At 41.0% G+C, this 576,716-nt stretch overlaps 2 protein-coding genes across 5 annotated transcripts; both read right to left on the bottom strand.

Moving 5' to 3' along the window:
- Positions 1-33,834: 33,834 nt before the first annotated feature.
- On the bottom strand, positions 33,835-36,477 carry LOC149310714 (U7 snRNA-associated Sm-like protein LSm11). The gene is made up of 2 exons (XM_089529442.1): positions 35,961-36,477; positions 33,835-33,875 (listed from the first exon to the last, which is right to left on the bottom strand). Exons 1-2 carry the CDS (start codon positions 36,475-36,477, stop codon positions 33,835-33,837), a joined length of 558 nt encoding a protein of 185 aa, XP_089385568.1.
- Positions 36,478-153,277: 116,800 nt separating this feature from the next.
- LRFN2 (leucine rich repeat and fibronectin type III domain containing 2) lies at positions 153,278-553,207 on the bottom strand. 4 transcript variants are annotated; one of them, XM_089529571.1, is made up of 4 exons: positions 552,880-553,207; positions 314,553-314,602; positions 240,845-242,237; positions 153,278-154,920 (listed from the first exon to the last, which is right to left on the bottom strand). In XM_089529571.1, exons 3-4 carry the CDS (start codon positions 242,215-242,217, stop codon positions 153,999-154,001), a joined length of 2,295 nt encoding a protein of 764 aa, XP_089385697.1. In that variant the 5' UTR covers positions 242,218-242,237; positions 314,553-314,602; positions 552,880-553,207; the 3' UTR covers positions 153,278-153,998. The 4 variants fall into 4 exon arrangements, with proteins under 4 accessions (XP_089385697.1, XP_089385698.1, XP_089385699.1 ...); XM_089529572.1 differs by lacking the exon at positions 552,880-553,207 and adding an exon at positions 419,360-419,426; XM_089529573.1 differs by lacking the exon at positions 314,553-314,602.
- Positions 553,208-576,716: the final 23,509 nt, after the last annotated feature.

The raw sequence follows: 576,716 nt of genomic DNA, 5'->3' as shown, positions 1-576,716 counted from the left end.
TGTGTTTTATAAGCAGTAGTAAATGTAGCCACCCAACCTGTTTTCTAAAGATTTTTACAGATGGAGAAACTGATTTGGCAGTCCAATTTTTTTTAAAAAAAAACCACTCCAATATCTACTAATGCATAGCACTAGCCAAGTATACTTTGCTAGTGCCTAAATAAAGATAAGAGTATATTGATCTGTCAATGCCAAAATCATAGACCAAGGAATGGCCCCTTCCAATGTCACAAGGTGAATCCTGGCAAGGTGTTAATGTATAATGCATTAACCATCAACCACAGCTCCTCAGAGCATGGGATTCCAACAGCATAACAACATAATGTCTAGCAAATGAGAAAACATTTCTGTCGTTGGAAATTTGGACCAACAGATAGCCAGATAACACAGGTCTATATAAAGTTCACAACATTTATGACCTCAGCTCAGAGAAGATCACCTGCAGGTCTAGCTGCCTGACAAATAACATAAAAGCAGAGAATCTTGTACAAGGCATTAAGGAATGATGATAACATATAAATGGATATAAGAAGCCCCTGGAGGAATTTTTCTGCCCTACACTTCAAATACAGAAAACATAGTGGGGCAGGGGAGAACTCTTATGAAGTCGTCTTTCAGAAGAATAAGGCCTTTTTTAAAGTAGTGCTTTAAAATACTACTAAATAACCCCTAGACCCAAATTCTAAGACAATAGTTTGTGATTAGCTGATAGCCTGTTACCAAAAGAAGCATATATCCTGTTACCTTTCTTTGTTTCTACTCTTTGGCTTTATCATGTTTATTAAATACATAACAATATGATAGATTTCAAAGAAGTATCCATATTAGTCTCTTGCAGCATAAAAAAGAAGGGAGTGGGACAAAAAAGAAATGTGACAGCATCTTTAAGATTAACATCCCACACCGGGAACCTTGTCTCACACTACAGGACCCTTGTCCTACATCCCAAGCAGGACCCATCTTGAACCTTGTCCTCAATTGTCCTTTCTGGATGGGGGCCTTCAGGTTGTGATGTGGCTGTTTAAACAATGAATGGGCACTCTGGAGCTTGCAGTATGCCCCACTTAGCAGCAATCTGGGAGCACAGCTGGCCAGAGGGAAGGGAAAGGCAGTCCACCTCCTCCCTGCATCAGGTAACACCAGCCTCAACATGCCACTGTCAGAACCAAAAAAACAGTTGCACAACATTTCATCTTTCCTGGGCGTACAGTGAGGGAGTTACAGGTTACAGTCTGAACAAGGAAAAGACATAGTAAGACTAGAAAGACTAGAAAGAGAAGCTGCTGACCTGAATTATATTCACAAATTCCATCCCATTAGCAGATACAAACAAAATGAATCTTCTCAAAGAGAGTTTTGAACTCTGCGAAACTGACTTTTGTTAAGCAGATTTATTGCTTTCACACATCAACATTAACTGACCACAGTAAAGGACTGAAAGACCTGTATCACCTTACACAGCCAGTTGAAAATGTAAAGCAATGGTCATGCTTTGCATCTTTCTGGATTCCATCGCATTCTGTCTCACTCATACAACTGTATGAATATGCTTTATGCCTGAGATCTTAATGTCACTTGGTACTGCATCAAAAGAAATTGGTTTATATCCATGAAAGCTCATGCTAAAATAAAATAAAATAAAAACATTAGTCTTAAAGGTGCTTCCTCATTTCTTTCTTATTCTTTTCTCACAACTATATGTATTAACCAAATTCTAAAAAATAAGCTTTACTAAGATTAGTAAAGTGTATGATCTGGGGGCTTTTCGCACTATACTTTACAGTTATAACATGATAATCCCACAGGTTCTATTGTATGGAATCCTGAGTTTTGGAATTTATGGAAAAGCATTTAGAATTTACATAAAGCTGGAAATGGCCTCAAATTCCTTCCATTCTTGATCTCAACAGTGATTTAATCCTTGAATGCATCACACCAGTCCACATTATTATTATTATTATTAAACTTTATTTATATAGCACTGTAGATTTACACAGCACTGTACATCCACAGAATATAATGAACTGCCAAGCTTTGTTGCATCTCCTGTTTTGAAATGTTTTGATGAGGCAGCCTAAATTCCCACATTCCTGGAAGTCTTAATCCCAGAAGCTTCAGAAGAAAAGTCAGCTCTGGCACTCACAAGTATTATTTATTTATTTAAAACCCCAAACCTTTCAACTTTCTGTGTGAAAGGGGTGAGGGAGAGAAGTTGCACTGCAAGCAACAAAGAAGAAAAGGAAATCAGTAGAAAGTACTGACTGTCCTTAGTTTTTTGACTTCTTGTGAATTTTGGTTGCTGTTGAAAGGCAGGAATTGTTATCCACAATCAATGGCAAACAGCAAAGATCTTGCTTGACTTTTCTCTAATTAGGATTTCAGGCAAGCTGGTATGTGATGCATTGTCTCCATAACTATCTGGCTTTGGTTTTCAAAGAGTTGTGTGCCAAGATAAAAGCTGCAAGTAATTGGGAGGAACGCTTCTATCATCACAGCCTGTCTCACTATAATCAGTTCTCCTTACAGCAATGGGGGATTACTTTTTATTTGCTATTCTAATGTTCTAGTCCCTGGTTGGGAACAATCTCTTTCTTTCTCTTCTTAAAAGGACCTCTAACACTTTTGTATATTCAGACTGAAATACTCTAGCCTCCATGACTTTGAAAACACATGTACTTAGATCTCTGGAGAAAGAGGATTTTGTGTTACTAAACCATAGGTATGCACTAGTGGCATGTGCACACACTAAGAAGTGAGAAGATTGCCCATCCTGAAAAGTTTGTTTTCTCCCAGTGCCTACTCCCTTCCTCAGCATCAGAACCCAGCATGTTTGATCAACTAGTTCCAGTTGCCACTCCTAGAAAAACCTGAGAGATATTCCAGCAGCTCCAAAGGCTGTAGGAGAAGGGAGGCATTGGAAAACAGTTTAGAAAGCAGGAGAATATTTGAAATGTGTGATGTGCATGGAATGGAGGGAGAAATTCAAATTTCCAGCCTGTTGTATGGAAGAGAGGTGGCCAATCACTCTGTTACTTCCACCACCACCTCAATTGTCCCTGCCATTGAAGTTGTGAGTAAAGGGACAATTGCATAAAAGTATTTGCAGTTGGATGTGAGGGCGATCTGGCTGCGACATCTGTCACCCCATTGATCGCCAGGGTTGATTCGGCTGATCTGGCTGGCTAGCGGGTGTCCCCTTCCTCCCTCACTGCTCCATGTGCGTCCCTTCTAAAGCTGCGTGCTCGGTGGAAGAGGACAACCATCCCAGATAGAAGGAGTGTACCATTCTTCGGTCAAGAGATTGACTGTATTTGTAGTCTTTTGAGTAAACAAAAGAAAGAGGAAGATTTGGTGGGGAGATGGATCCTCTTCTGCTTCTTATTCAGTTTGCTTCTTTTCCAACCCATAAATCACAATGAGTGGAGTGAACTGATTCCAGTCACTGTTTCTCAACCTGATTTACCAAGTTGATTTCAGGCTAATGTGGAGGAGACCAAGGATGCTTAGTGTGCATTTGGACACCAAATATACAGTCGGAGAAATTATTATTATTATTATTATTATTATTATTATTATTAGCTTTATTTATTAAGCACCGTAAATGTACACGGCACTGTACAAAACCAAATAAAATCCAGAATATATAAAAAGCCTGCCTGTGGCGTACAATCTAAAAGATTGTACTGAATCTAAAATTGTGCTGTTGGAAAAGTGGGTGGGACGTTAAAAGAACCAACAGTGATTATACACATACAAATGAGTACTCAGGTTTAAAACAAAAAAGCCCAGCTAATATTTGAAAATGTCCTTTTCAGAAACATCTTCTTTTCACAATCATCTGTGTGGGCAAACTGTAATTTGTTGCATCCTTGTATATGCCTCTGAAGAACTCCCCACTCTTAATTCCTTAGGCCTCTCTCACTCCATGTGTTCCTTTTTCTTTGTGGGAGCTAGGCTGGTACAGATGGAGAAGTCACATACACCACCTTGAACTCACTGAAGCAAAGGTTGTTATTTGTTATCAAGTTGACTTTGACTAATGACAACCCCATGAATGAGAGACTTCCACATCCACTGCTATCAACAGCCCTGCTTAGGTCTTCCAAACTCAGGGCTTTGCCCTCCTTGATTGAATCAATCCATTGTAATGTGGTTCATCATTTCTTACTGCCTTCCACTTTGCCAAGCATGATTGTCTTTTCCAATGAGTCATGTCATTTTATGTTAGACAGCCAGTTTAGTCAAACAGAGGATATAAGTACAAATCAGTGGTTCTTAACCTGAGGTCTACAGACTCCCAGGGGGCCACAATGTCCTCACAGGTGGTCTGTGAAGAATTGCTCAACTCATCTGTTCCCTGCAGCAGAATGGCCATGTGATAGAAGGCATGGCAATGGGTGGGTGAATGGACCTGTACATCACTCCAATCCACACCAGACCCAAACTGGAAGGAAGAAGCAGGATAAAAGTTTTCTCCCACCTTCCAGAACCTCTCAGGAAAATTTTAACAGATGGTGTAATTGTCAATGGTCAGATGTTCAGCTGTTGTTGTTGTTGTTATTTGTTAGTGTTAAATCTTTAGCTAACTCTTAAATCTTGGGGGAGGAGGCAGTCAGTAGCAACAAAAGATATTTAAAGATAGCCCCTGGCAAAGAAAAGATTAAGAACCACTTAGTGTAAATAATAAAATAAATTAATATGGCTAACTATGACTTTAGTAATCTTGCAACAGCCTTAAGCAATTCAAATAGTCAATTTAGTTTTGCCCATTTTTGGAGCCCTTTTAAAAGAAGGTGATACAAGTTCCCAGTCTGTATGTCAATGCACTATGTCTTGACTTAGGGCTGAAATAGTTGGCCAAAAAAGCTGCCCTAAGGGGCTCTTCCATGGCCCCACAGAAGCTTCCCAACATGTTGGGGTCTTGCAGCATGTAACTGCCATGCCCTGAAGATTCAGGCAGCTGGAAGCTTCAGAGCATGTGGCATCAAAATGCTGCACTCTGAAACTGCCCAGATGGCAGTGCAAAGGGGTGGTCTGTTTCACCCCTAAAGTGAACTTAAATTTATAAGAAATATAATAAACATTGAACCATTTCCCTATTATTATTTCTTTTCTTCCAGTATTTATTTTTGATGATTTTTCAGCTGAAGATGGAAATGCAGTATACTAAAGCAGTAGTGCATAGTATATGGTATAGCTACTCTGTCATTTATAGAAGAATAGCCAGTGATGTGTGATGGGAATGGGTCAACTGTCATCCCACCTCCATTTTCCCAGTATTCTTTGCTGTCATACCTGATTACTATTACACCTGACATTGCACTACAGTTACATATGAAAATTGTAACTGCAATATAAAACTAAACTTCTCAGAACAGCTACAGTTCATGTGGCTCTTAATAGCATTCTAGTTTGTGGTGTTGTTATAAGACCTCTTCACTTCTGCATAGTTTCTTGCAGAATTAATTTTTTGTTGCATCCAACAGAAGCTGTGCTAACATTTCTCTGCACAAGTGAAGCTCTTTTTAGTGTAAACCAATTGTGTCACAGGAGATTTGCCCCCACCCAAAGATGCCAAACCTATTGTATGTAGCTGAAAGCCAGGATGTTACACCTCAAGCAAATCCAGTACATTTTCTGAGCCAGTTGATGTCTATTTGGGGAGACCCATCATTAATTCCACAGATCCCATTCCAGGGATTGAGGCAGAGTATAAATTCAATAGATAAAATATGTTGTTCTAGCATTTTTGGAATATAACTACGGCAACAAGCTTTCAATGGGGCAGTACCTCCCATTTGCTGATGATATATGACAACAGGATACAAACAGTTGTTTGCCACTACTTCAAAGTGCAGTCATGGTGCAGAGAATCGCTTGGCTGGTTTTCTGGGTTCTGTGATAATTCCTATTCTGAACTATTGTTTTAAAATCTTTTATCTGTTTCACACAAAGATTTTCTTTTTTAAAAAATGATTCTTTTAATGTGACATTCATGAAATATTAAATTCAGTGCAATGAGATGGAACTAAGAAACAAAGGGTAAGGAAGCACAATGAGAATACTTTAAAAATCAGGTTAAATGATAACTGGAGGATTTTCTTTTAACCCTTAGATATAGCAATTGTGGGTATGCATTTTTCTTTTAATCCTTAAAAACACAAGAGGGATTTTGAAAGCTCTTTGCCCTATGACATTACAAAGAATTCACTCTCTGTGGTATCACCAGGCATACCCAAGATCTTGGGTTTTAGCCCTGAAGTCTCAGACCTTGGGGAGGGGGGGGGGAATTCTGTCCTGGAAACTCTTTGCAGCAAGAAGGGATATTGCTGCTGATTGTCCTTAAACATTTACCAGAAGCAATAGAAAGAAATGCGGCATTTTATTTCCTGTGCACTGGAATACAAATTAAAACAAAACACAATTCACTGCCTTCAAGGTGTGATGTAAAATGTGAGAAATGAGTTTTTTGTTGTGCATTTTTCTTAGCTACTTCAATCATCACTTCCAAAATCACACATTATAATTAATTTGGTTCTTCCCTTGTCATTTGTGAAACTGCACATTTGGGTTTTGTTTTTCCAGTTCTGTAAAATGTGTCCGTTGCTGTTTTATTTCCGTTCACTGTGAACAAGAAAGAATGGTATAAATATTTATTTTTAGCACTTAAGAATTACAGTAAACAGTCTGCATTCTGCATATCAAAGCTGTAAATGGAGCTATAAGGCAAATTATGGACTGTAGTTTTAGGGAGCTCAAAGGCCTCTTTGGCAGAAAATGAGTGGGAGTACAGTATCTTACTTTTCTGGGAAATTCTCCATTTCAGAGGTGTTTTTCTAAACAGCTCTATTAATCTCTATTCTCTATTAATCATTCCATTTGCATTAATGATGCATAGTAGGTAAACATACATTTTGCTTATTTCTGCTTCAGAAAATACCATATAGAACTAGCTGAATTTCAGAATGTCTGGAAAATAAACTAAACTGAATTGTTTCCTTTCAGTGGTACCATTCACTACAGTTTCAAGTTCAGCCTTGTGAGACAGCAGACTATATGCCTGCTTGGGCACCAAACTGAAGCAAGAAAGGATCAAATAATAAGTCAAATTGAACATGGTGCTTTGGTCTTTATTAAATTTATTATTTACAGTGAATTATAGTTTTATTTTTTACCCTGCAGAAGCATCTATTAACCCTCCCCCCACCCCTTGTAGGTTCTATTGGTTATTTAGGTAAAAAACTCATAAATTAATGAATGTCTGTCATAGTTCAACACTCAACCCAGTGCACCATGCTAGTTCCATGAGGGTAGAGTAGGCAGCTATAATAATTGTTAATGTGTATTATCCTGCTAAAGACAAGTCTAGATTTATATTAGAATTGTGGTCCAAGACTTGTAATGTAAATTGAATCTGGCATAAATGGGGAGATCCAGTTCTATAGGGACTCGGTGGTAACAAGATAATGTGTTGCAGCAGGGCTGAGGTAGCTGCAAAATTAGTGATTTCACACAGGCCACTACCAGTTTTATAGAGGTTTAAAACATGAAACATTTCCAATTTGGAATAATATGCAGATACAGTAGAGTCTTGATTATCCAACATAAACTGGCGGTCCCATAGGTCGGATAGTCAAAAAAGTTGGATAATCCGGAGGATCATAGGAAAAGCCTAGCAATCACTATGAAAAGCCTTGAATCACTATGAAAATACAAATTGTAAAAAAAACCACTAAACAACAACATTTTCATGTACAGTACTGTAAAGTACATACCTGTACAGTATAAACAGTTCAGTCTACTGACACCTTGAAAAAGTCACTGATCTTTTTCTGCTTTCCTGAGGATTGACGTTTCTTTGCAGCCAAATCTCGCCATCTTTGCAGCATCATAATGTCCATCCCTGTAGCCTCCTCTTGTTGCTCGATGTACTTCATTGCAGTTTCTAGAGCCCAAACCCCATCGCCATGTGAGATGTTGACAGGTTGAACAGATGATGCTTGCTCATCAATATCTATTTCATCACCATCACCATCACTATTTACAAGAGCAACAATTTCTTCATCAGTGATTTCATATTGATTGTCTTCTTTCAGCCAGCTGTCAACTTCATGAGAAGACACATCCTCACAACCCAGGATACGGTGTACTAAGGGTAGAATGCTTTCTTTGTCTTCATCTGTGCTTCCCATAATTTCATCATCATTTTCTTCATTCTCGCATAGCAACTTATTCCAAGATTTGACAATTGTCTGATCCTTAACATCACCCTAAGCTCTGGGCCTTGTGGCTTCTCTGGGCCTGGTGTTGCTCTGGGCCTAGTGGCGGTGGGGCTGCTTACCACTTGCGGCCTGGTGGTGGTGGCAGTGCTCAGGGTGGTTGGGACCTGCAGCCTGGTGGGGTGGCACTTGGGGCCATGCCGCCTCCGCGCCTGTGGCCTGGTGGGGGTGGCACTTGGGGCCGCTGCCGCCTTCGCACCTGCGGCCTGGTGGGGGTGGCACTCGGGGCTGCTGCCACCCCGCGCCTGTGGCCTGGTGGGGGTGGTGTTCGGGGTCGCTGCCGCCTGGTGCTTAGCGCCTGTGGCCTGGTGCTCTGTGCCTGCCGCCTCGCTTGGGGCCTGGTACTTGGGGCGTGGTCAGGGCTCAAAGCCACACCTACCGACCAGTCCGACGTCAGATAAACCGGAACATCGGATGAACAAAGGTCGGATTAACGAGACTCTACTGTACTCCCTATAGAGACCAGAAGAGGCATCAACTGCTGATCTCAAGTGGTTTGGGCTGAGGTGAACTTTCTTGCCATTGAAAAAGACAGTTCTTCTGCAGAGAGCCACACAAACAGAGAACAACTGTTAAGAACTGTAGTTTTCTACTGTGCCTTCTCCAGCAGGTTTCCCAAGTGGGGAAAATACATCAGGAGAGAGAGAGGCAGCCCTTCTCCTGCTGTGCCTTCCCCATCATATTTGCCAAATGATAAAAATAAAAAAGCAGATTCCAATGGTTCTGTCCCCCAGTGTAAAAAAGCAGAAATCAAAACTCTAAGATCTTAAGATTTTTCTTCTTCTCTCTTATGTTTCCTGTTCTAAGCAGAGGAGAAAAAAAACCTTCCTCCAGATGACAAGATCAGAATTTCATCTTCACTTTCTCAGTTCATGCTCTTCATTCTCTTGCCTGTCCTTCCTTGCTGTCCTACCTCACCCAATTGCATGGCCACAGTGGCAGAAGTATGCATTCTGTGTGAGATTTTCATTAATTTATTTAACATTGCAAAAACAGTGCAAATTTCTGTATTTCCTTCAAGAGAATGTTGATAATGTTCTTGGGAACATTAAACTCACATGAGGGAAGTAGAAATTTTAGATATTTACAGATACAAGTAAGGTAAATTCTGATGTTTGGGGAATAAATATGTGGTTCTAGGGAACAGTTCTACAGATACCATGGGCTGCTACAAATGCATATAAATGGGTGCTAGAATAAATCAAGTCTGAACTCTCACTTAACTTGAAAATGACTAAGCAGAGCTTGTCATACTTTGGAGATGGTGTGACTTACTGAAATATGTGATAATGCTTGATAAAGTGGAAGGTGGTAGAAAAAGAGGGAGATTGCATGACAGAAGACTGCATGACATTCAGTCAAAGAAGCCACAGTCCTGAGTTTTCAATTCCTGAGGTAGGTAGTTTATGACTAGGGATTGATGTCAACTTGATGGCAGATAACAACAGCAGGAGAACAGTGGCAAAGTGCTGATGTATTTTATTATAACTTTTAATGTTTTTAGTTGAAAAAATATTGGTTGGAGGGAGATTCAAGTAGTGCTAAAGTTGCACTAAACAAAAGCACCTAGTATAATATAACTGGGATGAGGGTGGGGACTGTCATGAAGTAGCTATTGTTTTTTAAAGTTAAAACAAAATGCTGTCCCAGCCAACCAAATCCAAATGTATTTTAATTCCCCTTTTAGGGTGTCACCCTTTAAGGTGTTTTTGTTTGTTCTTGTCATATGACTTGATGTTGACTCCAACTTATGGTGATCAATGGCCATGTCCCAGAGTTTTCTTAGCAAAATTTATTCAGAGGAGGTTTACCACCCCCTTTTTCTAAGGCTGAGAAAGTATGGCTTTCCCAAGGCCACCCAGTGGGTTTCCATGACTGAGTGAGGATTCAAACCCTGGTCTCCTGAAATCTTACCACAACACTCAAACGAATACATCACAGTGGCTAAATGGAGTTTTGTTACCTATTAAACAGGGGAAGATTTAGATTTAGTAGAATCTTATGGCACAACAATCTTTAAAAAGGCACTCTGTTTACACTCTTCTTCACACCATCCACCTCCATTAATATATCTGGAGAAGCCCTTGTGTCAGTGGGAGACTTGGAGCTTCCATGTTAGTGAGATGTTTAATCTGATCTGGGTTTTAACTGAACCCTATTGTCAGATCCAACTTGTTCACAGGTCTTCTTTCATCCCAAAAAGACAGATTCTATACGTCAAAGAATAGCATTATTACATTCAAACACTTTTATAGTAAATCACAGGATCCATCCTCTTGGGACTATGTATCTATACGATTGGTTATTTTAGCCCCAAGCTTCCTGCATTTTGTCCAACCATCTGGGAGTCCAGCATTTGGCATGAGCTGTGTGAATGAACTGCCTTCCCACTACCACCAGACATAACAACCTTGGAATCATATTTACAATTCCTTTTGCTCCCTTTCCTCAGACACAGGTCACCATGACATTATATATATTTTAATTATCAATTATCAGTTATCAATAATAAATCATGCTACCTATATAATCACATCTTAATATTATATATCCATGTGCTAGTGCAATCTTAAATAGTATTATACTCTAAACGCCCCCCTCTTATCCAAGCCTCTGGCCACAGCCAAAGTTGGAACCCCCACACATACCAAAGCTTCCACTCTGACTTCAAAGAAACAGCTAGAGTCTTTAATAACACATTAACCCCTTGGGTTAAACCAGTGGATTTAACTTTTTGTCTTATACCCTATATATAAATCCCCTCTCCAAATTAAATCAAATTTAGCAGAAAAGCATCAATCAGATGTGAATTCTGACACCTATTCTCAAAAGAAGGCCCAGTGACTTGAATAATGCCTATACAGTTCTAAATAAAACCCAGAGTAGTTTCACCACTCCACCAGCCACTGGTTTGGCATGGCACTAGCATACGTGTAAAAGATTATTGGATGATGGTGAATGAGTGGAAGGGAGCCCGTTCTTTCCAACCTGGCTATCTTTGGCCAGAGGAGGATTATTTTTTTCAACTCAGTTTCTATACACCAGCTTCTGAATATGTTGGCAGGTGGCCTATTTAATACAATACCTGTTATTGCTACGTGAACAGAAACATAAAAACAAGATTGGTAGCTCAGCATTCTAATGACTGGGGCAGAGCACAGGGTATTGTTGGCTCTGTTGAGAGTACAGAGATGGTTTAAATAAATAAAGCCAAACCATCACATCTCCCCAACCACCCCCTCTCTGCATCTGTAAATAGTGAGAGAGTGAGTAGTTTGTGGGAGATTAAGATGTAAAAAATATATCATTGCTATAAAGAGCTGATATAATTTAACATGACAGGGTGGGACTCAAGGGTGGAAATAAACTAGATTCTGCTGTTTAAGCTATATTAAACTATTATTACATGAGAGTGAGGAGGTGGAAAATGGAAGCAGAAATATAGTAATAAAGTGTGTATGTTGGGAAAGAGCTTTGCTTCATATTCTGATGTTTTCTTCCCTGTTTTGGAGCAACTGGGGAATGCAGAGCTTCTGTTTTGGCTTAGGTTGATTTGCTTATTAATTTTTAAGAAGGATTTGAGGGAAGAAGTAATGTATATTTAAATGCCTTGAAAACAGTAATAGCCTTACAGTGTGATGGGAAAACACACACAGTACCAGCAATATCCTGTGCATTTCTATTCATGTATAAATCTCCCAAAAGTATAATGATGATCATTTCAGGTATATGTGTCTATTTATTTATTTGATTAAAATATTTCTATCTATTGTGAAGTGTCAGAACAGTATACAATTAAAATAATTTAAAACAATTTAGACTAATGTAAAGCACTGTTGTTATTGCATGCCTTCAAGTCATTTCTGATGTATGACTACCCTAAGGCAAACTTATCTTGCAGTTTTCTTGTTTGGTGGGGGTTTGCCTGTGCCTTCCTCTGAGACTGAGCAAGTGTGACTTGCCCAATGTCACCTAGTGGGTTTCAATCGCCAAACAGGGATTTGAACCCTGGTCTCCCTGTGTTATAGTCCAGAACTCAAATCACAATGACAGACTGGCTCTTGATTGAAAAACAACACATTTAAATAGGATAAAATATATTAAACAGATTGTCAAGATGTGTAACTTGTAAGCACAGTTGTTGAGAACACATAACAGTGATCTTAAATTGGTGTCAATTCACCAGTTCACTTTACATTCAAAGCCCTAATTTGCTTGGGACCTTGATACCCGATAGAATGCCTCTCCCTACATATATCTGCCTGAGATCTGCTGGAGGGAGTGATGCATCCCTTAGGGACATGGGAGAAGTCCTTCTGTGCTGCGCCACCCTGTTTATGGAATGCCCGAATTGGCACCAATGTTGGTTATTTATTTCTTTTAACATTGCTATAGGGACCTCTATCCAGAGATTTCAGGGCAACAGGCAATAAAATCAATCTGCCAAACTTAAAATGGTGTGAATAATAAACAAGATTTTAAATCCTAAAAAAATTAAAATAGTTTAAAATAAATTAAGTACAGATGATGGTTTTTTGTAAAACCAACTAAGGCATGTTACAGATGCGCCTATAGTGTGTGTTAGGGTTAGGAAGTCCATACAAAATGGTGGCACCCTATGCACACGGGCGCTGCCATGGGGACATCACCACCGCGCTGCCTCCAAACGGGGTGGTGCAGAAGTGATGTCCTCGCACCGCGTGAGGGCGCCTGGGGCGCTCTTTCGGCGGTCCCGGAAGGAGCTCCATTTCAGAGCTCCTTCCACGATTTGCATCGCTGGCGCAGCCTCTACACGGCTGCGCCAGTGACGCAAATGAGAAAAGGGCCAAGTGGCCCCTTTCTCCACGTCCTCACCGCCGTCGGGTGTCCTTGAGGCATGAAGCCCCAAGGACAACCCTTTCCAGGCTGTGAGGAAGCGTCCTTTTGCCGCTTCCCTGCAGCCTGGAAAGCGGCAAATCAGGGCCTCAGAGGCTGCTGCTGTGGCAGCTGAGGCCCCGATCCAGTGGGGAAAGGGCTGGATACAGGCCGCCCCAAACGGGTGGTCTGTAACATGCCTAAGCCTTAAAAGCTTTTGTGAAGAACTATGTTTTCACCTGAACAACAGCATTGTTGGCACCACTTGGATCTCCAAGGGGAGTATGGTCTATATAACTGGGATGCCAGTTATATAAATGAGGAGAGGCACTCCTTGAACTATTGACTCCTAGCCATTTATGGCTCTAAATGCCATAATTAGCACCATGAATTCAGATCAGAATTACATTAGCAGCAAGTGCAATTCCTTCAAAACTAATTTTACACACACACACTTGTATGATGTCCCAGAGGTGCAGGTTTTAGTTGGGTGTGAAAAGTTCTAATTTCAGTGGAAATAATCACCTTTGAGATTGACTGAAAGAGCAGATTTAAACTAAATTTGGACTGATATTCTCTCCCCTGCCTAGTTTGGACAGATTGGGTATGTAATAAAGCTGTTGTCTAAACACAGCAAGCCTTAAAGTATAACATTTACTGAGTATACCTCAAGTTTACAGCATTCAGAATTAATGTGTAAAGACATAGGGAGATTCTTTTAATAATAATGGTGACTTCAGAAAAGTTACAATACACAGTCCTATTCACTCTGAAGCAGAACATGTAATCAGTTCATTGTGGACTCGACGCAGATCTGAACAGCTCTCACATTTCGGATTAATGTTTTGGATATCCATTTGGTGTCTGGTCAATTAACCTAATTAATGATATGAAAACCTCAGAATTATTTGCTTGCAGTTATGACCTCTCTACCCTCCAAAACACATTGCAGTTTCATTTCTAAATCAAACTGAAACACTCATAATCTCCTCCACTGACCAATTTTTTAAAAAATTATTCATTCTTACATGCAAGAACAAAATAAATGAAGGTTTTAATAAGTACTATTTTCAGCTCACCAAGCTGAAGATGGTGACATCATCATCATCACCATGGTACAGTGGTTAAATGCCTGTACTGCAGCCACTCACTCAAAACCATAAGGTTGCGAGTTCAATACCAGCAAAAGGGCTCAAGCTCAACTCAGGCTTGAATCCTTCCGAGGAGGTCGCTAAAATCAGTACCCAGTTTGTTGGGGGTGATTAGCTTACACTTTGTAAACCGCTTAGACACTGCTAGTTCAGTATGAAGCAGTATATAAATGAAACTGTTTGTTTATCACCATCATCACTGCCACCACCATCATCACCATCAACATCAATAATAATAATGACAGTGATTAATAATATATGTATTATTATATTTACTAATATGTTAATAAATAGTATTTATTAGATTAAATTTATTAGATTAAATAATATTATATATTAAATAAATACTATATATTATATTATTATATTTATTATATTATATCAGGTGTGGAATTTTCCAAGTGATTCCATATGCCCCTTATTATTTGTCATTACAATGATACCACTTTCAATAATACTAAAGAAAACAAGGATGATGACATTTCAAGCCCTCTCCTGCCAGTGAGGAAGAGTGAAACCAGTAGAAGCAAGGCCCATGCCACACTTCATTGTAGCAGTATCACTCACTGGCAGAAGAGGCTGGAAATGCCATCCTCCTTGTGCCCAGATAAGCAGCTGAAGTGACCTCCTTCACTTGGTGTGGCTGCTGGCTATTAGTGGGCAGGAGAAGGTTGGGCCAGGAAATGTTTCTTAGGAAATTATTGCACACCTCTTTTTGACTGATCCAGGCACAGGCTGGGCACGGGCTTAAACAGGTGAAAAAGGATCTTATTGCACACCTTCGTGCCAAACTCGGCTGCATCGTGTACTCAACTGGACCAGTAGTGTACTTTTTGAAGAACAATATACTCATCCTCGACTCAGGCTTGCATCCTTCCGAGGTCGCTAAAATGAGTACCCAGAGTGTTGGGGGCAAATTAGCTTACTTGCTAATTAGCTTATTTGCTGTTCACCACTATGAGCTTTGGAATAGCGGTATATAAATAAAACAAATTATTATTATTATTATTATTATTATTATTATTATCCCTCCATATTTGCGGCTTTGATATTTGTGGATTTGATAAATAATAATAATAATAATAATAATAATAATAATAATTTTTATTTCTATCTTCCCACCTCTCCCAATGGATCGAAGCGGGATCACAGCAAAGTTAAAATTACACTTACAATATTGCAGCATTAGTTACTGCACAATTAAAACCACAGTTAAAAGCCCGGATTTGATTAATATGTTCTCTCTAGGAATATCTAGGTCCTCCAGTGCAACTCTATGGTCAACCTTTACCAATAGTTGCACTGAAAGACCTAGAGATTCCTAGAGAGAATACTCTACTAGGCCTTTGTAGCACCTCCAGTGCAATTCTATGGTCAGTGTCTGTCGGACATTGACCACAGAATTGCCCTGGAGGACCTAGAGATTCCTAGAGAGGTGTCCTCTAAGGTAAAAATGTGGTGTTTTTGTTATTTGTGGTTTTTCCATATTCACGGGGGTCTTGTGCCCCTAACCCTAGCAAATATGGAGCGACAAGTGTACTTTCTTATTCTTCAAAAGTAAGACAGAAGTCTGGATCGGGTAAGTGATGCAACTGAGTTGGGCATGGAGGTGTGCTATAAGTTCCATTTTCACCTATTTAAGCCCATGCTTGGATCAGCCAAAAAGAGGCATGCAATAATCTCCTTAGTTATGCAAATACAATTAAGCAGCTGATGTAGAATATTGACTAATAATAATATAGAGCCATCAACATACATGACCCTTTATGAGTGCAACTTGGCCAGAACCTGCTTAGTCACTACTGTTCATGGCATTTCAGAAGAAGGTGACCTCATTCCCTCTGCAGCTCATCTGTCAAAGCAGTGGTCCTTTTAAACGGTTGAAAAAAAGGTGCAATTTCCTTCCCAGGTTCTTGTAGGAATGGGCTTAGGCCCTGGAGCATGAGATTGGATTCACATAATTAATTTGAAAATGTTGCTAATGGTGATAAAATTATTGTGTCCTTTTAAGACACAGCAACATTGGTGGTGCACTTATTGTCCTGCAGCTATGAATCCCACAGGCTTGGCTACACATTGTATGAAGACATATTTCCTTTTAGTATTCTAGGTTTACAGGCCATTAATTTCTAAGTGACCCTTTGTTCTCATTATATTATGGATCTAAGGGGGAAAAGGGGAAATCTAAGTAACAATTAGTTCACACTGTACTGTTCAACAGATTCTCTCATTAAATTGGTTCCCTTCAAAACAAAACCAAAAACTCCTGCCAGATCAGAGGACTTTAAGAACCTTTCCCCTGAAGTATCATTCCATACTGTATTTTTTCAATAAAATGCAGTCAATAGGGAAAGACTTGCTACTCAGTCTCTTAAAACAAATGATCTACCTCACATGTTGTGTATCTCTATGGAGGCAGAGCCAGAGATAGAATCTAGCCCAGTGATGGCAAAATTTTCAGGGACTGAGTGCCCAAACTAAAAGACCTTCCGGCACGGGGTGTTACCAGGGCTAGGCCTTCCAGGGGGAACAAGACTTCCAGGGTGGGATGTCTCCTCCCCCCCCCCCCAAGCCTTCAGCTGCCTCTAGAGAGACACCTGAAGGCCGAGGGGGGGCAAAGGGGGATGAAGAGGAACAGGCTTGGATCTGTTCTTCATCTTCCCCTGCCATCTGCTGCCTCTTTGGAGGCAGATGAAAGCCCTTGAAAAGGAAGAACAGGTGCACTTGTTCCTCATTTTCCCCACTCCCCATGTGCCATGATAAATGGCTTTGTGTGCCATCCCTGGCATGTTTGCCATAGGTTCACCATCACAGATCTAGCCTTTACAACATTGGCTGCATCTACACTGCAGAAATAATGCTTTAACAGCTATGCCTCTATGCTATGGAATTCTAGGATTTGTAGTTTTGTGGGATATTTAAAAACAAATCAAAAACAAAACCCACACATCTTTTATTATAATAATTCTATTTCAGCTGTCATTTATTTTAATGTGTGTGGTAAGTCCCTTTGAATTCCATGTTGAAAGAAAGGTTGGATATAAATTAATTAATAACAATATGGGCCCATATTCTACATTGTCTACTTATGAATGCAGAACTAAGGGTGGGTCTGCACTTTAGAAATAATGCAATTTGACACCACTTTTCCTGCTATGACTCCATCCTACAGAATCCTGGGATTTGTAGTTTTCTGAGGCCCCAGCATTCTTTGGCTAAATACCTTGTGAAACTATTGATCCCAGGATTCCATCAGACAGAGCTACAACACTTAAAGTGGTGTGAAGCTGCCTTATTTCTATAGTGTAGATGCACTCTTTGTAAAGCCCCCTGGCCTGATACTCCCCACAGACCTGCTTTACCAGACGAACACACCCTGAGAGATGGGGGTCTGTTCTGCTGGTAATCAAAGTGCAAGGAGGCTGACATTTCCACACATTCCACCCTCCCATCAGTGACCATGGCTGTGACAAGGAATTATGATGCTTTTATTTGTTGTTATTCTTTGAGGGAGTATGTAAACTGGCACACTCATTTTTATTAATATGTTTATTTTATCTAAGAGGCTAGATTACATGGCCAGATTGCAGCTGAAAGTTATGAAACCCCAAAGACCTCCTTTTCTCCGGAAAGTGCTCACAGACCTGATGGAAAGATTATTTGCATGGCATGGAAGTGAAAAGAAAGGATGGCAGGCTTAACTCTTTTCCTTACAGAAGCTTTTCCCTTGAAGCTTTCCCTTGCTTCTTCAGCCCCACCAGTGTTTGGGGTTGTGGAATAACATAAGGGTAAAACCTGCTGGGAAAAGAAGGTGCATAGAGAGGTTAAGGACTCCATTTCCATTCCTCCTGCAACAGAGTTCAGGGTTTAACTAAACATGACATTCAAAGCATATTTTAAAAAGATGCTTAATGAGAAGAACCAGCATAGTGCAGTGGCCAGAGTTTTGAACAGGGTTTAAATGCTGGCTTGGCCATGGAAATCCACTGGTGACTTGGGACAAGTCACACTTTCAGCTGCCGAGGAAGGCAAAAGCAAACCCCTGCTGAACAAATCTTACCAAGAAAAAAACCTAAAGTTTGCCTTAGGGTTGCCATATGTCAGAAATTACTTGAAGGCACACAACAACAAGCTTAATAGTAAAAAAGGTCTATTGTCAAGTTGATCATACAATAGACAGTAGCTAACAATTTTCTCATTTTCCATGTCCTGTTAGCAGAGGTGAGTTAAGAACAGGGGACAGGGATCTTAGGAAATTTCTAACTGATACTCCATGTCTCACTTCCTGCCATATTTGTGCCCTCTTTGAGCTTTACCACTTTTTGGGCAGAGGCTGACACAAGAAGAGAGCTTAGTGGCTCTTCCTTGCTTACTAGTTCAGAGCACCACAGCAGGAATGCGCTTAACATAGAGAAGTCATCAATAATGCACAGAATTCCATACAGAGTACAGAAGACACTCAGTACTTGCCTAAGAAAATCATATTTTATGGTTAAGACATAAGTAAATAGTTAATAAAGTTCCTGGCTGGTTAGACTGAAAGTCTTAGTCCAGCATTCTCATCCCAACAATGGCTAGGTAGATACCTCTGGGAAGTGTATCAGTAGGGTATGAATACAACACATTCCCCACTTGGTCCTTGTGGAAATATAGGACTCAGCACTCCCTAGCCTTAGCAGTGGATGAGAGCCAGCTGTTTAGGTCAGTTAAAACTTCTGGAGGAAGCATGCTGGTGGGATAAGTAAGCAGGCTAATAGAGGTATCCAGTTGGATACCCCTTGCCAAGTGGTGGTGGTGGGGAAAAGGACAAGAAGGCAGAATAATAATATTAAAAAAATAATAAATTTTATTTCATGCCCACCTCTCCCCACTGCTCGAGGCAGGGTACAACATAGATTAAATTTTTAAAACCATTTAAGCACCTTGAGTTAGAACACATAAACATAGGACACATTAAAATAATCCAACATAAACTTTAAAATATTCCAATTTAAACCTGATAGTTTAAAATTGACCGGGTAGGCCTCCTGAAAGAAATAGGTCTTTAATACCATTTTAAACTGAGACAGCAGGTCTAGGTATTGAATCTCTCCCAAATGTCCTCTGGGTGACAGTTGCCAGCCTAGTTCTGGCTGGTTGAAGAAAATGACCTTCAAAGGACCTGAGTGTACGGGGCAGATCTTGCAGAAGTTTCAAGATATCAGATGTTATGTAGGGGTTGTAAACCTCTGCTGTGGACTTGAGTGAGTGAACAGTGCGATGCGGCAGCTAAAAAGGCCAATGCAATTTTAGGCTGCATCAATAAAAGTATAGTGTCTAGATCAAGAGAAGTAATAGTGCCACTGTATTCTGCTTTGGTCAGGCCCCACCTGGAATATTGTGTCCAGTTCTGGGCACCACAATTTAAAAAGGATGTTTAAACTGGAGTGTGTCCAAAGGAGGGCGACTAAAATGGTGAAGGAAACCATGCCCTATGAGGAATGACTTAGGGAGCTGGGGATGTTTAGCCTGGAGAAAAGAAGATTAAGAGGTGATATGATAGTCCTGTTTAAATATTTGAAGGGATGTCATATTGAGGAGGGAGCAAGCTTGTTTTCTGCTGCTCCAGAGAACAGGACCCAGAACAATGGATGCAAACTACAGGAAAAGAGATTCCACCTCAACATTAGGAAGAACTTCCTGACAGTAAGGGCTGTTTGACAGTGGAACACACTCCCTCAGAGTGTAGTGGAGTCTCCTTCCTTGGAGGTCTTTAAGCAGAGGCTGGATGGCCATCTGTCGGAAATGCTTTGATTGTGATTTCCTGCATGGCAGGGGGTTGGACTGGATGACCTTTGTGGTCTCTTCCAACTCTATGATTCTATGTTCCTATGAGTCTATGATTTTTGTTTTAGCAGTTAAAACAACATGTACAGGAGGTGTAGTACATCTATTGCAATGTAAAATGAGGAGCCCTGGTGGTGCAGTGGTTAAATGCCTGTACTGCAGCCACTCAGTCAAAACCACAGGGTTGCGAGTTCAAGACCAGCAAAGGGGCTCAAGCTTATCTCAGGCTTGCATCCTTCTGAGGTCGCTAAAATGAGTACCCAGATTGTTGGGGGCAAATTAGCTTGCAGTTGTAAACCGCTTAGGCACTGCTTAGGCGGTATGAAGCAGTATATAAATGAAGCTTGTTTGTCTTTGTTTGTTCCAGGTGTGTGGTTCACTTTGCATTAATGAAAAAATGGGGACTTTGAGGGAACATGGCCAGTATGTGGCCCACCCCACTACAAACCGTTCTTAGCCACTTTGTGATTAAGCGAAATAACTTTTTAGCAAGCACACAAATGGGGCATGTGGACATTTGAGAGAAGACTTTAGTACCATGCACTTCTGTATTACATTTCCAATTCAATTTTTCCTAGGTTCCCTACTCTCTTTCAAAGATTCAGTGAGGGTATTCTCCATGAAGTACCATGTCATTAGGCACTCGATGTCAAAAGAGTGGTCATGATAATCCTGGCTAATAGGTATCAATATGCTTATTGGTCATTCATGCATCCTGGAGCTGAAACCAGAATAGAGCTATTTAAATCAAGGTGATTTAAACTGTTGATTGTGCTCATGATTTGAATCATCTGGAGAAGCCCTTGATTTAAATGAAATTTGCTACTTATACTGCTTCACATATTTCTTAAACACTGGGGCAAATCTGATTACTGAAACATATTAATTTACAGCTCAGAAAAGTACCTGGAATGGGAACTACTGAGGAACACCAGATGATGTAGGCTACATTTCAGAGGAAGGAAGTGGCAAACCACCTCTGAGTATTATTTGCCTAAGAAAACCTCATAAAATTCATATTGTTTGCCATATGTTTATTGGTGACTTGAAGGCACATATACAGACACAGATATGCCATTTTACAATCACTTTGTGTGGTTATTTAAATAGCTTGATTTTGTATTAATTTATGAAATAGTACATAATGTTGTCTATGTCAAGGTGAATATGCAGCAGCTGTATGTTAGGAATGGTAACAACTAAAATCATAAATGTTGTATAAAAGTGCATATATGTTTTAACATTGCAGTTCCAGCATAGCGGTGAACAGCAAGTAAGCTAATTAGCAAGTAAGCTAATTTGCCCCCAACAGTCTGGGTACTCATTTTAGCGACCTCGGAAGGATGCAAGCCTGAGTCGAGCTTGGGCCCTTTTGCTGGTCTTGAACTCGCAACCTTGTGGTTTCGAGTGAATGGCTGCAGTACAGGCATTTAACCACTGCGCCACCAAGGAAATCTGTCCATTTTGCTTTCCCTACAATTGGATGTTTTAGACAACCTTACTTGATTGAGGCAATGTGGATTTCAAGAGAAACATCTCTTTTGTCTTGGTAATAGAACTTTTTTCTCCCTGAAGTACGCAAATGGCCAGAACAAGGAGGGGGCACACCTACATGAATGTCCTTCAAGTAATACCTAAACTGGGAACAGCAACATCTTTAAAAAGAGAAGGAGGAATTGGGGAAGGAGATTTAAAATTTGAGAGGATAATTAAAAATCCACAGAAACAAATTTCAAATTTATATAGATTAATATTAGAGTATGAACTGGAATCAGAAATTATGATAAAGTGGGCCAAAGATATAAATGAATCAATACAATTAGATCATTGGGAGAAACTTTGGAAGGGAAAAATCAAACAAATTATCAGTGTGGACGTAAAGGAAAATATATACAAGTCCTTGTTTAGATGGTACCTTACCCCACATAGATTATCTAAAATGTTTAAAAATAATAGGAATCTCTGTTGGAAATGCAGTAGAGAGGTAGGAAGCTACCTACATATGTGGTGGAACTGCCCCATTGTAAAAAAATTTTGGACAGATATACATATAGAGATGAGAAAAATCTTTGGATTAAAGGGAGGACCGACTGTTAAGTTCTATATCTTAAATAGTAAATTATTTTACTGGCGCTAGTTGCAGCCAGGAAGACTCTTGCTCAGAATTGGAAAAAAGATCTCTGCCCAGCAATCGAGGACTGGAGATGGAAGATGCTGGATATTTATGAGATGGAGAAATTGACACACCTGGTAAAAAATAGACCATTGGAAGATTTTTATGAAGAATGAATGGTTTGGAAAACATATCTGAGTAATTTAAAGGAAGATAAGATGTACACTATTATAGAGGATGTATAGAGTAAAATAGGAATGGTTTTTCAGGTGATAGATAGATATATGATGGTAATGTTGTTGCAAAGTTAGTTATCTCTTGGTGAAACAATAACAATAACAGTAACAAACACTTTTGATTACTTTAAAATTATAATTATAAACAGGGTTGTGATATTAATTGCAGGTATATAAAAATTAGATAAGAGGAAAACATTTAGAGTCTATTAGGCTAAGTAAAACAGGGATAATGAATAGTTGTTAATATGGAAGGCTATGAAGAATATTTAAGAAAATTTGAAAGAATCAACAGAAGTAATAGGACTATCTAGAGTTCAGTAGGGAAAATAGTAGATAATGTTAGAAATTAGTCAGTAACCAAGGAAGTTGGGAAGGAGGGAGGAGAACACTGAAATGCTTATATTTCTATTTTGGATTGCATTTGGTATATGGAATTTTTTTTATTTATCTTTATTGTATGTTTTTAATATTTAATAAAAGAATTTTTTTTAAAAAATGCAGGTTTGTGACTAACATCATCATTTTTTCCCCTCTCCAGTATGATTGTAAACATCTTCGCCTGATATTGTTGATAGGCATAAAGACCACAAGGTTGTGGGTTGCAAGTGGGTCTACAAGAAGAAGGAAATGCCTGATAATAGTGAAAAGTACAAGGCCAGGCTGGTGGCTAAAGGGTTTACACAGCAGAGGTTTGAGAATTTTGACAAAACTTTCTCACCTACAGCCAAGCCAGAGAGTTTGAGAATGGTGCTTGCATTAGCTGTGAGTCAAGGAAAGGTGGTAAGGCATTTTGATTTTGAAACTGCTTACCTGAATGCTACACTTGAAGAGGAAATTTACATGGAACAACCTCCTGGTTTTGGTAGTGATACTGAGACGAAAGTGTGTAAGTGTAACAAAGCATTGTATGGCTTGAAGCAAAGTGCACGTTGTTGGAATCAGTGTATTCATACTGAGCTTGAAAGGCTTGGGTTTGAACGAAGTGTTGCAGATGCTTGTGTTTACACTAAAGGAGGGGTAGTTCTTGTGATTTATGTGGATGACCTTTGTGTAACAGCTAATTCAGAGCAAGAGGTGCAAGAGGTACAGAAGGAATTGTCTCAGAAATTTGCATTGAAGGACTTGGGAAATCTGAAAGCTTACCTAGGGATAGAGGTAGAGTGGACAGATGATGGCAGATGTCTGTTGAGTCAGAAGAAAAAGATTGAGAGGCTGATTGAGAAGTGTGGATTGCAGTATGCAAAGCCTATGAAAAGCCCAATGACTCCTGGTTATGCCAGTGCAGAGTCTGCTGAATTGTTTGCTAATCCTGAGTTGTATAGAAGTGTGATTGGTAGTTTGTTGTTCATTGCTAACAATACACAGCCAGATATTTCTTTTGCAGTTGGTGTATTGAGCAGAAATGCAAATAGTCCAAAGGTGAATGATTGGACGGCTGTGAAGCATGTTTTGAGGTATTTGAAAGGTAGCAAGAACAAGAAGCTTGTATTTCAAGGGAGTGAAGAGAATCTAGTGTGTTACGCAGATAGTTCTTTTGCAAGACAGGCAGAAAAGAAGTCAATAACAGGACTGGTGATTAAGTTTGCAGGTAGTCCAGTTGTTTGGAGAAGTAGAATTCACACCAGGATGATTGGCAGAGCCTTGAGGGAGGGTGGGGTTTTGATACCCTCCATGATAGAGACCAGAATTTTCAATATCAGAAAGGTCCATTGGACTAAGCTGAGGCATGTGATGGGAGGCGGAGTCCCTTAGGAAGGGAAAAAAGGTTAATTCAGTGTTTATGGCTGGATTCAAAGGGATTCAGGCCAGAATCTGCATCGTTTTCATTATCTACAAAGCCCACAAGATCTCATGGCAGAGGATTAACTAAATGGCCCTTGTGGAGTCTTCAAACTCTATGATTCTATGGATCCAAACCTAGACTTTTAAAAATTTGAGCCCTAAGTTGACAGACCTATCAATTTCACTTTCTCTCTCATTCAGTTTTGTAAAACACTCTATTTCTTTTCATCCTGAATGTAAAGACATTTGTAAATTTGGTAAAAATTAGGTCAGAAGTGAAACAAAATTATCATCCATCACTGTTTCCAGCAGACATTGGTTCTTATAGCTTAAGGTCTTCAGTTGCTGATTCTTTTCTTTCTTTTTTTAAATCCTGATTTAATCTAATATGTCCACTTTCAATCTAAAATCCAGTTGTTAGTCCCAAGGAGGTGTCATTGAATTAGTGGAAATACAGAAGTTAACAGTCCTAAAAGTTCATTAATTCATTGGTCTTACTTTAATCAGACTAAACATTCTGGGGTGGAATGGAAACAACATGGCCTCTTGAAGCAAAGGAAATAAAGTGGCATATGGTAGCCAACTGTTATGTCTAAGGAGATCCACAACTGCTTTTATTTCTGACTATATGGATTAAGCTGCTGAAACCACTACACTCTCTGTCCAGTTTTGTCAAATGTATTTCTCACACTAGCAACACACTCAGTGAAAGACCAGTAAAAATGAATATATCTTTAACATGTTAACTGCATTTCAACTGAACCATCCAGAGAAGGTTATCTATGCACCAGAAACATCTCTGTGATTTGTTAATTTTAAGTTAAGGCACGTGCAGGCTTTGCCTTGAAACTGAGAGAGAGAGAGAGAGAGAGAGAGAAAAGGAAGGAGGGAGAGTGGGAAGGAGAGTGAAAACAGTTGCCATTGAATTTGAACACATCAAAGCCTATGGAAAAAAAGTCACCTTGCTTTAGAATCTGTAGCTCCTTTCTCCTGCCTTGCTCTAAAATTAGATACATCCATTTCAAAGGGAACCATCTGGGCAATTCTATGGAAAGTGAGAAACCATATCTGATATTCTTGAGAATTTTGTCAACCTAAGAGAGAAAGCTGTTCATCTATCCCCATACTCCTCTTTGTGTGACTTTCTCTCTCCACTCCTCTTTTGGATCTGAGAAGGATAATAAAATAAAATTGACAGAATGCAAGAGAAACAGAAGAGGAGGAGAACCCAGGGTTCTTTTCAGCCTTAGCTAGTGACTGCTTTCAAAAGGAACTTTCACTGAGTTCAAAGCTGTTCTTGCTGGTAAGGGTCAAACAGAATGTTACTTCTAATACGTATCATGCAGTTTTGTCTGTTCTTTTTATTTTACTCAAAAGTAAGTGTGGAGGTCACCACCCTCTACTGGAGGGCACTAGCATGGGGGACAGGGAGGGCTTTAACATCTTCAGCCTCTCTCACAAACACATACTCATTCGCTTCCGAGCGCAATACAAGGTGTTGGTTATTACCTATAAAGCCCTACATGGCTTGGGCCCGAGTTACTTGAGGGACCGCCTCTCCCCACACAATCCGCCCCGCACACTCAGAACATCCGGGAAGAATCTGTTGGAGGTTCCATCTTCCAAATATGTCTCCACATCCCAGATGGCTTTTTCAGTGGCTGCCCCGCGGATTTGGAACAGTCTCCCCGAGGAGCTCCATCTCATGACCCCTCTAGAAACATTTAAAAAGAGGCTTAAAACCTTTCTTTTTTGCCAAGCCTTCCCCCACGAGGAATGAAGTTGAGCGCTCTTGATGCCATCAATTCTCTGCCTTACCCTATGAATGATTGCATTTGTATAATTGTATTACTTGTTTTTATCTATTTTTATGAGATGTTTTTAATAGTTTATAGTTTGTAAACCATTTTGATCTAGGGAAAAACGGTATACAAATAAAATTTATTATTATTATTATTATTATTATTATTACTCATATGCATGCACACACACTGTTTTCCTGATCCTCCCACTCTTGCCCCTCCAATTTACATATGGTCAAATGACCTGTTTTGAAACAAATGGTGTGCATAGGATTGTAGTTCAAAAGAGACAGATAATCTTGCTTCCCCTTTGTTGTTGATAATTGCCCTTGAGCCACATCTATTCATGGAAACTCAGTGAATGAGACATCTCCAGGACTGCCTCTGTGTCCTCCAATGCTCTGCTTAGGCTCTGAAAATTCAGGCCCGTGACTTCCTTGATTGAGTCTTTCCATCTGGTGTGCAGTCTTTCTACCTTTCTACTACCTTTCCAACCGTTACTGTCTTTTCCAGTGATTTGTGTCTCCTCACAATGTGGCCAAAGTACAACAGCCTCAGTTTGATCACTTTGGTTTCTAGGGAGAGTTCAGGTTTGATCTGTGCAAGGACCCATTAGTTTGTCTTTTTGACCATCCATAGTAGCAGTAGCAAGTAGCAAGCATATTTCAATACCGCTTATCAGTACACTTAAACACTACGTAAATGGTTTACAATGTGTAAGCTAATTGCCCCCAACAAGCTGGGTACTTATTTTGACAACCTTGGAAGGATGCCCGGTTGAGTTGACCCTGAGCCCCTGGCTAGTATTGAACTCACAACCTTGTGGTTTATGAATGAGTGGCTGCAGTACAGGCACTAGGGCTCCTATCAGTATCAACACTCTTCTCCAGCACCACATCTCAAATGAATTGATCGTCTTCTTATCTGCTTTTGTCACTGTCAAGGTCTCACATTCATACATAGTGATAGGGAATGCAATGGCTTGCCCTATTCTAACTTTAGTGTTCAGTTGTATATCTTTACACTTGAGGATCCTGTCTAATTCTTTCAAGGCTGCCATATCCATTTCTAGACTTATTAATTCTTGACTGCAGTCTCCATTCTGATCAATGTTTGATCCAAGTTATGGAAAATCTTTAACTATTTTGATTTCCTCATTTTCTAGATAGGATTTATGTAGATCTTTCATGATCATTATTTTTGTTTTCTTTATGTTCAGCAGTAATCCTCCCTTTGCACTTTCTTCTGTGACTTTTCTTAATAGTTGCTTCATGTCTGTGATGTTTTATACTAGTAGCATGATGTCATCTGCATATCTTAGATTGTTGATGTTTCTGCCTGCTATCTTCACTCCTCCAGCTTCTGAGTCTAAACCTGCTTTTTGTATGATGTTTTCTGCATACAAGTTGAACAAATAGGGTGACAGAATGCAGCTTTGCCTGATGCCTTCGCTAATTTGAGTACCACTCTGTTTCTCCATATTCTGTTCAGACAGTGGCCTTTTGTCCTGAGTATAGATTTCTCATCAAGCTCCCCACTTCATCCCATTTTTAATTATTAAAACAACATTATTATCAAGTAGTAATCCAGTAGTTATTGCAAGATATTGAGAGGCCCAAATCATGGCATTACAGTTTCAGACTACATGAGGTGATGATCAAGCTGCATGGCAAGGAAGTGTGTAGAGTAGATGGAGTGTTAGGAGGTCACTTGTTTTTGAAATAATACATTCATTTAAAACATTTTATAACCATTTTAAAACACAGTATGCCCTAGGGCAAGAATTACTGGAAAATAGCATTTCTATGTTTCATGTAATAATAATAATAATAATAATAATAATAATAATAATAATAATAATATTTTTTATTTCCCGCCTCTCCCTGCGGATCGAAGTGGGATTACAGCATTAAAAACAATATTACAGCAATAAAAACTACAGTACCATATAATATATGTTCAATAAAACAGTAACATTACTAAATTAATAGAGCTCTGGTGGCACAGTGGTTAAATGCCTGTACTGCAGCCACTCACTCACAAACCACAAGCTTGCGAGTTCAACACCAGCCAGAGGCTCAAGCTTGACTCAGGCTTGCATTCTTCTGAGGTCGCTAAAATGAGTACCCAGATTGTTGGGGGCAATTAGTTTACACTTTGGAAACCGCTTAGGGAGTGCTTAAGTGCACTGATAAGCAGTATAGAAATGTACTTGCTATTGCTATTGCTATAAATTATCATCCAAAATACATACAATTACAAATGGTGGAGCATTTTTTAATCTCTTATAACAGATTGGGTGGATATGCCTGCTGGAAGAGATCCATCTTAAGTGCCTTCTTAAAGGCATCTAAGGTGGTAATAAGACGGATCTCCTCTGGCAAGCCATTCTACAGTTTAGGGACTACGGCAGTGAACACTCTGTAGGAAGTTGTTGTTAACCTGGTCCTTGCATGCTCTGATAAATTATTTCCAGATGTTCTGAGAGTGCGGAGTGGATTGCATAGAGAGAGGCGTTCTCTCAAGTAACTCGGGCCCAAGCCATATAGGGCTTTAAAGGCAATAACCAACACTTTGTACTGCACCCGGAAGCTGATCAGCAGCCAATAAAGAGATTTTAATACTGGTGTTATATGGTCTGACCTAGATGTTCCAGTGACCAATCTGGCTGCTGCATTTTGAACCAACTGAAGCTTCCGAACTTGGTACAAAGGTAGCCCCATGTAAAGCACGTTACAGAAATCTAAACAAGAGATTACCAGTGCATGTACCACTGCTTCAAGGTCCTTTTGGTCCAGGTAGGGATGCAGTTGGCATATCAACCGAAGTTGGTACCAAGCACTCCTGGCCTTCATATCCACATGGGATGATGAGTCCAGGAGTACTCCCAAACTGCTAACTTTGTCCTTTAGGGGGAGTGTGACCCCATCCAAGACTGGCTGATAAATTTCCATCCCTGGACTTGGAGTGCCTATTGCGAGTACCTCCATTTTCTCTGGATTCAGCTTGAGTTTGTTTTCCCTCATCCAGCCCATTAGTGACTCAAGGCAGGCATCCAGAGGAGAAATGCCATCCTTAGTCACTGCATCAGTCGGAGACTCTCTTCTCATGAGAGTCCCTAAGGTCCTCTCTGGAAATTTGAGTGGAATGCTGCCACAGTTTGCTGTTTTGTTTTTGTCTGTTTTGTAATGGTGTGTATGTGTTATGTTGTTTTAATTTGTTGGTTTTAATTATAATTGATTTAATAACTTTTTAGGGGGGGGAGGGAAGTAGATTTTGATATATATTGTATTGTATTTTATTATTGTTAGCTGCCCCGATTGACCTCAAAGGGGCGGGATATAAATAAAATTTTTATTATTTATTATTATTATTATAGAGAGATGGAAGCACATTTGGATATGAAACAAACCTTAAGCAGATGAGCCAAAAAAAAAAAAAAAAGTGTTTTCAGGATGCTTTGGGGGCATGACATTTAGATGACGCATGACTCTGCATCTAGGGGGCATTTGTAAGGGATACTTTGAAAGTATATCCCCCTGGGCCACTTAAAGCCTAGATGATGATTTTTTTAGACAGAAAGTGAATGTCCCATTCACTTCCTGTTGTACAAAAGTCCTTCCTTGGGTCTACAGTGGCCTGGGAGAGAACTCAGAGATGCGGCAAAAATGTCACCACATCTCATAGAGGTTGTTTGAAGCAGTGGGGTAAATTTAATTCTGGTTTGTTTGTTTTTTGTAAGTGGGGACAGAGGGTGTGAGTGAAAAATCACTCCCTTACAGCCTCTTAGCCACTGAAAATTGCCCACCCTGCTCTAGCTCATCACAGCAGGAATCAGTTAACAAGTTATTATTGTTATTGCTATAGATGCTATTGCTCATTTTGTTGATTGTATTTATATTCTGCCTGTTTCTTAAAAGTGGTGGTGAGTTCAGGGGATCTCTAATCAGATTGTCCTTTTTTCCCATCCAATAAGTCAAGTGTCTAGGAGAATCAAAGAAGAGTTGAGAGCAATGCCTATGCAGAGCTAGATATGTTGTTGTGCACCTTCAAGTGGTGACCCTAAGGTAAAACTACCATGAGGGGAATTGCTACCATTGCCTTCATCCGAGGCTGAGAGGCACAGTCATATGCCAAATGACTGTACCACACTGCCCCCTGATGTAAAAGAGCTAAGTATATGCTTCATATTCATTGATTTCTAATGGTGGTATTTAACTCTTCTCTATTGTACCTAAAAACTAGTTTTCTTCTTTTTTCAAATGACTGGGGGCTTCTGAATGGCAGGCAAATATGAGAAAGGAATGCTTAAAATATTTGTTTAGGAAAAACAGAATAATTTTTAGACATATAAAACAAAAAGGGGAGAGATTGGAAGAGGGAGAGATATGACAATACTGGTACTAGAGGCAAAAGAAACTGGAATAGGTGTGCAGGAAATGTGCTACTGTAAAGTTATGAATAATAAAACTCCCAAAGCAGTCTTTCTTCAGTAGAATATTTAAAACAAACATAAATGTAAAGAAGAAACATTCAGATTAAACTATCTGCCTTTAAGTGTAATTTTGGCATGGTACAGAGCACCAGGAAGAGGCAGTCGTGAGCTGCTTCTCTTTGCTGCATAGCTGCGCCGCAGTAACCAAATTGTGCGGTGCGGCTAGGCAAAAAAAAAAAAAGACTGATAAAAGGGGCTCCTTTTTTGTGCCACCGCAAATAGCTGGCGGCGACGCGAGCATGTCACTGCTGCGTGGCTCCATCTGGAGGCTGAGCAGCAGTGACATCATCGCTACATGTGCCATCTATTCAGTGCCACGCACTGAGGATGCTCTCATCACATGCCAGGGGCAAAGGGAGTGTGGGCGGGGCACCTCTTGCACGTGACGAGGGCGTCCTTCGGGGCCCATCTATACCGGGTCTTTGATATTTTTGAGCTTGAGGCAGATCTAATCTATTTGGATTATTTTATTTAAAAAAGTTTCCACATTGGGTTATTAAATATTTTCCTAAAGAAAAGCTTTATTGCGATTTTGGGTTATTCATAGTTTTGTGACAGTGGATTTGCAACTAGAAGATTAGGCAATTTATCCATGTAAAATAATCTGCTGCCACACAGTTTCTCAAGGGCAGATTTGTAAAGTTGCAATTCTGTGTAGCGTACATACTCGTCTTTAAGTCGAACTCATGTATAAGTTGAGGACAGTTTTGGGGGCAAAATCATGGATTTTGATATGATTGAGGATAGGTCAAGAGTCAAACTCAGGGGCATGTAACAAAGGATCTAAATGGAGGGGGGGGGAACACCACTTCGTTCCCTCCTTCTCCCTCTCTGGACCTATCCCAAGGGTCAGTCTGGGCATGCAAAATGTGGACACAAACCTTCATTTTCGCTCCGTTCCCCACAACCTTCCCCAAGGTAGATGGCTTGCAAAATGGCGGACAGAGACCTCTGATTTCCCTCTCATCCCCACAACTTTCCCCAAGGCTGATGGCTTACAAAAAGGGGGGACAGAAACCTCCAATTTCCCTCCTCTCACTCCTCCCTCCCTTCTCCACAGCTTTCCCAAGGTTCACAGTGAAGTATTACCATAATGAGCCATATTTACATCTACCTAGGATTTTGGAGCCCATTTTGGGGGTTTAATTTTTCGATCTCGGATTGTAGTCAGTGAGGTCAGGGGAAAATAAATGCATCCAGTATTGACAGTGAGATGTACATTAGTACAATAATGTAGGCAGATATAATAAGCTCAGTAACAATATACTATATCATCATCATCATCATCATCATCATCATCATCATCATCATCATCATCATCTATTTTTTAGTCTTTAAGGTACACAAACATCTGCTGTTTTTCCTGCAATAGACTTAACAGGATAGCATCTTGCAAAAAAATGACTAACTTCCCAGAAAACGTTCCACCAACCAACAATATGGTATCTTGTGGAGAATCAATTAAAGCCTGTGTTTGAATATCACTAGCATTCCTTCTTCCAGCCAGCATGCAAGAACAATTCTAGCTAAAGGGGAATGGATGCTATTGCAGCCAAACAAAAGCATCCTCCGTTCCCCCATTCTGGCTGTATTATCTTTTACTTATTTTGTAAACACAGACACACACAAAAGTGGGAAAGAAAGAGGAGGAAAGAATGGTATAACAGAAGCTAGTTGCTGTGGTGATAGGAGAAATGTGTACACCGAGAAAAATGGTCCATATTAATAGAAAACAGAGTTGATGTAACTTTCTTCTTTGTTCAATCGAAGAGACCACTGTTTCACACACCTCATTTTTATGTGTTGTAAGACACTGCAGAGCAACATTTCCCAATGTCTTTTCCTGCTGAAGAAAAGGTACTGACTGTGTAGAATTTTTGTGATTCATTTTTATTTATATGAATGTATGCTCTTGAACAGAAGGGGGGATATCAGAAAAACTCAGGTATATACTGTACTAATGTTGAAGCTATGTTGGGGAAATTTTGGGTTCCCTTAAGCAAGAACAGAACCTTGTAGTTTCTTAGTGTTTTTTTCTTGTCAGGCTTCTGCAAAGTTCAAGTTACCTTTCATGCCTCTTTCTCATCAGATTCAAATTCTCTTGAAAAAGAGAAGTGGTACAAGTTCTTCTCCATGTGAGATCTTTTGCAACTGATGCTTATTTTCCTATAATTTCTTATGGGCCTCTGGCATGATGAGGATCATGATGTTACTCACCAGAAATCCATGCATCTGGAAACTTTCAGAAATATATTTGCCCTCTTTCTTGCACTGCCCAAACCACCTAAATACTACACACAATTTATCAGCATATTGAAAGGGTGTCATGGTCATGAAACCCTGGATGACCTTGAGGCAGTCTCTCTTTTTCTGCTTGACTAATCTTGTGAGGTTATTTTTAAAATAAAGTACAGAGGATAAGCACCTACACCAAGTTCAGCCCATTGGTGGAGAGGCAGTAAAGTATTGAATGTATTTTTTTCAATAATAGAAAAATCCTGGCTTCAGCCTCAAAATCAAGAAATAATGATTGCATGAGCCACTAAACACTAAGCTTTTATCTCCAGAGCTGTAATATTTCTTTAATTTTGTTCTCAAAGGAAGTAATTAGGAATTTTAGGAATTTTCTTCTTGCTGCAAGGAAGACTTTGAGAACTGTGCAATTTTTGAAACTATTCAGTTTGAATTTCTTTTCTGTGCAAAATTCTGTAGCCGTTTCATGCAGAATAAAATATTTTTTGTGTAGGAAACAGTATTTTCTGTGCATGAAAATAATATTTATGCACATAAATGTTTTGTTTCTGCACAAAACTATTTTTTTCATAGAAAAGGCTGCTTCCTGTTCAAAACAGCCACATGTGAATTTTGCATAAATTAGTCCCAAGCTGTGAAGATTCTTGTCAGTACAGGGTTCATCTCATCAGGGTTTCTCAACATTTGAGCAACATGATTTCCAATGATGTTTCAAATTATGTTTGAATATTATTCCATTTCCATTCCTCTATGTTACTAAAGCGGGTTGCATAAACTATTTATAATTACTAAATTTCTTTTCCATGTAGATGATGAGAAATTCAGTGGAGATCTGCCTGCATCAAGGATTAACAGCAAACAATTTTTTGTGAGATTATACACAAGCAAAAATCTCCCTCTCACATACAGCTCTGTCATAATGAGGAAGAGAGGAAAGTTTGGTTCCTTTGGTGCTGTTGAGGGAATCAATTCAAGAGCATGCCTATTGATATACCCAGTAGCTGTGCTAGAGTAAACTAAAGAGGTTTCTGGCTAGACAGCTAAATCTTTGCCTGGGTCAATATGTCATGCAGTGAGCGATCTGAAAGATTAATCAATGGAGAATGCCAGTGTTCAGGTATAGGTGTAAAAACACAGTGGGACTGGTGAAGGAGTCAATATTAAGATATTAAACATGAAGGGTGGGGGACAAAGAAGCCAGACCTTTCCCGTGCTAAAGGATTATAAATAAACTGATGCTTTGTTAAAATGACTTGTGGGGTTTTCCCCCAGCAAACAAACCTTATGTATAACTACATGACGGTCTCACAGTCAAATGTGCCTTGACTTGACTCCATGCTAGGAATGTATGAGTTGACTGGGTTGTTTTGGCTCTATATCAGTTTTATATGAGACCATGGACAAATATGCTCTCTGACTGGTTTCTACATTGATCTGTGGTTTAAAAATACCTATCTCCATTTAAATTAATCTTTATGCTTCTCCCCGACCATTTGGGCTGGGGAGGAGATTTTGCTGGCCTCTCATTAGAGACCAGCATGTTAAAGGAAAACAGCATGCTCTGCTGGCTGTTGGGAGAGGAGGGGGCGGGGTTTAGCTTGCTTGGGGCTTCCCTGCCCAAACTCCTCTCACTTGGCTTCAAACGCTGGCCCACCCTCCCACCTCGACATCAGTGTGAAAATTAATTCTGGTCGCCTCGGGGCCGGGTAGGAATTTTCTCCCCTTTCCAAGGGTTTTTTCGCCTACCCCACACTGTTGGTTGAGGACTTTGACAATTGGCATGGGTGTGGTCATAAATAGGTTCCACGCATAGGCGGGGGGAGATAGATGTTTCGGTGAACACCTCGGCACCCTCCTAAAGGGTGAAGCTAGGTCTCTGGAAATCACGTTTAGGTCTTGCGAGTAAACGTGAAGGGAAAGAGACTTGCCTTGGGGCTGGCTTGAGATTTAAATCCTCACTTAAGTCTGGCGAGTTAAGTGGGGGAGTCTTGGGTTGGCCTTCCGGATGCCGGCCGGGGAGCAACCCAAAGTATGGATTGCCCTTGGGGCACAGGTGTTTTTGCCCTTTGGAAGCTGGGGAATTGGTCTTGGAGCAGACCATCTGCCAGCTGTTCCTACACAAGGTTCTCCCCCCTGGTTTTTTGCAGTTCTTGAAGAAATAAGTTTAAATAAGTTGAGTTAAATAAAGCTGCCCATTTTATAACCCAGTTCTCTGTGTCTGGTCTCATTATTAATGAGTTGGTCAGCAATAGACCTATTTAGGGCCAAAACAGATGGCCCTGAAGGGGCAGCTTGATGCTGCCACTTTGAATGCTGAGTTGAGGCTGTGGCAACTGCACACTAAGCTGAAACAAAAAACAGTAGCAAAATGCTGCTCCTTTTTGAGCTGGCAAAAAGCTGGCTTTTACATTTCCTCCACAGCTTTGCAGCACTCCTGCGGCATGCAGCATATAAATATTGTGCTGCTGGAGTCCCACAAAGCTGTGCGCTGTGTGGTTGGGCAGGCAGTGTGACGCTGGCTTGTGGGTGGCACCAGAACATGTAGTGTCTAAACTTCGCTTCCAAGCCGGCACAAAGAGGTGGTCTGTTTCACCCCTTAGATTAGCTGAAATACTTCCTATGGAATCCTACTTCTATTTCATGGGGTTTCAAAGAGACACTGGAGACAGGATGGAGCAATCTGTTAGGGCAAAAGAGGAGCTGGAACATTTTGATAGTGTAAAAAGAGCCTGTTGTACTGTGAAATTTCTTTTCCAGTTATGGCACAGAAATAAATCCCAAGTCTTCTATAAAAATAAAGAGCAAAATGAAGAGAGAGAAAAGAACTTCAAGCTGCCCATTGTCACTTAGCACCCAACTACCAGACTGAGAAGGCAAAGAGGTCACTTGGGGCCTATTCCAATTATATAATAATTAATAATAATTTGTTTTATTTATATACCGCTATTCCAAAGGTCATAGCGGTGAACAGCAAGTAAGCTAATTAGCAAGTAAGCTAATTTGCCCCCAACAGTCTGGGTACTCATTTTAGCGACCTCGGAAGGATGCAAGCCTGAGTCGAGCTTGGGCCCTTTGCTGGTCTTGAACTCGCAACCTTGTGGTTTTGAGTGAATGGCTGCAGTACAGGCATTTAACCACTGCACCACCGGGCTCCATTTAGCTTTACCCAATACAGGTTTTCGATATGTCTCATCTACATCTGTAAGTGCCATGTTCCAAAACTTGTCAAACGCAACCAAGAAGCCAGTGCAGACTCCACAGAGCCCTTTGAAAGTTCGAATGTGGACGTTGACTTCTACACCATCACGGACACAGCGGTGGAGTTCCCCAAGTGGACTGCCTTCATGAAGGGGCATCCTGGTGAGGACTTTCCGGGGCTCCCTCCTGCCCCGAGCCCGGCCCCTGCCGGCCCCTTCCTCCTGCTCCTGCTCCTTCCACGGCGCCACCACCATCAGGCTCCGGAGGCGCTCGATCCGCTCGGGGTCGGCCGTGGCCCTGCTCCGCGCTTGGCCTCCGCTGCCACTCTGGCGCCCGGCAGGGGCGGCAGTGCCTGTCCCTGGCTGCGCCCTGCTGGCCCTCCTCCTTCCGCGCTGGAAGCTCTCATACTCGGCGAGGTTGTTGAAGCATGGCGCAGCCGGGAAGGGCAGCGGAGTCCGCTCCGAGTAGAGCGCCAGCAGAGGCATTATAGAAATGTGGTTTTTAGTTTTATGAGGCACACGATCCCTCTGACTGAGACTTCTATATGCCCCTCCCAGGATTCCATAGGGTAAAACCATGGCAGTTAAAGTAATAGTGTTACAATTCTATAGTGTGAATAGATGCCCATTTTAGAGAGATACAGTGGGCCATTGGTATCTGCTGGGGTTTGGGTCCAGGGTCGTCTGTGGATACCAAAATCCATGGATGCTCAAGGCCCATTATATACAGTAGCATAATAAAATGGTGTCTGTTATGTAAAATGGCAAAAATCAAGATTTGCCTGTTGAAATTTTTTGTGTATGAATATTTTCAAACTGTACATGGTCAAATTTGTGCATGCAGAGTCTATGGATATGGAGGACCAACTGTATATTGTATTTTTATATAATTATAGTAAAATGTTATATTTTGCATATATAATAATAATAATAATAATAATAATAATAAGTTTATTTTGTATAGCGTATACCATTACAAAAAGTAGTTCATATAAAAAACATATAAACATAAAATATAAGCAACAACTACTTTGTAAGATATACATTGCATTGCAGGGTTAAAATTGTCTTTTGAAAACAACAACAACATGTAAGATGGATCTAAAGAGGCATAAGGGGCCTGCATCTATATAGACGAATTAGGACATGCACATTCAATGCAAAGTAATATCATTTCTTTCTTTCTTTCTTTCTTTCTTTCCTTCCTTCCTTCCTTCCTTCCTTCTTTCTTGGGTATTATACCTGGGCAGTCTAAAGTCTACTAGTTTCAGTAACCCCACTTAGGAATGTGTTAAATAGAAATAGAGGGTATTCTCATCAACTGTGACAAAAACAGACAAGCTTCTTTGTTTATGAGTCTTTTTTCATGTTTGCTTCACTGATGTAAAAGAGAGAGAATTATTCTGCTAGTTAAGAATTCGTCAGATTTAATATTTAAAATGCGTCCCTGAATTATTTTTTTGAAGTGAACGTTGAAAATTTGCCAGCATTTTGAATTTATGCAAAATTGGGTTATATCTGAAAGAGTTTACTTTGTTGCAGATTCTGTCAGAAACAATAGCTGAGATCTGGTTCACTTCCAGCTGCCTGGAATAACTTTGACAAACAGTTTCCTAAATTGGCTGCCCCATACTCTCTAGATGCTGACAACTTCTCAGAGCCAAACATAAGAGAAATAGGCAGCTGTCCATACCACCTACCTTTTGTGGAAGGCAAATGGCAGGCATCTGCTTCCTCCTCTGTCGGCAACATGTGTGCTTATGACCTTCTGGAGCAAACTGCTATTATGGTTGGATCATTGTTCTTTTGCTTATACTGTGGGTCTTGCATACATTCCTACCTGAACGGCAAGACTTTCAAACCACTTATTCAACAGTCATTGAAATCTATAGGATCCTGGCCATAGAGCTACTTTGCAGTAGCCTGAATCTGTATGGAATGTCTGCTCCATCATCTTTATCTCACACTAGCCAACCAGACAACAATGAAAAGTGCACATGAAAACGATACACCTTGAAAACTATACACCCTCTGGCAATTTTTCAACAGTAACTAGGAAGTAGAGAAATACTGCTTCTTGATCCTGTAGGTAGCAATTGATATCTTACCATACATGACTATTTGTCTGACACCCTTTAAAAGTCATCTAAACGGAAAGCTGTTAATTAATTTATTAATTTATATAAAATAATAATATAATAATTAATTTATATCTCACATTCTTTTCAGCAGAAGACCCAAGATGGCTCGGATCTAGTTAAAAATAAAGTATACTAAAGGTATATAAAAAGTAAAGTATACTCTGTTTGGTACAAAAGTACACTAAAAATCTATTTGATATATAAAATCCAAGCAGTTCCATTAAAAATCATGGAAACCAGCTAAAACCACACTAAAACATAGAAAAAATATAAAACCATAATACTCGCTATTAACAAAACTACTTTGCCATAATAACTTAAACATGAAAGGCCTATTATCATATTTTGTGGAAGTGATCCCCATCATTTCATTGTACAGTTGGCCCTCCTTATACACTGATTTTTTATACATGGATTCAAGCATCCATGGTTTGAAAATATTTTTAAAAAGGTATAAATTTCAAGTATCAAACCTTGATTTTTCCATTTTATATAAGGGACACCATTTTGCTATGCCATTGTATTTAATGGGACTTGAACATAGACGGATTTTATTATTCATCGGGCTTCCTGGGACCAAACCTCAGCGGATAACAAGGGTCCACTGTATGTTGTATGAATTAGTACTGTTTGTCTTGAAGCTAATGCTATTCAGTTTTATCTGGTAGAAGAATTTCAGGCTGAAGTCTTTCACAAAGCCTATTATCTGCTCTTTTAAATAGAAGATTCCATGGACCAAACATATATGCAATGTGTTTACAGGTTGAATCTCCGTTATCCAGAATTAGCAAATCCAAAATACTCCAAAAATGAAAACATTTTTCATGGGTGGCTGAGATAGAGTCACCTTTGTTTTCTGATGGTTCAGTGTATGGTACCTTTGTTTCACATACACAACTTTTAAAAATATTGTAAAAATAGTCAACCTATGTGTATAATGTGTATATAAAACATAAATGAATTTTGTGTTTAGACTTGGGTCCCATCTTAGAAATAGCATATTATGTAAACATCGGCACATGCAAATACTACAAAATCCATAATAATAATAATAATAATAATAATAATAGTAATAATAATATGAAAAAATTCCTAACTCCTAAAGACTTCTGGTTTTGATAAGGGATACCCAGCCTGTATTATCAATGGTCCTTCCTTACTTTGCGAGAGAAACCCAATGCCTTATAACTGTGGAAACCATCTGTGATATTTTCAACTGATCGGCTCAAATTTCCTACATATGTGCATTAGGTTTCTTTAAAAGGTTTGTCTGTGCTCATTTCACTTCCATGCTAACCCTTACCATGTATTAATCCATGGGAAAAAACTGGGCTTACTTTGGAGGAGAGATAGGACTGCTCTCTTAAAATGATACATAAAATGCCCATGTAGGACCAAGGCCATGATAGCAGTGCCCTGGGACTTCCTTAAAGACCATACCTGCATTTGTGCTTGTTTTGAGTTTCTTGTCTGATGATGCGCTGAGCAGTTCACTAGGAGCCTGAAGTAATAAATGAGTCTCTGGTCTCCTGTTTCTAATTCTTAGAAGCCTGGATTGGATTTGCATCAGTGACTGTGGCACACAAGGCTTCATACTTCATTACCAATCTCTTTGGCTGTTCAGTCCAGCAAAATAGGCTATTATCTAAATGCATCATTTTATTTCCTTATACCTGTCTGGCTGAAGGCAGAGATAACTATAACAAACTGCTTCAAGCAGCACCAGGAGCTAGTAATATACAGCAATTTAGTGGTAATGGACCTCAGAGTTTTCTAGTACAGAGAGATGACATGTTTTTGAAAGCAAAGAAATAAGGTGAACTACAAATATTGGTGTTATTCCCAGGTAGCAGTTGCTGACAATAAAAACATTTTCCCAGTTCACATTTGTTGCAGATGTAGGAATGATTTGGGATTCTCAGCAGTCTGTATTAAGCCTGCTTTATACAGAGGCTGGAGGAGGGGATTGCTGTAAGTAATTTCCTTTTCTATCCTTGCGTTTCTGTTTTCTGAGCCTTATAATGGCATGAACTGTATGATGATGGAATTGGGTAATTCAACAAGTTTTGTCTTCATCTTTCATCTCAACTGGTGATAAACTTGAATACAATATCCCATTATAGAGAATAGTCATATACCTCTGGCTGAAAGCAAAGTGTTACTCACTTTATCACCTTTGCCATTTATCTTTCCCAGCTCAGATCTGAAGAATTTAGGGAAATCAATATTGTTCCTACTATCTCTGAACCATCTCTCAAAGGCGGATTCCTAAGAAATGCAACCTCCATTTTGATTGGTTGCCTGCCTCCTTTGCTATTGGTGAAATTGCATCTGACAATGGCAACACTCCTACCACCAAATGAGCAACTCGTTCACAAAGGAACTGGCTTTTTCATTTCCAAATGCTGTTTACTGCTAGGGCATAAAATTCCTGGAGTGATGATGAATGGTTACAGTGTATTCCTTAATTTGTCTCTGAACATCATTGCATCCATCTTGGATTGAAGAGCTTTGCTTTTTCCTCAGGAGGAAAGCTTTCTTTGGCTAAGTGAGTTCTGTTAAGATGGTTGTTCAGAGAAAAAGGGTCATTAACAGAAAGCCTTTTCTGATGTTTGTCATCTTATGAAGAAGATCATTTTTCCTTCTAAGAAATGCAAAAGATAGGATGCTTTTTATGAACAAGCAAAGATGACAGGATATCCACTGTTTTATACTTCTGTGAAGTTTTTCCATTTTGCTCTGGTCTGTATTCAACTTGTAGTGAATACTGATTTAACTTAAAGAATTTCTAAAATAAGTTCCTGAACTGGAGTATCTTCAGTTTTTCCCTGTACAGACTGGCCTTAAAGGCAGGCTTGGGGGCAGAGTTGGGGCATACCATCTTCAGGGTGGCGTGACACTACACACGGTGCAGTGTCACTGCACATGCCATCACGATGCTCCTCTAGCACTGCATTTACATGACACAGTGCTGAAGGAGCACCATAAAGCTGCAGCACTGTGGCTATCATGCCCTTTCCAGTGTGTAAAAAGGAGCCGCAAAAAGCAGCTCTTTTTTTTTTTTTTTGCCCTGCAAAGGTCAGAATGGGGCTGTGGTGTGTGGTTGCCATGGACCTGATCTGGCAAAAATGAAGGTGGCTGCACAGCCCTCTTTTCTAACTTTTGCATGTTAAAGTTAATTTATGTCTCTCACATATCAGTCCACATTATCAAAGTGCATAGCTGCATTAAAACATTGCAAAATTGCATCATCATAGTTCCAGGAAAGTTTTAGTAAAGCAAATGCATGCTCCTGCACAATGATCCATTATATGTGGAATATCTTTGCAAGTAACAGAAAGGGAAGAGAGGTGCAATAATAATAATTTTAATAATTTGTTTTATTTATATACCGCTATTCCTTAAAGATCATAGCGGTGAACAGCAAGTAAGCTAATTAACAAGTAAGCTAATTTGCCCCCAACAGTTTGGGTACTCATTTTAGCGACCTCGGAAGGATGCAAGCCTGAGTTGAGCTTGGGCCCTTTCGCTGGTCTTGAACTCGCAACCTTGTGGTTTTGAGTGAATGGCTGCAGTACAGGCATTTAACCACTGCGCCACCAGGGCTCCATGAGAAATGTGGCTTTGGAGGTTGAATTTCAGGCTATTTTTAATAGGCAACCTACCTCCTAATGGATTGTCTCCTAGCACAACATCCACTTTTAGTCATCAACTATAGAGTACAGCTGCTTTATCTTTTCATTTGGTCAAGCAGGAAACTGTCCACTGTCCTGAATTGACATTGAAAGGAGGGGATTTCACTTTCCCCCCATTCTTTGCATATGTACAAGAACAGTATGTATATTCTATGAGGTGTTCATGCAAAGAAAGAATTGAATAGTTTATGCGCAGTCAGGGGCGTCATAAATTATGGTTTTTTAAAAGAAATCTCTATGTAGATGCTTCACAATTAGTTGCCCAAGAAATTGTAAGAGAAATGTTTTCATGGTGACCATCCTACTTTACCTATCCAGGAGTATTAATCCATTAACAACTCCCTCCACACATTCTCTGGATATGATACCTAAGAACTGTATCTCCATTTCTTTTTGGCATTCAGAACTAGGTTGTCAATCATGCACCAGTGAAATGGGATGGGGTAAGAAATGACTGATCTAGAGATGTAATTCTTACTTCATTTTGTTTTTGAATGAAACAATAATTTTAGCAATTTTCTTCTTGCAGTGATTTTTTTAAAGTCATGCAGTGTGTGGAGACTATTCACAATAAGCTTGTTTGGAACAAAATTTGCAAGTGGGTTTTTTGGTGCAGGAAATAGCACTTTGTGCTCAGGAAACGGCATTTTATTTTTCTGCACAAAAAAACCTTATTTTTCTGCTCAAAATATTATTTTTCTTCACAGAAATGCTGTTTTGACTGCAAAACAACCACGTGCAAATTTTGCATAGAATAAGCCTCAAAGGGCTGAAACAGATGGCCCAGTAAAGCCACCTTCTGGTCAGCTTGGGACGTGGTGTATACATGCTGCATGCTCCCAAGACATCTGGAAGTTGCACTGGCTGATTACATGGGGGTGGCTTCAAGATGCTCTAGGGTCATGGCATTTACATGACGCATGCTGTTGGAGTGAAGCCACCATGGAGATGTGGCAGTGCTGCCAACGGCAGCCCTATACCACCCCAAATAGGAATGGATCTTGGGTTGGTGTCAGGGTGGATTGGGGCTGCAGTGTGTGGTGGCTGCGGACCTGGGGCAACCAGCTCTGGGGTGGCTTTTGGGCCATTTGTTTTGGCCCAAAGTATGAAGATTCTCATCTTTCCAGGATTCTTCCTGTCATAGTTTATCAACGCATGAGAAACACATTTTCAACCATTTAAAAATATTTTCAGTTATTCTTCCCATCCCTAGACTGATCACCAACACATCACTGGTGGTGCAGGGTTAAATGTCTGTACTGCAGCCACTCACTCAAAATCATAAGGTTGCAAGTTCAACACTAGCCAGGGCTCAAGCTTGACTCAGGCTTGCATCCTTCTGAGGTCGCTGAAATGAGTACTCAGATTGTTAGGGGCAATTAGCTTACAGTTGTAAACCACTTAGAGACTGCTTAGTTTAATATGAAGTGGTATACAAATGAAGCAGCTATTGCTATTGCTATCACTTTAGCAGAATATTTAATAAATTTTATCTTTCTATGGTAAGGCTACAGGGAGAAAAAAATATTGTAAAACAAATGCATTTTGGGACTACATCCCCAGAACTCTCTAGCCAGCTTCTTGGAGTTCTGGCTGATAAAAACTTTTGAAAGTGGGGATGTAACATCTGTATTCATGACTACAAGCATGATCTTTCTCAGATATGGGCATGTTTTCTTCAGCAGGTCACTATATTCATTCATCATTAAAGTATCTTTTCACATCACCTCGTTCCATATCTACATTCAGCAATAAAATATGGTTCTACACCTCTTCCACAGATTCACTACATATATACAGTACTGTAGATGGTAAGTGAAAATAAGCCCATTGTGGGAAAGGGGATTCCTAATAGTTGAGGTAAGTAAAAAGCCTGCATTAAGATGGTTGGGATGTGGAAAATAAAACTGAAAAAAAATTGAAGCAAGTGTACAAATTCTTCTGCTGGAAATACTAGCTATGTGCTATGGCAAATCAGACTTGACAGTGTTGCTGTGCTGAAAGGAATCCCCCATCAATCCACAGACAGTTCCTTTCAGGGAGGGAGTAGATATGAACATCCCTGTTGCCTGTTTTCCAGGTGGTGTAATCCAAGCCAGACTGTAAGTAACAAGCAGTGATCTCAACAGGCAATCTGCTACTTCTGCAATTAGGGTTGCCAGGTTGAGTACTGGATAGGGCTCTTATAACTGAGCAGATCGAGAAGCAGGATGTGGTACCATAAAAATACCTGTCTGATGCCCTGGTCTGATCTGTTCAAGAACTCAGTTGTTTGTCTTCTTGGATGTCCATGCTATCCTATGTACTCTTATCCAGCACCACATTTCAAATGAATTGATTTTTTTCACTGCCCAACTCTCCCATCCGTACATGGTAATTAGGAACACAACGGGCTGAACAATTCTGACTTTAGTGCTCAGTTGCATGTCTTTGCTCTTCAGTATCTTTTCCAATTCTTTCATAGCTGCCCTTCCCTTCCTAATATTATGGTGTTGTCCACATATCTTAGGTTGTTAATGTTGCTTCCTCCTATCTTCACTTCTTTTTCTGATTCTAATTCTGCAACCCTGCACACAGCCATTTTCCCATAACATGGTTCTTCCCTCCCCTTGAGGGGAGCAGAGAAATTTCAAGCTTTGTTCTTGTTATCAGGATCTCCATGATTCCCCTCCATCCATTAGGGAGGCAACAGTAGTGTTAGGAAGGAACAGATGCAACTGAAAATTCAAGGCTTAAAGGTGAGGAAAGACAAGTATCTTCAACCAGCTTTACAGAGTTATGTGATACCTCATCCTGCTTTTCAATCTGTTTGGGCTTATGTCAGGAATTTCACATGTATTTTATCTGCCGTAAAAAGTTGAGACATTGTTATGGTGAGTTATACAGTAGCAAAGGCTATTGCTGAGATATAATGATCTCAGATAGATGAGATAACAATGGGAGGGAGGCAAGTATGAGTTAATCCTGTTCAAAGCCATTTGAGGGGAAAGAATAATATAGAAGGGACAGTATGAGTAAAAGAGAAGAAAATCTCTTTAGTAGTAAGAATTGAGCCCAACTAGAGTTTGAAACTGTGTATAGTTTAATTAGGCAATATTAATGCATGCTGGTCAGTTCTTACAATTACATCACAGGACTGGACCTATAGTTTCTTAATAAAGGTTTTCTGAGTTTTATCTATTCAAACCTGGATTTCTGAAATTGGCATCGTGCCAGGCTTAACAACATAAAGTTACAAAAATGCTCTGCTGTATCCAATCTGGCAATCAATCCTATCTGCAATTGGAAAATGAAATGTTAGTAAATGTTATCAACTCTCAGGAAGGGCAGGAGGAAGGAGATCTACAGCACACTTCCTCCTGGGAGCATTTTTCTCTGCACAGTGTAAGAACAGTGCAAAAAGTTTGTGTGTGTTTTGTGTAGCACTGCCAGCAGCCTTAATTACTTCTTAATTACTTAATCTTAATTACTAAGGGCCTTGAAGCATTTCATGATTCAGCCTGCAAGGATTTGATTATCAGTGATCCAGTTTGCATAGAGAGTGGGCTGTTAATACTAAAGAGAGGCTACAATGTCCAAGACCCAGATCCCCAAAACAATTATAAGACAAGTACAGGACCCTGATGGACATGCTGAGGGTTGGGATGGGTGAAGCTCACATTTGACATTGTTCAAATTTCTAGTTCTTTGCCTCAGATTTATGGAGACATTAGTAGATCGCAGTAAATTCTTCTCTCTTTCTTTACCCATATTTTAACCCAATGTTTCCCCACTTTTACCCAAATTTCTTACCCATCCCTAGCTGGTGTGGAGGAGGTCCTTAGTGTTCTTTTTCAAAAAAGCAAAGGCACCATTAAATAAGCACTGATAATCAAGATTATGGGGTGGGAACTAAGGAAGCAGAATACATACATGAAACACATAACCCCTCTTTTTGAAATTGATGGATTCTTTTTGTTTAGCAGGAAGTGTTAGAGGGTGGGTAATAAAAATAAAGAATATCTCAAAAATGCCACAAAGGATCCATTTTTGCTGCTCCTAAGAAAAGCATATTTCTATTATTTATTAATTGTTTCCTTTTTATTTATTTCTGGGTTCTGAAATGGTCTGAAAATGAAGTTCGCTTAGCAGCATAATATGCAGACCTGCCTGCTGAGTGTGTGGTAAGACTATGCTACATAATACATTATGTTGATTGAAGGGATGCACGCTTTGCCAGTAATAAGTATTTTCTGCCCTGGGCCCAGCTCTAGCGATATATTATAGAATTCAGAAATGTGGTCACTACTTTGTCTTAGCTGCAAAATTACTTTTATTGAATTGCAGTTAAAATATCCTTAAAGCAGAGTTTTACATGTTGCTTTGCTATCTAGAAAGGGAATAGGGTGATGCTGCATTGAACACAAAGGGTTCCGTTTTCAGGTTTCTGAGAACTATAAAAACTGTCACTCTTTTGAGAAGCTTGGAATGTTACCCATGGAACTGCTAGGCCAGTCAGTGTTACTTTTTGGACTATAGCCTGAATTCTATTGGTTTGTTTTAAGTAGACAAGATTAAATACATTTTTGAATTGTATTTTATTTAAATAGGTAGGTCTCATAGATTCTACTCTAGTTCGGATTACTCTGCTCTAAATCCTTCAGCTAAAATGGCCATGTTGGTTGTGGGATTCTAGAACTTATAGTTAAAAAAAGGGCATTTTTCTATGCTCTGGTTTTGGTTGGAGTGTTTATAAGTTTCTGTGCCTTACAAAGACCAATACAAAGTTAAGCAGAGTTAAATTTTTAATTACTTAGGAATGTCATACATGCTGCTCTGAGTATCTTGATCATATGCGTCCAAATGCTTTCTTAAATGCATTGTGAGACTGTTGCTGCTGCTGCAAGCCTACAAGGTGACTCCAATTTATGGCAACCCTATCATACAGTTTCTGGGCAAGATTTATTCACAGGAGTTTTGTCCTAGCCTTCCCCTAAAGCTGAGAGAATATGACTTGACCAAAGTTATCCAGTGGGCTTCCACTGCTCAGCAAGGGATTTGAATCCTGGTCTCCTAGAGTCCTAGTCCAAAAGTCAGACCAATACAAAGAAGATATTATAGAACTGCTCCGCACAAGGTATAATAGACAATTAACAACTAATAAGTCTGCTTTTACAACACGGTTATTCTATCTCCTCCAGGGTTATTTCCTCTTTGTCTGAAGGGTATTCTCCTTGCTCAGGTACTTCACTCTCCTCCTTCTGATCTTCTTTCATCAAGTTGTTTCTTTCTTGATTTTGGTTTCTCTCTTCTTTATTTTTAATTGCAGTAGTTGCAGATCTTAATTTTTCTCTATAGTTTTGTTCATTCCCCTCTGGGCTGTTTTTCAGGTCTATATGGAGTTTCTTCAAAATCCTTTGGCTTTGTTCACTGTGTTTAGTTTAGTCCATCTTTGCTTATATAAAACAGAGATTCCCTCAAATTTCTCCCATTTATATACAATGTTGTTTCTTTTCAGTATCGTCAAAAATTTAGTCCTCTCTCTTTCGTAGCAGTCTCTTGAGTATGTCTTTAAAAAAAATTGCTTCTTCATCATCAATTTATAAAGTCTTTTTGTAGCTCATTTCTAAGATTAGGTCTTGTGTTTTTTTTTCCTTAGAAAGTAAATAACAATGTCTTGTGGCCATCCCTTCTCTCTTGTAGCCTTTGAATTGATCCTGTCGATTTTGTTTATTTCCCAGGTTATTTCCTGTACAGGAATTTCGGTATCCCTTATCAACTCTTTCAGGTTTTGTGAAATACAAATGTTAAAACTGAATAACTAAAATCTCATTTCATGTATATATCAATATATATATTGATATATCAATATCTATCTATCTATCTATCTATCTATCTATCTTTGTTTAGAATTTTGCCCAGAGTTTGCAATTGTTGCCATTCTTTCCTCCCTCCCTTCTTACGGCGAATCTGAATATCATTGTAAGCCTATTGTATTCAACTGTTGTCATCTGCCCATCTTTCAACCTCATACAATTTGTGACTAGGGGCCTGAACAGACAGGCCAAAATAAAGCTGCTTCGGGTCACTTTGGAGGTATGATGTTTAAATGACACACACATCTTAAGAATCCAGAAGCTGTGCCAAAGTTGTGCTCTAGTCCTTAGGACTGGAGTGTGGCTTTGGCGTGGCTTCTGGCCTCTTAGGATGCCCATACAGCATTCCAACAGCATACCTCCATAGTGACCCAAAGCAGCTTTAGTTTGGCCTGTCTGTTCGGGCCCTATGAAACCATGTGTATTTCTGTGTGCATCTGTGGGTTTTAAATGCACCAGAATTATACATCATCTGTTCAATATAAGGCGGGCAAAATGTTATTGAGGCTTTTCATGACTACTGTGGCTTTTGATTGTTTCCTGTCCAGTATGAGAGCAAAATTTCTGGTGACTATATTCACAGTCCCTTAAATAATCTATTCGTTTCCCCCTTATTAGTTTCTGTTCTGCAGGAGGCTTTAACTAATGCCTCTTTCTCATTTCAACCCCAGAACAACACTATATTTTCTGTTTAAAAAAGTAAAATAAAACAATTAGAGGGGGAACATGAAAAATAGCTCACAATGAAAAATTCCCTTTCACCACCCACTGCCATACTATTTGTAAACTGCTTAGGGAATGCTTAAGTGCAGTGATAAGCGGTATAGAAATGTACTTGCTATTGCTACTCAGTAAAAGCCATTGCATCTAACATTTGGAAGATGAGATTTGGATCTGGGTAAAATGGGTAAAATGATGAAAGGAGCAGGACAGTGGAGATGGTGAAAGTAGAACTATACTATTTGCCATTTGGAACCACTGTTTTAATTCAATATGTGGATGACTGCAGAAAAGCAAAGTGTCACTAATGCTAAGAGTTCCTATAATTGACTGTCTGAAGAGGAGAAACTAGTCCTGTGGGGATTGATATGCTCATGATTAAGATGGCCATTTCTTCAACCCTCACTCAAAATGATCTATTTACAACCCACTTTGGGGTTATGAAAAGTCTTATAGTATTCCCAGAAGAGAGATGCAGCAAGTCCCTTGCTCTACTATACTGACAGAGCCTCTCTGCACAGAGACATCATGATAGTTGTGTTGGTAGGAAGCCATATTCTCTGGCAACTTGCTGGAGAATAGGAATGAAAATCTTGTTTATTTCATCCCAACTAATTTCAGAAATGACTAATTTCAGAAATTTCCCTATGCACTCTCCAAGAACGTAAGGGTTTGGGTACAATGGCCAGACACTATGCACACATCAGTACTTCATTCAGCAAGAGCTGTTTATGCAAAAAATTCTGAGCAAAAAATGTGTTTGGAAAAGAAGACATATTTTCTTTACAGAATCCCACAGAAGCCAGGGCATACATAATTTGCACAAATCCATGATTTGCAGAGAACATTGGGTTTTGGTAGGGGAGGGGGAAGTTAAAACTCTAACTTTTTTTGTGCTACAATTTATTGTTGTTTTATTAAATAGTGTGCATGTTTTACATAAAATGCACTGTCTCCTGTGCATAAATGTTGCTTTTGACTCAGAAAAAACACTTTCTGTGCTGAAATTTGGCACAATTTTTTCCTGAAATGAAGTTTCAAAATACAAAGAATATCCTAGCTATTTTTCTTTTCCTTGCAACTTGGGGCAGTCAAGGGTCTAAATATTAATGTGTATTATTCATATCCCCATAAGATAGCAATGCTTCAGGAATCCAGCCTTTAGGACTTCTGATTCAAATTGGCTTGGTCTGTAGAACCTTCACAATGAATGTGTGCACTAGAACATAACCATTTACTTGCACTTTTGCACTGCTCCAAACATTATTATTCAATTCTTATTTTAAAATACAGTTAAACTATGTTTCTTTCAGAGGAAATATGTTTGTTAATGAAAATTCGATGGCCAGCAGTACTATTAAGTAATTTTAAATTCCAGATTAAGAGATGGAGTTTTTTTTATGCTAACATGTTCACTTGAAAATGTGGTAAAAAGAAGAGTAAAAAACTTTGCTGCACCTGGTAGGGAACTGTGCTACTTGCTCTATTTATTAGGAATTCAGCATGTTTATTATTTATTAGGAATTTATTTATTTATTAGGAATTCAATCCGAAGGGAGAAGCGGGAAATAATAATAATAATAATAATAATAATAATAATAATAATAATGTTGGCCCCTATATTCTTCCCTGCAAGAGCCACAAATATAAAGAAGTACATTTAAAAATAAACACCAAAATATGCATTTAACTGTAAGCATATTATATTTGCAAGTTAATATAGAAACTCAGATGAATGGTGTTGGTGAACCTGTATCAAAGCAAAAAGGATTCTACATAGATTGTTTCATCCATCTAAAATGCAGTTCCATTTACATTCTTGTTTGTTTTATCTTTCAAAGATGTCTTTATACCATTCAAAATTTCTACAATTTATCTCTGTGCATTTGTTCTTACACATGTAGGCCCAGATGGTGACACAATCACTGCCAATCAATTAGGAACTGCAGAGTAAATTAATCCTTTCAGTGAGAAGTTCCATTCTAAAAGAAGATGGAAGATCCCTGTCTGTTGAAATTCCAACTCAGGTGGCGAATGAAGTTTATATGACTCTATCTGTGTGATATGGATGCAACTGTCTTCCCCACTACCCAATAGATTTTTTTCTTAATTTGACCCATGGCCCAAAGAAATCATGCAGTTTGATTAAAATGCAAGTTATTCATTTGCTAAGCAGAATAAAACAAAGAACACAAAACCTTTTATATGACACTAAACTATTTTCAAAGTTGAAAAGAAGAAAGGCTAGGAGTTTTAAATGCTCCCTGCTCTGTTTTAAATAGAGTGTGCTTGTGTTTTTTCAGTCATTTGGAACTTATACACTCCTGCTCTGGCATTTCCCTTCTGCCAGGGACTGTGGTTTGGAGCACTGGTATGGACCTTTGTATAGCACTCCAGAGGCTGATAAAGTCTAAATTAGCCTTTAGAACTGATTTGCATAGTCTAAAGAATCACATAATGCAGCCCTTCTGAGACTGTACCACTTCAGAATATGAATAGGGTATTGCATAATTGAATGCTTCCCCATATAATTAATTCCCTGTACACTGTGCATCAGGACAAATGCTAGTTTAGAATGCAGTCCCTCACAACTAACTTCCTCACCTAAGTATTTAGTGACTTTATCAAACAGAGACATTGAAGATTTGAACCTGAATACACATTAATCACCTTGTAATATCTTTTTCCTGATGTGCTCCTCACAGGAAGAAATCGTTGTAGTCTGGGATAAATGACACAGAGTCTTCTGTCACCTTAAAGTTTAACAAATTTATTATAGCATGAGATATCACTCACTTCAGATGCATGAAGTATCATCCAAGGGCTTTTTCACACTACACAATTATATCACCATGATCCTACTTTAACTGCCATGACAACATCTTATGGAATTCTGGAATGTGCAGTTTAGGAAGAAGTATTTAAAATTGTCAGCTAGAGAGCTCTAGTGAGTCACCAAAGTACAAATCCCAGGAGTCCGTAGGATGCAGTCATGGCAGTTGAAGTGGAGTCATAATTGTGTAACATGAAATGGCCCCAGGTTCAGGTATAAATATAACAAAACTGGACGGGTGAGATTATGGCGAGTGGTGTCAGAGGAAAATTAAATGCAGATGACATTAACAGTAACAATTATTGTATTAACATTTGCCAGTCACAAAATTGTTACTGATAACAATTCCACCTCAATTTTAGGAAGAACCTCCTGAAAGTCAAAGCTGTTTGACAGCAGAATATGTTGCCTCAGAGAGTGCTGGAGTCTCCTTCTTTGGAGGCATTTAAACAGAGGCTGGATGGCCATCTCTTGGGGGTGCTTTGATTGGTATTCCTGTTTAGCAAGGAGTGGGATTGAATGGCCCTTGAGGTCTCTTCCAGCTCTGTGATTTTATGTTTCTATGAACATGAACATCTTGGTGGTAGATAAGACAATTAATGCAAGCAGTGTGTGTGCTAAGAGACTCTTAGCCACAATTGAAACCTCTGGTGCTAAACTAGAACTTGCTAATGAATTGTAATTTAGCAATCTCTTTTTGTAATCGCCCTTTGAAGTTTTTTTTGTTTTTGTTTTTTTGTTTTTGTTTGTTGTTTGTTTTCGTTTTGTTTGTTTGTTTTGCTCTAGAGCAGCTGCTTTAAACTCAATGACAGACTATCCTGGTTTTTGAATGTTGCCATTTCTGATGTCCGATTTCTGTCCATTTATCTTTTAGTGTAGACATTAACCTGTTTGCCCTCTGTAGAATGCTGAAGGGCACTGCTAACATATCACTTTGGAAGATGAGCAAGTGAATTGATGCCTGGTGTTATGCGTGATTTTGTTAGGCTTGTGATGGTGTTGCCAGAGTAGATATAGTGGCAGACTGGACATCTATATTCCTTACCAGGCATGGTCCTTGTGTTTGCCAGTGGCTGCTGATGGCTTCTATGTCAAGAGCTATCCAAGGTGCTGAATCTAATTTTGGGTTAATTGTGCCTTGGTTAATTTTTTTTTTAAAGTTCAGAATGGAAACCAAAATTGATTCACCACATAATTGACATGCAAGCCACCAGCCTTCACTATGTTGCCTCTTATTTCCACTAAGTAGTTCTTTTAGGCTGCGGGTTTCTCCAAACCATAACCCTTTGATTACAATGGTATAAAACTGTCTTGCTAACAAAGGGCAGCCATAATTCATGGGTTGTTGCAGGAAGCTTTTTACTCTAATATTTTACCTTTTAAAAATCTGGTTAGAAACATCTCTTGGAATTTATGTATTTAAACACTTAACTATTTTTATACTTCTCTTCAGTTATCTCCCCAGTGCTGATGTCCAAAAGGACTAAAATAATTGTAATGTGTAAACAAAAATATAAGATAAATGTCACCAATTCATAAAAGCAGCATCAAACTCTCAACAGCATTAAAACTGAATCTCAAATGCTTGGGAGAAAAAAAGAAACTTGTTGCCAAGGAAAAAAAATTAAGGCAGGTGTCAGGTAATTCAATCTGGGGCCTGGATCTACAGCTACTAAGAAGACAGTCTCTCTTATCATTACTCATAGGGGGTTTGAAGTGTATTTGGGAGGGGGCATTTAAAGCTCTCACCTAGAGTGCTTTGACAAACTCTAGAATTTCACAGGATGTTGCCATGGAAGTTGAAGCAGAATCATTGAGCTATAATTATGTAGTATGAATGGGCCCCTTGAGTCCAAATCACATGTAGCACTGATAGTTGCTATTCTCATGCCTCCCCACCCCCTTTGCAAATGGCCACATTCAGAGAACAGGTGGGGCATATGTTAAGCCTGAAGCCAGGGCATATGGCCCCACTTCACCTTTCTGTGCATCAAGGGTATGCATGAACAAGGCTCATGAATGAGAGAAAAGGTCAGACATCCATGCTGTGGAAAAAGAAGACAGACCCACAGCTCAGTTTTAGACACATTAATCTTAAACTAAACATTATGTCAGAAACAGCAACTGCAACAAGACAAGAAGTTAGGTAAAGAGGAAACAGACAGATCCAAAGATTAGAGCTTTGAGTTCCTAGAAGTGATAATGAATGTTAAAAGGAATGAAAAGATCTAGAAGGCTTGACATCTGGGACTGAAATGTCAAAAGAACATTTCTCCTCTTTAATGGAACCCAGGAGAGAATGAGAGGGATTTGCAACCTGGAAGAATGTTTTAGGTGTGTGTGTGTGGGGGGGGGGGGGTTGTGTGGGAGAGAAGCTAGGTGTTTTGATCCAAGTGTGTCCTTGTCATATTTACAGTTATTTTCTGGTGTATGTGTCACTTTCATAGCCTGCCTTTCCTCCAAAGATCCCAAAATATCATACATGATCTTTCCCCCATTTTATCTCCATAACAGTTTGGTAAGGTAGGTTAAGACTGACAGACAGTGAATTTTAGTCTATTTATATCCTGCCTCTTTCCTAAAGCCGCAGGTATGTTGTTATGGCCCCATGCCAGAAGGCAGATGGGCCCCAGAATCCTTACTGACATCCTGGCAAAATGTTAAGACTTGTCCAGGGGCATAAGGAAGGTTCTTTTCTGTTCAGTAAGCTCTGTTGGACAGTTTATGCTTTAGCCAAGGCAGTTCAAAGATACAGAAGTGGCTGAGAGCAGATCTGAGAAGTAAAACCATCTTGCTAGCATCTTAATTAGCATGGAAGATGGATCATACTTGAGCTGTTCAATCTCATTTATTTCATTCTGTCATAAATAACCCAGGGAATCCATCCTCCAATGTCCTTTTGCTGGGAATGTGCACCCTAGACTGGGGATATCAATTATCTATCTTCTGGGATTTGCAGTCTTTGTCCTGAGATGGCTGAGGTAGAATTTGTTACTCATGGGTTTATTTCTACCACCTGTTGACTACAAATATATTACAGGATAAAAATAATATTAACATCTGTTTGTTTCCCTGAAGAGTAAGGTGAAGAGTTATGCAGCAGTGAGTTTGCTATTTATTTTTCTCCCACTAATTCTGTTTTTCAAAGTGTTTTAGAGAACCATTCAGCATATAAATATGTGTTTTTTTTTCTGTGACACACTTTCTACACAAGAAAGAAGTGTGCTTTGTGCAAAATACACTATTTATATGGCAAACTGCATGTTTTGTGTGCAAAAAAAGTTTTTTGTTTGAAAAAAAAACATGTTTATTTCTGTAGGAAATATTTCCCCAGAAGACATCAGAAGGTGCCAACACTGGAACAATACTGGATAAAGATAATTGGTCTTTCAACAATGGCCTTTAATCTATGGGAATTGCTTATTCTTGCATGTGAAGATAATCTTGCTGAAGATTTACATCCCTAACACATATATAGAATTCAAAGACATGGCCATGTTCCTCTGGATCAGTATCCAAAGGGATCTTCTAGCATAGTGGTTCCCAAGTTTTGGTTCTCCAGAAGTTTTGGACTTCACCTCCCAGAATTCCTGATTGTTGGCTGAGCTGGATGGTGCTTCTAGGAGTTGAAGTCCACATCATCTGGAAGTCCAAAATTTGGTAACCACTGTTCTAGCATATTTGGGATTAATTCAAAGAATGAAGTTGGTAGCATAAGCCTGTGATGTAAACTTGACTGATTTGGACTCAAGTTACTTCAGTGACTCGACTTGGACTTGACTCAGCGATAAATGACTCAGTTCATGACTGCTATATTTTTAGCTACCAACTTCCTGGAATCATTCACTTTGAGCAGCAGGCATGAACCAACATGGAGCACGTTTCTTGGAGGGGAATAGTAAATGAGTTAGGCAATAGTATTGAGAAGAAGGATATTTCTATAGCTCTTAAAAAGTTTTAGAAGGCTCCTCAAATGTGCAGCAGGGACATACTGCCAAGCAGACCTCCATCTCCACTTCATGCCTATTGCTTAATGTGTCTCCTCTTTCCCTCTGAGAAATTAATCCTGCCTCCTTTTTGTCTGTCAAAGATGGCTCCCAGACTTGAGACTTCATTTGAGACTTGACTTTAAAGTATCTTGCAATGACATGAGTCTCAATTTGAGACTTGAAAGTAAAGACTTGAGACTTGGAGTAAAAGACTTGAACACATCACTGGCATAGGTTTTTGTAGACTTGAGTCTACATAATCAAATGCATAGAGTGAATCCTGCTTCTGCCTATCACACTGAAGATACCTCATGGAAAGGGGTGGGAATATCAGTTCCAATTGATGGGGTCCCACAGGGCTCTGTCCTGGGCCCAGTGCTATTCAACATCTTTATCAATGACCTGGATGACAGAATTGGGAGCATACTTATCAAATTTGCAGATGACACCAAATTAGGGGGAATAGCTAATACCCCAGAGGACAGGATCAAAATTCAAAATGACCTGAATAGACTAGAAAGCTGGGCCAAAGCTAACAAAATGAAATTCAACACAGAGAAATGTAAGGTATTGCACTTAGGGCGGAAAAATAAAATGCACAGATATAGGATGGGTGACACCTGGCTGAATGAAACTACGTGTGAAAGGGATCTAGGAGTCCAAGTAGACCACAAGTTGAACATGAGTGAACAGTGTGATGCGGCAGCTAAAAAGGCCAATGCTATTTTAGGCTGCATCAATAGAAGTATAGTGTCTAGATCAAGAGAAGTAATAGTGCCACTGTATTCTGCTTTGGTCAGGCCCCACCTAGAATATTGTGTCCAGTTCTGGGCGCCACAATTCAAAAAGGACATTGAGAAACTGGAGCGTGTCCAAAGGAGGGCGACAAAAATGGTGAAGGGTCTGGAAACCATGCCCTATGAGGAACGACTTAGGGAGCTGGGGATGTTTAGCCTGGAGAAAAGAAGGTTAAGAGGTGATATGATAGCCCTGTTTAAATATTTGAAAGGATGTCATATTGAGGAGGGAGCAAGCTTGTTTTCTGCTGCTCCAGAGAACAGGACCCGGAACAATGGATGCAAGCTACAGGAAAAGAGATTCCACCTGAACATTAGGAGGAACTTCCTGACAGTAAGGGCTGTTCGGCAATGGAATGCACTTCCTCGGAAGGTGATAGAGTCTCCTTCCTTGGAGGTCTTTAAACAGAGGCTGGATGGCCATCTGTCAGGGATGCTTTGATTTGGATTTCCTGCATGGCAGGGGGTTGGACTGGATGGCCCTAGTGGTCTCTTCCAACTCTACAATTCTATGATTCTATGATTCTATGACTCTATGAATAGATGTCCAGGCCTGGAAAATGACAATTAGGACAGGATTCAGAGAGAAATTTGAATTTGTAGTGGGCAGTTCCTCCACATGTTTGCAAAGAAGTTACAGCTTATTAGATTTTATTAATAGCTCATTTCATTATAACAGAATGCTCTTACTTCCTAATCACTTTACAAAGCTTCTCTTCATGTAGAAAATGTTGCATTTTAAATAGATTTGCTTTTCTCAAAGCTTCATAACATACTTTGTAATTCAATGGCATCAACTGATATTTAAAACTTTGATTATTTTCCCCTGACAGAAATCTCGGCCACCTCCCTGGCCCAGTTTAAAAAGGGGCTGAAGACTTTTCTGTTCAAACTTGCATTCCCTGATACAGGCCCCAACTAGTCTTCCCCCCCTCTACGTCTACGCTTATATCAGCAGTGGCAAGCTGGCTTGTATTGTTTTTAATGTATTTGTTTTTATTGAAAGTTGTAATTGTGATTTTGTATTTTATAGTGTTGTGCACCGCCCTGGTTTATAGAAGGGCGGTATATAAATAAAATTTTTATTATTATTATAGTGACTAAACACTTCTTTCCTCCCCATTTTTTGTCTCTGCTTCCCTCCTTGTGACAATTATTTCACTCCTGAATGTGCCATAGATAGTTGGCCAATTTGTTATGTGAGAAGAGCCTTTAAGAGCAAAATACGCAACATACCTCCAGCTTCCAGCCACAAAATCCTCCTGTGCTGCTGCTTCTTCCAGCTATATCCAGCTGTCTGGCTAATGCACATTTTTCTTTTCCAGCATGCTACCCTGCTTCTCTGTGGGAGGCAGCATTCTCCAATATTTCTGAAGCATTTGTTTTGAAAGGAAGGCTTGCCTCGCCCTTGGTGACTCTTTTATTGCATACAATGGAGTTAAAATATTCATACACTTGAAAAGCTTTTGTAGCAGTAATTATTTCACTCTGCTGTCAACAGGCCTGTAAAACCCTTTCTCCTGTTCCTTCTCTGGGATTCACTCCCGATTGGCTGCTTCTTGGTTGCAGGAGAGCTGATCTTATGCCCTTTATCTCACAGTGACTATGGCAGAAGTTGCACATATGTCACCCTAAAGCATGGAAATGATTAACTCTGTTATTGGGTGTAAAATATGCTAACCGTTTTAACCAGCTCCAGTTATAATGATTGCATGGAACATAGCATTATTGACAATATGCTGTGCTCTTATGTCAAACAGTGTCTTGTCACATAAGAATCAAACCACAAGGAGTGTTTTCTTAACCGTTAAAGATGCAACTACTGTATAAAAGGGTTAGGATAGCTGGCATCCTACATTGCAGTTATGAGTTTTTAACCTGGAATTATAGATCTGTTACTGCTCCATCAACATCAGTGTTTGTTGTTATTTTTAACTGCCTTTGAGTTGAGTTCAACTCATGCAACATCATAAATGAGACATTTCTAAGAGACCTGTCCTCAGCTGCTCTGCTCAGGTCCTGCAGACTCGGGGCCATGGCCTCCTTGATTGAGTTTATCCATCTGGTATGTTGTCTTCCTCTCTATCTACTGCCTTCCACCTCTCCTAGCATTATTGTCCTTTCTGCTCATTGTACCATAGCTTGGGCCCAGAGGAGGCTTATCACACCATGGCTCTGGGACAGAATGGGATTAGTGGCATCATTCTGAAGCACCCCAATCATCCATGCTGCAGACCTCTGTTGGTCCTCTTTGTGGGTTTCAGGGGGGTCAATCCCTTTGTAATTTGTAATTATGTTTATGTAGTTGTGAATTCAATGTCGCAGCCAATTTTTTAAAATTCAAAAAAATCCTTCATACCAATAGAAGTAAAAATACCTTGATGTGCAAGTATTGGAAACACCTTAGTGCTAGATTGCACCCATGTTCTCTTTTTCAATCCCTCTTCTCTTTCTCTCTACACAATTTTTGTTTCTCAGTGGTCTTCCTTTCCCTTCATGTGGTGCTCATTCAGCTTTTCCTTCTGCTTGCTCTTCTTCTCCCACCCTTACAGGTCTTCACTCTTTCCCTCCTCTCTTCTCATAGAAGTTATAGTCCAAAATGTAACATGTCCAAACACTCACACCAATGAAGTCAAGAACAATCCAAGTGCACCAGGCTGATGGAATTCACAGCAATAAAATCCCTATTGTTCCAGCACTGGAGGAGGCAGATGTTAAGAGGGTAATGTTGTGTAGTCTGGTTCTACCCCTACCTACAACCAGAATTTGAACCAATCTTCAAGGATTCTTGCTCTTGAGGAAATTCCTACTCTGGAGAAGTACAAACAGCCCCTAAGGGGCTGCATGCGGCCCTGATCCGGCCTCTGGAGGGGAAAAAAAGGAGCCACAAAATGCAGCTCCTTTTTGCACCCTCTAAAAGGTGTCACAGTTGCGGCAGCGTGGCTTTGTGATGCCTTTTTGGCACTGCATCATCTAGATGCAGTGCCAGAATCACATAATGCTGTCGCACACCATCTAGAAAGGTTCAAGGCATCATGGCATGAGGGGGGCGGAGTTACTGCATCTAGTTTGCAGATGCTTTGTGCCCGTCTGTACTGAACCATAGATACTTAGAATCTTAAAAGTTGGAAGGGACCACAATAAATAAATAAATAAATAAATAAATAAATAATTTCTAGCCTGCCTTTCCTGTGATCAAGGCGGGTTACATACACATGCCAATACAGCATAGCAATACAATATAAAACACAATAAAAACAACAAATACATTACATTAAAAATTGCAATAGCAATTACAAATTACAAATTACAAAATCTAGCTAGCTCGAGATACTTCAACACATACAGTAAGAGAGGGGAGGGCTACATCGGGGAAGGCTGGGGAAAAGCCTGTTGAAACAGGTAAGTTTTTAACTCCTTCTTGAACTGGTCAAGAGAGGTGGCCGAGCGGAGCTCACCGGGAAGCGAGTTCCAGAGCTTTGGGGGCCGAGATAGAGAAGGCCCTCTGCAAGAGCCATCCAGTCCAACCCTCTACCATGCTGGAAACTACTCCTGACAGATGGCTATTAAGCCTAAGAACCTCCAGAGAGGAAAACTCCACTACATTCCAAGGCAGTGTCCAGCTCTCCAATTTGTTAAGGTCATTTTGAGTTCTGATCTTATACTCTGGGGTACTAGCTACACCTCCTAATTTGACATCATCTGAAAATGTGATATCTCTGAAGAGACTATTGACTACAGTCTAGTGGAAGGCCCAATGTGGCACTGCGGGGTCCAATAATTTTAATTAATTAAAATTAAGTAATTTAATGAAGCAATTCACACTGTCACTACTGTAGCCTCTAATGGAGAGAAGAACAGGCAGGCACTGCTTCATCATGCCTAGGCCTAGCAACAGACAAAAAGCTGAAGTTGAAGGCTTTCATGGCTGGCATCCATAGTTTTTTGTGGTTTTTTTGAGAAGATGCCAGTCACAGATGCAGGCAAAATGTCAGGAAGAAACTCTTCTAGAACTTGGCCACATAGCCAAAAACCCTCACAAAAAACTATAGACAGAAAGCTCTCCCACAATCTGATCTGCCACTGCTGTGGCCTTGGAGGGACAGAAATGTAACCAGCACCTGCTAGATGTAATCCACTCTCCCACTGCCATCCCATTTTCCTTACATGCTGTGCCTTTTTAGATTCAAGAGCACAGAACTGTCAAATTATCAACCACAAAATACTCGTGTAAAGTGCCATAATGGTGCTATATTGCAATGATGATAATGATGATAAGTAATATCATTTATAAAATAAAATAATCCTGAAATGTACACTCTCAGAATCTCCTTACTACACGTCAGGTTTCAAGTGTTTCGATTTCAAAGTATTGTGCACATACAGGCATTTTAATTATTATGGATAGATAACAAAATTGTTTAAAGTCACCCCTTTATATCCACAGATTCTTTATATCCACAGCTTGAAAATATTCCAAAAATACATTAAATCCAAAAACCATACCTTGATTTTGCTATCTTATATAAGGGACATTCTTTCACTAAGACATTGTTTATAATGGGACTTGAGCTTCTATGGAGTTTGGAATCCACAGAGAGTCCTGAAACCAAACGCCAGCAGATAGCAAGGCCCAACTATATATGGAGAATAATGGAAGATTTTTAGTTTTTTGTGGGTTTTTCGGGCTATGTGGCCATGTTCTAGCAGAGTTTCTTCTTGATGTTTCACCAGCCATCTGTGGCTGGCATCTTCATGTTAAGGAAAATGCAACATGGGATATACAGTGAATGAAATAAAACATGTATGTGAGAGTCAGGATGACTCAGCAGAAGCAATTAGGAGCCACACAGGTGTAAAAGGTAATGCAATTAGCAAGTCCTAAATGCCAAGGACAGAAATGCAAAGTGGATAATTGAACACACCTGAGAATTGTTAAGTGGTCAAGGTGAGATGATGAAATCATTAATTGTGGGATGAACCAAGAGAACCAATGAGAGTGGATGTACACACCCACTGGGTGGAAACAGACAACAGTGGGTGGTATTTTCCAATGACTATAATAATGGCTATGAATCCCAATGTATTTTGTGGGTAGTAGTAGTGAGGAGTATTGTTGTATTGGAGTTGTGTTGGATAGTTTTGGAGCTGTATATAGTAGAATAAAGTAGATCTTTTATATAAGACTACTGAGTTGTCTGGTGTCTTGAGTGAAGATACAAGAGCCAGCAGGATCCTGAAGAAGTGTGAAGACTTCTGTGGAAGCAAGAGTGAGAAGGCTTGGAGAGTTTGTCAGGGTCTTCAGCCTATTCTCTGTAACTCTGCTGCTTTAGAGCAAAGCTTTAACCACTGACCAAAACTGGTCAGCGCCGGTGCGTAACAAGGTGGTGAGTTCAAGCCAGAGGTGAAGAGCTACAACTCCCATCATCCCTGACACTTCAGAGAATGTTTGCCTGGAAATGACTTGGCTATATATATTGTGTGACCTGGAAAGGCAGAAGTGATTTGCATGTATATTGTTTGTTACTAATGGCAGGCCTCAGGGTGGGAGGGTATGCAAAAGAAGATTAGTGTCTGCTTGATAGTTCTCATTGTCTGCTGGGAGATTTCTCATTTGCATTTGTTGAGTCTTTATCTTGCTATTTTTCAGGACTGGTAGCCAAACCTTGTTTACTTTAAGGGTTTCTTCTTTCCTGTTAAAATTGTCCAGGTGTTTGTGGATTTCAATGGCTTCCCTGTGCATCCTGACATGGCAGTGGTTGGCATGGTCCAGAATTTCAGTGTTTTCAAACAGTATTTTATGCCCAGGATGGTTTGTGGCATGTTCTGCTACTGCTGATTTTTCTGGCTGGCCCAGTCTGCAGTGCCTCTCGTGTTCCTTGATTCTTGTTTGCACACTGCATTTGGTGGTCCCTATATAGACTTGTCCACAGCTGCATGGTATGCGGTAAACTCCTGCGGCTGTGAGTGGGTCTCTCTGGTCTTTGGCTGAGCGAGATAAAGACTCAACAAACGCAAATGAGAACTCTCCTAGCAGACAATGAGCACTATCAAGCAGACACTAATCCTCTTTTGCAGACCCTCACACCCTGATGGAGCAATCACCAAGAAGATCATCTCCCTTGTTTTTCTTCATTCACTTCTGCACTTTATAATCTTTGGGGGTCCATCTTCTATTGGTCTCATCCTGGATGGGGTGAATCCTAGCTCAGGAGCTCCCTATACCCAGCTACAGGAAACTAGTATTGCCAGCCAAATATAATATATTTAAGTAGTTGTATGGCCCTTGTGGTCTCTTTCAACTCTATGATTCTATGAATTCCAGTTCTGCTATTATGAGGGGATGCTGCACCCCATCAGTGAAAACAGGAATGCTTCCATGTATGCCATCTTCTGTACCATTTACTTCCAATAAAACCTCTCCTGTAGCAGTAATGTGTATCAATGTTCATTATCACAGAAAGGAACTACACCCACTTCTAGATGAGAATAGGGGTAATTTTATCAAGAGAATTTTGCTGCACAAAATTAGAAGAAAAGACAAACTCTTGATAACAGGCTGTTGATGTAAGACACTGGTCAGCCGGAATAGCTATGGTAGCAACACTGGCAAGAAAAAGTGTATGAACCCCCAGAATTCTATAGCTTTACCATGACAGTTTCTGTGAATCAAAATGAGTCCTAAATGACTAACAATGTTTATGTTAATCACTTTTGCGTTTTGTGAAATAAAATGAGGTATAAATTAGACAAACAATCAGTACATGAGAGTCAGGTGCAAAAAGCAAGGGAAACCCTAATTGCATCGGCTCATTTGAAGAGAATAATTAGAATCATGTCACAAGTAATTAGGTAGGTCTACGGGGGGGGGGGGGGGTGTTGTTATGAAAGGATCACAAACTATGTAAGTTTGATATTCACCATATGGACTTATGGAAACATGTTTTGCCACAAACAAAAGACATATCTGAGGAACTCAGAAAAGTTATTTTTATAGCCTAGTGGTCTAGAAAGAATTTGGGACATTGTCAATCCACTGTCAGGCAGATAGTCCACAAATGGAGAAAATTCAAGAGCACAGTCACCCTACACAGGAGCAGTGTTCCTACCAAAATTTGTTCAGTATATCTTCCAAGAAGAACCTCAGAATAACATCCAAGGATCTGGTGGTGGTGGTGTAGATATGTACTACTTTACAGTCATCGTGATGCCTTGGGCTTGTAATAGATTCATTTCTGCACAATGCCAGCCAGTGCTTATTACACCTGTCAGGTTTGTTTAGAAACTGTTGTTTCTCCATAGTTCTCCATATGTTGCTTAATCAGGGTTTGCATTTGGCTATACCTGTTTTGCCAGCACCAAGCTGATGGAAGAACTACAGCTGTGTTTTCTTTTCTTTTATCACAGCACACCTGAACTGATATGTACTTCAAGGTTTGGTTTTTTTTTTTTTTTAAATAAATCTTGTTTAAATAAAACTTACTTAAATAATATTCTTGTTTCCTACTACATGAGACTGAGACTGCTGTGATGTTGTGATTGGGCTTTCACGTTTGTTTGTTTGGGATTGGGGGGTTACACCATTGTGATACTATTACCTTTTTGCCCCAGCATGAAAATAGAAAAAAAACACCTGCCCTCTTTTTTTTTTTTTTTTTTTTTGCAAAAATGTTGTGTGGTATGCAAAAAGAACATAATAATTAAAAATGAAAAATCTTTGAAAAATGTGAAAAAACTCTAATGATCTCACATAATTTTTTTCATGTGCAAGAATGAAACAAATGAAGGTGTACATTCCCAGTGGATCATTTTCCCAGAAGATCTGTATCCAAGAGATCAGTATTCATCGGCTGAGGGCTCCATTTCTGGACATTATCTTGAAACAGAATTCCTTGTGTGACTTGGTATAGCATCACAGAGAAACTTTGGATTTTGCTCAGATGCCTTGTTTTATGTCAGTGGTAGCTGTCAAGTTGTATCAGCAGTGGCTGGTGGCTTCCATGTTTCGGTTCTGGGGTAGTGAATCCACTCTAGATTCCCATCTATGAAAAGTATATGCAAACTGGCTGAAACATAAACCCCAAATAGGTTCATTTTGAATAGCTCCCTTAAAGTTTGAAACGGAGTCACTACTGAACTACATAGGAGCTGCCAGCTGCCAATGTACAGTATGTTAAGTGCCTGCATGATGGACAATGAGAACAGTGGAAGAGGTGGAGTATAGGAACTAGCCACAGAGGTCAGTACTTATTGACTAGCCAACATGGTCATCATTACCTCTGCCAGTACTGACCATCTTTACAGATGGGAGAAAGTCCTGGATTCAAAAAAGAGCTTGAGGAAATTACATTCCTAGGAATTACAGAGCTCTGTTCTATGCTTAAGCTGTATCTTATATTAACATATTATCCCACCCTTTCCCCAAAACTGGGACCCAGAGCGGCTTACAAGATTAAAAACAGTCCGATTAAAAGCATAGAAAAATGTTACATTAAAACAGAATTAAATTATTACAGTATTAAAACAGATTGCATAAAAAATAAAATATGGTTAAAAAGATAAAGGTGTTTAAAATACTTTAAAAGAATACAACATCCAACCCATTATTTTAAAACCTTCTGCTTTAAAAATCTGTCTGAAGAGGAAGGTCTTTGCCTGCTGATGGAAAGCCAGCAAGGAGGGGGCCATTCTAACTTTCCTGAGAAGGGAGTTCCACAGTCTGGGGACAGCCATAAAAAAAGGCCCTCTCTCATGTCCCCAACAACCATGCTTGTGATGGGGGAGGACAGAGAGAAGGGCCTCTCCTGAGGATCTCAGAGTCCAGGTCAGCTCATTTAGGGGGATATGGTCTGTCAAATAGCCTGGACTTGAGCCTATACAAGGCTTTATAAGTCATGACCTGGACTTTGAATTATTCCCAGAAACAAACTGGCAGCCAGTGGAGCTGTTTCAATCAGGACATTATGTGATCTCTAACCTGCCCCTGTTAACAGCCTGGCTGCAGCTCTTTGAAGCAGCAAAGCTTCCAAACACTCTTCAAAGACAGCCCCAAGTAGAGTGCGTTACAGTAATCCAAACAGGATGTAACCAAGGCATGTACCACCATGGTCATATTTGACATCTCAAGGAATGGCGGCACTTGGTGCACATGTTTTAAATGTGCAAAAGCACTCCTAGTCACTACAGAGACCAGAGCCTCCAGGTTCAGAGCTGAGTCCAGGAGTATCCTCAAACTGCACACCTCCATCTTTGGGGATGGGGGGGGGGTGAACCCCATCTAACATAGGTTAAATCCCCATTCCCTAATCTGCCTTCCAGCTGACCCGGAACACTTTTGTCTTGTCTGGATTAAGTTTCCATTTGTTTGCCCTCATCCTGTCCATTACTGATGGCAGACACTGGTTTAAGACCAGGACAGCCTCCTTTAATAGGTGGAAAGGAGTAGAGTTGAATGTCATCTGTATATTAATGGCACCACACCCCAAAACTCTGGATGATCTCTCCCAGGATTTCATGTATATGTTGAATAGCATAGGGGACGATACAGTACTGAGAGATCCCACAGGCCAATGGCTAAGGGGTCAAGCTGGAGTCCAACAGCACAATGTTCTGGATTCACCCCTCCAGGAACGAATGGAGCCACTGTAAAACAGTATCTCCAAGTCCCATCCCAGAGAGGCAGCCCGGAAAGATAGTATGGTCAACAGCATTGAAAGCCTCTGAGAGGTCCAGCAGAACTGTCCCTGCCCAATTCCCTGAGTAGGGAATCCAGCAAGGTGACAAAGGTTGTCTCTGTTCCATAGCCAGGTCTGAAACCAGACTGAAATGGATCTAGCTAATTTGTTTCATCCAGAAATCCCTGGAGTTGGAAAGCCACCACACATTCCAATATCTTGCCCAGAAATTGTATGTTGGACACTGGCCAATAATTATTCATTATGGTGGGATTCAATCATGGCTTTTTCAGCAAAGGTCTCACCACTACCTCTTTTTAGGCCATTGGGACTCTGCCTTGCTGTAGGGAGACACTGACTACCTTCTTCACCCACTCAGCCAGGCTCTTCCTGCTAAACATGAACACTATTTAATCTTGATTTTGGAGTTAATTCTTAAACCATACAATTGACAGTCCCACATCCTCTACAACATAAGCTTAGTGGAGCAAGTCTAGCAGATCTTTCCCTAACCCATGATCTAAAAGAGCCAGGCCAGTAATGTTTGTTTTGTACATAAGAGGGATTGTATCTTCCAGGACTAATCTGGCTTCTGGATATATCCGAGTCCAGTTATTTTCTTGCTTAGAAATTAAGGATAGAGAATATATATATTCAAAATTGGTCAAAAATTTGTTTCTAGAGTATCAGAAAAACTTGATGAGGAGAAAGCTGGACTGTTGAGAACCATTGCCTTTCAAGACTTATTGCTCTAATTAGGTTCTTACTGTGAGCAAACTTTGCACATTTGTGTGCAGAAAACGGTATTTTGTATACAGGAAATAACATTCCCTGTGCAAAGCAGAATATATCACTAACTAAAATATTTTCTATACAGAAAATTGTTTTCTGTGCAAAAATACCACTGTGTTTTGCACAGTATAAGTTCCAAACTGCAAACAGTCTTTGAAAAAGTGCACAGTTTTTGAATATTTTCTAACAGTGGAAATTGCTAAAATTACTTATTGCTTCCTTTAACAACAAAATTAGGAAAGAATTACTTCTCTACTAGAAATTATGTAATATTGCATTTTGAATCTTTCTGAGATGGTTGCATTTCATTATTGCACAAAGTAATCCCTTGTGCCTTCCAAATTATATTTTGTGCTATAACTAAATTAAGACTCCTGTAGAAAGAAAATCAATTTCTTAAGTTAGCTGTTGGATTAAGTGTACAGTCTGCTCCATTCTATATCTAAGCCATAAACACCTATTTAATCATGTTTATATTGCTTTCTAAATAAATGTTATTCTTTATGCGGACCAATCATACCAAAATTGCATCATCAACTGTTGCAGGTTATTAATGATTGTGAGAGGAATCTTACCTCCTAGCCATTTGCATCTGTGGTTTCAAATTTTCTTTCAATGCCAAAGCTTTTTTTTTTTTTTTTCTGTCCAGGAGACAGAAAGACAGACAATAGTGATCTGTCTTAGCGAAATTGATTACCAGACACTGAAGCATGATTGGCATCAAATTTCATAAAATGACAGAAAATAATGGGTTTGAGTTATACTGAAACAAACACGTTCCTTTTCATTGAAGTAATCAACTGGTAGCAGATGGAGAATTCTCTGGAAGAAGCATAGCACTTTAGCCCTGTCATACTCAGAGAATGAAACAGAATCTGTCTGTCTGTCTGTCTGTCTGTCTCTCTCTCTCTCTCACACACACACATCACACATACACACAGAGTAGGTATGTGTAACATAGCAGTAGATATGTGTAACGTAACAGATAGGGCAAATAGACTGACACAGCAGAAGTAGAAACAATCGTATTTATAATCATTTTGCATAGATTAGAAGTCAACCAAGTTGATCTTGGCCTCTAGGAAATGTGATAGATGCATATACTTTCTTCGCTGTACAACACTACACATATGGTCTTATAGAAACTTTACCCTGGGGCCTAGGGTGCACGTATGTGTTAAGAGTATACACAAGATTTAGTTTGGTCACTGGTTAAGTGACTGAAAAAGGAACCTGATTTATCCCAGGCATATGCAAAGGCTGCTCCAATATGACTTGGGGACCAACTTTGCACTTTGAGTTAGAATGACATTGGCTTGTGTCTCCCATGGACTAGTGCAAAAAAAAAGAAAAAAAAAAGCAACAACTGCCTATAATTGTGTTTTTCAACAGATTTCAAAGAACATTGCAAGCATGCTGGCACTCTTCTGTGAGAATAAAACCTGCCATATTCCAGACACATAGATGTTACTGGTTTTGAACTGCTTGACCCCATCCCCTTCCCCACCACCATTCCCTTCTCCTTTTGTGTCGTGTCTTTTTAGATTGTAAGCCTGAGGGCAGGGAAGCGTCTAATTAAAAGATTGTATGTACAGCACTGTGTAAATTTACCGTGCTTTATAAATAAAGATGAATAACAATAATAATAAAATATGTACATTGTAAAAAGGTAATTCAAATATATATTTTTAAAAAAATCCTTTTCAGAACTGCATAAAAATTTCATGGTCTTTTTGCATCTGAGGAGCATGAATCTTACCAAACCGAAGTTGCGTAAGTGTAGGGATTTTGTGCTGAAGTACCCTTTGCTGGTGTTTCTCCATCATAAAGATAGAGTAGAAATGGGCATGAAATCCATTTTAGTTCACTTTTGTTCTAAATGTATCATAATGTACAAAATTTGCACGTGAGATAAAATGAAAATGACAGATATGGCTATTCTTAAAGGAGAATATTGAAGTGTTTGTAGTGGAAGAGGGAAATAATTAGTTTCTACATATCCTTTTTTGTTGTTGTTTAGGTGCGGGACAATTTGTAAGACAATGGTGTACAGCTTAATGTTTTTCCTTACACAAAATGTTTCATTTTAATGGTGTTTCTACAGACCACATCTTCAAAAAGATGTGTCGAAGGCACTAGGCAGCAGTAGAAAATAGTTTAAAACTTATTTGTTTTTTGCTCAGTTGCCATCAAAGTCATACCAGTGCCCTCAGAGAAGCAAACCAGACCATTCATCTGACAAAACCATTGAAGTTGTTTAATTTTTTATAACCTATTGCTTCAAATAAATATGTATAGCACCCTCTATGTATACAGCCTGGGTGTGGATGGACTCATGTATTGGTAATACCAAGGAGTTAAATAAATAATAATTTTACCGGCTAGAAACTACTGGATAAGCAGGAAAATTGCCTTTGGGATTCTTTTCCTTTCATAACTATGGCTATATCCTCTCTTCTAATAGCAATAAATGCCTGGCAAATCCACAGTTCAAGGCAAATAAAGGGTGTCTGTGGTCTCTGAATACTCAACAAGTGAAGCTGTTTTCAAATGGAGTCTAGCTTTGTCAGTGGAAAGGAATGTGCTGATGAGACTGACAGCTTCAGAGCCCTGTGGGGTGCCTGGAGCTCAGAAGAACTCCTACTGTTTTGATCTAGTTACCATGAAGCAGAGAGAGAAAGGGAAGCAATCCTAGGCTGAAATATATATACCATTACTAAGCTAAAATTTTCTCTTCTCTTGGCATTCAAGCATATACATTTGCTCATTCTTCACCATCAAATTTTACCTAAAGAGGATAAGGCTGCATCGACACTGCAGAATTAACACATTTTGACACTGCTTTAACTATCATGGTTCAGTGCTATTGAATTCTGGGATTTGTAGTTTTCTGATATTTAGCCTTCTTTTTGAGAAAGCTGTGGCACCACAACAAACTACAAATCCCAATAATCCATAAAATGGAGTCATGACCATTAAAGAGGTGTCAAACTGCATTAATTCAGCAGCCTCACTGAAATTAATCTTGAATATTTTTGCTCTCCCAGTCATCTACTACATGAAGTTAATGATTTCTGGATCCCATCATCTTCCAGGATTCTCAGCTATCCTGTGCTTGAGATTTGATCATTCTGAGCTAGCTTGAAGACTCCATCTTAATGTTGACACAGAGAGCAATAGGGACCCATTATAGCAGACAGTTGGAGAAAGATATTCAGGGGAAATGGAAACAGGAACCATGGAAACCAAAATCTTCTTTTTAATAGCTTCAATAGACAGAGTCTGTGCAACTCCATATCTGTACATTCAATGAAGAAAACTAAAATCTGTCATTGGCAGCTTCATACATGAAATCAGTTAGTTTCACAAGTCTTGGATGTGTAACAAGCATTGAGTGCTGTCTGTAATGTTTTCATAGTTCAAATCAGGATTTAATTTTTTTTTTGGTGTTAACGTGCCTAACAAAACTCTGCCATTTGGGTCATGCTCTGATATTGGTTGCTCTAACTTTGCATGTTTTGAACAGAATACTTTTACAGAGAAGAGGTACTTATAAGAACTGGATATGACTTTGGGCAAATCATATCCTCTCAGCCTGAGAGGGAAGCTAAGACAAACCTCCTCTGAACAAATCTTACCAAGAAAGCCCTATGATAGGTTCACCCTAGGGCTGCCTTCAATTAGAAATGCCTTAGAGACATACAACAATATGGAAATGTGGGAGCTGCAGGCCCCAAACATCTGGTTTTGGGATATAATTGTGCACTACCATTGTAATCCTTTTGTTTCTGACGGAAATGTAAACATCCCAACTGCAATGCATAGGCACATTGAAAGATTCTACTTTTATCTTTCGTCTACTAACATCAACTATAGCAACCCTTGTAAGCAAACACAGTATACTGAAAGCAACCAATCGAGGAAGGATACATGGTGTCATAACAATGGGTTGTGGAGAGGGAGAACATGATACATGTGGTGAACGTCCAGGATTCTTCAGTGATGTGCAGGTACAAGCATTCTAAAATTTACTGGCACCATGAATTAACAGAGAATTTTTATCTGATCTTTTAATGTTAGATTTGTATAATCATGGCAGACCAGTTATGATTTCTATCACAGCAGACAAAGTACCTACTGTATAATTTGCTGATACCTGTTAAGAATTCACTTCACATAATATGAAATGAGCCTATGGGAAGTGGAATTTTCCACTAGAGACCTGATTCTTTACTTGAGGCTCTGACTGCCAAATAAAGAAAACAAAGTGAGTGAAAGGGGTTGACCAAATGCATCCTTTCATTCTTATTTTATATTCATTGCCTGTCTTAAAGATGAGAAAAATCTCTCTGATTCATTGTCTCTCACTTTCAGATTTCTTTTAAAAAAATACAAATAACTTTGTAACCTAGATACGAAGACATTTCTGAATATTGACAAATGCTTCTGAAATGAACTGAAACAACATTTCCCACCTGTTTCCACCAATCAAATTCAATAGTTACAGCTATTACCAGCATGGGGAAAACCATGTCATACCTACCTACTATATAAGTGTTAAAGATGAAGAAGCTCTCAGGGGAGAAAAAGTGGTGGAATATGGAACAAATACAAATTAAGCCTGTGGCCTTATCTCTGTGGGCCATGATATTCCAGAGGCAGGCAGGAGTATACTGGCCATGCAGCTGCTCAATTTCCCCCCTGTTACCTTGGCCTCCAACCCCATGCCATGACACCTGTCTTCATGGGCATCCTACTGGATCCCTCAGTATGTCCGCTGTGGTTTACTCACATCTGAGGTCAGGATGAGGCACCCAGAGATGATCTCATGCCTCATCCCGAACTCAAAAGAGGTGATTCATGGTAGCAGCAGATGGACCAGATAAAGGGTCTAATGTCTAAGTTATAATTTTAACGAGAATTTTCATAAAATTACGTATCAATGGAATATGACATCAGAGAGACTTTCTAAGATGTATAAAAGGTCCACTAAGATATGGGGGAAGTGTAATCAAAAAGAAGGAACCTGATATGTGCGGTAGATTTGTCCTAAAACAAGAAAATATTGGACTCAGATACATTGTATAATGAAATACATTCTGACACTTAAGTTCCAATTGAAGCCAGAACTTTAGATGGAGAAGGAAACTGGAAGAATTGTCCAATATATGATTATAATCACTAGAATCTCTTTATGCAGAAGTGGAAGAACATGGGCATCCCTTCACAGGAAGATTGCTTGATAAAACTGCATAAACTTGCTGAAAAGGATAAACTGATGAATTAATTAGAGAAAATTTTTTAAAAAGAGAGGAAACTGATAATTGATTCCATGAGAAAATATTGGCAATTTTAGGATTTGAAGAAAAAGATATAGAAGTGTATCTTATATATGTACTTAGAAGAAGTAGAATAATTTGATATATACAATCGTCAGCTAATAAATTTGAAGTTTTTTTTCTATTGTTATTTTGTGTATTGTTAGTTCGTATATAGTAGTTAGTGTTAAGTTTCTAGACTGGATGTATATTTTTATAGTTTTACCCTATACATTGTTTATATTATAAAAAATATGTATTAATAAAAATATTTCAAAAAAGGAAAGATCGTGACCACCCTAATTCACCATTAATATGGTTAAGTATGCAGGAATTCAAATTCACACTCCCCCCCCCCCACACACACCAAAAAAAATAATCTAGCACTTAAATTGTTGGGCCTGGTGGTCACACCGGCCAATCCTATTTTCTCCTACATTCAAATTTTTAAAATCTTTCCATCTAAAATATGAAGAAATCTAATTTTTTGTAATTTTTTATTAATTGTTACCAATTCCTAATCTGGTAATCCATTCAAATAAATGTCAGATTTGGATGAAAAATGTTCCAGGTATGCATTGCATACCTCATGAATATGTACCATGGAAGACCAGGAAGATGGAACATCCACATCATGCTGCAAAATAGACTATGCACATCATGCTACATATTCAGTGTAATTAATTTCTTCCAGAGGAACATAAACATTTTTGTTTGACCTCAACAATGACCTTTATATAATGGAGAGAAAGCAAAGCAATGTTTTTATCCTCCCCCAAGCTTTGAGGTTCATGTCTTTTTTGATGTGCAAGTGTGGGTCATTTTTTATTAGCTTGACAAATGTCTGCCTTTAAAGGGCAACTAACATTTGTGACCTACATGTTTCATTGACATTTGTAACCTGCATGTCTCATTAGTTGTATCCATTCATCATAGTCTTTCTTGGCCTTTGGCAATCAGCTAAGGAAACTGTGCCCAGTGAATCCAACACAAATCTTTTTCTGCCTTTTGTCAGATTTTGTCTGTATTCATAGACCTATAGCAGAGTAAATGCTTCTGAACAAACCTCCTGGATTGGATGGAAGTTGACCATAAATAATTATAATAAGTTCCATTAACTTCAGAAATAATTTAATAGAAAACAACATTACCATAATCACACCCAAGCAAATAATTGTTTGCTCTAGCAATATTGTGAGATCTACCTGTTTTCTGTTTTGTGACCTCTCCCTGTGTGTTGCCTGCCCCCTAGCTCATTATCTAGAAACAAGCCATAGTCTAATTAGCCCATTACATTGCCAGTTTCTTCTCCCTTACACTAGTATTTTTGGTTAAGTAAAGAATATTGATTGTTATATTCATGCTAACTCTATAGAGAAGATTGAGCTATCTTGTGTAGTTTATTGGGTAACATGGATCAGACCAGAAAGTGGAACTATTCCAGTTACGGTTACCAGGGCAAAAGAGAACAGGGCTTTTCTCCTTTACTAATTATGTGGAAAAGAGTATTTTGAACAATGTAGTTTGTTCTGCAAAGATGCAAAAACCATGGCTGGTATCATGTTAAAGGGTAACAATGGTATAAGCCCAACTAATGACATTACAACTCACTTATGTTGTTGTGGTGGTGATCATAATTCTGTATTGACTGCAATTATTGAAATCCCCCCCCCCCCAACTATTTTTTCCATGGAGGAGAGGCCCAAAAGAAAGACCACACTACACCTAATTGGAAGGGAAAAGGCCACAACTTTATTGACAACAGCTGAAATGTAGGGTTGGCCCACAAAGCATGAGGTTTGGATCTGTCATCAGCTAATCAGTATATATATATATATATATATATACACACACACAGTTGGTCCTCCATATTCATGGTCTTGAGACTCATGATTTCGATTATTTGTGAGGTCAAAGCCACTAATGTGGGCATTCCTCCTCCCTTTCCCTGCCCGATCTCTCCTTGGGCAGGCCAGGGAAAGATCAGGGAGGCAAAAGTAGCAGGTGCCTTGCCCCCTCCCCAGACCCTTCTCCTCCCTCATCCTCTCCTCAGGCTGCCCAGGGAAAGGGTGGAGAGGAGAAGAATCTCAGAGGGGCCAAAGCATCTCTTGCCTTCTCCTCCCTGATCCTCTTCTTGGGATGCCCAGGGAAAGGATTGGGGAGGAGATCGGTCTCAGAGGGGCCAAGGCACCTCTTGCCTTCCCCTCCCCAATCCTGTCATTGGGATGCCCAGTGAAATGATCAGGGAGGAGAAGGGTCTCAGAGGGGCCAAGGCACCTCTTGCCCTCTCCTCCCCAATCCTCTCCTTGGGATGCCCAGGGAAAGGATGGGGGGGGGGGGCGAGAAGGCTTTCGGTTGGGCCAAGGCACCTCTTGCCCTCTCTTCCTCATCCTCTCCCTGGGATGCCCAAGGAGAGGATCAGGGAGGAGAAGGGACAGGGAGCCAATTAAAGGGACAGGAGGGTGGGGAAAAAGGAACATGCAGCCCTACTCAACTTCCCCTGCTCACTCTTCCCTTAAACTGGCTTCTGAGTAGACTTATTCGTGATTTTTCCATATTCGCAGGGGTCTCATTCACCTAACCCCCACGAATATGAAGGGAGGACTATATATATATTTATATCTCCTGAGAATTTCACCTCAGTAAGAAAGCAGAGAATTCTCCATTATAAATGTATATTTCTGCTCAGAGGTTTGGTTCCAAGGGTCCTGATGGAGAAGGAATAACCATTAAAGACCACAGCCAAGGCTTGTAGATTCTTCTTGTACAATATTGCCAAAATCCGACCATATCTCTCCGCCTCTACTGCCAAGATCCTGGTCCATGCCCTAGTGATCTCACGACTTGATTACTGTAATGTCCTCCTGGCTGGGCTTCCTCTTTCTCACCTCCGTCCTTTAATCTCTGTTCAGCATTCAGCTGCATGCATTATCACTTCCACCCACCGCTCTGACCACATCTCTCCTGTGTTGGCATCCCTTAACTGGCTCCCCCTCCCTTTCCGTATTCAGTACAAGCTCCTGCTGTCGACGTTTAAAGCCCTCCATGGACTGGCCCCTCCTTACTTATCAGACCTTCTTTCTCCTCACCTTCCCACTCGGGCCCTCCGTTCTGGTAGTCAAGGTCTGCTGTCTCAGCCCAGGATTGAGGGGTGAGACACACTTCACTCTTGGACACTGGGCTTGCTGCAATGCAAAACATATCTATTTATTTAAATAAATTCTTGTTGTTAGCTGCCATTGAGTCAACATTGACTCATAGTGACCCTGTGGATGAGACATCTTCAAGACCCTCTATCCTCTACCTTTCTGCTCAGGTCCTGCAGGCTCAGGCCTGTTGTCTCCCTAATTAAGGCTAGCCATCTGGCTTGTAATCTTCCTCCCTCTCTGCTGCTTTCCAATTTTCCTGCCATCATTGCCTTTTCTAATGGGTGTTTCCTACTCATGTGTGTCCAAATACAACCTCAGTTTAGTCATCCTGGCTTCCAGGGAGAGTTTGAGCTTTATCTGTTCTACAACTCAATTGGTTTTACTCCCCCCCTCCCACCTTGCTGCTGCATGCCACTGTGAGTAGAACAGCGCACAGCAGGGAGGGGGCTGCAAATGCTGAGCTGATGGCAATGGGGTGGGAGGGCCTACAAAGTATCACCCCTTTTCTGGGATGTCACCCGGTGCAGGCCACACCCCCACACCCCCTAGCAATGTCACTGTATGGCTGTCCACAGTATCCTCAGCACTCTTCTCCAGTACCACACCTCAACTGGGTTTATTTTCTTTCTGTCTGCTCTCTTTACTGTCCAGCTCTCACATAAATACATGGTAATGGCTTGGATGATCTTAACTTTAGTATTCAGTATTATGCCTTTGCACTTTAGGATTTTCTAGTTCTTTCATAGTTGCTCTTCCCAGTCATACAGGGTGTACAAATTGGTGATAAAGGCCAGCCTGGGGGTGGAGTGGGGATGTGGCATCCACATGACACATGGTGGGTGGTGTCACGGCGCACCTCTGGCACTTTATCCATATGACACAGTGCCAAAGGAGTGCTGAAAAGATGCAATGCTGACAGCTATGGCGCCCTTTCTGCAGTACAAAAAGGAGCCACTTTTTGCGGGTCCTTTTTTGTGCCATGGAAAGGCCAGATTGAGGCCATGGCATGTAGTTGCCATGGCCCCAATCTGGCGCTAAAAGGGGCAGCTGCACGCTACCCCTTAGAGGCGGTCTGTTGAGCCCCTTAGTCTTCTGATTTCTTGACTGCAGTTTCCACTCTAATCAATGTCTGATCAAAGGTATGAGAATCTTTAATTATTTCCATGTTATCATTATGTAGGATGAATTCATGTAGTTCTTCTGTAGTCATTTTTGTTTCTTAATATTCAGCATTAAGCCAACCCTCACACTTTCTTATTTGACTTTATTTAGTAATAGCTACAGGTCTTTGTTGTTTTCTGCTAATAGTATGGTATCAATTATGTATTTTACGTTGTTAAACTTTCTTCCTGCAATCTTCACTCCTCCTACCTCTGAGTCTGCTTGACAGATAATTTTTTTTCCATACATATTGCACAGACAGGGTGACAGAACTCATCCTTGTCTGACTCCTTTACCTATGGGAAACCATTCTGTTTCTCTGTATTCAGTTGTGACTGTAGCATCTTGCCTTGAGTACAGGCTCTGCATCAAGACAAGCTTTTCCTGATCTAAGCAATCAATTGTTTTGCTATAGTTGATAAAACACATGGTGATTTTCTTCTGGAATTCCCATTATCCATCATATCTTTGCAATGTGATCCCTAGTGCCTCTTCCTTTCCTGAAACTTGCTTGAACTTCTGAGATCTCTTGCTCCATTTATTGTAGAAGTCTGTGCTGCATTATTTTGCTTGCATGAGAAATTAGTGCAATGGTCCTGTAATTACTGCAGTCTTTTGTGTCTCCTTTTTTTGTGGATAGGAATGCATATTGATCACTTCCAACAGCAATAGCAAGCAATAGCAAATACAGTTCTATACTGTGTATCAGTGCACTTAAGCACTCCCTAAGCAGTTTAAACTGCGTAAACTAATTGCCCCTAACAAACTGGGTACTCATTTTAGCAACTTCGGAAGGATGCAAGCCTGAGACAAACTTGAGCCCTGGATGGTATTAAACTTGCAACCTTGCAGATTGGGAGTGAGTGGCTGCAGTACAGGCATTCAACCATTACACTACCAGGGCTCCAATCTGTGAGCTACTGTTTCATTTTCCATATTTTTGGCATATTTTAGTTAGAATTGAACTTGATTCTGTCACTGTGCATTCCACCACTACTGTTGATATGTCATCTGTCTTTGGAGATTTATTGTTCCCAATAGGTCCTTCAATATGCATATATAGGAGTTTACTGCTGAGCTACAACCTTTTGACTTGATTTTGCCCAAAGTTTTGGCCCTATCCTTCATGCATTTTCTTTCCATTGTGCTCCTTTTCCTGCTGGAAAAATGTACAATGAAAAAATAATAATTCATAACTCTCCAAACAGCATTTACTGTGTGAGAAACTACTGAAGCTCAGTGTCATAATCCTGAAGTCATTTACCTTGGCCTTGATTTATATGCATTGGCATCCTGTTGGTTTTAATTCACAGCATTTATTTTGCAGAACAGCCTCATTCCTTGTTCTTTGCTGATCACTAGCTATATCCATAATACAGTTTACATTATGGCAAACCTGCCCCCCTCCATATTTCTCACTTTTATCACATGAAACACTATGTTAGTTTTTGCACCTAAAAGAGATTTTCAAGTTATGGTGGTGTTTATATCTTAAGCAATGTCATATGCTACTGTCCTAGCTGCTTCCTAGCTGCTACATTTGCATTTCTTTTTATTTTGGAAACTAACAAATAAAGTAGCTTAAATTTGGCTGAGGTCCCACTACTTACCTCCATGCTGTGGGCTGAAAATTTCACCATTGTGCAGCCTCTGAATATTCCTGGTCATGCAGCTCCCAGCATGCCTCACTACTGGCTATGGTAATTGGGATTGGTAATTCCACAACAATTGTAGACTCTCATGATTTCTACCTCTGTTTTAGGATATAGTCCAGTGTTGGGAATTCTTTTCATCCCCAGCATTCAAATGCCACTATTTGGAAACAGGAGCCATATTCTAGCAATGAGCATGGCTAATTGCACAGGAGAGGGTCAAAGGAAACTGATAGGGCCAAAGCAAAGTGATCCAGACCAATTATAATATTTATAAATATAGATATTTCCCTACTAGCCAAACAGAGGGCAGCTTAGTTCTGTGTATGACTACTCAGGAGTAAACACAAATGCTTTCCTGCCTACAAAAATTAGTTTAGAACCATATAACATCTTTCTTTTCTGCAAAGCACATTTCTGCCTGCAAAGAACAGCTCCATATCAATACAACAGCTTTTCCTGGCAGGGTGTTTACATTTCTTTTGCAGAAGTAATGACATTTGACACCACTTTAACTGCCATAGCTCAATGCTGTGGAATTCTGAGATTTACAGTTTGTTGTGGTACCAGTGCTCTCTTACAGAGAAGGCCAAATATCTCATGGAACTACAGATCCTCTAATTCCATAGCATTGAACCATAGCAGTTAAAGTGATATCAATCTGCATTATTTCTGAACTGCAAAGGCAGCCCAGGAAGGGATTTCCAGATCCTGGGAGCAGTCACTGAGAAGGCCTCTTTGATGTTTCCACTATATGTACCTTTCAGAGTTGTGAAACAAAGATGGGTCTCCTCAGAAGATATCAAAACACATGCAGGTTATTATGCAAAAATATTGTTCTTCAGACAACCTCAACATAAAGGCCGATAGGGCCTTGTACTATGAAGTGAAACCAGATGAATTTACCCTCTACTCCCACCAATACTTCTATGGAAGGGCGAAGGTTACACTAGCCACTGGGGTTTAACTGAGGATACATCCACATTCTCCCACAAACAGTAATCTGGCTGTATAATAAGGCCAATGTTATCATTACTGTTACACACATCCCTAGATTTTGGTCAAACTAGAGAGAAATTGTTTTCATATAGTCATGGCAGAAATTCCTTAACGACATTGTTACACATAACACCCCCCTTTTTTAAAAAAGGTAACAGGGGCTGAACAGACTGCCCCTAAAGAACGGCCTGCAGCTGCCTTTTTCAGTGCCGGATCAGTGCCACGGCATCTACATGCTGCAGCCTCAATCTGGCATTTCCATGGTGCACAAAAGAGCCACAAAAAGTGGCTCCTTTTTGCACCATGGAAAGGGCGCCTTTGCCGCCACAGTGGCATCTTCTGGTGCATCTTTTGGCTCTGTGTCATCTGGATGCAGTGCCAAAGGAGCACCATGATGCCACCCACCATGCGGTTGGGCACATGGCATGACGGCGGCATCAGGGCAGTGTTGGGGCATGCATCATGTGGACGCCACATCCCCACTGTGCCCCGAGGCCAGTGTATATTCCTGGTCTGTTCAGGCCCTTAGTCAATAAAGAGGGAGACGGAATACAAACATCATTTCTTTCAGGCTAAGCCTTCCTTCTCTCCAGTTTTTTGGTGCTTTTTGCTTGCTCTTAGTTTATATACTTGGCTATAAATTGACATCCTATATAAATCAAGGGCAGGATTGGGGGTCAAAATTATGGATTTTAATATGACCCATGGATAGGTCAAGGGTAAAACTTAGGAGCATGTAACAAAGGATGAAAAGTATGAAGTAGAAAGAAATTGTGCCATCAAACATAAAAATCTTGCAGGCATAACTGTCCTCACCCTTAAGGCTGAATGGATGAGGAAGGAAATATAATAAATAGTGGGTGTGTTATGTGTGGGGGAGATGACCAGGTACAGGCAGGGTTAAAATGAACACATGTCAAAAAGGATGAAAGGGGCAAAGCAAAGAAAATGGTGACTACATTAAAAGTGATTATAGCCTTTAACTTTAATGTGATAACTTTGTCTCAATTTAATCAAAAAAAAAATTGATAAACATATACAAATGTCATATTCAAATCCTTCAGAACCTGGTTCATCTTAGTACTCCTTTGAAGGGAAGCACCAAACAGGTGCTGCCACCACCATTTTCTGTCCCAGGCATTCAAAAAGATCAGAAGCAGTATAGTTTAGGAGAGAGTAGAAGAGGTCATTGCTTTTTTTAGATGCTGTCAGTATGAACCAAGCTTCACATTTTGCCACTCTACTCAGAGAAGTGGGTGTTTTGTGTGTGTTTTTAGAAGAGTCAAAATGCAAATTGACCCATGGACAAGTTGACCCAGATTTTTAGGGTCAATTTTGACTGAAATCTCTAGACTTATACATAATAATATATATAATATTAATATTTATTTGTTTGTTTATTTGTTTGTTTATTTATTACTCACCTGTCCTCATGGGAGTATATGTATGAGTATATATAATATAGACAACAGATTGAATTGTGAAAGCTGGAGGTCATTCTTTACACAAGACTACAGTGTCATTGAATTCCCTGAATCTTTACACCCAGTAATATCTTTCAGCCAAAGCTTTTGTTCAAAAATATTTGATGGCTGCAACCATTAAAAGTACTCCCCTTTGCTAGAGTAAATTGAGTATGGCCTATAAGAACTTTACAACCAACAATTTGATAAAAAGGAAATATGATTTCCAAGAAGTGGGAAAACTGAAATGGACTTCAAGATATCTAATCTTTGAAGCAACCTAATTTGTTCTTGATGCACAGAGTATATTTATCTCCTCCTCTCCTCCACTTTCACTAATTTAAACAAACTAACCTTTCAAAATTGGTTGTAGAATTGTTGATATTATAAACCAACAGGGACAATTGTTCTTGGAGAAGAACAATTTAAATTTACCTTTAAAGGATGGAATATTTTGGTTTGAGGTCAGGCATATGCTCAAATCCCATCAGAAAACACAGTATAGATTCTCCTTTTTCCTCCCTCCCCCCACTCTCTCTTTTCAAAATATTCAATGGAGATATCAACAGGATTAGTTCCACAAAGTAAAGAAACATAGCTTATATTAGACAGAAAAAAAAAATCAGCAAGAGAAATGATTTTCTACACAAGTGCAGACAAGAAGAAGAAGAAGAAGAAGATAAGTACATTTTCTCCTTACCGTTAGAATTTATAACCGGAGGTGTCTATTGTAATGGAAAAGTAAATCATCTCTTAATACTCAAATCAATCATCCAAGAAATAACCTGAATAATGAGTTACAATTGCAGGAGATGAAATTAAGACAAGAGCAGTGAAATAAGGATCTTAAGGAACAGATAGCATTTAATGTGATGTTGAGTTTTACATTAGAATTTAAAATGTATGCCAAAGAGAGTAAGAAAATGAAGAAATAGGGCACCAATCCAGAGAAAGAGGATCCTTTTGATGAGGAATAATATCAGAAGTAGTATCAAACTGACATTATTTGTAGGGGGAAAAATGAGAGGGAAAAACCTCAAATAGAATTCTTGATGCAAATAACTTTCAGAGCTTAAGCATACAGTGGAAGATTTCCATTTATAAAACTGTATAATCCCTCCAAACGATACCAACACAAATCAATTTGCTGCAGTTCTGATTGGAAATTATGTCTAGAAATTTACTCATGTTCTATATCAGAGAACCTCTGCCCTTCTTCTTAAGATACTGAGATGCTTCCTAGTTGCAAGTAGATCTGGGACAAAAAGCATGAAAATGTTCTAATTCTTTGTTGGGGGATATGAAATGAAGTTTACTTCTGTGTAAGTGCTTACATCTTGGTGCAGCAGACTAGTCTTATAGTTGCATTTGGTGTTACAGAATGATTGACCAGAGGGGCACAATTATCGTTTACCCCCAAAATTGCCCTGTCCCAAAATTATCTTGGGTGGTGGCGCAGTGGTTAAATGCCTGTACTGCAGCCATTCACTCGAAACCACAAGGTTGCTAGTTCAAGACCAGAAAAAGGGCCCAAGCTCAACTCAGGCTTGCATCCTTCCGAGGTCGCTAAAATGAGTACCCAGACTGTTGGAGGCAAATTAGCTTACTTGCTAATTAGCTTACTTGCTGTTCACCGCTATGATCTTTGGAATAGCGGTATATAAATAAAACAAATTATTATTATTATTATTATTATTATTATTATTATTATCTTACTAGAAGGGACTAAATACCCTAAAGGGACCAGATCTGTCTGAACGTAGAAGCTAAGCATGGCCAGTTCTAGTCAGTACTTCAGTGGGAGACTACCAATGAATACCAGGTGATGTAGGTTAAATTTCAGAAGAAAGAACTGGCAAAACCACCTCTGAATATTCCTTAACTAAGAAAACCCTATGAAACCCATGGGGCCACCATAAGTCAATAGGTGACTTGAAGGGACACACACACACACACATACACACAACAGTGCTGCTATAATATCAAGACAATTGTGGGACCCTGACAAATAGAATCACAGAATCATAGATTGTAGAGTGGGAAGAGACCACAAGCGGCATCCAGTCCAACCCCCTACCATGCAGGACATCACAATCAAAGCATCCCCAATAGATGGCCATCCAGCCTCTGTTTAAAGACTTCCAGTGAAGGAGACTCCACTACACTCTGAGGAAGTGTGTTCCACTGTTGAACAGCCCTTACTGTCAAGAAGATCCTCCTAATGTTGAGGTGGAATCTCTTTTCCTGGAGCTTGCATCCATTGCTCCGCGTTCTAGTCTCTTGAGCAGCAGAAAACAAGCTAGCTCCCTCATCAATATGACATCTCTTCAAATATTTAAACAGGGCTATCATATCACCACTTAATCTTCTCTTCTCCATGCTAAACACCCCCAGATCCCTAAGACATTCCTCATAGACATAGGGCATAGTTTCCAGACCCTTCACCATTTTAGTCGCCCTCCTTTGGACACGCTCCAGTTTCTCAACATCCTTTTTGAATTGTGGTGCCTAGAACTGGACATAATATTCCAGGTGAGGCCTGACCAAGGCATAATAGAGTGGCACTATTACTTCCCTTGATCTAGACACTATGCTTCTATTGATTCAGCATAGAATTGTATTTGCCTTTTTAGCTGCCATATCACACTCTTGACTCATGTTCAGCTTGTTGTCTACTAAGACTCCTAGATCCCTTTCACACGTAGTCTCTTTAAGCCAGGTGTCCCTCATCCTATATCTATACATTTCGTTTTTTTGCCCTAAGTGCAGTACCTTACATTTCCCCCTGTTGAAATTCATTTTGTTAGCTTTGGCCCAGCTTTCCAATCTGTGGACTCTGAGGGAGAGAGAGTCATCGTTGGCAGTCCCAGCAGCTGGTGAGGCACCCTCCCTCCATTCCAACTGCCACTGCTGTGGACTCTGAGGTAGAGAAGACCATAAAGTACCCCAGCAGAGAGAGACGGTGGGTCACAGTGACTATCAGGAGTCCAGGGGGAGGAAGAAGCTGCTGGTTCTATCGGTACCTGGATCTCTGCCTTCCAAATGGATTCTTCTCTCTTCAGAACTCAGTAGGAATTTGTTTGCCATCACTCACAGCTGCTATGCCTGCTAGGGCTGTAAAACCAAGACCTGACAGGGCTCTGTTGCAAAACACCCCAACAGAGAGAATGGGAGGACCACAGTGACTATCTGGGGCCAGGGAGAAGAAAAAGCTGTTGGTTCTGCTGCTGCTTGCACCTCTGCCTTCCAAGTCCCTTCGAAGAAGCAGAGCCCTCCCCCCAGTTCATCTGGTGCCATCCAGCCATGGAGGGAGAGATGCAGGCCCAGCTCCATCGGGCCTGGCCTAGATTAAGAAACAAAGCCCTCCCTCCAGTCCATCTGCCTTGGTCCAGGCATATGGTGAAATGTACAGGGCAAATGTATGCTCAAAATAGGAAGGGGAGAGAGAACATGATGAGAATACTGTATACTGTTTCCAGGGTTGAGTGGTGATTCAACCCTGGTCTGTAGAGTCATAGTTCAATACTTAAACCACTCCACCACTCTAGTAATTTTACCAGTGGCTGAGATCCTAATGCACATCTTTGTGACAACAAACTTATGTCACTGATCTGATACATTATAATGGTAGTGAGTTACAATGATGCACAATGGGTCACCATGTAAATTATTCCATTATAGAATGAAGGTTCATGTTGTGTGATGAATTACATTGTAGATCAGGACATGTTGCACATCAGGACACATTGCTCATTGGTACAAATTTTGCATTTGCACCATAACATAATGAATGTGTTGATGGCTCCACTAGTACAACAGTCCCAATGCCATAGCTACATTTTTGCTCCCTGACAATATCAATGTAGCACAGAGGCACAATTGAACTTTACATGCTTATACACTGCTTGACTTCCTCACAGTAAGTCAGCCTATACTTTTAAATGTTGTATGTCCTAACTGTCTTAATTTTTGTGAGCTGTCTTGAAGTCACTTCCAACTTCAGTTGAACATTTATAAATATACTTAGGCATATAATTAAAGTGGATCAGGCCAACTTAACAAGGGAATTAGAATACAGAAAATGTGAGCATTCTAGATCTGAATTCTATTCAGTGTCTCACTCTGTGAAATATTAGAAATTTAGCGACTGAAGAAAAATTTCATTAGGGGAGCAGAAGTCTTATGGGAAGCGGCAATGTTTTCATTCCCCCCCCCCCCTCCCCCAACATGCCTGCAGACTACCAGGATATAAATGTAATAAGAATAAGATATACAGCAACCATGTATGGGTTGGCTCAACTGAAGGTGGTATGATATTAGTTTTATTTCTACACTTTTATTCTACCTTTTCACTAAAAACAGCACTCAGGAAGGGTAACAGACAATTAAAACAATTTAAATAATCCTCCTCATCATCACAGTTTTGAAAGTGACATCATTATGATGCATCAGTTTACTTCATGGCTGAGTGAGGATTTGAACCTAAGTCTTCCCAGAACTGAGCCAACATCTTTAAGGTGGCTGTTTTGAAATCACTACTGAAATTTTATTGCTGGAAAATGTTGGGATTTCAATTTCATTTTTGTCTTCATCCATATTAGCCCCTTGGATTGGTAATTCTACCATCCCTTATAGGATATAGTGTTAAGAACAGTGAGGCTATGATCCTATTGAATTAAAAAGGAAGAACCATTTTTTAATATTTCCTTAAAGGAACACCCTAGTGTATCATAATACTTATTCACATTCCTTCTTTCCCTTCCCTTATATGGAAAAAAATACTTTGCTGGTGCTGTGGCTCTTTCTAGCAGTTACACTGTAGTGCTGGTTTTATATGATTGATTACCTGAAAACAGCTGACAGTCATAAAATGAAACAGGGAAGGTCTTGCTAATGACTTGTCATCATCCCTCCCCCACAACTTTTATGGGTGGCAGAATGAAAACACTTACATGGTTCTTGACAGAGGAAACTGCCAGGCTTCTCTGATTCCCAATACCAATTGATTAATCGGAAAGCAGCAAAAGGGGAAAGCTGGACACATCTATGACATAGGCATAGTAAGGAATCAACCAAGGATGAAATATGTAATATCTAGAGATCAATAGTAGATAGAAAAGGAGGGGGGTATAGACACCCCCAAACACCATGTTTTGTCATTTGTTAAAAGGCTGTATCCTTACATGGAACAAGTATGTCAATGCAGTGTCCTAAATGCCATTGGAACCCTGGGCATGCAAGAAGTCCACATGTTCTTTGTGTCATGTCAGCAGTGGCAGGAAGGTTTTAGGAAACAGGGCTTGGATAACCTTGAGCATGATGGGTAATTATATTCATTGAGATCTGCAAAATAGTGACACAGAATTATTATTATTATTATTATTATTATTATTATTATTATTATTAACCTTTATTTATAAAGCGCTGTAAATTTACACAGCACTGTACATACAATCTTTTTAATTGGACGGTTCCCTGCTCTCAGGCTTACAATCTAAAAAGACAAGACATAAAAGGAGAAGGGAAAGGTGGTGGGGAAGGGGCCTCTCTAGTAGGATAATACATATAAAATACATAGCAATATAGGAAATGATTCAATAAAACAGACAACAAAAGAACATCAAATAGCAAGTGACCATTATGCAATGCCTGGGAACGCTTTTCTGAACAGGATGGTTTTCAGCTCCGTTTTGAAGCTAGTTAAAGAAGTGATGGCTGTTGTTCATGGGGGAAGAAGGTTCCAGGAGTGAGGGGCAGCAAGTGAAAAGGGGTGAATCCGAGATGGGGCAGAGGAAATCCTGGGCTGGGACAGCCGACCTTGACTACCAGAACGGAGGGCCCGAGTGGGAAGGTGAGGAGAAAGAAGGTCTGATAAGGAAGGAGGGGCCAGCCCATGGAGGGCTTTAAACGTTGACAGCAGGAGCTTATACTGAATATGGAAAGGGAGGGGGAGCCAGTGAAGGGATGCCAACACAGGAGAGATGTGGGCGGATGTGATAATGCATGCAGCTGAATGCTGGACAGAAATTAAAGGACGGAGGTGAGAAAGAGGAAGCCCAGCCAGGAGGACGTTACAGTAATCAAGTCGTGAGACCACTAGGGCATGGACCAGGATCTTGGCAGTAGAGGCAGAGATATGGTCGGATTTTGGCAATGTTGTATAAAAAGAATCTACAAGCCTTGGCTGTGGTCTGGATCTGAGGGATACACGACAGAGAAGAATCAAAGATAAAACCAAGACTGCAGGCTTGCTGGACTGGTTGAATAGAAATGTTGTCCACAGAGACAGAAAAGGAGTGTTGAAGGGTGGACTTAGGAGGAAAGACAAGAAGCTCTGTCTTGGACATGTTGAGCTTCAAACGCCGATGGTGCATCCACTGTGAGACAGCTGTGAGACGAGACGAAACTTGCTGTTCAAGCCTTGGAGAAAGGTCGGGGTGGAAAGATACAATTGGGTGTTGTCAGCGTACAGATGGTAGGAAAAACCAAAAGAGCTAATGAGTTTACCTAAGGACAGTGTGTAGAGAGAAAACAGAAGGGGACCCAGAACAGAGCCCTGGGGAACTCCAACAGATAAGGGAACAGAGGGTGAAGTCTGACCACCTGCAACCACTGCAAAAGATCTGCCAGACAAGTAAGATCTAAACCAGTTGAGAACATAGTCTGAGAACCCAAGGTCAGAGAGTATGTCAACTAGGAGACAGTGATCAACGGTGTCAAAGGCTGCAGACAAATCAAGAAGGATGAGAACAGAGTAAAGGCCATTAGCCTTGGCCCGTAAAAGGTCATTCGAGATCTTGGTGAGAGCTGTCTCTGTAGAATGCCTTGGGCAGAAACCAGACTGAAAGGGATCAAGAATGGAATTGGCTTCGAGAAACTCAAGAATGCTCCTACAGTGCAGAATTAATGCAGTCTACACTGCTTTAACTGTCATGGCTCAGTGCTATGGAATCCTGGGATTTGTAGATTGTTGTGGAACCAGAGCTCTCTGACAGAGAAGTCTAAGTATCTTACAAAACTGTAAATTCCAGTATTCCACAGCATTGAGGCATGGCACTTAAATCAGTGTCAAACTGCATTAATTATGTAGTGTGGATGCAACCACAGACAGTGTCCTGAGACAAAACTAGACTGCCTTTCTATTCATGGGGGCAATATTTTGTGTGAGAGAATTCTTGCTGCAGATTCATTTGCTTTGGTAATACCAACAACTGGGGATAGGGAAAATTGGTCAATATATTTCTGCTTTTATATATTTTTTTAAAAATCTATTCTTTTTGCGCAAAACATGAAGAAATTGCATATTTTTTGAGAAAGAAACTAAAAAAAATTCTTCACTGCACTGTCCAAATCCAATAGGTACCACTAATCCCAATATGGAAAGGACCATGTTGTCCTTGTCTGATATATAACAGTTAAAAATGAGGAATCGCTTACAAAAATAAGAGGTGCCAATCCTAATTCAGTGCCAACAGAGGGGATATATAGGTATTAAAATACAGGCTTTTAAGAGTTACAATTCAAAGAAAATTCAAAGATTCAGTCCACAAAATCTGCAAGTTTTGTTTCTTCCACATTCAAATTCTTTCCATCAATTTGAAGTCAGCAAAGCATGGTAAATTCTTGTTAAAAATTATAATCATATAATCACAGAATCAAAGAGCTGGGAGGGTCTGCAAAGGTGATGTAGTCCAGTTTCCTGCCATACAGGAATATATAGCTAAAGCACTTCCATCCAAGGTAGGAGATCTCCAAAGAAGGCATGTCTACCACCCTCTTGAGGCAATCCATTCCTTTTCAGTGATATTTAGGTGGAACGTCTTTTCTCTTTTTACCCAAATTAATAAAAGATAGGAAAATAAATCATGACACCATCTACTGTGCCATCTGAATGAACTATTTCTTCTTGGGTACACATATCATGTTTAATCTTCAATAATCACAGAAACTTCTGTAACATTAGGGTATAACTTGTTTCTTACCTTTATAAAAGCTTCTAATATGTAATCTGTCCTGAAGCCTGTACTTGAGTTTCCTTCAGAACAATCTGGTTAGATAGCTTATTTTGGTGACTGAAGACTGCAATTTTTCTCAAATGACCTAAACCTTTACTTGAACACATATTGATCTAAAATCCTGGGAGTCATTGTCCAGACTCTAGTTTCACTATTGCATTAGAAAATGAACATGGACACCACTCCAACATTTCTTTAATCCAAGTGAGTCACTTTAAGTGAGTTCCACTTCTGTGGGCCCATTAAAGAAATAAGTGGATTAGCTGAAGATTTTACTTGAGAGAGGTGGCAACACACCAGTCAACCAAATAAATTATGATTTAATGAAATATTAAACATGCAGACTTTGCTTTGAATATCTGTTTTGCTTGTCACTGCTTAATTTCTAATTATTATTAGTGATTATTTGTATTAATTTGGAAATCCAGCTGGCAGGAACCAAAGAAAAGTTAGAGAAGCACCATGTACAGCCAAAGCAGACAATCAATCTTGACACCACAGAGCAGATGGAAGTGGACAGTAATTGGCAGAGAGAAATTGATGGGAGAAGGAAATAATAATCTAATTTCATTAGTGATATCCATTCTTGCTGGCAAAATGGTCCCAGTATGCTTCACAGAGCACTCAAGGAGTAACATGTTGCCAGAAGGGTTCTGTTCAGTGAGGGTGCAATAGGAAGAACAGGGAACCTATCCATAATAGATAATGTGCAACAGGGTGTTCTGGTACCCTAGACTGTAAAGTAATTATGCACAAAGCTTGGAAAGTTACTTTTTAAGAATAATTGATTCAGTTATTCATTTCTATCCCTATGATGTGCTGCTACTCATTATAATAATGAAAATGAAAAAAAAAATGTATATTTTTCAGACACAGCCATGCTAATCTGGAACAGTATGCAAAAGAATCTTTTAATACCTTTGAGACTAAGGCCCGGGACAGATGGGCCAAAAATTGTGTGCCACCACTGATGCTAGGGTTCTGGAGCACACAGCAACTGCATGCTCCAGAACCCCAGCATGGCACGGCGGTGGCCTAATGAGGGCCGCCATCCTGACATAAACAATACACAGCGTATAGATGGGGCTGCGTGTCACTTACGTCACAAGTGTGCCAATGGTGCACTTTTAACGTGTGCACTGTCCTAAAAAGAACATGTTTTTCCATGTTCTTTTTGGGGCAGAGGGGCCGCAGACAGTTTGGCTGCTGTAGTGTCCCTCCACGGGCAAACAAGCCACTGCCAGCCAGCCCTTTTGGGGCGGTTTGTACCAGGACTAAGAAAATTATGGAATCATCGAGCTGGAAGAGACCAGAAGGGCCATCCATCTTAACCTCATGCCATGCATGAAGACACAATCAAAGGACACCTGACAGAAAATTATAGAATGACTTCAAAGAATGAGATTCCACCACATCCCGAGACAGTGTATTCCACTGTTAGACAGCTCTTGCTGTAAAGAGGTTCTTACTAATGTCTGGTTCCTGTAACATAAATCCATTGCTCCATGTCCTGGTCACTGGAGCAGCAGAAAACATGCTTTCTCCATCTTCAATATGGCATCCTTTCAAATATTGAAACATAGCTAATAACTTTCTTGTCTCCAAGATAAACATGCCTAGCTCCATAAACTCATAAGGCATGGTTTCCAGACCTTTCACTATTTTGGTCATCCTCTTCTGGACATGCTCCAGCTTGTTATTATCCTTATTGAATTATGACATCCACTACTGGCCATAGTATTCCAGGTGAGGTCTGACCAAAGCAGAATACAGTGGTACTATTACTTCCCTTAAGTTAGACATTATATTCCTATTGATGCAGCCTAGAATCACATTGGCTTTTGTATCTGCCACATTGCACTGTTGTTTTCAGCCCAACTCTCTAATCTGTTAATGTCATTCTTAATTCTGACCCTATTCTTTGATGTATTAACTTCATGCTCATCCACTCCATTTCTCTTCTCCTTTGGAAAATAGAAATCTGTGTTAGACCAAGTCCTATCATTGGCCAGCTACCTTAGTCCTGTAAATAATCTTTTCCCACTGGATTGTTGTATTACATCATGGGCAACTTTCTCCATGGATTGAGGCAGGGAACAATAAAAATTAACAAGACAAACAGCATCAGTTGAATGACATCAGTTAAAATGCACATCAATTTAAAAGGATAAATAAGAAGTATACATTTTAAAGCAATCCACATTTAAAATTCATTATTTAAAATTCACAATTTAAAAATCATCTGAATAAGTCTGCCAGAAAAGATTGGTCTTTAATGTTCATTTAAATTTGGGCAGTGTATATAGCTATCAGATCACTTCTAGCAGGTCATTCTAAAGTCTTGGGGTGGCTGAAGAAAAGATCCACTGGCTGACTCTTGCCAACCTAGGTCTAAAAGACATTGCAGAAATAACCTAGTTTGAGACCACTTTAACTGCTCTGGGTCAATGCTAGGGAATTCAGGGAACTGAAGTTTTGTGAGACATTTAGCCTTCTCTGTCAGAGAGCTCTGGTGTCACAATAAACTACAATTCCCAGGATTCCCTAGCACTGAGCCAGGACTGTTAAGGTGGGCTCAAACTGGATTATTTCTGCAGTGTGTTCTGGACCCTAGTCTTGATTGACTGGATTAAACATCTGCGAGAGGATCTGAGCATACAGGGTGGCTTATATGGACACATTTATTACATGCGCGCGCGCACGCGCACACACACACACACACACACACAGAGCTGTCAAAACAGAGTTCTGTATCTGTTTTGCCAGTCTGATCAGTTTTCATCCTGAACACTGAGTTAATAAAGCAATTTCTCCATGGCCAGTGCAGAATCTGATTGGGCTGTGAAGTGGACAATCTCCTTGACTAAACCAATTTGCTATAACATGTGGGTGAAGAATATCACTCTGACGTGCCTTCACCAGCCCATTAAGTTCTATTCTAAGCCCATCAGGCATGCAAATAATCTTTCTTTCTGCCACTTCTCAGCTCAGTCCTTAGCCATGGCCTCTGTGCAGCTCGTCGGGGGGATTATATCTGATCCCTTGTCTGAAGGTTAACCAACATTGGACTACATTTGCTCTCAACAGCTCCTCATGGGGCCATAAAAAGGGCTTTACTAGCTCTACATGGAAAAACCTTAGATTAAACCTGGGGCATTTTGCATGCAAACAATGTGCTTTAACTAGCCACTATGTAACAGCCATTGTCTGCTATACCTACTCAGCCAGCCATATTTATGGCGAGACAGAAAGAGCACTTAGGAAAAGATCCTACCAATGGTAAATGTCTCCCTATTAAGAGCAAGTTTGCACACAGAAGCTGAAATGTTGACAGTTTAGAGCTTCAGCTGAAGAATCATTCAAGAATTTCTCAACACTTAAAGAAGTGTTAATTGGTGCCAAACCTGGTGTTTGCTTTTTTGTAAACCAATTAAAAGCTAGAGCTGGGTCTATTATGCAACAGGTGTCAAGTGGGTAGAATCTCACTTACCAAACATTTGCTTATGGTCTGATTCTCACATGAGCTCAACTCCTCCATGAAACTGAACATAACAAGGTGAACTCACACCACCTCAGCCTGCTCTAGATGATGATAAAGAAAAGAGATTATAAAATCACAGAGGAAGCTGGTTATATCTTTTTCATGCAGGATCACTTGGCTTCTTATGGTTCTATGAAGATTTTCACAGTGTATCATCAGTAGACAGAGGTACAGAATGTTGGTTTCAACTACAGAACATCCTTTTCTTTCGGTAGGAGACACATCAGATACTAGGCTTGAACTACCAGAAAGATTGATTTGGAATTCTGCTACCCTTTCCTATTGCAAAAGGTGGCTGAATTGCTAAAAGGGTTGTGTTGGAGTATTGCTATCAGTGTGGGAATAGGGTTGTCATATTCCAGTCCCTCATATCTGGGTATTTAATTTGTATATTATGTGAATTATCATAATTATGCATATTATTAATTTGCATCATGATTATGCAAATTCAACACATTAATCATTGCATTTTTTCTACCATTATGTTTCAGCCTCAGTACTAGTACCAATCTAAGAGCTCTTCTTTTTCTTCTCAAACCTCCCCCCCCCTTTTTTTTTTTTTTTGCTGGTATGAAGAGAGGAAGACTTCCAATCAGCCCTGAGATAGTAAAGGGATCCCTTTACTCTCTGGAGGCTTTTTAAAAGTGAAGTTTTCTTGTGCTGCCTAGCCATGGGCACAATCACCACACAACACAACTCCATCTCTGCTTGCCTCCTTTACTTCCCATCTTCTGGGTCTGTCAAGATAAGTAGGGAGGAAATGGAAAAAATAACTAAGGTAACGATGCTATCCCTGTGGAGTAGCGACTGGATCATGCAGGGCAGGATGAGGCTTCCATCAGTGCTAGTCTCCTTGCCCAGTTTCCTGCTTCATCACCACTGCCACATTTAAACAAACCCATTGGCCTGAGATGAAGGAGTAATCTGGGATTTGCTGCTTCAACTGGCCCAGCAAGCCAGGACATTTTTTAGTTCCTTTAATCCAAATTTCTAGGTTTTCTAGGACAAATGGCCACTCTATGAGGATGATGGTCTTTTCTCTGCCACCTAATGTTTGGTCAGCTCTGTTGTGGGGAGAATAGGATGACTGAATGAATGAAAGTTTATTTCTAGACCGCTATTCCTTAGAGATCATAGCGGTTTACAAAATTTAACATCAAAAGACAATACAAAGTGAAAGCCCATAACCCGACAATAAAAAACCCACACGTACCACTTAAAAACAATATAACAATTCTAAAAACATCCTAAACAATCATTCAATATAAAAACCAATTAAAACACATTAAAACACATATAACAAATTAGCTGCATCGAACAAAATGTATATAGAGAAAGGGATAACATCAAGGTACATGGGGGAAGGCTTGACAGAAGAAAAAGATCTTCAGATTCTTCCTAAAAAGATCTAGAGAGGTTGCTGAGCGGAGCTTGTCGGGCAAAGAGTTCCAGGTCTGCGGGGCCACGATGGAGAATGCCCTTTGTGAAGAAGACACAAACCTTGCCTTGGGAACTCTTAATAGATGTTTTCCACCCGATCTGAGAGTGCGGGGCAGACTGTATGGGGAGAGGCGGTCCTCCAAGTACCCTGGGCCCAAGCCATTTAGGGCTTTATAGGTCATTACCAACACCTTGTATTGCGCCCGGAAGCGAATAGGCAGCCAGTGAAGATCTCGCAGTATAGGTGTTATATGGCAGGTCCTGAAACATCCAGTGACCAGCCTTGCTGCCATATTCTGAACCAATTGTAGCTTCCGAGTTTGGTACAAGGGTTGCCCCATGTAGAGCGCATTACAGAAATCCAATCGAGAGGTTACCAGAGCATGCACCACCGTTTCCAGGTCCCCCTGCCCCAGGTAGGGTCGCAGCTGGCGTATCAGCCGAAACTGATAACAGGTGCTCCTGACTGTCGCATCCACCTGAAATGTAAGGTGGAGCGAAGAGTCCAGGAGCACCCCCAGACTGCGAACAGAGTCTTTCAAGGGGAGCGTGACCCCATTCAGGACAGGTGGACAAATATCCTTCCCCGGGCTCGGGGAACCTATCACAAGTACTTCCGTTTTCTCTGGATTCAAGCTGAGTCTGTTTTCCCTCATCCAGCCCATTACCGACTCCAGGCAGTAATTAAGAGCAGAGATGCCATCCCTAGTCACTGCATCAGTTGGGGACACAGAGAAACATATTTGGGTGTCATCAGCGTACTGATAACACCGCGCCCCATGTCTCCGGATGATCTCTCCCAGCGGTTTCATGTAAATGTTAAATAGCATGGGGGACAGAATCGCTCCTTGAAGGATGCCAGATGTAAGCGCCCTCTTATCGGAGCAAACGTCCCCCAGCTGCACCATCTGGAATCTACCCGAGAGGTAGGAATGGAACCTCTGGAGCGCAGTGCCCCCGATACCTAACTCTCTCAGGCGTTCCAGAAGGATACCATGGTCAATGGTATCGAAAGCCGCTGAGATGTCCAAAAGCACTGACAGGGACATGCTTCCCCTGTCCATGCCCAGACGGAGATCATCAACTAAGGCAACCATGGCAGTCTCAACTCCAAAATCCGCCCGGAAACCGGTTTGAAATGGGTCCAGAAAATCCATTTCATCCAAGACCCTTTGAAGCTGGAAGGCAACCGCCCTCTCGATCACCTTCCCTAAAAACGGCAGCAGTGAAACAGGCCGATAATTGTTCCGAATTAGGGGGTCTAGGGAGGGCTTTTTTAGTAAAGGTTTTACTACGGCTGTTTTTAAGCTCGATGGAAACTGCCCTTCCCTAAAAGATGAATTAATAATCCGGCGTAACATCTCTGTCACAGCCGTTCCCCCCAGAGCTGCCAACCAAGAAGGACAGGGATCGAGAGAGCACGTCATCTTCCTAACGCTACGAAGAATCTTGTCCACATCCTCGGTACTTACAGACTCAAAATGATCCAGTACAACAGGGTCCACGGAAGCTCTGGACACCTCTACTCTAGATTCTGAACTAATACTGGTGTCGAGATCAGCCCTTATCTGAGAGATTTTATCTGCGAAGAAGTTATTAAACTCGTCACAGCAGGCTTTAGATGGTTCCAAAATAGGGTTCGGGGGGGGGGGGGGGGAGGCAGTTGAGTAAGCTCAACAGGACTAAAAGAACCATGCAGGGGGTGGCTGAGATGGGCCCTTAGATCTGTTGACCACCTATCCTGTAGATGGATGATCTGTGCTGCAACTGCAGTCTTTTTGGTGCACATATTTTAGTTGTCCACATATTTTAATTTAGGTATGTCTTTAAAAAACAACCTACATTCTGTGAAGATATAAGACCCTGTACAATCTTGACGGCTAAACAGGGTTGGGCCTTGTTAATATTTGGAAGGGAGACCACAAGGAAATACCAATGTTGTGGGTTATATTCAGACGAAGGCAATGATAAAAAGAATTCTGAATAAATCTCACCAGAAAAACCCCATGACAGGGTCACCATAAATCAGAGTAAACTTAAAGACACATAACAACAGCCATGCCTTTCCTGGGGTACTGTTTGGTAAGGGCCCTGAGTTAATAAAAAGGCACACTCCAGCTAGCTTTAATTAATTAATAATAGATGTTAATTAATAAATAAATCTGCACTATGCAGAGATTGGTCCTAAATTGCTCAGATATCTATCCAACATTAATACCAGAGGACTCGAACAGACAGGCCAAAATAAAGCTGCTTCAGGTCACTTCGGAGGTTTGCTGTTTAAATGCTGCATGTGTCCTAAGAAGCCAAAAGCCACACCAAAGCCACGCTCCAGTCCTATGGACTAGAGTGCAGCTTTGGCACAGCTTCTGGCCTCTTAAGATGCATGTGTCATTTAAACAGCATACCTCCAAAGTGACCTGAAGCAGCTTTATTTTGGCCTGTCTGTTCGGGTTCTCAGGTACAAGGAACAGGCTTGTGTTATTTCCAAATGTAGGCCAGTGGAGGCTGGTGGATCTTATATAACTGGGAGTCCTGAGTCTATTCTAGGGCTGGTCTGAGTATTAAAGTAGGTATCAAATATGCTTAACCCAATACTCAAAATAGGGTCACCACTATGGCTAGTGTCTTTAAAGTTTAGAGAAAAACCAAGAACAGATTCACTGTTTTGCTGACATCAGATTCACCACTTTGCATTGTAAGAAATATTAAACTCTTGAGAAAACTGAAGTGTACCAGGATCACATTGCTTCATCACTAAGACCTATGCATAGGGAGAGCCTTAGAGAGTAAAGAGAAACCTATATACCTGACATGTAGTTTTTCTTCGTAATTTTTGTTCTCTAAGATACAGCGACATTGGGATATAGGTGAGCTGAAGTGTGACTAGAGGAGGGTGGAGAGAGAAGGGTCTTTGGTTCTGCCATGGCCAAAATCAAAACCGTCCTCCTACTGCTGTTCAGCCTGGGAATAAAAATCAGGGGAGGGGGAATATTGCCTCTGGCAAAACCAGCTTAGCTTGCAGGCAAGTGTTCTCCCAGGGACTGTCAACTTAATGAAGCTTGCTTATTGGATTTGTACAAATTTTCATAAGGATAGACTCAATTTCCTCCTGTCTAGATCAGTCCTGTAACATTTTCTTTGTTGGGTCAAGGATATAGAGGAAGATGTCTTGTGCAGACTTAAGACTGTTGCATATGAGCAAATGATTTCTTTAATATAATCCTCCCTGTATCTCAGCAACATCTAAGGAAGTCCTCCTCTGGGTGCTTTTCTGCATGATAACAGACAGATAGGAAAAGCCTGGATATCTAAGGGACCTCTTATCTTGCTGTGAGCCTTTCCAGGTATTAATATCATTTTCAGGAGAGGCCTCTTTGAAGCTATCAGTGTTCACAGAAGTCAGCTGGATGGGCACATATGAGAAGGCTTTCTCTCCTGCTACTTCCAAACTGGGAAGTCTGAAATTACGATGGATTCATATCCTCTTTACTTTAAAGAATGGGGTCAACGCATATCTTTCCAACTTGGACTTTGACAATGTTTTCCACAACTTCATTAATGTGATGTTTTAATTATGGTATTACTATTCTTGAGAGCCAACTGAATTTAAAGTGCAGAAGTAGTTTGGACTCAACTCACCAGAGCAGAGAGTAGAGGAGGGAGTGGAATTTTGTTCTTCGGAGATTCGGGGGGGGGGGGGGGGGACACTACTGCAATCTCTCCTAGCTTATGTGTTCTTTCTCATTAATAACTTTTGCCATCTTGACCATATTTTGATGTTGCCTGACAACACATATTCTAGTTCTGATCCGTGAAATGTTGGCAGGTATGCTATATGTAGGAGGCAGCATGGTGTAGCAGTTTAAGTGTTGGATTATGACTCTGGAGACCAGGGTTTGATTCACCCATGGAAATCCACTGGGTGACTCTCAGCCCCAGAAAAACCTGTGATAGTTTAATCTTAGGGTCCCATAAGTCAAAAATGATTTGAAGGCACATAATGACAATTGTTGTCCTTGTTGTTTTAGTTATGTCAATTTTCTGAGCCGTTCTGCAACCATCTTCATGATTTGGACAGAAAGGCTATAAAAACACTTACAATAAAATAAATATTTCAATCTGGACAACAACTGAGAACTCAGTTTGAATTTAAGGACTAATGTTTCTATATCATTTTAGTATCAGGTTAAATAAAATGCTTTTAAAATTATATTAGTTTTATTAAATGTTTCATTTTTCCTATTATGGTAATATATTATTTTGCACAGAGTCTGACAGAAAGAATGTATTATTATCATTGTTATTATTATTATTACTCTGTTTAATTATATCCTGCCTTCCTCCCAGTACAGAGATTCAATGTGGCTAATAAATCTAAAGTTTAATAATATAATATATAATAATATAGTGTATAATAAGTTTTACACAATATTATATTTTAACATTTTAAAATGAATTTGGAATGTAGTTATTCTTACAGAAGACAAAGGGAAGATATTTTATAAACAAAATAAATACATACATACTCCAATCTGGAGTGAAAGCCAAGACTAAACTTGTAAGGTATGAACATATGGTTCATTTCATCTCCCAAACCTACTGAATCCATACCAAACAACATAGAAAAAATGAATAATTTGTAAACAGTTAGTGTGCTGGGTACAATCTTTTCTTATACTAGTACATTTGACCTACTCTCAGAAGAATGTAAAAAACAAACAAAAACAAACCCCTTTTTATTCTTCCTCTTGTTTCCTTTTCTGCATCTTTCCTAAACCTGTAGAAACGGAGAAGGAAGTTGTGACTCATTAAGCATGGAACTGTATTTGCAAGGTCAGCACTAATCGTTCTGTTGCCATGTGTCTCATTCGTAATTCTAGGAAACTTTATTTAAAGACTGCGCGTGAGGGGAGAAGCGGTGCCTGCTAATTGGAAATCTCCAGGTATCTTTTTTCCTTTTATTTCTAGATGTATTATTCACAAGGAACCATTTTTGCTTTGAAAGGCTGGAGCCAGGGCTTTGCATGCCTTGTGTATCCACCCCAGCTTATGGTTGGTTAAGTTCATTTCTTATTTATGATGAGTGGGTAATTTTTATACAGGCTCTGAGACAATTAAGGAAATCTCTTTCTTTTCTCCCTCCCTTCCTTTCCATGAAATCTTTTGTTAATGCATGAATAAGAATGATAATTTAAATGGCTTTGTAAAGTACTTTAAGATCCTTTGAGAATAAAAGCAATCTGGAAATATATGGTGATGGTCCTGCCCTGTTTAAAATTTGCCTCTAGGCTGCAATCCAGTCCAAAACATTGGAGATGCATTTCTGTAGTCCTTATACCTTTCAGATCCATGAAGCACATGTGGTTTGTTAAGGCTGTCCTGGCCAAGAGGAAAAATGGGGGGGGGGGGGGGGGAGTCTATTAGCACAAACCAAGTCTTGGTCTGACACACACCAACCGTGCAATTTCATTTGTCCTCATGATTAATGTTGGTGTTGGTAAGGGGGGGGGGGCGAATTTAGCTATGATGTGGTGGGATTCCCTAGACATTTTTATTTTCTTTTTTTAAAAGTGTGCATGTGCTCTTCAATATTGTACTTGAGAAGCAAGTTGTCTGAGTCTCTCAAACATTTCGTGAGATCCTCAGTTCTCTGTCACCAAACTTGGTTATTCATTGGATGGTCAGCCTATTTCTGCATCCTCCTCCACTACCATTCTCAGGCATCTTGGTTTATACAGGATATCCTGTATTTGAGGTTTTAAAGGCCAGTCCCATATTTGGGATGATACAGGACATGCCAAATTCTATATGTGAGAACACATACTAGCTGTACTCTTAGAACAACCCCTGATAATGTTGTGTGCAACACATTATACACTGTATATGCTTATGTACAAGTTGAGAAATTTTAGTAAAAAAATTGACCCCAAACCCTTGAGTCAATCTATCCATAGGTCAGCATAAGTAGTGTACCTTAACACTTACAAAAATAAAAACGTGAACCATCCCCATCTCTGAGTAGAGGGGTAAAATGTGAGAGCTTAATCCATCCCAGTAAAAACTGAAAGGAGCACTGGCCACCATTACTCTCTCTGCCACAGCATCACTTCTGGTCTTTCTGGATGCCCAAGGGGGGGAAATGGTGGTGGCAGCAGCTCTTTGGGATAAGAAAAATTGCACATGTCTACTCTCTCAGCACTCCTTTGATATGTGCACATTTTCTTATCCCCATTTTGCCTGGTCACCTCCCCAACTACAAATCTCACAACTACTCATTCATCCAGCCTTTAGAGTGAGCACAAAAAGTGATGCCTGCCAGCATTTTGTAAGTTCTTTGACGTTGTCTTCCTTTCACTTTGTCTTTTACATCTTTTTTTACATGCCCCTAAGTTTTACTCCTGACTTATCCATAGACCATATCAAAATCCATAATTTTGGGCCCCAAACCTACTCTTGACTTGTAATTGTGATTGATTTATACATAAGTATATATGGCACTAAATGCTGGGGCTTTGTCTACTAGGATGATAGCTGGTTTGATGCTGTACTTTCTACTTTTATTTCCTGCTGTCTTGCCTGATTTATAAAGCGAGCTTGTTATATACCATGATAGTTGTTCTGCCATCACAAGATTTGCATTGGTTTGGGGTTGCCATGATATCTGACTACTTACAGAGGGCATCTGTTGATATTTAAGTCAGTTTTATATAGATTACCTTCATATGTCCAATGTTGACCTGGCATCCCATTGCATCCTTTTTAACTGTTTTGATGTCCTGTTAGATTTAAAAATGGCAGTTGCATTGAGGAGAAAGGGGTATTTCTGATCACCATTGATGCTATTGGTACTAGCCATTTAGTGGCCATAACATTTGTTACATAATTCACCATTGCAATGGATGTGCTAGCTGAGAAGAAAGCCAGCTTTCTCCAAAATGTATAAATAATGAGTTTTAGGTTGAGAATATAGAATTTGTATTTTGTTTACTTAAAGATTTGAGTGTGCTGCCAAAATTCCCATTAAGAACTGTACAGCATGCCTGCATTTTAAGTGGGCACACCATACGCGGCTTTCAGCATACACTGAAAACCGTGCCAGAAGAGCCCGTTGCACGCCCTGGAAAAACTAATGGGACATGCACCTGTGGCATGGGTGCGCTGCTGCGCTGTTATGTGACACGGGCACAAGCCTCATTAATTCCTATGGAGCTCCAGCATATGCTGATTTCCTCTTACATGGAGGGATCCGAAATGGATCTCCACGTAAGGGGAGGTCCCACTGTAATTACTAGAGCTGAGGTGAAAACATGTGCCTAGGACTGTTAAGGAGATGAATAGTAGTTGGTTACTGGACTTGGTTTGATATGCTATAAGGCATACCTCTATAGAGAACATGCTTTGGCCAAAGAAGCATTCAAATAGTTTCACTGTAGGGACAGTAGAACCAAAGCTGAAACTCAATTGCTTTTTGGGAACTGCCTGAAAGGATAGACATGCTGCCTAATCTTATCTCTGTATGTGTCTTTATAAACCAGCCAGAACTAATCATGAAGCAGGGTACATCTGGTAGCTTCCAGATTAGCAGTCTGATGTAAAGGCACAACATATCTCAAAGCAATGTACAGTCTTAGCTTCATCATAAGAAGAAAACTCTATACTAGTAGTCAGGGCCAACATTACAGAGTAAAGTTTCAGATAACAGGTGCTTGGAAGGAACAATGGAAGTGTCCAGCATTTCCCCTTTCTTTGAGCTGTTTGTACCATAAGGCCTATAACACATCCACAAAACTCTGCCATTGCCCCATATCCAATGGAGGAAATTATTCTCTAGCCACAGTTGAAGTAACATTCAACTTTTCTACATGGAAAGGTGCAAGTGCACTATTCTGTTCTAAACATCTTGTTTCAACCTTGCTGCTAGTTAGAATCATAGAATCATAGAGTTGGAAGAGACCGCACAGGCCATCCAGTCCAACCCCCTGCCATGCAGGAAATACAAATCAAAGCATCCCCAACAGATGGCCATCCAGCCTCTGCTTAAAGACCTCCAAGGAAGGAGAATCCACTACACTCTGAGGGAGTGTGTTCCACTGTCGAACAGCCCTTACTGTCATGAAGTTCTTCCTAATGTTGAGGTGGAATCTCTTTTCCTGTAGCTTGCATCCATTGTTCCGGGTCCTGTTCTCTAGAGCAGCAGAAAACAAGCTTGCTCCCTCCTCAATATGACATCCTTTCAAATATTTAAACAGGGCTATCATATCACCTCTTAACCTTCTCTTCTCCAGGCTAAACATCCCCAGCTCCCTGAGTCGTTCCTCATAGGGCAAGGTTTCCAGACCTTTCACCATTTTAGTCGCCCTCCTCTGGACACGCTCCAGTTTCTCAATGTCCTTTTTGAATTGTGGTGCCCAGAATTGGACACAATATTCCAGGTGGGGCCTGACCAGAGCAGAATACAGTGGCACAATTACTTCTCTTGATCTAGACACTATACTTTTATTGATGCAGCCTAAAATAGCATTGGCCTTTTTAGCTGCTGCATCGCACTGTTGACTCATGTTCAGCTTATGGTCTACTTGGACTCCTAGATCCCTTTCACATGTAGTTTCATTCAGCAATGTGTCTCCCATCCTGTATCTGTGCATTTTACTTTTGTGCCCTAAGTGCAGTACTTTACATTTCTCTGTGTTGAAATTCATTTTGTTAGCTGTAGCCCAGCTTTCTACTTTATTGAAGTCATTTTGAATTTTGATCCTGTCCTCTGGGGTACTAGCTACTTCTCCTAATTTGGTGTCATCTGCAAATTTGATAAGTATGCTCCCAATTCTGTCATCCAGGTCATTGATCAAGATGTTGAATAACACTGGGCCCAGGACAGAGCCCTGTGGGACCCCACTGGTCACTTCTCTCCAGGCTGAAAAAGAGCCATTGTTGAGCACCCTTTGGGTTCAGCCGGTCAACCAATTACAGATCCATTTAACAGTTAAGAGAGAGGGGCCTACAACAGATGTAAAAATGAACTACCTGCAGATCCTTAGTGAATTTTTTTTAAGGTAATTGGGAGATAACCTGCTACATCTTCCTTCTGGAAGCTATGAGCACCTCCAAGGGTGTTTGAAATCCATGACCAACAAAAAAGGCCAAGATGAAGCCTGGAACAATGGTGCAGACTTTTTCTTTTTATTCAGGTCTTTTAAGTGCTGGTTTACTGCTGAGAACAAAGCTTGTTACCAGTCAGGTACTGTATTTTTGTTGTGGGTTGCTGTTGCATGCCTTGAAGTAATTTCTGACTTATGATAACCCTAAGGAAAACCTATCACATGGTTTTCTTTGCAAGATTTGTTCAAAGGGGGTTTGCTTTTTCCTTCCTCTCAGGCTGAGATATGTGACTTGCCCAAGGTCACCCAGTGAGCTTCATGGCTGAGCTGGGAATCAAACCCTGGTTTCCAGAATCCTAGTCCAACACCCAAAACACTTTTGCTTTATGTTTTAAATGATCATTTGATTCATCTTTAGCAGTTGATCCTGTTTTGTGTTTTAATTGCATTCTTCTTTGTCTTAATATTTCGGTGAGCCACCTTGAATCTATTTTTTATTTATTTTTTTACAGAATGATGAGATACGAACTCAACCAGTCAATCAGAGAGATGTTGACAAGTCTGGTGGCTCTAAGGGTTAATTTCCTGCCCTGGAGCCCTTTGATAGCCCCATGGACTGCAAAAAATACCATTAAGTGGCCAAAAGTCTGCTTTTGAAAATAGGTTCATTTTCTTGATGCCTTCCATCATGGGGTGGGAGGCAGTATAGTAACCTATTTAAAAATTATTCCTGGAATGTTACCTCTTTTTTTGGCAAAAGAAAGAAAGAAAAGAGGGAGAGATGAGGAGTCCAGAGGGGTTGAGGGTCACAATCTCAACTGTGAGGGCTGTTAGGCAGATGAGTTCTGCACTTTGCCCATCACTGCACTAAGCAAACTAGAGGTTAACCCAAGTAATAATTTTGCCTGCATTTTCACTCAGTGATAGTGATGGTATAAACAACACTCTTCAGTCTGTGTCAGATTGGAATTCTATGAGGCTCACCACTTAGAACAGGAAAATTGATTTAAGCAACACCAAGAGCTGCAGACAAGAGCATGTGACTCGGAGCTGATTCATACATTGTGCCTTGTCCCTGACCTGCATGAGTAACTGCTTAAGTGAGTGATGCTTTTGTATGAAGGGCATTACATAAGAAGAGTACATTTGCTGAAGACAAGGGCAAGGTGCCTGTGACTTATTGGCACATGCAGAGAGCGGTGCTGATTTGCAATGGCAGCAAATGCAGAGAGACCAGTGCAAGACCAAAGTACTCCAAAAGCTAAAGCTCTGTTCTATGGAATCTTGCAGCACTAAGTACTTCTTGTGAACTCAGAGCCCGTGCATCAGCTCAGGTAGATGAAAGCAGCGGAGCAGTGGAGCCATAATCATTCCTGGGCTCTCAGCCCAAACAACTTGAGCAGTGGCAAGCCTAAACAGTTGGCACAGTGTTAGTACATCTGCTCTCAGACGGTATCCTCTTCAGACACATCTAGTTATGAATAAAGAAGCCCTAAGAAAGGGATTGATGGTGAAAAGGAAGGGAAATAAGATTCTGTGTTATAAATCAAAGCAAGGTCAGAGTTAAAAAATAGATGTATGATCAAAGATGGAGGTTAACCTTAAAGCAATGGTTTGACAGACAGTTGAAATTATATTGTTTTGTTCAAATGCAACAAAGGAAAGGCAAACAGAAATGATTTCAGCTCAGAATCATACAGACTGAAAACATTCTTGTTCTTTTTTTTAAAAGGCTTCCCCCCTCCTCTTTGAGTTAGGAATCTAGAAGCTTTTGTCCGTGTTATTGTCCACCTGAAAAAAGCAATGCAGCACCCACAGTAAGGCAACCTGGTAAATAACAAAGGTATATTTCCTTTATTACGTAACTTAGGGCCTTTACACACCAGCTTGAAAGGCCAGCCTGGAGGCAGAGTTGGGTCACAGCGTCCTGTGACATACACCCGACTCAGCCCCCCCAGGGCACCCTGATGCCACACACCATTCCAGATGGCACGTGGCATCATGGCGCACCTCCGGCACTGCCTCCAGATGGCACAACACCGAAGAGGCTATGGTGCCCTTTCAAGGGCTCAAAAAGGAATCACTTTTTGCGGTTCCTTTTTGTGCCCCTGAAAGGCTCGATCGGGGCCGTGGCATGAGGTTGCTGAGGCCCCATTGCTGCATGAAAAGGGGCCACTGCAGTCTGCCCCTTTGGGGCAGTCTGTAGAACCTCTTAGTATCTTGACACAGTTTTGTTGTTAATCCTGACTAGATCCTGAGATTTCATTTAATCAGTTGCTTTTAACCTATGTGTTACTTTTCCATTTGACAAGTGATTCAGTGGGTCTTCTTTGCTTGGGACTAACCAAGAGAATGCCAGCCAAACACACCTACATGTATTATAACTTTGATGTGTTTTGGTACTTAGTAGGTCTGTACAATGTCATTCCTGCAGAAATCAGAGTATCGTTTAAAAAGTCTCACTGGGGGATCACAATAGGTGGGCTAAGATGAGTTATGAGATGCAATGAAGCTCAAGAACTCCCATGTGAAGAAAATTTTTCCAGTGTCCTCCAAATGTAGAGATGGCTGCTGGGTACATCAATGGCAGACAGCAGCCCTTGATGTCCCTCATATGTTATTTTTAATGTGAATGAGTCATTAGAGAACTGAAAATATGGTATGGATCCTATCTAACCTTGTCCTTAAAAAAGATTCAGTCTGCCTCTTACACACAGGAAGTCAGCTGGAAAAGGATTTCACCAGAGTCGTGATTCTTGTTAAAAATATCCATATCTTACCTTTTTTCTTCTGTTTCAAACTACATAAATACTGGTTGAGTATCCCTGTCTTCACTGGCTACTAGCCCCACCAGACCTGGAAGGCAGCTCTTTCCACAATCCCCAGAAGGGAGCCCTTGCCCACCAGTGGCTGCAGCTGGGGGCTGGTGTGCTGCTGATGCCTGACAGCTTCTTCCAGGTCTGGCAGGGCTGCTGGCCAGATGGGAAAGGGAGGTGATGGCAGCATACTACACACTTCCTTCTGCTGGATATGGTATTTCATAATTAATATCTAGAGTGGTGCATGTGTGGAGGTCACAATGAGACTAGAATTGCACAAATGTTGTGATCATGCTGACCAAGGACATTTGAGATCTAGACAGAACAAAATATGGGTTTTGCTACATGTCACATTCCTCCCACCTACCTCTTTTGCATTTCCTCTCAAAGAGGAAACAAAGGAAAGTAAGTGTTAAAACATTCAGAGACTATACACTGTGCCTTTCCCTTTGATGCCCTTCCATTTCCCTCCCTGTCCAATCATAAAAAAAGATGCTTTTGTCCACGTTTTGGAAAAGCCTTCAAAACTTTTGTTACACCACATATTACAACACATATTGGAAGAGCAGGGAATTGAGTATAACTCCCTCCCAGCCCTAACCATGTTAATTTGTCCCAGTGCACCTCCTTATGCTGTCTAAGATCCTCTGCATTTTCCTATGGACCTCCCATCAGGATAGATAATTACCTCCCTCTTAAACCTTCCTTCTCCACTAGGCAGCCTTTCAAATCTTCCTCTTCTATAGCTTTGTGTGAATCTTAATGCTGAATCAGTCTTGTCTGAGTGTTCCCTTAAATGTCCTTCAAGTTACCTATTCTCACTGACCTCATTTTGAGCTTATGATTCCCCCAATATTTAAAGAAGAAGCTGACAGTGCTGGCAGGGACAACAAGCCCCCGACACTCTTTTGGATAACAAGATAGGGACATCCATGGACTCCAGTCCATGTCCACTGCTGTTGTCACTGCCGCTTCCCCCTCCCCCTATTTTTGCCTGGCGGGCATCCTTTCCAGACCCAGATGGGGCAGCTGGGCAGCAGCAGCAGCAGCACTCCACCCCTACCAGGGGCCCCAGATGATGGATGGCAGAGGTTCTCTCCTCATCTATCCTGGGCTTCCCTCCCCCTGCAGGAGAAAAATCCCAGGATGGAGCAGCCAGGAAGGGTGCACACATGCTCCTCCTCCTCCTACATCTTGGGCTTTCCTTCATATTTGTGGTTTTTTCCACTTTTGTGAGGATCTTGCATCTCTAACTCCTGCAAATGTGGAGGGCACACTGTATAATCATGTGTACATTTTTACAACATGAACAATGCCAGTGCATAGAACAGAAAAATGCAGACAAGTCCTTTAATCCACAGGGACAATGTATACAAAAATGCATACATTAGGAGACATGCAAACAAAGAAAACATGGCGATTAGGAGAATGTGTATGAAAAATGTGTACAAATTTCCATGTGGGAAGAAAGAAATAAAACAAATCTATCAGTCTTGGGATAACACTACCAATGAGATTCAAACAAAGGTAATGAAACTGAGAGTGAAAATGTAATGTCCTGTTTCTCTCTAACTCAATAATCAGGCTTCATGGAAAACCAGAAAGAGTTTATTTAGTGGATCGGCATGGAAATACATCTTTGACAGAACTGAGAAACATGCAGTGGCTTCACTATAATATTTCCACACAAGCACCATTACGCAATCCATCCCTTTCTATTTCTTTCCCAGGTAAAGCCAGCTTGTAGCTTCTGGATAACTGCCTGTGTATGTTACCTCACTTTCTCACAGCTAGACTCTCAGGCTTCATTCTCCACCTTTCATTAACAACAGCAATAATAAGCACACCGCTAATATTAACATCAAGCTTTAACCATGTCAGAAGGATCCTTTGCAGGAGATCTTGATACAGAGAGTTTGACATCCTTAACTGTGCTGTTAACACAACACAGACTTAAACTTCTTCTTCTTCTTCTTCTTTTTTGCCCTATCCATCTCATTGAATAGCTTTTACCCTGGTGGCATCATAACAATATTCTTGGAAGAATTCTTTTAAACAACTGTTCAGCAGACTGAATTTGTATTGTATGCTGAAACCCAGTATCTAATAGCTTTGCCCTTTCTGTACCAGAATCAGTGAGAACCTTGCCAGTCGATTCAGTCTAAACCTTATCACTTCTCTGCATCAGCACATAGTACAAAGGGAAGACAAGTGTTGTAAATTCCTATAGCAGAAGATACCCAGGCAGTCACAGCATGGAAGATTTGGCCTGTGTGTTCTCCACCTGTGGTTTTCATTCCCAGCCTTGCAACAGCTGTTTTGAAGACTACAAAGGCTACCAAACCATTAGGTGGGTTGCATTGGTTCTCCTTCAGTTGCTTAAGAAGTGATCACTCTTCTGTAGTGGTAACTACCTAAGGGCCACAAAAGAAGGCACATTTCATGATGGACTGGGCACACCTCATTAGGTCAATGACAGCCTTTGGCTGGGCTTCCTACTAGGTATAATCTGTAGTGACAACAGTGTTGCTTTGCCACTTACCAGTCAAGGTTGTCCTAAATAATGAGACTATAGGCATAAATCAAAAGGGAGGGAGGCATGACACGGGTGTGACAATGACTGCAGAAAACCATCAGCTATGACCAGCAGGAGAAAAAAACAAGAGAAAGGCTTTGAATATTTAAGTGTTAATAAAGGCAATTAGGGTAAGAAGACAATAACATGGCAAAGGAGCTGATTGCAGTGGCCCAATGAATGACTGGAGACCAACTACAAAACCTTGTGTGTAAAGATGCCACAGGAAGATTTTGAACTCTTGGACTGCTCTTTTTTCCCCTCAGTTACACATGTGTGTGTGTCAGTTGTGTAAATGCAACTTTACACTGTTGCCCCAAATTCAACATGGTGGCCTATACATCCACACACATTCTGTTTATATTTCAGTTGTTTGAGGAACATGTATCTTATCTTTCAGCACAACATTTCCAGAAAACACTGTGCTCACTATCAGATGAGTGGTCTACCGCTCTACAGAATACTCTTAGAATCATTGTCTATCACTTCAGCATTTCCCTTTCTTATCCTGTAGTCCATGAATAGGATGCAATACAAATAATATTATCTTCAGTTTTATTTGAAAAGGTTGTTTAAGTGCATTTATCTAGTGAGTGGCCCATAATTTTGATCGCATTCTCATCCCACCAAAAGATTAAGAACTATTGCTTTACAGTATATCCTTGTCCACCTCACACAACTCATTTATAGCAGCATTTTGATTACAGATCCCCTCATATATTTTAGAGCTTTTCAAGGGTCTGATAGAAACCTGGTATGGAAGCACAATTTGCCTTACAGTTTTGACTATTGTTAAAAAGGAAGAAAAAGTCTCTTTCACTCTCTCTCTTAAATGCTTTTCTATTGTCTCTTTGACCAAGATCTTTCTATTGTCTCTTTGATCAAGATCTTTCTGTGTTCAAGGATTAATTTACTATTTATTTACACAGGAACAACAATCAGATGCACACACTTGATTTTAGCTGAGAACTGAGATTGAGGGGCAAAACAGACCACCCCAAACGAGCAACTCTGTGCTGCCCATTTCAGTGCCTGATCAGGGCCATGGCAACCACATACCACAGCCCTGATCTGGCACTTTGCCACTCCTTTTAGAGCTGGCCAAAAGGTGCTCTTGCTGCCGCGGTGGCACATTGTGGAGCTCCTTTTGGCATGCATCCTATAAACAATGGGCAGGGTGACGCCAGCATGGGAGTGTCATCAGGGCATACGTTGTCCAAATGCCATGTCTCCACACCACTCCCATGTCAGCACCTCAAACCAGTCTGTACAGCCCCTGAATGAACGAATGTATGGATAAAGCATTAAAAAAAAAGAATTTGAAGATCTTTGCTCTCTGTTTTTTTAAATTTTTATTTGTGTCATATATACAATACAATATAATACATATACATGATGTCCCTTAAAGTAGCTTCTTATTTCAGTTGTACTTCTTAAGTCCCAGTCTTCTTTTGATTATCTTTTGAGCTGCTCAGTCCATCTCACATTGTTGACGTTTGTTTGAATCATATTCAACTGGTATCGAATGAGAAATTTATAATAATAATAATAATAATAATAATAATATTTATTTGTTTCCCCACCTCTCCTGGTGGATTGAAGCGGGGTTACAGACTAAATAAAAGCACAAAGTGTTTACATCAAAATTCAATTGAAAGCAGCTAAAAACATTAAAATATCCAACATCAGACAATAACAATAGCATCAAGAAGCAAGGCAGGGACCATACATAGACAGGGCATGCCATTCATATCAGGAGGGTATTCATGTCAGGTGGGGTATGCTTGGCTAAAAAGTTCAGTTTTAACTGCTTTTCTAAATGTTTCTAACGAGGCCGCCGAGCGGATCTGCTCAAAAGACTATTCCAAAGTCTCAGAGCCGTTGATGAGAATACTCTTTGTGAAGTAGCAACAAATTTAAAGGTTGCTATTTCCAATAGGTTCTTACCCGATGTTCTAAGAGTGCGGGGCGGATTATATAGGGAGATGCAGTCCTGTAAGTAACTTGGGCCCAAGCCATGTAGGGCTTTTTAGGTGATAACTAACACCTTGTACTGTGCCTGGAAGCAAATAGGGAGCCAATGAAGATCTTTTAAGATAGGTGTAATATGGTCGAACCTTGATGAACCGGTGACCAATCTGGCTGCCATATTTTGCACTAACTGAAGCTTCCGAGCTTGATACAAGGGTAGCCCCATGTAAAGCGCATTACAGAAATCTAGACGAGAGGTTACCAGAGCATTTACCACCATTTCAAGGTCCCTTTGGTCTAGGTAGGTTCGCAGTTGGCGTATCAACCAAAGTTGATAGCAAGCACTTCTGGCCATCGCATCTACCTGAGATGTCAATTGCAGGGAGAGTCCAGAAGTACTCCTAAACTGTGAACTTCGTCCTTCAGGGGAAGTGTGACCCCGTCCAGGACAAGTTGGCAAATTTTCTTCCTTAGACCCAAGGAACCTATCACAAGTACTTCCATTTTCTCTGAATTCAGTCTGAGTTGGTTTTCCCTCATCCAGCCCATTACCGACTCCAGGCAGGCATTCAGAGGAGAGATGCCATCCTTAGTCCCTGTATCAGCCGGAGACATAGAGAAACATATTTGGGTATCATCAGCATACTGATAACACCATGCCCCAAGTCTCCGGATGAACTGTCCCAGTGGTTTCATGTAAATGTTGAACAGCATGGGGGACAGAATAGCTCCTTGAGGGACACCAGATGTCAGTTTCCTCTTAGAGGAGCAAGTGTCCCCCAGTTTCACCATCTGGAATCTGCCTGAGAAGTAGGATCAGAACCACTGGAGTGCAGTGCCCCCGATACCCAGCTCCCTCAGGTGCTCCTGAAGGATATCATGGTCAATGGTATCAAAAGCCACTGAGATGTCCAAGAGCACCAACAAGGCCACACTTCCCCTGTCAATGCCCAGATGGAGATCATCAACTAAGGCGACCACGGCAGTCTCAACTCAGTATCCCGCCTTGAAGCTGGATTGAAATGGATCCAGATAATCAGTTTCATCCAAGACAGCTTGGAGTTGGAATGCGACTGCTCTCTCAATTACCTTGCCCAATAATGGCAGCAGGGAGACCGGTCTATAATTATTTCTCACCAGGGGGTCCAGGGAGGGTTTTTTCAGCAGTGGTTTAACCACTGCTAATTTCAATTTAGATGGAAATTTGCCCTCCCAGAAGGATGCATTGATTATTAATTGTAACAATGTAGTTACAACATCTCGTCCCTGGGCGGTCAACCAACAAGGGCAGGGATCGAGAGTGCACGTTGTCTCCCTTACACATCCAAGGAGCTTGTGCACTTCATCAGTATTTACAAACACAAAGTGATCCAGCTTAATAGAGTCCACGGAAGCTCTGGATACCTCTCCTATTGTTTCTGTTTTAATGCCAGCATGAAGATCAGCCCTTATCTGAGAGATTTTATCTGTGAAGAAGTTATTAAAGTCATCAGAGCAGACTTTTGTTGGTTCTAATATAGGGTTCAGGGTGGGCTACCGCTGGGTCAACTCCCTCACCACCTTGAACAGCTCTGCCGGACGAGACTCTGCAGACGCAATACGTGCAGCATAGAAAGAATTCTTTGCTGCACTTATTGCCACTCCATAGGACTTCAAAAGACTCTGATGGAGAGTCTTGTCGGATAGGCGCTGATGTCTCCAACAGCAGAGCTCTAGTCGTTGCACGGCCCACTTCATTTCCTGGAGATCTTCCGTATACCAAGCTTTTCTGTAAGGAGCGGGCCGGAAAGGACGCTCGGGAGTGATGCTGTCTATAGCCCTGGTAAGATCGTTGTCCCAGGTATCCGTCAGGGCATCAACAGAATCGCCGTCAGATCCAACCATAAATCCCTCTAAGGCTTCTTGGAACCTTTTGGGTTCCATCTGCCTTTGAAAGCGGACCATTCTAATAGGTCCTCCACCCCCAGGGGGGAGTTGGATGGTTGCCTTCAGTTGCACCTTGAGTAGGAAATGGTCCGTCCATGACAGAGCAGAGGTCCCCAGGACCTCTGCCCATGGACTTCCCTGATCTGTACTAAAGACCACATTGAGCATATTACCTGCACAATGTGTTGGACCCAAGACTAATTGGGAGAGGCCCATGGCTGTCATGGAAGTCATGAACTCCCAAGCTGCACCTGTTAGTTCTTGTGAGCCGGCCTCGAAGGGGATGTTGAGGTCCCCCATCACAAGAAGCCTGGAAGGCTCCAACACCAGCTCCGAGACCAGCTGTGTCAGCTCGGCCAGGGAGTCTGTTAGGCCACGGGGTGGATGGTAGATCAACAGGATCCCCAGACTGTCCCTAGCCTTCAGGGTCAGGTAAGTACATTCAATGTGGTCTGTTTTCCAGACAGGTTCCCTAGTCAAGGTGAGAGTACTTTTGTGGACTAAGGCAACCCCTCCCCCCACTCACAATGTCTGACTTACTCCTTGACAGTGTACCCGGCTGGAAGGGCCTGGGCCCAGACTGCATTACTCTCGGCCCCCAGCCAGGTTTCTGTGATGTAAGCCAGGTTGGAGTTGTTTTCCTCTAGAAGATTTTGAATTATGTGGGCTTTGTTCTTAAAAGACCTGGCATTGCATAGGAGCAGAGAAAGAGATTGTGGTGCGGTTGGACTGACCCTCAGTTCTCTAGGGCTAGCAGGGTGGACAGAAGGCAGGATAGGTATCAAGCACTGATCCTGCCTTCCTTTATGCTCAATTCCACCCTCCTACCGCTGTATTTCCCCATGCCCCGCACTACATCTATAGGCGCTCCTTGAGCAGAATCCCAGTTGTCATGACACCCCCTTCCCAATTACACCCTCCTTGAGCACAGCTCGTCCCCTCCATCCTAAACAATGATAACAGACAGAGGTATCTTTAACTAAAAAACAAACACATTGTACAGTGCTGTGTATAATTACAGTGCTTTAGAAATAAAGTTTAATAATAATAATAATAATAATAATAATAATAAGTCATAATGATTTTTCTCCAGTACGTGAAATATTTGTTGTCTTTTATATTTATTATTTAGAATCTCAACATTCCAAGATGCAATTTTACAGACATTTTCTACTAAATCATATCTCTTCTCCTTCTTCTGTGTTCTTCTTCTGGCAGATCTGATTCATTGTTCCTTTCCTTTTCTCTTATCCCTTCTTTTCCCTGTGGATACTGGATTCTAAATCAAACAATGGCCCAGTACAGACGGGCATGTTGTGGCGATATTAGGGCTCAATAGGACTGGGCATCCAGATGCACCCAGCCCTAGTGACATCACAAATGTGCGTGCCCGTCCACACAGCAGGCGCCCCAGGTGTGCATCTGTGGCACCACATGCAGATGCCTGTCAGCAGAAGTGACGTCATAAGGCCGTGTTGCAGCCCTTATGACTGCTCAAAAAAGGAGCTGCCTAGATGCTGCTGCGCAGCAAAGGGGGACAGCATTTCACTGCCTATTTTTGCTCAACTCTTTAGCCTTAGCCAATTAGTCTATTTTATATCTTTTCTTTTTATGTATCACTGTTAGACCTTCTATTCTTTCCCAGTGATATGCAATGTTGTTTTCTTCAGTAATTGAGTTTGAAATGTATACCCTTGTCTGCATCTAAGTATCTGGGGTGGAATATCCTTATATATAAAAATTTCTTTACCTTCCACAATGAGTTTTTCTTGATAATTTTTCTGCAAGATCTTTTCCTTAATTCTTACATTTGTAAAACATACTGAATGTCTCTAAGCAATTTTTTTCTTTTGGTAGTAAAGTGTTTACTCTGAATGCTTTCTCTATAAATATATCCATCATTTCCACAGGTACATCAAGAAATTTTGCTAATATAGCAAAACATATAACTTTCTAAAAGTTGTTTATTAGTTTTTTTTTCTGGAAGGCCACTATGTTTTATGCTTTTTCCCCCCATACCTAATCTTCTGCTGTAAATTAATTTCTTCCCTTCCTGTTCTTTAATCAGTCTCTCTTTTTTCCCTCTAGATTAGCTGTTCTTCCTTTTATTTCCACTATATTCCCTTCTAATTCTCCTAACTCTGCCTATATTATCTATTTTCTCTGTCAAGAAATTTACTTCCTTTTGCATGTCATCCTTTATCTCTTTTCTTGTTTTTTTTTTTCAGTTCCTCTTTATTTCTTTCTCAATGTTTTTCTTAAACTCTATTAACTCTTGCAATATTATCTGACTCACATTCAGTGTCTTCATTGATAAACCTGTGGTACATTTTCTGGGTATAGTAGCTATTTGTGTCTGGCTTTGGGTTTGAGTAATTGTTTTTGACCTTAATCCTACTGCCATTTCTGAGTTTGTCTTCTCAAAATTATTCAATTAGAAAAAGAAAAAGTTGTAAAATCTGGGTATGTAACCTTTCTAACAGATGTTTTACAAACTGCCTGTCAAACTCTTAGCAGATTCAATTCTACTTATATAGAATAAGTTCTCCCCTTCTTTGGCTTAAACCCACTACAGACCAACAACACATTTACCTTCACATAAAGAAATAAATGTTTATATATACCTACATGCACACCTATAACTAATAATGCAATATTAAGAATATTAAAGCAAGTATTAGGAATAAATTGGGTAGAGTACAGACAGAATATGTAATATTTTTTCCCTTCCCTTTGTAACCCCCTTTCAATTTTTCCTCCTGTCTTCTTTCTTTCTCTTTATCTTCCATTTCCTCCTAACTTTCATTCTTTTTTTTTTTTTTTTGTTCCCATCTTCTCTTCTCCTTCTCTCTTCATTTTTTTGGGGGGTAGATTCTTTCTGAGTACTTTAAATTTTGTGCTCTTTAAACTAATCATTTTTTTTACTCACCTTTTGCCATTAGCACTGTTGACCATTTTCTCAAGTATGACAAACATCATCACTTCTTATGTTCTAGTACTCTTACTTCATTGTCTGTCTGTCTGATTATAGAGTAACTATTTCCACAGAGGGAAATTCTGTGTTCTCTCTTCCCTCTCATTATTTTGTTGGAGCCCCTCTGATATCTGTTCTTAAGATGCCTTTTGTGTTTTGTACAATGCTGCATTGTCTGCATCTGTACTGCAGAAATAATGCAGTTTGACACTTCTTTAACTGCCATGGGTCAATGTTTGGAAATCTGGGACTTGAAGTTTTGTGAGATATTTAGCCCTCTCTGTCAGAGAGCTTTGGTGCCACAACAAACTACAAATTCCAGGATTCCATAACACTGAGTCATGGCAGTTAAAGTGGTATAAAACTGCATTATTTCTGCAGCGCAGATGGAAGTCTGGATCTCCATTCTGTTCTTGGGTGATTGCATCAAGAGCCACATCTTTTGGTGCCACCTGCATGTTAATGATACTCAGTTCAATTCAGTTTTATACTTCTAGCTAATATATCCAAGACAGTACTTCTCATCTTCGTGCAATTTGTACTCTCTTTGTGCAGTCCTCTGTACTCCACGTTCATTCACAATATATTGAACTGACCTTGAATTATCTTTTCCTTCTATTTTACTCCCACTGTTTGATCCATTATCAATTCGCATCTCCTTTGTCTGCTTGACAAAAGCTCCAGTTCATATTCTTGTCATCTCTCTTCTTGACAAATATAATTATTTCCTCTCTGACCTTCTATTATCATATACTGTACCTTCACTTCTATCAAGAACTCTGTTGCCAAATCATTACAGGTATACCTCAGTTAACTACCTGAAAAGAGATTCCACCTCAACATTAGGAAGAACTTCCTGACAGTGAGAGCTGTTCGATAGTGGAACACACTCCATTGGGTTTGTTTTTGGTGAGCCACTAGAATTCCCTAGCTGAGAATTCTAAATGTGTCTCCCTAAACTGCTAATCCCAGGATTACACAGGATGTTACCATGGCAGCTGAAGTGGAATCATAACACTATACTTGTGTAGTTTGGATGGGGCCCTAATTATTTAGCATGTGCAAGAATAAGACATTTACATAAACCATGTAGACCAAACCATTAAGTTAAATTAGACTTCAAACAATGACAAATAATTCTAAGTGAAACCTGGAACATTTGATCTTCTATCATATCTCAATTCATGTTTACCAAAAAGGATAAGTAGGATTTTGCTGAGTTTCTCAGCCTAGTGAATCACTATATAACACTATAACACACTCAGTCTAGGGGATCACATTTTCCCCCTCCTTATAGATATAAGTTATGTTTGTTTTTCAATTCTCAACCAAAAATGGATATCTTTGCTACTGTGGATCTTCACTGTGGAAATTTCAAGGTGATGAGAATCTTCACAGTTCAGAACATTTTCAGGGCAAAATTTGTTTGTGGTTGAACATGTAGATCTTTGGGGCAGAATTCAGGATTTTCTGCTCAGGAAACCTCTTTCCTGTGTTCAAAACCTGAACAATTTTCAAAGTTCCTCTCAAAGCTTACATAAACTTGTTTCAATTACTTATTTCTTTTGGTTCCAGTATGAATAAAGACTTGCATCCTTCCAACCAAGGAGGTGAAATTAGCCCAGTTGATCCTACAGCTATAGGATTGGCACTGATGGCCCCAGACTAAGCCTGTTTATGGAAATGGAGTTGATTTAGTAGATAGAAAGGTAGCTTCTCCTCATGATGTAAAGCCCTTTTTGAGGCTTTCTGCTATCTAGTGTTAGTGAAAGAACTTGCTAGCTACTGCTGGTGGAATCTTTCCATCCATATGGGTGCAATGGAGCCCCTGGCAATGTTCCTTTCTATTAGCAAAGAAACAACAATATACTAAATTCCTCCAGTCATGAACATAGTAGGGTAGGGTTGTGCTGTAACAGAGTCATCTTTTCTAACTTTCCTATGCAATCTACCATTGGCAAAGTCAACATTCAGTTTTTTTCCAGGAAATGTCCTAGTTTCTCAACTAGTAATTTCACCACCTACAGAGAGGACATTAGCTTTTGCAAGGACTGCTGAAATAATTTGTCTTCAGCAGACCATAAGACCTTGTCTGCTCGGTACAACTGCCAACTTAAGTAAACTTTGATTATAATAGCACAACAGTTGGTGTACTTGATCTTGATAGCCCCTTCCTGTATGTACTTAATCCAGCAGGGGAGACCATTGGCTGAGGCTATTCTCTAGGTGCCACTTCTAAACAAGGTACTATAAGGGATGATATGCAGATAGGGATCTTCAGTGATCTTATGGACCACAGTTCCAAGAATCCTCCAGTCAGCATGACCACTGGCCAAGTAGATGGCCCTGTAGCTGTAGAAAGATTTGTCTAGAAAGAAATGTCATGGCACATTTTAGTATCTTTTTTGGCACCTGGAAAATCAAACAATGGCCCAATACATTTTAAAGGGCCTTTGAACCATACCCATACTGTGGTTTACTTCCTTTCTTCTCTTGGAAAAAGGGAAGGCTAGTTCTCTGTGTTCATTTTGCTGTGGTGAGTTTTCAAACTTTTCAAATTGTGACCCATTTCTGTGGGTCACTGAGAGCAGGAGCTAGGAGCCTAATTCTAAAGAGCTCTGAGCAGAGGCGTGTGCGAATTTTCTTTCTATTTTTTTTATAGTCAAGGAGGTTTTAGCCTACAGAGGACAAAGGGGGCTTGGAAAAGTGTTAGAGAGGGGATCTTTTAAATTTTCAATTTTGCACTAAACTTTTTTCCTTAAGGGGCTTGTGGGGACTTGTATTTAGTGAAAGTGAGTCAGATACTTACCTCTGGAAGGAGCTAGTAGCCAGGAGCTCTCTACTTAACTATAGGCCCAGTTGATTGAACTCACTAACAGAGCTTGGGCCAGGGACAAACGCCAAGCCATCAGGAGTTCTTTACACTGGTTTTTAGCAGAGGAAGCCCACAGTCTTGTTTCAGTGCCTCCTTAAGACTTCTCAGTATGAACACTCAAGGACCTGCAGCAGTAACCTGCAACACTTGTGGGATGTTTGTCTTCTTGCCCACAGATGTGGGGAACTTCGCCTGCACTAAGTGCAGGTTGGTAGCCCTCTTAGAAGAGAAAGTACAGCAGCTGGAGGCCCAGGTAGCTACACTTCAGCATCTTAGGGAGAAAGAGGTTTCCCTTGATAGAAGAGACCAAAGGATCTTGGAGGGGAAATACACAGAAGAGGTGGATGGGAAGGAGGAAGTCATTTCACATACAACAGAAGTAGATGGTTGGAGGAATATCACACACAGAAGTAGGGAAACCAGGGAACGTTCTGTGAGCTTGCAGCTGCAGAATCAATTTGAATCTCTCTCTATTATCAAGGATGATGAGGTTCCACAGATGTTGCTGCAAAGAATGATTTGGATTTTTGCAACATGGTCTGAGGTTCCATGAGGAGGGACTGCTGGCAAGGGGTGGGTTGCATCTCACGCCTGTTGGCAAAAATGTTTTTGCCAACAGTCTCAAGAATTTGATCAGGAGGGATTTAAACTGAGTTATGTGGGAGAGGGAGACAGTATGCTGGGAGGCAAAAGGGATGGAGAAAATAGTCAAATTGTCATAGAGGGAACAAGACAAACAGTGCAAGGACCCAAAAGTGGGAGGCAAAGAAACGTGCACAGGCAGCAAATAAAGGTGACACATGGTGTAAGATGTCTCTACACTAATGCACAGAACATGGGAAGTAAGCAAGATGAACTTCAACATCTAGCACAACAAAGCAAATATGATATAATAGGCATCACTGAAACCTGGTGGGATGAGTCTCATGATTGGAATGTAGGAATACAGGGGTATAACCTTTTCAAGAGAAATAGGCCAAACAGGAAAGGAGGAGGAATAGCCTTATATGTCAGGCACATTTACACCAGTGAAGAGGTCCAGGAAATTGATCCTGGAAGACAGGTGGAGAGCATCTGATAAAAATTAAAGGGGAGGGAAACAACAGGGATGTTATTGTGGGAGTATACTACAGACCCCCAAGTCAGACTGAGGAATTGGATGATGTCTTTCTAGAACAAATGACCACATGCTCAAAAAGGAAAGATGTATTAGTGATGGGTGACTCAACTATCCTGATACTTGCTGGAAGTCAAACTCAGCCAAATTCTCAAGGTCTAGCAAATTCCTCACTTGCCTTGGAGACAATTTCATTGTCCAAAAGGTGGAAGAGGCAATAAGGGGATCAACTATTTTCCATCTGATACTAACCAACAAGGATGACCTAGTTAATGGAGTGCAAGTGGTGGGATCAATAGGTGGGAGTGATCATGTTCTCCTGGAATTTGTTATACAATGGAAAGGAGAAGCCAGAAGCCAAGAGTATCAAAATAACTGGCAAATTTAATATCGGAGACATTGGCAATCATCTTTGAGAACTCCTGGAGAACAGGAGAAGTCCAAGCAGACTGGAGGAGGGCAAACGTTGTCCCCATCTTCAAAAAGGGGGAAAAAGGGGATCCCAACAATTATCATTCAGTTAGTCTGACATCAATACCAGGAAAGATTCTAGAGCAGATCATTAAACAGAGAGTCTGTGAATATTTAGAAGGCATGGGTTTCAGAGAAACAAGTCATGCCAGAGAAATCTAATCTCTCTCTCTTTTTTTTTTTTTTAATAAAATTACCAGCTTCATTTCAGTAAGGCCTTTGACAGGGTTCCACATGACATTCTTGCAAACAAGCTAGTGAAATGTGTGCTAGACAAAGTAACTGTTACATGAATTTGTAATTGGTTGACTAGCCGAACCCAAAAGGTGCTCAACAATGGCTTCTTTTGATCCTGAAGAGAAGTGACCAGTGGGGTGCCACAGGGTTCTGTCCTGGGCCCAGTGCTATTCAACATCTTTATCAGTGACTTGGATATATAGGATGGGGGACACCTGGCTGAACAAGACTATGTGTGAAAGGGATCTTTGGAGTCCAAGTAGACCACAAGTTGAACATGAGTGAACAGTGTGATGCGGCAGCTAACAAGGCCAATGTGATTTTAGGCTGCATCAGTAGAAGTATAGTGACTAGATCAAGGGAAGTAATAGTGCCACTCTATTCTGCTCTGGTCAAACTCCACCTGGAATATTATGTCCAGTTCTAGGCACCACAATTTAAAAAGGATATTGAGAAACTGGAGCGTGTCCAAAGGAGGGCGACTAAAATGGTGAAGAGTCTGGAAACCATGCCATTTAAGGAATGACTTAGGGAGCTGGGAATGTTTAGCATGGAGAAGAGAAGGTTAAGAGGTGATGTGATAGCCCTGTTTAAAAACTTGAAAGGAAGTCATATTGAGGAGGGAGCAAGCTTGTTTTCTGCTGCTCCAGAGACTAGGACCCAGAGCAATGGATGCAAGAAACAGGAAAAGCAATTCCACTTCAACATTAGGAGGAACTTCCTGACAGTCTGGGCTGTTCGACAGTGGAACACACTCCCTCGGAGTGTAGTGGAGCCTCCTTAATTGGAGGTCTTTAAACAGAGGCTGGATGGTCATCTGTTGGGTATGGTTTGATTGAGATTTCCTGCATGGCAGGGGGTTGGACTGGATGGTGCTTGCAGTCTCTTCTAACTCTATAATTCTATAATTCTTCCTTTTTAATCATTGTAGTGCTGCAATACTCTATGTATATGGGACTGTTCAATTGTTTTATACATCATTATGACTTTTAACATTGTTAATGTACTAATTTGAAAGAAAATGAATAAATACAGCTTCCAGCATTCTAGAAGCCCTTTAGCCAGGAAGTAGTGAAACCTCTAGTAAAGTTAGGGAGTAATAGCCTTTAGCAGCAAATCTAAGAAGGAAGAGAGGTGAAGAGAGATGACACTAGACCTGCTGTCCCTATGGACACTGCACTAAAGTCTCAAGTGGTGCAGTCCAGAAAGAGGTTTAGCACCTCATCTGCTGTCTGTGAACACCAGGCTTTTTTCTTTGAGTGTATATAGGGCTTGATTGCTCGAAAAGCTGGGTTCTGCATCTGTTGAGATTGCCCTGGAATTACAGAAAATATTAAAGGCTAGATACAAGGTTAGATTTGGGGAATAGGATCTGCTTGCTGGGCAGTCTTGCTTTATTAAAGCAGAAAAGAGAGGTGATTTTCCTTTCCAAAGCCTTAGTGTTTCTGCCATTCAGGGCTGATTAAGAACTTTTAAAAGCTGTGCTTGGGTAGTCTAGTATTTTCTTTTTCCAGTGGCCTACCAAATGCCCAATAGGACATGCACAATCAGGACAGAATAGCGCCCTCCTGCATATGATCAATATCTTTCAGCTGGATTTGAAAAGTATTCTGTCTCAGGAGTCATTCACATGGGGGAACTTTTTAGAATGATTATGTGAATAATCTCACTCATGCATTATGGGCTTTATATCCACACTATGTAATTGTGTCTATGCACATCCCTGTGAGTTTGGTTGTTCAAACATGTCAGCACTCAGATAAAGATGGAGTCAACAATGCAAAGATATTCAAGGCACATTCAAGATATGCAGAGTTTTATCCTGGTTTATCCTGGGTGTATTCGCATGAGTTATTCACACAGCCGAGAATCCAAATCTTTTAGAAAAACTTGGAAAAAATCCTAAATAAATTACCCTGGGTTAAATGGATTTTTTGGTAGAACCCCCAAAACCTAATTGGATGCATTTGAAATGTATGTAAACAACAAAGATTCAACCTATATTCTACCTGTATTATTTTCACCGTCTGAATAACCCCTCAGATGCTAGAGGCAATAAAAAGCCATAACAACTAACAGACACTGATGGCCCTATCCTCATTGACCACATCCAATCATCTTCCAGAGTCATCCATCATCATACAAAGTCATCATACACAAACCTCCAACTTCTTCTTATCCTTGCTGAATGTGTAGTATGAAAGGTGGAGTCAGGAGTGGAATGTAAAGATGTGGTGCATTCTGCTGACTGTCTCAAACATGCATATAAATACAGTTTCCCCAAGTAAAACAAATACTGCCTATACTTGAGCCCCAGATGAATGGAGCTCGTGTATGCGGCAGTGCGTGTGCACCATGGGCACACGCCCCATTTGTCCCTATGGGATATGCTACCCCTTCTCCCTGCGCAGCTTTCAGCATATGCTGAAAGCCGCATAAAGCGCGCCAGCGTATGACACAGGTGCACTGTACAAGTATACTTCCATTAATGAAACAGATGTGTTCCTAATCATTACTTCTTTACTAAATATGGTACCAGAGACAGGAATAACAAAGATAAGAAGAGGCATAGCTTCTTACAATACAAAATAAATAAATAAATAAATAAATAAATAAATAAATAAAGAAAGAAAGAAAGAAAGAAAGAAAGAAAGCTTCTGCTGGTGAACCCCACATGAGTCACTGAGAACCTGAACACAAAGGGTTCACTTCTACCTTACAGAATTGAGAGGAGGCTTCCCTACAGTCATTTCCTGACTCTTTGTGAGCATTTCACTCTCTACCAACAGAAATAATCTGCTCTGAGCTCTAAATATGTTTTAGTTCCAGTGAACCTTTGTTAGCAACCTAAACTGTGGCCTGAAATGCATGGGACAGATATTTTGGGGGCATGGAATTTACATGACACACACTTCCAAAGTGGCTGCAAGCCACTCTGAAGCCGTGCTAAGGGGGGTAGCCAGACATTTAAGGAATGAATATAATCTGCTCCCATTAGCAATTGCTTGAGACTGAGGCAGTGGCCCATTTTGAGAGTGGGCTGTGTGGTCACTGTGGTCTCAGCCTGATCACAGCTAAAGCAGCCAGCAGTGTGCTTCAGCCCTGCATCTTGTCTGTGAATACACTGATTCATAACTACAGCAGCAAGTCCAATGGTGGAATCCTTTGGGCTGGTGCCATTGGGGGGCTTTTCCCTTCTATCCAGTGGGAAGACTTGGAAGTAGTCTGCCTCTATGTGTACCCCAAAGCTTTGTAAAAAAACAAACTTCAGTCTCAAATAGTGCTATTCCTCCTCCTTTCCTGTTTGGCCTATTTCTCTTGAAAAGGTTATACCCCTGTATTCCTACATTCCAATCATGAGACTCATCCCACCAGGTTTCAGTGATGCCTATTACATCATATTTGCTTTGCTGTACTAGGAGTTTGAGTTCATCTTGCTTATTTCCCATCCTCTGTGCATTAGTATAGAGACATCGCAGACCCTGGGTCCCTTTTACTTTCTGCCTGTGCAAGGTTTTTTGCCTCCCACTGTTGGACCCTTGCACTATTGGTCTTGTTTCCTCTATGTTAGTTTGACTATCTTCTCCAGCCCTTTTGCCTTCCTTAATATTGTCTCCCTCCCCCACAAAACTCAGTTTAAAGCCCTCCTGATCAAATTCTTGAGACTGTTGGCAAAAACATTTCTTCCAACTGGCATGAGATGCAACCCGTCTGTTGCAAGAAGTCCCTCCTCATGGAACTGCAGCCCATGATCGAAGAATCCAAATCGTTCTTGGCGGCACCATCTGCAGAGCCAGTTGTTCATATCCGCTATTTTTCCCTCCCTTCCTGGAAGAGACAAAATGACAACTTGTGCATCCATTTCTTTCAGCATCCTACCAAGAGCCTCGTAATCCCTTCTGATGTTCTGAAGACTGTGTCTTGTGGTATCATTGGTTCCCACATGGACCAAAAGGAAAGGGTATTGGTCAGTAGGCTTGACCAGTCTTGTCAGCCTCTCTGTCACATCACGGATCTTTGCCCTGGGGAGACAACACACCTCTTGAAACATCTTGTCAGGTCTACAAATCACTGCTTCTGTACCCCTCAGCAAGGAGTCCCCCACTATGACCACATGCCTCCTCTGAGGCTTAGCAGCGACTGTTCCCGCTGGTGTATCTCTCAGGCTCCCCTGCTCTGTCCCTGAAGTCTGTCCATGCTTCTCTTCCTAAGGGATAAGGGAAAGAGCTTCAAATCGATTCTCTAGCTGCAAACTCCCAGAACAATCCCTTCTTGGCCTACTTCTCTGTGTGACATTCCTCCAGCTGTCTGCCTCCTCTGTTTGGCAAGTGACCTCTTCCACCCTAGCATCTTCCCCTGTGTGGTACTCATCCAAGATGGTTAGTTCTATTGAGTCCAGGAAATCCTCTTGTTCCCTAATATGCTGAAGTGTAGCTACTCTGGACTCCAGCTGCTGTACTTTCTCCTCTAAGAGTGCTACCAACTTGCACTTGGTACATGTGAAGTTCTCCACTTCTATAGGCAAGAAGACAAACATCCCACAAGAGTTTCAGGCGACTGCAGCAGTTCCCTCAGTGTCCATACTGCAAAATCTTTAGTAATCACTGAAAAAGGACTGTCAGTTTCCTCCTCAAAAAATTCCTCTGGTCAGCACCAACATTAAGCCCCCTGATGACCTGGCCTTTTCACTAGTCTCTGGCAGTGAGCTCAATCTACTGGGAATATAGCTTTATAGGAATGTCCCAGCTGCTAACTTGTACTTAAAGACAAGGTTCTGACTCAAGGTTTGCTTCTCACCTGCTGCCTCTGCTGTAGATTTCTTTGGATCAAAACAATTCTGAGAGGAGTTATATAGAGCTAGTCTGCTAGCTCCCCCTCCTAGTGACTCACAGATGTGACTCACAGAAGCTCCACCTCCTTAGCAACAAGCACACTCTCTCAAAATGGCCACCTAGCTCCTTCTCTCTGTGCTGTCCCAAGATGCAGCAGAAGAAAAAGAGTCTGTGGACATTTAAGTAAAGGCTAGTAAAAGGGCTGATGGTTTTAGGTTTCACCTGAAATAACCTCTAGGAACAGTGCAAGTATGACAGACAAAAAACTTCAAATTTCATTTAAAAAACAAAACAAAATGAAAATCCAAATGTTTTTAAGCTGGGAAAAAGACAATGTTATAATTGCTGCTATGAAGAATGAGGATCAGCCCTTGCCAGAGTAAAGGTAAAGAGTTCAAAAGTTTGATCGTGATATTTCTTTAACCATAATACAATTGAACAAAGAGAATTCATTCCTCCTGGGTTATTGTTCAGATGAGAGATCAGAAAATATTTTGACAAGTGGACAGGGCTGGCAGAATTGTTTGATATTATTGCTGACTACCCACCTGTACAATTACATGGGCCTTGACATAGAAGATACTTTGATTTATGAGTCATGAGATGATCTTATTACAAACTCCAAACAAGATTTCAACAGGGATTGATTGTATATGCCATGTCAATCAGTCAGTCAGTCAGTCAGTCAGTCAGTCAGTCAATCATTGGGTTCCACACTGTGCAATCTAGTTAGACAAAGAGAGCTTTTTTGAGCTGAGCAAACACTCAGGAAACCTAACTATATTCAGAAACTATGGGGCCATTCATACTATGAAAAAAACCGGTTTTCAAACCGATTCTTCCACGTGAAGTTCATATTCACCCCGAATCCCCCACAAGCGAATCAGAGGCTTGCACACCCATTCCGTGGCAAATGCCCCTTAGAGTGGGTTAAAAGAAATCGGCGCAAATAGCGTTTCTTTTGAGAAACCCCGGTTCTGTGGAATATGAACTTGCGCCCGATCATGACTGGGGCAAATTGAGGGAGGGATTTAGGTCAGAGGGTGGGCAAAGGGCAGGGTATTCCCTCCCATCATCAGAAGGGAGGGAGGAGGAGGAGGAGGAGGAGGAAAGAGCTGAAAAAAAAGAGGATTTCCAGGGGGAATTGGGTTGTGGGGCTACGCTGGGGCATGTAGGGAAATCCAGCAACAGCAGAAGCAGCCTCTTCTATTTCTGATAATTTCCCTTTGATGTGTATTTTTTTAAAATTATTTTTGGCAAAAAATATATAGCTATAGAAATATAGCTATATATATTGATATATAGCTAGATCGTGAGCAGGAGCAAGAGTCAGTTCAGGGCAGGTCATGGCGCTACAGCAAGGGATGCCTCTGCTATCTGGCAGAGACCTTTTTTCTTTGGATTTTATTTTTTTTTAATTATTTTTGGCAAAAATGTGCATGTTTTAGCTAAAGATATATAGATATACATAGATATATAGCTAGATCGTGAGCAGGAGCAAGGGTCAGTTCAGGGCAGGTCAGGGCGCTACAGCAAGCGATGCCTCTGCTATCTGGCAGAGACCCTTTTCCTTTGGATTTTATTTTTTAAATTATTTTTGGCAAAAAATGCGCATATTTTTTCCTTTGGAATGACAGCTGCAATGAGAATGAATGGCCCCTTAGAATTCGAATGTATTGTTGCAACTTGGCAAATTGATACAGCTGTTGCTACTGTCTTCAGGTGTAGGACTGCAAGAAAGTGAATGAATGTAGAAATCGAATGTAATGCTTCTCTTTCCAATTAGGCAAATTGGCAAATTGATACAGCTTTTGCTACTGTCTCTTAGGAATTCAGGGGTAGCCTAGGGAAAGCCAAATTAAACATGCATCCTTTTCTGGCATTCCGAGGTGAGGAATTAATGTTGTTGTTGTTATTACCTGTGTATGAGGCATTCTGGGGTGCTAAGGGAGTAGGATACAGGCTACAGAGATGGCACTAGCTTTCATTTTGGGGTTGAAAATGGGGCCAAGGGCAGATCCTAATCTACAACACTGACCCAAATGCCCACAACACACACACACCCCAGAGGTTTTTAAATTTGACAAGTGGTCCCTGGTCCTTTAAAAAAAAGGGAGGGGTGGAAAGCACACTTCTGATGCCCCTATCAGTGCTGGAAACATCACCTATGACCATCACGGAACTAACTTTGATTGACAGACAGGCACCTTCACCTTAAACCCGAATTCTTCAAGAGGGCATTCGTGTTAAAATGCCCCTGATTGGTAGTCAGCACATGCTTCCGGAGAGATTCGAGAGGTAGCCCCCCGAATTTGACCAGTTCCAGAGCAATGCCACCAGTGTGAATGAGGCCTCAGTGAAACTATGCCAAAGCCCTTCAATTGTGTGTGTGTGTGTGTGTGAGGGGGGACCTAGTAAATACAGTCAGCCTTTCTTATACACAGATTTTTTATACACGGAATCAATCATCCACAGTTTGTAAATGTTCAAAAAAAGTATAAATTTCAAATGTCAAACCTTGATTTTCCATTTTTTTATAAGGGACACCATTTTGCTATGTCATTAGCATCCACAGATTTTGTTATCCACGGGGGATCTTAGAACCAAACCCCAGCATATAACAAGGGTCCACTGTAGAGTTAGGTGAAAAATTCATTTCAGTTCATTTTTTATATGGATTTACCTAACACTTAAAATTTATTCTTCATCACAGTGAAAAAAATTGCAAAATAATAATAATAATAATAATAATAATAATAATAATAGTTTTATTTTTATACCACCCTTCTTCAAATCAGGGCGGTGCACAACAAAATTATACAATATACACCAAAGCAAATACAAAATACTGAAGACCATATCACAAGTAAAAAAGCCTAGACATATTGAAAACATTACAAACTCATGCCAGTCTATGATGCTGGCAGAGGGAGGTGAGTAAACATTCTGGGGGGAAGTATTCAGGGGTAGGCAACCATAGTGGTATAAATGTAGTGTGACAAGACCCCTAGATAAATTGTACTGGGACAGAGGGGTGCCTTTTTTGGCTTGGTCTTAGACAACAAAATGTCTTGGGTTAGGCAATCCTATTGGGATTGGGACATGAGTTCATGACTCCAGGACAACCATAGACCTGTCTGAGTTCATTTCCCATTCCTTGGAGCATACACTAGATTGAGTTTTCTGTGTTGCATAAAATGATGGCAATCTGGGTGTGGACAAACGTTCGGTAACTTTGGAGTTTATCACACTGCCCTTTCCCGTCCTTTCCTCCTGAGCTAGGTGTGGAATGAAAACTTTTAAACACAGATTTTATCACATGCCTCCATGCCCAGGCAGGAGGCATCCCATATCCCATCATGGCATTCCGTACCTGATCCATACCCGATCCGGACTTCTGCCGCACCTTGCAAAGAATGGGAAAATCCTGTTCTTTCATAAAGCGTGGGAGAAGGCCACCTCGGGTATGGGATGACAAGATTGGGTACAGGATGCCTCTTGCCTGAGCACAGAAGCATGTGACAAAATCCATGTTTAAAAGTTTTAATCCTATGCCTACTTTGGGAGGAAAGGATGAGAAAGGGCAGTGCAATAAAGTCCTTTGTTTTCATGGTCACATTACTGCTGCTGGGGTTTACTGGCACTTGAAGTTTCTGAATTCTGAAAAACAATCTGCCCCTTAAGGCCTATGGATTAGGATGGTTTTCTGATGGCTCTTCAGGAATTTTCTGTCACCTCAGCAGATGATTCTTCTGCAACCCTTGTCCAACCTTTAGAATGAGGAAATGGTTCAAGTAGTTTGAGTTCGAACATTTCTTCTTGCTGGAAAGAGCCAAATGAGGTCCCTGGTTATCTAAGGTATGGTGTAGACCTCCCCAAAAGGGAGGCCTGCTGCTGCCTATTTTTCCACCGGAGGGAAGGCGCAGTCGCCAAACTGTGTGGCTTCCTGCCAGCGGAAAAGGAACCCACAAAAGTGGGTTCTTTTTATGCCGTGGCATCAGCGTAACAAGTACTTCATTGGCGCATTGTTAAATAAGCACCACGCAGCACCCTGTGGACGCCACATGGCACTTATATAACATTGGTAGCGCCCATGTATACAGGGTGCTGCCATTGTTACGCCCTCGTCACATGCTAGGGTTGAGGGTCATGTGGGCACGCCACCCCGAGGCAACCCTAGCACATGACATGAATGTCACGAAAGGCATATGATACTGACAATGATGAAACAAGTGAAGTACAGCTAGGGTTGCCAAGTGAAATACAGGACACAGGGTTTTTGTATCTTTAAGGATTGTGTAGAAGAGGGAATTTCAGACAATGGTGCTTAGTGGCCGAACCCAAAGGGTGCTCAACAATGGCTCCTTTTCATCCTGGAGAGAAGTGACTAGTGGGGTCCCACAGGGGTCTGTCCTGGGCCCAGTGCTATTCAACATCTTTATCAGTGACTTGGAGGACAAAATTGGGGGCATGCTTATCAAATTTGCAGATGACACCAAATTAGGAGGAGTAGCTAATACTCCAGAGGACAGGATCAAGATTCAAAATGACCTGAACAGACTAGAAAACTGGGTCAAAGCTAACAAAATGAAATTCAACACTGAGAAAGGTAAGGTACTGCACTTAGGGTGGAAAAAGGAAATGAACAGATAAAGGATTTGGGACACCTGGCTGAATAAAACTACATGTGAAAGGTATCTAGGAGTCCAAGTAGACCATAAGTTGAACATGAGTCAACAGTGCGATGCGGCAGCTAACAAGGCCAATGCGATTTTAGGCTGCATCAATAGAAGTATAGTGTCTAGATCAAGGGAAGTAATAGTGCTACTCTGTTCTGCCTTGGTCAGGCCCCACCTGGAATACTGTGTCCAGTTCTGGGCACCACAATTAAAAAAGGACATTGCGAAACTGGAGTGTGTCCAAAGGAGGGCGACTAAAATGGTGAAAGGTCCTGAAACCATGTCCTATGAGGAACGACTTAGGGAGCTGGGGATGTTTAGCCTGGAGAAAAGAAGGTTAAGAGGTGATATGATAGTCCTGTTTAAATATTTGAAGGGATGTCATATTGATGAGGGAGCAAGCTTGTTTTCTGCTGCTCCAGAGACTAGGACCCAGAGCAATGGATGCAAGCTCCAGGAAAAGAGATTCCACCTCAACATTAGGAGGAACTTCCTGACAGTAAGGGCTGTTCGACAGTGGAACACACTCCCTCAGAGTGTAGTGGAGTCTCCTTCCTTAGAGGTCTTTAAACAGAAGCTAGATGGCCATCTGTCAGGGATGCTTTGATTTAGATTTCCTGCATGGCAGGGGGTTGGACTGGATGGCCCTTGCGGTCTCTTCCAACTCTACGATTCTATGATTCTATGATTCTAGTGGAACATCTCAAAGTCACTGAGCATAGGGTTGCAGTCTAAATTTATATTTTGACACTTGCAATATCTGTCAGGAGAAGAGGCCAGAATTTGGCTGTAGTAGAAGGCAGGATACCTTGCCTTTCAGTCTTGGAACAATGCAACTTCCCAACAAATGGTAGTTATGACTCTAAAATCAGGTCATTCTGCCTACAATTCACAAAGATCAGGTTTCTCAAGGTTTTTGTTCCTACCTGTTCCTACCTGTGCAGTCTAACACCGTCGGCACTTCCTACCCATGGTTCTGTTGCTTGCTAGATTGTGATGTAGTGTATGGAAGAATTTGGACCGTTATATCCTATAGAGAGTCATAAATATGTTGTATTTTGCTTTCAAGCACAAGAAAGGAGAGAATCGATTGCCGCAATGTTAAACTGTGGTGTGATTAGGATATTTTCATAAAGTGTTGGAGTTTCTTCTACAAACCATTAAGCCTTAATTGTCACACTAATGTTATTTTATATTTTAAAAGTAGGTCCAGAGTCCTAGTCTTATTGCACCCAGTGGAATCGGAACAGCCACTTTAGCATCACCAGGTTTGTTGCTGTAACCTTTTCAGTTCATAATTATTATTCTGCCAGCACAGAGTTGCTCATTATTACTGAACATTGTCACTCTGTTCACCACGGCAATGTACAGTTGTGTAAATTAGAGCCATAATTAGCCCAGCTTGGTGCTGAAGTAAGCACCATTCAGCTGACTAGTTTTGAATTAAATTGGGTTCATTTCTTCCTAGTGGAAGGCACCCTTGCCCTTCTTTCAGCCATCAGATTTCAACCAGCAGATACTGGGGGCTAAAAAGCTGCAGTGAAGTATGAAAGGACAGAGGTTTATGTGTAATGTACACCCCTTATATTAGCCTGTTAACCTTGGGTACAGTAGGAGACATTATCTGATGTTCCATCCAGTTGGCTTCCGCACTTGGAATTGGAGTCTCATTGAGTCCCTTCTCTCTAGTACCAAAATATATTATATGGTCCTATTTAGACCCATAACAATAATTTTGGGTCCTGTTTTGAAACATTATTTTTACTTTGAAGTATTATTTAGAAATGAATAGGTAAATCACACATTTGCAGCCCCAGAAAACCCTGTGATAGGTTCACCTCAGGGTCTCTATAAGTCAGAAACCACTTGAAGGCACACAACAACAAAAACATTTTTCAAACCCATCTGTCTGTCTGTCTAGCTATCTGTTTACCTGAAATTCTCATCCTCATCCTCAGATTTTCTTGCTGGCTTTTGAAGCACAGAAAGAGTTCAAAATTAGGTGTCCAGCAGGTGATCATGGCCAGGTAGCTCATTCTGGCCTCAAAAATGTTGTTTTATCCCTGTTATGCCCCAGTTCTGATGCCGGACATGTCAGGCATTGCCTGGAATGCACACATCAAAACCGGAGTTTGGGCCATGCATCATTGAAACCGGATGGCATCAGAATGAGGGGGAGAGCTAGGTACCAGAGCCTGTCTGATCTTGGAAGCTAAACAGGATCAGCTGTGGTTAATACTTGAATGGGAGACCACTGATGAATACCAGGTGCTGTAAGCTATATTTCAGAAGCAGGAACTGGCAAAGTCATCTCTGGGCATTCCTTGCCTAAGAAAACCCTTAAAATTCATGGGGTTGCTATAAGTCGACAGGAAACCTGAAGGCACAAATACACATGCACAGCAATGTGCTATTTTCCAAATTTCATATTGAAGAAAATGTATTTCTGGACATATGGTCACCTTTTAATTTTATTCTATATTAATATCCTACATACACCTGCCTTCTTCATTTTCTTCTTTTCTTGTGACTTAATGCATAAAAAGCTGACATAGGCAGGATACAGACTGCCCAAAAAGGGCAGTCTGCCACCACTTTCTTTTCCGCCGGCGGCAAGCCACAGCAGATAAACTGTGCAGTTTCCTGCTGGCAGAAAAAGAACCCGCAAAAAGCTTGCAATGCCCGAGTGTGCAAATGGCACACTTGTAACATCACAAGTGCGCCATGACGTGCAGACGCTAAGCATCTATCACGACAAAATGGTGGCGCCCATGTGTACAGGGCGCCGCCATTTTGACATATGGAGTACGTACTAGGCTTAGGGAGTGTCTGCATGGTGCACGCTCCCTAACCTTAGTACCACTGCCGCCACACCACATTTTGCCCATCTGTAATGGGCCCTAATGTAATTAAATGGATTCTCTGCTTTTTATGTGGTTTGAACTCTGGACAGTGACTTCAAAGATGCAGGTGCGAGTCTCCACTGAAATGTGAAACTCACTGAGTGACTTTGAACTAGTCATTCTCTCACTCTATCCTACCTCACAGGGCTGTTGTGAGGATAATGGAGGGAGGGAGAAGAGCCATGGACACCACCTTGGGCTCACTGCAGAAAAGGCAGGCTATAAATAAATATAGCAAACAAATTAATTCAATCGCACTGAGATAACAGGGAAGCTCTTAGTATTTTTTTAAAAAACAATATATTTTGTTGTTGTTGTTGTTGTTGTTGTGTACCTTTATGTCATTTCTGAATTATGGCAACCCAAAGGTGAACCTTTCACAGGTTCATCAGAGGGGCGTTGCCATTGCCATATTTTTATTTTGAGGGGAAAAACAATTTTGCAGGTCAAAATTTAGCCTTCACCTACACTACAGAATCAGTCCATTTTGACACTGCTTTAACTGCCATGGCTCAGTGCTATGGATATCTGGGAGTTATAGTTTTGTGAAATATTTAGCATTCTCTGTCAGAGCCTTCTGGTGCCCCAAGAAAACTACAAATCTCAGGATTCTATATGATGAAGCCACGATAATTAAAGTACATTAATTCAGCTGTTTGTCATCAGCCTTAGCCCACTTATACATAGGTTTGTTCTTAACAGAATATTATGTAAAAAACACCACACCACTCTGATGCATTTTTTTCATTAGAGATGGGAACAATTCAGTCTTCTAGATGTGGTTGGACTGCAGTACCCAGCACCCATCAGTATTAGTTATTAGTTTGGGTTGCTGGTACTTGTCTGGAGGGCTACAACTTTCTCCCCTCTTTCTAGGTACATGACAAATCTTTTGCTCCTAAGCCATCCTCATTCTCTTAATCCAACCTGGCTCCACCAGCATCAACATGTTTCTTGGCCCTAGACGCAACCAGCACATTTCTGTCCCCAGAGTCCATGTTATTTGGCAATGCAGGTTTCCAGCTATTGAAGCTGGGTGACAAGATTTTCCTCTCTCAGCTGATCATCTGGGCTGCCAGCCACTTGGCCAATGGCAATGCTGATTCTTCTCTTGCTGTTGCTCTGTGTGTGTGTGTTGCCAGATGCAAGGCATGGAGAGTTAGCACTATCAGGAGGATAGGTGAACCATGATTTCAAAAGGATGAACTCTGTCACTTGACTGAAATGAGATCCAGGTGGCTTATTGGGGATGTTAAGATGAAGCTTTGCACTAGATGTAAACCATAGTAATGCCAGATGGGATTAACATGTTAACTTTGACTCTAAAGATGAAAAATCTGAAATGGGAAAACTAGAGAATAAGGCTTCTCTCTCTCTCTCTTTCCATTTAGGTGTTACAATTTCCTCTTCTTTTGAATGTGAAAAGAACATCAGTGTGGCTATTTAGCTTGCTCATTTTTAATGGCATCTTCCTTTCATTAAATGGTACCCAACTGGGCTTTTCAGATGCACTAATGAAGAGTGAACAAATTGCACACACCCCATGGTCAGAAACATTGTTCACACAAGGATTTGGGGAGGAGTAGCAGTAGTTGGCAAGCACTTAGGAATGATAAATCCATTCCAGGAGAGTGGGATTGGTTAAAATCTCTTTTTACAAGATTCAGGTTATTTCATAATTTAGCTGTCTGAATAATTCATATGGTTTTAATTGAAACTATCAGTCACAGAAATCAACAGTGGGATTCCATCAATGAACATCGGATGCACAATTCCAGCCAAGGAGTCTGATACTCTCACCAAAGTTTTGCATTTTGTTAGGTTTCTATATGATCTATCTCTAGGGATGTGTGAGAAATGTACTTTGTTGGGGTACATTTTTTAAAAGGATGTCCTTAATTCACCCATTGCAAAACCAGGCAGTTGACAATTGCTACATTTCCTAGCTCATGTTGCACTCTATAAAAGATAAGGAAAAATTGATTTAACAGTATGAAAACCTCTGAAAAATGTGCAAAGAACATTTCTAAACTGTGCAGAAATATGCATTATCTTAGTACGGCCCATATACAGTCAAAATGTACTCTACCAACAACAGTACATCAAAGGTCCATCCCAGAAGTCTAACAGAGGCAGGAAGAGTCCCTCTTATGGCACATCAAGAGATCAGAATAGCAATCATATTGTTCCTGCTCTTATCTCTGATTGAAGATTAGAATGACTTCTTATCATAAGGAGCCAGTGGTTGCAGGATTCTGCTGCCAGTGGGTTGCAGCAGAATCCTGCAGTGTGGAAAGAAGAGTGATCCAGAAATCTTTGGGGTGTTTATCACACGGAGGTTTTTACAGCTTTTTGCAGCTCAGATATGACATGACTGCGGGTCCAACGATGCAAATTCACACGATAATGTGATGTGTTATCACACGTGATTCCTTTCTATGGGGGCTCTTTCCATGGCACTTCCGCAGTGATTCCAAAGTGACCCCTCATTTTGGCGAAATCGGTAACAAGCAAATTCACAGAAATCGTTTCCAAGCTCACTTTGATTTCACTCCAAATTGGTCTGGTGTGGAATGCAACTTTGCTTCTGCTCTGGTACACCACCGCAACCCCCCCGGGTTGCAGATTTCCCATGATGCGGCGCTGCAGTTTCCCCCATTTCCTTTTGGTGGTCCTTTCACTTTCAGGGAAACTTTCAGGGCAACTCATTTTGTGGAATATATTATTATTATTATTATTATTATTATTATTATTATTATTATTATTAACCTTTATTTATAAAGCACTGTAAATTTACACAGCGCTGTACATACAATCTTTTTAATTGGACGATTCCCTGCCCTCAGGCTTACAATCTAAAAAGACACGACACAAAAAGAGAAGGGAGTGGTGGTGGGAAAGGGGATGAGGGCCAGCAGTTCTTCTCTACCTGTGTGTATGTGCGTGAATGTGAATATACAGATCTCTCTCTCTCTCTCTCTCTCTGTGTCTCTCTGTGTCTCTCTGTGTCTGCGTGTGTGTGCGTGTTGAAATTGCTGAAATGGAAGGGAAAATAAAAAAGGGGGATGAAGAAGACACAGAAATATTCACAAGGCAAATATTCATGCAATCACACAATTACATGAAACAGGGAACAAGAACTTGTGCCCCTTTTCACCCCAGAAACGTACAAGGTCACAATGCGTTCAGACCTCCACTGAGCATGTGCAAGGCTGCTGATTCAAATCATTGAATCCACATGGTATGCACCAGGTAATAGAATTTGCACTCACGCTGCTTTGTGTGAATCCACATCATGTGACTTGTCTTGGATTCGATTCCCCCTCAATATGGAAGGGCAACCAGGTGTGATAAAACATTCACGTTATAACATGAATTCGCATAGTTGAACCAGAAATAATCTGAGCTGCAAAAACCTCCATTTGATAAACACCTTGATTGGCAGTAAACCTTTCTTTTCCTTTCTTCCCACTTTGGGAAAAGAGGAACTGGAGTGATCTGGGTGCTGTGAACCCAAACTCTCAGGGAGACTTTAGAAACACCAACTGAGAGTATTTCATGCCACTGCTACACCATCCTCCCCAGACAAGGTCAGGGAGCAAAACAAAAGATTCTCAGTTGTCACCTCCAGATTTCTCCTACGACTGCTGATGTACAGCATTTTAGTCTCCTCCCAGCAGAGGAAGGAGGAAGATGGTATCCGAGGCAGTGAATGGAACAGCCATGAGATTAGTGTCCTTAAAACAAAGAGTGGATCTGCCAGCTGCCCTTGGGAACCACTGTCATGATTTCTTTATCTCTTTGGTTATTGTTGATCCTGCTTGTCCTTCTTGTCTAATGACCTTTATTTGTCTTGTGGTACTATAATGGTATTCTCATTTTCGTGTAATTGTTCTTAGCCAAGTATTAGAGGTTTTGGATGGATGGATGGATGGATGGATGCATGCATGCTTTGGGAAGAATGCAGAACTGACTTTGAAGATAAATTCAATAAATACCTCAACATGGGATAATCACTGAAGTGGGAGGCTCATAGTCAAGTGTATCCAGAGATGCATGCTACGCTATAAGTTGTAGTTACTGCAAAGTAAGGTGTGTCAGACCAGTGGCATTGCTAGAGTTGGTGTCACCCGATACGGTAACTCATTGTATCACCACCACCCCCGCCCCATTAGACTTCTTACTGTACCAAACTATAAAGAATCCTTAATGTTTTGAGAAAATCAGTGACAATAAAACAGGTACCTTAAAGCAACAACATCATTGTGATTGGGTAATAATGATCACTCTCACTGGAGCACACGTACATTAGAAGGTTCAAAAAGTAAATTAGCATAGGGTTTTAGTCTTGTAGGTGAATTGATAATAGTATAAGTCAGCTTACAATAAATATTACCTAACATTGTTGGTGTGTGCCTTCAAGTACTTTCCAACTTATGGTGACCCTATCATGGGGTTTTCTTGGCAAGATTTGTTCAAAGGAGGGTTTCCATTGCCTTCCCCTGAGGCTGAGAGAGTGACTTGCCCAGAGTGAGCTTGTGGGTTTCATGGCCAAGCTGGGAATCAAACCCTGGTTTCCAGAGTCATAGTCCCACTATGCCACTCTATAGGGATATTTTCTATCATATATCATAATAACGCCAAAAAGAATCCTGGGATTTGTAATGATTTCTCTCTCACATACACAAACAGTTACCTAGCAAACTGCCTACAACCACTCATTTTGCTGGAGGATGGGTGGTTTTTGAAGCTGTCCTGCTATGAGGTTAGCTCAGGTACAATCTCTCTCTCTCTCTCTCTCTCTCTCTCTCTCTCTCACACACACACACACACACACACACACACATGCAAATACTGTATACACAAAGCAAAAAGGGTTTTGAAACTTTCTTGCAGCCTGGATTCAAACACACATGGATCTTGTGCCTCCCCTCTCCATACCTAGAGAGGTAGAGTCAGGAAGGCTACAGGGAGCTGCTGTGGGAGAGGGGGAAGAGGGAGTATCCCTCTCTGCTCCAAGGTAGGCTGTAACTTGTAAGGCCCCTCTTCTCTTCTTTTAAAGGGACCCAGGAACATAAATGCCACATAGCAGGAGACTGGACAGGGGAACAAACCCTGCATAAGCTTTCTGTGGACTTGGAAGTTGATTGCAAGGAGGGGAAGGAAGGGCAGGCAGGCAGGGAGACTGAGTGGCTGGCTGGCTGGCTGGCTGGCTGGCTGGCTGGCTGGCTGGCTGGCTGGCTGGCTTGCTTGCTCCTGGAGTGGAAAGGAACTTGTTTGAAATTGAAACTTTCAATGGGCTTTATCACACGGAGGTTTTTGCAGCTCTGATCTGATGTGACTGCAGGTCCAACGATGCGAATTCACGCGATAACATGATGTATTATCACGCATGAATGATTTCTATGGGGGGTTGTTCTGTGGCACTGCCGCAGTGAATCCAAAGTGAATCCTCATTTTGATGAATTTAGTAACAAGCGAATTCACAGAAGTTGCTTCCAAGCTCACTTTGATTTCACTCCGAATTAGTCTGGTGTGGAATGCAACTTTGCTTCTGTCCTGGTACACCATCCAAACCTCCAAGGTCTCACATTTCCCATGATGCTGTGCTGCAGTTTCGCCCTATTTGCTTCTGGTGCTCAGAAGGGTACATTTATATGTAGATGACAGGGATGAAGGGAATGAAACAGAAGGCTGGAGGGAGAGATGGGAGCAAATGAGTGGGCCACCGGAGGCTGGGGCAGAGGCTCCAACTCTCAGAATTCCATAGCCTTGAGCCAAGGACCCTACAACAAACTCAAACTCCAATAATAATAATAATAATAATAATTTATTGTTTTAAAATAATAATGATATTAATAATAATTAATTTAATAATAATAATAATAATAATAATAATAAGTTATTAGTTTGCTGAGGCACCAGAGCTCTCTGGCAGAGAAGGCTCAATGTCTCACAACACTACAGTTCCCAGAATTCCATAGAAGTGAGCCAGGACAGTTAAAGTGGAGTCAAACCGGATTATTTCCCAGTGCAGATGCAACCTTCTTCAGATCCAAGGGATTTACTTCCCAATAGACCTGCAGCTTCTACACTGATTATTTTGCAGTGAAAGAAATTATTATTATTATTATTAAAGAATTATTATTATTATTAATTTTTCACTGCATAATAATAATAATAATAATAATAATAATAATAATAATAATATTGCCGGTGATACATTCCAATGAAGCAGAGGGCATTTAGAGATAGGTGACACATTCGTATGAAGCAGAGGCCATGTAGTGATAGGTGACATTCCCTATTATTCATGTGAGGCTAGCATTCATGGGAAACTGGAAGGGGATGGAGGGAATGAAATGGAGGGTAGATTTAGATGTAGATGACAGGGTTGGGGGAATGAAACAGGGTAGATTTAGATCTAGATGGCAGGGGTGAAGGGAATGAAACAGGAGACTGGAGGGAGAGATCGGAGCAAAGGAGGGGGCCATCGGAGGCTGGGGGGAGAGATGACAGGAACAATTCACATGAGGCTAGCATTCACATGAAAGTGGAACCAGGAAGTGGCCCCCTTATTCACCTCAGAAGCGTAAAAGGTCTTGATGCATTCAGCTCCCCACTGAGCATGCGCAAGGGTGCCAATTCGAATCATTGAATCCACATGGTATGTACTGGTGTGGTAATTCAAAGTGCTCTCACTCCGCTTTGATTCAGGAATCACCGCAATTAAGTTCTTCACGTGTGATAATACATCACATGAATTGCCTTGGATTCGAAGTGACCCTGCTTCACCCTCAGTACGGAAGTGCATCGTAGCAAGGGTGAAGCAGGCTATGGAATTCTGGGGCTCCTGTTTAACGTGTGATAAGGCTCAGTAACACCTCACAAGAGAAATGCAGTGGAAAGGATGGGGGAAGAGACGCACATTGTGAAAGAGTCCATACAGAGAAAAATAGACTGAAAGGCTTGCTGGTCTATTCTTTTTTTAAAGTGCAAGAACAGAGTTTAATGTGTTCCCTTTAGAATTCAAGGGGTGGACTTAATTGGTCTAGCAACACTAGCAGGAGAGCCAAATTGATGACTTTTAGAATTAGATTTAAACCTGGACCTCCCTAGTCTTGTATTACACCTCCAACTGGACCATTTGCTTTCTTTTCACACTTAACTGATTCTGTATTTGTTCACTCTCATGATGGCAGGGCTCCAAAACCACCTTGGTTCTCATCCTCCAGGTTTTTCCTTCAGACCCTTGGGGAGTAGAAAGGGGCTGAGGAAACTCAGCAAGGAAAAGCCAGACATTGTTGGCGCAGCCAGCTGGAGAAGGAAGGGAGAAGGGGGCTGGATGCATGGAGCAGGGAGGAATGAGGAGAAGTGCCTTCCTCCACCAACATCCTGGTCTGGATGGACTTCATCAGGTCTGGGATGCTTGGTGACACACTTCAAGTCTGGGCTGCTCTGCTCACTTAGCAGCTTCTCACAAAGAAAGTGAGCCTGCAAGAAGGAAGCAGGCAGGCAAACCCTGACGATGTAGTAACCCCTACAAGGGCAGCCCCAGCACTGCAAACTTCTCAGCCTCGGAGAATGGGAACAAGGAATGCAGTCTTGGAACTGCAACAGTGAGTTGGACAGACAGTCTTATAGGGCAAAGAACTGGCAGTGGAGTTGGATTCACCCCTTCTGAGGGTGTCACTTGGTGCGATAATCATCCTCCCCACACACACTCCCCAGTGATGCTACTGTGTCAGATACACATTGATAGCATTGCTCACATCCAATCATCATATTATTTTTTTCACTTCTCTCTTGACTCTGTTCTGAAGCTTGGAAGTAGCTCATTACAAATAAAAAGTTAATCTGTAATCAATCCATCTTTCCAATAATTAAAGAGTAATGGGCAGTGTAATCCTAAATAAAGATCTGCCAGCTGTAGTGGATTACCATTAAATAATAATAATAATAATAATAATAATAATAATAATAATAATAGGATTTATTTCTATGCCGCGCAATCACTGGGAATCCGGGCAGCTTACAACAGAAGGTATAATAGACGACGGTTCCCTGCCCTCAGGCTTACAATCTAAAAAGACACAACACAAAAGGAGAAGGGAATGGTGAGGGGGGAGGGGATCAGATCCAGCATTCTTCTCTCCCTCTGAGGCCTGGACCAAGGCAGATAGACTGGAAGGAGGGCTCTTCTTCTTCAGGCTAGCCCTGGTGGAGCTGGGCCAGCCTGGTCAACTCCCTCACAGGCCGAAGATGACAGTTATGGAGGGAGGAGTCTCTTATTCCAGGCCAAACATGCCAAACCCTCTTCTGCTAGTTGATTTCCCATTTCTGTGACAGCAATCTGTCAGCAGAACTGCTCTGCTGTCTATGACTTGCTGTCAGAGCTAAAAGAAAGAAAGAAAGAAAGAAAAAGAAACAGAAAAAATGGGGCAAAGGGTGAACCAAGTTGTGCTAGATCCAAACCTCTTCTAGCCTAGGACTCCAACTACAATGGTAAGGGTAGCCCTATGTGATTGCCAACTGGTCTAGTTTTGACTCCACTGATGTTTGTACATGCTTGGCCAATTGTGATTTCACTCTTTACTGTTTCATTGCAATTGTAATATGATGACGGATGGCTTTACTCCTTGTATGGTTTAACTGCAACTGTTTTAGTTACATTTATAGTTGCAAGGTCAGCCTGGTCTTGCTACTTTAAATATGCTTTGTACCACAGGCCAGCAACTTAAAACATTCTGAGTTTTAAAGAAATAACATAAAAGTAACTACTGTATTCAGTTCCCATAATAAATATTACTTTGAAATTTCAATGTAATGACATATAATATCTATTTGGGGATATAGGAACTGTAACTAATTAATTTTTAATATAACTTTTGAATTCTGCTGTCATCCATATTCATCTGGCAATGGGAGAATCATACTCCTAATGTTTGGGCTTCTTTCTCACTCATTCCCTTTCAAATATCTTCATAAGTAATACAGAAAGAACTTAATGTGTATGTTTGTTTTTCTCTCTGTGTGTGTGTTCTGTTTTTAAAATTGTGGCAGCATAAACATGAAACTGATATATTCATTTATCCCCACCTATGTGGAAATGTTTCATTATTCTACATAGAGACAGACAATTGCAGAGTAAGAGCCTTTTTACAAAATATGCTTCTCTCTGGCTTGCCCTTTCCCCCCAGATATGCATCTTGTGGTTTGAATCATAAACCATTACAGTCAGTAATTAACTGCCTAATATGAATCCAGTGCTGTTCATCTTTGTGAGAAGAATTCAGCCTATTAATAAAATATAAATTGATGACTTTTAGAATCCCCTACACCCCAGTGGAAAAGAACCATTTCTTTCTGCAAAACGAATTGTTCAAGAGAGCCTGTTCTCAATAGTGAGGCATGGAAAGCATTTAGAAAAACAGCAGCACATGAATAATTTCAATACATGTTCTTACTGTAAACAAATAACATCATTTAGTAAGTATTCAAAAGAAAGCAAAGATTAAAGACTCACTCCCTGGGAATCACAGAGAGCTTGGCTTAAAGAGGGGTATCAAACTGTCATCTCTTCAAAATGAAGAAACAATAGAGGGCTAAAACTACCACATTATAATCATAGGTGTCTGTTTATATGACTACAGGTTCCTGATGTGTTTCTATTTTCTACTTATGGTTTCAGAATTATAGTTTGGAATCCAGTTAGTGACATACATGAGTATAATTCAAGGTTAGACATGTGTATATGCTTTAGATGGGGCACAAAAGGATATTCACCAGCTTCTTGTAATTAATACATCCCCACCCCCAGCAGCTGTCAAAATGGCACACTTCTATGGCCCTTATATGGCTAGGGGAGAAGGCAGTGACTGAAGTGCCCCAGCAGTGGAGATTGCCTCCCATCCTCACTGCATTTCTCCAAGGATATAGAAATGGAACAATGGCCTTGGAGTCAGTTGGCTCCCCCAGTTTGGTACCAGGAGCTATACACTCCCACACTGGAAAAAGTCAGAAGTTTCAGAGGTATCTTATCTCATGTTGCAACAGTGGGGGGAACTACACTCGAAAAATATTTCCCTGTTTCAGAGCTCTTAAGATAAAGGTCTATGGACATTGGAATATGAAACCCCATTGGCTTTAATTGTGTTGCACCCAGAATTTTTCATACTTCACTGTAAACCACTACAGATGTAGTCAGCTTCAGAACCCTCAGAAACCCCTTCATTTCTCCTCCAACTTTTGGAGGCTGTGCATACTGCCCGAAAGGCAGTGGTTTCCAACCTGTGGGTCGGGACCCCTTTGGGGGTCGAATGATCCTTTCATGGGGGTCACCTAAGAGCATTGGAAAACACCTATTTAATTACAGTTAATGAAGTAGCAATGAAAATAATTTCATGGGTTTGGGTCACCACAACATGAGGAACTGTATTAAAGGGTCGTGGCATTAGGAAGGTTGGGACCACTGCCCTAAGGGGTGGCCTGCCACCACCTCCAGCTGCACTAGATTGGGGCTGTGGCAGCTGCATTCTATGGCCCTGATCTAGCCTTTCCAGAGTGCAAAAATAGAGCTGAAAAAAGTTCCTTTTTGTGTCCTGGAAAAGGCTCAAAAGCCATGGCGCCATGGCTTTAAGGCACTACTTTGGCACTGCATTGTGTGGGCACAGCACTGGTGGACTGCCATGATGCCATGCACCATGTGGAGCGGTGCTCAGCATCACACCATCCTGGGAGTGGAGTTGGGTGTGTGTCATGTGGACGCCATGCCCCGACTCTGCCCCCAGGCTGGTCTTTATGGCTGATGTGCACAGTCCCACAGTGTTCTTTCTTTTCCCTTCTGCTCTTTATCCCCTCTCTACTCATTTTCTTTCTTGCTGATCTTTTTTTCTCCTGTAGTGCATATTCACCATTTCCCTCTGCTCACTTTCCACCCCATGCTGTCTCCAAGCAGCAGGATCTCCCTCCTTCCATTTTCTTACCCCCTCATTCCCCCTCTGTCTATTTAAAGGGTTGACGATCCTACAAAGAGAAACACAATATATTTAGCCCCTCTGGGGAAATTGTATCTCATGGTTAGAAAAAGCAAGGGAAGTGTACCATCTAGTAACTACAATACTGTAGTACTTCAGACTACAGATAGCTTTTAATTAACTAAAATTAATTAATATATTTTAAAAACATAAATAACACAGAGGTACATCTTGGCCTCAGAGGGAGCGATCAGGCAGACCCAGCAACACCAGGGACAGCCTGAAGGAAGAGGCTCCTCCCTCTTGTAACTGTCATCTTGGTCTCAGAGGGAGCGATCAGGCAGACCCAGCAACATCAGGGACTGCCTGAAGGAAGAGGCTCCTCCCTCTTGTAACTGTCATCTTGGCCTCAGAGGGAGCGATCAGGCAGACCCAGCAACACCAGGGACAGCCTGAAGGAAGAGGCTCCTCCCTCTTGTAACTGTCATCTTGGTCTCAGAGGGAGCGATCAGGCAGACCCAGCAACATCAGGGACTGCCTGAAGGAAGAGGCTCCTCCCTCTTGTAACTGTCATCTTGGTCTCAGAGGGAGCGATCAGGCAGACCCAGCAACACCAGGGACAGCCTGAAGGAAGAGGCTCCTCCCTCTTGTAACTGTCATCTTGGCCTCAGAGGGAGCGATCAGCCAGACCCAGCAACATCAGGGACTGCCTGAAGGAAGAGGCCCCTCCCTCCTCAACTGTCATCTCGGCCTCAGAGGGAGTGATCAGGCAGACCCAGCAACATCAGGGACTGCCTGAAGGAAGAGGCCTCTCCCTCCTTAACTGTCATCTCGGCCTCAGAGGGAGCGATCAGGCAGACCCAGCAACATCAGGGACTGCCTGAAGGACGAGACTTCTCCCTCCTTTAACTGTCACCTTGTATTTGTATTGTATTCAATTTTTACTGTACACCGCTATGATCATTGTGGAATAGCGGTCTATAAATAAAATGTATTATTATTATTATTATTATTATTATTATTATTATTATTAGATGCCCTAGAGGCACACCAGTGTGTCTAGGTTCAGAATCTTGGAGCAATGACAGAGATAGACGCATACATAGTCATATTATATTTTATTATTATGGATAGAAAGTGCCATAGCTCAGTAATAGACCTCATGTTTCAAATTCAAAAGGTCTCAGGTTTAGTCTCTGGCCCTCCAGGTAGAAGAATACATCTACCTGAAGACTTCTAGCCTGGACTGTTGCAATATAGAGAGGTCAATTATCTGACTCACTTTCTAGGGGTTGATTTCATAGTAAGTCATAGTAAGTTGGGCCTGAAGAGGAAGAGCCCTCCCCTCCATCCTTCCAACTGTCATCTTCTGGCCTTAGAGGGAGCGAAAGGACAGGTCTAACGCCTTCGGGCCTGAAGAGGAAGAGCCCTCCCTCCTTCCAACTGTCAACTTCTGGCCTTAGAGGGAGCGAAAGGACAGGCCCAATGCCATTGGGCCTGAAGAGGAAAAGCCCTCCCCTCCCTCCTTCCAACTGTCATCTTCTGGCCTGGGAGGGAGTGAAAGGACAGGCCCAACGCCATCGGGCCTGAAGAGGAAGAGCCCTCCCCTCCCTCCTTCCAACTGTCATCTTCTGGCCTTAGAGGGAGCGAAAGGACAGGTCTAACGCCTTCGGGCCTGAAGAGGAAGAGCCCTCCCTCCTTCCAACTGTCAACTTCTGGCCTTAGAGGGAGCGAAAGGACAGGCCCAATGCCATTGGGCCTGAAGAGGAAAAGCCCTCCCCTCCCTCCTTCCAACTGTCATCTTCTGGCCTGGGAGGGAGTGAAAGGACAGGCCCAATGCCATCGGGCCTGAAGAGGAAGAGCCCTCCCCTCCCTCCTTCCAACTGTCATCTTCTGGCCTGGGAGGGAGTGAAAGGACAGGCCCAACGCCATCGGGCCTGAAGAGGAAGAGCCCTCCTTCCAACTGTCATCTTCTGGCCTGGGAGGGAGTGAAAGGACACGCCCAACGCCATCAGGCCTGAAAAGGAAAAGCCCTCTCCTCCCTCTTTCCAACTGTCATCTTCTGGCCTGGGAGGGAGTGAAAGGACAGGCCCAACGCCATTGGGCCCGGCCTTGATTAAGAAAAAGAGCCCTCCCTCCAGTCCATCTGCCTTGGTCCAGGCCTCAGAGGGAGAGAAGAATGCTGGACCTGATCCCCTCCCCCCTTACCATTCCCTTCTCCTTTTGTGTCGTGTCTTTTTAGATTGTAAGCCTGAGGGCAGGGAACCATCTATTATCCCCTCTGTTGTAAGCCGCCCGGAGTCCCAGGATTGGGCGGCACATAAATAATAATAATAATAATAATAATAATAATAATAATAATAATAATAAAGTAGGCTCATGTAAGTAAATTCATGTTGAGCATGACTAATTTTTATGTATCTCTGTAGACCTACTTTAAATATGACCAATTCTGGATCTAATCTATGTTTCCATCTTGCTGTACCTATGCACACAGATATATAGATCCTTTCTTTATTTGAGAGTATGGTCATTTCAACTATTATTGGATACATTTCAATTTATACAGCCTGAGTATGTAGACAGGATCCTTGGAGAGACCCACCACATGTATACTGGATCCTTTTTCTCCCTGGCTTCTGAGAGCAGTTAGAAGGAGACTGTCTGAATGGGTAAAGGGAGTGATAAATGCTTCATTGCAGTAAATAAAGTTTCCATCCTTCCTAAAAGAGGTTGTAGTGAAGCTGTTTCTTAAAAAAAAAATCTAAAAAAAAACCTGGGGGGGGTGTTTCTCCTTTTTTAGGGGGGGTAATTATTGGCCAGTCTCTAGCATTCCATTTTTGAGCAAGGTTCTGGAGTGACTTGTGGTCTCATTTGGAGATGGATTATCTAGATCCATTTCAAACTGGCTTCAGGTCTGATTATGGCATGGAGACAGCTATGGTTGCCTTGGTGGATGACCTACCAAGGGAACTAGAAAGGGGGGAGTGTGTCCTTGTTGGTTCTGTAGGACATCTGAGTGGCTTTCCATACCATCGACCATAGTATCCTTCTGGGCTGACTTTCTGAAATGGGATATGGGTTCTGGTCTTTCTTGGAGGGGCAAACTCAGAAGGTGGTTCAGGGAGGCTCCTGCTTGATGCCCTGGCATGCCCCCCATACTATTTAACATTTACATAAAACTTCTAGGAGAGGTCATCCAGAGATTTGGGGTGTGGTGTCACAAATTTGCTGATGAAACCCAACTCTATTTCTTCTTTCCATCTGATTTTGAGCAAATTATCTTGGTACTGAACCAATGTCTGTTGTCAGTAATGGACTGAATGAGGGCAAACAAATTAAAACTTAATCCAGACAAGACAGAGGTGCTTCTGGGCAGTACAAAAGTAGATCAGGGAATAGGGACTCTGCCTGTGCTGGATGGGGATACACTTCTCCTGAAATCTCAGGCTTGTCGCTTAGGTATTCTGGGCTCAGCTTGGAGCCTGGATGCCCAGGTTTCAACAGTGTTAAGGAGTACATTTTCACTGCTAAAACCAGAGCCCCAGCTGCACTCATTCCATGAAATGTCAGATTTTGCTACAGTAGCACATGTCTTGATTGCATCCCATTTTGACTACTATAACACATTTCATGTGGGATTGCCTTTGAAAACTGTTCAGACATTTTATTGGAGTCAGAATACTGTAGCCAAAATGCTGACTTGGGGCAACTGACAGGTTTGTTCAGAAGATTTTAAAATTGAGAATTTTAAATGATGAATTTAGATGTTGATTGTTTTAATATGTGCACATTTTATTTGTCCTTTAAACTGTTTATTGGTGTTTTAACCAATATGTCTTAACTGATGTTGTTTGTTAATTGTTGTTATCCCCACATCAATCCACAGGGAGAGGTGGGTAAGAAATCATCATCATCATCATCATCATCATCATCATCTTCATCATCATCATCATCATCATCTCCTCAGGATCACAGCTTAGATGGTGATGATGATGATGATGATGAGGAGGAGGAGGAGGAGGAGGAGGAGGAACAATACAAAGTGCTGGTCATAACCTATAAAACTCTATATGGCTTGGGTCCAGATTATCAGAAAAACTGTGTCTATGAATCTGCCAGAGTTTTAAGATTGAAGGGGAAGGCATGAGAGAGAGCTTTCTCAGTGGCTGCTCCCACCCTGTAGAATGCCCTTCCATAGCAGGCAAGCTTGCCCCCCCCCCCCCCCCGCTATTCTTTCATCGGTAGGCAAATATTTTTCTGTTAAACCAGGCTATTAATGAGTAGTTGCTTGCAAGTATCCATACACAGCAGTAACATTTACCAACTTTTGCAACAAATATAGTGCCAAAAACATCTGGCATTGTGTAATATGATAAGATGTTCTGTGGCAGTTGATACAGGAGGAGAGTTTTGGAGATGAAAGGATATTTCATTTGGCCTTGGCCATGTGCATCCTAACCACCCCAAAATAGAATGCCATTTTGAAACAATTTAAAATTATTCATGGGCTCTGCTGTGAAAAGCAATCAGAAACACCAGGAGATAAAACACATCAGTAACAGGTAGTTTATACACACAGTTACAGGAGGTAGGCTCTGTAGCATGAAGGAATGGGAAGAGATGCAATAGAAATTTCATCCATAGACATTCCCCCCTTACTCTGTTATTCAGTGGCCCCCAGGTTCCAAAATGGTCAAAAACTCCTTAATAAATTAATCTACAACATGATCAGGCCAATACTTCTTGGAATGTAGCTTGGATGAATGATTGAGAAAGTATTCTCATGAGCAACTATTTCTTTATTTGATTTATATCCTGCCTTCATCTCAAAATGGAGTTCATATTGCACTTTTACATTACACATCATGCTGATGCTCCAGGACATAGAATACGTGGCTGTCCAGATATTATTAGACTCCAGCTTTCATCAGCCCTAACAAGCATAGCCAATGATGGAAGATGATATGAGTCCAACAATAATATCTGTAGGACCACAATCTTATGCATTTTATTATAAACAATCTTGTGCATATTATTATTATTGATATAAAGACTATTTTACTGACTTAAGCAACTTCTATAATTGTGCCTAAGAATGTTCTGAAGCCATTGAACACTTACTGGGGCAGCTCTCAATGTATATTATGTTTAGCTTCTTAGCCAAAATGAAATGTACCAGGCTCAGCATACTGCAAGTCACTCTCTCTGGAAAAGCTCTGTGCAGTCCCCAGCTTTGTGGAAGAATGACTCTGGTTGCTCAGTCATCAGGGCAGATATGGTGACTAGACACAACAGGAGAACAAAATGAGAGGAAACCTCAGAAGTTCACAGAAGATCTATTGAATAAAATGATTTGAGTATGATAGTTCTTCCTCAAGTCCAACTCTGATGCAGTGCTTTCAGAGAGAAACAAGAGCTGACTTCTGCACCTTCTCAAAAAGGTGGTGTGGAAGACCATTTTTCTTTGTCTTCAACAGAACAAGATCTCCTTTATGATCAAGTTCTCTTTGTTACATCCAGCACTTTCTCTCTTTTTCTTTTCTAGATGCAAAGGAGAACAGAACTCCTGTATATTTATTAATAGTTCTCTACAAAAAGAGGTGTCAGCAGGTGCAGTTTCACTGCACATTCTCTTCTAAATTCAGTAGGTTTAATATACTGCAGATGGGATTAGCAATTGGCTCAAATTCAATTGTTAATCCCATCTGGAGCACAGTAAATCTACTGAATCAATAGGAACTTAGTAAATTAACATTAGTGCAAGTAACACTGATGCAGCCCACTTGCTGTAGTTGGGGCTAACAGTTGGATTTAGCCTGGACTGTGCTGAATTTCCCTCTCCTCTAGCATTGGTGAATGTATAGGTTTGAGTTTTGGACCCTGGAAGACCAGGGTTTGAATTCCATTTCAGCTGTGGAAACCCACTGGGTTGCCTTTGGGAAGCCACACTCTCTCATTCTTAGAAGAAGGCAATGACAAACTTTCTCTGAAGAAATCATGTCAAGAAAACTCTAGGATAGGATTGTCATAAGTAGAAGTCAATTTGAGGGCACATAACAACAACAAAAGGACAGAGGTCCTGTCTGCCTTGCTATACGGCCATCCTAGAAAAGACAGCATGTTCAAAGATGCCCTCCTTTATTCTTACATTGCTGTATATGTTCCCGAGCAATGAAGAAGGAAGAAGTAGTCTTGCGCAGGGCTGCATCATCCTAGTGTCTATATTCTGGTGAGCCATTCCAATGGCAAACTAAGAAAGTGTAAATAAGAAAAACATCTCAGTCAAGGTAGTGAATACATCTAGGCTTCTTTGTTCATAAATCATTATCTTTCAGAACTGAGATGACTGTTATCAATGTGTAAGTGCAATGTAAGTGAAGATTGGTGGCTTCCATGCCAGTGAGACAGTGAATCTGCTCCACACTTTAATCTGAACTTTAGAAAACCTATCCAAAGCATTGAAACTGATTCCCAAAACAAATTCATTATCTTGTTTAGCTCCTTTCAATTCAGACTAAAGCCATTAGCAGATTCACCATTCTATTGACACAAAAGTCACCAATCATCACTAAAACCTGCTAGCTTCGATTTTTTTACACTGTCAGAAGATTTGAGAGATACTTCAGAGGCCATTTAGTCTAATTTCTTGTTCAGGATCTGCTGGGATATATCTAGCAATAGAGAGCATGCCACATTTCAAGGCAGTCGGCTCCTATTATCAAGAGACTCATACCATCAGGAAATTCCTCCTAATGTTTAATCGGCAATGGTTTCTCTGCTCTTTCTACCCATTGGTCCTTGTCTTACCCTCTGAACCAATAGAGAATAAATCTGCATATAACTGAATACAGCATAATGTATTGCTATCGCTATTACTATATGACCCTTGGACATCCTGGATAATTAAGACAATCAATAGGTGAATTATGAATTTTGATAACCTGGCTAGGTTTGCTAAGATATATTGATTACCATCAGACTTGAAAGGCAGTTCATACTTAATGCAGTACTGTGGTCTTTGTTTTCCAAACTGTCTTAAGTTCCTTAATGCACCCTATTGCTAGTGGTATATTTTGAAGAGCAGATCCACAAGATCACACCTCCAAGGAAAATACAAGCATTCAAGCTACTGAACTGATCCATACCTGAAAGGCCATTCTAGCAGTTGGCTCCATCAGGAGCATGCCTTTTGTAAACCTAATTGATATGAATGTATTAATTGCCCATTCAAGAACAAGCTACCACAAAATTACTTTGCATTAGACAAGTGAAACTTTACAACAATAAAAATTGTTGCTGGTTGATGCAGCTTTCTTTCCAGATTCTGCAAGAAATCTAAGTAAGGTCAGAGGTAACAGTATACTATGGTCTAAGGGGGAGGCAGGTAACATATTCGTCCCAACACTGGGAGCCCAGACTCTACTATACCACTGAGTACAATTTCAGTATATCCAACAAAACCATAACTAGTGTTACCATTTTTTTAAAATCACTTACCAGTCTTTTAAGCTTTGTAGGTCATCCTTGGACAGACTTCATTTGGAAATGGAAAGAGGTATGTTTGAGAGACAGCAAGCATGGATTAAAGATACCAGGCAGAAAATATATTGTCTTTTGAGTAGAGGTTGTCGCTGATCATCCCTAGACACTGATTGGCTGCAAAGGTGCATCCAGGCTCACTCTAGATGCTCCTGAGCACTGAGGGAGGAAGATGCAACCTTAAATAGGGTTGGTGGACACACCTTCTTCCATCCATGCTCAAGAGCAGCCAGACTGAGTTTAGGCAATCCCATGCAGCCAATCCATAACTGAGAGTAGAATTCAGAGATATAGCTGTATCTGGGATCAGTATGCAAAGGGATCTTGTAGCACCTTTGACACCCAGTGTCATACCAAGCATGTTTTACACCACTGTGGATCATTTTTTAATACACCCCCCCCCCCCAAAAAAAAAATAAAACAGTGGGGAGTGTTAAAGAAAGAATAAATTTGTCCTTGCGGCTGCTGCTGCTCCTATTCATCTGCTTGGGAGGGGCTGTGGTGCCCACAGTGCTGCTGGTGGGAGGGGGTGAAGACCTCAAGCCTCAATGATCCCGTCACTAATTCTTTTCCCAGGGCTTGTGGTGCCCCAAAGAGATGAACACTGCTGGTGGTGTGTGTATGGAGGCCTGAACGAATGATGGTGCAAGGTGGAGAACTCAGGTCTCTCATTCCTGCCACAACTGCTGCTCATTTTCTGAGAGGGCCATGACTCCTCAATGAGAAAAGTGGTGGTGGTGAGTAGTATGTGAGAGCCTAAATCCTCCATGTTACCCCTACTGGCACCACTCATTTCCTCAGGAGGTAGTGGTGCCCAGATGAACAGCTTTGGCAGTAGAGGATTAAGCCTCCATGTTCCTACTGCTATTGCTTCATTTTCTCAGGAATCATGGCACCCCAAAGAGATGAGTGGCAGCGGTGGCAGGATGAGTGGGTGAGTTGGAGGACTCAGGCCTTTATGTTCCAGGTGACACCACTGCTCATTTATTTGGGGGGGGGGGCATAGTTCCCCAAAGTGATGAGTGGTGTGAGGGAGAAGGACTCAGGCCTCCACACACACACCAATGTTTATCAGTGTTATAATATATGTTTGCATGCTACACATATTATAGCACAAGTTAACACCCTAGCCTTACAAGGATGTTCTTAGCCAGTTTATTATGCCTTGCTTCAGGTTGCCAGCCTCCACACACCTCATTCCAAAACTCCCTCCAACATTCATATGTTCATCTACCTATCCTGGCCTCAGGCAATATCTTTCCTCCTGCCTTTGTCCTTCATTGACGATAGTTGAAACTCAATATGTCACCTCATTACCACACTCTGCTTTGCATTTGTAAGACTATTTATACTGTCTAATTATAATGGCCATTCTTAGGCACAAGTTTACTCCATGCATCTGAAGATATAGACCTAGTTTACAAAAGTTTATGCTGTAACTTCTTTCAAAATCTCAAATGTGCTACAAGATCACTTGTCATACTAGGAGCAGGATGTGGCAGACGCCCAAGTGTTGTTATGCACTGGGAAAACAGCTGGGCAGACGGCACAGAATTCACTCTGTCACTGTGATGTAGGATTTCAGTTATGATCTGAAGTAAGAATATACAATTTCTTTTCTTTTTGTAAGAAATATTATTGATTTAGCATTCAAAATAGGACTTCAAAATGAAAGAACAAAAGAAAGAAGATTCATTTTCCCCAATAACATTTTTTTTACTGTACATTTTGTAGCAAAAGAGGGTGGGGAGGGGATGGGGAAGAAAATATTTTGATCACAGGGATATCTTTCTAAAACTTCAAATAGGAAACATGACAAATAACAAGATCAAATACACAGTCATGTCACAATATATCTCTGAGCTTTTTTCCTTAAAAAAAATAATACATAGAGATTTTGTAGGTGTGTATCTGTTTCTTCTGCACTTTACAATCTTTTTTCTGCACACTGCTTTGAAATAATAAATAATGTGTTATTTTGGAATGAAAATCCCAATAGACCAAAACCTTGGGAACAAATAAATACAGGCAATGACTTGGAATTAAAGGCAATTGCTCTCACTGCTGAAAAATGCAGAAAATTCACAGTAATCATGATTTAGAAAGGTGGAAACATGTATCCATAGCAATGCCAGGTCCTGTGACAAATGGTCCTATGAATGACTTTGATTATCAGTTTGCAAGCTATAAGACATGGTCTCCAATGGGCATGGATTTCAGCAAGAGAGAAGGGCATGAATGTGGTGTGGGTCAGAAGAAGATGATAGACAGTTGGACAATGCATCTTGTTTTCCGTGGCTCATGAGGAACAGCCTCATAATCAAACATTCAATCAAAAGACATGCCTAAAACCATCAGATATTGTTTCCTTGCTTTGACTGACATGAAGGTATACATTTTTGTAATATTCAGCATAAGGGCCTGGTTTGCATCAAATTCTGAATATTTCTTGCTCAGTTGAAAAACAGCAACTGTATAACCTTGACTAAAAGCAATTTGTGAAGAGGTCATCAGAACAACTTCCTTCTCCTTCTCCTTTAGAAGATGTAAACTCAGTTACTCTCAGCCATTCACATCTCTGAGACCAAACTCTTTTAAGGGTAAACTGTTTAGCCTTAACCTCTAACAATCTCGTTTGTACACTGGCAAACAAGGGGCCATGCATGAAATGGGTTGAGTGTGGAGAAGGAAAAAGTGAACAGTATTTTTTTCACATACAGTGGACCCTTGTTATATGCTGGGGTTTGGTTCCAAGATCTCCCGTGTATAACAAAATCCGTGTATGCTCAAGTCTCATTACATATAATGACATAGCAAAATGGTGTCCCTTATAAAAAATGGAAAATCAAGGTAAATTTATACTTTTTTGGAATATTTTCAAACCGTGTATACTTAAATCCGTGTATAAAAAATCTGTGTATATGAAGGGCCAACTGTATTCCTCTTTATAGCATAAAAAAGAGGAGGTGGAAGAGAAGGGGGGAGAAAGAAAAGTGTAGTCCACCAGGTCTCTAGAATTTTTAAAGAATCCCAGTACTGCCAAAAAAAAAAAAAAAAAAAAAAAAAAATTAAAATGTGGGGAGATATGTTAAGGAAGGACAAACTTAGAGTCAAAATAAACATCAAATTCCTTTTTTTTTAAATTCTCAAGCAAGAGAGAGGATAAAAAGCCTTAACCAAAGAATGGCAAATAAATCTCCACATGTTGCTGTCACCATTCGGAGATTATACTGCGAAGTTGGTTTTGTGTACACATGTTCTATTTCTCCAGATGTTCTCTTTAATCAGTGGCAGCTGTGGCTATTTTCCTTTCAGCCTTATATTCACGGGCATGTTCTTCTTAGACAATGAGAAAAATGAAGAGGGAGGGAATGCCCCTTTGATTTCATATGTGTTGCTTCACCTGTATTAATCCTCATTTACTCTTGTTCAACAGTTCACCAGGAGACCAGGAAAGCACTGAATACTACCAGTGACCTCCTTGAGACATTTACCCACACAGAACAAATATTTTAGAGATATCACATCAGCTCCATTCTCTCTCTCTTTCTGCACACAAACACACTCCTCTCTCAACATTTCATAACATCTCTCACTCCAACTTGTTTTTTTCTTTTTTTAATATTTACTGACCAATGTACAGCTCCATGTATGTGTGTCACTCTCTCTGTGTTTTTGTTCTTTCATTATATTTATGGCCTTTTTATTTTATTTTAACAATCATGGACCTTGTTATGCTTGGAGGGACTAAGAATGGAATGGAGGGAACTCTTATTTACACTGTACTTTCCATGACCCACTCTGAGCTCCCATAAGTCCCCTTTGCCCCTGTTAGGTCACTGTCATCGTATTGCAAAAGCATGCCATTCACTGACAGACTACGTTTTGTCCAAATGTTTGTGATCTTTTTTGGGTAGTTGCAACATTGTGAGGTGGAAAAGTCCCCCATGTCAAAAGAATGGCTACGTTTAGTTTTACCCTCCAAAGGTAACATAAGGAGGCTACGGAATTTGGATTCCTGCTGGCCCAGGAGTGGCTCCTTATCTGAGTGACGGGCCACTGTTGAAGTTCTGGAGTCTATTGCTTCCTCTTTTTTCTGACATTTCAGTTCCAGTGAAGCAAAAGCTCCCATGAGCCGGTCAATGTTGTTATGCTTTGACCTTGATGGAGGCCTCCACTTACTGGACAATGTGCCCTGCTCGCTTTGGAGGCTGTAGCCATCACAGTCACGACTATTCACAGAGCTTGAGGAAGAGGAAATGCTGCTGTGTGCTGACTCACAGTTAAACTCCATGAGCTCATTCCTTACAACCACTTTGGGGTTGACTTGTGGAAGGACTCCATTCTGGACAGGCTGGGAACCATTGGTTTGTGAATAGACATTGCTAACGTTGGCCATCTTCCCTGGGGCATTGTTGCAAACCTTGTACCGGACCATAAGTATGACAATGAATACCAACAGAGTTGCCACGATGATGCCTCCAATGATCAGAATCATCGTCCCCCCCAGGAACTGGCTGTGCATGGAGTGACACTGGGGATAGTCCTCTTTGGTGTAGAACTGGGCACAGCCCACAATGTTGGTAGCAGTGAGTGTTGTGGCAGTGTCATCCCACATGGCCAGAACGCAAAGGTCGTAGCCTGTTCCAGAAACCAGGTTGTTCACCACAAAAGCCTTATTTTTCGCAGGAATCATCCTTTAAGAAAAAAGAAAACAGCAAAATCGAGTTATAATGTAGGCTGGCATCCTGCATGGCAGTTATGGACTCATAGGCTAGAGCTATGGATCCATAACTGTGCTATATTCATTATTGTGGCACAATTGCCATAATCATAAATACTCCCAGAAACCCACCTTAAATTAGAGAGGCAACCACTCCAAGTGATGCAGTTTTGTGGTGTGGGCAAGTTGAGTGCTTTGGAGTGATGTGGCAAGCCGCCACATGGGAGGTAACTAGCTGTGTCATCCTGAAACACCCCATTCACCCATGCTGGACCTCAATTGTTTGGAATGGCTCCTTTGAATTTAAGATGGATTCCAGAGGTCAGTCCCTTAGGACATTTGTTAAGGACATTTATATAGTTATGGATCCAATGCAGTTGAATATACAAATTTTCAAATCTTTATGTCTTTTAACAATACTTCTAAGAACAATTAAAAAACTGATTAAAGCATGTTAAGCCAGTCATCCCTGCATAAGTGATATTTTACCCCACCAGTTTAGCCAAGATAATATTTTATTCCTGTTTCCAATATAGGAATAGAAAGAGAAGAACTTAGATTGTCTAATGGGTGACATGGAAGCTCCAGCCCATGTTCTGGATGTGGCCTGTATGTGTTCCCCACCTGCCCTCCTCCCAAGCTTCTCCCACTATCATGAAAATTGAAAAACTGACTGGTTCAGGAAGTGGCTGCATGGAATTTAACTTCATTTTGTGGCCTGGGGCATGAAACAGAGATGTTCTTTGAAGTCGGGACAGTTGTTGAATGGAACTGAGCTTTGATTTGCATGACAGAATGCTGTAGCAGAAAGTCTTATTCCCAGGTATATTATTTATATATATATTTATTTATTTTAATTTCTATTCCACCTTTCTCCCAGAAAGGGACCCAAGGCAGCTCACAAATAAAAACACTTAAAAAACTTATTACAATAAAACAATTAAAATATCACATAAAAATAATATAAAATTACAAACATTAAAGCCACAATAAAACCACGATACCCACCCCATATAACAAACACCCCATATAAAAAAGCTGTCCCATGATTACACATTAAAAGCCTGCCTGAATAAAACTGATTTTGTTTGCTGATGGAAGACAAACAGGGAGGGGGCCAGGCTTGCTTCCTATGGAAAGGCATTCCACAGAGTGTGAGCAGCCACTGAGAAATCTCTCTCATGTCATCACCAGACAAGCCTATGATGGTGGTAGAACTGAGAGAAAGCCTTCTCCTGGAGATCTTAGGGCTCTGGAAAGCTCATATGGGTTTATCAAATAGTCTGGACCCACGCTGTGTAGGGCTTTATAGGTCATGACCAGCACCTTGAATATATAAAGTATAAACACATTGCCTTGAGTTGTGCTTTCTATACTTGGTGGGAAAATGTCCCAGCTGGTTAGATTTACTTCTCACTCTGCTTACTTTTTCTTGATCAAGTCTCATGCCTTTAGCCTCACTCCTTTTTGCCACAAAGCCCCGAGACACTTCTAAATTGGAATCTGACCTCTGGGCCCAAAGTTCCCCAATGTCTTCTGTAAACATTGTCTTGTTAGATTAACAGTTTGAAGTATCTCTAGAGGTTTTCTACCTCATCTCATCCCTTATCTCAGGATTTGAGAAAACTACTCTTACACTTGAAATATATAGGTATATATCACCAGTTATTCTAAATTTCATGGTTGAAATTCAATTCTCTCAGACACATGAAAAATACAGATACTGATTGAATACTTGAAACTCAGTAATAAGCAGTAACATCAATTTAGAGACCTGCTGGGTTACCACATTATAACACTTTCACCATCCAGTTTCTAACCGTTCAAGTCTCCTATGAGCTTGCTGTCCTCTTTTCTGGCATTTTGGTTGAAAGGACAAAGATACGGGAAAAGAAAACATTAATAGCCAAGAGGTTGATTTCATATTTAGCACACACAGACAAAAAAAATTGCAGTTTTGTTTTAAAAATGAAAGAAATAAAATAGTAACCACCTGTACTGTAGCCCTCTATTAACAGAAATAGTTTTACCCATGCATATATAAACCTAGGAAAATATTCTATTTAACAGCTGAATACAGTGAAGGATTATCTTTACGCAGCACTGCCCATCTCCACATGTGTGTAGATTCTCTCTGGTCTGTGTATCCTTGCTCATTAAATAAAACTTTTGAGAAGAAGAAAGAAAATGATGAAACTCTTCGTATCCTACAAAGCCCATTATTTTTGATCCACAGTTGTTGAGTATTAGCTTCAGATCTGTCACTCTCAAAACAAAGGGCATCCTCACAAGTGCCATTTTAACCCAAATCTATTTTTCTACTGCACATTTTTTTCTCATGTCTTAGTGGTTGGACATTATATTTTGCAGTTAAAGAATAAAACCTTTTGGTGAAACACTAATCATAGAACATTGTGTGATTGTCAATTATCAAAAGTTGGAAGTGCAGACCAACCATAAGCATTCTGCCACCAATAGGAAAAGACAGAATGGTACCTCTCCCCATTCCATATAAAGAACCAACTGAACAAACAAGTGGACCTTACTTTGTCACTGGGGACAGGACAGTGTCTTCCACTACACTGCACAGTGGAAGTCTAGCTAAAGGGATGCAGGACAAGCAGGACAATGACACATAGTCATGCCCTGACACTCAGCATCTGCTCTCTGAGGCAGCTGCCTTACATTGTTTAATGGCAGGACCAATCTGGTACAAACATTCCTTCTTATCCAGTGAGTCTGTACCACCTTCTGAAATATTTCCCTCTAGAGCAGTGATTCCCAAACGTCTCTAGTCCAGGTGTTTTGGACTTCAGACTCCCAGAAGCCCCAGCCAGCTTGGCCAGTGATCAGGAATTTTAGGAAATGAAGCCCAAAACACCTGGACGGCCAAAGTCTGTGTACCACTTGGTCAAAAGAGAAATGTGAAGTTAAAGTGTTAACTTAGGGGTTCTACAAAAAGAACCTGCAAATGGTGGGTTCTTTTTATGTCCCAGAAAGGGCATCATAGCCATGTCAGCACAGCTTTTGGACACCCTTTCGGTGCTACATCATCTAGATGCAGTGCCAAGGCTGCACCATGATGCCACAAGCCATCAAGAAGGGCATGCAGTGTCATAGTGCAAAGGGGGCAGAGCTACGGCATTCATCATTTGTGGGTTCTTTTTGCACTGGGTTGGGGGCATGGCATGCAATTGCCACATCCCCAACCCAGCACTTCTAGGGGCAGCATACAGCTGCCCCTTACAGAATGTCTGTACAGCCCCTTTGTCAGCTATGTATGGCAATGAGACACAAAATCCTTAACCAGGGAGTTGGCAGGTAGGACAGAACTGAGAAGTGTGTGTCCAGGGGGAATACCCATGCTTCTGTATAGATGTATCCACTAAATATGAGTGAATAGAGGTCTTCCTTTTGGTAATGTAGATATATATCTCTAGCTATTACCTTGAACCCTCACAGATGGTTGCAGCATAAGGATATATCAAGATGTAATACTGGTAAAGGGGCTCATTTGGGGTGGGTGGGGAATTATCTCAGCACTGCCAGGATAATGCTTTATACATATTTAAAAAGGGAGAGTCTCTTTGAGGAAGTACTGGGGGAAATGCCAGCAGAAATAATACTTAAAAATTATAGTTGAGATCCTGCATCAGAGGATATAGTTTCTAACCTTATGATGGCATTGCTACATCTCTGATATAATACATAGCCCTTCTAGTGAATTTCACCAATGTGTATTGGGCTGCCTTGTGCAGTGCCCCATGTAAAATGGGAGGCCCCCATGGTGCAACAAGGCACTGTGCAAGACACCCCAATATACAATGGAGGCCTCATTTCACAACAAGACCTATAGCGCAGTGATGCGTATTGCACATTAGGATCCAGAACAGATGGGACCTGTAACATTATGACAGCTCTGGTTGCATAGTGATCTCGTTTCCTCTACCTTTCATCTCCTCCTGAGAATATAAATGTTGCACAACAGCCCTATTCAACTTTACATGATTGTAAGTCAGTTTACAGTTACATAAATACCTAACAGGAGGCCAGTCCATCTTTAAATTCCACACCTACTGAATTGGATGCTGATCAGCCACACATTTTATGATCTGGAATCCTCACATTCCTAGTTTTGTGGACATATCTAGTAAAGTATGCAGCTTTGAAAAGGCCATTTTCAAAAATGAGCACAATAAAAAAATAATACATTTGAAAAATATGCACAAGTATGTGTCTGTCAAAAGAAAAGACACTCAGAAAAACATGGCTTCTAAAACATATACATTAAGAGAATGGGTACATTTTAAAATGAAAGGTGGCATCCTGTGACTGATTTACAATGGTATAGGTCTGACCTACTCCACTGCAACTCACTTTTTTGACCATGGCATAGGTCAAAATTCTCTTCCATCCATAGAATGATCCTCACCCCCAGTAAGCCACTCAAACCCTAACATAGCCATTTCTAGTTGATAGAGAACACTGATGCCTCTAGTTATCCTTTCCTTGGGTCATCTGGGGAGATGTCATCCACAGGGATGTTCCAAGGATTACCGAGGTCACTGCAGGTGCACTTCGCAGCACGTGCAGTGAAAGGAAAATAACCCCATGCCTTGTTGCTGATCCCCGAAAGCCCCAAAATGGCCACGTTTGGGGTGGGAGCTGCATAGCTTACAAGGTGGGTTTTGAGGTGGTGAGACTGAGAGATGCAGCTAAAGAGATGTACTACTTGAGATTCATTTGTCTCCTGATGCAGAATTTTGGTCACACTGTGTAGAAACATGCACATATTCTCAGGTGGCAAAGGGGGAAATGCCCACAAATTAATAAAGAACTAGCATTAGGATGCTGGTGGAATAGTGAAAAACCCAAGATACATCCATATTGTTAACTCAGACAGCTTTAACAGAGAATTAGACAAATTCATGAAGGATAGGGCTATCAATGAGACCCAGTATAATGTAGTGGTTTGTGCACTGGGTTATGATTCTGGAGAACAGGGTTCAAATCCCCACTCAGCCATGGAAATTCGTGGTTCACCTCGGGCATTCACACTCTCTCAGCCTCAAAGGAAGGCAAAGACAAATCTAAACAAATCTTGCCAAGAAAATCTCATGACAGGTTCACCTTAGAGCCATCATAAGTTGGAAACAGCTTTAAGGCACACAGTGTCACCACTAACAACAACAACAACAACAACAACAACAACAACAAGGCTATTAACAGCTGCTAGCTTTGATCTTATTTCCTTTATTAGAAGCAATAACAATTGGATGGGAACATGAGCAAGGATTGCAATTCCACCCATGTTCTACTCGTGGACTTGGCATACATATTTGCCCACTGTTGGAGAGGAATACTAGAACAGATAGGCGTTTGGTCTGATTCTCATATATTCCTATGTGTAGCGAAATATTTTCTGCAGTTGTGTGGTAGCTGGGGATGTGGCGCTCTGTCCATTGTTTTTACAATCCATGATAAACAGTATGTTACATCACACAAAGTGCAATTAGCACAAACAGCATTATCAGTAATATTTTGTATTGTTTTGAATTAACTACCTAAACTATGTTACAGGAAGTAGAAAGTGTGGACCCCGCTCTGTCCATTTCTCCATCTGTATTTCTCTCTTTTTCTACCTTATCTCCTTATTACTATATTTTCAACAGGAAACAAATGTAAACTTTGGCAAAAGCAATGGTGATGAATACATTTTCTTTCTCTTCTTTCTCTCTCTATCTGGTAGAAGAAAATTAATGAGTCTCCCCACCCTCCCATCTTTGACATGCAAAGCATTCATTCACACTATGGAATTAAACAAGCAGCAGGTCCCTCTCTTTACCTCAGATGAAGTGTGAAACTAGCTGCTCTGGATTAATCATACTTTAATCCTTTTTCTAATTCACACAACCTTCATTTGAGATATGAATTAGCCACCACATCTGACCCTTCATGGATTCTGTGAAAAAGCATTTTATATGCTTTTCCTGGCTGTCTGGGACCACAAATCATGAAAGTTAAAGTTGCTGTTTTATCCTTCTCACTGTGTTTATATTCTGTAATTATAGCTGGTGGAATTGCCACCATGGATATCTTGGTTCTTCCATTTTCTCATTTCCTCTCTTACACCTTATTCTAAACCAGATCCTACTCAATCTACATTTCTTCAGATCATGCAACATGTCTTGCCTTTATGTTCTATACCATTCTCTGCCGAATAGTTAATGTCTAAAGCATTTTATTTTTACTAATATGAAACAGTAAATGCTATGATTTGCTCACTGTCTTGGCCCTGTGAGCCATGTTGATATACATAATTAACCACAAACTAATCACTTTGGAGTTTATCACTTGGTTTATTAATTTGCCTTATCTCTCCCAGTTTAAATTTCAATTCAGGCTGCATCCTGATCTTATCAGAAGGTTTCTGCTGCTGAATTTGCCACCTGAATACAGCCTGGGTGCATCCCCACTTCCAGGCATTCTGCAGTGGCCATTTTCTTCAGCTGGAAAACTCCCGAATCCAAAAAGAGCTGCGAGGAGCACTCCTGGAAGCAGGGATGCACTCGGCTGTATTTGGGTGGCAAATTTGGTAGTAAAAACCTTCTGATAACATCAAGATGCCACCTGAATTAAGCTAAGGTAAGAATTAAGGTAAATCAATTTAGTAAGCTAAGCAATAAGCTCCTTTGTCTTATAAAGCTGTTGCAGATATCATTTATTCACCTTACCATGTAAATAATTGCTTGTATGCACAGTCTACTTTGATGAGCAATATATTTGAGGAAACTACTCACAGAAAAATATAGCTTTTCCCTCATGATTAGGGGAGGGGGGGTTCACTAAAGGACAAAGAGCAACCATCTCCCGGCAACTACTCATACAAGCAATGGTTTTTGCAATTATTCAAGCAATTACTTTTAGGTTGGCTAGATTAATATCTTTATTAGTTCTCTTTATTACCAGATCTTCACATTAACCTATAATGATAATTGCTTGCATCCATATATTACTCTAGATCTCTGCCCAGTGACAACTAGTCATCTGCATGTTAATAGAGTGATGATGTCACACCTAGCAAGGCTCAGGACTCAGAGGAAGAGGGGCTTGAGCTAGAGTCCCAATTTGGGCCTGAGCCTGAAGCTGAGCTGGGCCTGGGCTCTGCCGTGTCAGTTCAAGCAGAACCTGTGGCCTCCAAAGAGGCTCCAGCAGAGTCTATGGCCTGTCAGGAGGCTCAGCAACCAAGCCTCCCGGCAGCAGAGATTCCAGGCACAAGAAACATGGAGAAGGAGGAGGACACTGACATTAATAATAATAATAATAATAATAATAATAATAATAATAATAATTTTTATTTATGTTTCCCCGCCTCTCCCATTGGATCGAAGCGGGGTTACAGACTAAAAAACCATTACAAAATTGTTATAAAATATAAAACAATGCAAAAATTGCTCATAACATATCACATACATATCCAGGGTAAGGCAGAGGATATATAACAGCCAGCATGAGTAACTTTATTCTTCAGGGGGAAAAGCTTGATGAAAGAGAACGGTTTCAAGTCTCTTTTTGAATGTATCCAAGGGAGTCATGAGACAGAGCTCCTCGGGAAGACTGTTCCAAATCCACGGGGCTGCTATTGAAAAGGCCATCTGGGATGTGGAAACATATTTGGAGGATTGTACTACCAACAGATTCTTCCCAGATGTTCTGAGTGTGCGGGGCGGATCATATGGGGAGATGCGGTCCCTCAAGTAACTCGGGCCCAAGCCATGTAGGGCTTTATAGGTAATAACCAACACCTTGTACTGTGCTCGGAAGCGAATAGGCAGCCAGTGAAGATCTTTCAAGATAGGTGTTATATGGTCAAACCTGGATGCACCAGTGACCAATCTGGCTGCCATATTTTGTACCAACTGAAGCTTCCGGGCTTGATACAAGTGTAGTCCCATGTAGAGCACCTTACAGAAATCTAAGCGAGAGGTTACCAGAACATGTATACCTTCAACCAGAGAAAGTCTGAAAGGGTGTGCCTCCAGCGTTCAAGGAAGCTTTATGAAAAAATATTCTCCAATCACCAAACAGCTGTGCTCATGAGAGCTGGGAATATAAACAGGTGGAGGATGCCAGGCCCATTGTCAGCGATTATCTGAGCTTCCTTGCAAAAGCATGCTTGATCCTAATCTCCCTTGTTTCCTGGCTGGAAACCCTGTTCTTTGGTTTGCTGGTCGTCTTGCCTCCCTGGACTTCTTGGCTTTGAATTTTTCTACACATCTCATCACTCTCTGGAACCCTGGACTTTGGATCTCTGACAACTCTCTTGGTTTGTGCTCTTGAACTCTCTTGCTTGATTTGCTGGACTGCATTAAGTTTTGGACATTGTTTAGTGCTGTGTGTTGCTATCAGCCTTCTTGGTCACTTTCCCAGGACAGATTATGCTATTTAAAAGTTTAGTCTAAAATTTAAAATGGACTATCCATGGTGCTGAGCTTATTTTGAGGATTGTCCTAAGTACCTTGTATAGCTGATTTTAACTTCGCACTTCAACCCAAAGTCGATTTACTGATGTGGAAGCCATCAGTCATCACTATCTCTGCCACATTTTCCCCCAAGATGTTTTTTCTCTCTACAGTGACAGATGAATTTACCCCAAAGAAATTGTACATGTTCAAACATAAGCAAGTATGCTTGTTGATCAGCAATTTCAGTTCCAGTGCTTTCTTGATGCAGTATTATCTTACTAAGCAAACACTAATCTCCTACTACTTATTGCTGCTGTTTGAAAGTTTTGTAGTGGTGGTGTATGCTAGGTGTTGAAAATAACTGATACAATACCACCCCCAAGGATTTCTTGTTATTACAATTCAGACAAGACAACAGTAAACAGATGAAAGAGACAAAGTCATAAGGATGCAGGAAGGCAGGGTTCAGCTAAAGGAGATGAGATGGAAGTGATCCTCCTGCAGTCTATGGATTCAAGAAAGAAGCGGTTTTCGAGAGAAGCATTTTAAGGAGAGGAAAAATTATCTTTAGAGTAAAGGGAAGGAATATGAAATATGCCCGTATTAGTTATCATATGCTAAACTGAACTGAAAAGTGGGTGGTGGTTGTATTACAAAAGTAATTGGGTTATTTACGGAATGATTATTTCTCCCTTCCTCGTAGCACTTACTAAATGACACAGATGTAAATCATTCCTTATTTAATTTTTTCATGCAAGAATGAGTAAGTTACAAAGTCCAAATATTTCATGTTTTTGCACATATTTCAAGAATATTTCATATTCCTAGACATTTTTGGAAGGAAAAAATAGTGCAAAAGAACTTGTTTCCTCCAAAGAAACTGTACATGCTTGAGTATAAGGAACTTGTCTGTTAATCTGTAATTTTGTTGAATTTGTTAATCATGGATTTGCAAACCTTCCTGATATACAATATAAAATAAAAATTGAAAGTAAAAATTAAAATTCTCATAACATTTAACCATTTTCTCATTTTTCTTATCAAGGATGAGAAAGTTTGTGAGTATTCTGTACATGCCTATTAGATGTTGCATCTCTTATCCAAAAATCCAAAATGCTCCATAAACCTAAAGTAAAATAAAATGAAATCATGGCTGGCTGAGATAGTGACATCTTTTCTTTCTGATGGTTCAGCAAACACAGATGTTGTTTCATGCACAAAATTATTAAAATTTTGTATAAAACTATCTTCAAGCTACATGTATAAAGTGAATATGAAATGTAAGTGAATGCCATATTTAGACTTGAGTACCATCTCCAAGATATCTCATTATGTATAGGCAAATATTCAAAAATCCAAAGAAATCTAAAATCTGAAACACTTCTGGTCCCAAGCATTTCAGATAAGGGATACTCAACCTGTACAACTATTTGCAAGGGCATTGTGAATATTGGAGGTGGGTGGAATGCAAAGCCATTGAAATTGGCCAGTATTCCAGTGAACAGAAAAGTGTATGCAAATACGGGAGATGACACCTGATTTGGATGAAATGTGCCAAACTGGGCTGTTTTGGACTGGTTGTGATTCTTCCTGGGGCAGAAGAGAATTCCTCTAAAGCTAGCAGAAGGTTACTGCCTCTGCTGATTGGTGGCTTCCATATCAGTGAGACAGTGACTCTATTTTTTGAGGATAGGGTATAGCATCTTGAATATATCCTTTAGAGTTTGGATTGAAGCCTACACTACTGAGAAACAAGCCACCAGCCACCACAGGCATCACAAGATCCTCACTTATAGTAAACTGTAGTAATTCTTGAACATAATAGTCCAAATTCAGGTTTATCCAACATTTCTACCTCTTACTAAGATACCAATACATATTGCAGTTGAAACAATGGAGATGCTGCTGCGTCATGCCCAGTTGCAGATTTAAAATCAAATCAGAGAACTCCTTTTGACTTTCTTCTCCACCACCTAAGCCTACCTGGTAAATATTCCATGATTAACAGTGCTAGAAGTGTAGAGCAGCTGCAGAAAAAGGCACCCTATGATGAAGTAAAGTAGAGATTGAAGTGGTCTCTCTCTGTTCTTGTGTTGGGGATAATCAAAGAGTGATCAATATCCTAGAGTGAAAATGTGTCTGCATTGATTTTAGGTGAGAAGACTCTTCAGAGCTACCATCAATCACCACTGACTAGCAATACAGTCTGTGAGAAAGGACAGCTGCTTTGGAGAGTCTCTTGAAAACAGCCTGGATATTAGGTAAGTTCATGGAAAGTAGATCATCTTCCTCAGATATGTGAAAACTGTCTTTGCTTTTATTTGTTAACTCCCAGATGGCATATATTTTTATTCTACCCTCAGGGTTTGTATTTCATAAATGAAATAGAGTCATATCTCCTCTTTGGAACATGCATACAGCAATCTACTTTTAGCCCAAAGCTGTGTGAAGAGACAGACTCAGCACAGTTCCAAACACTGTTTTCCTTGCCTACACAAAATCAGAAGAGCTGCAGATGTTTCAATTTCCTCCAGTGCTCTGAGGAATCTGGAAATAATACTGGATAGTAGATCTCACTGTATGTTTGCCACTATTAACAAACTGAGGGTATGAGGAACAAATCCAAGCTACCTTTCCAGCTCAAAATCATGTCAAGCTTTGCAGATCCCAGTATCAGCTGTCTTAATCCATACTTCCTGGACTAGATTCCATGGGTCTGAACTTAGGCCCAGTACAGACTGGCACTTTGTGCCGGCTTGGGACTAGGCCCTACTTTTGGCTCTTGTGCACCATATAGCTGTGCCTCTGTCCACACAGGGCATGCAAAGATGATGCGTGGGTAGCCAAGAGCCAAAATGGTGCTTGCTGAAAGTGACATGATCATGATGTATGAGCACCATTATGATGCCCTTACAAAGAAGCCACCTAGAGTGGCTCCTTTTAAGGGAGCAAATCAGTGCCATGCTGTGCAGCTGGTGCAGGACTGATGAGGGGCAAAAAGGGTGGCATGGAGCCACCTGTCTGTATCCCCCCTTAGTTATCTGTCATTTTTCATTCTTTGACAATGTTCTGGGGTGGTTTGTAATTGAGATTAAAAAAAAATCAAACACATTTTGATTTTTTTTAAAAAGAGAAAAGGCTTGAAAAAATTGGAGAGGGGTCTTTGTGTGTATATATATGTGTGTGTGCGTGTGCGTATATAATGTGTATGTGTTAACCCAAGATAACTGAGGGTCATCCCAACCATAACCCTTTCTCTGCTCCTATGAATGCCAGGTCGGTTAGGAATAAAGCCCATATAATTTACAACCTTTTGGAAGATGAAAATGCCAACCTGGCTTGTATCACAGAGACCTGGCTGGGGGCCGAGAGTAATGCAGTTTGGGCCCAGGCCCTCCCAGCTGGTTATGCTGTTAAGGAGCAGGTTAGGGAAAGTAGGTGAGGGGGGAACAGCCGTGGGCAGAGGTAAATCAAACCTCTGCTCTGTCATGGATGGATCATTGTCTAGTCAAGGTGAGACTGAAGGCGATTACCCAGATCCCCTCCGGGGCTGGAAGACCTATTAAGATGGTCCGCCCTTGAAAGCTGATGGAACCCAAAAGGTTCCAAGAAGCTCTAGAGGGTTCTATGATTGGGACTGATGGCGATTCTGTCAACGCCCTGGTCGATACCTGGAACAACGACATTACCAGAGCTATAGACAGTATCGCTCCCGAGCGTCCTTTCTGGCCCGCTTTGAATAAAAAACCCTGATACACAGAAGACCTCTGACAGATGAAGCGGGCCGCACAACGACTAGAGCGCTGCTGGCAGAAACATCAGCACTTATTCGACAAGACACTCCTTGGGAACTTACTGAAGTCTTATGGAGTGGCGATAGGTGCAGCAAAGAATTCTTCCTATGCTGCACGTATCACGTCTGCAGAGTCCCGTCCAGCAGAGCTGTTCAGGGTGGTTGGAGAGCTAACCCAACTGCCTCCCACCCTGAGCCCTTTACTTCAACCCAACTAAAGCCTGCTGTGATGCTTTCAATGACCTTTCCGCAGACAAAATCTCTCAGATAAGGGCTGATCTCGACACCAGCATTATAACAGAAACAATAAGAGAGGTGTCCAGAAACTCCATGGACCATGTTAGACTGGATCACCTTGAGTTTGTAAGTACCAATGAAGTGGACAAGCTCCTCAGAAATGTAAGGAAGATGACATGCACTTTAGATCCTTGTCCATCTTGGCTGAGCACCCAGGGAGGGAATGCTATGATTGCACTATTGCAATCCATAATTAATGCATCCTTTAGGGAGGGAAAATTTCCAGCTCAGCTAAAATTGGCAGTGGTCAAACTACTTTTTAAAAAACCCTCCCTAGATCCCCTGGAGAGAAACAACTATAGACCGGTCTCCCTATTACCATTCTTGGGCAAGGTGATGGAGAGAGCAGTGGCCTTCCAACTCCAAGCTGTCTTGGATGAAACCGATTGTCTGGACCCATTTCAAACCAGCTTTAGGGTGGGATACGGAGTGGAGACAGCCATGGTCGCCTTAGTTGATGACCTCTGCATGGGCACAGACAGGGGAAGTGTGACCTTGTTAGTGCTCTTGGACATCTCAGCGGCTTTTGATACCTTTGACCATGGCATCCTTCTGGAATGCCTGAGGGAGTTGGGTACAGAGGGCACTATGCTCCAGCGGTTCCGATCCTACCTCTCGGGCAGGTTCTAGATGGTGAGGCTGGGAGACAGTTGCTCTTCTAGAAAAGAGCTAACATCTGGCATCCCCCATGGGGCGTGGTGTTATCAGTACACTGATGATACCCAAATATGCTTCTCTATGTCCCCAACTGTTACAGTGACGAAGGATGACATCTCCTTTCTGAATCCCCGCCTTGAGTCGGTAATGGGCTAGATGAGGAAAAACAACCTCAGGCTGAATCCAGAGAAAATGGAGGTACTTGCCATAGGATCCTTAGGCCCAGGGAAGGAAATTTGTCAACCACTCCTAGACGGGGTCACACTTCCCCTGAAGGATGAAATTCGCAGTCTGGGAGTACTTCTGGATCTGTCTCTATGTTTGTCATCTCAAGTAGATGCAATGGCCAGAAGTGCTTGGTATCAACTTCGGTTGATACACCAACTGTGACCCTACCTCGACCAAAAGGACCTTGAAGCTGTAGTGCATGTTCTGGTAATCTCTCGTCTTGATTTCTGTAATGCGCTCTAGATGAGGCTACCCTTGTATCAAGTTCGGAAGCTCCAATTAGTGCAAAATGCGGCAGCCAGGTTGGTCGCTGGATCCTCAAGATCTGACCACATAACAACTATTCTGAAAGATTTACACTGACTGCCAATTAGCTTCTGGGCACAATACAAGGTGTTGGTTATTACCTTTAAAGCCCTATATGGCTTGGGCCCGAGTTACTTACGGGAATGCATCTTCCTATACAATCCGCCTCATACTCTTAGAACAAATGGGAAGAAATTGTTAGAGGTCCATGTTAGAGAAAAAGATCTTTGGGATGGTTGATGTCTCTTGTTACCGGTGGTTCTGGACTGGTACCAACTGGAACAGATGCAGTCTTCTCAGCTACTCAATATCAAAGTAACTTCTACACAGATTTTCACTCAAATGAGAGTTTATTAACTTTGTTGCTATTTACACAATGCACAGCAAGCTACTATACATCTATACTCTTTCAGAGTCCATGCTAGAAGCTTGAATGTGACATCAGTCTTTGTTCTCTCAAAAGATCAACCTTCCCACCAAGTGGACACACCTCTTTCCCATGAAGTCACCATACTACACAAGACCATAACAATAATACATTTTGTTTATATTATGTCTCAGGCAATGTCCTTGAAGACTTGTTCTTCCAGGCCTAGGCTTTCTGGCCTGGAACAGGAATCATTTTAAACCTTAGTTAACCATTGACACATCTGAACATTTTCAATACATTTTAGAAATATATTTTAACAGTGCAGCATTTAAATATGTTTCTACTTCCTAAAAGCATTTAGTATAGCTGCCCCTAGACTATGGAATGGACTCCGGAGGAGATCCACCTTGCTACATCCCTGGAAACTTTCAGGAAGGCGGCTAAGACAGAGCTCTTTCGACGTGCATACCCACCTGAACTTTTATGAATTACAGACTGTTCTGTATGGAATGAGAGCATCTGACCTCATGATTGTTGATTTTATGATTGTTGATTTTATGCTTTTAATTCTGGTTTTTAACTTGTGTGGTAATAATATTGTAATGCTGTAATTGTATTTTTAAACTCTGCTGTGATCCCGCCTTGATCCAATCAGGAGAGGTGGGAAGATACAAATAAATTTATTATTATTATTATTATTATTATTATTATTATTCATACTTTTAAAAAAATGCACCTGGACACTGAAATGGGATGGCACAAATTTTGAATGAACACATATGACAGCGATATGGAAATAAGAATGATTCTCCAGTCCCTACTGTATTCGGTCTAATATACCTTGGACAATGGGAAATATACAAAAACTGTGGGAAAATTAAAGTCCTCTTTCCATGCACCTTTCTGTTTATCAGGCCCTGGTTTTATCTTCTGCTATACACTCATGATAATTGTATACAGGGAGTCTGAATCTAATCAACATACACTGTTAGGAGCTGATATCAATGCATGAAGCTGTTTACACCTCCCAGGGAGGCTTCCCTCAAACTTTGAGGATCATTGCTTTACAGATTTTCCAGGTTCAGGTCTAATAAGATTAATCTTGTACTTGCTCTGAGCACTACACATCAATAAATCATATAACTGGAAATAAAAATAGCCTTACACTGCTTCTAATTCCTACATTCCTCTTTGATTTCTGTCTTGACAAATCCACACCCCCTGGTGTGCTCTCTCAGAACATACAGTACCAGTAACATAGCACTTGGTCTTGTGGGCAATGCTCAACATAAATGGCCTTCTTCTTCTTCTTCTTCTTCTTCTTCTTCTTCTTCTTCTTCTTCTTCTTCTTCTTCTTCTTCTTCTTGCAATGTTTTAACTGGGTCTGTGGCATCATTAAGCAAATTAGGAAATAAAAGGCTTTGGAAGCCCAGCAGGAGACTTTAATTCTCAGGTTTGTTGTGGACTTCACTCTTATTCCTGAGGAGAACTTAATGGACATATGTCTTGTTTTTAACCGATGGAATAAATCGCAAGTTAACATTCTGACATTAAAGTTAGAAGGGAGGCAAAGGGGAAACTGATTAGGCTAATTGGTTTGGCTGCTTTATTCCCATTCTCCATCTTGTGGTAAAGAATAAGAAACTATCTGCTCTTAGCCTGAAATGGGAACTTAGGAAGGGTGGATTTATCAAGAGCCTTGTGCAAAGGCATCCCGCTCCAGGAAATGTTTGAGGATTTAGGGGAGGAAATATTTAATGACTAATTAGATTTTTGTCAAATAAAGGTGCTTCATTTCCCAGGGCAAAAGCTGCATAAATATGTGTTCACTTCACTTTCATTGTACAAGAAGGATAATGAATGATGGCACGAGAAAAATATGGTCAGACCTCAACCTAGAATTGTTTTTTTTTAAAAAAAATCTTACAGGGAAGAGCTTGTTCATATTTCTAGAATGTTTTGCCAAAGAGAATACAGTGTCTTCTAAAGATATTAGCCCAGGCAAAGAATCTGAAGTGCAAATAATTTTGTTATAAGCACAGCAGAGAAATTGGAGGAAAAAGGTCAATTCACATTATGATGTGTCACCTCCCACTGTGTGTGAATCAAACGCTTGCTATGGAATTAGCCACTCCTGGCTGATAACACATGATTAATTTTTTGAAGTGGGTCATATTTTCCCTTTCATGTATTCATATGATAATATATTCTTGTACAAGACCCCCTGAATGCTTAGTTGAGTGAACAACCAGAGTGCAATTTATGGAGATCTATAAATTTATAGATTACAGACACCAATTTATGGTGCTTTATGGATTTATGTAAATTTATGGACTGCAGAAACAGGCATTATAAGGCATAGGTTGTAACGAGGCATGGATGAATCTATTGGCCTTTATTTTTCTCAAATTTCATTTTTGAGAATTCTCTCATTATTTTCACCTCACTTATGAAGACATTTGGGTACTGGGGTACATTCTTTCACAGAAATGAGGTAAACAGCCTCAGAGAACAGAAATAGCAAACCCCCTATGAAGAAACTTGCCAAGAAAACCCTATGATAGGTTCACCTTAGGGTTGCCATAAGTCAAAAAATAACGTGGAGGCAAATAACTTCATTAGGTGAGTAGCAATTGTCACCCTTTTTACAATATTTTGAAGAATACCGCACTGTGTTCTGAGAATGTTCTCAGAACGCGATGAGAACGTAACACATTTAAGAATACCGCACGTATGTGTTCCAATCGGGTTCTGAGAACATTCTAAATGTGTTCTACATGTGTTCCAGGAGGGGACGGATTGAATGTGTTCCCAGCGAGCTGTAATGTGATGAGAACATTCCAACAGAGGTCTGTGCGGTATTCTTATCCATTCTCAAATCCGTTCTCTCATTCCTCCATCTCCTGATTGGCTGAAAGAATGACAGGCAGGGAGGCAGGCAGGCGAGTGACTGCAGTGAGGGAAGGTGTGTGTGTGTGTGTGTGTGAGGGGGGAAAGAAGGAGGGAGGGAAGGGAGGAAAGTTGGGACAAGAGAGAGAAGAGGAAAGGAGGGAAAGAGAGAGAAAGAGAGAGGGAAAGAGGGGGCCAGGGCAGAGAGCAAGAGGGAGAGGGTCTGGCTGCTTCTGTGTGTGCCTCTGGTGTCATGCCCAGCGGGGCTCCTGTGCTGGCAGCCTGCAGGAGGCAGGGATGGCAGGGATGCCCAGGACCTTCTCCTCCTTCCCTCCAGGAAGGAACCCACAAAAGCTCCTCTGTTTGGAGCACCACACAAAAGCAAGCAAACTCCCAGAATTCCATAGCAAAGAGCCAGACCCTCTCCCTCTTGCTCTCTGCCCTGGTCCCATCTTTCCCTCTCTCTTTCTCTCTCTTTCCCTCCTTTCCTCTTCTCTCCCTTGTCCCAAATTCCCTCCCTTCCCTCCCTCCTTCTTTCCTCCCTCTCTCTCTCACACACACCTTCCTTCACTGCAGTCGCTCGCCTGCCTGCCTCCCTGCCTCCCTGCCTGTCATTCTTTCAGCCAATCAGGAGATGGAGGAATGAGAGAATGGATTTCTCTCGGCTTGAATGGACCTCGGTGGAATATGTTCTGGGAACGGTTTCAAGAAAAAGGAAGTGCTGTGCGGTAAAATGCGTTCCAATCACGTTCTGATCATGTTCTATTTTGCTCAATGCGGCAATATCCGTTCCAGGAACGTTCTCATCACGTTACGACACGGAACGTTCTGAGAACAATATGCAATACTCTCCTTTGAAAGGCACATGGATAATTAAGTGAAAAGCTTTCCTCGAGACAAAGCAACCAAAGGGTTCTGGCAATATATATATATATATATGGAAATAACAGCACCCTGGAGCAAATATATATATATATATATAGTATCTTAAAGGGTATAAATACCCCACTGAAAAATCTGTAAATGCTAAGGGTGAATATATATAGATGATAAAATATCTAAAATTCAATACCAGTGAAACTAAACCCTGGAAAAAAGCCAATATTTTCTTGGTAATTAGAAAAATTATATCAATTATTATAATAATAAAAATCACTGATTGCAGCTTTTGAATTCAGTACAGTCACATTGTGTGCTAAGGAGTTGCTATATATTTTATATTTTTAACATTGGCAGGCCACTGAAGAAGACATCTTTCGAAACGCGTCTGGCCAATTCAGTGGTTCAAATGCTTTGAGGGTTTTGAGACATTGGTATTATTAGAGCAAAATCCTTCATTTAACTAAATTCATGACCTCTCTACACAGAATTAAATCCCATTGAACCCATAGCATATGTTCAATGACTTAACAACGCTTGACAAATAATGAAGTGGAATGGTTTTCTTTCGCTGTCCCAATTTCCTTCTCTCTCACATACTTTCCCTATCCACCATGCCCATTCTGCTTTCCACCTAAATTCTTCGTTTGGAGGGTTTGGTATAATTGGACCTTGAGGCCAAAGGGAAAGCTATCTAAGACCTGATACAAATGGGCATGAAGCACCGTGCTCATGCTGATTTTAGGGTTAGGGAGGGAGGGACATTTGGGACGGCACATCCCCCAAACCGCATGCTGTCACTCTGGAGTAAAAAGAATCCAGTATTTCCACGTTCTTTTTGTGGTACCAGAGTGATGTTACAAGTGCGCCAGAGGCGCACTCGTGATGTAAGCAACACTCAGTAACATGAAGAAGCAGCACGTCACTTACATCAAAATGGCGGCACCAGTATGGACAGGACACCATCATTATTATGCCACCGCGCCATACTAGAGTTAGGGAATGCACCCCAACTGCACAGTCCCTAACCCTAGTATGGCTCAGTGGTGCCATATTTTGACATAAGCAATGTGCAGCATTCGCACGTTGCTGTGCGTCGCTTATGTTGCGAGTGCACCACTGGCACACTCGCAACATCACTTCGGCACCACAAAAAGAACCCAGAAATACCAGGTTCTTTTTACTCCAGAGTCACAGCGTGCGGTTTGGAGGCTGCACCATCCCTCCGGAGTAAAAACGGGGGTGGGGGGTGAAAAGCTGCCATTTCTCAGTGCTCTATACTGCGCCTAAGTTAAACTTATTTATTTATTTCTATCTCTGCTGGTCTCTCTCTATATAAAGGAGATCAGCTACAAAAATCAGGACTGTGTGGTTCTGTGTGGTTTTCTCTCTTCCCCTCCCCCCTCTCTCTATGAAAATATTTTTATCATTTATGAATGGCGTTTTTTGTTAACCTTAGCTGCAAAGCACAAAGAAATACAGAAAAACAAAAATAGTATTGGGGGCCACTTCAGGCCCACAGGACACATTTTGACCCCTTTCGTGTAGTTAATTGTTGTTATTGTTATTGTTGTGTGATGTCAAGTCATTTCCAATTTATGGCCACCACAAGGCAAACCTGCCAAGGGGTTTTCTTGTCAAGATTTGTTCAGGGGGAGTTTGCCTTTGACTTTCTCTGAGGCTGAGAGAGTGTGACTTGGTCAAAGTCATTGAGTGGGTTTCCATGGCTGCATGGACATTTGAACCACAACATCACAGTCCATTGCTCAAACCACTACATTATCCTGACTCTCAATTAATTGTTAGAAGGCTTTAAAATCTAATTCAATTATTTTTGTTGGAATAGGAAAGATAATAAATAAATCTTTCCTATTCCACCAAGTTCATGATATGGTGTTGTTTAAATTTGAATGAGATATATGAACTAGAAACTATGTCAGAATCAAAGTAAAAAGTGCTATCCTTGATTTTATTCCTACTGCCTCCATATTTTGTGCTTTTGAGAGATGGAAACAATTGCAAGATTTTTTGGAAAGCCCATTTCTCATTCCCCCATCAGAACCCCTTCTTTTGGTTTCCCATTTCCCCTGCTTTCTTTATCCCTTAATTCTCCTGGTAGCACCCTCAATATTTTGTAGATGTAAAGAAATGTGTAGGTCCAGTAATATGTATCCTTTATTATTTTTAGAAATGAGGTGTCGATGGGAGACAATTAGTTCCTGACACTGTTCACCAAAAAAGGACTTAATTTATTTTGCTAGAACTACTTCAGTAAGTGGTTTGAGTCTTATCAGTTCAAAACATACTGCAGAAATAATCCAGTTTGAGACAGCTTTAACTGCCCTGGCTCAGTATTAGAGATTCCTGGGAATTGTGGTTTATTGTGGCAGCAGAACTCACTGACAGAGAAGGCTAAATGAATCACAAAATTACAGTTTCCTGAATTCCCTAGTATTGTTCTAGGACAGTTAAAGCAGGCTCAAACTGGATTATTTCTGCAAATTGTTTTGGACAGTCCTGAATCTTCTGATTCTTCAGCACTGAGAGATTAATGAAAAGAAAGAAAGAGTTTTACAGAAATCTTTGGGTAAAGAATCAACTTGTAAAATTTTGGGGCTCTTTGGCACTGTGAGTCATTAAATTAATAATAATGGCCTAAATCCTGTTTCTTCTCACTAAAGTAGACCCCTTTGTTAGCCTCTGCAGATCCCTCCTCATTTGATATCAGAATTGCAATAAAATAACGGTTAAATGGCCCTTCTATGGCTGAATGTGGAAGTTGGACAGTTATGAAAGTGGATAGGAAGAGAATTAATTCATTTGTGATTGGTAGTAGTTTTGTTGTTTGTTCTATTGATTGTATTTTTAGATAATACTGTATCTTGTATTTTATTGTTGATTTTATTCTCTGTTGTAATCCCACCTCGATTTGCAGGGAGAGGCAGGAAATACAAATAACATTTATTATTATTATTATTATTATTATTATTATTATTTGAGATGTGGTGCTGGAGAAGACTGCTGAGGTTACCATGAACAGCCAAGAAGTCAAACGGAGCAGAGGAAACCAGAAATCTCTCTGGAAGTCAAGATGACTAGACTGAGGCTGTCGTTGGCCACATCATGAGAAGGCATGATCCACTGGAGAAAATAATGCTAGGGAGGTGGAGAGAAGCAGAAAGACAGGAAGGCCACATGCTAGATGGATGGACTCTATTAAGGAGGTCATGGGTATGAATTTGCAGGACCAGAGCAGAGCAGTGGAGCATAGGGAATCTTGGAGGTCACCTACAAGGCTAAAAACTATTCCAAAGCTGAACTGCTGCTACTGAACATGTACCAAAGAGGCAATAGCCCTTTGTGTGGCCATAAAAATAATGATCTGACAGGACCAAGGACCCCAAAGACAGACTTGGGGAGAAGCATACATCCCTTGGGCTCCTCTCTGTCCATTCCTGCTCTAGGACTTCCTATGCATTGTTGACATCATTTCTTTACTCAGTGGTTATTGTGGTAACAACTGAGCTGTGATCCATTCATTCCAGCAACCTGGAAGAATCAATTATATTGCCAATATGACATCAGTGACATAAGCACCAATTCTTAAGGTCATAAGCTTCAGCAGCACGCCTCCTTCTTGAAGCCTATTATGCTTCAGACACCACTGAACAAAACTGTTTATTTAAGGAAAATCTCATAGTCACCAGAGCATCCAACAATGCAATTGCAGTGGATTTTCTCATTTTAATTCCTTCCCTGTTTTCATTGCAAGTAGAATCCCATTTCTGCTTTTTAACAGAACAATTATCATTTGAGTCAACTCCCTCCCCATACTTCTGAATCCTGTCTTCTCATCACTCACAGTTCCAGCTGCCCTTTAGAGAATTTGTCTTGTCAGATGAAACCCACAGTACATGTTGCCTCATTATTATGTCCTAATTTGATTATGCTCTTTTCAACTCTTTTGGAAAAGGCAGAAGAAAAGAGAGAGTCAAAGGCGCATTGATAAGCCCTGTATGAAATGGTGAGCAAGACAGATAGAGATAATGAACATTCCCCCTGAGCTTCAAAGAGAAAGGAAAGGCGTGTGGGATTCTGTGCATGAGGGAACATTAATTAATGTTGAAATTTATTAGGTTATGGAACTATGTCCCAAGGGAAGAATCGGATGAATTTTTAAAAGGTGATCATACAAAGTAAAAGAGGGCATAGCTTGGATCGCTACTGAATGATCCTACCTGTGTGGGACAAATTTCTTTTATAAGCATTGTTAATGCTTCTGTGTCTTGTGACCCAATACAAACATTGCCCTCTCAGTAAATGCCTGAATAAAAATACTCATTATTTTCCCAAAGTTCTATGGAGGGGAAAGAGTTGAAAACTTTGCAAATGTACTGAAGATTCAATTGTGGCACAAGAGCTGTGCTTCTAGAGATTTTCTCTTTTTGATTTTGGAAAATATGGCTGCAGAATAAAGAGAAGCTTTGTGTTCCTTGTTCCAAAGGTGATAGTAGGTCACAATGTCTTTTCATCATCTCCACTAGCTTCAGATGCATTTCTGGACACATTTCCAAAGTCTGGTTTTTACCTTGACTGCTCTTCATGGCTTGGGAGGAAGGTTTCTAAAGGATCACATCTTCTCCACATGTAAACATTTGACATTGGTCAGACTCCTACTGGTGAAAGGTAGTTTTCAGTGGTGCCCCACAAAAGATGCACCTGACAGCTACTTTGTCACAACTTTTGAAGCCTTATGATGATCTCTGTTATTTTCCCAAACCTTGTAAATTTACTTCATATTCTTTCGTCTCTGTTAGCCACATTTAAAAATATTCTTTCCTCTACATTTGTGCTGTAGCATACTTTATATTACTCTTACGATCATAGACAGAGCAACCCCCCAGTTCCTCTTTGTCCTCAATCTTCCCTTAATTCTTGGCAATTTTTCCTAAGCAGTTCATTCTGAACTCTACTCTTCTTATCAATAAACCACCATCTTAATTCAAATCAGCTTCTTGAGTATCCAGGCCACATATCTGAAATTAAGCAAATACTATTCAGCCTAATCAAGGAACTCCAACATTAGTCACAGCAACACTCTCAACCATGATTTATTCATGATCCAGTGAAAACAAAGTACTTGAAAAAAATCATAAAGGCTTCCAAATTAGAACTCTTATTTTCCCCATCAGAAAGATATCAGTGATAATTTACTGTTAAAAGTAAAAGACAATTATCATTCTTCAATATGCGTAATGTGGAATTCCACAGTTTTTTATATGAACATTCTTATAAAGCCTGTTAACTTGTTGAAGTTATTAAGGTTTAATTTGACACATTGCTTGTTCCAAAACTGGTGAAAACCATTTTTGTTTTTAAAGTCTTGCAAGAATATTGATTTAAGATGCTCAAAAAGATCATGGAGAGCCCTATGAAGCTTTTGTGTGTGGATTTATCCCCATTTGGTGAATGGAGCAGCTCCATAGGAATATCTCCAGTTCTTCAGTATTTCAATTAGTGCTGTATAGTGTTCAGACCTGAAGAAACTGCTGATTTCTGCTCCTGGTCGTCGGCAGGTTATATTGTGACATCTTGTGTTTATCATAGAAAATCCACAAAGAAAGGTATGGAGCCTAAAGCAGTACTCCTCAATCTGGTACCCTTTCAGATGTCTTGCAGTTCCCAGAATTTGCAGCCACTGCACCCATGCTAATTAGCCCGCATTGAAGCATTGAAACAAGAATGTTTCAGATATAAAATTATTTTTTTATTTTCAAGAGTTTCTGCATTCTTGATTTTACCAATAGCCAAAACTACTTAGTTTTACAACAGTTCCACCACATGTGGAAGAAGGTCCACACCTCTTTGTCACATTTCCAGCATTTGTTGCTGGTTTCTTTATACATTTTTTATATTCCCTCTAGTGACATGTATTATCTGTACATCATTTTTGTAGACATTTTCTCTTAAATTGTAACATATAAAACCCTTATTACAAGATGAACCTTCCTCCTGCATGCATCTCCCCACATGTAATGGCTGGTGGAGAGTGGAGAACAGCTGAGATGTATTATGAACAGACATTCAATTACAATGTCACCTTTCAGAACCTGCAGCGGATGCCTAGGAGGTCCTGGAAGATGACTTCATTCTTGTGCATTTGTCTACAGTTACATAACCAGATACCTCTCAGCTGTAATCTACTCTCCACCAGCCACTACATGGTTGGGGTGGGAAGTATGAAAAAGTTGTTTTTCCTCAGGGGGATTTTGTCATTGCAAGGAGATGGTAGAGAATTTGGGCCTCAGTAATGAGAAAAAAAGAGACTGAGGTGCTTTACAGAGGTGTTTTGACATTTAACCTTCATTGACATACCAAAATTAGAATTTTCTTGTTGCTTTATTGCTGATTGGTCATAATCCACCAACACTGAGTCTAGTAGTGCATTGAAATCTCAGATTGATCATGTTGCATGTAAGATGTGTGAACAGGCAGTGGTTTCACTACTCCAGGATATTGCAGGTAAAACTGATTTTACTGATAATGACTAATCTGACTTCTCCTAGCCCATTGCTGGTTATTTTCAATCTTCCCTACCCATAACCCTATTTCAGAAGAAGGGAAAATGTGTCCTGCAGGCAATAGACAGCCCCCAAATCCCACATTTATAGCCTCTGAAGCCCCCTTATAGTCTTCCCACTCCCCGAACCCCTCTCCATTTTTTAAAAAAATCAGGCCATTTTTTCCAAGTGATTTTTTTTTTCTTGAAAGTAGACCAAACCTGAAGAATACCACCTGACAACATAGTGGTTTTACATTATACATAATTCTCAATTACAAATGGTGGTCCAAAATGGTGACTGGAAGTGGCATGATGTCATTTCTGATATGCTGGTTAGTGCTGGTGTGGCCTAGGGTGGAGAACAGAGAGCACAAAAATTGTTCCCCATTGCCCTGTCCAGCTGCCTAACTCTACTGGTTCCCCATTGTCTAGACTCCATCCAAGTTACCAGCAATGGGACTCTCTGGTCCCTCATCTTTCTTTCTTTTCTTTTTTTGATAGCTGGGAAGACATTGGCATGAAGTACTGTCTTTCAGCTGTTCACTATATTAACTTATTAAGAATGTCTCTGAGTCTATGGGGGCACAGAGGAATACAGAAGAAATAAAGGTATGAAGTTAATGCCAATACAGGGAAGAACATTGTGAAATAGGAGGGGAAAGGATTTATCAGTGGATGTCCAAGGGCACATTAGTTCCCATGGATGCTACTTTCCAAATCCCTGCCTGTTATAGATTCAGCAAAATTCAATTTAAACCTTCCACTAAGTGTGCAAGAACCCTTCTAATGCAGTGTGTGTGGGTTGTGTGCCTTCAAGTTGTTTCTGACTTATGGCAACCCTAAGGCAAACCTATCATGTGGTTTTCTTGGCAAGATTTGTTCAGAGGAGGTTAGCTATCACCTTCCCCTAAGCCTGAGATTATGTGACTAGTCCAAGAACACCCAGTGGGTTTCATGGCTGAGTGAGGGTTTGAACCCTGATATCCAGAGTTGTAGCCCAATGTTCAAACCACTATGCTACACTGGCTGTTTTTACATTTTAAAATTTTACAGTGTACTTTACATTTATTCGTCCCATGGATGACATTATCTTCATTGACAGAAAAGAACAGCTGGGGGAAATACACAGCAGTTTTTGATCAATGTTTACAAAGGGGATTGGAACTCAATAGAAATAAATAGTGTTTAAAGAAATGCACATATTGAAATGTTGTAACAGCCAATGGTATTAAAACTCAAGAAACAGAAAATGAAATTAAAGCTCTAAGATCTAGGAATGTAGGGCAAATGCATTATTTTATAGGATCCCAGGGCTATGGAGCTTTTTCAAAAGAGAGATATTTTTGATCGGGGGGAAATGCTATTGCAGAGGTGTAAAATTCCATCACAAAATTACACAGATTTGCATGGCTTTTGAATTGTATCAGGCTAAGCAAAGTATGAACTTTTGAGGTATGGCAATACTGGCATTGATGGAGTGTATGCAACATGATGGCCTGGGGAAATTTGTGGGATATGTCAGTCATCCAGAGGCAGAATTAGTACACAGGATTCTAAACTTAAGTAGTCAGCTCTTGACAGTCTGTAAATACTAGTTTCCATTTGTGTGTGTGGGAGGGCAAAGCAGTTCTTTGTCATCATCAGCTCCGTATGCCGCATTTTACATTCTTGTAAAACAACCAGTTTACAAGCTAGAATCCTCCGCTTCAGCAGTCGCAAAATAGATGAGTATCATTATTTCAATTTTTATAGCAAGGATTACCATGCCTACTTTTCAAGAGAATAAACTGTCACGGATAGAGGGTTCCAGGATATTTCTGAGGTCAGGAAACAGTGTGCTGGCAAAGAAATAAAGTCAAAACAGAAATTTTATTTATTTATTTATTTATTTATTTATTTAAGCTACTGATATGTGTTAGCATACTAACTAATGTTCAGTTCATAGTAGTAAATAGCAATATAGCAGTAAACAGCAATATAGGCAGGAAGTCATATTGAAGATGAGTCAATACTGTGTTTCTCTTTCTTTTAATAAGAATAGCATTATACTAGCTGTTATATTTTTAGTTCAGATCTTGATCATATGTTGGATGGATGTTACCTAATACAACATCACATACATTGAACTATATATATATTTAATTGCAATATCCCAAATGATATTAACATCTCTCATGATCATTTTCCACTGTACGATCAGAGATTCTGTTTTATTATTTTTATCACTAACTGCACTGGCAAGTTTTACTCATGTTCAAGTGCAGGTGAGTAGCATTCACTTTCAGGTCTTGCTGAGTAACATGGCAATGTCTGCACTGAAGAGGATGGGCCTCACATGTGCTTAACCTGGAAAAGTTAGTCTTTGGACTACAAATACCAGAAATGCTTATCTGCGACTGGGGGATTTTAGGAGTTATCATTTAAAAAACATTTTTTTTTTACCTCAAGTATGGGTCATGGCCACGGTACACATCTACTCCAGTCTATGTAGAGAGTCTATCATGTTCACTAGAATGCTTGAACAGGCCTATATTTGTGTTAAAAGGTAGCAAGTTCCACCCTCAGTTAGCCATTGTATTTGATCCATTTATTAAATTATTTTCTCTCCTTTTTAATAAGCTGGTCTGGTTTTTCTTGAAGCCTAAATCTTTGCAATCCTATTGTGTCAATATGCACTGTTATGCCATTTTTTACTTCCATTCTTGAAGTTCTAATAATAGAGTATGACCACAGGCCTGCTGTATTCGGCTTGAGTGACATGTAGCTGCAAAAAGCAGCATCTATGTGAGATGATATGAGTTCTCAAGTAAAAGTTCATAAATGCAGAAACCGCCATGACCTAGATGACCATACTGAAAGTGTGAAAAAAGCCAAAACAAAATCTTTGCATACATGACACTCATTCATCTGGCAGTTTGCATATCAACCGAAGCTGATACCAAGCACTCCTGGTCGTCTCATCTATTTGAGATGACAACTGCAGAGACGGATCCAGGAGTACTCCCAAACTGCGAACTTCGTCCTTTAGGGGAAGTGTGACCCCGTCCAGGACTGGTTGACAAATCTCCATCCCTGGATTTGAGGTACCTATCGCAAGTACCTCTGTTTTCTCTGGATTCAGCCTGAGTTTGTTTTCCCTCATCCAGCCCATTACCGACCCAAGGCAGGAATTCAGAGGAGAGATGCCATTCCTAGTCACTGCAACAGTCGGAGACATAGAGAAATAGATTTGGGTGTCATCAGCTTACTGATAACACCGTGCCCCATGTCTCTGGATGATCTTCATGTAAATGTTAAAAAGCATGGGGGACAGAATGGTGGCGTGAGGGATGCCAGATGTCAGCTCTCTTTTGGAAGAGCAGCTGTCCCCCAGCATCACCATCTGGAATCTGCCTGAGAGGTTGGAATGGAGCCACTGGAGCTCAGTGCCTCCAATTCCCAACTCCCTCAGGCATTCCAGATGGATACCATGGTCGATGGTATCGAAAGCCGCTGAGATGTCCAAGAGCACCAGCAGGGTTACACTTCCCCATTGATGCCCAGACAGAGATCATCAACTAAGGCGATCATGACAGTCTCAATTCCGTATCTCGCTCTGAAACCGATTTGAAATGGGTCTAGATAATCAGCTTCATCCAAGACAACATGGAGCTGGAAGGCAACTGCCCTCTTGATCGCTTTGCCTAAGAATGGTAAAAGGGAGACCGGTCTATAGTTATTTCTCACCAGGGGATCCAGGGAGGGTTTGTTTTAAAAGTGGTCTGACAATTTCCTGCTTTAATTTTGATGGAAATCTTCCCTCCCTCAGGGATGTATTAATTATGGATTGTAATAGTATTTTGTTGCATCCCCTCCCTGGGCGATCAACCATGATGTGCAAGGTTCGAGGGGGCATGTCGTCTTTCTGACACTTCCAAGAATCTTGTCCACTTCATCAGTATTTACAAACTCAAAATGATCCAGTCTAACATCTCTCTTTCTATCTCTGTCATAATGCCCGCATCCAAATCGTCCCTTATCTCAGTGAATAAGTTGTTAAAAGCATCACAACAGGCTCTAGTTGGTTCCAATAGTAAGTTTAGGGTGGGAAGCAACTGACTCTTTAACCACCCTAAACAGCTCTGCTGGACGAGACTCTGTGGACGCAAAATGTGCAGCAGAGAAAGAATTATTTGCTGGATCTATTGTCACTCCATAGAAATCTAAATGATCTCTATGGCATGTCTTGTCAGACAAACGTTGATGTTTCCACCAGCGGCACTCTAGCCGATGCACAGTCCGCTTCATTTTACGAAGGTCTTCTGTGTACCATGGTTTTTTATTTGAAGTGGGCTGGTAAGGACGCTCAGGAGCGATAATGTCTATATCCTTGGTAAGATCGTTATTCCGGGTATCAACCAAGGCTTCAACAGAATCACCGTCATTTCCAACCATAAGGCCCTCGAGAGCTTCCTGGAACCTTTTTGGTTCCATCAGCTTTCGAGGCTGGACCATTTTAATAGGTGCTCCACCCCAGAGGGGCATATGTGTAAGTAGCCTTTAGTCCTACTTTGACCAGAAAATGGTCTGTCCATGACCGAGCAGTGGTATGAATTACCTCTGCCCACAGACATTCCTGATCCATACTAAAGACCACATCGCGTCTATTACCAGCAGAATGTGTGGGACCTGAGACTAATTGGGACAGGCCCATGGCTGTCATGGAAGTCATGAACTTCCCAGCTGCACCTGCCAGATCTAATGAGCTGGCCTCGAAGGGGATGTTGAGGTCCTCCAGGACAAGAAGCCTGGGAGACTCTAGCACCAGCTCCAAGACCACCTGTGTCAGCTTGGCCAGGGAGTCTGTTAGGCAACGGGGTGGACGGTATACCAACAGAATCCCCAGACTGTCCCTAGCCTTCAGGGTCAGGTAAATGCACTGGATGTGGTCAGTTTTCTGGATAGGTTTCTTGGTCAATGTGAAGATGCTTTTATGGACTAAGGCAACTCCCCCTCCTCACCCACTTTCCCTTACCTGCTCCTTAACAGTATATCCAGCTGGGAGGGCCTTTGCCCAGGTCACATTACTATCATCCCCCAGCCAGGTTTCCATAAAGCAAGCCAAGTCATCATTCTCCTCCTCCAACAAATCATAGATTATATGAGATTTGTTCCTCACTGACCTGACGTTACAAAGGAGTAAGATAAGGGTCTGTGGTATGGTTAGGATGAACTTTGGTTCTTTGGGCTAACAGGGTAGATGGAAGATGGGATAAATTCCAGGCATCATTCCCGTCTTCCCTTGCATTTCATTTCCACCCTGTTAATGCTATATCTCCCATTGCCCCACACTACTCCAATTGGGACTGTAAATCCAGAATCCACGATCTCACAATTCAAATAAAGACAAACAACAATGTTAGTTTAAAATATGACTAAAAAGCTATCTATTTTAACATTATAATAATTTAATTCATTTTTAATGCACCTCTTTTCTATATTTTTAATTGTACGGTGCACCCTTTTTTTACGTGGGGGATCTGTTCTGGACCCCCCACATAAAAAAACGCATATGCTCAAGCCTCATTGAAAGTAATGGGGCTCGTGCATGTGACGGTGGTGCGGCACTGTGCGCACGCCTTGGGCGTGTGCCCCATTCATCTAAATGGGATGGGCCACTCCTTGCGCCCCACGCGCTCCTGCGTGTGTCCCTCGCAGCTTTCAGCATATGCTGAAATCCGCATATAGTGCGTCTGCATATAACGTGGGCACACTGTATTGTTCTTTTAATATTGTGAAGCTACTCTGAGTCCCATTTCTAGGAAAAAAACAGGATACAAATAATAATAATAATAATAATAATAATAATAATAATAATAGGTTGCCTTGGTGAATGACCTACACAGGAAACTGGACAGGGGAAGTGTGTCCCTGTTGATTCTGCCGGACCTCTCTTTTGATACCACTGACCATGCTTTTCTTCTGTGTCAACTGTCTTGGGTGGGACTTGGGGACACAGTTAGGCAGTGGTTCTGGTCTTTCCTGAAGGAGCAAACTCAGAAAGTGGTGCTGTGGGACTCCTGTTTGAAGCCCTAGTCATTGGCCTGGCCGGGGCTGGGTGGGTAGGGTTCTGCTTTGCCCCCATGCTATTTAACAGCCACATAAAACGTCTGGCAGAGGTCATACAGAGTTTTGGGGTGTGATGTCAGCAGTAGGCTGATGATACCCAACTCTACATCCTCTTTCCATGTGATTTTGAGTAAGCTTTCTTGGTACTGAACCAATGTTTGGTGTCAGCAGTGGACTGGATGAGAGCAAACAAACTGAAACTTAATCCAGACAAGAGTGAGGTGTTTGTGGTCAGTCAAAAGGCAATAAAGGAAATAGGGACTATCCCTGTGCTGGACAGAGTTACATTCCTGCTGAAATCTTAAGCTTGCTACTTGGTGTTCTTTATCAGAAAGAAAACTATCAGGAAGTAAACAATCAGAAAGAAAAGTGTCACTATCTCAGCCACCCGTAAAAAAAAAAAAGTTTTAGTTTTAGGTATTCAAGGTATCAGAGGTCTGGATAAGGGAGACTCGACCTGAAATAAATAAATAAATAAATAAATAAATAAATAAATAAATAAATAAATATCATAAGCAGTTTAAGTATCACCATTTAAACTTTCACTCTAGTCTTGAAGCATGCTTTAGACATGAAAATATCCCCAGATTAGATCTCTCTGTGCAGCACACCTAGAATGAAAATATTTGCATGTAACCAGACTGTGACTGGACCTACATGTGTAGATTTTTGAGTCCCACACAGAACAAACTGATTCCCATGAGGCTGTGATAGCTGTCAGCAAATACCTCCACAGTCTGATGGTAAGATTTGCAGATTGCTAGTTTAACACATCCCAAATATTTTCAACTAGATGTTCTCTTATTCTGATATGAAGTGCATAAAATCTGTTTTAAAGGAAATTGCCTTGCAGCAGCAGAAGAAAATAGACAAATGATGTACACTTCCTGTCTTTGAGCCTCGAGAAAGAAAATAATGTTTTTGAAGTGTTAGGGACAATGGTGCCATTTTCCCCAGTGTATTTATAATATTTGAATGTACTGCCTTGAGACATTTTCTTTAATCAATCCAGCTGTCTATTCTGCACACACACAAACAATGGCAAAACATAGTGTCATAATTATTCAAGTAATTCAATCTTTGGGGGGGGGGATCCAAATCATAGTAAAGAGGTACACTTAATCATTTAATATCTACACCACACTACCTAGAATTATTCAGTGACTGAAACCCAGTTCCAATAAATTCAAATTTATTTTCAAGCCTGCTAGCTATCTCTTGAAATCACAAAGGTAAATTTCAGGGTTGAAATGTAAAGAAGAGATAGATTTCCTAGACACTACTATGTGGTGCCAGTCTAACTGATACTAGAGATGTTGCTGAGTCTCTCATTTCTTGCTTCTGAGATAACAATCTTGGCATCTCATAATCTCATTCTAGCATAATGCTTACCTCAAATGTGAGAGGGAAGCGCTATAGCTCTAAGAATTCCAGAGTGCAATGTTTATACAGCAAGAATGTCCACATAGATATGCCGAATGCCTTGAACAACAACTTTGAAATCTATTATTAGATCCAGACACTGTTTAAGCAAGTCCACAGGATGAAGAAGAAACTACAAAGGGGATTTATAAGGCTTCAAGTATTCATAGGTATGTACAGTATTGCTCTCAAAACATGTTTCAGCCACAAAATTAGCCTTACTGTGCTATGTTGTGAAAATATATGTTATTTTTATGCTTTTTTTAAAATGATAAAAACAGAAGCAGCAGCAGCAACAACAACAACAACAAAGGCCTCTGGTCTTAAATTTATTTAGTTTTCTCCCAATTTCCACTATCAGTCTAATCTTTGAAGGAGCATTCACACATACCAGCCTTTAAAGATACACACAAACTACATTAAACATTTCCATCCAGTAGTTCTTGGCTGGTGCAAGCACATGTGAATACCTTTCCTTTGTTGTCATTATTTACTTTCACATCAACATTGACTATTGGAGAGCCTACAATAGGGCTTTATTGGAAAGGTTTATTCAGAGGAGGTTTGTTGTTACTGTCTTCTACATCTGGGAGAGAATGACATGCCCAAGATCACCTAATGGATTTCTATGGCTGAGCTTGGTCTCCTGGAGATTTGGTTCAACGGTCAATCACAGTCGAATATGGACACAGTATTGATGGATGCATTCTCTGAAAAGGCTTGTCTCTCTATCCCCGAGACATATGAATGAATTCAGAATGTCAGTTCTACTGTAAACAGTTTAAAAATGCACCTCTTTTCTGTCCAAATCCTAGATATCATTCAGTACTAGAGTAAAATAAATACCAAAGTATAGTTCATGTCAGCTCCTCCAAATTTTCTAGAAGGATAATATTCCCTGTTTGGAATTCATTTTATTTTATCACTGACTGGTATCCAGGATTTGGATTGAAAACAGGTGCAGTTTTGAACTGATTACAGTAGAATTGCCTTTCTGAATCCATTCCTATCTCTTGAGGGCATCACCGGAAACAGCAAGACTTTTCAGAGAATGCATTCATCAGTACTGTGCCCATGTTAGACTGTGATTTCAGCACATCATACAACCCGGGCAAAAGAGCAAACAGAAGAAACATGGACCTGAATGGCTTGCTGTTACATAGCCAAATTTCTCTAGTGTCTTGAAAAAAATAACATTAACTGATTTTGTGCACACTTTGCAGCTTTCTACAGCTAGGACAGGCTAGCAGTGAGGCAAACAGGATAATTTCATCCTGAGACTGTATATTCAGTTTTGCAATCAACTGAAAACCTGTATACCAATGAGTATCTTTAGTTTCACTTAGATACACAGCTAATTAAGGCATAGCTTTGGCTTGTGATTAAACGCAAATGCTTTATTAGGAGGATATTTAATTAGTATTAACTCTAGCACTTTTCCAGTGAAGAAGGACTCATTCCATAATGGCTGAACTTCACTACTAAGTTTACAAAATCCAATTGCCATTTAATTAGTGAGCTGATTGTCTATATAGCAGTCCAGGAAAAGACTCAGGATTATGTGCCAGGATCATTGATTTCATGGCCATTTGAACAGATGCACAAATAATTGGTGAAACATCTGCAAGTCCAGTATCTTTATCTTGTGGAGGTTTCTCTCCCTCTTGAAGCTGACTTTCATGCTTTGCAACAATGTGCTCCCTTTCCAATACTGTGGTTAATATTGTCAGTAACCAAGGCTGCATCTGCACTTCAGAAATAATGCAGTTTGACATTGTTTTAACTGCCATGGCTCAGTGCTATGCAATTCTGTGATTTGTAGTTTTCTGAAATATCTAGTCATCTCTGTCAGAGAGCTCTGGTGCCACAACAAACTACAAATCCTAGGATTCTATAGCACTAAGCCATGGCAGTTAAGCAGTGTCAAACTGTAGTGCAGATGCAGCCCAAGTGTGTCTTAGCTCTATCAATGCAATCCAGAGATTTGTAGTTTGATGTTTTCCTTCCCTGAACTATAGCATTAGTACTCTCTAGAAAAGCATTCTAGTTACCAAAGCATAAATCTCAGGATTTTGAAGGATGAAGCCAAGGCAGTTACAGTGATATCAAACTGCTTTTACTGTGTTGGTTGGCTCACTGATAGTTCTTAAAAGAGTGGTGATTTAACCGTCTGAAAGCCATGATGTTTATTGTCATTGTTCTGCTGCTGAGGGACTAGCAAAACAAGAGCCACCACTGCCAAAAGGACATGATGCTTGTGCAAAGCACAGCTATACCTTCACATCTCCTTGTCTTCCAAAGCCATTGTTTTCAATAAGATGTGCTTTCTGTGAAGATGCAAGAATATGTGCATTCAATGATGATGATCAATTGGGCATATTATTTTTACAAACCTAATTGTATTTTTTCCTGTCTGGCTAGTGTATGTGTGTACCACATTGGCCATTAAAACTGAACTGCTACCACATTTGACTTCTGTTATATGTTCTGTCTAGGAATGCGCTTAAAAGTACTTAGTTATAAATGAGGTGCTACAGCCTCAAAAGTAGTTTTTGGCAATTACAGGGTTTTATTGGTTTTTTGTTTGTTTTAATAAAGTAACACTTTAAATTTCTACTTCTAAAAGTAACTAAATAGTTTCTTTTCAGACACTTAAAAAAACAACATAGAATTGGGGGCATACTTATCAAATTTGCAGATGACACCAAACTAGGAGGAGTTGCTAAAACCCCAGAGGACAGGATCAAAATTCAAAATGACCTTAATAGATTAGAAAGCTGGGCTAAAGCTAACAAAATGAATTTCAACATGAAAAATGTAAGGTATTGCACTTAGGGCAGAAAAATAAAATGCACAGATATAGGATGGGTGACACCTGGCTGAATGAGACTACGTGTGAAAGGGATCTTTGGAGTCTAAGTAGACCACAAGTTGAACATGAGTCAACAGTGCGATGTGGCAGCTAACAAGGCCAATGTGATTTTAGGCTGCATCAGTAGAAGTATAGTGTCTAGATGAAGGGAAGTAATAGTGCCACTATATTCTGCTCTGGTCAAGCACCACCTGGAATATTATGTCCAGTTCTGGGCACCACAATTTGAAAAGGATGTAGAGAAACTAGAGCGTGTCCAAAGGAGGGTGAATAAAATGGTGATGGGTCTGGAAACTATGCCCTATGAGGAATGCCTTAGGGAGCTGGGGATGTTTAGCCTGGAGAAGAGAAGGTTAAGAGGTGATATGATAGCCCTGTTTAAATATTTGAAGGGATGTCATATTGAGGAGGGAGCAAACTTGTTTTCTGCTGCTCCAGAGAACAAGACCCAGAACAATGGATGCAAGCTACAGGAAAAGAGATTCCACCTCAACATTATTATTTATTTATGGTATTTATACCCTGCCCTTCAGCCCTAAAGGCTCACAGAGCGGCTTACACTTATTATTATTATTATTATTATTATTATTATTTACATTAGGAGGAACTTCCTAACAGTAAGGGCTATTCGACAGTGGAACAAACTCCCTCAGAGTGTGGTGGAATCTCCCTCCTCAGAAGACTGTAAACAGAGGCTGGATGGCCATCTGTCGGGGATGCTTTGATTGAGAGTTTCTGCATGGCAGGGGGTTGGACTGGATGACTCTTGTGGTCTCTTCCAACTCTATTATTCTATGATTCTATGATTCTATGTGAACTGCTGGCCTGTGATATACATTGTCATCTATCCCATCATTCCCTAAACATTCACAATAAAGCACAAGGCAGTAGTATTGTGAGCCAACATGTGAACCATGTGATATTCTTCTTACACTGTTTAGTGAGGCCACACCACTCTAACTATGAAAGTAACTAAAAGTGGCTTTTGCACTACAAAAAGTGTGCTGCTGTTCCTTGTTGATTGTAATCATAACATTATTCATTAAATAATGGGAAAATTAATTACTTGTAACTTGTTTTTCTTAACTATTTATTCCCAAAGACTGGGCCTGCTATTCTTATATGCCTCCAGTAAAAAAAGCTCCTGCTATCTCCTCAAGAAGTATGCTGCATTTATCACAGTTCTTACTAGCGTTTACTGACAATATTTTGCTGCCTGAGTAAAAAAAAACAAGATGTTTTTGTGTACCTTCAAGTTGTTTCTGAGTTATGATGACCATAAGGTGAATCAATCATTGGGTTTTCTAAGGCTGGAAGTGTGTGACTCAGCCAAGATCACCCAGTGGTTTTTCATGGCTGAGCAGGCAATTGATGCCTGATCTCCAGAGTCGTAGCTCAACACTCAAACCAGAACACCACCAAGTTGATTCCTCTCTAATTCCTCACACAGAAGCTGACTATAGCTGACTATCCTATTGCAATACTGTCTTTCCTACAGTAGGGGTTCAGGGAGCCAGGGCCTCCATGGTGTTTACACAGCTTGGTTTTCCAACAGAGAGGGATGGACAGTTGGAGTACAGCTCAGAATGAATTGTTGCTGCTACCAGGCCATACTCCCAATCATCTGCAACATGAGGAGGTGGTCATGCTCTGTCTAATGGTAGGGCTGGCCTTGGTACTTCCCACTATGGTTTTTCCCCTAACATTTATTTGAAATCTACATCCTTGCAATTTAAAGTGTGTTTTGACTCAGTTCCAGTCTCAGTAGCTTCTGCAAGGTCTGCAGATTACAGCAGACACTTAGTTTCATTGATTCTGTTAGTTTCAGTAAACATAATTGACTGATGAATTGACTTCTATTAGGTTTTTCAGATTCTGAGGAGCAGGATTTTTTCCCCCTCCAGACTGAGTGATTTCAAAGGCCAGGAGAGAACAATGAAGGACTTCATGCAGTATTAAACATGAAAGAACGTCACATAGAAATCCTTCTGCAGAACTGGAAAAAAATGCATGGCCTCAAGATAAAAAGATGCTTCTCATATTTTCCCCAAATGAAATTCTCCCCAGATTTCTGAGATCTAAATTACTTTCTCCAGTTTGGTTCTTTTGTTTTATTTTCTGTACCAAGTGCAGCTTGTTGCTGTTCTTGTTGTTGTTCTTCTTGGTGTTGTTGTTGGTGGTGTTGGTGCTTTCAAGTAATTTCCGACTTACGGTAACCCTAAGGCAAGCTTATCATGGATTTTCTTGGCAAGATTTGTTCAGAGGAGGTTTGCTATTGTCTGAAGGTGAAAGCATTTGACTAGCCCAAGGTCATCCAGTGGGTTCCATGGCCAAGCAGGGAAGTGAACCCTGGTTTCCAAACTGGTAGTCCAATACTTAAACCATTGTGCAATACCTGACTCACAGCTAGTGTTGCATATGCTCACTTTTTAAAAGATCTTACAGTTACATTTCCTGATTTAGGCAGAAGTTTATTGATAAATCCCTACAAAGGATTCAAACTTGACAGGTATCGGAAACTAAGGCTCCACCAGAAGGACCAATAATTCCTGCAAAAGTGAGGCTATTCTGTTTTTGGATTTAATGCTCTATAATAGTTGTCCCTGCTCTCAGATCCAGACATGCCTTACACATGCTGGGATTTTGTCCACTTTTTTTCTGCTTGGGGGTGGTTATTTGAGATGTGGGCAGGTTTTCATTCCTCCCTAAATAAAATGTTTCTGAGAGACTGGATATTGGGGTGTTGGTCTCCTAGTCATAGGATGCCTTGAGATGAGCAGTTCTAGATGGAACCTGAGGGGTCCAGCTACCTATTCATTAGGCACCCTGCAAAGGAAGGTGCTACACACCTCATTCCTCATCGCTCCAATCTCCAGAGCCTCAGAAATATTTTGATTAGGGTGCTGCCAGGATGCAAAGGTAGGTTATTGGGGGATGTAATAATCACCAGATGTAATTATGATAACAGAGCTCCATGATTGTAGTTTACACTGAAAATGTAGGATCTCAGACCCCAACATTTTAGCAGAAAAGAGTATATTATGTTATGTAGAAAACTGTGTGAAAAATACACTATTGCATTTGCACCCCCCCCCCCCCATTTTTGACCAGGTAGTGTAGAGGCTAAAGTTTTTCTGATGCAAAACATGAAGACGTCTTGAGAAATTCAGTGTTCTCTACCTACATAGGAGCCTGTCGATTCACAAAGGAAGAAGACATGCTGGATTCCAAGGAAACATCTTCTTTGGATTGCAAATGGACATTAAATTTCCTTGACTTTGAAAATCTCAGGGTTTTTAGTTTTAATTGCTGTTTTTATGCTTGATATTGTGTTTTTAATATGTTATACTGTTTAATATTGTCTTAAGGGGGGGAGGGATAAAGTGTTTTTAATTGTTATATTTTATATTTTACTGTTGTCAGCCGCCCGGATTGGTTTGCCACAGGGCGGTATATAAATTATTATTATTATTATTATTATTATTATTATTATTATTATTAATCTACCAGTGACAACATGGCCAAACAGGGAGGTGCTAGCCTGCAGATAGCCCTCCCTGCCATCTGAAATGTTGAGTACTATGGCACTGGAGAAGTTCTTTGAAGCAGGTTCACCACTTCTACTGTACTTTTCTACGCTTATGTGACCCTTCTCAGTTTTTCAGCCATTCATGACTCTCACTCTCCATGTGTATGTTTGTGTATGAATGAATGTATGGAAATAGATTTATGCCATAGCCCAGTGAAGGTGAACCTTTTAGGGAGTGAGTGGCCAAACTAAAATGCCTTCTGGCACTGGATGCTACCCAGTGTTGGGGATGGGACCTCCAGGGGGGAATGGGATGGGGGGAACAGGACTTCTGCCTTCCAGGGACAGGACTTCTGGGGTGGGACTTCTTCCCCCCACCATTCTGGGCCTTCAGCTACCTGTCCAGAGGCAACTGAAGGTCCCAGATGGACAGGACGAGGAGGAACAGGCATGCACCTGTTCCTCCTCCTCCTACCCCCCCCCCCCCCAACATCCTCCTAGGCCTTTGGCTTCCTCTCTGGAGGCAGCAGAAGGCCTGGGATGGCTGGGAAGGAAGAGGAACAGGTGTGCACTTGTTCCTCCTCTTCCCCAGCCTCCACATGCCCTGAAAAATGGCTTTGTGTGCCATCTCTGGTATACATGCCATAGGTTCACCACCATGGCCATGGACTATATTTAAAATGTATCCATTTGACCTTATTTATTTAGTATAAAATAACATCCAGAGATAGAAGACCATCACAATAAGAAATAAGTATTTTATTGTAGCTTTCCATATTATGTTCACCTTCTAAGTGTCATTTGGATATTAGGGCTTTTATAGAGATGGCATATGTCTAGCTTAGATCCTTATTATTTAAATCTAGTCCCTATACGTTTACCTACTTGCCACTGTCTGTAAAGTCAATGGTCAACATTAATTTGTATCTAGAAAATTAATTATAGACTGGCTGTTCTGACTTCTCCAATCAAATGAAATGAAAGCAATCACATTACCTAACTAGGTTTCATTTACTCCATCTTGAACAAAGAAAAATATATTCTGCCAAAAGTATTTTATACTCATTATGTGTAGTTCAAATAACTAGCACACAACATAAATTTATCTGATCACTTTCAAGAGCAGATAATTATGTAAAAATCACAACCTGGGCATAGAAAAAATAAAGATGCACTTCCGTAAAAACTAAAGTGTCTTTCTTCATTTATCTCTTTCTATGTAAAAACCTTTAATGAAAATAATAACCATTAAATAAATGAATGGCAACTGGAAATTGGGGGCAATGAATAAAGAACCAAATCATATATAGTCCTGAGAACTGTAATAGGCTAAGAGGAACTGATGAAAATGGTATGCCATGGTTTATGTAAGTGGAGTTGTTTTCTGTTAAGACAATAGTACCATGGGGCACAAACTTAAGATATTGTTCTTTTATGCTACAGGTACATTCTCCTTACATGGCTGACAAGTTGTTGAGAAATAGGAAATAAGCTAAAATAAGAGTCCAGAATGGGAGTTAAAGTCCAAGCTATTCGCAGAATTTGTTTTCATTGTTGTTGTTGTTGTTGTTGTTGTTGTTGTTGATTTATGGAATCCAAGGGATAAAACCACCATTTTGTTATCAATCTCTGTCCAGATTTAAAAGAAAGTCTTGAAGAAAAGGACTTTATATATTCCTTTTTTGACAACCAAATCAAAAGCAAAACCAGCCAGATATTTGGTTTGGTTTCTTGCTTTCTTGATAGTCCTGCCCTTAACTACTATATTGAGGAGTCTCAGAGTTCTGGCATACATGTATCACTTTTGTCCATTTCATGAGATTAGTGAAGTGTTCCATTTGAAGCTATTTCTAGAAGGGTGTGTCGGTCCCCACCATAAAAACACAAAGTGTGGATGACAGGAGGTGTCATCTACCAGGGAAGAGACAGCAAAATAGAAAGACACAAGACTTGTCAGTTAAAGAGAAACTGGATTTCCATAAGCAATTGGGTTTACCTGTATTAAGTTTGTGTGGATATCATGGCAATAAGATGTGTTAAACGAGGGGTAAAGGTTATTTTTACAGCTCTTTCTAGTTCTTTTTTCTTATTGTGAAGCACAGCCATATCCTTTTCCTGTAGTATATCAACAACAACAATAACAGTAACAACAATCACATTAATAGTATGCCACCATAAGGCATGCAAATATTAAAGGAAGAAGGCCAGGACAATATGCACACAATACATCCAGAAATCCAGGCAAGTTTTCTGTTTTCTACTCCAATGGCTCAATTCATGTGCCTTTAGGGGAGGATAGCATCTGCAACAAGGAGGCTGAAAATGTAAAATAGGTTTGCCTCTGACTTGCTGAGGTACCCTCAGGCAGCTTTGAAGATGTTATGTTTTACTAAATATTCATCTGTCAGTCAATCATTTTTATTGCATGTTACCACAAAGTCTTATAATTTTGCCCCAAAAGGTTTGTTTTTTTTTAAAAAAAGAAAGAATATAAAAGAGGACAAGTTAAACATACCAATCAAACACATTCACTGTGTGCACATTTTATTGCAGCAGCTGTTAAAATCTTTGCTCTAATCTTTTTGGCAGCCAGAGCAAATGCAACTACTTGATTGATTACCTAAGGACCCCTATCAACAAATAATTTGTACATTTACTGAACCAAAGTTCTATTGGGCTATCCTTCTACCAAAAAGTAAAGGAAATTCTCGTGAGATCAGCATTCAGCTTATGAAAGAATATCTAATGCATAATGTCCTTTATTTCTGGCACCCCATAAATGCAAAAGCACTTACATATGGGAAGATCTGCATACCTCCCTTCTAAATGTGATGAAGGCATTGTCTGAAAGCATAATTCTGTAAAAACCTTCCTCATCTCAAAAGGAATTGAATGAGGGGAAAATCTCTCACACCTGTAAAGATTGTACCACCTACTAAATCCTGTTTCTTGAATAATTTCCATATTTGTTAGCATCCTGTGATCATAACCAGTTTCTCATTTGGCCTTCAGTGCATTTAATGAAAAGAATTCAATGAGAGAGAGAGAGAAATCAGCAAGTCTTTCAAAAATGGGTGAGCCCAAGAACTCTTCTTCTTTCATTCTCACTGAAAATTAATTCTAGCATACTACTGTGAGCCTGAAATTGTTTACACAACTCCCCATTATACAATAAGAAAACATTTTAATTCTTGGGGGTGTTTAGGCTTTATTTGTATGTTGTATTGTATGTACAATTCAAACTACTGGTGATGACCTATAAAGCACTATATGGCTCAGGTCCAGGCTATTTGGCAAACTGTTGTGCGTTACAGACCGCCTAAAAGTGGCGGTCTGCCGGCACTGCCGGTTGCCACGTCCGGGAACCACAGTGGCCAAACTGCACAGTTCCCAGACGCGGCAAAAAAGAAGCCCAAAAATTGCGCTTTTTTTGCACCCCAGATGTGACGCCGTGAGGCACTAGTTGCGCACTTGCGGTGTCACATCCGGGGCGCGACGTGTGGACGCTATGCGTCCGCTACATTAAGATGGCGGCACCTGTGTGGAAGGGCAGCACCATTTTGTATGGGCCCAGAACGTACTAGGGTTAGGGGCATCAGGAAGTGATGCCCCTTCCTAACCCTAGTACATCCTGGGGACGTACTATACGCCCGTCCGGAACGGGCCTGTATCTCCCTATATGAGCCAGCCCAGACTCTGAGATCCTCAAGGGAGGCTCTTCTTTCCATCCCACTACCATCACAAGTGCAGTTGGTGGGGACACTAGAAAGGACTTTTTCTGTGGCTGCCCCTAGTATCTGGAACTCCCTTTCCAGGGAGACCAAAATGACTTCTTTGGTGGCTTTCCACCAACAGGTGAAGACCTTCTTCTTTAGACAGGCTTTCAAAACAGAAAGCCTCATCAGTCGACTCTGCTGGAACACTGGTGTCCAAGTCGGCTCTTATATGAGAGATATTATCTTCAAAAAAGTTGTTAAATGCATCACAGCAGGCTGTTGTCAGGTTAAGCAACAGGTTCTGCACAGATGGAATTTGTGACAGTTCCCTTACCATCCTAAACAGCTCTGCTGGACAGAACTCTGCAGACGCAATACATGCAGAGAAGAAGGATTTATTCTCTGCATGTATTGACTCTCCATAGGGACAAAGAGATTTTCTATGGCGAGTTCTGTCAGATAAGAGTCGAGTTTTTCTCCAGACACACTCTAGTCATTGTCCATCCCACTTCATCTTCCTAAGCTCTATGGTATACCATGATTGATTATTTGAAGCGGGTTGGAAAGCACGCTTGAGAGCGATCATGTCGATAGCCTTGGCAAGGTTGCTGTTCCAGGTATTAACCAAAGCTTCGACAGAATCACCAGCGTTACCAACCAGTAAACCCTCTAGGGCTTTCTGGAACCCTCTTGGTTCCATTAGCATTCGAGGACGGACCAATCTAATGGGTCCCCCACCCCCGATGGGATCTTTATCAGGAAATGATCCGTCCATGACAATGCAGTGGTTTTGATTACTGTACTGTTGCACCAGGTTTTGCCCAGTGCATGTAACCACCATTGTGGCCAATCCAGGATCAATATGGATCATAATGCTCTATACTAGCCCCAGACTTTCAGCAAGCATAGACAAGCTAGTTTGGCCAGGAAGTCACCTAGACATTTTACTATAAAATTTTACTATAAGTGAAAGAGATTTGTAAAAAATCAGACCCTCAATCCTCAAGCAGCAAAGCAGGGAAAAGGAATATAGCTGTGTTGTCTTGTGTAATAAAAGTGAAGGTGAGACTGCTCATTCAAATCAATATGTGAATAAAACACTCAGGCTTTATATGTTCCATTTATTTAGAGCATAGCAGGCAACTAACCCCAATGGACCCCAAAAGTTTCAAGACTAAGGCAGCTAAGCAATGAAGCACTAAAAGCAATTAAGGGAAACTGTGGGAATTTCCTTATTTGTGTTCTTTGCCCAGAAAGGCTCTTTCTGTGGTTGTTTATAGTATTCTCTGACATATCAAACAACTCAATGAAGTAGGTCACTATTTTACAAGATGAGCACTTGAAGCTGAGAGATATTGATTTCCCCAAGGCCATACAGCAAAAGTCTCCTAAATTCCAGCCAAACTCATTATCCCAAGGAGCACAAGTGCTCACATTAGGATTATCATAGTTAAACAACAATGACAATACCAGACCCGGAGGCTAGTGAGCCTCCTCCATCCAGAAATGAGCAAGAATTCTGGTGGCATAGACTCCATTTCCCATCACTGTAAATATTACAAAAGATAGATGATAGGTAGGTAGACAGATGATAGAAAGCTAGTAAGATAAGGGATGGGGAAAAATTCATAATAATCATTTTATTTAATTTTATATTAAAAATTCACTCAGTCTGCCATCTGTAGTCTGTTAATGAAACTATAGCCATATATTTCACATTCTACTCATCAGGAGGAAAATATATAATCATAGAATAATAGAATCATAGAGTTGGAAGAAACTGCAAGAGCCATCCAGTACAACACCCTGCCATGCAGGAAATCTCAATCAAAGCATCCCCGACAGATGGCCATCCAGCATCTTTTTAAAGACTTCTAAGGAAGGAGACTCCACTACACTCTGAGGGAGTTTGTTCCACTGGTGAACAGCCCTTACTGTCAAGAAGATCCTCCTAATGTTGAGGTGGAATCTCTTTTCCTGTAGCTTGCATCCACTGTTCCGGGTCCTAGTCTCTGGAGCAGCAGAAAACAAGCTAGCTCCCTCCTCAATATGACATCCCTTCAAGTATTTAAACAGAGCTATCATACTACCTCTTAACCTTCTCTTCTCTTCTCTAAGTTAAACATCCCCAGCTCCCTAAGTCATTCCTTATAGGGCATGGTTTCCAGACCCTTCACCATTTTATTCACCTTCCTTTGGACACACTCCAGTTTCCCAATGTCCCTTTTGAATTGTGGTGCCCAGAACTGGACACAATATTCCACATGGGGTCTGACCAGAGCAGAATAGAGTGGCACTATTACCTCCTTTGATCTAGACACTATACTTCTATTGATGCAGCCTAAAATCACATTGGCCTTGTTAGCTGCCGCATCGCACTGTTGACTCACATTCCATTTGTGGTCTACTTGGACTCCCAAATCCCTTTCACACATAGTCTCGTTCAGCCAGGTGTCACCCATCCTGTATCTGTGCATTTTACTTTTGTGCCCTAAGTGCAGTACTTTACATTTCTCCGTGTTGAAATTCATTTTGTTAGCTGTAGCCCAGCTTTCTACTTTATTAAAGTCATTTTGAATTTTGATCCTGTCCTCTGGGGTACTAGCTACTTCTCCTAGTTTGGTGTCATCTGCAAATTTGATAACTATGTCCTCAATTCTGTCATCCAAGTCATTGATAAAGATGTTGAATAGCACTGGGCCCAGGACAGAAACCTGTGGGACCTCACTGGTCACTTCTCTCCAGGATGAAAAAGAGCCGTTGTTGAGCACCCTTTGGGTTTGGCCAATCAACCAATTACAAATCAATGTAACAGTTATATTGTCTAGCCCACATTTCACTAGCTTGTTTGCAAGAATGTCATGCAGAGTCCTGTCAAAGAACTTACTGAAATCAAGATATACTATATCCACAGGATTCCCATTGTCTAACAACCTGGTAATTTTATCAAAAAAAAAGAGATAAGATTTGCCTGGTATGACTTGTTTCTCTGAAACCCATGTTAAGTTTTTGTGATTATGGAATTGCCTTCTAGATGTTCTGAGGCGCGTTACAAATGGCCATTTAGTACACGCTCTGCGCGTACTAGGGTTAGAAAGGGGCGTGCAAGGGTTAGGAAGGGTCTGACCTTCCTAACTGGCCCTGTCCCTAGTACGCGCGGAGCACATGGTAAATGGCAGCGCCCATCCACATGGGCGCCGCCATCTTTATGTCTCAGACGCACAGCGTCCAGACATGGCGCGGTGGAAGTGACACTGCGAGTGCGCACCTCACGCCTTGCGGTGCCTCTTCCGGGTGCCAAGAAGAAGCCCCATTTCGGTGCTTCTTTTTAGCTGCGCCGGGAAGCCTCACGGTCTGGCCGCTGGGGCTTCTTGGTGCAGCTAATAGCGGCGGCGGCAGACTGCCCGCTTTTGGGCAGTCTGTAACGCGCCATAGACTCTTTGTTTAATGAACTGCCCTAGAATCTTTCCTGGTATTGATGTCAGAATAACTGGACAATAATTGTTGTGATCCTCTTTTTTCCCTTTTTGAAGATGGGGACAACATTTGCACCCTCCTCCAGTCTGCTGGGAATTCTCCTGTTCTCCAGGAGTTCTCAAAGATTATTGCCAATGGTTCCGATATTACATTTGCCAGTTCTTTTAATATTCTTGGATGTAGTTCATCTGGTTCTGGAGATCTATATTCGTTTAGATAAACCAGATATTCCTATACTATCTCTTTATGTATTCTGTAGTGAAATTCCCCAATTCTGTCCTCTGCTCCATTATTCTCAGGTTGAGAACCCTTTGCCTTTTCTGAGAAGATTGAAGCAAAGAATGAGTTGAGTAAGTCTGCTTTTTCTCTGTCCTCTGTTAGCATTTTGCCATTTCTCCATGCATTAGTCCTACCATTTCCTTCTTATTATTTTTGCTGCGGACATATCCCAAAATGCCCTTTTTGTTGTTCTTAACCTCTCTAGCAAGCCTGAGTTCATTCTGCACTTTTGCTTTTCTGCTTTTCTGACTTTACCCCTAGACGCGCTTGCTATTTGTTTGAATTCCTCTTTGGTGATTTCCCCATTTTTCCATTTCTTATACAAGTTCCATTTAAAACTTACCTCAGTTGAAAGTTCCTTAATCATCCATCCTGGTTTCTTGAGACATCTCCCATTTTTTCTTCCTCATTGGAACTGTTTGAAATTGTGCTTTCAGTATCTCTCTTTTGAGAAAAACTCATCCGTCTTGAACTCCTTTCTCGTTTCATATTCCTAACCTATGGATCACCCCCAGTTTTTCTCTAAGTTTACTAAAATCAGCTTTCCTAAAGTCTAGAATGTCTGACTATGCCTGGCTTCTCCTTTCAATTGTATAATAAACTCCAGGAATACATGGCCACTTCCACCTAATGATCCCACTACTTGCACTCCATTAACTAGGTCATCCCTGTTGGTTAGGATCAGATCCAAAATAGCTGATCCCCTTGTTGCCTCTTCCACCTTTTGGACAATGAAATTGTCTCCAAGGCAAGTGAGGAATTTGCTAGACCTTGAGGATTTGGCTGAGTTTGACTTCCAGCAAATATCAGGATAGTTGAAGTCACCCACCTCTACTACATTTTTCCTTTTTGAGCATGTGGTCATCTGTTCTAGAAAGGCATCATCCAATTACTCCGTCTGACTTGGGGGTTTGCAGTACACGCCCACAATAACATCCCTGTTGTTTCCTTCCCCTTTAATTTTATCCAGATGCTCTCCACCTGGCTTCCAGGATTCATGTCCTGGATCTCTTAACTGGTGTAAAGGTCTCTACCCAGATCCCTCCCGGGGGTGGTGGACCTATTAGGATGGTCCACCCTCGAAGGCTAATGGAACCCAAAAGGTTCCAGGAAGCCCTAGAGGGACACATGGTTGGAAGTGACGGCGACTCTGTTGATGCCCTGACTGGTATCTGGAATACCGGTCTCTCGAGGGCTATACACAGTATCGCTCCCAAGCGCCCTCTCAGACCCGCTTCCAAACGTAAGCCCTGGTATACGGAAGATCTCCGGGCAAGGAAGCGGGAGCTGCGACGGCTAGAGTACCGTTGGCGGAAACACCTTCGCTTAGACGACAAGACTCTCCTAGCCCAACGGTTAGAGGACTATGGAGAGGCGATACGAGCAGCAAAGAATTCGTTCTATGGTGCTCGCATCGCGTCCGCGGAGTCGCGGCCAGCAGAGTTGTTCAGGGTAGTCAGAGAGCTAACTCAGCTCCCTCCTGCCCTGAACCAGATCCTCGAACCTTCTAAGGCCTGCTGTGACCAATTTAACAACTTCTTCATGGATAAAACTTCTCGGATAAGCGAAGGTCTTAACGCTGACATTCAGGCAGAACCTAGGGTAGAGGCATCCAGAGCCTCCGTGGACTTGTTAAACTGGATCGGTTTGAGTTGGTAAGTACCGATGATGTGGACAAGATCCTCGGAAGTGTTCAGAAGACAACCTGCTCTCTCGATCCCTGTCCCTCGTGGCTAGCAGCCCAGGGGGGACCGGCTGTGACTTTATTGTTACGCCGGATTATTAATACATCTTTGAGGGAAGGGCAATTTCCATCTGATCTTAAATTGGCCATTGTAAAACCTTTATTAAAAAAGCCCTCCCTCGACCCCCTGGTACATAATAATTATCGGCCAGTCTCACTGCTGCCATTCTTGGGGAAGGTGATCGAGAGGGCGGTTGCAATCCAGCTTCAGGCGGTCTTGGATGAAACGGATTATCTGGACCCATTTCAAACTGGCTTTCGGGCGGGTTACGGGGTTGAGACGGCCATGGTCGCCTTGGTCGATGATCTCCGTCTGAGCATCGACGGGGGAAGCGTGTCCCTGTTGGTGCTCTTGGACATCTCAGCGGCTTTCGATACCATAGACCATAGTATCCTTCTGGGGCGCCTGGCAGAGGTGGGAATCGGGGGCACTGCGCTCCAGTGGTTCCGGTCCTACCTCTCCGGGAGGTCCCAGATGGTGCAGCTGGGAGACGTGTGCTCCGATGAGAGGGCCCTTAAAACTGGGGTCCCTCAAGGAGCCATTCTGTCTCCCATGCTATTTAACATTTACATGAAACCGCTGGGAGAGATCATCCGGAGACATGGGGCGCGGGGTTATCAGTACGCTGATGACACCCAAATAATTTTCTCTATGTCTCCGACTGATGCAGTGACTGAGGATGGCGTCTCTCCTCTCGTGGCCTGTCTGGAGTCAGTAATGGGCTGGATGAGGGAAAACCGACTCAAGCTGAATCCAGAGAAAACGGAGGTACTTGTGATAGGTTCCCCTGGTCCAGGAATGGCGGTGGTTCCACCTGTCCTGAATGGGGTCACGCTCCCTGTGAAGGACTCCGTGCGCAGTCTGGGGGTGCTTCTTGACTCGTCCCTTCACCTGACTGCTCAGGTGAATGCGACGGTCAAGAGCACCTGTCATCAGCTTCGGCTTATTCGCCAGCTGCGCCCATACCTGGCCCAGAGGGACCTTGAAACTGTGGTACATGCTCTGGTAACCTCGAGACTGGATTTCTGCAATGCACTCTACATGGGGCAACCCTTATACCAAACCCAGAAGCTACAAATGGTACAAAACATGGCAGCCAGGCTGGTCATTGGTACTTCCAGGGCCAGCCACATTACACCAGTGCTAAAAGATCTGCATTGGCTGCCGATTTGCTTCCGGGCGCAATATAAGGTGTTGGTAATGACCTATAAAGCCCTAAATGGCTTGGGCCCAGGATACCTGAAGGACCGCCTCTCCCCATACATTCCGTCCCGCACCCTCAGAACATCTGGGCAGCAACTACTTAGGGTTCCCGGGGCCAGGCTTGTCTCCACCACCAGGAAGACATTTTCCATCGCTGCCCCGGCCCTTTGGAACACGCTGCCCATAGAGCTCCGCTCGGCCACCTCCCTGGCCCAATTTAAAAAGGATTTGAAGACCTTCCTTTTTGGCAATGCATTCCCCGATTAAGATGTCCTACGGACCTCCTTCCTCTTCGCTGGCAAGAGGACTGGCTAACTCGGGGCTTTTCTGTTTTTTATTGTAATGTTTGTAATGGTTTAATGTAATGTTTTTAAAGTGTTGTAAACCGCCCTGATCTGAGGAAGGGCGGTATATAAATAAAATTGTTATTATTTATTATTATTTAAATATCCCTGACATATAATGCTATTCCTCCTCTTTTCCTGTTTGGCCTATTTCTCTTGAAAAGGTTATACCCTTGTATTCCTACATTCCAATCATGAGACTCTTCCCACCAGGTTTCAGTAATGCTTATTATATCATATTTGCTTTGTTGTACTAGGAGTACAAGTTCATCTTGCTTATTTCCCATGCTCTGTGCATTAGTGTAGAGACATCTTAGACCATGGGTTCCCCCTACTTGCTGTCTGTGCAAGATTTTTTTGCCTCCTACTGTTTGTCTTGTTCCCTCTATGACAGTTTGACTATTTTCTCCAGCCCTTTTGCTTTCCAGAATAATGTCTCCCTCCCCCACATAATTCAGTTTAAAGCCCTCCTGATCAAATTTTTGAGACTCTTGGCAAAAACGTTTTAGCCAACTGGTGTGAGATGCAACCCATCCCTTGCCAGAAGTCCCTCCTCATGGCACCTCATGGAACTTCAGACCATGATCAAAAATCCAAATCGTTCTTGGTGCCACCATTTGCGCAGCCAGTAGTTCACCTCTGCTATTTTCCTCTCCCTTCCTGAACCATGCCCTTCAACTGGGAGAAGAGATGAGATGACAACCTGTGCATCCATATCTTTCAACTTCCTACCCAAAGCCTTATGATATTCTGAAGGCTGTGCCTTGCAGTATCATTGGTTCCCACATGAACCAAAAGAAAGGGGTGATAGTCAGTAGGCTTGACAAGTCTTGTCAGCCTCTCTGTCACATCACGGATGTTTGCCCCAGGGAGACAGCACACCTCCCGAGACATCTTGTCAGGCCCACAAACCACTGGTTCAGTGCCTCTCAGCAAGGAGTCCCCCACGACCACCACTTGCCTCCTCCAAGGCTTAGCAGCAGCCGTTCCCTTTGGTGGAGCTCTCTGGGTCCCCTGCTCTGTCCCTGAGGTCTGTCCCTGCTGCTGTTCCTCATCATCCTTGATTGTAGAGAGAGATTGAAATCGATTTTGTAGCTGTAAGCTTACAGAATGTTCCATGGTTTCCCTACTTCTGTGTGTGACATTCCTCCAACTATCTATGTCTGTTGTGTGTGAGGTGACCTCCTCCTCCCCAGCAGCTTCCTCTGTGTGCTTCATGTCCAGGACCATCTGGTCTGTTCTGGTCAGGAAATCCTCTTGCTCCCTATGATGCTGAAGTGTAGCGAACTGGGCCTCCAGCTGCTGTACTTTCTCTTCTAAGAGGGCTACCAACTTGCACTTGGGGCAGGTGAAGTTCCCCATATTCCTAGGCAAGAAGACAAACATCCCACAGGTGTTGCAGGTGACTGGAGCAGGGCCTTCAGTGTCTATTATTATTATTATTATTATTATTATTATTATTATTATTATTATCATTAACCTTTATTTATAAAGCGCTGTAAATATTGAGAAGTCTTAAGGAGGCTCTGAAACAAAACTGTGGGTTTCCCCTGCTAAACACCAGTGTAAAGAACCCCTGATGGATTGGCCTTTGTCCCCAAACTCCATCCTTGAGTTCAATTCACTGGCCTTATAGTTATGTAGACTAGCTCCTTTCAGAGCAAGTCTCTGACTCACTTCCTCTGAGCAGAAGTACCCACAAGACCCTTAAGGAAAAGGGAAAAGAAAATGTGGAAAATTAAAGGGCCCCCTCTAACAATGTTCCCAGGCCAGCTTCTCCTATGTTCTCCAAACCCTCCTTGACTATATAACAATTTTTAAAAATAAAAATAAACAATTTGCACACCATTAGGCGCGCGCCTCCCTCAGCACTTAAACAGAATTAGGCTTCTGTCCACTCCCACCAAGATCCACAGCAATATCCCAAGTTTAAAAAGGTCAGATCTCACCAAAGCACATGGAGAAAGAAAACCAGCTTTCCTCCTTGAAAGACGAGCTAGAATGCCTCCCCCAGAACTTAAACAGAATTAGGCTTCTGTCCACTCCCACCAAGATCCACAGCAATATCCCAAGTTTAAAAAGGTCAGATCTCACCAAAGCACATGGAGAAAGAAAACAAGCTTTCCTCCTTGAAAGAGTGAGCTAGAATATTCCCTGGTTACCCCACTTCTGTGTGTGACATTCCTCTAACTATCTACTTCTGTTGTATGTGAAGTGACCTCCTCCTCCCCAGCAACTTCCTCTGTCTGTTTACCGTCGAAGACCCTTCAGTCCGTTCTGTCAAGGAAAACCTCTTGCTCCCTAAGATGCTGAAGAGTAGATATCTGGGCCTCCAGCTGCTGGACTTTCTCTTCCAAGAAGGCTACCAAATTGCATTTGGGGCAGGTGAAGTTCCCCACATCCCTAGGCAAGAAGACAAAAATCCCACAAGTGTTGCAGGTGAATGCAGCAAGTCCCTCAGTGTCCATACTGAGAAGTCTCAAGGTGGCACTGAAACAAGACTGTGGGCTTCCCCTGTTAAAAACCAGTGTAAAGAACCCCCGCTGGCTTGGCCTTTTCCCTGGCCCAAGATGTGTTAGCGAGTTCAATCAACTGGGCCTATAGTTAAGTAGAGAGCTCCTGGCTACTAGCTAAGTCCCCACAAGCAGGGACGTAGCTAGGATTTTAGGAAGGGGGGGTCCAGACTAAGTGCCCCCATTATAAGGGGGCTTGAGTGTGGCGGTGCAGCAGCACACACCATTCATTTTTCTAATGGAAGGGGGGTCCGGACCCCAAGAACCCCCCCTTGGCTATGTCCCTGCCACAAGCCCCTTAAGGAAAAATGTTTAAAGAAAATTTAAAATTTAAAGGAGCCTGTCTGCAACACTCTTCCCATGTCACCTTCTCCCCTGTACTTACAAACCTCCTTTGCTATAAAAATAGAAGGTAAATTCACATGCCTCTGCTTGGAGCTATATAGAATTAGGCTTCTAGGTCCTCCTGCAAGTGACTCACAGAAATGGGTCACAATTTTAAAAGTGTGAGAACTCACACCAGGAAAATGAACACAGAGAACAAGGCTTCCCTTTTTCCAAGAGAATGGTCTGGAAATCCTCTGCTAGGAGCTATATAGGATTTCCAGACCATTCTCTTGGGAAAAGGGAAGGCTAGTTGTCTGTGTTTATTTTGCTGGGGTGAGTTCTCAAACTTTTAAAATTGTGAGGAGCAGATCCTTCCCACTGCTTTTTGAATTATACATCAATAAAGAATTCAGAACTCAAAACACTTGTGTTAACAATACACATTGTAGGATGGCTTTGATGCATGTGACATATTTGATACTTTAGTCAATGGGGGGACTGTACAGTGTACAGAAGTCTGTACCTCAAGAAAATTCACAGGAAAACAAATGCATGAGGAAAGGTATACACCGAAAGAGGAATGAATTGCCAAATGAAAAAGGAGGGAAAAGCCTCACAACAAAAACTGCAATTAAATTTTACTTCAACACTGATGACAGGATAGTGTTTTCTGCCATACTTAAGGGTAGCAGGCAAATATTTTTGGAGTAACGAAGAAAGAATGGGAAGAAAATGTAAGAGATTTGTAGAAATGCAACAAAACTGAGACTGAAAGTTTTTCACATCCCTAATTGAGGAGCAAACTAACTTGGACAAAAAAAGGTAATTAGGAAGCTCTTCTTACAATGCACTGATGACATTCATAGGACAGTTTGACAGAGCAGTGCAACAGTGTTAGCTGAGTATTTATTTGAAGACATATGCTTTAAATACACAATAACTGATAACAGGATGAGCCCTAACATTTGATAGAGAGAGGCAACTATCTCAGGTGACAGGTACTAGGGCGTAGTAGTAGTAGCAGCATGTCTCCCCTGGATATTGCTCCTAAGCACCTTGACAATTTCTGTCTCTTGGAGGATGACAGAGTTGTGTGTGCAATCTAGGTCATTCTGCCTTCCCCACAAACTAGCCTTTTCCCTCTTGGTGTGTTGGAAGACATAATCCTTTCACCAGAGTTCTGCATCTACATTGCAGAATTAATGCAGTTTGACACCGCTTTAACTGCCATAGTTAGATTTGAGATTTGTAGTTTTACAAGATATTTAGCCTTCCCAGTCAGAAACCTCTGGCTGGCACAAAAGCAAATGATAAACCCCAGGATTCCATGGATAGAGCCATGACAGTTGAAGTTATGCATTAATTCTGAGATTGTACAGTAGCCGAAAACCCATGCTGACCTCCAGACATGGATTAGAAAGGAAGTGCACCATCTTGTCCATTGACCTGGGCAACAAAACATCTTGGGGGCAGCCCTACCTTCCAATTCCACTGAGCATTCAAACAGACAGAGGAGACATTGGAAGACAGGGTGGCCGTTCTCCATATGTGATGGCAGGGTGGCCTTGCTGGCACATTCAGAACAACAGTTGCTTTTATTTTATTTTATTTTTCTTTATTAGTATATGTTTTCTGTTTTTGTTAAGGTTCTTGTCTATGTTTTACATTTTGTTATAATATATAATATATAATTTATTAAAACGAACAACAGTTTATTTGTCATTGCCGCAGCAAAGAATTCAGCACCAAGGAGTAGGGAAGGGATCACAAAAATAGCCTTGAGGACCATATGAAGCCTATAGGGCATGTACTTGCCCACTCTTGCCATAAAAAGACTCCCTTGAAGTATGGTAGGGTCTCCTTCTTTAGAGGTTTTTAAACAGAGGCTGGATGGCCATCTGGCTGGATGCTTTGACTGTGTCTTCCAGCATGGCAGGGGCTGGACTGGATGGCCCTTGATGTATCTTCCAACTCTATGATTCTATGATTCTACATACTGTTGCTGCAGTTCTTCTAACAGTGTTGCTCTATCTGTAGTATTTGAGTTCAAACAGTGTTGCCACAGCTAACGAACCAATTATCCATTCATACTTTTCTGCCTCCTATTTCAGTACAGACATTTGGGCTTAAAAAGCAACCATCAATCAACCCACAAATGAGCCCCAAAGCCAAAGCTCTGACTCTGTTGTGATCTTTCATTCATAATCTCACGTGCATTTACAATCACAACCTCTGTCTCCTTAACAACGATAGCATAGCAGGTTTTATAGACTGACAAGCAGATGCTGTTGAGGGAAAATGTTAGCTCTTTGCATTTGAAGATTCAATTTAAAAATCCAGCAGGCCTCATGTATGTTTAAATAAACTTGTCCTTTAAAGTCAGTCATAAGAAGGTTGATATACAAATGATTTTGCTTTTTAAAAAAATAAAAAAAAATAAAGCACTGCCATTTTTACCCTGAAGCATAACAGCTAGGTGTTTAACACGGTACTGCTTCCTTTTGCTGTTTGCAGGATTACATGCTACTTTGCCCTTCTCTCCTGTATCTTCCACCTAAATCATAAATTCTAGTTAAAGTTAGAAACACCTCACACAGACACATCTTTACATCTGCATAAAGATTCTCTAAGAGAAGCCACTTCACAATAATTCTATAAAAGTATTTACTGCCAGAATATGTTAGAGCTTTGGATTAATCAGCTGATTAGAGTACAGTCAACATCATTACAGTGCACAAGAGGGACCAGATGAGCAACTCAGAAGCGAAAGGTAAAGCATCAGAAGCAGGGAAATGGAAATATGAGAACTCCAAGTTAAAGGGGTCTTTTCATTCCAGTAGCAAGAGTTGCCAAAATGATTAAAACAGAAAGCAATTAACTTGATTTTTTAGCAGTGAAAGTTAATTGAGGAGCAAACTAACTTGGACAAAAAAAGGTAATTAGGAAGCTGTTCTTACAATGCACTGATGACCTTCATAGGACAGTTTGACAGAGCAGTGCAACAGTTCAATCAGAGAATTTCAGCATTTTCCAAAGCCCTCCCACGCTCCTACTGGCAAGGTGGGAGGAAAAGAAGATCAGCCTCTGCTGTTTTTTCCTTCGCCACCACCCCTTTAAACTACTAATATTAAACTACTTCCATCTCATTGCTAGCAATGAGAGGGAATTTATTCAGGCCAGCTAAGGTCTGGTCACTATATCCGACAGAGAAGCTTATCACACACATCCCCCCACCCCCGTTATGGGCACTGGATGGGGCCGTGCACAATTGAGAAAAAACGGATTTTACTGCACAGCAAATCATCCTCAAAATGCCCCTGTTCCATCCCCTGGCCCAAGCCATCCCCATTCAGTGCGCGTCAAATTTTCAGACTGGAAGACTTCCGCCTGAGCAAAATGATGTGGCTCAGCACTGAATGGGGACGGCTTGGTGCCGGGGATGGAGTGGGTCCATTTTGAGGATGATTTGCTGTGCAGTAAAATCCAATTTTTCCCAGTCACGCACATCCCCAATTGTCCCCTTCTAGTACCCATAACGGGGGGGGGGGGGGGATATGTGTGATAAACTTCTATGTTGTGGGCACAGCTGGAGTTTAGAAGGGCTTTGGATCCAAATGACACTTGCTGTAGACATGCCCCAATCTTCCTCCAGTTCCTCCCCTCCCCAATGTTGAGAAGGTGAGGGCCACTGGTCTTTCTTCAAGGGCAGGAAAGAGGGATGTGAGGGAAAATCCCTTGCCTCTGTCAGAGCTCTATCTCCAACCTGGTGATGAAGAAGAAGAAAGGGACATTTCTATAGCTACACAGTTGCACTTACACTTTTCCCCCTTCAAATAATAATAATAATTTTTTTATTTCTATCCCGCTTTTTGCCAGGCAATCAAAGTGGTGTAGAACAAGTTAAAATGCATCCATATATACATAGTGCCCCCCTTAAAACAAGATTAAACAGTAAAAGATTAAAAACTACATATTAAAATCCGACTAATCAAAATAATAATCATCATGGGCAGAGTTCCATAGATGGGAAGTCTTATTTTATTCTGGGAAGGCCTGCTGAAAGAGATCCATCTTAATGGCTTTTTTAAAGCTCTCTAGATTGGTAATTTGACAGATCTCGTCCGGCAGGCCATTCCATAAATTGGGAGCGGCTGCAGAAAATGTCCTCATCATCAACCTGATCTTTAAGGGCTGTAGTAAATTCCTCCCAGAGGACCTGAGTGTACGGGGCGGATTGTATGGAAGCAGGTGATCCCTTATATAGGTTGGGCCCACGCCATGTAGGGCTTTAAAGGTGATAACCAACACTTTGTACTGTGCCTGAAAACTAATAGGCAACCAGTAGAATTACTTCAATATTGGTGTTATATAGTCATTCCTTGCTGTTCCTGTGACCAACCTGGCTGCCATATTCTGTACCAACTGGAGTTTCTGGACTAGGCACAAGGGTAGCCCCATGTAGAGCACATTACAAAAATCAAGTTTTGAGGTTACCAGCACATGTATTACAGTTTTTAGGTCACCCCGTTCCAGGAAAGAGCGCAGCTGGCATATCACCCGAACCTGATAACAGGCACTCTTGACCGTCGCATTCACCTGATTCCTCACCTAAAGCAACAGGTCAAGAAGCACCCCCAGACTGTGAACACAGTCTTTTAAGGAGAGTGTGAGCCTGTCATGGCCAGCCAAGAGCAGGACGACGATGACGAGGAGGAGGATGTGGCTCCTGTAGTGCAGGGAGAAATAGAGGCTCCACCAGGTCCTAATCCTGCCCTCCCAGATCCCAGCCCTGACCTCCCAGCCCCAGAGGAGGAAGCTCAGCCAGGTCCTAGCACTGGGGGGATTCCTCCTGAGGCTCTACAGCCTAGTGGTGATTCTGGGGAAGAGCCAAGCCTGGAGTTGCCTTTCTTTAGGCAACAGAGGGCTGAGAGTGCTTGCGTGCGTAGGTCCAGGAGAATTGCTGAGAGACAATTGGCAAACAAGCTTCAGCTGGCACCAGGGAGAGTGTCTCCTATTTAACCACCTTGGAGACGCTAACTTGGTGTCAGAGTTTATTGCAGTTTGCTTCTGAGTGATTACTGTCAGCACTGGCTTCTTGCTTCCCTGAACCCCTGTTTGCCTTGAACCCTCGACTTTGGAACGGACTGGACTCTTGTTACCTTCTAGCTGCCCTGACCCTGGACCGAACTGACTTCTGTGGACTCTGGCATCCTGACCTTGGTTTTGTTTCTGGTGTGCTTCTTGTGGACTAACAGAAAGGTCTGTAGACTGTCTTTCAGCTCCTTTCTTGCTGAAACACCCTTATCAGCATTTGTTTGGATGTGTGCTGGCCGTAGTCCAGGATAGAGCCCCTCTTGGACTGGAGGTTGCAGCCCAATACTTGGTTTGGGGGCCCCTACCATAGGTACCTCCATTTTGTCTGGATTCAACTTGAGCTTGTTTTTCCTCATCCAATCCATTACTGCCTGAAGACACTGGTTGATGGGAGAGATGCCATCTGTTGCTGTCACTGATGACCGGGACATAAAGAAATATATTTGGGTGTCATCAGCATACTGATAACACCCAGCCCCATATCCTCGGATGATTTCTCCCAGTGGCTTCATACAGATGTTAAATACATCGGGGCTGGGTGTTCATATAGTATCTGTGCATGCATAAATATGTCTGCTGTAAAAACAAATACTGTAAAATCTGGTATGACAAAGGGAATTATCAAAAATGTTTTCAATTTTTGGTCAAAAACTGCTGATGTGTTTACCACATACCATGCAGCTGCAGACAAGTCTACGTAGGGACCACCAAACGCAGTGTCCAAACATGAATCAAGGAACATGGCAGACACCACAGACTGGGTCAGCCAGAAAAATCACCAGTAGTAGAACACATGTCATGGCCAGCCAAGAGCAGGACTGGGAGGATGGGTCTACTCCAGAGCAAGGGATAATTGAGGCTACACCAGGTGCTAATCCTGCTCTGCCAGAGCCCAGCCCTGATCTCCCAACCCCAGAGGAGGAGGTTCAGCCAGGTCCTAGTGCTGTTGGGATTCCTCTGGTGGTACAGCAGTCTAGTGGTGACTCTGGGGAGGAACCAGGCCTGGAGGTTCCTTCCTTTAGGCAACGCAGGGCTGAGAGTGCTGGCAGACACAGGTCCAGGAGGATTGCTGAGAGACAATTGGCAAACAGGCCTCAGCTGGCACTGAGGAGGGAATCTCCTACTTAACCACCTGTGAGATGCTCACTCGGTGCTAGAGTTTATTGCATGATCCTTTGGTGTGATAGCTGCCTGCACTGGCTCTTTGTATCTTGACTCCTTGTTGCCTTGACTCTTGACTTCGGAATGAACTGGACTATTGCTACCTTCTGGCTGACCTGACCTTGGACTGGACTGACTCTCGTGATCTCTGTATTCCTGACTTCGGCTTTCGCCTTGCTCTCTCGCTCACTCCTTGCAAGGTTTGTGGACTGTTTCCAGCTGCATAGCTACTTACCTTGCTGAGCCATCCTTATCGGCGTGTGTTTGTTTGTGCTGGCTGCAGTCCAGGACAACACAGTACAAACCATCCTGGGCACAAAATGCTGTTTGAAAACACTGAAATTCTGGACCATGCCAACAACTATCAGGTCAGAATGCACAGGGAAGCCATTGAAATCCACAAACATTTGGACAACTTCAACAGGAAAGAAGAAACTCTCAAAGTAAATACAGGCCTGGTCCAGATGGGCCAAATACGACGTACTTGTGTATTTTGGACCACGCGGCACCTGCTCGGTCCCTAGCCCTATTACGGCACCGTACCGTAACAATAGTGATGCCCTGTACAGATGGGTCCTGCCATTGCTACGTAAGTGCCGCGTGGTGTCCGCTTGGTGCTGTGCGGCACTTACATAACTACTTTGCCATGGCAAGCCATGGCGCACTAGTTACGCTGCAACCCTGGCATAAGAAAGACCCACTTTTGAAGGTTCTTTTTTCGTAGGTGGGAAGCCGTGCAGTTTGTCTGCTGCAGCTTCTCACTGGCGGGAAAGTAGGCACTCGACTCAGGCTTGCATCCTTCCGAGGTCGCTAAAATGAGTACCCAGACTGTTGGGGGCAAATTAGCTTACTTGCTAATTAGCTTACTTGCTGTTCACCGTTATGATCTTTGGAATAGCGGTATATAAATAAAACATATTATTATTATTATTATTATTAAACAATGATCACCAATTAGCAGACACTAATCCTCTTTTGCATATCCTCCTACCCTAAGGAAGCCATCAACAACAAAACAATGCACAGATTAACATGGGAATCCCTCTTCCTCTCCCAGGGTCACACAGTATATATATACTCACTCTCTTCCAGGTTAGCATTCTCTGAAGATGCCAGCCACAGATGCTGGTGAAACGTTAGGAATAAACTCTTATAGAACATGGCCACATAGCCTGAAAAACCCACAAAAAACTATGGATGCTGGCCATGAGAGCCTTTGACTTCACATGTGCTGATGTGTTCTTATTCATTGTCCTGGACCTGGTAGGACTTTATGCCTCTCTCTTTTGCATCAAGATTACATTAGGCCAGGGGGTGGGCCTGTGTAACTTTTCACATGCTGCTGGATTGGAACTCCCATCTCCTGTTGTCATCATAGCTAGTTTAAGGATATTTATTCCAATTGGGCAGGGAGAATTCCAACTGATCCTCTGTCACCCCACTTTTTGAACTATTTTTAAAATGTTCCAGTTTCTCTCTCCTTCTCCCACTTTCCCACTTTGTACTTAGGTTATTTCAATAACTGTGAGCTAAGTTCAATTTGCAATCATAGTTTGCACTCATTTTAAGAGGGATGAGAGGAGAGGAGAGGAGAGGAGAGGCAGACTCCCAGGAGGTTCAGGCAAAAGCAAACTGTTGAACCCTCTCCTGGTTAGTTCTTCCTCACTAATAATTTTTGTCATCTTAATTATACTCTGATGTTGCTTCGCCATATGTATCCCAGTTTTCAGGGAGCCCTGATGGCACAGTAGTTAAATGCTGATACTGCAGCCAAAATATTGTGAGTTCAGGGCTTCAGGTTGACTCAGCCTTCCATCCTTCTGTAGGTTGGTAAAATGAGTACCCATACTGGTGGGGGCAATTGGCTAAGACATTGTAAACTGCCTAGAGAGTAATTAGCACAATAAAGCAGTATAGAAATGGAAATGCTATTGCTATTCAGTTATAAAATCTTTGAGGGTGTGATGTGAGTTAGATAAGTCAGCTGGCAGATGCTGAGAAGTGACAGTAAGGTGTTTCAGTCTAACACTGCAATAGACAGCAAAATGTCTTCATTTGACCTTATACACATACCCAAACAAGAAATTATCACATACAGCACAATATTAAATAAGTAGCATAGAGAATCAGCATGGTGTAGTAGTTTGAGATTTGGACTATGATCCTGGAGACCAGTGTTCGATTCCCTGCTCTATCGTGGAAACCCACTGTATGACTTTGGGCAAGTCTCTCTCTCTCTCTCTCTCTCCAGCCCCAGAGGAATAAAGACAAACCTCCTCTAAACAAATCTTGCCAAGAAAATCCCATGATAGTTCAATTTAGGGTCATCATAAGTCAGAAATGTCTTGAAGGCACACAACATCAAAAGCATTGAGCAGGGTTAGATAATAGTTGGCCCTGTAGAGGCTTTTGCGTTGCAGCTAACATCAGCACTACCATCCATAACAAATTGATAGTCATCATCCAAAACAAATTGCACCCCAACAAATCCAGTGCACCACAAATTGTCTAGCTTAAATATGTTTTCAATTTTTAATTGTGGGAATAAGAGAAATAAGAGTGATTACAAATGTGTCTCTGCTTCCCTGTGCGAAACATTAGAGAGCATGTGGGACTTCTATCTATTCTGTCATTTTTAAATGTAACATTAAACAAAAGTGACATGTTTGATTAACTTTGTCACAGGAAAGTGGAATGCAAATGATTCTGTTTGAAAAATAAAATGTAAAACGATGTTTTGTTTTCATCTCCAGTTAGCAATTTATTTATTTTTTTAAAAAAAACCCACAAAGATGAGGCAGCCTAGGTAGTTTAAAACTTTTAAGTTGTAGTGATTTAAATATTTCTCTGGGGGAATAGGTTGTACTGTTATAATGGCTATTATTTTCCATGCTCTAACAACGTGCTGCAAGGCATGAAAAAAAAAAAAGACAGTATATATACTGCTAAACATTCACTGTCTCTAAGCAAACTTAGCACAAACACAGAGGAGGAAGATACACAGAACAGAATAATTAGTGCCATGTTTAAAGCTACTGGAGTAAAAATAAAGAACTTCTGGTTTCATTTCATTTCAATTTTTACAGTAAATAGCTAGCATAGGACTTCTGGTTCAAAAGATGACAATCCTGCCAAGACAGAAAATTTTGATGTAATCTGAGAGAGAGAGCCTGATTTAAATCAATAACCCTGAGAATGGGAGCACACTTGAGTTTATCCTTCCATATCAAGCCGGTGTGGTGGTTTAAGCACTGGGCTATGACTCTGGAGATCAGGGTCCAATTTCCTGCTTGGCAGTGGAAACCCACTGGGTAACCTTGGGCGAGTCATATGCTCTCAGCCCTAGAAACCCCCATGATAAGTTCTCCTTAGGGTTGCCAGAGGTCAGAAAATACTTGAAGATACACAACAACAAGCAGAAATATCTCATGGACTAGATATGATGTAGCAGGTTTCTCTCTTTCTATTTCTCTTATTCCCCACTCTCTATTTCCTACATTTTGATAATTTTCTGTCTGATTACAAAATGCAGGTGACACTTTCCACTCATTCAAATCAAGGTGCATAAAACTCAACATCAACCAAGCTATTTTGATATAGAAAATTTCACAAATGTTTCTTCTTGTTCCTTTTAATAACTAAAAAAAAATCGCCAAGGAGATAATTTAATTAAAGATTTCATGCAGAAATGGGCCAAAGATGTAGGCCACAACATAGATTTGGATGATTGTAAAAACCTTTGGAGAAACAACAATGTTAATACAAGATGTTGTGACTTGAAAGAAAACCTTTGTAAAATGATGCATAGGTGGTATCTCTACCTGGATAAACTTTCTAAGATTTATAAGGACACCAACAATATCAGAGAGCCAACGTAGTGGTTTGAGCATTGGGTTCGATTCCCAGCTCAGCCATGAAACCCACTTGGGCAAATCACACTCTTTCAGTTCCAGGGGAAGGCAAGGACAAATGATCTCTGAACAAATCTTGCCAAGAAAATACCATGATATGCCATGGTATCATGATACCATGATAGAGTCACTATATGTTGGAAATGACTTGAAGGTGGACAACAGCAACCACCACCACATCAAAAGAGATCATAACCTTCTGCCACATGTGGGAAAGATGAATAAAAGCAAAAAGGTTTTGGCCTATGATAAAATCAGGAATGAAAAATATTCTGCAAACAAAAATTAATATTACTCCAGGTTGTTGTTTTTTTTTTTTTACTTTGCCTGTTTAGTTTTGAAAGGAATGTGGAGAATGAAACCAGTAGATTATATTGGCATATGGTAACAGTAGCAAGAATACTTTGAACTAAATCCTGGAAAATATCTACCATTCTTACAGAAGAGAAATGGATAGCAAAAACAGCTAATATAGCTGAAATAGATAAATTAACTTATTTATTTGGAGGCAAAGCTATATCAAATTTATTGGAGATTGAGATAAATTTCAGGTGAATTTACAGCAAAAATTTGACAATTTAACTACTTCTGGGTTTCTAGATTAATGTCCTGGGCATTAGCTATTCATAGAAAAAAGGAGTACATTGTATATCTATTTTTCTAAAATTATTGGAGGGAAAATGGATATAATTTAATTATAAATTCTATCTTTATATTTATGTTTATGTTGTTATGCTTATGTTTATGAAAGTTTAACTTAAAAGGGGCAAATTTAAGCTGCCACCTCAGCATTTGGGAAATTACTAGTAATGTGTCAATCTATTTCTATATGTATGCATTTGGGTTTCTTGATCTATTTGTATGATTTGTGTGTGGAATATGTGTTGTTTTGTGATACATGTCAGATATGAAACAACCAATAAAAATAATGATCAAAAATACCACAATATTCAACACCTGCTTCCTCACTCTATCCAATGAAAGGACTGTCAGAGTTTTGTTCTCAGAACACACTTTTGAACAGCAACTTCAGTTTGATCTGGTGCTGAGGCTTCCTTGTCTAATCAGAATTAATACTGCAGAGAGTTGTTGTTGGTGGTGCTGTGTGGCTTCAAGACATTTCTGACTTATGGTGACCTAAGGCAAACATATAATGAGGTTTTCTTGGCAACACTTATCTAGAGGAGGTTGGGCCCTTGCCTTTCCCTGAGAGAGCATGACAAAGTCACTCAGTGGTTTTTCATGGTTGAGCTAGGAACTGAAACCTGATCTCCAGAGTGGTAGCCCAACACTCAAACCACTATGTCACACTATGTTTTGTTCTATTTGCTGCCATCTCTGGTTTTCATTCCTTTCTCTCACCTTTTCAAACAAATAAATAGGGACAGGAAATCTAAGTAGAATACACATACAAACACACACACAGAGAGAGAGAGAGAGAGAGAGAGAGAGGCACAAGGTAGAAGGAATGGGAATACATTTGGAAAAGAGAAGAAAATCCTTCATCACTAAATCCTTACGAGGAGATACTGGACTGACAAAAATCTTGGTCATTTGGACACACAATTTGGTTGTTCTAGCACAAAATTTGCACATTTTGTATGTGCAGGAAATAGTATTTTTCTGCACAGAATATTTCAGTGTAGAAAATGTTGTTTGCTGTTCAAAATAATAATTAAAAAAATCCACATGCAGCATTTCAACAGAATAAGTCTCCAACTGCAGCAAATATTAGCTGTTATCCTGTTCAGTAGTTATGAGGTTGTCAGCTGGACATATGGTCATGTAACTTTTGGGATTAATGTTTATGGTAGTTAATGACTAAATGTGCCACCCCCCAATGTTCTTTCCCCATAGGTTGGTGCTGCAAATTGGGGTGCTGGGAAATAATGTCTGCAGCACTCTCCTGGCCATGGGTGCATTGATAGATGAAGTTGTGGCAGCTAGCAGCACAAAGGGGCTGTTTTGAATATTCCCCAAACCTGAGAGGAGCTAGAATCATTTCCTAGAGGCCTAACCTGGAGTGCTTTAGAAACATTTCAGTTTGGGGCAGGGGTGGCATTGTCAGTCATAGGTATGGAAATATAGCTATTTTGACATAGTTATGTCTGGTGATGCAGGATCACAGTCATTATTTTCTTTTCAGAAAATGCTCTTTCCTCTACATGCAAGCACATACACACAAGCTTTATGCACAATATGTCCTGAATTGCAAATTTTCTGCATAGTTTTCAAAGACTTTCTCACAGCAGGAAGAAAATTGCTAAAATTACTTGTTGCTTTGAGAACAAAACTCAGAAAGAATGACATCCTTATAAGCTATCTGGAGAGAACCCCCTCTTCTCATTTTGGGGCTACATTTCCAGCATCTTTTATATGCAAATTCAAAGTTCTCTTTTGCTTTCCCACTTCAGTATTCACTCTCAGCAGAAGAGTGAATTTTAAGCCCTGATAAATTATTGTCCTCCACTGACCTAATCATAAATTGCACCAGAGACCAAATGTATTTATTGTACCATTTGCCATTCATGTGAATGATACTGAAACCAGCTGCTAAAAGGAAAATCCTGACTTTGAACAAGACTAATAATTAACTTTCCATGTTATCATTGTGTTGTTGTCATCTTTATTTACACCCCACCTTTTTCATTTCTCATTTCTTCTGAGTTCCTGTGTCTCCCACTTTTCCTCCAAAAAGGTCCTGTTGGCTGAAACCCTGGTTTCTTGGGCACCATTCTGATCTGTATTTAAAGACAGATTCTTGACAAGTTTCTCAGAAACCAAACACATGCTGCTCATGCCGAATATCATTCAAGCTTACAGTGGTGACATTTAAGGCACTTTACTCCTTCACTGTCAGTATGAGCAGTGGAGACATTTCAGATCCCATTAACTTTCCATGCTCATTTCCTGGTCGCTTCTCCCACTGAACACCAAACAGACTGCTTTCAAAACCAATACAGTCTTTGTCTACCTCGATGAAGGGATAGAGCTTCAGGTTGCAAGTAACTCTCCATATTCTCACAGACACCTTCATTTCTACCTGTCACGGTCTATCCTTTATGTGAAACAGGAGTATATTAGGATATGAGTATACTGAAGTGCTCCCAAAGGTAGGGCCAAGTCAAGTTTTTCAGCAATATCCCCACAGGATATTCTGAACCTCAAAAACTGATTCAGTGATGGAGAACCTTTTAGAGACTGAGTGCCCAAACTGCAACCCCAAACCTACTTATTTATCACAAAGTGCCACATCCCTGTGATATAATAGGCCTCACTGAAACCTGGTGGGATGAGTCTCATGATTAGAATGTAGAAATAGAGGAGTATAACCTTTTTAAGATAAATAGGCCAAACAGGAAAGGCGGGGGAATAGCCTTATATGTCAGGGCCATTTACACCAGTGAAGAGATCCAGGATATCAATCCTGGAAGCCAGGTTGAGAGCATCTGGATAAAAATTAAAGGGCAGGGAAACAACACGGATATTATTGTGGGAATCTACTACAAACCCTCAAGTCAGACTGAGGAATTGGATGATGTCTTTCTAAAACAGATGACCACAGGGTAAATATCTCACAAAATTACAAATCACAGAATCCCATTTCATTGAGCCATGGCAGTTAAAGCAATGGCAAACTGTATTTATTTTCTGCAGTGCAGATTAGACCCAGGAGACCAGGATTTCAATACCCACTTGGCTATGGAAACCCACTGGGTGACCTTGGGAAAGTCAAACTCTCTTCACCTCAGCAGAAGCCAATGGCAAACCCTCTCTAAACAAATCTTGCTAAGTAAACCCCATGAAAGGTTTACCTTAGAGTCACTATAATTTGGAAATGTCTTTGAGGCACACAACAACAACAAGTAGAAAAAATTACTAAGCAATAACTGTTACTAATACTGGTATGTTATGTAGTAACCATTTAAAAGCACTGTTCCTTTGGAACATCTGCTACATAAACTGAAGTATGTGAAATTCCATAAATTCTAAACTTTCAAACAGTGTAAGGAACAAATGGATTGCTTTGTTGGCTCTTAATATCCAGAAATTGTAGAAACATAAATATGTTAACATGTCCAGATTTCACATGAAAACAATGAATCATTTGATATTTAAATAAAATGCAATTTCAGTAGAGTCCCTTCTCCATGTTAAAAGTGCAAGTGTGGGCCTTAATCATTCTCTCAGTACATGGCTGAGAGAGGAAATGTGACAGATGCTGTGGGTAAGCAGTGTCTGACGTTACTCATCCTGAATGTGCCTCCAGTGAAAATGCTGAGACTTTGATGAGTTAGATAAACAATTAGAGACAGCACTAAAACAGAGCATTCCTAACCGTCTTAATTTTTAGTTATTACAGAGAAATTTTTAACATCCAGAAAACTTCCTGTGATATATTCACTTTTACAAATCTGACTCCTGTGGCTTTAGTGCTGATTAGCTCCAATATTAAATAGAATGCAGACAGCCTTTTGTAAGTAAGCTTCCTAAAGCAGAATTTGGAGTTATGCCTTGGATACATAAATCTCCTTCAGTACATGTTTTGCCACACTTTAAAAAGGCTAATTGTTTCCAAATTGTTGGATGTTGTACACTCATCCAGGAGCTAAAGTCCTATGTGATGTATTTCCACAGCTTGGAACTAATATTGATGGAAATCAATATAGCAATTCCCTGTTGTGAAAGAAACTATGGTTTTTAACAGGGCCTACAGCAGGAGTGAGCAACAGGGGTAGACACAAGTTGCATGTACTCCTTCCCATATTTGCTGCCCATGCACTTGAAGTAGGAGATATGCCACAAATGTGGGCACTCTGGCATTTTTAATAGTATTTTTGCACAAAATGAGGCACTTCAGGAGCAAGAAACTCATTTTCAAAGGAGATTTGCATTCCCCAAATGGTTCCGAGAGCATCATTTTCCTTTACAACAAGAGGCCTGCTTCCAGAGTGCCTTTTTTCACTATGAAAGTGAACTTTAAGGAAACCAGATGTGGGGTTTCATTGCTGCCATGCTGCTGAATTTTGGCAGAGCATGGGGATTATGAGAGCCAGCATGGTGTGGATCTTTGCATATTGTACTACAATTCTGGGAGCCCAGGGTGTGAATCCCTGCTCTGCCATGGAAACCCAATAGCTGGCCTTGGGCAAGTTACACTCTATCTGCTTTCGGAGCAAAGCAATGGTAACAGCTTCTGAACAAATCTTGCCAAGAAGACTCCATGATAGGTTCTATTGAGGGTCTCCATAAGTCAGAAACAACCTGAAGGTGGAAAACAACAACAACATGTGGTAATGGTAGGATATGTGGCCTGCAGCAGATCTAGGTACATGAAGATCAACTTCAGTTTCATAAAACCTATTTATTCCTGTCCTATATCTCCTTTCCCTTTTTTAAACATGTAGTTATACCATGTATTCTAAGGAACTATTCTCTGAATTCTGATTATTTTTGTCCACTTATCAGGAGGCATTGGAAGTCAGCATGGTGTAGTGAGTTGAGCATTGGACTATAACCCTGGAGACCAAGCCTCAAATACCTGCTCAGCCACGGCAACCCACTAAGTGTCCTTAGGAAAGCCATGCTCTCTCAACCTTAGAGGAAGACTCTGGCCTGTTACAGACAGCCAAAATAAAGGGGCTTCGAGTCACAGTGGAGGTATGGTGTTTCAATGGTGTATGCGTCCTAAGAGTCCAGAAGTCACACCAAAGCCACGCTCCAGCCCTAAGAACTGGAGCATGGCTTTGGTGTGGCTTCTGGACTCTTAGGACGCATGCATCATTGAAACACCATACCTCCACTGTGACTCAAAGCAGCTTTATTTTGGCTGTCTGTAACAGGCCTCTCTGAACAAATTTTGTTATGAAAACCCCTGACAGGTTTGTCTTAGGGTCACCATAAGTTGGAACTACTTGAAGGCACACAACAACAACATTCAGAAGGCATATTAGAAATACTCTGAAGCTGTGTGAATGTGATTTGAAAGGTGCAATTTGATTGATCTTATAAAAAATACTGTTACCGAGGGGCCCAATCTTGTTTAAGGATACCCCTAATATCCTAGCTTTAGAAATCTTGGTTGAAGTATGCATATAACCCCTGATAGAAGCTGTTGGTGGCACTGCAGGTGCAATACCCTGTTATACCTATGTATGTATGGAGTGGGGCTTGGAATCTCTTTCCTCAATGCCCCTGTGCAACTTGAGGTATAAGGTTCCATAGTGCAATTCCACTCCTCCAGCTGCTTTTGGGGTGAAGCTGAGTGTGCTCTGGTTGTTCTCACACACAAGGTAGTGGTTGCTTCTTCTTTCCAGATGCCAGGATATCCCCAAACTTATAACAACTGGTGTGGAGCTGCATGCAAGCTGCTGGTGTTCTTTCAGGGAAGGAGCAGGGCAGAACCAGTGCAAATAAGATGGCAAAGATTAAGGACAATGTCGCAGCACACTGTTATTGCACTATTGTTTCACTTTAACTGCTACGGCTGTTTCCTGTGGAATCCTGGGTTTTGCAGTTTAGGGAGGGGAAAAAGCTCAGCAAGATTCTCAGAGAGAGAGCTCTCAGGCTTCATTAAACTAAAAACCCTGGAATTCCACAGGATGCAAGCATAACTGTTAAAGTGGAATAACAGCACTATAACAGTGTTGTGTGATATTGTCCTTATGCTCCACCAGCCTGCTAATTGAAACTCAGCCTTAATGTACCTGAATAAAGTGTGTCAAATAAAGGCTTGAAAATACACATGCAGAATTTCCCTTTGGTATCCACAACAGATGGGGTTACTGTTCAATTAAAATAAGTATGAAACCTGTGGATACATCCAACTGTCTTGCTTAATATTTAACTTCTATTGTGTTCAAGCCATTTCAGTTTTCCTCTCTATTTGGATAGTCTGTTTGGCTGCCTTCTCTCCATCCCTTCCTGTATGTGTGTTTTTGTTTGTGTAAAGGAGCATGCTAAAAAGCATTATAATAACCAGTACATCAACAGTCATAACCTCCTCCCCTCTCACCAGTGTAAACACACAATAGATTGGCCTAGCTTCCCATTTAGTTTTGCACAAAGTACCTACAGCAAAAGCCTACATTGCCTTTCAGATTTAGTGCATTGCATCTATGAAGCAGAACAGACTTGCCAAACGATCACTGTGGTTCTCTTAGCTTTTAGAGGAAAACTGTCCCTTTAAATATGTTTTTAAAGGATTTAAAAAAAAAAAACAATTGGTCTTTCCTCAGTCTCATAACTACAGTCTCATTTGCTTCCTCTCCCTACAACCTTCCTTCCTCCATTTCCATATCTGAGCTGATTATTTTACCATAATATACTAACCAGGATCTTAGGTAAGCACAAACTCATGCCTCCCCTTTTCTTGTTTCTTTTCCACTCCAAAGCCACATCATATGCATTGATAAAAGGCACGAATAGCTCCCTGTTTCCCAGTCTGAATCCACAAACAAATACCATCCCCATTATCTGGTGTGGACATTTAAGACTTCTAAGGCTGAATTCCAGTATTGCAGAGAATGGCAATCAACTTCTGCAGACAGACCCATTAACAATTTTGTAAGCTGGTCAGAGAGCATTATTGAAGAATGGATTATAAATACAATAATAATAATAATAATAATAATAATAATAATAATAATAATAAAAAATCATATCAACTCTTTCACTACTCCACACTGTTTTGCTGCTGCAGCCCTTCATGGACATTCAGTGCCTGGTGGAGTTGAGGGAGATCTGAGAAGCATCATCCACTGAGTTCCACTGTGGTCCTTCAGAGGGTTCAGTGGATGAGCTCTCCCCTTTAAACATTTTATTCATTACAGGTATATTCTGTCTTTCTTTCAATGAGCTCAAGGAGGGCATGGTTTTCCTGTGCAGAAAAAGGTCTGCATGCTAAAAAATGTGTATTTTGCCCCCAGTTCATTGCTTCATGCACAAAATAGTCAATCTTGGCAATAAAGGGGGGGAAAACATGCAGAAACGTGCACATTTTTTCCTGTGCAAAAATGCATATGTCTATGCAAAGTGCCTAAATTCATGCAAACTTCATAACATTTACACAATCTGCACAAATGCGAGGATTTCTGTGCAGAAAGTTGGGCAGGATCCTGAATCATAGATGTATAGTTGGCCCACTCCAACTGCAGGCTTGCAATATGCAGATCTGAGCATCTGCGGATAGCCCCACTCCATTCATCCCAATGGTGGAGCATGTATGCAGCCACACCACTGTAGCTGCATGCATAGTGCATCTCCATTAAAACCAATAGGACTTAAGGTCCCACAGTTTTGGCAGCTTCTGGGAAGATCTGTAATGGAACTCCCATGGATACGAAGGGCTGACTGTAGATACAAATATTTAACTATGTATCATCTCCTCACCCAATTCCCCAAACCTGCCTTAACAGCCAGCAGTAGCATCAAGGAACAGAGGCAATCAGACCACTGCAGGGTGATATCTTCAGTCCCCTCCAACCAGCAAAATATGGTGGGATGATGAGTAGTCACAAGGGTCCCTTTGCTGATTTTCACACCACAAGTAGCTGACAGGAGAACATTGGGAATGTCATCCTTCTGTATCAGCAGAACAGATCTTCATCACTCAGTGCTGTTGATGGTAGGTTGGGGTGATTCATGCTCATAGAAATAGTGCCACATTTACTGAATGGTTATAAATGTGTAAATCTAGCTAACACATTTGTAACTGCTCAACGAGATGACAGTCCTATGTTTATTTTTCTATGAAATCCCAATCATTATGAGCAGGAATCAGTGCATTTTGCACAAGACATACATTAGCTGTCCTAAACCACATTTTCTAGACAGGAAAATCCAATGTTGTTTTGCACAAATTGATTTTCCCCAACAAAGTCCAAAAGTATTTTTTGTGGCCTTTTCCTTGACAGAATGTCTCCAGTACAGAGACACCCTTTCTTTACTGAGACTGTGACTACTAATGAGTATTCTTCACATCCCTAGTGTCACTTTTTCTGGTTGTTTCACATTTATCTAGCTAGATTATAATCTTTCCTTCTTTATTCTTATCTTATTTCATCTAATTTAGTATCTCTCTGTTGCTCTGTTTCCATTTTACTAGTCTCAACTTTTGTTTTTAAATATTGACTGTACACTACCTCTGTTCCTCTGTACACACTCCCAGTTCATTTATTTAGTAATAAGACCATATGATTATAATTACAATTAGAAATGGAAATCATTTAGTCCTCCCGATGTTGCACCAAAGCATTCCTCAACATTGGCTATGCTGGCCTAGCCTGCTGAGAGTTGTAGTTCAATGATATCTAGAAGGCCACATGAATCTCTCCCCCCACCAGCCTAGTCATCTTTTAAACCAAGGCATTATGTGACTATGAGCTAAAAATTAGAGAGGTGAACTTTTCTTAGTCTTGTTTGTATATACCATCTGCACTTTCTTTCTGTCTTTGCTTCATACTTGCTTACAAAACTTTGTCTTTTCTTCCTATACTGAAATATGTGCAAATTCTCAAATGCACTTGCATGCTCATTTCAGCAATTTATCTAATTTATGCCACTTTCCCCCACTGTCTGGGCCATGTTTCTGCATAGTACTTTTCAATTTTACACCTTTTAATTATGCACATTTTAAAATGCCCTGTAAGCCTCACAATAATGTAAGTGCTCAGACGAGATGCATATTTTTTCCCCTCAAAAAGTTATAGGAGTTGAGAAAATTCTACTTTTATCAAGACTGGCAAGCCAAAGAAAATATTTTTCCATTGCTACTAAATATTTTTGACACCTCTTATCTGGTATGGCTTCACAGTCAAATGTATTTGCGAAAGGGACCAGGTAAACAATACCTTTTTAAAAAATTACTAGTCCTTAATAGGGTTGTAAATCTTCAATTATTTTGTGCTTGCATATTAGTACAAATAATTTCCACAGTTTTGTCCCTGCTATGGGAGAAAATGAACATTTCTGTGCAATTTTTGTTTGGTATTCACAGATTCTGAAGTATGTGAGGAAATTAATTTGCAGAGAAATATATGTGGGCTTTTTGCACAAAAAATATTTTTTTGTAAATCATTTTTCAATTTTCATCAAAAAATGTTTCCAGATACACATATCACACACCACAATTTTGTCCCTAAAGATATTTGTTTTTGAGAACAGTTACTTTGCACAAAAAATAAAGTTTCAGTACATAAGCCATAATTTAGGTACATAAAAAGGTCTTCAGAAAAAAACATGTTTTTGTGAAAAATCCATATCTTTGCACACTAATGAACAAGCCGCCTTGATCATGCAATTGGAAAGGCGGGATATAAATAAAAATTATTATTATTATTATTATTATTATTATTATTATTATTTTGCAGGAAAAATGTGTTTAGAAACAAGCAAACAAAAATCAGAAGATTCAAAATTTGTGAATACCAGGTGAAAACTATAAAATACTCACCACTGTGTTATTCCTCCCAACTGGGTTTTCTGATTGTCAACCCATTTTCCAGCTTACAAATGAATAATAGAGTATATGTTTGGCATTTCTAGTCCTTAGTATTTCTAAAAGAAGTGCAACTGACTAGGATGTCATTGTGCACAAAATGTGGTTGTTTTTTCCTCACATATTTTCAAACTAAAATTATGTTTATCTAGCAAGACCAGGATTGAGTCAGAGGTCCAAGACAATCACCTTTACTTTTCTACTTTCTTTACCATATTTATTCCATGAATATGTAGGAGATCCAACAGCTGTGGACAACTCCACATTTTAGCATCTCGTCTGACACTGTCTGGAGAAGCAGCAGCACTGTGCTGTGGAGAAGCCTGTTAAAATTGTACCACCACTCATTTAATGCTTTCAACAAGTGTCATTTGAAAAATCAATTAAGTACTGGGATTTTGAGAGATGGCTTATAGTTGCTCAATGGAATCAGTTTCATGGACTAGATGAGACTGCTTACATCAGCAACTGTTTTCTGCCTTTGGAGGATAGAACCTTAGCAAAAGTATGTCTATTTTTCATTGCATTTCATTTCATTCATTTCTATCTGAAATGAATTATGCAGTTGTTCCTTAAACGTTTCCTGTTTCAGACCCTGTAAAACTGGTGTCGGGCATACTCAGTGACCAATGCATATTAGGAACTGAGCAATCAGTATTCTGCATTAACCTTACAGGATGAAATATATAATGGGTTGTCACAAGTAAAGTAAACTGCAGATATCTGGAGCCAGGCAATGACTGTATGATTACTCACAAGGTTTAAAAAATGACTAGTGGAGCCTGTCTCCATCAATGAGAAGGGCTCCTGTTTCCACAGAGCAGCAATCTTGATGAGCATCCTTATTTAACTGATTGGTTGTAATTCAATCACTCACACTTAATGGCAGAACATGTTAAAACAAAATTCCCATTTGGGTTTTAGAATCCAAATTTGGACATCAAAATTGCTGTCATAACTACATTAATCAAACGGTTAGTCCCAACTGCATTAAACTAATTAGATAACAAGTAACAATTTTGCTGCTGCCAGATGTTCTACTTCAGTTCCCAGCAGCCTTCATAGCCAGTGTTGAGGATTGTTGGGCATTTCATTCCAACAACTTCTAAAAAGCCATGCTAGTCCTACCTCTGCACTAAATCAAGTCCCATTTGCATCTAAAAGATGAATACTTTATCACATAAAATTATACTTCTTCAAATACAAAAAACAAAAAATCAAGTAAAGGCTTGTCTTCCAAGATGTGAACCACAGAATCAATGTATTCAAACTGATGACCAACAGTCTGTGTGCCTTCAAGTAGTTTCCAACTTAAGGCATGGGTTTTGTGGGACTGAGAGTGTGTACTTGCCCAAGACCACCCAGTGAGATTCCATGGGAATTGAACCTTGGGCTCCAGAGTCCTAGTCCAACACTCAAACCACTGTATCACACTGGCTCTTGGCCAACAGTAGATGACCGGTTTTATTTTTACTTTTTTTGTGGGTCTGGGAAAGTGCTGAATAAGGCTTACATTTAGTCAGTACTAACATACAAACCAAACATACAAAACTTCTTTTGCTTTGTTTTTGAGAGTCACATTCCAGCTGGACACTGGCAAAGGACTGCTCAGAAACCATGGCAGTGGCATTATAGCTAACATGGGCAGTTTACAGACTGCCCCTTTGGGGCGGCCTGTACCTGCCCCTTTCCCCGAAGGATCGGGGCCTCAGCTGCCACAGTGGCAGCCCTGAGGCCCCGATCCGCTGCTTTTCCAGGCTGTGGGAAGCTGAAAAAGGCAGCTTCCCCACGGCCTGGAAAGGGGTGTCCTTGGGGCTTCAAGCCCCAAAGACACCCCGACAGTGGCGGGAAAAAAGAGAAAGGGGCCGCTTGGCCCCTTTGTCTTTTGTGTCACTGGCGCAGCCATGTAAAAGCTGAGCCAGCGACACAAATGAAGGAAGGAGCTCCGTTTCAGAGCTCCTTCCAGAACTGTGGAAAGGGCGCCACAGGCGTCCTTCCGCAGGGCCAGGACGTCACATCCACGCCATGATGTCCTAATGGCAGCTCCCATGTAGAATGGGCACCGCCATTTTGTATGTACCCTGTATGTACTAGGGTTGGGGGCGTCTGAAAGAGACGCCCCCCAGGCAACCCTAGTACGTACGGAGTATGTACTAGGGTGTCCATTTGGAAAGGGCCACTAGTTAGTACTGTACAAAAGGAGGCTTCTGATAAAGCTATTTCAAATGTATTTTACCAGGAAAACTCTATGATGAGACAATCCAACATAAAACAAGTAATAATGCCAGAATATGAGACTCCCAGGTCAGTAGGCACTCAGTGAACTACTAGGGTACAGCAGATGACAACTATGAGTAGCACTGTGGCTAATGATGAACCTGGACACAAACTGAAAGAACTTCAGCTTTTCATGTGCTCAAGGGTGAAAGGAAAGTCGGACAATGAATAATATATATTACAGGAACATGGGTTAAAGATGCCTAAGGAAAGAAGCTAAACACTGTAAAACAAGAACTGGAAAGTATAAGCAATACTTGGGTTCAGCGAGATAAAGTAGACAGATATTGGACATTCTGAATTACACAGTGTTTTACTCAGGAAATGGAAATCTAAAAACAAATGCAGTGACATTAATAGTGAGGAGAAATGTAGCAAAAAAAGCCAAGGGATATAATACAAATCCTGACTAAATAATAGCAATAAGATTTCAGGCAAAATCCATGACTATAACCATAATCCAAGTTTATGCTCCAATTGCAGAAGCACTCTGCTCCAAGCAATTTGACCACATCATTTTATTGAACAAACTGAAACTCAGCCATCAAAACTGGACAGGTGCTGCCTTTATTGGACCTTTTGAAGCTCCACTGGCTTCTTCATCATGCAAAGATGTTTAAAATCATATGGGAGAAGGAAAGTAGCAATGTTAGAATCACAGGACTACATTCTGTCTCAGAAGTTACTATCTGCAAGACTATCTCTGCCACCTCAGCAGGGAGATTGTTGGGCAGCAGGATGGTCACCACACCACCAAAATTCTAATCCTGTCTCATTGCCCTATTGTGAGGTAAGCACACTCAGAGATTACTAGATCAAGTGTTTTTCTAAACTTAATTTCCCAGAGATGTGGATGGGACTTATAAAATGGAAGGCAGGAAAGTCCTAATCCTAGACCTAGAAATTTATTTTAGTCCTCCAAAGAACAATCTTTCTTTCCTTCCTCCCCCCCCCCCCCTTTCTTTCTTACAAGCTTACTTTCTTCATTTCTCTAAATACAACTTGATAGTAGTACTTTGGACCATTCATTTCCTCATTTTTTTTATTTCATTTTAACCGGTAGCTATTCTGCTTGCTACCCAAAGTCTAAACTCTGGAAGTTTAATTGTTAAGGGCAGGCTGTGACCCAAGAAAGGAGCATGAAAGGCATAGAACTGCACTGGAGCTGCTGAGGTCAGCTTTTGTGAAGGTGGAAATCAGGCAAGGTCTCTTCATACCACCCAAATGTGTTCAGCACAGCGAACAGTACTGTAGCTATTAATTGAGCACATGTTAAGTCCAACAAGGAATAATATGAGCTAGCAATAGAAGTACAACTAAATACATATAACCTCCTGAACTGTATGTAACATTGCAGGCAATCATGGTATACTGCAGAGATATCATATTTCCTTTCAAAGTGATGCTCTCTTTCCATGATACTTGTCAAAATCAATTTTTATCTTCCTCCTTACATAGAAAAGTTGCTACAGTATGCCTTTTCAGTAATTGCACACACAGAGGGGGAGGGGGTTGAGTATCCCTTATCTGAAATGCTTGGGGCCAGAAGCGTTTGGGATTTTGGGTTGGGGTTGTGTTTTTTGTTTGTTTGTTTTATTTTGGAATACCTGTATTTGCATATGCATACATAATGAGATATAGATAGGACCCAAATCTACACACAAAATTCATTTTTGATTCATATACACCTCATACACATAATCTGAAGGAAATGTGCACACACAGAATGTGCATTGTATTCTATATTTAAAACTATTTTCTCTTCAGACACAAATTTTATATCTGGAAGTGAAATTTGTGTTGAGATATCAAGAAATACGTCTATCCCAGCACAAATACACGAGGTGCAGTCTGGAGTATTTTGCCCCAGATCTAACCTGGCAGTGCCATATGTACTGATATGAAAGTGATCTGACAGCATTTTCCTGTCCACACCTTTCCCCAGAATGAAGTTGGATTGGCACTGCTGCACCATCTCCTTCTCCCTTGTGCCACCATTGCCATCAATAAGCACCTCTCTGGATCCCGGCTTGCCCTGGCATCAGATCAATTGGACAGTCGACATTGCTGACCACATGGCTTGGTGCCTCATTCTAATGCCAGGCAAGTGACATGCTAACAGTGGGGATGGGTACTTGGCTAGTCAGGAGGTGAACAGGCAAATGCTCAAGGGGTGGGACTGCTTGCTCTGATGCTATCAATCACTTGCCTGATCAATGATGATTGATGACATCAGAGCACGCAACTTTCCAGTGGGGATTCACTGGGGTGGGGTGGCAGCAGAAGACCTCAGGAGTAATCTAGCATGATACATGTGTGTCCATATACAGCAACAGCCAACAAAACACTGCATTTTCCTAAGAGCTCCAGAGTAAAAGAGAACTTATTTTAATTTGGTCTACCAGCCAAAAGGAGTGGACTCACCACAGAACTGGCCTTGTATCACATAAACAGATAGTAGTGGATATGGGGTAAGTCTGGAATGTTGGCCAATGCAGACCAGCCCAAAAAAGTATTAAATATGGATGATAACAATGCTCTGTATATTACTTCCAAATCAGTTAAGTTTACTTTGGAATCTGCAACAATTACATCCCTCATGTGTTTGATTACTTCCCTTCACTCTTCCTTCAATCACTGTTTGTCGGGCTTTTTTGTGCTTAGCTTTTCAACACTGTGGAACTTTGGATTACTTCTTAACTTATCCAACAAAAGTATATCAATGTCCTTCATAGAATCATAGAACCATAAAGTTTGTAGAGGCCTCATAAGCCATCAGGTCCAACTCCCTACTCAACTGTCCCCACCACCTCTCTAGCTAATGGATCCATTGCCAAACTGTTCATACCATCAAGAAGTTCCTTCTATTGTTTAGTCAAAATCTACTGCCAATAATTAAAAACCAATAGATCTAGTCCTACCCTTTGGGGCAGCAAGCAACAAACCTGCAACCTCCTCTCTGAGATGGCCTTTTAGTCTTTTTTTCTTCACAAGACTGAACATGCCCATCTCCCTCAATCTTTCCTTTTATGTTCTATTCTCAGATGGTCCAATGGTCTGACTTGGTATAAGAAAACTTCACAGAGATAGCAATCTCCTACAAATCCTAAATCCCCTAACTAATGCAAAAATTAGAATCAATATAATCTCCTAATCCTAAATAATTTTATTTGGAAGTATACTCTACAGAGTGCAATGGGACTCACATAATAAATTTATTTTAGGCTTGAGGCTAAATAATTGTATAAAAAATCTCATGTTTTAGGAATCCATTCACCATTGTTTAAATACACTTAAGATATGGGACATTTATATATTTTACAGATTATCCTCCCTGGGATATAAAATGTGTATGAGGAATATAAAGTCTGAGAAATATTTAATATACATGTTTATAGTGTGAATGCAACCATTCCACAGAGTGAGATGTTGCAGTAATTCTTAATTTGTAGGCTTACTTTTATCACCCTTAGAAAATACAGCAAAATAAAATGGGTGTAAATCTGTCGTAAACCAATAGCTACAAAATGTGTCTCAGAGGCACATGCCAGGAGCAGACATATCATTTCGCCTTTCCAACATAGCTCTAACAATGGATCAGGACATTGTTGGGCTAAGCATGGCAATGTCTTTCATCTTTAGTAGGATCAGAATTAATGTGTCTTTTTCAGCATGGCTTTGTTAATATAGAATCATTCCAGCCAGCAATCCCAATGTTTTCACTGTCAAGGCTAGGCCATATTTGAGTTCTAGTATGTGACTAAAGCATTTCTGATTCCTCTGCTTCACATCTGCGGGTTGCATCATAATGCACTGGTTTCAGCCAGACCCTCCACTGTACTGTCTAAATTAGGGGTGGGAATCTTTCCCTATTTTATAATAATAATAATAATAATAATAATAATAATAATAATAATAATATTATTATTATTATTTCTATACTGCTTTTCCGCAGTGATCAAAGCGGTGTACATACTAAAATTATTAAAACAACACAAAATTAAAACCACACTACATTAATTACAATATACAATTAAAATCCAATTCATAGGTGTATGTAAGTGAGAGGGAGAAGGGGATCGAATATAACTTCAGTGTACATGGGGGAAAGCTTGGTTAAAGGGAAAGGCTTTAAGTCTCTTTTTAAACAGTTCAAGGGAGGTAATGAGACGGAGCTCCTCAGGAAGACTATTTCCAATGCTTGGGGCCGTTACTGAAAAGGCCCTCTGAGAAATAGTAACATATCTCGAAGTAGGGACTTCGAGCAAGTTCTTCCCGGTTGTTTTGAGAGTGCGGGGTGGATTATATGGGGAGATGCGGTCCTTCAAGTAACTTGGACCCAAGCTATGTAGGGCTTTATAGGTAATTACCAACACCTTGTATTGCACTTGGAAGCAAATAGGCAGCCAGTGAAGATCTTTTAAGATTGGTGTTATGTGGTCAAACCTGGAACGACCGGTGACCAATCTGGCAGCCATGTTTTGTACTAATTGAAGCTTCCGAGTTTGGTACAAGGGTTGCCCCATGTAGAGCGCATTACAGAAATCCAAACGAGAGGTTACCAGAGCATGTACCACCGTTTCAAGGTCCCTTTGGCCCAGGTAGGGTCGCAATTGGCATATCAACTGAAGTTGATAACAAGTGCTTCTGACCGTCGCATCAACTTGGGATGACAATTGCAGGGACGAGTCCAGAAGCACTCACATGCAGGAAAAAAAATGTAATTTCTTTAGGCTTTATTCCCCTAACAGCAGGGAAAGCTTACTATTTTTTGCCCAGAATTCTCATTGTGTTTGCCCTTCCAGATGTGTACCAAATAATTTTTCTTATCAGAAATACAAATGTTATTTCATTCAAATACACTGATTCCTGTGCAGAATACATGTTCTCTGTGTTATAAAGAAAGTGAATTTTGTGCTGAAAAGCCACAAACATTTTACAGAAAATAATTCCCTGGAACAGTGATGGAGAACCTTTTACAGACTGAGTGCCCAAACTGCAACACCGACCCCACTTATTTATTGCAAAGCGCCATGTCCCTCTGGCTTTCTAGTAAGAAACTCTGGCAAACTCTGTGCTGGGGCGACAGCATGTGTGCCCACAGAGAGGCTCTGAGTGCCATCTCTGGCACGCGTGCCATAGGTTCGCCATCACTGCCCTAGAACACTTAAGGATGTACAATGGTCAGGAAAAAAACTGCACAAAATCTTCACTGCTGTATTTCTGAACTAGATTTTTTGAGTGTTGAGAAAACTTTTCATTGCCTGTGAAATGAAGAACAGCATGTATCCCTTCATCCCTGGTCTTGTATTTGAGGATTTGTCAGGGTGGGAGACATCAGAGAAGGCGGTCACATCACCCAGTCCCAAGCCCTCTGAGTTCCAACCAAAAGAGCATTTTTTTTCTTTAAAAACAAGTGGTGGAGAGAGAATATGCTTTATTTCAAAGAAAGTTTCCATGAAGATATATAAAACAAGGCATACAGTCCCTGTGCCCACTCTTGTTCCTTCTGGAAAGCTGCCTACATTCTAAGTCAGGTTTAAAGGTGTAGCACCATGAGATGAGAGCTCAGAGGGCTTGATATTGCCCACCAACAATGGGCATCTGGTCAGCAGATTGCTGCTGTTCTGTGCCTTCAAGTATATCTGACTTATGGCCATATCCCCATACGAACCTGCCAGAGTTTTATGATCATCAAGGGAAGGCTTTCTTTTGATCCAACCACCATCACAGGCTTCCTTGGTAAGGACACAAGAGAGCATTCTCAGTGGCTGCTCCCACCCTCTGGAACTCAGTTCCATGGGGGTCCAGCCTGGCCCTTTTCCTGTTTGCCTTTCACCAGCAAGCAAAAAACTTTTTTATTTAAGCATGCTTTTAATGCTTAAGCAGGGGAGTTTCTTAATATAGATACAGTGGGCCCCCGGTATCAGCAGGGGATCCGTTCCGGATTCCTCCATAGATGCCAAAATCCATGGATGCTCAAATCCCATTGACTTCAATGGTAGCACAGTCATGTGGCCACACCACCACTGAAAACAATGGCACTTTGGAGGAGCTGCCTCCTCCTTCTCCTCTTCCCCCATGACCTTTTTCTTCTCCCTTCTCCTCCACCTCTCCTCAGTGCCGCTTCCTTCTCCTCCTTGCTCTGCGCCTTCCTCTTCCTCCTCTTCTTCCTGCCTCACCTTCTTCTTTGTCTTCCTCCAGCCTTGTACTGCCCCTTCCTCCTCCTCTTTCTCATCCTCCTCTTTCCTGCGTCATTCCTTCCTCTTCCTCCCACCTTGCACTGCACTATGCCATGACTTTCTCCTCCTCCTCCTGCCTCATCTTCCTCCTTCTGTTCCTCCTGCCTTGCACCATGCCACGCTGCGCCTTCCTCCTCCTCCTCTGTCCCCACCCCCACAGGCTTGTCATCCACGGATGCTCAAAATCCATTGATGGCAAATCCATGGATAAGGAGGGCCCACTGTATATGCTTTATCTGTTTTTAACTTTTGAATTATTATTAATCAGTTTTATAGTGTTTTAATGTGGAATTTTAAAAAAATGTTTAAAACTTTTTGTAAACATTTTTAATTTGTTGTCATGGAAGTCTACTTGGGTCCCAGCCTGGGAGAAAGGCAGCATACAAATAAAGTAAACAAACAAAATAAATAAAAATAAATAAATCTATTGTAGGTTTTCTTGGCAAAAGGGTTGCCTTCACCTTCCTTGGAAGTTGAGAGAGTGTGACTTGCCCAACGACACCAGTACGTTTCCATGCCTGAGTGGGAATTTTCAAACCCTGGTCTCCCTGAATCATAGGCCTTATACAGACCGGCCTGAAAAGCTGCCCTGTGGGTGGAGTCGGGTGCAGCTTCTTGCAGCTCCTTTTTGTGCCCTCCAAAGGTCAGATCGGGGCTGTGGCATGAGGATGCTGCAGCCCCAATCTGGTCAGGAAAGGGATGGTGTACCATGCCCCTTAGGGGCAGTTTGTAGAACCCCATACAATTCCACACTGGTTCTTGGCCCAGAAAGTGGGTTAGCCAGCTGCATAAGCTTCCCCATTATGGTAAGATGCATTATAGATTTATTTAAAATGTAACCCTTTTTTCTAAATTTGCATCTCTCTAAATGCATTAGCATGTGCAAATCTATCTTCCTCCATCCTCCTTCTTCTTGGCAATGTATAATAGAAATCTATTTAAAAGTGAGCTTTTAGCCATTATACTGTAGTGCTCTTAATTTTTTTCTCTTTTCCATGGATATGTTTTTCATTGTCCTTAATTATACTGATTGTTTAATTATATTTTAGCTTTCTGAATATTTTCTTGATGATTTTTTTAAATTGTAGCTGCTTTAATTTTTATCATCAGCCTCGTGTCTCTGGGCTGAGGAAAAGGCAAGAAAACAAACAATGCACCAGTAGCTGCTATTTTTGCTCTATGACTCATCTAGTACTTAGGGATAGGATCCCATTTCCCTCCTTCTTAAGGCTAATTTCCTAATATCTAAGAAGATTTTCATACCAGCACTTACCGTGGGGTAAGCACTGTTAAAACACTGGTAAAATGTTTGGGAAGCGCATGTGTGTGAAGGTCTGACGTGCTTTCTAAATGTCAGGGAATCATCCACTCTTCCAGCATCCCTGAACCGTTCGGAAAGCAGCAATTTCCTATGAATGCAAAGTTTCTGTTAATGGGAAATGGCTGTTTCCTGAATGATTCAGGAACACTGGAAGTGAGGGGGTGATTCTCTGATGTTTAGGAAGCGCATCAGGCTTTCAGACACACACACACTTCACAAATGTTTTACTGGCATTTTACCAGCACTTAGCCCACGGTAAGTGCTGGTATGAAAATCTTATAAGGCTAATGCTGCTGCATAACATGCATAATAAGCTTTATCCTTTCTTGGCAAACACTTTGCCAAGTGAATAGTAGGCAGTGCATCACACTGTAGATTATATCTTCTAAAATGGCAACATGGTAGCATGTTCCCTCCCACTCTCTTGTCAAGTGTTTTGCCAAGAAGGAGGAAAAGTTCATGAATTCAGAGTGAAAAATTATTTTCACCTCAGTACCATGCTTTTCTTTTCTGGCCTACACTATATAACTTTTCTTTCTGAAGCATAAACCCCATTTAGTTCTTTCCCAGTCAATTCTGGCCTTCTCAGAATCAGTCTTGTAACTGTAACTATAACTGTAACTCATCCTCTTCATCCTCTCTCAAAAGATATGGAGGAAGTACTGCCTCTGCATTTATTCTGGGTAAAACTGGGAAAATTTACCATTTAGGCCTATGACTCCCAGTATCCTTCATGCCAATGGGAGGACACTGGAAGCTGTAGCCCAAATATGTTGGTTTCCCCCCCCAAATTCAGACTCCTGGTGAAGTTGGAATTGTAAAATTTCCTGGGAAATTACACTGGCTCAGACTCATTTACAGAATGTTGGCAAGATCTGTGGCTCAGTCAAAATGTCGCCTACAGATAACTCAGAGATCCTAATTCAATAAAGAGTCTTTGCAGTATCAGTTTTATTTGACATAAGCTTTTGGTGAGTGAAGCACACTTTTCCAGATGTCTTTTTCACCATTCCAGTGTGGTCCATGTGGACATGTTAATCTTTTTCAGGAAAACAACAGAGTCATGTAGCACCATAAAGTTTGCTCCCCCTTCCTTGCGCTGATCATTGTGGGGAAAAGGGATGGCCTGTTTTTAGAGCCACCATCACTTCCTCTTGGACAGGACCTCCATGTAAAGCCTGCCTTGAGTGTCACAGTTTCTTCCATGGTCAGAGTGGGCACCCATGTGATCAAGAAGAAGGGATAAGAGCGACCCTCATATTGCAGGGTACCCAGATCTGACCTCACCAGAAGTGCCAGCATGTTGGGCAGACTCTCTCAGAGAGCTGCTTGGCCATAAGGCTTCAGCATTGATGGCAATGGCATGGAGCAGGCCAGGCCAGTGGGGCCAATGTGGTATTGGCCTGGCTGGCCTGTGTGCACAATGAAGATTATCACATGAAGACAAGATAAAGACGGGATTGCTCCCTTGTTCTTATCCCATCCTTAAACCCGATGGCACACAAGGCTTTCAAATTGTTGTGCCGATCCCATAATTAACCACCATTAACCTGTCATTAAAGCGGAATTGTATTAACACAAACTTCCATTAATATAAAATGCCAGTCAATGACATTTAAATAATGGGTTAATGCCAGGTTAATGATGGGATCAGCACGACTTCATCAAAGTCTTTAGCACCATCGCAGTCATTCACACTTCCTGGATGGGATAACCATGAATGCAGTGTGAAAGTCCTTCCTTCGATCGCATGGGAAGGATGGGACAGTGACGAGTCAGGGATGGGACATCCCTTGTGTGATAATCTCCAATGACACAGCATCACATCAGTCTTGGCCTCTGTAGATTTCATGTGGTAGATTTTTACAGTTTTTTTTTAAAAGACAGAGTATGGGGCTAGGCGCACTTAAGTACCACTCGAACCTTTGAGGATATTTATCTGAGCCTAGGCCTTTACAGATTGTGCTGTTGGTCTTTTTCTCCTCCCACAGGGATTCAGTTACTATAGTTCTCAGTAGACCATTTAGTTTTATCCAGATACTGAGAAAAGGGTTATATGTTGAAAATCCAGGGGACTAGATCTATGCTCTGCTGGTCAGCACTGCCATTAATCTTAATAACACCAGCACACAAAATTTTTCATCACCTGAGATTTGCAATCTGTTGAACTTCAAGCTTCATCCAGCTGGCAGGACTGATGAGAAACATTTCTGATTGCTTCCCAGGTGTACTAATTTTCAGGAGGTCACTGCAACCCTGAAATCTCCTGCACACAACCTAAGAATGACTCTAAATAGAGGCACCCTGCAGTCTGGATGAAAGGTTCTGGAAGGTCACTGTGGTATGTTATTTGTACCCTTACCCCATCCTCTAAAATCAGTAATCTTCACTGACAGTGGAAGGATAGTCATTCCATACAAAATGTGGATATTGTGGAATATACAAAAAATAAATCAGACAGTTCCCCTTCTGTGGTGAAGAGCAGAACAAACTCCCGCTCTCTGGTCAGACCAGAAAACAATATCTGGGGCTTAGTTTTCAGTCCCTGCAGACATGTGTTCCTTTTCTTAATGTGAATACAAATGTATATGATCAAGAGTCATGAACACAGTAGCACTAGCTTGTAAACTAGGCCTGTGAGACTTCTTCACAGAAACTGAGAGTGAACAATCTAATCATTCATATTCAAGGAAGCATCTGTTTTGGAGGATGGTGGATCCAATGTTTGTGGGCAGTAAAGTTTTTCTGGATTTTAGACTGAATTTTAAAGGAGTAATGCAAGGAGAAAAACTCAAATTCCTGAACAGGATCCAATTCTTGAATGATGTATCTGAAGTTTGAATAAAAATAGAGAGTGGATTCACTGCCCTACTGATATTGGAGTCATCATCCTCCATTGTTATTATGTAATACTATGGGGCAACATGTAGCATAAGGCATTTTTGGCACCTCATAAATGAGGTAACTGAATTTTGCTGGAGTAAGGAGAAAAAATAATTTAATCTGTTAATAATCTACCACATCTTGAAAATAATAACGTACCAGATCTTGAAAATATTAATTTTTAGACTACAATTCCCCTCTACACATGACAATGGGTCATGCAGGCTAAAGAAGTGACATTTGCAAATGGAGACGGCCTCATGGTACCAGACTTTTAGAAATGCCACTTAAGAACAAAAACTATAAACATGAGAAGTACATTCTGTTACAAGGATTCCCATTGTAATTTCCTAACATGTGTCACCACTCTGGTAGAGGTGGTGGTGGACAGGGAATTTGTTCTCTTTCAGTTCTTGTGTTCTCTGACAAGTCTATCATAGGAGGCAGACATTATGATTCATTCAACCAGATCACCTGCCACCCCTTCATTTCTCTTCCTAGAAGAAAAGCTGACAGCAAGTCAGACTTACCTATAAATTAGAACTTCATCATCCGAGCAGTTATACTGTAACTGGTACATTTTAACTCTTGGTGCCGATTTGCTCACCGTCCATTTGACCAATGCTGAGGTAGTTGTCACCTCAGAGACCAAAACTGCCCTTTCTGGTGGCCCCTTGGTTTCTCCTCTATTTGTTTTGCTGGAGCTGGTGATGTCAGACAGTCTTGATTTAGGTGGAGCAGCTCGGCCTGTACCGTTGCTGAGATGTGGAAGCTGGACAATGGACAACTCAATTGTTGCAGTGGACTCTCCTGCAGCGTTAGCTGCTATACATGTGAATTTCCCATAATCCTTGGAAGTTGTAATCAGGATTTCTAAGGTGCCATTGTCATAAACAGCTGTCCGTGAGGAATTCCCAATCAGTCGGTCATCTGGTGCCACCCAGTGAATGACAGGAGATGGATCTCCAATGGCTTTGCACTTTAAAGTGGCTGTTTGTCCTTCTAAAACCAACAGCTTATGTGTATGCTGAGTAATTAGAGGGGGCTCACAAATAAACTCCTCTTCCCGGACATACCAAAAATACCTCCCTTTTAGACCTGGAGGAGAAGCACATGTTTCCATATCATCATCTCTGTCAAGACGCCGAAGCCAAAGCAGCTCACAGTTACAGTGTAAAGGGTTTCCTCCAAAGCTCAGAGATAAAGGTGAAGAAAATGGAGTTGAGGTTAATGGAGATATTTGGGACCTGGCAAATATGGGATCAGGAGGAAGCTTCTGAAGTCTGTTGGATGTTAGATCCAACCTGGCCAATTTCTGAAGATCTGCAAAGGTCCCCTCTGTAATATAATCTATCAAATTATGATCCAAACTGATCTGGTGCAAGTTTACCATCTTCCTTATAGATTCCCAAGGAATACTTCTGAGGTTATTGTAAGAAAGATCCAGATCTTCTAAGGTGAGCAAGAAGTCTTCAAAGGCTTCATCTGAAATATATTCCAACTGGTTGTTGTTTAGAATCAAATGCTGAAGATTAATTAGACCTCTCAAAATGTCCTCCCCAATATCAGGCAGTCTGTTACTATCCAAGTGCAAAGAGCGTAGGCTTTCCAAGTCAGCAAAAGAATAGGGCTGTATGTAGCTGATAGTATTCCTAGACAATGTGAGGTCAACAAGTCCAGTCATGTTTGCAAAGTCCTGCCTACTGATGTTAATAATGAAGTTTCCTCCAAGCCGAAGTTCAACAGTCCTTCTGTCAATGTCTGGTGGTACAAAAAGGAGACCCTTGGATGGGCAAAGAGTTCCCAGTGACTCAGAAAGGTTTTGACAGACACAGTATTTTGGACAAGCGTTGACCACAACAGCCACTCCAAACACCAGGATGCTACAGAACAATTTTTCCATGGTAAATCACACAACGGAACCTGCAAAAATTAGGGGAGAAATCACACATTAGAAAGGTATTTCCATCCAGGTATCTCAAACTACCATGACTCTATTTTTTTTAAAAAAAAATTAAAAGAACCCTAAAAACAAACAACAACAACATACAAATCAAGATTTTTTTTAAACTCAATTTAAAGCAAAGTTTTATCACCACAAACAATGTGTGCCCAATACATTTCGATAGTTATAACAATGTATATCATTATTCCTTGTGTCTTTTTCGGGTGATTTTAAAAAGATTTTTGCCACTTTTTGTATATACTGATAACAACAGCTGCTCATGTTTTGTGTTGTGCTGAGAGTTGATCTTTATTTACACAGATGATAATAAAATATTAATTAATCAAGGGAACTGAAGCTCTTCCTGTGGGGAAAATATTTTCATGCTACCTATCTCCAGAAAATCCTATTTGTCTGCTGGAGAAACTGTGCATGCTAAAGAGAATTCAGGGGAATGTGCCAGGATGCTCAGTTTATATGAAACATCTGACAGGTCTGGGACAATGTTAGAATAATGCAAATTGTACCATTCTGGTCAAAATGAACATAATTAGCCCCCCTTGTAAGATATTAGAAGTATGTAAAGGAGCACATGTGTGTAGAAAGGGCCACATGAGTAATTCCACCTCCAGATGTCACATGCACTGATGTTCAGGTCCCTTAGTGCCTCCACATATAGCACACATTGTTTGCAGAGTGGAGGCCTTCACACATACCATTATATGTGTTTAGGCTTCGATAGAATCCAGAATTCTTGCTATTAGGGGCTGTGACTCACAAAGACCTGCTTCCTGGAGATGTTTACATAGATATTACATCCTTTTTTGTCATTGTCTGTATAACTCCTATTCATGCAAATTTGTATGCACACAGTGGTCTTTCCACATGGTTACAAGCCCTGAAAGGGCAGAGAGATTCCAACATGAATATGGTTTTATGTGTGCAGGATCATCAGTTATTTAAGGAAATGCTTCTCAGCTTGGGCAAATGTTGCCACCATAATGCTGCTCACACTTTTGTATTTTGCACTACGATCTGAAAATAGCTTTTGTCTTCATCACTGAAGCAAATCCTAGAATGCACTTAACTAGAGTTTGCATAAGTTAGTTGTGGGATTACAGTTTCCAGGATCCTCCAGTCAGGACATCCATTGGACTTGCTAGATGTGGCAGTAAGGAAACCAGAATGCAAAAAAATTAACTTATTCGGCCTATGCACTCAACACTCCTGTTATCCATTACATATCTTTCCCTTGAAACATTGTTCAAAATGTCATCTGAAAAGGAATGTTGTAGAGTTATATCTCTCAGGAGGTGATTAAGAGCCTCAACAGACTGGCCATAAAGGCTGGCATGGGGGCGGAGTGGGGGCATGGTGTCTGCATGATGCAGGACCCAACTCCGCCCCCATGTTAGCATGACACCATATGCCCCACCACACAGTGCTCCTCTGGCGCTGCATGCAGATGATGCAGCACTATAGGAGCACCAAAAAGCTGCAGCACTGGCAGCTATGGCACCCTTTCCAGGGTGCAAAAAGGAGTCACAGAAAGGCCAGATTGGGTCCATGTTATGCAGTGGCCCCAAACTGGCAAAGAAAGAGGCTGCTCCAGGCCACCCCTTAGGAGCAGTCTGTTCAGCCTCTGCATCATCTGATGCCCACCCACTTCTATCCCTCTTAATGTCACTGCAGTTCATTGCTTTTATTTTGGAGTTCATTGAGTCTTTTCTCTCTATTCCACCTATTCTGTAAATCTGGGAGCATCAATAGTATGTACCATAGTGTAACATATTGGTTGGGACTCATTTCCAATGGGATAAAACTAAATAAATACTGAAACAATAGCCCAATTATGAATTCAAACTAGCTTCTGTGAATTTGAGCAAACTGTGGACCTTATCACACATGGGGGGGGGGGCGGGGGGGGGGGGTTGCAGCTCAGATCCACAGTCACTCCTGTTCTAGCAATGCAAAGCGTGATGTTTTTTCACACCAGATCGAGAGTCACTCCTTTCTAGCAATGCGGATTGAGGTTAAAACGTGATGTTTTTCCACACCTGGTTGCCTTGCTGTTGTCCTTCTGAACTGAGGGGCAAGCGAAGTCAGTTCGATTCCAAGCAAGTCATGTGATGCGGACTCAAGCAAAAGGGAGTGAGTGCACATTGTATTACCACACCAGAGCATACTTTGAGGGGTCAACAATTCGAATCGGCCCCCTTGCACATGACAGTGGGGCTCTGGACGCTGTCCTCCTTCTCTGCCCCCTCCTTAGCTGTCATCCTTCATTAGGGTCTAGGAGAAGGCAGGGGATGATGGGATAGGTTGCTGGGGGTCCCTGGGGCCAGGATCAGGATGCAGGAGCAGTCAGGGGATGATGGGATAGGTCGACAGGAATCCCTGAGGCCAGGATCGGGATGCAGGAGCAGTCAGGGAATGAAGGGATAGGTCACTGGGGGTCCCTGGGGCCAGGATCGGGATGCAGGAGCAGTCAGGGGATGATGGGTTAGCTCGCTGGGGTCCCTGGGGCCAGGATCGGGATGCAGGAGCAGTCAGGGGATGATGGGATAGGTTGCTGGGGGTCCCTGAGGCCAGGATCGGGATGCAGGAGCAGTCAGGGGATGATGGGATAGGTCGCTGGGGTTCCCTGGGGCCAGGATCGGGATGCAGGAGCAGTCAGGGGATGATGGGATTGGTGGGAGGCTGAAGGAGGGGAGCAGATCAGTGTCTAGAAGAAGACAAGGATGATGGGATTGGTGGGAGATTGAAGGAGGGGAGCAGATCGGGGTCCACGAGGATGCAGGGGATGATGGGATCGGCTGGTTGGCAGAGAGGAGGAGATGGCATGAAGGAGGAGGAGGGGAATGACGGAGCAGGAAGCAGGAGGCAAGAGGGGTGGCATCGGAGTGCTTTTCCACACCAGACCAAATTGCAGTGCAATCGAAGGCAGCCTGGATGTGAATTCTCTGAAGTCACTTTTTTCCCATTTTTACCAAAATGAGGGGTGACTTCAGAAACACTGCTGAAGCACTTTGCAAGGGGCTCCCACAGAAATCAATGGTGTCTAATAAAACAGTCACTTTATGACATGAAACCGCATCATTGGAAGTGCAATCACTTCGGCAGTGGGCTGGAACTGAGCCACACCACCACCAAAAAGCTCAGTGTGATATACTCCTGTGTAATACACTCATATTTCTATCAGTGCAACTTCAGCAGGAGCTCAATATGAGTAACTCTCATCATTCTAAAACTTTACATATCAGTCAATAGCAATCACACTACCCTGATACATGATATGGAATGATAGGAGGAGAAAGAAGGAGGAGGAGGAGGGTGGAGGGGAGGGGGTACTTGATTCTAATGTTTTGTAAAAATCAAAATATTAATCTGCTAGATTCTGCTTGGATAAGAGCCATGTAATTAAATAAGAAGTAAACTAGGACAGAAACTCATCTCTTTATCATATCTGCAATAGTTAGTACTGATGATGAGGAAGGACACAGAACCAGTGATCTAAAATCTTTGATCTAAAAATCAAAGAGAGATTTAGACTTTTTCAAATATCATTATCTTAGAAATGATCCCTGTTCAGCCAAATATTTAAATTGTGAACTTTTCTCTTTGAACTGAATGAAAATGTTTCAATACACTAAAAATGAGTCATGGAAAGGCCAGTCCAAGAAACTTTGTTACCTGAGACAAAAGCAAAGATGGCACTGCCATGTACAAAACCCAACTAGACTGGCAATCTTCCTAAGGTTCACAGTCTCACTTGAAGACTACACAGTTAACTATCTGGTACACACAGCTCTAATCTCCAAAAGAAGGAAACAACCAGGGGCCAAGAAGAAACAGCTAGGGAGCTACCATAGCTAAGTCTTAGCATCTGCCATTTAGGTAGGATGTCTCATTCTTCCAAATAGTACAGTAGACCCTTGAGCTTATAGCATCTGGATATGGACATTGCATTCCCACCATATTTTCCTCTGTGGTTTGTTTGTCATATCAGAATTTTCTTGGCAAGATTTATTTGGAGGAGTTTTGCCACTGCCTTCCTCCCCCAAGGTCACCCAGGGTCTTTCCATGACTGAAAGGAGATTCAGACCCTGATCTCCTGGAATCTTAGGGGCTAAACACACCAGTAAAATACACCGGCATGCTGCACACCCTGACTCTGCCCCAAGCTGGCATCACACTGCCCGCCCAACCAGATGGTGGGTAGTGTTTCAGCATTTTGGCGGTGCAGCGTTTAGACGCCGTGAACTGCCAAAATGCAGAAAATTTGCCACAGCACAGCAAAGGCACCTTTTTCCTGGCACAAAAAGGGCAGCTTTCTGCTGCTTCTTTTTGTGACAGGAAAATGCTCGATCAGGGCTGCAGTGTGCAGTCCTGATCCAGCACTCAAAGGTGTGACATTAAGCCACCCCTTTACCACCATCTGTTTTTGGCCTCAGTTCTACAGTCATCACCATGCTCTCTACCACCCATCCACACCCCGATAGGTTGCTGTACTCTAATGAATTGCAGAAAGTCCACGGTTCCAGAACTATGACAAGAGTACATTTGTGCATGTCTCTTGCATATTGGCAAATTCTGCTCATAGGAGAGACAAATACTGGAGAGCACAGGGGGTAAAATGGTGACAAGTCTCAAAGTGAATCTCATTCCAGTTACTGGAAAAAAATGTCCAGTAAAAGGAATGAGATTCTCAGTTTCAGAAATTTTTGGCCCCAGACCTGCCCCAACCTGCCCCATTACATGCCCTCTGTTCCCATGTGTGTGTGTGTGGGGGGGGGGGGGGCTATCTGCACACATGCCAGATTGAGCTGCCCAGGGTGACCATCACTTCCATGGGTTGCTCACATCTGAGGTCAAAATGAGGCACTCAACAACGATCACATGGCTGGGTTCCTTGTGCTGACTTCAGAGTGAGTGACCAACAGTGACAATGGACATGCTGGGCAGATCAGTGGGATGCCCATGCAGAGAGCTCCCCTAGCATGGGAATGGAGGGCTCTGGAGCTTCCCAGAAATTCCAGAGTAAGAGGCAAGTTTTTAAAATTAATGTTAAGGGTGTTATACTCTGGTTCTGTAGCAGAACATGCCAGGCATCATCTGGACTGTTTGCAACAGAACTGGGGTTTGGGTCGTTTGTTGTTTGAACGGGAGGCTGCCTTAATGGGAGAGAAATGGGCTTCATTTTATTTATTTATATTGTTTATGTTATTTATTTCATTGTATGCCACCTATCTCCCAGAAGAGACCCTAGGCAGCTCACAGATAAAAAAAATACAATAAAACTTTGACCAATGCAGCCAAAGCCTAAGTGATTGTGAGAGAGCATGGGATCAGATAATCTTCTAGAAATGTTTGGCTAAGCTGAACAATATGATGTTTTAAATTTATTGAAAAAGAAGATAATTTTAGTGTCTCATCACATACAAGGCTTCTTTTTATCAAATGAATTTTTTGGCTTACAATTGTTGCGATGCAGGCACATGTTACCCTATTAATTTGGGATGGGGAGGAAAGAGAAAAGATTGAAATAGCTTGGTTTATTAATCCCTGTGGCTAAATATTGGATATTTCTGAGAAATGTGGAATATGTTTAGCTTCACTTTACCTTCTATATTAAAACATGATTTTTGTAGCCATGTTATTTATGCAAATCTGTGGCACGGTTAGCAAAGCCCTGTGCTTTGTATTTATCCATTACTAACAGACAGTCGGCTTTTGGAATCTTAAGTATAATTATATTCCGGTGCTTTAATTTAGTATATTATCCTAGAAGCTGTAACTATAAACAAAATGGGAATTTAGAAAACAATTTGGAGAAAAGAGATGGATACCGTTAATTAGCAATGACTAGAACTTTTTTTGCCCACCTACTTTACTTATCAGCCAGACCAAAACTGCACTTAAAAGAGTTTCTTGTGCAATAAGCGTGTTCCATTTCCCCAACTACGGTTTGGGGAGATGATGTTATGTTTCACGGCACTCCTGGGAACAGGCTGATACTGAGAAGAAAAACTGTGGAGAAGCACCAGAAAGAGAATAATTGTGGCAAATGGGCAGCAACACATCCTTACTCTCCTAAAGCAGGCTTCCCAAGTCCTTCAGATGTTTTGAACCACAATTCCCATCAGCCAAAAAAGAGAGGTAGACATCCCAGTAGTATCTCTAGCAGATTGAAAGTCTGTTAGCAGCACCACCATTTTTACTGAACATACCTTCTCGTGCAAAAATGAGACTTAATTGTTGTGATTACAACAATTGCTTGGGCCACTTCTCAAAGCTTCCTGAATAATATCAGTGGCCAGCATAATTCCAGGGAGGCCAGGAAGAAGCTGAAATAAGTAAACAAGCTAGTTAACAAAAGACAACACCCAAGATTTGTGTGGTCGCAATTTCCTCTTCAGTAAAGCTAACTTATCACTGGTCTGAGTGGTACGGAGATAAAGCTCAGCAAAGTGGAAGACAATAGGGCTACATCTGCACTGTAGAACTGATGCATCACTTTAACTGCCACAGCTCAATGCTATGGAATTGCCATGGAAGGGGAGCTGCTGCAAGAAAGACCACATACACCAATAGTTGGCAAGAAAAGGCTACAACTTTATTAAACAACGTAACCATAACATAGAGTTAGCTCCAATGCGTAAGGTCTGGATCTGTCATCCATCAATCCTTGATTGATCGATGAACCCATTTGCTTGGTCATTGCCAAGCTTCAGGATGACAAGGGGCTAACCAGTTACCAGTGCCTGATATCTTATGGAAATCAGTTATTCGAATGTTTGCATGTTTGCATCTCTGTGCCTTGTCACCAGGGGATGCTGAATCGATGCTGCCCCAACAATGGTGACATCGCTGCCCTCTCAGCAACTCTGTGTCCCTGTTGGACTCCTGATTCAGTGCTACGCAGCTCTGGAAACCATCCCCAACAGATCCAAAACCTATGGCAACTTCCAACCACCCTGGAAATTGTGACAGGATGTTCCCAATCCCAAACCAAGGTTGGGTGGGTGGGTAGGGAATGGCGGCGAGGCCCCAGCCCATGTGGCCTTAAATAGACTGGCCACTCTATCAGGGGCTAAGATGGAGTGGGAGTCCTGCCCTCTCACCCCTCCCAATCCCAGGTGACACCAGGGCTGCCACCGCCAAATCGAGAGGCACTTCCAGCCCTGGTGCCTCCTGGGACCTGTAGTCCAGGTGCCTGGAGGAAGTGCTTCCCTTTTCAGCCCCTAGCCAGCAAATCATGGCCTGAAAACCTCCTGCATGGCATGCTGGGGGCCAGAGTCTGCCGGGAGTCATCGCCACACACTACAGTTAGCCGGCAGGACAACCAGCCCGACCCGCTGAGTTGGGCAGCCCCATTTCTGGTGTTTATCCTTTTGTGAAATATTTAGCCTTCTCTGTCAGAGAGCTCTGGTGCCACAACAAACTAGAAACCCCAGGATTCCATAGGATGGAGCCATGACAGTTAAAGTGGTGTCAAACTGTATTAATTATGAAGTGTGGCAGTAGCATAGAAAAAGAAGAAGATTACATCAAAGGAATATATATTCAGTCTAGTAAGCCACAGACCTCTGCTTGCAAGATCTTAACAAGGCTGTCTTGGAGATCTCTCACTCAAAGGGTCATCATGTTGAAGCCAACTTGACAACAGTTAACAGGAACAAATGCCTTTTTCTAAGGAAAAAGTGGCTTTCACAAGATGAGCAGGAAGAAAGATGGCAGAGGTATGTAATTCATATTGGTGGTCAGGCAGAAGAGGAGGAACAGCAAAATTAGGGAAAGGCACGGAAGGTGAAGTACCTGAATGTAACAGAAGTTTCAAAGTAGGTCAGACTTAAGATCTAGCTCTATGGCCATTTGAAAAAATCAGCAGAAGCAGAGGCTGAAGAGCCAAAGGTGAAATACTTGGGAAAGAATTTGCTTTACTTTCCCAAACCTGAAGCTGTTCATTTTAATTTCAAAGCTGTCTAAGATATTGCAGAATGCATGTAAAGTCCATCTATCACATGTAAGCTGCAGATTATATACTGAAAATATCTGAAAATGTATGTTTGTGGGTATGGTGACAAAGCAAAACTAGAAAGGTTTGGAAAGGACAGTCAAGATTGCTGGAGGTATGGAATAACTGCTTTTTAAAGGAAAAGTGAGATTAATACTAATGCCTGTGGTACCAGAGTGTAGAAAAGAAAGTGTCTCTTGGTTATGTTCAGCATGGGGGGGGGGGGGGAATGTGACTGGAAACCTTTTGGAGATTTATGCCAGCAGCAAGGTCCAGTATATGCCAGTGTAAGTAATTGTTTTAATGGGGTAATGTGGGGATGGCAGAAAAAGCCATCTGCATCTGGAGACAAAACTGCCCTTCTGGTTCCTGAAGTGTTCAGGAGCATGCAAAGTACTTTATCACTAAAAAAAGATGGATTTTGTTACTGCAGTACCCATGACCATGGTACTGGGTATTACCACAGTCATGGGTACTGCAGTAACAAAATCCCTATGTGATGAAGTACCAGAAAAGTTCAAAGTCATGAAAAAGAAATGACAAGGGCCCGTTACAGACGGGCCTTTTAGTATGGAGTCAGTCCGTACTAGGGTTAGGAAGGTGCGGTGCTTCCGCACCCCCCTAACCCTAGTACGGACTGAGTCCATACAAAATGGTGGTGCCCCATCTACATGGGGGCTGCCATGATGACGTCATGACCGCGTTGCCTCTATATGGGGCGGCGCAGACGTGACGTTGTCGCTCCGCGCGAGGGCGCTTAGTGTGCCCTTTGTGCGGAGCAGGAAGGAGCTCCGTTTTGGAGCTCCTTCCTGGTTTGCGGTGCTGCTTTGTGTCGCTGGGCGCAGCCTTCAGATGGCTGCGCCCAGCAACGCAAGGGAGAAAGGGGCCAAGCGGCCCCTTTCTCCTCCTCCCGCCGCCGTGGGGTGTCCTTGGGGCTTGAAGCCCCAAGGACACTCCTTTCCAGGCTGCGGGGAAGAGGCCTTTTGCCGCTTCCCTGCGGCCTGGAAAGCGGCGGATCGGGTCCTCAGCGGCTGCCGTTCTGACCGCTGAGGCCCCGATACCCCGGGGAAAGGGGCGGGTACAGGCCGCCGCTTTTCGGCGGTCTGTAACGCACCAAAGACTCATTCTTTCCTGTGCCACAGGAAAGGATGAAAACTAATTGACTTAAGCTACAGATTGGTAAATTTCAGTTAAATAATGAGTTAATTATTGTGTTTCATAAATTCTGTTGTTACCCGCTTCAATCCCCAAATGGAAGAGGCAGGATATAAATAAATAAATAAATAAATAAATATATTATTGTTGTTGTTATTGTTATTGTTAATTTTGTGAAAACTGGTATGAACGGATTCTAAAATGTTCCCTTCTGTAAAAGTGGGGTAAAGAACCTTCTAAGGCAGGGCTGAGCAAAATGTGATGTACAGGCTGCATGTGAAGCTAGGGCCATTTTAGTGGGTCCCCAAGGGCCCTAAGGGATAAAGGAAATAGTTCACAAATGCCCCCAAATGACCTTCTTGGTGTGTGGAGGGAATTTCCACCAAGTTTGGAGCACCCCTGGATTCTCCTGAGTAAAACAAAAATGTCCTAAAATGCTCTCTAGGGCCAAGGAGGGCCCAGAAACATGGTGAGAATGATCCACATCCCCTAAAGGGCATTTGGGGGCTTTTTTATTGATGGAGTGGGGGCAGTGGGACATTGAGGTACTGTCTCATGAGGGGCTACTGTGCCTTCCCCAGCTCCCCAGCCCTGTTCTAAGGCATGCAAATAGAGCAGATTGCACAGAGTGCTTTAATGCTAAGCCACTTTACTTCAACAATAGGCTCAATGGCCTGTGTGAGTGAAGATCCTTCTCTTGATGTAGGTCTTTAAGTAAGTGCTTGATAGCCATTTGCTGGAAAGGTTCCCACCCAGGATTTCCTGCACTAAGCAGGAGGCTGGGCTATATGACTTACAAGACCTACTTGTCCAAGTCTATGATTCTGTGAGGTTCTGCAAAAAAGAGAAATTTTCATCCAATGTGAAACAGGTGTTCATGAAAGAAAACATAGATGGGGAACCCTACATGGAAATGAAAGGCAAGCAAAACAAAAGAAATCCATACGGATTATTTTTATTGTTAGCTGCAGGATGGCATTGCCATAACTGGGATTAGGAACAACTGTCGGTGACTGAATCAGCTGGAGGAAAATGCAATCAATGTATCTTAACATCAAATGAAATTGTTTACAAGAATTCAATTCTTCCCAGCATTCAGCTTCAGTTTCCATCATTCTTGATAAATAAGAAGCGCCTTAGGATACCTTCCTATTCAATCTGCCCATTGTTCATCCTAAGGGTATTGCTCCTACTAGCAGAAGTGGGCATTTTTTAATCTCAGCTGCTTTTTACCAAAGGCATTCACCCATGGTGAAAATATATCATGGGACTCCTCCCATCCCTCTTCTGTACATGAGCAAATGTTTCACAAAATGTCGAGGAGATTTCTGCGATATCTCACTACTACACCAATTTGCATTTAATAGGCATCTATCAGGCCATGCAAGTGGCATTTGTGCAGCAAGTCTGTAAATCAAGATATGCTCTTGTCATGGCATCGAGTGAAAAATAGCCTCTTTAGTACCCTTATCACATGGTTTGGCATGAATTAATATGATTAAGAGGCACAAAGATTCTTGTTTTATATTCAAATTTTCTCTCATAAAGATATAAGTCTGGAGAGGTGGCATCTCATTTTTAAGGATGTCTCCAAGACACTTGGTTAAAAATTCTGAATACATTCCTTGAGCTTTGCATATAAATTACAAATCACCTTTGCATAGTCTAGTAGTAGTTACAAGATAATTAGCAGATAAACAGCTTCTGTGTTCAGGAAGCTATAATTTTCCTTCCTCTATAAAAAATTTCATTGTCCTAGATCAGGCCAGAGTCATACGTAGTCCACTATGCTGTTTCGAAAGGTGGGTGTGTAGATGTCTCAAGGCAATGCAACTGTTAAATGGATTTGTAATTGGTTGACTGGCTGAACACAAAGGATACTCAGCAATGGTTCCTCTTCATCCTGAGGCACCTCATCCTGGACCAATGAGGTGCCACAGGGTTCTGTACTGAGCCCAGTGCTATTCAACATCTTTATCAATGACTTAGATGAAGGAATATGGGGCATGCTTATCAAATTTGCAGATAACACCAAATTAGGAGGAATAACTAATACCCCAGACAGAATCAAAATCCAAAATGACCTGAATAGATTAGAAAGCTGGGCCAAAGATAACCAACCAAAATGAATTACAACACAGGGAAATATAAAATACTGCACTTAGGGCAAAAAAATGAAATGCATAGATATAGGATGGGAGACACCTGGCTGAACAAGACTATGTGTGAAAGGGATCTAGGAGTCCTAGGACCCATTCCCACTATGAAATGACCCTTGTTCCCATTTGAAACCAGTTCATCATAATGTGATGGAATCCTGTTGTGTGGAGGTGTTTAAGCAGAGTCTGGATGGTCATCTGTCAGGGATGCTTTGATTGTGAGTTCCTGCATAGCAGGGGGTTGGACTGGATGACCCTTGTGGTCTCTTCCAATTCTATGATCCTATGATTCTATGATTCTAAGAGGAGCCCAGCATGATGGCAATATCACTATTTATCCCCCAAATGTGAAATATTCAGAGGTATACTCATACACAAAGTTTTCAATGAGCTACAATGCAGTTCTCAGTAGTCGGAATTCATCCTCAAGTAATTTCTAATTGTGATGTTGGTTGCTAGATATTTGTTGTTCTTGTTTTTGTGTGGCTGCCACTATTCAAATAAAAAGCACTCAGTAGAGTTGCCTGGCTTTTGATTCAGCTCAGGTAAAAAGAGCTGAATGGAGACAAGCTGAGCCCAGGGTGGGAATTGAGCTTGATGTCATTGAACTGCATTCCCATTAGGTCTACCTGCCTGTTCAAAGGTTAGCAGTGCTAGGACACTGCTATCCAACAAAAAATTCCTACTTCTCCGCAAACTATGCCATGTCATCTTCCCCATAGTATTAACAAAAAAGGCATATCAAAACAGCAGTGTCTAGTTTGAGTCCCTTCTCCCTGTGGCCTTCACCTTTTTTAACAATAGCAAATACATAACATTTGAAACATACTTTTTACTTTTATTTTCTTTTACTTTAGTATAGTTCCTTCATAATCTCACTTTCCAGTTTAGTTAGCTTGTGCACAAATCTGGCACTGGTTAGCATAGAGTTAATGACGTATGCAGGCATATGTCTGTCTTATGCCAGCATATGTCTTTTTGATGTGATTGCAGACATTGGTATTCCCTCCACCCACTGCAACAGCCAGTCCAGACTCTTTATTTAGCTGCTCCAAACCCCACCATCATGGTGGCCATTAATTGGCTAGAGGAGAGCAGGAAGGGACTGGAGAAAAATCTGGCTATGTCCCTTTAACCAGAGGCAAAATAATTACATCATCCTCCAGAACATCTCAGAGGATGATGCTATCGGTCTGCATCTGGCTACAGGGACATAACCAGACCGTTTTCTTGTCTTCTCCAACCCCCACTTTGCAGCAGCTATTGCATTGTCATGGGGAGGTGTGAAATGGTGAGTCAGAGGGCTGAGTGGAGAAATGTTGTGTTCTGCTTGTAGAATTATTCCACTATGTTGTGCCATACAAGATCTCTGCCACTGTGTGTAAAGTGTATGTAAAAGGCACATAGCCAGTTCATGCAGCATTGTATGAATCTCTCCCTTGCTTTTATTCCCTGAGGTATATCATCTAAGTTTCCCGTGTTTCATTAATGGGGACAAACTAGGCTGTGGAAAAAGTACAACTGTGGAAGTCTGTAGTAGTGATTTGACTAGGACTGGAAGATGAATGATCAAATTCCTAGTACAAGAGGATGCTCAAAAGTTCTTGGTCCAACACATAAGGGAGTGACCTGGAGTCATGAAACTCAGATTCCACATTCAACATATTCACCTCAAAGTTCAACATACTTGACACATCATTTCTCTGGTTTCTTTAGCTCTTCCAAAAAGAAAAAAAAAAGGGAAAAAAAGATGTATTGTCACTGAAATACTACACTGCAGCTACTATTACTTCTGAATCATTTGAAAATTTCCTTCCTTTCCAACTCTCTTTAAGGCTTGGAAATAGAAAATAGCAAGCCATGAAATTCAAGTGGATGATCCTGGTGATCAGGTGGGTGATCAGGTGGGTGATCCATTTATAAGTGCTCAGCATAATCTCCCTTACAGGCTTCATAGGAAAATAAAGAAGAGTAGGAATTATATGGGCTCATGGGTTTGGAGATATTTTTTTCTGAATCAAAGGACAAGATGGCACCCACCCCCATGGACCAAGTCTGACACCAGGTTTGAGGGCAGTGGGCTAGTTTAGGGGGAGCAAGACACAGAGAACTCTGAACTCCAGCACAGCTGGTTGAGATAACAACTGGTATCTTTCATTATCTGTGGCTTGGACAAATAATTCTGTGCTTCTTGGAGCAAAGGTGAGATTAATATCAAGTAAATACTAATGCCTGTGGTACCAGAGTATAGAAAAGGAAGTGTCTCTTGTAAGCTAAAATTAGATAAAATCTGGTAAAATATGACAGAGACAAATCTTCTCTGAAGAAATCTTGCCAAGAAAATCCTGGGATAGGTTCTCCTTAGGGTCACCATAAGTCAGAAGCAACATATATTAAAACACAAACATCTCAACCATGTTGGCAAATGCGCTAACTGAGGCATGCGCAACTGCTGTGAGTCAAGGAGGTAATTTTCTGCTCCTAGGACCCTCGGTCAGCCATGTAGACTGCCAAAATGCAAACAGAAAAAGAGAAAAGAAAAGAAAAACCAGAGGTCAACTTTTTGTATGGAAAAACAGGTCATTTTTGATGTAAAATAATGCAAGGCGCTCTATTTAAAATGAGGGTTTTAAGAGGCCAGAGAAAGGTGTCTGAAATGGTTGAAGGCTGCAACATCAGCCTGGGCGGGGGGGGGGGGGGTCACACACAGACTGAATGCCATTATCCCCAAGAAGAATCAATTCCATCCTCCACATCTCCTGTGAGTACCTCAGCTGTTCAGATGTTAAGCTCTTTCAAGGCAAGGTAGGAGGATAGTCTCTTAATAGATGTCTATGAGGTATTATCGCAGTGTGAGCTCTATTCTTGGCTAAAGCTCTCATACCTAATTGCAACACAAGATAATTAACAGCATTAATTACATGGTCTACTTTTTTTTATTCAAGCATGGTATTCAGCAGGAGGAAAATTCTAGCCGGGTATCTTTTCCTTCTACGGCCATCATCTGTCCTAACCCAGTGTGAAAGACAGCTTTATTTCCATAGCAACTGAATTGCTGCAAACAGAAATGAAAACACAGGGAGAGCCTAGAAAGCCCCTCTGATGTATAATCAAAAAAGAAACATGGACACTATGCAGGATCTAGCTGATTGTGTCTATGGTGGCAGTGGAAATAGTATTTATATTGTCATTGGTGAAATAAATAAATAAATAAATAAATAAATAAATAAATAAATAAATAAGATGGATATGCCTTCATAGGAATATGTAACTTGAATGTGTAAAATAAAGTTGTTTTTTCCCCATTTTGATTTACTCTGGGAAAATAAGTTAGAACTATATCACACATTATCCCCCCCCCCCAAAAAAAAAAGAGTGGAAGCAGTAGGTTTTTTTGTGCCTTTGGGGGCAAAATACAAGACACCCACATGCATTGTTCTTGCTGCAATCACACTTATTAAGAAAAACACAAACATACCAGTTTGAGAGAAGCATTGTCGCACATCTTTGCAATTGTGTGGCTAGGGCTGCTGCCACAATTGCTCTCTCTTCCAGACTCCCTCTTAACTTCACCTCCTTGCCCTATGCCCTACCCAGCATGATTTTCATTTATTTAATTTAAATTTTACTTTTGTAATGCAATTTCGTGGTTCTGCTGGTGTGATTTAAGTTTTAAGAAAGAAAAGAAAAAAAAAATTAAAAATAAAGGCAATCAGGCTGCTTAGGAAGGGGGAGGGGGAGGGGGAGAGGAGGAGACTGTGACACCACATGATTGCCAGTCTTGTAAACTGTTGCAGCAACAACATTTTGCACGAGGAGTCCTGGGACTGCCACACAGTTGAGAGCTTTTGACAGCTTTCCCTATCAATGAAAAGGGACATCCTAACCACACTTGGGAAGCACAACAGTTACAGACTGGAGGTGATGTTGTGTGATAAATATTACCAAAGGTGCTGTTTTACAACTATAATTGCAGTTCAAAAGCCACATATGATAATGTCTCAGATCTCATTTCTTACAACCACTGAGATCCCTGCATTTTGCCCAAGCTAACTCCAGGTTGAAGGGGCCCTGTGGCAAAGCACTGCCTTATGGCCCTGTTTTTATGGCTGTGGAGCTCTGTTGATAGGAACAAGCAGCAATAGATGCAGCACTGTGATCAATGCCAGGAAGCTTTGACGTACCAGACACATTTCTTTGCAAGCCCTACTGTGATTGTACAGTGGGGACATCATGTAATACTAAAATGGTGACTCCAAAACTCAGCTACCGAGCACAAGGCATTAAGAAGCAGCACAGCAGTGCAATGGCAGGCTTGATTTTCCTCACCTCTTGTACTATCAGAAGTGTCCCTCTTTATACGTTTAGAACAGGAACAAGTACATACATATTTTGAATAAGAGTATGATTCCTCTTTTATCTGCCAAAGCAACTTACACTCTGCCTACAGGACAATGCATATATTGGGCAGTTTTCAGAAAGCTGCCTTACAATTTTCCATACAGCGCCTTTCACTGAGCTGTTTATGCTTAGGCACTCTTGGAACAGACAAGACAACTGGGTAGAAGGCTGTGAAATGGTGTATGTTTCTAAGAGATGGAGCAATAGCAATAGTGTGTACATTTCTCTATTGCTTATCCATGAACTAAGCACTAAGTGGTTTACAGTCTGTAAGCTAATTGCCTACAACCAGCTGGGTACTCATTTTACCAACCTGGATGGAAGGCTGAGTCAACCTTGGAGCCTGCCTGGGATCGAACTCACAACCTTATGCTGCAGTACTGGCCTTTAACCACTGCGCCACCAGGGGTTTAATGAGAGGTTTTAAATATGGAACAACTTACATTGCTATTGGCAACTTGTAGTCTTCTAGAGTAGTGATGACAAACCTTTTCGAGACCAAGTGCCTAAACCTAAAGTTTTTCCTGCATCGGGTGTCACCCGGTGTTGGGGGGCAGGACTTCCAGGGGGATGAGATGTATGGCAGTGGGACTTTTGCCTTCTGGGGAAAGGACTTCCAAGGGAGGGACTTCCCCAGAGGCAATTGAAGGCCTGGGAGACAATTGAAGGCTTGCCTCTCTGGAGACAGCTGAAGGCCTAGGATGACGGTGAAGAGGAGGAACAGGTGCACACTTTCTCCTTCTCTTCTCCCACTCTCCCAGAGCTTCAGCTGCTCTCCAGAGACAACTAAAGGCCCGGTAAAGTGGGGAAAAGGAGGAACAGGCATGCCTATTCTTTCTCTTCCCCCACTTTCTCCGGAGACGCCTGAAGGCCCGGCAGGGTGGGGAAAGAGAAGGAAGAGGTCAGGCATTATTATTTTCTACAGGAAGAAATTCACAATTGTGTATGTTCTAAAGCTGGAATGGGCAACATAGAGCCCTCCAGATATATTTGGATTGCAACTACCATCACCTGTTATAATTAGCAAATCTTATTAATGCTGAAACGAACTGGAATTCAATGATATTTGGAAAGCCACTAGATACCCTATACTTGCTCTAACAGCATACCCATGAAGTAGAGTTGGGATCCAGCCATGACATTTCTTTTCCAGGCAGTGCATGTTTTGTGTTTACTACAGTTGGCCCTCCTTATCCATGGATTTTTTATCCATGGATTCAAGCATCCATGGCTTGAAAATATTCAAAAAAGTATAAATTTCAAATGTCAAACCTTGATTTACCCATTTTATATAAGGGAGACCATTTTGCTTTGCCATTGTATTTAATGGGCATACACGGATTTTGTTATTGCTGATGGGAAACCGTGTGGTTTATCTGCTGCGGTTTCCTGGCAGCAGAAAAGGAGGCACCGGCAGACTGCCCTTTTTGGGTGATCTGTATCCCACTGAAGACTTGAGGTGCAACCTTCCTCTCCCAGTCACTGTTTTTGGAAGAAATATTTTAGGCAGAGGTGCTAAGAAATAACCTGAAACAAGGAGACCTCTAGAACTTAAAACATGTTCTCAGTGAGATTAGTAGAGGCATGTACAAGCCTATTGTTTGTGTGGTAGTAGACTATAAAACTATCCTTAAATTATTTATGAAGAATTCACTCCAATCAAGGAATTCTTATGTTGTATATGTTGCTGTGATGAGGGTGATGAATTTGTAAATGTTATTTATTTATTTTTGGACAACAGTTCCCAGACTCCACCAGCTATCTTGACCACTGGACATGCTGTCTGAAGGGTTGGGTTGTCAGGTGAAATATGAGCCCAGGCACCTGCCTTTTTAAAGGTTGCATAGGAGAAGAAATTTCAACAAGTAACAAGAAGCACCTGCTGAAATTCCCTCTTCTACACAGCCATTAAAAGAAAAGAACCATGTCACTTATTTCACTTGACAACCTTACTGGGGCTTCAGGTAGCTATAGTTCAAAAAAGCAACTTTTTCTGAGCTCTTTCCCTGAAGGTGACCTCAGAATCTGTAGTGCATATAGGAGCTTCTGAACTGACTACAAAACAACCTCTGAACAAAAGATTGTTACAGAATTTTCTACATTAAAAGTATTTTAACCTTTTCAGCAGTGTTGAAGTCTATGCGTTTGGAAAGTTCTCAGAATGTGAAGGACTACCCCAATAGGAAAACTTGGCTGTGTTGTCTTGTTAGCTAATGAATGTGTCTCCCAGGACCTATGAAGCCTTATTTCCTCCCTATGACGAAAAACATGAAAGGTTTAAAAAAAAAAAAAAAGTCTGCACTTATTATTTTTTAGACACTGGTTCCAAGTAACACAGCTGAATACTGTTTAATTTTACATCTTCCAGCTCAGCATGCTTCTGCACCATCTCCATCCAAATTCACTGCAATTTAAAAAAAAAAACCTGGAGAAGCCTGGTTTATATGAAGATTTGGCTTGCAATGAGCATTTCCATCTGCACTAAGCATTGAGTGATCTTGATTATGACAAGAACTATAAAATGTCTTATATTTTAAAGCACTTCATAAATGAAAAGACTCATTCACATGAAACACTTTCCCACACAACTTCTGTTGGAAACATGCTTAAATTGGAATGAGATGGGAGGAGGGCATTGTTTATTTGTTTTTATAGCTGATACGGGGGTGGGGGGAATCATTGTTTTGTCAGAGACTGAAGTTTAACAGCCAAGAAATTATTAATAGAGTAGAAATGAAGAATGGTAACCTATACAGTATGATAAATTCTGAATTGCAGGCACTTATCCCCACAATCCCCATGAACCTTGCCCCAAGGATTGGCCAAGACCATTGGAAGCTGTGTTGTTCCCCCATTTCCCACTTTATCTCTCTCTCTCTCTCTCTTTCAAACACACATAAACACAGTACATAGACACACACATGCAGATGATCATAGTAGCAATAGCAGCTTCTTTTAAATACCACTTCACGCCACATTAAGCAGTCTCCATGCAATTTACAACTGTAAGCTAATTGCCCCCAACAAGCTGGGTACTCATTTTAGCAACCTTGGAAGGATGCTAGGCTGAGTTGACCCTGAGCCCCTGGCTGGGATTGAACTCACAACCTTGCAAAATGAGGTTTTTTGGACAACAGTTCCCTGACTCCCCCAGCTATCTTGACCACTGGACATGCTGTCTGAAGGGTTGGGTGGGGTTGTCTGGTGAAATATCAGCCCAGGTGCCTGCCTTTTTAAAGGTTGCATAGGTGCACTTTTCTGGCGCACTTGTGATGCCCGAGTGCGCCAATGTGCACTAGTGATTTCACAAGCGCGCCACGATGTGCAGATGCTAAAGCGTCCGTCACGTCAAAATGGTGGCGCTCGTGTACAGGGCACTGCCGTTTTGACGTACGGAATACATACTAGGGTTAGGGAGCGTCTGTAAGCAATGCATCAAGACAACCCTAGCATGTATTCCTTATGTGCTTAAAGGCCCATCTGTACTGGGCCTTCATTAGGTATCTTTTCCATTTAGCTTTGCATCTGAACTGTAGTTATTTGATTGAAGAAATAGCCAGAGGACCGGGGGGGGGGGGGTATCCTGAGTTGGTTTGCTTGTTTGTTTAATCCCTTTAAGGTTTAAATCCCATTCTTCAGTTCCACATTCCTTCTCTCATACTATGCTCAAAATTTGAAAACTTTGCTGATTAATTATATTTATTACCCAATTTAAAGGCAGAACCAGGTGAAGATATTATTAAGACAGTCCATAACCAATTCAGAGTTTTGGTTCTGTATTATGTAAGCAGGATGTAGAGAGGTGAACATATCAAGGGGTTTTCTTGGCATGATTTGTTCAGCTGGCCCCCCAAACAGTGATACCTTTATTGGTCAACCAAAATGCACAATATACATGTTGCAGGCTTTTGAAGTTTCATCAGACAAGATGTTACAAACCAAACAGGAGAAAAAAATTGAAGATGTTAGTCATAGGCTTGCATTTTGCTGTTTCTCTTCTTAGTCAAGATGGTATGGAGGTGCATATCTTGTAGGCTGGCACCTTCTCCTACTGGCTATGTGGCAACCATCAGGCCTGAAGAAGAAGGTCCTCCCTCCTTGCCAACTGTCATCTTCTGGCCTGGAGGGAGTGAAAGGACAGGCTCAATGCCATCGGGCCTGGCCTTGATTAAGAAGAAGAGCCCTCCCTCCTGTCCATCTGCCTTGGTCCAGGCCTCACAAGAAGAGAAGAACAGCTGGATCTGATCCCCTTCCCCACCACCATATCCTTTTCTTTTTGTTTTGTGCCATTTAGATTGTAAATCTGAGGGCAGGGAACTGTCTAATTAAAATAATAATTGTAAGCAGCTCTGAGAGCCTTTGAGACAGAAGGATGGGGCATATATACCGTAAATAAATAAATAAACAAACAAACTGGGAGATTATCGAAGTCCATGAAATTTAACATCCATTTGCATCACAACAAAGATGTTTCCTTTGCAATCCAATATGTCTACAGGCCCACTGATCAGGCTGAGAGAATGTGACTTGCCCAAGATAGTTTCCATGGCTGAGCAGGGATTTGAACCCTAGTCTCCAGAGTTATACTCCAACACACAAACCACACTGCTCTCCCTCTCAACTTTATTCAGCCTATTTACCTGTCTGCTTCTCTTCTTCACCATCCATTAGGCATTGGACTACCCTACTTCTGCTTGCTTTCATCTACCTGTTATTACTATCATTTTATACAAATCATAACTTCTAATATTTATTTTGTTTTACAGTTGAATCTTGAATTTCTCCTAAAAAAATAAATGCATTATTATTGTTATAGAAGATTCGTTTCATTTATATACCACTTCATACTGCACTAAGCAGTCTCTAAGTGATTTCAACTGTAAGCTAATTGCCCCCAACAAGCTGGGTACTCATTTTAGTGACCTCAGAAGGATGCCAGGCTGAGTCAACTCTGAGCCCATGGCTAGGACTGAACTCACAGCCTTGAGGTTTGTGAGTAAGTGGCTGCAGTACAGGCATTTAAGAATTGCACCACCAGGGCTCCAGTGTTATTTCCTGTGCTGTGTTCAGTGCTGGAATAACTGAAAGCTCATATAGTTACAAGGAATTGAACAAGTGGTTCTTTGTCTAGTAAGTAATATTTGTACAACTACCCATTACATGTGGAGAGAGAAAAATATATACAACAAAGAGTATTTCTCTCCACGTCTGGGTCATGTCTGACAAGCAGATGAGTGTAAACAAGTACCAATGCTTATTTTTCAACAAAAAAAATTCTTGATCCTATGAGTGAAGATGATGACTGAGGTTGTTTTCACATTCCCTGCCAACTTTTCACTGATGAAAATATGGACATATTTGTTAATACTTCTATTTCAATTCAGAGCTTGCTGTCTGATTCCCTCCTGCCCTTCTTATACTCAACGGGACAAAGTGGTTCTCAATACTAGGAAGTACACTTCTGCTTACTGTTGGAATTACACACCACCAGCCCCTAACCAAGGTGTGGTGGGCATTCTTGAGAATATGTTCTCTTTGTGTACAGAGGTATGTTCTCAGAGAAAACTCGGGCATTCCATGTGTCTGGCAGGTTTCCAGAAATATAAGAGCTCTCAGTGCATTTCATCTGCAGATATAAAAAACACCACTGCAAGAACATCACTTTAAAGTTGTAAGGAGTGCATTTGAGGGAGCACACAGTGAGTGGACTTAGCTCACATGGTGCCACCCACATGCTCTTTGGATAGTCCCTTACCCAGACACAAACACACTTCTTTTCATGTAGAGAAAGCAACAGAAACTGCAGTTCATTCTTAATTCAACACTACCATAACCACAACCGAAAGGGTCAGGATAGTTTAGGATGTGAAGGACAGGCCATGTGACACACAACTGTTTTAAACATGAGAGCAGAATGGTTGTATGTCTGCTGTCTGGGTGGCAGCCCTACTCTAATTTATGGTGTGGAAGTGGCAGATTTGCTCATGTTCTCAACAGTGGGCAAGAATTTGATCTCTGTTAATTCCTTATTTGGATTTACTAAAATTCACAAAAATCAAATATGGAAGAAATCAAAAGTGGCAGCTTAGCTCATGTGCTAAATTTATAGGAAGTCTGAATTTTGTAATGCTTTATATTGTTCCATCTCAGTGTTTACTTTCTTGCTCATTCAGATTTCAGAAAGCTGTAAGAAACACCTTTGGGGATATAAAGGCCTAAATGGAATAGAGGGCAAGTTTGCAGGTGGCATTGAATTAAGAAGGGTAGCTTATAGCTTAAAGGACAGGATCAGTGTTCAATATGACCGTAATAGACTGAAAGTTGGGCGAAAACAAAATTTCAATGAGGTAAATGTAAGATGCTTCATTTAGGCAGGAAAAAAAAATGAGTTGCATCTGGGTTTCTATCAGTACACATGAAAAAGATGTAGCAGTCTTAGGCCCAATCTGCACTGCAGAAATAATGCAGTTTGACTTCACTTTAACCATCATGGCTTCATCTTATGGAATCCTGGGATTTGTAGACTGTTGTGGCACCAGAACTCTGTGAAAGGGAAGGCCAAATGTTTCACAAAACTATAAATCCCAGAATTTCATTGCATTGAGCCATAGCAGTTACAGTGTCAAACTGTATTATTTCTGCAGTGTGGATTAGACCCTAGTAGACTACAAGATAGACATGTGAGATGCCGTGGCTAAAAAGCCAATGCAAATCTAGGACTGACTCAACAAGAGTACAGTGTATGGATCAAGACAGATAACAGTATCACTCTATTCAGCTTTGGTCAGACCTCACCTGGAATACCATGTTCACTTCTGAGTTCAGGAAGGACATTGGCAAGTTGGAATCTATCCAGAAGAGTGTAACCAAAATGGTCAAAAGTCAGGAAATCAAATCCTAAGAGGAACAGCTTAGGGAGATGAGTATATTTAGCTTAGAAAAGAGAAGAGAAACGGAGAGGTGATATGATAGCCATCTTAGAATCATGTATTATTTTAATTGATTTGTTTTTTAACCTTATATCCTGCCTTTATATCCTCCCAGTAAAGGGGCTCAAGATGGCTAACAGCAAGATGAATAGCAATAGCAAGTACATTTCTATACCACTTATCAGTGCACTTAAGCACTCCCTAAATGGTTTACAAAGTGTAAGCTAATTGCCCCCAACAAGGTGGGTACTCTTTTTATCCACCTCGGAAGGATGCAAGCCTGAGTCGAGCTTGAGCCCTCTTGCTGGTATTGAACTCGCAACCTTATGGTTTTTGAGTGAATGGCTGCAGTACAGACATTTAACCACTGCACCACCAGGGCTCTTTGAAGTAAGTTTGTTTTCAGTTGCACCAGAAACTAGATGCTTGTCAGTGTGGTGTAAATCCTCCTCATTCTATTGAATAGACCATGATCTGGCCACATGTGGTTCGGAGAAATTTGGGTGTTTTGGCCAGTGTGTGTGTGTGTGGAACACCTCTGTAAACTCTGCTGAAAATGATTACTGATTTTTATCAGAGTATCCACGAGTATCCATGAAGATGCACACTATAGAAAGTATGGCTCTCTGTCTGCTTCCCGTGGATTTGCATGGCTGCATATTTTAAGCAGAGGGTGGGAGAATAGATGCAGTTTGCACAGGAAAGCAAAGACAATTAAGAGTTTGCAAAAATCTGCAGCATAATACACTTATATGTCATGGGCCAATGGATGCAAATTACAAGTAAAGATATTCTATTTAAACATTAGATAGAACTTCTTTACCGTAAATGCTGTTCAACAGTGAAATAGACTTAGTGGGTTGTGGACTCTCCTTCTTTGGAAGTCTTTAAACAAAAGTTGGGTGCCTGTCTTTCAGGAGTACTTTTGTTTTATATTCCTGCATGGTTTGACACTGGGATTAGATGGCATTTAAAAGTCCCTTCCAATTCTATAATTTTATTTCTAATTGCTAGCCCCAACTAGAGTAGAACCACTGAACCAGTGGGATTTATATAAATCAATAGGGTTTATACAAATGTTACTATTCATCTCTTCATTCAGCAATACTACATTAGTTGGGACAAACAATTAGAATTCAGCCAAATATATTTATAAGCAGTGTCTTCCCATTTGCAGGGCTGAATGAGAGATCTTGCCTCAAAGCTCTGGGGCTTTTCATAATTTTGCTAAAATTTGTACAGTTTTTAAACTGTTTTAATTTGTTTTAGTTGTTAAATGCTTTAAAACATGTTAAACTGTTCAATGTATGCCTCAATGTTATAAAATTAAAGTCTTTTAAATGTATTTTGTCTTTATGTTGTGCTGTCACAGGATATAAATATTCTAAATACTGCTGCTACTGCTAATACAACCAATACTACTAATGTTCACCTTCCAAGTCTGTGGGTGGATTAGATGACCTACAAGGCTTTGCTCTGGGTAAGGTTCTGTTGCACTTATGTGACACTGACTATAATGTCATTTAATTTTATCCTGGCATTAACTGTGATCCTTTTCCATGTTTTACTGAACATAAATCAGCTTAAACTCAAATTTTACAAGCTTGTAAATGTGAGCATTATTCAGCTCTTTCTAGCTGGCCAAATTTTTGCTTCCTCAGCAAACTCCTCCAAAAAGTTGCAGCTCCAATCTTCCATCTCTATTACAGAGAAATAGCAAAGGGATCAGGCAATAACCCCCCTCAGAACTCTCCCCTACTGTGTGACATACGATTGCTCATCAAACAAGCCTTGCTTCCCTCTTTACAGTCAATTCAGTGTTGGCTCCTCTCATTCTAGCCCAAATACCCTGCTGCTCAGAATGCTAGCAGCATCTCCTAGGGTGGTCTGTTATCATAGGCTTGCTCTAATGCAAGTAAATGGCTGTATGTGCTTCTATTTCCCAAACTACTTCAGTGAAAGAGATTATTACACCTAGGTCTTCCCTTCTCCTCCTCCCACACATTGATCTGTGACTACTCTATTCCTTAACCCACTAAAATTTTGTGCAGGAAGAACTTCATTCACTAGTATCTACTTTAATTTTAGGTCACCACATGAATAATTTTGCTAATAAAAATGAAAATGAGATTTTGGATGATAGTTCAAAAAAAGGTCAGCTATTGTGGGCCACACTTTTCCACTTTTACTTATGTTGATGTTGTTGATGAGCCTGTTAATTGACGAATTCACAGGAATTCTGTGGCTTTCACTAATAAGAAACAAATCTTATTAGGAATTAACTTCATGTTTTTATCTGAGAATGAAATACAACCGAGACCTACTTATCTCATAATACAACTATCCTTCTTAACAGTAACTGGGAGTCAGAGGCTGCCTCTGGAGAAAAGAAGGCTTTTCTGCAAATTCTTAATTCTTCACCCACCACATGTGCTTTATCGCAAAGGAAGAATGTTTGCGATAGTTTATGGTGAAGGTAATGCTTCCTGAAGTGGCTTCATGTGCTCTCAGTTATGTTACCTGTCCTGGACTACGGCCAGCAAACACAGACGTTAACTGATAGGAGTGACTCAGCTTAGCAAGTGAATGTAAACACAAACCTTGCGAAAGCAGTCCTAGAAATCAAGCCGAGGTCAGGGTACCAGAAGTCACAACAATCCAAAAGCCAAGCCGAAGTCAGGATACCAGGAGACAGAGTGGTCAAAACAGTCCGAGGTCAAAACAGCCAAGAGATAACGAAGTCCGGTCCGAGGTCAAGGTAACAAAGAATCCAGATACTAGGAGGTAGTGCTAGCAGCAATCACGCCAAGGGATCATGCAATAAACTCTAGCAACCAGCATTAGTCTCTCTCCCACATAAGTAAGGGAAACTCTCCCTCGTGCCACCTGAGGCTGGTTGGCTAATTGCCTCTCGGCAATCCTCTGTGATCTGCGCCTGCAAGCACTCTCGGCCCTTCTCTCTTTGTAAGAAGGCACCTGCAGGCAAGCTTCGTCTCCAGAGTCACCACTAGGCTGTGGTACCATAGGAGGCCTCTGTTTGGCATTAGGACCTGGTTGAACCTCCTCCTCTGGGGCTGGAGGATCACAGCTGGGACCTGGCAGGGCAGGAACAGCACCTGGCGTTACCTCAATCAGCCCTTGCTCTGGAGGAGGCTCATCCTCCTCCTCATCCTCTGAGAGCTGATCTTGGCTGGCCATGACATTACAATCATGTCAAATGTGACTACCATGTAGCATCATGGTAGCATCACAATCCCTAATTGATTGGATGAATATATCCTTCTTATTAAGGTGAGTTTCAGATGCGCCAGTAGTACATGCTCAGCACGTACTAGGGTTACGAAAGGATGTCCTTTCCGGACACCTGAACCCTAGTACGTGCCGAGCACATACGAAATGGCAGTGCCTATTCTACATGGGAGCCACCATTCTGATGTAGCGGAAGCTTAGCGTCCACACATCATGGCGCGGAAATGACTCCGCAAGTGCGCCATTGGCACCTTGTGGCAACATTGCCACACCGCAAAAAGAACCCACTTTTTGCAGGTTCTTTTTGCTGTGCCAAGGAATTGTGTGGTTTGTCCGCTGCGGTTCCCTGGCGCAACAAACACCAGCGCCGGCAAACCGCCCTTTTGGGTGGTCTGTAAAGCACCTATGAAAGATGATGCCTGAAAGAAACAGGGCCAAAGCAATAGGAAACAAGGACAATAAATGAATGCAAGACCCTATACAATGTTATGGTGAAAGTGTTGCTATAGCACTTGGGTGGTTTCTTTAATCACTGTGTGCTCTTGGGCCATTCCTTTTCATTAATCCTGACTTATCTCACAGGATTGTGAGGAGGATATAGTGGGGAGAAGGAAGAAAGCCATGTAAACCATCTTGAGCTGCTTCAAGAAAAAGTGGGTTACAAATGTTAGCAATAATTAGTAATAATAAATAATGAACAGGGTTCCATAAAGACAAACAATGGCAGTTTACAGACTGCCCTTTTGGGGTGGCCTGTTCTCGCCCCTTCCCCCGATGGATTGGGGCCTCAGCTGCCACAGGGGCAACCTCTAAGGCCTCGATCTGCCGCTTTCCAGGCTGCGGGGAAGCGGCAAAAGGCCGCTTCCCCACAGCCTGGAAAGGGGTGTCCTTGGGGCTTCATGCCCCAAGGACACCTGACAGTGGCAGAGATGAAGAGAAAGGGGCTACTCAGCCCCTTTCTCATTTGTGTCACTGGCACAGCCATGTAAAGGCAATGCCCAGTGACACAAACCTGGAAGGAGCTCCATTTTGGAGCTCCTTCCGGCGCTGCGGAAAGCGCGGCACCAGGACATCACTTCCGCGCCGCTCCGTTTGGAGGCGGTGCGGTCGTAACATCCCAATGGCAGCACCCAGTAGAATGGGCACCACCATTTTGTACGTACTAGGTACATACTAGGGTTAGGGCGTCTGGAAAGGACGCCCTTTCCTAATCCTAGTACGTACGTAGTGCGTACTTTTTGTGCGTCTGGAACGCGCCAATTTCACAATTTAAGGAACTTATGGAAATGTTTCTCCTCTCCTTCCAACCAGCACTATTTCACACCACAAAATCAAAATGAACAAATATTCAACGTACCCTGAATCCCAATACATTTCTCTTAAAAGCTTCTACTTTCTATTTTAATGTAGAACTGGTATTGCACTGAAACCAATAGCAACTAATGACATTACAGAATCACTACGTGGAAAACCTACGTATTCAGTGAGGTTTCTGAGCCAACCTTCTCTGGAATCACTTCACCTACTGCAGGACTGGATATGGTAGGATCTCTAAGGAATTTAGTTCAAGGTGGATGCCACATTTGGAACAGTAGGCACTTTCAGAACGGTAGTCTCTTTCATTCTTCAGACTGAAACCGACACACATGACTTTCTGTGATCTCAACAAAGGCATTTAAAGTTGCAGACACCCACAAAATATCCACAAGAAGACTTATATTGTCAGACTGCTCTTTGCCCTTCACCATACGAAAGGTATGGATAGAGCACAATTTTTCTTAATGACATTTTAATCTCACTTGAAAAGGATCTAGGAGCATGAAATGCTACTCTTTCCCTTTCAGAGAAGAAACCCATTAGACTAAAATTTCATTTCTGAGACTAACCCCATTGGTCTTTTGCTTCTAAGACAGTTACATGGAGATATGATTCTTAGACATTCTCCAAGCAGTTGTGCTGTTTAGTATGAGAAAGCTAGCAGGAAGGGTTGGAATAACACTGCTGCCCTAGATTGGTCTCTTAAATTTAAACGGAATTTTAAAATAAGTGGAGAAAATAAACCTCATATAGCTTTTTATATAAAAAAAGAAATCCAAATCTTGTTTCACTTTACAGTTCCTGCTTCCCAGCTATTCACAAAATGATAGTGTTACTAGATACAAGTAGCCTGTTGCTATAGACTGCATTTAAATTTATATTGCAAACAACAAGCTCCATTACCTCAGCATTTGCTCACAGCATTCCTAATATTGTTGTTCTCCACACTTTATTATTTCTCTCACTCCTGTGTAAAATATATCCTTTCTTTTCCAAGTGCATGCCAGCTTACTTCTCATCTGCCCCCAACTTCATTTATCTTTGTTTAAGCAGCCTGGTGTTTAATGCTGCATAGCCATACACATTCACTCACTCTGTATCCTCTGTATTTGTCATTGGGTTTTTCTACAGTGTTTCTGTCCCTTCAAGTTCAGAACCTCGTCTCCTCTAGACTTGCCACAGTGTTGTCTCCTTATTAATTTCAAATGTCCTCCCAAGATGACAGTCAGTTTCATTATTTTCTATGCTGATTACTTAGGCCGCATCTATAATGCAGAATTAATTGACACTGCTGCAGCTCCTATGACTAAATGCTATGGAATTCTGAGATTTGTCATTTTGTGAGATATTTTGCCTTCTAAATAACAGAGAGAGGTCTGGTGCTACAACAAACTGCAAATCCCAGGATTCCATAGGAATGGAACCATGACAGTTAAAGCGGTATCAGACTACATTAATTAAGCAGTGTGGCAGCAACCTCAAAGGTCTTCATGGTTCCAGTCACTGGACAACCATGGATCTTGGCCAGACCCAAAAGCTGCTAACTCCAAACAGATTTTCTCCATCATGTTTTAGAGAGAAATAACTTGGGGATTTTATATATTAACTACTAAAATTTCAAGGTTTCATGAAGAACAGGATAGCCCCTAACCAGTATCAAACTTTTTGTGTGGTTGTTATTTTTAAATGTGCTGCACACATCCAAAAAGAACCAGAGTAATTAGTAATAAATTAATTACCCAGATGGAAAACAAATATTTTCTTCAAAATTCAGAAAATTAGCTTGCTTTATTTTAAGTCCAGTTTTGAGCTACTGTAAATTGGATTTTTCAGGTAAAGCAGCTTTTTTTGCAATTAAAGTATCCAGTTTAAGGAGGGAAAGGGGGGGAACTCGATGAAAGGAGTCCTTTCCTTTTATTTCAAACTCATTACACTTTGTAGGTTTTTGGAATCTTTATTCCTTGTTTCTGATATGATCTGTTGATTTATTCAATAAAATTTCTTTATTTGCTCTTTCGATATTCAAAGATGTAGCTAAATTTGTTTTAAGGCCAATTTTGAGTTAAATTGACTGCTGTACTACCTACTAGTGCTGCCATCTTAAGCAAGATAGGATTCATTTACTTCCCACAAATTCCTGCTGGAGCTCTAAACTCTCTCTCAGCTGCCTTTCTATCGCCTTATATTCCTGTCCTACAGTCAGGACTGTGGTTATGGAAGCCAGCAAGATTTTGTTATCCCCAAAAAAGTGAGTTTGTTTGCCTCAGTGCAATTAAGCTTGATTGACCTTAGGCAAGTCATACTCTCACAGCCTCAGAGGATGGCAATGGCAAACCCCCTCTGAAGAAATGTGCTAAGAAAACCCTGTGATAGGTTCTCCAGAAGTCAAAAATGACTTGAAGGCACACACAGCAATAGCACCACAATGAAAAGATCAGAAAGACTGATCTAAAGGAAAAGAATAGACATCCAAGCATATATACATTTCCATATGATAATCATAAAGCATCCCACCTCTGTGTACAGTGTCACTAATCAGCAGGTCACATTTCTGGATCATCTGTACTAGGCAGGTCATGGACAGCTATCCTTTAATGATTCCTTTTGGCATAGTAACCCTAAAAGAGAGGAGGGTACCTCTTTGCAGAGAGGTGTGTTTTAGGCCATGTGATGTCAACAGAGCATTGAATGTTCAGAAAAATTGTACAATCTTTTTGGGGAAGGGGTATAGAATGGTGTCAGACACCTTCTAAAACCATTGCCCATTAAATATTTTGCTTCTATTGATCCTTGCAGTTTGCTCACTATTACCCACTTAGTGCGTTCCATTCACCGATTCTCTGTCAAGATGACACTACCAGGTTCACTAGCTATATCTGGCAGAACTACAGGAAGCAGGAGGGAAACACATAACCATAGTATTGTCAGAGCTACTGATGGATGTCTCTCACATGAGAAAAACTGACACTTCCCCGTCCTCCTAAAACTATCTTGGAGTTTTAGCAATGTGCTAGTTCCCAAACTAGGAGAGTGAAGAGAATGAGAGAGTAAGACAGACAGACAGACAAAAATGTTGTTTCTATCATGCTATTGTTACCAATACAACAAAGAAAGTGAGGAGGAAGGGATTTGGTTTCAGGAATCAGTAGATTGAGAGCCAGCATTGTGCAGTGGTTTGAGATTGGACAGTGACCTTGGAGACCACTGTTTGAATCTCCTCTCTGTCATGGAAGCCCACAGGGAGACCTTGAGGAAGTCACACTCTCTCAGTCACAAAAGAGGTCAAAAGGCAAATCCCTTCTGAACAAATCTTCCCAAGAAAACCCTATGATAGGCTCACCTTGGGGTTGTCATAAATTGGAAATGACTTGAAAGCACACAACAACAACAAGGTAGGTGGAAAGAAGTGGGAGAATTAAATTTCTCCATCAGATTGGATTAAAGTCTAAAATGAAGAAGATTTTTTAGGTTTGTAAAGTTTTTTTTTTCAAGCCAGGGTGTCATAGTGGTTTGAGTGTTGGACCACAACTCTGGAAACCAGGGTTCAATTTCCAGCTCAGCCATGAAACGATTGAATGATTTTGGGCAAGTCGCATTCTCTCAGCCTCAGGGGAAGAGAATAGCAAAACTTCTCTGAACAAATCTTGCCAAAAAAACTCCATGATAGTGTCACAATGAATTTAATATGGCTTGAAGGCACACAGCAACAATGTTTTTCACATACTTAAGGTCAGTGGTGTTTGTTTTTCTGAGCTAGGAACAGACATTAAAATAACAATGTTGTTGTGTGTGCGTCCAGATTATTTTTGACTTATGGCAATGCTATAATAATTGGACATGTTTTGTTGTTTGTCCATTTTTCAGATAAGGGGAACTTCAGGCAAGCCAGACAATGAAGTGGAATGGTAGAATGAAGAAAATCCTTGAAAAGGATGGCAGAAGCTAGAAATATGCTCCAAGTTAAAATATGAGGAGTCCAGACAGGTAAATCTCCTCCTAACTCCTATGTTAAATTCACCAACTCCCCACACCCTCCAAAACACACAAAACCAATACAGGTCCAGCCCCTAAAAACAGACAATGAAGTCCTATGTCTATCCTTTATGATACCAGAAAATCATTTTCAAGTCTCAGTGGAAGTTCATAAAATCCCAAGAGACCTTTAAATCCACTGCCTTTCTAGTATGAAAGCAGAATTTCAAAAAGTCACCCAGTTTGCTCTCAAAGCCTCTGGGACATTAACAATTTAATCCAGTTTGCTCATGTACATGGTTTAAACTTGTTTAAAGTTAATTAATTTGTTAGATAGTTTAATGTGCTTTTGGACTGTAAATTATCTTTTGCTTTTGAGAACTGGGATTATACCCTGCCCTGCAAACTTGATGGGGTGCAGGAGAAAAGGTGTTCTGTAGCACTGGCTTTGTTCCTCTGCTAAACAGCAACAGCTTGTTTGGCCATCAGCCCTCTTTTTAGAATTGACCTTCTCTTGGTAATCACTAATCCCCTCACTTGCATACTTGCACTCGGAAAGGTAATCAGTCTTCCTGGAGAACTGCCAATGGACACATGTCACAGGGGCATGGGCCACTCACAGCTTACAGAATCATAGGCACGTTACAGACCGCCCATTTGGGGCGGGCTGTACCCACCCCTTTCCCTGGTGTATCGGGGCCTCAGCTGCTAGAACGGCAGCCGCTGAGGCCCCGATCCGCCGCTTTTCAGCCTGCGGGGAAGCGGCAAAACGCCGCTTCCTCGCAGCCTGAAAGGGGGTGTCCTTGGGGCTTGGGGGGAGGAGGAGAAAGGGGTCACTTGGCCCCTTTCTCCCTTGCTTCGCTGGGCGCAGCCGTCTGAAGGCTGCGCCCAGTGACACAAAGCGGCGCCGCAAACCAGGAAGGAGCTCCGAAATGGAGCTCCTTCCTGGTCCACGGAAAGGGCGCACTAAACGCCCTGGTGCGGACCGACGACATCACGTCCGCGCCGCTCCGTATAGAGGCGGCGCGGTCGTGACGTTGTCATGGCGGCCCCCATGTGGAAGGGGAGCCGCCATTTTGTACGGACTCAGTCTGTACTAGGGTTAGGGGGGTGCGGAAGCACCGCACCTTCCTAACCCTAGTACGGACTGACTCCGTACTTTCATGGCGGTGTGTAACCCGCCATAGAATTGTAGAATTGTAGCATTGCAAGGGCCATCCAGTCCAACCCCCTGCCATGCACGAACTCTCAATCAAAGCATCCCCGACAGATGGCCATCCAGCCTCTGTTTGAAGACCTATAAGGAGGAGACTCTACTACACTCTGAGGGAATATGTTCCACTGTCAAACAGCCCTTACTGTCAAGAAGTTCCTCCTAATGTTGAGGTGGAATCTCTTTTCCTGTAGCTTGCATCCATTGCTCTGGGTATTAGTCTCTGGAGCAGCAGAAAACAAGCTAGCTCCCTCCTCAATATGACATCCCTTCAAGTATTTAAACAGGGCTATCATATGACCTCTTAACTTTCTCTTCTCCAGGCTAAACATCCCCAGTTCCCTAAGGTGTTCCTCATAGGGCATGGTTTCCAGACCCTTCACCATTTTGGTCACGCTCCTTCGGACACGCTCTAGTTTCACAATATCCTTTTTAAATTGTGGTGCCCAGAACTGGACACAATATTCCAGGTGGGGCCTGACCAGAGCAGAACAGAGTGGCACTATTACTTCTCTTGATCTAGACACTATACTTCTATTGATGCAGCCTAAAATCACATTGACCTTGTTAGCTGCCGCATTGCACTGTTGACTCATGTTCAATTTGTGCTCTGCTTGGACTCCGAGATCCATTCCACTTGTAGCCAGGTGCCCCCCATCCCTTATCTGTTCATTTCATTTTTCTGCCCTAAGTGCAGTACCTTACATTTCTCCGTATTGAAGTTAATTTTGTTAGCTTTGGCCCAGCTTTCTAATCTATTAAGGTCATTCTGAATTTTGATCCTGTCCTCTGAAGTATTAGCTAATCCTCCTAATTTGGTGTCATCTGCAAATTTGATAAGTATGCCCCCAATTCTGTCATCCAAGTCATTGATAAAGTTGTTGAATAGCACTGGCCCCAGGACTGAGCCCTGTGAGACCCCACTGGTCACTTCTCTCCAGGATGAAAAGGAGCCATTGTGGAGCACACTTTGGGTTCAGCCGGTCAACCAATTACAAATCCATGTAACAGTTACATCATCTAACCCACATTTCACTAGCTTGTTTGCAAGAATGTAATGGGAAACCTTGTCAAAGACCTTACTGAAATCAAGATATACTATATCCACAGCATTACCTTCATCTAACAAGCTGGTAATTTTATCAAAAAAAAGAGATCAGGTTTGTCTGGCATGACTTCTTTCTCTGAAACTCATGTTAACTTTTTGTGATTATGGCATTGCTTTCTAGATGTTCACAGACTCTCTGTTTAATGATCTGCTCTAGAATCTTTCCTGGTATTGGTGTCAGACTAACTGGATGATAATTGTTGGGATCCTTTTTTCCCCCTTTTGAAGATGGGGAAAACATTTGCCTTCCTCCAGTCTCCTGGGACTTCTGTTCTCCAGGAGTTCTCAAAGATTATTGCCAATGGCTCTGATATTACATTTGCCAGTTCTTTTAATACCCTTGGATCTAGTTCATCTCGTCCTGGAGATTTATATTCATTTAGATCAACAAGATATTCCTGTACTATCTCTTTACTTATTCTGTGCTGAATTTCCCCTGTTCTGTTCTCTGCTCCATTATCCTCAGGTTGAGCACCCTTTTCCTTTTCCGAGAAGACTGAGGCAAAGGAGGTATTGAGTAATTCTGCCTTTTCTCTGTCCCCTGTTAGCTAGCATTTTGCCATCTTCTCCACGTAGTGGCCCTACTATTTCCTTCTTCTTCCTTTTGCTGCAGACATATCCAAAAAGCCCTTTTTATTGTTTTTAACCTCTCTAGCAAGCCCGAGTTCATTCTGCGCTTTAGCTTTTCTGACATTACCACTACACATACCTGCTATTTCTTTGAATACCTTTTTCGTGATCCTCCCCCTTTTCCATTTCTTATACATGTTCCGTTTAAAACTTAGCTCAGTTGAAAGTTCCTTAGTCATCCATCCTGGTTTCTTGAGACACCTCCCATTTTTCTTCCTCAATGGAACTGTTTGAAATTGTGCCTTCAGTATCTCCCCCTTGAGAAACTCCCATCCATCTTGAACTCCCTTCTCTTTTAGTATTCCTGACGATGCGATCACCCCCAGTATTTCTCTAAATTTACTAAAATCCACTCTCCTAAAATCTAGAATGCATGTCTGACTATGTCTGGCTTCTTTTTTCCATCGTATAACAAACTCCAGGAGAACACGATCACTCCCACCTAAGGATCCCACCACTTGCACTCCATTAACTATGTCATCCCTGTTGGTTAGGATCAGATCCAAATAGCTAATCCCCTTGTTGCTTCTTCCACCTTTTGGACAATGAATTTTCTCCAAGGCAAGTGAGGAATTTGCTAGACCTTCAAGATTTGGCTGAGGTTGTCTTCCAGCAAATATCAGGATAGTTGAAGTCACCCATCACTACTACATCTCTCCTTTCTGAGTGTGTGGTCATCTGTTCTAGAAAGACATCATCCAATTCCTCCATCTGACTTGGGGGTCTGTAGTAGACTCCCACAATAACATCTCTGTTGTTTCCCTCCCCTTTAATTTTTATCCAGATGCTCTCCACCTGGTTTCCAGGATTGCTGTCCTGGATCTCTTCACTGTAAATGTTTGGCCTGTTTGTCTTGAAAAGGTTATACACCTGTATTTCTACATTTCAATCATGAGACTCATCCCACCAAGTTTCAGTGATGCCTATTGCATTATATTTCCTTTGTTGTACTAGGAGTTCAAGTTCATCTTGCTTATTTCCCATGCTCTGTGCATTAGTGTAGAAACATTTTAGACCATGGGTCCTGTCTACTTGTTGGCTGTGCAAGTTTTTTTGCCTCCCACTTTTGGGTCCTTGCACTGTTTGTCTTGTTCGCTCTATGACAGTTTGACTATTTTCTCCAGCCCTTTTGCCTTCCAGCATACTGTCTCCCTCCCACATATAACTAAGTTTAAAGCCTTCCTGATCAAATTTTTGAGACTATTGGCAAAAATGTGTTTTCCAAAAGGTGTAAGATGCAACCCATTCCTTACCAGAAGTCCCTCCTCATGGAACCTCAGACCATGATCCAAAAATACAAATCATTCTTGGTGACACCATCTGTGGAGCCAGTTATTCACCTCTGCTATTTTCCTCTCCCTTCCTGGACCATGTCCTTCGACTGGGAGAAGAGATGAGATGACAACCTGTGCATCCATCTCTTTCAACTTCCTACTCAAAGCCTCATAATCCCTTATGATATTCTGAAGGCTGTGCCTTGCAGTATCATTGGTTCCCACATGAACCAAAAGAAAGGGGTAATGGTCAGTAAGCTTGACAAGTCTTGTCAGCCTCTCTGTCACATCACAGATCTTTGCCCCAGGGAGACAACACACCTCCCGAGACATCTTGTCAGGACCACAAACCACTGCTTCAGTACCCCTCAGCAAGGAGTCCCCCACGACCACCACACACCTCCTCCAAGGCTTAGCAGTGGATATTCCCTTTGGTGGTACTCCCAGGGTCCCCTGCTCCATCCCCAAAGTCTGTTCATGCTGCTCTTTCTCATCATCCTTGATAACAGAGAAGTAGTCAAATCAATCCTGCAGCTGCAAGCTCACAGAACATTCCCTGTTTTCCCTACTTCTGTGTGTGACTTTCCTCCAACTATCTACTTCTGTTGTGTGTGAAGTGACCTCCTCCTCCCCAGCAACTTCCTCTGTGTGTTTCCCGTCCAGGACCGTCTGGTCCGTTCTGGTCAGGAAAACCTCTTGCTGCCTATGAGGCTGAAGTGTAGCTACCTGGGCCTCCAGCTGCTGTACTTTCTCTTCTAAGAGGGCTGCCAACTTGCACTTTGTGCAGGTGAAGTTCCCCACATCCGTGGGCAAGAAGACAAACATCCCACAAGTGTTGCAGGTAACTGCAACAGGTGCCTCAGTGTCCATACTGAGAAATCTTAAGGAGGCACTGAATAAGGCTGTTGGTTTCCCCTGTTAAACACCAGTGTAAAGAACCCCTGTGGGCCTGGCCTTTTCCCCCCATCTCTGTTAGCGAGCTCAATTAACTGGGACTCTAGTTAGGTACAGAGCTCCTGGCTACTAACTCCTTCCACAGGCAAGTCTCTGACTCACTTCCTCTGAGCAAGTCCCCACAAGCTCTTTAAGGGAGTAGTGAACAGTAAAGTGTAAAATTGAAGGAGATGTCCTCCAGGTTACCTTCTCCTCTGTACACCAAACCCTTCTTGACTATAAAAAAATAAAAATGAATGTGAAAAGAAAAACTTGTGTGCCATACCAGCAGTTCTGTAGAATGAGTCTTCTATCTCCTCCTCCTCCCAGTGACCAAAAGAAATGGCTCACACTTTTAAAATTTTAAGCTCTTACCCAAGCAAAGTGGACACAGAAAAACCAGGCTCCTCTTTTGCAAGCGATCAGCAAATGTCCCCCAAAATGTTGGATGATTTATGACTCCATGTTTTATGAGCCTGGCAAAAGATCAGCATACCTGAATAGCTGTGTATAAGATAAACTAAACAACCCCTAAAGTGGCAATACAGTGTAAATGTTTGGGAGGCTGAAAAGTATATTTTATTCTGTTTCAGATACTGTATTACAAGAAAAGAGGTTCCAACTAAGCACTTGGAAGGGCTTTCTGGTGCTAAGAGCTGTGGGATAAGGGAATAGCCTACCTCAGAAGGTGATGAACTCTCCATTGGGCGTTTTTAAGCAGAAGTGAAATGACCAACTCTCAGGGGTGCTTGGCAGAGTGTAGTACTAGATGGACTTTAGTGTTCCTTCCAACTCCATGGTTTTATGATTCCATTAGTAAACTACATAGAAGAAAACTAGAAATTAGAGGATGTTGTAGAGAGCCCTCGCTGGCACTGTGAAGTTTCTTCTAGCCAGCTCAGTAGTTCTTTGGAGGAAGACTTCCACGTGATAGTTTTCTTTAAGCCCACTCATTGTTAAAATAACACTCAGCTAGAATTTACACTGTATTATTCCATATCCTGCCTCATTTGCCATTTGGCAAGCCCGACAGGAACAAGTAGGATGGGATCTTTCACCTTGCTGCACACACCCCTTGCTTGTATAGATCCGTTGTGCCCACTCACCAAATTGTCTTCTGGGGGATGTTATTCATTTGCTCCCTTTTCTGGGTTGAATTCTGAAGCCTATATTAATCTCTAATGAAGTGGGAGGGTGTTGTTTTTTTTTACTATGTTAAAAATAAAACTGTAAATGCACCAGAAAAGCCACTCAGTTGCTTGTTTGAAAATCATTGATACACAACCCTGCTTCTTTCCAATTATGAATATATTACAGTCATTTCCCTGTCTGTGGATTCTCCCTCAATACTTCCCCAAACAAGTGAAAACCTTCCTCCATTAACGACAAGTTTAACAATAGAAATAGCAAGGAAGAAATGTTTCTGAGAATAACAGCATTTCAAAATAGCACTGAAAATGAGTTCATGTAAACTACAAGCCCTAAGCAAATTCAATACCTTAATGGTTTGGCTAGACATCCTTCTCCTATGGTAATAATTTTATAACTTCTCAGCTGCCTAAAGGAAGTTCTTAGTAGCCACAGCATGCAACAGAGATTTCAAGTATGTTCACAATTCTCCCATCCGTGATATACACATAAAGTGTCTCAATACTAGAGTTGCCTGTTCACAGTCATACCCTGAGGTTTTTGGGCCCAAACCTGAGGCCTAGGAACAGACCCAGTGATGTCAGTGTTACACTTTAAATACTGAGCTGGACATCTGTAAAAGCTCATCAAAACTGGAGAATTTGCACTTCCATGGATAGAACTGACACAAAGTGGAGAGTAAGAGTCAGGCCCTGAAATGTGGTGATCCTATGAAGACATCAGAATAACCTTTTGAGAAAATGATGACAGCAGTGAAACTTCACATTATGGGGTTTATTTATTCATTCATTTATTTGCAAAAGCAACATTTGCACTAAAATTGTGGGGCTTCTGTAAAAGTAATCACATCAGTTTTTGTGCAGAAAACTATGGGCCCAAACAGACAGGCCAAAATAAAGCCGTTTCGGGTCACTTTGGAACTGTGCTGTTTAAATGACGCATGTGTCCTAAGAGGTCAGAACTCGTGCCAAAGCCACACTCCAGTCCTAAGGCCTCTTAAGATGCATGTGTCATTTAAACAGCAAGTGACCCAACAAGTGACCCAAAGCAGCTTTATTCTGGCCTGTCTGTTTGGGCCCTATATTACTCTGCAAACTACAGTTATATCTGACGTTTTGTGTGCAAAAAATTGCTTTGCATGAAACCTGTTTTTTTGAGCAAAACCCTTTAGTCTTCTGCTACAAAATTTTGACCAAAAAAAAAAAAATTACCTGAAGTGGGAAAATATTTTTTTAAATGCACATAAAATCTTGCCTAGTTGTGAGGAACTTATTATCAAGGAAGAATGAGAAAAGAAATTATTCACATTTCTATTAGGCAATGAAGATGAATGATGATTTAGAAATCTGTTAGACAAACAGAACTTTAGATAAGGGCACAGGTGTGAAGCCCAGGTATAAACAAGATCCTCCTCTCAACCTTCCCAGTTCCCACTTGAACTCAGATTGGTCAGCATAAGAGGATCCAAAGTGCCGCTGAGGATGATCTGCTGGGAGGGATAAGCCTAAACGTGTAACTAGCCGAAGATGAAATCTACAAGGATAGTGTTGGCACCAATGGGACTTGAAATGGGTGCTGAGAGAGAGTAGAGAAATCTCTTTTCTGTATTTTCATACAATATATTGCCCCCACTGATGAAGCACAAAGGAATGTCATTCTAGCAGACCTCAGGCAGGCATCTATGGGGAAATGTTCTTCTTCAAGTAACAAAGTTCCAAGTCATGTAGGACTTTCAATGTCATCACAAGCACCTTGATCTGAGACTGAAAATGTACTGGCAGCAGGTACAATTTCTTTCAGAACAGTGTTATATGCTCTCTATATGGGCTCTAGTAATCAAACCAACTGCTGCATTTTGTACTAGCTGTAGCATCTTAGGGGCTGTGCAAACTGGCCATTAAGGCCGGCCTGGGGGCAGTCAGGGCATGGTGTCCATACAATGCACTCTCTGACTCCACATGATGCTGCATGCCAATCCACATGGCGCGCATCATCGCAGCACTCATCTGGTGTTGCGTTTACATGACGCAGCCCCAAAGGAGTGCCTTAAAGACATGTCGTCACGGCTATTGCGTCCTTTCCAGGGAGCAAGAAGGAGCTGCTTTTTGTGGCTCCTTTTTGCACCCTGGAAAGGCCAGATCAGGGCCGCAACGTGAGGTTGCTGCAGCCACGATCCGGTGCAGTTGGAGGTGTCTGCAGGCTGCCCTTTAGGGGCAGTCTGCAGAGTCTCTAAATCATCTTCAAGGGAAGCCCCACATATAGCAAATTACAGTGGTATAATCAGAAGATTACTAATGTGTAGTTGATTTACTGTTGTAGTGGAAGCAGCACCTGGTGCCAAATCTCTAAAAGGATAGGGTCCACTACTGGTAGACCCCCTGCACTGCTTGGAGCAATTGTGACAGAAATGGCAATAAAGTGAGGAGGGGATATGTCATCCTCATGGCAGCATATCCATGAGCTGTTCCTTGTTGATATTTGGGTGATGAATCTTGCCTGTGATTCCGGTCCGATGGCAAATGGATGAAGACGTCGGTTATCTCTCCACCACAGGATCAGAGTGAAGCTCCAAACACAAGCTTTCGGCTTGCTTGGAAGAATGTCTGGAGAAACAGCTGCTAGATCAAAGAAACACTCTCCAGCAGTTCACTCCTAAGAGGGCTTTTTTTATACTTTGTTTCAAATAACACGAACTAATCACCTATATAAAATCACTTACCAACCGACACACCACACTATCCCACAATCCCACAAACAGCGTTTTTGCTTATATACAGAGTTACCATGAGGCAACCACTTAGCCCAGCCTCTTCCTATACAAGTTGCTATGCACCATAGACACCAATCCCTCTTCTGACTGATGACATAGCATATTTACATTTAGCCCAGCTCAGTTGACCTTGAGCATCCAGCTGCTGCTCTGGACTCCAGTTGTAGCCAATTTAGGCTTCTGCAACCATTGCCACATCTGAACAATTTCACCTTCAATACCTTAACACTCCTGCCCTGGTCCCTCCAGGTTTTCCATCCTGCATTAACACAGTCTTCTGTAAAAGTGACAGGCAGTTGCTTCAAACTGAGTTCCAGGGATAGAGGAGGCCAAAGTTTGCATTTGTGTTCATGAACCATTTTGGCAATTGGTTCATCAGTGCATTTGCGGACCAGCCATGGAAATGAATGTAACTTCTCACTTCTTGCTTGGACTTTCATGTAAGAGGTATGCTGATTTGTGAGTGATACTTGCCCTGGGGGAGCAGAGAAGGAGGGATGAATAGAGAGAGAAATATTTGTGGAAATACTTTTTTATATGAGATAATGGATAGTTTATATTGGCCCGGTACAGAAGGGCACGTTGCAGTGATATTCGGACTTGATAGGGCTGGGCATCCAGACGTGCCCAGCTCTAGTGATGTCACAGGTGCATGTGCCCACCCATCCACACAGTGGGAGCCACAGCTGCGCAGCTGTGGCACTGCATACAGATACTTGTCAGCAGAAGCAGCATCATAGGTCTGCAACCCTTATGACGGCACAAAGAAGGAGCCACCTAGAGCAGCTCCTTTTTCAGTGTGCATCTGTGCAGCCACATGTGGATGCTGCTGCACACCTATGCAGCAAAGAGGGATAGTGTTTCACCACCCATGTGTACTGGGCCATAGTTCCTAGTTTTTAAACTTGCAGGGAGCATTTCTTCTTTGAGAAAAACCTTAGTTAATTGTCATAAGTAATGAAACCAAAGCTGTGTATGTGTGTGTGGTTTGTGGACCTTTCATCTTTTTACACACACACACACACACACAAAACAATTGTGCTTTTCTGGCAGGAAATTTAAGCTTGGCAGCATTGAGATGAGGTCACTCCATCAGTGTGAGGAAAGGAAGTGTGCACTCACCCATGTTCTTCACACCACCACAAGAGCTAATCTGAGTACTCGTTGTCACAGCATGAAGGGTACAGATGTATGCATGAAATGTTCAATTTCAACACTGTGTGATGATTACATACTGCCTGGGTCTCTTCTTGTGTGCCTTCAAGCCAGCCCTTACTTGCAGTGATCTTGTCATAGAGTTTTGGAAGATTTATTCAGAAGAGGTTTATCATTGCTTTCCTTTGAATATAACCCAAAAGACTTGGTACTCTTTTGTGGTTCACCATCCAAGTGCTAACCAGGCCTGACCCTGCTTAGCTATCAAGATCAGGCAGGATGTGGTGTATTTTAGGTACTTAGGCCTGTTACAGACTGCCAAAATAAAGCTGCTTCAGTTCTCTTTGGAGGTATGCTGTTTAAATGATGCATGCGTCCTAAGAATCTGGAAGCTGCACCAAAGCTGCACTGCGGTGCTTAGGAATGGAGTGTGGCTTTGGCGCGACCTCCGGACTCTTAGGACCCATGCATCATTTAAATAGCATACCTCCAAAGAGACCCGAAGCAGCTTTATTTTGGCAGTCTGTAACAGGCCTTAGACTAGTTCCTTTCTCTCTTTGTCCCGATATGTAAGAAACTAGGTAACACCGATGGAAAAGTGAATTATGTTGGGTTTCCAGTTGCTCTGTTTTTGTTTATTGTTTTGTTTGTTTTACAGCTTATTGTCTCTGTGTCCATATCAGAATCAAACAAATAAAATAGGGCGCTACAATACTATTTGATTTACAGTTCACTACAATTCACTACTATATTCACTATAAAGTTTATTCTCCAGAAAGAAAGGAAGAAAAAGCCTCCTGCTTTTCCTTTTGAAATGCTTCTATTGGCAGCAATGGGGGCAGCAAACACGAAAAGTAGGAGCCATAGAAATGCCTTGGCAGGCAGATGAGGTTATGTATTGCTGATTCCAGTGGATCAGACAGGAGAGTATCTCAAAGGTTAATCAGAGACAATGGTTCAAACTAATCTCCACTATAGAAAATCCTTCAGCTGTCCCAATTTGTCAGGGACCATCTTGCTTAATTTCACTTTTTCATCCACTTTTAAAATGTCCCAGTTTCATTTTCCTCCACCCACTTTCTCCTGTTGTCATTAGCTTTCTTCAGTTGCTGCAAACTGAGATCAAAGTGCAAAAGTAATTTGTATTTAATTAATCCAATGGAGAGGAGAGGAAGAAATCATGCCCTTCCCAGTAGGTACACGTAAAAGCAAACTGCTTCAGCCTCTCCTAGCTTGTTGTGATCTTCTTTGTTAATAACTTTTGCCATCTTGACCATACTCTGATGTTGCTTGGCCACAAGTGTCCCCACTTTCATCTGTGAAATGTTGAAAGATAATGGTATAATAGTCACTTCCAAAATGGATATAACACTAGTGGGAATCACCTATATTTTTCATACAGATGTCTTAGTGTGAGAAGTAGATAAGAAAATTCTTAGTGGTAGTTATAGATAAGAACATTCAGTCATAGAGATTATTCCATGCACCACACATATCAATTGTTGTATTTTGCCTTATATGCAATCCCTACTGAAATAAGCAGTAAAATTGGGGAGTACAACAGTGATAACTGTACTAATGAAGTAGAAATGGAAGGGCAAACAGTTTGCTAGGAAGAAATGCCAACAGAGGCAGCGAGACAAGCAAGTGGGTGGGGACAGTTATTCTTGGAGGCCTGCTGTTGATGCCTATTTTCAAACTGTGAGTGGACAAAAGCAGAAAATCCATCTGTTCTAGGAGTAAAAGTAAGAAGTGTTGCCAAAGTTTGCTCCTCCCCCATCCTCCAAATCATTTTTCCTTTTATATTGTATATTTGAAATTCTAAGCCAGTAATCTGTATTTCTAATTTCTGTAAGAAACTTTGGATATTTTTTCCACTGAAGAGCAGGGCATAAATATTTTAAATAAAACAAGATGGTGGTTTGCAAAGGGATCTTGTAGCACTTTTGAGACTAACTGAAAGAAAGAAGCTGGTAGCATGAGCTTTCATAGACTTGAGCCTACTGAGGAAGTAGGTTCACGTCTACAAATGCTCCTGCTATGTTTTGAATTCTACAAAAATGGTGATGTTAGAGCTAGCAACTTTAGCACATGTATATTCAGTTGCTGCTGGTCTGCATGTTTCTCTAAGAGTTTAGGCTTAGCAATGTATTCATATTATTTCCATTTTACTGGTCTTAGGTCTACTCTGCACTTCAGAAATAACATAGTTTCACACCACTTTTAATTGCCATGGTCAAAGCTATGGAATCTTGGGATTTGTAGGCTGCTGCAGTATAAGAGCTCTCTGACAGAGAAGGCTAAACATCTCATTAAAAAACAAATCCCAGAATTTCATAGCCTTGAGCATGACAGCATTAATTTTGTAGTGCAGTTTAGATTCTAGCCACATCTTATCTCTTCCTGTATCAGTCTTAAATTAATTTAACCTTGCCTGTCCCACATTTTGTAGTCTGAAGGGTTCTCCCCTCCCTCTTCCATGTTTGAAGAACACATCTTACAGAGGCTTTTACCATGAGATATTATGAAATCTTTAGTATTTGTAATTACATACCAAAGTCATTTGATATTCAACACCAAAATGAAATGCCATTCAATGTCAACCAGGCAATACGATTTCTGATATCTATATGTGGGTATAAAAGCTGAACAATGAGGAAAGCTGATAGGAAGAAAATCAACTCATTTGAAATGTGGTGCTATACATGTGGTACTGTATCTTAGAAGTGAAATCCTATGCTGTAGCATAAACTGCTAAAAAGAAAATGCATAGAGCAAATCATTCTCCCTAGAAGCCAAGATGACTAAACTGAGTCTGTCATCATTTGGACATATCATAAGACTACATGACTCTTTGGAAAAGATGATAAAATGGGAGGCAGTGGGAAGGGGGAGAGAGACAGTATAGGTGGATCAGCTCAAGCAATGAAGCCATGGTCCTGAATTTACAATCCTAAGCAGGTCTTGGGCATCTCTCATTCATAGGGTTTTCATATCAGCATTGAGTTGATAGCAAAAAGCAACAGCAAACAATCAATTAAATCTACTTAGTATATATTTTAAAAGAAGACTAAGCCTGCTTTATTTCTCTGTGGGACTTAACTACTTTTGTGAATACTAATTACTCTCATATTCCCCAACAGATGGCAGTGGAAGACTTTGCACCATGGAAACTTGTGATTAAGATCACAGGAAGATCCATGCTGGAACAGAGCAAGGCCTGTTCAGTTCAGTATTTCTGTTTCCACTGTGGCCAATCAAATAACTATTGATAGGAGATGAAACAGCTCCTCCTGGCATCTGTGGAAGCAAGAGCCTCTTGCCATTGGACAACCACTCTGCTTGCAAATATGGATTTAATAATCAACTCATTAATATTACAAGTGAGTATGGGAATTCCTCTCCTTCTTCAACTACACCACAGTGAAGAAAGCAGTCCCTACTGTATGATTTCTTCATTGACACCCACTGATGTTAATGAAATGATAGATATTAGGTTGTATCCCATGCTAATCACACAAGTAAATTTCCCACCTCTTCTCACTATAATCTTTTTACCTCCTGAGAGAGGGGGAATATTCTGAGGGCTGGGATATTATGGTATGTGCAATTGAGAAGAGCTGTTATAAAATCGGAAAACAACCTCCAAATGGGTAGATTCCCTCCCTTTAGCTTGCTTGGGATGGGGAGGTTAGATGCAGCTTTTGGAAGATGAAAGGAAGTCAAGAAATTCCTAGAACCTGTCCTATAATAAAACCAAATCTTTAAGTATTATCAGAGCTACTCACAGTCTGTAGTGGCTCATATATGCATGTCAGGACCATGTGACACACTTGGCCTAGAAATGACATGGATGTGGCCACTAGGTGGAACTGGAGTTCACTATAGCTCAAGTGGCAGGTATGCATGAGTTAGCATTTGGAAGCTGTGCATCATGGGACATCTGATGCAACATGCAAGTAGGTGAAGTCAGTCAAGGGGTGCATCATGGGATAGTGTATGATGCAACATGCACTGGGGATGAAACCAGCAGGATTTCATTGGTGGCATGGCTATCACATGACTTCACAAAAGACCACCTATAAAAGGGAGAAGGTGGCTATCTCCATTGTTGGGTTGTTGTGGTCGGACACTGGTGAAGCACTTTGTTTGTATGTAGAGCTGTGAGTATCCAAGACGGCTGTTTGGTACTCTGTGCTATCTTGTATATAGTTTGGAACAAGTGAATTAAAGCCCTCTTGTTTTGAGTGAGAGCCTTGCTGTCCAGCAGTGTTATTTCTGCAAGCCGGGAGCTCAAGGCTGAATCCTGCATGGGAGGAATTTTTCCTTGTCAGCCTGAAGCCTTTGCAGACGTCTCTGCAAGAGCCTTTTCATGGTGTCCTGCCTGCGTGGATCAACTCTGCACATGGTCATAGTGGACACAGCACATCTCTCTATGCCCCAACAATGCATCCCTACTGGAATGCTGGAGTTTATTAGTATCTTGCACAGGGACTCAGGAGCTGTGGTACTTTTGATATTATGGTAGGAAACACCAGGCAAGAGCATCTGTGCAGAATGGGAGGTGGCAGGGTGACTCCAAATCAGAGATATTGGAGCCCCTTGATTTGAGCATAAGATGCTGGGATACCCTTTCCAGGGTCATGCATAAGAATCAAAATTATAGGATCTAAAATATAACTTAGTTCAATAGCTTTTCATATGTATTTTTCTTTACAAAAAAAAGATATACCCTGTACTTCCTATCACACTATTCTTCTGCAATTGATATCTTACTATTCCGACAATATGATTCCTATTTTACTATGTCCACGAGAGTTTATGGATTATGTAAAGTACATAAAATGATAATATTATGCATAAACAATTTTTAAAAAGTGGAACAGCAGGATGATAAAATAATATCCATAGCAAAAAAAAAAAAAAAAAAAATCATCCTCACTAGGGGAATTTAAAATGATCTTTGCTTAAAATTTTAAAAAGTGGTGTGTGCATGTGTATATGTGTGTGTGTATTTTTTTTTTTTTTTAAAGACATAAGGAGTACCAGTCAAGCTTCTCTGGGAAGATCACTGCTTAGGGAGATTGCCACTTCTAATAGCTTTAAAATTTTAAAAGTAAAAATAATTTAAGGAACCTTAGAATATGTTAAACAGATTAATAATATACAGATATTAAGTATATGTTGAATATAATAAAATAGGTTTTAAAAGCTATAATAGATTAAACCACATCTACGGGAATAAATCAATTAGGTCTGAAATGCTTTCATTTAAAGCCATGACTGACATCCTGTTCAATAATTGCAATGCCATAAGCCTGCTTATTCTAATTCGTGTTTTTGTTAGTTCCACAATCAAATGACCTCCATCCTATCTTTGAAGTCTTGCAGCCCTCAACATAACTTCAAAATTGCTGGAGAGTGGGGCAATGAACAATGATGCACACAATCCTGTCCTAGTTGGGGGCACACTGAAATAGATAGGTTCTGATAGGACTGGCCCAGGGGGCTCTGAAAATGTCTATCTCAGCACCCCCTCTGACCAGGAGGCTGGGCACATTATTGCTCATCACCCTGCTCTCCAGGACCTTGGAAATGGCTGTGAAGCTACTGGCCCTGCTCAGACCTCTAAGGGAAGGCCATTTCACAGTCTTCAGGTGCCACAGCCACGAAGGCCCTCTCCCATATCTTTCCTCCTATATTGGCCCATGACAATTTATCATAAATCATCAGGTGCCTACCTGATGATTTCACCACCAGACAGAATTGTGTATGTCAGTGGATGGGAGAGGCAAGCCACATCATTCATGTCTCATTAACAATTGATTTATAGAAGTTATATTCCAACCACTAGCATGTCAGTAAATTGTACTCCTGACCCAGAAATTCTTGGTGTGCTAATTATGAACAATAGGTGCTGGTGATCTGGTTTAAACATGCTTATGGGGATATGCTGTGAAACTCTACACATGTACATTTTCCCCTTTACTTTTTGCATGCCTAATGTCACATTAAAACTTGATCCAAATAAAACATTCATGGAACCAAATACAGAACTAACAACTCTTTGGCATGTAAATCCCCAAGATGCTACTGGTGGGAACAAAAACTGTTGAAACTGGCTGAGCAAACATTCTCTGAAGATGCCAGCCACAGATGCTGGCGAAACATCAGGAAGAAACTCTGCTAGAACATGGACACATAGCCCGAAAAACCCACAAAAAACTATGTTGAAACTGGGTTGTTGATGTGGATCAGCATCTCCTTTATGACTCACTAGAAAAGGTGCACCAAAGTATTAATCTTTTTCTTAAAATTTAGGAACCTTCAGCACTACTTACAAAGGTTAACAAGAGTTCAGAGCAAATGGTTCATGAGATAAACTCTCAAATTTTCTTTCTGGTTTGATCATCCTGCAAAAATAATAGTTCTGTTCTGGTGTGTATGTACACACACACGTACATTTTTTTTATCTTCACAGCCAATTTTTGGGAAAATTACTTTTTTTGGACTACAACTCCCACAATTTGAACTGCATGATACAATTTACATTAGAATGTGATAAAAGAAGGGGGGGGGGCGACTTTCCCAAACTGTTTCCACAGAAAGGTAAAGCACTAGTAGCTAGTGGTTTCCCTGCCAGTGGTGCAACAAATCCATTCTAGGTTTAATCTAAACTTTATAAAGAATGATCCAAAGTGCTGAACCTATTTTGGAGAGCAGGATTAAGCTTTTTGGATAGCTCATATAATTTCATTTTAAATCTACACCAGATTCACTAGCTCAGTAACATGGAAGCCACCTTGAAGTAAAGTTTCTCTAGACAAAGCTTCAGTTCATTCAGCCGCTTTTGTAAGCATTCCCGAGTCTTCACCTTCATTAAAGGAAGGCAAAAGAAGGCTCTATACTTTCATCTGTATAATGTCAGCAGGTTGCCTGAAACTCTTCCCCTCAAGATAAAATATATGGCAATGGTTTGGGCTTGTTGCAGCTTGCAAGCCTTCACATAATGGAGGTGGGATTTATGCTCCAACATGTCCCCTTGTGCTTATCTATGGCACACATGAGATTAATCACAGGGTACAGTGCTAGAAAGAACAGCAAAAGTATCTTGCTAAACCTCTCTCGTTTGTCAGAGTAGCTAATATGTTGTCTTACAATCTTCCGTCTTTGTGACTTTGCTTATTCCTCAGTTGGATAGGGATGGGAACATCCAGGAGTTCTCTGAATATCAAGTTCTTTCCAACCTGAACACATTTTTTTTAATTTTAGATCTTTAAAAATGAACTGAAACAACATTTTCCCATCACCTATATTCAACAGGTACAGCAGTTCTGAATGCCTTCATGCAACAGAAATCTTAAAGATGAGGTGCTTCTCAGAAAAAGAAGGGGCAACCTTGAATGAGCACTAATATAGTTGAAGATACATAGATTCAAAGTCAAGCATGCAAGAGTAAAGCACAGAAAGCCCTAGGCCTGGATAATTGAATTTTTCAGTTTCAGTTTCTCCCTCAACTTTTTCATTCTCCATTTCAAATTTGAAGAAAATTGTGATTTAGGAGACATCACTTTCGATTTAAAGTATTTTTTAAAATTAGATTTCTTGTATAAACACTTACATCTACATGCAACTGTCAGGAATGCATTTGATTTAATGATTTTCTGCCAGAATTTGTTTTGAGTTGTTTTAAATAGAGATGGGATTGATAGTTGATATGGTTGATACTGATAGTTTAAACTGTGAGGTTGTGCTGTAAGGGTTAATGAGTCTCTCAAAAGCAAAAAAAGGCTTTAGAGAAAAAACAGCTGCTTGGAATTTATGTAGGAGGGTTCTATCTTGGCAGAGGAGAGAGGCTTGAGTTTTAGGAGGAAAACAAAAGAAAAACAGAGCTAATGACCAGTTTTAATAATAGGTTTAATAATTTAATAAATGATAGATTTAGTTTTATTTTTTTTTAGTTATTGATTAATATAGGTTAAATACATGTGATGATGTGATGATGATATTAAATACGTGATATCAATCCCAAGTATTATATAACATATATAGAGGGCAGATGTTGTTTTCATGTTGTTTAGTCTAGTGCTGGTGGGAAGGCGTAGATTCACACACATCATGTTAATTGCCAGATTTTCTGGACAGTAGCTATTACATCATGTTAATAGATAAAACATGGGAACTGGGAGCCAATCACTGTGTTACACAATTTTATGGGGAGGGATTTTGCTATGTTTTATAAAAGTGTTGCAATGCCTTTCATCTTCAGACTTGTCAAAAAAGTCAAGGACCTGTCTACTAAGATATTTTTTCCTACAATAGAGCAATTCTTCGATTTAAAAAGTCTAGAATTTGTCTTTTTGTTATGAAAGAGGGATGTTAGACATGCTGTACCTGGATAGATGCCTCAGCCACAACTGGGCATATATATATATATATATATATATATATATATGTGCCAATGGTGGCTGGGGCCATCATTGTGGAGGTAGAGGTTTTAATTGGACAAGAAGTTAGAAAGAATCTTCACAACAGAGAAACACTAAGCAATAACATGTCAGAACAAAATACCCACATAGCACCACTATGCTCATTATGATAACAGAGCTCATCTGTGGATGCACTGGATTCATATGAATAATATACTAATTATGTTGATTGCAGAAATTGAAAACAAAAGCATTAAGATGCAATGGGTGTAGCTTCTTGAGCTCTTGTAGTATCTTTTCAATGTGACCCTCACGGTGAGGGCCTCACCTATAATAAATTGAAGTGTGCTGAAATAAACCTTTCACTCAAATATGTTTATCCTTAAAGGCAAAAAGGGTGAAGAATATGGAAGAGATGTGCATATCTATGGCCTCTAACCAGAAGTGCATTTTCCTGCCCCATGATTTTTTTTAATAGGGTCATGAAAAATTTAGCCCTTTAAAGTTGAAAAATTCAGCTGTTATGAAAAATTCAGTCTCACCTTCAAGGAGGGAAAATGCAGGAAACTGGTAACTGCAGCAAATGCCTTAAAAGCTTAAACCAAACCTAGAAAGTGGTTTAAAAATAAGTTTTGAAATTGTATTTATTTAAATCAGTCATAGTCAGTAAAAGTCACAACTTGTACAGGCAAGGTTTCCATTTTTTGAAATTTGATGTGGAGAGCATATTTTTCTTATTCATGTGGCTTGCTCAGAACTCATTTCACAAAAATAATCTAGCGTTCTTTCAGGACCTTCAGATATTGTAGAATTGCAATTACTAACAGCCCCACTTATATAAGCAATGCTGAGGACCAGTGGAAGTTGCATTCCAATATCTAGAGGGTCACACATTGTTGTGGATGATGGGTTCAGCCAGGAATTTTCTCCTGAAATCCCAGGCTTGACAGAGTGAAGTAGGCAAGAGGACCCAGGATATTGCTGATAATTCAAAATTTATTTAAGCTGGCAGTTTCCAAAAGGAAATAGTATTCCAAAGATTTTGGGACCTCGTTCTGAGGAAGATGGCAGGTTTTAAAGGTATTCAAATACAGAAGCTTCTTCCATACATTCTATTGGTTGTTTCAAAGTTTAAACATATAATCAGAGCGAAGATACATGAATACATTAAAATATGCTTAAGGCACATTTGGTTACATTCTTTCCTCTTATCACCTATGTGTTAATTTGCCCCTCTTCCCCTGCCAGGGATGCTGCTCTTTTTATCTCTGATATATTATGGGTGTTTAGAAGAGACCAAGAACCAAATGAAGCCTTTGGTAGAGCAAAAGGTCATTTCACTCCCCAAACATTCCTGCATCCTTGATGGGCCCTAATCTCCATTCCCTTTCCTGTATACAGTCAGAGCAAATGCTTTTGTTAATAGCTTCTAAAATGGCTGTTCACATTCTATATTTGTCTATAGATTTCGAAGCTATTCACTGATTACTGAAATATCTCCATCTCAACATCACCTGCTGTCCATCACAATGCTTCATCAGCATTCCATGGACGTTATCAAATGTAGGTCCTATGTGCTTCCATCCCAAAAATGGTTAAGGTGGTGGCATCCAAGAAAAGCAAGGCCATTTGCTATTGGTTATCACACACAGAGCACAACAAGAGGTTAAAAGCACATTAAAGTGGGTCCAATGCAGATTTGGCTATCAAAAGGAGACAAAAAAATCCCCATTGACAGCGTAGAAATACCTTTTCTGAGCATGCTCAAAACTGTCATTTCCACAAGTGCACACGCACACATGCTCAAGGGAGGGGAGGGGAGGGGATATGGGAGGAATCCTCTTTGCCACAGAAGCCCCAAAATGTGTTATCCCTTCACAAACTCCAAAACCACACACACACACACACAGGGTCCATAAGCCTGACTGATTCCATGCCCTCCTTTTCCAGGTCCAAAATGGAGCTTCTTTAAGCGGCGCCTCTATGACGTCGCGAGGTGCCAGGGGCAGACTCGTGACATCATAGACACCGCGACACGTGCGGATGCACAGCGTCCGATACGTAAATATGGCGGCGGCCGTGTGGAACGGCCGCCGCCATATTGTACGTACAGAATACGTACTAGGGTTAGGGGGGTGCGGAAGCACTGCCCCTTCCTAACCCTAGTACGTATTCATTACGTACTAAATGGCGGTCTGTAACCCGCCCTAGTTTCTATTTACTTCACAAGTGTTATTTGTTGGTTTGTTTGTATGTTTCTAGAGAAACGCTCTCCCCATTAATTGAGTTGACACTCCTCTGTGTACTTTAAATATGTCAAGACACAATAAAGGAGAGCAAAAGACATTGAGTGACATTTGTTGACATTTTCCACAAAGGCAAAACAAGTTAACAATTGTAACTGAATGTTAAAAGGTCTGAAAGTTAATGTTCTTTCTCATCAGTGTGGCCCTGGGCATGGATGACTGAATGCAACTTGAGAATACATTTCCTAACAGGTATCCTTAGACTCTGTCAGAAAGAATCGAAAACTTTGTTTCATTTATTTGCTTAAATATAAAAGAAAAATAGAGTGGAAACAAAAGGCCTTCTTCCTTATTCCTATTAATTCGACACAACATCAGCTCCAAGGAGGAAGAAATACTGGTATTTGTTTATCATCATCATCATCATCATCATCATCATCAATTTATATAGCACCATTAATGTACATAGTTTTTAAGTCTGTTTAAAAGATAAAATAGAGTGAAATCTCATTTCCTCCCCATCTGTATTATGGATACTGCTATCCATTATGATTGCCCTGAGAAATCCCATCTGTTTCACTGGCATGCATGGGCAGGTTAGCTGAAAATAAAGATAGAACCCTTTCAGAATTGATGTAGACATCTCAGCAAATAGCAAAGGTTTATATTGGTGCTAGTGGTGCAGAATTTCAAGTGGACCATTTACTTGTGGTCACTGTTGGCTGATGGTTTCCATATAAGTGGGGAAGTGAATCCATGCTGGAGGTTCTTCTAAACTTTAAAGGATTTTGGCAAAGTACTGCATTTATTTGTAAGGATAAGGATCATAGTTTTGGATGGCTCCTTGAACCTTTTGACTAAATCCCAGAAGAAAGTCACTGCCCCGCTCACATGGAAGCCACCAGTTGCAGCTGCTTGTGGAGGTCTATGGTTCTTCTCAATTTATCATCAAGTAGTCAACCTACCATCAGCTGTTTTATGGCCAATAAATGCAAAGATGTTGGGATAACCAAGTAGCACAAGGCATATTTTTTCAAGAATCTTAATCAGGTCTAGTATTAAATGATTATAAAAAAAAACTATTCAAACACCATATACTGTTTGTCTAGATTACAAGAGCAGGATAAGAAATGATGTGTTCATCCTAGTTAAAGAACCCTGGAAGGTCACAAAGTCTGTAGTCACAAAGATCAATCAATTTCAACTTTATTTCAAATTCCTCTGAGTGAATGCAGATTATTTTTCTTCACTGTTGAATAATTTCATCTTCTTCTTTCCCAAACAGTTCAAATCAAGAAGTGTGATCTACAAAGATAAATACTAGGACCCACATTTTGCACAAAAGGGCCAAGGATCTCATGTTTAATCCCTGTCATCTCCAGTTTCCAGTGACTCCAATACTATCTTGTGTTTGCCTCATTATTCATTACTGGCCTCTACCAGCAATAGGGAATGAAGCAAAACCTCTTACAAATTGTGCTACAGGAACAGAGTGCTTCCAAATAGCAAATTTGAGTGTAAAGTCTAACTGAGGGGAAAAGGAAATGAGTCAACAAATAACCAGTTACCTTTAACTAATTGTTTTTAAGCTCTGCTAATAAGCAAAATTAACAACAACAAAATTAGTTTAGCTTTGTGAGTTATGTGATTAATCAGCACATAACAAGTTAAATTAATCTAGTTATTCATCTCAGGAGATCAGAGCTTGGAATCTATATGTAAAGGAGAAACACTTGCAAAAGAAAAATAAACAGGTGCATGGGTTATGCTAGCAAAGACAGAGGCTGAAGTTTGGCACTGGCACTAAATAGTATCTTCACTACTGGTGCTGTAGCTTTTTTGGTCCACTGCCACTGTTCTCTGCTGTGCCACTAGATTCACTAAATGAGACACCCAGATCACATGCTGGGCACCTTGTTTGCCGCAGAGTGATGGTGCCAGCAGGGAAAGGATTTGGGCCAGGAAATGTCCCAAGGTTTGAAGGGGACAACACCAAGGGCAGTGGTGACAGACCCCAAACTAGTGGCGATGGAGCTGAAATTCCACAGGGACTATTGGGTAGTGTAGGCAATCTACCTGATGTTCCTATAGAGAAAAATCGTGCAGGATGGCTCTGAAACAGATGCAGAGGCTGGAGGGGCTTTTGCCCCTAGGGTAAATTAGCCCTAAAATGACTATAAAAACATTAAAAAGCACAATACAATCATTAAAAGCTCATTCCATTCAATAGTCAAAAGCCTGGTAGCACAAGAATGTGTTCAGTTGCCGCTGAAAGGACAAGGAAAGAGCTATCCTGGTTTCCCTAGGAAGGAAATTCCAAAGATTGAGAGCAGCCATCAAGAAGGCCCTCTCCTTGTTCTCACTGAAAGAAGGGCCTCTCCAGAAGATTCTAAAGCTCTAATGGATTCAGAAAGGGAGGTATGGTCCTTGAAATAATCTGGGCCCAAGCGTATAGGCTTTACAAGTCATGACCAGCACTTTGAATTGTGTCTGGAAACAGACAGGCAGTCAGACTATCTGACTGAAGCAGATAGAGAAAAAAGGGAGTGTGTGTGGGACAAAGTGATGTTAATAGCCATCCTTTTATAATCCTTTTTTCCACTTAAAAAAACTATCTACATGTAGGGATGTAAGCCTTCACTGATTTTGTTCTTGCATACAGAATTCAATAATTTGAAGCATTTTCTCCCTGCTGTATGAGAATATGAGTGTGTCTGCACAGTCTTCAGTAGCTATTCACATTTTGGGAGGGGTTTTTTTTTTGGGGGTGGGGGGTGGGGAGATCACATAAAATGTAGTCAGTAGATAATATTTTCTCTCTCTCTCTCTCTCTCTCTCTCTTTTCTTTCTTTCTTTCTTTCTTTCTTTCTTTCTTTTTTTTTTGCACAGATACACCATTTTATGTGCAACACCAACATTTTTGCTAGGAAAGTATTTCTGTACAAAAAGTGCACATGTTTTAGTACAAATAATGAAAAAGGATAAGAAGATGGCCAAAAATGCAAAGAATCTCATGGCTGTTCCCCAATTTCCCTATCCTGGCTGAGGATGGGAAGATTTACACACATTGTTTACATCCCCAGCCTAAAGTACTTTAAGTTTGTGCTCACACTATATAGAGGAGGGGAAAGCTTTAGAAGCTAGACATGAGAAAGACACTTGCTCAGTAACACATTAATGTGAATTTATACACACCCCATTATTGATGCCAACTGAGACTTATCCTTCAAAATCTGCAATTCTCTAGATTTGACTGGAATTCAATTTCTAGTCAAAAACTATTCACAAAATGTGCAAAATATGGTGAAGTGTGGGGGCCAAACACACATGGCTAGATCCCAATCTTTTCTGTTTTCAAAGAGGGGACTTTAGGGGGCATGGGGGCAATTTGCCACATTTTTGGATTTTCTTGACCTATTTTTAGACTCAGGAGGGACCTCTTTTTACTATCCAGAAATCACTTCTAGATTTTTTTTTTCTAATCAAGAGTTACTTACACACACCTAAAATATTTCTGGGAGCTATCAAAGTTGCTGTACCATGGACCTAGAAGGTAATTGGAAAATTTTAAAACTAAAAAAATAGAGCGGGGGAACTATGTAAAGGTGATGCCAGGCCATAATGGGTCCTGTGGGAGACCACACTGCCCATGTCCATATTCCAGGAGGGCACTGGATTATCCCGTCCATCTCTAGTCATGTGAAGCTCACTTCAAAAGAATGGCTAACATTACAGAATGCTGGAATTCTCCAGTTCTAATCAAAACTCAAGTTCGAGAATTCTTAGCTTTCTTACCCTTCCTCGTTTCACTTACAGACTCAGAATCCTGTTCCCCACATGTGCTTCTATTCAGCCAGACTTACTGGGCTGGCAGAAGCTTAAGTAGTATTCCATTAATAATGGGAGGGAAAGAAGGGGTTGCCTCTTTTTGCTCCCTACCCACAAACTTTGCACTGCTACTCTATATAGACATGTAGGGTTCTTGAGAAATGTACTTTCCTCAGGAGTACTACAAGACTATTAAGGAAACCATTTCACTTATTTTTTCAAGTCAATCTGAAATGAGCTGGGGTGGAGCAAGAGCCATCCATCACTTGAACTGGGCCATTTCCCTCCTCATAGTGTCCACAGAAAAATGGTTTAACAAGACATTTTTTTCTCTTTCTCATGAACTGGTGATGAATTATTATTCAGCTCTTCATGTTTTCATTTGTATAAATGAAATGATAAGCAGAGGAGAACAGAGAACTGATAAAATAAGATATAATTAAACATTTGGGTTATGTATAACTTGGAACAACATGTTCAGGTATCAGCTGAATGCTTTCTCATTGGTATGCGATATCAAAGACTGTCATGCAAATACAGTTGACTGAAGATGTTTCAGAACCTTGTCTATTTCATTCCCTATATTAGCAAACAATACTTATGTCAACCCAAACACCCAATCACAAGTTGTTTCAATAAAAGAGTCAACCTTTGTAGATAAGCATCAGCAAACTCAAAGTACAAGAGTCCATTAATGTCTCAACTTTACTGTCATTTGCACAGCAAGCTTGGAAGATTACTGCTACTGCATTGTAATATAACCTTTTTGGAGTATTCTAAGCATCTCACACTCAATATGTCATGGCAATCTGGGGAACAATTCCATATGGAAGGTTAACATAATTGCTCTCCCCATCTCACAGGATTTGGAACAAGAGAGGGTGATCACTTGAAGTCTACCTGGCAAAGTAATGGAAATCCATAGCAAAGTCTCACAGATACAATGCTAGATGTGGCCACTCCCAGTTCAGCAGCAGGGTGTGGCCGTGATCTCACTTACTTCTCTGTGAAATCAGGCAACATGAGACTATTTTGTTCTAATTTCAACTTGTTTAATACTTCATCAGCTAGCATGTTTCCAACATTAACAGAGGTCCCAACACAAACATTTCCCCCAATTCGGGATTCCCTAAACTCAACTTAAACCATCCCCCCATCCCTGCCCTGTTCCTTCTTCCTCTTCTAGAGTGAAGGACTTTCTCCTCTAGCCCTCTGGTCCTACTCTGACACCTACCACTCCACCTTTTGGTTATTCTGACAGCCACACCCAATACTTCACCTTAGTCCTGTGGTGTCCCACCATTCCCCCTCGCACCAGCTGGAACACCAGGGTTTTATGGCATCTGTCAGAGACTGGTGGTAAAGTGCTTTGATTGTATATTCCTGCATAGGAGGGGTTTGGACTGCATGGCCCTTCCAATTCAATGATTCTATGCTTATATGATCCTTAGTAATAAGCTCTGTTTGCAAATTTTAGCTTTTGGTAAAGCTTGGGAACCAATAACCCTAACATGAGAGAGGGCCTTCTTGCTGGCTGCCCCTAGACTCTGGAAGTCCCTGCCCATGGAGATCAGAATGGCTCCCTCCTTGATGGACTTCCGCTGGCAGGTTAAGACCTACCTGTTCACACAGGCTTTTAAGGCATTGTTATAAGGACAGGCTGGGATGCTGTACCATTTCAAAAAAAATTGATTCAGCTTTATTACATGTATAGTTTTATCTTTTTAAAATTGTTTTATTCTTTTAATAACTATCTGTTTTAATATTGTAATAATTTTAATATACTTTTTCTATGTTTTAATTGTACTGTTTTTAAAGTTGTGAAGCTGCTCTGAGACCCAGATCTGGGGAAAGAATGGGATACAAATAAATGTAACAACAACAACATTAAGAGGATGATCATGCAAGCCTACCTGATTGTACAAGGGGGAGAAATGGGAATTACTATCATTAAATTTCTTTTCCCCCACTCACCTCTATCATCATGGAACTGACTACATCATATGATGTATGCCTTGTGGAGAGTTTGTAACTCTTGTTGTGTGCCTTGATAATAAAATATACTCTAGAGACATACAGTTCACCTGGCTTTAGTTGTCTGCTACAATGGCTTCACTTAGTTAGTTCTGAAATAAACACACATTTCTCTGTTCCATATGGTGTGAAGTACAACATCTTGAGTTTTTCCATTTTTTTCTGAAAATAAGGACACTTTGCAAGTACAGATGTGCCAGCTGCAGGTACTCTCAGAGTTAGCAATAGCTTACAATTACTGAGACAGCTTTCAGTACCTTTTTAGAAGTTCACAAATCTTCCAAATGTGTTTTGGGTTGTGGCCTGAATGGTCTGTATGACCTTGAATGAGGAAGTATTAGCAAGAAAAACATGGGCAAAATGTTCCTTCAAGTTTACCAATCACAAAAACAGCCAATCAGTAAGAAATCTGGTGCTTCCTTTTGCAATGAACTTGAAAACAAAGGCAGCACAGCTCGGTCCTTTTTTCTGTGCCAGCTAAAAGAACTAGTTGAGAACACAGCAGGGTATATGACGAGCCCCAGATGTACTCCTCCAGGCCTCTCCTGGAAGTACTCAAGATTATATGCTTGCCTCGAGCACTCTTTGTCCCCAATAGCATACTGCAAAAAGAAGTCCTCCTCCACCAGTACAGGATTGAAGTGACATCCTTCAGACCTCGCCCCATGTCACCAGGCAAAACAATTTAGTGGCTTTCAAATGCAATCCCTGTCTTTTGCAAAGAGCAGGCAGTGACAGATAGCACTAACAAGGCTGTGGAGTCACCTTGGTTACAGGGGAAGTCATTTAAAATCCACCTTTCTGTCCATCAAGGCATTTGACTTGTTGCGAAACCTGTTTTCAAATACTATTTCATCAAGAGCCAGTGTCCTGATTTACCACTGTTTTGTCTTTTCTGTGCTTCTGCATCCACTTTCCAGTATCCTCCAACCACCTCATCATAATTCATATTTTTGTTAGACTCTTTCCCCATTTTATTTTAATGTTTGTCCACTCTGTCTGAATCAGAATGGAAAATCTTTCAAGTCAGGGGCCATGTGACTGCTATGTTCAAAGTGCATGATACATGCACAGGGAGAAATGTGTAACTGTTAGAAGCAGTTACATGTATATCAGAACCAGCCCTACTATCAGGCAGAGTAAGGCAGCTGCCTCAGCCAGCAGACTTAGGGTGTCAGAAGAAGGCAAAAAAGAATAAGTGTCACTTGTGAGTTTGTTGTGGATATAGTATATCTTGATTTCAGTAAGGCCTTTGACAAAGTTGCCCGTGATATTCTTGCAAACAAGCTTGTAGAATGTGGGCTAGACAAGGCAACTGTTACATGAATTTCTAATTGGTTGACTGGCCGAACCCAAAGAGTGCTCAACAATGGCTCCTTTTCATCCTGGAGAGAAGTGACCAGTGGTGTCCCACAGGGCTCTGTCCTGGGCCCAGTGATATTCAACATCTTTCTCAATGACTTGGAGGACAAAATTGGGGGCATACTTATCAAATCTGCAGATGACACCAAATTAGGAGTAGCTAATACCCCAGAGGACAAGATCAAGATTCAAAATGACCTGAACAGACTAGAAAACTGGGCTAAAGCTAACAAAATGAAATTCAACACAGAGAAATGTAAGGTACTGCATTTAGGGCAGAAAAATGAAATGCACAGATATAGGATGGGGGACACCTGGCTTAAGGAGACAACATGTGAAAGGGATCTAGGAGTCCAAGTAGACCACAAGTTAAACATGAGTCAACAGTGCAATGCAGCAGCTAACAAGGCCAATGCAATTTTAGGCTGCATCAATAAAAGTATAGTGTCTAGATCAAGGGAAGTAATAGTGCCACTATATTCTGCTCTGGTCAGCCCCCACCTGGAATATTGTGTCCAGTTCTGGGCACCACAATTTAAAAAGGATGTGGAGAAACTGGAACATGTCCAAAGGAGAGTGATTCAAATGGTGAAGGATCTGGAAGCCATGCCCTACGAGGAATGACTTAGGGAGCCGGGGATGTTTAGCCTAGAGAAGAGAAGGTTAAGAGGTGATATGATAGCCCTGTTTAAATATTTGAAGGGATGTCATGTTGAGGAGGGAGCAAGCTTGTTTTCTGCTTCTCCAGAGACTATAACGCAGAACAATGGGTGCAAACTACAGGAAAAGAGATTCCACCTCAACATTAGGAGGAACCGCCTGACAGTAAGGGCTGTTCGACAGTGGAACACACTCCCTCAGAGTGTAGTGGAGTCTCCTTCCTTAGAGGTCTTTAAACAGAGGCTGGATGGCCATCTGTCAGAGATGCTTTGATTTAGATTTCCTGCATGGCAGGGGGTTGGACTGGATGGCCCTTGCTGACTCTTCCAACTCTATGATTCTATGATTTTATGATCCTATCTTTTGCTTCAGCTGTGAAATAAATTGACTGGCTGACAGTCTTAACACAGCTTGATTTGGAAGTTCAGGGGTTCATTCCAGACAGCAAAATGTCTTGGGATAGCCCTGAAATATACCTTTGGTTGGCTGAAACCTTTCTTTTAAAACAGAAAGCTTCCTGTAATACAGGAGGAAATGAAGCCTATGCATTTAGTATGGCTAAGAACATATCAAAAAGAAGAAACTGAATATGGGAAAATGTGAGCGGGGTAGCTTTGATAATTAGCTGATAAGTGTATTACATGTCTTAGTCACTGATTTAGTATGGATAGGAACATACAGAAAAAAAGGATTTTGCTAAGGGAAAATTAGTTTGATAATTAGCTTATTGACCTAACAATTCATATACTACATTTCAATTATCATATTTTGGACCTTTGACCATATATACAGCATTTTTATTTCTATCTTTGTTAAGAGACACATTCTTTTTTGAGCATAGCCCATTCCTACCAGGTCAATTCCACATGAAGGTCTGAATAATCATTGTGTATTTCAAGTACAGTTGGCTGAATTTATTTGTACAAGGTTCTGTGCTGGTACAGTCACTTCCAATGCTAATATTCTTTAATCTGCCATCATTTCAGGGCATTTCCTGCAGTCACAGAAACCCAGTTTTCAAACCAAAACTAGAAATGTCATGACTATATGCCAACTACATTGTGAAAAGTCCTACCAGTTCATTGAATAAAATATATTGACCTTGAGAACAGGTACATTGATGTCTAGGTGTATTTTTCTCCCCAACCCTGTATAGTCCTGGAAAGAAGGAGCTGATATCATCTATGGGAAATCAGCTGAAAGGCAAACCAGACAATAGTGTGAAAGCAAGTTATGACCTTTTTGTCCATCTCCCCAGGGAAGTTGCAAGTTTGAGGCACTCCTACATGTCTGTAGGTTTAGTCAGCAGAACAAAGAATTTCAGGTGATTGTTCCTCAGTCTCTCAGTCTTTCTCCCTTTCTCTCCCTTTTGCTGTCTCAATCACACATACACACACAACACAGAGAGAGACAGGGAGGGAGGAGAGAAAAAAATCCAAACACTATGAAGACTTCCTGCTACTGGAGGGTACAAACAAATGTCAAGCTGACACAACAATTTTCAGTCTCCTTTCATAAAATAAATTGTTAACACACTACTTGCTTTGGATGTTGAAACACAGGGCTTTCTGCAACGGGAGAAATTGTGATGGGTAGAATATTCAATTTAAGGTCTTATCTGCTCACAATTTCTCTAGCCAAATGAAAAGGGTAGAACTAAACTCGAATGGCCCATACTTATGCCCATGAACTTGTTACAAGGGACAGAGGATTTCAATGCTCTTCTCCCTCTGCCTCCATCCCAAGGAAGACATGATCCATTCAAAGGAGTAAGTGCAGGGTATGCATGAGCTATGTTTAAAGGACAAAAAGGAAGGAAGGAAGGAAGGAAGGAAGGAAGGAAGGAAGGGTGGGTGGGTGGATGCAGGTTTTATTGCATGCACTCTACCTGAGTAGAGGATAGTTACTTTGACTGTTACACTATACTTGATGCTTACAAAAAGATAGAAGAAGATAGACTGGGGAACCAAATGAACTCAACCCTAAGAGAGTCAATCTACACTACAGCAAGAGGACAGAACAGGTAAACATGTGAGGAAATCTCCAGCTTACCCTAGTTCACTGACTCCAATGATACTGCCTCAATAGGCTTTCTTGGTAATAATAATAATAATAATAAAATTTTATTTATATACTGCCTTTCCAGAGATCAAGGCGGTTTCACAACATAACACATATAACAATAAAAAACCATTAAAAACATCATAAAAACAAATCATACAGTAAACAATCTCACGCTAGCTCAACAATGCTGCTGAGAGGAGAGAGGAAGGGAGTACATCAGGGGTCAGGGTATGCCTGCTGGAATAGGTGTGTTTTTAACCCCTTTTTAAATTGTTCCAGCGAGGCGGCTGAGCGGAGCTCGACGGGAAGCAAGTTCCAGAGCTTGGGGGCCGAGGTAGAAAAGGCTCTCTGCATGGTGGTGACATATCTAGCCTCTGGAACCCTTAGCAATTGCTTCCCGGCAGACCTGAGTGTGCGGGGCGGATTGTATGGAGAGAGGCGGTCCTCCAAGTACCCTGGGCCCAAGCCATTTAGGGCTTTATAGGTAATAACCAACACCTTGTATTGCGCCCAGAAGTGAATAGGCAGCCAGTGAAGGTCTTTAAGGACCGGTGTTATATGACTGGTCCTGGAAGTACCAGTGACCAGTCTTGCCGCTATATTCTGCATCAATTGCAGCTTCCGGGTATGGTACAAGGATTGCCCCTTGTAGAGCGCATTGCAGAAATCCAACCGAGAGGTTACCAGAGCATGTACTACAGTTTCAAGGTCCCCCCGGCCCAGGTAGGGCCGCAGCTGGCTGTAAGGTGGAGCGACGAGTCAAGGAGCACCCCCAGACTGCGTACTGAGTCCTTCACAGGAAGCGTAACCCCGTTCAGAACAGGTGGAACCACCGCCATCCCTGGGCCAGGGGAGCCTATCACGAGTACTTCCGTTTTCTCTGGATTCAGGCTGAGTCTGTTTTCCCTCATCCAGCCCATTACCAACTCCAGACAGGCAACGAAAGGAGAGATGCCATCCTTGGTCACTGAATCAGTTGGAGACATAGAGAAGACTGTTTGGGTGTCATCAGCGTACTGATAACCCCGCACCCCATGCCTCTGGATGATCTATCCCAGCGGTTTCATGTAAATGTTAAAAAGCATGGGGGACAGAATGGCTCCTTGAGGGACCCCAGATGTAAGGGCCCTCTTGTCAGAGCACACGTCCCCCAGCTGCACCATCTGGAATCTCCCAGAGAGATAGGATCGGAACCACTGGAGTGCAGTGCCCCCGATTCCCAACTCCCTCAGGCGCTCCAGAAGGATACCATGGTCAATGGTATCGAAAGCCGCTGAGATGTCCAAGAGCACTAACAGGGACAAGCTACCCCTGTCCATGCCCAGACGGAGATCATCGACCAAGGAGACCATGGCAGTCTCAGCCCCGTAACCCGCCCGAAAGCCGGTTTGAAATGGGTCTAGATAATCCGTTTCATCCAAGATCGATTGAAGCTGGATTGCAACTGCCCTTTCAATCACCTTCCCCAAAAATGGCAATAGTGATACTGGCCGATAATTATTATGCATCAGGGGGTCAAGGGAGGGCTTTTTTAGCAAGGGTTTTACAATGGCCAGTTTTAAGCTAGATGGAAATTGCCCATCCCTCAGTGATGTATTAATTATGCGGTGTAACATGGAAGTTACCACCGTCCCCCCCTGAGCTGCTAGCCACGAGGGACAGGGATCGAGAGAGCAAGTTGTCTTCCTAACACTTCTAAGGATCTTGTCCACATCCTCGGTGCTGGCAGACTCAAAATGATCCAGTACAATTGAGTCCACGGAAGCTCTGGAAACCTCTACTCTGGTATCTGCACTAATACTAGCATCAAGACCTTCCCTTATCTGAGAGGTTGTATCCGCAAAGAAGTTGTTAAATTGGTCACAGCAGGCTTTAGATGGTTCCAATATAGGGTTCAGGGCAGGAGGGAGCCGGGTGAGCTCCCTCACTACCTTGAACAGCTCTGCTGGACGCGACTCCGCGGACGCGATACGTGCAGCAAAGAATGAATTCTTTGCTGCATCTATCGCCTCTCCATAGTCCTCCAACAGGAGGTCTAGGAGAGCCTTGTCGGGTAAGCGCTGGTGTCTACGCCAGTCACGCTCTAGACAATGCAGCACCCGCTTCCTAGCCCGGAGATGTTCCGTGAACCAGGGCTGTTTTTTGGAAGCAGGCCTGAGAGGACGCTTGGGAGTGATGCTGTGTATAGCCCTGGAGAGATCAGTATCCCAGATGTTAGTCAGGGCATCAACAGAATCGACATCATTTCCAACCATATTGGGTTCCATCAGCCTTCGAGGGTGGACCATTCTAATGGGTCCGCCACCCCCGGGAGGGATCTGGGTAGATGCCTTGATTTCTGCCTCCACCAGGAAATGATCCGTCCATGACAGGGCGGAAATGGAACTTTGTGCAAGGCTTTGTTGCACTATTTTCTTTCAACATAGCAAGGTGAATTTTGCCCTGCACTTCATGAAAAAAGCACTTAAATACATAAAATATATATCTGCTAGACCACTGCAACTCAAAGTTGTGTTCTGTAGATTGGTGCTGACCCCAAGTGACCATCTGGGATCACCAGCTCCTGGTCCCTGACAGGTTTCCAGGGAAGAAAGAAAGGGTTGTAGCCAGGTGGTATTGATATGGCATCAGTCTCTGCCACATTTGGGGGGGGGGGGGTTTGCTTGAGAAACACTTATCTCTTAATTCTCCATAGGGTAAAATGTGGGAAGTGAAAGTCATGTTTGGTAAATCTCATTCCAGGTGAGGTGAAACTGGCCCAGAGATCTAATATTGGGTCAGTGTGATTTATTCAGTGCATTTTCTGTTTCTCCTATGTCAGAGCAGTGGGTTACCAAGAAAACAATATTTCCCCCGGCACAGAAACTTGCATCACACACATTTGTCACTAGCAGACTGAGAGGCTGTTTTTTTTTTAAAACTAAGAAAATCAAAGCATAGATAGTTACTTTAGGGAAGGGAAGTATAGCTCCCAGAAATCCTCCAGGGATAACATGAGGACACCCCAGAGGTTCCTGGGAGTTGGGGTCCATAAAGAATATTTCCAAGATCTGGTTAGGATGTAAGGGATTTCCTAATTTTTTTCATTAGCCCAAAGCCATAAATTTAATTAACAAAATACCTGATTAAGACTGCAATCCTGTGAGTTAGAAAGTGAAAAGAAATATTTCCAATGCTGGAGCATCCAATCTGTCCATGAGTGGGAAATATAGGCCTGTTACAGACGGGCCTTAAAGTGCACGCTCCATGCGTGCAAGGGTTAGAAAGGGGCGTCCTTTCTGGACGCCCCCAACCCTAGCACACGCGGCCGCCGCCATTATGATGTCATGACCGCGCCACCTCTATATGGGGCGGTGCGGACATGACGTCGTCACGCCGTGCCAGGGCGCATAGTATGTCCCTTCCCCGGCCGCAAAAGGAGCTCCGAAACAGAGCTCCTTTTGCCATTTGCGTCGCTGGGCACAGCCTTCAGACGGCTGTGCTCAGTGACGCAGAGAAGAAAGGGGCCAAGCAGCCCCTTTCTCCTCCTCCCTGCCACCACGGGGTGTCCTTGGGGCTTGAAGCCCCAAGGACACCCCTTTCCAGGCTGCGGGGAAGGGGCCTTTTGCCGCTTCCCCACAGCCTGGAAAGCAGCGGATCGAGGCCTCAGCGGCTGCCGCTCTGACTGCTGAGGCCCCGATCTGGCGGGGAAAGGGGCGGGTGCAGGCCACTGCTTTTCGGCGGTCTGTAATGCGCCATTGAGACCAAATTTGGTGCTGAATGCATGGTTGGGGCAAGGAGGGCTGTAAAACAAGCCAATCCATGTTGTTTCACTCATCTCCCACAGTCATACACCACAATCCTATCCTACAATATAAAGTTTCTGTTGTGTTTGGGAATCATCAGGATTGGGACTCAGAGACTGGAACTGCTTCTTCACCTTTAGAACTTCATCTAAGATTTGGAAGAGATGTTTGCCATTACTTTTATGGGGCCTGGCAAGATGTTATTAGTATGACAGGACCACATACTGCATAACAGATAAAATAATGCCTACACACATTTGGCATCTCTAGTGTTTTCTCTCTGCCCTCCCCGCTCCATTTGTATTCATTTATTTAGAACTGTATGCCCTGATTTCCTTTATTAAAAAAATAAACTCAGCACTGCATATCATAGAAACATTTCTGTAAAAATACATCAAATCTAACAAACAAAATGAGGAGTACTAAAATTCACTATATGCAATAAGACCTAGTGTAGGATAAAACAGCTCTTGTATAAAAAGAGGGGAGACACATTACGTCTAACATGTATATTCTTCCTTAGTTGAGCTGCTGTCAACACATCAAAGCTGTGGGTGAGAGCTGCTTTATCTCCCCCCCACACACATTCATAATTTAAATGATTGGCATAAAAGCTTCATGTTCATCCACATTATTTCATGATATTTCTTGGTCCTTATTTCTTTTATATATCCAAGGACACTTTCCTCATGAACCATCTTATTAGGGCCACATGCCAGGAATGGAAGGAGTCAAAACCAAAGGTGGGGAGGCATAAACCACACCCATTTTGTGCCCATCTATGCACATACCTCACCCCTCATTCATGCACACATATAAACTCTTTTCCCTGATGCATGCAGCAGTTAAGGTGCGGGAAAGCCTCCCACTTACTGCAAAGGGGTGTTTTAAAAACCCTGCTGAGATCTTGTAAGTAGTTATGATCCATTTCCTGATCTGACCCCACAAAACCCACCTTAAAAGCCAGACAGCCACACCAATGGATAGAGCTCTGTGGCACTGGCAAACCAGTGCATCACAGACTGACAAACAGTGGCTAAATACAGCCATGATAATTCAGCTTTTATATAAGTTGTAGGTTGCACTTGTAACATTTAACTTTTTAAAAAACTTACTTTTTAAAAGTAAAACTGGACGAAACATACGCCCCGCCCCCTCAGCTGTCCTAATTTGACAGGAACATTCTTAATTAATCCCATGATATTTTATTTTATTTGCATTTAGGGATATATTATCTATCTATCTATCTATCTATCTATCTATCTATCTATCTATCTATCTGCAACATTTGCACAGAAACCTTGGGGCCATTCAGACTACCTTTTGTACCGAATTGTAACCCGGATTAAAAGTGGGAAGTTCCCACTGGCACTGGTTTAAACACAACAGAATTAGGGTCTTGCACACCCAATCCAGGGCAAATCCCCCTTAGAGCGGTTTTTCTGAAAGTGGATTATTTCCCATTTCTTTTTGGAAAACCTGCTTTTTCCCTGCTGCCGCCAAATGTGAACTTGGCCCTGGTCATGATCGGGTCAAGTTCAGGGGAGGGATTTAGGTCAGAGAGTGGGCAGTGGGCAGAACATGCCTCCCCTCTTGCATCGGTCACTTTGCAAGCGGCATTTTAAAAAAATTATTTGTGTGTGTGTGTGGGACAGAATATGCGAATGCTTGTGTTCCCTTTTAAATTTGGCAAATTGATACAATGTGCGAATGCTTTTGCTACATATGTGAATGTAAGGAGAGATGGCATTCTTGGGTGGCAATCGGAGGGAAAGCAAAGAAAGAGGATGCAGAGATAGCATCCTGAGCTGGCCTCCCCTGCAAGCGACATTTGTTATTGTTATTGTTGTTGTTGTTGTTGTGACAGATTATGTGCATGCTTTGGGCTGGAAGGGAAGGGAAGAGGCTAGCATCTGGGGGGGGGAGGTAAGAGCTTCGGAGGTGGCATTGGGCTGGAAGCCAAGGGGAAGCTAGAGGCTGGCATTCAGAGGGAAGGCTGTGGAAACCCATGACTTTGAGGGAGTAACACTCTCTCAGCCTCAGGGTAAAGGCAATGGCAAATCTCCTTGGAACCAATCTTGCCAAGAAAACCCCAGGATGGGGTCGTTTTAGGGTAGCCATAATCTGTAATGACCCAAATATGCACAACACACACACACCTGGAGGTTTTTAAATTTGACAGGTTGACAGAATATGCGAACACTGCTGCTAGATTTTTTAAAAAAGGAAGGGGGAAAGCACCCATTTGGTTGGCCAATGGTTGTAGGAGATGTCACCTTTGACGAAAGCAAAAGTGAATTTGATTGACAACAAAGGAGGCTCCATTTTAAAGAAGTATTTGTGAACTTCAGAGGGGCAAATTGCATTGATCAAGGTAAAGAGATCTTTCTGGGGAGATTTGGTACCGGCTTAGCAATTCCAGACCGGATCTATCAAGGGCAAATGAGCAAGTGGGAATGGGGCACTTGTTTGCGATGTTTTGTGAAACCTTTTGGGGCTTTTCCCACAATACAACTCCTAGTGAGGCACTAGAGCTCTCTTACTGAAGATTTTAAAAATCCTTTCCACAATTGCAAATCCCAGGATTGTATAGGATATTCTCATGGCAGTGGAATAATAGCATTATAATGATGTAGACTGAAATGGCCCCAGTATTTTAAAATCAGAAATAAACTTTCATGAACATCTTTTTTGTTTTGTTTGCCATTTGGGGTAATCTCTGCCAATCCTGGGAGCCACAGGGCCCAAAATATGTCACTTAACTTAGATCTGTAGTTGCCCACTCTGTGTGGAAAAGACTAGATAGAATGTAATGGGAAAGTTTTCTGTCTGAAACTCTGAAATGCCAAGTAGTCAATACTAAGCTGGTATATGAAGGAGCATAATCTATACAGCAGTTGATATATTTTCCTCTGATTTTACCTAATGGATCCTTCAGTATTGCAAGTGGAATAGGCAAAGGCTACTTGCTAAAGAGCTAGAGAGGAGAGCAGCATCCATAAATTATGTCAGACACAGAGCAAATGACAAACATTACTTTTAAAAAGTAATTACCATTGTAGTCCCATCATTACCCAAATTAGTTAGTTGCCATTATGGTTACAAATTTTAAAGGTACCTCTTTATTTTCCAACATTCCAACACATATTTTTGCTTCAGTTACCTTTTTAAACATGTGAATTTTTAAAAATCTAGCCAACTTCTTTGGCACCACAATGCCCACAACAGAACATGGAGCAGCAGCATGAAGCAGCATTTAATATATACAACATTCCTTCTCCGCTGTTTAATAAAATCATACACCCAAAACAATAAAAGTAACTAAGAGTTACATTGAAACTGGAAAAGGAGTAAAGTTTTTTCTTCATTAAGTTATGGTTATTATATTACTGTATCTATACCTTTGTTAAATAGGGAAATTAATTACAGTAATCACAAGTGTATTTTAAATACTGGGAATGGGTATTGGCTAAAATTTGTGATGGGTATTTCTCTGTTTGTAAAATGCCTCCATGAGTTTTCATACTCTATAAATTGTCACTACTGCTGCAGAATATGCTAGCATTCAACAGCTATGGACACCTTCCAACATTTTGCAGATGAAAACTAGGACCCTGGTTGTACAACATCAGAGTGTTGTCTACAAATATATTTTGTTGTTGTGTGCTTTCAAGTAGTTTCTGACTTCTGCTGACCCTAAGGCAAATCTATCACAAGGATTTCTTGGCAGGATATGTTCAGAGTGGGTTTGCCTTTGATGCTGAGAGGGTGTGATTTGTACGTTTCCATGGCCAAGTGGAGATTTAAACCCTGGTCTCCCAGAGTCCTGTTCTAACACTCAAACCACTACACAATGCTATTGTTAATTTAAATAAAAACATTCTCTTATAGAGGCAGACTCTAATCTCCCCCATACGCACACACATACAGACACATAGGCACATTCTCCCCCCTCTGATACATATTCCTCCTTTGTTTCCCACACACAGTTACACGAGCATCCAACAGACTAACATAAAGTTATTGCCATGAAATCATCCATTCGCCTCTTAGTCAGCACAGCGTAGTATCTCTTCTACCTCCCAAACATGTCCCAAATAGTGATGTTAACTTGGGTCTGTTTTTTAATCATAAGTAGGGTGCCCCCTACTTATGATAAAAAAACAGACCCAAGTTAACAGTTTCTGGCTCACTCTTGACCTCTTAAAGAAACCACAGCACACACATTTTTCCAGAACATTGACTGAGACGAAAAATAAAATGGACTCTCAGTGACTCCTAGTGACCCTGGAATCAGTGTCATGCAGTGCAGGAGGCTAGTGGGGAGGGGGGGGGGGTAGACTGCTGTGGCTTCCAGAGGGCCATTTGGGTTCAGATATGGCTTCAGTCATGCCAGAGCCCAAATGGAAAGCAATCCCCTCCAACAGCCTCCACTGACTGAGGGGTAATGTTACGCCCTCTGGGAAGCTATATGGGCTCAGGTGTGGCTGCGGGGCAAGCAAGAAAGGGATATGATGCCCTTTCTCACTCACCCAACAGCCATGCCAGTCCCACTGGGTGTACAGCCCCACCAGATGTACACCCTCCCTCTGGGGTATCACCCAGTGCAGGTTGTACCCCCAGCACACTCTCTGTAATGCCACTGCCTGTGACCTTTCCAGCCAAAACTGGAGTTATGCCAATGATGATATCCCAAAACATGAGACAGGCTTCATCCACACTATAGCAATAGCAATAGCAAGTACATTTCTATACCGCTTATCAATGCACTAAAGCACTCCCTAAGCATAAGATAATTGCCCCCAACAAGCTGGGTACTCATTTTAGTGACCTCATAAGGATGCCATTCTTAGTCAACTCTGAGCCCCTAACTGGTATTGAACTCACAACCTTGTGGTTTGTGAGTGAGTGGCTGCAGTACATGTATTTAACCATTGCACCATCAGTTTGACACTGTTTTAATTGTCTTGGCTCAATGCTATGGAATTCTGGGAATTCCACTCTGGAGCCACAACAAATTCCCATTCCAGAATTCCATAGCATTGAGCCAGGGCAGTTAAAGCGATGTCAAACTGGGTTATTGCTGTAGTGTGGATGCAGCCAGAGATGTTGTCTCTGTACCGACAGAAACAGCCTGTCCACCATGCACTGTTATTTCTCCAGGCAGAAAATAATGGCTAGAATCCAGTTTGGGAGACTTTCACTGAAGTAACTAGGGATTATGCTGGATTTTTTTTTCTTTTTTTTTTTCTTTTTTTTTTTCTTTTTTTTTTCTTTTTTTTTTTTTGACATTGTGGTTTGATCATTGCCCATGAGGCTGCAGCTTTTTCCCAATGCAACATGAAGATTAAACTAAAAACTTTCCTCACTTCCAAATGTTCAGCATTGCTTGTGCTGTCAGCCTGAGCTAGAAAGTAATGCATCGAAGCGCTGTGTGGATGTAGCTAAGGGGTTGTTTCTTCCTATTAAGAGGCCAGGTATTTTGAGAAGAAAGAAGGCTGCTTGAGATATGGAAATGTTAAAATCTTGGGTATTTTAAACTGATATATTTGAAAGGTAAAGTCTACCCTTTCTTCATACATAAATATAGCATAATGCTTAGTGTTCTCTTAGACTCCTCCCCACTTGTTACCTTCCTTCTTCACCCCCCCCCCCCTTTCTCTTGTACTGCAGTGTGGTACTGAAGAACATGTGTGCATGCCAGTCATGTTGGCAGGACTGATGATATGATCATGTATCACTGGTACTTCAGAGAGGTAGGACCAAATGGAAAGAGCTGTGCAATTAATTCCTTGAATTAATTATGGCAGTCATAAAGGCACTTTCATGGCATAGACTGCTCACCCAACCTTTTTTCTTCTTTGTCTTCTTCCTCTTCCTCCTCCCCCTCTTTCTCTCTTGATAGCTTGCTCTGAGGAGAAGAACCCATGCAAGTAGTCTACAAACCCCCCCCCCCCATCATTTAGCTCTATTCTTTAAATACATGTATGTGTTGGTGACTGCAAATCTGACTGCCCTAAAAGATCATAGAGTGCAAATTGGGCAGCCAATGTGAATAAGAGAAAAGGTGTGACAGAAGGCCACATTTGAAGCCCAATGTGAGAAAATAAGAGAGAGAATTACAATGACAAGGACATCACAGAGAATTGTGTGAAAAACTGCAATTGATCTGGAGACAGAAAAGATTGAGCATTATGTACCTGCTGCCAAATCAGAAAGGATTATGAGGAAGAAAGGGCTCAAGAGGTTCTGACCAGAGCTGTAGATTCTAGGCATAAGTGTGTAATTACATCAATCTCTTTTCCTTATCTTCTTTCATACTTCTCATATTTTCCCCCTTCTTATACAAATCTTGCAACATATGAATATCTGACATGCTTTGGTAGCTATCCTGGAACTGTATAAAGTCATCTGTATGTTCTGTATTTGTAATATACCTGTAAAGAATACTCACAAATGTTCTTGTCCTTGATCAGAAAGGGTCTCTTGACACATTCAGACATCCTGCCAAGAAAATGATGATTCCCAGTAAGATTTTCCACAATGCCACTTTTTAAAGCCAATCATCATCATCATCATCTAAAGGAAAATATTTTGGTTTTATGCTAAAAAAATGAACAAGCACAGTTTCTGCAAAAAAACAAAACAAAACAAGAAACAACCCAGTGTATTTGGTGTAACATAGACCATTTTCTGTAATGGTCCTGAAAAACAAAAGAAAGAGAGAAAAATGTGCAAAAGATCTTGTATTCATGTTCTATGGAGAGAAAACTTTTGAAATTATTTGGTTTTGCTTGCAAGGGTAAAACAAGCAAAGATTTATGCCCTGAATATGTCATCAACCTAAGCAGGGAAAAAATAGGTTTTCTTCACCGTCTTGGAAATCTGTGAGAAGTGATTTAAACTCAGAACTTAGATATGTTACTCTTCTGCATTACAGCTCTCACAATCCCCTAGTTACCATGGCTAGTGAGGAATGTGAGAGGATTCTGTGAGTTGTGGTTTTAAAAAGGTGCATTTTTCAAGTTCTTCCTAGGATTGACAACATGGTTAGAAGCCAGAGACAAGGAAAAACACCCTCATTACCCTGTTACATGAGATCCATTGGTAAACTCAATCCATGATTGATTTAATTAGGATGCTCTCAATATCCAATATTTTCTACAGATTGAGTCTCCTTCACCCAGGATCCCAAAATTCAAAACTGTCCACATGGGTAGCTGACATAGTGACATTTTTGCTTTCTGTTTGTTCAATGTATACAATATTTGTTTCATTCACAAAATTATTAAAATATTTGTATAAATGGATTTCATGTTTAGACTTGGGTTTCACTTCCAAATATATCTGGACATATATTATGTATATGAAAACATTCCAAAATCTGGGGGGGAAATCCAAAACATTTCTGGTTCCAAGCATTTTGTATAAGGGAGACTTAACCTGTACTACCAAATATAAAACCACATGTCTACATTTACAGGTACTTAACCACAACTAGCAGCAAGTTTGTGGATGCTATCCTCTGAACCATTAAAGAAGCAGTGGTTTAACTGACCAAGCTGTTGGACAAAGAAGTTGATTTTGCATGTGACAATGATTCACAACTTGTTATTATATGCAATTGTCTTGGCATTTGATCCACGCACATACAATACACAATTAAGCCAATCTAATTGTGTCTGCAATACACAACAGTGATTCACATCTATAAAGTTGTTGGTGCTTTTTCAATAGGAAGCATGATGTACAATAGAAAATTAGGCACAACAACAATTCAGATCTGATTTGTGAGAACTGCATGGTTGCTTTTGTACATAAGTTTCAGCATGCTGGAAAGCAGAAATATCTGCAAAACTAAAGGGATGTGTTTTTGCATATCTCTAAGCTCAGTCTGTACCCAGTTATTACAATGCATTTATTTTTGTAATCCATTTCCACTGCCTAAAGCCATGTATTTTCCTAGCAGCAACAAGACCCTTGCTTCTTCATTTATTAGACAAAATGGCCACATTATATTATATGTTGTGCACAGTCCTTCCAGCACTGAGGATGCTAACAAATGGCAGATGATGCCCCTCTTGTGATGATTAACGCATGCAAATCTCCCACTACATGCATTCATCTGTTTTCCCCAAACAAAAGCAGGTGGTTAGCAATGTAAAGTCAAACATGTAACTGGGGAGGAATAATACACAACACATTTGAAAAAATAAACATTTTTTAGCAATTAGGTGGATCATTTCCAATGAAAAAGCAATTACAGTGCCTTTCTCACTTCCCGCCAGCAACTGCTTTGGGAGGCATGAGGTAGAAGTGTAGGCACCATAAGGCTACATAAAAATATATATATATTTTTAAAAATGGTTCTGTTTTCTGCACTGTTCTGTTTCTTTGGCTTAGCAGCCATATCTATCTCATCTGTGGGTGTTTCAGCCATATGCACAAAGGCGATGGAAGGCACGACCAAGGCATTTGAAAGCAAGCTCTGTTGTTGTTTCCAGTTCCCTCAAACCCCCAAAATGTCAAGTTCGTTATGTTGTGTAAAAGTGGTGCTTATGGCAAGCTGCATGTGGAATCCAGTAGAGCTGGAATGAATGAATGTTGGTATTGCTCCATGAAGCTCTACATCTATCTGACTGAGGAATCTAAAAATTATTTCTTGAACTGTAAATCCCAGGATTCCACAGCTTGTTGCTACATCAGTAAAAACAGAATCATTGCCATATTCCACAAAATAGCCATATTGCAGGTGATTTAAAAAAAAAAACAATCCACAAAAATCTGAGAAAGTGACCCATTCAAATTCAACAAATTCTATGGAGAGTTCAGACCTGGTTTGCTCTTAGACTCATTTAGTTGTCTTTATAGCAGTCCACAGTATCCTCACAACTCTTCTCCAGGCCCACATCTCAATGAGTTGATTTTTGTCTTACAGATTGTATAAGATTAAGATTCTTACTGGTCTTTTTCTTTTAATTCCTCAAAAATACTTCAAAGGAATTGATATTTTATTCAAGAAATCTTTATATGTAGTTCAGAGGTTAGACTATGTATCTCATATGCTAAATAGCAATTACCATATTGCAAGGTGGTTTTGATTTTCAAGCCTATACTTCTAAATACCTTAAAGGCACCAGATCTCATCTAATCTTGGAAGATAAGGAAGGCAAAGCTTTTAGTACAGATTGTGTGGCCTATATTTCAGAGAAAGGAACTGGAAAAACCACCTCTGAGTATTCCTTGCTTAAGAAGACCCTATTAAATTTATGGGGTCTCCATAAGTGGACAGGCAATTGGAAGGCACATACTCACACACAGCAACATATATTTAAATACATAAACAAAGTGCTGTTAGGCTGAAACTTAATGAGAAGTTCCAGATTGATCTAAAATGGAAGCAGCTAGGGTAATGTTGCTGCAGAACTGATGGGGCTATGTTCAATATATCTTTCTTACCTCCCACAAAATAATCTTGTAATAATTACCTTGAGACAGGTAAGGAAATCATTTTTATATCACCTGGGTTCAGATCCATTTGCTTAAAATTAGCACATTATTTGGGGAAGCACCCATTAACACATTATGTAGAAAACATAAACAAGGGCATAATTGATTTAAGTCAGCTGTTAACTAAAAACAATGGCTGAGATTCTAGATCAGCTACCTAGATGAGTAAACTTAACTAAAGACCCTTTCACACTATAGAAATAACCCAGTGTGAAACCTGGTTATTTCTGTGACTTCCCACTTGCCCCGAATGCACCTAGTACTGTTTATGGGGGAGGGAGATGGAAAAAAAAGCTTAACTGGGTGTATTCGACACCAGGTCCTTTAGCATGACTTTTTTAAAGTGCCACAATGATCTATTAGTACACTTCCAAATCGATCCAGGTCACACTGCATCATTCCTGGAAAGGGAGGCATCTCCATTTTAAATAATATGAATGAAAATAGGGTTAAGTGTGAATGGTGACAGGGTTAAAATGACACTGAGAGATTTTGGAATGGGAAATGTAGTGCGAACATTGATCCGGTTCTATATCACAGCAGATCTCCACATCTCCTTGGGACAAAAAAGTAAGTGGCCTCTCTTGGTTCTACCTGGCAGCAGCCACAGTAAGTGACACAGATCTGTTCTCTTACTGATCAGGATTCTGCAGACTGACATTTCCATCCACTGCCACCAGTGATCTCCAGTACAACAATCAGAACCAGGTTAGCTGTCACAATTCTGCCTTGCAACAGAAGAAACAAACACAGAGTGCATCTATATTGTAAAAATAATGCAGCTTCACACCACTTTTAGCCCTCTCTGTCAAAGAGGTGCCTCCAAAATGACAAATCCCAGGATTCTGTAGGATGGAGCCATGTTATAATTATTTTTTTATTGTTATTAAACTTTATTTCTAAAGTGCTGTAATTATACACAGCGCTGTAGAAAGTCAGTAAAATTAAGGAATATATAAAAGCCTGCCTGAGGTGTACACTCTAAAAGTAATAACAATTAATAATAATAATAATAATAATAATAATAATAATTTATTTATAGCCTGCCTTTCCTTGAGATCAAGGCGGGTTACAACATCATGGGAACGACAAACAAAAACAATACAATATTAAACATTAAAACCAAAGAGTTAAAAACACAGATTAAAAACCGTACAAAAACTAGCCAAAGTGCAGGTGCAAGAGGAAGGGGGGAAGAAGCATTACAACATCTGGGGGAAAGCTTGTTCGAAGAGAAAGGTTTTGAGTCTCTTCCTAAATTGGTCGAGGGAGGGGGTCAAGTGGAGCTCTTCAGGAAGCGAGTTCCATAACTGCAGGGCTGAGGTTGAAAACGCCCTCTGTGCAGTTGTAGAGTGTTTCGAAGGAGGAACCCTCAGAAGTTGCTTCCCGGCTGGCCTGAGTGTGCGGGGCGGATTATATGGGGAGAGGCGGTCCTCCAAGTACCCTGGACCCAAGCCATTTAGGGCTTTATAGGTTATAACCAACACCTTGTATTGTGCCCAGAAGCAAATAGGCAGCCAATGTAGATCTTGCAGAACAGGTGTTATATGGCTGGACCTGGAACATCCAGTGACCAGTCTGGCTGCCATGTTCTGCACTAATGGAAGCTTCCGGGTTTGGTACAAGGGTTGCCCCATGTAGAGCGCGTTACAGAAATCCAACCAAGAGGTTACCAGAGCATGTACCACTGTTTCAAGGTCCCCTGGCCCAGGTGGGGTCGCAGCTGGCGTATCAACCGAAGCTGATAACAGGTGCTCCTGACTGTTGCATCCACCTGAGATGTAAGGTGGAGAGACGAGTCCAGGAGCACCCCCAGACTGCAAACAGAGTCCTTCAGTGTAAGCGTGACCCCATTTAGGACAGGTGGACAAATCTCCAAACCAGGACCTGGGGATCCTATCACAAGTACTTCTGTTTTCTCTGGATTCAGTCTGAGTCTGTTTTCCCTCATCCAGCCCATTACTGACTCCAGACAGGCGTCTAGAGGAGAGATGCCTTCCCTGGTCACTGCATCAGTCAGAGACACAGAGAAACATATTTGGGTGTCATCAGCGTACTGATAACACCGTGCCCCGTGTCTCCGGATGATCTCTCCCAGCGGTTTTATGTAAATGTTAAATAGCATGGGGGACAGAATGGCTCCTTGAGGGACACCAGATGTAAGGGCCCTCTTATCAGAGCACACGTCCCCCAGCTGCACCAACTGGAATTGACCCGAGAGGAAGGAATGGAACCACTGGAGCGCAGTGCCCCCGATACCCAACTCCCTCAGGCGTTTCAGAAGGATACCGTGGTCAATGGTATCGAAAGCCGCTGAGATGTCTAAGAGCACTAACAGGGACACGCTACCCCTGTCCATGCCCAGACGGAGATCATCGACCAAGGCGACCATGGCAGTCTCAACTCCATAGCCCGCTTGAAAGCCAGTTTGAAATGGGTCTAGAAAATCAGTATTATCCAAGACCAATTGAAGCTGAATGGCTACTGCCCTCTCGATCACCTTCCCCAAGAAAGGCAGCAATGAAATAGGCCGATAATTGTAATGAATCAAGGGGTCTAGGGAGGGCTTTTTTATCAGCCGTTTTACAATGGCCAATTTTAAGCTGGATGGAAAACGCCCTTCCCTGAAAGATGAATTAATTATGCGGCGTAACATAGTAGTTACAGCCGCGCCTCCCTGAGCTGCTAGCCAAGAAGGACAGGGATCGAGAGAGCAGGTTGTCTTCCTAACACTTCTAAGGATCTTGTCCACTTCCTCAGTACTCACAGACTCGAACTGATCCAGTACAATAGAGTCCACGGAATCTATTCTGGTTTCTGTAGAAATACTGGCGTCGAGATCAGCCCTTATCCGAGAGGTTTTATCCATGAAGAAGTTGTTAAATTCGTCACAGCAGGCTTTGGATGGTTCCAGAATAGAGCTCAGGGAAGAGGGCAGCTGAGTAAGTTCCCTCACTACCCTGAACAGCTCTGCCGGACGCGACTCCGCGGATGCAATACGCGCAGAAAAGAACGAATTCTTTGCTGCGCTTATCGCCACTTCATAGTCCTTGAAAAGAGAGTCCAGGAGTGCCTTGTCGGTTAAGTCCTGGTGTCTTCGCCATTTGCGCTCTAGTCGTCGCAGAACCCGTTTCCTTGCCCAGAGATCTTCCGTATACCAGATCTTCCAATTAGATACAGGAATAGATAAAATTACAATGTAGGGGGGGGGAGACAAATTAAAAAACATCAGATATAAAAGCAAATCACATCAAACATTATCAGACACCCAGATGACAATCACAAATTCCCTGAGAACGCTTCCCTAAACAATATGGTTTTCAGCTCAGCCTTAAAGCTGGTTAGGGAAGTGATGAGCCATGCATGCAGAGGAAGAAGGTTCCAGGAATGAGGGGCAGCAAGAGAGAAGGGACGGATCTGGGACAGGGCAGAGAAAATCCTGGGTTGAGAGAGGAGATGTTGGCTACCAGAGCGGAGGGTGCGAGTAGGGATGTAGGGAGAGAGAAGATCAGTTAAATAAAGAGGGGCCAGCCCATGCAGGGCTTTAAAGGTGAGTAACAAAAGTTTGTACCTGATGCGGAAAGGAAGAGGGAGCCAGTGAAGGGAAGACAACAGAGGGGAGACATGATCATAACGGCCTGCAAGTGAAATAATGCGTGCAGCTGAATGCTGAACAGAAATTAATGGGTGGAGGTGAGAAAGAGGAAGCCCTGCCAGGAGGAGGTTATAGTAGTCTAGTCGAGAGACCACTAGGGCATGGACCAGTGTTTTTGCGGTAGAAGCTGAGAGATATGGACGGATTTTGGCAATATTATAGAGAAAAAAATCTACAGACCTTGGCTGTAGTCTGGATCTGGGGGATAAATGACAAAGAGGAGTCAAAAATGAAACCAAGACTGCGGGCTTCCTGGACTGGCTGGATAGAGATATTATTGACAGATATAGAAAAGGAGTAGTGAAGGGTGGGCTTAGGTGGGAAAACAAGAAGCTCGTTCTTGGACATATTGAGCTTCAGACGCCGATGGTGCATCCAGTGGGGGACAGCTGTTAAACAGGATGACACTTGCTGTTCTAGCTCTGGTGAAAGATTAGGGGTGGAAAAGTACAGCTGGGTATCATCAGCGTATAATTGGTAGGAGAAACCAAAAGAACCAATAAGTTTGCCAAGGGAGAGTGTGTATAAAGAGAACAAAAGGGGATCCAAACCGGAGCCCTGAGGAACTCCAACAGATAAGGGGACAGAGGACGAGGTCTGACCACCCGAGACCACTGTAAAAGATCTATCTGACAGGTAAGATGTGAACCAGTCGAGAACAAGGCCCGAGAAACCAAGGTCAGAGAGTACGTCTATTAGAAGACAGTGGTCCACGGTGTTGAAGGCTGCAGACAGATCAAGAAGGACAAGGATAGAGTAGAGGCCATTCGTCTTGGCCTGCAAAAGATCATTCGAGATCTTAGTGAGGGCCGTCTCTGTGGAGTGCCGTGGGCAAAAACCAGACTGGAAGGGATCCAGAATGGAGTTGGTTTCAAGAAACTCAAGACAGTGTGAATCGACAACTTGTTCCAACACCTTAGAAAGAAAAAGAAGAAGAGAGATTGGACAATAGCTAGCCAAGGAAGAAGGGTCGAGAGAGGGTTTTTTCAGAATAGGGGAAACTAAGGCATGTTTGAAGACCAAGGGGAAGGAACCCGAAGAGAAAGAGAGATTAAAGATATAGAGGAGGGAAGGTAACAGAGAAGGGGCTATAGAGATTAGAAGATGAGAAGGAATTGGATCAAGAGAACAGGTGGTAGGTTTGGATGAGTTCAGCAGCAAAGAGAGTTCTACCAAAGAAACAGGAGGAAACACAGAGAGTTTATTAATAGGTCCACTGCGAGGAGATTGATGGTTGGAGCCAAATCAGGGAGAGTTAACTCAGAATGAATAGTAGTGATCTTTGTAATGAAATAATTAGCAAGGTCGGAGGGAGAAAATAATGGAGAGACGGAAGGAGGAGAGGGTTTTAACAGCATGTTGCAAGAGGAGAACAAACGCTGCGGGCGCCTCTCGTTGGTGCAGATCAATGATTTAAAGTAGTCTTGTTTTGCCATCGACAGGGCGTGTGAAAAAGATAAAAGAATAAATTTATAGTGGATAAAGTCGGCCCACTCCCTGGACTTTCTCCAGAGACGTTCGGCTGTTCGGGAGCAGGACCGGAGAAACCGAACAATAGGAGTGTTCCAGGACTGAGGCCTAGTCGTAAAGGAAGAGGAGGACACGCGCGTAGATACTGGGGCAAAGCTGTCAAGAGTTGAGGAAAGGGTGGAATTCAATAACGACATAGCTGAGTCAGGAGAGTCCCCAAGATTGAGAGAAGCTAAGGATGAGTCCAAGGACTGAGTGAGACGGTTAAGGTTAAGAGAATGAAGATCGCGGAACTGGCGGAGGACGGTACTACAGGGAGGTGGGATATAGGTAAGAGTAAAGGAGAGTAGGTGATGGTCAGATAATGGAAAATCAGAAGCCGAGTAGTCGGACGCGACACACTTGGAGGGGAGAACTAAGTCGAGACAGTGACCAAGGGAATGGGTTGGAGAATCGGAATGTGGTTGGAGACTGAAAGAAGCTAAAAGAGAGCTGAAGCGGGAGGTTGAAGAATTCTTGGGATCGTCAAGGTGGATGTTAAAGTCACCTAAAATCAGGGAGGGGACTGCATCTGAAAGAAAAAATGTCAACCAAGACTCGAAATCTGTGAAAAACTGAGATGCTGAGCCAGGAGGACGGTAGATGATGGCAACCCGAAGTTGCAGAGGAAAAAAGAGTCTAATGGAGTGTAATTCAAATGAGGAGAAGGAATAGCTGGGGGAAGGAGAGAGAACCTGAAACTGGCAGGACTTAGATAATAAGATGCTGACCCCTCCTCCACGACCCTCAGGGCAGCCAGCGTGGGTAAAGGAGAGACCGCCAAAAGAAAGGGCAGCAGAGGTAGCGGTATCATGGGCCGGAAGCCAGGTTTCGGTGAGGGCGAGAAAATTAAATGATTGTGACAGAAAAAGATCATGGATCGCCGTCACTTTTGGGGCAGCAGAGCAGCAGTTCCAAAGAGCGCAAGAGAATGGGAGTTGGGAAGTAGGGAGGGGGCGGATAGGGATGAGATAAAGGAGAAGGAGAGGTGCGAAGAGCCATGGGGAAGAGAGGTTTGAGTGACAAACAGATGGCAGGAGAAAATGTAGAAAGGAGAAAAACAGAAAAATAAAGATACCATCCAACAGTGCTAGATGGAATGGGCTGGCGATCCCAACACATGAGGGAATTGACAGAGAACAAAGGGTAGCTATGGAAGCCTCCGGACGTCCCAGGTTCTAAAGATGATAGAGGGAGGGATGGCTGAGGGGACGCTGCCTGGTGTCCCGAGTGTTGCTCCAGCCCCGCCCCTCTCCCTGCCGAGCTGAAGGTGCTGCTGCTGCTTCCAAGGAGTCCCAGTACAGTGGGAAGAGGAAGGGAGGGTCAGCGTTCAGGAGAGGTTCCTCTCAGGTGGCAGGCTGGCTGTTCTTCACCATGGTAGTCAAAGTGGTGTCAAACAGCATCATTTCTACAGTATAGATGCATCTTCAGGTGGATTAGAACTGGAGTTCCTCAAACTTTAAGGCTAGGCCTTTAAAACCAATCATTTCCATCTCCACTGCTCAATTAGGCCTGGAAGTTGCAGTGTCAGCCATCTCTTGGCATAAACTAGCCACAATCATGTCAGACAGGAAAAAATTGCAAAATTTGGTCCAGATGCACTAAGTACAACTGATACTGCAGAATATATCTAACAGGTAGAATTGTTAGCTACTCTAGATATATATAGTAAGTTCCTATGTGAACATCCATCAAAAAACCTTTAGCTCCTATGGACCAATGGAACAACAAAATGAGACTCATGCTAAAAGCTCTGCTCTGGAAATGTACTTTGAAATCAGTGAAATAGTTTACATTGCATATTTGAAGGAGTCATATAAAACAAACAAAAATGTTTAGGGTATATTAGATACTGATTCCTGTTCAGTGTCTGAGCCAAACAATGTGAGCAAATGGAAACATTTTTATATCTCATTTATGATTATGTCAAGACAAGAATTGATACCATGCTTGATAAATTATTGACAATGGAAAATCCATGCGTTTTATTGGGTCATACAGCTAATTGCTGGAATTTGAAGCCTGGACAGAACTACACTGATGGCTAATCTGAACATCAGGTTTTGGAATCATGATCTTCTAGCACTAACTGTGTAGAAAAAAGTATTTTACACAAAGTTAACAACAAGAGACCAAATATCAATCAATTCAGTATAGTTATTTCATACTCCGTGCGGACAAAAATATGTGTTTGTATAGTTGTGGTATACTATAGCATACCTCCCAACTATTTACTCTTTTAAAAAATATCTTACAGTTTATGTTTTTATACCTGCCAGTGTGAAACTGTAATGTGGTGTGCTGTGAGGGATGGGATCTGGATTGGGATTTATTTTTTGGATACTCAATAAAATGTTCAGGGTTGTTGGGTTTTTTCCTCATGAATTGACAACTGTATTCAAGATGGTTGAATAGACAGGGATTCAGAGCCAGATATTTAAACACTAATCACTTTAAGTCCTCTGTGCACATGGAATAATTTGAGAGTTTTCATTTATTCATTTTTTTAAAAAAACAATAACAACATTATATCAAATTTATTTTAAAAACTGCAAGTTTGATGAAGTTTTTCCTCCTGAAAAATGAACCAAAATAAACTCTCAATTATCCTTAATCTGGAATTCACTCTGGACTTTGTCTTGTTTCATGTGAGCAGTGGGAAGCGTTCTGAACAAAGCAATTATTAAGGCAGCCATCTGCTTTCATCTATATACTGAATAAGCAAAGGTCTCAGAACAGAAGTTACTCCTCTTTGTTTTGAGTAATTGCAAATCAACAGTACATTTGTCAGTGCCTTAAATATCAACTCCAGATGTACCTCACAATAGGTTATCATCCCACTCCAGCTCACATTCACCAGATTTATTGCAGTGGTTACATAACTGAGTTGGAATGGATGTCTTCCTAAGATGAAATGTGAGGCAAATTTAAATTTTATCCATTGGACAAAACATTTGAGAAAAGCTAAAAGCTATAAGAATATCTACATTTTTGACAGAGTTTTTGGTTCTCTAATTGTCAAAGGATTTGCATCCAAGGTAAGGGTCAAAGTGAGTCTGGAGATATGGAAAATATTGGAGCCGTTTTTACATAATTTTTTTTAAAAAAAAGTTCCACGGAGAGTACTGAAATTCATCTAAAAGTGCAGGTCGGTTAGCCTTAACTATTATCCATTTTAATTGTGCTTTCTATGGTTGTACAGGAAAGCATCCATGCACAATTTGGTATAATATATCTCCTTTGCTTTCTAATAGAATTCCACTTTCCTCCCCACTTTTTCTGTATTTTCAGAAGCTTTTCAAATGCACTGAAAAGGAAAAGGATCCTAAAATGGACATTATTGTCCTAAATGGTCCTTTTGTATCTCATTAAAATATGCTTTTCTTAGCATCTTAAATTCTATTGTGAAAGTAAAGGAAAGTAGAGCAGGGCTAGAAAGCTTTTTAAGACTCTTTTTATATGGAGGATGTAGAATAATTTTTCAAAATCTATTCTAATTAATGTTTCAAGTTATGTATCTATTGACACTCAATGTATTTTAATCCTGGTAATCATGAAATGACCTTTCATTTAATCCAGACATTATTTCACGATCAGGATATACCGTCTGTCTTGAGTCATGGGACATTTCACAAACAAAAAGAAGCCTGAGCGAAACTGGTCCTAATTTTACAGCTATTGAAGTAGGACAATGCCTGCCTATTTAGAGTGAGGTCTTGAAGCTGGCCTGAAGCAAGGCTGAAATTCACTGTAGAGTCATTCAGAAAAAGTGTTCTGAGTGAAAGCAGTGCTTACTCTTCCCTCTGATTTGTCTTGGTAATATTGTCAGATAGTCAAATATGCTTGGCTGCTTGAGAATACATTGGCATTGGATTGACTGAATGAAGCTCATTTTTTGCTTTCTTTACAATGATAACAAAAATTGGATGGGGGGGCATTGGAAATTAAAAGCAAAACACATAAGCAATGGGGATTTCGCCATAAAAACTAACCTCTCAAGCTGCTACCCCTATCTGCCCTACCCCACAAAATGTTGGTTGTTGGATTCCTAGTGAGTGGAGCAATTAATCTGTTCTGATTTTAGTTCAAACTTTTAAAGGAGGTGTCCAAGGGACTTTTTTGGGAATACAGTTTAGCATCAGGATAGATCATTTGAAGTTCAAACTAAAATCCAGAGCAGATTCACAACCCTACTGACATGAGAGCCACCAACCACAATTCAATTGTTTACTTAAGTTTGTTTCTGCTGGATGATTCCTAAGTGATTTGGGCATTCTGAGTGAATAAACATTAAAGGGATAGTAGCAGACAAATTGTGGTAGCTTGAGTCTTATAAGTGTGAAGTCATTGGCCTTTGAAGAGACAACAAATTCCATTTTGCTTAGTGTTGTGTGTAAAGGAATACAGGCAACTGAAGTGTTAAATTAAGGAAAAACAGTGTTATGGCTATTCCCAATTCCTCCATGTCCCTGAGGTGCTAGCAGCTATGGAGAGGGAGATACAATCCAGAATCCCACTACACAAAGATTTATAGGCTCCAAAGCTTTACAAATTCCACCCTGCATTATATCAGAAGTTCAGGGCAGTGTTCTTTTGCTATAAAATTCCTTTACAAACAAGCTTCATTTATATACCGCTTCATACCGCCTAAGCAGTGTCTAAGCGGTTTACAACTGTAAGCTAATTTGCCCCCAACTATCTGGGTACTCACTTTAGCGACCTCGGAAGGATGCAAGCCTATGTCAAGCTTGAGCCCTTTTTGCTGGTCTTGAACTCGCAACCTTGTGGTTTTGAGTGACTGGCTGCAGTATAGGCATTTAACCACTGCACCACCAGGGCTCCTCCTTTACTTAGAATAAAGCTTTTTAAAAAGGTACTCTGCCTGTCTTGCACTCCTTTTTTATCTGCCTTTGCTTGGCCAGGTTCTTCCTAGGCTGGCATGTGAATTACCATTATAATTCCCCAGTAGCATCCCAATGCATTGCTAAGGTGTCATAAGTTAACCATCGGAATTCTTCAAATAAAAGGTCCCATCCAACTCAGAAGAAGAGGAGAGTGACCCACAGTGAACCCACACTCAGGGCCTTTTGAGAGATGCCACTTGAGTGACAGGCTGGACCAAGAATCTTTAATTCTCACCAGGAACAATCACTTGAATGATCAGTCTATTCAGAATCAGCCTTTTTTTTTCAATTTCAGATCTCTGTATGGCCAGTTTATAGAAGAGAGTAAGTTCATCCAGATTCAAACATCCAAGATTACTTACCAATGCCAAGGCAGCAAGTCCAACCAGATCAGACCAGCAGAGAGGCTTTCCTCTGCGAACCTTGAGAATTGTTTTGGAAAGGGAAAAGCTAGCCCTAAAGCTGCTCCTGCATTTGGAAGCCTAAGCTGTAGTTAGTTCCTGCTCCCAAACCCCACCTTGGTTTTGTTACCTTCTTCCTGGGCAAGCCTTTACCTCTTTGAATTATGCTTGGCACCCCTTTTTCTGCTGAATTTTTATGTCTCTGTGATGTGCTATGTGATGGATAATTTGCACAGCTCCCTGAATTTCTTCATTCTTGATCAGCCTAGCAGAAGAAAGTTTCCCCAATCTATGAGTAGCAGCCGGGAGTGGGGGCATGGTAGCATGATGGCCCCTGACAACCTCTCACAAGGCTGTTCAGAACAGCATCAAATATCAAGTAGTGTGAGGAAGCTTACAACATTTTTCAATCAACAGAATACAAGCTGATGGAGGTTATTTCTTAGTTCAGTTATTTTTAATGGCATGTCTGAGTCAGAGTGGTATGATTTCTGGCTCCTCCCCTTGTCATGTACATATATGCATCCCCTGTAAGCCCACTTGCATCATTTAGCTACCCATCCAAATAGCTGCATGTCAAACTAGACATTTCAGAAACATCAAAAATACCAAGATTTCTTCAATCACAAAACTGTGGGAGGCACTGCAAATGGAACTAAATGGGATACACCTGGAGTGAGCCCTTCATCAAGGCATTGTTGCTGTTCTTAACTGCTCTTGAGTCAACCTTGACTAATGGCAACCCTATGGATGAGACATCTCCAGTACCCCCTATCCTTCACAGATCTACTTAGGTCTTGCAGATTCAGGCTCATGATCACCTTGAGAACATCTTTCTACTACCTTCTACCTTTCCTACCATTATTATCTTTTCTAATGATTTATAATTTCTCATTATGTGTCCAAAGTATGACAGCCTCAGTTTTGTCATCTTGGCTTGTTTGTTTTTCTGGCCATCCACAGCATCCTCTGCACTCTTCTCCAACATGACCTCTCAAACGAGTTGATTTTTTTCCATTAGCTTTCTTTATTGTCCAGATCTCACACCCATACATGGTGATGGGGAATACAATGGGTTGGACAATTCTAACTTTACTGCTCAGTGTTATATCTGTACACTTTCTAGTTCTTTCATAGCCAGCCTTCCCATTCTTAGCTACAATCTCTGTTCTGGTCAATACTTGATCCAAGCTGGGATCAAAGCATTTGGTCAATATTTTAATCAAGGTTTGAGACTGAAGGGATTCCTCCCTGGAAAAAAAAACAACCACCTCTTTTTATTCACTGAATTGCCAAGCGAAAAAAAAGATAGGGCTGTTGTACCTTTAATGGCTATATAAAATAAAAGATAGGACTCCTACATCTTTAATGGTTATATGAAAGAGAGAATTTCAGCCGGTGTTGCTTGCATGACAAAAACTGCTACATTTCCCTCTTCCACGCAACTATTAAAAGTACAGAAGCCTTTTCACTTATTTCACCTGGCAACCTTAGTTCCCACTCATGTTGTCCGTGAAGGAATCCAATAGCACCATTGAGACTGACAGAGAAGAATACATTTGTGGCATTTGCCACTTATCTTCCCACTTAGTCTCAAAGGTAGTATTGGGTTCTTTTATGTCTTTTTGTGGTACAACAAGTACAGCAATTTTGAATGCTACCACAGGTACAATGTTTTCTGTGACACTGATTAAAGATTCGTCTGTTGGAGAGAGAACCTAGACAGGATTTTTTAAAAATGCAATATTCTTTTGAAAACATTTATCATTCTAGCACAATAATCTTTATCTAAAATTTAAAACCTAAATCAAAATGTTAGTCCTAGCTAGAGCAGACCCAGTGATCATAGGTGTTATCATTTTCCACCATTGGAGACTAACAACTGGATTTGGGATTTAAATTTTAGAAAAAGCTAAACAGCCCATTGTACATAGTTTGATGTTAAATATATTGATAATGGATGAGTCAGAATGTGCTCTTCCAGCAAGATTTGGTGTAACCAAGTATGAATTCATCCCAGTTCACAAGTGTAGCGATCAATTATACAGTGATAAATTAGCAAGCATGTATGGAGGAGCCTACTTCTGGCAACTGAATTTAAGAGATTATAGCCCAAGGCCACATTTTAAATTCATAGCTCAGTCATGATTGAGACATCCATCTCAGAGATCAATTATAATTAGAGATGGGGCAATCTGCCAGTTTCACTGTTTCCTGAGCTTGGATTTTTAAAACTTCAAGTTCTTTAAAACTGAAATAATGTCTGGTATCCTTTTAGCACACTATGCTAGCATAAAGGTAGTGGGGCGAATCCTTGCATTTTCACAGATGCTGCATAAGTGTGGTCCCCAGTGCTATCAATCATTTTATCAGTACCAAAACAGCCCTTTTACTTCTGATCTGATGGGTGGGGAGCTAAGTGACGACTCCTTAATGGGTGAGAACAAGGCTATGGCTCCTGGTAGTTGGCGTACAACTGTAGGATACATTGTAACCACACTGACCTGTTTAATCTATGCTAAATGTTTATAGGATCTGGGACATGAAATTTGAACTGATTTGTTCATTGTTGATGTGTGCCTTCAAGTCATTAGTGGCTAATGGCAACCATATTATGGGGTTTTCTGATATTTCTCTAAAAAATGACCTGACATGAAATTCTTACCCATTGACACCAGTAAGGAGAGGACCATGCGCTACCTGCCTGCTGCAGAGATGTTAAAGATGACAAGTCAGTCAGAAGAAAAATGACAACCCTAATTCACACTAACATTGGGTGTTTCCGGATTGCTCTAAAGAAGCAAGAGTTCTTGTGATATAAATCCTTGCATTTTGCCAATTGTTGCTGCCTCTGTGTCCATTCATTCCATTGTCTTTGGAAATAGTTTACAGTGATTTCTTGGCTCTGTGAGAGCCAGGATAGTGTAGTGGTTTGTGTGTTGGACTATGACTTGAGACCAGGATTCAATTCCCCACTTGGCCATGTAATCCACTGTCTGAGCTTGCACAAGTCACATGCTCTCAGCCTTGGGAAAGGCAATGACAAACCTCCTCTGAACATAGAATCGTAGAGTTGGAAGAGACCGTAAGGGCCATCCATTCCAACCCCCTGCATTGTAGAAAATCTCAATCAAAGCGTCCCCCACAGATGGCCATCCAGCTTCTGCTTAAAGACCTCCAAAGAAGGAGACTCCACTACACTCAGAGGGAGTTTGTTCCACTGTCAAATAGCTCTTACTGTCAGGAAGTTCCTCCTAATGTTGAAGTGGAATCTCTTTTCCTGTAGCTTGCATCCATTGCTCCGGGTCCTGTTCTCTGGAGCAGCAGAAAACAAGCTTGCTCCCTCCTCAATATGGCATCCCTTCAAATATTTAAACAGGACTATCATATCACCTCTTAACCTTCTCTTCTCCAGGCTAAACATCCCCAGCTCCCTAAGTGATTCCTCGTAAGACATGGTTTCAAGACCCTTCACCATTTTACTCACCCTCCTTTGGACACGCTCCAGTTTCTCAATGTCTCAGCTCTATGATTCAGTCTAAACTGAAAAATAGAGAGAAGAGAGGAGAAAGGAAGGATGTTTGTTCTAATATGTATTTTTTAAATCTCTTGAGGTGGGGAATAAGATACTCCAGCTGGCACTGAAAAATTCTAAAAAAGAGTCTGTGGTAATAAAATGTCATTGGGATATTTTTAAAAACCACAAGAATTGTAAGGCGAATTAACCAATATTTTGTTTTATCAATTTATTATAATAACATTTATTACTTTCATTCTACCAATAAATACAAAAGGTAAATATGAAAAAAAAAACCCCACAAGAATGGCATTTTCCCTGTCTGGAGGAACCTATGGTTGAATGTATAGAAACTCAAGGTCAGATTTTTAAGAGTTAAGTAATGAAAGCCTGTACAGGACAAATTCACACATCAGGTTCTGTGTAACCCAAATATTTGTGAATGTTTGAAAATTTCTTTGTTCTTTTTTAAAAATGAAACAATATTCTGCCTATCCTTTTAAGTTGTGAAACATCTAAAACAGAGGAAGTGTGCCATTGCTGTGGAGGGGAAAAAATGCCTACATCTGGTAAGAGACAAGGAGTTTTAAAAGAAGGAAAAGCTTGACTCTGAAGGTGCCCTTGACTGCTTAAAATGGAAATCCCTCATCTGGGAAAATCATCTCAGTTCTTCCAGCTGGACTCTAAATATGCACAGGGGTCTTTTCATCTTTGCAACCTGAGAAGAAGAGCAGGGGCACTTTCTGTCCAGCCTATTTGGAACTTACAAAAAGTGACTGGAAACGGTAAAAGACAATTGAGTTTGCATAAATGGCAGCCATTCAATTTTCTATTCAGATAACTTCTATCGGCATATTCTCCAACCGTCCCAGTTTGGGAGGAATAGTCCTCATTGATCCTCTGATGTCCCACTTTTTTAGTTGCTTTTAAAATGTCCCACTTTTTCCCTTGTCCTCCAGTTTACTTCAATTGCTGCAAACTGAGTTCACAGTACAAAAGTAGTTTGCACTCCATTAACTCAGCAAGAGGCAAAGAGATGGGAGATGAAATCTTCCAAACAGACTGTGGGGAAAACAAATTGCTCTAGCCCCTCCAAGCTTGTATGTTCTACCGCATTAACACCTTTTAGCATCTTGACCACACTGATGTAGTTTCACCAACTGTACCACAATTTTCATCTATGAAATGTTGGCAGGCATGTATTGGCATTCCAGTAAGAAAAAAGAAAAGAAAGAAAGAACACAATAAAACTATTACAGAGAGGTATATGTTAACATTTCCCTGGGATGTTAGTTCCTTTAGCATCTCTGAAGCCAGGAAACATTAGGTATAAACAGGCAGAGAAACGGAAGTTTAGTTCTCAGAGATTGCCAGGAAACAGGGACTGATTTATTTTTCTGCTGCATTACTTGAAAGGCTTTGATACCCCCCATTATGGAGCAGTCAAGGTAAATATATTATTTCTCCATTAATTTATTACCTCTATACACACAGGCCTTCAAATCTAACCTGTTCTACTAACTTCATGGAAATATGTCAGGATGATTCAATTTCTTCCTAAGAGGAGTAATTCTTCTGTTTCAGCATGAGAACAGCACTGTATGTGCAAGCTACCTAGGCTTTCTTACATGATTTCTTGAGGTAAATGTGGTATATTATTGATCAAAACCAAATTAGCAGAAAGCCACTTCATTTACCACTCTGCTGTGGATGGAGTTGCCTATCTTCTTTTCAAACAGCTTAGAAAATCTGCTTTTGAATACAGCTTGCAGAATCCTGTAACCCTGGTCATAGTGCCTGGGGGATCCTGGCAGTTATGAATTACAGTCCAAAGAAGTAAAAAGGTTGAGCTTTTCAAAGAGAAAAAATGGCACTATCCACAGCCTTTACCCCCCTCTTTTATATAATTATATATGCATCTATTCTGTAGAAATCATGCAGTTTGACATCACTTTAACTGCCATGGCTCCATCCTACAAAATCCGGGGATTTGCAGTTTTGTGAGGCACCATCTTTGGCCGAGAAGGCTAAAGACCTTGTAAAACTACAAATCCCAAGATTCTGTAGACTAGAGCTGCAACATTTAAAGTGGTGTCAAACTGCATTATCTCTATAGTGCAGATACACCCTAAGGAAGCATTGGGTGAGGGTGGAATGTTTACAAAGCTGCCCACATTTCTACAAGACCTGAGGCTCTTCAATATGGCATCACCCTGACTTTCTATGTACTAGGGAAATTGGCTGAGTGACATTTTTGGTTGTCTCCTCCCTGTATAACTTGCTTTTGGTGTACTCCACATGCCATACTGTAGAGTAGGCCAGAAACATCTGTGGTTATTCAGTGAGTCCAGCTTTGATAAATCCCATGTTGTCTGTCTTATACAGCAGCACTGACATTTCAAAATTCTTCAAAAGCTGGTACTAAGAAGACCTGGCAAAAAGATAATAAATATTAAGGCAGCTTGTTCTCCTTCTCAAGGGACAGAAATCATATAGCTTTAAAAATGTTTAATTTATCCGACAATAATGCAAGATGTTATTTACCCGTATACAGGATGTACAATTTATGCAACAAAGCGTGAACATTTTAAAACCTGTTCATAGTTTCCCTCAGTGTAATAATTAAAAAGACAGCTGGAATCATATGTATGAGGAGAGAGAACATCTAAAGAAGAGGCACAAAGACTACCTCTGTTTGCTTTGAATTAATCATCTCTGCACTATGCTTTGAGATTGAGAGCCAAGATCTAGGCCAAGAAAGCAAGTTCTTTCTAAGCATAACAATTTTAATGTCATGCATTCCAACTATACAAGATATTCTGGGGATGGATGATCAAACTTTCCCACATAGATATATAGTGTTATTTCAAGACAGGTATGGGCAGCTGAAGGGGGGCCAGCCCCCCCACATCCCCTCCCCACAAGCTGCACCATCACATGTGAGCATGCTGTATCACTGTGGTCATCATTTGGGCTGATCTGAAGGCTAATTTTAGAGGGTTGGCTTTTTGAAGTTATTGTTGGGGTGTCAAACATAAACTGCTATATAGTTTGTTGTGGGGTTTTTGGACTGTGTTCCATGTTCTAGAAAAGTTTATTACTGTCCTGGACTGCAGCCAGCACACACAGACACACGCCAATAAGAATGGCTAGGCACAGCAAGTGGAAGCAGTCAACAGACCTTGCCAGGAGTAAGCGTGAGAGCAGTCTGAAAGCCAAGCCAAAGTCAGGATACCAGAAGTCAATGCCATCCAAAAGCCAAGCCGAAATCAGGATATTGGGAGTCAGAGTAGTCAAAGCAGTCCAAGGTCAAAGCAGCCAGAAGATAACAAGGGTCCAGTCCAAGATCAAAACAAGGAGTCAAGATACAAAGTGCCAGCAGCAAGCACACCAAGGGATCATGCAATAAACTCTGGCCCTGAGTGGAGGCCTCTCTACAGCTTAAGTAAGGGAAACTCTCCCCATGCCACCTGCAGCTGGTTGGCTAATTGCCTCTCTGCAATCCTCTTGGATCTGCACCTGCAAGCACTCTCAGCCCTTCTCTCATTGTAAGTAGGTACATCCAGGCAAGCTTCCTCCCCAGAGTCACCACTAGGCTGTTGCACCACAGGAGGCATCTCACTAGCACTAGGACCTGGTTGGGCCTGCTCCTCTGGGGCTGGGAGAGCACAGCTGGGACCTGGCAGAGCAGGATTACCACCTGGTGTAGCCTCAATTAGCTCTTGCTCTGGAGGAGGCTCCTCCTCCTCCTCCTCCTCCAAGAGCTGCTATTGGCTGGCCATGACAATTACTGATGTTTTGCCAGCATCTGTGGCTGGCATCTTCAGAGAATGCTGGCATGGAAGAGAGTGGGATATATATATATATATATATAGTGTGACCCTGGGTAGGGAGGAGTGATTTCTATGTTAATATATGCAGTGTTCTGTTATTGAATGGCAAAGCCTCAGGGTGGGAGGATATGCAAAGAGGATTAATGTCTGTTTAATTAGTGATCATTGTCTGATGGAAAAACCCCTGACCCTGGGTGGTTTTCATTTGCATTTGGAGTTATCACTAATTAAACAGACACTGGCCTGTTACAGACTGCCAAAATAAAGCTGCTTCAGGTCTCTTTGGAGGTATGCTATTTAAATGATGCATGCATCCTAAGAATCCGGAAGCTGCACCAAAAGCTTCACTCTAGTGCTTAGTAATGGAGTGTGACTTTGGCGCGACCTCCGGACTCTTAGGACCTATGCATCATTTAAATAGCATACCTCCAAAGAGACCCGAAGCAGCTTTATTTTGGCAGTCTGTAACAGGCCACTAATCCTCTTTGCATATCCTCCCACCCTGAGGCCTTGCCATTCAACAACAGAACAATACACAGATTAACATGCAAATCGCTTCCTCTCAATCAACAGTATATATATCCCGCTCTCTTCCATGCCAGCATTCTCTGAAGATGCCAGCCACAAATACAGGCTAAACATCAGGAATAAACTCTTCTAGAATATGGCCACATAGCCCAAAAAACCCACAACAAACTATGGATGCCGGCCATGAAAGCTTTTGGCTTCACATAAACTGCGGCATTTGAAGCCAGTTTTTCTCTCATTTGGTCCTTTTGCTGCTAAAGGATCTTCAAAAATATCAGTTTTTCTTTTAAAAAAGAATAGTTAAAGGCTTGCCAGAGAGCTTCAAAAGGCAGATGTTGTAGCCTCAAGGGCTGCAGATGTCCCATGAGATACACTTTGCCCTCCCTTGCTTCAAAAGAGCTCCAAGGAAGCGTTATCCCTTATGAAAGCTGTGGCTACTTCTGCACTGGAAAGAAAAATACAGGGGCTTTGCCTCGCTTGGCTCAAGATATTTTGCTTCCTCATGTGAAGGATAAGATGAAACACCCTGTTGTTCTATGTAGAGAAGCCAACTGTTGACCTTTTTGTGTCTGTTTGAAATTGGAGATGAGAAGGCACCTGGGTCTGCAGACTCCTCCATCCTGGTGCCCAACCAGAGCCCCAAAATATGGGTACTGATATTGCATATCCTCCAAATGTTCTGATTTGGCAGGGACAGTCCCAATTCATCATATAGGCAGGATACAGACCACCAAAAAGAGGTGCCTCCTCGATGCCTCTCTTTCCTGCACAGCAGCGCCGCAGCATACAAATTGTGTGGCGCTGCTGTTCAGGAAAAAAGGAGCTAAAAAAGCGGCGCAGTCACATCACAGCCCCGTTTGGAGGCTGTGCAGCTGCGACGTAACCGTTATGCGCGCCGTCTGTAAGATGCTGCATAACGGCGGCGCATGCATGATGTGCTAGGGTTGTGGGACATGTGCACGCGCCACCCCAAGGCAACCCTAGCACGTCATGGACACGCCGCAAAGGGCCCATCTGGACAGGGCTATAGTTGTCCTACTTTTTCAGCTGCTTTTAAAATGACCCAGTTTTTTCTCTCTTCCTCCTACTTTTCCCCTTTGTCCTCAGATTATGTTAGTTCCTTCAAACTGGGTTCAAAGTGCAAAATTAGTTTACATTCCACTAACACATGGACCCGGGGGGGGGGGGGGGAGAAGGCAGAATCCACCAGAACAGGAGTAATACATCTTAAATGCCAAATCAGGACCAAAGCACCCCAAAATACCACTTAAACAAGGAGAACCCATAGCAATATATTGTTGCATGCCCTCTTTCTGCTACCATGAGGACTGCCACTAGTCTTAGGAGTTTATCATATGGGGAAAATTGGAAGTTGAAATAGGTTAGATCACACTTAGATCAAGCGTATTAGGTGCAATTGTGCAAATGGTTTTCACACAACGCTGCGAGCAATCCACTCAGAATCAGACAAGAAAGAGGCATGAGCCAGCTAGTAGGCATTTTCAGGAAAATATAATGAATTCATTTCCATTTCATTCATGATATTGCTTTTTTGTGCAATTGCTCTAGTGTAAAAGCTATTTGCGGTTTATTCATGGGATTTTACTTGTTACCAGATTCCCCATGATTCTTTGGGGTGAGTTAACTTTCTGACTTTGTTGTGCCTAGTTGAAACTAGCTCTTGTGGCAAAGAGTGCTTTCTTCTCTGTTTTCCCTTCTCTCTGGCATGTGTGTGTGTACATGTGTGAGTGGTTTGTGTTGTTTATGGGAGTTTGCAACCAGACATCTCAGCCTTCCTCTGAAAAACCTTCTGGGGCAAAGAGTGAATGTTTTCCTACACATTTTCCCTTCTCTCTGGCATGTGTGTGTATATATGCACGTGGAAATGAAATATTTGCATGTCGCTTCTGGTAACACAACTTCTGTGTGCCTACGCAAAAAGGTTATTTCCAAACCATCAACGGGATTTGTCCACATCTGTGTGAAAACCAAATGCATACTTTCTACTCATTTTCTCGCATTAGTAATGAGCTTTTAAAACATTATTGTGCTATGCATGTGAAAATCATTCGTACATTTGTGTGCTTTTTTGGGATGCAGATGCTTTAATCATTTTTGGGATGGATGCACATAGGTCCCCATATAATAAACTCTTTAGATGGAACAGAATGGTCCTTGTGTGTTGACCCTTTGAATTCTGGCTGTGCCGCACCATTTCTAGTTCCAGATGTTCTGAGAATGTGGATAGAGAGAGAGAGATGGAATGGAGGTCAGGGGTATCTGTGCTTACATTATCCACCTTCTACATAGCTTTAGGCCAGCTCGTGCCAACTGATGTTAATTGATCCTTTTGGAAAGGCGGAGATATAAATAAAATCTATTATTATTATTATTATTATTATTGGGCTTGGCTATGCTTGACTCTGTACTGGATGGTGGTCGTGGTGTATCTGTACAATGAAGCACACATCATTGCATCTTGCTTCCTCCCACTGCAAAAGTATAGCACAATGGAGCTTATCACATGGGGGATGGGACATCTTTGTTCTATCCCTATCCCTATCCTGTCCTTCCTGTGTGACTGCGCAAAAATTAGCATACGACATAATTATTGCGTCCGTGACACATTCTTATCACCCGTTCATGATAAGATTTTCAGATAACACTGTGCTTATCCTGTTCTCCCACCCCTGAAGTGGCATAGTCCCATCAGTTTGTAGTAATGAAAACTCGCGTTAATACAATGATGGGGCAACTGATGGGACAAGGACTGGATAAGTGTGGATGCGATAAGGACAGGGTAAGAACGGGAGTGATCTCTCCTTACCTCGTGTGATAATCTCCTATAATTCCAATTTAATTACTATGACTGTATCTTGTAGAATCCTTGGATTTGCAATTGCAGTTGAGGAAGGGATATGTAGAATTCTAGGCTAGAGAGCTCTGGCTTCCCAGATTACAAACTGAAAGATTCCACACAAATTAATTATGGCAGTTTAAGTGGAATATACTGCTATATTTGAAAAGGCTCCACATAAACTCTAGGAAAACCTTATAAATTGGTAATTTTTTGGCCAAGTAACAGAACTGGAAGTGATGTATCATCAATTCTGATCATACCAGGAGTAACGATGGAGCCTATGCAGTTGCTATCCCCATGGTATATCAATGCTATTTTGGACATTACAATAGTAGTGCTAGGACATCTAGAAGTAAAAGGAATTTGGATAGTTGGATTGCTGTAGGTTCCTCCATTCAGGGGTGAGGAATCTATCTATCTATCTATCTATCTATCTATCTATCTATCTATCTATCCATCCATCCATCCATCCATCTATCTATCTCAGCGGCTGAATGCCAGTTTAGGAAGGGTCTTTCAACATATTCCAGATATGGATCAGGCCTAAGGGCAAGTTGTTGTTCTTGTTGTTGTTTTGTGTGTCTTTAAGGTGTTTCCAGTTTGTAGTCACCCTAAGCAGAACCTGTCATGCGGTTTTCTTGGCAAGATTTGTTCACAGAGGCTTACCTTTTATCTTCCTCTCAAGCTGAGAAAGTGTAACATGCCCAAGGTCACCCAGTGCATTCCCATGGCTGAGTGGGGATTCAAACCCTTGTCTCCACACTGGTATTTAAGGGCAGGGAGCAGGGTCAAAGCAAAATGTCCTGGGTTAGCTGTAACTCTTACCAATTTGCCCATTTTCCCATCTTTTAAGCATGTAAAACCCTCCTAGTCTGCAAGCTAGAGCTATGCAAACCTTTCTGTTTTGCAAATGAGAGTTAATGTTCTATACAAAGCCTTCCAGGATTGTGAATCATAGCTCATTTCAATGCAAAAAAAACACATCAGATTTATCTCTGATTTCTAGTCAGTGATCAGAGATGAGAGAAGTTCTGTTTCCAGAAAGGGAGCCCTTGGACTGGACCAGGACCTCAAGCTGAAGTTTCCATTCATCTGCTATAATGTTATGCTATCTAGATGCCATCTTAAAGCCTGCAAAGAATAATGATGAAAAAGAGAATCTGAAATCAGAGAAGCCCTTCACTACAGAGGTGAAACTGATAAGGGATTCCATAAATCCTCTCAGTTTCACCTCTAGCTCTAAATGTTTTCTTTAGAATCACAGCAAACATTGCAAGATAATGTGTCCATCGCACCACTACCTTAAGCAATCTTTGCAGGGAAATAAGTCCTATTCAGGCTAGGGGCACAGATACATGTGGCTATCTGAAAACAGATTCTAAATAAAATCCCAAATTTGCATGACTTCCATGTTAGGCCTGGACTTTTTCTATTTGCCAAGCCATACAGAATATTCATTTCTATTGTTATTTAAATGCAACTCGGGGCACCCTCCAAAATGCCTTCTTTTGCAATATTTTCCCCATCTAAATTGTCTTGCCCAGTTAACTGTTTGCCATCATTAAATAGAGTGAGACAATCATCTTAGGTAGCAGATGCTGTGAGAGGGCAACAAAGTGTGTGCCATATGGCCAGAGATATGTGGCCTATGTGACAAACTCTGTGACATCCACACATGCCAATTCCCTACTGGTGGCTGTGGCTTTGGTGTTGGTGGGGTGGTGAATCTGCTCTAGGTCATACTATGAACCTTGAAGGTGCTGAACCTATTTTGGGAATAGGATTTGTCATTTTGGGTAGCTCTTTCAAAATCTGAACTAAAATCTGGAACAGGTCCAGAATGCCACTGGCATCATTGTTGTGGAAATATGGGTCACAGGATTCACTGTGCCCCTTTCTGTTACATATCTATGCTGAAATCCAACATGGCTTGAAAAATAGGGGGAAAACATTTAGAAACTGGCTCAATGTGTTTTCTTTTTAAAAAGAGACTGTTAGATAATAAGGGATTCACAAGAAGAGCAAGTACAAAAATAAATATGATTTTTTTTTACTATGACAGATATTTAAAATTAATACAGAAGATAACACCATAAGCATTTTTCACAGTAATCACAATGGATATTGTATGACTGTTTGGTGTATGCTGGTTTCATTACTTGAGAATAGCATCTGTAAGTGAGTAGCAGAAAACAGAGGCTGCATCATTTGGTGCATGAGTTCCAATAAAGCCCTTATGCCTCACCATTCTGTATTCCATTTATTCCTGAATTTAATGGATGAAAAAGTCATTTTAGAAATATTTTAGAGTTATAAAATCTCACTGTTACTATTTCTGATAACCTCATTGCTTGGTGATTGAGTTAACCATCAACAGTTCTTGGCTCTAGGAGTGGTAGAGGGGGGCGAGAATCTATTGCTAGCACATTTTGTATTGTTCCTGAAATTACTGAAAATGTTATTGCTACAAATCAGAAAGCTGCACTATGGAGGTCAGATAGAATACAGGCTGCCAAGTCTTGTATTTCATTCTATACGTCTTATATTCGCCTAACGCTTCCATTTTGAGAAGAAATCTGAGAACTCGTGGGGCACTGATGAGTTTGAATAACAAAAGAGAGCTAGACCCCTCTAAGAGCAAAACATTTGAACTGCTGAGTACTTTATGCAAAGGTCTATGAAATTTTGATGAGCCTACTCAATTAGTTAGATGAATAATAAAATGTTGATTCCTACTGTAACTCAGGTATGTGTGTTCATGTGTGTAGCTGCGACAGAAACTGGGAAAGTTCAAGTTTTGGACTACAGTTTCTAGAACTGCAGTGCCCATGCTGTCTGGAGGATTCTGGGAGCTGTAGTCCAAAAGGCATTTTTCTGAATTCTGAATATTGTCAAGGAAACATGCTAATTTTTCCCCCGAAAAATCATAGCCATCCTGCTGGGGAAGGACCATTAAAAGGAGACTGTGGCCTGGTACAGATGGGCAAAAAGCACCAGTGTGTGTGCATAGCACCCCTACGCTCATAATCCTCCCTGCACTGCCTGGGCGCCATAATTGCTCGCCCCCATCCATACGGGGTGCACAACTATTATGTCCACATGCTGCAGTGTCCAAACAGTGCTGCACCACATGGACATCATCGTTGTGTGTGAGTCACGCCAATGGCGTGTGGCACATGGAACAAAAAGAACCTGCCGGGAGCTGGGTTTTTTTTAGGCCTCACAGAGGCCGCAGCATTTGTGTGCTGCAGCCTCCATCTGGGGCAGAAAGGGGCAGCGTCTCGCCATCCCTTTCTGCCCATCTGTATCCTCCCTGTGTCATCATTAGCAGTTAGGCACCTCAGCCAATCCAGCAGTAGGATCAGTATAAACAAGGATGGCATATCAGTGGGTCTATGAATCTGCTCTGGGTTTTATCTGAACCTTAAAGTTATCCAGTTGTTGAACATTATGTCCAAAATAGATTTAGCACGTTGCATAGCTTCTGTAATGTTTGAACTAAAATTCAGAGTAGATCCTTGAGTCCCTATATTGGGAGAAAGTTGGCATATAAGAAAATAAAATAAAAATAGAGCCAGTACAGTGGAAACTCGCCTTACGCTGGGGATCCGTTCCAGGCCCCCCTGCGTAAGGCAAATTCCGCCTATGCTCGAGCCCCATTCATTTAAATGGGACGCACTGCCCCTTGCACCCCACATGCTCCCCAGAGCTTGAGCGCGTATGCTCAAGTCTGCGTATAGCATGCCCGTGTATAACACGGGCGCACTGTACAATATTGACATGGGAGTCATTGGTTACTAAGCCCAGTGGATTCCAAGAAAATATACCTATAAGTGGTCCCCCAGGTAGGCATGAAACCAGACCATTATCCTCCATCTTGGTGACTTCAAGATATTTTAAATTAAAAGCCCTATCAACTGTAGCCAGGACACCCAAAATCAAGTGATGATGGAGTCCAGCTACATCTATTCCCAGCAAAAGTATGCCAATGGTATAGATCCAGAAAATCCTTGATCAAGTCACTTTCATGGTCAGAATTTGAAAACATCACTTTTTGAACTAGAACTCCTATAATCCCCCAGCCAGTGTGGCTCTGCTGGCTGAAAGATTCTGGGAGTAACAACCCCAAATAGTAACTTATTGAAGTCTTTCTCTAGGTCTCCTCCATTATCAGAGAACAGTTAGAGGCCATGTTGAAACAAAAAAGGGTATAAATTGTATATTCTTACATGCAAAGAGCGTGCTGCCAGAGAGTAAGAGCATGCTGCTTACTTCATTTCATTTCCAAGATTTTTAATTCATTTTTTGTGTTGGCATCATAAATGCCAGCACTTTTGGGATGGTATCCAGCCATAGGAGTTGTAATTATGTGGTCTTCCAGATATTTTTGGGCTGCAGCTCCCAACATTCCTTACCATTGGCTATTCTGAGTAGGGTTGATGGGAACAGAAGTTCAACAATAGCAAGAGAACCACACAGTTCTACTTACAGAAACTTCACAGACAACATTTTGTTGGGAATAATAATAATAATAATAATAATAATAATAATAATTTCTTTATTTATATTTCCTGCCTCTCCCTGTGGATCGAGGCAGGATCACAGCATAAGATAAATCATACATATTGCAATATATCCAATAAAATCACAGTATTATCACAGTTACTAAAAAGACTAGCTCGTCGTCTATTTCCATCTTATTACAGTTGGGGTGGGGTTCTTTCTGGGTTGGTTATAGTAGGTCGGGTGGGTAGGCCCACCAGAAGAGATTCGTCTTGAGTGCTCTCTTGAAAGCTTCCAAGGTGGTGATAAAACAGATCTCTTCCGATAAGTTGCTCCACAATTTAGGGGCTGCGGCGGTAAATGCCTTGTTGGAAGTTGTTATTAATCTTGTTTTTGGATAATCAAGTAGGTTCTTCCCTGATGTTCTGAGAGCGCTGGGCGGATTGTGTAGGGAGAGGCATTCCCTTAAGTAACTTGGGCCCAAGCCATGTAGGGCTTTAAAGGTAATAACCAACACTTTGTATTGCACTCGGAAGCTAATTGGTAGCCAGTGTAAAGAACTTAGCACTGGTGTGATATGGTCCTATCTAGATGCTCCTGTGATCAATCTGGCTGCTGCATTCTGGATCAATTGAAGCTTCCAAACTTGGTACAAAGGTAGCCCCATGTAGAGTGCTTTACAGAAGTCTAAACAAGAGATTACCAATGCAAGTACCACTGCTTCAAGGTCCTTTTGGTCCAGGTAGGGCCACAGTTGGTGTATCAACCGAAGTTGGTACCATGCACTCCTAGCCACTGCCTCCACTTGAGATGTCAGCTGTAGAGATGGATCCAGGAGCACTTCCAAACTGCGAACTTCATCCTTTAAGGGAAGTGCGACCCCGTCCAGGACTGGTTGGCAAATCTCCATTCCTGGACCAGGGGTTCCTATCGCAAGTACCTCCGTTTTCTCTGGATTCAACCTGAGTTTGTTTCCCTCATCCAGCCCATTACTGACTCAAGGCAGGTATTCAAAGGGGAGATGCCATCCTTGGTCACTGCAACAGTCAGAGACATAAAGAAATAGATTTGGGTGTCATCAGTATACTGCTAATACCACGCCCCATGTCTCCCAGCGGCTTCGTGTAATGTTCAACAGCATGGGGGACAGAATGGCACCTTGAGGGACGCCAGATGTCAGCTTTCTTTTACAAGAGCAGCTGTCCCACAGTATCACCATCTGGAATCTACCTGAGAGATAGGAATGGAGCCATTGGAGCGCAATGTCCCCGATATCTAAGTCTCTCAGGCATTCCAGAAGGATACCGTGGTCAATTGTATCGAATGCCACTGAGATGTCCAAAAGCACCAACAGGGTCACACTTCCCCTGTCAATGCCCAGATGGAGATCATCGACCAAGGCGACCATGGCAGTCTCAACTCCATATGCCGCCCTGAAGCCAGTTTGAAATGGGTCCAGATAATTGGCTTCATCCAAGACAGCTTGGAGTTGGAGGGCAACTGCCCTCTCAATCACCTTGCCTAAGAATGGTAATAAAGAGACTGGCCCATAGTTATTTGTTATCAGGGGGTCAAGGGAGGGTTTCTTCAGGAGTGTTTTGACCATCACTTGTTTAAGCTTAGATGGAAATTTCCCCTCCGTGAGGGATGCATTAATTGTAGATTGAAGTAATGTTGTTACTGCATCCCCTCCTTGCACGGTCAGTCAAGATGGGCAAGAATTGAGAAGGCACGTTGTCTCCTAACACTTCAAAGAAGCTTGTCCACTTGATCAGTATTTGCAAACTCAAAGTGATCCAGTCTAACATAGTCTGTGGAGTCACTGGACATCTCTCTTATAGTCTCTGTCTTAACACTGGCATCAAGATCGGCCATTATCTGAGATTTTATTCGCAAAAAGTCATTGAATGCATCACAGCAGGCTATAGTTGGTTCTTATAAGGGGTTCAGGGCCATTGAGTTAGCTCTTTAACCACCCTGAACAGCTCTGCTGGATGAGACTCTGCGGATGCAATTCATAGAATGAGTTCTTTGCTGCATCGATTGCCACACCATAAGACTCGAGAAGATCTCTACGGTGTGTCTTATCAGATAAGTGGCGATGTTTCCGCCAGTAGCACTCTAGTCGTTGCGTGGCCCACTTCATTTTACAAAGATCTTGAGTGTACCATGGTTTCCTATTTGAAGTGGGTTGGAAAGGACGCTTGGGAGCGATACTGTCAATGGCCCTGGTAAAGTTGTTATTCCAGGTATCAACCAGGGCTTTGATGGAATCGCCGTCATTCCCAACCATAAAACTTTCTAGGGCTTCCTGAAACCTTTTGGGTTCCATCAGCCTTCGAGGGCGGACCATTCTAATAAGTCCTCCACCACCGAGGAGGATATAAGTCACAGCCTTCAGTCTCATCTTGACCAGGAAATGGTCCCTCCATGACGGGGCAGTAGTGCTACTCACTTCTGCCCACGGACTTTCCTGTTCCATGGTAAAGATCACATAAAATATATTACCCGCACAATGTGTTGGACCCGAGACTAATTGGGACAGGCCCATAGCGGTCATGGTATCCATGAACTCCCGAGTTGCACCAAATAGATCTGATAAGCCAGCCTTGAAAGGTATGTTGAGGTCCCCCAGGACAAGAAGCCTGGGAGACTCCAGCACCAGCTCCGAGACCAGCTGTGTCAGCTCAGCCAGGGAGTCTGTTAGGCTATGGGGTGGATGGTAGACCAAGAGAATCCCCAGACTCTCTCTAGCCTTCAAAGTCAAGTAAATAGACTCGATGTGATCTGTTTTCTGGGCAGGTCTCCTGGTCAGAAGATAGAGCTTTAATAATAATAATTAATAATTAATAATAATAATAATAATAATAAATTTTATTTGTATACTGCTTTTCCATAGATCAAAGCTGTTTACAGACCATATAAAAACCATTTAAAACTTCTCATAAAAATAGATAAAATCTATTATGGACCAAGGCAACTACTCCCCCTCGCCCACTTTCCCTCACCTGCCCCTGAACGGCATACCCAGCTGGGAGGGCCTTGGCCCAGGTCACACTGATATCTTCACCCAGCCAGGTTTCCATAAAACAAGCCAGGTCGGCGTTCTCCTCTTCCAACAAATCATAGTTGATATGAGATTTGTTCCTCACCGACCTGGCATTACAAAGGAGTATGGTGAGGATCTGTGGTGTGATTGGGATGACCATTGGTTCTTTTGGGCTAACAGGGTGTGTGGAAGACAGGATAGATTTCAGGCATCAATCTCATCTTCCCTTACGCTTCATTTTCACTCTGTTAATGTTCTATCTCCCATTGCCCCACACTGCTCCAATTGGCACGCTACTGTCTAAATCCATAATCTTGTAATTTACCCCTTCCACAACATTGCTTCCCTTCTCACTCTCATCATTTCCCATTAGTAGCTGTAGTAATAATAATATCAATAGTATCAATATGGGGAGGATAGACTTATTAATTGATTTGATGGTCATTATCATCTACTTTCATACAACTTTAAGCTACCAACATTATTCTAATTCAATAGTTAACTGTTTCGAGAAGTAGCGAGAGTGGGAGTATAGAGATCAGTTAATATTTATCTCCACTTCTCTTCTATTGCAATAACCGCCCATCTTACAGTTCAGGACTCACAGGTCTTTCCAGGGGCCTTCGGAGCTGGTGTTACTTGCCACATCCCTTGAAGGCAGAGTCCAGTGCTGGGCTCGCAGGTCTTACCCTATAGTTTCTATCAGCCCTAGCCTGCAAAATTACCAAGGATTATAGTTCCTACTGTTTTTTTTTTAATTTATTCAAGTATTGACCTTTTGCTCTGGGATCCTAGGGCAGTGTATAAGTAAAAAACAATTTAAACAGTTTAAAACAATTTAGTTTTTAAAACTATAAAAATTAAAACAGATTAAAAACCATAGTTGAACATATTAAGACAGCATAAAAGGTTAAAGATCCATAAAGCAAAGAATAGAAATGCAAGGGCCAGTGTAGTGCAGTGTTTTGAGGGTTGGACTAGGACACTGGGAGGCCAGGGTTAAAATCCCTGCTCAGCCATTGAAATCCACTGGGTGATCTTGGGCAAGTGATACTCTCTCAGCCTCAGAGGAAGGTAAGGGTTGAATCCCCTGTAAATAAATTCTGCCAAAAAAAAAAAAAAAAAATCCTGTGACAGGATCACCATAAGTCAGAAATGATTTGAAGACACACAACAAGAAGAAGGTTAAAATAGTATAATTCTACAAATGTGTACATTTTGGAGAAGAACTAGTTAGGCCTATCAAGGCTTTAATAAAAAGGCTTGTTTGAACCTGAAACAAGAATGAAACAAACATTGGCACCAACTGGACTTCTAAGGTGAGGGCATTCTCCTAATTGGGTGCCACAGAAAAGAAGACTCATTCCCACACCCCCTACAGTATATGGCTCCCTGTGGTGAGATGATGAAACCTGTAAGTCTAACAACATCTCTAGACAATAACTAGACCCCTATCCTTGTTTGGAGCCCATTCTTGTTGCAGAATTATAGCACTATGACTCCACTTTAACTACTGTGGCTGTATTCTATGGAATCCTGGGGTCTGTAATGTCATAGGACACTCAGACTCTCTAGGTGAGAATTCTAAGTGACCTTCCTAAACTACAAATGCTAGAATTCCATGAGGGGCAGCCAGGGTAGTTATAGTAGGATCACAGTGCCATAAATTAGGTAATATGAAGGCATACTCACATAAATCCATGTGATCCAGTTCCTGCAAGGTCACACTGGGGGGGGGGGGGGGAAGCACCAATCCTGTTCCTCAGTATACATTGGATTTTATGACAGTCCCACAATGCTGATATCTCCTGCCTGTAAAATTGTTGTGCTTTATGCTTCACTATTTAATAGTACTACTATGAGTATTGAGGTGTTGTTCAATGTTCTGCAAGGGCTTAGATTCCACAGCAATGCAGGTTACTTGTGTTTCAAATTGCTGATTTTCTTAAAACACTGCATACCTGACTGAAATTCAAAGCATATAGGATAGGATGAGCTGTTCAAGGAACACATTTGCATCTCAGACAGCAAAACAAAGGAGCACCTACAGCAGCAGCGATGAAAGTGCTCTTTATTTAATTACTTTAAACACCATAAAACGTTGCTAGAGAAAGTGTTACATTTAACTTATCTCCTTCTGAGTTTGTTCAGTCCAAGGACTGCCTTTGGCTGATGCACACAGAAAGATTTTATTCCCACTGGGTGTGCATAAACTTAACCAGAACTGAAAAATAAACAGGATTCAGTATTTGTTTTTTGGCAACAATGAAAACTGTCAGCTCAAATTCAGCTGCAGGATTTTTTAAAAAAATTCTTAGGATGCGGTGTTTCTTTTCTTTCTTCCTTTTTAAAAACAAAAACAAAAATCTAGAGTTGAGCAAAAAGGCAAAGAGATGCCAATGTGATGTTACTCACCATAGCTGAGTTTGCAGAGGTGTCAGCAAGGGTGAGAGGATGTGGTGTGACTTGTACCCCCATGGCAAAATGGCTCTGGAAGCCAAAGGAAGTATAAAAATGGAACTTTGTACTGTCATTCTTGGCTGGCCCCTTCCCTTTCAGAGATGCACTCTAAATAAGGACTCCATGGGCCCATACAAACAGGCCAAAATAAAGCTGCTTCGAGTCACTTTGGAGGCATGCTGTTTAAATGATGCATGCCTCTTAACAGTCCGGAAGCCGTGCAAAAACCATGCTCCCTTCCTTAGGATCTGGAGCATGGCTTTGGTGTGGCTTCTGGACTCTTAGGATGTATACATCATTTAAACAGCATGCCTCCAAAGTGACTCAAAGCAGCTTTATTTTGGCCTGTCTGTATGGGGCCCATGTTGTCAGGAAGGAAAGATGTTCAGAATGAGATCTTGGCTCTGATGGATTGTCTGAGTAGCAGACTGACAAATATCTCAGCAGTTCTTTCTTTTCTTTTTTTTTATGAACCCTATTGTTATTTAGAGCATACCATGTTATTTTATTGATGGCCATTTGCCCTATATGTAAACCATAAAGCTGAGTCATTTCTTTTTTCCTGTTGTAAGGATCAGATCACTTCCATATTATAAAAGAGAGTACCAAAATAAATAAATAAAAGCAATCCTGCTGGCTCAAATAGTGGCATTATGCTGCAAAGGTTCTGGAGACCCGGGCTGGCAGAGAAAAGAAGGGAAGTAAGGAAGGCTGCAATCACCATTGAAATGCCCTGCTAAATGAATCACAACAAATGATGAACTGGTGAGGTGGGAAAGGGGCAGGGAGAAGATTGGAGAGGCATAAATCACACTTCATGTTGGCCAGAAAACCTATTCTTGGTTTCCTCATACAGCTCTAAGATTGTACATTGGAATTCACAAGGCAACAGATCTCCAATGATTGTCAATTTATTGTGGGGTGGGGGAGGAATTAAGATGCTGCTTGTTTTAAATGTTTGTTTTGGCATAATGGGACTTCTCCATTTTTAATTTGTGCATATTACTATTTTAATTGATATCCTTGTTAAGAGGTGTTTAATTCAATTGAGTTTTAATTAAATTGCATTTCAGTACTACAAGCTATTGTGCATTTATTGATGCTGATTTTCAGTTCTTAAGCGCAAAGATAAAATAAATAAATAAATAAATAGTCACACAAATCAATAAAATTATCTCTAAAGCCTCAAGGGGGTGAGGTTTTATAGATAAACTCCTCAAGGAATGGAAATTACTTCGGTTGCTGGGTTGGATCCACATCTGTCCAATTGCTAGGGATGCGTAGAATATGAAAAAAATATATGTGTGGTTGAAAAACATGTTTCTCAAGTGTCAAGAAACTCCTGGATTGTCAAAAAATTCACAGTACAGGTCATATTCTGCACAAAATTTTGCATGTGGTTGTTTTGCACCTGTTCCCTATGCCATATATTTCATCCCTCTGGGCCACTTGAAACTGGGCTTCTGATCTCATGGAAGACTCACATGGGAGATAGCAATCATCCAGTTTATAGGCTACATGAGCCAAGCTGGACTTCTGGCTCTCAGGTTTAATTTTGTTCCCTTGTGGTCTCTGCTCTTTCTCTCTCCACTTCTTTCTCCTCACAAAAGTTCCACCCATAGGCATTCTCAGCACTCACAACTTTGCTCTCCTTTCCAATTGAGAACAATGTTGGAGGATGTGGGGAGAACCCTCCTATTATCCCCAGTCAGAGATCATGTGCTGCCCAAATAGGCAGGCATGGGAGGGACATCTTGGTGTTATCTCTGATATCTGACAGGTTCCTGCCCTTAAGTCAACAAGTTCCTGACCTAAAAGATTATATACGTTAAAGTCTTAGGCCATGTTGACACAAACCTATTTATTAGCCGGAAAAGGAATGAGGAAACCATTCTGTTCTCTTTGTCTCCAGCAAGTCCCTTCACAACTCTCTGCATGACTGACTAGCCCAGAGTTTTAAATGGCTACTCAGAGGAAATTAAATGGTTTACCAATTTATGACCCTCACACCCTCTCTGGAGTAAAGATAAGCTACTATTGTTCCGCACCAAAAGCCATACCTCTGCATCCTTTGGAGCTTTCTTTACAAGCAAAACACTAAACAAAACAAAAACAGAACCATTCAAAGTGAGGGCAGAGCTTCCTGGGTGTTCACATGGACAGTCTCAAACACTCTGGGGTAATGTAGTGGTCAGACTAACATTGTTACACAGATGTGGCTGTATGATGCTGCCCTTGATGAAAATGAATTCAAATACGAGAGAGCAAGGAAACACAATGTAAATATACAGGCAAAGCTTCTTTGTGCAAACAATACCTCTGTGTGTGGTGGTGGTAGGGGGGGAAGATAGGTGGAACTCTTTTCAATAGAACATGAAAGATTCTTGAACAATGAGTCATTTTGAGCACAACCAATATATGCTTGTGTATATCAAATTCAGATCTATTTGATACAGTGCAGAGAGCTGTGATCTATACAGTTCTCTCATGGAGGAATTCTTTCACTTTCCATCAAGGCATCTAGGCTATTTATCTATCAGAACAGAGTATAAAAGACAGCTTACGGAAGGCCTACCTCCAAACTGCAGAAAGCAGTACTTTTCTAAAGCTTTTCAAGTAGCAAAAATGAAACATAAAAACATAAGGGAGGCACCAGCTACATTTGCTGGATGCCCAAGACTCTGCTGCTTTATGGAGGGAAGGTGACACAGGATCTCTTATTTTACATCTCCAACATATTGCAGAAATCAGAATATGCTCGTAGTGATTTCTTTTTTGACGGACACCATCTGGTGCTTTAAAACCTCACCATAAGACAGCACTCTGATGGTAATTAAACAGTGAGACTTTTTAAAAAGAACCTGGCTTTTATTTTCATATGGAGGCTTTCAAATGTAACACTCTCCAAATGTGCTGCAGAACAGTATCTTGCAAACTCTTCATCTGATTGCCAGTTGACTGGCAATGCAAAGAATCTGTTTTCACACACAAAGGTCTTCTGAACTCCACTGCTAGAAAAATATTTAGTTTATCAATTAATTATTTTTAATTAAATGATTAATATCCTGCTTTTCTCCAAATAGGACCCAAGATGAATTAAAACAAGGTACAGTGTGCCCTTCCCTTATGCAGGGGATCCATTCTGGATCCCCTTGCATAAGGAGAATCCTGTGTATGCTTGCACCCCACTGAAAACAATGGGATGTGTGCTTGTGGTGTCACACGGTGTGCACACCACAGATGCATGCACCATACACTTTGTTGTCACTCAGCTTCAGCATAAGCTTGAAGCCGCATATAAGTACACCCACATATGATGCGGGTGCACTGTATATAAATTAAGAAAACCAGCATGATGTTGTGGTTTCAGCATTGAACTTTGACTCTGGACACCAGGGTTCAAATCCCTGCTCATTTGTTATGCTCCAGTCACCAAGTGGCCTAGGAAACAGGTGGTTCAATTACAAGCATTGTCAGGTAGTTAATTGAGTCCAGGTCAATCTCAGGTTACCCAGGCAAGAAGAAGCGAGAAGAAGGTGTTAGCTGGTACAGAATTCATTACAGCAGGTAGTCCTGATATATGAAGCTAGAAAGGAGTAAACAAAATCAGTTGTAGCCAGTTGAAGGTCAAAAAAATACAAGTTCCTGAGAGTACTTTCAGTCATCTAGATAAGAAGGTTACAAGCAACAAATATATCAGGGAGCTTCTGGAAGATTTATAGTCAGTTATCTTAAGAAACCAAGTGGCTAATTAGCCACTGTCTCCTGTTTAACAGCCACTGGGATCATCATGGTCTCTCCTTCTCCCTTTGATGATCAGCGCTCACCTTACAAACCTGCCAGCATCACAAAGCTATTCTACAAAGTAATTGTGACAAAACTCTGGTAATGAAGATTTTTTTAAGATGGGGCCTACCAAAGAACCACCTTAACCCTCCCAGAGCTTTTGCTATCCTCCAAACTAGAAATTTAATGCCTCTAAATGGTGTTTCCAAATTCTATTATAAGAACAATGTAACACACACACCCAAGATATTTAAAACTATGACATTGCTCAATCAGGTGATCATCTAAGTGCCATTTATGCAAGTGCTTCCTTTGAGAAAAAAAGCATTACTTTTGTTTTAGAATAAAGTTCTCCCAACTGCAAACCCTGCCAATTTTTCTTAAAACTCCCCTCAAACCTATCTGAGTGGTAGATACGAGCGCCATATCATCAGCCTATAACAGTATTTGGACCTTTCTGAAGATTGAAAACAACTTGCCGAACTCAAATCAGGGTCTAGATCACTCACACAGAAATTTTCAAAAGGCTCAATGGGCAACCCTACCTGACATCTCTTCTGTTTTTGACCTTTCCATAGAAAGAACCTGTAGACCTACCCTCACTCTTAATTCAGTATGGGAACACAATTGTGGCAACAAAACTACATATGTTTATCTATGTCCATGTATGATTTTTTCCCCTCTCCCCACAGGTGCTGTCTGTCTATTAGGCCAAACGCTGAAATAAAATCCACAATGGCCACGTACAAGCTTCCATTTGATTTCATCAGGCTTTTTTCTTTCAGATAAGTGAGCACGAAAAATTGGTCAAGCGAACCAGATGATTAGACCCAAAAGGTTCTATTAAGTCTATGAGATGTCTTTTATGACTCTATTCATATGTTTAAAATTTTCATAAAAATGTCTTCTGGTGAATGCTGACACCTGTAGAGGTCCACTGGACAGATGGTTGAGGCTTCCTCTGTTTTGCTCCCAGAATGTGGAATACACTCACCTCACAGCTGTAATCAGTTCTCACTATCACGGCTTTTATGACACATCCCTTTAGGCTGACCCCTTTAAACTGTATCAATGTTTATGAAGATTTAATTTATTCTTTGTAGTGATTTTAATAATTCTGTTGTTTCATTTGTGTTTACTGACATTAGTTGCCTTGAGATTTTGTTTTTAAAAAGTGGGATAAAATGTAACACAATAAAATAAAATTCATCATAAACACATCACTATTAAATTATATTTCTTCTTGTTCTTTTCTTCCCCTTTCTTCTTTATATATGCTCATACTTGATAATGAAATATCTAAGTGAATTAGCTTGCTTTGCCCATTTTACTTTGGCTGTGTCTCTTTTCACATATAAAATGGACTCACAACTCAAAGGTTGCAACAGCATTTCTTTCTTTTTCTTAATACCTTTCCTCATTTGGACATTCACTGTCCCTAAGCTACAGAGCTGAGGACAGATTTCTTCTGTTGCCATAAAAGAGGGCCAAATAAAATGCTCTCACCCCATCCTCACGGCAACCTGTCTTCATGAGGCAGGGCCAAATTCCCAATTTGAGTGCAGACTGTCTCCACAACTTAAGGCCAATCTTGCACTGAATCTACCCTATCTCTCCCTTAAACAGGTTTTTAAAAATGTATCTTTTGCTCCAGATTTTGCAGGAAAACCAGACCACTCTGTAGCAATGACAGGCAGCTGTCTACACATGCATGTTACTACCACCAATGCTGCCACCGCTGGCACAAGTCACTCCCTCTGAGACATGCAGCAATGTGATCAGTGGCTAGGCACTTTGTTTTTGACCTCAGATGTAACAACTTACACCAGCAGTGGCAGCAATGGATGACATAGTGGAGACACATTTCTACACAGCCACCTAGTGTTGCTATGGAATGCTGAGGAGAAACAACAGGAATTGGGTTGTTCACAGAATGTGCAAAATGAAGATGTAGGCTAAAAGAAGGTATCATGTGGCTCTCCATATGTTGCTGAACTGCCATCTGCCCTTGCCAGCATACCCAGTGGGTGAGGAATGCTAGGCACTGAAAGTTAATAACATATGGAGGAGCACAAAGTTCCCACCCTGAGGCAGATCATTGCAATCAGGTAAGGGATAGAGCAGTGGTTTCCAAAGTTTGCTACTAGAGAGGATGGCAGGCGGGCTCACCTGCCCAGCCGTGGGGAGGCTGCACCTTGCCACTGCTGTGTGCGCTCCTCAGAGTGCTCTAGCATGCCTTGCTGTGCATCCGACGCCGGCTGAGCCAGTTGGGAGGGGCAGGAAGGAGCTTTGGTGGGGAGAGGTCTCTCTAACCTGAGAGGGCCTCTCTATGGTTGCTCCTTCTTGTCCTCCAGGCTGCTGATTGGTGCAGCCTGGAGGGGGAGGAGCAACCTCTTCCTGGCCCCTCCCCCTTGCTAGGCCTCTATTAGGCCACATGGCCCGATGTTCGGGGCCATTTTGCTCAGCTCCCAACCCTCCCTCCCTTGGGTTGGTGTTGCTTGTCACAACTTTGGGTGGAGCATCTGGGGTGAGTGGTCTCCAGGGCTGCGGAGCACTGGAGCGGGAGTCCTTGCGGACACGGGTACGCTGAGGGCATACGTTGTGGTCATTGCGGGGGCCATAACGTTTGGCGTTGCCCGGTGACTAGGGGCTATCGAGATACACATCCAGATGGCAGGTTATGGCATGCCATGGCCCCTAGGTCATCCCGATGTTCGGCCGAGGGCGGCTGTTGCTGTCATCAAACAACTGGGGTGTTGTCTGATTGTCCAGATCATGACCTTATGCTATGGGCCAACGCTATACGATTGCTGTTGTTGTAATGTTGCCATTTTAATAAAGTTGTGGCCTTTCCTCCAAGACAAGTTTCTGTGGTTTATTTCAGAGGCGCCCCTCCTAGGTAATTGTCTTTATTAGGAAGAGAAGGAACTATTTTAGGATCTTACCTCATGAATAAATAAGCTGTCTTTCCTCTTCCAGCTTCAATTCAGGATCTGGGATGCCCCTGGATGTTATCATACCTAAATTGGTGCCTATCTACACAGGATGCCGCTGCCTGGATACATCCTCAGTTGAAGCCTCACTCAGAGAGCACTTTTTCAAAGTCAGGGATCTTCAGATTTCAAAATTGGCTAAAGCTTCGATTTGATATGCATCTGGATGGTGGCTTCCCATGGTGGGAAGGTGTCAATTTAGGTGTGATAACATCCAGGGGCAGCCTGGATCCTGAATTGAAGCTGGAAGAGATAAGATGGCTTATTTATTCATGGGATAATCTCCTTATACTGGATCAGTCTTTGGCTTGGTACTGTCTGCACTAGCTGGAAGCAGTTTACAAAGATTTCAGGCAGCACTGTTTCCTATTTCTTGTCATTCTATCAGAGCCTGACCTGTATGAGTGAAAAAATTCAAGAGTGTGACCTAGAATTGCATGGTGCAGCTGTCACTTGGTATGTAATACTTTGCAAATTATTCCCTCAAAGGATACAGTAAATAATTTTAGCAATTTCTTTTCCTACTGCAAGAAAGTCTTAAAAAAACTTTTTAAAGACAATTTACTCAGGAGTTATGTGCAAAATTTTCACTTTTTCCCACAGGAAAAAGCATTTTCTATACAGCAGCATACAAGTGCACCCTCCTTGAACTGGAATTCAGAGCATACTGCCTGTGCTACAAGAGGGAGGAACAGTCATGATGATGAGTAGCTATTCATACCTATATTTTACATGAAATTGTCTCATTCTCTTTTAAAGCTATTCACAATGATGGACATTGCTATAACAAAAACTGACTTTTAAAGGAATCAGTTCCAGTTATTATTTTAGAGCCAAAAATGTGCTTACTCTTGTAATTATATTTCCTGCAAAATTTAACACTTTACTGGGTCTCAAAGGTAACTAACAGTGCAATCTTAATTCATAGATGCACCAGCTGTACAGGGTCAGGATTAGTGAGAATTTTTTTCTGCCAACAGAAATGATCCTCTCCCATCAGAGCCCTCTTCTGCCAGTGTATTACACACAATTTACTGACAAAGCAATTTGCCAGTGGAACTGCTTTTCTGGCTCATTTCTGTATGCAGAAATACAGAAAAGGGGACAGGTCAGTGTTAGGGTAAGGAAGATGCTAAAGTATGGCCCTGGTTACATGGGCCAAATACAATGGCTGCTGTGGTTTCCATGGTGGAAACCACAGTTTGGACAATGCACAATCCAAAGCCCAGTTCCAGTGCAAGCAGTCTGTATACCGACTGGTATGTTCAGCACTAGAACTGAGGTTTAACCCTCCTATCCCAGATTTTGAAAAGTCCCTGTTTGCTTCCGATTTTCCAGGAAGATCAAGAGCCCTCCATCCTGATGTCAGTCAGCTGTTTGAAATGTGTCCCTATGAGCCACCCAGCACATCTGCTGCTGCTGCCAGTCACTTGCTCTGAGAGCAAAATATTCACTTTTAGTTACTTTAAAAACTCTGGACACTACAATCAATGGAATGAAACACAATTTTTCTGCTATCTATGTCATCTTCACCTCCATACCCACAATACAACAGGAGACAGCAGCACAAACTGGCTCTTGAACAATGTGCAGCTCCTTCTCTATCATTAGTGAGGCTATACTGCCATAATGATAAAAGTAACAACAAAGATATAGGATGCATCTACACAGATGGGAAAAAATGGCCTCATGATGAATTTTTTGTGTCCTCTGTGACCCAGCAACAACCCTGTTAAGGCCAAACACTCTGCAAGTAGGTCTATTCTTGCCAGACTACTCTGTGCTACCCCTGAAGTAATCTCACTCTGAATTCTGCCTTTATCTGCTATCTTTTCCTTCTAGTTTTCAGCATTTGCAGTGAACAACAGGGTACTTGGAGGACCGCCTCTCTCCATATAATCTGCCCCGTGCTCTCAGGTCAGCCGGGAAGCAACTGTTGAGGGTTCCAGACATGAAATATTCTGTGACTGCACAGAGGGCGTTCTCTATCTCGGCCCCGCAGCTTTGGAACTCTCTTCCTGGTGAGCTCCGCTCGGCTACCTCCCTTGACCTATTTAGGAAGAGGTTAAAAACCTTCCTCTTCCAACAGGCTTTCCCCCAGATGCTGTAATATCTGCTCTCTCCCCGTTGCACCAGCACTTTAAGCTAGTTATTGTGCGGTTTTAATCTTGTAATTTTAACATTGTTTTTAATAGTTTATATATTGATTTGGATGTTTATGTGATTACTGTTTGTAAAGTGTACATCTGTGTACTTCTGGGTAACCTGCTTTGATCTGCCAAGGAAAAGCGGGCTATAAATAAACAGATTATTATTATTATTATTATTATTATTATTATTATTAATAACAACAGACAGCTCCCTTTCAATGAGGCACCTGTTCATCATCCGGCACCACTGCTGAAGTTAGAATGAGGCACCCAATCATGCTATCAGTGCTAAGTGCCTTTTTGTGACCTCAAAGTGACTTGCAGCTGCAGTGGTGAAGCCAGATAGCTTGCTGTGACTTCGACTGAAAAGATAGCTGTTGTCATCACTGCAAAGATAGTTGACAGCCTGCAACAAAAATTGAGTTATTTAAATGTAGGTTAGGCAGAGGAAGCCCTAAATTGGGTCTGAGCATTGTGAAGATAGTCCAGACTTGATTTGGGGTTTTGGCCCTGCATCATGTAAACAGGATTCAGTGAATCTGGGTGGGGTGGGATTCAGGATAAATCATCCATGTAGACAAGTCCACAGACACAGTGAGGTGACATTAGCAAAACTGGTCACACATTTTCCCCTGATTAACTTGCTTTCCCCCTTCCAAGTGTGCATCAGCCTATCAGCCAACAGCTTGTATGGTTTCCCTATCAATCAATTGGATCAATTTCTTCCCCATCCAATCCCCTTTTCCATTCCAATGAGGGAGGGAGGGAATTTTAAATGTACACACACACACATGGTGGAGAAAAGATAATTGCATTTTATTTATGTTTTATTTATGAAACTGTCCAACCATGAGAACAGTGGTGAGGGGTAAGATCAGGCCATTGTGTCCCCCCTCTTCCTGTCACATTTATCTTTACTGATTTTACTCTTCTCCTGTTTGATACCTCTACCCATCATCCCCTTGTTTCCTTTGCAAGCATCTGCAATTTATGTGATTTCCACACAAGCAAAGAAATGATTGGGGGGTTGGGGGATAGTAAAAACAGGAAAAATAAACATGACACTTGGGGAGTGGAAGTAGAGGGAGAGGTGTCTCAATCTAACACCTCACCCTTGATTTCATGGCTGTTCATACACTGCAGTAGAAAAAAATGGCAAAACACACTAGGTTGCCAGACCCCAACTAGCTCTTTCTCACAAAACAACAACAACAACAACAACAACAACAACAACAACAACAACAACAACACACCTTCTATCCCTGGTCTCACACTGATGACACTACTGAGCACTGTCCATACATGAGTGAATATTTGCAAAAGGCAGAATTACTCAACACTTTCTTTGCTTCAGTCTTCTCAAAAAAGGCAAAGGATGCTTAATCTGAGGATAATGGAGCAGAGGACAAAATTTCAGCACAGAATAAGTAAAGAGATAGTACAGGAATACCTGGTTAATCTAAATGAATATAAGTCTCCAGGACCAGATGAACTACATCCAAGGGTATTAAAAGAATTGGCAAATGTAATATTGGAACCATTGGAAATAATCTTTGAAAACTCCTGGAGAACAGAAAATGTCCCAGCAGACTGGAGGAGGGCAAACGTTGTCCCCATCTTCAAAAAGGGAAAAAATGAGGATCCCAGCAATTATAATCCAGTTAGTCTGACATCAATACCAGGAAAGATTCTAAAGCAGATCATTAAACTAAGGGTCTAATGAACATCTAGAAGGTGATTCCATAATCACAAAAAGTCAACATGGGTTTCAATGAAACAAGTCATGCCAGACAATCTGATCTCCCCCCCCCCTTTTTTTTTTTTTTGATAAAATTACTAGCTTGATAGATGAAGGGAATGCTGTGGATACAGTATATCTTGATTTCAGTAAGGCCTTTGACAAGGTTCCCCATGACATTCTTGGAAACAAGCTTGTAAAACGTGTGTTAGACAAGGCAAATGTTACGTGGATTTGTAATTTGTTGACCAACCAAACCCAAAGGGTGCTAAGCAATGGCTTATTTTCATGCTGGAGCAAAGTGACCAGTGGGGTCCCACAGGGTTCTGTCCTGGGCCCAGTGCTATTCAACATCTTTATTAATGACTTGGGTGAGAGTATTGGGGACATAGTTATCAAATTTGCAGATGACACCAAATTAGGAGGCATAGCTAATATCCCAGAGGACAGGATCAAAATTCAAAATGACCTGAGTAGACTAGAAAACTGGACCAAAGCTAACAAAATGAAATTCGACACAGAGAAATGTAAGGTTTAGAGTAGAAAATTTAGAGTAGAAAAATGAAATGCACAGATATAGGATGGGGCACACCTGGCTGAATGAGACTACATGTGAAAGAGATCTAGGAGTCCAAGTAGACCACAAATGGAACATGAGTCAACAGTGCAATGCAGCAGCTAAAAAATCCAATGCAATTTTAGCCTGCATCAATAGAGGTATAGTGTCTAGATCAAGGGAAGTAATAGTGCTACTCTATTCTGCTTTGGTCAGGCCCCACCTGGAATACTGTGTTCAGTTCTGGGCACCGCAATTCAAAAAGGATGTGGAGAAACTGGAGCGTGTCTAAAGGAGAGCAACTAAAATGGTGAAGGGTCTGGAAACCATGGCCTATGAGGAATGACTTAGGGAGCTGGGGATGTTTAGCCTGGAGAAGAGACGGTTAAGAGGTGGTATGATAGCCCTGTTTAAATATTTGAAGGGATGTCACATTGAGGAGGGAGCATGCTTGTTTTCTGCTGCACCAGAGAACAGGACCCGGAACAATGGATGCAAGCTCCAGGAAAAGAGAATCCAGCTCAACATTAGGAGGAATTTCCTGACAGCAAGGACAGTAGAACACACTCCCTCAGAGAGGGGTGGAGTCTCCCTCCTTGGAAGTCTTAAAACAGAGGCTGGTTGGCCATTTGACAGGTATGCTTTGAGTGAGAGTTCCTGCATGGCAGGGGATTGGACTGGATGGCCCTTGTGGTCTCTTGTGGTCTCTATGATTCTATGATTTGGCTTATTTTTAGATTTAAAAAAATGCCCAACAGTCTGGTTTTTTTTTTTTTAATGTGCCAAATTGTAGGCTGGACTTTGTATTCCTTTGCATTATAGGATCTTCATGGCCCTCTTTACTGTCAGTCAGTTTTTGCTCATCATGATCACCACCACCCTTTCTTAGTAACCTGTTCTTATTGATGAACCCATAAAAACATTTAAACAAAATAGCCCTATAAACACCACCACTAATTATGTGTCAAATCAATTTTAACTAATGGAAATAAAGAAGAAAATAGCTTTCCAATCACTTTGGTTGACCAACAAAACCTCCCAATTAACAGCCACAGAATAAAAATTCTCATTAATCAGATAAGCTTTAAAATGTGGCATGAAGGTCAGCAGAAACTAGATAATTTGAAGTGCACTCAGGAATGCAAAGAAAATAAATATGCTTTATGCATTCAATCAATATTCTAGCCTCCCCAGGCAGAAAATTCATGTTCCAGACTAGTAAAAGTTTATGGCATCCTATATATGTCACATGATTCCTTATTCACCATTGTTGTTTGCCTTTCCATTTCCTCTAACCTTCTGACTTTTGATGTTTCCTGAAATGGTGATCTGTTCTCTGACTTTCTTGATGAAAATGATTCATATGCTTTGACATATGTATTGATCTTTGCAGAAAAGGCCTCTTGTTTTAGTGCAAAGGTAAAAATCAAGTGGTTCATATGCTGCATGTACCTCCTAAGTCTGTTTTTGTAGTCCCTGAATTCAGGGCAGCTTGTGGATCCATTGCTGTATAGACTGTGAATCCATCCCCTATACCTGTTCTGAGCTGTACATGAGGTCTATTGGTGCTGGATTCTGTTCTGACAGAGGTTGACACTGGAAAAGCTCTCATTCAGCTTGTAGCAGCTGCAGAAATAACAGCTTAAAAGCAACAGCACATTTGCTTCTCCTATTTTAATGGATCTATCATCTACCCTTGCCTGAGTCACTCCTGGATCCCCCATGCCAAAAAAGTCTGATGAAGAAGAACTGTCATTCTGACAAACTGCTAAGTTTGGTAATCTACTCTAAAGCAAGATGCAAGATGTAGTGTGTGATGTGTTGTTTGTTTGTTTTTGAAATCCAGAAATAATTTTCTGGCTACTTATGTTTTTTAAAATTCATGTGGATCATCCAGCTACAGAGAACAAAACTGGGCCTTGGGCCCATGAAACTTGCCCATGGTTAAATCTCTGGTGATTTCTGTAAACCAAACATCCTAGAGTAGTTACTAAAAGAACCTATTACATTCCAATACAGAAAGGGATCTTGTAGCACCATTGAGACTGAGGGCTGGAACAGATTGGCTGATAATGCTGGCTTCTGCACAGCTTGAGGGTATGGCGTTTACATGCCACACCCCCCTAAGACATTCAGAAACCACCCTAGCCGACCAGACATGCGTGGCTTCAAGATGCTCCAGGGGTGCAGCATTTATACACCACACGCTGCCAGAGTAGCTTGAAGCCACCCATGGATTGTGGCCAGGCTGCCTAAGGTGACTTTTCACTGGCCCAGTATCCTTTGGCATACTGATTTTCCAGATTATGTCTTTTACTATTACATTCCAGGAAAGGATAAGAAGTGAAGGACTAGCATTATTCTATTATTCTATTTTTTAAATGCTTTTAATGTTTTTTATACTATTATTGTTTAATTCTGTTTTAGTACTGGGTATGGGGGGCGGTAGGTCTAGGGTTTTATTTTTAACTGTATTGTAATTGATGTATTTTATTGTTGTAACCCGCCCGGATTCTTCGTGATTGGGCAAGCTATAAATAAATCTTTATTATATATTATTATCTAGAGATCTAAGTAGGCAAATGACAGCAAACAGTTTATCCTAGTAGGAAATTGAGGTTATGCAGGCTTTACTGCTTCCCCAAGCTACAAACCCTAAGATGCCATAGACTGCAGCCCTGGCAATTAAAGCAGAAGTGTAACACTGTAATTCTATAGCATGAAAGGGCCCAAGAAGGTTTTTGTACAAATGAAAAAATCCCAAAATGCAAAATACATTTTGCTTGTTGACCATTTTCCTTCTTGTCAAGGACAAGAAAACTTGCAAGTATTCTTTATGTCCCTAGTGTGCATTCATTTCCTGACAAATGTAAAGATGAATGGAACTGGGGCCATTTGCAATAGCAATGCTTGTCTTCAGTAATGGCTGCCATTTTGGGCTGTTAGAGTCATTATCTACATAGTGCACTGCTTTAAAGTTACTTCTTTAACCCCTTGTTTTAAAAAAAATGGTAAAATGTTCCTGAAAAGTAACAGAGTATCTTGCAAATCTTACTCATTTACAGCAAAAATATAGCAATGTTACTGGCTGACACTTTACTTTTTTAAAAAACAATAACATCAACCTCCATAAATAATCCATTGGTTAGCAGTCATTAAACACCCCCCACTCCACCCCTCACACACAGTTATGATAACAACTGAACCTAAACATACTCTGAAAGCCACGCAGGAAGAGCCCCTCATGCACCCCGGAAGAACTAATGGGGTGCAAGCCCCATTATTTCCAATGGGGCTCTAGCATATGCTGATTTCCCCTTATGTGGAGGGATCCAGAACAGATCCCCATGTAAGGGGAGGACGCACTGTATATGGAAATACAGGTATTCAAAAAAAATATATCTAAAATTCAAAACACTTTCCAGATTAATTTTTTCCCCGGCCCAGGCTCCCGGGTTCCCCAATTTCCCTTATTCCTCTCATGGCCCCATCCCCTGATGGTGAGGATTACTGAGGGTTTTGGGGTTTAGTTTAGGATAGTATAATTATACATTGTTATAGTCCCATTTTAATACATTTAAGTGTTTAATATTTTTTTAAGAGGGGGAAGGGAGTATAAATATTTATGTATATTTTATTCTGTAAATGTTTATGTTGTTCACCGCCCAGATTGGCTTTGCCACCGGGCGGTATAGAAATAAATATTATTATTATTATTATTATTATTATTATTATTATTATTATTATTATTTTGGTCCCAAGAATTCTAGATGAGAGTTCTTAAACCTGCAGCTACCTTTAAGTGTCTGCAGAGTTACTGTAGATGATGAAGCCAGCTTATTTTCTGCTGCTCTAGAGACTACTAGACCATGAAGTAATGGATTCAAATTACAAGAAAAGAGATTCCATCTAGACATTAAGAAGAACTTTACTATATGGATTGTTTGATAGTGGAACGGACTGCCTCAGAAAGTGGGTTCACTTTCCATCTTTGGAGATTTTTAAAATGAGGTTGGGTAGGCATCTTTCAGGAGTGCTTTAATTTTCCAGCATGGCAAAAAGTTGAACAAAAAGTGCAGTCCCTTGCAACTGTAAGATCTTATGATTCTATGAATGACAGATAGACATTCATGAATTCATTTTCATGATTCCATAAGTCACTCATTTAGAGGAAAGGTTCTGATTCTCTGGAAGTAGCGGGTGCTCTGGTGGCAATTTAAAGCATCTGCCCTTTCATTTTCAACAAATTACCAACTTTTATTTCACTCCAAGGCATTCCAGAAAATAAAGTGGCAGCCATGGGGGTTGAGAGGATTGAATTTCTGGTGGTAGTTGTCCTTTTTTCACAGGATGCCCAGGAATGGTAAACAGCAAAAGGTCTTGAAATAAAATAAAAATGGTAGAGCCTCATGGCAACCCCCCAAAAGTAGATAAAACCATGCAACAACTGGTGCTAGTGTTGGCAAAATCAAGCAAAAGAAATGGAAAATAAACAACAAAGCAACATGAATGCAATTAAAACAATGTCCTGATGACAAATGAAGAACAAAACAAATGTGATTTTGATGAATTAAATACAAAATGAATAAAGAGAATAGCAAAGCCTTTTTTGCACATATCTAATAGAAATGCAAAACATTAATGTGAACAAAACCTTGTCGGAAAACCTACGTTTCACACAGACATACTTCTTGGAAAGCTGTGATTAGTCACAACGTCCTGTTGTGTTTGTGAAAATTATTTTGACTTTGGCCATAATGTAGCAGGGATATAATTTCCAATTGGAAGGCATTGGGGTCTGCAGTGAGCTTTCAAGTTCTCTATCTGAATGTATTTAACACGAGCTGCACACTCATATGTATTACTCAGAAAGAAGTCCCACTGTGTTTAATGGAGTTTACCCGCAGGGAAGTGTGCTCATAGTTAGAGTTTGCATTGGGTGGGGGGGGGGGGGAGTCCTGTATTTAAAAGGTTACTTCATTATACTTCATAAAAAGTGTATATTCACAGGGTTTGTCTGATAATACGTGATACAGCTAGAGGATGTAATGTTACTTTTTTAAAAATAAAAAACATGTTAGAAATACAGCTGCAAGCTTTCACCTCCATTGAGTAGTTATAGTTAGTGTTTGCAGAGGGAGCAGTCTGGAGTGTTCTGGTCCCAAAGCTGCCTTAACATCCCCCCATTACCTGGGCACTCCCACTGTGATGCCAGGAAGCTGTTCTCACATGTGTCCCACTGACCTCAGAGCAAGTAATTCAGTGTAGCAGCAACTATGCACAGTGGGGTGGTACACTGGGGTGCACATGCCACCTCACATTGCAACAGAGGGCTATGGATCTTCTGGAAAGATTGAGATTAAAAGATGAGTCATTTTAGGCTGTTATAAGGGATGCATACTCTAGGTTCCATGTGTGGTGTGGTGTGGGCAGTGTCACGCCACCCTGAGAGCAGAACCAGAGCATGTGTCATGTTGACGCTACACCCTGATTCTGCCCCCAACCCGGCCTTTAAGGCTGGTGTGTACAGGGCCAAAATAACTAAAAAGGTATAGTCACACAGCAGAAGGCATGAAACTAACATTTCTGAAGTTATAAATATTAATGTACTTATAATTTATATATTTGTTATTGGGAAAAAATGATTTATTTACAAGTAACTAGCTATCTGTAGCTAGTTACTTCTAAACTTTATAAATGCCTGAATGGAAAAATGCTTGAGAACCTCATTTATTAACTTCTATGGTGACACGTTAAGGCACTAAAGAAATAAATCACAACATGCACACACAGGTCATTTGTTTGCTTTAATTGCTTAAAACGGCAATCAGTATGATGGGTTGGTAACCTGCCCTGGGATAAAGAACCCTCCACCAGTTCCCTCTAAATCAGAGGTGTAGGATCTATTTGATGTTGTGTGTCTTCAAGTCATTTCCAACTTATGGTGACCCTCAGATGAACCTATCATGGGGTTTTCTTGGCAGATTTGTTCAGAAGAGGTTTTGCCATTGCCTTCCACTGAGGCTGAGAGCATGTAACTTGCACAAGGTCATCCAGTGGGTTTCATGGCCAAGCTGGGAATTGAAACCTGGTCTCCAGTGTCATAGTCCACTATCTCATGCTGGCTCTCTATCACATTTTCTTTCTGAAGCTGAGAGTGTGTGACTTGCCCAACATCATCCAGTGGGTTTCCATGGCACAGCATGGATTTGAACCCTGATCTCCAGAGTTGTAGTTCAATGCTCAAACCACCACACCACAATGCCTCCTGAAGGATCTGTGGTCTTCCTGAATTACGGGACTCTAGTTCTTAACAGATGGAAGCTGTAATCTGGTAACTTGTCTGGGGGAATGGGACTGTAAATATGCCACCTCTATACCCAGTGATAGTGGTCTCAAGATGAACATTTTACAACCAATGGAAGGCATTTTAAATTCATCCTTAAATCTGTAGGATTGAAAAATGTTTACCTTTAGTTCCCTAACATGCACATGCTGGAGCAGCAGTTAACAGCAACATAGCCCAAATCAAAACCACCTAAATCGCAACGGACATTGGGGAGGGGGCATAATGGGCATTTGGATCCAGCCCAGGCAGAGATGATGATTCCTAAAGCTTATTATCTGCTTGACCAGCGAGCTTTGTGAGCAGTTGCTGGAGTGTATCTTCCTTAATTATTACCAAATGAGAAAGGTTTCCCCTCCTCACCCTCCCTTGCATTACAGTCACTTTCTGCAGATGGTCAGGATTAATGCACCACCACTGATATCCATGTCTCAATTCCAAAACTAAATCAAAGTATTAAAAAAATAAAAGATTTGAGGATCAGCTGTTGCTATGGAAACATATGCTATTTTTGCACTACGTGGAAATGAAACCTCCCCCTCTCTGCAATGGTTTCCTTTGAAAAAAATCAAACTGTATAGTAATGATCTTTGTAAAATATCTTGGTGAAATTAATGTGGTGGGGAAGCATTTCAGGTTATCGGCACCACTTGCATCTCATACCTAGTTCTCCCATGCCACAAGTATACTTCCTAAGGGCTGTCCTACAAAGATTTAATTATTTATATGGGACACATGGAGTGGGTAAAGTAGGATTTCGGAACTTTTGGCCACAACATTTCTTTGGTTTGCAACCCTCATCAGTCTTTAGCTAGCTTGACAAATGTAAAGGGAAAATGCAGATAAAAACATCTGCAGCCCTTTCACATTACACAATTATAGCACTATGATTCCACTTCAATTGCCATGGCTCTGCACTTATTAAATTAGTATGTCAAAAGAGAAAATGTTGAATGCAGTAGTTTATTACACACATGGATACCATTCTGAACAAACCTAGATGACATACTTGTTCTGGACACATTTTTCCTAGAGGACAAATTGGTCCCCACTGTCCATTTCGTCCTATAGGTCTAAACAAAACAAATAGCACAAGAGACAGTCGTCTTAATCATTTTATCTCTGTAGCAAACCCACTTTCAACTTTTCTCACTATCACCAAGCATAAATCTGTTTTCCTCATTTTAATTTGTTGTTGTTTATGGTTATGCATTTTGATTAAATCCTGAGGTTAATTTTTAAGTCACACTAGGCCTGAAAGCTATAATCCCATCCGTAGTTCAATATCTTTATGTGGGTGAAAGAATGTTAAATGTGGCAGTTAAAACGCTAAGCTAAGTAATCAGTTCATTAGAAAATGGTTCAATATGTTTCCTGTCTGTAGCTAGAGCTATTAAAAGTGGACTCATATAAATCAATGGATAGTTAAGGTATTTAGAAGCCAAACTCTTCTTTGGCTGTGTCTTGCACTGCAGAAATAATCCAGGTCGACACCACTTTAGCTACCATGGCTCATTGCCATGGAATTTGGGAAATTGTAGTTTGCTGCAGCACCAGAGCTCACTAGAGACAGGGAAGACTAAATGTCTCCCAAAATTACAAGTCCCAGAATTCCATAGCATTGAGTCATGGCAGTTAAAGCAGCATCAATCTAGATCTGTGAAGTCAAAGGCTTTCATGGCTGGCATCCATAGTTTTTTGTGGGTTTTTCAGGCTATGTGGCCATGTTCTAGAAGATTTTCTTCCTGATGTTTCGCCAGCATCTGTGGCTGGCATCTTCAGAGAATAATCAATCTGGATTATTTTGGTAGTGTTGATGCAGACTTAGACAGTGACCATGGAACCTGAGGGATTTCAAGTGGGGTGTATTTTTATGTTGGCTTTTTATGTTTTAGAGATACATTTAAAGAGCTTTCAGTACAAACAAAACCTCTGAAAAAGTTTGGTACCTGAAATGAAATATGCAAAGTTCACTAGCTATGCCCTTTCATTCTCACCAGAATTCCTTTCAATATGAACACCAAACATGAATATGAAGATAAAGTCCCAAAGCAAAGAGCTTCACTACAATTAATTGTTTGGCTTTTCCCTAGCTTTTTGCCCTACTGAACATGGAACTCATTTAGTTCTGGAAAGGTCAATCCATAAAACCCTTCAGGTGTTTCAACAATGCTCAAGGCTCTCCAATGGTTCTGTTTGGGTAACAAGGATATGGGGGGGGGGGGAGGAACAAATGGGAAAATCAAATCAAGTCTGAAACTCAGTATCATACTTGAATTTAATAAATGAGTGTGAAAGAGGTGCTTGAGCTAGCAAGGAGGCAAGTGATTATGTGAAACAACCAGCACACCAGTTGGAGTGATTCCTCTAGGGAAGTGCCCCCATACATTGCTGGATAGGGATCCAATTCTTTGCTCATTTCATTCTTGAATGAAGGAAGGAACATGTAAATTTAACAACTTTCTTCCTGTTTCAAGAAAGTTGCCAAAATGTGTTTAGTTATATTTACAGTTTGGTACCTATTCTGACTATTCTGTTTGATACCTTTTCTGTACTATTCTGAGAACCAGCATAGTATAATGGTTTGAGTGTTGGACTAAGAGACCATCTTCAAATCCTGGCTCAGCCACAGAAACCCACCGGATGATCTTGTGCAAGTCCTACTCCCTCAGCTTCAGAGGATGGCAATAGCAAATCTCCTCTGAAGAAACTTGCCAAGAAAACCCCATGATAGGTTCACCTTAGATTTGCCACAAGTCAAAAATGACTTGAAGGCACACAACAACAACAATAACAACAACAACCTATTCTGTGCAAATTTTGCATGTTTCTTTTTATTTAATTTTTGGTACAGAAATCAGGATTACCTGTGCAAGAAACAACATTTTCTGTAGAAATCCCATTTCTTGTGTAGGAAATGCTGTAGGTGACCTATTCTGAGCAAAATTCACACATGGGTAAGAATTAAGTTAGGGACATACATATGTGTAAGTGTCCCTTAAACATACAGATATCTTTTTCAGGAGACAGTTATCTGGGGGTTGTTATTGCCTTCCTCCCTCTGTAGCTAGCTAGCTAGCTAGCTAAATAAATAAATAAATAAATCTCTCCCCCACCTATTGTAAAGCCCCAAAGCTGCCTTGCATATCCATTTCAAGATTTGCAGCATGCAGTTTACCTTCCCCATAGGCAGATGTAAATTGATAGCATCAGTGCTGAGATCTACCAGGGTCTTTCAAGAGTTTTAATGCTGCTGTACTCAATTCATCTTTGGCTATGGGAGAGGTAGCCAGATGCTTCTCTGATCCTACTTGTTTGCCTTGAAGCACAGAATCGCTAGGAGAGACATATTCAAGGACTTACAGTAGGACTGTGTGTGTCTTTAAGTCACCTTTTGAGTTATGATTACCCCATGAATTCCAGAGGGTTTTCTTAAACAAGGAATACCCAGAGGTGGTTTTTCAAGTCCTTCCTCTGAAATATAGCCCACAGCACCTGGCAAGTTGGCACAGAGCTATATTCCTCAGTGTAGTATAGTTCCTCATGTTGATATTTATGCAATACTGAGGGGATGTTGGATTGAGGCCTCTGGGTTGTTGTAGTTGTTGTTTTGGCATGGAAAATAGCATTTTCTGTACAAGACACATTTTCTATATTAAAAAATACTATTTCCTGCACAGAAACATGTGGAAAATTTGGATAGAATAGGTCCACAACTGTGAAGGTTTTTGTGAGACCAGGATTTTCAAGAAACTCAAGAAACGTGTTTGTTGAATATTTTTGAATATTCTTCCCATCCCTGTTTCTGGAAAACTGCTCTCAGGATCCCTGACAAAAGGCTATGCTCACTGGGACTTTTTAGAGTTGAAAACTGATGGTACCTGCGGATTCAATTTACGAATCACTCCTCCAGAGGGAAAGATGGATAGGTGGGTATAAAGAGATCCTCCAGAATACTTTTAGACAGGTTTAAGTAGCCTGGTGCTTTCCTGATCTTTTGGACTACAACTCCCATAATTTCTGAAACTGTTGAGCGGTATAGTTCAAAAACATTTAGAGCCCTCCTGAGTTGTTCTGCCCTACTTTAAGGAAAAATGCTGTGTTATCACACATGAAGCTAACAGAGGGTTAAATCAAATGATACCTTTCCCCAGTTTTTCTTACTCAGGTTACTTATGCATGTTTTCTTTATCTGAATTGCTAGGAACCAGAGGTGTTTTGGATTTTGGAATGCCTGTATGGATGCATATATGTACATAATGAGATCTCTTGAAGATGGGAACCAAGTCTAATCACAACATTCATTTATGTTTCATATACACTTTATACACATAGCCTTACGGTAATTTTATACAATACTTTTAATAATTCTTTGCATGAAACAAAGTTTTGTACACCAAACTATCAGAAAGCAAAGGTGTCACTATTCAGCCATCCATGAAGACAATTCTGGTTTCTGGAATATTTCAGATTTTGGAATTCTGGATAAAGGAGACTCAATCTGAATGTATGAAAGTGAGGAGGTACACACTACCTCTTCTCAGAGTGTCTGTTTTGCTTCCAACATATCTATACATTGATTGGACCATAATATTTGAATATAGCCTACAGCACATAACATCCCATGAATATGGCCCTTAATCACATTTGTTACCAAATATGGTGTGCAGCACTTCCATCCACAACAATCATTCAGCACCTCATTTACCCATCTTCATGCTGGACCCAGCTGTTTAGTGACTGGGGGAGAACAGAAAGAAGAAGGGACTAGTGGATGTTACCAGACTGAGACGAGTGAGCAGCTATTTGGGTTGAATTCAGACTAACTTCTCATTTACCTCTCTGTGTCTGCTGAAACTATGGCGGGATACAAACCGCCATATAGTACGTCTTCTATACGTACTAGGGTTAGGAAGGGGCGGTGCTTCCGCACCCCCCTAACCCTAGTACGTATAGAATACGTACAAGATGGCGGCGCCCCTTCCACATGGGCGCTGCCATCTTGACGTATTGGACGCATAGCGTCCAGACGTGTCGCGGGGGTTGTGACGTAGCGAGTGCGCCCCTGGCGCCTTGCTACGTCACAAACGCGACTCAAGAAGAAGCTCCATTTTGGAGCTTCTTTTTCGCTCCGCGCGGGAGTCGCGCCATATGGAGGCTCCGGCTCCCCCGCGGACTAACCGGCGGCAGCGGCAGACCGCCGCAAAGCGGCGGTTTGTATCCCGCCTATGACTAGGTTTGGGTCAAACCCATTAGGGATTCAGCAAATATAAATGCTTATTATTATCATCTTTGTTGTTATAGGTAAATGTCCTGAGTAAACCTATTTGTTTCTAAACTGTTAGAGGAGATCCTTGAAAAATGCAAAAGAGAAAATTAAAGAGAAAATCAGTTAAAAGAATGTGAGAACAGATTGCACTACATATTGTGTAGTGAGCAAAATATAGTTTCTTATAGTCTTTCTTTGGAATGTGGAACATGATGAGCACTAATTAGAATGAATGGATTCACAAAAATATACCATTTTCTTTGAATATAGAACATAATGAGTACAAGGGAGCCATGCACAATTTAACCAGATCTCTTTGCCTTTAAATGGGGAATAATGTGTAATAATGTGAGGATCTGAGAGCTAACAAGCATGAAATAATATCTGAGATCATTCAGAAAATTGTACACTTGTAAAACCTGCCATTTCTGCAGACATGAGTCCCAAATTTGCAGTATCACTATTCCATGAGGCAGACATATCCACGGAAACAATTGGGAAGGTTAAATGTATCCCTTTTTACATCATAAAAATTCCCCTACACCGACAAATGATCTTCCAAAGGAAAAGGTTCTTTAGTAGTCTGTTGTTTCTCTGAGTCTAAACACACATCAGTGTGGCTGATAATCTTCAAGGCAGTGGGAGCTTGTGGCTTTCATGACATAGGAGAAATGAATCCACTCTGCATTTTAATCTGAATTTGATTTTTTCAAGGTGCTGAACCTGTTTGGTGTATAGGCTTCAACACCTGAGACAGTGCCTCTGAAATTCATACTAAAACAAGTCAGAATGATTCACAACCCCACCGTCTTGAAAGACAGCATCTGCTGCTGCTGCTGCTCTAAAGTACAGTGGTTCCTCCACATTTGCTGGGGTTAGAGGTGAAGGACCCCCATGAAAGTGGAAAAATGGCAATTAAAAAACACTATTCTTTTTACCTGAGAGAAAACCAATTTAGGAATCTCCAGGTCCTCCAGTGCAACTCTGGCCCTGTTCCCACTTACTGGAAAATCCATTTCTTGAACTGATTCCTGAAAATGGTTCAGAAAAAACATAGTTCCCACTATGTTTGCATCAGTTTCAGGAATCGGCAAGTGGCAGGTGGCACCTTGTTGGCTTATCCTGTCACTGGCCCCTCCTGGCCCCAAAATCCCTGGCCCAGCCTTCTTACCAGCTTCTTTGACCACTGACCGACTTCCCTGTGACCTTTTTTAAAATTTCCTGTGCCGGAGGAGGCTGGAAAGAGGTTGCAGAGAAGCCAGGGGGAAGCCAGAAAATATGTTGCAAGGCTCCGGCTTCTCTGCAATCTCCTCCTGGCTTCCTCGGCAGCGGGAAATTTAAAAATAGGCGTAGGGAAGCCGTCAGCGGCCAAAGAAGACGGTAAGGAGGCTGAGCCAGGGATTTTGGGGCCAGGAGAGGCCAGTGACAGGCCAGGCCATGCCAGCTGCTCCCTGGGCTGGGCTGCCTGTGGGAACTAGGGTGTATTCATTTTCGATTTGAATCCGTTTAGTTCCCACTTGGGCTGAATCGATTTATTTCCAAATAAATCTATTCAGCCTAAAAAACACCCCATTTTATCTGTGTCTTTTTGATGTGGGTTAAATGGTCAAAAATGGTCAAAAATGGTCAAAAAGCATGACACCTCGCTTTCTGAATCGATTTCTGAAATTGGATTCAGTGGGAACCATGCCCGCTTAACCCGGATCATGATCACAATTTAAATGTAGTGAGAACAAGGCCTGTGTGGTGAACACCTGTCAGATGCTGATCATGGAATCATGCTGGAGAACCTACAAATACCTAAAGAAATGTTTTTCTTTAGGAACTTCTAGATTTGCTAGTACAACTCTATGCTCAACCTCTGGCAGAGTTGTGTTGGAGGACCTAGAGATTCCTAGAGAATACATATTAGTCACACCTGTAAAGAATCAAATCCGCAGAAGCCAAAGTTGCAAATGTGGGGGCCAACTGTACTCTACTGCTTCATGTCCACTACTTCACAAAATTCAGAGGGAAGGAACTGGAAACCTAGTGTTGTGCCTGGACATATGGAGCTATGTGCACTGGCTTATCCCTCAACATTATTAAGCACACCTCACCACTCCCTCAGTTTCCATCCTCTACGTTTTGAGAAGGAAGGTATGAAAGCAGCTTCTACTCTAGTTTGCTTCATTGCAGGTAGAACCTCAACACAATCAGGAACTTTGACAATTGGCAATCACATGGGGAATTCTGTCAATATGCATTCTCTATTACTGTTAATAACATGAATACATCCACTGAGGCTGTTAATAATATTAATAATAGAGTTACCAGACTGAAAAGTGGAGTGGGCTCCTCTACTTTTTGTGGGTGTATAGAAGAAGAAATTTCAGCAGGTGGTGCTCACCATACAATCAAGTAACAAGAACACATGCTGAAATTCCCTCTTTTACACAACCATTAAATGTACAAGAGTGCACTCCAGTTATCACTATTGTATTCCTAATTAATAATGTTCCTCTGCATCATGAAGATGGGGTGAGGCTGTTTTATTTGGCCCATGTAAATTAACCCTTTGTCTTTTCTTTCTCACACTGAGGATATAGATGAGTCATGTTGCTTTTTATTATATAATATTGCCAGATTCAGACATTTTCTGTCTGCAATTACCCTGGTCCATTCCTTGGCGATTCCAAATCTTAGTTGATGTGATTTTCTTTTGACAACTATGGGTGTATGTGTGTATGATAGAGAGAGCTGTAGTTTAGCAAGCCATTTCTCCCATCTTGGATCTTGTATGTTGTCTAACATATTTGCTTTTTCCAACCAGAGAACATTCTGGCCTATAGAGTGATAAGATTTCTCATACTTTAATAGTCCAGCAAATGAGAACAAAAATCAAGAATCACTATTTCATACAACATGTTCCCTCTATGACTCTCCCAGTAAGTCTTGTGGACCTGTGCATGGGCATTAAAATTGTTTTCTGACCCCTTGTAGCCCCACTGACAATCAGCTCACATTCTGAAGCAGAATATTTTATTATATTTAGCATGCATAACTACAGCTGTTATTACTGGGCCTAACAACCATTGTTACAGTTCAACAAATATGTCTTAATCAATTTGGTTTGAGAAACATGCAGTGTATACACGAATAAGCATAACCAAACACAATGCAGATTTAAAGTGACAGGGCCACTTCCTGACGTGTCCAATGGATTCAATGTTCACTGAGTCAAGATAATTCCTTTTTGCATTGTTAACAACAGAGAAACAATGTCATTGTTAATATTCATGAGTAGCCATCTCTGTAACAATGGGAGAGGTGCTCAACCAAAAGTTATCTCAACAGATGAGCAGAGGAGTTTTCATGGAGATTATTCAGTATAGTACATCATAAAGTAGGCTTCCTCTCAAAGTTGTTGGATTACACTGGCCATTAGCTCTACCCAGAATAACCAACTACAAATGATGATGGGAATTATAGCCCAACAACATCTGCACCAACACTGAATAACAGGGGAGATGGCAATCCATGGGCAGTGAAATTTGTGGATCGTTGGCCCGCTGCTACAAAGATTCCACTGTATCTTAACTGTTATAGCTTCAACCTATGGCATCATAAGTTTTGTTGTTTTGTGACGTACTTAGGCCTGTTACAGACTGCCAAAATAAAGCTGCTTTGGGTCTATTTGGAGGTATGCTGTTTAAATGATGCATGCATCCTAAGAATCCGGAAGCTGCACCAAAGCTGCACTCCAGTGCTTAGGAATGGAGTGTGGCTTTGGCGCGACCTCTGGACTCTTAGGACCCATGCATCATTTAAATAGCATACCTCCAAAGAGACCTGAAGCAGCTTTATTTTGGCAGGCTGTAACAGACCACAGATTCCTGGGGCAGAAAACTTTAGTGATGTAGTTTTGGGGTATGCACAAAAGAATTCTAAGCACCACCTCACACTCTAATTCCCAACATTTCAAAGGATGGAACCATGAGTGTTAAAGACTTCTCAAACTGTTTGAATGCATCCCAGGTTTGTTAAGACTATGAATTAGATTTAGTAACTACACATAATTACAAATTACATTTCAGTTCTACTACTATCTTCACAGTACTAAGAAAATATCTTTATTGCTGTTTTCTTTCTTTCCTTCATTCTGCCTTAAGAAAGGAGTCTGCCGCTAGATGAATGTGTAACAAACAAGGTTAATAGTACAGTTCATTTCTCCAAGGAGGAAAGGCTGGTCTTCTTTGTCCTTGTGCTTGGCAAGATCTAAACTTTTAAACTTTGGGCTGCTGCTGTGGGAAGAGCTAGAAGCCTAATTCCAAAGCAGGCTGAGAGAGGCGCACGCCTAATGGCATGCAAATTTTTAATTTTTCTTGTATAGTCAAGGAGGTCTTGGAGAACAGATGAAAAGCTGACTTGAGAACATTGTTGGAGGCAGGGCTCCTTTAATTTTCCACATTGTCTTTCCCCTTTTTTCCTTAAGGGTCTTGTGGGAACTTTGCTCAGAGGCAGTGCATCAGAGACTTACCTCTGAACTAGCTAGTAGCCAGGAATGCTGTACATAACTAGAGTCCCAGTTGATTGAGCTCTTTAACAGAGGCTCACAGGGGTTCTTTACACTGGTGTTTAGCAGGGGAAGCCCACAGTCTTGTTCAGTGCTTCCTTAAGACTTTTCAGTATGGACACTGAAGGCCCTGTTGCAGTCCCCTGCAACACTTGTGGGATGTTTGTATTCTTGCCTAGAGATGTGGAGAACTTCACCTGCACTAAGTTCAAGTTGGTGGCCCTCTTAGAAGTGAAAGTACAGCAGCTGGAGGCCCAGGTCGCTATACTTCAGCATCATAGGGAGCAAGAGGTTTTCCTGACTAGAATGGACCAGATGGTCCTGAATGGGAAACGCACAGAGGACATTGCTGGGGATGAGAAGGTCACTTCACATACAACAGAAGTAGATGGCTGGAGGAAAGTCACATACAGAACTAGGAAAACCAGGGAACATTATGGGAGATTGCAGCTACAGAATCAATTGAATCTCTGTCTGTTATCAGAGATGATGAGAAAGAGCAGCATGGACAGACTTCAGGGACAGAGCAGGGAACCCTGGGAGTACCACCAAAGGGAACAGTCACTGCTAAGCCTTGGAGGAGGCGTGTGGTGGTCGTGGGGGACTCCTTGCTGAGAGGCACTGAACCAGTGGTTTGCAGGCCTGACAAGATGTCTCGGGAGGTGTGCTGTCTCCCTGGGGCAAAGATCTGTGATGTGACAGAGAGGCTGACAAGACTTGTCAAGCCCACTGACCATTATCCCTTTCTTTTGGTTCATGTGGGAACCAATGATACTTCAAGGCACAGCCTTCAGAATATCATAAGGGATTATGAGGCTTTGGGTAGGAAGTTGAAAGAGGTGGATGCACAGGTTGTTGTCTCACCTCTTCTCCCAGTCGAAGAGAATGGTCCAGGAAGGGAGAAGAAAATAGCGGATGTAAACAACTGGCTCCATAGATGGTGCCGCCAAGAACGGTTTGGATTCTTGGACCATGGACTGAGGTTCCATGAGGAAGGTCTTCTGGCAAGGGATGGGTTGCATCTCACGCCAGTTGGGAGAAACGTTTTTGCCAATAGTTTCAAGAATTTGATCAGGAGGGCTTTAAATTGAGTTATGTGGGGGAGGGAGACACAATGGATGGTGAAAATAGCCAAAGTGTCATAGAGGGAACAAGACAAACAGTGCAAGGACCCAACAGTGGGAGAAAAAAAATGTTTGCACAGGCAGCAAGTAAAGGGAACACATGCTCTTAAATTTATCTACACTAATGCACAGAATATGGGAATTAAGCAAGCTGAACTTGAGCTCCTAGTACAACAAAGCCAATATGATATAATAGGCATCACTGAAACCTGGTGGGATGAGTCTCATGATTGGAATGTAGGAATAGAGGGGTATAACCTTTTCAAGAAAAATAGGCCAAACAGGAAAGGAGGAGGAATAGCCTTATATGTCAGGGACATTTACACCAGTAAAGAGATCCAGAACATCAATACTGGAAGCCAGGTGGAGAGCATCTGGATAAAAATTAAAGGGGAGGGAAACAACAATGATGTTATTGTGGGTTTCTACTACAGACCCCCGAATCAGATGGAGGAATTGAATGATGCCTTTCTAGAACACAAGACCACATACTCAGAAAGGAGAGATGTAGTAGTGATGGGTGACTTCAACTATCCTGATATTTGCTGGAAGTCAAACTCAGCCAAATCCTCAAGGTCTAGCAAATTCCTCACTTGCCTTGGAGACAGTTTCATTGTCCAAAAGGTGGAAGAGGCAACAAGGGGGTCAGCTATTTTGGATCTGATCCTAACCAACAGGGATGACCTAGTTAACGGAGTGCAAGGGGTGGGAACCTTAGGTGGAAGTGATCATGTTCTCCTGAAGTTTGTTATACAATGGAATGGAGAAGCCAGGCATAGTCAGACATGCATTCTAGATTTTAGGAGAGTGGATTTTAGTAAATTTAGAGAAATACTGGGGGTGATCCTATGGTCAGGAATATTAAAAGAAAAGCGAGTTCAAGACAGATGGGACTTTCTCAAAAGGGAGATACTGAAGGCACAATTTCAAACAGTTCCAATGAGGAAGAAAAATGGGATGTGTCTCAAGAAACCAGAATGGATGACTAAGGAACTTTCAACTGAGCTTTTTAACAGAATATGTATAAGAAATGGAAAAATGGGGAAATCATCAAAGAGGAATTCAGACAAATAGCAAGCACATCTAGGGATAAAGTCAGAAAAGCTAAAGCGCAGAATGAACTCAGGCTTGCTAGAGAGGTTAAGAGCAATAAAAAGGGCTTTTTTGGATATGTCCGCAGCAAAAGGAAGAAGGAGGAAATGGTAGGACCACTGCGTGGAGAAGATGGCAAAATGTTAACAGGGGACAGAGAAAAGGCAGAATTACTCAACACCTTCTTTGCCTCAGTTTTCTCAGAAAAGGCAAAGGGTGCTCAATCTGAGGATAATGGAGCAGAGGACAGAATAGGGGAATTTCAGCACAGAATAAGTAAAGAGATAGTAAAGGAATACCTTGTTAATCTAAATTAATTTAAGTCTCCCGGACCAGATGAAGTACATCCAAGGATATTAAAAGAACTGGCAAATGTAATATCAGAGCCATTGGTAATAATCTTTGAAAACTCCTAGAGAACAGGAGAAGTGCCAGCAGATTGGAGGAGGGCAAATGGGGGGGGGGGGCAAACGGGGGAAAAAAGATGATCCCAACAATTATCGTCCAGTTAGTCTGACATCTATATCAGGAAAGATTCTAGAGCAGATCATTAAACAGAGAGTCTGTGAACATCTAGAAGGCAATGCTGTAATCACAAAAAGTCAACATGGGTTTCAGAGAAACAAGTCATGCCAGAGAAATCTGATCTCTTTCTTTGATAAAATCACCAGCTTGGTAGATGAAGGGAATGCTGTGGCTATAGTATATCTTGATTTCAGTAAGGTCTTTGACAAGGTTTCTCATGACATTCTTGCAAACAAGCTTGTAAAATGTGGGCTAGACAAGGCAACTGTTACATGGATTTGTAGTGGGTTGACCGGCCAAACCCAAAAGGTGCTCAACAATGGCTCCTTTTCATCCTGGAGAGAAGTGACCAGTGGGGTCCCACAGGGCTCTGTCCTGGCCCCAGTGCTATTTAACATCTTTATCAATGACTTGGAGGTCAAAATTGGGGGCATACTTATCAAATTTGCAGATGACACCAAATTAGGAGGAGTAGCTAATACCCCAGAGGACAGGATCAAAATTCAAGATGATCTGAATAGACTAGAAAGCTGGGCCAAAGCTAACAAAATTAACTTCAACACGGAGAAATGTAAGGTACTGCACTTAGGACGGAAAAATGAAATGAACAGATATAGGATGGGTGACACCTGGCTGAATGAGACTACATGTGAAAGGGATCTGGGAGTCCAAGTAGACCACAAGTTGAACATGAGTCAACAGTGCGATGCGGCAGCTAAAAAGGCCAATGCAATTTTAGGCTGAATCAATAAAAGTATAGTGTCTAGATAAAGGGAAGTAATAGTGCCAGTCTATTCTGCTGTGGTCAGCCCCACCTGGAATATTGTGTCCAGTTCTGGGCACCACAATTTAAAAAGGATGTGGAGAAACTGGAGCGTGTCCAAAGGAGAGCAACTAAAATGGTGAAGGGTCTGGAAGCCATGCCCTATGAGGAACGCTTGGAGAAGAGAAGGTTAAGAGGTGATATGATAGCCCTGTTTAAATATTTGAAGGGATGTCATATTGAGGAGGAAGCAAAGTTGTTTTCTGCTGCTCCAGAAACTAGGACCCGGAACAATGTATGCAAGCTACAGCAAACAAGATTCCACCTCAACATTAGGAGGAACTTCCTGACAGTAAGGGCTGTCCGACAGTGGAACAAACTCCCTCGGAGTGTAGTGGAATCTCCCTCTTTGGAGGTCTTTAAACAGAGGCTGGATGTCCATCTGTCGGGGATGCTTTGATTTCGATTTCCTGAATGGCAGGGGGTTGGACTGGATGGCCCTAGCGCTCTCTTCCAACTCTATAATTCTATGATACAGTGAGGAGTAAAAAACCAAGGGACAGACTTAACATTGAAGTTTGCTTAGAACAAAATACAGTGTGATTTAAACATTGCAGGAGAGTTTGGAAAACCCCAGGCACATGGATGGCTAGTGAGAGCCAAAAAAATTTGATCCCAGGAACTTGAACACTGTTATTCTGGAAATCTGATGTTGCAACACAACACATAATGCTAATAACTCTATTTACAGACCTAGTTTAAATCTAACCAGATGATGAAGATGGTGATGATGAAGAAGATTATAACAATGATTTTTTTTAATGCTCTTCTGCTGGCAACTATAGCACACATTGGTCCTTTACATTATGCCATCAAGTTGAATTGAAGAGAACATAAAATAATTTGAATTTAGGATTGCATGATTTACCGTTTTGTTGGTGAATTCCTCTAAAGTGTTGTTCTCAAAGCTTTGCACCTGTGCCCTATTCTGTGTCAGCATGCTTGAAGCCTTTCTCCTTGGCTGGAGGTTGAAAGCTTTCTAAAATGCTGCTATGTACATTGTATAAATGTCCTTGGCCATCTGTTTTGTTTATTGACTGTAATGAAAATCCCTAGGACTTTGGGATGCTGTTTGTCCAAATTATCCAGACTTCTGTGCTATTGGAAGCACACAGACCACCCTGGGAGAAGCTAATGGATGTAAATGAATCCAGACAAATTGAAAGTTGGTATAAGAGAGACAGTGATAGGAAAGATGTGGTGTCCTCAGACATGCTCACTTACAGAATGTTTTTTTTCACAGCTAGATTACATAAGAAGGTAGGGCCTGGGAACCTCCAAGTGGACTGGAGCTCCCACCAGGCTCAGTCAGCATGGGCAATGGTAAAGGATTATGGGTTTTATAGTCTAAAAGGGCACCAGGTTGCTTTCCTGTTGTTACATTGTTAGAGGAATATCATGCTGTTATTCCACTCTGTACCAGGGGAAGACATCAAAACTGAATATGGCCTAAAAGAGGATTTTGGATGCAATAGGAACAGGTAGCCAAGTGTCATATTTTATAGAAGTCAGTCCTCAGTTTGAAGGGCTTCCAGAAGACAATACACTAAAAATCATTTTCTGTTTGAAAGGGCTACTTAGAGCAACTCTGCTTTAAAGATAAAATAAGTATAAAAAGGAGAATAGAAGTAGAAAACAGGCAGAACAACCCAACAACTTCTTTGCCTCAGTTTTCTCACAAAAGTCAAAGGGTGCCCCATGTGAGGAAAATGGAGCAGATGATAGAATACAGGAAATACAGTGCACAATAAGCAAAGAGCTAGTACAGGAATGCCAAGTTAATATAAATGTATTCAAGTCTCTAGAGCCAGATGAAGTATGCATCAAAGGGTACTTTAAAAATTGACAGAAATAATCTCAGAGCCACTGGAAATAATATTTGAGAACTCCTGGATAACAGGAGTAATCCCAGCAGAATTGAGGAGGGCCAATTTTGTCCCCATCTTCAAAAGGGGGGGGGGGGGAAGGACCCAAACAATTATTACCCAGTTAGTCTGACATCAATACCAGGAAAGATTCTAGAGCAGATGATTAAAAAGACAGTCTGTGAACATTTAAAGGGGAATTCCATAATCATAAAAGTCAACATGGGTTTCTCAAAAACAAATCATGCCAGACCAATCTTATAACTTTTTTTGTTAAAATTACCAGCTTGGTAGATGAAGGGAATACTACGGATGTAGCATATCTTGATTTCAATAAGGCCTTTGATAAGGTCCCCCACAATATTCTTGCAAACAATTAAGTAAAATGTGGGTTAAACGAGCTACTGTGGATTTGTAATTGGTTCACCAGCCAAACCCAGAGGGTACTCAGCAATGGCTCCTTTTCATCCTGGAGAGAAGTGACTAGCAGGGTGCCACAGGGTTCTGTCCTGGGCCCAGTGTTATTCAATATCTTTATCAATGACTTGGATGAAGGAATAGAGGGCGTGCTTATCAAATTTTCAGATGACACCAAATTAGCCAACAATCCAGATGAGAAGATCAAATTCAAAATTACCTTAATAGATTAGGAGGCTGGGCCAAAACTAACAAAATGAATTTCAACAAGTGAAAATGTAAGGTACTGCACTTAGGCAGAAAAAAATGAAATGCAAAGATATAGGAAGGGGGAGACACCCTCCTTAACAAGAGTACATATAAAAGGTATCTAAGGCACGTTACAGACCGCCCTAATGAGACAGACAGCAGTCTCGCGCCGCTGCCGGTTGCTGCGTCCGGGAACTGCAGCAGCCAAACCGCGCAGATCCCGGGCGCAGCAAGAAAGAACCGCCCAAATGGTGCTTCTTCCTGTGCCCTGGAAGAGGCACTGCAAGGCGCGAGGTGCGCACTCGCGGCTCCACTTCTGGCGCATGACATCCGGACACTGCATGTCCGCGACATCAAAATGGCGGCACCCATCTGTATGCGCCACCGCCATTTTGACGTACTCGTTACATGTTAGGGGCAAGGCGTGTCAGGAAGCGTCACTCCTCGCGTGTAATGATGGCGCCCCATAGGGCTCATCCAGAACGCGCCTAAGAGTCCTAGTAGACCAAAAGTTGAACATGAGTCAGTAGTGTGATGAGGCTGCTAAAAAAGCCAATGTGATTCTAGGATGTATTAAAAAAGGTATAATGTCTAACACGAAGGGAAGTCATAGTGCCACTCTATTCTGCTTTGGTCAGGCCTCACCCATAATACTGTGTCCAGTTCTAGGCACCACAATTGAAAAAGGATGTTGAGAAGCTGGAGCATGTCCAAAGGAGGGCGACTAAAATGGTGAAGGGTCTGGAAACCAGAGGAACGACTTAAGGAGCTGGGTATGTTTAGCCTGGAGAAGAGAAGGTTAAGAGGTGATATGATAGCCCTGTTTAAATATTTGAAGGAATGTCATATTCAGGAAGGAACAAGCTTTTTTCCTGCTGCTCCAGAAACTAGGACCAGGAACAATGGATGCAAGTTGCAGGAAAAGAGATTCCACCTCAACATTAGGAGGAACTTCCTGACAGTAAGGGCTGTTTGACAGTGGAACACACTTCTTTGGAGAGTGGTGGAGTCTCCTTCCTTGGAGGTCTTTAAACAGAGGCTGATGGCCATCTGTCAGGGATGCTTTGATTGAGAGTTCCTGCATGGCAGAATGGGGTTGGACTGGATGGCCCTTGTGGTCTCATCCAACTCTATGATTCTATGAGTCTAAGCCTTGGCTGTAGAAATGATGCAGTTTGACACCACTTTAAATGCTGTAGCTCCATCCTATGGAATCCTAGAATTTGTAGTTTTATAAGGTATTTAGCCTTCTCTGACAAAGAGTGCTGGTGACTCACAAAACTACAAATCCGGGCATTCTGTAAAATGGATCCACAGCAATTAAAGTCGTGTCAAACTACATGATTTCTACAGTGTAAATACAGCTGAAGTTGCCCATCAACTGTGAAAACAAGGACAGCAGATTGAACAGGCATGCTCACATGTCCTCTTGTCACAGTCTTTTCCATTTAGGTAAGGTGTCTTGTAATGCTATTTACACCATGGTAACTATTTCTAAATTTGCATTTTTACATGTCAACTAAAAGTAGAGTTATGGGCCAAAACAGACGGCCCTAAAGGGGCAGCATGATGAGCGCCAATCAGGACCACAGCCACCGCACGCTAAAGCTATGATCCAGCTATTTCGCTGCCTCAAAGATAGGCGGCAATATTGCCACTCCTTTTTGAGCTGGCAAAAGGGTGCCCTTTCAGCTGTAGCAGATGCTTTGTAGCGCTCCTGCGGTGTGCGTCATCTAAACGCTGTGTCCCTGGAGTGACACAACTCAGCCCACTGTCTGGTCAGGTTGGTGGTGTGACGTTGGCTTGGGGGGCAGCATGGGGGTGTGCATCATCTAAACAACACACCCCCATGCCACCCCAACTCAGAATTTACTGCAGGTCTGTTTGAGATATTAGTTTGGTGTAGTGGCATGCGGGTAACACATGAAAACATTTTGTGAATCTGCATCCTCTCTTTTTTGTCTTTTGAGAGGGATTCATAATACACAAACTGTATCTAATTCACTTTTCCCATCACAGCTCCTCACATCTGAATATTTATCAAATTACTGTGGCTGGTGGAAATCACTATTTAAAACATCTGAAGGATGCTGTGACTGCTTCCCATGCTTGGATGCTGAACTATAACAGTGTTATTGTCAAGATGCAGAGACGTAGCCAAGGGTGGGGGGGGGTGTCTTGGTGTCCGGGAACCGCAGCAGGGTTTCCATTAGAAAAATGAATGGTGTGTGCTGCTGTACCACCACACCCAAGCCCCATTATAATGGTGGCACTTAGTCTGGGCCCCCCCTTCCTAAAATCCTAGTTACGTCCCTGCAAGATGCCTACCTTCATCCTTCCTAGTTCATTCTTATTTTGGAAAGGCAGGATTCTGAAGTGGTGACTGCTTGTTCCTGTGTCAGTTTAGCAGTCAATCTGCTCAATAATTTTTCTCCAGATTTTAAAGGAGCCATTCAAAGTACCTTTTGAGGGACTTGTTTGGAATACATCCTTCAAAATTCAGACTAATCCCAACTGGAGATTCATCATTCTGCAGACACAAAACCCAGAAGCTTCCACATTCTTTCTTACAGATGTTTGTTTGAATTGTAGTTTTGTAGATTTTATGGGAAATCACTATTGGGAGCCTTATTTGGGGGGAAAAAATAATGTCCTGAAAAAGTGGAAAAATTAAGTGGAGTTGATAAATTAGATATTTAGATTTATTTCTTTATTTATACGTGGCCTTTCTTGCAGTGTGCTATGGTATGGACTACATTATATGGTGTAATTTGGGGAAAATATTTGGATCCAAAAACTGATTTATCTGGAAGAACTTACATTCTTTCTGGCTCTCTGTGAAGTCTAGGCACACAGAGACATCAGGGCAAGTAACATCAAGGGTAGATTGCCAAGTTCATGCTTACTACAACACATACAGATTTGGGCATATTTTGGTTTAGCACATTGCTTATAATAAATAAAACGTATTTATATCCCGCTTTTTGTTACCACAATTATAGCGGCGTACAACCTTTAAAAAATGCAACAATATATACAATTCCCCCCCTTAAAAAAGGATTAAACAATTCTATCCATTAAAATTACAGACAAAAAAACCCTAAAAACAATAATACAATAATAGAATAACGGTGGGCAGAGTCTTCACTTATATATGTCTGTGGGGGGAACTTTATGTGGTCGGGTTCTATTCTAGGAAGGCCTGCCGGAAGAGATCCATCTTGACAGCTTTCTTGAAGCTCTCTAGGCCATTCCATAAAGTGGGAGTGATCGTGGAAAAAGTCCTCTGGGAGGTCGCCTTCAATCTGGTCTTTGTGGACTGAAACAAATTCCTCCCAGAGGATCTGAGTGCATGGGACAGATTATACGAAAGGAGGCGATCCCTTAAATAGGTTGGGCCCAAGCCATGGAGGGCTTTAAAGGTAATGATCAACACCTTGTACTGTGCCCAGAAACTAATGTTTTATGTACTCAACCGAGATCAGTGGTTTTCTGCCCAAAAACTGGTTTTTGTGCAAAACCCAGATTTCCTTGGGTTTTATTGGGGGGGGGGGGGGGTTGCTGCATAGGAAACTGTATTTTGAGCAACAATAATGTCTTCTGTATAGAATGGGGTTTTTTTTTCTCAAATGTGAAATATCTTGTGGTTGGCCTCCCCCACTCCAACAGAGTATCTCGACATACAGAGAATGAGACAATCTGTGTGTGTTCGTATAACACCCATAACTTCAATATAAGTATTTTAAATTGTGATCTCAAAGTCTTACCAACATGGCAACTGGAACAGGCCAAAAATGTTATTAATTTTCTCTGTCCAGGCACTTCAAATGCAATAATTAAGCAAGTAACAATTTGTTTCCCTTGCATGACACCCTAACTCAGCCGACTCAGCCACCTCATCTATCTAAATAGCAGAAAAAGAACCAATATCCTCACAAAAGCAAACCTCAGACAGCATTCTATCAGGTTTTTTGTTACCAGCTTCAAAAGCCAGTGGAAGTTAGACTGTTATTGCAGAGAAAATGCATACAGTGGGTTGCCATGAGTCCCAACAATGTGCAAATGCAAGCAAGGGGGAACTCAGCCAGTGATCCTTGTTGTGAGAAGAATAAAGGTGTTTCTAGTACACAGGAGCCTGCCTTGTGTTGTTTACATGTTCAATGACTATCTGCCTCCTTGACTTAAGGGGTTGTTTTGCCCATTTCCTATTAGAATACAGTGTTTGGATTTTTGAAAACAACATCAAAGAAATGTTGAAGGTAGCACAAAAAGTAATTTCTCAGTCTAGCAGGTGAAGTAATATTTCTTCATCGTTGTTGATCATTTTCACTTAATTTGATATGAAATGAGTTGCTTTCAAAACACTTCAGAAAAGAAGGAAAATTTAGGTAAAAATTCTCATGGGAAGGGTGCAGGGTTCTTAAACATAATATGGCCAAAGACTGTGTGAATGACCTGTATGATTAGCTCTCTGGGGTGTGCAACCTCTCCAACATCCAATATTTCTATTGAAACCTAGGTGAAAGGAAAAATGAAGTAGAGGCAGCTGGGGAGGCTGTAAAGCAATGGAGAGAAGTATACAAAAAAGGAAGGAAAACATGCAGCACCCTCAGCCACCTCAAAAAAATAAAAATAAAATAAAGGTAAGATAAAAGAAATACCATGAAGAAGCTTTCAATTTTTTCCTAAAGGACATTGAAAATGAGGATGAAAACAGAAGACTCTTTCATAGGGGATGCTGGAAGACAGATTTTGGCACAACACAAGCAAAAGAACACCAAAAGACAGAGGTGCTTTCTGACAGTGATGAAAGTGAAAATGAGATCAAAAGTACTGTTTTGACTCAGGTCTGGTAGCGAATTGGGGTTTCTCTGAGAACTCTGATATACCAAGGCAATTTAAAGCCCTATTTTTCTCCAGGGCCAAAGGCTCACAGCTGTCTCATAAGGGAAGAGTGCCATGTACTGAGCCATCAGCACGTTGGCTTTCTCACAAAGTCATTTTCTCTAAGCAGTGGCATCATCTGACCTTGCTTAGCTGAAGAGATCTGACAGGATTTGACAGTTCAGTGAGGTGCAACTGCTTAGTGAGAGCTTATGTCAAAGGTATCGGTTGCAGTCTAATCCCAGCTCTAATACCCAACAACAGAGGAGCCATAGGAGTGCTACTCCATCTTGTTCCATGGGAGAAACCTGCACTGTCGCTCCTCTCTATACCAGCAGCACCTCTGAGGGTACATCTACACTAAAAAAATAAAGCAGTTTGACATGACATTAAAGTCCTGTAGCTCCATGCGATGGAATTCTGGGTTTTGTAGATTTACAAGGTCTTCTCTGTCAAAGAGTGCTGGCACTTCACAAAATTACAAATCCCAAAATTCTGTCGGATAGCACCATGGCAGTTTAAGTGATGTCAAACTGCCTGATTTCTACAGTGTATGTGCACTCTGAAACAACAACAAAACCTGAGTCAACACTGTGTTCTGAAAAGCTGATATTGGAAAAGTCTCCTCTTGTATACAGTGGAGTTTCTTGTATAGAAAAGAATCTGAGGAGGAGGAGCACTGCTGTGGCTTCCATGCCCTCACAACAGCATGAGTAACATGGTTGTCTTCAAGAAGAGCACCACATAAAAACACTTAATCATCATCACCACCACCATTTTCCTCTTCCTAATATTCACCTTAAATTCCTGTGGCATAAGTATTTTTGAAAATTCCCTTGGTTCTGTAGTTAAAAGAAGAAAAACCTTGTAGGATCTGGACTTTTTCACACAGTAGTCAGCAAATGGAGATAAGAAATCCAGAAGGAGGACATAAAGACAATCCCCATCTCCCTAGTGTTGTTTCCCAGCTACTGGTATTCAGTACTCATGCTTCCTTTCAATGTAGAGATTCCATATATCAATCGTGACCAAGAGACCTAGAGGCCTGCTTTCTCTGTAGGCTTGTTTTTTCCTGACTATCCCTCCAGGCTCTTTCCCATAGGGCTCACTTTGCCACCATTCTTTGAAAAAGAGATAATGTACTCCTTATATTTAGCTAGTGCATGTTACTAGAGCACTACCCCTTAACAGGTTGGTATTTTTATCCTGAATTAAATTGCATGGTCTCCCAGCATTTTCCAGATGGCCCTTTATTTTAATGGATCAGTCTTATTTTCTTTCCCTTAGTCACACAGCATAATGCATGCCCTTTATTTTAAAATACTACTGCTCCACCTGGCCCATTTATATTTGTAAGTCTGATCTGGCAAGCTTCTTTCCTTCAATCACACCTGACCCCAATCAGCTGCTCTTGCTTCATCCAAGTGGTACTCCTCTAGAGAAAAGCAGTGGCACAGATTGGTGATTAATTATCATCAGCTTAGAGAATGTGTGGAGAGTGGCAGTCTTCTCATGGGACTGAGAATAAGGAGGAAGAGGTCATTAACCCCTGGAGTGATAGCACATCCTGTTTTAACAATGAAACTTTAAACACCAGTGTTGGAGTATAGCTTTGATACCAAGACTAGGGCTGCATCCATATTGCAGAAATAATCTGGTTCAAGCCCACAGAGCTCTGCTCTGGTGCCACAATGAGCTGCAGTTCCCAGAATTCCATAGCATTGAGCCATGACAGTTAAAGTGATGTCAAACTGGATTATTTTTGCACTGTGGATGCAGACTAGACTATGGTTTATTCCTTCCTGGATGGAACATGCCTGACTTAGCTGCAGACTGACTGAGTATATGCACTCATGAAACATGACGTTCAGGTGAAACAGAAGAGCAAATGCACAGAGATTGTTCAGGCCACATAGAAAACCCATGACACAAAAACTGCTGTTGTTTTCCTAATACTTATTCATATAAAAATCCTCCCCTGCCCATCATCTGCTGTGTTTTAGCACTTTTAAATTGCCTTTTTGCAGTGCTGTCTTAATCAAAGATGTAGCAATGGGGGGGGGGGGGGGTAATGGAAGGGGTTGCCCCTCAATGACAATTCTGATACCATGATTAAATTTTCCTCCAGTTCAACCTCTTTTAAATGACCAATGACCCTTCTGCCCCCCTCCCAATTTTTCACTGTCACATTATCTCTGATAGCTGAATTAAATTGTTAAATAACTTCTTACTGGTTTTAGTTATCTTCTGTTTTAATTTGTCATGTAAGCTGCCTTGGGTTCTGTACTGGGGGACAGGCAGAATATAAACAAAGAAACAAATAAACGAATCCTTTCTCCAGACTCAGTTGTTAAAAGCAATACTTTTATTCTTTATGCTACTACTTCTACTAGCTTTTCCTCTAGAATCAATATGGATGCTACACTATTATCATGGCACCTTTCTATTTCTCATCATGAACCAGAACTCACCATGTGGGTCAAAGCCATCATGTAGTGAGTTTCAGCCAGTGGGATGTCATTGCTTCCATATCAGTATGATAATTAGTCTACTCTGGGCTTTAATCTCATTGCTAAAAATGCCAACACATTTGTGGGATAGGGTCTGGTACCATGGATAACACCTTGACTAGTTTCTTTAACCTTCAGACTGAAGCCTGAAGACTAAAGTTCAGACTTCAACCAGACAGAAACATGAAGCAGATACACAACTTCACTGACATTGTGTGTGAGTATGGAGGGGGATGATGAAGAAGCAAAATTAGAATGCAAGCAAACAAACCCTATGCTGCAATGAATCTAACTGCACTGATATAATTATATTCTTTCCAGCTAAGGAAATCACATTAAGTAAACCTACAAGTTTCATTACAGTGGGGCCCCCACATTTGCTGAGGTTAGTGATGCAGGGCCCTGTGAAAGTAGAAAAAACTCAAATACAGTGGGTCCTTGTTATCTGCTGGGGTTTGGTTCCAGAATCCCCCGTGGATAACAAAATCCGTGGATGCTCAAGTCCCATTAACTATAATGACAGAGCAAAGTGGTGACCCTTATGTCAAATGGAAAACCAAGGTTTGCTATTTGGAATTTATACTTTTTTGGAATATTTTCAAATTGTGGATGCTTGAATCCGTGGATAAAAATAAATGGATAAGGAGGGCTGACTGTAATGATAATAATAATAATAAAAATAATAATAAACACTTTAAAAAAACCGAGAGAAGACCTCTCTAGGAATCTCTTGGTCCTCCAGAGCGCAAGTGTAGTCAGTGTCTGCTATAAATTGACCATAGAATTGCACTGGATGACCTACAAATGCCTGGAAAAGTGTGCTCTCTAGGAATTTCTAGGCCCTGCAATGTGATATCTGATGGACTTTGACCATAGAGCAGGAGGACCTAGAGATTTCTAGAGAGAACACATTAAGCAAATCCATGAATAATCAAATCTGCAAAAGTCAAAGCTTCAGAAGTGGAGGACCGAGTATCCTTTCAACAATCCAATTTATTGACAATAGAACATGTGGTAAAACAGAAGTGGAAATCACACAGCAATTCAGATGTTTTGGGTCTTCAATATTCAGCAGCTCTAACCAGCATAGCCAACAGTGAACAATGTTGTGAGCTGCAATTCATCAACAACTGGAGTGCCATATGATTCCAATACCTGGTGTAAAGCAAAACCCAATAACAGCAGAGCACACCAATTAATAAATACCACATTGGGAGACCACCAATCTATGATAGAATGTGTACTATGGAGCTATATTCAGATTTCAAAAAGAGTGTAGTGTTACAATTTACAGTATGGCCCAGTCAATCTGGCCAGTACCCATCATGGCTGCCACATTCTGGGAGTTGCAGTTCCAAAAAGTTTTGCTTGTATCATTCTAGCCTGAAGTTGTTACTACTTAGATCTTGAGTCATGGCTTATTCTGGGCTTATCAAGTATTGACAGACTTCTAAAAAGGTTAAAATAAGATAGGGGAAGCAAAATGATTATATATTCTGACATAATTTTTGTATCTGGTGGCACGGGCTATAGGGCAATGCAAGATTTGAGTAAGGAGATGCACCATTCTCATGGCCTCAGCAATGGACATGTGAACTATCCAGCAATGGATCTGTAGCCTATTACAGACTTGATACCTTCCCATTTTGCTGGCTGTCTAGAATGGTGAAAACAGAGAATGTATCAAGCACTGAAATATATGGCTAGCATGCTGTTTATGAGCCAGCTGCTACCGCTGCTTTGACAAGCCTGGCTTAGAAAAATCAAATCTAGTGCGAATTGGATCCATTCTCTGATATTGCCAGTTATGAGGCACCCTACAAAGTTTCACAGTACTACCATTAAAAAAATAGAGAGAGGACTACTATCCCCAGGGTCCAAAGTTAATGATCATTACTTATCTATCTCCAGATTTTTAGACAGCCAAGTGAATCACTGAAGGAAGACCTAACATCCGGGAGTGGTTGCACAAGATATTCTTTTTAATATGTCCTGGTCTAGTTTGTGGCCCAGAGAATAACAGATTTGAAAGTGTTTATGGTAAGTGGATGCAGGCATGTTTGCGCCCTTGGAATGCCCAAGCTGCCAGCATGCGGCAGCTGCCACTTCATTCATATTGCATGAGGAGTTACAGGCAACATGAAACACTGAAATTAATCCTGATAGAGTCATGAATAAAATGTAAATATAATCTCCGGGAGAAAACATTTGCAATGGGGATGCGGCAAAGCAAATGCAGAGGTGGAGGCAGGGAGGATTAATTACACATTGTGGGGTACAGAAATGACACCTGGACCTACCAGGCTCTGACAGAATCACTAACATTCACATCTGGGACTGCAGATCATATTGTATCACACCTGGGATAAGTTTGAAAGGAAGAAGACAGCAGAGGGCCCATGGGAATCTAGAAGTTGGGGGAGGGGGGTCACTATGTAACAGAGAAAAAACAGCACAGGGAAAAACACTCTCAGAAAAATTGTTTCTCCTTCATTTATGAGGAAAGAATGGCTAGGAACAGGTTATCTTTGGCCCTATACAGACAGGTCAAAATAAAGCTGCTTTGGGTTACTTTGCAGGTTTGCTGTTTACATGATGCATGCATCCTAAGAGTCCGGAAGCTGCACCAAAGCTGTGCACCAGTCCTTAGGACTGGATCATGGCTTTGGTGTGGCTTCCGGGCTCTTAGTATTCATGCATTATTTAAACAGCATACCTCCAAAGTGACCCAAAGCAGCTTTATTTTGGCCTGTCTGTATGGGACCTTTGTTTTGTTTTCTCCTGCATTCATAAAAAAAAACCCCACAACACCCTCAAGTTATTTCTATTCTGTATAGGAAGAAATGTGCACATGTTATTAAATGCATAAAAAATAACCTGAAACAAAATGTTCGGTAATTTGCACCACCACAGAGAAGACTATGTTGTATATGCCTGCCATCTACATGTTAGAAAGGTCCTTCTAAGTTGTGTTTTTTGTTTTTTGTTTATTGGCTATCATAATTCCTCACTAAGATGGTTGAATATACAAGGTTTCAAAGGCAGGCATTGAAAAAGTAAGCACTGAGAGCTTAGGTCTTGGATAGACATATCTGTCACTTTTGGTTTCTTCTGAACTCTTTTTTAAAAATGTTTTTCCACCCCAAATATAAAACATGCACATTTTGCATATAAAACATGCTTCTGGGAGATGAAGTCCAAAACACCTGGAGAGCCAGAGTTTGGACATCACTGCACTGGAGCATCCATCCATTTATTTCCTGCCTTTCTCCCAGTATAGGGACTCAAAGCAGCTAACAAAATTTAAAACAGTCCAAGTTAAAACAATACATAACATTAATAATACAAAGTTTAAAAAACAATTAAACAATTTTAAAAAGTTTTAAAAATTACTTATTTAAAATTTTAAAATTTAAAAACTCTATATAAAACTCCTTTCCTTTAAAAGTTCCCCAAAGCCTATCACAATAAAAGATGTATTTGCTTGATGATGGAAGGTGATCAAGAAGGAGGAGATTAAGTGGAATTGCTTCACCCAACCACATCAGGGGCATAATGGCTTTCCTAGGAAGGGAGTTCCAGAATATAGGAGCAGCTATTAACAAGTGCCACTGTTTCCCAACAGTCATCCCCTGTGGGGGTGGTGGAACTGAGAGATAGGCTTCTCCTAATGATCTCAAAACCTAACCAGGATCATATGGGAGGATAGACAACCTGGACCAAAGCCATATAGGGCTTGTCATACCATAACTGTGCCTAGAAGCAGAATGGTGGTCTGTGGAGCTGTTGTAACAAGGTGGTGGTGTGCTCATTGTAAATTTAACAGCTCTTTGAGCCAGCTAGAGTTTCTGAATGCTTTTTAAAAGCATAATCAAATAGAAGGTGTTAACATAATCCAAATGAGATGTAACTAAGGGCACGTATCAACATGACTAGATCAGACATCTCTACTAGCACTAAGTTTAGCTGCGTAAATGAGCTTCTGCCCACTGGAGAAACGTGGGCATCAGTGTTCAGGAATGGATATGGGAGTATCTCTCGTACTATGAATATACATCTTCAGGTGGAACATGACCTCATCCAAGATATCTCAAATCTCTGTGCCCTGATCTGCTTTTTGCATTTATAGTGGGAAGACCAGACAGAGTCAACAGATGTGTTTGGCAGTGAGATGTAAATAGACAGCATAATATAGGGCAAGCATCTATAGAGTAGAGCCTGACCCCAATCTCAGAAATCCCTGTACTGTTTCTCTAATCTTTTAATTCCAGGAGAGCTGATGTCTTCCAGCCCCTGGGGTTGGATTCTCCCTAGTCAAGCTGTTCCAGAGGAAAGGAGACTCTCATCAATGATAATGTGGTTTGCAGAAAATAAAAGGCTGTACCTCTTATTTCCATCAGAGACTCCTCCCTTCCTACAATGCAGATGAAACCGGGAAGGAAAGGATATTAAAAAAATATTCCATAATTAGTTGAAAAACATGTTTCTCAAGTGAGGGGAAAGTGACAAAGAGAATCCTGGGCTGACAAGAATATTTGTGGATCAGGATCCATATTGTGCAAAATTCACATATTCCTCCACCCCTCACAGCAAACAGCATTTCTTCACTGGAAATATCATCTTCTGTGTAGAAATATTACTTTCTGTACATAAAATGCTGTTTTCTGTTAAGAAAGTAAAGTGTGCTTGTGTCATACGTGGGCATGCCATATGCAGCTTTCACCTTACAGTAGTGCAATGGTGCATGCACCCATTGCACATGCACTGTGCTGCGCCGCATGCACAAGCCCCATTGTTTTCAACAGGGCTTCAGCATTCGTGGTATTTCCCTTACATGTGTGTGGGGTGTGTGTACAGAATGGATCCCCTGCATAAGGGAAGGGCCCACTATACTGTTTTCTGTCTAAAATTACAAGACAAGAATTTTACACAAAGAACAGCCAGCGGATTCCCCCGACGAGCTGCATTGCTGCCGGGAGGTCGGCCAACCGAGGAGGCCCTGCCGGTACTGGTACGCCCCAGCATGCTTTTCTGGGGGTGTCAGTAAGCCCAGCATGCTTTGCTGGGGCCAAAAAATCATCTGATTGGCTGGCTGAGGGGCCGGGGAGAAACTTCCTGTTTTGGCCGCTCTAGGAGGCTCAGAGGACCTCTCTATGGTCCTGGCATCCGGTCCTCCATAGAGCTGATTGGTCGGCTGCCCTGGAGGGGAGGAGTGTGCTCCCGGCCCCTCCCTCTTTGCAGTGGCCTATATAAGGTCTTGTTCTCCAGCGTTCGGGGCCATTTTTGCTCGGTTCTCCACCCTCCCTCCCTTGGGTTGGTGTGTTTTTTGTCACAACTGAGGGGCAGCAGCATAGGCCATGATCTGCTGAGAGTGGTTTCCAGGGCTATGGAGCACTGGAGAGGGAGTTCTTTGGAGCCAGGTATATTGAGGGCATATGTTATGGCCATTACGTTATTACATTACCCAGTGACTAGGAGCTTAAGGGATAAGAGGCAATCCGAACTTCACATAGCTGCGAGATTGCGTTCCCTAGCCCATAGGTCATCCCGAAATTGCGGTCATCGATCAACCAGGGTGTTGTTTGATTTTACAGATCATGACCCTACACTGTTTTAATGTTGAGTTAATAAAGTTGTGGCCATTCCTCCAACTATGTTGTTGTGTTTATTGTGGTGGCGCCCCTCCTAGGCAAAACATGTCCAGAATGGAGAAAAACCTTTGAAAACTGCACTGGCTTTAAATATGAAGTTGAAGGCTTTCCTGGCTGACATCCATAGTGTTTTTTTTTTTTTGTGGGTTTTTCAGGCTATGTTGCCATGTTCTGGAAGAGTTTATTCCTGATATCTGTAGTTGATATCTTGGCCGAAAGCCACATAGCTTTAAAAATCCACAAAAAACTATAGTTTTTAAATACGTTCTTGCAGTAGCAATATGTTTGCTAAATTAGTCACTGCTTCTTTCAAGAACAAAATCCGTAAATAATTACATCCCTATGATAAGCATAGGAATACTCCAGTGCCTCATTGGGCAGATTTTGGCAGTTTATCATGGTTTGGCAGACTTGAACAGGGGTTAGACAAATTCATGAAAGACATGAATTTGACAAGGCAAGGGTACTTTATCAAGAGCTGCATCTCCCTGGTTTTCTGTTACCTCCAGTGTCAGAGACCAGATCATGGTCCTGTTGTACACCTACAACAGTATCAGCTGCAGCAACAGCAAAGAGGTGGTACAGGGAATAAAAAGAAAGATTATCCATGGTCATTATCTGGGAAAGATATATCACATTTCTTCAAGTAGCCAACTTCTTCAGTGCCTTTTTATGTGTGTTTCTGAGCTAAAAGTGCCCCAGGGAGGGTGGTTTAATAAGCTGCCTCTTCTGCCTTGTTTTCTTAATACTGTCACACATTGCTAGCATAATTAAAATTACATTACTCTAATAGAACTCTAACTAAAATATGCTTCCCCATAAGCAGTTGCTGGGGGATGTGAGGAGCAGGGTGCTATTACGTCCAGCCTGTAGGGTTCCTGTGCGGAGCAGGTCATTCTTTTGGGAACTGAATTCTAGCCTAGATAAGTATTTGGTCTGATCCATCAGGATTTCTTATTTGCATATGACAGAAATGAGGACAACATAATGTAGACTCAGAACCACAAAGGTGGTGGTGGGGAGACATCAAAAGAATATACAGTTCCCCCCACCACCTTATTCATGGATTTTTTATCCACAGATGCAAGCATCCATGGATTGAAAATATTCCAAAAAAGTATAAATTCCAAATAGCAAACCTTGATTTTCCATTTTATATAAGAGGCATCATTTTACTATGTCATTGTATTTAATGGGACTTGAGCATCCATGGATTTTGTTATCCACGGAGGATTCTGGAACCAAACTCCAGCAGATAACAAGGGCCCACTGTATAAAGAGACGATGCCCACTGGCAAAAGTAGTAAGGCAAGTTATGCATTACAAGCATAGGATGTTAGGCAAAATTAAATAACTGCCTCAGGGAGATGATTAAAGATAATAAAATAATAAATAAAACTTTTATTTATACCCCGCTTTTCTGCTGTAAAGCAATCAAAGCAACTAACAGTTTAAAATACAACAAATATACAATACAAATACATCTTAACCCCCCCTTAAAAAGCATTAAGCATATTGTTATTAACATTTAAACTATTAAAAAAAGAACTCTTAAAAGTCAATAAGTTAATGGGCAGTGTGGGAATACATAATGGAGGGGGCGGGAGTTCCTTTATAGCTAAAGATACCCTAGAAATAGAAAAGTGGAAAGACCAGGGAGATTTACAAATACAAGACTGGTATAGAGAGATATGGCAAATAGCAATTAATGATAAGTTAACTAGTGGAATTAAGTTTAGAAGAGGAATAATCAAGAGAAATGATTTCAAAGCAATATGGAAAACATTTGTACAAAAGGTTTTAGTAAAAGAAGGAGGTGTCTTACCACCAGAGGAAGAGCTACAATTCTGGAGGTAGAGTAATAAGAAGATATTAGGCTCTGGTTATGGGGAGCACTTGGGGGAAGGGGGAAACGGGGGGAGAGGGGGAATTATGAAAAGTATATGATGAAAGGAAATATGAGGGATATATTATATGTATGGGGGATATTATGTAAAAGTTTTTATATATTATTATAAGGTGAATTAACCAATATTTTGTTTTATCAATTTCTTATAATAACATTTATTAATTTCATTCTACCAATAAATATTTAAAAATGGAAAAAAAGAAATAGAATATATGGTCAGAAATATCATTAGTTATTGTTTTATTTTTATTATCAGTGGAAGGCACTGATGATATCTTCTGGTTTCAGATATCAAAAATGTTTGGCCAGCCTTGGATACGAGATGCTAGGAATGAGTGGAACTGTACAATTTGCTTTAACCCACATTTGATTATTTTAAATAAATATCAGTTTCCTTCAATTAAATTTATGGCAGCTGGTTTTAAATCAAAAAGAAACTGAATGAAATTTGGAAGCATTTGCACTGACCAAATTCAATAGGTGGAACTAATCTTCCAGTATGGAGTGGACCATGTTGTAGCTGACAACCATATCACTGTTAAAACTTGCCAGAAAAGAAAAGAGTGGCAATCTTTATTCAGTATCACAAACAAGGCTAAATATACAAGGATTCAAAGCCAGATTTTTAGAGCTAAGCACTCAGAGCCTCCTGTTTGCATGTGTTGTTTTCTTTCACATGCAAATGTTAAAAATAAAAGGAAGTTGAAAAACCTCACCCATAGCTGTTATAATGAATCTACCTGATGAAGAAGAACAGAGGTTATCACTTGCTACTCTACCAGGCAGCAGAGTGCCTCAAGTTGGTTCTCACTACATGGCAGAAAAAAACCCTCCAAAACCTAGCACAGAACACATTATATTGGATGTAGACCACATCAGGAATCCTGCAACGCTGCAAATGTTGCTGAACAGCACCTCTGAGCTTTCCAATCCTTACCTTAGCTATACTTGCTAGGACTGATAGAAGATGCAGTCCAACAACATATGGAGGGTTCTATTATTCTTACTCCTGATTGAGATCATTCAGGCCTTGCCTACATTCCTCCCTGTTCTGGAGGTGTTTTGTTTAGATGAAGCATGACTCAAACCCTTGTTCTGGTATGAAAAGTCTGGAAGACATCCAGCATGTTCAGCATGAGAACTGGGGTATGAGACCCTTAATGTGACTTTTTATAAAATTATCTCTTTGGATCTTTCAGGAAGATCCAGAGCCACCCATTCCTCCAGGGTGTCCCATGGGCATGCTGGAGTATCCATTATCTGACTCTGTGAACTCACACTGGGGAGGATGTCTGCATGGTTTTTCACTGAGCTGCCTGGCACGTCCACTGATGCTGCCAATTGCTCACTCTGAAGTCAGAACAAAATTGTGTGATCATCGCTGGGCACTTCATCTTGACTTCAGTAGTGAACAACTCTGGCCTGTCCCCAGAATACCCTGGCCCATGCAGACCAGATCTCAGAGCTATTGGAGGAGCAAGGCTTCCTCATAATAACTTTTCCTGATCACCCTTTATATTTACCCTTTTTCTGGTGGGGCAAGATGTGAATTGTTTCTCCCTAAAGCTTCAAAAAAAATGTAAGATACCTTTTCAATAGATAGCACCTCCTCCGCAGTAGAGTTTCTTATTTTTAAACACCCTGGGGTTGTTTTTTTTTAATGGGCTTCTGGGCATTTAGTTTTTACTCTTCAGCAGTCCCTGTGTGGTCCTGGGACATAAAACAGGCACCTAGATCCACCTTAATTGGAGTAAAGATGTAATTCTTCACTTACTTTATTTTTGAAAGAAAGAATGAGTACTTTTTGCAGTTTTCTTCTCCTTGCAAGAATGTCTTTAAAAAATTGTCATTTTCAAAAACCATTTGCAATCTGGCACTCATTCTACACAAAATTCATACACGGTGAAGGAAAAGAACATTTTCTATGTAGAAACATTATTTTCCATTCAGAAAATGCTGCTTCCTGCACAGAAAATGCTATCATTGTGAACTCATAATGTGCAAACTAAGCACATGTGTTTTTCACAGAAAACAGTATATTCTGTACAGGAAACATATTATCTATGTAAAAATATTATTTTGTGCACACAAAATATGGATTCCAGTGCAGAGCATTCTGCTTTCTGTGGGAAAATATAACATGCAAATTTTGCACATGATAAATAAACTGTGAAGATTCTTGTCAGTGAAAGATTTTCCCTGTCATGGTTTCAAAGAAATATACAGTATTTTGTAAACTATTTTTGGCAAATATTTTCAGTCATTCTTTCCATTCCTAAATTGGAGCAAGGGTGAGTTACCATTGTTGGATTGCAATTCCCATAATTCCTCTCTATTGTTTATTCTGGCTAGATATGATGTGACCAAAATGCAGGCAGATAATACAATTGCCCATTTTTAACTTAGAGGGTTCTAATGCTAATATAAAGCAAAGGACTACTACAGCCCAAGCAGAGCTTGAAAAAGGCCATTGTACTACAATTCTAAGATTTCTTAGCCATCAATCTCTGGGAAGAAGTATAAGTGGCTCAGCCCAAGATTAGGCATGGAAGTTATGGTCAAATCAAAAATTGCAGACCTATTTCTGAAAGTGGAGGATTCTGGAGGATTAATTTTGGACGATGGGATCTCTGTCTATCCTGCGAGAAATGATTGATTGATAAGCAGCATCACTATTTGGTGATGGGCTAGAGAAGAAGGGAGATTAAATTTTCCACTTGACCACACTTGCTTTGGATCCACAGTTTATTTGTAACTGGAGCCATGTCTGCATGGACCAAAAGGCCCATTTTCCCCAAGACACATGCACACACTGTTCTGATGTTGTCTTGTTCAAACAACACACATCCCAAACCCTGGTTGTGGTGTGAGCACGTTCTGTTCTAGTACCAGGGTAAAACACCCTTAAACCATATTTTTAAAAGTTACCTCTTGCTCCAGGTATTCTAGGAAGATCTGGAGTCTCCTGTTCCTGCACCGTAGCAGCTGTCTGTATGCTCATCCCTCCAAGCTGCCCAGTGTGTCTGCCATTTTGAGATCAGAATGAAGCATCCAGAATGTGATTGTGGCTGGGTACCTTGTTCTGACCTCAGATGTGAGAAACCCATGGTGCCAGCAAACATACCATGCCCATGCAAACAGCTGCAGCAGTGCTGGGCAGCTGTGAGGTCAGGATACTCTAGGCCAGGCCTGCACAACATACAGCCTGGGGGGTGCATGCAGTCCACCAAAGAATTTTGGGTGGCCCACAAGGATGTGGAATGATTTCAAGGCTTCTCCGCTACTCAGCCTTCTTCTGAGAAGGCCAGGCAGCAGAGGAGGAAGATGGTCAAATGCTTGTTGAGCAAGGCTCCTCTACCATCTGGCTTTTCCTGAGGAGAAGGCCAGGTGGTGGTGGAGGAGGAGAATGGGCAAATACTTGCCCTACAAGGCTCCTCCATTGCTTGACTTTCTCATGAGGAGAAGGCCGGATGAGGATGGGTGAACATCCACAGTGCTCTTCCACTGTTCAGCATCAAAGAAGGAGGACAGAATTAATATTAATTAATATTATTAATCAATTAAAATTAATATTTAATTAAAACCTATGTGCAGCCCAAAGAAGTTAGCCTATTTTAACTTTGCCAAGTTGTGCAGGTGTGCTCTAGGCTGACAGCAAAGTATCCTGGCCAGTGCAGACAAGGTCTAGGAAATGGACCCAAAAACAAGCTTTATGGGATCTAGGGGTAGAGGATATGCAATGAAATTCTTGAGATTCTAAACCAGCAAATGCATTTTACACATATATTATATTACATCATTCACAGCATGGCAGCCATCCAGAAATGCACCTACCATTCACTGAAAGAACAGCCATGCTCCCCACCGCCCAAGTTGAACAGTAGAAGGGGAAGAACTGCTATTGCTGCTGCTTCTTTTAATAAAAACCACAAGGGGAATATTAAGTAAGCAGAATGCGATTACATGAAGTGGAATCATACATTATACCCATCATACTATTCTCTATACAAATTAAAAACATGGCTCACAACTCAGCTACTTACAACAATATTATCCACACAATTAATGTCTTTCTATCCGATCTATTCTATCTCTCAAATACACTTAAACACAAATCACTCTTAGGCCACATCTGCACTGAATAATTGATGCAATTTAACACTGCTTTCCCTCTATTTATTTGGGCTTTGAGGATGTAGAGTCTCATACCCTTCAAGATCAATTTCTTTTTTTCCCTGCAACCACCATCTCTCCCTAATTTTTATCCAGGTGAGAACAACCTTTCATGCATCTGTGAAAGTAGACTCTAGTCCATGAAAATCTAAGTCATATTACTGTTAATCTTTCACATGCCAGAAAATCTGCTACTCTTTCAGGAGTCAGTGAGAGCATTTCTCATTTTTAAATATAGTATTTTTAAACCTGTGAAAAGATAAACCAGTTGGAAATATCTTGTTTCCCCACTGGATTGCCCAAGTGCACTGATCCTTCTGTTTGTGACCTGATGTAATTTCAAGGAGATCAACCTTGTGGATTGCTCCTCAATGGCATGACTCTCATCTAAACAAAAGAAACTCCTCCAGACGAGAAAATGGAGCAAAACTGAAGGACAAGTTATAAAGTCAATGAAATGGAAAATTAGAAAGCAGTATAAATAGGCTCTACAGAGAAAAATAGGTGTTCCCTGCAACAGTAAGCATGAATAAACAATAAAAGTTCATGTCAGTATGGAAAATGTACTTGCTAGAAAGGATCTTGTTAACTTTTCCTAGCAGCAGGCATGGTAGTAAGCAAGCTTGTTTTCTGCCTCTCCACAGGGTAAGATTTGAACCAATGGATTATAGTTATAAGAAAGAATGTTCCAGCTAAACATTAAGAAGAACTTCCTGATGGTAAGAACTGTCCAACAATAAAATTGTCTCTTCTTGAAATTGGTGGACTCTTCTATCCTTTTCAACAGAGCTTGGATGGCTAACTCTTTAGGCATTTTAGGTGGGGACTCCTCCATTGGTAGTGAGTTGGTGTTAGGATTCATTGATAACTGAGCTTGTTCCCAAGTCTCAGGGGCAAGTCTGTCTTCCTCAAGCCTCAGAAAAAGATGAAAAATCACAATAAGATAGTTCTGCCTTGAAAAGAAAGATTTTTTTCTGTGTATAACTGGCTCCTGGTCTTGCACGCAACTTTGGTCTCTCCAGGCTCTCTCTCTCTCTCTCTCTCTCTCTCTCTCTCTCTCTCTCTCTCTCTCTCTCTCTGTGTGTGTGTATTCAAATGTTTGAAAAAAAATCCAAACAGAGACATATTGTCTCATCTGTTAGATTTTATGGTTTTTTAATGACTCACTTTCAGAAACTGTAGTTGATGCGTAAAGTATTGTGTTTAGTGACATCACTAGGGATTGGCCCCTTTGACATCACAAGGACCTGCCTCCCTGGTCTCATGTTTTTCTCTGATCTGCCTGTACATACTGAGCAGGCAACTATAGTTGAACTGGATGATCTTTTTATCATGGTTCCATAATTACACGGTGAAACAATCAGTGGGAAAAAAAAGCAGAACCAGCTTCTAATCCCATGCTTGAGTTATTGTAATATAATATAGAACCGTTACTTGTTTTCAGTCTTTCATTAATAGGCCTTTCCTACAGTTACTTAGATGAGGGACTGGGAAACTAACCCATGGATATAATCATCATTACATTAAAATAATTTGCCATCTTGCTATTTTGTCTGATCTTTACAGTTACTAATTCTGGCTCTAGCAGCATGTCTTAGAGAATTACTACCTTGTTTTATATATCACCAGTATGTGGCCAGACAGTAAAATGTTAATGGACTACATTAATGTTGAGGAGTGTAGAACTCTGAAAAGATTCTGTTCTGTAAATGACTAACAATTCAAGAATTGGTGTCTAGGAAGTCAGAATCTTCATCATCACCTTGCGATTTCCTTTGGTGAAAAGAAAAGGCTGGAGGAACAGAAAGTGTAGCTTAGGATGATAATGAGAAGTGGAGACTGTAAGACAGAGCATGAGGTCAAGCTTTAGCCTGCAATGAAAAGAGGCAATTTTCTCTTCTCATTATATCCTTTTCATGAAAAGGGGGCTTTATTTTTCATTCCTAGAGTGAGAATTTTATTCTTTCTTCTCTTGAATGGGTTTTCTCTCCTTGCCCACACCTCACTCCTTCACTAGCAGAGAGAGGGAGATGAAGCAAAGTTTTACTCCTAAGAGAATGTCTGGATGATAATTCTGCCCTCCAGCACTTGACATTTGCATGATTGAACTGGTTTGGACTGGAAACATATTTCAAGACAGGCAGCAAAACAATGCCACAGCCCACCTATTCACAGGAAAAGCAAGTTTTAGAGAAAACTGCCTTTCTGCTGCATCTCCTGTTATTTTTGGCACAAAGATACCATGGATATCCATAATGAAAAAATATTCAATATTGCTACCAAGAGACCCAAATAAGTATCATATCTGAGAATGTTAATAGGAAAAAAAATGAATCTGGCAGTTTTGTTTGTCCAAAATTCATTAAAAACACACACCAGAAATCCTTTTTATCCCATTTACAAAGACATTTCTCATTTTTGGTAAGTTCTTATTTTAAAAAATAACAATAAAAGGATGACAAACATAACTCAGCAAAAAGGACGGAGAAGAATAGACATACAGTGGACACTTGTTATATGCTGGGGTTCCAAGATCCCCCGTGTATAACAAAATTCATGGATGCTCAAGTCCCATTAAATATAATGACATAGCAAAATGGTGTCCTTTATAAAAAATGGAAAATCAAGGTTTGATATTTAAAATTTATACTTTTTTGGAACATTTTCAAACTGTAGATGCTTGAATCCATGTATAAGAAGGGCCGGCTGTAGATTCAAAGCCAAACACTGGAAAGTTATGCACCCAAAGCCCTCTGCCTGGGTGGACAAGTCTGTCAGTTTTACACATACCCACTTTCAATTTATGTACATTTCAAGCTCTTTCTGGCAATCTTATGAATAAATGTATATTTAAATTCTGAAAAGTACCTACCAAAAAGTAAAACATACCACATTGCCATCTGTCCCCAAATGTTATCTAGCAGGCCACACAAAATAATCTTAAAAGGAAACTATAATTTGAACCAAAAGAAGACCTTGGCTTTGATGAAGGAGGAATCATAGTCAGAACTCAGAATGTTACTTTTCAGTAAGTCAAATGTGCTATTAAAATTTTAATAATTAATTAATAATAGCTTCAGGGCAAATACCATATATACTCAGCTATAAGTCAATCTCATGAATAAGTTGTGGACAGGTTTAGGAACCAAAATTATGGATTTTGATATGATCTATGGATCATATCAAAGGGTAAAACTTAGGAGTATGTAACAGAGGATGTAAAAGGATGAGGCAAAAGAATTCAATCTCTATCTTCTCCAAGTAGGTCAGGACAACGCTCTTGTCTGAAATCCCAATGAGCCACTGCCAGCCACTTGTGAATTTAATTACCAATGAAATTTACCTTATCCCTTCTTCCAAGTAACACAAAGCATTATACATGTTCTGTTGCTATTGCTATCTTCAGAACAACCTTATGAGGTAGGCTCGACTGAGGTATAACTACTGATCCCAGGTTGCCTTCTAAGTGTTATGGCTGAAAATGGATTTGTGCCTGGATGTGCCAAGTTTTAGTCTGTCACTCTAACAAGCTGGACCAGATTACCAATGGTTCAGTTGTTACAGATGACACAGGTCCTTCACTGGTCTGAGGTCCAGGGCAAAAGGAAAAATGGTAGCTTAGTTCACACACCCCCTCAGCAACTTCCCGAATTTTCTGAGTCCGCTAAAGCTGGCAGGGGATTACTGAACATTTCTAGTGGCTGGGCATACTCAAAACATTATTCTTTTTGGCTGGGTGAGTACTGAGCAAGACTCTCCTGAGTCCTCCATTGCTGGCTGGATGATTACTGAGCATGACTGGTGGCTAGACATACTCAGAACATTCTACCTTTCCTGAATTTCTTCAGCTATTCAGTCAAATTCCCAAGGAAGAAGAGGGGACAGTGCAGGCTTCCTTGACTTCCATAAATCAATATACTGCGGTCTCCCACAACTGTGCTGGTTATTTTCTTTGGCGGAATGGATTGCTGCTCTGCCTGCCCATAGCTTTTAAAAATAATGCAATTGCTACAGAAACAGCAAGGAGCATCCCCAGTAGACTGAGCTAGCCAGAGAGATGGGAATAAATGGTGGAAGCTGAAATGAGTGGGCAGCATAGGCCTGTGTATGTTTCCTGTGAGGAGCCTATAAGTCTGTGTGCATCTCAAGGACACATGCATCTGTGTGAATGTGGTCTGCATTGATTTCTTTCTAGACTAAATGGATTTCTGCCTAGGAAATAAGGGAGGTGAGTAGATTTCTCCTCAGAACAAATAGATTTCTTCTCCTCCCCACCCTCTCAACTGCTTTGCCTTTATTCTATTAAGGTCACTTGATTCAATCTATTTCACTGTGCTATATTGGCTGCTGGTTGAACAGAAAAATCTGGCCTCAAAAGTAAGGATGGAACATATATTCAGAAATACTGAACAAATTGTTATGTGTGTGTGTGCGTGCGCGTGCACGTGCGTGTGTGTCTGTTTGAGTGTGGACAAACTGATGAGAATAATCCTGGACTAATGAGAATCATCATAGTTTAGGACTGATTTCTGCACAGAAAATGCTGCCATTGAAGACTTATCCTATGCAAAATTCACACATGGGTGATTTTTATAGAAAACAGCATTGTCTGAACAGGAAGCAGCAGTTTCTATATGGAAAATAACATTTTTACACAGGAGTATTTTTTTCTGCACAGAAAACACTGTTTTCTCTGCAAAAACACATTGTCCAAATTTTGCCCCAAATTACAAATAGGCTTCCAGAACTGCTTTTGAAGATTTTCTCTCAGCAGGAAGAAAATTGTTTAAATTACTCATTGCTTCCTTCAAGAAAAAAAAAGTAGGCCCTGTCTGCATTGGCACAGAGTATGCAGGTCATTCCATAGTTTAGGGGCAACAGAAGAAAAGAGCCTTTAAGAAACCATAATAAGCCTATTTTTTTATTGGCTGCAACAGGTTTTTACCTGAGGATCTAAGTGTGTGGGGGGCGGATTATATGGGAGAAGGCGCTCCCGTAGATAGGCTGGGCCAAAGCCATGAAGGACTTTATAGGTCATAACCAACAACTTGTACTGTGCCCAGAAACTAATGGGCAGCCAGGGGAGGGATTTTAAAACAGATGTTATATGGTCACTCCTAGATCCCCCAGTGACCAATCTGGCTGCCATGTTTTTAACTAGTTAAAGTTTCCGGACTAGGCACAAGGGTAGCCCCATGTAGAGCACATTACAGAAATCAAGTCACGAAGTTACCAGTGTGTGCACCACAGTTTTTAAGTCCCCAGGCTCCAGGAAGGGGTGCAGTTGGTGTACCAGCTGAAGCTGGTAACTGACGCTCCTGGCCGTTGAATCTATCTGAGCTGACATCTGAAGCAACGAATCCAAAAGTACCCCCAAACTGTGAACACAGTCTTTTAGGGGAAGTGTGATCCTGTCCAGGGCTGGTTGACAAATCGCTATTCCTGGATTGGGGGCCCCAACAGTGAGCACCTCCATCTTGTCTGGATTCAGTTTCAGTCTCTTTCTCCTCATCCAGTCCATTATTACCTTAAGGCGTTCATTCAGATGAGAGATGCCATCCTTAGTTAATGTTGTAGCTCAGGGCATGGAGAAATATAACTGGGTATCATCAGAGTACTGATAACACCCTACTTCATGCCTTTGGATGATCCCTCCTAGCGGTTTCATGTAAATATTAAATAGCATTGGAGAAAAAATGGTGCCCAGGGGGCGGGAATGTCAAATTTAAGTTCTCTTTTAGAGGAACAGTTGTCTCCTGGCATCACCATCTGGAATCTTCCTGAGATAGAACTGGAACCACTGCAATGCAGTGCCCCCAATTCCCAATTCTCCCAGGCGTTCCAGAAGGATGCCATGACTGATGGTATCGAAAGCTGCTGAGAGACCTAAAAGCACCAAGAGGGTCACACTCCCCCTGTCAATGCTTAAGCGTAGATCATCCACTAAGGCGACCATAGCAGTCTCAACTCTGTATTCTTTGAAATGGATCAAGGTAATCTCTTTCATCCAAAACTGCTTGGAGCTGGAGACAAGAGCCCTCTCGGTCACCTTGCTTATAAATGGAAGATGAGAGGCTGGTCTATAGTTACTCATATCCAAGGGATCTAAGGAGGGCTTTTTAAAAAGTGGCTGTACCACAGCCTCCTTTAAACAAGGTGGAAAATAGCCCTCCTTAAGAGATGCATTTATAATATATTTTATATGGAATCTAAGTGTCTCTCCTCCTTGGACGACCAGCCATGAAGGACAAGGGTCGAGTGGGCAAGTTATCTTCTTCACCTTTCCAAGGAGTTTGACCACATCCTCAGTATTCACAGACTCAAATTGATCCAGTATAATCCTATTCGCGGAGTCACTGGGCACCTCATGCACAGATTCTGCAATAATATTGATATCCAAGTTGGCTCTTATTAAAGAGAATTTATCTGTGAGATAATTATTCAAAGCATCACAGTGAGGTGAAGAAGGTTCTAATAAAGGGTTCTGGGGGATGGGCACCTGAGTTAGGTCCCTTACTACCCTGAACAGTTCTGCTAGATGAGAGTTTGCAGAAGCAGTACTTGCAGAGAAGAAAGTTTTCTTTGCTGCATGTATTGACACTCCATAGGAATATAAGAATTCTTTATGGTGTGTCATGTCGATTAAGAGACAAGTTTTTCGCCAGTGGTGTTCCAGTCGTTGTCCAATCTGCTTCATGTTCTTGAGATCGTCTGTATACCATGAATTATGATTTGGGTTGGATCGGAAAGGACGCTTAGGAACAATTGTGTTAATTATCAGCCCTGAAGTTGCAGAACTGATAATGGATTTTTGATAAGAAATTTTGTGCTGCTGGCCATTGTGCTTTATATTTTATTTGTAGCTCATTCATTGATAAATTCATTTCAGTTTCACCACTCTGAGCTCAGTTCATACATACATTGGGGGAGGGGGGCTGTTTATGAAACTGCCCCAAGGCCCCAACCATCTAATCTGGCTGCACTGCCCCATAATGGCTGCTTTATGACAGAGCAGTTGTTGTTTTTTTGGCCTTCGGGCATGGCCTGAGTAGAAATGACAACCAGATGTCTAACTGAGTAAAAGGTAGCTGCCTGTGTTCCTATGAATATGCAGTGGAAGCATATCAAAATGCCTTCAGAGGTTTCCTGTGGAGACAACCCATACCTTTTATCCTTCGTTGTTTAAATATTAAGCTCTACCCAACAGTGCTTTATATTCAGATTAGACAGGATGGAAATTTAAGGTTTTCTTTCCTTTTTAAAGGATCAGGTCTTTTAAAAATGATCTGTAAGCTACACAACACACACATTTCATTTCACCAGGATAGTTCCATAAAAATCCATAGGGTTTACACCCAACTATGTCAGTACAATCATCATAAGAATCAGTCCAATTTTCTTCTTCTTTTTTGTAGATTTTGTAGATTTTTTTAAAAAAGAAGAAAACACATCTCCTGAGAGTAGCATATTAGAGACCTCAGGTTGATCCAAAAATCCCTCAGGGGAATTTATTCTGAATTGCACACGTTATCTGAGCAAGAAGGGAAACAGCTGCATAATAATTTCTCTCCCTTCTAATGCCATCTGCCTTGACTGAATCCCCATAATGCAACTGAAGCTGCTTGTAGGCCATACATTTCTGCAGTTTCAGCCTCTTCAAGGTTTCTTCTGCAGGTTGAAGGAATAAATCCCTGTCATGTTCATCCACAACACAGCATTAGGGCCACTGGCCATCTGTTGTTTATTTACAAGGTTATCTTATCTCTGCTGGGCCTCTCCATCCAGGCACACAACAGAACACAGACACATTTATTTTTGATCCCTCCCCATTACAGGACCATTAAAGTTGTCTTGTTAAATCAGATTAGGCCAGGTAAGCCCATAGAAGGGAGGATAGGAAAGATGGCTCTCAAATGCAGTTTTTAAACATAGCATCAGCCAGACATGTTCTTCTGCTCTAAGAAAAAAATGATTTTTTAACCTACATATGCCAGGGGACATATATATATATATATATATATATATATATATTCTGCCTTTTCCCAGAAATCAAGGTGGATTACTGCAAAAACTATAATAAATACAAATAACAATAAAATCACATTTCAAAATCACAATATACATGATGTAGGGAGAATCATGTCCCTAGCCTAGTATCCACTGCTGCTGGCAGGTGATGTTATGAGGACAGGTGAGAGGGGGCTCCGCTAAATAAAGAAGTCCATATCAACAATGATATGCCACAGCCTCCCTTCACTACTGCCATGTCACTGGTGCCTCTCTCACAGGCAAGCTCCCAAAAGCCAGAGAAGCTGTGACAAGTAACCGGGGTCATGCTTCCGAAGGTTGCAGCCTAACTGGCTGGTGGAAGGTGAGAGGGTGAAAATGCCACTCTCCTTGCACTCTGGTTGGAAGCTGAATGGACTTCATTTGCCTTATCTGGCAAAGTGGACTGGGGTAGCATTTATGTAGGTTTCCAGTTCATCTATGTACTACAGACCATTTAAAGATTAGTAACTCTAGGTTGTGCATCCATAATTACAATACTGAATACCAGCTATAATTTATGAATGTTGACTGAATGCTTCAAAAAGGAGCTGAAACAATTACACATGTGTGCATTTCCACACAGGGACATACACGTGTTTCCATCAGCCACATTCAATAGAAAGTTTCCAGAAAGGCAAGGACTGTGTTGTACTTTTGTGAGCCACCTTGGATCCAATTTAAAAGTAAGGTGGCATAAATAAATTTAAATAAAAAACATATGAAAAAAATAAAAATAAATTTAGCACAAGAAAAAAGAATGGCATCCCAAATTTAGCACTATGATGGTTGGATACCAATAGACTGAAAACCAAAACTTTATGAGTTATTCACTGAAAGCGCTAGGCCTAGAAGGATGAGTCATCTGTAATTTCAGATTTTGTTAGTTCCATGCGGGGACTTTTAAAATTGAAATTCTTTTAATCCTGAATATGAAGCAATTTGAAAAAATAATAATAATGCAAAACAAATTAAACCAAGTTCCACTTATATATGATAGTTAGTACACACTTCCTGTAAAATATGTGATCCGGGTTGCAATTTTCTATAATATATGTGATATTTCCCATACTATAAACATTTTTGCAATCCATTTTTTCCTAACCTATACTTTTTTTGTGCAGGATGTGGTAGTTTAGTGGTTACGATGCTAATTCTAATGATCGGAAGATCAGAAGGTTGGCAGTTTGAGGCGCAGGTGCTGCATGATGGGGTGAGCTCCTGTCACTAGTCCCGGCTTCTGCCAATCTACCAGTTTGAAAGAATGCAAATGCAAGTAGATAAAGAGGTATCACTTCAGTGGGAAGGCAACAGCATTCATTGTAGTCATGCTGACCATATGATCACCAGAGTAATCCTCAGACAACACTGGCTCTTTGACTTAGTAACAGAGATGAGCACCATCCCCTGCAGTCGGTTATGATTAGACATACATGTCAAGGGACTACCTTTACCTTTACCTTTATACTTTTTTTTTTTTGAATGCATGCTTAATTAGAGAACTGCATTGGAAAAAATGAGAGAAATGCAAAAAGTGAGAGATAATAGCCTTCTATCTGTGGTTTACTTTGCAAAGTACAAATCACATTGCTTTGTATTGAAACAAATCACAGCTTCCCTTCCCTTGCATTTTTTACAAAACCAATGCAATAATTTAGTAAGGGCAATAAAAGAGCAAGAGTGGCCAAAGTGAGGTCATGGAATTGCATATATCACCAAGGCTGCTGTGCCCTGACCTCATAAAAAAACATATCCATGTCCTCTCCTTCAAAATTTTGGAGTATCCAATTATGTTATCATGGTTTGAGCTCAGCACTATGACTCTAGAGACCAGGGTCCAATTCCTAGCTCAGCCATGAAACTCACTGGGTGACCTTCGACAAGTCACATGTTCTCAGCCTCAGGGCAAGGCAATGGCAAACCTCCTTTGAAAAAATCTCACCAAGATAGGGTCACCTTAGGATTGCCATAAGTTAGAAATGACTTGAAGGCACACAAAAACAAGAACAGAATAGCCAATAGTTCTCTCCAAATCACTTTGGGAGGGTATTGGTTATTAGTCACATTTGAATGCATTTTGACCATGGGGGGGGGGGGGGGAGCCAGTGGTAAAAATGAGTGGCTGTTGCCTCCAGGTACCAAGGAGGGGCAACAGTGCTCCCAACCAAAAGTGAAGAGTGTCAGTTGACTACCTCTCAATAACATACATAGGGAGCCCTGGTGGCACAGTGGTTAAATGCCTGTACTGCAGCCATTCACTCAAGACCACAAGGTTGCGAGTTCAAGACCAGCAAAAGGGCCCAAGCTCGACTCAGGCTTGCATCCTCCCGAGGTCGCTAAAATGAGTACCCAGACTGTTGGGGGCAAATTAGCTTACTTGCTAATTAGCTTACTTGCTGTTTACCGCTATGATCTTCGGAATAGTGGTATATAAATAAAACAAATTATTATTATTATTATTATACAGACAATATAGGAAAATAGGGAGAATAGAAGCATACACCATGCATAATATGCCAACATTTTAAACAAATCTTCCCCATTCCCCACTCCATCTCTCTCAGTAACCTTAACAATCATCTACATAATAGAAATTCAGCTTTAAATCAATCCTGTGATCACAGCATAATGTTTATAGAGCAGGGAAAATGAGTTGTTACATTAGTTTGTCTTCTTTGCTAAAAATACTAGATGGAGAATTTAATGATATTCCAGATGAAATCAAAGTTTTGACTCATACAGTCTGTTCAATCAGTACAAAATAGCAAATCTTTTTAATTTAGTTCACACATGTTCTTTTTCAGCCTGACAAGGAAATTCAGTTTGGTTTCCTGGTCAGCAGAAAGTACGACCCGCAGAATAAATAACCTTGATTTTTACAAGGCCCTTCGTTATTCTAAACCTATTTCTTCAGTATAGAAATCTTTTATCTGTTCAGTGTAAACCCTGCCTAGCTTTCATGCTTGCAAGATGAATAAATCCCATCTAGACATGCATTTTATCTATGCTTGTGCTAACACGGGGCTAGAATACAATGGTTGATTGACATCCAGAAATCAAAGCAGAGGTCCTTGCAAAATCTTGGCTCTTTTGCAAATCAGTAAAAAGAGACCTTACAAATCACAGACTGCTTAGATCTAGAGGCTTTGCCAACAAGTTTATTAGGAAATGTTTATATGAGAATTGATAACATAGGTTTAAACCTTGCACCTAGCTGCATACCTACAAATTAAGTACTGAGGATGCATATATGAATAAGATACATTAGCAAATGTAGCTACCTATCTATATAGATTTGCATATACCCACACCATAGATGTGTGCATACAAGGTTCAGCTTGGTCTGTGTTCCAGTGATTTGAAAAATATTCCCATTCAGCTCTGACTGATTTGGAGACCAACTTATTTAACTCTGAGATAGATCCAAATTTTGATTCAGAAATTCATGTTTTCAAGCCTGAAAACTAGCAAATGGCTGTATTTCCCCCCTCTTTCTTGTGACTAGTAGATGAAATGTGCAGGGAGAGGATTAATCCTGAAAATTTTCAGAACAAATGGGACTTAAGCTTTAATTTTGATTTTTTTAAAAATCCTAAACAAAATTGTGTGATATTTGCCACGATCCCAGCCCCCTCTGAAGATAATTAAGCCTTAGTTTTAAATATGTACATGCAGTTTTGTAAAACAGAAGGTGTTGTTTTTTAAAAACAGTTTGAAGGTTTCGAAAGAAGGATGCTATAGAATCATACAACCATAGAATCAGAGGTGGAAGAGACCACAAAGACCATCCAGTCCAACCCCCCTTGCCATGCAGGAACTTACAATCAAAGCACCCATGACTGATGGCCATCCAGCCTCTGTTTAAAAGATCTCCAAAGAAGGAGACTCCACCAATCTCCAAGAGAGTGCTTTCCACTGTCGAAGAGCCCTTACTGTCAGGACATTCCTCCTAATGTTGAGGTGGAATCTATTTTCTTGTAGCTTGCATTGTTGTGAAAATTGTTATGAAAATGGCATACAGTATCATACATATGACATATAGACACATAAGCATGGGCCTAATTAAGGGGGAAAATGTTCAAAGGCAAGGAGAATGAATTATTGCCTTGGAGTGAAGGTGCTGCAACAGTAACCACCAACACCAGAATTGGAAGTAAAAGGCCACAACTTTATTAACAAGAACAAGAACAGCTGAAAGTAGGGTTGGACTGAAAATGCATGAGGTCTGGATCTGTCATCAATCAATCCATTATTGATTGATCAACCTATTTGCTTGGTCATGGCCAAGCTTTGGGATAACCAAAGCGGGTGACCGGTTAATCACCCATCCGCCTCTCTTTTAACCAGTTGATCACATCTTCTCATCTCTGTCCTTTGCCACCAGGGAACACTGACACGATGCTGCCCCCACAATGGTAATGGTGCCAACACCAGCAGCGCCTGGTCCCTGTAGGACTCCTAATCCAGTTCTACACAGCTCTGGAAACCACGCCCACCAGATCCAAGACCTCTGCAACCACCCCTAGGAAGTTGTGATAGCACAACCCAAACCGAGCATAGGGAGGGAGGAGGGGGAGCTGGGCTGGAACGGTGCCGACTAGAGAAGCCACATAGCCTTAAATAGGCCATCAGACCAATTGGGAGCCATGAAAGAGGAGAAGCCCTGCTTCCCAGCTTCCCACCAATCACGGGCCCGGGGAGGCCCAGATCAGATGGCACTTCCAGCCCCGGCCCCGGCCCCGGCACCTGCTGGGAATTGAAGTCCCCAGCGCTGGCCTGGAATTGCCACCCCTGATACTGGCTGCAGCCAATCCTGGCCCAGCCGGCCCTGCCCAGTGCATTCTGGTGGTTATGCTGGGCTGGAAGGCCCCAGCAGTGGCAGCCTCCTCCCGAGCGGCAACGAGGCCGGCCCGGTAAATCAGCCTCATTTTTCTGTATGCAAGTCTCTCTCTCTCTCTCTCTCTCTCTCTCTCTGTATGTTGGCAACTTCCCTCATTGACTAGAACATTTTCTGCACTTTTTAAAGTTATGTGTGCATTAGCACTTTGCATTTAAGAATTTCTCACAAATGCTATGTAACCCTTGCAAAGATATGTATTCTTGAAGGCAAAATACCATTTTCTTGCAAGAAGTCTCACTGAGATGCTAAATGGTATTTTCCCCTCAACCCCAATACTATTTAATTAGTCCTCCCCAGAGACTGAAGAGCCTAATAAAACTGTTCTCTGTGATTAAAAGCTTGGGCTACTAATCAAAGAATTAGACCACAGCCTTCTCTTCCCCACCCCCTGTGACCACAGCTAGGTATGAAAAGAGTTGTCATTGGCCTCAACAGCCCCTATGAAAGTAACATCTTCACACTTTCTATGTTGCATTACATGAAAATTAGCCATGTACACCTTCTGAAAGTCTGTGGAGGAAACACAGGATAGATGTGCAGCTAATAAATATGAATAAAATAACAAATGAACTTGTGTTACACTGAGTCAGATCATTCATTTAACTGCAAGTGGCCTCTAAACCTCTTTCTCATGGTGCTCAAGCTCTTGACCTCACAAAGTTCCTGGATCTCTAAAATTAAAGAGAGAGGAGGGGGAGGGAGGGAGGTGGGGAGGGAGGGAGGGAGAGAGAGGCACCAAAACACTGCCTGGAAAATTAACCTCCTCCGGCCTACTAGCCCCCAGTAAAAAAAATGGCTGAACATTTATTGCTTCAGAATGATCACTTTTATGGGGTGATTTCAGCTGAAACCTTACTAGTGTACCTACCCTCGGGTTGAAATTGTCCCAGTCCTCATTCCAAACCTGATTTAGCTAACAGTTGCAATAATATTTTACATTCTTAGGAAATGGGCTTTGGGTGCCATATTCCTTAAACTATTTTTAATGGAAAATGCTGGACCTTCCATGTGAAATGCATGTCCTCCAACTTGATCCACAGTCTCTTCTGAGAACCTTTAAGACTGCAATTTTATACACATGATGAAATCAGCCAGGCTTAAAACTGCAGAATCAACATGCCTTGGGTCACAAGGCACAAGTTTTTCCCAGGCTTCTTCTACTGACTACCCATTCCTGCAGCCCAGCCCCTTCAAAATTAATCTGCACCCATTTATAGATGTCTTAAATGGGACAAGAAATGTGGAGATAAATTACTACTGCCTTGATAGCCCTTCTCAAGGCTGCAGCTTTCTTTTTCAAAGATAGCAGCCATATCATCCTATCCTTGCCCAGCTTTTGCTGAGATGTGCGACATACTTGGATAATAAGGGTTGTCTGTTTTCATTTGCTCTCAGCAGGGGATCAAAGAAGCCAGCAGCAGCTTTGACACCTTGCCAAAAGTGAGTGGGTGGTACTCAGCTCACTGGAGCTTAGCATTTGCAAGGCATGCTGGGATGGAAATGTCATTATGGTGAAATTGTCCCCATAAGAGATTTCCTCATTCTCACAAACATTCATATGACACACACACACACACACACACACACAGAGAGAGAGAGAGAGAGAGAGAGAGAGAGAGAGAGAGATGCCAGTCCTAAATATAGCTGATGGGGTAGTAGTGATAAATGGCCACTTAAGCATACAGGTAAACTTTGAACTGACAGGAGAAAAGGAATGTAAAGTATCCCACACACATACTTTCTCCTTCAGTCCTACAATGCATTGACAACAAAAAAGCAAAAATAAATAAATAAATAAATAAATTCTGCTTTAATATAGCAAGACAAAGTTCTTTCCAAAAGGGTACTTTGAAGCACACAGGCTGCCCAGCACTGCTCTGTAGGTCAAGGTTATTTTTAACTATAGCCTGCAATAAGTGGCCAAGGATTTTGTCTTTTTTTCTTCTGCTATTTTATCCAGGAAAGGTTAATAATAAATCCATGAAAGTAAATGCCGTGGGAATTTAGGGATCTCCAGAAGTGATAAATCAAAGAGCTTTCTTAGCCCACTGTTATTGTTTCTGATCCAGCAAAGAAGCAACAGCAAAAAATGTCCCAGTTTATACTGTGCATTAACAAAAGTACAAAGCAAACAAACAAACGACATGAAAGCAAGGAACTCTTCAACTTTTAATACACAAAGCATTTCACGATGGATGATGAGCAAATCGTTTAGTTTTAGCAGAGGAGATATTTCCATATTTGTTCGGGATCTGCTATAGCTTTTTTATACATTATAGGACAGATATATGAAATCCAGTCTATCTATACTTATACTTTTCCCACTTCATGATTTTTCAAAAAAAAAAAAAAAAAAATAGAGTAAGGATGGAGAAATCTGACAATTTCCCTCCACATTCATGCTTGTAAAATTTCAAGCTCTTTCTGAGAAAATTATGAAGAAATTTGGGAAATTCTTCCCAAAAATGAGTCTAACAGTATCCTCAGCCATATGTGCTCATCAAATTTCAATAGCTACAGCTATTCCCAGCATTAAAAGGCAATGTGATACTTCCTTACCATGGAACAAAACAAGGTGTCTCTCAGGAAAAAAAAAGATGGCAATCTTACTTAATCTCTACAAACCTCATTGAATACATAGTGTTTCAAAGTCAGAATTTCCAGAGCTAAGCACTGAAAGTGAACTGCCTGGAAGAGAAACTCTCTGTTTTATTTTTGCCCACATCTATTTTTTAAAACAAATATCTTGAATGTTTTCCATCATATTTATGAATAAATTAATGTAGATTAATTTTTTTCTTCATAGATTTGTTATCCTGAATGATGATTTACTGAATAATATCCTCATCCTTCTTTAAAACAGAGAAATAATAATAGGTTGGAAGAAAAGTTGATGATCATATAGTCAGTCATCCTATTTCTTTATTTATTTATTTGCTTTGATGAAGACAGCATCATATTATTTGGAACTAAATGCATATATAGCTTCTCATACTGTTATATATTGAATGTGTGGTTTGTAAGGAGGTACAAGAGACTTGGTTCAGCTACAATGCAATTCAGTCTCAACAAAGAATGCAAATAAAGTCTGCATCTACTGTGTTGTCTCTGTAATGCTTTTTGGAATCTGAAGGTGCATATGTTCTCACTTTCACAGCTCCTGCTATGAGCTGAAAACTCATTCTGCTTTACAAAGATGAAGCTTTTTCAGGAGCTGTATAATGCCTTTTAAACTGGCTTGTCTTTCCAATGTGGGAGTTAGAGGGGAATAGGTCACAAGGTTTGCCATCTGCTGTGGTTAGTTTTTTCATTACATTTCAAACCAATTTGGGCAGCACAGTTCACATTTACCTTTATAGTCATCATTACTTGGTCCCAGGGAGAGATGAGACAAAGCCATAGAATGAAAAAGACAATCTATCTTCAGTGTGAATAAATATATATAAAGAGAAACATGGATGGATTGTACAGAACCTTCCTAATTAACAATCTCACTGGCAGGCTCCTGCTTCACATTTATTAATTCTGTCCTCCAGAATAAGAAAGTAAAAGCAGGGTTACAGTATTCCAGCTTCTTTGGGCCAAGGACATAAACTTTATACAGGTGGTTGCTAAGGGAATACAGCAGTTTGTTTCAGGGAAGACTAGAGTCCCAGAGTCCCATCCACTGGCTGAGATACTTTCTGTGTCCAGTTTCCATGCAGTGGAGATCACATCTCCATAAGGCCCTGTATCCATTCAGATGTAGGTGCTTGGAGCTTATGGGATGTGCCTAAAATGGAAGGGATGGGTCATGTGTACCAAAATGGGAATGTAGGCATGTATGTTAGGGTCTTTGCGCTCAATTCTAACTCAAGAACACCAATGGACATTCTATCGCATGAACACCAACACCAATTTGACTGTGTCTGGACTCTCCACTCCAACCTATGTTTCTCAGGAAGTAGGCTCTATGAAAGCTCATGCTACCAGCTTCTCTCTTTCAGTTAGTCTCAAAGATGCTACCGATCCCTTTGCATACTGATTTTCCAGACTAACATGGCTATGTCTTTGAATTCTACCATTAGCCCATGTCCAGGTTAACACATTTTAGGACCATCCACACAGGGCTGTAATGAAATAGAATCTCAATGTCCTTAAATAAGGTGCCAAGGTGCCTTTCATCTAGGAGAACATTTATCATTGTATGAGTTAAGGTATATGGATGGGGATGTAAATGTTTCAGCATGATTTCACTTGGATCTGCGGGGGGGGGGGCATTTATTCAACACTAGTCTGAGGAGACATCATCCTGCTTGAAAGAAATGATGTTTTAATGAAAGTAATGCTTGATTCATTCCCATAAGGGATAATTTATACTGAGATTCATTCAACTGTGACTTGCCAGAACTGACACTGCTAGATGATTGGATCCCCATTTTTTCACCTTTTCAACATCCCCACCCGATTAGCTCCAGAGGTTTGAAAGACCCCCTGAAAAACATCTAGGAGGGCATTGAGATGAAGACCAGAGTGAAGAAGAAGAAGTTCCACTGTATGGGTACAAGTATGCTTGACAGATGTTTCATGACCCATGGAGGTATGGGTTTTGGATGCAGACTTTGTATTCCATACATTTGCTCCATTTCTTGTCCTAACTCTGAATGTGCTGCACCTATTTGGGTTCAATTTCAACATAAGGTTTTTGAAACTGACTAATTTCAAATAGATTTAAAAGCACTTATAAAGACAAGTGATCCCAATCATTCATTTTACCAAGCCAAAGGGTGTGATATAGTGGAAGGTGGTGGCTTCTGTGTCATATAAGTGGAGATTCTGCTCTGGGTTATAGTCTGAACTTTAAAACACCTACCCAAAGTGCTAATCCCTATCCTCCAAATTCAGCCCCTTCTATAGCTTCTTCTATAGCTTCTTTCAAGTTAAAACTACAACCTGGATTCACCACTTCTGTGGTAGTCTGCAATGACTTACAGTTTCCCTTCATGCTGATGTCTTCATGTCCCTCTTTCCAACTCTATTATATCGAGTTGTGCTTCTGTTACAGGTGATCATACCTCTGTAGGAAGACCAAAGGATGTGAGATGAGCTGTTATCACCATGGAGTCACAAGAAATAATTACATCTTGAGGTCATGGCATCTCAGTGGTAGCAGGCAAGCTGAATGGAAAGAAGTGATCACCTTCATCCTTTGCATCCTTTGTTACATGCCCCTAAGTCTTACCCTCGACTTATACACGGGTCATATAAAAATCCATAACTTTGGCCCCCAAAACTTGCTCTCTACTTATACATGAGATCAACTTATAGTTGAGTATGTACGTCTTGATCATATTTATGGAAAGGCGGGATATAAATAAAAATTATTATTATTATTATTATTATTATTATTATTATTATTATTATTAAAGTGCTGAAGAGCTATACCTCGCCCAGGCAAATGGCAAACAGCTCACACATTCAAAGGAGAGGGGATGGATTTCTTAAACTTTATCAGTTCATTCATAAGATGAATATGATTGTGTAATAAAACTAGGTACATGAGTTAAGAATAGAATAAGAATTGTCCAAATGTATTATTTCATCTTACTTTTATCAGCAGTAGATCAGGGACTGGGGACTGTGCTTCACCCTGAAATGGTGGAAAGACATGTTTCTTTGCTCAGTCTATGAACTATCCATGACCAATATGGCTCTTATTTATTATCACTAGAGTGCACAGGACTAACACACTATATGTAATTAGAAATTATTAAATTATGGCGCGTTACAGACCGTCCAAAACGGGCGGTCTTGCGCTGCTGCCAGTTGCTCCGCGAGAGAGCCGCAGCAGCCAAACTGCGCAGCTCCCTCGTGGAGCAAAAAGAACCCCCAAAATGGCACTTCTTCTTGCGCCCCAGATGGGACGCCGCGAAGCACTACTCGCACACTTGTGGCGTCATATCCGGGGCGCGACGTACGGACGCTATGCATCTGGAGGGCGCCACCATTTTTACACCCCCATCACATGCTAGGGGTGAGGCCGGTGTGGATGCTAGGTCCTCAGCCAACCCCTAGCATGTGACGGGGGCGCCGCAAAGGCCCGTTTGTAACGGGCCATAGACATGGATTGGCACTCTTTTTTCCTTTTTTCTTTTCTTTTTTTCTTTTCTATCTTTCTTTTCTTTTCCTTTCCTTTTTTTTTTCTTTTTGAAATGAGCAGGATCAGAAAATGAGCAATCTATAAACCATGCAATTTTAATCCTGCTACTCGACAAGGTCATAAAAGGCCAATAGAACACTTAAATCTCACTTAAGCTTTCTTTTGAAGGCTTAAATGGATATTAGCTACTGGTGAATATATGAGAATACACCACTTTCCATAAAGGAGTGGGTTTTTGTCTGATCACAAAATAGATCTATGTGCATATCAGATGACTCTAGTTGGCTGCAATTCAAATGACAGAAGATGTATAAGATTTTGCTAGTTATCTTGGAGAAGTGAAGATGACACTGAGATACTTTGGAAGAGGAATCATAGCTTAAGACAACCAGGCTGAGGCAAAGACTGGCAAAGGGAGCTGAATATATTATTTATTCCAAAAGATAACATTTGACTATGTGATATCCTACAAGAGAGAGGAAAATGCATTTATACAAGGTATACATTGCAAATAAAAGGTATATTGGTAATTGTCTTTCTCCACTGAATTATTCCTCTGCAACATTTTGGAGCCTTAAAATATGTGGGAAATACTATGTGTTTTCTGCACAGTGAAGCAAAAAAAAAATTGCAATAATTTATCCTCACATGTGTGGATGAAATAGTTGTGGATTTATATGTAATAAGGAAAGGGGGTGTGGGAAATGGGGAGAAAGAATGAAGGCAATCTTTCTCAGTGGTGGCTTCAGGACTTTGGGGATGAAGGCAAAGGGATCAGTCTCTCTTGGCTGGTTCTTCCAGAAACAGAGTGAGAAAGGGAATCCCTGTTTTCCAAAGTCACGAATCACAAACAACTGTAGGATTTCTTTTCTTGTGAGGAGAAGAGAGGGCAGTGGGATATACCTTAAAACTCTATAGCTGGTTTAGCTATGTTGATGGGACTGGAGCCTTCCCACCATGTGTTGTTGTTGTTGTTCGCTTTCAAGTCATTTCTGACTTATGGCAATCCTAAACCAAATCTGTCACATAGTTGTTGTTGTTGTTGTTTTGAGGGGGAGGACTGTGAATGTGTGACTTGCTCAAGGTCACCCAGTGGGTTTCTATGGCAAAATGGGGAACTGATAATAAAGATGACACAAAAGATGAATGAACAACAATAAATATGATATACCAGCAGTTCTCAGACAATCTTCTGAGGAACCCCAAATTCTTCAGAATCTCATAAGATGTTCCTCCACAGGAAGATCTTTAATTAAATATTCTAAATAAGTGCTATTTCTATGTGGAAGATAACTTGCTTCCTATGCTGAAGAACTAGTCCATATCAGCATGGTCTTATAAAGATAAAGCATACAACTTAAAGAGAAATTGCTGGAGGAGGTACTAATAATACAACACTAACTTTCACATCAGGAATATTTCTGATTTAAAATAAATCTCCAGACCTCCTGCTAACCTGCTCCCTGTGGAATATTATCCAATAAGTAAGCCAATGTGTTATTTATAAAAAGTTTGTATATTGCATGAAAAGCACAGCAAAGAGATTGCCTGAAACCCCAAATAAAGTAAAATAAAATAACGCAAAAATAAAACAAAGTATTATTTTGCTCTTTCACCTTTAATATTACATCCATCTTTCCCCCTTCCATGCCATGGCAGTAAAATGATTACAGTGCTTTAGGCTGTTTCTAAGCCTACACTATAGATACTCTCAGGGAAAATTCAGATACTGTTGTTGAAGCAAACATGAACTCAAAGGTCTGGTTTCTTGCTGACGTACTGAAATATATTGTGCCATGTAAAAACATAGTACACAGTCTGAACAGGAAAATAAATGCTCCAGGCCTGTAAGTAAATGTGGAAAGGTCTGAACCCAGGAGAGTTGTGTCTTTCTATATGCTTTGAAAAAGGAAGGAAGGAAGGAAGGAAGGAAGGAAGGAAGGAAGGAAGGAGGGAGGGAATTTAAGCTATTTTGATCTTTATACACATAATTGTCTACTTTTCATGATTCAGTGGTTCCAAAAGGAACATATTCAACAGGGTTAAATATTCCAGTTAAATAAAATAGTACATGGAAATGAAATATTATACATGTAATTGCTATTTAGATATCTTACAGTATAGGTTAGCAATTAATGCTCTAAGATTGAATCTGCCCCACCAAGGGTATCAATAGTACAATTGGAGCGCAAGGGTCCATTGCTGCTGGTACACACACACACACATCTTATACTGAATAGAGAAAAATATCTATTTAGAAAGCAATATTTCTGTGAACCAGTCAGTTTTCTGCACTGAAAATTTGCATTTGGAGTTGAAATCACTGGGTTGGGAAGGGACAGAAAGGAAATGAATTCATGTATTTTGTAAAAACAAAAACATTTTGGCTCCTGCACAAAAATGTTATTTTTTGTCCTGAAAACACATTTTAAACCTGAAAAGAGGTTTTTCTGCATGGAACAGTGATATGTATATTTGCTCAGATTTTTTTTCCAAGAACTGACATTTGAGTAATTTGAACAGAAAACCTCTGTTTTTGTAAAACAGCAATTTGCCAAAGGGATTCATTCTGAAAGGACTTGTGCACAAAGAGGACTGTAATGAGCAAACGTTGGCATCCTTCTCTTCCACTATTACTATTCTACTATTAATCTTTGAAGTTCCACATAGAATGGTACTGAAGCAAAAGCCAACTGGGAGAGAAAGAGCTTGTGTTCCTCCACAGGAAGATCTATATTGACATATTCTAAATAGGTGCTATTCCTATGTGGAAAACTTGTTTCCTATGCTGAAGATGTGGATGCAGCCCACACCAGCAACTCAGATATCTGTCATAGTGAGCCCTGAAGAGCCTTAACTATATAAACTGTGACAGGGATTATATGGACCCAAATGAAGAGGGGCTGCTCTTTGAGGGCCTTCTCTATTGTGGTACCTCAGTTACTGAATGCCCTCCTCTTTGAGGACCAATGGATTCCAACACAGTTGTCATTCCAGTGTCCATATCATGGCTTTTTACTAAAGCCTTTGGAGCTTAATTGATTTTATTTAGTGTGCACATGTGCATACCTTCCCACTGTCCTAGTTTGGCTGGGGTAGTCCCAAATTGTCCCAGTTTCTTTTGCTTTCTCCCACTTTCTGCTTTGTCTTCAGTTTCTTTCAACTGCTTCAAATTGAGTTAGATAGCTGCATTGTCAGCAAAAACAAGTTAGTCGAAAACAGGCTACAGATGGGGAGCAAACACAGAGTTGAACCTTAAGTCACCTGCAACTTCATTAGGCTTCATTATAATATTAACATATTTGCCCTGAAAGGCATGAGTAGAGCTTTAAATGAACATGTGATGTATGTGAAAGGTTGGGGAACATACCAAGGGGAAACATGCAAGAAGCAGACCAGAAAATTGTGCAAGAGTGGGTAGAGCCAGGTAAGCTGATTGGTCCACCTGTATATGCTATGAACCTAGCTAAGCTTTAAAAGTGTCTGCAAAATGCTGTTCTGAGACTCAAACCATTGGCACCCACCTCCCTAGCTGTTTTCTGTCTTTTGCCTTTTGTCTGAAAATAAACTCAGAGCTTCAATTCAACAAATGGTTGTCTGGACTTCATTCTGTTCCTGTTTGGTGACTGTGGGCTAGAACAGAGTTCCACATCCCCATTAAGACCTTTTGCCATCTTAACTGCCCTCTGTTGTTGCTTGGTCACACACATCCCAGTTTTCATCTGTTAAACTGATAAATAATTTAATATGTTTTTAGTCATTGTAAAATCATTGTTCTAAACTGCATGTACTGAAATCTGTCCTGAAATTTTTAGCTACAGAGAAGAATATAAATATTTTAACAAACATGTATGAGGGTAGAGAGCTAGTAGAGTAGTGGTTGCAGCAGGAGACTGAGAAGACCTAGGCTAACATTCCCGCTTAGCAGGTAACCATGGAGCAAGCATTTTCTTTTATACTAATCTATCTCGCAGGTTGTAATGTGGGTGAAACAGGAGTGCATGAAGGAGCATATGCCCATGTGTTCTCCAGATAAATGACCAGAAATAAAGAAGTATTCCCATCACATCGCCAGCTTTGCCTCCCTTTTCTTCTGAAAAAAAAAAAAAATCCCATTTCATAAATTCAATGAATTCATTTCAAGGGCTCATAAAATATTCGTGAAATATGATGCCCAGTGTGGCTTATACCTGGTCTACTATAAAGCAGACTGAATAACTGAACAGAATGAATAATCGGTTCTTCTGTCTATAGATATCAAACAAGCTTCTTCTCTGAACTCTTTGGCAGGAAAACATGAACCCCAAACACACACATGAACACAGGTGCCAGTCATATTGTTTGCATTTTCTATCTCCACAAAGAAATTGGGGAGAGGGGGAAGAAAATCATACATTTAAAACAAATCAAATGGAGAGGAAAGTAAACAAGCGAAATTGTTTTACAGCTGCAGCCCTGAAATTATATTTATGAGATAACTGGAATGCCACTGAGAGGTAGAGTTCTATACACTGAGTGAATCAAGCTCTCATCTCCAGATTGCGATCAGACTAAAAATGGAAAGGTTGCTTCTTCATTTCTATAGTTTTCTGTCATTGTCTCCATTTTCTCTCAAGAGTCCTCCATATCCAAATATCCAGTTGTTCAACACTATATTATTCAAAACTGATAGGTATGAGTGCAGGGAGTGAAGGATGGCAAGAGGAAAGAAGATCAAAGCAGGGATGTGCTAAGATTTGATTTCCTCTGATTTTTTATGCAAACTGATCTGAATGCTGCTTCTCAGATGAATACTCAGTTCAAAATATAGTTATCAGTTGGCTTTTATAGCTCTCCAAATTTGTGACACAATTTGTGGCTCCTAAACTATACTCAAACTCATAAAGAAATTCATGTTTTAAGTTAAAATGTTTACAAATTGTTTACAAAAAGGCATTTTAAGTCTCATATGGGAGAAATAAGTAGTGGATTTTAGGGTCAAATGTGTGTAAACACATATATTTCAATATACAATAAATAGAAAAATTATGTTTTCTGAAAATACATTAAACATACTCACATTATTGTTCATTTTTTTAAAAAATATATGGTAGCAGTAAATGATAATTACAAATGAATGCAAACATGGGATGGATCAGAACAATGCATAATTTCAAACTTGACATGAATTGGGAACTGAATGACCTACTGATTCCTAAACCAAAGAGAAAGAAAAATGCTTTTCTAATTAAGTCTTATATTTATGCAAAATTGTGGTATCCACTGTTTGTCAGTCAGCATAAATCAGTAACAGTGTTATACTCTCTTTATGATGCTTTTACACTATGACATGACTGTACAGTAGTCCCTTCCCTTATGCAGGGGATCCGTTCCAGGCCCCCCTGTGTAAGGGAAATACTGTGTGATCTCAAGCCAATGGGAGGTGTGGCGGCGCATGTGTGCATGAATGCGTGCATCATTACTCTTTCTGGCATGTGGTGCCATTTCTTCCGGCATGGTTTCCAGCGTATACATTATGCACACTGTATCACACTGTATAACGTGGGCACACTGTATATATTTTTAAAAGTGGCTCATACTGGCATAGTAATAGGAAAAGTAAATTGATCACTGATGATATGAGCCATTCCTATTGAACTGAGCCATATGCGGAGTTAACAATCCGCCCCGCACACTCAGATCTGCCGGGAAGCAATTACTGAGAGTTCCAGATGCGAAATATGTTATAACAACGCAAAGGGCCTTTTCCACCTCGGCCCCTCAGCTCTGGAACTCGCTTCCCGGCGAGCTCCGCTCGGCCACCTCCCTTGACCAGTTTAAAAAGGGGTTAAAAACCTTTTTATTCCAACAGGCTTTCCCCTAACTGTCCTCGATGCTGCCTCCCCTCCCCCCCCCACTGTTATTGTTTTGTTATCTCGAGCTAGCTGGACATTTTAATCTGTGCTTGTTATTTTAACTGTAATTTCCTTGTTGGTTTTATTGTACTGTTGCATTTTATACTGTAAGCCGCCTTGATCTGCGGAAAGGCAGGATATAAATAAATATTTTATTATTATTATTTATTATTATTATTATTTATTAACTGTAACTATAACTCAAATTCAAATCTGTGGCTTGGTAGCAGTTCATGTGAAGAAGATGTAGGGGTTTTAGTTGACCACAAGTTAAACATGAGTCAGCAATGTGATGCAGTGACTACAAACCCAATGTACATCTAGGTTGCATTATCATGCATCAACAAAAGTATAGTGTCCATAATGAGGAAAGTAACAATATCTGAACATTTTGTTGTTGTTAACTGCCCTCATGTTGGCCTTGACTCATGGTGATCCTGTGGATGAGACATCTCCAAGATCCCCTGTCCTCAAATGTTTTGCTTAGGTCCTGCAGGCGCAGGCCAGTGGCTTCCCTGATTGAGTGCAACCATCTGGCATATGGTCTTCCTTTCTTTCTACTGCCCTCTACCTTTCCCAGCATCATCGTGTTTTCTAATGAATCATGCCTTCACATGATGTGGCAAAAGTACAACAGCCTCAGTTTAGTCATCCTGCTTTCAGGGAGAGTTCAGGCTTGATCTGTTCTAGAAACCATTTATTTGCCTTCTTGGCTGTCCATGGTATTTTCAGCACTCTTTTCCAGCACCAAATGAGTTGATTTTCTTTCTTTTTCTTCACTTTCCAGCACTGACATCTGTACTTAGGGATGGGGAATACAATGCCTTGGATTAGCCTCACTTTAGTATTCAGAGGTATATCTTTGCACTTTAGGATCTTGTCCAGTTCTTTCATAGCTGCCCTTCCCAGTCCTAGGAAGAACTCTTTTACTGTATGAGCAGTTTGACAGTGAAATATATTGCTTTGGAGAGTAGTGGACTCTCCATATTTGCAGGTTTTTTAAAAAGAGTTTGGATGGACTTTTTTTTTAGGAGTATTGTAGCTGTGTATTCCTGCATGACAGAGGGTTGGACTAGATAGCCTTTGTGGTCACTTATAGCTCTATAATTCTATGATTCTGCCACTCTGTTCAGCCTACAGTGACACCCCACCCACCCACAGCGAATGCTGTGTCTGGTTTTGGGTACCACAGTTCAAGACCAATATTGACAAGCTGGAATGTTTCAGAGAAAAATGAAGAAGATGGTAAGTGTCTGTAAACCAAATCTTATGAGGAAGAGCTTAGGAAGCTCGGTATGTTTAGCTTGGAGAAGAGAGAATTAAGAGACAATATGATATTTAAATACCTGAAAGGATGTCTTATAAAAGATGGTACAAGCTTGTTTTCACCTGCACTAGAGACTGCAATATGAACCAATGGATTAACATTATGAAAAAAGAGATTCCACCTAAACATCAGGTAAAACTTCTTTTCCTCCCATCTTTTGGAAGTACTTTAGTTGTGTATCCTGGTGTGGCAGTAGTTTAGACAAGATGGCCCTTGCCTCTCTAACTAGGCAAAAACAAACTGCTGCAGCTTGTCTGACTTGTGTCCTTCCTCATTAATAACCTTTGCCAGTGTCACCACATTGATGTTTGTGTTTCTGTTTTCATTTGTGAAATTTGGAATGCTGGCAAAAACCCCTCTTTTCTTGCCTAAGAAAACTCTATGAAATTCATGGGGTCACTGTAAAGCTGGCAAATGACTTGCAGGCACAGAGACATATAATGTGTTGACAGGATCTAAGACTGTCACTGTTATGCTTATGTATAACCATGTTTTTTGCCAAGTCACACCAGGCCCTAAAGGCACATCTACTGCACAGATAAATCCATATCTATGACCTGGGTCGTCATAAAAGGCCTAATCTAAGAGTACAGAAATAAGAACTTGATCCTCTGCTGCTGTATTCTCAGCAGTTCATTTCTGACTAATCTGATGTCAGCATAAAACCAGCTTTCTCATTCTGCTTAGGAAAAAAATATGCTGCTTCAACACGAATTCAGAGAATCAGGTCCCCCAAAACACAAGATCCAGAGCAGAAAGGAGTGAGTGAGCAGACTTTCATTATCCAAGGGAAGCAAAATACATCAGTGGGTAGTGTGGTTGTTCAAAGCAACTTGAATTCTTACAAGACCTTCACAAATGCCAGGATAACCAGAATAATTTCAGTATATTAAGACTACAGGCAAGCAACTCTGAGCCTAATGCTGCTGTTCAGAAAGTTAAAATGACAAGCTAGATTTTTGGGGACTGGGTTAGAAATGGGCAGGGCACTGATATTACTCTGGTTGATCTGAGATCAGAATTTTACTAAGTGGTAACAAGATCCACATTGTATTCTATAAAAGCCACACACAGGAAGAGGAAAATCTGTGCAAAGAAGGATAGGAAAAATAATAAAATCACAGACTAGAATGGGACCTTAAAGATAATTTAGGCCCTGTACAGACCAGCAAAAAGCACTGGTCTGTGGGTGGGGCAAGGGCTGAGCATCCGCACGTTCAAAGCCCTACTGCCACCGGCAGGGCGTCATTGTGGTGCACGCTGTTCCACACAGCACATGCCATGATGACGTACCTCTGGCACAGTGCCCAAATGGTGCAGCGTCAAAGGGGCATCATGATACTGCACAGTAGCAGCTATGGCACCCCTTCAAGGGAACAAAAAGGAGCCAGTTTTTCCGTCTCCTTTTTGTGCTCTACAGAGGCTGGATTGGTGCTGTAGCATGCAGTTGCCATGGCACCGATCTGGCCAGTAAAGGGGTGGTCTGTATAGCCCCTATGCCTGGAGAGAAAAATCAACTACTACAAAACCCATGCTAGATAGCCATCTAGCATGTATGTAAAGATGATTAATGAATGAGTGCCTACAATCTTCCAAGATAATCTGTTCCATTACTAAACAGCTCATCCCATGAAGAAAGGTTGAGACACGCACAGTGGCACAATGATGCCATAGCACAAAGGTAAAGGCATTATGTGGGCATATAAACCTGCTGAATTCCCTGGGCCTGCTTTCTAGTTGTTGCTGATGCTGTCTGTCCTCATGATTAGTGAAGGCTGCAGCAGATGGCTTCAAGACTAGATAGGAATTTTTCTGACAGTGAAAGCATACATTTCACAGATGAAAACCAGGACATGTGTTCAGACAACATTGCATTGTGGTCAAGATGGCAAAATATATTAATGAACAAGAAGACACAAACTTGGAGACCCTACAGTGGTTTGCTGCTGACTGAACCTACTGGGAAGTACAAGACTTTTCAGTTAAGTGAGTGCAAACTACTTTCCCATTTAGAGTTTGCAGCAACTGACGTAAACTGAGGACAAAGGGAAAGTGGGAAGAGGATAATGCAACTGGAACATCTTAAAACCATTTGAATTGGTGGCATAATACAGGATTAAATAGGACTGTCCCTGCCAAATCAGGACAGTAGGGGAATGTGGTGAAAGAGTTTTACTCTGTCTATCCTGCTATGGAGGGGACTAGAAATTATTGGCTCTGGATGTCACTGTGGGAGGTAGTTGCTCATATGGGTAGCTAGTGTGGGAAGAGTAAAGCTAGAAGCATGGTGGAGCACCCACGACCACCTCTTTGGTTATAGTGGGCTCTCCTTAGGTTTAGGGACTTAAGGTCAAAGACGAAGAAAATCTTTGGGACCAGCCTAGAACACATCCCCTCTAAAGCATTCAGAATTCCTGTTTAGTTTTTATATTTGTCATTTTGTATAGTCAGAGTATGTGTATCTAGACTATTTCCTTTTCTATATTGCATTAGTTCTTTCCTTCCCCCAGACTCTCTTTCTTATTGGATTTTCTATCTTTGGCAGGGATGTGTGTTTTTATCGTTTTATTTGTCTGCAGCAGAAAGTGCAGTGGGCCATCCGGTATCTGTGGGTTCGATATCCATGGATCCGAGCAACCATGAACTGAAATTAATGAAACTTTTTTTTTTTTTAACCTGTGATGGTCAGGCTGAGAAGTGATTACAGGACAATAGTGGAGGCTGCTAAAGCAAGACTTGGGCAAACCAATGCCACCCTCCATGGAAGTCAATCCCACCATAAAGTATAGTCAGAACTTAAACCATTTCCTCACTCTCTTTCCCACCTTCACATCCCAAAGCTGCTGACTCCTGCCTCATTCCACTTCCCACCCTATCACAAGGAAGCCTCTCCTAGAATTTAAACTGCCTCTGTTTCCCACTTTCAAACCTCTGTTTGAATTTAAACTCCTGCTTTGCTCCTTTCCCCACTTTTTAACAAGGAAGCCTCTTCCAGAATTTAGACTCCTGCCTCACTTTGTTTTGCATCCTCACACAAGGAAGACTCTGCCACAAATTTAAATCCGTTCCCATCAATACACTGTCTTGCTCCACTCCTTCTGCTGCCCCTCCCTGAAGTGGATCGATGGCAAAGGGGTTTAAAATCTGGCAGAGCCTTTCTGATGGAAAGGTTGAGAAGGTGGGAAACAGAGTTAGGAAAGGGTTCAAATTCTTGCAGAGTCCTCATGATGGGAAGATGGGAAACAGTGCAGAAAGAATGCCTACTGGGTGCCTGGATTTTGTCACCCAGGTAATTTAAATGTTAAATGTTACCACAGTTTTTGGTACCTGCAGGGGGTCTGAAACTGAACCTCCATAGACACCATGAAGCCACTGTATAATAATTGCACATTATGGAGATGGAGGAGGAGGAGGAGGAGGATGATGATGCTAAGAATTGTTTCTGCCAATTCAAGCCCTGAAAATGGCTAAACTCAAGCTTTGATGTAGCAATAATTGAAACACCAACAAACACAAAAGGCTACAGTCTCAAACACAACACATAAACCAAAGAAAATGCTTGCTTTTTGAGAATCCTATGACACTGGGGTGAACTTTGGGGTGAACTTAGGAACCATTTGAAACAGGCAGAATGAACATTGATAAATATCTTATTGAGGAAGACCTAGGACAAAATGACTACGTAATGGGAGTGGTGGCCTTAAAGGACGTATCCAACCTGTCAGCAATCTGATTTGCCTACTATTTGAGATTGTTATAAACAGCTACAAATTAGAGGTTGCATCTTTGCAAACTGTTACAGATTAATTTTATTCTGAGCTGACCTCTTTTTTCCTATTATGATTTTAGGCACTGTTACGTTGACTTCCTCATTGTAATTTGTGCAATTTCATTTAGGCCAGTTTTTTTTTTATCTTGTTATAACTTTAGGTAGTGTTCCATGTATGTTGACTTCCATGTAGTAAGATGTGTCATTTCATTCTGCTCTGTATTCTGGGACTGATGATCATTTAATTATTTTTATGAGCTGTAGTTATTGCCTTTATTATTTTTTTCAACTACATTATATTACATCTATTATTGTTTTGTTATTTGTTTATGTATTTGTAATGGTCTCATTTGGTTTGTGAGGTTCTAACTAGAACATCAGCACTGCTTTCTCCACAAATGTGTTCATGTATAAGCTACATAATACTTGCCATTTGGTTGCCTATTCCCCTTCCTTCACCTACTCAATGCAAAGTTATTAGAAAGAACCTGACATTTGTGTAAATCAGCTTTGCACTCCAGTGACTTGGTAAATATCATTCAGTCTTCTTAGCAGAGATGGTAACAGAGCCCAAGAGATGCCTGATTCCTCCATCTGTTGCTCTGTGGTACTTAAAATGAAGAAGATATCTTGATGTAGCAGCACAAAAAGAAAACGGATTGTTTGTCTAGTGGCGCTGCTATAACATTTTCCTGCACACTGTCACCTCCACTTTGTGTTGCTTACAACTTGGCAGAAGAATGATGCATTCAAATGAGCTGCTAGTGATTCTCAGTGTGGCTTGGGTGTTCAGTTCAGATAAGCACCAGGAAAGGTCAGATGATTATCAAAAGCTAATCCAGCACCTTTGGCTGAGAAATCCTTGGGGTAAGCCATCGTGACGTAAAACCAGAATGCTTCCTATTCAAGGCTACAGTTGAAATTTCCTATGAGTGAGTGGGATTTCTGGCAGGCATTTAGTATTTCTTTTATATATAGCTGTTATCAGGCTATCCAGATGCTCCAAAATTAAAAGCAAAGCTTAATTTCTATTCTCAAAACAAATTTCTTTGTTCTCAAAACAAAGCATCATTTCCATGTATCATCAACTAGCTTAACTTGTTGACATATAATTATTGCAAAGAAGTGGATGTCTATCATCTTGCTTCATGTATGAGACTGAAGGGTTGTATGCTTTTTTTGGTTATCTTGAATGAAGTGTCAATCATTACTCTAAGAAACAGATGATGAAAGTATGGCCCATAGGCTGTGTGTGGCCTCCAGCATCCCAACCTCCCCAACTCCCTCTGTGTTATGGTTGTTTTAGTTACTCTACAGGATGCATGGACAGGTTTTACACATGTCCCCCAATCTGTTCTCAACCACCAGTGCAGAGCTTCTTCTTCTTTTCAAAACTAGAATTGTCATTTGGTCACATCTTCCTAGAGCTAAAACAGGGCTGGGTGGGGGGCTAACAGGATAGGCTGATGTCCTTTTAATGACTTATGCTGGTGTAAGTCCAACTTACATCTGTGTAAGGCAGAGCAGCGATGTGTCCAGCTATACCCCTATAGCTGAATGCACAACACTGACATCATTTTTCATGATCTCCAGAGAAGCCCTGGGAGTGGATGTCTTACTGCTTTTCATCCAGCTGGGCACTTCTTTGATACTGTCCTGATGTCCACAAGTTAATACATTGACGTGTGTGTGCATGTGCGCGTGTGCGCGTGTGTGTGCATGTATGTGAACCAGCTGAAAGATAGGTTTGTGGGGATTGGGATGAAAGGGGAGATGTTTTGTAGTTCTGTCTGGGTAAAACTTTATGATAGGTTTCCCAGTCCAGGATCTCAGCCTTGGCAATCATTTTATAGGTTGGGTTAGTTGCTTATCTAGTGCCAAAACAATAGGATCTGTATCACCAAAAACAGAGGACAAAGGAGGACAGAAATGTGCATATGTTTATTTTTATATATGTTTGTGTGAAATTTAAGCAATGATGAGTATAATTTATATAGAAGGGGAGGGCCTAAATAAATATAGGACCTCTAGCAAAAGACTCAGTGTGAAGCCAGAGAAAAAAGTCCCCATAACCTGCAGTATAGCCTAGTCTATCACAAATTCCAGAGCTTCTCTAACTTTCATTTTTGTCTCTCCCTAGTTTGTCCCCCACTCCATTTTTTTTCTTCAAATTCTCTCTCTCGCATAAACCATCCATCCATTATCTACACACACACACACACACACACACACACGGATATTTTGGACCAAACATTGAGCAGAATACAGACTGCAGTCAAGAAATCAGAACAAGACTAGGATTAAGAAGAGCAACTATGAAAGAACTAGACAAGATCCCAAAGTGTAAAAATATACAAGTGAAATTAAAGTCCGAATCATTCAATCCATTGTATTCCCTATCACCACATACAGATGTGAGAGCTGGACAGTGAAGAAAGGGGATAAAAAGAAAATCAACTCATTTTAGATGTGGTGCTGGAGGATACCATCGATGGCCAAAAAGTCAACAAATGGGTCTTTGAACAGATCAAGCCTGAACTCTCTCTGGAAGTTATGATGATCATATTGAGGCTGCCATATTTTGACCACATCATGAGAAGGCATGACTCAGAAAATACAATAATGTTGGGAAAGATAGGGGGTAGTAGAAGGAGAAGAACACCACATGTCAGATGGATAGACCCAATCAGGGAGGCCATGACCCTGAGCCTACAGAACGTGAGCAGAGAAGTGGAGGACAGGGAGGATTGCAAATATCTCATGCACAGAGTCACCATGTGTTGGGGTCAGCTTGAAAGCAGTTAACAAAACACACACACACAACACAATACATCTGTCTTTCTAATCTCCACTTCCACACTTAACCTGCTGCTGGAACAGAGGCCCTCTGCTTGTAAGTATGAGCTCCAGGCAGTGGTGCCTCAGCTTCGATTTCATTCAAGACAGTGGTGAATCTGCTTGAGATTTCACTATGAATTTTAAAGGAGATGTTAAAGGTCCTGGAACCTGTTCTTCAAATAGGTTTGGCACTTTACTCCTCTAGAGTCATAACCAAAACCTGTAATGGATTCATCACTGCACCATCACCTCTCACTGATAGGACAGGTAATTGCTTTCAAGACCAGAGGTGCAGGGGGCTGCCATTGTTTTTGCAAGCAAGTGACCATGCTGATGTCACTATGCTTCTTCTCTTTCTTTTGTTAATGATTGAGTGGATTTCTCTGAGACACCCTTGCCATTGTTTATCAGGATCTGTGGTTCAATAAAAAAGAGAGAAGAGGGGGAGGAAGCGAGAACTCCCAGAATGCCTAGTGGTCTGCTCTAGGCTTCCAAAGATATAGTCAGCTGCTATAGGAGAATGGTCCCCCATGACCTCATAGCATCCTCTTGATATATGAAAATTTTAGAAGCCTTATTGTGTTACAAATGTAAGCTGAGATGCAGTGAGATAGAATTGGCTTTCTGCTTACCTCTCCACATGATGTCATAGCACTTTTGTTCTCCTTCCAGGACACAGTAATCAAAGCATGACTTTTGCCAAATAGATTTTTCCAGTGTGACTAAAGGGACACTTTTAACACCATCTCCCTTGGGAGTAGAATGGAAATTCTTTGAGGACATGCAAAGAAGTAAACAGAAAGCTCCTTTTCTATCACTATGTCTTGGCTTAATTATGTAATGTGATAAGGCTTAGATCTGAAACTTGGACAGAGTCTGTACAAAATACAAACTGGCAGATTAAAAAGAACACCTGGGCACCTTAATGTGGGGACACTAGGGAAAGAATTCCAGGCCCAATTTGTACCATGCACGGATGATCTTGAACCTCCAACACATCTGAGCAAGTTGATAATCTACCATGAGTTCTTCCTGGTTTGAGCACTAGACTCCTTGAATTCTGACTGGAAAAATTCTAAAAATTCTTAATACAATAATTATGTTCCACCTGTCCACAATTTTTGTGATTCTATTTTCAAAGCCTAGAAAGACAATTCTCTCCTTGCAAGAGACATTTACATTTGCATACTTACTTTCTTCCTTGAAATAAACCATTTAAAATAAGTGGTCTCACTCAGTTGATTAAAGGTTTCTGGCATTAAAAACGGAAACATCTGTGAAGTGATAAACTTGTGTATTTAGGACTAGTTTCATCAGGAAAGCTCATACAGGTCAGAAGGACCTTCTGGATGCCAGCTGTTGCCTGATCTCAGTCATTTCTTGACATTAGCTTGGAAATCTCATACAAAATGAAGCACTGAAAGCAGGAGGGAAGCTACATTGCTCTACTCCTTGTGCATTTAATACACTAGGAAATTAGTCAGAGTGGAAATATTAAATTATTGCTGGGTAGAGTTTCCAGCAAAAAAGATGATGCATTCTCCATCTAATCTAAGTTGGCATCATCAAATTGCCAGAAAGTGTAAATTGCAGATTAACTGTATTTATACCTGAACAGATGTGGGATGTGTGCCATGGCTAACTCAAAGCCATATCTTTCTACACCATTTGGAAATATTCTATCAAGAGGGATGGAGGCACATAGCATCAGAATTCCAGAATCTGCACTAGCTAACTTTTGCCTTCCAGGTATAATTTATAGTGACAATTCTGAAAAAAGAGAGAGAGATTGGAATGTTAAATTGTAAAATCAATTTGTTAAATTAGAAATTGGGAGATCAAGTCATTGTCTTTCAAGTTAATTACTGACCTCATTTAATTCATTGAAAAAATGATGGCTAATTCATTACTTGAAAACATAGGTTTTCAAAACAAACAATAGGATTTACAGAGCATAGCTTGAAGGTGACTTCTGCCTATTTTCCACCATCAACTGACATAGCTTGCTGGCATATAATTACAACCTAGTGTTGGATTTCCCCTATATTCCTATATGAATAAAGTGGCAGAGTTTCATGCAGTTGTGAGCATGCTGAGTAAGAAGTTAATCATTTCTCTAAGGACCTTATCACATGGGGAAAATTGGTGGGTTAAACTGGTCAGAACCTAGGGTTATCCAGGGCATTAAGCATAATTTCACAATTGGTTATCAGACAACGACACACACAAACAGCTTAGAATCTAAACAGAAAGTGACATGAATCAGGAAATACACGTTTTTGGGAAAATACTGTTTTCATTTCCAATTCATTCATGAATTTGCTGTGTTTGTGCAATTGCTGTAATTGAAAACTATCTGTGGGATTCTCCCTGTTCCCAGGTTTCCCATAGTCCCTTTGTTGTACCAAGGAGAGGGAGGCAGCCTTGTTCTTAAAGGGACACATGCACACTTCTTTCCCTTGTGCAATTGGTCTCCTCCTCCTGCAGCCTCTGAAAGGGAACAGCTGGTGAGAGAAGGCAGAGATGCCACAAGAGTGAGAGTGAGGACATTTTGGAATTCCTCCTGTACAGGAGGGAGAAATGGAGGATATGTCCTGGAAAAAGAGGGCATCTGGGACTTTCAGCCCTCACTGAAATCAGGCAGGTTTATGGACCAGCCACATCCTTTTTCTCTCTAGTGTGTGTGTGAGTGTGGGTGTGTGGTTTGTGTTGTTTTATGGGAGTTTGCAAATGGAAACCTCAGCCTTCCTTCCTCTGAAAGCGCTTCAGTATTTTCCACCGCAGCTTTCATTCCCTCTCTGGAGCATGTGTGTGTATGTACTTGTGGAAATGACAGTTTTGAGCATGCGTAAAAAAGTTATTTCCAAATTATCAATGGGATTTGTTCGCATGTGTCTGAAAACCAGATTCGCTTTCTACTCATTTTCTTACATAAGTAATGTGCTTTCAACCCATTGTTGTGCTCTGTGTGTGATAAGCATTAGCAAATTTGCTTGCTTTTCCAGGATACCAACACTTTAATCATTTTTGGGATGGAAGCACATAGGTCCCCATGTGATAAGGTCCTAAGACAGGGATGATTAAAGCATGGGAAACTTCCCACCCAATCCATTATCTTTTTTTGAAACTTAAAGGTCCCTCACGCCATTCAGGGGAAATGTTGCCATAATATGGTGTAGTAGAAGTGGATTAATGGCAGGAACAAGCACTAGGACTGAACAGAGCAGCAGTTTGGGCCACCTGGTGCTCCTCAATACCACCCATCATTGACAGAAGGGATGCCAGCAGCATCTGCTCCCAAAAACATTGTGGAGAAATTAAGATGGTTGTAACTCTAGCTGCATCTTCCCTCAGAACTAGGCCCCCAAAGGGTTTAGAAGTAGGTCCTCTGGGCTTGGACCTAGGTATCTGCTTCAGAATACCGTATACTCATGCTGAATCTATTGCAAGCTGCATTCTGATGGTTGTGTTGTAGGCCGGTTACAGACCGGCACTTTAGTGCGTGACGAGCACGCACTAGGGTTACAAAAGGGCGATGCTTCCGCACCACCCTAACCCTAGTGCGTGCTCGTCATGCACTAAACGGCAGCGGCCCTTCCATGCGGCCACCGCCGTGAGGACGTCACGGCCGCACCGCCTCTAGATGGGGCGGTGCGGACGTGACGTCCTTGCTCCGCGCCAGGGCGCTTAGTGCGCCCTGAACACGGAGCAGGAAGGAGCTCCGTTTCGGAGCTCCTTCCTGGTTTAGTCCGCTGGGCGCAGCCTTCAGACGGCTGCGCCCAGCGGACTAAAAGAGAAAGGGGCCAAGTGGCCCCTTTCTCCTTCTCCCCGCCGCCGTGGGGTGTCCTTGGGGCTTGAAGCCCCAGGGACACCCCTTTTCAGGCTGCGGGGAAGCGACGTTTTGCTGCTTCCCCACAGCCTGAAAAGCGGCGGATCGGGGCCTCAGCGGCTGCCGTTCTGGCCACTGAGGCCCCGATACTCCGGGGAAAGGGGCGGGTCCAGACCGCCCCAAATGGGCGGTCTATAACCCGCCATAGTTATTAAATTGCATTTCCTTAAACTGAGGGGGGGTGTCTCTCTCCATTTTCGAATATTCACTGGACCCCAGAAGGTTGCACACACCCTGCCCTTTTAACAAACCATAAGTGACCAGAATATCACCAGAGGAATTGTACCCCATGAAGGCTTCTGGGATCATAAATGTCCATTTTGTAACTGATTTATTTTTCCTGCTGGGTCAGATTTCTTGTCAGCCAGACAAAAGGTTCAGTCTCTGCTTTCTATTCAGTCAAGAATATTATCCAAAGAGTTACAGAATCGTAGCTGGACCTTTTCACTCTACACAGTTATAACAGTATGCTCCACATTAACTGGCATGGCTGTATTCTATGGACTCCCAAGTCTGTAGTTTGGTGAGACATTCAAGTTCTCTAGCTGAGAATTCTAAACATCCTTCCCTAAAATATAAATCCCAGGATTCCATAGGATGGAACCATGATAGTTAAAGTGATATCCTGCCACTCTTACTGTGCAGTGTGAAATGACCCCTTGTTTGAGTAGGACCTAAGCTAGAATGGGGTGATTTCACCTACCTAATTAATAGATTAATTAAAATTAGTTTTACTTGATTTCTGATCAGATCTTCAAGGTAGTTGGCAACCTTTCCAAATATAATATTTAGGTCTTCTTGCATTCCCTTCTATACAATTTCCAGACAACACCCCAGCTTGTTTCTCCCCAGTATCTTATAATCTTTTTCTCTCATGTCCAAGTTTAAATTATATCTACATCATTATACAAGCAACTCTTTGCAAAATAGTTTTCATTTATTTCATTCCTATGCACTTCATTTTCCAGTTGTCTTTTCTTTATAAAAGAACTATCCTCAAAAGATGAGTTGGCCTTAGGTATCACTCTCTGGCAGCTACCTGAAGGTTATTATCCTTATGGCTGTATGGCAACTTTCAGTCCCAGGAGGGAATGCAGAAAGAACCCAGGTGTGTGGTTCTGCACCTAGTATCTGCTGTTGGTTTATCTGGATTGGCAGCTGCCTGACTGGCATGGTCCCCCCCCCCCTTTGATTCCCAGACTTCAGGGTACATTTAGTGCCCTAGGTGAGAAAGCAAAGGGGACCCAGGTGCTGTTCAAAAAGCAGGATTCTTTATCATTCTACATAGGAGCAGCATATTTATTTACTGGCTATATTGGATTCTTGCCTTTAACATACTTAGCTAAAGCTTTGACACTAATGGGGAGTAAGATAGTATGGGGGTGTATAAAATTGGACAGAAAGGTCCTGTTTTGGTATCAACAGAAGCATGAGAAGAATATTTTTTAAAAATGCAATCTACAGAAGAAAAGAAGGGTAAGCTGACTGTCAGAAAATCCTGAAAAGGATGTCTCTGCATGACAGAATCCTTACAGTTTCAGTCCTGTTCTGTCCAAAATAGAAACAAGAGCAGGAAAAAAAAAGCTTCTCAGCAAGAATCTTTTCTACATAAGCAGGAAATATGATTTGTGTGGCGAAAGTAACTTTTCTGTGCAGAAAATGCCATATTCTACCAACTCCCATTTTTTGCTCAGAATTAATGGGAATAGTTCTGAATTATAAATAGTTTTTTTTTAGCATTGTTCAGTTTTCAGACTTTTGCACAGAAAATTAAATAAATCAGTATTTCATTTCTCCCAGGAGGAAATTACCGAAGATTTACATCCCTAATCAACAGACTTGTGACTATAGACAGACAGAGGGAAAGAGAGATGGTGCAAGAAGCCCAGGACATATCCTTCTCACTGGTCATTTATTGAAGGTGATGTGGACAAAACATCTGCTATAGAGATGGAAACTCTCACAGGGAGAGAATCCTGTGTGATGGAGTTTCCCCATATGAGAGAAGAATCAGCGGGAAAGTGGGCCTACTCAAATAGAGCTAGAAATAGTATATACCACACTGGCACAATATGATATCTGCCCTAAAGTTAATTCTTCTGAGGAATCTAAATGTTCCTTTAAAAAAAATTAAAAGAAGCTTTGTAGTCCTTAGTGTAATTTTGTGTAATAAATCTGTACAAATAAAAAAGATCTTAAGTTAGTTCTTCAGAGACTTATAGATAAAGGATATATAGAATATACAAAACTTTTTGATTATAGAAAAAGATCAATGTAAAAGAATAATCAATTAAAATTCAAGTAATATTCTAATAGGTTAAAATAGTACATAGATATTATATATACTGTATATACGATTTGAAGGTAATAGATATATTCATCATGGAAATAGATATATGATACTGAAATGACATAGATCAATCTTTTACAAGAGTACACAATAATATTAGAGGAACAAAGGATATTAAAGATAATAAAAGAATAAATTAGATTAAGATTAGTCTATAATTGTAATGAAGCTTTAAGCATGGACACTTCGTAGAATATTACTGTAAGAGAAAACCAGGAAAGGTACAAATAGGAAAGAGATTACAACTAGTAAGGAAGTTATTTTAATGTTTGCGATGACAGAATGTGTATTGTTTTCTGTTAAGATTTTGTGTGCCTTGGATGATGGAAATTTATATGTATTTTTAATTTTGGAAATTTAATAAAATGTAATAAAAAAAACAGCAAAGGCACAGAGCTTTTGCATTTCTTGATCTTTGCTTGAATCTTTGTCACAACCCTTTGCCTTCACATTCCTGTTGTCAGATCCTTGTCTTTTCTTGACACCACAATGACTATGGCTTCATCCACACCGCAGAAATAATCCAGTCTGACACTACTTTAGCTGTCTTGGCTCAATGTTATAGAATTCTCAGACTTCTAGGAAATATAGTTTGTTGAGGCAGTAGAGCCATGGCAGTTAAAGCTGTGTCAAACCGGATTATTTCTGCAGTGCAGATGCAGCCAGTGTTTGGGAAACTCAGGTGTTAGTTAGGGTTTGGCATGCAAATCCATCACGCTTAATTGTCTAAATGGCACTGGTTTATATAATTTAGTAGGAGTACAGAGTTTGTTCTTTAAGCAAAATTAAGTGATCCAGAGAATGAATAAGTATCAGCTACACTGTGGTAATGGAACGGCATTAACAGGAAACAATGCCTGCATCACACAGACTGTTTTCCTTAGGCTCTCTCATCTTTTCCCAAGGACAAAAGTTCTATTTATGTTAAAATACTTGCACATATAAAGTGCATAAAACAAGTGCATGTACTCGTACAATAAAACAATTTCTCAAAGCTTTTAAGAGTTCCCAAAGCATCAAGTGTTATTCATTGCTAGGGGACTAGAAGTAGTGTATTAGATTCCCTAGTGATTGTTCTGGTATAATATGTTCTGTGTTCTTTAATGCATGAAAACTCTTACAAAATCATTTATCTGTTGGCTTCCTCCTCAGGGCAGGATCCTTTAATTGATTTTCTCTGTACCCCCAACCCCACTTTTTCTGTTTTATTAAATATCTAACACTTGTATTTAACACTGTCCTGCATCAGATTATTCTGCACCCAAATCAGTGCATATTTTGTGGCCCCAAACTCTGCAGAACCATCTCATGCATAAGGGCCAGAGAGTTCTGCCTCTGTTCTTATGTCTAATCATATAAGCACCTCTGCACATATTTATAATATGTGGAGTTGTATAAGTCATGTTCCCCCAGGTCTCAATGGTCCCATGTCAATGTCCATATGATCATTTGAAAAGGGAGTTATACTTATAAGGTACTCCATGCCATGAGGAACCAGGCATGATCAGAGACCTTGATATGGTGGAGAGAGGAACAACTTAGGGAGCTGGGGATGTTTGTTCTGGAGAAGAGACGGTTAAGAGGTAATATGATAGCCCTGTTTAAACAGTTGAAGGGCTGTCATATTGAAGAGGGAGGAGAGGAAGCTTGTTTTCTGCTGCTCCAGAGAACAGGACCCGGAACAATGGAAGCAAGCTACAGGAAAAGAGATTCCACCTCAACATTAGGAGGGACTTCCTGACAGTAAGGGCTGTTCGACAGTGGAACACACTCCCTTGGAGTGTAGCGGAGTCTCCTTCCTTACAGGTCTTTAAACAGAGGCTGGATGGTCATCTGTTGGGGAGGCTATCATGGCAGGGGGTTGGACTGGATGGCCTTTGTGGTCACTTCCAACTCTATGATTCTATGATTCTATTACTACAACTGGGATGGGAATCATGCAACACTCTAGATGTTTGACTGAAACTCCCAATAGTACTAGCCAGCATGACTTGCCCCAATGGAACTTTAAACAAAAGGGTTCCCTTTTCACTCCACTGCCACCTCTAGTGTACAACTGTTTGTTGCTGTTGTTGTTTTTAAAAAGCCAAACTCCATGCTGGGCATAGTCAGAAAAGGAACTAAAAATACCACTGCCCTTAGGCAATCACATTTGGGAAACAGTTTACTCCACCTGGAAAAGGATAATGTAGAGCTGTAACATTGCAGGAAGGGCAACCAAAATGCTCAAGGGACAGGAGCAGTACTCTTGTGAGTAAAGGTTATAGGTTTTGGGTCTACTTAGCTTAGAAAAACATGTCTTAAAAAAACATGATAGACATGCATAAATGTTGGGGGGGGGGGAGTTTGCTCCCATCAGCAAACTGATTGCACAGAAGGTGAATGGTGAGAAATGCAGGACAGGTAAAAGTGCATCTTTAGTGCATAGCTGAACTGCAGAATGTACTGCCACAAGTAATGGTGGCTGTCAGTTTGGATGGCTTTAAATGGGGATTCAATAAATTCAGAGCTAATGGGGCTATCAGTGTCTATTAGACATGACATGAAACATTTATATGTCCTCCTGTACCTGAGGCACTATGCCTCTGTATGTCAGCTGCTGACGAAAATGAGCAGCACTGTTCCACTTGCATATTTCTTGCCAGCTTCCTGTAAGCAACTAGTTGGCCACTTTGCAGAGAGAATCCTGGACTATAAAGGCCTTTGGTCTAATCCAGCAGGGCTCTTCTTAAATCACCCATGGTTTTTAAATGGCCCATGGTTACTTTTCATTGAAATCCCTTGTTATATTTGCATACTAAAATATCCACAGCAATCACAACAGTAAGAGATTTCATTTGATTCTGCTTGAACAATGAGCAAAAAGATTAGGAAGTTTTGTGTATGCCTTCAAATTGTTTCTGGCTTACAGTGACCATGAGATGAACCTATCATGAGGGTTTGTTTGGCAAAATTTGTTCAGAGGTGGGGCTGCCTTTGCCTTCCTCTGGAGTTGAGAAAGTATGAGTTATTCAAGATCACCCAGTGGATTTCCATGGCTGAGTGGGAATTCGAACTGTGGTCATCAGATTTGTAGTCCAACACTCAAACCAGTACACCATGCTGGTTACAAGACATAGATTTAAAGCCTTCAATAGATTGGGATTCCAACCCCCTTTGGAGCGCTGTTCCCTGTATATACCTGTCAAACAATTGAGGATTGCAGGACAGGCCTTCCTCTTGCTCTAACCAGTGGAGGCAACACAGTGTTTAAGGACATGGAGGATGCTCTTCTCAGCTATGACATTTTTACTTAGAAGTTCTTTTCTTGGAGGCCTCCTATTCCTCTCCAGCTATGCTCTGACTGTGTGGGGGAGAGGCTTGCGTACCCTAATGAAGTTGTGAGCTATGCTGGCAGTGGTATAATAGCCACCGGCAGGGCCTCCCATGGGTCTGACCAAGAGCGCCAAAGGGCAGGATGGGCTCTCTAGCCCTATGGCAACCATCCTAGGAGAAGGAACACTCTAATCCCAAACCCGGGCAGATGGTGCTCGTCTAACTCTGTAAGGTCAACCATCTAAGAGAAGGAAATTCTAATCAAACCTACGACCCGAGGACCTCGCTGCCACCGTCCATGCTTGTCAAGGCCTCAGCAGACGAACCTCTGGTTTAAAGGGTGAGGCCAGTTCTGTGCATGCTGCGCTCCATCAGAAAAATCCATTGCACAGGCTCGAAGGATACATCCAATGTCATCAAAGTGCTTGTAGAAAGCACGGATGAGTCCTTCCTGAATCTTCATTCTTTCATTTCATTCATTTTCTTGGAGGTCTAACTGACATCAACATTGGTTAAATGTGTTTTTTTTTAATTAAAGCTTAATTTATTTCAATGTGTATATTACATGATTTTAAAGTTGTAGCTTTTAAAGTGGGTTTAATTGTTGCTTGGTTTAATTTTTTTTTTAAAAAAATTCTTGCTGAAACTCTTTACAGTTTTAATCTGAAAATGTTGTTTATATTGTATGACACCCTCAGACTGCATGATAAAGGTTGGGGCACATATGTTTGAATAAATAACAAAATCTTAGAATTTGCTTATGGGGAACAACTCTCTCACTGGAACCAGTTGGATGCTTCTTCACACAAGCCACAGCCTGGAAATGGCAATGTTACTATTAATTTCTTAATGTTAAATTGCTAAAAGAAAATTAATTTCATTATTGTTAAAACATTAGGAGGAAATAATACCATTAATTTATTACATTAATCATTACTAAAAATGGAACTGTTAAATTCTAAAAATAAATAAATGAACAATGTCCACCTCCCCCAAAGCAGTTTGGAAAAATAAGAAATTAATGCAACACGAACCAATAATCTTTACTGGGAAAACATTAATATCATTGTCATTTTACAATTAAAGTAACAAGTTTGAAATTAGTTGTTGATTTGTTCAAAATGAATTAGAGATAATGAATTAATTTGTGATAAATTGTTTCCAAGCTTTGCCCAGAGCCAATATTAGCTTTGCAAGAATGTACTTCCTCATGACCCACAGCAGGGAAGGAAATTATCAAATTGCCTATCTATACTTGCTCAGATCCCACTAATTACAAGCCCCCTTCCCAAGCAATGCTGTTTGCATTTTAAAAAACTCTGCATGGTAGATGCAAATGTGCTTTTACCATCACAGGTGATGTGGCTTTGGGAGCCCAAAGTGCTAGGAGGGTATTCAAATGGGGCAGAACATGGAATAACACTTTGGAAAAGAAAATAGTTACCTTACTCAGTGCTCTGATCCAAGTACCCCAAAATGGTTTTAAAGGAGGGGGGATGACTCAATATTGTTGTTAATTTTGCTTACTTGATGATATTGCAGGGGGAGGGGAAATTACTCTTCTCACCATACTCATTAAAACATCCTTAAATATGAAGACCCTCCTAAGCATAATGCATAGGGAGAGAAAAAACACTGCCAATAGAATTCTCACACCCTAATGGCTGATATAGGTCTGTCCTGGCTTTCCACTCCACTAAAAGCAATGGAGGAAGTAGACTTAAGTCTACAAAAGCTCATGCTGCCAACTTATTTCTTTCAGTTAGTCTCAAAGGTGCTACAAAATCTCTCTACATACAGATTCTTCAGAATAACATGGCTATAGCTTTGAATTCTACACATACTCAGTAAGGTGAAGGAGGCATCAACCTTGTCATGTTTTATTTCAAAGTCGTGAATAACACCCCTGACCATTAATGGCAAAAAGTAACATTGTTTCAGCGTGTTACTGCAAAAAGTAATTAGTTGCCAATGTAATTTTGTTAGAAAATGAGTTACTTCCTAGCTCTTAATTTGGTACACAGCAGAGCATTCCACCGACCCTAGAGTGATGTGACCAGTTTGCAATTCAATTGCATTTGCCATGACAACTTCAAAACACTTTCAGCAGCCTTGTAATTCACAGTTTCACAGTGAATCTGGGTCAAGTTGCGAACTGAGCTGTGAGCTGTAAGCTCCACATATGGTAAAGCAATCATATATTTAAGCCATAGTGAATGGATGGGAGAGCAAGGAGGCATCAACTGAGGTTACAGTTCTCCCAGTCCAAGTACTGGTAAAAGAGAAAATCAATAACAATTTCTGTCAAAATTAAAAGATTCCACCCAGAAAATCAATGAAGATAATATCATTTTGAAGTCCAAGCCCAAAACATTGTGCAAAAAAAGATCAATTTTAGAATAAAAATGATTTATTGTAACAATAAATAAACACATAATTGTGTATGGAGGAAAAAATAATCATAAGCACAAGCAAGAATTCCTTTCTGGTTGATAACAGCATTTTCATATTTTGAAGAAAAACAGTGCAGCACGTCTGACCTTGAAATAAAAATCCGTTGAACTTCTTAAAGATCATCTGCTCTTAAGGGACTGCAGCTCTCAAAACACACACCATTAGGTTCTCAAGTAAAAGATCATGAGCTTAATTAAGCCAAACCCCACTGATAAGAAAAAGCTTATTGGATGAATTATATGAGAGGCCCACTTAGAATTCTGTTTCCAGGCAAAGGACTAGCCAAATGTATGTGGGAAATGTGCAGGGAGAATAGATAGCCTTGGAGAATGATAGACTCTCCATCTCTGAAGGTCTTTAAAATGAGGTTCAGTGGGCATCTATCAGTAGTCCTTTAGTTGTATATTTCTGCATGGCAGACGGTTGGACCAAGTGTTTCTTGTGGTCCCTTCCAAATTATGAAAGCAACAGCTTTCCATTATTGTTTGTCACCAGGATCTCCTATTTAGATATACTCCCACAAAGCAAGGTGCTGACACTTAGCTGTCATAACAATTTCTTTTTTCACCCTGCCAGGACAGAACATTTTATTCTCTCAGAATCATGATTTATTGCTGAATCCACACAGAACTTCTACATTGTAGGCATTCTACAACATTTTTGGATGAACAGATATGTACTCACAAATCACTCCTATTTGTTATATTCCATTTCCCTTGAAAATATAAATTACATGGACATTTATTTATATTTTTGTTGAATTTATAACCCTGCCTTTCTCCTTGGATGGGATCAATTTTTCCCCAAACAGGTCCATTTAGTTCTTACATAGGGTCCCTTTTTGTTCCAGCAAATGTAACAGATAAGGATAAAAAAGTGTCCCATTGCATTTTCAATGAACTATGATGGCAACAAAGTACAGTTAAGTCAAAGGCTTTCACAGCTGGCATCCATAGTTTTTGTGGGTTTTTCGGGCTATGTGGCCATGTTCTGGAAGAATTTATTCCTGATGTTTCACCTGCATCTGTTGCTGGCATCTTCAGAGAATGGTGGTATGGAGGTGTATGAGGTATATATTCTGTGTGACCCTAGGCTGAGAGGAAGTGATTTACATGTTAATATGTGTGTTGGTCTCTTGGTGAATATCAAAGCCTCAGGGTGGGAGGATATGCAAGGAGGATTTGTGTCTATTTAATTAGTGATCCATTGCCTGCTGGGAAAACCCCGAACCCTGGGTGATATTCATTTGCACGTGCTGAGTCTTGATTTTGGTATTTTTGAAGAAACCAAATTGCATCTGCCTGACATGTCACAATTACAGTTGATGAGCCTCTGAGAAATTGAAGTGGCAATAGTAATTCAACACTAAGGACTGGTACAGACTGGCATGAAAAGCTGGATTCCAGCCAGCTTGGGGGCACGGTGTATGCACAACGCATGCCCCCATAGCACCCGGAAGCCAACTTCACAGTGCCCGGCTGCCCAAATAGCAGCTGGCTTCACGCCATTCTGGTGGTGTGGCACTTACATGACACATGCCACAGAAGCACCACAAAGCCATGGCAGCTCAGGGGGGAAAAGGCTTTTTGCCAGCTCAAAAAGGAGTGATAATTTACTGCTTCTTTTTGGGCTGGCAAAAAGCCAGATTGGGACCATGGCGTTCAGTTGCTGTGGCCCCAATCCAGCTTTCTCGGGGGCAGCTTCAAGCCATCCCTTCGTGGCATTCTGTTCTGCCCCTAACTTGGGCCCAAAGCAGATGGCCCCAAAGGGGCGGCATGATGCCACCCTTTGAGTGCTGGATAGGAGCCAAGGCAACTGCTGCTGTGGCCCCAATCCAGCCAGGTTCCACCTCAAATAGGAGCAGAACAAGTTTGTTCCTATTTAGGGCAGGAAAAAGCCACCCTTTCCACCATGGCAGTGGCTTTTTGACATTTCTGCAGTGCACCACATTTAAACACTGCACCACCGAAATGCCTTGAAGCCAGTGCATGTGCAGTCAGCTATGCAGCTTTCAAGCAGTATGGGAGGGGGGGCATGTGGTGTCCAAATGTCATGCTCAGATGCCACCCCCAAGCCAGCGCAAAGGGACAGTCTGCTTTGCCCCTTGATTTAATAGAAAATAATGCTATGGCTTTTAAATGCTAAACCTTAGGTTGGGATGGATGAATCTACAAATTCTAGTTTTTCCCACAATCTTTTTTTTTAAAGAACTTGTTTTCACGTTTAATGTGGAGAATTGTGCTAGCTTATGTAAATTCTCATTAAAATGAACTGAAACAAAATTATTACCCAACCCTATGCCATACGCGCACAGCCCCAGCAAGCTAAATCTTGCTGATTATCTGGCTTTTATTTCTTTATTAGTAAAATCAGCAATGAATTATCACACAAGATTCAGTCATCCTCCTGTTTTTATAATGCAAGGAAGACAAGCCATTTTATTTTCAGAGAAGAAATATTGATTTTATTTTATATATATTTGAAGGGGAAGGGAGACTGTTCTCCCAATAGCGACTCACTTTTCCATCCATCTGATTGACTGATATATATTTTACACATGAATAAAAACAGGGAGGCACCCTCTTAGACATTTCTACACCCAATCTATGCTTGCAAGGCAAGTCAGTTCCAAAATTCCAATCAGGTTTAATCATGCAGCCCTACTCACTACCCTTGATTCAGGAATCAAGGGCATTTCAGCTCCTGTACTTAACATAAAAATACAGTCTCACAATCTAGTACTAAATTTATATACATGAGAAAGATTGCATCATACAGATTTCAGCTGTTCAAAATCAATAAATCCACAGCTTCCGAAGGCATGTGCTAGAAGTCAAAAAGATACTCATAATGCAGTCCCCCATGTTGCACTTTCCCCCCTCATCCCAAAATAATTATTGTGAAAATTTCTCTGTTTCTGAGTTTCTCCTCCACTTTGTTAGTTCTGAATTACCTGAACACCATACAATGTTATTCCACTATAACTGTTACGGTGACATCCTATGGAAGTCTAGGTTTTATAATATGGTGAAGTACTAGGACTTTCTAACTGAGAATTCTAAATATCCCAGCAACCATAAATCCCGGGATTCCACAAGCTGCAGCCCTGATTTTCCTTCCAAGGTAGAAATATATAATTTGGATGGAGGAGGAATAGAAACAACCTTATTGAATGGGTTTTTTTGGGCTATGAGGCCATGTTCTAGAAAGGTTTTTTCCTGATGTTTCACCAGTAGCTGTGGCAGACATCTTCAAAGAATGGGTAGGGTGACCCTGTTGGTGCTATTGGACCTCTCAGCAGCCTTTGACATGACATTTTTTAGGAAAGCCTGAGAGAGTTAGGAATTGGAGGCATTACATTGCAATGGTTCCATTCCTTCCTCTCGGGCAGATTCCAGAGGGTGATGCTCAGGGACAGTTGCTTTGCAAAAAGGGAGCTTAATTGTGGCATCCCTTGGGGTGCCATCCTGTCCCTGATGCTATTTAATATATATAATATATGAAACCACTGGGAGAGATCATCTGGAGACATATTATGCTGATGACACCCAGATATATTTCTCCATGTCTTGGCCTACCGCTTTGACTACAGATGGCATCTCTCCTCTCAATGAATGCCTTAAAGTGGTAATGAACTAGATGAGGAAAACCAGAATAAAACTGAATTCAGACAAAACGAAGGTACTCACAATTAGGGCCCCTAATCCAAGTATTGAGATTCATCAATCAGTCCTAAACGGGGTCACACTCCTCTTAAAGGACTGTGTTTGCAGTCTGGGGTGCAAACACAGAGAAGCTGGGTATATTTATTATTATTATTATTATTATTATTATTATTATTATTATTTACATCCTGTGTTTCATATTCCTAAATTTAACCCTTGGCTTATCCATGGGTCATATCATAACCCATAAATTTGGCCCTCAAACCTGCCTCCATCTTATACCTGAGGTCAAGTATATATAGTATTTCTGCCTTGCATGCAAACAACAAAAACAAATTGCAAGTTTTATCCCAAAATAAAATATGGGGGGGGGGAGATTATGGGTGTATCCACACACTGAAAAATTATATAGCACTTTGATTCCACTTTAATTTTCATATCTCCATCCTGAGAAATCCTGGGATTTATAATTTGGTGAGAGACCTAAATTTCTCTAGCACACTCCTTTAAAGCACATCATTAGCGCTCTCTTGTAGAAGTAGTATGAAAGTTATATACTTGTGTAGATACAACCATACTTTTTAAAAACAATAAAATGTACACAAAACTGTACAACATGAGCAAAATACACTGCTTATTCACAAAAGATTTGTGGGTGGGGGGAGGAGTTGCTCAAAAATTCTGGCTGGGTTTTGTGCAAATGTAGAGTGCTTGTTTTTTTGCTTTGTTTTGTTTTTTTGCAAACAAACAAAAGGTTCCAAGTGCAAAAAAAAACAAAAACAAAAAACAAAACAAAAAAAAAAACAAAAAAAAAACCCACCAAAAACATCATTTTCTCAAATACCCTTTCCCATCAATGTCGGGGGAAATTACAAATATTTTTAAGTTTTTTGATAGGAAGTTGCTTTATAATATACTTGTCAGAGAAGTGGTCATATAAATATGGCCCTGCTGGGTGGGGGATTTATAGTCCTTAATTTTTCTAATGTCTGTTCTGTTTTGACCATTATCATCTACTTGGACTGGAGTGCTTGTGCATGCTCTTAAACTGCAATCTTATACACATATTCCTGGAAGCAAGGCTTGTGAATCTTAATTGGAATTTCTTTAGAGACATGGATATGGTTGTGGTACTAGAGAGAAATCTTTCATATCACTTCCCATCTTTCCTATTAACTGGAGTTGAAACTATAATTGATTTGGGGACCTTCCTTTCAGCACTGCTGAAAATTATGAAATGAATCCCCCCCCCCCAAAAAAAAAGGAGGGAGGGAGGGAGGGGATAAAAGGCAACACACATTTGCATAAAATATGCCTACACTAATATACAAGTGCATTGATGCCAATATAGAAATAATGATTACCATTTTAAAAAAAATGCCTAGTAGCTGACCATAGTTGGCTGCTCAGGTGCTAATGCATAATGGGCAAGACCATGACCATGGCTCTTCCTTCTTGTGCATGTTTTTTTTTTTTTTAATATTTCAGTTAGACCTTGACTGGCCATTTGTTCAAATTGATGGCCAACCTCTATAGCATGACAACCCTATACCTCCCTTAAAGTGTATCTTAGATTAGAAAATAATACCCATTGTCCCCATTCTACTTCATAGAAATCTTTCCTTTCTTACATCTAGGCATGGTTGGGATAGGAACAGAAGTTCAGCTGATCATGTCCAAACAGAAAGGAGTAACCCGAGACTTAATTTGTTCTCAAATGTTCTAAGCAGATAGTAGATGCAATTGCAAAGGCCAAGATCTTACATCTGCACATAGCTCCACTTGTGTGTTTCTGTGTCTTCTCACTACCCAGCAGTGATCAGGTCTTGGGGAGGCCTCCTGCTGCTGTCATTTACCAATGGAGAATGGAGGAATGTGGAGGCAATATAATCAATGGAAAAGCAGCTGGTCTCACCATTTTTGTGCAGGTGGGCTCTCAAATGTGGTGCACCCACCTTTCTTTTCCTTCTCACAGCATCCAGAACTCATGTCTGGTTTGTCTACCCCGTCCTTTCATTTTCCACCAGTAAGCAACAGCAGTAGAAGTCCCTACTATTGTTTGACAACTGCTGGGTTTTGGATGGAGTACAAGGGCAAGTGAATAATCTTTTGCGACCCATTCAAAATTAGGTTTACATATGTGCAAGCTCTATTTATACACACACAAGTCACTAACATGATGCCAGTCTTAGTAGGACAAGCCAATTCACTGCGCTGGGTGCATACAAAGAATTTTATAGGCGAACAGGGGTCACAACAGTGGAATGGTGTCTAACAACCAGATCCAACCATCTTGTGTATAGTGTCTAGACTGAGGGAAGTAACAGTACCACTCTGTTCTGCTTTGGTAAGGCCTCTCATTGGGAATACTGTGTCCAGTTCTGGGCACTACAATTCACAAAGAATGTGGAGAAGCAGGAATGGGTCCAGAGGAGGGCAGCTAAAATGGTGAAGGTTCTGGAGACCATGTCTTATGAGGAGAGGCTTAGGGAGCTGGGTATGTTTAGCCTGGAGAAGAGAAAGTTAAGTGGTGATATGATAGCCCTGTTTAAATATTTGAAGGGGTGTCATATTGAGGATGGAGCAAGCTTGTTTTCTGCTGCTCCACAGAATAGAACCCAGAGCAATGGTTTCAAATTACAGGAAAAGAGATTCCACCTCAACATTAGGAAGAATGTCCTGAAAGTGAGAGCTGTTCAACAGTGGAACACACTCCCTTGAAGAGTGGTGGTGTCTCTTTCTTTGGAGATTTTTAAGCAGAGGCTGGATGGCCATCTGTTGGGGGTGCTTTGATTGTGAGTTCCTGCATGGCGGGGGGTTGTACTGAATGGTCCTTGAGGTCTCTTCAGTCTCTCTGGCAGGTTACAGACCGCCATTAGGGACATCCTGAGGACATCCCAGTTTGAAAAAGGGGCATCTCTTCTAGACACCCCTACTCCTATTACAGACTTAGTCTGTACAAAATGGTGGCGGCCGTTCCACACGGCCGCTGACATTTTGGCATAGTGGACGCTCTGTGTCCACACGTGGAGCACTGGAAGTGACACCGCGAGTGCGCGACTAGCGCCTCGCGATGTCTTTTCCGGGGCCCAGGAAGGGGCGCAATTTCCGCGCTCCTTCCTCGGAACGTCCGGGAGCCGTGCCGTTTAAAGGCTGCGGTTCCCGGACGCTGCAAGCGGAGGCAGAGCCAGACCGGTCTGTAACCCGCCTCTGATTCTATAAAAAGATAACTTCTGTTCAGCCTATTACTTTACTAAGGAGGTGTACATAAAAACACCGCCCTAAGGGATGGTGAGGTGCCATCCCTTTCCTAGCCAGATCAGGGCCACAGCAACCTCACACTGGAGCCCCAATCTGGCATTTCAAGGACGCAAAAAGGAGCTGCAAAAAACAGCACCTTTTTCATGCTTGAAAGGGTGCCATAGCCACGTTGCCACAGCTATATAGTGCTCTTTCAGCACTGTGCTGTATGGACACAGAGTCAGAGGAGAACCATGATGCAGTGCGCCATGTGGAGCAGTGTGTGTATCAGGGCACTCTAGAGGATGGAGTCGGGCATGCATCATGATGACACTATGCCCTGACTTCGCCCACATGCTGGCCTTAATGGCTGGTGTCTACAGGGCCTCAGCCTTCATTTTGTGGGCTTAGTTATGCAGCTACTCCAACCAATATTTAGACCAATCTGTCAGTCCCTGCCTTATTTGCATGTATCATTTATAATTCTACTTTTTTCTGATTTCTGTCATCTTTTAAAAGCAACAAAACAACAAAAATGTGTTTGAAATATACACATTTCCTATAATGTACACAACATGGATGTTCACATTTCCCCTAAAATCTGCATTTTAGAAAATAGAAAACAGTCTGCCCATCAGTACCTAAAATTTACTTAGATGAAGAAACTTAAGTTCAGCAAAAATTGATGTTTCAGAAATATTGCACACTGTTATGCCTGCATAGAATGAAATTTTCTGTGTCTGCTAACTGTTAGTGATATGTTTTTTATAATGCTTCCTTGTGTCATATGATATGGGTATGTTCAGTGGTCACCCCTTTTGGGCTGAATGTATAACAATGTATCAGTTTTGCATTGGGAAATTTCATTGAAAAACCCTTTAAATTTTTAGGCACACAGGTTGTCGTAAATTATATCCCTGAGATATGTTGTTAACGGTCAGTGTAGTTGGTTCCAGCGTGATCTTACTTTTACCAAAAGACTTGTACTCCAGAACAAATTACACTCCAATTTTCTCCATTTTTCAACAGCCAAGATATCTCCCTGCTGTAGGTACTCATGAACTTGTATTTTATAGATGCCAACTTGATGAAAATGTGGTTTTGGAAATAAAGTGGGTTTTTGGTATCCACTGGCATTTGGTTCCAGGAGCTCCCATGGATACCAAAATCCATGAATGCTCAAGTTCTGTTATATACAATGGCATAGTAAAATGGTGTTCCTTATATAAAATGGCAAAATCAAGGTTTGCTTTTTGGAATTTATATATCTTTAAATATTTTCAAACTGTGCATGCTTGAATCCATGGATTAAAAAAAAAAATTAGTGGATATGGAAGGGTAACTCCTATACCCCTTTCCCATGTATTTCCTCTTTCTCCTTTCTTTTACCTTCTCCCTTTCCTTGCAATCATGCTTTTAAAAACTGAATAAAAATGTATTCACATGTGATTTTTATAGTTGGGATTTTTTGAGCTGAGAACTATATTGAAAAATTCTGAGAACTCTGGAGTTGGCTGCTTTCCAATCCATTTATTAGTTCAGGAAATGTGATTATAGGCCAGTTTGCTTAAAAAGAGGGGCTAAACAAAATTCTTCAGCATTCTACTTACAACCCAGCTATCTTTTCTTCTTTAAAAAAGCTCATCCTTTTTTATTCCTCTTTTCACATCCCATGCATTGTATCAGACATTAGTAAAAAGATTTGAAGCACTCCAAGCTATGTTTGGGTGACAGTTCAGTTCACAGCAACCACCATTTTGCACATAATCTGTGCCTGCCTGCCTACGGGTAAATGATGTTCTCCAATAAAGAAGTAACTCTGGTTACTTGGACAACATTACACAGGAAAAAGAACATGTTATATCAGCAATATTGAAAAATCTAGCCTCTGACAGCTTGCTATTATTAACTTGTTTTGTAAACTGCTGAGGGAAAATGGGTTTTAATGTGTAAAATTCAACTAGGATAAAATTCAGATTAATAATACTTCTCCTTTCAAAGGTGAAAAAGCATTTCAGACCTCTTTATATCACTTAAATAGAAATCATTTGCACAGTATTAGTGAGTCTGTAATGGCTTTGCACTAATGTAGCATCCAAAGCTCTGATGTTCAGTAGTGAACAACATTTTGCTGAAGCTGCTTGGATAGACTAAGAGCTGATATTAAAAATGCAGGAGCTTCTGTCTTTTTGTTGATATTTCTTGCTCAGGGATAAGATTTCACAGCTCAGTTTCCATCTTCAGCTCAGCTGCATTTATTGGGAATATTGGTCACAGGAGCAGAAATAAATAACTGGACTAGAATGAAGTTGCAGAGACCACTCTGTTGATTTACATCATTTAGTACCTTGCAAAAATGGTGGCTTAGGCTGGAAAGATCAGGCGGTCACAACAGTGAGAAAGAATTTGGTTTAAATCAAAGAATTTAAACACCTCCCAGCAGAACATCACTGCAAAAATCAGGAGGATTTATATTTTGAATGACTCCCAAGGCCCATCTTTCCACACCAGTGGATTGTATTTAACAAGCTTTTGTTTTGTATATCAGGCTCAGAAACATTCCACAAAGGTTCCTCTCTTGGCTGATAAATCTCTGAAAGTAAAGCATCTTTTGCTGAAGAGCTGCAGATATATTAACATTGCTGTAGTCTGGTAACCTGTGAGCATGAGCTACTGTTGTTTGGGACCCTCTCCTCTGCTCTTTTGATATACATATACTCTACAGGGCAGGTGAATCAAATTATTCCTACCCATTTGATGCCACATGAGTGTATCTATGCTACATTGTTATAGCAGTTTGATACCACTGTCATGACTCCACCCGAGAAAATCCTAAGGATTTGGAGTTTGGTGAGGTAGTTTACTGCAATGAATTGTAGCATGGAAGCGCGCTAGTAAAGAATTCAAACTACAAATCCCAGGATTCTATAGGAAGGACCCATGGCAGTTCTCCGTAACATATGACCCATTCTCATATTGTTGCCTGTGTTGAAGCAGACCAAGGACAGTAAAGGTTGTAAATGAGGGGTGCTCAAAATGTAGAACTGGAACCACATGTAGCCCCAAATATTGTTTTTTAAGCCCTCAGCCCTATCTGACTTCCCAGACCAAATGTTTTCTGCCCCTCAAACTGGTGAACTGCTTCTCCTGAAATCCTGCAAACAGAATACATGCACTATAAAATAAACCATGCTGTTTAACATCAGAACAATTGTTGTTCAAAACCAGAAGTGGGCTTCTCTCCATTTCTGAGGTAGGGTTTTCCCATTTTTTTATTTTTGTGTTTTTGGTATTCTGTGACCTTCAGAGGATCCTGAAATAGAAAACTAACCACCTCATTGCCCAGTTTGATATAGGCCAAATATGAAGATGCATTTCATTTGGGTTAATCAAATCAGAATAGAAACCTAATTCTTCACTAATTTTCTCCTTCAAGGAATCAATGAGTTATCTAAACTATTTTCTTCCTGTTTTGTCACAGTTTTTGAAGCCTGTTTGCCAATTGGAACTTATTCTATGCAAATTTTGTATGTGGTTGTTTTGGATAGAAATTACTGTTGGTCCTTCCCTTACACGGGGATCCTTTCCGGACCCACCACCCCACATAAGAATACCACATGTGTTCGAGCCCTATTGAAAACAATGGGGCTTGTACATGTGCTATGGTGCGTGTGCCACAGGTGCACATGCCATTGCTAATCCCATCAGCAGCTTCAGTGTAAGCTGAAAGCCATGTATGACGCGGGCGCTCTGTAACATTTTACTGTACAGGAAATTGAAATATTATTTTACGTACAGAAAAGTTGTTTCCTATGCATACTACAGCACTTAAAGTGGTGTCAAACTGCATTATTTCTGCATTGTAGATATGCCCTTGGTCTCTTCTTAACTCTGTGTATCTCCCGTATTAAAAATAGTTGGTTCAGGGAGATTTTGGTATGGGATGAATGAAGTACTGTGCAGATACATGTTTTACTGCTTTGGCCAGCACAAGATATTTGTTGCCAGAAGCAAAGAGGCAAATGGCAACTCAAAAGTGATGACCTTTCATGGTTTTTCTATGAAAAACCTGATAAACACAAGCCATTTGTTGACACTATTGTAACATACAAGTAATAAATATCAGATTTTTTTTAATAAAATGAATATTTTTAATTTTTTCTTTTATTTTTTGTGTCTCCATTCATTTCATTATGTAATATGAATATTTTATGGCACACATGCACATTCTGCATGCTCATTGAATTACTTTGAATGACCGTGTGCTGAAATTTTCATGATCTTTGTCTTACGACTTTCTTCAGTGGCAGCATTTTACCTGAAGCCAAGGTTGTTCTTGTCTGTACTCATATTTTTATCTTGCTGATTTTATGGTGTTTAGTTTTCTGATAGAATTTTTTGCTGTTTAAATTCTTGATTCATAAGTTGTCTTGGGCCTTTTCAGAAATGTAGGGTGTGCACTAAGAATGTGTGTGTGCACGCGTGTGCGTGTGTATTCCATATACCATAGGAGGAAAAGTCCAGACAAATACTTAGAGCTCTTTTCTAATAGTGAGTAACAAATGACAAGAGGTATGCCAAATCTAGAGAGAGAGTGTGTTATAGTGGCTTGAGCATTAGACCACAACTCTGGATACCAAAGTTCAGTTCCCTGTTTGGCCATGGAAACCCACTAGGTCTCAGTGGATTCCCCAAGACTTTGGAACTCCCACCCACAGGATGCTTAGCTCACTTCCCCTCTGTTTTCCTGCTTGCCAAGAGGCAAAGACCTTTTTATTTGGACAGTCTTTTGACTATTGATTGGTTGTTATGGAAGGATTGTTTTATGAGATGGCACTGTACTTGCAACAGCCAGCATGGTGTAATGGTTTGAGTGTTGGACTATGATCCTGGTCCAGTTCCCCACTCAGCCATGGAAACTCACTGGGTGACCTTGGGCCAGTCATACACTCTCAGCCCCAGAAAACCCTGTGATAGGTTTGTCCTAGGATCAGCCAAAGTCAGAAACCACCTGAAGACACCCAACAGCAACAACAAGACATTGCACTTGTATTCTCATTATGTTTTCAATGGTTATGAATTTTTTTTCTTCTAATACATATGATAGTTATTTGGTTTTAAAATTTGTTCTTCATTGTAATCATTGAGGGGTTGCAGCTGCATTTTGTTTCCTCAGTCCCCATATTGGGAGAAAAAGTAAGCAAGCAAATAAGCAAACAAAACAAATAAAATAAATATCAGTAGGTATCATTCGAAGGAAATTAACCGCCAGATCTTAGCATGTTGAATGCTACATGCTGTTAATTCACTTACACTGCAGGATATATATGCCATATGTACACAATTATTTTATCATATTGGCAAGCAAGTCTTGACTGATAACTGTAATAATGTAATCACTACCTTTTCCATACCCTAGCATGCTACACAATGTACAGGGAACCTTAAGATGGTACACAAAATGCTGACTTCTCAAGAAATAAGATGACTAACCAGAGTAAGTAACATTAAAAATTGAGAAACTGTGCATTACATTTACTGGAACAGAAAACCTCAGCAAAGGAAATATCAAAGGAAAATATGACAAGGGGAAATGGGACAGAGATAGATTGCATAGCAATCTGACTGCTGGACCAGCCAAGCAGTCAACTCAATACTGAGCCACAAAGGTAAATATTCTGTGGGATTTATTGCAAATAGGAAAGGAACATGAATAGCAGAAAGCAAGAGTTCTGTTCTGACACTTTTTTTTTCTGTCGAGAAAGATTTAATAGAGTTTTCCTCCTCTCCCTTCTTGTCTACTTTGAGTAGCAAGGAGATCCATATTCAGATTACAGGAATATAAATCTTTTATTTCATTATTCATTATTGTACATGACACAGTATGTTGTAGTGGTTTGAGTATTGGACTATGGCTCTGGAGACAGGGTTCAAATTCCCCTTTGAATATAAAAAGCCACTGGTGACAATGGACAAGTCACAGTTTCATAGCATCAGAGGATGACAATGGCAACTCTCCTCTGAAGACACTTGTCCAAAAACAACAACAACAACCCTATGATAGCTTCACCTTAGTCAAAAATGACTTGGAGGCACACAATAACACCTTCACCAACATCAACAACATGAGTACCAACATATTATATTTTTAAAGATTAGAAGTTTTCTTACCTTGCTGAGTTGAGGAGAGCTTGGGCACATTTTTTCAACCATATTTCACATTTTTATCTGAAATATCATGCAGCCCACCAAATGTGAGAAAAAAAGTGCTGCACAGAAAACACTGTTTATGCATTAAAAACACAGTGTTTCACTAAAATGAGATGGGGGTGGTGATGTTCTTTTGCACAACCCCCTTATGTTTTTTGCATAAAAATACTGCGGAAGAAAGAACTGTTTTGAATCCCATTTCCTCTAAAGGAGAAATAATCTTGTGGCCATTGACAATTTTTTCAATGGGGTACCTCAGTGTGTCAAGAGTCTCATCTTCTCTTCAAACACAGGAAAATTTGTGAATATCCACTCTATCCCTACACTCCACTGACTCTTCATAATTTAGCCCAATCATGCCCTTCTAAAGAAAGCTGAAGACCATTTAAAAAATCAGCAGGGCAGACAGTCCTCTTCTCTACCTCTCGTACTACCTGTAAGTGGAACATGACTGATAATATTGCCAGTTCAAGATTGTCCTAGGACCCGAGATTTCTAGATCAAAACTTGAGATCTAAGTACAGCTCTTGGTGCGGTCATAAGTACCAACAGCAGTTACTTACAGCTTGTAAGTGAAGCACACAGAAACACATAGAGAACATATTTTTCTGTTTGGAAAGTAAGAGAAAAATCTTAGCTAAAGAGGCTAAGGTGAAATGAAGGGAGTGTTCCCTCTCACTTACTTATAGCGATGGAATTAGGAAGATTTACTCTAGCCTACATGCATTTAGCCAGAAGGTGGATACAAAGGAGAACAGAAGGTGAATCCTGTCACTATAACTACTAGGAAGGAAGGAATAAGCTACATAGTTAAATCCACAGACCCCATCCCACCCCCAGAGAATCTTTACAAGGTGCTGAAACAAAACAGCTAAGCCTTGCATACTGCAGCTCCATAAACTGAGCTGGATATTTGCATTCGGCCCTTTCATTGTGCCTGGAACTGACCTCCCCAAAACTGGAAAATTTGCACCTTTATCTCTTCAGTAGAAATGATCCATGAAAATTGGAGACTTGGGTCTAGGCCATGATATCTGGCAACCATATTGACCACAGGTACATCTGAATACACAGCTTGAAGGCCAAACCATATTTGACTATCTAGGGCCCATTACAGACGGGCCTTTTAGTATGGAGTCAGTCCGTACTAGGGTTAGGAAGGTGCGGTGCTTCTGCACCCCCTAACCCTAGTACTGACTGACTCCGTACAAAATGGTGGCGTCCCATCTACATGGGGGCCGCCATGATGACGTCACAACCGCGCCGCCTCTATACGGGGTGGCGCGGACGTGACGTCGCTCTGCACGAGGGAGCTTAGTGTGCCCTTTGCGCGGAGCAGGAAGGAGCTCCGTTTTGGAGCTCTTTCCTGGTTTGCGGCACTGCTTTGCATCGCTGGACACAGCCTTCAGATGGCTGCGCCCAGCAACGCAAGGGAAAAAGGGGCCAAGCGGCCCCTTTCTCCTCCTCCCCGCCGCTGCGGGGTGTCCTTGGGGCTTGAAGCCTCAAGGACACCACTTTCCAGGCTGCAGGGAAGCGGCCTTTTGCTGCTTCCCCGCAGCCTGGAAAGCGGCGGATCGGGGCCTCAACGGCTGCCGTTCTGGCTGCTGAGGCCCTGATACCCCGGGGAAAGGGGCGGGTACAGGCCGCTGCTTTTCAGCGGTCCGTAACGCACCTATGTTATTCTGTCCTTGGTTTCTCTAGGTTTCGCCATCCCTTATTCCCCTAGGTTGTTGACAAACTTTGGGGGGAAATCACATTCATGGCCAGAGGTGCACAATTAAACTCATGTATAGTTTGGTCCTAAGAAAACAAAACCATTTAGAATTGGACGCAAGGTTCAGCAAGGTGTATTGCTACAGAAAGATGGGGTCAAGCAATCTGAACATAGCTGCCAAGAGTGGGGCTTTTGAACATACATAGGTGTGTGTATGTCTGTGTGACTCAGACCTTCTCTCTGTGGAGGCTTTTCAACCACTAGCACTGAAAGCAATGAACTGACAAAGTATTAGCTAGGCTGTACTAGCCATGCATCTACACTGTAGACACTTTCACTGCCATGGCTGCATCCTATCAATTCTTGGGGTTTCTAGTTTTATGAGGCACCAGCACGCTTTGATAGAGAAGACTGAAGCCCTTGCAAAATTACATATCCTAGGATTCCATAGGCTGGTACTACATCACTTAAAGTGGTATCAAACTGCATTATTTCTGCATTGTAGAAATGCCCTTAGTCTCTTTTACACTCTGTGTATCTCCTGCATTAAAAATAGTTGGTTCAGGGAGATTTTGGTATGGGATGAATTAAGTACTGTGCAGGTATATGCTTTACTGCTTTGGCCAGCACAAGATATTTGCTGCCAGAACAAAGAGGCAAATGGCAACTCAAAAGTGATGACCTTTCATGGTTCCTAAAATCTGCTGCTTGGTGTGGCTGCTTGACCTTAGATAATGGTCCCACCAGCAATGAAATGGATCTTTGTATATGAATGAATCTGAGATTTACCAGATTTATTCAGGTGTTGCATACCCAGTTGGATTCAATTCACAAACAAGGGAGTACCTGGCCATCCCCTCTGTCATGGAGCATTAGGGAAATTACACATCTAAAAAGGAGAAATTCCTTTGCACAGGGGACTCACAACTTGAAAAAGAAGGCTGATTTGCCAGAACTGTTGTTCATATAGAAATTGCCATGGAAACAGGAGTCTTTCTTCAAACTTTCAATATTTCAGGTGAGAACATATGATGGAAGCGGAGTGATGGGGCTTCCTTTTCTTGTGTAGAATCAACTAGGTTTGTAAAAGTTAAATAAAATACTGTCCCATTCATGCTGAGTACAAATGTTTGCTTGAGGGGGACAATATCTAAGATGAGTGGGGCATACAAGCAACGTATAGGCTTTTTTTTTTGGGGGGGGGGGTACCATGTAACACCATTTTAAGCCAAAAAACAGGCCTATAAGTGGTGAAGTACCATATTTAAACACTGCTTTGTTCAAAACAGCCAAAAGTGACGCTGAATGTAATGATGTAAATATATGACTACGTTCAGCCTCACAGGTTCAGATGAATATTTTTGCAATTTTTTCCCTAATGCAGAAAAAAAAAATTATGTGCAGTTCTCCCAGTTGTCACACATCCCACTGGGAAATTATTCTGCACAGAAATGCATGTGGAGGGTTTTTTTGCATAAGAATTATGGGTTGTGCAAAAATGTGTGTGTGTGTGTGTGTGTGTGTGTGTGTGTGTGTGTGTGTGTGAAAACCACTAGTTCCAAAGAGCCACCTGGTTATTTTAAAGAAAGATGGTTGGGTTTTATACAAAGAAACCACAGCCATCTTGCACAAAAAATAAATAAATAAATAATAAAAAATAGCCCTTTTGGTACAAGATTGCTGGATTTTGCACAAAAAGAAATTCAATCTTGCAGAGAGAGAAAAAAATGAAGGCTATCTCAAATCACTGTATTTGCATGAGACTCCAAAATGTTAATACAAAAAGATTATGTGTACAAACACTTCAGGATGTGCATCTACTGGCCAGAACTGCTCAAAATTCTCACCATTGTGTTATTTTTCCCAGCCACGTTTCCTGACTGTTGGGAGAAAAACACCTTTTAATCAGGAAACCAATTATGTTGAATATTCTTCCCATACCTAAAACTGTGTTGTTCTAGAAGTGACCAGACCAGTTCAGCTCTAGAAATTGATACCTGCATGAGGTCAAGAGGAGCCACAGATGGTCCTCTTACTCTTCACATGTGCCCAGCCCTGATCTAACTTCACTGCAGTTTATGTGCTAAATGTAGATGCATAGAATACAGGGTGTACTTTCTAAGAAGTATGAGAAAGCTGTCTTTGTACTAAAATCAGATATCTTCCAGAGCTCTATGATTAAAAATCTCATCTTCAATCATAAGTTTTAATGGTTTCTCAGATGTGTTCTGAGACTTGTGTGCATTTCTTTGGCTGAAAACTAATGATGGCAAGCAAGCATTCCTCTTACTCTCCAGGCAAGGAAATAACCGGGCTATATTGATTTGCCATTGGTGCTCAGTATATTTAAGAAGAAGAAGAAGCAAGGAGGGGAAACCAACTGTCATAATCTTTGAAACTAAAAAGCTTTTTAAAAAATTCTTCAGTTCAAATTCAGTGGTGTCCTAGTTTAAATTCTCCACAAGGAACTGCACAAGACCAAACAAGTATGAATATATGGGTGGATTTAAATGTATGCCATTGCCTTTTTATCATGCTCTGGCATTGCATTTGAGACTCCACTGAGGTTGTTTTATATGACCTAATAACCATGCAAAGGAAGTCCTATCTGAAGATGAAAATAAAGTACAAAAGCATTAGCAGGTTTTTGTTTTTTTTTGTTTTTGGTCCCTAATGGGCCTATGCTCATTCTACTGTGAAAGCTGCAAACATGAAGAACTGACAGTTCTTTCAGAATTACGGAACAAGGACAACACTTGACAGTTCAACATAGTCCTATTTATTGAGTCTTTTAGGATCTCAATAAATGTTGCTGGAAATGTGTGGCCACTGACAGTTACCAACACATATCTTCACTAAGCCTAAGGACATATTTCCTTAAAGCTTTATCTAGCAGTCAGATTAGGGGAAAAAAATAATACACAAATCTTCTCCACCTCAAGCATGAAGAAAATTGTAAATTTAGACCAACTCTTCAAAACCTAACTGAAATTAAATTTTCCCTCATCTGCATCAAAGACAAACTCAGAGCAACTTTTCAAGTGCTTATTTGAAGCTGACACAATGTGAAGGTCTACCAGCATATTTATACCAGAAGTTCAGAGATTATAGCTGCTCCTACTTTCTCACCTCTGCAAGAGCAACAGGATGATGCCTAAACACACCTTTATGGCCAATCAGTGTCCAAAGGTGGAGCTGACATCTGGGAGGATATAGGCTGACTGCAGAGTGGCAGCCAGACAGCATGGCTTGAACACACTTGTAACTGAACACACTACTTATACATGAATACAGGAGAACACATCTGGGCCATCTGACTGCCTTTGACAAGCCACTTTAAATGCACTGCACAATAAGGTACTGGATACCTCCTTGTGAAACACCCAACCCAGTACTTACACTTGTGGAGGGTAGTAAGGAGGTACCGTATCCACTGCCTATTGGACAATAACATCCAGAGCTTGGAACTATCAGAGTTTTCTGGGGCTGAGAGTATGTGACTCACCCAAGTTCCAGAGCCAAGCAGGGAATTGAACCCTGATTTCCAGAATTGTAGTACAATGCTCAAATCACTACACCATCTTATCGTGGTATATTCAGAGGATCTCTATAAATTGTCAGATGACATGAAGGCACATACTTCACTTTATATCATAATACAACTGCAACTTAATTCAAGAATACCTTCCCTCATTTTTTGGCATAACTGTAGTCTTTATAGCTACTTTAAAAGTACTGTAATATCACTTATGAAATGATGGAGGAAGAATACCACATGGTTCAAGCAACTTTTTTGTGTGTATGTGGTTTGCACTGTTGCCTCATGCTCTCTTTGTGGTGTCAAGACATCAGTGAGGCAGATGGTGAGAACATATGTTTTGTATCACAGGTCAGAATCTTGTAGCATTCAGATGTGTGTTAATTTTAAAAGTAATTAAGATTTTTCTATTTTAGTTACATTTTAAAAAAGCAGTACAATGATCATAAACACAATGATAATGACCTATGAGGTGGGGTTTCAAATCTTAATGAAAACTAATTGTTTTTAAAAATAACTTTCCATAGTAACTTTTTAAAGCATCACCCTAGCTCCCTGTACAGACTAAAAGCTGTTGATCTATGTGTGGCTCCCCAGCTGCTCACCCAACTTTGACTTGTGATGCCTTGCTCACCTCATCCCATCCATGCTAGGCCTTCTTGTAGAGGTTGAACCTTCAACACCCATGTTTACGGTCCCCATTCAAACCAGCTGAACATGAAGTAGGGTGAGAACCACCCTTTCACCTTCTGGGTGTTCCCCAATTAATAAGCATCCTTCCATTCCTAAGTACACATCATGCCAGCAGTAATGTTTATAGAGGAATATCAGATTGTTAGCCAAGGTTATATTTTAACCAATTGAAGGAGAGAAGAATGGAAAGCCCAAGAGGGCAGCCAGAGAAATCCCTTCTCTCCTCCACAATTCTGCAGAGGAATTCTGTGTTTGTATCTGAATCACAATCTATACTTTATTCTTTTCTTATGCTGTCCACAGGAGGTTTAAATTTATTGTAGGTTATTCAGCATACTTACACCTTTAGAAGATTAGAGTGCTCTTTGCATTTGATAGCTCTTACTTTATAATTTAAATCATAAATCATACTGCAGGGTTTGCCCCACCCTTTGTAACAATGCAGGTTTCCCAGCCCTTAGAGAAAAAAATCCAGGATAAGATTATATTCTTGGGGTGTCTGCTTTAGCATGTTTTTGTTTCTTTTAGTCCCAAACAAGACTGAAATACTTGCCCTGAAGATGGTAGAGATGAAGAAGTATAATAGAAACAAGGGAGTGGGTGGCTGGAGGGAGGCAGTCTGACAGCTGCCCATGGAGTTTCTCTATTGCAAGCAACATAAAATACAATGGTATTTTCATTATGAAAATGGCATCTAGAGCAATATCCAGCTGCTTGCAAAGCTTTATGTCTTTCTACCTCCTTGCTTGGAGGGACAGCTAACCCCATTCACAGTAATGAATGCAATACACTGCTTACGTGCTGATTTTTTCCCCACACCGACACACACAGACACATATGAGTGGTAGCATCATAGGGCTTTTGATGCAAAACATGTTTGTAATAAATGTGGAATAATGTCTCTGGGAAGACCAGAAAAGTCAGTACAAGCATTTCTAGATTCCAGCCTTCTTGCTCCCAGATCATTTATGGCCATGGTCCCTTTAATAGATCACAATGAGCTTAACACTCATGCCAAGAAGGGCCTGTCTACCACTCAGGAGACTGATAGGGAAAGAAATCATCCCCATCTGCTTAGATAATTATTTATTTCATCAGAATGTGTTTTTAAAATCAATCAAAATAGTCACAACTAAATATAAAATTACTGGAAACATAGAAAGTTATATATATGTGACCCCCCCCCTTTTTTTTTTTTAAAAAAAAAAAAAAGCCTTCCTTTTTTTAATAGTCGTCTGAAACAAAAATGTCTTTGCCTCTTGGTGAAAGGAAAGCAGGGAGGGGGCCAACCTAGTCTCCGGTGGAAAAGATTCCAGGAAGTAGGAGGAGCCACCAAGAAGGCTCTGTCTTGGTAGCACTCTATATGGCACTACCTGTTTCACTATATCAGACCTGCACAAGTTGGCCATAGGTAAGGGCCAAATTTAAAATAGGTTAAACTTCTTAAATTATTAATATTCATTCCATCTTACCCCTCCTCTACCCAGCGCTTTCCTTGGGAGAAGGCTGAGCGGCAGAGGAGCAAGCGTTTGCCCATCCTCCTCCTCCACGACCCAACTCTCTTCTTGGGAAAAAGCCAAGCAGTGAAAGAGCCTTATGGGGTGAATATTCACCTTTTCTCTTTCTCCATGTTCCAGCTGTCTCCTGGGGAGAAAGTTGGGCTGCAGGGGAGGCTTACGGGTGAGCATTCACCATTCCTCCTCCTTGCAGCCCAGCAGTCTCCTCAGAAAAATGTTGGGCTGTGGAGGAGGCTTGAGGAGACTTACTGGAGAGGCTGACTGGCCATTAGCAGCCAGCTATTAGCAGAAGTCATTCCACACCCTTGTGGGCCATTGGAAATCCTTTGGCAGGCTGCATGCAGCCCACGGGCCATGTGTTATGCACACCTGCACTGTATTATACTACACTATAATACTCTAATAATTTATTTTGTTGTTGTTTTTGTTGTTGCAACCAAGATTTCCACCTTCTTTTACAAAGCTTGCAGCTTTTGAACAGCAGCCTGTCATGCAGAAATCCAACTGGGAGAGATCCGACCAGCACATTTATTCCCCTGTTTTCTAAATTTGAGCCAACATAATGTAGTGGGTTGAGAGTTGGGCTATCACTCTAGAGACCAGGATTCAAATCCACGACCACCCATGGAAAATCATGGGGTGATCTTGAGCAAGTCACACTCTCTCCGCCTTAGAGGAAGGCAAAGGAAATAACCAGGGCAAAACCCCTCATAACAAATCTTGCCAAGAAAATCCCATGATAGGATCATTTTAGGGTCACTGAGGCCTGTTACAGACAGGCCAAAATAAAGCTGCTTCGAGTCACTTTGGAGGTATGGTATTTCAATGATGCATGCGTCCTAAGAGTCCAAAAGCCGCACCAAAGCCACGCTCCAGCCCTAAGGACTGAAGTGCAGCTTTGGTGTAGCTTCCAGACTCTTAGGACTCATGTATCATTGAAATACCATATCTCCAAAGTGACTCGAAGCAGCTTTATTTTGGCCTGTCTGTAACAGGCCTGAGTGCTGGTTGAAGGCACTCAACAACAACAACAATAAAATATTGTTGAGAAGGAGGTCTTTGGTTATTTGAAGGAGGTCTTTGGTGGAGGATGAAGTATTTGGTTAAACTGCCCTTCAAGCTGTAGGTTTCTACAGGGCAATGGAAAGCATAACATTCCTGAAAGTACTCAAAACGTTCTAGCTGTTTAATGCCATTTAACTGCTGTGAATCTGTCCTATGATTTGTAGTTTGGTGAAGTACTTAAAATTCTCTGCTACAGAGTCCTCATGAATGGACTATAGCTCTCTAGCAGAGAATTTTAAATGTCTCATCAAATTATAAATATCAAAATTCCATAGGACAGAGCTGTAGCAGTTAAAGTAGCATCAAACTGCTATAACATGGTAGGGTAGATATACTTGCATATAGGTAAGAGGGGAAGATGACTCTGTTACAAGGATAAAAAAAGCAGAAGGAAGACATTAATTCAACATGTATTGTTTTGTGCAACCTAGCTAGTCACAGGAAAGCATACAGTAGCTGCATTTATTCAAGGCAATCATGGCTCCATTGTGTAACCCCTTCTGGCTGCATTGGCATTGTGCCTAACTATTCAGCTTCTGACAGTGTGGGCTTATCTGGTCAGCAGTGGAGACAGACAGGATTTCAATTTAATTTGTTTGTTTACTGTTCTTATTCCCCCACTGGCCTCAGGAAGAGAAGTATCCTAGCCAGCGAAGCCAGTGGTAAGGGATTATGAGAGTTCTGATCCAAAATATTTAGAAGGTGCCACTTGTTACTATCACAGCTTTAAAACATTGTCAGTCAAAATTCAACACTATATACTGCACCACACAGATGCTCAATATTTATTTATTTATTTAATGTATTTAAAGTGGTACTCAGGGCAACTAATAACAGATGTCTTCAGATAAATGCAAATGCAATTAAATCGTACAAACACATCAACACAAAGAAGCAATGGCTAGAACCCTTACAACTTTCTGAGGTCCATTCACACTACACAGTTTTATTGCTGTGATTCTACTTTCCTTGGCACAGCAACATCCTATGAAATCCTGGGGTTGATAGTTTGGTAAGGCATTAAAACTTTCTGGATAAAAATTCTGAATTCCCTTCCCTAAACTCCAAATACTAGGATTCTATAGGGATTCTATAACTTCTATGGCAGTTAATGTGGAATAACAACACTATAATTGTTAGTAGAAAAGAGTCTCTGCTCTTCCAAAATTGATCAGGTGCATGTGACAAAAAGGAAGGAAGGAAGGAAGGAAAAAGAAAAGAACATATTCCTTTAGTATATTAGTGAAAGTTGTCATAGGAAGTGCAGTCTTATTCCCAAGGAGTGATGGGTCTCCTTATTGTCACTTTGGAAGGCAGCTAAAGCACATATGGCCTTACTTGAAGTAGTAAACTATTCAACAGTTGAGACTTGCCAGTTTTACTCCCTTGTAAAGTGCCGAGCCCACAGGTGTACCATGCTCCACAAATAGCAATGTTAGTATTGTTTTCAAGAAAGAAGTCACACAGATCAACGCACACATAACAAGCAGATGTATTTCTAAATCAAGCACACTCCAGGGAAGAGAAAGAAACAGTACTCTAGGATATCAGAGGGAGGTTTCAACAAGGTGATGAAAAATGGCAGAATCAATGGTTGGCACAGCTGTACCTATCTTTTCAGAGGCAAAGGCACTACACAGACACATTGTAGAGGAAGGAACCTCAATTCTGGCCTCATGGAACATGGAGATTTCAACTCTAACCAAGGGCATATCAACTCTCTCCACACTTTTTTCAGTAATACAGTTGTTGCTGTTTACAACCCTGATGAAGATTAGTGCAAATTTGAATTACTGTATAACTAAACTTGTAACTCTTGACTTTTACTCCCTTTAAACCAGCCATTATTCCACCCCCCCCATTAAATCCACCCTGTGAAGATTACCAAATTCAATTCTATTCACAATCTGAATTACCATTTCCATTCATAGATGTCCATTTGAATTGTGGAGGTTTGCAGTCAAGGTGGTCACTACCGTTTTGTTTTTTCAAAGACTGTACCATACATCATAATGCCTGAAATGATAGGTGTTATTGGGAGAGAAAATAATGGTCTTTTGTTCCTGTTTGTAGGGTTTCTTGCCATAAAACCTAGTGCCACATTTTTGAAAAAGAATGTGGTTTCTTGCACACTTCTTCCATACTTTTCTGAACAATTTTTGCTTTGTTTAAGACAATTAGATGCAACTGTGAAACACTGAAGTTGGAAATTGGTATTTTAATTCAAGATAGGATGCCTTTTGCAGGCCGGATAATTCTAAATTGTTGTTGTTGTTGTGTGCCTTCAAGCTGTTTCTGACTTATGGTGACCCTAAAATTAACATATCATAGGGTTTCCTTGTCACGTTTCTTCAAAGAGGGTTTGGCATTGCCATCCTCTGAGGCTGAGAGTGGGATTTGTCCAAGGTCACCCAATGGCTTTATATGGATGTGCCAAGATTCAAACCCTGGTCTCCAGAGTCCTAATCCAACACTCAAACCACTGCTCAGTGCTGACTCTCAGATACCCCTTCTTAATTTGCCAGTTCTAGGATTCTAAATGACACAACCATGGCAGTTAGTGAAACAGTAGTGCTATCACTCTTGCCAGTTCAACCTTCTCTGCATCTCTTCTCACAATACTAGAGTTGAACTCCTTCCATTAACGTGCAGACAGCTCTCTCACTGCCTATTGGTGTAGTGGCAAATGTTCTTTATACAGCCAGGAGGAGCTCTTCACTTATCAGAAATATAATTCTTGTCTACCATGGAAATATCATCGATACTGTCACTCTGAAAAGAAAAAGATCTCCTTAAAATCATGATCAGGATTAGAGCAAGAGAAAGAAATAAAGACTTTTGACTAAGTGAAGAATTTTCCTGTGAGCTTGTGTTGAGCACTCCTTGAAGAAAAGCTCGAGCTGCCGGAGAGCAGATCATTCTTTTTTCCTCTAAAGAGCTGTAATAAAAGCGACTCGGCTCATAGAGTTTTATGGAAGCTTTATGGAAAGCATGTACACCAAGCAGTGTTGGAAGTTGGCATTGTAATTCAAGATGGGAAGCCTTTATCCTAAAATATAGAACTTTTGTCAAAGGTCAGCTTAAAGGCTTATTGGAGATCTCAAAAGTAAGCACCCATTATTATATAAGTATTTCTGGGAAATCTTAGTGGTACTGTTTATAAAAACAGGTGGGAAGAGAAGAGAGAACAGGTGAATATTGTACTTAGAGCTCTTCCAGAATGTTAGCCCAGTTTTCTCACATAACCACATGCACAAGAAACGATCTTGAATAAAAGTATATTTTTCTTCAGGATGCTTAACCTTTGTTAGCACGAGTTTTTGGCTTTATCAGCATTTTAGTATGCAACTTGGCATCAGAGTCAAATCCATGAGAGTCAGCAGAATGAAGGAAGATCCAGTACAATTGATGGCAACTACCACTGGGTGGTCTTTCAAAAAGCTTTGGTGACTCCAGACTGATCTCTCCAAACTTCAGAGTACAGTGCAAAACAACATTATTAGGATTAAGAACTCATTAATATAGATATCTCTTAATGGCTAGTTATTTTAGGGAAGGTCCTAGTTCAGTGGTGGGCAGAAGATAGTTCTAGATCTCCTGTAGATCTATAAATGATTTGTAATAGAGAGGACAGTAATAGAGAGTTCTGACTCCCAGTTTTATGACAGCAACAACAAAATGACTCCCTGCCCCCAATTACACTGCTAAAATGAAGAAGGCAGGATTGAATTTCTGTGTGAAAGAACAGTAATTGCAGTCCCAGTATTCAGAAGAAGCTACATTTTCTTTAATTTTAAGGATATATATGCTGCAAGCCTGAGGTTTGTCCCATGTCACCCCAATTCTAGACCATTATATTTCTCCATGCAATGCAGAGTGCTTCCAGATACTGAACACCTTCCTTCAAGAGTCACAGCTAGGAAATATTCTACTGCCAATCTAGCTTCTTCTGAAATTGGATGAACAGTGTGTAACAGTTGGGAAACAGAAGAATGTGGCAGTGATATGTGCTGGACAAATCTACCAATGGCTCAACTCTCAGCCATGATAACTAGATAGACTTTCTGGGTTCAGAAGCACTAAAACATTAAATCTAAATCCAAAACACACTGCAGAAATAATCCAGTTTGAGACCACTTTAACTTCCCAGACTCAATCCTAGGAAATTCTGAGAACTGTAGTTTTAACCTTCTCTGTCAGAGATCTCTGGTGCCAGAACTGGCACCATCTGGGCAACACAATTCAGAAAGGATGTTGACAAGTTGGAGTGTGTCCAGAGGAAGGCGACTAAAATGGTGAAGGGTCTGCAAACCATACCTTATGAAGAAAGACTTGGGGAGCTGGGTATGTTTAGCCTGGAGAAGAGATGGTTAATGCTTCCTATATAGAAACTCCATGATCCAATCATATTTGAAAAAAGAAAAAGATTGAACCTCTAGAACCAGTGCCTAAATATCATATGGCATGATTTTTGAGCCCAATATCACTCTTACTTCAGCAACGTCCTTTGAATTCCATGCTTCCATTCCTGTGAATTCTACTACTGGATACTGTCTCTTACTCCTTTATCAACTGACATCACTAAAGCTTTATTCATATAAATATCTGATTTCAATAATTTGATTAAATCTATCACAATTTTACAGTCTCCTCCTGCAATCCAGTTTCTACCTGAAAACAGTTGCTGTTTCAATTGTTCTTTATCAATATAAAGATGACATAGATGTAGATACACACACACACCACACATACATAGTGATGCAGAGGGTGATGCATTATTCTCTGTCATGTAAATTTGCCATAATCCTTTACGTAAATAAAAGATCATAGACATTAGACATTGTAAGAAATCCAATCCTGCTCCTCCAGAGTGTTTTTCTGCTAAGCAACAAGACAGTCCCTTGGTAAAAGATACATCACATCTTAAGCTGCTTCTGTGCATTATAATAAAGTGCTGTTTTCTTAAACAGGCATCTTTGTGTTGAATCTTTCCCTTCCTCTTTTGGGGGAAAATGGTGTATGAGAAAGAGAGAGAGGTGAAATGAAGAAGCTGGCAAAGGAGCATGGGATGCAGAACACTTCAAAGATATTTCTTCAGGAGAGAAAATTGGAATTTCTTCATTAAGTGTGCAGGAGATAATTCATCTTTTTTAAGAAAAGAAAACTTTGAAAATGTCCCTCACACACTTCCTTAGTCACTGGGTTTCTCACACACAGTTTGGTAGCCCAGCAGCACTTTCCACAATACCTAAGAGACCAAGTGGTATGATGTAATTACATGGGCCTAAATCAATGTAGTATGCTGCATTTGTTTTAATTATTGCTGCTTTATTACTAAAAAAAATATTAAAATTTCATGTACTCCTCCCCTTACCTGAGAATGAAGCACGAAAACAAATGCCATTTTCATGGGAATTGAAGAATTGTACAAAAATAGATGCTAGAGTCTGGCATAGCTATAGAAGCCTGGATAACTAAATGAGTTCAGGTGAATTCCTACATTCTCTAAATCAAGAATGGGGCATGCTTTCAGTCCTCTTTCTCATGAAGAGTTTCAGACTGTTGACTAATTTTGTTTCTTAAGATAATACGTGATCAAAACAATAATAAGGCTGGAAAGATAAATCAGAAGCATCACAAGATTCACAACAACTTTAAAAAAATATTGTTTTTAACAAAACAGCAAAAGGACCAGCTGTGTAGACAAATAAAAGATATTTAATCCCCAAGACAGTTGGAGCACCAATTGCATACATACAGTGGAATAAAAACAGAAGATTCAAGAGTATGGTAAAATCTAGTGCCATATTTTATTAACCTAAAGACAAGATCTACAACCATTAATATGTGGGGCTCTGAAGATGCCAGCCACAGATGCTGGCGAAATGTCAGGAAGAAACTCTTCTAGAACATGGCCACATAGCCAAAAAAACCCACAAAAAAACTATGTGGGGCTTTTGTTCCCAAAAATCTAGACTTGGTGAGTTGGCCTGTGGTGGCTTCCATGTCATTGGGGTGATAATGTCTTCTCAGTTGCAATTTGAATTTTAAAGGAACTATCCAAGGTATTGAACTCTTATCGACAAAATAGCTTTAGTACTTTGGGCAGCTTCTTCAACATTAAATCCCACACTGTATCTACCACCTCCCACTGAGGTAAATATGTGTGTGTGCTTCTGCCTTCAAGTCACCTGTTGACTTATGGTGACATCATGGATTTCAACTTTATCTATAAATAAAATTGGCAGATCATTTCCTCTTTCCCAGTGGGCACACCATTCTGGTGTTGAAAGAGATACTCTCTAGACTCATTCCACTCTCTTGGGTCTGGTAGTTCTGGAGGTATAGGAGAGATGGGACCAAATAGGATTTCTATCTTCTCCTCCTTTTCCATAGCCTTGACTTGCAAATCTAAGGAAACCACCTCATCTTAACTGAACCAAATACCTAGCTATCTGTGACAAAATCTAAGTTCTACCTGATGTGTGTTCTCTAATACCAGTTTCAAAGTATCACAAAGCTAACATGTAAAGTAGGCAAACACATTTTGGAAACATATATCTGTTTTACAAAGTTTTTTCCTTCCTTCTGTCCATCTTCTACCATCTGGCCTCAGAGGGAGAGAAGCAGGCCTAGCCCAGAGTAAGAAGGTGAGCCCTCCCTCCCTCCAATCCAACTGCCATGGTCCAGGCCTCTGGGAGAGAGAAGAACCACTGGACTTATGACCTTTCACCACTGAGATTCCCTCCTCCTTTTGTGTCATGTCTTTTTAGATTGCAAGCCTGAGGGCAGGGAAAAGTCTAATTAACTAATTAATCTACTATACAAATTAATAATAATAATAATAATAATAATAATAATAATAATAATTAATAATGCATCTGTGTACAAATTCATGCATCTATATGCCCTATTTAGCCCATATAAGCCTATTCCTAGTCAAGAGCCACTCAATGCCAGAGTTTCATATAATTTAAAGCAGGGTGGAAACATGTGGGCTTCTAAATAATGTTGAACTACCAACAGCCAGTTACTAACAACCAGCACAGCCTGTATCAAAGCATGCTAAATCCCTATTGAACAAAACTTGGAGAGCCCCACAATTCCCACTTCTGTCTTAAAAGGCTTTTCTAACTTTCCAGAAACTTAGGAAGCCATTTTTTGGTCTGTGTGATTTGCTGCTGTGCTTTCACACCAGGATTGTAGGCTATCACCCATGCTGACTTTATCACAATAAGTAAAAGACAAGATTAGAACAGCACACAATAATTCTTCCTTCTTCTCTGTTCCCTGTGCCCAGGAATCTGCTGTGTTTTATTGCAACTGAGCAGCTGTAGTGATCCAGGTGATATTGCAGCAGCCTGGATGCTCTTACCCTCTGAGTAACAGGTCAGCCAATTTGGAATGTGTTTGAGTGCACAGTTCAGGGTTTCAATCTGGAGCTTGAAAACTGCCCCAGGATCAGGATAACAGCTTGCTCTTGTTCAATCCTCCATCATTGCACTGATTACATCAGCCACCTGTTGACTCACCCCTCCACCTCAGTGTATCTATAATGATCTTCCAGCTAACATCACACTCTGTGTAGCTGACAAAGCACCAAATAGAACTGTTGGCCTTTAAGGTCCTACAAGGCCCTGTTGATTCTGTTGCAATAGACTACACTCCCCCTGAGGAAAAGAAACCTCACTTTTCTCAAGCTTAGTGAAGAGAGAGCTTTGCTTGAGTTGTCCTGCCTCTGTTATCTTCATGCTAGACACAGTCCATCAAACCACTTTTGAGAAACTGGTTATCAGTTTGCTGAGTCTTCTTTGAAGAGGGAGATTAGGGGCAGGTGATTCAGGGATGGTGTAGTTTCTAAGCAGGCAGAATATTAAATAAAAGGATAAATAAATGCATAAAATTCAGTCTTGAGAAGAATTTACAGTGCGTCCACTGATCAAAAATTGGAAAAGCGGGATATAAATAAACTATTTATTATTATTATTATTATTATTATTATTATTATTATCATCATCATCATCATCACACGGGTGCACTTTACACAGCTTTCAGCATACACTGAAAGTTGTGCAGGGAGGAAGGGGCAGCACATGCCATAGGGATTAATGGGCCGCTGCATGCATGAGCCTCATTCATTTAAATGGGGCTTGAGCATACATGTAATTTGCTTTACACGGGGGAATCCAGAACGGATCCCCCACATAAAGCAAGGGCACACTAGTGAAGTGAATGGATATAAGTGTGGCTTATGCACAGGTAGGTCACTTTTTTTCTGATGAAATGCTATGTGATGTCCTGTTAGCCCTTCTGCAACATTCAAAACCTCTCCTCTTGAGAGCTGTCAAGCCATAGGAGAGGCCGCTGCCACCACCACTGCTTACTGATGATGAAGGAAAGTAGTGGGGATGTAGCTCAGAGGATGTAAATCCAAGGATGAATAGATGGGAAGGCAGATTTCTCCTGTGAGTGCACTCCCATTTCCTTCCCACCCTCAGGAGAGACAAGGGTCATCTTCTGACTTGCCCAGAACATGAACCTTACTTCCTCACCAGTAAGCAACAGCCCTGCATCCCATAAGCTCCTATGCTTGCAAGGTTATAGTCATACTTAGATCCAAGGCAGTTCCTGGTATAAACCGGTAGAGAATAGCAACAGCAATAGCAAGTACATTTCTATACCACTCATCAGTGCACTTAAGTACTCCCTAAGTGGTTTACAATATGTAAGCTAATTGCCCCAACAATCTGGGTACTCATTGGAAGGATGCAAGGCTGAGTCAAACCTGGAGCCCCTGGCTGGTATTGAACCCACAACCTTGTGGTCTGTGAATGAGTTGCTGTGGTACAGATATTTAAGCACTATGCCACCAGGGCTCACTGACAGCTCAAAATTTGCATTCTGCTAAGCTTGTATGGAGTCAAATTTTCAAGTTACACTATCAGCCTATATCCTGTTTTTGTTGTTCTTTTGTATCCTGGGAGGGCTCCAGACTATGGACCTTTGGATGTTCTCAAGATAGTGCAATGACATTCAAGACTTTGTAAATAAATGGGAGAAATATTGCAATATCTCCCTTGACAGCTTCAGTAAATGAGCCAGAGAGTTGGTAAAATCACATACAAATATCCACAATGCTGTCCAGTCAGTCCCGCCATCCAGCTTGGTCATGTTTTCTCCTCGTTCATAGGACACCAGAGGAAGAAGAAGAGTCCTAGCTGCTGTGATACTTATTTGAGGGTCACCATGGTGAATAACAATAATACATACATACCTTAAAATGGGAGCCAGAATTGAGCATGGGACTAGAATTCTGGTGATTGGGGTTCAATTCACCACTCAGCCTTAAAAACCCACTACGTGACTTTGGACATGTCAAACACTCTCATCCCCATAAGATCGTGTGATAGGTTTGCCTTGGGATCAGCATAGGTCAGAAATGACATGAAGGCACAAAACAACAACAACTTCAAAAATACAAAGGAAAATAATGAATTTTCAAAAAAAAAATATCCTCCAAAACTTTCATTTCCTTGCATACACACTCACACAGACTGTGTCACTGAAATCTCGCTTTAAGCATCTGCCAGCTCCTGCTATGGATGACTTCAGTTATTTTCTTGGAGCACAAGGTGGCCTGATCCTTTAATCCCCCTGACTTTTCAATATGAAAGTTGCATCAGCAAAACTCATTCCATGAACACCTTCCTTTGTTTGCCCCCACCCCGACCTCAAGGGGAGGGATGAAAATCCCAGCCAGTTGAGCTTCTGAGGTATTCTTCTTTTTCTCATTCTTTTCCCCACTAAAATAATAACTGCTCATATTCAGTTTGTACCTTTCACCTTGCGAAAAAATCTTTGAATGCTTGATGTGCTCTGAAGTATAATGTAGCAGCAGCAGCCACAGTCTTGAAAGCTGCTGTGTTAATCAGCCTCCAGACTGCTGAAACAGGCAGAAAACACCTCAGGGGTGACACAGGGGAAAGGTGTTAAGAATTGGCTCATAAGTCTCCTTTAAAGGCCAATTCACTTGTTAGATTGGTCTGCTTCTTTCATTAATGAGAACCTTCTATTCACATGAGTGCCATAGGAATGGAGCCAACAGAGAGCCAGTGGGATTTAGTGGACAAAGTGTTAGGTTTCAGGGATGGCTTGAGCCTTTTGCTGCTCCTTCTCATTCTATTCAAAAAGAAAAAGAAAAACCAGCTGAATCTTTCTTCAGCACCATAAACAAGTGTGTGGCAATTTCCATTCCATCTGAAGGTAGCAGTCTAGCTTAGGGAAATAGGGCAGGCCACATCCTTCACAGCTTATGGCTGAAATCCAGTCTGAAGCTGGCTGAGGCTTCCACCAGCTTAGTTACATGGAGGTCCAAGTGCTGGAGAGAGAAGATAAAGGCAATAGCCAGGGGAAAGAATGAATAAGCTTTCTCAATGTACTCTCATGGCCAGTACATTTGTGCATGGACAATGTTGACCGTCTAAACCAGTGGTCCCCAAACTGTGCCCTTTAAGAAATGTTGGACTTCAGCTCCCAAAAGCCTCACCATGTTGGGCAATAGTCTGGGATTCTGGGAGCTGAAGTCCCAAATCCCTTAAAGAGCACAGTTTGGGGACCACTGGTCTAAACTATTGTATAAGGAGGTACTGTATGCTTCCTTTTGCAATGTGAAGAGTGCAGAAATCTGCACTGCATTGTTCCCACATGTAACAGGTAAACTCCCACTAAAAACAATTTCACACAATCAGTAGTACACTAAAGCAACTCTGCAGGGTGACCTAATTGGGGCAGTAATACTATGAGAGTGTATCCAGAGGATCCTTTAAAACAGAAAGATTTTAAAGAATGTCCTGGAGGTGTTTTATTTATTTATTTATTTATTTATTTATTTATTTATGGTAGTTTTGTGTCCCAATTTTGGGGGGAAAGCTAAATATCATCATCATCATCATCATCATCATCATCATCATCATATACAGGCTGGGACTCACTTTTGCAGGCAAAATTCAACTTAGAAGATGGGTATTTTTTAGGTTTTCTTTTGTATTATTTTTTAAGGAAAAGGTTTTAAGACAATTCATTGTTTTAAACTGCGCTAACTCCATTTTATAATTTTAAGTGTACATTTTTATTGTTTAATATTCTTAATAGTTAATAGTTCTGTTTAAATGTTGACTTTTTGTATTTTTTACTGTATTGTAATTGTTTTAATTTGTAAACTGTCTTAAATTTTAATCTTGAAGAAAAGGCAAAGTACAAATACAGGACAGAATTCTACATGGGCTACAAAGGGCCAATACAGACAGCCCTGAAGGGGCGGCTTGATGAGGCTTGAGCGCTGGATCAGGGTTACAGCAACTGCATGCTGTGACCCTGATCCAGTATTTTTCTGGCCCAAAAAGAAGTGGCAAAATGTCACTCCTTTTGAGAGTGGAAAAAAGCCACCTTTTCCACTGCGTCTGCAGCTCTTCTGTGCTTCTGTGGTGTGTGGGGTCTGAATACTATGCCGCTGGAGTGCCACAATGCTGCCTTCCATTAGGGTGGGCAGGTGGCATGATGCCAGCTTGGAGACAGCATCAGGATGAGTGTCATCTAAATGTCATGCCCCCAAGCCAACATTTACTGCCAGTCTGTTTTGGTCCTTCGTTATATTTGCATAACTAAATAACCTCTCCTGGTCCAATCACCTTAAACCTACTTTACTGGGCAGCAGACACATGAAGAGAAAGAGGTCCATTTTATTGATGGGTAGGGAGTGAGTAGAATGTTGTTTCCACCCTTTCCCACCACACAGCAAGGCTGTGACAAAAGTCCTGCTTCTTATTGTTGCAGCCTCTCTCACTGGCAAGACAGAAGTGAAAACATCACCCACATGCACCTCAATCACCAGCAGAACAGACCTGCTACTCTTGGTGTGGTTGATGGCCAATAAAGTAGGTTTTGGAGAGCAGTTACAATTGTGGCAATAGTGCCATGGTTGTGATTACATGGAGATCATGAATACTGACCAGTTACAAGTGCATAGCTTCAGGTTATGCATCTGTAAATGTGATACTGCTAGTAGCAGTAGTAGTTGTAGCAGCAACAGCAGTAATAGTAATAATAATGATAATAATGGCATGTTATAACATGAATCCTTGTATTTATTTCACTTTGCTTGAAAAGTTCAGTCTCTTGAAACACATTAAAATACTTGCCACATTATACTTGTATAAAGTTTCCCACAGACAGTACAATTCTCTTTTAACCAGCAATAGTCATATCATACTGGTATTGGTATGTATGTGTTGGATCTTGGATGTATAGGCCAGTAAATTTGCAAAGGTTTCACAACCACAGTCAAGGGCAAAGATAAATTGTGTCTATTGATTTGTAAACACGAAATATCACCCATTGTTATTTTTTAACACACTGGGGGGGGGGGGGTAATATAAAATGTCTCCTTGCTTAGACAGATTAAAAATCTCAACACACACACTTTTCTCTACTATACCCTAACATATGTGAGTCTGTGGGAAGCTAATGAACCTGTTATTCAGACCTCAAATTAAAGCTTTTCATGGATGAGTGGCACCTGTCACTCATTAACAGGATGAGTGAACAAACAGAATTTCTCAGCTTGACTACTGGAGGGTAAGCCATCCTTTGGTCTGTTCTGTGGGATGGAAGGACCTTTCCCTTAATAAGGGCATCAGCTACTTTCTCCTACCTATCTGCAGCAAAGACAGAACGGCATTATGAAAAGAAAAGAATCCTGCCTTACCTATGTGAAGGAGATGGGCAAAGAATAACTTCTTTATTCCCCAAGATTCCTTTGATTTCATCGTTTAGTTCTACTCTTTTCTTAAAAGAATTTTACATGCAGATTTTTCCTTTTCCTTTTCCTTTTATTTCTTTTGTGTCTGTGTGTGAATCCTATGTTGAAGGAGGTTTAAAGCTTGCATGAATCCTACACTAATTCTAGTTTAATTTCTCTGTTTAAATCCACAACAAGAAAAATAAAAGAATGCAATCAGAAAAGACCTGGACCCATGACTTACTTTGCATTAGCTTCTAAATAGTCAGTCATAGGTGCAAACCATCCCAGGATCTGTTTTTTCCATATTCATTAGACAGCTGATTGAGCCGAGTTTTACGAGTGTAATAATGGCACATGCAGATATATACTCCAGGATGGTGCACAACTACTCATCAATTCCTTCAATGTACTACTTGATTCATTGGCACTGTGGAAACGGATACACTATGGGTATAATGGTTGTGTTCAGCAGAAGAGTGGCATAGTACATTGGTTTCCAGAACCTGAGATCTCCAGTTTTCATGGATCTTCTTCACGCAGGAGATGATGATGCAAATTCCTCAGTTTTGGTAGACTAAGTTCCAGGCAGGAACAAAGTGTTGGGTGCAAATCTTCAGCTCAGCTAGTAGAGATCCAACATGCTACAATTTACAAAGACTCTTTGTGGGGGTGGAGTGTCTATAGATTTACTTGGGCCCTGTACAGACCACCTTGTTTTGCTGCACGAGGAAGATGCAGCAGACAAACCGTGTAGCTTCCTCATGCATCAAAAAGATCTCTGACAGAAAAGGCTAAAAAACAGGTTCTTTTTGTGGCACCACAATGTCGCCACACTTGTGACATCATTATGGCGCCGCAACATCTGTTCCATGCCCTAGTTAGCTTCTTCCTTCCTATTCAGTTGTGGTGCTAGACTTCATCCTCCACTCTGCTCTGTATCCACCTTCTGGTTTTAAGCAAGCAGACTAGATTAATTTTTCCTTATCCTGTCTGTCCAAGCAGGTGAGCAACTGTCATTGCTACATAATGCATAACACTTCATGACATGACCAGGGGCCATCACTAAGATTCAGGATTTGGCTCTGAAAAGTGTCTGGGAAGATCCTGAACTGAAACTCTAGTAACATAACTACTTTTTCACTATCTGTGTGTAGATTTACACTGCACAAGCATAATGTAAGATCTCAGTTTACCGGTACATGCATTTTAATATTTGGATGCACTTAAAATGTATATTCTGAATCTTTTAAAGTGTAAAGAACTACATTTCAGTGTTGTAATGCACTTTGAGGAGAGAGAAGCTGAGTGGGTAATTGGGAGTTCAGAGGTCAGGAAACTAGGGAGTCAATCTGTAGCTGAGGAAACGGAGACAGATGGAAGGGCACACATAGTAGTTGTCAAGACTTAGACTGCTACCATACCACAAAATTAAGGCAGTTTGACATGACTTTGTCATGGCTCCATCCTATGGAATCTTGAGAGTTGTAGTTTGTTGTGGCACGAGAACTCTGACAGAAGAGGCTAAATATCTCACAAAATGACAGATCCTAGAATTCCATAGCATTAATCAATGGCAGTTAAAGCAGTGCATTAATTCTGCAGTCGGTGTAGCCCTAGTTATGTATTTCCAGAAAACAAGGCAGAATGGCTTGGGTGTCTTTCACACAGAGGAAATGACAGATGTTGCTCCTAGTGTCTATCTTATCTAGAGAGTGTGATTGTTCAGTGGAAAGTTACTTGCAAATGTACCACCAAGTCCTTCCTCTGAAACTCTTGCTGTGATGATACTTCAGAGGGAGTCACAATAGCAACACAATATAGAGTACCTTGCTTTACTTTCTATGACTGGGGGGGGGGGGGTCATTTTGTTCAGAGCCCCTGGGGTCAATTTTTTTTTGCCCTTAAATACCTTCTAGGATGCATGGGGGCATTTTTGCCACAGCTTGGATACCCCTGGGCCATTTAAGGCCCAGAAAAAGAACTTTTTTTCAGAACTGGAATTTTGAAAAAAGGCCTAAAATTGTTTCGAGGGGAAAAAAAAACATGATAAAAATGCCTCCCAGAGCCCATTGGGGGACATTTAGGGGGGACTTTTTGCAGTGAATGGTATGGCCCTCAAAGTCTCCTAGGAGGCTAACATGATCCCCCACCTCTCCAATTGACTATCCTTGTTGTAATACAAATGGTTTTCCTTCATACTTCACATACTAATGTGTGCACTAGGTTCCACTTAGTATTCACTCATCCTTCATTACCCTGTCATTTCCAATAATAATAATAATAATAATAATAATAATAATGATGATGATGATAATAATAATAAAGGTTTTGGCCAACCTTCCATGTTTGGTGAAAATAACTTGCTGGAGGCAGCTTTTATGCTAAAACACTGTTTGGGGAGGCATTTCAAGCCAATAAAAATCCCAACCATATATACCCCTCAATATGATGCAAGGCCACTTCTGCTCACCTCATGGTGGTGTATTATCATGTGTGCATAGTGAGCAGATGTAAAAAGTAGCCTTCTGACCCACATAGTCATGACCACCCCCAATTTAATGAATCCACTCATGTTGGGACTGTCATTTAGATTTAATGAGTCCAAAAATCTGTCCAGATATTGTGGCCATACTTCCTTTGGAAAAGACTGATGGTGTAAAATGCACAACAATGGAACATGGGGTCCTCCAGATGTTGATCTGCAATTGTCATAATTTTTCAACTTTGTCTAAGTTGGCTCAGATAAGTAGGTACTGCAGTCTGCCAATACCTGCAGGGCCACAGTGGATTATCTGGATTATCTCATATATGGAGCACATGTATTGTTTCAAGCATGTTGATTTTCACAGTACCCTTTGTCAAAACTAAATAATGAGTCATATAATTACAACCTTCCTGCAATTCGGTATACACTGCATCCAAATGTGTTCAGTAAGAAAAGAAAAGAAAAGAAAAGAAAAGAGACATCTTATCTTATTATCAGTCAACAATGTGATGCCTCAAACCTGGGATGGGTAGCATTGGAGGGAGGAAATTTGGGAATCATGACATTGATTTAGTTGAACAGCTCATGTACAGATTACTGTGAGAAGGACAATGTGACATTATTTTACTTGTTGTCCTTAGATAGAGTAATCTCCCTTCCCCCTTACATGTAGATTGTATCTGAATGCACAGAAACAGTTCCTCTGCCCATGTTCTGCCAGAAGCCATACAACTTTAGACAATCAAAAAATCAAGGGGAAAAAAAAACACAAACCCATTAAAAGTAAGTGCAACCATCTGTCAACCCACAGGGGGAGAAAAAAGAATGGGTGAAAGTTTGTGTGTTCCCTTTGTTTCTAGAAGATAGAAGCAGTATGATGTTAAAATTAAGCACAAGCCATGCAGAAAAATTAAAAACAAAGCAAAATGCTACTAGAAGATCTCAGGCCAAGTGGTTCACCTGCAGCTCAACTGTACCACTTCCAACAGCAGGTACAAGAACACAAGAGAGCATGCCTGGGAAAGAAGGGTGGTAGATGCTAAAGGCTGGTGGTGACTTTAAAAGAACTGATGACTCCAAAAGTCAAAAGAAAGGGGGGGGGGGAAGGTTAGCAGTCTTGATATCCCTGCTACCATCTTCCTTTTAAAACTGCCTCTTCTGTTAAAGCTGTGTGAATATGTAGAGAGGTGAGCCTTTGTCGGGATGAACGTACAGGAGATGTGGGTGGAACTGCGGGGGCTGGTGGGAAAAAGAGTCCAGAGGAGGAAGGGGAGGAACTGCCAGTAGAGATAGGGGAGGAGTCGGAATGGGGAGAGGCTGCCCTGAGGGATAAGAGAGGCGGGGCTGGAGCCTATATAAGGAAAAACACTCAGTTGTGGTAGAGAGGAGGGCGGAGTTGGAGAGGAGAAGGTAGAGGTGAGATGATAATAATAATAATAATTTATATTCCGCTTAATCACTTGGAATCCAAGCGGATTACAACAATAAAACAAGATACAGTTAAATTTCTAAAAACCCCTATCCCTCCCCCCCAAAAGAAGACAGAGGGAAAAGGTTTCCTGAAGACCATGAACAGATGGTCATCTTATTTCCTTGGAGACCTCTCAGGCCTTGCCACGAGTAGGCCCTCATCTGGCCGTGGTTCTACAAGACCCCCGGTGGGAAGGGGAGTTTGCCCATTGGCCCAGTGCTGTCAAAAGCCAACAAACCTGGGGAGAGTTGGAAGGTACGTGGTGGGCCGCTAAAGGTGAATCCTGGGAACACGGTCCTTGCCCAGACGTGCGGGAGAAAGCTGACGAAGAGTTCCCAGAGAAGAGGTGTGGAAAAGTTCTGCTCCCTGATGAAGTTGGACCCTGAAGCATAGCAGAAGGAACAAGGGGAAGTGCAGCCAATGCTATAGTACCCTGAAGTTAAGGACTTTTGGTTTTGGTTAATCTGTTGAAAAGGCATGGGCTTTGAATCCTTTTTTTGTTGAGAAGAAAAGTTTGTTCAGCAGCACTCTCCTCGTCTCCACATGTATTTGTTTCTCCATGGAGGCTAAAGGAGCCCCTTCTTTACCCAGGCCTTTGGCCCCTCCCACAGAATAATTTTGCACTCCCTCCTTCGTTCAGGGGACAAATTAGTAATGAAACTCACAACAACAGTAACCAATGTGTTAGAATCAGATCATCAACAAATTTCAAGAAAATGGGTTAGCAATCTTTCAATCCCCCAGAGCAGCAAATCACACTGGGCTAGGAGCTATATTCTAGTAGTGGTGGGGTGCTGGATTGGCAGTGGTCATGGCCAAGAGTATATTCTGCCCCATAAGCCTCCTCCGCCCTTCTGCTTGTCTGTCTTCTTTCATGCACTGTGGAGAAATATTATGTGCAAAACTTTTGCAATACCCATACAGTATACACTTAACATAGCATAGATATATACCTCTGTAGTCAAACCAATTGCTTGGTTTCACATCTACCAAGTCAAACATGTGAAAAGGGGCTGTGTGTGTTCTTGTGGAATGGTGTCTACCCTAAGGACTGTGCTTAGTGCCACCACTTGTGAAACCTAGTGTGTTCTAGTGGTTTGAGCATTGAAACATGATTCTGGGACCAGGGTTCAAATCCTGGCTCAGCCATGAGAACCCATTGGGTGACGTTGGGCAAATCACTCTCTCTCATCCTCAGAGGATGGCAATGGCAAAGCCCCCTCTGTAGAAACTTGCCAAGAAAACCCTATGATAGGTTCATCTTACAGACAACTTGAAGGCACACAAGAATAAGCTGCCCAACAGAATTCCAGGTAGAAAAGTTATGTTATTGTTTGTGGGTCTGGGTAAAGAGAATTTTTCATGAGGAACAAGAGATGGCACGGCTACTAAGAGCTATCACTGAGCTTGGGGCAAGATGGATGACTGAGCTCTCCTCCCTAAATCTTCCTACAAAACAAATGTTACTACTTTCTTTCAGTAGGTTCTTAATTGACTTCAATTTAACTTATGTTGAGAATGACTAAAAATAAATAAAAAACATCAGAAAATAGATGAAACACAGTAGGATAGTTAATATGTTGAGATTTAGCAATAGACAACAGACAATATTGCAAAATAAGTTGAGAAGCCTGAGCATATTTAAAGTTCAAACTACAGAGCAGATTCATCAGTGCAGTGAAATAGAAATCCGCAATCACCTAACTATACCAAAATATTTTCCTATCTATGGTTTCCTGCCTAAAACCATGTCCTTTCAGAAGGGTTGCTTCCAAATTTCAAGCCTCATCAGAAGAAAATGGCAAGAAGGAAGCCATTTTCTGGGATGGAGATAAGTAGAGCAAAGGTTCAACACTGCTATTCTATCTATATGTACAAGGTTTACATCACTACCTAATTTACTTAGCAAAAATTATATTGTAAGAATTTGTTACAGCCATTATTTTCCCTAACAAATAGGTTATCCTACTGTAAAAACTAGTTTGTGCGGGAAGCAATTTGGCCCAAAGGCAGATTTTTCCCTACTGTTGTCAGAACATTATATATTAATTTCATGGCATCACTAAAGGGGAGCCAAGCAGCTGCAAAGCATGCAATGCCAAGATCTTACAACTGCATGAAGCTTTACTCATGCAGTCCCATGTCCTCCACTGCTCAGCAGCTGTCAAGAACTGGGAGGGAGGCTGTTGTTGCTTATCAATGCTGAAAGAAAGTGGGGGGGGGGGGAGGTTGAGTCAAACCAGATCATACAAAAGTAGCTGATTTCAGCTTGGTTGGGGGAGGGGAAATGTACTCTTAGATGGCATGCACCCATTCTTTCCTTCCACCAGGAGCTGAGAGCAGCCAGATCATAATGGTTTGAAATCACCACCCCTCTCCCTCCACGTCCCTTTGGGAAGCAGAAGCAGCATCTGCCCCTACTGGGGTTGGAGACCTACTGACTGAGGCAGGTTTTGGAATGGAGTGCAAGGCCAAGATCTGTGCTCCATCCAAAAGGGAACTTGTATGCTTGGAAGTCACTAACAGGATTCTGGGTTTTATATATTTTTAATCATACTTACATTCTCATACTTAGTTATATTTGGTATGCTGTCAGTCCCAAATGTTTTGCAACCACTCTTTTACTGACGGAAGGCTAGATTGACACCACTGGCACACAACCTTTTTCTTTTCTTTTCACAGTTTGTAAATTCCATAACAAGGCCAAAAGGTTCTGTTTGATGTATTCTTATGCAGATGCACCAGTAAGTTCTGAATACATTTGAGTGGAAAATTTAACTTAATCATCAGACTAATTATACATGTCTCTTTTTTTCTAGAAGAAAATGAACGCCAGTATTTGTATTCTGTGAAAAGAAAGGGGAAGCAGACATACATTGATTGATTGACTGATTAGTCAAAACTAGTGGTGTGAGTATACTACAGAGAGATTTATTTTATTTTATTTTTTGGTATCTTTTTCCGAATCAGTTCTTCTTTGCCTGTTCATTTATACAACAAAGCAAACCTGCTTTAAGGCTAATCAATTTAAAACAGCAATGATGAATTAGTAGGTATAGACAAACCAGTCTCCAAACTATTTGGGAGATGAGATTCTTGTAGTTGTAATTTGCCATTAAGACAGCTTTGGCTTATGACAGCTGTATGAATGATAGACCTTCAAGTTACTTTGTCATCAATTACACTCCTTGGGTCTTGCAAAAATAGGCCAGAACCATTTCTCAAATGAGTTGATTTTCTTCCCATCAGATTTCTTCAAAGTCCAGCTTTCACAACCATACATAAAATCAGAAATATTATGTCCTGGATGATTCTGCTATTCTATAATTATACAGTGGACGTTAAGTATCTGCTGGGATTTGGTCCAGGACCTCCCATGGATATCAAAATCAGTGGATGTTCAAGTCTCATTAAATCTAATGGCATAGTAGAATGGTGTTTTATAAAACTACAACTGCAAAACTGTAGTTGGGAGGCAATAGAGGTCCTTGGCAGATAATTTTATATACCCTTACCTAAACTGCAATCCCTGGATTCCATAGGAATCTTGTAATAAATCTTGTAATAAATGTGGTCTGAGTGACTATGGATATAACATATTGTGATGGGAGTTGCATTCATTTGTGCGCCATCTTATGATCCTATAGGCTGGAACATTAATTTTTAAAAAAAAAAAATGGATTAATAAATATCCTTCTGATTGGATAACCCTTGTGACCTCTTCCAACTCTGTGACTCTATGACTCAACAGTGAAAGAAGTACTCCAAGCTGGATCCATATTTGCCTGTATCGTGCTGTATTTTGTTCTTTGGTTTAAACATAACCAGTTGTGCTGGGATAGAGTATATCTCTATGCCAGTTCATCACATGGACTGGAACTACTAGCAGGAGGGAAGATTATATAAATCCATAGCTTTTTGCTCATAGGGAGCAATATGAAATTTGACAGAGGTGGGGAGATTATGAAATTGTTTTGCAATCCTCTGGAGAAGGTTTCATGGCATCGCTATTTATAATTGCTAATGGGAATATCCATCAAAGAAAGCAAATTTAGCTTGCAAAGCAAACTACTCTGAACTGCTCTATTACATTTTGATGCTCTCTGCAATGCAGCAAGCAGATAAGGATCAAAACATCTAGGAAACTGAAGAATGTGTTTCAAATGCAACTGAGCAAGAGAAAGATGCTTAAAAGCTTATAGAAGCTGATCATACTACTGATTCTATGGATGCAAGCATCCTCACTCAAGAAATGGCATGCATCTACTGGGCAAGGTGCTCAAGAAGATGTGCAGGAGCATGTGATCGTCTCTTTTCTTTTTCTAAAAATTGCTTCCTCTTTCACTGCTTCTTTGCCAGTTGAAGTAATGAGTACCCTGGAGCTAAAGCTCTACACAGTTATTTTGGCTGACTCTGCTCATTTTGGGAATGTTGCAAAGTGGGGGCGGAGGGTGGGGTCTTTCAGAAATAATTCAGGAGGAGGAACTTGAAGCTGGACACTATCCAGCATGTTTGCTTGAATCTACACAACTCCTTTATTTTTGCTCCCAACAGAGTCAGTTTACAGTGAATTACAGTTGGCCCTCCACATTTGCGGCTTTGATTTTTGTGGATTTGATTATTTGTGGTTTTGATTAATATGTTTTCTCTAAGAATCTCTGACAGAAGTTAACCATAGAGTTGTGCTGGAGAACCTAGAAGTTCCTAGAGAAAACACTTCTCTAGGCATTTGCAGGTCCTCCAGCATGATTCAGTGATCAATTTCTGGCAGATGGTGATCATGGAGTTGTACTGGAGGACCTGGAGATTCCTAAAGAGGTGTTCTCTCAGGTAAAATAATCAGTTTTTAAATTTGTGGTTTTCCCACATTCACGGGGGTCCTTCATCCCAACCCCCAGTGAATGTGGAGGAACCATTGTATGTTGTTGCACACACACACACAAAACAAGCGCACATTATTTCCTTATTTCTTGATGAATAGGATGGCATGAAGGTCAACTGAATATAAATGATATGGCCAACCACACTTACATTTTGCACTATTTCTACAGCATTTCTGGCTCCCATTAGCGCTATCTAGGCATTATCAAGTGTCATGTAAGTAAATATGCAATGAGAAAAAGAAGAGTGTGCTAGCATTATTTTTGTTACCTTATAAATGTAGAGAACAACAGTCTCCAGTAACTATCTGGATTCCAAGGCTTCTACAAACAAAGCTCTCCTCTTCAGTCTATCGTCTTTCACAGGTAGAAGTTTAAATTGATGATGGAGAGGGAGGTGGGGCTAGTATTTTGTCCCTCCTTGTGTGTTTATTGACATAACATTTTAGAATGCCAGAATAAGGCTCTGAAGGGATAAAATTCATAGCTCAAATGTAGAGTGCATGCTTTTCAAGCAAAAAGTTCCACATTTAATCCTTGTCATCACTCAATACAGTTGGGAAAAATCCTAGCCTGCCCCGGGTTAATCTAAAGAGAAAACAACTAGATGGACTAATTTGCAATAATGTAGACTCAAGGCAATTGAATTGGACTCAAGTTGAGCCCAAGTCACTTGATTTGGACTCGACTTGGCAATAAACAATGCACTGAGTCAACTTAACTCATGACTTGTATATTTTTAATGGCTAACTTGCTGGTTTCATTCACTTAGAGCAGCAGGTAAGACCTGCTCCAGAGCACAGTGTGCATTTCTTGGAGGGGAATAACAAATGGGGCTTGAGCTGGAAGGTTCTTTCTAAAGCTTTTGAAAAGCTTTAGAAGGCTTCTCTGATGTGCAGTGGGGTCAGACTGACAAGCAGATTTCAAGCCCATTGCTTAACATGTTTGCAGTTCCCCTCTAAGAAACTTGCTCCGCCTTGGCTCCCAGAATTGAGGCTTGGATTAAAAGTATCTTGCAAAGACTTGAGACTTGACTTGAGGTGGAGTAAAAGACTTCAACACATCACTGCTAATTTGTCTGGTTCAATATAAAGCTTCTTCCAGGGTTCCAAATCACTAGCTCTAAGGATTACTTAAAACAGCTCAACATTCCCACATGGAGAGCTCTGCCTTGCAAAAAGAGCCCAAATATGAATAATCGTAACAAATGTGTAATGTTGGCAGAACTTATGGATGTCATTTTTTGGCCTACAACTTTCAGAATCTCCTGGCAAACATGGAACCCTGCTGACTGTGTAATTCTAGGCATTGTAGTCCTAGCACCAAAAATAAAATAAAATAAAATAAAACATAAAAACATAAAAAATTACCCAAATGATTGCATGCAACAAAATGCACATGCAGGCAGCCCTTTGCTATGAAAGGGTACATGTCAATTTTCACATTATCTCAGCCATTCTCCATAAAGGAATGCATGCAGCAGCACTTCAATGTACCTGAAGAATTTACTTTCTCTAAAACGCAGCAGGAATGGAAAACCAATTGTTACCTTCCCATTTATTAGGCCAGACTGTATCTGATGTATCATAATGCAGCATTCAAATCATGTCACTAGTGGGAGCACACTTTAAAGAGCAGTAAGATGACAGGTAGACAGCAAAAAGGACTCGTGAGTACTGAAGGAAATTAATAACATCTTCTTGTTTCAGAATATATATGTATATGTTGAGAGAGGAGGAAGGAAGGAAGGGAGACTATTTAGGAATGAATTAATACACATGCACACAAACACACACACTTTCAACTTTAGAAAAATGAAGCACATTATACACATGGGAACATGGATCAGATATCTTATTACTGAACTGGCATGTGCTATCATTGTTGTCTTCTAAAAGAAATGAAACTCAAACAACTCAGTTGGGTGTTGTAATTCGTGTACAACTACCTTTAAATAAGAGGGAGCTTCAGATTTGTCACTGAAATCATAATCATCTTTCCTTATAAGCATGGATGGCAAAATCTGACCATTTTGCTTTCTCCCACCCAAATATTTTTAAACATCAATTCCTTTCCATCTATAATATGAAGAAATTTGTGAGTTTTGAAAAATTAGTAAAAACAAATTGAAACAATGTCTTCCCTCATTTCTACCAGTCAAATTCAATGAGTACAGCTACATCAAAATGATGTGGCAGATTCTGTCCATTGGTACCTGCCTGACATAAAGGTGTTAAAGAGTTGATAAACTTTTCAGGGAAAAAAAAAAAACAGCATTCAATCCTAATTCATCACTAGCATGAGCTACATTAAATACACAGAGATTCAGCCCTGACTTTTAAGAGTGAAGCACTGGAATTTCTGGGTAAATAAACTTGTTTCTATTTCTCCCACATATGATGATGATGATAATGATGATGATGATGATGATTTTTTAAAATGCAGCTTCTTTCTATCCCACATATGAACAAGTTAGAAAATGTGGGGATATATATATAAAAGCAGAGCTGACACAAATGTCTTCTTGTTTATACACAGGAACAGAGCACTATCTCCCTGTGGAACACTTAGGTCAAGGGACAAACTAAGCTCTGAATTTATTTCTGTTCACGTTTTTATTGAAGTGAATGCAGAATGATACACTAGGCGCTGTAGCAGGTATCACAATTACTGCAATGACAAATCTCATAAAACCCCTCCAGAGTTCAGGAATCCTGTGTGAAATGATAAATCAGTCCCCATAAATGAAAGCATTTACATTTGCAGAGTGGCTTCATTGTTTGGCAATATAATTTGAGAATTTTTACTGCTAGTTTACTTTACTGCTCTGCCGTAAATCCTGCTTAAACAGTCTTGAAAGGATTTGCTGCAAGCATCAGATAACATTTGGAGTTCCGAGCCAGGTTTACCTGCATACAGGAATCCCTCAAGCTGCTTGAGTTATATCCCAATCACTTTGCATATTATTAAACCAATGTGGTAATACTCTTCTGCGTGGCTGGTATAAAGAAACTTTATGAGATTATGGTTGCAATTGTAACAAATATCAGATAATAACTATGACAATGTTTCTTAGCTATTTCTCTCTTCGTAGAGGATGGATTTCAGATTGTGATTCAATCAAGACTGTGTCTGTATGGTATTTAAGGAAATACAAAAAAAAATAGTGCATTTCAAGTATTGGAGTAAAAAAAATGGCATTACAAACAATTTGCCTCAGGTGTTTGCATCAATTATTGGGTGCTGCCTGTGTTCTTTTATATGTAGAACAGACCAAAAAAATGAAGGGGAAAATGAGATTCTTATCAGCATGAAAGCACTCATAATAGCCAGGTTTAGTGAAAGACACAGATAATGTTCAGCTTACATCAAGACTACCAGAAAACACTGATATGTTGAGATAACACTCTCTTTCATCTTAGGCATATGAGTTAGAAATTAAAACAACAACAACTATGTTGCCTGTGAGAAATATATAAGCAAGAAAACAACATAGAAAAAATGGATGGGTGCAGGAGGGTGTGGGAATTTCAACCTATATCCCACCATTGCCTCCACCAGATGCGGAGATCTCTGCTTATTTCTTAGGAACCCCTAACTGTGTGGGTTTTTACTCTTCACAGCCCTGTTTGACATTGCCTCACCACAAGCTCTTTCCAGTTGGACAATGGATTCTATGAGCAGAGAGATGGGGTAGCAATGGGAAGCCCTCTAAGCTCTGTGATAGCAAACTTTTACTTTGAAAAGCAAGCCCTGGAAACAGCACCAAAAAAGCTCACAACATGGTTCCGACATGTCAGTGACACTTTCACCATTTGGAGCCATGGAGAACAAGATCTGGCTGTGTTTCTGAAACATCTGAACAACATCCACCCTAACATACAATTCACAATGGAAAAAGAAAATGAAGGAACACTGCCATTCTTTGATGTCCTAGTCATCAGCAAACCTAACCAACGTTTGGGTCACACAGTATACAGAAAACCTACACATACAGACAGATACCTGCACAAGAACTCCAACCATGACCCAGGACAAAAAAGAAGCACAATAAAAACACTGATAGACCGGGCAAAACAGATCTGTGAACCGCACTTCTTGGAAGATAAGTTGAAGCACCTAGACTGGGCTCTACAGGCTAATGGTTATTCCAGCTCAGACATCAGAAGGGCTGCCAGACCAAGAAAAACCTAGAGGAGTGAAGACAAACAACCACTCAAAGGGAAGGTATTTTTACCATACGTCAAAGCTATCACAGACAGAATAGGGAAACTGGTGAGGAAACACAACCTCCAAATGGTTTACAAACTGATCTAGAAAATCCAGTAAATGCAGACCTCAGCAAAGGACAAGAGAGACCCTCTCACTGCTGCAGGAGTTTATCACATGCCATGCAGCTGCAGACAAGTCTACATAGGGACCCCCAAACGCAGTGTTGAAACACGAATCAAGGAATACATGAGACTCTGCACACTGAGTCAACCAGAAAAATAAGCAGGAGCAGAACACTTTATAAACCACAAACACCAAGACAACTTCAACAGGAAAGAAGAAACTCTTAAAGTGAACAAAATTTGGCTACCAGTCCTTAAAAAACAGCAAAATCAGGACTCAGCAAATGAAAATGACAAACCATCCAGGGTCAGAGGCTTTCCCAGCAGACAATGATCACTTATTGAACAGACACTTATCCTCTTTGCATATCCTCCCACCCTGAGGCCTGGTCATCAACAAAACAATACACAGATTAACATGGAGATCACTCCTCCCTACCCAGGGTCACACAGTATACACACACACACGCACACACACACACACACACACACACACAACTCTCTTCCATGCCAGCCTTCTCTGAAGATGCCAGCCACAGATGCTGGTGAAACATCAGAATAAACTCTTTGAGAATACGGCCACATAGCCTGAAAAACCCACAAAAAACTATGGATGCTGGCCATGAAAGCCTTTGACTTCATACTGAGAGTCACTGTTGGTCAAAGCAGACAACACCGTGTGTGTGTGGGGGGGGGGGGGAGGGTGTCACATGCTCTGTAGAAGACAGCTTCATATGCTGATAATGCTTCTTGTTTTGACTGTCTTTTGGAAGACAAATGAAAACAAATGCTAACTAAAAAAAAGCCATTAAGCAAAGGAAAGCATTGCATTGACTCCCCCACCAACTCAGAAATCCAGGACTTTAATCACATAGAAAAAAGGCAACCACATCTTACAGACAGATACACTATCAAATGCAAGATGACTCACCAAGTTAATCAATTATATACTGATCAATTTCTGGATCTCCGAAAGGGAGAGAGTTTTAAGAGCCAAGTGCATTAAAACACACATGCACACACACATCTAGGATGGCAGTATGATGCAATTACAGGCGCTTTGTATCTGCTGGGGGTTGGTTCCAGGACCCTTTGTGGATACCAAAATCTGTGGATGTTCATGTTCAATTACATACAGTTACATAGTAAAAGTGTATATAAAATGGCACAATTGAGGTTTGCTTTTTGGAATTTATAATTTTTAAAAAATATATTTTCAAGCTGTGGATGGTTGCCTCCATGGAAAAAGAATCCGTGGAGTTCCTACAATATATTATTTGCATCATAGATTATTATGATTATTATCTATTGTTCTCTATTGGACATTATTTGCTTTTAAGCATAGAAATGGGGGGGGGGGTGTTTAACGTCATAATCCAGATCTCACATTTTACTGTCCACTGGCTGTTAAGAAGCATTACTTTGAAAGGTTTCAAAAGCACTTATATTTTTGGCCGCCAATGGGATTTCAAAATTTTACTACTTTTGTTCTCTTAAATGTTTTGCTGTGGAACATGAAATGGTGAAACTGAGCCAAAGTACCAGAAGAACCATCTAAAAAGGCACTTGGAACTCAAGTGTATTTCAGAATTGTGGTTTACTCAGGAAAAGGATTGCTGGTGGCCATCCTCAGGGAGGCTGGTGGATGTGCCACCATGTGTGTGAATTCAATTTGGATTTTTATCACTGTTTTCCCACAGATGCTCTGAGTTAAATAGAATTATGCCAGTGCCAAACTAGGTTCTGGCACTAGCAGACTTCCCATTCTTCTTAAGCAAGCTGCAGGATGAATGGTATTAAAATCCATTTGTACACTCTCTCAGTCTCAGAGTATGGCAATGGCAAACCCCTCTGGAGAAACGTGCCAAGAAAACCCTGTAACAGGTTCACCCTAGTGTCACCATAAGTCAGAAATGACTTGATGGACATACAACAACAATAACAACAGTTATTCAGAAATGAGATAGAGTTAGAAATACTGATAAAAATGAGAAAAGTAGTGGAATCGAACTGGACATACTTATTCACCCTTGCATATGATAGACAAAAAACTCTCTGTAGCTGTTGAACATGCCATGAGAAAGGATTTCAGAACAAGTTGAGAAAATTTAGGAATTTGATCTTTGTGGATTCTGATAAGTACTGATCTGATCTGTTCTCTGGGTTAATGTGAGGATTGGAACTAAAATTGTAGTCTGATAACATATTTTTCAGGAAGTAAGACATGTTGAACTCAACAGGACTTACTTGTAAGTACACACAGATAAGGGTATATCCCAGGTATTCATCCTTATAGAGCCAGCATGGTGCAGTGATTGGACTGTGACTCTGGACCAGGGTTCAAATCCCCACTTGGGCATCGAAACCCACTGGGTGACCTTGGGCAAGTACATTCTCTCAAGCTCAAAGGAAGACAAGTGCAAACTTCAGCTGAACAAATCTTGCTGACCAAACCCACTTATAGTGGTCACCATAATTTGGAAACAGCTTTTCGTTTTAAAGGCGCTCTGGTGGCACAGTGGTTAAATGCTTGTACTGCAGCCACTCACTCAAAACCATAAGGTTGCGAATTCAAGGCCAGCAAAAGGGCTCAAGCTTGACTCAGGCTTGCATCCTTCTGAGGTCGCTAAATGAGCACCCAGATTGTTGGGGCAAATTAGCTTACAGTTGTAAACCGCTTAGACACTGCTTAGGCGGTATGAAGTGGTATATAAATGAAGCTTGTTTGTTTCCTAAACGGGGACACAAGGCAGTTTACAAAACACAAAAGATTACAATAAAACATATAGCTATAGTTTTAATCTCACAAATTAGATCAAGATCCATTTTAAAACACATGTTTTCAGGGAAATATCTGAAGAAATTTTGAAAAGCACATTTTGAAATGTCTTGTTGTTCTGTATGACAACCAGAAATGATGACAAACCTATTATGGGGTTTCCTTGGCAAGATTTGCTCACAGGTTATGCCTTTGCCTTCCTTTTAGGCTGAGAGAGTGTAATTTGCTCACGGCCATCCAATGGGTTTGCATGACTGGTTAGGAATTCAAACACTGGTCTCCTTGAGTCCTAGTCCAATAATCAAGTCAGTCTACTACACTGGCTGTCATTAAAATGTCTGTTTATACATAATTCTTTTAAAAGGGTTTGTAATGAATATTAATTCAGGAGTGGGACAGAATGTACTTATGGACTTATAGGTGAACAGAAAAAAATATGGACTTGAAACTGGTTGATTTTAGAAATGATCTTTTTTAAAAAAAACTTAGAGTCAAAGATTTTACTTTCATTTCACACATATGCCTTTGAAGTACATTACATTCTGGCAGAGAACACTTATCATCATAAGATCTACAAAAAGACAGATCAGAAACAATCCCATTTTGCTATACATCATCATCTTTTTCTGCATATATTGCATCTTACACAAAGAAAATACTAGGAAATCGATGTACAGCCGGCCCTCCATATTCGCAGCCTTAAGACTCATGGTTTCAATTATTCACAAGGTCAAGGCCACTAATGTGGACATTCCTCCTCCCCATGGTATGGTAGTTTGTCTGTTGGATTAGGACTCTAGGAGAGCAGAGTTTGAATCCCTGCTCTGCCACAGAAATCCCTTGAATGACTGTGGGCAAGTAACAGTCTCTCAGCCAATAGCAATTTCTTCTGAATAAATCTTGCCACCTAACCCTATGATAGGTTCACTATAAGCCAGAGATGACTTTGGGGCACCTAATAACAACAAATGGACAGATTTCCAACCCATGACATTTTTACATGTATGCTCACGGGACTGTCCCATTTCTGCATTATTGTGTGGATTATGATTTTTTCATATGCATAACACAGAGAGAAGAAAACCATCCTCTAGCTGCCTTGGAGTGTGGTGGAGTCTCCTTCTTTGGTGGTTCCTGAATAGAGGCTAGGTGGTCATCTGTGAGTGCTTTGATTGTGTCTTAGTGCATGATACTGGGTTGGATTGGATGGCCCTTGTGGTCTCTCCTCAATGTATGATTTTATGATTCAATGCTGGGTGAAAACAATATGTACAGTATACACAATTCTCATGCCTTTTGATCTAACAGAGGAAAAGAAATAAAGGATTTTCTGGGTGAATAAGACACAGATCTACTGAAAACAGCATCATCACTTACTATTTCACTGTACTTTTCATGTTTGACAGACTCCTTCCTTTCTGCACAAATTCCATTTTAGGTGCAGCCATCCCAGTATAAAAACCTTAATACTTTTTATTTATTTATATAAATATAAATAAATAAATATTTATATTTATTTAGGAACTAAATGTAAGGAACTGATATTTTTAACATTATGTGACCTGCTCATTAGTTAAACTCTTGTTCTCATTAAAATAGACATTTTTGAGCTAACTTTTCTAAAACTTCTAGATTTCTGACAGGTCTCTTAAAAGTTGGTAATGGGCTTTGGAGAAGAAGTAGAGCATCTCAGAGACATGTCCTGAGGGAGGTTTTGTAGGAATGGAACACCTGCAGACTCTAATATTGTTTCCCAAATTAAGAGCAATTAAGTTACTGCCTTATGCCAAAAATGATTTCTCTTTGATGCAAAAAGGCAATGAAAGTGGGATATTTTTCTAACATAACACATTGTCTAATTTTAAAGGAGAACATTGTCAGGAGAATAACATCTTTGTCAGGGAAAAAAGGCTCATCTGTCTTACTTATAAATACATTCAAGATGAATTTAAACAAATTCACTTTTGACTCTTTGGTGTGATGTTCATTCAGCCCTCACAAAGCCAAGTATTCTGTGAATTTTAACTCAGAAATCATCTTGTAATCTTAAAATTAATGGCCTGAGTCCCATCACTAGTCCCAACAGGAGAAAACCTATGGAATCACTTGATTTACATGTTTATATACCAAGAATCTAGTTCTTCAGAGCATCTATTCCAGTTGGGATTGGCCAATGAATTTAGGACATAAGATGCCAACTGGTTTCCAAACACACTGAGCACACATTGCTGTATGAGATAATCCACAGTGGCAGATCTGTTATAAAGACTTGCATTATTTTTCATTTTCAATGTAGATATTTTATGTGTGGCAGATAGTGGCCCAAAGCCTATTATCACTCCTGGCCTGAATAGTCCCATTGAATCAGTAGGATTTACCTATGTGTTAGATCACCATTCAATGACTGATTGAATAGATGTATTCTGATTGGGATTAGAATCATAGAATCATGGAAACATAGAGTTGGAAGAGACTGCAAGGGCCATCCAGTCCAACCCCCTGCCATGCAGGAAATCTAAATCAAAGCATCCCCAACAGATGGCTATCCAGTCTCTATTGAAAAACCTCTAAGAAAGGAGATTCCACTACACTCCAAGGGAGTTTGTTCCACTGTCAAACAACCCTTACTGTCAGGAAGTTCTTCCTAATGTTGAGGTGGAATCTCTTTTCCTGGAGCTTGCACCCATTGCTCCGGGTCCTAGTCTCTGGAGAAGCAGAAAACAAGCTTACTTCCTCCTCAATATGACATTCCTTCAAGTATTTAAACAGGGTTATCATATCACCTCTTAACCTTCTCTTCTCCAGGCTAAACATCCCCAGCTCCCTAAGTCTTTCCTCATAGGGCATGGTTTCCAGACCCTTCACAATTTTAGTCGCCCTCCTTTGGACACGCTGCAGTTTTTCAACATCCTTGTTAAATTGTGGTGCCCAGAACTGGACACAATATTCCAGGTGGGGCCTAACCAGAGCAGAATAGAGTGGAACTATAACATCCCTTGATCTAGACACTATACTTCTATTGATGCAGCCTAAAATCGCATTGGCCTTGTTAGTTGCCGCATCACACTGTTGACTCATGTTCAATTTGTGGTCTATTTGGACTCCAGATCCCTTTCACACATTGTTTCATTCAGCCAGGTGACACCCATCATATATCTGTGCATTTTATTTTTCCGCCCTAAGTGCAGTGCCTTACATTTCTCTGTGTTGAAATTCATTTTGTTAGCTTTGGCCCAGCTTTCCAATCTATCAAGGTAATTTTGAATCTTGATCCTGCTCTCTGGAGTATTAGCTATTCCTCTTAATTTGGTGTCATCTGCAAATTTGATAAGTATGCCCTCAATTCTGTCGTGCAAGTCATTGATAAAGATGTTGAATAGCACTGGGCCTAGGACAGAGCCCTGTGGGACCCCACTGGTCACTTCTTTCCAGGATGAAAAAGAGCCACTGTTGAGCACTCTTTGGGTTCGACCAGTCAATCAATTGCAAATCCATGTAACAGTTACATTGTCTAGCCCATATTCCACTAGTTTGTTTGCAAAAATGTCATGGGGAATCCTGTCAAAAGCATTACTGAAATCAAGATATACTATATCCACAGCATTCCCTTCATCTAACAAGCTGGTAATTTTATCAAAAAAAGAGATTAGCTTTGTCTGGCATGACCTGTTTCTCTGAAACCCATGTTGACTTTTTGTGATTATGAAATTGCCTTCTAGATGTTCACAGACTCTGTTTAATGATCTGTTCTAGAATCTTTTCTGGTATTGATGTCAGACTAACTGGACAATAATTGTTTGGATCCTCTTTTTTCCCCTTTTTGAAGATGGGGACAACGTCTGCAGGGATTTCTCCTGTTCTCCGGGAGTTCTCAAAGATTATTGCCAATGATCCCAATATTACATTTGCCAGTTCTTTTAAAACTCTTGGCTGTAGTTCATCAGGCCCTGGAGATTTATATTCATTTAAATTAACCTGGTATTCCTGTACTGTCTCTTTATTTATTCTGTGCTGAAATTCCCCTATACTGTCCTCTGCTCCATTATCCTCAGGTTGAGCAACCTTTTCCTTTTTTGAGAAGACTGAGGCAAAGTAGGTGTTGAGTAATTCTGCCTTTTCTCTGTCTTCTGTTAGCATTTTGCCATCTTCACCATGTAGTGGCCCTATCATTTCCTTCTTCTTTCTTTTACTGCGGACATACCCAAAAAAGCCCTTTTTGTTGTTCTTAACCTCTCTAGCAAGCCTGAGTTCGTGCTGAGCGTTAGCATTTCTGACTTTACCCCTACACGTGCCAGCTATTTGTTTGAATTCCTCTTTGGTGACTCCCCCATTTTTTTCCAATTCTTTTACATGTTGCATTTAAAACTTAGCTCAGTTGAAAGTTCCTTAGTCATCCATCCTGGTTTCTTGAGGCATCTCCCCCCCTCTTTTTTTTTTTTTTTTGCCTCAGTGGAACTTGTGACTTCAGTATCTCCCCTTTGAGAAACTCCCATCCATCTTGAACTCCCTTCTCTTTTAGTATTCCTGACCATGGGATTATCCCCAGTATTTCTTTAAGGCCCCGTCCAGACGGGCCTATAGAGCTCCCTCTTCACATGCTAGGGCAGGGGTAGGCAACCTTTTTGAGCCGGGGGCTGGGTTGCTGTCCCTCAGGCGACTGGGAGGCCAAAGCCAGGGGTGGAGCTTCAACCCTCCGGGGCGGGGCCATGTGCCGGGGGTGGAGCTTCCACCCTCCGGGGGCGAGGCCTCCCCATCTTTGCTGGCCCCTGATGGGGCTCCAGGCCCCGTCAGAGACCGGCAAAAAAGCTGGGGGGGGCCACCAGCGCTGGAGGGCCCCCTGGAGGGCCCCGGCGACGGCACTGGGCCCCCCAGAGGCCCCCTGCCGCCCTCGGAGCCCTCCTGGAGGGCCCCGGCGACAGCACCGGGCCCCCCAGAGGCCCCCTGCCACCCTCAGAGCCCTCCTGGAGGGCCCCGGCGATGGCACCGGGCACCCCAGAGGCCCCCTGCCGCCCTCGGAGCCCTCCTGGAGGGCTCCGGAGATGGCAGCGGGCCTCCTAGAGGCCCGCCGCCACTGCCGCCGCGGCCGCCCGTCGCAGCTTTTCGCCACCCTGGGCGCCGCCATTTTCGGCAAAAAAATGGCGGCACCCATAGCCCCAGAAGCCGCTATGGGCGACGCCATTTTGACGCCCAAAATGGCGGAGCCCAGAGTGGTGAAAAGCTGTGACGGGCGGCTGCCACAGCGGCGGCAGCAGCAGCAAAAGCAGCCAGCGACCGGTCGCCAGGCCTCCACGGGCCGCATCCGGCCCGCGGGCCAGAGGTTGCCGACCCCTGTGCTAGGGGTTGGCTCTAGCATGTGATGAGGGCGTCAAAATGGCATCACCCTGTACAGATGGGTCCCACCATTTTGATGTGATGAACACCTAGCACTGCAACATCATTATGGCACTGCAAAGAGAACTTGCTTTTCGTGGGCTCTTTTTTCCTTTGCGAGGGAGCCACGTGGTTTGTCCACTGCGGCTTCCTCCCGGAGCAAAGCAGGGCTCCGGCAGACCATCCTTTTTGGGTGTTCTGTACCGGGCCAAAGTTTACTAAAATCAGCTCTCCTAAAGTCTAAAATGCATGTCTGACTATGCCTGGCTTCTCCTTTCCATTGTATAACAAACTCCAGGAGAACATGATCCCACCACTTGCACCCCATTAACCAAGTCATCCCTGTTGGTTAGGATCAGATCCAAAATAGCTGATCCCCTTGTTGCCTCTTCCACCTTTTGGACAATGAAATTGTCTCCAAGGCAAGTGAGGAATTTGTTAGACCTTGAGGATTTGACTGAGTTTAACTTCCAGCAAATATCAGAATAGTTGAAATCACCCATCACTGCTACATCTCTCCTTTCTGAGTGTGTGGCCATGTGTTCTAGAAAGACATAATCCAGTTCCTCCATCTGACTTCAGGGGTCTGTAGTACACTCCCACAATAACATCCCTGTTGTTTCCCTCCCCTTTATTTTTCATCCAGATGCTCTCCACCTGGTTTCAAGGATTGCTGTCCTGGATCTCTTCACTGGTGTAAATGTCCCTGACGTATAAGGTTATTTCTCCTCCTTTCCTGTTTGGCCTGTTTCTCTTTAAAAAGTTATACCCCTGTATTTCCAATCATGAGACTCATCCCACCAGGTTTCAGTGATGCCTATTATATCATATTTGCATCTTTGTGCTAGGAGTTCAACTTCATCTTGCTTATTTCCCATGCTCTGTGCATTAATGCAGAGACACTGAAGACCATGTGTCCCTTTGACTTGATGCCTGTGCAAGTTTTTGCCTCCCACTTTTGATTCCTTGCACTGTTTGTCTTGTTTCCTCTATGACAGTTTGACTATTTCTCCACCCCTTATGCATTCCAGAATACCGGATACAGAATACTAACCAAATAGATGCCATCCATTGATAGCACCACTTCCTCTTTCCTCCCAAAACTGGGATCTTTTTCACTCCCCAAAAATGCATATGCCAACAATGTAACAGGTGTTGATACAGACACCTGCATGAGTATAGATTCAACAGTGATCATCTAAGACACAAAGGTCAGTACATTGTCAGATTTTAGCATGAATTAAAATTTAAAGCATATGAATGCAGATGTACAAACCTATGCAATGAATTATTGGTTTGTTGGTTCTCACTTTGCAGTTCCCATTGCAAAAAAGACAGTTGACTTTCAAGGTGAGCAGTGGCTTGTCATTACAACAGTGTAGGGGATGGGAGGATGAAATCCTCCACTTCAAAAAAGAAAAAGAAAAGAACGTAGTGTGTGTGTGTGTAATTTCAAACTCAAGAGACATAACGTCTAAACTATAATGAAAATATCAGGTCTTTAAATTACTGAATTATATAGCTGGCCATTCTGGAATGAACAGGGAAATCACTCCCAAATGATAGCCTTACAACTTCTTTTTAATGACCTCCAAAAGAGCAGAACTCACCATTCTGAGGCAATCGATTCCACTGTCAAGCAACTGTTACAGTCAAGATTTTCTCCTAATATTTAGGTAAAATCTCCTTTTTTGTAATTTGATACCATTGCTTTATGTCCTGGTTTCCCTATGTCCCAGCAGGAAACAATCTAACTCCATCTTTTACTTGACATTGCCTCAGATATTTAAATATGGATTTCATATTGCCTCTTGATCTCATCTTCTCCAACATAAACATACTCAGCTCTCTAAGCTGTTCCTTACAGTGCTTTGTTAATGAACAGTTATACATCTGGGAGGAACCCTAAGGGCCATCTAATCCAACCTCTGCCATAAAAATATCCACAGCAAAAGACACCTGACAGATGCCCATCAAACCTCTAGTTAAAAACCTCCAGTGATGGAGTAGCCATTATCTTCTGAGGGAATATAGTCTACTGTTAAGCAGCTCTTACTATTAGGATGTCCCATGTTTAGATGGAATTTCCTTTATTGAAATTTAGATTAATTGGAGTAGCAGAAATCATGTAGATAGTTAAAGATAGCTATCATATTAGCTCTCAGTGTGCTCTTTTCCAAGCTAAACAGAACCCATCTGATTGAACTATTCCTCATAATTCCTTGTATTTTCAACACTTTTAACAATTATCATTTCTCCACACTTTTTACCAAAATTGGCATCTTCTTCAGGATAAATTCCAGCTTGTCAATATCCATCTTGCCCTGATACCCTCCACTGGCTGCCTATTAGTTTCCGGGCCCAGTACAAGGTGTTGGTTATCACCTTTAAAGCCCTAAATGGCTTGGGTCCAAACTATCTCAGGGACCGCCTCCTCCCATATAATCCTCCCTGCACACTCCGGTCCTCTGGGAGGAATTTGCTGCAGCCTCAAAGAGCTAGGCTTTCGGCTACCTCCCAGAGGGCTTTTTCTCTTGTCGCCCCCAGATTGTGGAATGACCTGCCGGACGAGATCCGTCAATTGACATCTTTAGACAGCTTTAAAAAGGCTGTCAAGACAGATCTCTTCCGGCAGGCCTTTCCGGAATAGATAACCCTGGCCTCAGGAATCCTGTCCTTATGAGAGTCCCCAAGGTCCTCCTTGGAAATGCTACCGTAGTTTTCTGTTTTATTTGTTTTGTTCTGTTTTGTTTTTGTCTTGTAATAATGTGTATGTGTTAATGTTGTTTAATTAGTTGGTTTTAATTATAATTGATTTAATATTTTTTTTAAGGGGGGGGAGGGAATTTTGATCTACTATGTACTGTATTTTATCGTTGTTAGCCACCCCGATTGACCTTAAGGGGCGGGATATAAATAAACTTTTATTATTATTATTATTACCCAGAAATGGTCAGAGTCTTCCAGGTAGGGTCCAGCCAAAGCAAGTACTAATATTTCCATCAATGTGGACTGAAGCACCCTCAGTTACAGTTTCATTGGACAGACTAATGAGGATCTTTCTTTACACTGTTGTTCACAATTTGGGCCAAAGGAAAAATTCAGATTTCTGAGCAAATGGAAACAAAAACAAAACAAAACAAAACAAAACAAAACAAAACAAAACAAAAAAAAAAACTATGAAGCTTGAGTCTGGGAGCTCTTGCCAAAGACCTTTCCTACCAGCCATGCCTCTCTAGACACTAAGGAGGTAATTCCCACATTTCATTTTTGCAATGTATAGTTTAACAATGCAAAATTTTAGCAGTTTACTTCCTGCTGCATTATATCATCAAAACTGTGCAGTTTTGGAAGACTATTTTCACTTTGGCAGTTATTTTGTGCAAAATGTGCACTTGGTGGTCCATGGGATAAGACTTGGATATGTTGTGTGGCTTCCAGAGCTTGAGTAAACAGCCAATATCAGCACCAGTTGGGCCTCCAATGTTCAAAACATGGAGGGGGAGAGCATTATTTTGATTGCTAGAAGTGATTCCTGGTTACCCAAAAAGTAATTTCTGAGAGAGCCACTTCAGCTCACCCAAAGATAACCCTTTGATCCCTGTATTGCACCTACCTGATTTAATGAATTACAAATGTAGGGCTAAATAAATCCTCAGCATATTCATTCCCTTCATAATACTCCTCTGCCACCCATTAGCAAAGCCAGTGCTGGCCTCTAGAAAAGGAATCAGCACAGAAGCAAATGGCTGCTCTCTTTCCAGATGCTTAACCGTTAATGGCAGACAGTGATGGAGAAACAGAACCAAACTATAGCAGTCAGATGAATTAAACTAGCAGGATTCACTTAGTACAAAATGAGGCTGTTAATAATATCCATTCAATGAAAGAAGCTATCCTTCTGAAGAGAGGTCATTCTCATATGAAGATGGTGTCAGCTGGGCAAATAGAATAGGATGATTTGGCTTATGGGAAGAAAGAGGGCAGTGTCTTTGAAAATTATAGCCACCATTTAAAAATACAAATGGCAGTTAACATCCCCTCCTAGCTTAGCATGTATAATTGAGGAATATAATCATCTCATTCTAACAGGCTTCTCTGACAGCCTTAGAAATATATATTATTATTTTTTTGAAGAACCACTCACCTGGGGCTCTAAAACTGAAACTCACATTCATTTTGCGGCTAACTGAATTGTTTTTCTCTTGTCATTTTCTGAAGCAAAGAAAGTTATTATGACGGGAAATGGCAAAGGAATACAGCTGGAATAGGCTCAATTTCAGAAAAAAATGCTGAATATGGACAGATGAATCTGTCACTTTCAGTTTCTTTTGCATGTAATTAAATTATATATCTATAGATTTCCCTTAGAAAAAGTTGTTTCTAGAAAATCTATGAACCGCATCTACACTGTAGAATTAATGCAGTTTGACAATACTATAATTATCATTGCTCAATGCTATGGGATTCTGGGATTTATAGTTTTATCAGATATTTGCCTTTCTCTGTCAGAGAGCTCCTGTACTACAACAAAGTACAAATTCCAGGATTCCATAGGATGGAGTTATGACAGTTAAAGTAGTGTTAAACTGCATTAACTCTGCAGTATGGCAGCAGCCATGTAAACATATGTGGAATGGGTTAAATTCCTATAAGGAATGAACCAAACAAACTTCTGTTATCTTCAGTGGCCTGATTCAAATAGGAAATTATCAATTTATTCAAATGTACGCCCTGCTTTTCTCCTGGGACAGGACCCAAGGTGGATTGCATCAAGGTAAGACCAAAGTAACTAAAAACTTATTTGGTATGAAAGTTAAACAAAAATGAAGCAAGCAGTTCCATTAAAAATACTAAATTGCAACACTTAAAAACACATTAAAACACCATTAAAACATAAACACATAATATTCCCCGTTAAAAAATATTCTTCTCCCACAGTAACAAAAAAGCCAAAGGCATGTTGAAATAAAAAGGCCTTTGCCTGGTGATGGACAGGAAACAGATAGGGGGCCTATTGAGCCCCCTGTAGGAAGGAATCCACAAGTTGGGATTAGCTACTGAGAAGGCTGTATCCCTTTCCTTCAGCAAACACATCGGTTGCTGTGGGATCATAGAATCATCAAATCAAAGAACTATAAGAGTTGGAAGGGGTCCTATGGGCCATCTGCTCCACCCGCTGCTCAATGCAGGATCCCCAGATCTCCAGATATCCAGATAAGGAAATCCCTCCATCACTCTAGAGAACTGGGTCCATTGCCAAATTGTTCTTACCACCAAGAAGTTCCTCCTAATGTTCAGTCTAAAGATTCTCTCCTGTAAATTAAAAGCATCACATCTAATTCTGCTCTTTGAGGCAGCAGAGAACAAGCCTGCACTCACAAGCCTGCACTCTTTGTGGCAGTGCTTGAGGTATTTAAAGAGTGTGATCATGTCACTCCACAGTGTTCTCTTCACTAAGGTGAACATGCCCAGCTCCTTCAACCTCTTCTCATACATTTGTCCTCCATACCAATTTTCATCCTTGTTGTCCTTTTCCGAACCCCCTCCAGCTTGTCTATAACCTTGCTAAAATGAAATGCCCAGAACCAAATGCAGTACACCAGAAGAGACCTGATCAGTGCACAATACAAGGGGACTATTATTTCCCTTGAGTTTAAACTATGGTTCTATGAATGCAGGTTAGGATAACATTTTGTCGTCTTTGCTGCAACATCACACTTCTAGCTCATGGACAATTTATAATCAACAATGTGAAGTCAAAGGCTTTCATGGCCGGCATCCATAATTTTTTGTGAGTTTTTCAGGCTATGTGGCCATATTCTAAAAGAGTCAGGAAGAAACTCTTCTAGAATATGGCCACATAGCCTGAAAAAACCACAAAAACTATAATCAATAATAATTCCAAGGTTTTTTTCACATGAGTCAAATATCCTCCATCCTATACCTGTACATTTGGGTTTTTTTTTTGTCCCGAGTATAGAATTTTCCATTTGAATTTCAATTTATTAATTTCAGTCTAGTTTACCACAACAAACTACCATTCCCAGACTTCCATAACATTGAGCTATAGCAGTTAAAGTGATGTCAAACCAGATTATTTCTGCAGTGCAGATGCAGCTTTCGTCCCACTACCTTTACAGATGTTGTCGGTGAGGTTACAGAAGACAACCTTCTCAGTGGTTGCTCCCAGACTATAGTTAGAGCTCTCCCCGCTCTCCTGCCTTTTTATATAGGCAAGCCTTTGCCTGATTTTAATCATAAAGCAAATCAGTATTCAAAGCAGTATGCTCTGTTTTTATTTTGAATGCTTTTAATTGTGTTTAAAATTGGTTTCCTTTCTTCAGTTGTTACGAATAATGAAATATATACCCTGCCTTCTTGTCGAACAGGCTTTTGGTCAGATCTCAATGCCCAGGCAACCTGAATCATTGACAAACTCCTCTTTCTTTCTTCTTCTTCTCTCTCTCTCTCTCTTTTTTTTTTTTTTTTTGGGGGGGGGGGGTAACTTTCTGTCTTCTCAGTGATTTGAACAAAATAATGACTCAGATACCAACTTTCAGTTTTTTCCCCTTTATTGTTAAATCTCTCTTTCTTACTTGTTTCCTTTAGTCTGATTCTTATATACTTTCATATTGATGTTATACATACTGTTGTATTTTTACACATCACTAAAATAAAGTGTTTAAAATATGTTCTTTTAATATTTGTTTCCTTAAAAAAAAACATACACATTTGTAATAGCATTTTTAGCCTTTGTTTTAAAATTTATAAGCAGCCTTGGGTTCCTTGGTGGGTTGTAAACCTAATGTCAAGGACTACCTTGTTCTAGTCATTTGTAGACTGCTGTAAAGTGTTAGACATAAAAGCTTTGAGTACATAAGAACAATCCCAGAATTGAAGCTGTATAGATTATAACAGGAATCTCAAAACTATGCTGGAAAAAGAAAAGAAATACAAATTAAAAGAAATTGAATTGAATAAACCCTATCAAGCTACGAAATACATCTCCTCCTCTTCTAAAATACCTTCTTTGATTTTCCCATACAACCTTAAAATCTTGACTAATGGAGCCTCCTAAGAGAGATGCACTCCCACAGCCTCATAAATCTCATTGTCAGGAATATTTTTTCCCTTGACATTCTGCCTAAAGCTTCTGTTTATTTGAAAAACCAAGGGATGAAAACAACAGAGAAAAACACATCTGAAACCTCAGCAGAATTATCTCCAAACAGCAGAACTGTGTCTCTAAATTTTCTGGAAGGCATCAGCACTTCTTTAAATAGCCCTATTAGGATAAGCATTGGCAGAAAGTGTTCCTTGGGGCTGTGGTCAGTGGATGGGTGGGTGTTGGTGAATGTGGGGAGATTTGCTTTTGATTACGGGAATATGAACAAGATCCTAATTCTAAAGAGGACCATAACAAGAGATGCAATGAAAACTTGGTGTTTCAAGGCAGGTAAATCACTAGGACCAATATATAAGATGGAGCTTAGCATGACCATCAGGACCTTATCTAGAAAGTTTACATGGAGCTGCCTTTGTAAAGTGCTCAGAAACATCAGTTAGCTCAAAGAGCAGCATCCTTGTATCAGCTACACTGGCTACTGGTCCAGTTTTGGGCAAAATTCAAATTGCTGTCTGTGACCCATAAAACACTACACGGCTCAGGCCCAGTCTATTTGAAGGATCGTATCTTCCTTTATGAGTTTTTTGGGGTCTTTTTCGTTCAAAGATCTTCAGGATCTCTTTGTTCTACTACTTCCACAAGGATCTTTTGGGGGAACAAGGGAAAAAGGCCATCTTGGTAGTTGCTACCAGATTTTGGAATGGGTTGGCTCCCCTCCTGCACTTTTCCCATCAGCAAGTAGAACAGACTTTCCTATTCCATCACACTTTCAGGAATTGACTGTGATGGGCTTTTAATAATGTGCTTTGTTGATTTTTATAAAAAGTCTTTTGTCTTTCTTCTCATCTTTTACCCAGTTTTAAATGGTTTCAGTTCTATAGATTAATTTTTAAAATCAGACAAGCGCACAGATGATTTAGTATGCTTTTAACTGTGCTGGTTTAAATAATTTGTAAAAAAAAAAAAAAAAAGGAAGATTTGCTTTGGACTACGTTGATTCTAAAGAACATTATAGGAAAGAAAAAGTTAGATGTCCAATGACAGAGAACACTTTTTGTTGTTGGAATCACTCATACAATGACTTGCATTTTCTTGATATTCTGCTCAACAGAAAACTAACTTCTCAGAATCCATCTAGAGGGACAGAATATTGAACATGTAAATGAATCCACAGTAAGCCTGGATAAGATTAGGGTCATGGGGAGATGGTATTGCTATGAATTCACCCAAGCTAACAGCTATATAACTAAACATGTAAATGTTTAATCATAGAATCATAGAGTTGGAAGAGACCGCAAGGGCCATCCAGTCCAACCCCCTGCCATGCAGGAAATCGAAATCAAAGTATCCCTGACAGATGGCCATCCAGCCTCTGCTTAAAGACCTCCAAGGAGTGAGACTCCACTACACTCCAAGGGAGTTTGTTCCACTGTCAAATAGCCCTTACTCTCAGGAAGTCCCTCCTAATGTTGAGGTGGAATCTCTTTTCCTGTAGCTTGCATCCATTGCTCTGGGTCCTAGTCTCTGGAGCAGCAGAAAACAAGTCATCGCCCTCCTCCGTATGACATCCCTTCAAGTATTTAAACAGGCTTTTTTGTTCAAAATCTTAAATCTCCAAAAGTTCTTCACCAATTGCTTTGAAATTTTGACACAACATTCCATTTGAATATACACATGTTTTTATATACATATACCTACTATTATATATATATGTCACATTTGTGACAAGTAAAAATATATATTTTTGAAAAACAGCTCCATCTGTTGGATGTAGCAGCAACACACGCTACACAAAATATTTGATTGCCGTTTGCAATCACCATCAATAAAACTCAGGGCCAATCTTTAGAATTGTGCAATTTAGATCTAGACATGGATTGCTTCTCACATGGACAATTATATTTTGTGTGTTCTAGGGTCGGCAAACCAAACAATCTCTGTATCTACACAGACAATGGAACAACAAAAAATATTGTATAACCACAAGCATTGTGAAATGAAATATTTCAGAAACGTGCACTTTCTTTTTTCTTTCTTTTCCATTTAACCAGACTGAGCCATAGCAGCGCGTGGCTGGGTACAGCTAGTGTCTTGAATAAAAATGTCTGGTTTTGCAGAGATGTGTATGTGTATGTGTATCTTCAAGTTGCCTGTTAACTTACAGTAACACCATGAATTTCATAGGGTTTTCTTAGGTAAGGAATACTCACACTCTCAGAACATTGGGGAAGAATTTGTTGGAACATTGTAATACTCGATTAACCACAACTTCCCATAGAGCATTCACTGCTGCAGCGCCTAAATTATGAAATAGTCTGCCGAAGGAGATCCGTCTTATTACTACCTTTGATGCCTTTAAGAAGGCACTAAAGACGGATCTCTTCCAGCAGGCTTTCCCATTGTATTTGGTATAGAGATTATGATTAAAAAACCCCTCTCTAAGTATGATGGTATATGAATTGATGTTTGGAGATTTTAAGGAGCTAATAGGGATGTATAATTCAGTATTAGTATTTTATTGACTGTTCAATTGCATTGTATTATTTTAATGATGTAATCCCGCTTCAATCCATGGAAGAGGATATAAATAAAAATTATTATTATTATTATTTATTTTGTAAATTCAAGCAAGTGCTTCAAATATACACTGAAATGAAGTTTTCTTTCCCTTTTGCAGTGGGCAAATTCAATAGGGACAGTTATTTGCAGCACAGAGATGATTATACTGTATTATATCTGCCTGCCATTTATCAGTATTAAAGATGAGAAGCCTTAAAGAGAAAAGAAGTGGCAACTAAAGTACTACTGTGACTGAATACAAAAATTGAAATCCAGGTTTTGAACATTTTAATACTCAAATCCATAAGCTTGGATGGATGAATTGATCAGTTTCAGATTTCTCCCCTCTCCCATATTAGTTTGGTGGAAAATGCACAGTAGTTTCATCCTGAAATCAAAATCTTTGCAGATTTTGGTACATTCTCATCATCTTCAGTATACTAAGTTCCATGTATTTTACATTTCACTTCTCATGACACTGGCTAACTTATACCTCATTGCAGTTTCAGTTTCAAAACAAAAATGCCTTAGTTGAAACCACTTGTTGAATCATATCTTTATTCAGCAATGTGTCTATGGGGAGGTCCTGTGGGTGTGTTTCCTAAAAAGCAGGACTGAAAAGAATAAATTTGCTATGCAAGCTTTCAAATCTACATGTTTCATCAAACAAGGATGGTAAAGAAATGTGTGTATTTGAAATCTTGTATTTGTCTTATGGTCAAACAGTTACCCCTATATTTTGTACTTAGAATAGCTTCCCTAAATAGGTATATTTTCTTATTCAACATGTTTTTTCTTTCTTTCACCAAATATTATTTTCAAGAAGCCAGATTTCCAAGATGGCAAGAACAGAGACAGCTACACGTAAAGTAACAAAGGGAGTGGAAATTGAAGAATTAGAATGAAGATATGATCTCTGACAAGTTAACAAGCTGATTATAATGCACATCACTTAAACCACTCCTACATAATCCAGGCAGATGCTTCATTTGTCCAAAACCCATAAACTTCTTTCTTGTCTCATTAGCATCAACTGAAGGGGGGAGCCTTGGTTAGAAGAAGCGGATACTGACAGGTCTTTTGGACACTTTTGGCTCAGTTATCTGTCATGTTATTTCGAAATGATTGACCATGTTGTTTAGCATTTTAAAACAAATCACAAAAATTGGTGAGCAATGTACACCAATACACACCTATTATGTGTTATGGATTGTGCATGCACACATAAAACACACACCTATTGTGTGTTGTGCATTGTCTACACATTGATCAGCACTCAGCTGAAATCCTTTTGTCCCATGGCTACAGCAGCAGTAAATAACCAGTCTACTGTAGTGGCTTGTGTGTTTCTGTTCCTCTGCTCCGAGCCTTGAAACTCACAGAGGCTGCATCCACACTGCAGATATTATCCAGTTTGACACTGATTTAACTGCCATGGATCAATGCGATGGAATTCTGGGACTTGTAGATTCCCAGAATTCCATAGCATTGAGCCATGGCAATGAAAGCGGTGTCAAATCAGATCACATCTGCAGTGTGGATGCAGCCTGAGTGACCTTGGAGAGACCTTGAGGCTGTCATTCCTTTCAGCCTGACCTATCATTTGTCCAGTAGGCTTATCCAGATTATTTTTACATTGTGAATTTTAAATGATGATTTTCAAACGTGGGTTGTTTTAACATGTATGTATCTCATTTGTCCCTTTAAACTGATGAGTGTTTAACTGATGTCTTTTAACTGAAGTTGTTTGCCTGTTAATTGTTGTTGTTCCTCACCTCAGTGCATGAGGAGAAGCAGGTAAGAAATAACAATAATAACAATAAAAATAACAATAACAATTATAGTACACAAAATGATGAGAGGCCTAGAGCTCACTGGAGGAAAGGTGGGGGTATACATGTACTGAGAAACGGCCAGTGGTGCAGTTGCTTTGGAACAGAGAAGCAATTCTTGAAGGTCCACCTTCTCTCATATGGGCCTCCATAGAGGCTAAGATCCTTAGCAGAGGCCCTATTTCAAGTCCTGCCGCCATGTGAGGCTAGCCTGTTGGATCCAGATGATAGGGCTTTCTTGGTATTAGCCCTCCAGCTGTGGAACTCCCTTCCAAGAGAAGTCAGGCTGGCTCTATCTTTTCTGAATTTCTAGAAAAATAGCAAAACAGCAAAAAAAGTTATGTTATTTTGCTTGACTTTTGCTTCTTAAAATTAGGGGTGTCTGCTCTAGATTTTTTAAAGGACTGTTTTAAATTGTCTAGTTATAGAATTTTTTTTTTAAAAAAAAGAGCTTTGGGGTATTTGTAATTGGTTTTTAGTTATGTTTTTTAAAAAGCACTTAGTGATTTTATCCATTGTGTGACACCTTGGGGCCCCAGTGAACTGAGAGGCAATAAACAAATTCTATAAGGTTATTTGTGCCAATTCGGGGTTGATAGGAGTGTTTTATTTGAGCTGGCCAGGGTGCTGAATCCTATTTCCAAAATAGATTCAGTGCCTTGAATTGTAGTAGTATAGGTGTAAAAAAGTGTGAATTCACTTCCCCAAAGCATCTGAGGCACTAAATAGTCAATTAACTAAAACAATGCAGAAAAGCTTCCAAGGACCAATACTAGACCTTGCAATCCTTACAGCCAAGGTTTGAAAAGAAAGTGATGAAATAAGTGATAAAGGAAGGGTTTGGACAGACAAATCCATCCCTTCCAACATTTCACAGATGAAAATAAACCTATCCTTATGACATGTTCACATTTTTACATAATCTGAACCCTCTTTTCACTTTACACATTGCTGCACAGTTATTTTAAAAATCCATAATGGGAAGTCAAAGGCTTTCATGGCCGGCATCCATAGTTTTTTGTGGGTTTTTTGGGCTATGTGGCTATGTTCTAGACGAGTTTCTTCCTGATGTTTCACCAGCATCTGTGGCTGGCATCTTCAGAGAATGCTTTGCCTGGAAAAAGTGGGTACATATATACTGTGTGAGCCTGGGAATGCAGGAGTGATTTGCATGTGTATTGTTCTGTGCTGATGGCAGGCCTCAGACTTTTCTGCACTGTTTTAAAAGCCACAACATTGTTTGAGAAGAGGTTTTTATGCTGTAAAACATCAGGTTGTAGATAATAAAATATTGGTGGAAAAAGTATAAGAGGTGGGGTTGTTCCACTAGATGTTGTTTTAGCTTTAGAATGGAGATGGGCAACTTCTAGAGTTCGGGGGGGGGGGTGCCTTATCCAGGATTTTGGAAGTACACATCCCCCTTTTTGGAAACATTATGTATTACCCTTGATTAAAAGTAAGGTGAAAACTATTTTTCTTATATTTAATTAAATATTAAATAAAATGGTTGTGAAGATCTCAACTGGGCTATTTCTGTTGTTTCTGCAGACTTACTGCAAAGTTGAAATATTTATATGATGTGTCTTAAAAAAGAAGTCAAGGGTAGCATGGTTGATCACTATAATTTTATACAGCAATCATGTTTCTGTATGTAGAGAGATCATGTAGCACTTTTGAGACTAATTGAAAAAAAGAAGTTGGCAGCATGAGCTTTTGTAGACTTCAGTCTACTTCCTTAAATGCTTTTTAAAGCATTTTTAATCAACTGAGTAAATAAGTAATTTTTCTGCCTTTTTCTCAGTGTGGGACATAAGGCAGCTCAGAATTTGAGTTAAAGCAAAAGAGAATAAAAACAATGCATAGTAGAATAGTGTTGTATTTTTTTAGCGGCTGGGGGATAAACAGACTTATCATATTAAAAACACTGGCAAAGATCCTGTGTGAACTCTATTTTTGTAGTTATGACTGATAATGGCTCTTCCAAATAAATAAATAAACCAAACAAACATACCTTCACAATCTGACAGTTCCTCGAATGAAACATTTCTGAAGCACTGAAGACTGGGACACTGGGAAATGACATCTACAAAATGTGCCAAGTTATGGGTTCCTTGAAAACAGAGAGCTGAAAATACCCCTCAAGTTCTAGCCATGATTGCCTTGTCCCAAGGCATGCTCCAGGAACCAGGGAGATGCTGCAAAAGTCATTTCCCAGTACCCCAATCTCCAGCCCCTTGGAAACACTTCCAAGGACAAACATAGAATGCCTAACAATCATCTGAATGTAGAGAGATCTTGTAGTTCCTTTGAGACTAACTGAAAGAAAGAAATTGGCAGCATGAACTTTTATAGACTTCAGTCTATTTTTTCAGTAAACTGAAGTCTACAAAAGCCCATGCTGCTAATTTCTTTTTTTCAGTTAACCTCAAAGGTGCTACAAGATCTCTCCACATAAGTGATTCCACAGACTAACATGGCTACATCTTTCAATAATCTGCATTACTTCATGCCTCCAAAAGGTGGAGATTCAGAGATGACACTTTCCTGAGAATATCAGGATCCAGGCAGGTTCATACAGGAAGACACAGACTGTTTTATAGTGAGGACATAAGTTAGATAGGGTTTTCTAGGTCATAAGCAGCACTTTGAATTGTGTCCAGAAACAGACTTGCAACCAATAGAGTTCCTGTAGCAAGGGAGTTGTAGCAAGGTTTATAACTCTTAGTTAAAATGAAGAGTAGCTCTAGCCATCAAGTGGGACCACAGCCCAGCAATGTTAGAGCATATGGATTGCATGCATGTGATCTATGTTCAACCTGTAGCGTTTCTACTTAACAGGATCAGAGATCAAGTGATGTGAAAGACTTCTGCCTGAGATCCAGAAGAAATGTTGTGAGTAGACAGTATCGGGTGAGATGGATTACTAGTCTGACAAAAGATATGCTAATTTCCTAATACATTATTCCGTTTTATTAAGCTGTTTAAGATAAAGTTTAAAATACTCTTCTATCCTTTCAGGGGAAAACCTCCACTCTGTACTATTGAACACTAGTAGTGTTAGACTTGAGCATTCTCCTTCCATCTGACATGATAAAGAAAAGAAACACTTGGAAGAAAAACTTGAAATACTCTTCTTTTCATAGAGAACTGCAAAGTTTTGGAAACACTCTATTCAACAGTGAGAAAAGAAAGAATATGGTAATGCTGGCAAACATAAAGGCAAAAAAAGTGACAGTCCACCTATCCTCCTCCTTTGTAATGTGAATTTCAAACTTGCACAGGCTGTTGCCTACAGACACTGAGTCTCCCTTTCTTATCCGACTTGTTGTTATCTAGCTCATCTTCCTAAAATGGCTTCCAGGTGGAAGCCTCTGAACACACAGCTTCGGCACAAGGAAATCACTTTCCCATAGTCTCCTCAAAAAATAACCTTCAGTGACAATACCTGCTATTCATGATCCAATTCATAGAGTTATCTCAAAAGAAAAGTGGTGGCATAGTATGTTTTAAAAGAGATCATCTGAGCTCTGTTTCACCTTCCTCTGCAGAAAAAAAAAAAAAAAAAGGAACTCATGGGGCTCAGATTTTTGGAACTGTCCCCAGTTGAAGCCATGATGAATAGATGCATGCTGTGTCTTGATGCTGACTGAAGGCTCAGGGACTATGTAGGCTGGCCTTGAATTTCACCCAGCACATTGGCCATATAGGGTGCATCCACACTGCAGAAATACAGTTTGACATCACTTTAATAGTGCTGGCTCCATCCTTCAGAATCCTACAGAATCGTGGGGTTTGTAGTTTTGTGAGGCACCAGCACTGTTTGCTAAATACCCTGTAAAACTACACATCCCAGTATTCTGTAGGATGGAGCCATGGCAGTTAAAGTGATGTCAAACTGCATTATTTCTACAGTGTAGGTGCACCCATAGTTACCCACCTATTCTAGATTGGATTCAGTGGCCTAAATCCAACTTGTACTCCCAATGAGAGTATACCCATTGAATCAGCTACTAAATGTTGCCAACATTTATGTAATTCCCATTGATTCTATGGGTTGACTCTAATTCAAACAAGCAACCGGATTTAAGCCCGTGATGTCAATTGGCTGCAATTTTGAGCAAATATCCTTAACTAATACACAGATTGCCCAAGGGCAGTGGTTTCCAACCTTTGCTCCTCCAGATGATTTGGACTTCAGCTCTCATAATTCCTGACTGTTGGCCAAGTTGGCCAGGGTGTCTGGGAGCTGAAGACCAAAACAAATGGAAGAACATAGGTTGGGAACCACTGGCCTAGGACATTCTCAATCCCCTGCCCTGTATTGATACATATGGAATGACTAGTTTGGAGCAGTAGCTGGTGGTGCTATCTATCAAATTAGGAAGTTCAAAACTTGGGAGAAGAAGAGACGAGTTATCAATGAGCAACCAAAGGTTCCAAGAATGTGAAAAGAGATTCCTGCAACTTAGCAGCCAGAATTGTGGCACTCTTAGCAGTGAAAGGAATACTGAGAGGTGGAGGTGGGGTGGGGGTTGAAAGGATCATTCACTGAACAGCAATGATGGATGGTGATTTAATGATAGTACAGTGCTGAATCAATTCTGGATATTAATCTAAATTTAGTGGAGCTATCCAAGGTGCTGAAGCTATTTTCTGGACAGGTTTCAGCATCTTGGATAATTGGATAGAGTTCAGAATAAAACCCACAGTGGATTTGCCACCACTCTGACATGGGAGATGTATAAGATACTACTTAAGAGTTACAGGATTTTAAAGGGGCTGGAGACAGAACTTTGAAAAGGTACTATTGTTGGTGTTGTTTGCTAACTGCATTGAGCCATGCTTGTGATTCAAGATAATTTGTAATCTTCCTTGTGTTTAGGTGATTACAACTTCCAAAAATCCTTCAGCAAGCATGGCAACAACAAATTTAAGTTTTGGTTGTGCATCATGAGAGCCAATTTTATACTATAAAAGTTTCTCTGGAGAGGAAAAGGAACTAAATCCAGATCACTTGAGTCCTAGAATTTGGCTAAGCCAATAAAAGTATGGTCTTAGTTTATTTGCCATCTGATATCAATCTTTTGCTTGCAAAGAGAGGGCAGGCATAGAGAGGGCAAGGAAATAGCCTGTTCATGGACATTAGACAATCACATTAAGATTAATTGTAATCTAAGGCAGGCAGATGGAAAATAAGTACTTGAAGCAATAATTGGCTGAAGGAACAGAATGAGCTTATTAAAGCTGTGATTAGCTAATGTTTTCAAAGTTGCCTCCATGTGCTTTTATTTATTTATTTATTTATTTATTTATTTATTTATTTATTTATTTATTTTTGCCTAACCCCAGTTGCTAGTCCCAACTAGAATAGATACACTTAGTCAACTGCTAAATATTAAGTTGGAACTTATGTAAAATTCATTAAATCAATTGATCAAATGGAGTTGGGACTAGCATTTCGATTAAGCCTTTATTTCCCATAAATTGTTTTTTCCTCCCCCATCTTCATAGTGGCATCACTAGAGTTAGCCTCACCTAGTGAATGACTCATAGGGTCACCCCCCACTGACCTCCCATACCATACCACACCACACCAATATCATAAGATACACACACACACACACACACACACACCATTGACCTCCCATACCACTAAGGATACAATATATTATATTATATTATATTATATTATATTATATTTGTATCCCGCTCTTTTCCCAGGACTCGGACTCAGGATACAAAATCCTTAGTAATTTTTTTTCTACTAATTTTACTCATACATCATAATTCCCATTTTTCACTGAATATAATGGTAATAGTTGTGACATAAACAACTAGCAAAATTAAAATTATATCTTTATAGTATAATACCATACACACATCCTAAATGTATTTACATGCACATAATTTTATGTGGTTAAAGTGAAATTTGGTAAAATGTGATTTTTTTAAAAAAAAATTAAAAAAAAATTTTTTAAATTAAAAAAAAATCATTTTAAATAATCTAGGGTTTATTCTTTCTCCCCCACTGGGTCTCAGCATTTTAAAGAGACATAGGTAAACAACACAGCCCATTTCTGCCAAAAGTCAGATGTTTGGGGAGCCCTTCCCTTAGGGTGTCTCCTGATGCTTTCCACACTCCCCACAGTTCCTGCACCCCCTAGTAACAGCCCTGCATCTGTAGTACTTTCATTCCTTTCCATTAAGCTTCGCTTGAACCACTTAACAGGAAAACTGTTAAAGCAAAAGTTTAAAGCAAAATGGAACCCCCAAATATTACATGATGTATATCACATGATGCATTTACTGAATTTCTGCAGAGAAAGGCGTATCTAGGAACAAATTTCTGACTTAAAGCAAGAATATCGGAGGTGCAGTTTCTGATTTAAATTTAATGTAACAATTGGGCTACACACACACACAAAATGTATTGTTTCAAAGTTGGAGACAAGCACCAGATTAGCAAGCAATAAATGGCTTTTCTCTATCATGTTGTGTGAAATAATCCATTCACCTGCAACGATGGGGGCCACCAAAAAGAAACAAAAGTCTGAGACCCAGATGCTTAAAAAAAACAACTAGCTCTGTCTTTTTTTTATTCTGATCTCTTTTTGAAGTGAGGTCAGCTGAGGTGAGATGAGACCTCATTTTTTTTCCCTAGTTGACCTATAACTATTACCTTTTCTTTCTGGGTAGACATCCTTGATGCTGACTTAAGTGCCCCATTTCAAGACCACTCCACTTCCATGTTTTCTGCCACCTTGAAACCTTCCCACTTCCTTTAGACTCATCCCGCTTTCCTTGGGACTGATTATTACAGGATCTAGTAAGAGAAATTTGCCATCAGGAACTCATTCAGCCCAGTCTCCCCACTGACACAATGCCTGGCATCCTGTTAGTAATCCATGTGCATGCAGCTGCAGCTTACCTATGTAAAAGTCACCTTTTTGGATGGAGTCCAGAGGGGCTATTCTCCTGCCTTTGTGCTCCATCCAATTGGCTTACTGCTTGAAAGCCATCAAGATTCAAGAGAAACCCCTGCTGATATCTCTTACTAGGATAGTAAAGGGGAGAGAAGCAATACAAATCATGAAGATCAGGCTGCTGTGGACTCCCGTGGAAAGAAAAGGTGGATGCAGTCCATTTGAGAGTGCATCTCATTTCTTCCTCCCACTGAGCTGAGGGCAGATGCCACTCCAGTGTCTCAATCACCTCCTTTCTCCTCCCCCTAGTAAGTGACAGGAGCAGGGGGCTCCCCCATGGTTTCACAGCTGCTTGGCAATGGGAGGATGTGCATGTAGAGCTATGCATAGATGGCCTAACTACGTTATGCTATGCTACAGTTTATTTATATGCTGCTTTATGGTGAAAAGGGCCCCCAAGGTGGATCTCAAAAATACCTAAACATGATATTTAAATAATACAGTATAATCTACTTTACAATTCCAAAGAAACAGTGTTGAAATAACAACAGAAATCTTGTAAAAGTTACATTAAAAATATCCATGCACATACGTCTTCCCTTTTCAGAAAGCTCTGGTGCCCCACCATAACTCTATTGCATTGAGTCAAGGGAATTAAACTGGCATCAGATGGATTTAGTTCTACAGTATGGCATCAGTCAAAGGTGTTAATTGTATCCCTAAAACAGGTTCACCATCATAGCTCCTTTAAAGTTTGGAATGAAAACCAGAACAGATTCACTCCACAGGCACCTCTAGCTACCATTGTTGTGAAGCACACTAGATACAGCAACACACTCTTGATGGTATGAGCAGCCTCTCCTTGTTACAAGTGTGTTTAGATGTGACACACTCTGACACTACAACCACGTCGCCGAGAAGCCACACAGCTGATGGCACATGCAGTGGCTTCATGGCATTTATGCAGTGTGGTGTTTACATGTGTTGTGCTGTAGAAATGCTGAAAACTCCCGCTGCCATGGCAGAGACAGCTTTTTCCCACCTCAAAAAGGAGAGGCCTTCTGCCACTTCTTTTTGAAGCGGGAAAATGCTGGATTGGGGCCATGGCATGCAGTTGTCATGGCCCCAATCCAGCAATGAAAGAGACGCCGCTCCTTCAGGGCTGTCTGTTTTGCCCCTTAGTTTAAAAAGACTTATCCCTACACAAGCATGTATAGGATTGCAGCTTATGGCAGCAGTATGAAATTCAACAATGAAAAATGACATGTGTAACAATAAATTGACAATTAAGAAATATTTGCCTAAATGTGCCAGTGTTTTATCCTTTGGTTGCAGGAGCTGCAGGAGATTGCGTGTAAATATGAATTAGGGCAACAGGACTGAAAAAACAGTAAATGCCAGTTTAATTGGATCAAGAGGATGTCACACCCAAGCCATAGGAAGCAATATTAGGACTCTAATCAACACTGTTTAGTCCTCAGGTGGGGAATTTGTGTCATCTGATTTGAAGAATGGTGGAAATAAATGAGAAATGATTCGTAGAATAGCAATAAAAGTGATTAATGTTTCAGAATTGAAGCATATGAAGGAAAAACTCTTCCTTCATTTTGACTGCTTCTCGTATAAAGCAGGCTACAGATACCTAACAAAATTGCTTAGACATTCTGAGGTAACTGTAAAAAGATTCTTTTCTCTCCTCTCTTGCCAGTTTATCCATTATGCAAAGTGATTATACTAAACCTCTGCACAACAGAAAGAATATAACAGGAGGAAAACTATTTTTATAGTTAGAATCCTGTTGTTAAGCTTCAACAAGCATGTTAGTGTGTACCTTAAAGTTGTCTGTAATTGTGTGAAAAACTTAATTGAGAATGTGTGATTTTCACAGGATAATCCCCATTTATACTTCCAATTGTCCCCATATGATAAAGTCTTTTGTCCAACCCTCAAACCAGTACATCACACTGGCTCTACCAAATAAAGTAGACCCATTAAATCAATGGGGTGGATCTACTTGTTGAGTCAACAACTATTGATTCAACAGTAGAGTCAGTGGCTCTGCTATAGTCAGAAATATTGTAACCAGTAATATTTAGGCCATCATGTTTTTAAAATTAAAAGGAATGCATATCAATATTTAATTATCCTTGAAAGAAGTGTATAAGAAATATGTGTAAGATCCAGCAGAAAGTGTAGAAAAAATGCATGCAAGATCTAGCAGAAATGACTTGAGAAGTGGCTTTGGAGTAATGTACCATTAGATATTTTAAAGAAAACAATATCACGAGTGAAATATTTCAGTTGAAATGCAAATACTTTCTTACATAAAAAATATGTAAGGTGGAATGCAGGAGGGGGTTCGGTTCTTGTCCAACACTTTGAGTACAGCGGTAGGACACCATTTTTGCAATATATAAGTAATGTGAATAACACTAATTGTAGAACTGGTAATATTTCAACCTTATTTGTATCTTTATCTAGCCTTGTAAATTAGATTTACCAAGGTAAGGCGGAGGGAGAATAATGTAAATAGAAACATGAATTTAATAAAGAGGGATGGTGTCAATTGAAATTTAACCATCAACCCCAGAAGCAAATACCTCAAATGGATTTCCCAACATTGGAAAAATGAATGATTTGTTTTTATATTAACTTCACCAAATTTTAAAAAAAATGAAAACCTGAATTTATGAAAATATGTTACTGAAGTCCAAACAGATCTTTCTACACGGTGATAAAATGACAATTTGTCAGTTGAGGGTGCAGTTTACAAACAATGTAACAAAATGTAGCCACCTTATGGGATACTGTAGGATCATTGTTATCCAATAGGAGGCGTAAATAGAAGGAGTCAGTTTTACCTGGGAATTTACTCAGTAGTGGGCTAATCAGTTGGTGACGAATGTCTCCATAGAATTGACAATAAAGGAGAACATGCTCATTGGTTTCAACAGCGCCTGAGCCACATGGGCAAAAATGAAGTTCAAAAGGTGTTTTTTGAATCTACCTTCCAACATGGCCGTGGGCAACACATTGAAACATACCAGAGTTAAAGCCCTTCTAAACTTCGGGAGGGTAAGATCGAACAGATATGGAGCTGAGGAGGGGACCAAAGCTTGAACACTGAACATGGCATATTGTGGGAGGGAAGCGAAGTCCGTGTATCTTTCTACTTCTAGGATTTTTTGTTTAATAATAGATTTAGCTCTATCGGCGTCAATTAGAATTTCATTTTTGTTGAGACCTAGCTCATTTAATTTCTTGAGAAGAAAAATTTCCTAAGAGGATTTAAAAGAATCCAGAAAAATTAAATTTGTCAGACCTCCAGAGGTTTTATGCAATTTTTGCCAATAGGTAAGTATACTGATCCACAGACTAGATTCTATTTTAATAGTCCCAGCCTCCCTTCTAAGAACAGCATTCGGAACACAATGGGCGACCTGAAAGATTCTCCTAAGGAACTTAGCACACATTCGATTACATTGATGTTACTATATGCTCCCAGTTGGGCTCCGTATAGAAGTTGAGGGCGAACCTTGGCATTAAACAGTTTGATTGCGGCCAGAATAAACTGAGCACCTTTAGTGAAAAAAAATCTGTTTGGATATTGTATATGTATAGACTACTATCAGTTTATATTTTAACCTGTTACTGTTATACTGATACGCTGTTTATGTGGTTTTGTTTTTATACTGGTCAAAGACCGAATAAATTTTATTACTACTGAAGTCCAGTCATGAAGTGTGTCTGTCAGGTCCTTTAGAATTCAAATGGGACCCTTGGGAATTAGGCATTGATTGTCTTTTCATTGCACTGTGAGGACTAATGGTTAGAAGGGATAATTAAAATAAATAAATAAACTTTATTTGTATACCGCCCTTCGAAACATCAGGGCAGTTCACAGCAGACATCCATACAATTATTAAAACAACATATTAAAACCATCAATACAGTAAAAATAGTCTGTGCCAAATCACAGATGACTCACCAATGGCTAACAGGGGAACTAACAAAGGGACTTAACAGGGACTTAACAGAGGGGGGAAGGGCTCACAAGGCAGAGGCTTAGGGATAAGCCTCCCTAAAGAGAAGCGTCTTTAGCTCCTTCTTGAATTGGGCCAGGGAGGTTGCTGAACGGAGCTCGGTAGGCAGCGCGTTCCAGAGGATGGGGGCCGAGGTCGAAAAGGCCCTTCTGGTGGTGTTGTTCAATCTAGCCTCTGGAACTTTTAGGCAGTTCCAGCTGGCACACAGTCCAGAATATTTCTTCATTGATCCAGGTGACACCAAACAGCCAATTTGGTGTTACTAGCAAATTATAAAGATTACAGTCAATCTGGTAAGAGATGCTACAGGTCCCGCCTCATGAACATTGCTTTTCTGCTCACATCTTAGTAGCTCCATATATCCATTCAACCCTCTGCTCAAGATGCATTCTTGTGCTAGGCCTGGGTATCTCATAAATAATAATCAATGGCAATGTGTACAAGTAAGTTATGTAGGCATTGGTCCACTCTATGACTAGTCATCCTTGCACTTCACAAACATACTCAAGAGCTCCAGCTGGCCCTTCTTTCACTGGCCTGTCTCCCTTTTAGGGTAAAACAAGAGCCTTTTCACACTCTTACTGAGCATGGTTCTGTGTATAAGAAGAGGTGGGTTGAGTAAAGGGACCACACCTGATGTTCCAGTCATCAATATTCAAATATTCAGTTCCTGAAGACAGGAACCTATCAAGACAGGAAACTATCCTATACAAACAGAGGTCTCTGATGCACCAGAAATCTGCTTTCTGAGGATCACAAGGTTATTCAAATCAAAGGTGAATGGCAAGAGCCAAACACAAGTACAGTTGTACAAATAGAGGCTCTACTGTCATTTCTCCACTAACATGCTTATTGTCAATAGATGTCTGGTTTAAATATGACAAGTGCCCAGGTAAGCATGCCTAGAGTTCACAGGAACAGACAGTGGAGAAACCAAGCCAATACATCCACAGAGTATCGGCAGAAGCAAACGTATGGGCATGGTAGTCAATAGCCATTCAAGGAGCCACCAAAAAGCATAATCTAAGGTATACACCAAAATTCAGAAATTCAAAGAAATAGAAACTCCAGACAAGGCTGCCCAGGGAGTTCTGGTGCTGCTGCTTGCAGGTAAGGAATGACACTGGCCCAATCACTTTAGTGTTTTTGTTTTAAGACAGATGAAGGCATCTTTTGGAACTATGATGCTTCACAGGATAAAGTGGTTCTGTATGAATACCATGTATTCATCATCTTCAGGAGTTACACAGGATGGTCCCATACTGTGCTTGTATCAGTTCCAGGGCAGGGTTGTCAACCTCCTCTGTTTCCAAGTAAAGCCTGTTGGAATTCACAATGAGAAAAGAAAAAGAAGGAACATTGCCAATTTTGGATGTCCTGGTCATCCACAAACTGAACCAACATACAGAAAACCTAGACATATGGACAGATACCTACACAAGAACTCCAATCACCACCCAGGACAAAAAAGAAGCATAATAAAAACATTGATAGACCAGGCAAAAAGGATCTGTGAACCCCATCCTGGAAGATGAATTGAAGCACCTAGATCGAGCTCTACAGGCTAATGGTTACTCCAGCTCAGACATCAGAAGGGCTGCTAGACCATGGAAAATCCAGAAGAGTGAAGATAAACAACCACCCAAAGGGAAAGTATTTTTATCATACATCAAAGGAGTCACAGACAATAGGGAAACTGGTGAGGAAATACCACCTCCACGATCTATAAACTGACCAAGAAAATCCAGCAAATGCTTCACTCACCGAAGTCGAGGAGGGACCCTCTTGTGCCTCCAAGAGCTTACCACGTACAGTGCAGCTGCAGATAAGTCTACATAGGGATCACCAAACACAGTGTCCAAACACGTATCAAAGAACAGGAGAGACACTGAAGACTAAGTCAGCCAGAAAAATCAGCAGTAGCAGAATATGTTATAAACCTTCCTGGGCATAAAATGTTGTTTGAAAACACTGTAATTCTGGACCATGCCAACTACTATCAGGTCAAACTGCATAGGGAAGCCATTGAAACCAACAAACACCTGGACAACTTCAACAGGAAAGAAGAGAACCCCTTAAAGTAAACAATGTTTGGTTATCAGTCTTGAAAAACATCAAAATTAAAACCCAGCAAAATGCAAATGAAATCCATTAAGGATCAAGGTTTTTCCCAGCAAACAATGGACCACTAATTAAGCAGACACAAATCCTCTTTGCATATCCTCCCAATCTAAGGCCTTGCCATTCAACAACAGAACAATACATCAATTAACATGTAAATCACTCTTTCCAGCCTAAAGTCACACTGTGTGTGTGTGTGTGTGTGTCTATATCTCACTCACTTCCATGCCAGCATTCTCTGAAAATGCCAGCCACAGATGCCCACAAATCATTAGGAATAAACTCTTCTAGAACATAGCCACATAGCCTGAAAAACCCACAAAAAATCTGTTAGCTTGGTTTGCCTCTTACCCCTTCTTAGATGAGGAAGCTTCCCAAGGGCCAGTCATAAGAAGAGCAACACCACCACTCTACCACTCCCTCACCAAGCATGTTTCCTGTGCATGAACTTAAGTCTGAAAGGGGATATGTTACAAAGCCTTTGCAGCTTGCATTTGTTTTCATAGTGCCCAAAGCAGGCAGCTCCAGGGCTCAAGAAGCTCCTAGCAAAATGTCATCCTGTGAATTGCCTAGCTCAGTGGTCCTTCTTCACTTTGCTGACACTTCCCCTAGGCCAGCTTTTTAAAAAGATTACAAACTTTATTTTTAACTGTTGGGAATATATTAGGACCTCATGAGTTGTGGCCGTATAAAACTCATGGCAAAGCCCCCCAAAATAATCTGTTATAAATGTGTCAATGTTTTAAAAGTAAATAATTTATTTAAATCCAATTGCTAATGCCAACTAAAGCAGACCCACTGAATCATATGAACTTGGTAAATCAGCACTTATGTAAATTCTATTGATTCAATGGGCCTATTTTAGCCGGGGCTTATAATTGGATTGGGGCCATGTTATTTCAATTTCCAAAACCTTGGGGTTCTTAAGAAAAGAACATAAAACTTGGAAGAAAATCCACTAAAAGTCCCTTTAATGTCCTAAAAATGCATTTCAAAGTAACAAAAAGCAAACACAAAAATATTCCTCATTACACACAAATATTGTTGTTTTTATTCATCATGTTAATTTTGAAAGGCAAAGTCATTCTGCCTCCATCACCAAATTAAAAAGAGTGTGTGTGTGTGTGTGTGTGTGTGTGTGTGTGTGGAGGGGTGGAATAGTGTTACTTTGAAGCTGTGAGCACATGGAATTTGCTCAGTACTGAGTGCTGGCATTCATCATTGGTAGGTCTTGCTGTCATGCTGAGACCTTGGCATTTGCCCAAGAATTCTGGGTGTTGAAGATGCCTCTCCTTCCAAAGAATATGCCCTGTATTTCATAACAAAGTCAAGTCAGTGATTCAATTTAGAAAATACTAAAGCCCATTTCACAAATCATCTAAAGGCCTTGGAGTCAGCTATGGCCTCGAAAGAAATCTCCCCCAAAATCTATAACGCATATGAAACTACCCTAAAACACTTCCTACCAAGGTAGCTTCCTTCATACCAGAGTAGGGTGAATGTGACTCATGGTTGCATGTGGCACTTGGCACCCCAAACTGCAACCCCTAAAGTCTCCCAAAGCCCACAGATATCCTTAAAATATTCCAGGCAACTTTGGATGTTGACCAACAGCTAAAACTCCCTAGAAAATGTAGTGGGTTTGCTTTCCCAAACCCCCAACCCTAGATGGTAAGAATCTTCAGTCTGGAACTATATAACGGGTGGCCAAAAAACCCCAGCATATTTATTTATTTATTTATTTATTTATTTATTTTTTGCATAGAAACCAACATTCCTTTGCCAAAAAGAAAAAGAAAAAATTGCTTTCCTACACTGGATAAAAAAACAAAACACCTTCATCAAATCAAATTCTGCATGGGAAACAACACTTCCTAACTACACCAGTGGGAGTGCATGGAGGCACCTTGACATGGTTTATTCATAGGGGTCTCCCATTGCCTTCTTTTAAGATCATTACTACAGGCAGCTTTTAAACCATGATTTCAGTGGAGGAAAAAGTGGTTTTTGTGATACTCATTGCACAATACCTTTGACCAGTAGCTGTCCTATCCCCAACCTGGCCTTTTCCCCCCATGAATGACCTGACAATTGCACAAGTCCCCAAGTATGAAATGTAATTCCTGGGGCAACTGTATGAGTGCCAGCCATGTGATGTCAGTGTCCCATACTCCCCCTCACTATTCCAAAATGCCTTGATTACCTTGGTTTATTTTTTCTGTTCATTCATTTTATTTTATTTTATTTTATTTTATTTTATTTTACTTTTAAAAACTGAAACTGTGGCAGCAGAGCTCCTGAAGTTCCCGGGAAAATTCAGGAAGAGAGTGTGATGGGTGCAGCAGCCCTGGTTACATGATTTAGAGAGGTGTGATGATGGCTGCCTAGAAAACTATACAACAAAATGTTCCCATTTTATTATTCCCAACATGACTGCTGTGAAAATGGGGCTTCTAAGACTTTCTCAAAGCCATCCAGTGGTTTTCTGTGAGTGAGCAAGGATTCAGTCCCTAGTTTCCCAGATTCTAGTCCAACATCCAAACCACTACATCACTCTTGCTGGACCAATTTTGGAAGTGGGATTCATCACTCTGGATAGCCCCTTGAATGTGTCAACTAAAATTTGGAGTAGTTTCAACATCCTACTGACACAGAGCCGCCAGCTGCCACAGATCAGTCCATCCATCACAGAACATGAGGCTCTCTTAGCAACAGTTACTGCTTCTGATGTTAAAAAAAGAAAGAGAGACTGAGGGTAGCATAAGCCTAGGCTGCAAGCCATGAGAGTCAGCCTTCTTCTGTTCTGTTCTAGTGATCCATACAGAACAAATCCTCCCTCTAAAGCAACCTCTTCCAAAAGGCCAGGCATAGAGCTACTACATTCATGTTCCTTTTTTCACCAAAACCATCCAACATTCTTAGGTCTTCAGTCAGAACACAGTCTACACTGGAGTCATTCATTCTGCACACTTTGTGGCTGAGGAACATAATAATAATAATAATAATAATAATAATAATAATAATAATAATAATATCCTGTCTTTCCCTTTTGAGTATCTAGGCGGGTAACAACAGTCCAATATAACATTTAAAAACAGTAGTAACATGATCCCAATCCCTTAGCCCTCCCTCCTTCTGCTAAAATACAAACATCATACTATATAATAACAGTAGCAGTATCACACATTATACCCAGTTGCATAGATAATGCAGATAAAATTAGGAGCATGGAAAAATATTTACAGGAGTGGTTATAGGAAGAGACAGTGGGTAGGTGAGCAGTTCAGATTCTCATTTTGGAGGTTAGTCTAGGAAGGCTTGCCAGAAGAGATCCATCTTTATCGCCTTTTTAAAGGTCCTCAATTTTTCTTAAATGTCCTACATTTTGGGCTGAGTTTTGTCCTGTAGTTGTCCTACAGTTTGGTCTAGATTTTGTCCCACATTTTGTCCCAGGTTTTAGTGGAGAATTATGGCAACCCTACTCCCATAGGACCTGAGTGTGTGGGAACGATTGTATGGGAGGAGGCATTCCCTCAAGTAGTCTGGACCCAGGCCATGTAGGGCTTTATAGGTAATAACTAACACGTTGTACTGAGCCCGGAAGCTAATAGGCAGCCAATGTAGAGACTTTAAGATAGGTGTAACAGAGTCGTATTTAGATTTACCTATGACCAACCTGGCTGCCATATTTTGAATTAATTGAAGTTTCCGAAAATGGCACAAGGGCTGCCCCATGTAGAGCACATTACAGGCTTGCTAGTGGTATCGGTTTTCTGCAAAGCAAAGCAAAGCAAAACAAAAACAAAACTTCCAAACTCTTTCTTTCTTTCTTTCTTTCTTTCTTTCTTTCTTTCTTTCTGTGCTCCAGGCAGTGAGCCTTCATGTACATGTACCAGCAAATCCTCACTCAAGCCAAGTCAATTGCTTTGAGGATAACATGGCAACCCAAATTCATTGCTGTCTGGGCAAGCTGTTTGTGTTTAAGCATAACAACTGACTTGGAGCTTTGCTGTTTTGCTTTTCCCTCCAGCAGATCAATTCAAATACACTTTAGATGTAATTATATTTATATCTCATATTTATAGAAGTCCCCTGCCCCTGCAGGATATAAAACAGGGCAATATGTATTTTGATTGAGAAAGACAAATTGCTTATTACAAGCACATGGTTTCGCACCATACGGCATTAGGCAAACTAAACCTAAAATGACTATATCTAAATGACTGAAGCTAAAATGGGAGTAGAAAAAATCTGTTAGAATTCCCAGTTCAATATAACATGAAGGTGAGACAGAAATCAGATGCAGAGAAGGAACGTGGTACTTTCAGGATCAGTCTTGGTTATGTTAGCAGTTCTGTGACCTTGAGTTAATCTGTTATTCTCAACCTCATCTGATCTCACATAGTTTTGTGAGGACAGAGTTGAGCGGAACAGCCATCTCTGTTGCCTAAGGTCACTTAATTTAATAAATAAAAAATAAAATTAAAATAAAACTAGGCTACTATGAAAAGATACACAGATGAACCATTCAGTATACCAGCTTCACCTTGAGAGCAGACATGAATCAAAACTTTTCTATAGAACACTTATTTTTAAGAGGTGGTATGTAAACAGAGCTCTCCAATATAAGGAAAAAAATATATGGAGGATGCCTTTTAAAGGGACTAGGTGAAATACTCCCAGTTTTTCAGGAGATTATTCTTATTGTTGGTGCTTTTGTTTATATCAACCTCTCTTCCAATCTCTTCATTCACATAGAAACAACAAAATTCCTTTGTGTTCAGTGAGATATTGTGACCCCTGTCAAGGAAATGGTCAACTGCCACAAGAAATTCCACATTTGAGGTCATTTTGGAGAATTTGTTTTCAACAATTTTATTTTTTTAAAAATTGGAATTTTTGCAAAGGAAACAGAGACTTTTGTGTAAAATATAGTTTTCTGTGCAAAAGTATGTGTTTTGTACAAAAGCCATATATATATATATATATATATATATATATATATATATATCCTGAAAAGCAAACAAAACTGCACAGAAATTCTTGTAATTTCACCAATGGGGAGGAAGCTTCTCAGATGATTTGTCTTCTCTGTGACAATGAAATAAGTACACATTTACACCCCTAATGTGCAGAATTTTGATAAAAGCAATAATGCTTCTATTCATTGAGTCAGAAGGCATATGAAAAGAGCATGAATTATAGGAAAACTTGTAAATGGCATGGAAGCTTTGCCGATAGAGCAGTTAATGCATGACTTTTATATTAGCATCAAAGACAGAGGAGGAATAAAATAAGTCAAAGCATTAACATGGGCACATGGAATAGTTCTCTTAAATTCTGTCACCTTCCAAAGCACTGCCGAGCATGTATATCTGAATGTCCATAAATGCTGAAAAACTTTGCAAGGGAAGTTGAATGTTTGTGAGGACACTCTCATGGTATCTTAGTCAGACTATGTAAGGGCATTGGTATCTTGTGGACAGAGTGCCTCACAATTTGGGGGAGGAGGGGGAAAGGGGAGATTCTTTGTGGTCAAGCCACAGGCCATGGTCTGACCCAGCCAAAATGAAACTACTTTTGATTCTCACCAATACTCTCCTGTACCTAAGTACATGATTACTTGTACCTATGTAACAGTTGCTTGTATCTAAGTAAATGAAGACCAACATTTATATTTACACAATGACAGGATCTGGTATGATGATCAAGGGAATGTTATAGCTGTACATCTTTCTGATACAACATGAAATCTCCTAACCTTTGGTCAACTTTAGATATCTCCCCACTTAGCTTGGAACAACAGCTGTTGGAACTTTCACAAAAATAACAGAGAAGACCCTGCCATGAGGCAGGCCCATAGGCTCTCACCCCTGGCAAGAGGCCACACCCAGCATCTGCCTTTGCCTTTGGCCTCTTCCACAAATTGGGATAGAGTGGCTTGCCATATAGGTTGTAATGCTTGAAAAGTCTATTTTCATGTCAGCTGAACATGCAGATCATGGCAAAAGAGATGCTAGAGAATGAAGATTTGTACCTATTGCTAGTCCCAATTAGAGTAGATCCATTGAATCAATAGGATTTGCCAGTTTACTGTCCATTTTAGTTACTCTAACAAATAGAGGTCAGGACAAGGTTAGCCTTCATGACCTAAAGGACTGTGGAAAGCTTGTGATCCTCAACAACAAAAATTGTTGCCAGAACTGTGTATCTTTTTTTTTTTTAAAGGCAAGTATTACAATCTACAATTCTATTCAGTCTCTGTAGGACCAGCTAGATGAGCTCAGCTGACTACAAACACAAAGCTAAGCCTGAAATTTGAGGACAAGGAATCAATGTTGTACTGTAATTTGAAGGGGGGGGGGGCAATATACAATAAATATCAAGATGCCACAACCTTCCTTTTACAGTTGAGCTAGCTTACCGTGTATAAAATGCCATCCATCAGTATTCAAGGTGTTAAAAACATGACACTGTTAATGCAATTTTTGTTTTCTTTTGGTCAGCTCTACTAAGTCCTTTTCATGTTTATGTACATGTAGATAGGACTTCATTTCCTTCTTTCTTTCATAACACAGTTTTCATTCTGTTTTTGGGGGCAGGGGGATCATCAGAAGTGTTGACCTTGTGTCAATATCAGTGTTTTAGCCCAGTAGAAAGACTAAAGCTTCATAACTCTAAGCCATTTCTTGAATGGGAGCTCCTATAGAAGGCCATGCCTTTTATAACCTGGTTGCCAGTTCATCAGGTACCTCTCTCTAGGCTTAAAAGGGATGGAAACATCTACCAGTTTATTTTCTCCCACCGTTTGTTTGAATCTCAAGTTCTTTCCTTTCTGAATATCAAATTTACAAATTTTGGTAAATTATTTAAAAAATATGAAATTCTCTCTCATTTGCATGAGCACCATTCACTATGTATAACTATTCCCAGGAAGGAGAAGTGTATGTTGCATGTGGCTTTCATAAAGGTGTTAAAGATGCAGACCCTCTTGGAAAATAGAGGTGGAACTCTATGGCAGTGGACCCCAAACTGTGCCCTGTTAGAGATTTTGGACTGCATCTCCCAGAAGCCTCAACTATGTTGGCCAATAGTCTGAGGTTCTGGGAGCTGAAGTCCAAAATCCCTTAAACAGCACGGTTTGGGGACCACTGCTCTATGGCCAGAATCCTGCTATGGCACAGTTACACTATGCCAGTGTAACTGCACCACACTAAACAATTACAGTAGGGGGCAAGAAGAAGGTCTAGGGCACTATAGTCACAAGGAAAGTAAGGCATTAAAAAAAAAGCAGGCTGCTTAGAGTCAGCAGATTTTGTCTGCCTTTCTTTGCCATGGCTGAGCAATCATGAGAAAAGCAGAGTTGCTAAAATAATGCACCAAGAGGCCTAATTCAGCACTAATACAGGGATACAAACTTAGACTTTGCATTCAGAACTCTCAGGCTGGATGGCAGAGTCTGGCCTAACTTCTTTAGTCCTGACTAGAGTAGGTCATTGAATCCATTAGATTTATCTACATGTTGATTCACCATTCAACAGGTGATTAAATCAGTCTACTCCAGTTGGGACCAACAAACAGGATGCCAACCTCTGTCAGTATTGACTTCTCCTAAATCTGACTTATAAAAATAAAAAAAAGTAAATAAATAGATCTCAAGTTCATTCCATACAGAACCTGAAGAAATATCTGAATTTTATTAAATCATTGTTTAAGAATGAACTTAAATGAATTCTTCACATATTCCTAGGGCTTACTCATTGACTCTTTAGACTCCAAAACCAACAGGGAACATGAAGTTCCTTCACTGCTTCATACTGTGAGTTACAGTCACAGCCTTTGACTGCCTAGAACTGATAGGAAATGTTGCCCTTTAAAGTGATATCTATTCAGCCACAAAATATGGATCCTATTCTGAAAGTAGAGAATGATTTTAAGTATCTTGATCAGTTAGAGAGCTCTTCTAAAGTTTCTCCTTTCACTTTGTTAGGCACAGGTGAGGATTCAGCCAGCTTTTCATTGTGTTGCATAGTGTCCATGAAACTCTCCATAGGAAAATGAAATGTTTCTGACCTGAATTATAAGATTCATTGGATTTCTTTTATGTAGAGGTTACATCAGGGTCTTCATATGAGCCTCAAAAGATTCAAAGTGTGCAGGCCCAGAAATACAGGCTGTGTCTGGAATTGATGGATCTGATCATCAGATGAAAGAAGTATTCCATTGACATTATTTTGAGGGTTTTGGTTGAGAATGACAGATACTCAGATTCTTAAAAACAACAGCCAACAACAATAGACAGACAGACTGCACCCAGAATGATGACACACAAATGTGTTTTTCACTACTTGCTACTTCATTCCTTGCCAGTTTTATGGAATATAATGAGAACAACTTGTGAAATCTATTTTAGCTTTTAACAAGCCAGTGGAGTAGCCAACACACCAAGAAAACATGCAATGCACAAGCACGTACCCCTGCTTTCTACAGTTGTTTTTAAGCATAACACTTATAACAGGAACAAAGCATCAGAGCATCCTGCACTGCTCAAGTATTGGGACACACCTATGTGGGGTAATTTTGAGGTAATCAAGATAAGACAATAATATACCTCCATATAGCTGCTAACTGCCAACCCATGCCAGGTTCAAGTAAATGGATTAAAACCCCAGGCAGCAGAAAAACAAGCTTGAAAGACAACTGCAAGAAGTGGGTATGATGTTTTGTAATTTGTAAAAATAATTTGTGTTCTTATATTGTATATTATCGTTGTAGTATCAAATGGTGTGCTCAGAATAGTATATGAAGCTTAAGAGACAGCTACTGAGTGTTGGATGGAATGAATTTATAGATGGTAGATAAAGTTAGAGGTTCTCTAAGAATGTTGTAATGAGAGTCAGATGCATGACAGAGGGGATTAGAATTTGGATTTCAGTTTGAAAGGGGAAGTGTAAAAATGTAGATTAGTTTATATATAATTTACACAAATAAAACTAAGTTTCTGTCTGTTTCCTGTAGCATGTGCAAATGGCTAGATTTTTTAAACACATTTGGAGGATATGTTTAAAATCATCTGACTTAACATATTGTTGACATGGTGTAAACAAAATTCATTTGGTGTGGAGAGAGGCTACTTCAATGATTTTTCCATTCATAGTAGTGTGTTTGATAGCCAGTTGGGAGAGGCATGCTCTCTCAAGGGCAACTGGGACTGATGTGCAACACAAGAAACATTTGAGCACCCAAAAAGATAGGCAGTCATCCTCCAGAGCAATTGAAACTGAATAATCATGAATCATGATTAAAGATTGTCCCAAACAATGGTGGGTAATATAGCTAGTGATTAATTAAAACAAAAGATCCATAAACATAGTGTGTGCATGTGCATGCACCATCAAGTTCCATGTTGACTTAGGGTGACTCCATGTATTTCATAGGGTTTCCTCGGGCAAAGAATCCTGAGAGCGTTTTGCCATTGTCTTCTCTGAAATAGGTTACAACACCTAATACAATGGGCCCTTGGTATCTGCTGGGGTTTGGGACCCCCCATAGATAACAAAATCTGTGGATGTTCAAGTCTCATTAAATACAATGGCATTGTACAATGCTGCCCCTTATATAAAATAGACAAATGAAGGTTTGCTTTTGGAATTTATACATTTTTAAAATATTTTTTCAAACCATGGATGCTTGTATCCTTGGATAAAAAATCTGTAAATATGGAGGGCTCACCATACTGCCTTGTGGTTTTCTGTCCCCATACTACCCAGGCCTGACCCTCTTAGCTTCCGAGATAAGGCAGGATCTCATGTCTTTAAGGTATTTAGGCTTCCTATAAACATAATACATTGCATTTAATGGTCTTATATTATGTGTTCAGTATTGCCTGGTTGCTATATCTGTTCTGGCAGGTTTAGAGCCTAAAAATTAAAATAACAGCCATTACACAAGGGGGGAAAGCATTTTAGACTAGTTTAGGAGTAATTGGATTCAGTGGAGGGTCTTGGCAGCTACACACCCTGGGAAAGAATGCAGGTTTTTTGGGGGGGTAGTTGAACTACAAAAAGTAGTTGAAAGTATGATTAAGGGATTATAACTGACTCAGATCCTGTGCTAGAATAAAGGCAGGCTATTAAACAAACATTTACACTTGCTTCGAATGGCATGAAGTTCAACATCCAGTAAAATCCTCCATCCCCCTCCAAGAAGATGTTCAGCAGCCTGGTAATGGTATAGAGAGTGTGTTGAGACATAACTAAAGAATTACAAACCTACTTTTCAATATTTATGCAAAGATGGCAGATGTGTTCATCCAAAGATCTTGTCCAAGATGCCATCAGCAAGTTTATGAGACACCAGCATGATTTTTCCTTGTCACTGGAGTCAAGTAAAGTTATGGAAGTGCAGAAGGGGCCACTTATATGCTGGGTGAATACTAATAAACAGAAGTTCAATTCCAAAAACAGTGCAATGCGTCAGCTAACAAGGCCAATGTGATTTTAGGCAGCATCAATAGACGTATAGTGTCTAGATCAAGGGAAGTAATAGTTCCACTCTATTCTGCTCTGGTCAGGTTCCACCTGGAATATTGTGTCCAGTTCTGGGCACCACAATTTAAAAAGGATGTTGAAAAACTTCAGCGTGTCCAAAGGAGGGCGACTAAAATGGTGAAGGGTCTGGAAACCATGCCCTATGAGGAATGTCTTAGGGAGCTGGGGATGTTTAGCCTGGAGAAGAGAAGGTTAAGAGGTGATATGATAGCCCTGTTTAAATATTTGAAGGGATGTCATACTGAGTAGGGAACAAGCTTGTTTTCTACTGCTCTAGAGAACAGGACCCGAAACAATGGATGCAAGCTACAGGAAAAGAGATTCCACCTCAACATTAGGAAGAACTTCCTGACAGTAAGGTCTGTTCGACAGTGGAACAAACTCCCTCGGAGTGTAGTGGAGTCTGCTTCCTTAGACGTCTTTAAACAGAGGCTGGATGGACATCTGTCAGGGATGCTTTGATTGAGATTTCCTGCATGGCAGGGGGTTGGACTGGATGGCCCTTGTGGTCTCTTCTAGCTCTGTGATTCTATGAAAAAAACAATGATGCTTGCTCTAGTGACCAGGGAGAATCAGTTGTCAAATGGTCTCCAATTCACTGAAGGGGCAGATCCATAGTCTGGTGGTTCTCCTAGATCCAGGTTTGTAATTAGGTTTTTGATGAATCAAATAATGCCACAACCTGAGTGTCACTGTTCCCTTGCACTTGTACCCCCTCACCACCCTTACCTGTCCAGCCCCACACCCATTTATCCTCAGAGACAAGCACTATGAAGTACCCTGGGGGATCACCCCACAATCCATGTCTCTAAGGACCCATTATCACAGAGATAGGGATGCAAATCTTTGCTTATTTTATTCTTGCTAATGAATGAACCGAGAGAAAGCCATTGGATACTCATTTTCTCTTTGTCAGGGATGAAAATCTCCAAATGGATGACATTTTTTATAGACCCTTTGTTGTGTGCATATGTATTTTCAAGTCACCTGTTGACTTATGGTGACTTCCTGGATTTCACAGGGTTTTCTTAGGCAAGGAATATTCAGAGGTAGTTTTGCCAAATCCTCTGAAATATAGCCTACAGCACCTGGCATTCACTGGTGGTCATCCATCCAAGTACTAACCAGGGCTAACCCGGCTTAGTTTCCAAAATCTGTATCTAAGCCTTTGTTGTTCAGGATAAGAACACATTTGAATGTTGTCTACTTTACTGTTAGGAAGGCAGACAACATCCATTTCTAGAGATCAAAGCTAAAGAGTAGTGATGGGAATCTTTCTAGTAGAAGACCTAGGTTGCACCACCAATACAAACTGTGACATCAGTTTAATGGGAAAGCTGACCTTGCACATCATGTTGAGATATCTTCTGTACCATAGAATAGCTTCTTCCAACTCTTGCTGGTGCTATATCTGTGACTCCCTCCTGGACAGGGATAGTCTGTGACTACCAGTGCTCAAGAAACCTGCAAATGAAACCACTGCCACAAGTTTACTTAGAGATGCCTTTGAAAGTGGTTTGAAAGGTACAGTTAGAGCAGAATACAACTGATCCATTGTATGCACAAATAATCTGTCTCCAGTTTTAGAAGAGCACCACTATTGCCTTTCTATTCCTGACCCCACCTCCACATACAGACATTTACCTTTAAATGATCTGGGACTCAGGTGCCTGAAGAAGTGCTATTTCCATATCAATTTATCTATGCTCATGGATAATCTGTCAATGCCCATATCCATGTATCTCCTCTGGCAAAAGCACATAACATCCATTTGTTTGTTTTCTTTTTCTCAGCACTAGTGCCTTGATAATGGAATCCCTCTTCATTAACTTTGCCTGATAACAAGGTTGAGAATAATTTAGGTGTGAGTCAAAAACTCTTTATTTCACCTTTTGGTTGTACTTTTCAAGAACTTTAAAGTCCTCTTTTATGCTTTTTTATTTACATCTTATTTTGTGTGGCTCTACTTAGTTGTTTCTGCATTGGAATCAAGACTGCATTAGAATCAATACTCTGATAAAAACATTGCATGGAAAAATGATAGCTACCTGTCCCTACATGAACATGGGGACCGCCAACTTTCTCCCATTGAAATGCCCTGGAAACAGGACTTTGTCATCACATAATCTCATTTATGGAGTATTTCATATCCATGTTGAAAGTATATGGTGCCAGCCAGACTTACTAGCCACTTGGAGAGGCTCTTACCTTTAATGGCATAGTTTTAAAAGGAAGAACAATTGATTTAAAAAAACAAACCGTTGGGAGCATTTGTTAAGTGTAGTTTTGCTGAGTTGCTTCCTAAATTGTGGCAATCAGCAGCTGTTGCCTCCCATGTCAGTGCTTTTTTTATTCTGAATTTTACAGAAGCTATCCAAGGTGGGGGGGAAAATCCTACCCTCAGAATAGGGGCAGCCCCTTGGACAGCTCCTTTGGAGTTTAGGCTAAAAGCTGGAGTGGTTTTTCCCTGCTTATATGAAACCCACCTACATCTCTGAGATGTTTCATGGAACTGAACTCTGGCTTTGAGCTGAGGAAGTTGTTGCATGGACTGGAACTGTGCTTTAACCAAGGAAGCTGTGGCATGGAACTGAACTGGGCCACCCAGGCAGCCATTGTACTACATCTTAACCCTGAGAATAGACATGCATAGAACTGAGATGGGCTTTGTACAGATCACCCACCTTTATTTGGCTTTATGCCTTATCCTCAGGTCAAGACCTGAGAAACTACCTAAGAATTCAGTCACCAACTCTGCTCTTTCCATCCAAAATAGGTTTGACCCTGTCGCCAAACCTCTTGAGCGCTTCCTTTTCAATGGATTATCAGTACATGTTGTATGAAGTCATTATTTTAAAAAATGACCACATTTAATTTTTTATTCTCTCCCTCTTTATGAATGGCCACATGTAGAATCAAGATCCATTATGAACTTGATTTTCATGGATAGACTTCAGTAATGACCACTGAGGTCTTTGATATAGTCCATGTAACTGCCCCACATCAATCCATTGATATTTCATAGCATACTACTGCAGCATTTCCTTGTAGATTAGATTATGAAATGCCATCCTGAGTCCAAATAGAAATGTCTTTTTCGGGCATAATGCAAATAACGAGACAAGAGAGAGAGCAAGCTTCTCTTTCAGCATACACTTTCTTGTCTTCCCTGCTCAGCATTAAACCAACTAAAAGAGAAAAGAAGCAGCATAATATGAATTTAGTCTCAGCTGACCTCCTCCTTAATCTACCTTTCTTTTCTTGTTAGCACTAGATGCTGACATGAACTGGGATGCACCAGTCCAGCCTCTTATCTTGCAGCCAACCAGAATCATACTACCAGGATTTGTTGGCTATTCCAGGACCCATCTCATTATCTTACCCAGTTTAACACAATGGTTGTGACATCACAACACCTGCCGGGAGGATTAGAAACTGGCTCTTTCTGAAATACTCACCCCCCGTGGCCTTTTCAACACCTTTGTTTTAAACTAGATGCCACTATCTCTGCTATTACTCTGTTTAAAATCTCATCTGCTGTCTATTATAGAATACCAGAATTAATGAAACAGCTCTATGAAGATGCGTAGGTTCTGTCATGGTGTAGCACTCATTAAAGATCTTTTATTAATGATCTTTGGATTAGTCTACAAAAAAGAGACAATTATTACTAACTGGAACAGAGTTCCCTTTAGATTGATCAAAAGCTATGCTGGCAGACAAGTTATAGTTCACTAGTTCTGGAAGGTGTAGTCTAACAGTCATGGAGGGCATGTGGTTTGAGAAGGCTGGTTTAGACAGAGTTGGGCAGCTGTGAAGGAATGAGGGCTAGCCATTATTCTAAGGTGTAGGTCAATACATTTTGTACCTCAGTAAAATAAAATGTACAGTAGGAAATAGGAGCTGTACAGTTTGCAAAAGAGGCTTTGATCAGGAGTAAGATCATTTATTAAAACATACAGATGAGGGGAAAAATGAAAGAAATAGAAAATTAAAGTGCCCAGTGTTCAAAGCATATTATTCTGAAGTGTGGTTTGGATGACTGAGTCTCAGACAAGATGGAGTTTAGGGATCTGGATTCTCTTCTGGATATGGCTATACTTCTCCTGAAAAGGCAGGTTCATAGCTTGGATATTCTTCTCAATTTGAGGCTGTCCCTAGTTTTTGAAGTCCTGGAAGTGAAAAGAAGTCTGTGCAATTACATTAGTACCATTTACATGAGTTGGTATGAAATAGCAAAGCCGCCTTGGATCCCACTTTGGGAGTAAGCCAGCATATAAATGAAGTAAACACAATAAAATAAATAATTGTCAATGCCTTGATGACAAGCAAAGAGGAGACAAGCTCCACATGCTAAAAGGTTTTAACTTTTAGAATTCCAAGCACTTTAGGACCTAAAGGAATGGCTGTATTCTTAGCAACTTGTCTAATTATTAAAATCTGTAGGACAGATTGACCCTTGACTGCCATTTCTCACTTTCTGTATGGTTAGTCCTAAACAGTACAATACACACAGAGAGACAACTAGTCCCCACTAGGGTTGTCAGTTCAGAATTGTTCCAGACCCTGAAGTTTCTAGGCCAAAACCTGATATCAAAGGAAGACCTCTTGTGACTTCATTAAGTATTAGGCATTAAGTAAGAACTACAGTTGCTCACAGCTTATCTTTTAGATGTCAAGAGGGTGAAGAGAGAATTCTTTCCCTGTTTTGAAATTAAAAGAGAAATCTTAGCTAAAGGGACCATTCCCAGATCAAGATGAAATGAAGAGATTATTCCTTCTCACATACTTTGAAAGATATGACAAGAAACATTTCATGTAGTCTACTAGCTGGACAAGATGCTAAAGTGTAAAAATGTAAATATGAACATGAAACTGAGGAACATCCAAGCCATCCTATTCCCTGTTATCATGTATGAATGTGAAATCTGGACAGTGAATAAAAGCTAATAGAAAGAAAATAAACTCATTTGAAATGTAGTGCTGGAGAAGAGTGCTGAGGATACTGTGGATGAAGACAAATAAATAGGTTCTAGAACAGATCAATCCTGAAATCCCTCTGAAAACCAGGATGACTAAATTGAGGCTGTCAACTTTGGCCTCATGAGAAGGAATAAATAATTGGAAAAGACAATAATGCTAGGAAAGAGGGCAGTAGAAAGTGAGGGAGACCACATGCCAGATGGCTTGGTTCAATCAGAGAGGCCATGGTCCTGGGCCTGGGCCTGCAGATGCTGAACAGAGCAGTGGAAGATGAAAGGTCTTGGAGAGGCCTCATCCATGGGTTTGCCAAGACGTGAGGTTAACATGAGGGCAATTAACAACAACAACAATGTAGCTTCTAGCCACAGTAACTGGGAGGGAAAGATTCAAAGACATGCTGCTTTATCACACTAGGGGGCAAACAGGATTTAAACGAGAGTTAAATGTTGTGTGATAAACATCAGGCATTTCCTGTTTAACTCTTGTTTAAATCTTGTTTAAATCCTGTTTGTCCCCTAGTGTGATGAAGCAGATAGTCATGTTAGTCTGAAAAAACAGTATGCAAAATGATCCTGTAATAGCTTTGAGACTAAGGAGATTATCACACATCTCAATAATGCGCTTTACCTTTCCCAAATTGAAGTCTAATTTGGTTTGCATCTGGGTCCTATCACATGGCTTTTGTTGCCAAATCTGCCATCCGGGTACAATCTGGCTGCAGCCCGAGTTCCTTAACATGCTTTGGTGGCCATTTTTCAAAGTTGGGAGCTTTACAGCTTTGAAAAATGGTCGCTGAAGCGTGTTTAGGGACCCAGGCTGCAACCGTGCTGTCCTCAGATGGTGGATTTGTTGACAAAAGCTACATGATAGCACCCGGATGCAGCTCAAGTTAGACTTCAATTCTGGAGGGGTAAGTTGGGTTATTAAGATGTGCAATAATCTCCTAAATGAAATACAGAAGCTGCTAGCATAAGCTTTCATAGACTTGAGTTTGATTCCTCAGATGTATGGCATGAAGAGTCCAGGGACAGATCTATATGAGCAGGCTGTGTGAGAAAATGGCAAATAGGATGAAGATATGATGAACTGGCCAAGAGAGCCACCATGGAACCAGGGGGTTAGCTAGTATTATTATGTGTGTAGTGTATCAAAAAACTATTGCCTCTGTTCAACCCACTATTCATGGACTGGAGTTTGTGGATATGTTCCAGTTCTGCTGTTTCTCTTTCCAGTCTCCCTTTGTAGGTGGGTAAAGATTCCTCCAACATTGTGCAAGTCAATATCCTTCTAATATTGTGGGTAATGTCATTAGGTCCTGTGATGATATTTCCTAAATAGATGTGGGGGGAGAGTTGGCATCTGGGTTTGTAACAAAGTCTTGTACCCATGCCCACATCTGTGTTGTGGAAGCAGGAAGCTAAGCAAGAAAATACATAGACACCCTGGAGAGTCTTTGCAAATTGAATCAACAAATGAAGCGAGCTTTGCATATTCCAGCTGAGCTGTAGAGTTGCACATGGGATTCCCTCTTGTCTGGATTTAGCCCATCAAAAGTGGAGATTTTGCACCATTATCTACCACCTGGAGATGACCCATGAAGACTGGAGGGTCATGGCCAGGCTGTGAGCCCTTGCAATCATAGTTTCCACATTTTCCATTTTTAGAAAAAGAGTCAACAGGACATATATTTAAACTCTGGCTTTTAAATGGTGCATGTGCTTGGGGGGCATTGTTCTTCATGATGTAATAATCCTGCTTTGCTGTAGATTGTGCCATTGTTGTTTATGGCTTTGGGCAGCCTATAGGTGGTATTGAGAGAAAGGCAGTATAACAATTTTTGAAATTAAAAATTATTACACCATGCAAAAGCCTTTGTAGCAGTTTTAGCCATATGTGACAGAAATGTTTTTCCCCAGGGCCTGCCCAGAAAACAGTTGCCCAGGACCAATGGATGAGATTCCCCAAAGGCAATAGATCAATTTGTAGATTCTCTTAAAAATAATTTTAAAGATCTCAAGAACAGCTGCTTTTAAAATACATTTATAAGGAAGATTATCCCACAGTATTTATAATAAATGGGTAAAACATACTACTGCTGCTGCATTTCCAACAAGAAATCACAAATGTCAATATATTAAGGAGAGGAAATCAGACAAGTGTGGGATTATCAGGCTAGCAATAAAGCAACAAAATTATTATTATTATTATTATTATTATTATTATTATTATCAAAAAAACTCTCCTTCCCAGTCTCCTTCTGGAATAAAAACTACCAAGAAAAGGAAAGAAGAGAGATGGGGTTGATGGGGAAAAGAGAATGAAAAGAAATAAAACTTGAACATTTTACCAGCAGCATCTCTGAAATGGTATGTTTTCCATTTCCCATGCAGCATCTTTGTGGAATGTTTAGCAACATGTTTACATCTGCCTGTGTCATGCAGGCCATTGGCAGCCTTCCAAGCTGAAGGTAATTCAGGTTATTACAATCAGGAAAAAAAAATACAAGAACAAAAAATACGCACTGACAACCCTCCCATTACAATCTGTGGATAGGGTAGGATTGGAAGCGACAGCTGGGACTAGGTTAAGCACTTTGTAGTAGTATATGACAGGAAATGGAATTTGATCTTTTTTTTAAAGATCATTTCTTTTTGCACAATTAAAATGCTGCTACCCATGGCTTAAGGCTATTGCAAAAATATTCTGAATAAAGATGATTAAAGGCATATAGTACCCACGTCATAATTTTGTATTTTATCTCACATTACAAACCCACAAGGGGGAAGTCTAATGAAGTACAATTCTTTTATTGTAAAACAATGTACTGTAGTCTGTACATTGGGAGCCTATTGTCTCTGTAGCGCTCCACTTCTGCTTTTCTTGACTGTTGTATTCATTTTTATTATTTCGCTATTCTCTGTCCTAGTTTGCTTCATGATTCAGAGCCCTTTTCTCTTCCCCTTAAATCTTGGGGCTCCCTTCTAATCTTTTTTCATTTATAGGACTGCTTTAGAGTCCCTTTTTCTTCAAAAACTGAGACTCACAATGGCTCATACCATACATTAACAGTATAGATAACATCCCTCGCCAAAGTGTTTGTTTATTCATTTATGGTACATCCCATCTTTCTCCAAGTTCAGGATCCCAAAACAGCTTAAAAGAGGAACTAAACCAGACAATAGCCAAAATGAAAGGTTTATAACCTTTCTGAACAAGTTTAAAAAGAACTCATGTTAAATTAAGTTATTGTATTAAACCTAAAGAACCAGTATGATGTAGCAGTTTGAGTGTTGAATTACAACTCTGGAGTTCAAGGTTCAATTCCTTGCTCAGGCATGGAAACCCACTGGGAGATCTTGAGTAAGCCATACACTCTCTGCCCCAAAAGACCCCATGGTAGCATCACCTTAGAGCAGTGCTTCTCAATTATTTTCTGTCATGCCCCCCCCCAGGAAGAAGAAAACATTTCGCGCCCCCCGCGCGACTGTAAATAGTATCATTTGTCTATAAAATTGTTATAAGTACACCTCTGCATAACAGAGCCTCGCGCCCCCCTTTACGGAGCCTGTGAGGATCACAAGACTGACAGAAAGCCTTATTCTAAAATGCTCTGAACTCAAGCAATATGATGTTGAGTGAGTCTCAGTCTGGACCAAAGCCAGTTAGAGCTTTATATGTCATAACTAGCACTTTGAACTGTGTCACAAAACTGGTGAAGTTATCAATAGTAAGAAGTAGCTATTGTCCTGGTAAGCATCTCTAGTCAGCAGGGTAGCCACAGCCTCCTGGACCTAATAAAGTTTCCAAATGCTTTCAGAAAATTGCATTATTAAAATACACTTAAATAAATTATAACATCAAAGCAAAATGTCATTAAAAGTCATCAAAAACATGGCAATAAGAAAGATAGTATCCGTCCCCTTAAAAACCCCATTCAGAGCAACTAGTGAACAGCTAAAAGCCCACTTGAATAAAACTGTTTTTGCCTGGTAGCAGGAGAAATAAAAAAGGAGACAGAGAATGAGAGAGAGAGAGAGAGAGAGAGAGAGAGAGAGAGAGAGAGAGAGAGTAGGATTCCTTGAAAGAGAGTACCACCATGACAACATCTCCTGTTCCTACCAAATGTGCTCTTGAGAGTGGTGGGGCTGAAAGAAGGGCTGCCCCTGAGGTTCCCAAAACCTAAGCAGGATAATATGGGAGATTATGACTCTTATTTCCCAGGCTCCTTTTCATTCTATCTGTCCTTCTCTAGGCCTGCACATTCTTTCTACTTTTGGTACCCAGCATGCTCACCCAAGAAAAAGCATGAGAACCCTGGAGACAGTGCTGCTTAACCAATGTCAGCCCAAGACCCATTCTACTTCTCTTGGCCCTCTGTGACATCATAGCAGTTCAGCCAAACACTGCTACAAGCATTGTCACTACAATCACCACATATCTAATGTGCTGTGCTTCTTAAGCTGTCTGATGTGGGGAAATTGCTCCCCCCCTTCAGCATGCTAGGTACCGTATTTGTACCCACTAGCTACAATTCTTTCCTTCTTTCTAGGAAATGCTCTAGGGATGAACAAGTAATGGATCATGGATTGGTACTGGTCCATTGACCACCATGTTACGTAGGACTGGTTTAGACAATAGATCAGTTTAATCAGTAATAACATTGTCCAAAGATTCTGCAGCTCACTAACAGTTTCAAGCTGTATCCAGGCACTTTGAAAGCACTTTGTATTCACATACAAGAAATGAACTGCACTAGTTTTACCCCTGCCACCTACATTTCAGTCACCTTCAACACATGGAGGATGATGGTTCTGAAGTAAATTTCCCCTGCTTTCCATGGAGGTTTTCTATGTGAACTGGAAGGCTGAACAATGAAATCAGGGGTTCATCTCACACATGAGGGCTTTCTGCTTCAAACCTGTTGCCCCCCATATGGTAGGATGGAACTGGATATGGAAGAGGTGAAGCTACTGTGTTCCTCTTCTTGCAGATTGATACAAAACACCTTTAAAAGACTCCAAATGGGGATTCTGACTCTCAACATTTTAATAATCATCCGTTCCACTGCCATAAATTGATACAATGCATACCCAATGGGAACATTTATACATCGTCATATGAGTAACAAAAGTGTATCTGGAAGAAAATAGCCCTAATGATTGAAATTATTACTGAAAGATCTGGTCTTCCTCTCAACAATCTTTAGTAGTGATGCAGTATATTGCACAATATATATATATATATTGTATTAATTCTTAGATTTTATTGGAGTGATATAATCTAAATTTTAACTGTTTTCTTTTAATCCAGAATTGAAGAAAGCAGCTAGAACTTTCACTAGATGCTTCCTTGCATGTTTGGGCTCTCACAACACAATCCTACTTACTAATTTTGCCATGTTCTATTATTATCATCTAGAGACTTTAACAAATTGACATACTTTTTAATAAGCCCTCGGAGTTTGATGATACAAACAAGCTTTCATAATGTGAGCTCCCAGTAGTCTCTTAAACACTGGGAAAAATGGATTTCAAATGTAAGCACTAGGAGATTTTTTTTTCCTACGAGAAAGTGTCAAGACAAAGTATCCAGGGAACCACAAAGAAATATCAGGAGCCCACTGATGTTTCATGTGGCAGTGGCAGCTGGTAGAGTCCAAGTCACTCTAGGTCTTAGTTTGGTTTTAAAGGACCTATCCAAAGAATAACTCTCCAAACAATTGCAGAACCTTGGATAGCACCTTTAAAACTGGATTAAAATCCCAAATTGATTCACTGCCTCACTAGTATGGAAATCATACTGCCACTGTAATATGATTTGCCCTATGTAATCACTGTTTGTTTTAGGGAATGCCAAGACAATACACTGGAAGCTGACCAATCAAGATGGAATTCCACTGGAACCATAGTTTAGCAGGATGAAATTCCATAAGGACAGATTGGATTCAATTCCATGGTCACAGTTTACCAGCAAAACACACAAGTTGCATAGGGAACATTTTCTTTAAAATGGATCCCTCCAGATATTTTGGAAAACAGTTCCCACCATCCTCATTCTGTGTGAGCCATGGAAAAAAGGATGTAGCCCCAAACATCTGGAAATACTAAGCCTGGGGTGCATTAAAGTTGCCAGGATTTCCACAAAGCAATATGAGAAAAGTACTCCCAGTCACAGCCCAGCTCATGACTGGCCAGGAACATGTGAGGCAGGACTATGTAAGGACTCCTCAAATTTTGTGAAAATCCAGACCTATGCAAATTTCTCATTGGTTGGCCAGCCATCTTGGGATAAGAGGTTTACTTAGTGAACATGTTGCTTGGCCCTGCAGGAGAAAGGGCACTCATGCTAAACCAGCTGAGCTAACAAATCTCCAGTATTTGGCACGTAACAAGCCAGTGTGCTCTGAATAAGAAATGCTGAGGGCCAGCCTGTTGTGAACATGGCTAGTGCCCACTCTCACCAGATCAAGAGATATGGGATTTCAATACAGCATCACAATGAAGCACTAAATTTTAGGCCTCCAAATATAGGACATCCCATAAAAAATTAAATACCTGGGATCCCTAGAGCAGGCTGATGTTGAAGATTCCTCTTTAGAATCTTCTGTTAAAGGAGCTGAGGTAGGAAATGTGGAAGATGTCATGCCTGAGTTTGATGCCTAAGACACTGGAGAGTTGTTGGCTGTCATTGTGGCTTCCTAGATGCTAATTGTCATGTAATATGTTTGAATCTCCAAATGCCAAACTGTTTTTTTCCCAACATCTCTGAGAAATCAAAAAAGAATTTCAAACTCCTGTACAGACATATTATTGCTTAGAGATATGGGAATGATCTTTTAGATAATGACCAATCGCATTCGGGTCTGGAATGTTCTGATTTGAATCTCCACCACATTGTATCCCTGCCTACCTACCTACCTCTCAGTTATCTTTATTCCAGGCCAGAAATGGTGGACTAAACTATAACAACTTACAGACACAGACACAGACACACACACACACACACCCTGAGGGGCAGGATATCTTATTTTACCTTTTTGAAATTGTATTTCAACTTCATTTAGGCCAGCTTTTAGGCCTTTCAGTAAACACAGATCTAATGAAAGGCATCTGACTCATGAAGATGTAAATTTTAAGTTATCATATATATAATCCAAAGGAAGTTTATGTCATTTCTCTCTTTGTATCATCCCCCAAAATATTTATTACAGAAAAAACATTGGCTGAATTGAGATTTGCTCATCTCATTGTGTGCTCCCATTATTCATAACTTTCCCAGTCATTTCATATAATTTGTGCTATCTGAACATGTTCCCCTTCATTTACAATCACACTGTATCATGGTTTCTCTAGTCTTAAAGATGTGTAATACTTCATTCAGAAAAGAGAGTAAATAGATGTTACAGTGAAATGGTTGACATATAATGACTATCAAATGCATCATACCAATAATACATGCTCATTGAAGTAAATATGTTTGTGTGTCTGAACACATACATACTGAACCAGCAGTTCTGGCATTCGTATGGAGGATTTTGGTTAGGCTTTTACAGTTATTAGCAGGTTTTAATCTGATGGTCCTGAAATATTTATTCAAATTCTCCTTTAAAAAATGGAGTACAGATCTCGTTTAATATTCTTGTATGTATGGGGAAAAATAGGAGTTTCCATGTTTTCTAGTCCAATTTTAATTTGCCCTATATAATGCTATTTCCTAACTGTAGGGAAAGTTGTACCTGACAATATCTTTCTGCACTGCTTATGTTTGCTCTCAATGCTTCAAAGCACCTTGGCTCTCAAAAATACAACAGAGATGAATATTTTTTACCCAGAAGTCTCTTGTTTGTGACTGGAGAAGTTAAAAGCATGAATTTGTTTCCATTCTTAGATGTAATACTGAGACATCTGTGGTGAAGAAGAGAAAGAGGAATGAGCCTAGTTCCCAAATGCTCCATTTTCTCTGCCTTTTGAGCATTTAAAAAATGTATTCAAAACCTGCCAATCCACCATTTTTTCATCCCATGTTGTAGATTAGGAGCTAAGTGGAAGAGTAATACCCAGCTACATCACCAAGACTGAAAACTGTTTCATAGCTGGTTTCCACTCACAACATTGTCAGTCTTCACTGGCAAAAAGAAACACCCCATTCCAAAATGACCTTTTCCTCTCAGTCACTCCCAAAACAGATAAGACAGCAACATTTCAAGCATCACAGTGGACAGATTGACGTTCATCACTAATAGACAGGGTGAAATGACTTGTAAGGAACTGTCAGGGAGCTGTCAGCCTCTACCCCACCCGGCAGAAAAGGACATGGAGGCTGCCACAGAAATGATGTGTTCACATTTTCTCAAAAGGGAAAGGCAACCAAAGCAATTGCTGTCCACATCTGAATCTAAGTAAGTTTGGTTAAATGGTAGCAACAGTGAGGAGGAAGTATGCAGGTTGAAGGGAGGAACAGCAAACAGTGGCCCTTGGAAGGGTGGAAATGTACATGCTGGATAGCCTAGACAGAAGGAATTCAATGTGTGTTGGAATGGTGAAGAGCCTAAAATAAGAGCCGGAATCTAAATATCATTTATTTCATCATAGTCATATAGCAGAGACAGCAAGATCAAAAAAGCCAATGATACATATGGTGCAAATTCTCAAAGCTATACAAATGTATACATTTTTTGCCTTGGGTATTTTGCTAAAAGCAATATATCTCTTTCAGTTGGTCATTAATTCTAAAGAGGTTTGCAGCTGTCTTTGCTTTGCTCTGTTTTGACAGGCATGTGCAAACAGCATGGACTGGGCATGTGCCAATACGCAGCTAACTATGTGCAGGACTAACAAGTAAAAAGGGGAGGGGGTCTGACAATATCTAAATAATAAAAGTAATGCCCAGCCATTCTATGCTGTATCATTGTGCTGATGATTGCTGGATACACAGTCATTCCCACAACCAAATCCTGGCTTACTGAGAATGACATTTGTAGTGTCATAAGCTAATTGATAACATCTACAATCTTTGAAATGGGAACAAGTGACATCAGATGCCACCTCTCTGACTTTTGATTGTTACACATACTGTGCCATATAGTGTGCCAGATGCTGCTGATCAGATTGACACAGAAATTGGGTATCTGAGGCCATACCTGTTTATCTCAGCAACTCATTTGCACAGTAGTACAACAGGCTACTCTTGGCGCTGTGTCCATCTTTTGACTTTCCTCCTCCCTCTGAGTACCAAGCCGGGGAGTTGCTCTTATCCATTCGAGCTCATCACAAAACACAAGAAAAATCCTCAGCTTCTTTAATGCTTCTTTTGCTTCTCAAGGAAGTGAAAATTACCAAGCAGATGTACTCTACCAAAAATATATATTCCCCCTATAAATAAATGTTTTCACTTCTTTTGTGTGGGGTGTGTGTGCAGATTTCAACTGTACATGAATTATACTGGTTGTCCGCTGCTACCCACTCATTGGGTCTGGAGAAGTTACAGATGTATACCCATCACAATGTACTGAACCATTTTCTGCTGGGGTATTCCTCTGTCATAAATGATCCCTTCCCTTAATCTGATCTGGGTTCTATTTAGGCATGTGTGTCTGTCTCTAAGAACGTGACACTTATCATACGTTCATACGACATACAAGCTCCACCACTTCGGGGGAAGTGTAAACATTGGATGATGCCAGAGTGACATGATTATGGCACATTCCTGCCAGGGTGTCAATTCATGACTTACCATTTGTTATCGGTATAAAGCCCTTGGACCGTTCTAGCTGCCCAGTCCCTTGGGAATCATTTGCAATTTAGAGAGATTGAGGTTTCCTAGCTATCTGAGGCTGCATCCAGACTGCAGTAATAATCTGTTTTGACACCACTTTAACTGCCATGGGTCAATGCTGTGGAATTGTAGTTTGTTGTGGCTCTGGGGCCACAACAAGATACAGTTCCCAACATTCCACAGCACCAAGCCATTACAATTAAAGCGGCATCAAACCAGATTAATTCTGCAATGTGGATGCAGCCTGAGACATCACGGCATTCCTCCTGCCCTCAGTTGTTTCCTTCTTGTCCCTTGTTTCTACTCAGGGTCTTCTCTCATGTGTCTTCCAGTGCCTTTTCTGTCCATGACACCTCACAAGATCCTCTGTCCTTGAACTGGACATTCTCATACCCAGTGGAGTTTAGCTGCATAGCAAAGTTCCTCCTTTTTTTTCCAAATCCTAGGTGGCTTTCACATATTTTCTTTCTTTCTAGAATAGAATAGCCAACCTGAACCTGCCTCTGCAAAACCTCATTGATCTTCAATCTACTCCAGCATGGATAAATGCTCAATTTCTATCAAGCATTTGGACATGAAAACAAAATCAGCAATCCACAAACCAACCACATTCCATTTCAGCATCTTCATTATAAAATTATGGGACCCAGACTCTTTCCCCTCCACAAAATCTCTTGTCAGAAAAGATTTGCAGCAACACAGAAATAAAAAAAAAGTTCGACAGCTCCCCTTGAATACCATTCCAAGCCATTGCAAACACTTCCCTCCCCCCTGACATTCAAGGATGCTATTTGATATACCTGAAGAGTTTTTTTTATTAGAGGAAACATCCCAATGCTTACCTTTCAGAAATCACATTGAGCCTTGCTTTGGTGAAAGAAGCTCCGGAAAGGATGGAGTTCTCCTTGCTCTGCCATTCATCCCCTTTTCTCGCCCTCCTTCTCTCTCTCTTTCTCTCCTTCTGATCTTCAACAACAATATATTTTTTTAGAATCCTGACTCGATCCAGCAATGGAAAAAAGAATAAGAAGAAAGGAAGGATGCTTTGCAGAGGATTCAGCAGAAAGTCCAAAGGACTTGAATCCTGGAGTCTCCTTGGACAGATCCACAACACACAAAAAGGAAGGAGGAGGAGGAGGATAGAAGACTGGTGTGTGTCTGTGTGTGTGTGTGTGTGTGTGTGTGTAAAAGGAAAAATAAACTTGTGCTTTTTCCCCTATTGTTTCCAAAATACTCTGTTTGCAAAGGCTAAGCAGCCTGATGTTTTTTTTCCCAAGGCTCTTTCCCCCCAAAGCCTCCTAAGGGACCCCAGGCATGGGGCTGTCGCAAGTGTCCAAGTTCATGTCCATCAGAGCCTGGGTCCACGTAACACGGTGTGTATGTGTGTAAAGGAGGGGGGAATACCCGCTACAGACACACAGACACAAACACACACACACGGACACACAAAGGCAGGGGGAGGGAGGGAGGGATGGCTGAGTGGGTGGGTGGGTGGGTAGAAGAGGAAAAAGAGAGTGCAGGGGAGGGGGAGATTTTAAAAGAATAATAATAATAAAAAAGCAACACCCAGCAGCTTGGAGTGATCTGATCAAGTGCTCTAGATGGCAGAGCCTGCAAAGGGAAGCTGGAGGGAAGGGAGGGTGGCATGAGAGAGAGAGGAAGAGAGATGATGATGATGATGATGATGGGGGAATCCACCCTAGCCAACATATCGAGGATTCCTTCTTCCCTCTTGCAGGAGAGGGATTTTTTTCCTCTGCACCACGATATTTTATTTTATTTCATTTTATTCTAGTCTATTTTATTTTTTTCTCATCAACGTCCAATGTCTGCAGCAGCAAAGAGTGTGAAAGGTGGAAAAGCGGGGGAGGGGGGGAGAAAAGGAAGATAGAAAGAGCTGGGAGGGAACAAGCAAAAAGAAAAAAAGAAGTGGGTGGAGAGGTTGAAGAAGAGGCATGAACAGAAGACAAAAGGGCTGGGTGCAAAGTGGAGAAATAATCCGGTTTGACACCGCTTTCACTGCCATGTAGTGCCCAGAATGCCATAGCCTGGAGCCATGGCAGTGAAAGTGGTGTCCAACCGGATTATTTCTCCAGCGGATGCAGAGAGGTTAGGTTGTTTTGTGTTTCTTCCGCCCCCCCCCCCCCCAACTCTCTAGGTCCCAAAGTTGCACACTCTCGTCTGGACGCTCCTGAATCTAACGCGGCTCTGTTCCGCTCCTTCCCTTAATCTGTTGCGTAATCAAAACACGGGCGCGCCCCCGCTCTCTCTCTCTCGTGCACGCGCCCTAAACTGCAGAGACCTGGCCCGAGGGGCTGCAATCCTCAGCAGCCTGGATGCACCTTTGTCAGCAGAAAGAAAGCCCACCCTCCCTTTCTCTCTTCTCTGTCTGTAGAGGAGGCAGGCGGTGCCACAAGACGCTACGATCCCCAGAATTCCCTAGCCTTGAGCCATGGCAGCTAGAGCGGTCTCAAACCGGGTTATTTCTGCAGTGTAGATGCAGGTTAGGTTAGTAACTTCCTGGCCAGAGTTGGGAGGTTGGGGTTGGAATGGGGAGGAGGAGAAGTTGCATTTGGAAAAGGAAAGTTCAGCTGGGCTGTTCCCTCTGATGCTCTGGAATAAATCAACGCCCCCCCCCCCAAATCCCCAAAACAGATTATTTGGAAGAAGAGGGGGATGATCATTCCTCTGCTGAATGCAGACTTCCTCCTTGGCTCTTCCCTTCTCTCTCTCTCATCAGGCATTCCCTTTCTTCTCCTCTGGTGCAGTTTTTGCATAAAGGCTCTTGGGAGATGTAGAATCCTTCCCTGGCAGAGGATCAGGACTACCCTTTCCAAACTGAAGGAACAAGAAGTCGGGGGGGGGGGAGGAATGAGAAATAGACCCCCCTTTGGCACTGTTTCAGATTCAGCATCTCTGTTGCCATTAATTTTTTTCCTATTGGAAACAGCTTTCCTCAGCCATTCTCATTCCAGCATCCTGTTATAAGAAGATTCAAGATCTTGGGACCCTTTGCTGTTGTGTGCCTTCAAATCGTTTCTGACTTCTGGCAACCCCAAGGAAAACCTATCATGAGGTTTTCTTGGCATCTTTCTCCGGGCAGGGGGAGGGGGGGTTGCAATTGCCATCCTCTGGGACTGAGAGAGTGTGATTTGGGACTTTATTGTGCTGCCTCCAGTGCCCAACTTACCTCTTCTGAATTTGAGCCAGATTTGGAAGCTAGACTGATTATATTACACGGGTTTTCCCTCAAAACGGCTTCCCGTTGCCTCCAGTGTTGAATTCAGGCCCCACAAATCATTTCGGCAGCCATTTTTTCCCAAATAAAAAGCTTCAGAATTGGAATAAATAGCCGCCAAAGTGACTTACAGGGCCCAAATTCAACACTGGAGGCAATGAGAAGCCACTTCGAGGGAAAAGTCAGTGCGATAAAATCAGCGTAACTTCCAAATCTGGATCAAATTCAGAAGAGGTAAGTCAGGCACCGGAGACGATGCGATAAAGTCTTGCTCAAGGTCACCCAGTGGTATTGGGATCCCTTAACACTCCACAATTATAGTAGTATGATCCCACTTTAACTACCTTGGCTACATGACTGCTATGAATTCACATGACAGTGCATCCTTGATATCAGTTGGAGTTTGGATCTAGGTCCCCTGTGAATCTTAAAATCCCTGGATGATCAAGTTGATTATATACAATGGCATAGTAAAATGGCATCCCTTATATAAAATGGCAAAATCAAGCTTTGCTTTTGGGATATTCAAGCCATGGATGGTTGAATCCTTGGAAGAATAACCTGTGGCTCCAGATGGCTGATGGTACAAGAAAAGAGGTGCCATCTAAACATTAGGAAGAACTTCTTTACTGCAAGAACTGTTCAACAGTGGAATAGACTACTTCAGAGGGTAGCGGACACTCCTTTGTTGTTCTTTAACCAGAAATGGCAAACCTCATCTGAACTAGTCTTGCCAAGAAAACCCTATGATCTGTTTGCCTTAGGGTCACCATAAGTCAGAAATGACAGAAACGACACAACAACAACAGCAATAACAACAACAGAAACAACAGAGAAGGGGTATTTCTCAGGAGTGCTTTGGTTGTGTATTTTTGTACTCAACCATTCAATAATTCTATCCTATGAAATGCTGGGATTTGCAGTTTAGGGAGAAGTATTTAGAATTCTCCTTGGGAAAGCTGCTCTAGTGCCTTCCTAAACTACAAATGCCAGGATTCCACAGGATGTAAGCATGACCGTCAAACTGAAATCATAACATTATAATCACCTTGTGTGAAATGGCCCTGGGAGGGATCACCTCCATGTTTTCATTGTAGTCCAATAAGTGTGCATAGGCTAGAGTGCATTAGTTACAATTCATTATTCCTGGGTGGGCTAAAGGAAAATGTTTTCTGTTTCTTAACGCTCGGTCACTTCCTATACTTTTGACTGATAATGTTTGGGAATACTCAAATATGGAGGAGTCTTAACGGCCCACTTTTGCCAGATCATTTCAAGAAGGGTCAATCCCTCCAGACTGGTATTATAGAGGTTGTTATCTTCCCACTGAAGTGGCACCCATTTTTCTACTTGCAGTTCGACATATTTTTTGAACTGTTAGGTTGACAGAAGCTGGGACTAGTGATGGCAGCTCACTCAGCCAGGCAGCACTTGGGCCATGAATGCTACATACTCCTCCCTAAACAGCAAATCAGGGAGGGTGATTTATTTTAAACTTTTGCAACCTTTTTAATTATTTTATATTGTTTTAACATGTTATTTTAAGGTAAGGATTTTTAAACTGTGTTGTTTATGGCTGGTTCTTGTAAAAGCTACTTTGGGTCCCAAGCCAGGAGAAAGGCAGCATAGAAATGAAATCAATCAATCAACCAATCAATCACAGCATTCCATAACATGGAGTCATGGCAGGAGAACCATGGGCCCAAGCCGACAGAGGGGGGAAAAACAACTTACCCCGCATGCTTCCCAATTCATTTAAAATTAACAACTGGCACACAGTCCTGTGCCATGCCATTTTTCTATGTTCCATTTCAAATGCATATGCACAACTGCACAGATGGCTGTGCCAGGAGCTGCCAATCCCCTCCTTAATACAGCCCATCTTCCAGCCCATAGGAAGTCCTGTGCAACTGGGTGCAATCAACTGCCCATATATTGGAGTGCCCATTGGCACATCATGATCATGAAAACATCCTCCCCAATACATACAGCCTTGCTCCCCCCTCCCCCCCAGCCCCCTGTTTGACTGGCGAGTTGGTTACTGTATTTATTGACTCCATAGTACTGTTAGTGACCTGACATGTTTGATGCCATTACACTGAACAGGGTATGCAGTGGTTCAGTGGTGTGATGGGTTGATGGTGAGGCTGACCACTTGTGCACATGTGCCATCAATTCATGAGCAGGCAACAAAAACAAAATTATGAACAGCAATGGTGTTGATGGGTCGCCAGCCCCTTTCCCCCATCTCTGCACTGGCACACAGTCCACATGCTGGTGTGATAGTTCTTTCTTTTTTTCTCACTTGAAACAGAGCAAACCAAGATTTTGTTTGCTCTGGTGTTAAGCCCAGAGCATGGGTTGGATCTGTTTTTCTCATGTTTCAGCCACCTGTTTCATCTGGACAGATAGGTTTCTAAACAGGGCCAGGCCATTTCTTTTAGCCTGTGTGCAACAGTTTTTAGGCTGAACTTTAAAGGCGTTATCCACAGTGCTGAAGCTATTTTAGGAATAGGGCCCAGGACCTAGCCTGGCTTCTTTAAAGTACTGCCTAAACCTCTAGATTAGGTTCACCACTAACAGAGGCTGCATCCACACTGCATAAATAATCCATTTTGACACCACTTTCTCTGTCATGGCCCAATGATATGAAATGCTGGAATCTGTAGTTCTGTGAGACATTTAGCCTTCTCCGTTACAGAGCTCTGGTGGCACAACAAACTACAGTTCCCAGAATTCCATGAACCATGGCAGTTAAAGTGGTGTCAAACTGGATTATTTCTTCAGTGTAGGTGCAGCCATAGATGCCAGCTGCCAGCACTGTGTCTAGTGTGGATGGAAAAGAGTTCTTTTAGTGGCTACTCCCAGGCTCCTTATTTATTCCTTTGAGAGTAAGCTGCTGTCTTTATTTATCCATGACTTACTGAAAAGAAACCAGACATGCACACGATGGATTAGCTTTTCTTGGTGACAACATAATAGGAACTCATAGTAAAACTATAAAGCAAGCATTTCTCTCTCTCTCTCTCTCTCTCTCTCTTTTTTTTTTTTTTTTCCCCTGTCTGGTTTTTGAAAAGGAAAGAGACAGTGCATTGTGGGCTGAAATCAATGGTTCATAAAAATAGATTCTTACATGTCTTTCAGAAAAGGATTCACTCCAACTAAAATATAACTTTATTTATTTAAAATAGTTTTACCTAGTTTTTAAGTTTGTGTATATATATATGTGTGTGTGTGTGTACAAAAGGAATCAATTTTCTTTTAAGTAAAAAAAAAAATCATAGCAACAGATACAAATAAAGTCTGAAAAACTGTATCCGCTTACTTAGAAGTATAACTGAAACCACTGGCATTTATTTCTATCTGCATATATGGTACCTAAGAATACCACTAAGCTGATGTGGTGTTAAAAGCCACCCAGAGTTAACAAAACTCAGGTAAGTGGATGCCTAAAAGTAAAACTGACAATAGATGGCATAGGCCTAAATTCTTATTCCTGACTAGAGTGGTCCCTAACCCTAACCCATTAAATCAGTGGGATTTACCTGAATGATGTTGCCTCATCATTCAAGGATTAATTCAGTGGTGCTACTTCGGTTGCCAAACCAAAAGGTTTTTGGTTGTAGTATTATCTCTGGTGGATATCTACCTCACTTCACCTACAGCATAGCCTAGGCATAATTAATTGAAAATGGCAGGTTACCTATAACTAGTCCTTTTCCTAAATAACTAAGGTGTATCTAATAACTACTCAGTAACTAAGGTACATACCCTATGACTGCAGATTAAAAAAATGGATAGATTTACTCCTGCATCAATTAAACATTAAGTCAGGGGTTCCCAGACTCAGGGACTCATGGAGCCCTAAGAGCTCCACAGAGCACAGGTTGGAACTGCTGCACTAACTGTTCAAGTTAGTGTTAAATTTATTTTCTTCCTGTCAATTTGAACCAAGAGAATGTACCTCCAAAAGGTGTGCTTTTGTGTTACTATGTATAGTCAAGGTCACAATCATCATCATTGCCCTCATTGCTGCTTCTACATGCGAAGAAGAAGAGAAGATTTTGGATATTCAGAATTTGTTATCACTTGGCTGTTGCTACACTGCAGAAATAAAGCAGATTGACACCACTGTAACTTCCATAGCTCAATGGCAACAGAATTCTGGGATTTGCAGTTTGGTGGGGTACCAGGGCTGTCTTACAGGGATGCTAAATATGTCACAAAACTACAGATTCCAAAATTCAGTAGCACTGAGCCTTGCTAATTAAAGTGGAGTCAAATTGCTTTATTGCTGCAGTGTTGATACACTCTATGTTTGTGCCTGAGTAATTTAGTACTTTTCATAAAAGTAATGCTAAAACTGGTTTTTCTTTTTTCTCTCTCTCACTTTTCTGCTTTTCACTGTGTCCTCTGAGTACAGTTGACATGCAAAGAGACTGTACAGGGTGTGTGTGTGTGTGGTGTGTGTGTGTGTGTGTGTGTGTGTGTGTTATCTGTGTGCTAACTGATTTTTGAGTGTAACGATCACAAAACAAGGCACTTTGGGCATACAGTTGCACCATTCTCTTACCTATCCAATGGATATTATTTTTATTCTGTTCTGTGTTTGTGTGTATTTATTCATAATATAACCTCAGGCTGTATGGTTGAGTTATTTTTAAAACCATAAGCAAGCATCTTCTATCATTTAGATGGGGGGAGGGTTAAGTAACAAATGGTGATATTTAAATTTTGTTTGAGTAACAAAAACATAAAGAGTAACTTTTTTAAAATGAAAAAGGAAATAAAATAAAATTCAGAGTTAAATCTATAATAGTAACTAATTATTATTATTATTATTATTATTATTATTATTATTTATATCCTGCCCCTTTGAGGTCAATCGTAATTGTAATGAATTACATTAAAAGTAAGTTTCTCTGCTTTCCCTCAAAAGGTGGAGGTACATACTACCTTTAGCCAGGTATGTAAATGATAATGTTAACTGGGAGCTTCATTTAGGAATCAGCAGTCCTTCAAATATCTGGGTCTTTCAGTTGTTCACCAACACATACATATACAGAAAGGAACACAAAACTTTTCCTGCAAGCAAAGGCTATCTTTCTTGTCTGGAAGACAGTACTAGGCATTCCTATCAACACTCCTGGATTGAACAAGGAGATCTCAGTAAAGCTAAAGAAATGGAGATACTTCAACAGCTGTTTGGACAATTTAATTTGCTGCAAATGTCACTCACCTTGACAAATGTGTAGATAACATGTGCTGATGCCTTAGCCATTGCACCATGTGTTGACAGAACAATTTGCCACTGACATCTGGAGACTTTGTGATTTGGCTTTGTGATTTCCTTTTTTTCCAAGGCCTGTTCAAGATACAGAGCAGTTGATCTGCATGGACCTGAAGATGCCTAATCAATTGCCAACGACCAAATTCATTTATTGAAGAACTGCTCAAAAATAACCAATCAATGGTGGTAATGAGGAAAGCAACTATCAGGATTACTGTAAAATGAACCCACAGATATCTTGGATGTATGCACAACAAATTCCTTACAGTATTTCAGCTTCTTTAAGAAGAACAGTAGAGAATGTACATTATTCATATCATTTTTGCTCTCCTCTCTATCTCTTCACAGAAGCTCTTTGTGGGATATCTGTAAAACAACGCTCTTTCCTTCTAATCTAGCAGAGAAAGAGTGGACAGGGCTGATCCTTGGAGAGCCATAAAGAAAATACACAGAGACAGAGTGCAGTTCCTTTGGGAATGAGAAGATAATATTTTGGCAGAGTAGGGACAGGAGCCAAAAATGCAGTGCAGTAAACTTGTTCAGGCTTATATGACTAGAATAAGAAATCAGTTGGTTGGGTACAGCCGTTCTTCAGTTCCACTAAGCAATGGGACTTTTAAGAATGATTGTTCAAACAGCATCATAGGAGAGCTCTCAAGGGCATGATGTGGATACTCTTTCCCAGGTATTTGACTTCCATATCGTTATTCTTGGGATATATGAAAGAGGAATGGCCTGTCTCATGTCCTTCACTGCTGCAGCCTAACAGCACAGCTCCATCATGAACTTATCTTGGCACCATGTATTTTTCATGGTACTTCCTTTCCATGATGGTGGAACTGCATGCTCCTCTTGGGTCTGGTTGGTAACATTGCTGCTAGTAGGGATTTCCACATCATGTTTTTGCAGAGGAGACAGACTAAGAACCTTATTTGCATGAGCAAAGAAAAGTAAAACAGAGTAGGAGAGTAATGGCTTTCTCTCCATGCCTCTCTGCATGCTGTTGTAGCACTTCCTGAAAGAGATGCTTTTTGTTGAACAGATTTTCCAGCACTACCAAAGACACACTTTTATGACCAACTCCTTCTTGTAAGAGAACAGAAGTGCTATGAAAGCATGCAGATAGGCATGGGGAAAACCCAAGCCCTCCCTCCAGTCCATCTCCTTGGTCCAGGCCTTGGAGGTAGAGAGGAACTGCCGGACCTCTTACCCTTTCCCTCCACCACTCCCTTCTCCTTCTGTGTCATGTCTTTTTAGATTGTAAGCCCGAGGGCAGGGAACCGTCTAACTAAAAAGATTGTATGTACAGCGCTGTGTAAATTTACAGTGCTTCATAAATAAAGGTTAATAATAATAATAATAATAATAATAATAATAATAATAATAATAATAATAACTTTCCTGCTCCATTTCAGCTTTCTTTTCTCATTTGATAAGGGTCTGTATGTTCCAAACAACTACTGGGAAGCAGCAATAGTGGGGAGAGTGACTTTGACTCAGGATTTCACAAAGACAATGGTAGTGGCACCATGGTTAACATTTGCCAGTACTGTGCAGAAGGAGGCACTGGTAAACCTTTGTTTACAGAAAATAGAGATGATTTGGGCCGACTAATGAAGAAAGTCAAGAAAGAAAATGCAAAGGTCGGGTTACATTAACAAAACAAAAATAGTGATCACAGATGATTTACATAACTTTAAAGCAGATGATGAAGACATTGGAATAGTTCAAAGTTTTCCTTACCTTGGCTCAGTCATTAAACAGAATAGGTACTGCAATCAAGAAATCAGAAGAAGGCTAGGACCTTGAAGGGCCACTATGGTGGAACTAGGAAGATCCTCAAGTGTAAAGATACATACTGCTGAATACCAAAGTCAGGATTATCTATGCCATCATATTTTTGATTTTGATACATGATTGTGAAAGCTGGATAGTGAAGAAAGCTGATAGGAAGAGAATCCACTCACCTGAAATGTGGTGCTGGAGGGTAGTTTTCTGAATACCAAGGAGAGCCAAAAATACCAGTAAATGGGACCAAGAGCAAATCTGACTGGAACACCCCTAGAAGTCAAGATGTCTAAACTGAAACTGTCATCCTTGGATGTATCATGAGAAGATTTGACTCACTAAAAAAGACAATAATGTTTAGGAAGTTAGAAGACAGTGGGAAAAGAGGAAGACCACATTCTAGATGTGGAGACTCAATCAAGAAAGCCACAGCTCTGATTTTTGTGGGTTTTTCGGGCTATGTGGCCATGTTCTAGAAGAGTTTCTTCCTGACATTTCACCAGCATCTGTGACTGGCATCTTCAGAGAATGCTTGCCTGGAAAGGACTTGCGTATATATATATATTGTGTGACCTGGAAAGGCAGGAGTGATTTGCATGTATATTGTTTTGCTGCTAATGGCAGGCCTCAGGGTGGGAGGGTCTGCAAAAGAGGATTAGTGTCTGCTTGATTGTGCTCATTGTCTGCTGGGAGATTTCTCATTTGCATTTGTTGAGTCTTCATCTTGCTATTTTTCAGGACTGGTGGCCAAACCTTGTTTACTTCAAGGATTTCCTCTTTTCTGTTGAAATTGTCCAGGTACTTGTGGATTTCAATGGCTTTCCTGACATGGTAGTGGCTGGCATGATCCAGAATTTCAGTGTTTTCAGTATTTTATGCCCAGGATCGTTTGTGGCATGTTCTGCTACTGCTGATTATTTTGGATGGCCCAGTGTGCAGTGCCTCTCTTGTTCCTTGATTCTTGTTTACACACTGCGTTTGGTGGTCCCTATGTAGACTTGTCCGCAGCGGCATGGTGTGCGGTAAACTCCTGCGGCTGTGAGAGGGTCTCTCTGGTCCTTGGCTGAGTGGAGCATTTGCTGGATTTTCTTTGTCGGTTTGTAAACCATTTGAAGGTTGTGCTTCCTCACCACTTGACTATTCTGTCTGTGACTCCTTTGATGTATGGTAAAAATACCTTCCCTTTGGGTGGCTGCTTGTCTTCACTCCTCTGGGTTTTCCTGGGCCTGGCAGCCTTTCTGATGTCTGAGCTGGAATAATCATTAGCCTGTAGAGCCTGGTCCAGGTGCTTCAGTTCATCTTCCAAGAAATGGAGTTCGCAGATGGGCTTTGCTCGGTCTACCAGTGTTTTGATTGTGTTTCTTTTTTGTCCTGGGTGATGGTTGGAGTTCTTGTGCAGGTATCTGTCTGTATGTGTGGATTTTCTGTATATTTTGTGACCCATACTTTGGTTTGGTTTGTGGATGACTAGGACATCCAAAAATGGCAGTGTTCCTTCCTTTTCTTTTTCCATAGTGAATTGGATGTTGGGGTGGATGTTGTTCAGATGGTTCAGGAACACAGCCAGATCTTCTTCTCCATGGCTCCAAATGGGGAAAGTGTCATCCACATATCGGAACCAAGTTGTGGGCTTTTTCCACAGCTCTGAGGGGCTGTTGATAATAAAGTGAATTGGAGGTCTCTCATTCATAGGGTTACCACAAATCAAAGTCAACTTGATGGCAATTAGGAACAGCAAATTGAGAAAATCCATACACCTGGCAATAGCCAGTGTAGTGCAGTGGTTTGAGTGTTGGATTCTAAAACATTTGAATTCTTGGCTGTGTGAATGAGAATAAACCCAGGATTAATCGGAATAAAACTGCCTGCCTTGAACATGTTTCGAATACATCCTCATCATTGACTCCGGAGTTTATCAGACTCAAGTTTTGAACCCTGCAATTGCGCTAAGGAAGTGTAAAGAACATTGTGAAATGACTGTTTCGCGTGATGTCTTATTACATTGCTTGCTTTTCCGTCATCCCTTTGTAATGTTATGTTTGCGCTACAATTGCGCTACAATTGTGCGAAAGTTGCGATTTGCGTGATGCGAAACCTTGCATTGCAGAACTGTTCACTACACCAGCGTCTTCCCTTTGCCTTTCGCATTTCGCATCAACATATTCGCGCATGCTCCTTGGAGGTTTTGGTGGCATCCTGACCTTTGTGCTTCCGGGGGGAAGAGGGGAAAGGGGAGAAGCCCCTTCCAGTTTCCTGTTTGCAGCCTCCTAGGTGTCCATGCAGGAAAGAGGAATGGGGCTGGGATGGATGACCCCTAGGGACCCCAGTCGTTTACAGCCTCCTAGGTGTCCATGTAGGACCGAGCAATGGTGCTGGGATGGATGACCCTTAAGAGCCCCTTTCCTTTGCAGCCACCTAGGTGTCCATGCAGGACAGAGGAATGGGGCTGGGATGGATGACCCCTAGGGACCCCTACATTAGGGGCCCTTTCAATCCGAAGCCTCCGCGGAGTTTATGCGGGGCTGGAAGGGATGACCCCTGGGGGTTCCTTACATTGGAAGCCTCCTAGGTGTTCATGCAAGACAAGGCACCCCCCCTCCAAGAGGTTGTCCTGAAAAAGGAAGGCCACCGGAAGGGAATGGGGTCAAAAAGCAGCCCAGCATCATGGGAACTTTGCAGTCAGTAACTTTAGCATTGCGTTGCACTGCTACCTACCACACCAAACCATTTCGCAACATATTTCGCAAGGATAACGGGAGACCTGGCCGGGCTTCCCTTTTTGCCCGCAATGCCCAAAAAGGGGAGGAATGACGCTTAAACTACGGGAGCGTTGTGCAACGGGCTCCCATAGAAATGAATGGCATCTGGAAGGATGTCGCGCTTTCACGTTATTTCACAACGTTGGTGACGCTAACATTGCGCGATAGGCAGGAAAAATTGCCAAAAACTCGCGTCTGATAAACTCCTCCATCTTTATTTGAGTGCTGGTATCTGTGAGCAACAGAAACTCACAGATATGGTTCCATAGTGTGGACAACTAACCTGGAATGTGTGGATGAGATTATTCGCATAGTCGTGCTAAAAATAACAACCTCTAAATGAGCCCCTAGGACATGAAGCAATGGATTCAAGCTACAGGAAAGGAGATTCCATCCAAACATTCGGATGAACTTCCTGATGGCAAGAAATGTTTGACAGTGGAATATCTTATCCCAGAGTGTGGTGGAGTCTCTTTCTTTGGAGCTTTTTTTTTAAAAAAACCCAGAGGCTGGATGGTCATCTGTCTGGAGTACTTTAACTGTGTTTTCTAATATGACGGGGTGGACTAGATGGCCCTTGGGAACTTTTCCAAACTCCAGCATTCTATGATCATTTCCCTTTTTCCTGCAGCCTGTCTGCATCAGGCTTATGGAGCTCTGGTATAATCAAATAATAATAATCACTGCTATCAAATAAAGAGATTAAGTGTTCGTGTGAAAAACTTACCATACTTATTGGACTGGTGTTGCAACCCAGTTGCAACCCATTATTTGATCACATGGTGTGAGTCCATTCCAGCTTTCACCAATGAAAATAACAGTGTTGGAATTACAGCTTTTATTAGCACTGGTATATTTTTGTGAGATTGTTTTTGCAGACCATTGTTCTCTTACAGGTAGCAAAATAAATCTGTGTACAGGAGCATTGTGGTGTGATACTATTTCTTCCTCATAACAACAAGGTTATCATTACCACAATATAGTGCTTGCAGGGCTTCTACATTACTTGCTGGCATTGGAATATCAAGGTACTGGATATTAGGCAGCAGTGGCATGCTTTGACTATAGTAGAATCTATGGGCTTCAAAAGCTTCCATTTTAATGGCCATCTGTTTCTTCTAACTAATGTCTTCATCAAAGTGGAAAGGAAAATAGCATTCCCATTAAAGAACGAAGAGGAGGGACATCATAACTGGTTAGAAACAAGAGGCAAAAAAATTATTGAGCTTTTCCCATGAGGATCTGCATCAAGTTTATTTCTCAACTCCCTAGTATGGGTATACTCATGAGTCAGAAACACATAAACATAACTTCTAGCTCTCTCAGACTGCTGCCACATTGCATAAATAAAGCAGTTTGATATCGTTTTAACTTTTAAGGCTCAATGCTATGAAATCCTGGGATTTGTAGTTTGGTGGATTACCAGACCTCTCTGACAGGGAAGTTTAAATATCTCACAAAATTACAAATCCCACAATTCCAGGCATTGAATCATGCCTTTTAAAGTGGTGTCAAACTGCCTTATTTCTGCAGTGTGGTAGCAGTCTCAGTTTGGTAGGGACTGTCTCAATCCTCTGTCCCCCAATTTTTTTCAGGTACTTTAAAATGTTCCAGTTTCTCTCTCCTCCTGCCATTTTGGCCCTTTGTCCTTAGTTTATTTCAATTACTACAAACTGCATTCAAAGTACAAAAGTAGTCTGTAGTCAATTGACTCCCTTGGGGGTAGAGGAGAGGAGAAGTAAAAGTTTTGTCTTTACAATTGGTTCAGGAAAAAGTGAGTTGCTGCAGACTCTCCTAGTTTCTGTGTTCTTCCTCATTGGCCCCATTCATACTGACCTTTTTGTGCTGGTTGGAAGTGGGAAGATTCGGTCCCGCCCCGAATCCCTCTGGAAGCAAGTGTCCACTACCTCAATCAGGGTATTTTAACCCTGAATGCCCTTGTAGCTCCTGCGGAAAAATCGGTTTAAAATGAAGGCGCCTTTGCTGTCAATCAAATTCAGTTCCGCTTTTGTAATAGGTGACATTTCCTGCAGCCATTGGGCAATCAGAAGTGTGCTTCTCCCACTTCTTTAAAAAAAAACAGGCGAGAGTGTGCACATATTCTGTCAAATTTAAAAACCTCTAGGTGTGTGTGTGTGTGTTGTGTGTATTTGGGTCACTACAGATTATGGCAATCCTAAAATGACCCCATCATTTTAGGGGTTTTCTTGGCAAGATTGGTTCCGAGGAGGTTTTCCATTGCCTTTCCCATGAGGCTAAGAGAGTGTGACTCCCCCAAAATCATGGGTCTCCACAGCCTTCCAGACTCCCCTTCGCTTCCAGCCCAATGCTACCTCCGAAGCCCTTGCCTCCCTCCATGCATCATCTTCCCATCACAATAATAGTAATAATAATAATAATTCCTCACCCCAGAATGCCAGCTCTGCAACCTCTTGCTTTGCCACCCCAGAATGCCTCACATACATTAATAATAATAATAATAATAATAATAATAATAATTCCTCACCTTGGAATGCCATCTCTGCATCCTTTGCTTTCCCTCATTGCCACCCCAGAATACACATTCTGTATCAATTTGCCAAATTGAAAAAGAAACATTTGTAACATTCACATTGCAGCATTCGCATATAAAATTTAGGAAAAAAGCCTTTTGCAAAGTGTGTGCTGGGAGTAAGCAAATGAAAAGGAAAGTACCACAAGCAGACACACATTCTATATATGCATCTACCTGTACCAAAAAGCATGTGCATAGTCTATCAAAAATTTAAAAAGAGAGAGAGAGAGAGAAAGCTGCCGGCGGAGGCTTGCTCCGTTCCCTGCCCCCCCCCCCCCCGCTGACCTGCCTTGAATTGACCCTTTCTCCGGCTCCTTCCTCCTCCGCCTCCTGCTTTCCCATTATCCCGATTCTGCCCTTGGCACCCTTGGCTCCATCTGTCACCCCAATTCTCTTTGGCATGCATCCTCTGGCTCCTGCCTCCTCCTCCTCCTTCTCCTGATGCTGCCCTCCATGGCCCCCTTCTTTCCCCCGGCTTCATCCTCCTCCTCCTCCTCCTCCTCCCTTGTCACCCTGATGAAGGGGAGGCATGTTCCACCTCTGCCCTCCCTCTGACCTAAAACCCTCCCCTGAATTTGCCATAGAATCATAGAATCATAGAATAATAGAGTTGGAAGAGACCACAAGGGCCATCCAGTCCAGCCCCCTGCCATGCAGGAAATCCAAATCAAAGCATCCCCAACAGATGGCCCTCCAGCCTCTGTTTAAAGACTTCCCAGGAGGGAGATTCAACTACACTCCGAGGGAGTGTGTTCCACTGTCAAACAGCCCTTACTGTCAGGAAGTTCTTCCTAATGTTGAGGTGGAATCTCTTTTGCTGTAGCTTGCATCCATTGTTCCGGGTCCTAGTCTCTGGAGCAGGAGAAAACAAGCTTGCTCCCTCCTCAATATGACATCCCTTCAAATATTTAAACAGGGCTATCATATCACCTCTTAACCTTCTCTTCTCCAGACTAAACATCCTCAGCAACCTAAGTCGTTCCTCGTAGGGCATGGCTTCCAGATCCTTCACCATTTGAATCACTCTCCTTTGGACATGCTCCAGTTTCTCCACATCCTTTTTAAATTGTGGTGCCCAGAACTGGACACAATATTCCAGATGGGGGCTGACCAGAGCAGAATACAGTGGCACTATTACTTCCCTTGATCTAGACACTATACTTTTATTGATGCAGCCTAAAATTGTACTGGCCTTTTTAGCTGCTGTGTCGCACTGTTGACTCATGTTCAACTTGTGGTCTACATGGACTCCTAGATTCCTTTCCTATGTAGTGTCATACAGCCAGGTGTCCCCCATTGTATATCTGTGCATTTCATTTTTCCACCCTAAGTGCAGTACTTTACATTTCTCTGTGTTGAATTTCATTTTGTTAGTTTTGGCCCAGCTTTCTAGTCTATTCAGGTCATTTTGAATTTTGATCCTGTCCTCTGGAGTATTAGCTATTCCTCCTAATTTGGTGTCATCTGCAAATTTGATGAGTATGCCGCCAATTCTGTCATCCAGATCACTGATAAAGATGTTGAATGACACTGGCCCCAGTCCTTAGGGCTGGAGTGTGGCTTTGGCGCAGCTTCCGACCTCTTAGGACACATGCATCATTTAAACAGCGTAGATCCAACGTGACTCAAAGCAACCTTATTTTGGCCTGCCTCTCTAGGCCCCAAGATTACTAAATTGAGGTTGTCCTACTTCAGCTGAATCATAAGAAAAAAATTACTCACTACAGTAGAAGATATAATAATACTAGGAAAGGTGAAGTGTATGACTCTGGAGATCAGGGTTTAGATCCTCGCTTGGCCATTTAAACGCAGTAAGTGACCTTGGGTGAGTCTCACTCTCTCCTCCTTAGAGGATGGCAATGGCAACCCCACACTGAAGAAACTTGCCAAGAAAACCCCATTATTGGGTCGCCTTAGGGTTGCCATAATTTGGAAGGAACTTGAAGGCACACAAAAACAACAACAGTGGAAAGACAGGAAGGCCACATTAGATGCATAGATTCAATCAAAGAGGCCATAGCTATGAGCCTGCAAGACCTAAGCAGAGCGGCTGAGGACAAGGCATGGGTTGCCATGAGTCAAAGTTGACCCAAAAGCAGTCAACAACAACAAAGTCTTATGTTAATGTATATTGTTCATATTAAAGTGTGTTTCAGTTATATAAATGATACTATGAACAAGCCTTATCATTAGCCAGAGGAAGGGAACTACTTGAGTTGTTTCTAGCTGTTCTTCCTGAGACCACATCCCATATCAAACCTCCTGGAGTTTAATCTATTTTGCATCCCATAAACTAACTTACTCCCTTCCGGTGTTATAGAAGATGCTGTCTTGTTGGCAGTGCTCAAGTAAAAATCAACTGCCTCTTGTACTGGAAAGCATGTATGCCACTTTATCTCACATCCTTTCCATTATTTAACCAACTGCCTTGGTCCAGCCCTGCTCCTAATTCAGTGTTTATCCTGGCTTGTAGCCCTAAGCACACCTGGCTATTCACTGACATATATTAAAAGAGGCCTACTAGAGTCACCTCTCCAACTCTATAGTCCTGAGTTTCAGTAGCCACCATGCCCAAAAGGAGTTCTAGAAATGGACCAAGGATAAACACCATCACAGTCTCAGAGAGGCCTCAGAATGTTCACAAAGAGCATATTCTCTCCTTGCATACACTGACCTTGCTGCAGCCATATCTAATGTCTTTATGCTTTGGTACCAAAATGTACTTTACTCTCTTTGGCGTGTTTCCACCACACAGTTATATTAGTTTCATGGTATTTTAACTCATGGCTCTGTATCTTGGGATTTGTAGTTTGATGACATGCACATAATTCTCAGCTAGTGAGCTCTACTGGCTAGCTACAGAGAATTCTGGGTAATTTGTCAAGCTACACACTCCATGGTTTCATAGAATTTAGGATTGCCAGAAGAAATGGTAAGAAACTGATATAGCTATACAGTGTACCACCTAATGACTGAGATCTCACATCAAACAAGAAGTTTGATGAAGTTTTGTGTCTGCCCTTTGCATGCATTTTTTTAAAAAAGTTAAGGCACAAATGAATGAATGAATGAATGAATGTTTATTTCTAGACCGCTATTCCTTAGAGATCATAGTGGTTTACACAATATAAAATCAAAAGACAGTACAAAAGTAAAAGCCCATAACCCAACAATAGAAAAATCCACCCATACCACTTAAAAACAATACAACAATTCTAAAAACATTCTATACAATCATTCAATATAAAAACCAGTTAAAACCCATTAAAACACATATAACAAATTAGCTGGATCGAACAAAATGCATAGAGAGAGAGGATAACATCAAGGCACATGGGGGAAGGCTTGGCAGAAGAAGAAGGTCTTCAATTTCTTCCTAAAAAGATCTAGAGAGGTTGCTGAGCGGAGCTTGTCGGGCAAAGAGTTCCAGGTATGCAGGGCCACGATGGAGAATGCCCTTTGTGAAGAAGACGCAAACCTAGCTTTGGGAACTCTTAATAGATGTTTTCCGCCCGATCTGAGAGTGCGGGGTGGACTGTATGGGGAGAGGCGGTCCTCCAAGTACCCTGGGCCCAAGCCATTTAGGGCTTTATAGGTCATTACCAACACCTTGTATTGTGCCCGGAAGCGAATAGGCAGCCAATGTAGATCTTGCAATATAGGTGTTCTATGGCTGGTTCTGGAACATCCAGTGACCAGCCTTGCTGCCATATTCTGAACCAATTGTAGCTTCCGAGTTTGGTACAAGGGTTGCCCCATGTAGAGTGCATTACAGAAATCTAACCGAGAAGTTACCAGAGCATGTACCACCGTCTCAAGGTCCCCCCAGCCCAGGTAGGGTCGCAGCTGGCATATCAGCCGAAGCTGATAACAGGTGCTCCTGACCGTCACATCCACCTGAGATGTAAGGTGGAGCGACGAGTCCAGAAGCACCCCCAGACTGCAAACAGAGTCCTTCAAGGGGAGTGTGACCCCATTCAGGACAGGTGGACAAATATCCTTCCCCGGGCCCGGGGAACCTATCACGAGTACTTCCGTTTTCTCTGGATTCAAGCTGAGTCTGCACAAAGGCTGCAGTGTGACCAGATTCCCTTCTTTTTGAGGGCACTCCTATATTTCAATCTTCTGTTCAGGAGGAATTTTAAAACTCCCCACATTTTGAGTGTAACTAAGTAGCATGTATTTAAATTTATATTAGTGTTCTTAGCTTTTATTTGGTAATGTCCTAAATTTTTCTTGAAAGTCTTATAATTTACAGGGACTTGTCCTCCTTCGCAGTTATGACATCTGGTCACCATGAAGGGCAGCTGTCAAGCCCCAGGAGGAACTACTGCTTATCATTAGGGAAAGAGAGAGTGAAGAGGCAATTCAGATGCTGACACTGTAGATTATAAAATGGGAGGGGAAAGAGGAAGAAAAAGGCATAATCCCAGCTAAATCACGTAATTGTGTGGATGGTTTTCAGATTACATTGCACTCATCCAGGACTTATTCCAGCAAGAATAGTGAATGCTTCGGCAACAACCATTAACAGAGAAATCCTGTGAATGGCTTCTCAATAGCGTGAATGAAGTACAATTGCAAGAGTGCCAAAGTTAATCGCACGTCATTCAGATGCAACAAGGGATACTCAGAATGCATTGTGGTGGAGGCAATCCATTCTCCTTGCCAGGATCGCTTTTGCAGTGGATTTCAGTCTTCTTTTGAGGTAGGGGGCACAATTTTGTTTACACTGGATTAAAACAATGTAATGAAGTAATACATTTTCTTTTGATGTCTTTTATGCTGTGGGGGACAGAAACATGATTTCAAGACATGCACTGCAGTGCCGAAATGGCACATGTGTGAAACAATCAATTCCAATGTACTAAACATTCATTCATGGATGTGTGAGAAATGTGAATGCAGTATCATATGGTAATGTCACAATAATCATGCGATTGCATAACTGCAAAAATATTGAGCTCTATAGCGCTACTGTTACATTAGCTTTCATTACTGTGATGATTGCTGAACTGGCCTTGGTTTGACAATCTCCAAAGTAGCTCATTTTGGGTCAGAGGAGGAAGGACATGGGAGTGTACTTTTCTATCCCACTTCAGATCTCCATTGGTTGAACTGCCTCCCCGTTGCCTCCCTTCTCCACTAGTAAGCATCTGTAGCAGTAACCTTTCTCAGAAACTGCCAGTTACAGAGGGGGCATTTTTGGATGTTGCCCCCCCAAATTACCGAAAGGTGCTTGCATTTCCTCCAAAAAGGGTCATATGTCATACATAAACCTGTATAAGTATTTTACTAAAAGGATTCCAGCCTATGTATATTTAACATTGCTTGGGCCCATTCACGCTACACATTTGTATTGCTATTATTCTACTAACTACCATGACAACATCCTGTACAACTGTGGAATTTTAAGGCAGGGGTGCATATTTGTCAGTCAAAAAGCTCCTGTGTCTTGCCAAACTACAAACCCCAGGATTCAATAGACTGAAACCATGACAGTTAAAGTGAAATAATAGCACTATAATTTATTCTTCCACCTTTTCTGCTGACTTGAGATTTGCTTGCTATTTGACTTGCACCACCCAAATATATCCTCTTAGGACTTCCTGTGTTTTCCTGCCAGCCTTGGTCCTTAATACCCTAGCCCTTGACTGAGTTCACAGCAGTTCAGAGCAATGAGCCTTTTATTTTATTAATTTCCCAACATGGTGCAGATGTTATTTAAAATTTTGCTTTAGCTATTCACAAAGTATTGCAAGCTGTCTCTTACTCACAGGATAATTGCCATTAATAATAATAAAAAAGCATCCTTTGTGAAAGAACGAATTAAATAGTCAGGAGTTCCTTTTATCCTCTTTCCATCTGGTTTCTAAATGTGTAAAGGCAAAATTTATCCTGAAAGGAAAATGCTTAATCACATTTTGTGAAGAGCAATCTGTCTTTAGGAGGTGTATGATTTGTCTTGCCCCTGAAGTAAGTATGTTGCTCCAGGAGACAGGATAGTGGTTACAGTACAGGGCTTGGGATGAGAAATCAGATTCAAATAATTAATTCTAAATGAAGTTTATTCTGTGGTTTTGTGCAGAGTTGTCAAGTTACTTTTTGGGAGACTAGAGTTTCCAGAATCCTCAACCAATATGACCGCTGGCTGGAATATATTATCTATTATAGTTTTTCTCTCCAGCCTTGTCCATGTATCTGAAGAAGTATTTGTTTTCAAGTAGGTGATCAAGAGGGAAGTAAAGGGAGCAGAATGTACAGGCATGTACAAGCACGTTGTTGTTGTGTACCTTCAAGTTCCTGACTTATGATGACCTTGAGGCAAACCTATCATGGGGTTTTCTTAGCCAGAGCTATTCACAGGAGGTTTGTCATTGCCTTCCTCTGATGCTGAGAGTGTGACTTGCCCAAGTCACCAGTGAGCTTCATGGCTGAGTGGAGAATTGAACCCTAGTCTCCAGAGTCATAGTCCAACACTCAAACCTCTACACCACACTTTCTCTCATAACTGGTGTTTAGTATGAAAGCCAGCATGGTGTAGTGGTTTGAGTATTGTACTATGAATCTGGAGACCAGGGTTCAATCCCTGTTCAACCATGGAAACCCACTGAGTGACACTGGACAAGTCATACTCTTTCAGCCTCAGAAAAAGGCAATAGCGAACTTCCTCTGAACAACTGTTGCCAAGAAAACCCCATGATAGGTTCACCTTAGGGTTGTCATAATTTGAAAATGACTTGAAGTCACACAGTAACAACACCATGACTAAACCTTTCTTGGTAACAGCTGTAGAGCCTTGGCTCATAGACTCACTGTGTGATCTTTCTAATGGAACCCCTCCCTTCAGCCTGCCTGCTGGGCAAAGACATGGGGTGGCAGGTTATGAGTGTCTATGTAGACATGAGCAACTATATGGTTGCATCCTGCAGCAAGAGAGCAAAACAAATTCAAAAGCCCTTTGGAAGGGCTTGCCCCTGAAAATTTTTCATTCTCAAGTTCTTAAGGGAATCCTTAAGTCAATTAGACTCTCCAGACAAATCCATGCATGTTTATCTAGAACTGGGGAGCAAGAAGTGCCCTATGGGCATGTTTGCCCATTTTTGTATTCTCTGCAGCCTTCCCCACTGCTGTCACCAAATTTCATGGCACAGTGATGGAAAAAGATACATTAATTGCCATCTAAAACAGGGAAATGTCATTCCTGAAACTCATGAGAAGGCTTGATTCTGCTCTAAAACAAGGTGTGCAGCCCTGTACATTTAATCACCTGCCTCTCCCAAAAACATCAGGGACCAGCAAAGAGAGTCTGGAGGCACAGGAGCACAGCTATATTTTAACCCCTATGGTCCTAGATTGTAATATTTTAAGATTGTGTATCGTTTATATTGTTTTCAGGATTGGGATGGGGGGGTTGAGAATGGGGATTATTTTCTATTTTACTTGTTTTGTTCGTTTATTGCTATGTAATTTGCTTTGTTAATTTTATTGCTGCTGTGAATTGCTATGTATTTTTGCTATTTATTGCTATTGTGAATTGCTTCATTATTTTATTGTTATTGTTTATTTGCTTTGTACTTTCTTTATTGTTGTAATCTGCTGTGATTCCTTGTGATTGGACGGGCTATAAATAATAATAATAATAATAATTATTATTATTATTATTATTAATTTGACCAGGAAAAGGGGGATTACTTTGGGAACTGAGGCCGTATACAGACTGTACTTTGTGCCAGCCTGTGGGTGCAGCGTCCTCACACTGGATGCCCTGACTCCGCCCCCAGGGTGTCATGATGCCATGCACCATTCCAGACGGCACATGGCATCATGGTGCAACTCTGGTGCTGCATCCAGATGATGCAGCACTGAAGGGGCACCATATATCTGTGCTGCCGCGGCTATGGTACCTTTTGGAGGGCACAAAAAGAGCCGTGTTTTGCAATCCCTTTTTGCACTCTCTAGAGGCCAGATTGGGGCTGCAGCGTGAGGTTTCCGTTGCCCTGATCCAGACAGGAAAGGGGTGGCCTCCTGCCTCCACTTAGGGGCCGCCTGTAAAGCCCCTGAGTTATTTTCACCCCTACTTCTAATTGAGATTGTCTCACTGAATTTTGGAGAAATGTGGTATGAATATGGGGGGGGGGGGGGGGGGGGGCTGCAGCCTGTAGTGGGATCAGTATGTGTTATTATGTATATGTGCATGAAATTAGCCTTTGGAATGGCCAAACTTGCCTCCCTTTGACCTATGATTAGAGGTTACACTGACATCTGTAGTTACTCAGAAGTAAATTTCTCTTAGTTCAAGGCACAAGATACATAGGATTGGAGCCTTAATCCTGAATAAACATGCATAACTGTACTAATTTAATGCTTGAGTGGATTATATCCATATCAGTGGCTTGGATCCAAAGAACAGCTCTTGGTGCCCCATTTGTGTGCTTTAGATCAGTGTGTGTGTTCAAAGGGGACTTTTCCCTCTGCACTGCATAGAGTGGCATACACCTCTGAGAAAGACAAGTAGCTTTATCACGTCTCTGTTATTGCTTCATTTAAATTTTTTTTTAGTCAGAGCTGGAATCCAGACTCATCTCAACATTTAATATAAAATTTTTGAAGAACAGGCTACACAACACTAGCTTATATTACCCCCCAACCCATGCTATTCAATGAATACCATAATAAAACATGCCAACCCATAACCCTTCGTGAAATCTTGAATATATGGCATCTGTTCCTTGGGGAATGAGATTCTGAGATCTTCTACATGCTTGTCCATTTATTGATGACAATTATTTTTAGCCTTCCTTTCACAATACAGTTCCTTTCAAGGAGGCTAAGTCACAAGTCAAGTGTCATTAATAAAATAGACATAAGCATTTTTATTTTTATTTTTTGGTATAATGCTATTGAGATCCTCCTTATAGCATAGCTGGTGAAAGAATGTCTTCTTGGGGTGGCAGATAGTTCAAGTGGTGCAGGCTCAAAGTGGAATTCACCAGCCTGCCTTCCCCTCCCTGTTTGAAATTTTACCAAGGAGCAAATGGCAGAAAGCT

This window comes from Sceloporus occidentalis, unplaced genomic scaffold (assembly GCF_023333645.1).
Source record: "Sceloporus occidentalis isolate IW3139 unplaced genomic scaffold, rSceOcc1.0.p SCAF_6, whole genome shotgun sequence".
Lineage (NCBI taxonomy): Eukaryota > Metazoa > Chordata > Lepidosauria > Squamata > Phrynosomatidae > Sceloporus > Sceloporus occidentalis.
Note: the sequence above shows the minus strand (reverse complement) of the source record. Positions and strands in the feature narration are given on the sequence as shown.

What these genes read in the sequence shown, in the direction of transcription:
- LOC149310714 (XM_089529442.1), bottom strand. Translation starts at nt 36,477, where the DNA reads ATGCCTCTGCTGGCGCTCTACTCGGAGCGGACTCCGCTGCCCTTCCCG. An exon ending in ATATCGAAAACCTGTATTGG is followed by an intron (nt 33,876 to 35,960) that starts GTAAAGCTAAAT and finishes TTAATCTTTCAG; the next exon opens with ATCGCTCACTGCATGACATA.
- LRFN2 (XM_089529571.1), bottom strand. Translation starts at nt 242,217, where the DNA reads ATGGAAAAATTGTTCTGTAGCATCCTGGTGTTTGGAGTGGCTGTTGTG. An exon ending in GATGAAGTTCTAATTTATAG is followed by an intron (nt 154,921 to 240,844) that starts GTAAGTCTGACT and finishes TTTTTCTTAAAG; the next exon opens with GATGATTCCTGCGAAAAATA.